Source organism: Homo sapiens, chromosome 4 (genome assembly GCF_000001405.40).
Source record: "Homo sapiens chromosome 4, GRCh38.p14 Primary Assembly".
NCBI classification, from domain to species: Eukaryota; Metazoa; Chordata; class Mammalia; order Primates; family Hominidae; genus Homo; species Homo sapiens.
The window spans coordinates 157,600,471-158,112,963 of record NC_000004.12 but is presented as its reverse complement, the minus strand read 5'-3'; the positions used below and the strand labels follow the sequence as shown (position 1 = coordinate 158,112,963).

The 512,493-nt window shown below is 35.8% G+C and overlaps 2 long non-coding RNA genes and 1 pseudogene across 2 annotated transcripts, besides 8 other annotated features; all 3 read left to right on the top strand.

The window, feature by feature from the left end:
• Nucleotides 17,639-18,838: an enhancer, noted in NCBI's record as "P300/CBP strongly-dependent group 1 enhancer chr4:159015278-159016477 (GRCh37/hg19 assembly coordinates)". NCBI's record gives its function as "activates an origin of replication core promoter dependent on BRD2, BRD4, P300/CBP, MED14 and CDK7 cofactors, with strong dependence on P300/CBP, by STARR-seq in HCT116 cells {active_cell/tissue: HCT116}" and the evidence as "EXISTENCE:reporter gene assay evidence [ECO:0000049][PMID:35650434]".
• Nucleotides 67,232-68,431: an enhancer, noted in NCBI's record as "BRD4-independent group 4 enhancer chr4:158965685-158966884 (GRCh37/hg19 assembly coordinates)". NCBI's record gives its function as "activates an origin of replication core promoter dependent on BRD2, P300/CBP, MED14 and CDK7 cofactors, and independent of BRD4, by STARR-seq in HCT116 cells {active_cell/tissue: HCT116}" and the evidence as "EXISTENCE:reporter gene assay evidence [ECO:0000049][PMID:35650434]".
• LOC105377509 (uncharacterized) lies at nt 82,372-309,534 on the top strand. Its single transcript, XR_007058347.1, has 6 exons — nt 82,372-82,592; nt 125,189-125,258; nt 183,255-183,352; nt 277,599-277,977; nt 307,622-307,713; nt 309,263-309,534. It is a non-coding gene; the product is annotated as an uncharacterized LOC105377509 (long non-coding RNA).
• Nucleotides 97,091-97,247: a silencer, noted in NCBI's record as "fragment chr4:158936869-158937025 (GRCh37/hg19 assembly coordinates)". NCBI's record gives its function as "represses an EF-1alpha promoter that drives an FKBP-Casp9 reporter gene in an ReSE screen in phorbol 12-myristate 13-acetate-treated (for megakaryocytic differentiation) K562 erythroleukemia cells {active_cell/tissue: K562(+PMA)}" and the evidence as "EXISTENCE:reporter gene assay evidence [ECO:0000049][PMID:32094911]".
• LOC124900801 (uncharacterized) lies at nt 103,209-104,066 on the top strand. Its single transcript, XR_007058348.1, has 2 exons — nt 103,209-103,375; nt 103,835-104,066. It is a non-coding gene; the product is annotated as an uncharacterized LOC124900801 (long non-coding RNA).
• Nucleotides 117,891-118,035: an enhancer, noted in NCBI's record as "145 bp enhancer 19 fragment used in the MPRA reporter construct; PK_construct_3208". NCBI's record gives its function as "activates an SV40 promoter by MPRA in HepG2 cells {active_cell/tissue: HepG2}" and the evidence as "EXISTENCE:reporter gene assay evidence [ECO:0000049][PMID:23512712]".
• Nucleotides 117,954-117,971: a transcriptional cis regulatory region, noted in NCBI's record as "GATA motif; enhancer activity is reduced when this motif is scrambled; it is unclear which activator is functional in HepG2 cells". NCBI's record gives its function as "necessary for full MPRA enhancer 19 activity {active_cell/tissue: HepG2}" and the evidence as "EXISTENCE:site-directed mutagenesis evidence [ECO:0005528][PMID:23512712]".
• Nucleotides 143,402-144,572, top strand: RPL6P11 (ribosomal protein L6 pseudogene 11; annotated as a pseudogene).
• Nucleotides 288,158-289,357: an enhancer, noted in NCBI's record as "CDK7 strongly-dependent group 2 enhancer chr4:158744759-158745958 (GRCh37/hg19 assembly coordinates)". NCBI's record gives its function as "activates an origin of replication core promoter dependent on BRD2, BRD4, P300/CBP, MED14 and CDK7 cofactors, with strong dependence on CDK7, by STARR-seq in HCT116 cells {active_cell/tissue: HCT116}" and the evidence as "EXISTENCE:reporter gene assay evidence [ECO:0000049][PMID:35650434]".
• Nucleotides 293,316-294,135: an enhancer, noted in NCBI's record as "H3K4me1 hESC enhancer chr4:158739981-158740800 (GRCh37/hg19 assembly coordinates)". NCBI's record gives its function as "activates a minimal SCP1, AML or CMV promoter by ChIP-STARR-seq in naive H9 embryonic stem cells {active_cell/tissue: H9 hESC(naive)}" and the evidence as "EXISTENCE:reporter gene assay evidence [ECO:0000049][PMID:30033119]".
• Nucleotides 307,573-307,867: a silencer, noted in NCBI's record as "tiled region #11014; HepG2 Repressive DNase matched - State 8:EnhW". NCBI's record gives its function as "represses a minimal TATA promoter and a strong SV40 promoter by Sharpr-MPRA in HepG2 cells {active_cell/tissue: HepG2}" and the evidence as "EXISTENCE:reporter gene assay evidence [ECO:0000049][PMID:27701403]".
• Nucleotides 309,535-512,493: the final 202,959 nt, after the last annotated feature.

The following is a 512,493-nucleotide window of genomic DNA, read 5'->3' as shown; positions in this document are numbered from 1 at the left end:
AGACTACAGAAAGAAATAGCTTGGATTTTTGCCAATCTTGGTAGTGTACTTTTAAATCAAGGAAATGTTCTAAAACCAATATTTAAATAGCACATTGGGCAAATTGTTCTGTCCTGAATAAAATGGATGACATTTTTTGAAGAGGAGGAGAAATGGGAAACAGAGAGGAAGTTCAAGAAGCCATTCTCTGTGAGCTGGCTTTCCTTTGTTGCAAAATAGTCCCCTTCAAGGGCCTTCAACATCCTCAATCTCTTTTTTCCATTACTGGCAATCCTCTTTTCTTCTTTTTGCACTTTGTTTCTGAGTGTATTGCAAAATTGCTACCTCAATTTATTTTTTTCTAGGAGCCTTTTCAAGGCACTTTCTGACTAGTTATTCTGACTAGTAATAACTAGTTTCTGACTGGTTATTCTGACTAGTAATAACTAGTTTCTGACTAGTTATTACTAGTTATTGAGGTAACTTTTCTGCAATGTCCAGCCATATCATTTGCGTAAAGTCTCTGGTGTATCTTTCCCTTTCTCACTGATGCTGACCCTCTCCTGCTCTTGGCTGTAATGCAGAGACGCACCTTTGATATTCTGACCCTTCTCATGTGCCCTTCTCACTCACCTTAGTGCCCTCCCCACTTCCCTCCACTGCATTGTTACTTTCAAAGAGATCCATAGCTTTTTTCCTACTATCTAAGCAAATGATAGCCTCGCCCTTGCTGACTACCTCCACAAACCTCTTGCCTATCTTATCTTTCAACTCTTTAAATGTTTCTTATGTAAGTATTGGATGCCATTGAAATCCATTGAAAGAGCAAGGGGCAAATAATAGAGAAAATGACACAATTGGAAACTTGGTCAGTTTATTTGAACTTATCTGGTATAAATTTTCCATTTACATTGGGAACAAGATTGCATGTGAGGTCTAGAGAGTTGAGGACAGAAAAACTTGTATCAGATGTGCCACCTTAATAACAGCTACTTGTGTCATGTTCTTACTGCTAGAGAGGCATGGCACAATTCACTTCAAAAATAATATCTACTTTATTCTTCACAACAGCTCTATCAGAAAAATGAGAAAATGGAAAGATGAAGAAGCTAATAATTTATTCAAGATCAAACTGCCAAGAAGTGACCAAACTACCTTGGATTCAGATCCAAATCGGCTGGACTTCCCCACTTACGCTTATGACCGCTGAGCCACGCCACCTTCCCAAGTTCATCCAGTGCTCTCTCAACTCTGTCAAACTGGCTTCCCTGAAATAATTTGTATTTCTTATCCACAGTGGGATAAATTAGAGAAACCATAGCCAGGTGTGTAAGTGGAAAGATTGACTAATAGACATCTGATAGAGCAAACAGCCTAAGTCTGCAATATCTCTCTCAGGTCTGTCTTTATTCAAGTGTATGAGATGGTGGTAATCATCAATGTTCCCCAGTATCAGTACCTAATATTTAAAAGGGTTATCACGTTGGGCCATACGTTTGGGCTTGATGATTCACAGGAGGTGAAGAGAACTTCAACTCTCAATTGCAATCCCAATGCATTTGTCATGATGCTGAGTTACACAGAACTAGGGCACATGTAAAATAAATACCTCTTTTTGTTCCAAGCCTTGTGAGCATTTTTCTTGATGCATTTGGATTTCTCCAGTAAGAAAATGACAATGTAAAGCCATTCTTTACATTCAATGTTGTGAGTTTGAACAAAGGGCTGTGAGACTGCTATGATGTGAAAGCTGGCAAAGTTCACAGAACAAAGGAGGGCAAAGCCCCCTTAAAATCACAGCATTCCACTTCATTTTACTTTGTGTTGTTATGTTGAAAACTGAATTTGCTAGTTTGCAAGTAGATATAATGGCCAGTAGAGCTTGGTCAACTCATTAGTTAGTGTGTTTTAAAGCAAGAGATTAGAAAAAACAAAGAACAGATTTAAACTCATATAAAATCAGCTCTGTAGTGAAAAGAATTCTTACTTTCATTCAGAGTCATATAAAAAAGTTTATTTTCATGACCAAAAAGTGATACTTCATAAAATTTGATAGCATTGCTTTGATTGAAATATTATTTTTGCACTCTTGTTACCAGTTGTAGGGATGACAACACCCTTAAAAATAGCAGTAACACTCCAATATATATTCAACAACCCAATATCTATTTGGTTGGCTTATATAAGAGTTGGCTTATATTGAGGATTGGGAAAGATTGAGAGTTAAAAACATAAATGTCTCTCTTTATAGGCAAGCACAGTTTTTTCTAATAATCCTGGGATTCTCTGTGCTGCCATCTCATCAGGAACATCAGGCAGCATTAAAGCCAAGGGGATATCTGAGAATTTGACACACAAAGTAATAGGAAATTCATGACTTCAATCTAGTTTTCTTTGAGGGAATGAGGTGCTTTTGCAGGATGCTGTGTTCTTTCTTATAAAGCCAAGATAATCTATTAAATCTATTCCACTGACATAACATAGAAGTGAGAGGGAGAAGCTGTTCCCAAAGAAGTGGTTAAGACAAAAGCCATTTTACAAGATGTTATTACTGAAAAGCAAACCTCCATAAATTATATTTATCAAGACATGCACTTCCACAGTAGTTGATTTGTTTTTATTAATGTACTTCCCCATCACAATCCAAAAACTTGAAGCACCTAGTTTCCAGTTAAGAGTAGCAAAATATGAAGTTACAAAAATACTGATAATGAGCAAAAAACTTGAATGTTGGACAATAGAAAAGAAAGAGACTAAGACATAAAGTGATTATTCTGAAGAAGTTTGGTATTGGATATAGGACCTTCTGAAACATAGAAAAACCAGCAAATTACTCAGAATGAGGACAATAAATGTGATAAGCACCTGGACGAAAGATGTCTCCAATGTCACAGCTACATAAAAGTTTCACCAATTCCAATATTACTTTTGAATATTAGAACCAAATTATAATGTATATTTATATGATATAATATCTATGGATTTAATGCATTTATAAGATATATTGTTATACATATATGTATATATTCAATATACATAAATTCATCAAATATATATGAGCATATGTATATGCATAAATATGTATATAATTATATATATGCACTTATAACATATGTATGAATATTATAGGCATATTTCTCTATATTATCCAATGTGTTAACTATTTTTTAATTGTATATATAGGTTATTCTTTAGTGTGTGTTCAGTCACATGCATCTAAACTTGAAGTCCTTATGAAATCAAGACTAAGAGAACCTCTTCAGCTGATGTTAGCCTAGTGATCACTCCTGTTAAAATTTCTGGTAGGTGATAACTAATTGCTTTAACAAATGTTGTTTGTTACTGAATGCCTGACATATTCCAGGCCCAATAAGAAGTAGTGAATAAAACAGATATGGTTCTTGACTTTTTGAAGCTTACATTTAGGATAGAAGATGTACAGTCAAATTGAAAATTGCAATAAATATTCTAAAAGGTAACAGAAAGGATGTTGTGTTAGTAGAGACTGGGTAATTTAAAAGCAAAGGAGGTTTAATTGGCTCATAGTTCCACAGGCTGTATGGGAAGCATGGCTGGGGAAGAAGCATCAGGAAACTTGTAATCATGGTGGAAGGTAAAGGGGAAGCAGGCACATCTTACATGGTGGGAGCAGGAGCAAGAGGGGGCAAGGAGATGCCACATACCTTTAAACAGCCAGATCTCATGATAACTCACTCACTATTGCAAGAACAATACTGGGGGGAAATCTGCCCCTATGATCCAATCACCTCCCACCAGGCTGCACTTCCAACATTAAGGATTACAATTTGACATGAGATTTGGGTAGCGACACAGATTCAAACCATATCAGATGTGTTACAGGTTGAGGGGTCAACAAAGCTTCCCAGAGGCAGGCATATTTAAACTGAGATCTAAGCTTGAAGTGGAGGAAGAGCATTACAGGCAGAAGAAATAATATGCAAAAAATTCTGGACCTGGAAGAAGGTTCAGTGTCATCCAGAAAATATGGTTGCTAACTTTTCTAAAGCATAATGAATGACAGCCACAAAATGTGGTTAAAGAGATCAGCAGGGCCCAGATCATGAATGCCTCCCTTGAAGACCCTGCTAAGGAATTTGGATTCTTTTGACGTGCAATGAGAAGATCTCCTTGACGTCTGTGTGGAAAATGAACTGGGGTAAGCAAGACGGAAAAAAGTGGAGACAGACTAGAAACATATCCAGTAGCCCTAGTGAGAGATGGTAGACTATGCTAGAGGTAGTGGAGGTAAAAAATGAGGTATTATTAGGGGGTAAAATCAACTAGAATGGGCTATCAAGGTTTCAAGAAAAACTACCAGGTTTGTGACCTGAGCAATCAGCTTCATCACGGTGCCATTAAGTGTGTTGGGAAAGGTCAGGGGAGAAATAGGTTTGGTGAATAAAAACAAAAACACGACTCTGTTTAACATATGTTAATATGCATTCAAATGGAGATTCAAAAGCAGTCTCTCGGCCGGGCGCGGTGGCTCACGCCTGTAATCCCAGCACTTTGGGAGGCCGAGGCGGGTGGATCATGAGGTCAGGAGATCGAGACCATCCTGGCTAACACAGTGAAACCCCGTCTCTACTAAAAATACAAAAAATTAGCCGGGAGCGGTGGCGGGCTCCTGTAGTCCCAGCTACTCGGGAGGCTGAGGCAGGAGAATGGCGTGAACCCAGGAGGCGGAGCTTGCACTGAGCCGAGATCGCGCCACTGCACTCCAGCTTGGGCGACAGAGCCAGACGCTGTCTCAAAAAAAAAAAAAAAAAAAAAAGCAGTCTCTCAACTTTGGCACTATTGTCATTTTGAGCCAAGATAAGTCTTTGGGTGGGGACTCTCCTGGGCATTTTATGAAGTTTTGCAGTATTCTTGGCCTCTACCCACTAGAAACCAGAGGTAGCCCACTCATGTTATGGCAACCAAAAATATCTTCAGACACTGCCAAATACCCACTGGGATAAACACCACCACCAACTGAGAACCACTGGGTTAGAAATATAATTTGGAAGTTGTTGGAATATAGATGAAATTTAGAATTCATGAAAGTGGAAGAAATCATTTAGGAGGTTTTGGTTACATCAAAATGGTATATCAAATAAACACAGAAAGTCCTGCACTATCTTTGAAATAATTGATAAAATATAACAAGATTATACAGTTAATGCTGAGAGCATAGGAAAGAAAGAAAATCCCCAGGCATTAGGATATATATATATGCCATAGATAGATATCTATTCCACAGATATCTATCTATGGAATAGATATCTATTCCACAGATATCTATCCCACAGATATCTATCTATGGAATAAATATCTATTCCACAGATATCTATCTATGGAATAGATATCTATCCACAGATATCTATCTATGGAATAGATATCTATCCACAGATATCTATCTATGGAATAGATATCTATCCACAGATATCTATCTATGGAATAGATATCTAACCACAGATATCTATCTATGGAATAGATATCTATCCATAGATATCTATCTATTCCACATATATCTATCTATTCCATATATATCTATCTATTCCATTCCATAGATATCTATCTATTCCACATATATCTATTCCATAGGTATCTATCTATTCCACATATATCTATTCCATAGATATCTATCTATTCCACATATATCTATTCCTAGATATCTATCTATTCCATGTATATATCTATAGATATCTATCTATTCCATATATATATCTATAGATATCTATCTATTCCATATATATATCTATAGATATCTATCTATTCCATATATATATCTATAGATATCTATCTATTCCATATATATATCTATAGATATCTATCTATTCCATATATATATCTATAGATATCTATCTATTCCATATATATATCTATAGATATCTATCTATTCCATATATATCTATAGATATCTATCTATTCCATATATATATCTATAGATATCTATCTATTCCATATATATATCTATAGATATCTATCTATTCCATATATATATCTATAGATATCTATCTATTCCATATATATATCTATAGATATCTATCTATTCCATATATATATCTATAGATATCTATCTATTCCATATATATATCTATAGATATCTATCCATAGATATCTATCTATCTATACATATCTATCCATAGATATCTATCTATAGATATATATCTATGGATAGATATCTATAGATATCTATCCATAGATATATATATATCTATACATATCTATCCATAGATATATATCTATACATATCTATCCATAGATATAAATCTATACATATCTATCCATAGATATATATATCTATACATATCTATCCATAGATATATATATCTATACATATCTATCCATAGATATATATATCTATACATATCTATCCATAGATATATATATCTATACATATCTATCCATAGATATATATATCTATACATATCTATCCATAGATATATATATCTATACATATCTATCCATAGATATATATATCTATACATATCTATCCATAGATATATATATCTATACATATCTATCCATAGATATATATATCTATACATATCTATCCATAGATATATATATCTATACATATCTATCCATAGATATATATATCTATACATATCTATCCATAGATATATATATCTATACATATCTATCCATAGATAGATATATATCTATACATATCTATCCATAGATATATATATCTATACTTATCTATCCATAGATATAATCTATAGAAATCTATCCATAGATATATATCTATAGATATCTATTCCATAGATATATCTCATCTATTCCATAGGTATATCTCATCTATTCCATAGATATATCTCATCTATTCCATAGATATATATCTATTCCATAGATATATCTCTATTCCATAGATATATCTCTATTCCATAGAGATATATATATATATTCCATAGAGATATATATATATTCCATATATATTCCATAGAGATATATATATATTCCATATATATATATATTCCATAGAGATATATATATTCCATAGATATATATATATATTCCATAGATATATATATATTCCATATATATACACACGCACACACACACACACTACAATAAGGAGATACATATATATATGTCTGTAATCTTTGGTTCATGGCAAATGAATTGTTTACATGTTAATTTTTAATTATGTACTTCTTTCTGTGGGGCTTGTTTTTTTTTGCTGGTGTTTTCCATATCTAGCTATTAGTGAGAATGACCATCCAGAGAATTTTTGCATTTCTTCCACACTTCCCAAGGGTATCCCAAGGGTCAACTTTTATATTACTCCCTCAGCTAGAGATTTCTGACCTTCTCAGGTACTGCAAATTTGTACTCCAAACCAAAATGACATAGGTTCATTTGACTGCTGAGACACTTTTTCCTAGACACTGGACAAATATGAGCTTCCATGTCAAATACTGGGTCAATGGGTGGATATTTAATGCCCACCTTTCACTGAAGCTTCAAATTACTATGATCCGGACTTTATTGAAGGAGTTTTTCATAAAAAGCTCTGAATATCTGCCTTGGACAGTCCATACATAAGTATTAAAATCCAAGCCCCATGGCTATTTCCAGGTGTAGTAACACTCCATCTCCATTACCAAGACTACCAAAGCATCCACTCCATGCTTATTAAGTTTCATTCCTTAAAAAAAAGTATATATATCTATCTATACACACACACACACACACTCTAGGATATATATATTATATTACATATGTTACATTATATATATTAGATATATATATACACACAGTAGGATATATATATATAAAGAGGATATATTCATAAAAAGATTATCTTTAAGATCTCTTTAATAATAGCCATCCATTTCTCTATAATCTGTGATATTTTCTTGGCTCTGTCTTCCAGTTTCCTAAGTTTCTGCCTAGTAATAACCTACCATTTGAGATATATATATATATCCCTGTGTGTGCGTGTGTGTGTGTGTGTGTGTGTGTATGCATATACATATTTTTTTAAGGAATGAAACTCAGTAAGCATGGAGTGGATGCTTTGGTAGTTTTGGTAACGGAGGTGGAGTGCTACTACACCTGGAAATAGCCATGGGGCTTGCATTTTAATACCTATGTATGGACTTCCCAAGGCAAATATTCAGAGCTCTTTATGAAAAACTCCTTCAGTAAAGTCCGGATCATAGTAAATTGAAGCTTCAGTGAAAGGTGGGCATCAAATATCCACCCATTGACCCAGCATTTGATATGGAAGCTCATATTTGTCTAGTGTCTAGGAAAAAGTCTCTAAGCAATCAAATGAACCTATGTCATTTTGGTTTGGAGTACAAATTTGTAGTACCCGAGAAGGTCAGAACCCTCCAACTGAGAGAGTAATATAAAAGTTGACCCTTGGGATACCCTTGGGAGGCATAGAATTAATGTAAAATTTCTCTGGATGGTCATTCTCACTACAAGCTAAGTATGGAAAACACCAGCAAGAAAAGCAAGCCCCACAGAAAGAAGTACATAATTAAAAATTAACATGTAAACAATTCATTTGCCACGAACCAAAGATTACGGACACAATAAAAAGGAAAATTATCACTGTAATTATTTGAATGAATAAATAATCTGAAGCAGACTATAATGGTAATATGGAAAATGATAAAAATGTTGTAAGAAATTAACATGTAACAGAACAACAGACAGTGAAAAAACAGAATTCTTGAAATAATTATAATAAGTTAAATTACAAAGACAATGGAAATCAATTGGTAGGTTATTACTAGGCAGAAACTTAGGAAATTGGAAGATAGAGCCAAGAAAATATCACAGATTATAGACAAATGGATGGCTATTATTAAAGAGAGATTAAAGTTAATCTCTTTATGAAGAAAGCAGTAGAATTACTAATACACCTCTGTTAGGAATTCCAAAAAGATAGGATAGAATGAAGGGAGAAGTGACAGTAATTGAAGAGAAAATGCCTATGAATTTTCAAAATTGATCAAAGGTGTACATCCTCAAATTGAAGAAAAAACCAAAATCTCAATCAACATAAATAATTCAGTATATGTGCAGTGAAGAAACACTGCAGAACACTAAGAATATCTTTAAAAGAGAAATTTTCTAAGTAAAGAGAATAGTGACAGATGAGAAGTGGGTCTAAAACCAATTCCTTAGGAACTTTAGCAATTACAGAACGCAAATTAAGCATATGAAAATATTTTAGAAATTAATATGTAAATACATTTGTTCCTATGTAGTTTTGCTACTCACTGCAGGCAAGTGGACAAAGAAAAAAACTCAAACTACCTAAAGAAAATTTTTTACCTCTAGGGCACATGCCCAATATATCTAACATGAGGATTACAGCTAATCTGCTTCTTGATATGTTAGTTTGATCTTGGGACCCTTTGTCTCTCCCTATTACAACGCAGATCAAATCAAAGATACTCAACCTTGGCTCCAGAGATTTCACTCAGTGTTAAGAAACATGATTATCTTAATTTTTAAGTTTGCTTTTATTCCATTAAACTGATGAGGTGTTAACTCTGTTAAGTGAAGAAAACAATTTTTTAGATTTATAGAACTGAGGTAGAAGGTGGAATGTGACTCTAGAGGAGGGGCTTGGACACTGGACTAAATTGAGCTAAAACAGGGACAGGATAGAAACACCTTTTCATAAGACACACCTGCTAATGTCATGTCAGTTTACTATTGCCATGGCAACATCCAGGAGTTACTGCCCCTTTCCATGACAACGACCTGACAACCTAGAAGTTACCAGCCCTTTTCTAGAAATTTCTGCATAATCTGCCCCTTAATTTGCACATAATTAAAAGTTGGTATAAATACAACTGCAGAACTGCCTCTGAGTGCTACACTTAGCACACTGCCTGTGGGGTAACCCTGCTCCATAAGGAGCAGGACCTCTGCTGCTGCTGTGCACTGCCCTCTCAATAAAAATTGCTGTCCAACACCACTGGCTCCTCCTTGCATTCTTTTCTGGGCGAAGTCAAGAATCCTCCCAGGCTACGCCCCAATTTTGGGGCTCGCCTGCCCTGCATCAGAACTGAAAAAAAATCAAATGTGGTCTTTATAGTATTTTTTATTTTCTTTGCATGCTATTATATTTGGTAAATATTGCATGAGTAGTTGAAATTGATATATTATCTGAATCTTAGAAAATTTTATATGTAACTGTTAATGTTATCTCTTAAAATCATTTTTAGAATTCCCAATGACTTTTAAAATTTTATTTTGTTTCTGACCATAGACTGATTTATTTTTAATGTTTTTCACTTTAGTAATATTACCACCAATTTAGTTCACATAGACATTATTTTATATTCTTTTTCTATGCTCTCCTACTCATGACACATATATTTTATTGTCAACATTATTATTTTTAATATTTCTGTATCATCTGACTTTAGATATATCTCCATAAGTAGCAAATCTCTAAATTTGCTTTTGCAGTTCAATTTGAGATTCCTTGCTTTTAATTAAATCAATTTTAGTCATCTTATTATAAATATTATTGCCCTTGGTATAATGTTAATTTCATACTGTCATTTTTTTTTTAGGTTGCACATTTCTATTTTATCACCTGCCTAGTAAACCATGTTTTATTTACTCATATTAATAAAAACTAATCTTTGTAGTTGCCAGGTTTATTGAGCACTTTCTGTGTGCCAGATACTTTGCAAAGATTTTCTCTTTTAAGCCTTATATCCACCTGTGAGGAAAGTGCTATTATTGTCTCTGATGCATGGGCAAGGTGACTAAGCCTGAGAAAAATAGGCAGCTCCCCTAAGATCACAACAAATATAGAAAGCAGAGTTGGATTCAAACAAGTGTCAGACTCCAGAGCCAGTGTTCTTAACTGGGAGGCTACGCTCCCCCATATATTAATGCAATTAATTTTTATAATAACTCTGTGAGATGTTATTACGATATTTTACAGATGAAGAAAATGGTGCCCAGAGAGGTTAAGGACATTGCTCAATTTCACAAAGCTAGTGAGCAGTAGGCCTGGGAATCTAGTCCCTGAGGGGTGACTGGGAAACTTGGAGGTTCAGTGTTTCCTTAGGAAATGATTGGGAAGGTGGATGTTTTAATTGTTTAGTAATTTACCAAGAGACAATGAAGCATAGTGGTGAAGAATCCAATACTGAGGCTAGACAAGTTCTGAGTTTGAATCCCAGTTAGGCCACTTCCTTGCCTGGTATCTTTGGACAAGTTGCCAAACTACTGAACCCTAAGTTCTTCATCTGTAAAGTGAGAATAAAAATAGCAATACCTAGCTGACTGGACTGTTGTGAGGATTAAATAGGATAATGTATTTAAATTGCCTAGAACACAGCCACCAGCATAGAGAAAGTGCTATAAATGTTAATTCTGAAAAAGAATAGAAGCGGGATCCTCCCCTCAGGCAGGCATTTTCCGCACTCCTGCATCTTCCACATCACCTATCCTCTATTGATTGCTTCCCTCTGGCGAATCTCTTCTACTCAAGAAAAGCTTTGGTTCTTGCTCAGATTTAAGATCCTGAGAATGCACAGGATATTGGTGAGACTTCATAGGTATTTGATTATAAAGTACTTGGTATTTGATACTAAGTATTGGTATCAAATTCTCTTCATAAGTATTTGATTTAAATGTGTTCTTCGTTTATTTATTATTTCTTTACCTCTAAGCTTTTTGTCCCTGGATTCTGCAGGTTTTTCTTTATGAGTGTTTATTTAGCTTTAGATTTTGTATATTTAAAGACAATATCTCAGTAACTTTTATTTTTCCTGAAAATGTGTGTAGTTTTTAACTGTGCTAATATTAAAACCTGAACCTTAAAAAAATTTATTTAGCTCAGGAGTTTGCTATCTGCCTTCTTCTTTGAATAATACTGCATTTTTATTCATAACTTTAGTTTGGATCTTGAATCTCGGAAGAATTCTAATCAGTTGAGCTTTCTGCTTATGGAAAGAATTTCAGCAATACCTCAGAATAAGGGAGGGGCAATGCTGCGTCCATGGATGGATTACCTTGGCCTTCTCAGAGGATGGTTTAGATATTTCTAGAAAAACAGCAGTCTTTATTATAATCCACTAGCTATACTGACAAAATAGAATAACTTTGGTTAAAGTAATCAAGTGAGAGGAAATACGGTGTAGTGGAGAGAACACTGCTTGGGGTGGGGGTTAGGGAAATTCACTTTACCTGAAACTGATGCCAACATGACCATTTGTGGATGACTTTGGACAAGTCCGCCCAACTTCTGCAGGCTTTATTTTGTTCATGTTGCATGTTAGTACAGCTTCCACCTCTTCTAATTCTATAGTTGTATCTTATTGGGAGATCTAATTACTCTAGATTAAATTTTATGTTCTAAAATTTTAAATCATTCAATTAATATGAGGAATGGATGCTACTTTGAAGACTTTGGAATCAAAAGGAATATATTTTTTCTGTTCTAATACTTGAAGAGATTTCATGTGGAAGAGGGTAAAGAATTATTCAAAGCTTTCCTCAAAAACAAAAACAGAACTGTTGTTTGGAAGTTATAGCAATCCTAATTTCATGTTAATTTTATAAACCCTTTCACAATAGAGCTGTACATAAATTCTCTGCTTCTGAGGACACTTGAGAAGAGACCGAATCTCTTGTGAGATGGGTGAAGTGGATCTGACGCTGGGCTTTAGATCAGCGGTTTCTAAGCCTTGAAGATGCATGTCCTGTCAGACACTCACTGGGAGAGAAAAATTGAGGCAAGGGAAAAATTGGTGACAAGAAAGAAGAACAAATATATAGAGAGATCAGGGACATTTAAGAGTACTCTTTTCAGCCTTTTGTGGAAAAATACTGTGTTCCTGTTGCACATTAATTACTTATTAATTAAATATATTTAATGAGTGCCTAATTTACAAATAACAGCTTATAAATGTGCCTAAAGCTTACACTGTTGTGGGGAAAGGCAGATGATAAACTGAACAAATAGTAACACAGAATGTTAACTGGTCATAAGTGGAATGAGAAAAAAAATAAAACAACGTGAGGAAGTGAAAGATCAGCAGTGCTACAGCCGGGGGATTTAATTGTAAGTTGGGTGATTCTGGAAGACCTCAGTGAGAAGGTGAACATTTAGGAAATGCTGGAAAGCAGTGAGGAAGTGAACTACACATGCATTTGGGGGAAGAGCATTCCAAACGAAGGGAACATCCACTGCAAATGTCCTGAGGGGCACTGCTTTGTTCTGGAAAAAACAAAAGGTCAGCATGGCTGCAGTAAAGGGAGCCACGGTGAGAGTTGCAAAGGATGGTGTCAGAGAAGTGACAAAGGACCGGGCCATGTGGGGACTTATGTGCCCTTGTAAGGATTTGGGCTTTTACTCTGATGGATTTTGAACAAGGAGGTGACTGGACCTAACTTCTTTTTCAATAGGATCACTTTGGTTGATGTCTGTTGAATACACTGTAGGGAACAAGAGCAGAAGCAGGGAGGCCAGGTAGGAAGCGGTTTTGGTGATCCAGGTGAATGATGACGGTGGTTTGGATCACAGTGAGAGCAGTGACAGTAAACATAAGTGGTCAGATGCCTGACACATTTTGAAGATGGAATTAACAGACTGTATGTTGGTCTCAGAGAAACAGAAGCATCAACAACGACCAAGACAGAAAATAGCACAGGTTAGGCAAGTATTGTAGGGGTAGGGGTTGGGGGAGGAAGTTTACTTCCGGGCATTTTAAGTTTGGGGTGTTTATTAGTCATGGAGGAGTCTGAAAAAGAGTAGCTGGCCAGGCATAATGTCTCATGCCTGTAATCTCAGCACTTTGGGAGACTGAGGCAGGAGGATCACTTGAGCTCAGGTGTTTGAGACAAGCCTAGGCAAGACAGTGAGACCCCATCTGTACAAAAAATAGAAAAAAATTAACCTGGCATGGTGATATGCGCTTGTAGTTCCAGCTACTCAGGAGGCTGGAGTGGGAGGGTTGCTTGAGCCTGGGAGGTCAAGAGTGCAGTGAGCTGTCATTGTACCACTGCACTCCAGCCTGGGCAGGACAGTGAGACCCTGTCTGCACAAAAAATAGAAAAAAATTAGCCTGGCATGGTGATATGTGCTTGTAGTTCCAGCTACTCAGGAGGCTGGAGTGGGAGGGTTGCTTGAGCCTGGGAGGTCAAGGATGCAGTAAGCTGTCATTGCACCAGTGAGACCCTGTCTGAAAAAAAAAAAAAGTAGCCAATGAGACAAGTGGAAAAAGTAAAAAAAAGTAGCAGAGGAAGCTGTGTCTGAGGACTGAGAATTGACTATGACTATTCATTAGTGAGCTTAACATAGTAAAAATGTGGTATTTTAATCTTACGGGACCACCATTGTTATATGTGGTCTGGTGTTGGCGAAATGTCCTTATGTGCCACATGACTTTATATACTGAAATGTGGTTTAAGACGATAAGAAATTAACTTTAAAATTCACTTAACTTGAAAAATCTAATATTTTTACAGTAATTTTCTTTTTTTTTCATTATACTTTAAGTTCTAGGGTACATGTATACAACGTGCAGGTTTGTTACATATGTATACATGTGCCATGTTGGTGTGCTGCACCCATTAACTCGTCATTTACATTAGGTATATCTCCTAATGCTATCCCTCTCCACTCCCCCCACCCCACGACAGGCCCCTGTGTGTCATGTTCCCCACCCTGTGTCCAGTTGTTCTCATTGTTCAATTCCCACCTATGAGTGAGAATTATGCGGTGTTTGGTTTTCTGTCCTTGTGATAGTTTGCTCAGAATGATGGTTTTTACAGTAATTTTCAATGCTCCATATCCTTTTCCCTGCATCTTTCCCTATCTCAGCCCTAGAGGAAGATCTATTCATGACAAGGGAGAATAATTAACACTGTAAATACTTGTTTGCATGATGTGTGACCAAACCAATGAGAAAGCCAAGAGTGCCTTGAATTCATCTCCTATTATATTTTACGGAATGATCCATTAGATAAGTTATGCATTTTTATGTGATACCTATCACCATAGTGCAGAATTTTATTATTATAAAGAGCCATATTTAACAATGAAAATATAAACAATATGGATTTATAATTTTCCTAATGAACTTTCTTAACTTGGGGTTAACTTAATTACATTAACCTTCTTAATTCTCAAGGATTCATGAATTTGTCAAAGAGACTAACGTGCCAATATTCCAGTTTATTCTGTGGAAGAATATCCTTATTTGGTCAAGAGAAGAGGTAAATTAAAAAAAAATTCTTTAAAAAAGATTTCTGGCCTTAAAAACAGAAACTCCTGAGACTTTAATGAGAAAGCACCTCGTGTTGGTGGGGATATTTTAGTGAAGCTCCCAACAGAATGCCTGGGGCTTCTTTCTTTTCACTGACAAGAGTCTGTGAATATCACAGATGATGGTAGGCCTCTGACACACAGAACACAAAGACCAAATTGTATGGTAAATTTTAGATTATTGTATTTTATATAGGGAGTTCTTGTTCTGTGTTTAGAGGATGATCAGACATCCCTAAGGTACCACTTTGTCTTATGTTCTATATAGTTTTTTGTTTCTGTCATACCGTCCTTGACTTTTCTTGTTCTGCCTCCTCTGATGACTTTCAGTCAATCAAATGATGCATATTTATTGATGATCTTCCATACTTGCATGTTTTCTGTCACCTGTCTAATCATTAGGCAGTAGGACTGACCAAAGGAAAAAAAAAATAGGACTGGAGAAAATGGATGGAAATGGGGACTGGAAGAAAATAAATAAATCCTGGAATAAACTAATGGAATAAACTAATACACCCGAGGAATATAGGATCTGATTTCTACATCACAAGAGGTGAGGAAATATCAGTGAGATGTGGTGCTGAGACCTGAGAGCAGCAACAAGCATTTGTTTATGGCACGGTGCTAAACAGATGCTGTGGAGGCGACATGGATGAATAAAATAAAATCTGCCCTTAAGAAGTCGAGCATCTTGAACACACTAGGTGGTATGTGAAAAGTAGAATTAAAGTATCAAGTGGCTCCCTAATAAAAGTACAGTAAGGCCGGGCGCGGTGGCTCACGCCTGTAATCCCAGCACTTTGGGAGGCCGAGGAGGGCGGATCACGAGGTCAGGAGATCGAGACCATCCTGGCTAACACGGTGAAACCCCGTTTCTACTGAAAATACAAAAAATTAGCCGGGCGTGGTGGCGGGCGCCAGCTACTCGGGAGGCTGAGGCAGGAGAATGGCGTGAACCCGGGAGGCGGAGCTTGCAGTGAGCCGAGATCGCGCCACTGCACTCCAGCCTGGGCGACAGAGCGAGACTCCGTCTCAAAAAAAAAAAAAAAAAAAAAGTATAGTAATTAGGGAATAGCTATTGCACGAACTGTGTGTAATCTACAGCCAAAATATTAGTAAAATTTGAATCCAAAATTTTACTTTATGAAATGCCCCCTTGTTGAAGATTTTATTGCCATTCATTTTTTTTAAAATATCTCCAATCATCCAAACTGAAGAAAATGAGCTTTCATTTCAGTCTGGGTAAGTGAAGAAGTGAAGCAATAGCCATCTCCCACCTCTGCTCCTGGGCCTGTGTGCTGGTAGCACCCTCCAATCCCATTCTGCTGGAGGAGAGGTTAAGAAACAGCCCAGAACCAACCCAAATGTCCATCAATGATAGACTGGATTAAGAAAATGTGGCACATATACACCATGGAATTCTATGTAGCCATAAAAAAGGATGAGTTCATGTCCTTTGTAGGGACATGGATGAAGCTGGAAACCATCATTATTAGAAAACTATCGCAAGGACAAAAAACCAAACACTGCATGTTCTCACTCATAGGTGGGAATTGAACAATGAGAACACTTGGACACAGGAAGGGGAACATCACACACTGGGGCCTGTCATGGGGTGGGGGAAGTGGGGAGGGATAGCATTAGGAAATATATCTAATGTAAACGACGAGTTAATGGGTGCAGCACACCAACATGGCACATGTATACATATGTAACAAACCTGCATGTTCTGCACATGTACCCTAGAACTCAATGTATAATTAAAAAAAAAAAAAAAGAAAAAGAAACAGCCCAAGGTCAGCTTTCAGAGCATTTTAGTTAGCTGTGAAAACTAGCATCTTTCCTTGCCTGGGAGACCAGTGATAGAAGCGACCTCCTGGAACTCTTAAATCTCTGTCAGGATATTTGCCTGCCTGAACTTGATAGGAGGGAATAAAAATTGTGCTTCCTTTCAGGCTAATTGACATGTTCACTGGGTCCCCATGTATGCTTTTCTGTAATCCACCTCCAAGCACAGAGATTGAATCTGAAACCTGGAAATCAACTTGGATATTCGTAACGAAGTTGACATAAGCAATGTCAGATAGGCAGAAGTAAGCACTACTAAGCACCGAAATCAAATCACTGTTCAATCACCTGCAATAGTTGGTCAGGAAGCATTTATTTACTATTTTTACAGACCATTACATTTCCAAATGCTTCCACAGAATTCATTCCAATTAGAGCAAATTATTCACTTGGTAGATGTTAGCTTTGATCCTGAATAACCTTTACATTATGTTCATTTTTTTCCTTTGCCAACGATTAGCCTACTCTATAAATCTAGGTGTTACTGGAAAGGGGTCCTGATCCAGACCCCAAGAAGAGGGTTCTTGGGTCTTGCACAATAAAGAATTCAGAGTAGGTCCACAGAGTAAGGTGAAAGCAAGTTTATTAAGAAAGTGAAGGAATAAAAGAATGGCTACTCCATAGACAGAACAGCGGCATGGGCTGCTGCTCTGTATACTTGTTGTTATTTCTTGATTATATATTAAACAAGGGGTGGATTATTCATGAGTTTTCTAAGAAAGGGGTGGGGAGCTCCCCCAACTGAGGGTTCCTCCCATGTTTCTAGATCATCTAGGGTAACATCCAGACATTGCCATGGTATTTGTAAACTGTCATGGGCTGGTGGGAGAGTCTTTTAGCCTGTTGATGCATTATAATTAGCATAGAATGAGCAGTGAGGATTACCACAGGTCACTTTCATTGCTCTCTTGGTTTTGGCCAGCTTCTTTGCTGCATTCTCTTTTATCAGTAGGGTCTTTGTGACCTGTATCTTGCTTTCTCATCCTGTGACTAAGAATGCCTCACCCCCTGGGAATGCAGCCCAGCAGGTCTCAGCCTCATTTTATCCAGCCCCTGTTCAACCTTGAGCCAGTCCAGTTCCAATGCCTCTGACACAGGTAGAAAGAAGAAACACCGAAACAAATTTGTACAAGTGCAGCATTTGTGTAGCATTTCTTTTGATGTGTGTTTTGTGCAGATGAAACAAACATTAAAATTTTCAGAGATTTCTTTTATAACAGTAAATGTGTCCTATTTGTTTCCAGCTCTTTGACATTGGACAAATTTTTATTGTTGCTTGATCATCAGGGTGAGTAATCTGCTTTTCTGATTGGAGCTTGGATTTAATCACACTTCAAAAAATTATTTCATCTCAATGAATAATAGGAAGAACTTCTGCAATATTTCATAAAGCTGGCATTAGTGTGATGACTTTAGCCTAATTACAAAGCTGTGTAATAAAATTTTACAATTCAAGGTGAGACTATCATGATAAAGGCTAATCATAATGAATGCTTGTGGGTGCTACTTGCTTTCTTCCTCTAAGTAATACACACCACTAAATTCAATGGAATTCAGGCAGAATCACTGGTTCCCACCCTTCTTGTTCATCATTCATTTTCTGTATTTTTCTTCATCTGTGGTTTGCTGTAGTTTTTTCAGCTAGTTCTGACCTTGGAGTGTTTTTTTTTTCTTTCTGGATAACAGTGTGGACAAGCATCTGCTTCTGCAGTTGCTAATGCCAAGGTTATTTGCCAAGAACAGAACACAGGTTTCTCAACATTTTGCAAGTAAATGACTCTTAAACAAATTCATGAGAATGAGAATATTTTGCAGTTAAAAAATAATAAAAAATATGTTCACCATTTGTGGAGATGAAAGATGTTCATAAATTATACATTTGCTTCTCGAACGGGCACAAAATCTCTACCTGTCTCACATCTCACTTTCCTTAACTCAGGTGTCTGCGTTTGATCTCGTGAAAGTTTCAGAATGGGCCTGGCGCGGTGGCTCATGCCTGCAATCCCAGCACTTTGGGAGGCCAAGGTGGGCGGATCACCTGAGGTCAGGAGTTGGAGACCAGCCTGACCAACATGGAGAAACCCCGTCTCTACTAAAAATACAAAATTAGCCGGGCGTGGTGACGCATGCCTGTAATCCCAGCTACTCGGGAGGCTGAGGCAGGATAATTGCTTGAACCCGGGAGGCGGAGGTTGCGGTGAGCCGAGGTCGTGCCATTGCACTCCAGTCCAGCCTGGACAACAAGAGTGAAACTCCGTCTCAAAAAAAAAAGTTTCAGAATGATGGCCAAAACAACATTTCTCATTTAGCATAGTAACACAGATCTTCGTGGGAGGTAAGCAGCAGCTTATTTTTTCATAGTTCTTAATTTTAATGCATCTTTTAAGTACATCGGCCTTCAGGGTTATCCGTATTTTGTACTGATGTGGGTACTATTGGGTGTGACATGTTTCAGGAAGATAGGTAAGGACTTGGCCCATATTTTCAGAAGAAAAAAAGTCAACATTATGGGCAGCCAATGCTTAAATCTCCACTTCCCATTTTTAAGAAGTGTCTATGGCCACCCCTCTTTCCCATACAGATTCTGAAAGATTGAAGGAGGTTGGCACAGGGGATAAGAAGTCCCAGCAGGCTATTTCTTTCATGATTTATTTTTTTACTTCCTGACATCTCTGATGCTTATTTTGACCTGATATCACCTGTGAAATGTTGTTAGGGGACACAGGTGTGCTCACTATTGTGCTTTGTGTCCTCCCTGCCCACGCATCTCCAGAGAGGGTTATGCAAACCAAATACAGTTATTTTATACTTTTCAATTCCAGTGAAGTCATGAGATGCTTTGTTAGAAATGCTTCTAGGAAAAAAATAAAATTAACCCAGATTAAATTTTAGTTATCATTGCCAACTTCTCATCTTTTGTAACTTCATTAGGAAATTTTATGAAAAGCTTCTTACCGACCTCTTTATAAACATTTTTTGCCTTTTCCACAAAATGTTGTCTTAAAATTTATATAGAATAAAAATCTTAACTGGCTTTAACATGGTGATTATGAATGGATTTTGCATACTCTTAAAATGAGTTCTTCATAAACCAATTAACTAATTGTAGGTTAATTTGATAACCCAACTGGGTTATCAAAGAAGTTTCCCTTATGTGGACATAGTTTTTGTACTGAATGTATCTATATAAGCTACTTTAAATCATTTCTGAATTTCTTATTGTTAAGAAATAAGTGACATTTGGCTGGGTACAGTGGCTCACACTTATAATTCCAGCACTTTGGGAAGCCGATGCAGGCGGATCACTTGAGGTCAGGAGTTTGAGACCAGCCTGGCCAACATGGTGCAACCCTGTCTCTGTTAAAAATACAAAAAAATTAGCCGAGTGTGATGGCAGGCACCTGTAATCCCAGCTACTTGAGAGGCTGAGGCAGAAGAGTCCCTCGAACCCAGGGGGCAGAGCTGAGATCTCGCCACTTCACTTCAGTCTGGATGACAGAGTGAGACTCTGACTCAAACAAACAAACAATCACACAAAAAGAAATAAATAAGTGACATTTCCCCCACCTAAAATCATGGCATCCTTTTTAGTTAGCCATGTGGATTCCATGATACTGAACTTGACATGAAAAATCTTGATAGTCAAAAAAATCATTGCAACTATTAAACAAATATCTATTTTTCCCAATTCCTGAATAAAATATTCAAACTATACCAGTTAATTTTAGTAAACTCACATTAGGACAAAATATCATAAGAAAAATTTTGAAGCATATCCAACATTTTGACAGATTAACACCAAACCATATCTTACACAAATGAATCAATTTTATTTGTTTGAATTCTACAGAACACGAGTTTCTACATTTAGGGATGCTTTGAAACAGAATTCTTTTCATTGAACTGGTTGAATCAATGTCATACAGTGAGTTCTGTGCATGTGCCCTGTGGGACTTAGACTTGGAAAAATCCTAATTTGGGAATAAGAGGTATGTGTGAAGGGGATGAGTGCTAGTTTCTAGCGACTGGAGGTTTCCATACACAGAGAAAATATTAACAGTAACTTAAGTTTTCCATTGTATCCATTTGGTGCAAAAGTAATTGTGGTCTTTGTCATTACTTTCAATGTCAAAGACTACAATGACTTTTGCAAGAACTTAATAATGTATTAGCCCTGAGTTTTCTTTCATAAAGTGTTGTTCTGTGATAAATACAATACAGTTGCATTTAAAAGTTTTTGGAAAGTGAAAAAAAAGGAAAAGAATCACTCATAATTGTACTCCTTTGATGTTAACCACTGTTAACATTTTATTGCATTTCCTTCCATTATTTTTCATTTTCCATTATTTTATGCTCTAAATAACTTCTTCAGCAGAGCTTTTTCAAGCAGGTATTAGCAAAGATCTATGGAGTACTCAATACACCAAATAGTTTACATGCATTACCCCCTTACGTTGGCACAAATGCACCCGTGAGGTGGGTACTATTTATAATTTCTCTTCTATAGACAAGAAAATTAGGAAAGGTTTAGAAAGGTTAATTAATTTGTCCAAAGTCATTCGACTAGTAAATTGCAATGCGTGGCCTTGAATCCAGGACCTAACTTCAGAGCTCTTAATTTGAATGTTATGTTATAATGTATCTCTGGAAAGCTTATATAGAGTGCAAATAAAATTATGTGGCTATTTCCAAGAAAAAAATGTTACCACTATTTTTGGTTAAAGATATGATTTGTGGGCTTCATGCTACTTTATGTAGATTGATTATATTATTCAAATGTATTGATCTAATTCTTATCAGAATTAATGTTTAGCAATATCCTTAAGGAATATTTGGCTTTGTAACTAAGTTAAAAAATGTTTAACTGGATTGCTTTACCTTTAGTTTGACTACATTTTATCTTCCCCTGGATAGTTCCTCAATCCTTCCTTTTCATTGACTGCGGATACCTCGCTTAAACAATGAATGTATTTAATGATGCAAAGATACTTGCATCCTTTGAATGTTTCCTCTTTGATCTTTAAAAAAACAGATTGAGGCAAAATCAGTTATGTTCTTTTTAAAAATTCATTTCTACAAGTATAAAGCTGCAATAGTGCTTAAGATTGATTGTATAGAAAATGGGAATTGGAGAAAGGATGAGTGAATTGCAGTGAAAAAGGTGTAACTTACAAAAAAGTCCATCTGAATTTTTATTGCCCAGTTACAAGGGCATAAATCATTATTTGATTAAGAATATGATTGTTCTATGTGTAGCTATCTTTTTTATATTCAGAGCTAGGCATTGGCAGCTGCCCAAGCAAACCCTTCAGTACTTATTTGCACAAATTGGAATGCTGAAAACTAGGAGAGTTGTCCAAAGAAAGCTAAATTTGAGATGGTTAAGCTGCTGCACACAGCCTAGAGGAGGTTTTTACTTTCACTTATAATTTTATTTATTATGTAGAGTAAAGAGCAATAACTGCAAACATTTGCCAAGTTGACATATTATAATGTACTTCTGGTTCCTCAAAGTGACAAGAACAGGGGAGAATTCCTCACATGGAGAAAAATATTGGAAGCCCTCTCCTTGAAGTTAGCTATAATTAGGGATGGAGAGTTTGAGCCAAGATGGCCGAATAGGAACAGCTCCGGTCTACAGCTCCCAGCGTGAGTGACGCAGAAGACGGGTGATTTCTGCATTTCCATCTGAGGTACCGGGTTCATCTCACTAGGGAGTGCCAGACAGTGGGCGCAGGCCAGTGGGTGCACGCACCGTGCGCGAGCCGAAGCAGGGCTAGGCATTGCCTCACTTGGGAAGCACAAGGGGTCAGGGAGTTCCCTTTCTGAGTCAAAGAAAGGGGTGACGGACGCACCTGGAAAATCGGGTCACTCCCACCCGAATATTGCGCTTTTCAGAACAGCTTAAAAAACGGCGCACCACGAGATTATATCCCACACCTGGCTCAGAGGGTCCTACGCCCACAGAATCTCGCTGATTGCTAGCACAGCAGTCTGAGATCAAACTGCAAGGTGGCAGCGAGGCTGGGGGAGGGGCGCCCGCCATTGCCCAGGCTTGCTTAGGTAAACAAAGCAGCCAGGAAGCTCGAACTGGGTGGAGCCCACCACAGCTCAAGGAGGCCTGCCTGCCTCTGTAGGCTCCACCTCTGGGGGCAGGGCACAGACAAACAAAAAGACAGCAGTAACCTCTGCAGACTTAAATGTCCCTGTCTGACAGCTTTGAAGAGAGCAGTGGTTCTCCCAGCATGCAGCTGGAGATCTGAGAACGGGCAGACTGCCTCCTCAAGTGGGTCCCTGACCCCTGATCCCCGAGCAGTGTAACTGGGAGGCACCCCCCAGCAGGGGCACACTGACACCTCACACGGCAGGTTATTCCAACAGACCTGCAGCTGAGGGTCCTGTCTGTTAGAAGGAAAACTAACAAACAGAAAGGACATCCACACTGAAAACCCATCTGTACATCACCATCATCAAAGACCAAAAGTAGATAAAACCACAAAGATGGGGAAAAAACAGAACAGAAAAACTGGAAACTCTAAAACGCAGAGTGCCTCTCCTCCTCCAAAGGAACGCAGTTCCTCACCAGCAACGGAACAAAGCTGGATGGAGAATGACTTTGATGAGCTGAGAGAAGAAGGCTTCAGATGATCAAATTACTCTGAGCTATGGGAGGACATTCAAACCAAAGGCAAAGAAGTTGAAAACTTTGAAAAAAATTTAGAAGAATGTATAACTAGACTAATCAATACAGAGAAGTGCTTAAAGGAGCTGATGGAGCTGAAAACCAAGGCTCGAGAACTACGTGAAGAATGCAGAAGCCTCAGGAGCCGATGCGATCAACTGGAAGAAAGGGTATCAGCAATGGAAGATGAAATGAATGAAATGAAGCGAGAAGGGAAGTTTAGAGAAAAAAGAATAAAAAGAAATGAGCAAAGCCTCCAAGAAATATGGGACTATGTGAAAAGACCAAATCTACGTCTGATTGGTGTACCTGAAAGTGATGGGGAGAATGGAACCAAGTTGGAAAACACCCTGCAGGATATTATCCAGGAGAACTTCCCCAATCTAGCAAGGCAGGCCAATGTTCAGATTCAGGAAATACAGAGAACGCCACAAAGATACTCCTCGAGAAGAGCAACTCCAAGACACATAATTGTCAGATTCACCAAAGTTGAAATGAAGGAAAAAATGTTAAGGGCAGCCAGAGAGAAAGGTCGGGTTACCCTCAAAGGGAAGCCCATCAGACTAACAGCGGATCTCTCAGCAGAAACCCTACAAGCCAGAAGAGAGTGGGGGCCAATATTCAACATTCTTAAAGAAAAGAATTTTCAACCCAGAACTTCATATCCAGCCAAACTAAGCTTCATAAGTGAAGGAGAAATAAAATACTTTACAGACAAGCAAATGCTGAGAGATTTTGTCACCACCAGGCCTGCCCTAAAAGAGCTCCTGAAGGAAGTGCTAAACATGGAAAGGAACAACCAGTACCAGCCGCTGCAAAATCATGCCAAAATGTAAAGACCATCGACACTAGGAAGAAACTGCATCAACTAACGAGCAAAATCACCAGCTAACATCATAATGACAGGATCAAATTCACATATAACAATATTAACTTTAAATGTAAATGGACTAAATTCTCCAATTAAAAGACACAGACTGGCAAATTGGATAAAGAGTCAAGACCCATCAGTTTGCTGTATTCAGGAAACCCATCTCACATGCAGAGACACACATAGGCTCAAAATAAAAGGATGGAGGAAGATCTACCAAGCAAATGGAAAACAAAAAAAGGCAGGGGTTGCAATCCTAGTCTCTGATAAAACAGACTTTAAACCAACAAAGATCAAAGGAGACAAAGAAGGCCATTACATAATGGTAAAGGGATCAATTCAACAAGAAGAACTAACTATCCTAAATATATATGCACCCAATACAAGAGCACCCAGATTCATAAAGCAAGTCCTGAGTGACCTACAAAGAGACTTAGACTCCCACACATTAATAATGGGAGACTTTAACACCCCACTGTCAACATTAGACAGATCAACGAGACAGAAAGTCAACAAGGATACCCAGGAATTGAACTCAGCTCTGCACCAAGTGGACCTAATAGACATCTACAGAACTTTCCACCCCAAATCAACAGAATATACATTTTTTTCAGCACCACACCACACCTATTCCAAAATTGACCACATACTTGGAAGTAAAGCTCTCCTCAGCAAATGTAAAAGAACAGAAATTATAACAAACTATCTCTCAGAGCACAGTGCAATCAAACTAGAACTCAGGATTAAGAATCTCACTCAAAGCCGCTCAACTACATGGAAACTGAACAACCTGCTCCTGAATGACTACTGGGTACATAACAAAATGAAGGCGGAAATAAAGATGTTCTTTGAAACCAATGAGAACAAAGACACAACATACCAGAATCTCTGGGATGCATTCAAAGCAGTGTGTAGAGGGAAATTTATAGCACTAAATGCCCACAAGAGAAAGCAGGAAAGATCCAAAATTGACACCCTAACATCACAATTAAAAGAACTAGAAAAGCAAGAGCAAACACATTCAAAAGCTAGCAGAAGGCAAGAAATAACTAAAATCAGAGCAGAACTGAAGGAAATAGAGACACAAAAAACCCTTCAAAAAATCAATGAATCCAGGAGCTGGTTTTTTGAAAGGATCAACAAAATTGATACACTGCTAGCAAGACTAATAAAGAAAAAAAGAGAGAAGAATCAAATAGACACAATAAAAAATGATAAAGGGGATATCACCACCGATCCCACAGAAATACAAACTACCATCAGGGAATACTACAAACACCTCTACGCAAATAAACTAGAAAATCTAGAAGAAATGGATGAATTCCTCGACACATACACTCTCCCAAGACTAAACCAGGAAGAAGTTGAATCTCTGAATAGACCAATAACAGGAGCTGAAATTGTGGCAATAATCAATAGTTTACCAACCAAAAAGAGTCCAGGACCAGATGGATTCACAGCCGAATTCTACCAGAGGTATAAGGAGGAACTGGTACCATTCCTTCTGAAACTATTCCAATCAATAGAAAAAGAGGGAATCCTCCCTAACTCATTTTATGAGGCCAGCATCATTCTGATACCAAAGCCGGGCAGAGACACAACAAAAAAAGAGAATTTTAGACCAATATCCTTGATGAACATTGATGCAAAAATCCTCAATAAAATACTGGCAAACCGAATCCAGCAGCACATCAAAAAGCTTATCCACCATGATCAAGTGGGCTTCATCCCTGGGATGCAAGGCTGGTTCAATATACGCAAATCAATAAATGTAATCCAGCATATAAACAGAGCCAAAGACAAAAACCACATGATTATCTCAATAGATGCAGAAAAAGCCTTTGACAACATTCAACAACCCTTCATGCTAAAAACTCTCAATAAATTAGGTAGTGATGGGACGTATCTCAAAATAATAAGAGCTGTCTATGACAAACCCACAGCCAATATCATACTGAATGGGCAAAAACTGGAAGCATTCCCTTTGAAAACTGGCACAAGACAGGGATGCCCTCTCTCACCACTCCTATTCAACATAGTGTTGGAAGTTCTGGCCAGGGCAATTAGGCAGGAGAAGGAAATAAAGGGTATTCAATTAGGAAAAGAGGAAGTCATATTGTCCCTGTTTGCAGATGACATGATTGTATATCTAGAAAACCCCATAGTCTCAGCCCAAAATCTCCTTAAGCTGATAAGCAACTTCAGCAAAGTCTCAGGATACAAAATCAATGTACAAAAATCACAAGCATTCTTATACACCAAAAACAGACAAACAGAGAGCCAAATCATGAGTGAACTCCCATTCACAATTGCTTCAGAGAGAATAAAATACCTAGGAATCCAACTTACAAGGGATGTGAAGGACCTCTTCAAGGAGAACTACAAACCACTGCTCAAGGAAATAAAAGAGGATACAAACAAATGGAAGAACATTCCATGCTCATGGGTAGGAAGAATCAATATCATGAAAATGGCCATACTGCCCAAGGTAATTTACAGATTCAGTGCCATCCCCATCAAGCTACCAATGACTTTCTTCACAGAATTGGAAAAAACTACTTTAAAGTTCATATGGAACCAAAAAAGAGCTCGCATCGCCAAGTCAATCCTAAGCCAAAAGAACAAAGCTGGAGGCATCACACTACCTGATTTCAAACTATACTACAAGGCTACAGTAACCAAAACAGCATGGTACTGCTACCAAAACAGAGATATAGATCAATGGAACAGAACAGAGCCCTCAGAAATAACGCCGCATATCTACAACTATCTGATCTTTGACAAACCTGAGAAAAACAAGCAATGGGGAAAGGATTCCCTATTTAATAAATGGTGCTGGGAAAACTGGCTAGCCATATATAGAAAGCTGAAACTGGATCCCTTCCTTACACCTTATAAAAAAATCAATTCAAGATGGATTAAAGATTTAAACGTTAGACCTAAAACCATAAAAACCCTAGAAGAAAACCTCAGCATTACCATTCAGGACATACGCATGGGCAAGGACTTCATGTCCAAAACACCAAAAGCAATGGCAACAAAAGACAAAATTGACAAATGGGATCTAATTAAACTAAAGAGCTTCTGCACAGCAAAAGAAACTACCATCAGAGTGTACAGGCAACCTACAAAATGGGAGAAAATTTTCGCAACGTACTCATCTGACAAAGGGCTAATATCCAGAATCTACAATGAACTCAAACAAATTTACAAGAAAAAAACAAACAACCCCATGAAAAAGTGGGCAAAGGACATGAACAGACACTTCTCAAAAGAAGACATTTATGCAGCCAAAAAACACAGGAAAAAATGCTCATCATCACTGGCCATCAGAGAAATGCAAATCAAAACCACAATGAGATACCATCTCACACCAGTTAGAATGGCAATCATTAAAAAGTCAGGAAACAACAGGTGCTGGAGAGGATGTGGAGAAATAGGAACACTTTTACACTGTTGGTGGGACTGTAAACTAGTTCAACCATTGTGGAAGTCAGTGTGGCCATTCCTCAGGGATCTAGAACTAGAAATACCATTTGACCCAGCCATCCCATTACTGGGTATATACCCAAAGGACTATAAATCATGCTGCTATAAAGACACATGCACACGTATGTTTATTGCGGCATTATTCACAATAGCAAAGACTTGGAACCAACCCAAATGTCCAACAATGATAGACTGGATTAAGAAAATGTGGCACATATACACCATGGAATACTATGCAGCCATAAAAAATGATGAGTTCATGTCCTTTGTAGGGACATGGATGAAATTGGAAATCATCATTCTCAGTAAACTATCGCAAGAACAAAAAACCAAACACCGCATATTCTCACTCATAGGTGGGAATTGAACAATGAGATCACATGGACACAGGAAGGGGAATATCACACTCTGGGGACTGTGGTGGGGTGGGGGGAGGGGGGAGGGATAGCATTGGGAGATATACCTAATGCTAGATGACGAGTTAGTGGGTGCAGCGCACCAGCATGGCACATGTATACATATGTAACTAACCTGCACAATGTGCACATGTACCCTAAAACTTAAAGTATAATAAAAAAATAAATTAAAAAAAATGGTAATAATTAGGGATGGAGAGCTAAAACTGAGATGATACTATACCATATATATTTTTGTGAGTTATGCAGGCATCACCATGTCATAGTGAATTAAGAAATAAAACTGGGTTAGGTACAATTAATACTTAGGATTATCTGGCTCTGCCACTAAGTAGAGAAAAAACTAACCTCTCTGGGTCTTAGTTTCCTCCTCTGAACATAATGAAAAGATAGAATTTGTTGATTTCTTTTGATATCATATTTATTGCATATTTGGTGGCCTCATAGCTCTTAGTAAGGTGTTGAGCACATAGAAGGCCATAAAATAGCTGCTGATTAAGTGACTGATGAATCAGATGAAGGGGAACATGGATTCAACAAGATAGTATGACAGAAAAAGGAATACTGTATGAGCTTTACATGGTTGGTGAATAAGGTGTAAATGGTATTGAGGAATAAAGGATTCTAAATTTCATATTTTATGGCCAATGCTTGATCTGAACATTTTTCTTGATTTCTGTCAAGACCTTTATGCCTGAAATGATGGTCTTCAGAGGAAAACTGAAACACAGAATTCTATAAAGTATACAGATAATGAGGTCTAAAGAGAATCTTTGCTTCAATGATTCTTAACATAACTAATAAGTTCTTCAACAGGTGCGTGTATGAGGGGAGAGGGTAGTGTCTTGGGATGAATTTCATTCCCTCCAAAAAAGATACACTGAAATTTAACCTCCACCACCTGTGAATATGATCCTATTTAGAAAAGGGATCTGTGTACATTTAGTCAAGTGAAGATGAGTGTGGACATTAATCCAATGTGACTGGCATCCTTATAAAAAGAGGGAAATTTGGACACAGATGCACACACAGAGGAAAACATGGAGAAGATGGAATCAGAGATTAAAATGATGCATCTGCAAGCCAACGAATGCCAAGCATTGGTGGCCATCACCAGAAGCTAGGAGAGAGGAGCAGATATTCCCTCAGAGCTCTCAGAAGAAACCAATCCTGTTGATGCCTTGATTTCAGACTTCAACCCCCAAATGTAAGGGAATACATTTCTGCTGTTTTAAGGCACCCAGTTTGTGGTGATTTGTTATGGCAGCCCTAAGGAACTAATACAAGCAGAAAACTTCTTATAAGTCATTTTGTCTTGGATGATGGACCAAAACCACATTCTGTTAATAGAAATGAGCTCAGGTAATAGAAAAAGAGCTCAGGTACTTTCCTTCCTAAATTGAGGGAGATAGAGTTGTGAGAAATCTCAGCATTGTGGCCTTGAGCTCAGCATTCTCAATGTTAGGAAAAGAGTCTTTATTTTCCCTTCTATATAGAAGATTTTCACAACAGCTCACAATCAACAATTTGTTCAAATGGCAAGATCTTCTGGTTTTTAGTCTTTTGGTGAAAAAAATGTTTAATTATTTGAATGTTAGAAGATATAAATCATGCCTAGTATTCTGAATTTGGGTATATATGTATGTGTGTGTTTATAGGGCAAACAATTACAAACATCAGGGAGCTATAAGGAAGCCTCCCAGGGTGGGTTAATAGCTTTCATACCAACTCTATGACACTACTTCTCCATTTTACCAATATGTAATGGCAGTTATGTGACATGTGCCCACTACCTCTTCCATTTTCACCTCCCCCCAGTCAAATCAGGGGGAGTCTTTGGAGGATGGAGTCTATCTAAATGGGTTAATAAAGATGTGAGAAGAATTAATATTCATTGGTTAACCAGGTGTTACATGCCTATATGCTGGGTCTGTGCCAGATTCTTTGAAGGGTTAAACAATATTGAGGCATAGTCCCTGTCTTTCAGGAGTTTAAAATGCAATATAAAGTAGGGATCAAGGGTGTATACCTGGAGTCAGGCTTTCCTGGCTTCAATCCTACCTTTACTCATATTCTCCCTAAAACACTGGGGAGATTACCTTCTCTCTGCTTTAGTTTTTCATTTGTAAAATAAAGGTAATAGGTACAAAGTTTCAGTTAGACAAGACCAATATGTTTTGAGATACTAGGGTATCTCAGTTAGAGGGTATTCAGTTAGACGGTATTCAGTTAGACAAGGCAAATAAGTTTTGCATACTAGGGTGACTGTACTCGATGATCATGTATTGTATGTTTCAAAATAACTAAGAAAGTAAATTTCAAATGTCTCACCACAAAAACATGATAAATGAGGTAATAGGACACATTAATTAGCTTGATTTAATCCTTCCACATTGTATACACTTATAAAATCATCACATTGCACCCATACATTTATACAATTAAAAATTCTGTTAATAAAAAATGGGGATGATGATAGTAACCATCTCATATCTCAAAGCAGCTGTTCATGTTTATATTAGACAGGACTCTCCAGAGAAATACAACCAATAGGATACATAGATATATCATATGTAATATAACTATATATTAAGAGGAAGAATATATATATAAAAGAGGAAAAATATATATATTTATGAATAGCTTTATAAATAAAGAGGTTATATTTATTATTTATTATGAGGAATCAGGCCACATGATTATGGAGGCTGACAAGCCCATATCTGCAGGAGCAGCTGCAGGCAGGAGACCCAGGGACAGTGATGCTGCAGTTCCAGTCCAGAAGCCACTGTTGTAAATGAAGTCTGTAGACACCTTGTTATAGAACCAGAAGGTGCCAACACTACAGAGGTAGAACTCTCTTTTACCTGGGGAGGCTGTTCTAATTTAGACCTTCAGATGATTGGATGAGGCCCACTGACTTAATGGAGGGCAATCTGATTTACTCAAAAGTCCACCCATTTAAATGTTAATATCATCCAAAGAAAACCTCAAAGAAACACCCAGAATAACGTTTGACCCACTATCTGGACACGCTGTGTCCCACCCAAGTTGACACAAAAAACTAAACATCACAATGTTAAATGTACAGTTTGAATTAATAATGCTTGATAACTATTGGATATTATTATGTTACTGGTATTTTACTTATAAAATTAGTTTGAGAATCATTACTAACCAACATAAAAAACAATTAGAGAAGACCCTTAGGAGCAAATGCTAAAAATCACGTGGTACAACACTGAAACATACAGAACTCATTGCATGCTAGACTTTACTATTTTAGTCTTGATAACTGAGAAATAACTAAGATCCTGAGCTAAGAAGAATGGCTTGCCAGTGAGTTGCATAGAGAAAGCAGTCTCTCCAATTAATTTTTTTCATCAACTGGATGAAAAAACTGGCATACCTCTTTTCTTAAAACTTTATATTTGAATGAATGTTTTTAAAAGGATTTTTGTGAATGTCACTTTCATTGCTTAAAAGTAAACAACAGTAGAATTTAAGCCACTAGATGTCAACTGTGGTGGGCAGAATAATGACCCCTAAAGATATTCACATCTGAATCTCCAGATCCTATGAATATGTTACCTTACCAGGCAATAAAAAACTTTGCAGATGTGATTAAAATCCTGAGATGGGGATCGTATTCTGGATTATCTAAGGGGACACTTAAATAATTGAATCACACAGTTCCTTAAGAGCAGAAAACCTTTCTCTGCTGTGGTCAGAGGGAGATAGGACTACAGAAAAATGGTTAGAGAGATGCAAAGTTGGTGGTTTGGAAGATGGAGCAAGGAGGTCATAAACTGAGAAATGTGGGTGGCCTGTAGATGCTGGAAAAGGCGAGGACGTGGATTGTCTCCTGAAGCCTCAGGGAAGGAATGCATCCCTGCTGTCATCTTGATTATAGCCTCACTGAGACCTGTGTCAGACTTCTGACCTACATAACTATAAATAATCAATGCGTGTTGTTTTAAGCCTCCACATTTGTGGTAATTTGTAACAGCAGCAATGGGAAGCTAATGCATCAGTTATTGAACATCACCAAAGCAAGATAGAAGAAAACATTTTTCAGTTCTTCTCTGTTTTCTTTAACTGTCTGTTTGATTTTTCCTTTGTGCCTTTAGTTTTATAAGAGGTGGGAGAGACCGTCCTCTTTTGCCCAAGATATGGTAACAAGGACTGAAAACACTCCCCTGCCTGATAAAATTTTAAAAGGCAAAACAAAATAAAAAATCAGACAATATATTAAAACTGTTTTCAAAACACTGGGCCTCAGGCATTGAAGAATAATGATCCTTGAAAGAAAAAAGTAAAGATCATCTTATCATTTCCCCAGTTTATGGCCCACTGGTTGCCACACAAGATGGGGGAATCCAAAGGAAGCTCATTAAACTCCCTGAGTTGAAGAGTTGCACCTGAGGGGCTGGGGAGACTGAGGAGGCTAGCGTTCTTAGGACAGAGTACTGGAGACAAGACAGCTGCACAGAGTTAGATCCCTGGAGAGCTGAAGATGACTCCCTTGAGTATTCAGCACATATGTGCGTGATGAAAAAACTATTCAAGGCTGAGAAAGCAACCATCCAAAAGGATTAGAGGGAACAGTACCTGGCACTCACACAGGATTGAGAACAGTTCCATCAGCCAGACTGGAAAAACTCATAATTCAAGGAAGGTCCTGTCTGAGAAGTAGGAAATTATTAGCCCTAGACTGAACAGCTCTCCAAAAAAATCAGAAAGGCAGGAAAGAAAGCTTAAATTATGTCAGTGTAAACTAATTGCATCCCGGAATAAAGCACCAAAGGAGAAAAAATTCACAATGTTTTTCATCAAATTGAAGATTAAAAGGCATGCAAAGAAGTAGGAAGACATGATGCATCAAGAGAATGTGTAGAAAATTGAAACTGACCAAGAACTGCTACAAATGTTATAAATAGCAAAAATGGCATTAAAACAATCATTATAACCATATTCCATATGTTCAATATGTTCAGCAGGGACATAGAAAAAGACCTAATTCAAAGTTTTACAGGTGAAAAATAAATGTCTGATGTGACACATATATTGGATGGAATTAACAGCGGATTACACACTGCAGAAGAAAAAAATTAGTGAAATTGAAGATATAGTCATAAAAATTATCCAACATGAAAAAAAGAAAGAAAAAAATTGAAATAGTGAAAAGCATTAATGAGTTGTGGGGAAACTTCAAGCAATCCCAGGAACATGTAATTCAAATTCCTGAAGGAGAGAAGTGGAGGGGCAGAAAAAATTATTTGAAGAAATAATGGCAAGAAATTCTCCAAACTTGGTGAAAATTTTAATCACAAATATAGAGGTCAGTTCATTAAAAGGATATAAGAATTTTAAACTTTGATATTCCTAATAACAGGGCTTCAAAATACGTGAAGCAAAAACTGATACAATTGCAAGGAGAAATAAAAAAATCCTCAGTAAAAAATTTCAATACTCTTTTCTCAGTAAATTATAGAACAAGTAGAGAGAAAGTTAGCAAGACTATAGTATACTTAACAAAACCATCAACCAACTGGCCAGGCAGGGTGGCTCATGCCTGTAATCCTAGAACTCTGGGAGGTGCCAGTGGGAGGATTGCTTGAGCTCAGGAGTTTGAGACCAGCCTAGGAAATATAGCACAACCACAAAAATAAATAAACAAATAATAAATAAATAAATAAATAAATAATTTGCCAGGCATGGTTGTGTGTACCTGCAGTCTCAGCCACTTGGGAGGCTGAGGCAGGAAGATCCCTTGAGCTCAGGAGTTTGAGGCTACACTGAGCTACGATCACACCATTGCACTTCAGCTTCGGTGACAGAGTAAGACACAATCTCAAAAACAAACAAACAAACAAAAAACCCAAACAAACTGGGTGCAGTGGCTCACGCCTGTAATCCAAGCACTTTGGGAGGCCGAGGTGGGTGGGTCACCTGAGGTCAGGAGTTCGAGAGCAGCCTGGACAACATAGTGAAACTCTGTCTCTACTAAAAATCCAAAAAAATTTGGCCAGGCATGGTGGCAGGCGCCTGTAATCCCAGCTACTTGGGATGCTGAGGCAGGAGAATTGCTTGAACCTGGGAGGTGGAGGTTGCAGTGAGCAGAGATCGCGCCATTGCACTCCAGCCTGGGTGACAAGAGTGAAACTCCGTCTCAAAAACAAAAACAAAAACGAAAACAAAAACACCCCAAACCAAACCAAACAAAAAGAACTATCAACCAACTGATTTGACATATATAGATTACTCTACCCAACAACAGAAAAATATGCATTCTTCTCAACTATACATGAAACATTTACCAAGAAAAATCATATGATCAGCCAAAGCACAAGTTTTAATATATTTAAAATGGCTCATGTCAGCAAAATATTTCTCTGATCACAATGGATTGATATTAGAAATCAAGAGCAAAAGGTATCTGCAAAATCTCCAAATGTTGAATGGGAAACCAAATAACATATTTGTAAATGAGCCATGGGTCAAATAAGAAATCAAAGTGGAAATTAGTAAGTAGCTTGAACCGAATCAAAATGAAAACAAAATATTGAAATTTGTGTAATGCCATGAAAGTAGTATTTATGAGAAATTAATGGCAGTAAACACCTGTAGAAAATAAGAAAGGTCTCAAATTGATGACCTCAGCTTCTATATTAAGATATTAGAGGCTGGGCGTGGTGGCTTACGCCTGTAATCCCAGCACTTTGGGAGGCCGAAACAGGCGGATCACGAGGTCAGGAAATCGAGACCATCCTGGCTAACATGGTGACATCCGTCTCTACTAAAAATACAAAAAATTAACCGGGCGTGGTGGCGGGCGCCTGTAGTCCCAGCTACTCGGGAGGCTGAGGCAGGAGAATGGCGTGAACCCGGGAGGCGGAGCTTGCAGTGAGCCGAGATCGCGCCAGTGCACTCCAGCCCGGGAGACAGAGCCAGACGCCGCCTCACACACAAAAAAAGACATTAGAAAAAGAAGAACAAATTAAGCCCAAAGTAAGAAAAGAAATAATAAAGACCAAAGTGGGTATCAATGAAATAAAGACAATAAAATGGAGAAAATCAATAAAAGTTGGTTTTCTGAGAAGTCTAATAAAATTGATGAAACTTTAGCCATACTAATTAGGCAAAAAACAGAGAAGTCAGAAATCTCAGGAATGAAATGGTTGACTTCACTGAGTATCCAATAGCTATTAAAAGGATAGAAAGGAGATATTATGAAAAACTTTATACGTACAAATTTTAGAACTTTGATGAAATGAATGGATTATTTGACAGACACAAACTACTAACGCTCACTCAAGAAGACAAACTAAATAGCCCTATATCCATCAAAGTATTAGAATTTATAGCAATTTTTTTCCAACAAAGCAAACTGTAGGCCCAAATGGCTTCAATAATAAATTCCATTAATACTTAAGAAAAATATAAACTTACACAAACTCTTCCATGTAATTGAAAAGCAGCGAATATATCCTAACCCTTTCACTGAGGTCATCATTACTCTAATACAAATACAGGAAAGAAAAAAAATACAAGAAAAAGGCATTCCAATGAAAGAAAATTACAGAACATACCCTTTATTAACATAGACACAACATTTCTAAACAAAGTGTTAGCAAATTGAATCTAACAATATATAAAGAGAATAATACAAAATAATGAAGTGGTGTATATTGCAGGAATGCAGGATTTGCTTAATACCTGAAAATCAGTCAATGTAATCACTGTATTAAAAACTAAAAACTACCAAAAAAGCCATATAATCATCTAAATAAATACATGAACTTAACAGTATTCATCATCCATTCCTGGTAAAAACTATCAGTAAACTAGGAATAGAAGAGAACTTCCTACACTGATAAACTATTTTCTCCTAAGATCAAGAATAAAAAAAGAATGTTTGTTCCTACCAATTCTATCCAATACTGTATGGAAAATTGTGGCCAGTGCATTAGCAAGAAAAAAAAAAAGACATTCAAATTGGAAAAGAAATAAAACTGTCTTTATTAGCAGATGCTATTATTATCTGTGTAGGAAGTCCAATGGAATCTACAAAAAAAAAAAAGACTATAACTAATAAATTTAGCAAGGTTGCAGAAAGTAAGGTCAGTAGTCAACAATAATTTATTGTATTTCTATACTAGCAATAAATAATCATAAATTGATAAAAAAGTGCCATTCACAGTAGCCTCAAAAAGTAAAATACAAAGGACATGAAAGATTCATTTACTGAAAACTACAAAGTATTGAGAAAAATTAAAGAAGACCTAAATAAATGGCAGTATATACCCCGCTACCTTATTTATGTGTCAGAACATTCAATATTGGTAAAATGTCAATTCTCCTTAAATTCATAAATAGATTAAATGGAATCCTAATCAAAATTCCAGTAAGATTTTTTTTTTTGTAGAAACTGAGAAGCTGATTCTAAAACTCATATAGGAATACAAAAGACTTAGAATAGCCAAAACAACTGAAAAAAGGGAACAAATTTGGAAGACTAATGCTATAATACCTAGTTTCAAAACCATTTATAAAGCTACAGAAATCAAAGAATTTCACACAGCCATAAAGATAGACAAACAGATCAATGGAAAAGAATAGTGTCCAGAAATAAACCCACACATATGTGGACAATCAATTTTTGAGGAAGGTGAAAAAATGAAAAAATTCCATGGAGAAAAGATAGCCTTTACAACTGATGTTGGCACAAGTGTATATCCATATGCAAAAACAAATACACAAAACCCCATATATTTTGGTTCATACTGTATTCAATTATATAAAGAAGTTAATTCAAAATGAATCACAGACCTAAGTGACAAATCTAACATGATAATAATTCTAGATGTAAATAGAGAGGATAATCTTGTATCTAATGTTAGGCAAAGAAATCCTAGATAGAACATACCAGCAAAAGCACAATCCGTGAAAGAATAATACAAGAAGATACAAGGACATGTATCTGGGATATGTAAAGAACTCTCAAAACTCAATAATAGTAAGAATGATAATAAAGGACCAACCCAATAAAAAGTAGGCAAAAGACTTGAAGATTTACAAATGGCAAAAAATCACCTAAAAAGATGTTCACTTATTAATTATTAAGCAAATGCAAATTAAAACCACAATGAGAAGTCACTACAGACCATGCAAAAATGGCTAAAATTTAAAAACTGACCATACAAAGAGTATGGGCAAGAATGTGGAGGAACTGAATACCGGCATACTGATGGTGGGATTGTGAAATGATACTGCTACTTTGGAAAACAGTTTGACAGCATCTTTGAAAGTGACATGCAACTACCAGATGATCCAGCCGTGTAGTTCCTAGGTTTCTACCCAAGAAAATTACTCAAAGACTTGTACACAAATGTTCATAGCAGCTTGATTTGTAATAACCAGAAACTGGAAACAATCCACATGTCTATCAACATGTGAATGGGTAAACAAGTGGTGGTATATTCTTACAACGTAACACGACTGAGCGACAAAATGTAATGAACTATTAATACAAAGACCAAAATGGATGAATTTTAAGATAATTAGGATTAGGGGAAGAAACCAGACAGAAAATAAATACATACTTTATAATTCCATTTACATATAACTCTAGAGAGTGCATGCTAGTCCATAGTAACATAAAAGAAATTCGTGTTTACCTGAATAGGGGAGTATGAAAGAAATTACACATTTATGAGTGATGGAAACATACAGTATTTTGATGGTGGTGATAAGCTTCATGGGTTTATGCATATGTCACTCTGTATGGGCTGTGAGGATTAAATGCATGTAAGTATGTGCAGGAAAAATCTAAAAAATGTAAAAAAGTTTATACTTATTAAATATTAATAAAATATCTGAATTGAATTATTTCCCATATCAAAGTTTTTATAATTTTTCAACTACTTTTTTACAGATAGAACCTTTCTTCTCATCTTCAGTAGTTTTGTTTTTCATCCTCTGCCTTCCATGAGTTCTTTTGTTGACTTCTCTTTTTATAGTTATTCTAATAATGCGTTCATAATGCCATGGAGATCCACTTCTTTTGCTGCCATTGACTTTCTTTGTCAGTGAGGGCAGTAGGCAGTGTAATGGTTTCTGGATTTAAAAAATCAACCTAGTAAATACCTTTTGGATGAAGAAGTGTATTGCTAAACAGATGATCAGAACGTCTCTGCTTTCAACAAACTCTATTAAAGTGTCACATATGATTGATCAGCTTTTACATTAAGAAACCTAACATTTAGCATGTAATAAGTAACAATAGGATTAAACTCACTGTCCCCTTAATTAATAAAAATAATTCATAATAAGGAGATTCCTGATTACATTGGACGCTTTAGAATAATAACAGGGAAAATGTAGGCTATTTCATAATTCTAACCCTTGGAGTTTTTCATTTTCAGTGGCTAATGAAAGAGTGAAATAATCTACAAAATCCTATCTGCTCATAGATGGTGTAACTGGGACTCCTGTAAGGAAATATCAGAATTGTAGTCTTCTTAACTCACGCAGGGGTGTTAGAGGTGGGATGGAAAGTAGGGAGAACTGTGCAGTGGGTCAACTCAAAGAATCCAATCTTGGAGTTCTGCCTTTGCTTTCCAGTATAGAAAGGAGACACAGGCTGGAGAAATCTAAAGATGAGGCAGCATAATTATAGCAAGTCTCTCAGTTCGGAAGGGCTATGTTGGTGGCACAAAATAGCCCAGCAATTTTCTCTCCGCTAAATGAAAGAGAAGGGAAGTATAAAGAGCAGTAGTGATTATTTAATAAGGGTTAAGAGCAACTAGAGACAAATAGCATTTCATCATTGCCCTGTAATAATACTTTTTATTCCTTGTGTGTATAGACAAACATGTAAATAAAAAAGTTTACATATACATTTATTTTCATAAACTGTTTTTTAGAGATGTGTACATAAATAGCGTAGCAACAGCTTATGTTGATGTTTTTCAACCACAGCGGGTCATATTAAACCTGTTAGGGGAAGAGGGTGGAATCAACAATTTTCCTCAATACAGTCTACACTTTAAGAAATATAGAAGTATTACTTTGTATAGCAATTCATGATTGCTTCAATATGTGACTATGTGTGGTCTACTGCTTTAGAATATTGTGAGCCAGGCTTCCTGCCTTCCTTCTCTTTCTTTCTCTCTTTCTTTCTCTCTTTCTCCCCTTCCTCCCTTCCCTTCCCTTCCCTTCCCTCCCCTCCCCTCCCCTCCCCTCCTCTTTCTTTCTTTTCTTATTTTCTTTCTTTCTTTCTTTCTTTCTTTCTTTCTTTCTTTCTTTCTTTCTTTCTTTCTTTCTTTCTTTCTCTCTCTCTCTCTCTCTCTTTCTTTCTTTCTTTCCTTCTTTCTTTCTTTCTTCGACAGGGTCTCACTTTGTCACCCAGGCTGGAGTGCAGTGGTGCAATCACAGCTCACTGCAGCCTCAACTTCTCAGGCTTAAGTGATCCTTCTGCCTCAGCCTCCTGAGTAGCTGGGAATACAGGCGTGCACCACCACGCCTGGCTGGATTTTGTATTTTTTTTTTTTTTTTTTTGTAAAGACAGGGTTTTGCCATGTTGCCCAGACTGGTCTTGAATCCTGGGCTCAAGCAATCCACCTCCTCAGCCTTCCAAAGTGCTGGGATTACAGGCCTGAGCCACCACACCCTGAGTTATCATTTCCTTATCAATCACTTTTCTTATAGAATTGCTTGTAGTCATCTATAGTCTGAATTGTAACCACTGTTCTAGACAGTTTTGTCTGTTATATGGGTTAAGAACCTATAAAAACTGTTTCCATTTTGGGTTTTCTGTGTCACTATGGAAACTATCCATGAGTTAAGTGTTTGCGAATGATTTGTAGTCTTTGAGGAAGCAAACTTTGAATGAAATAAATCTCTTCATGACCCATTTTTTTTCAAAAGGGTTTTGTTTGTTTATAGTTTTTTACCTTCCTTTTTTTTTTTTTTTTAGAGACAGGGTTTCACTATGTTGCTGGGGCTGGACTCAAGCAATCCTCCTGCCTCAGCCTCCCAAGTAGCTGGGATTACAGACCCACACTACTGCATCTAGCCCCATTTTTTTTTTGTGTGTGTGAAAACTGTATAATTTTTTTCCCCTTAAAATTCAGTGTCCAGTTTTGTTCTTTTAGTTTTTGTTTCTTTCGTTTGGTTACTGATGTGCTTTCAATTTTTGCTTTATCTATCTCACTAACTCTTTGCAAATTCCTCTGCTTCCTCTTATGCAGTTATGTGACAGCATTGAACAGCTGTCACGGCCTGTCTCCGAAGTGACCATTCCTGATCTGACATTTATTCAGTCCAGAATTTCAAATAGACAAAGATCCTTTCAACATCATATGTGGCCAAGATGCTCCTCTTTTTCTAATAATTTCTTGGCATGAAATTAATTTTTCGTTCCTTTTTATAGTAAAATTTAGATGAAGCTAAGTTGGCATAACATTATTATTCATAAAGCATAACCAAAGTATTTAAATCAAGTATTTTAAAATATTAACTTATTTAATTCACACTAGTTATTTATATTTTTTTCTGACTTTTAGGTTCAAGGAGTACATATGCAGGTTTGATACACAGGTCAATTTCATGTCACAGGGATTTAGTGTATAGATAATTTTGTTACCCAGGTAACCAGCATAGTACTAGATAGTTTTTCAATCCTTACTCTCCTCCCCATCTCCACCCTCAATAGTACCAGTATCTATTGTTCCTTTCTTCATGTCCATGTGTACTCCATGTTTAGCTCCCATTTATAAGTGAGAACATGTAGTATTTGTTTTTGTGTTCCTGCACTAATTTGCTTAGAGTAATGCTCTCCAGCTCCATCCATATTACTGCAAAGGACATGACCTTATTATGTGTTTATGGCTGCATCACATTGCTTATTTTTCTTAAAAGGTTTTTAATATCTGTAATGACTAGGATATGTATTTAGAATTTTATCCAAGAATATGGTGGCTTCCTAATGTTTTTGGTAATAGTATTCTAATTGCAATGCTGTAAAATTAACTTTAGAGAATAAGCACATGAATAATTTAATATTTAAATAGGAATTTAGAAATTTTTTTCCCATAGATCTCCAGTAATATAGACTACAAACTCAATGAAATTTTGTGTTAAATATGGCTTCATTAAATTAATAATTATTTAATGATTTTGGGAAAAGAGTGTAGGTAACAAATTAATACTTTGCTGTCTTAGAAAATGCTTAATTTTTTTAAGGATAAAATTACATAATTTTTAGATTTCAATAGAATAATTTTTATTCAATGAGTATATTGATTATAAGTGAATCTTACACATTTAAAGCAACTTCGATGGTTATTATTTAACAGTACTTTTCCAATTTTATCAAGATAATACATGTACTAAAATAACAGAATTGTATTTTCTGAATGTTCTCTAATTTAGATATTTTTTAAGTTGTACTGAGATATAATTTCACACACCATGTAATTCACCCATTTAAAGTGCACAACTCAATAGCTTTTAGTAGAGTCATAGACTTGTGTAACCATCACTGCAATCAACCAATTTTAGAACTTTTTTGTCACCCCCAAATAAAACCATGTGCAGTACCCATTAGTGGTTGCTCACTATCATCCCCTGCTCTCAGCTACAGACCTAGGAAATCTTTAATTTACTTTTTATCTGTACAAATTGCCTGTTTTAGAACTTTTACGTGGCTAGAATCATACACTATATAGTCTTCTGTGGCTGGTGTCTTTCACGCAGCATAGTGTTTTCATGGTTACCCGTATTTTAGCATGGATCAATATTTCTTTTCTTTTTACCGGTGAATAGTGTTCCATTGTGTGTATATACCACATTTTATCTACCCATTCAACAATAGACATTTAAGTTATTACTACTTTTTTGGCTAATGTGAATAATTCTCCTATGAAAATTCCTATACAAGTTTTTGTGTGGATATGTTTTCATTTCTCATGGGTATATACCTAACAGTGTAATTGATGGGTCATATGGTAACTCAGTGTTTAACCTTCTGAGAAGCTTCTAAACTGTTTTCCAAAGTGGCTGCACCATTTGACATTCCTACCAACAATGTATGAGTTTCCCAGTGTCTTCACATCCTTGGAAATCCTTGTCATGGTGTGTCTTTTTGATTATAATCATCCAAATGGGGACAAGTGAGTGGTCTCACTGTGGTTTTGATTTGTATTTCCCGGATAGCGAATTAGGTGAACATCTCCATGTGTTTATTGGCAATTGATGTATCTCCTTTGGAGGAAGATCTACTCAGACTTTTTATCTATTTTTTAAATTGGGTAATTTTTCATTTTATTATTGAGTTATAGACTTTTTTAGATGAATGAGGGTAGTCTCCCTAAAACAATTTTTAAAAATTGATGAGTTTTAACTGACACAAAAAAATGATTTCCACTTTTGATGTAGAGTTTGTTCTAATATATAACACTGGTTTTATGTAATACTATCAATTATAACTTATACTTGAATCCAAAATAAGTTATTATAGCAAAACATGATTTCATTAAGCAATACTTTAAAAATAATGCTATCTTCTCTTTCAAAGACATGTACAGAATATTTTAGAAAGCAAAAACTGCTTAGTGGTTAACAAATTATAGGACTTTTACAAAGAAGACTTTGGCATTTAGACAGTGACAATGTTACTTGAGTAAAAGTAATTTTTTTAAATGATGCTAAATTTTTCATAGTTTACCTTAGTAATTTTCCCTTGAATATTCGTGTAGGAAGATTAACAATGTTGTCAACACCAGCTACAGTTCTGAATCCTAAAAACTTGAAGTTGGCTGGATGTCATTACAGAAAATAAAAATATTTTCTGTGAAAGAACAGTATTCTAAGATACTGATCCCACAGTTCCTTGGAAATACATCTTCAGTTTTTAACATGGAAGCTTTTGTAGATTGACAAGGTAAATTACAATATATGTGAAAATGCTAAGAACATGGTTTAGAAGAAAGCAGGATTGTCAATATATTTTTTGAGACTATTCATCAAAAGTCTCCAAGAACAATACAAATTATTTGTTAAAAAAATTGTGTTCTTCACATGGACACAGAGAGGGGAATATCACACACCGGGGCCTGTCGAGGGGTTGGGGGCTAGGGGAGGGATAGCAATAGGAGAAATACCTAATGTAGATGACAGGTTGATGGGTGCAGCAAACCACCATGGCACGTGTACACCTGTGTAACAAATTGGCACATTCTGCATATGTGTCCCAGAACTTAAAGTATAATAAAAAAATGTTCTTGGCATTTTCTCATTTATACATATCCTTTTCACTCTAAAAATACTATATTTCAAAATTTTAATTACTACAGATTATCTTCTTTTTATTTAAACAAATCATGATTAATGTGTAAAATGTTTCTTATAATCATTAAGTTTCCTGAGAAGATAAATCTGTCTGATGATTCATAGAACCACAAACACTTAAGTATATAGTATTAAGTATAATAAGTACTAATACATGGGTATTGAATAAATGAATTAAATATAAAATGTCTTAATTTTTTTCTGAGGTAACCTCTCTAGATATGGCACAGGATCTCAGGACCTGTAAGAGTAACTGGTGAAAAGGGAAATAAAACGCTGATCTGTTGATTTTCCTGGGAGACCTGCAGTTATTGGGATGTGTTCTGTAAGCTTCTGTCATCTAAACCCTAAGATCCTGTGAATCCCAATAAGACCGAGTGTCCATCACATTCTTGTCCCATGGGCACTTCTCAGCTGCGTTTGTGTTCAGTCCTTTTCAGGTTCTCCCAGGAAAAGAAAAGGACAAGGAAATACAAAGCTCACACTTTGATCTAATCTCCATTTTATTCCTTGTGTATAACTAATTGTATTAGTTTCTGAATTATTCATTCTTTTATATTATTTACTCAACAATTTACAAAACAAATGCTGATTACCATTGGAAAGATTGTATAAATTATCTATTCTGTACATCACTCCTGATACTGAATTCTTTTTTTTTTCTTAGCAAATGCCATATTTTCACTTCAGCAAACCTGTGTAACAATGACCATGCCGGCCAGTGCTGAGAAATTATAAAAAATTAAAAGCATTTGACTGGCAACCAGTCAATTATTTCAACAATTTTCTTTTACTTGTAAGAATGCAAGCAATCTTAGGCATGAGTTACTATTTTTAGAGTCCTAGTTATAATATGCTTCTTTCAATTCTAGGCTCAATTAAGAAATTAAAATTATATAGAAAGGAACAAGTATAACAACAGAGCTTACTTCACCTCAGTCATGAACAAATAACATTTTTCCCCTCATGATATAGATATGCTGTGGATGAGAAAACTAAATTTCCTCTGCATTAAAAAGAAGATTGAGAAAGTAAAATATGGAAGGGATTTTTTTTTGGAAGAAAGGACCTTAGAGATGTAATCTAGTGATTACTCAACTGCTTTTATTCTGCAGATGAGGAAATTTAAACTCAGAAACATTCATTTCATACATGAGAAACCAGACTATAAATCTGAAAACAGCTTACAGTAACAATTAACTATCTGCAACATATCCACCAAAAAGAAAATATGCAAAAAATAACCACTTGCTAGACAAATGCCACAAACCTGTGGTCAAAAGATAAAGAACTTTACTCAAGCACTGCCAATCTTTCTTGTTCCAGAATTACTACCAAACTCACAGGGGTTCAAGTTCATCAGTGATTAGAAATAGAGATTAGAGGCCGGGTACGGTGGCTCACACCTGTAATCCCAGCACTTTGGGAGGCTGAGGCAGGCGGATCACCTGAGGTCAGGAGCTCAAGAACAGCCTGGCCAACATGATGAAACCCTGTCTCTACTAAAGAAAAAAAATACCAAAAATTAGCCGGGCGTAGTGGCGGGCGCCTGTAATCCCAGCTACTCAGGACAATGAGACAGGAGAATCGCTTGAACCCGGAAGGCAGAGGTTGCAGTGAGCTGAGATCGTGCCTTTGCACTCCAGCCTGGGCAACAAGAGTGAAACTCCCTCTCAAAAAACAAAAACAAACAAACAAACAAAAAATAGAAATAGAGATTAGAAATTAGAATTGAGGATAAAGGCTTCTAGTTTGTCCTCAGCAGCAAGTGATAGATGTTCTGCAAAGGAAAATAAAATGGTTTTTTACCCTTGATTGACCAGTTTTTGACGCCATGCCAAATTGGCTTTATTTTATTCTGTCTCAGTCATTCACACATATATATACAGTTATTATTTTCATCGAAACCATTTGAGAGTAGATCACGTATACCATGTTCCTTTACCTATTAATAGTTTAGTATATATTTCCTAAGAACAAGGATATTCTCTTACATAACCACCATACAGTTAGCAAATTAAGGAAAGCTCGCACTTTGATCTCATCTCCATTTTATTCCTTGCACATAACTAATCATATTAGTTTCTGATTTATTCTTTCTTGATTGTTTTTGAAAACATAAGCAGATAGATATATTGTCTTATTTCCCTAAATAGTATTGTTTTGTACAATAAGTCCATTAAAAAACCCTGCAAAGCCAAATGATGTAAAAATATTTTTGTACATTTTGAAATATTTTTGTACTTTCCTATATGTTCTGGCCTTCCTTCTTTCCCAACTGTTTCAAACCTCTTAGCACAAACCAAACCTAACTTTCCAAGGAAATGGTGTTTTAAGCAATAAGGAATCTGTGAGAGCTTCCAAACCAGGAATTAATATGATCAAATCTGAGATTTAGAAAGCAGACTGTGGCAGTGTATGAAAGAGGCAATAAAACAGGAGACAGTTATGAAGTTATGGTAGTTTTTCAGGTAAGAGATGCTGAAAGTCTGAATTAGGGTCATAGTAGGAGGAGTAGAAAGTGGAAAAAGATGACCATCATCTGAATTTGGAGAATGAAGAAGAGGAAGAAAGTGAAGATGCTAGAAAGACATTGCTATCATTATCTGAACTAGGAAACGGAAGGTATATATTAGGGAGAAATATTAATGGTTTGGTTGTAAATCTATTGAGTTTCAGGTATTGGTGTCATATCTATGTAGAAAGGTTTAGGGCACAATGTAATAACATAAAGCAATACAGAGAAAAAACAGGGTGCTGTACAGACTGGATGCTGAGGAAATAGTTTGCTTGATAGTTTCGTTTGCATTATTTTCACGCAGAACCATCTTCTCCTCTTTGGACCTGCACAGCTAAGACTGCAGTGAACAAAGGAAGATGCTCCTTCAGGGTTAAACCAGTAGATGAGGCTGATGCATAGTGGTCTTGGTTATATATTCTACACGGTTGCACAGAACTACTTAAAAATCTAGTCTTTATGAAAGTAACGATATACCAAATGTATTTTGTAATAATGCATGTGGTGTCTGTAAAGAACTCTGAATATTGGGTGTTTTTTTAAAAAAATGTTCTCCCTGTAAGTTCTGAATGACATCTGAGGATATAATATGTGGGTATGAATATAGTTCAATATCCAGTTCCCACCCCTGTTCCTGGAGAAACACACACACACACACACACACACACAAAATGGTTTTCTGGGGAGACGTCAAACCTTTGTTGTTGTTAACATTTTTTCCATGGACAATAGATTTTATTTTTTCCTACATATAGTTTCCTGTTATGCCAGGAGAGAGGAAATGTTTTCTCTTGTTTCTAGCAAACAGACATGCATGGACAATGGGAAACTATGTTCAGAAGAGAGGAGGGAAACTTGCTCCCTGGCAGAGAGGACAGCTTTTATAAGAATCCTCAGTACCCCAATTTTGATACCCCTTTCTTCTCTACAGCCAATTTTTAGTAACATGATTGCAGTGTTCATGTCTGATCAATACCTACAATGGCTGGCCGTGAATACCTAAGAAGAATCACAGCACCGGATGTGGCAGAAGGAAGAAGATATTGAATTAGAAATAGTGATGATAATCTCCCTTTTCAGGCACATTGATGAAGATAAAGCACATTCCTATGAGAGCCCTGGTATCTTCCCTTTGGCCAGTAGGAGGAGTGGAATTGGTAGAACCTGAGACCCAGGAAGGCCTGTGCCCATCTGGCCATCCTGGCACCAGTTCAGATCTCTTGCCTTCAACACCTCTTTGCCATTTTTCTCTCACCTTATAGTCCGATTTAGACTCTGTTGATGACAAGCTGTGATGCACCAGCATAGTTCATTATGATTATAGTATTTATTTTCATTCTTATACTAATGTAACCATTATTTCACCACAATGTCTCTCCATTATCTTTCTGCTCATCTAAGAAGGGTTTATTATTTTCTGGACTCACAGGAGAAACAGAAGCTTTATATGTAGCAAGACAAAACATCTTAACTGTGACATGGGAACCTTGATTATATCCCTTCAGTTATTTTTATCATACATTTACTCTTCATGATATAATATTTTAATAACAGAACTGAAATTCTGTAGAATATTTGCTCTAACCATATGGTGTTCTTTATGAAATCTTCACAATAGATCAGAAAATAAATTGTTAAATGAAAAAATAAATTTATTCACCCACCACTTATAACTGATGTATATCGGAAAGGAGAGGAAGATTAATGCATAAGAATAAAATATAAAACAAACAATGTCAGAATATCAGATGGGTGCTTTTGCTCCCATGAATCAAGGGCATCTCAGTCACAGATGGCACACTGCTGATAAGATTTGGAGTTTTGAAATAATTTTGCTCTTGTAGGGGCCAAGGGAAAAACTTCCCCTTCACCCTCTGAAAGGTGACTGGAAAATATCAACTCAAAAAAGGTAAATTAATAAGAGAAATGGCATACAACTTATTAGCATGCACAAAGGAGGGTCATAGAGTAATTAGCCACCACACAATGGGGGTACAGATGGTTATATACCCTTCTAGTTAAGGGACATGGAGATGCGGATGTATGGATTATTTTAGGGGGTTAGTAAATTATTTTTAGGGGAATTCAATGGACTTGAACAACATACAGTGGCCAAGGATAGTCTGTTGGGCTTTCAGAGCAGACAATGGTTTGTGACAAAAGTCTGTCCAGATTTATTGACAGATTTCCGGTTTTTTTCCTCCAATAAGTTCAGTTAATACAAACTCAGGGAAGGGACCAGAGGTAACTGTTTTCGCCTTTGGTAGGTCCAGACTTTAGGCAGATCACGGAATTTCAGAGAACAACTTCTCCCTGTGCTTTGGGAGAGAGACTGGAGGTGGGGGTCATCAGAGAGACCCTGAAGCTTCTTTAGTTACGATGTCAAAGCACCAGATTTTGGGGTATTGGTGTCTGAGCCTAACACTCCTCACAAGATCTGTCAATAGATTAATCAAGTAGATAAACCTATCAAGTAGATTAGAGTAGGCAAACTACCATATACCAGTAGGCCAATGTAGCCTGCCTCCTGTTTTTCCAAATAAAATTTCACTGGAATCCAACCATGTCTATTCATCTACCGGTTGTCTGTGGCTCCTTCAGCACTGCAGTGGCAGAGTTGAGCGGTCGTGACAAAGACCAAGTGGCCTACAAAACCTGAAATATTTAATATCTGGCCCTTTACAGAGAAAACTTGCTGATATTTGAAATTGATTACACAGGCCAGGTGCAGTGGCTCACGCCTGTAATCCCAACACTTTGGGAGGCCCAGGCGGGCAGATCACCTGAGGTCAGGAGTTCGAGACCAGCCTGGCCAACATGGTGAAACCCCATATCTACTAAAAATAAAAAAATTAGCTGGGTGTGGTGGCATGCACCTGTAGTCCCAGCTACTCAGGAGGCTGAGGCAGGAGAATCGCTTGAACCCAGGAGGTGGAGGTTGCAGTGAGCCGAGATCGCACCACCGCACTCCAGCCTGGATGACAGAGTGAGACTGTCTCAAAAAAAAAGAGAAAAAAAAGAAATTGATTACACAGTTACAAATCAAACAATACAATAGCTCACGTCATTTTCTGTCTATGTGGAAGAAAATGCAATATGATTTATTCCAGGTTGTCTGTTTTGTTTTAATTTTTATTGCTTTTATTATGTGAAAATTAGAAATAACATTGGGTTTCCAACTTATCTTCTTAAACATATTTCCTTTTGAAAATATTACCAAAGTTAATGGTATTGAGCTTCTCTCCAAATTTTGTAAATAGCATAACAATCTCATTATAATCTAGGTATTATCTGTGTTAGCAATTGCCATTTCAATTATTAAGCAAAGAAATATGCTGATATCTTTGTTAACATACTAAGGGTTAAAAAACTTTATTTTTTAAGCTAAATTTTAGTTTATCTTTCTAATCATTTTAATAATCTGATAACCAAATCTAGGAAAGTATAAATCTCCTTTAGGATTGATCTCAATTTTTCTTTTCTTATTCTTGTACACTTCTTTAAGAGTAAAATAGGGTAATCACTTATTTTGATGATGGTATGATCAAAATAAGTCAACGTCCAAATCCTGAGTAAAGGCAATCTTTGATGGCTCCACTAATTATAGATTCTGCTCTAGAAATACTGACTAACATGAAGTTTTTGTAAGCTAGTCCCAAGATAGAAATGGCCCCTACCAGTGAAGTGAGTTGAATAGAGAGACTTAAGAAAGAAATTTTCTCCAATTTAATGACTTGGAGCTTTTTGAGTGCAAGTTGATGGAAATCTGAGAGTGTTACAGAGAGCAATGAGTAATGACATATCAGGGACAATTTAAGTGAATGGCTTTTGAGATTAAAGTGAATATCTGCATGAAAGTACTTCAGGGAGAGACAGTAATTGGAATTGGTTCTCACATTGGTAAGCTTCCCTGCACATCTGCACCTCAATGCATTTGGTATTGACATGGGGAATTGTTTGAGCCCCTTAGCATCTAGAGATCCTTGGCTATTTAAAATTGAAAATGCTGGTGTATATCTTAAAATGAATGATTACTATCCTACTAATTATTTTGAATTCTAAATGAAATTGTGACTCATGATAGGCGAAGTTTTCTTTGAAGAATTGTAATATAGTAAATACTATAAAACGTAGAGTTGCAGGCATAGATAAAGATGGGCTGTATTTGAACACACAATAAATTTGAAATAAAGCATGGGCATTTTCTATACTTTTTAAGTATTTATATTTTTTAGTCCTGCCAGTAACTTAGCCTAGAATAAACTCATTGCTGATTTCAAGTAGACAATTATTTTATTGGTGTAAGTTTTCTTTAACAACACATTTTATTTATGTGTTTGATTGGTTGGGCAAGCAAAGCACAAAATTTAAAAGAAACAATATGCAGTACAATGTTAATCTTGCCTCCCACTGCTGTCTGACAGATATCTAGTTATCTTTCCTGGAAGTAATCACTGTTACCATTTTCTTCTCTGTCCTCTCAGAGTCAGACTGTGCTATGCAAGCATTTTCTCATATGTTCTATTTAATAATGCAAATAGTACCATGTTCTTCACACAGTTCAGGGCTTTGATATTTTACCTTAATAATATACATTTGAGATTCTTATCTATCCAGCACTTCATTATTTTTAATACCTCACAATATTTTATTGTATGAATATACCATAATTGTTTTCAACTTTTTGTGCATCTGTGTGTTTGTGTGAGTGGTGTGTATGAGTGTGTGTTGGGGGGGTCAAATACAGAGGCTGTATTACGCAGGTCATGTCACACTATCCTATTGGGCTGAGTCACCTTTATTGCTGTATTTTATTTGCCTTTTCCTTCATCCTTGATCCCTAAATCCATTTTTTCCTCACTCTTCCTCCACCATAAGTATCACTTTAACATGTGTCATATTTTTTCTGGGATATGTATGTGTTGTTGTAAACTGTAAAATATTGTTTTGTGAGTGTGTCTTTAAAATTATATTAATAGCATTATGTTATTGCTCTAGTCCACACTTCATGGTCCCTGCTTCTGAATTGCTCCATGATACATGTCTATTAGTTTTAAATAATGTGTTTATTTCAGTAGTTTATCTATTAAGTAGTTAAAAAGCATGTCTATTAATTTTTCTAAATTTATTTCCCAGAAATATACACATAGGATGCTTCCAGGTTTCATGATCAAAATAATGCTGTAATGAACATATTAATACATACTCTTCTATGGATCTGTGCATGATGTTTCTATATCCAAGTGTAGCATTGCTGGTCATTCTCATAATTATTATGTATTGCAAATTGTTCCACATATCTGCTATATCAGGCTGTACTTTCACCTGAAACGGTTTCTATTTTTTCCTATCCTTGCCAAAACTTGGCATCATATAGCTTCGTAATTATTTTAATTTGCTAGATATACAATAATAAATAATTCTTTTATATATGACATTTCCCTTCCTATTCACATATTTTGTACATTGTTTTAACTTGAAATACAAATGATTTCCAAATTTGAAAAATATTCATGTCCTAGATAACACTGCCTTGTATTTTTTCTTGCAATATTCTCCCTTAATATTTCTCTCAAATCTTCTTTGTAAAGCAAATATCTTCAATTCTTAGATACTCATATCTATTAATATTTCACTTTATGCTGAATACTTTTGTATGTTTTATATTTTTTATTAACTTTAGTGTATTACATTTCACATTTTTATATGCTTTGCATGCCAAGTTTCATTTGCGCAAAGTGCAAGATGAGAATTTAAATTTATCTTTCTCTATAAATTTGCAGTTTTCTTAACAACATTGTTAAACAATCACTGTTCTGCTCACTGCTCTGTGGCTCCTCTATAACCATACAAGCTATCTGGCTGGGTCAGTTTTTAATATTCTCTTTTTTCCATTTACTAATTTTATTGTTTGTATTTGGAGCACAGTTTTTATTTTATGTCTATGCTGTGTGTCTTACTATTGAGCTACATGATTATATTTTCTCTTTTACTAATATCAGTAGGATGTGGATGTTATTTATACATGTCTTTTTCCTTATTATTTATCAGTCTGTCTAGAGGTTATCAATTGTAAAAAAATAAACCAGCTTTTAGTTTCATCTTTTTTTCTATTTTTTAAACTTTTAATATAATTGATTTATTTTCTACTCTTTATTATTTTCTTCCTTCTATTTGCTTTGGGTTTAATTTGCTTTTCTTTCTCTAGTGTCCTAATGTAAGTATTTAATGTTAGTATCACAATGAAATCTTCAGGCAATATTTTCTCACTGCATTTATTTGTCTGAAAAAGTATTTCACCTTCATTGCTGAAAGATATTTTCTCTAGGTATGGAGATCTGGGTTGACAGGCTTTTTTATTTCTTTCAAAAATTTAAAGCTGTGATTCCAATATCTTCTGACTTGTAGGCTTTCCGACGAGAAGGTGACTGTAATTTTTGTCTTTGTTTCTCTGTAATGTGATGTGTCTTTTCACTGGCTGCCTTCAAAATTGTCTTTTTATGTTTTTCAGCCCTTTGAATAGGATATGTCTAGGCATATGATATTTTTCAGTCTTGCTTTGCAATCGCTTAGCCTCTTGAATCTTTTTTAAATGTCTTTCATTATTTTTGGAAAATTTATCTTTTCAAATATCTCTCTCGTTTTGTGCTCTCTCCTCCTTCTGGGTCTTCAATTACAAGTATTTAGATGATTTGAAATTGTCACACAGCTTTTTGATGCTCCGTTCTGTTTGTATTCATTCTTTTTTTCTCTGTCTTTAAGCTTTGGTGATGCCTGTTGACCCATCTTCAAGTTCATGATTCTTTCCTTAGCCAGGCCAAGTCCATTGTTGAACCTGCTGAAGGAATCCTTCAAAGGATCTTTTATTATGCCCTAGGGCTGACCAGCTTTATTTTTCTGCTTGAAGCATTTGCTTCTCTATGAGACAAGGGATCAGGCAGGGAAGAAGGGTTTTTATTTTTCCTGCAATGGCAGCTACTCCCTCCTCCATGCCTTCATCAGCAGAGGAGGTCCTCCTGTCTCTTATCCTGTTCTCTTGAACAGCCACTGGAGATCTATGGAAAAGAGCTTGTGAGTAAATTTAAATTCCCCTTGTATCTGGAGCTATCAGCTGCTCTATAATGTTGTGCTGGTCCACATTAAGTTTTTAGTTATTTATAAAAATTTTAGGTGATTTCTTCTTACCATCTTTGATGGCTCTGTTTTTCCCCCTGCATTCTACCATAGATGAGACAGTCCATACTTCCCCTCTCTCCTTGTGGAAGCCTTCCCCAAAGTGGATATTCAGGCTGTTTGGTTACTCTGTAGCATCAGCTTTTCGATAAGTTCAAGGAAATTTATGATTTTGTACTTATCTGGCTTTTTCATATTAGAATGAGAGAAGCCCTCTTTGTAGCTCTCTAAATCCTAGGTGTAAGAAAAACTCTCTTAATAATGCTTTTAATGAAACTTAGGGTCAGTGTGTTTTGTTTCAAAAATAAATTATTTTTGTGATTTTTTTGTTGTAATTCTAAACAATTTGTAAGTTGACTAAATAGAATTAACATCCTATGATGTGAAGTCTTCCTATTTACATGTTATGATGTGAAGCTTCAATAACAAGTTGTGCCTTCACAATTTTTCAAATCTCTTTTTGCATCCTTCGGGGGCATTTAAGTATTTCTGTTTGTACATCTAGCTTACTTTCTAAGTTTATTTCTAGGTATTTGATTTCTTTTTGTTTCTGAAATATGGGTTATGTCTTCCAACTGGTAGTTTTTTGGGGATGTGAAGATTATTGATTTCTATACATTCAATTATGTACACAGCTTTATGAAATTCTTACTACTTGTAATTATTTTCCAGATGATTTGTTTATTCTTTTTCCCTGAAAAACAACCATGTAATTTAAATATAATGATAATATTATTTTCCTAATTTCGAATTTTATATATTTTTTCTAATCTAATTATACTGATACATCCAGAATAATGTTAATTATAATAGTAATAAAATATATACTTGTATTATTTTCTATTTCAATTAAAGTGCTGCTAATATTTCTATATTAAGCATGATTTACATAACTGAAATGTCAACTTATTTCCATGTTATTGACAATATTTACAATTATGTTAGCTTTCTGTTAAATGCTCTTTCAGTATCTAAAATATGAAAATTAGTATATGATTTTTCTTCAGTGACTCCTTCATTAATATTTGAAATTAATACATAGATATGCTAACATTTATCCATCCTCTCATTAGACTAAATAACCCTTCTCATGCTGTATTATTATTTTAATGTGCTCTTGGGTTCTGTTTACTATTATTTTCACATTCATAATCATGAAATAAGACTGATTTCTACTTAGCTTTTGTTCCTGCTATTGCTTTTGGGTTCTAGATCCATATTATAATCATTTTCTAAAGAGTGCTTGAGTTCTTTCAGTTTTTTCCCTGTATTTTTAAACTGCATAGATTTCATTGTAGTTATCTTTTCCTTTCAGGTTTGGTAGAAAACCTTGAGAAAGAGTTTGAACCTTGGATTTTCAGGAATAATAATTTTATAGTGACATTTTTTGGATTATCAATGTTAGTAATATTTTTGACTGTTTCTGGAATTAATTTTCATGTTCCCAGAAAATAACCTATTTTATACAAGTTCTCATTGTCATTGAGCAGAGTTGAGCAAAATATCTACTCATAATTCTGGTAATTTCTGATTGTAGTTATTTCCACAGAAACATTTCAATATTTTGTATTTGCACTTCTACTCTTTTTCTTGGTTAACTTTTAATGATTAATCTATTTTGTTATATTTAAAAGCAAAAAATTCTTACATTTAAAAATTCTAATAATTTAATTTTAATCGATAAAAATCTGTTTTTATGTTTATTAACTCAATTTATTTTCTAAAGGATTGTTAATTTTTTAATTAACTCTCAAGTTAAATTCTTTATTTATTACATTTATACATTTTCTGAGCAATGCTTCAGTTTTATTAGATATGTCTGTTTAAAGTTTCTACTCCATCATGAACTTGAATTTCTTTCAGAAATTATTTCCTTATGCCCAATATACTTGCATACTTATTTTTACTTAAACAAATTAGCCTTAAAGTACTTTAGTTACTTTGGAGTGACTCTGTATAATTAGTAAATTAAAATGTGCTTATCTAATGCGGTAGTGTACCACATATATACATGGGAAATATTTTTTTTCCCTATCTGAGAGAAGGAAGCATTTTTATTGCAAGGAACAGTAATAACATAAAAACGAATAAACCAAGGTTCTAAGTTTGATGTACTAGTGTTCTCTTTTGCTTGGCTAACTTGAATATCCATGGACTGAGAATAACAACTTCTAGTCTGACTTCTTAAAAATTGGAAAATGCAAGTGGAAAGCAGGAATCTCTGGCCATCTCTTTGGGACTGTTCACATTCCCAGTTGTCCCTGCTTGGATAACAGGAACCCTAGTCTTACAAGTTGTGGCTGGATGCAAAAACCAGTGGCTCTACTCTTAAAGGGGACAGACTGACTCAATCAGGGTAGGAGACAAAAATTCCAGCTTTGCTAATTGAAAGTAGTGGTGGACTGAATTGTGAATGAGCAGGGAAAACCTTCTAGCCAGACATTTCACAGGCAGAGTCTGGAAACAAGGGAGCCATAGAAGTGCTGAGATAAGCTCTCTACAACTGTTGCTTCACTGGGAAACTTTAAATGTGCAGGACAGATCAAACAGACACAGAAATATAAAAAGGAAAAAAGTCCTATGGAGACTTGAGAACAAGCTGCAACTTTGAATATGTTTTTCAAAGTACTTACAGATGGATTGAGAGGGCTGGAAGCCTAACATGCTCCAGGTGTTTGAACAAAACCTCTGCTCAAATAATTAGCTGACCTCTTAGCTAGGCAGATACGAGATGCAACACCTAGGACACCAGGCTGAAAAATAAGTGTAAGAATAGAAACCCTGAGCAGAGACATCAGCAAACACAGATAGATTCTGTAAATTTAGACCAAAAAAATTAGATTAATAGTCCTCAGAAAAATAAAGGATCTAGAATTGTTATAGCATATAATCTAAAATGTATACGTTTCAAACAAAAATTATAAGACACTCAGTAAAATGTGGCTTATACTTATTTGCAGAAGCAGTCAGTAGAAACTGACTCTGAGTGGGTACAAATATTGGATTTAGCAATGACTTAAGAGTAGCTATTATAAATAGGCTCAAAGGTGTAAAGGAAACGCTGAAGAATTAAGGCAAACTAGGATGATAGTGAGTTACTAAATAAGGAATCTTTGTAGTGAAATGGGAACTATTTGAGAAGAAACAAATAGAAAATCTACAGTTGAAAATTACAGTAACTGGAATACACTGAATACCCTTTAGAATACTCGCAATACTCAGAGCTCTTATCAACAGATTTGTGATTGGCAGAAGAAAGAATCATGTCAACATGGGTTGGGTTCTAGTGAGTCCCTTCTTCTGAGTTGCAGTCTGCCTGTTTTTTTTTTGTTTTTTTGTTTTTTTGTTTTTGTATTTTTGTTTTTTGTGTCCTCACAGAAGGAGAGCTAGAGTGCTCTCTGGGGTCTCTTTTATAAGAGCACTCATACTATTCATGAAGACTCTACTATCATTACCTAATTACTTCCCAAAGGCCCCACCTCCTAACACCATTGCACTAAGGATCAGGATTACAACATATGAATTTGGTAGGAAAACAAACATTCAGTCCAAACCACAGGGAAACAACATAACTAATGACTGATTTTTTATCAGAAAAAAAAGGCCAGAAGACAGTGTGCAATGACGTATTTAAAATGTTGAATGAGAAAAAAGTTAATTAAGAATTATTATACATATAAAATATAAATATTTATATATACCTAAAAGTAACCAAGTAATATGATATAATAAAAGTGTCCATTTATCACAAAGAAAGACAGTAAAAGAGGAATAAGAAATGATAAAGTCATGAGATAAAGAAAAAAATAGCAAAATATAAATCCAACCATAACAGTCATAACTTTAAATAGATTAAGCACTCCAATGGAAAGACAGAGATTGCCAAATTGAATACAAAAAGGAAGATCTAACCCTATGTTTACTATAAGAGAAATACTTTAGATCCAAAGACATGCATAGATTGAAAGCAAAATTATTAAAACAGATATACCATTCAAACATTAGCTATAAGTAAGCTGGAATAGCTACATTAATATTAAAGTAGATTTTAAGAGAAGAAATATTACTAATGACAGAAAGAGATTTTTCTACTTGATAAAGTGCCCGACATATCAGGAAGATTAAGCAATTACCAGTCTACATGTGCCTAAAACAGAATCCCTAAATAAATTAAGCAAAATCTTCCAGAATTGTAAGAAAAACAGACAACTCTCAAACTTGGTTATAGTTGGAGATTTCAATATTCTTTTCTCAGTAATTGACAAGCCAACTAAATAGAAAGGAATAAGGGTGTGGAAGTATTGAAAAGAGCTATCATCCAATTTGACCTGATATATAGAGAACCTTTCACTCAGCAATAGCAGAATCCACAGTTTTTTCCATGCACTTGAATCATTCTCCATGATAGACTTTATGCTAGGACATAAAACAAGTTTCAGTAACTTAAAATAGATTGAAATTTTACTAAGTATATCCCCCAACCACAACACATTAAATTGGAAATAAACAACAGGACAAAGTCTGTGCTTAGAGGTAAATTTATAACTTTAAGCACTTACAGTTGAAAGGAAGAAAGATAAATCAATAGTCTAAGCTTTTACTTTAAGAAGCTGGGAAAATAAGAGCAGCAAATCCAATGCCAAAAAAGAAGACAGAAATAATAAAATCAGGGTGGAAATTAAAAAAAAGAGAAAAAATTAGAGAAAATCAATGAGACCAAAGATAATTATTTGTAAAGACGAGCACAGTTGGTAGATATTTAGGCAGACTCATAGAACAAAAGAGAAATAGAAGCTAAAGCAGAAAAAGAGTCAGCCATTATTGTGTTGACTTTGCTTTCACATCTCCCACCTATAGATTGTAGATAGTGAAATTCCCAAGATAAATTTGGAAATCCAAGATTGGAGGCTACCATTGTCTTTATTTGGAAGACAAGGTGATTATAGTTGAACAGATTTTCCCTATGTCCTAATGACACGGACACAATAGAATAGAGATGACTTGAAGGGGTACTGAAGGAATCTGCAGCCTACTGTAATATCAAAGACTTTTGGTATTAATTCAGATGTTCTTCATGCTACCAACAACAGTTTGGAACTTAGCTAAGAAACAACTAATGAGATGATCCCTTAGGATTTGATGAAGGACCCCAAAAGATTGTTTTTCTGGTGAAAAAGACTGTTTATATATTTTAATTGTTAGAATGCGAAGATGGAAATTATATCTTAAAGGATCAGATTCTGATTATTCTCCAGGGAGCACTGAGATATAGTAAGTGGAATATTTAACATTAGGCAAACAGATTCAATCATAGATTCCTCGGTCCTGTTGATGGGACCTTGGCAAAGCCCTGTGACCTCTTTGAGTTTCTTCATCTGTAAGATAAGGATATCCGCTATCTACTTTTACCTAATTCTACAAAACAATAATGACAGTCTGATGTTTAAATGACATAAAATATGTGAAAGTTGTTTTGTAAGTGCTCATAAGCACTGCAAAATATTATTCATCTCTGTATTGTTGCTATTTATTTGTAGATAAGGGTTTTTTTGTAATTTGTCAACTTAAATTTCATTTTTTCTCCAGTTTGCAAATTTTTGCAAGTCTTTCAAACAATTACAGAAATGTACTATTTTACAGCTTCTTTGTAAAAATAATTGAGCTGGGGGATTGTTCACTCTAAGTCCTGTAAGATTTTATTTTCTTATATATTTCTTCTAGACTTAATATACAAGAATAAGTTCACCATTTTCTGCAATTTGTACCTGAGTCTTTATACTATTATATTGATGGACTCATCTCATTTTCCTTCCCCCCGCCCAAATCTGCTACATAATTCATACTAAAATGCAAATGCTCGAAAATGGCTTTAATGGAGAGCTCTATTAAGAGTGTGAATGGGATGGGGAGTGGGATTGGTATTTCACAGAGATCAAACTTTTCACACATACTTTATCCAACCTGCAAATATACTGATTCAGTTGTTCTGGGGTGAGGCTTGGATAGCTGCCTTTTAAGATACAGTATTTTAAAACACTGAAGGATACCCTGATTAGAACCTCTGATTTGAGGGATTAAGCTTTCTGGAATGTTGGGCATCAATCACACAAGTAAAGAGTTTGGAAAGGCATCCTGGCCTGCTTGCTATGTTTAAATCACATCACAGAAATAATTGCTTACTGTCCTTAAAATCTGTCAGCACATACAGCACTTTGACACCTGATGGGCTCCCAAATAACAATAGTTGGGGGGGTTGTCATCAGTGTTACCTTGAGAAATGGAAACACAGTATATTTATTGTCCGTGTATTGTCCCCCTCCTATATATTTATTTATCTTGGTAAAATTGTTAATGTCGATAGGCAGTCATTTACAAAACATAACTCAAGGTAAGCCATATTTTTGTCACTCATTGAATTATGCTTTAACCTGTTACTTCTTCCTCAGAGATTAGATTTAACAGACATGTAATGAAACTACTCAGGTGTTGATGTTCATAATCATCTTGGGTCCATCTAAGTTTTCACAAACTCACATTTTGTTCTTGAAAAAATTATTGGAAATTATAACACAATTTATAGAAATTATGATGAAAAGTTTATGTACTAGGCAAGAATTTCTTGAAAAGTATGTTAATTCCCATAGGATTTGAAGATAACTCTTAGACAAGGGTTACCATATAAGTTGTATATAATTTTAGCATATAGATTAGCAGCCAAATATGGCATATTTTCACAATTTTTTGGTGATGCAAAATTCGTGTGATATTGAGCAGTCTCAACTCTCAACAGACAGTTTTCCCGGTCATGTGGATAGCAGAGTTGACTGGACTTGCTTTACTGGAAGATGAGCAAAGGTGATTTGCTTTAAACAAAAAACAAAAACAAAAACAAACCCTAAAAACAAACGAACAGACAAAAAATACACATGATACTGTTTACGTCTCTGGAAGATTCTGATTTATGCCCAGGTTCACGAAGCACAATAGCGTAAAGTCTATAAAATCTATTAAATAAGGGTTCTTGTTTTTACAAATAAATTTAATAGTTCTCCATTATAAAATGGGCATTTATTAACTGGCTTCTAAGTGCCAGACACTAATCCAGACATTTTCATATCCATTATTTCAATAAGTTATTTTCAGAAATGCAATTTAGTAGGTTAAAAAACAACAAAACAAAAAAACCCTTAAAAAACAATATTAGCGATCTACTTTGGAAGAAATGCAGCATAATGTCTGATCAGAGTCAAAGGAAATAGCTTCAACAGCTACTGTTTTAAAAATGAAACAGGCCTCATCACATTCCTTTCTTGAAAAACCACCAAAATTGTTTTGTTGTTGATTCGTTTGAGAAGTAGTGAGGAAAGGAGGTGAAGGGAGGACAGAATTATTCTATTTTCTTATTATAGGCCTTCTATTCTGTGCTGTATGATGCCAACAGAAACAACTTAAAATATCCAAAGTCCCTCAGAAGGTTGTGAGATACAGCCTTGGTGGGTTTTGCAGTGCTGTGAGGAAATGGGGTCCCATTCCAGGTCTCAGATGCCTGCAGTGCAAAGGCATTAGGTTACTTTCAAGTTTCCTCCTTCCCATTGCTCTTAAATGCACAAATCATGAGATGAGACTCTCAGGGGTGGGGCCCTGGGTATTCTTTTAAAGTTCCTTAGGAGGTCACCATGCAGTCCTCAGTGCCTGGGTATTTGGGAAACACTTCTTCTAAAAGTTTTATTTTAAACTTATTGAAGCATAGGGATATAATGATACAGAATATGTCGAAACTCTTAAAATTCCGGCATTCCTTCTCAGAGCCAAAACCTCAGAGAGTCATTGCAAAAGCTCTCCTTTAATCCCAGGGCTTGATTCATGGAGCACTTACAGTCAGGGCGGCAGCTCTTTCCCAAGAGACTGTGTGGGAAACAGAGTTGGGGAACGACTCAACTTGATATCTGTTCCTACTCACTTCTCTGATATTTAAAAAATAAAAAAGGATAAAGTTGATATTACAGGGAAAAAAGGACCTCTTTTGCCTCTTCATACATTACAGAATCGAAAGTCTGATATAAAAAAACAAACATAATATATCATCTTGTCCATACCCCTACTTAGAGAAGTAAACTTGTGCTTCTCCTCCCCTTATCTCTGATGAGGTTACAGAGATCCCAAGAGGTTAAATCATTTGCCCAAAATTACATGTTGACTCAGTTGCATTCTAATTATTGAGAATGACTTAGAGTATAAACAGCAATCTTTTTAATATTTCACAATTACATATCAGAGTTTTCCATTTGTCTCTGTCATTATCAGTCTTTTGCTGATGTTGAACAGTGTTGTCTCATTTTCCAAAGCAGCAAAGTCCTGACTTCCTTTAGTCTTCCTTCTGCAGTCATCCCCACAGTTCAAGATCCGTGATTATTAGATGGTAAATTCCAAATTCTTATTCCAGTTTTTTCAGCCTGAGCTAGATTATTTTAAAATTAAAGCCGAGTTTCAGACTGACATGAAAAATGTCTTTGGCGTTTCCAAATTTATATACAAAAGCAGATTTATGTGATTTGATATAACTTTATTTATTATTTTCTTTTGTTTGTTTTTTTTTGAGACTGAGTCTCGCTCTGTCGCCCAGGCTGGAGCATAGTGGCGTGATCTCTGCTCACTGCAAGCTCCGCCTCCCAGGTTCACGCCATTCTCCTGCCTCAGCCTCCGGAGTAGCTGGGACTACAGGCGCCGCCACCATGCCCGGCTAATTTTTTGTATTTTTAGTAGAGACGGGGTCTCACCGTACTAGCCAAGATGGTCTCGATCTCCTGACCTCGTGATCCGCCTGCCTTGGCCTCCCAAAGTGCTGGAATTACAGGTGTGAGCCACCGCGCCAGGCTGATATAACTTTATTTTTAAAATTCTTATTCATAGCATCTTGTTCATCAATAGATTGACTTTATATTTGCCTTACAGTCAGTCAAATTAGATCTGAGTAAAGAAGCTTAAAACACTGAATGAAGGGAAAGAATTTATCTATTTTTTTTTTTTTTTTACTTTTTTTTTCTCTTCTGATATCTTTGGTAGGGTTAGAATTTATCTACTCACAAATGAAAGAATTCAGTAATATCACTCATTTATTCAGTTAATCCAGCCCAGGATTTATTAAGAGATTAAATGAAAGTGACAGTAAACACTGAAAAAGGTTAATATATTAATATTCCTAAATCTTAAGTTACCTCTAAATATATCTGTAAAGATAAGTTGGTCTTGACTTGCATTAAGAAAATATTTTAACAAAAAACTGTAAGAGATACTATATGGAAGTTAAGGTTAAATTTTTTTTCCAAGTTAGAATCTAATAATAGATATATTTGTTTTTGATGAGATCTATCTTTGAAAATAGTTTTCTTTGTTCTTTTCCCTCATTTTTATTGATACATTTTATTGATACAATCAGGGAGTCAGATTTAAGTTTTTTTAAAAAGCCAAGTTAAAATATAAAACAAAACCATTTGTTAGTCTATTAGTATCTTTGCAAAACTTCGAATCTTTACTAAAAGATATTATAGGCAGAAACATTTTCTTCTTTATGCATCTTATTAGTTTTTAATCAAATTATTCTTTTAGGCTCACCAGATATATTTAGAAAAATGAATACTTTTAGAAAAATGATGGTTTTGAAAAATATTAATTTAATCAGGGCTTGAATCAAATAAGATATCAGGAAGGACTTTTATTCATGAATGGAGGTAAAAGTAACAAAACTTACTTTGTTGATGCTATTAGGGAGAAGATCTGGTTTCAGCAAAACAGGGAAAAAACAGTAGATAGCGGTGTCATAAATGGAGACCGTCAGGCTTAGATCTTATCAATCTAACTTTAATGGCCTCTGCATTATTTTTTTCTTTTCTTATTATACTTTAAGTTCTGGAATACATGTGCAGAACGTGCAGGTTTGTTACACAGATATACATGTGCCATGGTGGTTTGCTGCACCCATCAACCCGTCATCTATGTTAGGTATTTCTCTTAATGCTCTCTGTCTCCTAGCCCCCTACCCCTCAACAGGCCCATGTGTGTAATGTTTCCCTCCCTGTGTCCATGTGTTCTCATTGTTCAACTCCCATTTATGAGTGAGAACATGCGGTGTTTCGTTTTCTGTTCCTGTGTTAGTTTACTGAGAATGATGGCTTGCAGCTTCATCTATGTCCCTGCAAAGGACATAAACTCATCCTCTTTTATGGCTGCATAGTATTCCATAGTGTATTTGTGCCACATTTTCTTTATCCAGTCTATCATTGATGGGCATTAGAGTTGGTTTCATGACTTTGCTATTGTAAATAGTGCTGCAATAAGCATACGTGTGCATGTGTCTTTATAGTGGAATGATTTATAATTCTTTGGGTATACACCCAGTAATGGGATTGCTGGGTCAAATGGTATTTCTGGTTCTAGATTCTTGAGGAATCACCACACTGTCTTCCACAATGGTTGAACTAATTTACACTCCCACCAACAGTGTAAAAGCATTCCTATTTCTCCACGTCCTCTCCAGCATCTGTTGTTTTCTGACTTTTTAATCATCACCATTGTAACTTGGCCTCTGCATTTTATGTCATGATTAAAAGGCCTTTCTTCTCCACTCCAACATTATCAAGTAATACATCTATGTTTTCTTTGCTTTCCAGTTTTTTTCCCCACTTAGTTTCCCCAGTTTTATCCCCCAACAGGAATTATGTTGGTTTCCAAGTATCTAATCATATCATTTGCAAAGAGGGTTAATTTTACCTCATCCTTTCATGTTTGTAAACTTCTAATATCTTTTTGTGTCATAATTTCAAAGGCTAATACTTGCAGCTCATTAGTCATGGTAATAGCATTCGTCTTATTCCTCATTTTTTCCCCCCACTTAGCTTGCTGATTTCTGGGCTTGATTGTGTGTGTGTGTGTGTGTGTGCGTGCACATGTGTGTGCATGTGCAGATATGTTTGCATATTTTCCACTAATTTGTACATTTTGAGTTTTTTCCTTGTAAATAAAAAATTGGTACAAATTTTATCAAATGCCATTTCAGCATCCAGGAAAATAATCATGTAATTTTTTGCCATAGATCTACAAAAAGAATGAAATATATGAAACTACTTTATAACGTTGAGCCATCCCTGTATGTTTGGAATAAATATTGCTTGTTCTTGATGTATTGTTATTTCAATGTGCTGCTGCAAAGTCTTCACAATATTCTATTTGAGAGTTTCTTAAATAAGGAAAGTTGGTCAACATTTTGTTTGTCCATTTTCAATCTTTTTTATGTTTTAATATCAATGTAATCCACTTTACTCAAATAATTTGAAACTTTAGGCCAGGCATAGTGGCTCACACCCCAGCACTTTGGGAGGCTGAGGCAGGAGGATCACTTGAACCCAGGAGTTTGAGATCAGCCTGGGCAACATGGCGAAACCTCGTCTCTACAAAAAAAAAAAAAAAAAAGTACCCAGGTGTGGTGGTGCACACCTGTAGTCCTAGCTACCTGGGAGGCTGAGATGGGAGGGTCACTTGAGCCCAGGAGGTCGAAGCTGCAGTGAGCTGTGATTATGCCACTGCACTCCAGCCTTTGTGGTGGAGTGAGACCTTATCTTAATTTTTTAAAACTTAAAAAAATAATAATTTGAAACTTTATTTTTTAATGTGCTGTAGAATAATTTGCATAATAATTATTTGTTCTAGAGTTTGGAAGGATTATCTTTGAGAGTATCAAGCCCTAATTTTTTTTATTTTGGGGATAGATTTTTTATATCTAACTATTTGACTAATTTTTTTTCAGGATTTGTGTATATACTCTTGTCAGCGTTGGAAAATTGTATCTTCTAGAAATGTTCTATCTTATCCAAATTTTAAACTCATGGCTCTGAGTGTTAGGAAAGTAGTCTCTTCAAAAAATTACCCTGCTTCTATGCTTATTATCTCCTTGTCATGTATTTTAACATGCACATAGATTTCTTCCTTCTTTTATTCTTGATTAGGATAGTGAAGGTTTTAATCCATTTTATTGATTTAATAAAAGCTTTTTAAATTACTTTTATTGTTTTATTTTTTAGTTTTAATCTTGTCTGTTCCCTTCTTTATATAATTTCTGCTTTTGTTTCTATATTCATTTTTCTTTTTTATGGTAAAAAGTTTATATACAAAGTCAGTATACGATGTGTTCATTACTTTTCAAATATTTTGAATTTTTGGCTTATAGTTCTTTAAAGTTTTTTATGAAAGAATTTTAATTTTTTAATTTAAAGAATTATGTTCAAGTGGAAGCATTTTTTGTCTCTTATTTTGTATTAATTTCTTGTTTTATTATATTATAATCAGGAATGCTTTCTGTATTTCTAACTTTTTTGAAATTATGAAACCTTTTTTATGATCTAATATATGATTTTTTAAATGACTATGTCATGAGCCCTTGTACCTATAATCAGGGAAAATGTTTGCATATATGCATGAGATCTACTTTTAAAAAATATGTTGTCTTTATTACACTTACTTTATTACTCTTACGAAATCAAAATGATTTGGATAAATAATTTTTACATTTTAGCATGCTTTTTTTCTCATTTTTTGACATGGTTGCAAATAGCATGCAGATATTTACTGTAGGATTTCCAGATAGTGTTTTAACTTAACCACAATTTGTTAAAAGTTGAAGGTCAAACAATTGCCCTGTTGTTAAGAGGGCAGATTCTGGACATGGAATTCCCCAAACAATGTAGCATTTATAATTTCAACACCAATTCTTACTTCATGGACATCTTCCCTCTCTCCAATAAAAGCCTATGAAAAACTTGTCAATTATCTTGTTATTCTTTTAAAATGAACGTCATAGTTCAAGTTGTTGAAAGTTACCACCATAGAGACCTATTTGTTTGGAATATGACTCCTGTCTACTTAGGGTCAAATTCCGTACGTTCAAAACATGTGTGGCACTCTTTTCCCACAAAAAAACGCTTTCCCCTACTTCATCACATCTCATTGTACTTGTGTAAGTGGGCACATCTATTATGCATAGTGAGGGCTCAAAAAGGTGAAGAGGATCTTAGAGGAAAGTGATTACTCTGGATCTCATACAAAATATATGTGTTCTATGCAAGTGAAAGATGCAAATAAAAAAATTATAACTAAAGGTCTTTGTGAAAGAAGAAAGCAAGAGATTTAAAAAGTATTTTCTTTTCTATGCCTAATCTTGTGCTTATTTACAAATATTGGGGTATTACTATTGCTTATTTGAAACAAACTCACTTGATTTAAAAAAAAACACATAGAATTTAAAAATACTTAAGACAGTTTTAAAAACCTTGTGCTAAGAATTGAATGGTATTCACAAATGATTCAGCAAGTCATGATAAAAAAATATGATGAGGACATAGAGATAAAATTTACAAAAGGGAAATACATCTGACCTATAATTATATAGAAAATTGACCATAACTGTGAAATACTATATTATGTCCCTGCATAACACTGCTGAAGTTCTTTTTTAAAAAGGTAATATTTAATGATGGTAAGGATGTGGCACAGAGGACAATATGATAGACTGCTGATGGGATTATAAACTGGTGCAACACATTTGTGAAGAAATTTGGACATGTACATAATGACAAAATAACAATAAACTACTACTTTACGTCCAAAAGAAATACTTGGCGATAAGTATACATCTTTATATACAAGTACGGTCATTGAAACATTATAACAAACAAACTCAACCTTATGCCTTGGCTCAAATTGAATGTCCACTAATGAGAAAGAAAAGTTTAATGAATTGTAGCACACTGACCAAGTGGAGGATTATGTAGTCACATAAAATCAGTGTTCTTGAAGGCAATTTATAAGCATTGAACAATGCACATGGTGTAACATCGCGTCCAGAATTGGTGGGTTCTTGGTCTCGCTGACTTCCAGAATAAAGCCACGGACCCTTGCTGTGACTGTCACAGTTTTTAAAGGTGGCCTGTCTGGAGTTTGTTCCTTCTGATGTTCGGATGTGTTCGGAGTTTCTTCCTTCTGGTGGGTTCGTGATCTCGCTGGCTCAGGAGTGAAGCTGCAGACCTCGCGGTGAGTGTTACAGCTCTTAAGACAGCATGTCTGGAATTGTTGGTTCCTCCTGGTGGGTTCGTGGTCTCACTGGCTTCAGGAGAGAAGCTGCAGACCTTTGCAATGAGTGTTACAGCTCACAAACGCAGAGTGGACCCAAACAGTGAGCAGCAGCAAAATTTACTGCAAAGAGCAAAAGAACAAACCTTCCAAGGTGGGGTAAGGAACCTCAGCAAATTGCTACTGCTAGCTCGGGCAGCTTGCTTTTATTCTCTTATCTGGCCCCACCCACATCCTGCTGATTGCTCCATTTTACAGAGAGCTGATTGGTCTGTTTTACAGAGAGCCGATTGGTCCGTTTTGACAGGGTGCTGATTGGTGCGTTTATAATCCCTGAGCTAAATACAAAAGTTTTCCATGTCCCCACTAGATTAGCTGGATACAGAGTGTCCATTGGTGCATTTACAAACCTTGAGCTAGATACAGAGTGACGATTGGTGCATTCACAATCCCTTAGCTAGACATAAAGATTCTCCAAGTCCCCACCAGACTGACTAGGTACAGAGTGCCCATTGGTGCATTCACAAATCCTGAGCTAGACACAGGGTGCTGACTGGTATGTTTACAAACCTTGAGCTGGATACAGAGTGCTGATTGGTGTATTTACAATACCTTAGCTAGACATAAAGGTTCTCCAAGTCCCCACCAGACGCAGGAGCCCAGCTGGCTTCACCCAGGGGATCCCGCACCCGGGCAGCCGGTGGAACTGCCTGCCAGTCCCCCGCCGTGAGCCCACACTCCTCAGCCGTTGGGCGGTCGATGGGACTAGGCGCCTTGGAGCAGGAAGCGGCGCTCATCAGGGAGGCTCGGGCTGTGCAGGAGCCCAGGGCAGGGCGGGGAGGCTCAGGCATGGCGGGCTGCAGGTCCCGAGCCCTGCCCTGCGGGGAGGCAGCTAAGGCCCGGCGAGAAATCGAGCACAGCAGCTGTTGGCCCAGGTGCTAAGTCCCTCACTGCCTGGGGCTTGCTGGCCTGCCGGCCGCTCGGAGTGCTGGGGCTGCCGAGCCCACGCCCACCCGGAACTCTAGCTGCACCGCAAGCGCCGCGCATAGCCCGGGTTTCTGTCCGTGCATTTCCCTCCACACCTCCCGGCAAGCTGAGGGAGCCGCCTGGGCCTTGGCCAGCCCAGAAAGGGGCTCCCAGAGTGCAGAGGCGGGCTGAAGGGCTCCTCAAGCGCGGCCAGAGTGGGCGCCAAAGCCGAGGAGGCAGCGAGAGTGAGTGAGGGCCGCCAGCATGCTGTCACCTCTCAACATTACATAAAGTAAAATCTAGCTGCATGCTTCTATTTGCATATTATATACAGACAAAGAGCATGCGGTAATATTGCAAGGAACACATTCCCCCCCACTGGTAAATTCTCTCAAACATGTAGCGAAGAAATAACAGATGTGGGAATTGTAAGAAAATTCTTAGAGAATTTTTAGAAAATGAAGGAAACAATTCCCAGATCATTCTATGAGTTCAACATTACACTGATAACCAAAACTGAGGATAGGAGGAGGTGGGAAGGAACTCTTTTCTTTTTTCTTTTGGTTTTTTGTTTTTTTTAGGGTTAAGGATTTAGGATTAAGTTAGACTTTTTTTTTTTTTTTAACATTTTTTGTATAATTTCAACTTTTCTTTTAGATTAAGGGAATACATGTGCAGGTTTGTTACGTGGGCATATCACATGATGATGAGTTTTGGGGTATGAATGATCCTGTCACCTAGGTAGTGAGTATTGAACCTAACAAGTTTTCAATGCTTTCCCCCCTCCTTCCCTTCCTCTCTCCTCTATTAGTTCCCAGTGTATATTGTTGCATGTTTATGCCCATGAGTACCCAAAGTTTAGCTCCCACTTAGAAGTGAGAACATGTGGTATTTGCTTTTCTGTTTCTCCATTAATTTGCTTAGAATAATGGCTTCCAGCTGCATTCATGTTTCATTATTTTTTATTGCATGTAGTATTCCTTGGGGTATGTGTACCACATTTTCTTTATCCAATTCACCACTGATGGCTACCTAGGTTGATTCCATGTCTTCGCTATTGTAAATAGTGCTGCAATGAATATATAAGTGCATATGTCTTTTGGGTAGAACAACTTATGTTATTTTGGGTATACACCTAGTAATGGGGGTCAAATGGTGGTTCTGTTTTAAGTTCTTTAAGTTCCGCAAACTGCTTTCTACAGTGGCTGAATTAATTTACATTCACACCAACAGTGTATAAACATTCCCTTTTCTCTGCAGCCTTGCAAGTATCTGTTGTTTTTGTACTTTTTAGTAATAGCTATTCTGACTGATGTGAGATGGTATCTCATTGTGGTTTTGATTTGCATTCTTCTGGTGATTATTAATGTTGAGCATTTTTTCATGTTTATTGGCCACTTGTATGTTTTCTTTTGAGAAGCATCTGTTCCTATCTTTTGCCCACTTTTTAATGGGGTTGTTTTCTGATGTTGAATTGTTTAAATTCCTTATAGATTCTGGATAATGGAACTTTGTTGAATGCAATGCAGTTTGTGGATATTTTCTCTCAGTCTGGAGGTTGTCTGTTTACTCTGTTGATAGTTTCTTTTTCTGTTCAGAAGTTCTTTAGTTGGTTCTCACTTGCCAATTTTTGTTTTTATGCAATTGCTTTTGAGGACTTAGTCATAAATTCTTTTCAAAGGGTAGTGTCCAGAATGGTATTCCTAAGTTTTCTTCTAGGATTCTTGTAGTTTGCAGTCTTACATTTAAATCTCCAACCCATTTTGAATTGATTTTTGTACATGGGTCTAGCTGCATTCTTCTACATAAAGCTAGCTAGCTATCCTAGCACCATTTATTGCATAGGGAGTCCTTTCCCCATTGCTTGTTTTCGGTGATTTTGTCAAAGATCAGATGGCTATAGGTGTGTGGCTCTATTTCCGGGTTCTCTATTCTTTTTTGTACCAGTACTATGCTGTTTTGGTTACTAGAGTCTTATATAATAGTATAGTTTGAAGTTGGGTAATGAGATGCTTCTGACTTTGTTCTTTTTTGTTTAGAATTGTTTTGACCATTTGGGCTCTTTTTTGGTTTCATATGAATTTTAGAATAGTCTTTTCTAGTTCTGTGAAAAACGACATTGGTAGTTTGATAGGAATAGTGACAAATCTGTAAATTGCTTTAATAATTTGATTCTACTAATCCATGATCATGGAATATTTTTCCATTTATTTGTGTCATCTATGATTTCTTTCAGCAGTGTTTTGTAGTTCTCCGTGTAGAGATCTTTTACCTTCTTGGTTTGATGTATTCCTAGGTAATTTATTTTTGTGTGTGTGTATCTATTGTGAATGGGATGGTATTCTTGATTTGGCTTTCAGCTTGAATGTTACTGGTGTACAGAAATGCTACTGATTTTTGTACATTGGTTTGGTATACTGAAGCTTTAATGAAGTTGTTTATCAGTTCCAGGAGCCTTTTGGTGGAGTCTTTAGAGTTCACAGTTATAGAATCATATCATCCATGAAGAGAGATAGTTTGATTTCTCCGTTTCCTATTTGCATGCATTTTATTCTTTCTCTTGCCTGATTGCTCTGGCTAGGAATTCAGCACTATGTTGAAGATGAGTGGTGAGAGTGGGCATCCTTATTTTGTTCCATTTCTCAGGGAGAATGCTTCTACCTTTTTCCTGTTCAGTATGATGTTGCCTGTGGGTTTGTAATAGATGGCTATTATTATTTTGAGGTATGTTCCTTTAATGCCTAGTTTGTTGAGGGTTTTTTTTTTAATCATGAAGAGATGTTGGATTTTATTGAAGGCTGATTCAACATCTATTAGGATGTCGTACGTTTTTTGTTTTTAATTCAGTTTATGTGGTGAATCCCATTTATTGATTTGCATATTTTGAACCAAACTTGCATCCCAGAAATGAAGCCTATTTGATCATAGTGAATTAGCTTTTTGATGTGCTACTGGATTTGGCTTGCTAGTGTTTTGTTTACCTTTTTTTGCATCTATGTTCATCATGGATATTGGCCTGTGGTTTTCTTTTTTCGTTGTGTCTTTGTCAAGTTTGAGTATCAGGATAATGCTGGCTTTGTAGAAAGAGTTAAGTAGGAAGAAGTCCCTCCTCAATTTTTTTTGTTTTTGGAGTAGTTTCAGTAGAATTGGTGCCAGCTCTTCTTTGTACACCTTATGGAATTTTTCTGTGAATCCATCTGGTCTGGGGCTTTTTTGTTCTGTAGGTTTTTTTATTACTGATTTAATTTTGGAACTCAATATTGATCAAGGTTTCAATTTCTTCCTGATTCAATCTTGATAGGTTGTGTGTTTCCAGAAATTTATACAGTTTCTCTAGATTTTCCAGTTTGTGTGCATGGAGGTGTTCATATAATCTCTGAGGATCTTTGTATTTCTGTGGGATCAGTTGTAATGCCACCTTTGTCTTTCTGATCGTGCTTATTTGGATCTTCTTTCATGTTTTCTTTGTTAATCTAGCTAGTGGTCTACTGATCTTGTTTATCCTTTCATAGAACCAACTTTTGGTTTATTTGACTCTTTGTATGGATTTTTGAGTCTCAGTTTCATTCAGTTCTGCTCTGATTTTGTTATTTATTTTCTTTTGCTAGCTTTGGGATTAGTTTGTTCTTGTTTTTCTATTTCCTTTGGTGTGATGCTAGGTCATTAATTTGACATCTTTCTAACTTCTTGAGGTAGGCATTTAGTGCTATAAGCTTTTCCGTTAACACTGCTTTTGCAGTGTCTCAGAGATTTTGGCATGTCATGTCTCTGTTTTCACTTATTTCAAAGAACTTTTAAGTTTCTGCCTTAATTTCACTGTTTATAAAAAGTCATTCAGAAGCAAATTGTTTAATTTCCATGTAATTTTGCAGTTTTGGGAAAACTTCTTGTTATTGATTTCTCTTTTCATTCCACTGTGGTCTGAGAGTATCATTGGTATGATTTCAATTTTTTTTTAATTTATTGAGACTTGCCTTATGGCTGAGCATGTGGTTGATCTTGGAGTGTGTTCCATGTGCAGATGAGAAGGATATATATTTCAGGGTTGATGGGTGGAGTGTTCTGCAGATGTTTATTAGATCCAATTGATCAAGTGTCAAATCTAAGTCCAGAGTTTCTTTGTTAGTTTTAAGCCCAGAATTTATTTGTTAAATAGATTATCTATCTATCACTGTCCATGAGGTGTTGAAGTCCTCCACTATTATTGTGTGGCTAAGTCTTTCCATAGGTCTAGAAGAAGTTTCATGAATCAGGGTGCTCCAACATTGGGTGCATATGTATTTAGGATATTTAAGGCTTCTTGTTGACTTTAACTCTTTATCATTTGTAATGTCCTTCTTTATTCAAAATTTAACCAGTGTTGGTTTAAAGTCTTTATCTGATATAAGAATAGCAACCTGTGTTCTTTTTTGTTTTCTGTTTACATGCTAGATCTTTCTTCAACACTTGGCTTTGAGCCTATGGGTATTGTTACATGTCAGATGGGTCTCTTGAATACAGCAGAAGGATGGGTCTTGTTTTTTTTATCCAACTTGCAACTCTGTGCCTTTTAAGTGGGATATTGAGACCATTCACATTCAAAGTTAATACTGATATGTGAGGTTTTAATCCTATCATGAAGTTGTTCACTGGTTGCTTTGTAGTTTCTACTGTGTGTGCTTTATAGGGTCTGTGGGCTATGTACTTAAGTATGATTTTGTGGTAGGAGGTATCATTCTTTAGTTTCTATGTTTAGAGATCCCTTAAAGATCTTTTGTAAGGCTGGTCTAGTGGTCTTAGCACTTGCTTGTGTGGAAAATATTTTATGCTCCCTCACTTATGAAGCTTAATTTGGTGGGATATAAAATTCTTTATTGAAATATCTTTTTTAAAGAATGCTGAAAATAGGCCTCCAGTCTCTCCTGGCTTATAAGAATTCTGCTGAGACATCTGCTGTTAGCTAAATGTAGTTCCCTTTGTATGTGATCTGACCTTTTTCTTTAGCTGCCTTTAAGATTCATTTATTTAGTGTTGACTTTGTATAGTCTTGTGACTATATGCCTTGGTAATGTTCATTTTGTATAGTATCTCGCAGGTGTTATCTGGATTTCTTGTATCTGGATATCTACCTCTCTAGCCAGATAGGGAAATTTTCTTAAATTATTCCCTCAAACATGTTTTACAGGTTGTTTGCTTTTTCTTCTTTTTTCTCAGGAATGTTAATAATTCATAGGTTTGGTCACTTTACATAGTCTCCTATTTTTCAAAAACTTCATATTTTAAAATTCTTTTTTTCTGTATTTTTGTCTGATTGGGTTAAAGATTGGTCTTCAAATTCTGAAATTCTTTCTTCTGCTTGGTCAGTTGATAAAACTTTCAATTGCATTTTGAAATTCCTTGAGTGAATTTTTCAATTCCAGAGGCTCTGATTTAATTTTCAAAGATGTTTATCTCTTATTTCTTTTTCTGGATTGATTTATAAATTTCTTTGTGTTGATATTCAATCTTAGGTTGGATCTCATTGAGCTTCCTTGCAATCTATGCTTTGAATTATTTATGGAATTTCTGAGTTTCCATTTTGTCTAGGGCCCATTACTGGAGAACTAGTGTGAACCTTTGGTGATGTCACTACACTCAGATTTTTCATTGTACAAGAATTCTTACACTGATTCCTTCTCATTTGGAAATGCTGGCACTTCTAATTTTTATAGTTATTTTCATGCAAATTGTTTTTCCCTTTTCTTTCTTTATCTAGAATATTATTGAATTTTTGTTTGTTTATTTTCCTTTCCCTTTCTGCTGTGCTCTAGGTAGTGTGACTGTAGAAAATTCTGGGTAGAATACTTTGGCTTTGCTTCTATAGCCCTACGTACTTCTTTTGGCACTTTTTTTTCTTTTTTTTTTTGAGACAGAGTCTCTCTCTGTCACCCAGGCTGGAGTGCAGTTGCATGATATTGGCTCACTGCAGCTTCCACCTCCTGGGTTCAAGCAATTCTTCTGCCTCAGCCTCCTGAGTAGCTGGGACTACAGACATGCACTGCCATGCCCGGCTAATTTTTTGGTATTTTTAGTAGAGAGGGGGTTTCACCATGTTGGCCAGGATGGTCTTGATCTCCTGACCTCGTGATCCACCCACCTCAGCCTCCCAAAGTGCTAGGATTACAGGCGTGAGCCACTGCACCAGCCTTTTGGAGTGTTTTATATTGAGCTGTGTGGTTTGACTTATAAGTCAGTAGATGGTGCTTATGGATGAGAGCCGCTGAGGTGAATGTGGCTGAGTATATACTTGATCCTTGTTTACCAGGGCACGCTCTCAGTTTCATCAGGCAGTGGTCTTGTTGTTGGAGTGCACAGTGGTCTGGGCTCCTTGCTCATCCTGGAAGTGGGCAGGGAGCAAGATGGACAAGGTGGGATTGAGCAGGACCACCTATAGATTCCCCAGTGTAAGGCACAAGCCCTGGTGCTGAGGGAGAATCCAGTGGGCAGCCACCCATCACCAAGAGGTGTGCCTAGGTATGGAGCTAGGACACCTCCTTGGCCTCAAGTTTTCTGCATGGTCAGGGGAGCAGCCTAAACTCCTAACCCAGGAAAGTGGTTGCTCCAAATGCCTGGAGATCTGCCTGAGTGTAGAGTCTAGAGGGACCCACTGCACCTCAATCTGCACAGGAATGGTGTGGCTGTTCAGGTTTATAATCCAGCCTAATATGCGCTCCAACTGCCTGGAGTTATGCCTGGTCATAGGGTAGAGAGGGTCCCGCTTCACTATAGACTCTGCACAGGGAGGGTGGGCCAGCTCAGGCTGCTGATTTGTGTGAGCAAGGCTCTAAGTTCTTGGAGATCTGCCTGGGCAGGAGTAGAGAAGGGTCTGCTTCACCACAATCTCTGCACAGGAAAGATGGAGCAGCACGGTCTGTTGATTGAGATGAGTGGTTGCTCTGAATTCCTGGAGATCTGTCTGGCCATGAGGTGAAGAGGGTCCTCCAGCACCAGGATCTCTGCACAGGAAGGGTGGGGTGCCTCAGGTTGCTAGTCCATGACAGCAAGTGCTCCAAATGCCTGGATATCTGCCTGGAGGTGAAGTAAAGAAGGCTCTGTTGCACCTTGATCTGTGCACAGGAAGGGTGGGGGTGACTCAGGCTGCTGGTGCAGGCAAGTGTGTGCTCTGAATGCCTGGAGTCCTTCCTGGGGGTGGAGTGGAAAGGGCCTTGCTGCACCACTGTCTCAGGAGAGGAGGCTGGGACACCCAGCAATGACACAGGCAGACCAATTCCAGGTTGCCAAGCTGGCCCTGTTTGGAAGTCTTACAGCCTAGGAGAAAGTACAGCAGTAGCAGCTCTTCTTCTGCTTTAGGCTTGCAATGGGGAGGACACAATTCTAGTGCCTACTGCTGAGGCACTAAGAGATACATTCTTACACACATGCATAAAAAGTAACAATGTTATTGGATATAAAATTCCAAAATGTTAATAGTAGATATTTCTAGATGATAGAATTTTATCACCTGGATTTTCTCTTTATATTTTGTGTTTTCCACAATTTCTTTACTAAGTACATGTAAGAAAAAAAATTAAGTGTGGTTTTTATTGAGGGAAGCTGTTACAATCGTTTGCTTCTGATTTTAGTTCATCATTAATCATTGGTGCAAAATTATCAGACAAACCAGTAATTACTTTATTGCATTCAATTTTGTAATACAGTCTCTGTGAACAGTCAGATTCACATATTTAGCATATTATCTCTTCACTTCTTTCCCAGTGATTAGTTTCAATCTGCATTCTAAAACACCTGCACTGTGTGTGAAGTCAGAAAGCAAAAGGGCTCTGTATCCCACTATATTGCTAAAAAATGGAGAATAAAGAAAAAGAAAATTATCCATGGCATCCTTAGTAAGAATTAGTTAAATAAATAGCAATCACAAAAAACAGCACCAAGTACATTAGTTGCAATGAAGCACGTACAGAAAAGAATTTTCTCTTCAATGTACCATTTACTAAGAGTATAATGGAAAATTAATGAGATCTGCATTTTTATAGAATTGTCTAACCAAAGTATTAAAGAGGTGAGAATTTTCTGTTTATTTATTAAAAGCAATACTAATCTGAAGACTTGTTAAGGCTGGCACTTGTGCCATCTTAGTTTGCATTGTCAGTGTATGGGTGTGTTGTTATGCTGCTTTATTAGCCACATGGAACTTGACTAAATGATTATTTCAAGACAGCACAGGAGATCTGGTAACCCCAAGTAGACATCGCCTTAAATTGTTAACTCACCTTAGAACCATCTGTGTAATGACAATGGGAATGATGAATCAGCAGAATCAGATCCATCTGCATAAGTGGTTTTTAACCTAACACACAGATTTTGGGGGTAGGGTATTACCAATCTTCTCCAGATTTTTGCAGATACAGCACACATATGCCTGATCTAATCCTTCTTTAGGAAATATTGCGAAATATAGACCATACCATTAGCTGGATCTAGGTACACTCTTTTGTAGCATTGTCAATTTTCATATCAAAAGTTTCCCTATTGTAGGATTTCAGACAGCTATCAATTGGTATTATAGCCATAATATTTAAATTTAAAACATTTTTTAAAGATAAAAAAAGTCCCTAAAAGGACACTAGTAAAGATGTGTGTTTATTTACTTGACTCTACTTTTAACACTTAGAAGGTGTTATTTTAAGGATATCTGTGTGATTCCTTTTTTTCTCAGAAGGAAGTGTATTGGCCACTGTTTGGTACACTTGAAAACAGAACTTTTAGCTGACCATCTTGTAATTATGAGACAAAGGTATATTTTCAGGCGTAAATAAAATATTATGCAAAAATGAGCAGTAATTCAAAACATTGTCAAATTAATATTGAAAGTACAACATTCTGTTACAACTGATGTCTGAGAACTGTCAAATGTAAAGACATCTTCATAGCAAGCTACAAAGTACATTTCCTGAATTACCCAGATTGGTTTTATACAAATGAAACTCAGTTTACATTTGCTTAATCTCTCAAGTTATTGGGAATTCACTTGATTTGGAACTGAAAAAGTGGTAAAAATGTTCATCTTATTTAGTTATTATTTAACTCTTATAACACTAAGGCAGTATTAGCTGCTGTACAAAGCAAATTATAATAGTCATTCAAGAGTCTGCATTTAAAACCATCTTTGTTTAATGTAGGAATTGAGATAAATGAATGTTTCTAAGTTGCCTCATTTATCATACAAGATTATAGTCATAGAATCTCAAGAAGATAATATCCCCAAATAAATTTTTCATCAACTTAGAATTTACAGTCTCCAAAAATAAGATTTTTCTCTCCTAGGTATAATTCTTGCCATTTCAAAATTCAGTATACTAGATTTTAATAAACAGTCTGATCCTATTATTGATGTTTGAGGGCAGATAGCTTTCAAGTTCCATCCCTGCCCTTCCCCTCTGTCCTACATCTGGATAAGCTGATAAGAAAATCTAGTTTATTCCTCCTTTGGCACCAACTGCCGAAAAATGTTGTTAATTTTTTCTCTTTTCCACATATTTTAGTGTATGTCTTCTAAAAATATTTTTATGTAGTTTTAGGAATGAGAGAAATTAGATATGTGTATGTTCAATCCATTATTTTTATCTGGCCATCTACCTCTTCAGCTGCTATTCTTGCATCAGGTCCTAATCTGAAGTCTACAAGAATACCCACAGCTAACAAAGATTCATCATGACCCAAGACTGTGATGATTTCAGATATGTATTTCTGTATTATCAAGACTGGGAGGGGCTACTATACGCCTAAAATTAAACTGGTAACAAGAAATCTCCACCTATGACTCCTGTCACACTCAGAACACATGAGGAAGCTTATAATTCTGAATTAAAGTAGGATCCCCAAATCAGTTGTTAGTTTTGACAACTTTGGAACCAACCATAGGGTGGCTGATATGGACTGAATGTTTGTGTCCTCCCACCCCCTCAAATTCATACATTGAAACCCTAATTCCAAAAGTGATGGTATTTAGAGATGCGGTCTTTGGGAAGTAGTTAGGGTTAGATTAGGTCCTGATAATAGGGCCTTTGTGACAAGACTAATGACTTTATAAGAAGACTCTAGATCTCTCTCTCTCTCTTCTCTCTTTGCATGTACTAACAGAAGAAAGGCCATGTGAAGACACGGTGAGAAGACGGCCATCTGAAAGTCAGGAGGAGTATCCTCTTGAGAACTGAATCAAGCTAGTACTTTGATCTTGGACTTCCAGCCTCCAGAACTGTAAGAAATAAATTTCTGTTGTTTAAGCCGCTCACTCTATGGTATTTTGTGATGGTAGCCTGAGGAGAGTGGGATAGTTGCCAAAATTGTCTGTGGGACTATTTATGATAAAATAAGCTGTTATAATTTTTTTCTGCTATCTCTAGCTCTTTGGCTGAGCTTGGCATGCTGGACTTTAAGAGATAAACACTTAACCAGGAGAAACAACTGGAGATTAATTATTAGTAGAATGTGTACTCAGAAAGCCATGTAGGCTTGAGAGAGAAGTGAAAACATTTCTGTCCTGAATCTCCCAGCTGGCGGCATTTTACTGCAGCCAGGTGACTGAATATTTTTAAGGAGGAGCTGGAAACACCCATCAAAAAAAAAACTTTTTTCATGACACACACTGACTCTTGAAAGAATGCTATAAGATGGCCATCTCTTACAAAGGGATGGGTATATAACTATCATGCCCCTAGTCAGAGAGTTGTACTAAAGAGCTGGGTTATTTGAAAGAAGAACTTGAAGGAAGTGCGAGGCTGAAACCAGACCAAAATGAGTCATGGAGTGAGTAGGAGAAAATAAAGTGATTGCATCCAGTAAAAACCGTTCTGCTAAGCACTTTAGATTTGGAGGAAACCGGGGAAGGAAGCAGTTTAAATGACGGAAAAGACTAGGGAAGGGTTATATTTTTTCTAAGATAAGGAATTTAAATTTGTTTGTAAAAGGAAAGGAAAGGTCCAGTAGAGAAGGGAGGTATAAGGTAAAAATAAGTGAACATAATTAAGAGAGAAATTTCTCAAAGCAGACAGGAAGGGACGGAACTCAAAGTATAGGTGGAAGAGATTAACTTTGGACACAAGTGGGGACAGAATGAAATGAGATAAGAATGCTTCAAGATAAACTTGACATGGAGGGGAGGGTATTTAAAGGAATCCAAATCTGACGGTATTTTCTTCTTTAAATTGGAGACTTTGTTTTCTGTTGAGTGAGAAAACTGACATTTAGATTAAATACAATAAAAATAACATTGTAACAACTGATAAGGAATGGGATGATATGAGTAAGGTTGAATACTATCTTTGTGCAGCAGTATTGATGAAAAAGCCACAAGTCTTATCGTCTTATCTTTGCAGGCCTAGTAAACCTTGGTGGGACCAGTCTGAACATTTTTTTCACCATTTTCTTTTGTGGGTCTAATGCTGAGCTCTCATTCAAAAGTGCTATTGAGAAACAGACCTTTATAATAAATAAGAACTCAGTGATGCACTGACTTTAATGGAGTGATCACTATAATGGAAGGCAATTAAAATTGGAAATAGATGTTTGTTTGCTGGCTATGGCATTTGCAGCATGATCTTGAGCATGCCAAGTAGACTCTGAAACTCAGTTTGCGTTTCTGTATGTGTGTATACTTGTTAATAGTTATTTATTGTTTTGGCATCAGTTTTTGTTAATAAATTTTTGTCGTGTTTGAATATCAGAACAACAAAGCCTTCATAAAATTGATTTGGCAAATTCCCCTTTTCTCTAATTCCTGAGACAATTTTATTTAACTTTTATTTTAAGTTCAGGGGTACATGTGCAGGTTTGTTGCATAGGTAAACTTGTGTCATGGGGGTTTGCTATATAGATTATTTAATCACGCAGGTATTAAGCTTAGTGCCTATTAGTTGTTTTTCCTGATCCTCTCCCACCTCCCACCCTCCACCCTCCGAAAGGCCCCAGTGTGTATTCCCCTCTATGTGTCCATGTGTTCTCATCATTTAGCTCCCACTTACAAATGAGGACATGTGGCATTTGGTTTTCTGTTCCTGTGTTGGCTTACTAAGGATCATGGCCTCCAGCTTCATCCATGTCCCTGCAAAGAACATGATCTCGTTTTTTGTCATGGTTGCATAGTATTTCATGGTGTATATGTACTACATTTTCTTTATCCAGTGTATTATTGATGGGCATTTAAGTTGATTCCATATCTTTGCTATTGTGAAGAGTGCTGCAGTGAACTTACAGGTTCATGTGTCTATAACAGAATGATTTTTATTCCTTTGGGTGTATACACGGGAATGGAATTTCTTAGTCGAATGATATTTCTGTCTTTAGGTCGTTAAGGAATCACCACACTGTCTTCCACAATGGTTGAAGTAATTTACACTCCCACCAACACTATGTAACTGTTCCTTTTTCTCCACAACCTACCAGCATCTGTTATTTTTTGACATTTTAATAATAGCCATTCTGACTAGTGTGAGATGGTATCTTATTATGGTTCTATTCCCTAATTATCAGTGATATTGAGCTTTTAATTCACGTACTTGTTGGCTGCGTGTATGTCTGTCTTGGAGAAGTGTCTGTTCATGTCCTTTGCCCACATTTTTTATAGGATTATTTTGTTTTTATTTTTGTAAGTGTAAGAAGATACTGAACTTTAAACCTTTGTCAGATGCATAGTTTGCAAAAATTCTCTCCCATTCTGTAGGTTGTCTATTTACTCTGTTCATAGTTTCTTTTGCTGTGCAGAAGCTCTTTGGTTTAATTAGATCCCACTTGTCAATTTTTGCTTTTGTTGACATTGTTTTTTGGTGTCTTTATCATGAAATCTTTGCCTGTGCCTGTGTCCTGATTGGTATTGCCTAGATTGTCTTCCAGGGTTTTTATAGTTTTGGGTTTTACATTTAAGTCTTTAATCCATCTTGAGTTAATTTTGTATATGGTGAAAGGAATGGGTCCAGTTTCAATCTTATGTATATGGCTAGCCAGTTATCCCAGCACCATTTATTAAATAGGGAACCCTCTCCCAATTGCTTGTTTTTGTCAGGTTTGTCAAAGATCAGGTGATAGGGGTGTGGCCTTATTTCTGAGGTCTCTGTTCTGTTCCATTGGACTATATGTCTGTTTTTGTACTAGTACCATGCTGTTTGGTTACTGTATCCCTGTAGTATAGTTTGAAGTTGGGCAGCATGATGCCTCCAGCTTTGTTCTTTTTGCTTAGGATTGCCTTGGCTATTCAGGCTCTTTTTTTGTTTCATATGAATTTTAAAGTAGTTTTCTCTAGTTCTGTGAAGAATGTCAGTGGTAGTTTCATAGGAATAGCATTGAATCTCTAAATTGCTTTGTGCAGTATGGCTATTTTCATGATATTGATTCTTTGTATCCATGAGCATAGAATGTTTTTCCATTGGTTTGTGTCATGTCTAATTACTTTGAGAAATTGTAGTTTTAGTTGTAGAGTTCTTTCATCTCCCTCGTTAGCTGTATTCCTAGGTATTTTATTCTTTTTGTGGCAATTGTTAAGAAGAGTTTGTTCCTGTTTTGCTCTTGGCTTGACTGTTGTTGGTGTATAGGAAATTGTAGTTATTTTTGCACAGTGATTTTGTATCCTGAGATTTTGCTGAAGTTGTTTATCAGCTTAAGAAGCTTTTGGGCTGAGACGATGGGGTTTTCTAGATATTAGATCATGTTGTCTGCAAACAGAGACTGTTTGACTTCCTCGCTTCCTATTTGGATGCCCTTTATTTCTTTCTCTTCTTAATTGCCCTTGCCAGGTCTTCCAGCACTATGATGAATAGGTGTGGTGAGCGGGGGCATCCTTGTCTTGTGCCAGTTTTGAAGGAGAATGCTTCCAGCTTTTGCCCATTCAGTATGATGCCAGTTGTGGATTTGTCTTATACGGTTCTTACTATTTTGAGGTATGTTCCTTCAATACCTAGTTTGTTGAGAGTTTTTTAACATAAATGGATGCTGAATTTTATGGAAAGCCTTTTCTGCATCTATTAGATAATCATATGGTTTTTTTCTTTAGTTCTGTTTATGTGATGATCTCATTTATTGATTTGCATATGTTGAATCAACCTTGCATCCCAGGAATAAAGCCTACTTGATTGTGGTGGATAAGCGTTTTGATGTGCTGCTGGATTTTGTTTGCCAGTATTTTATTGAGGACTTTTGCATCAATATACATGTTCATCAGAGATATTGTTCTGAAGTTTTCTTTTGTGTGTGTTTGTCCCTGCCAGGTTTTGGTATCAGGATGATACTGGCCTCATAGAATGAGTTAGGGAAGAGTCCCTCCTCCACAATCCTCAATTTTTTGGAATAGTTTCAGTAGGTATGGTACCAGCTTTTCTTTGTACATCTGGTAGAACTCAGCTGTGAATCCATCTGGTTCTGGCTTTGTTTTTTTTGTTTGTTTGTTTTTTGGTTTTGGTTGGTAGGCTATTTATTACTGCCTCAATTTCAGAGCTCTTTATTGTTCTGTTCAGGAATTCAATTTCTTCCTGGTTCAGTCTTTGGAGGGTGTATGTGTCCAGGAATTTATTCATTTCTTCTAGATTCTCTAGCTTATGTGCATAGAGGTGGTCATAATATTCTACAATGGTTGTTTGTATTTCTGTGGGGTCAGTGGTAATATGCCCTTTGTCATTTCTGATTGTGTTTATTTGAATATTCTCTCTTTTCTTCTTTATTAGTCTAGCTAATGGTGTATCTATTTTATTAATGTTTTAAAAAAAATCAGGTACTGGATTTGTTAATCTTTTGAATGGTTTTCATGTCTTAGTCTCCATCAATTCCATTCTGATTTTGGTTATTTCTTGTCTTCTGTTAGCTTTGGGATTTGTTTGCTCTTGGTTCTCTAGTTCTTTTAGTTGTATTGTTAGGTTGTTAACTTGAGATCTTTCTGTCTTTCTGATGTGAGCATTTGTGCTACAAATATCCCTCTTAACACTGACTTAGCTGTGTCCCACAGATTCTGGTATGCTGTATCTTTGTTATCATTAGTTTCAGGTAACTTCTTGATTTCTGCCTTAATTTCCTTATTTACCCGAAAGTAATTCAGAAGCAGGTCATTCAATTTCCATGTAACTGTATGGTTTTCAGTGAATTTCTTAGTCTTGATTTCAAATTTGATTGCACTGTGGTCTGAGAGACTGTTTTTATAATTTCAGTTCTTTTGCATTGACTGAGGAGTGTTTTACTTCCAAGTATGTGATTGATTTTAGAGCATAGCCCATGTGGCTGTGCAAATAATATGTGTTCTGTTGTTTTTGGGTGGAAAGTCCTGTAGATGTCTATCAGGTCAATTTGATCCACTGTTGAGTTCAGGTCCTGAATATCTTTGTTAATTTTCTGTTTCAATAATCTGTCTAACATTGTCAGTGGTGTATTAAAATCTACCACTATTATTGTGTGGGAGATTAAGTCTCTTTGAAAGTCTCTAACAACTTCTTTTATAAATCTGGGTGCTCCTGTATTGGGTTCATATGCATTTAGAAGAGTTAGATCTTGTTGAATTGAATGCTTTGCCATTATGTAATGCCCTTCTTTGTCTTTTTTGATCTCTGTTGGTTTAAAGTCTGTTTTGTCAAAAACTAGAATTATAACCCCTGCTTTTTTCTGTTTTGCATTTGTTTGGTAGATTTTCCTCCAAGACTATGTGTGTGATTATATGTGAGATGGGTCTCTTGAAGACAGCAGACCCATGGGTCTTGGTTCTTTATCCAGTTTGCCACTCTGTGCCTTTTAATTAGGACATTTAGCCCATTTACATTCAAGGTTAGTATTGCTATGTGTGGATTTCATCCTGTCATCATGATGTTAGCTGGTTATTTTGCAGACTTGTTTATGTGGTTGCTTTATAGTGTCACTGGTCTGTGTGCTTCAGTGTGTTTTTGTAGTGGCTGGTAACAATTTTTCCTTTCCATATTTAGTGCTTTCTTCTGGAGCTCTTGTAAGGCAGATCTGTGGTAAAAAATCTGTTTCACTTATAAAGCTTAGCTTGGCCAGATATGAAATTCTTGGTTGGAATTTATTTTCTTTAAGAATGTCGCATATTAGCCCCCAATCTCTTCTGGCTTGTAGGGTTTATGCTGAGAGGTCCACGTTAGAATGTTAGGCTTCCTTTTGTAGGTGACCTGACCTTTCTTTCCAACTGCCTTTAAATTTTTTTCTTTCATTTCAGCTCAGGGGAAGTTGCAGTATGGGGAGGGTACATGTGGGCTGGTGCATGGCCAAAGGGACTGCCTTGCTAAGGCTGTCCACCATTTAGGCACTGTCTGCCAGCACAGAAGCTGTGCTGTGGATCCCAAAGGCACCTGAGACTGCTCCGTAAACAGGCATGGCCAGGCTGGGGTTCTGGGAGAGGTCAGCAGACCAAGGGGTGCTTAGGTTGGACCAGCCCTGTTTGACATGCAAGACCACTGGGCAGAGGGCAGGTCTGATGGTTCCCCTAGAGCTAAAGTCTTTTATGGGAGTAAGTTGAGCCTAGAAGAACAGCCGTCTCTGGTAAGGCTCTGCTACACACACTCCTGAACCAAACCCTCTGGGTTCCATATCATCTGGCTTGCTGCTCCACCACTTTGCTTGTCCCCTGGTGGCTCCACCTCAGAGAGATGTGGGTCAGCAATTGCTCAGTGCAGTCAGCCCAGGAAGAAGGGTCTGTGTTGTGGGCCCAAGACTGGGGTTCCCTGTATTGTGATGAGCAGTGGGGGATGTGTGCAACCTGTGGAAGATGGACTGGCCTCCTCTCCTTGGGATGACTACAGCTTGTTGAAGGTGTGGATAAGGCATTTAGAGTCTTCGTTCCTTCATTAGTCTGAGAGTAGCAAGGACAGTTCCACTGCAGAGACAGTGGCAGAGAGGCTTTCAGTTGCCCCTGGAGGCTCTGTCCAGGGAGTTGCTGAGTTGGCTTAATAGACCTGGCAGGGGGTGACTAGAGGCCCAGGCTTGGAGAACCTTCCTGGTGCGGAGATATGTGAATGGGCATCCACTTAACAGTTTGGCCACGTTTTTGTAGGGCTGCTGTGATATGCTGGGGGGGTCTACTCCAGTCTGTATTTGCCTCGAATTTTCCAGTACCTAGAGGTATCACCAGTGAAGGCTGTGACACGGCAAAGATGGCAGCCCACCCCTCCCTCTGTGAGCTCCATCCCAGGGAGATACAGACCTGTTGCTGGCCTGAATGCACCTGTAGGAGGTGGCTGGAGACCATGGTTGGGAGGTCTTACCCAGTGAGGAGAAATAAGGTTGGCGAAACACTTTAAAAAGCAGTCTGGCCATGTTTTTCTAGAGCAGCTTTGCTGTGCTGGGGGTCTGCATCAGCCCTCAGTTGCCTTGGACACTCCAAAGCCTGAAGGCTGGAATGGCTAAGTTGCCCAAACAGCAAAGATATTGGCCCACCCCTCCTGCTGGGAGCTCAGTCCCAGGGAAGTTTGAAACCTCTGTCAGCTGGAGAACACCAGCAAAGGTAGCTGGAGACCCTGGCTGGGAGGCTCCATCTGGTGATCAGGGATAGGTTTGGGGACCTGCTTAAAAAAGTAGTCTGGGTACGTTTTTACAGGGCAGCTGTGCTGTGCTGGGGTACCACTTCCACCACTGGTCAGGGCTCCTCAAAGCCTGAAGGTTGGTACAGCTAAGTGGCCCAAAGAGCAAAAATGCCAGCCTGCCCCTCCCTCTGGGAGCTCCATCCCAGGAAGCTTTCAAAACTCTGTCAGCTGGAGAATTCTGGTGAGGTTGGCTGGAGGGCCTGGTTGGGAGGTCCCACCCAGTGAGGAGGAATGGGATTAGGGATCTTCTTTAAAAAAAGAGTCTGGCCACATTTTTGCAGAGCAGCTGTGTTGGGGGATCCCTTCTGTCCCTGGTTGGCTTGGACTCTTTAAAGCCCAAAGGCTGGAATGACTAAGTGGCCCAAACGCAAAGATGGTGGCCTGCCCTTCCCCTTGGGAGCTGTCTCTGGGAGGTGAAATTTTGCTACTGGCTGCTGACTGGAGTTCCAAGCCAGTAGGCCTTATACTGTGAGGTGCTGTGGAAGTGGGGCCTACAGACTCTTGCTGCTTGGCCCCCTGGATTCAGCCCATTTCCTAGGGGTATGTACAGGGGTCTAACCTCCCACTTTGCCCGAGTTGCAGCTGCTTTTGCTGGGAAGCCTGGAAAGCCCTAGTATCTCAGGCTCCTGGGTCTGTGTGTGTGCCTGAGCAGCTGCTCTGCCGAAACTCCACATAGCTGTGTGTGTCAGACTGAAGGCCCTGGTGAAGTGGGCTCATGAGAGGATCTCCTGATCTGAGAGTTGCAAAGATCTGTAGGAGAAGCATGGATTCCCAGGGTCACACATTCACTCATCACTTCCCTGAGTGGAGGATGGTTTCCCTGGCTTCATGTGGCTCCTGGGCGAACTGTCATCCTGCCTTACTTTTCTCCATTCTCTGTGGGTTGAGTTGTTTCCTTGATTATTACCAATGTGAGTACCTGGATGTTTTGGTGGAAGGTGCTATATTTACTTGCCCCTTCTGTTCCTCTTCATGAGAGCCACACACACTAGCTGCATCTAGTTGGCCATCTTGGCCACTTCCCCAATTTTTGAAACTATAAATTAAAAGGGTAATGAGAAAATTAAATGAGATATTTTCTTATTTTTATTGCCACATTATTGTCTTTTTTTTTGCTACAGTCTAGCAAAAAATATACTTGTAACATATTTGTGTCAGATTACACTTTCCAAAGATAGTCATAGCCGTATCTCCCATCTCACATGATATTTTTACAATACATCTTTTATATTCCAATTGAAAGATAATATTTATATCCCATACTCATGAGACAAAGAAGGTATCTGGGCTGTTGGACTATCAAAGTTTGGCAAAAGTGGTGTTGGATGATTTCCAAGGCTAGGTCATAATAGGAGACTCAGCTTCTACCTTGATCACTGAAACATGCAGTCTGGAGTCCTGAGCTGCAATGTGACTAATACTACTGCCTTGAGGCCATCATGCTGTGAGGAGTGTAAACTGTCCTAATGTGAAGAGGTCACATGGAAAAGCTATGAGACTATATGAAGAGAGGGATGGTTGGTCATCTCTACTCTCCCCCGTCCACATCTTCACCTGCAATCTGTCACTTCATGAGAGACCCTGAGACACATCTGCCTAGCCAAGCTATTTATGCATTCCCAACAGATCAAAATCATGAGAAATAATAACACTATTTAGTTTTATAGTATTAAGTTCTTGGAGATTTGTTTTACAACACTAGTAACTGATAAGATTATTTGTCTAGCCTTTCTCAAGTTTATTTTTTAAAAAGTTTCTTTAATACATGGAAAGATTACTTTTATTGTCCTAAGAATGAGATATATAATTTCAAGAGCTGACATTATTTTCCTACTCATATTTATTGCTTGAAATTGTTTTCTTTGATCTGGGAGGGTTATAATTTTCACTTCTTTTTCTCTTCCTTACTTCTATCTCTTTTGGGAGAAATGAATTTGAATTTCATAAATGAAAGTGACAGCAAGAGGATGATGCATTACTTACTGATTCAGTACAGTTATTAGAATCAACAGCATCTTCCTTCAGCATAAGCTTATTGAAATTACCTTTATATTATGCATAATGTGTATTTAATGTATTTTAGAAATCTATCATTTGGAGATAATCGTGGTTTTCTGTTTATTCTCTACTTCTGTAAATCTCATTATTTTGATCTGCTTTTCATACGCACGCGGTTGATTCTTCACATATTTTGCAGCATAATTCTCTTCTTTAGTGTGTTCAATGGCTTGTATCATTTACACCAATATAGTTCTTCATATAGTTCTTATTTGCAATCTTGTATTTTGTGATAAAATTTCTTGAAACACCTGATTTCAGTGGTTATTGAGCTGAATTGATGATGGTGACAATGGTAATAATAATGTGAGTCTTTCCCTTTCTCATTCTCTTCTTCTTCTCTGATCTTTTTTAAGGATATCCATTTACTTATTTTCAAATTTTGTTCTGTGCTAAAGGGGTTATTTACAGTTAAAATACCTTTATGCTCTTTTGATATTGTGAAATCCAGTCTTTATTGTAAGTTAGCCTTAGGAAATGTGCATCATCAAGGAACAAATGAAAAGCAGTTTTTCTAGTTTCCTTCTCAGATATCCCTTGAGTCCTTATAAAAGTGGTTTCAAGACAGGTTTGTGAAATGGTTGAATTTGCCTTCAGTGTTCCTAGAGTTCATGCACTTTCTCATTGTCCTATTCCAGATATCTGCTCTTCTCTCCAACCTTCCCAGGTCTCAGGAGTCACATGTGCCCTTTCCTAAGACCATAGAAAAGCTTATTCTCAAATTGTTGTTCACACAGAAGTATGAATTACTATTAATGACATACATTTAGCCATTTCAGAAACTCATTCTTTTCTTTTTATTTGTATAAATTTAAGTGGTACACCTGCAATTTTGTTATGTGGATATATTGAGGAGTGGTGAAGTCTTGGCCCTTACTGTATCCATTGCCAGAATAATGTTTTTTGTACCCATTAAGTAATTTCTTGTCAGCACCTTTTCTGAGTCTCCAGTGTTTATTATTCCACACTCTACATCCATGTGTACACATTATTTAGCTTCCAGTTATAGGTGAGAACGTATGGTATTTGATTTTCTGTTTCTGAGTTGTTTCACTTAAGATAATGAATGGCCTTCAGTTCCATTCATGATGCTGCACAAGATATGATTTCATACATTTTTATAGCTAAATAGTATTTCATTGTGTATATATACCACATTTTCTTTAATCCAATCATCTGTTGATGGACACTGAGGTTGGCACTAGATTTGCTATTGTAAATAGTGTCGTGATAAACGTATGAGTACAGGTGTGTTTTTGATGTAATGATTTCCTTTCCTTTGAGTAAGATACCCAGTAGTGGGACTGCTGGATCAAGTGGTAGATCTATTTTTAGCTATTTGAGAAATCCCCCTACTGTTTTCCATAGAGGTTGTACTAATTTATATTCCCATTTACAGTATATAAGTATTCCTTTTTCTCCACATCTTCCTTTTTCTCCACATCTTTGCCAACATCTGTTATTTCTTCACTTTTTAATAATTGCCATTGTGACTGGTGTGACATGATATCTCATTGCAGTTTCAGTTTATATTCCTCTGATGCTTAGTGATGTTGAACATTTTTTATATGTTTGTTAGCCATTAATAATAAATTCTCTTTAATGGTAATAAAGCTAAAGAAATGAATACCCCATTGCATATTTGCCAGTAGCTGAGGAAAGTTTTCGAAAGTGACCTCAGTTTTTTTTAATTGCCCTGAAACAATGCTTATAGGTGATCCCTGGATCAAAGAATTAGTTCATTTCAAACTCATGTTTATTAATTTCCTGACACTTATGTATAAGATCATTTTTGCTCAGATGTGGGTCTAAATCGGTTTGTTCATATCTGGATAAAAGGGAGAAGGTATTTGATATCTTCAAACTGTTGTTTTTCAATCTATGAGATTTTCTTAAATACAGAAAATACTCTTAATGAAAGCCATGGTGTAAAATACAGTTTAAATATTCAGTGGTTTTCTTATGTCTTCTCTATGAAAGCAGGAAATTAGAGTTAGTAAGTAGGATGAAAAGAATGCGTTTCTTACACTGCACATAAATTAGATCATTTTATTTGTAGCCACCTCATCCCTGGGAATCCCATGCAGAAGGCAAGTCTTAAACAATACACCATTTCCAGAGGGTTGGAGAGAATGTAATTTACACCGTGAAATCCATTCTCTCTTCTTAAGAATTTTATTCCTTGAGTATTGTTTCATCTAGGTGCTGAATATATGTGAATTTTAAGATTTATGATCTGGTTCAATGTTGCTGGAATCATAATGGCTGTGATTCTACTTTGCTGACCACTTGAAAGCCAGACATAAGTTGATGGAGATAGAAATTCGGTCATCTTTATACCTATGTTAGAATTATCAATTCTTCCACAATACTACCGAGGTTAACAGTATGTTTTTTACATTTGATTTCAACACACACGTAAAAACAGCAACTGATAATTAGGTGTTTTTGTTGTTGTTGTTTTGTTTTGTTTTTTGATACAAAGTCTCGCTCTGTCAACTAGGCTGGAGGGCAGTGGCACGATCTCGGCTCACTGCAGCCCTGCTTCCTGGGTTCAAGTGATTCTCCTGCCTCAGCCTCCCAGGTGGCTGGGATTACAGGTGTGTGCCATCATGCCTGGCTAATTTTTGTATTTTTTAGTAGAGACGGGGTTTCCCTATGTTGGCCAGGCTGGTCTCAAACTCCTGACCTTGGGTGATCTGCCCGCCTTGGCCTCCCACAGTGCTGGGATTACAGGCATGAGCCAATGCGCCCAACCATACTGATCATTAGGTGTTTATTGGTAGAATACATCTCCTTGTTTATTACATGAAGCATGTGGGCACTCCAACAAGTCGCAGCATTTGGTATAATATATAAACAATAAGTAATTGTTAAATAAATAAATGCCTGGGATTGAATCTTCTTTCTACCATTCTTAGTTGTATGATGTTTCTCTTCGTTTCCTCATCTGTACAAACGGTGCTGATAGTAACAGTTTCTACCCATTAGAATGGATTAAACATGATAATACAGGTAAAGCACTTAAGAAGGTGCCAATGCATGTTAATAGTAAGCCCTGCCTTTAGTCACCCACCTCTCACCAACATGTCCAAAGATAGCTCCTACACTCTTGGCCACACCACCAGACTCTAACTAGAGCCGTGATTGACCTTCTTAACCTTGATTGACTTTGTATAGGAAAACTTAGGGGGCTTTCAAAAAATACTGACATCTAGGTTCCCACTCCTAGTGAGTTTGATTTAATTGGGTTAGGGTTTGACCTGAGCATAGAGATTTATAAAGGCTCCGCAGGTAATCCTAAAGTGCAGCTAAAGCTGAAGAAAAACTGGACTGGATGTGATCAACAGGGCTTGTCTACCTCTAAATCTTATAGCTTTTCCTCAGAGTATCTAGAAATCAGCAATAATATATCAAAATCACTCCTCTTAGATTTACAACTCTTTTTACGCTAGATGAAATCCAGATAGGTTATATCTTTATAATGTTAACATATTTTTAGTTCTGGATTAATGCCTCTTTGGCCCAGGGTGTGTGAGTTGTTAAATTCGTTCCTATCATTTTAGTGTTATCTTTGTGAGGAATGAACATACTGATTAATATTACATTTTACAAAGTGGCATATTTTCAAAGCTTCTTTGTAGAGACTACTGCTTTGACTTAATATCAAGGAATAGAATGGCTAACGTTCTCTGAATAGGCATTTGTTTTGCTGTAAGAATTCCTTAAGCATGATGTCGGCGACTGACAAGATGAAAAATGGTTCTGTGATTCATTTCCAGCCTCAGGCTTATAGAACCACTTAAATATTTTGAGATGTCCTCCTACATCCTGAAATTGTACTAAATCAGAACTGAAAGGATCTCAACAGTCTGAGATTGATCCAAGGGTTAAAATATCATACTCTATTTCTTTTCCATAATACAGTAATGCTATGAAAATAAAGTTTACAAAGAAAGATTAAATATGATTAACAGGCAAATTTGAGCTTGAAACTTACTATCATATTCTGTTATAATTTGTCTGAACAAGTTAAAAAAATGTTACATGCCCCTCACATACTCCTAATCATCAGATGCTCCTAATGAAACAACATATAAATGGATTCTTGAAAGCATTCACAATTCCAGACCATTTTGAGCCAGTCATTAAAATCTTTTGTTCTCTTAATGCCTTGTAAAGTTATTCTCAAGCAATGTTCCAGCTGACTATGACTCATAGTCAGGGGACCAGGCCAATGGAACTTAGCATGAAGTGCTTTATGTGGTATAAAGAGGCTTCTACTGTATTTCAATGTATGGACTTTGAAAGTAACACACAGTAAAGCCAGATGGTAAACACATGTTGACCCCATTCAGAAAACACAGTCCTAAGATTCAACATAAGCTCTGCATCAAGAAAGAATGCAAGGTTGTTAAAGAATAACAGACTCTCACTGAAATAGATAAACAATAGTATAAGGGCCTATAAAAATAATTCAACTGAAATACTTCCTTGTTGGTTTTAGCAAAAAGAGAGTATCCTTGATATTTTCAGATGACTGACTATATTCATGTATCAGATTTCATTTTTAGACACAGCATCTTGACTGTAATAGTTATTATAGATTTATTCATTCCACGTATATATAGAGAGTGTCTACCGTGTGTCAGGTATTGTGATAGGAGTTGAGACTTAGTGAACAAGATTAGCATCAAACTTATTAGGAGCACTGGAGAAGCACCCAGAGGAAATGATTATATAAGATTATTATTTATATAGTTATCATGCTCATATGAAGTCCACCAAAATCTAGAATAATACGACACATATAGAACTTAATATGTGTGAGATTCTGTTCTAAATGTTTACACATAATAACTCATTTAATCTTGCAACAATCTGTGAAGTGGTTTCTACTACTATCCCACTGTAATGTGTAAGGAAAATGAAACAAAGAGGGGTTAAGTAACTTGCCTAGGATGACCCTGCTAGTAATGTCAGAGCTGGAGTTCCCTGCTTTCCAGGTAGCCTGGTGTCTGTTTTACATTTTGAGCTACATCATGAGCTAGTGATACAATTACTTGACACTAATTATACTTTACAATAAAGCATATTAATTCGAGTAATTTTAATACAGTAATCCTTTGATGTTTATTACTTGAAGGAACAGTACAGGTTAAGACAGAATAGCAAGAAAACTTGAATGATAATAAAGAGATACAAGGGAGAAAGTGTTACTTTATGTATTATGCCCTAACATTTAAAATATTTTTAGTAACCTTAATTTCATTTTTTAAATATAAAAATAATTAACACTCATAGTAGGAAATATAGAAAAGTGAAAAACCACCATACACTATCTCATTTTCAAGATGAGAATATTTTATTACTATTCTTTTTCTATATGTAAGATTCATAGAATTATAATATAGTGATTAAAATAAAATTGTATGCTACTTATTGCATACATTAGTATAATATAAACATATCTCACAGTAAAATAGTTATTTCTAAACCTTATTTTCAAAAGTAGCTCCCCATCCCATCTTTTTAGGAAAAGAGGATTATCTTTCACATTATTCCTTGATACCAAAGTTATCCAGAGTCTGATATTTATCTAAGCCAGCCTGGTGGTTTGGGAGTTCTTTAACATGTGCAGAATGATGGTCTGGAAAAACCTAAGTTATTGTTCAACAGCTGAATAAACTATCAATATCAAGAGAGCAGTGCAAATCTCTCTAAATAATTCTTTTAAAGAGGAAGCCATCTCAATGGAAATGGGTGAATATTTGTCCTTTGTAATATTATGATGCGAATTTCCAATTACTGAACCCAATGTCAGCTCCTGAACAAGTGAGATAAATGCCTTAGCTCATAGGTACTTTTGACTCCCAAGACATGTCACTCTAAAACCTCATGTTCATTTATTTCACCAACATTTAATACCACAGCACATGATTTATTTGGTATGATTCCAGTGCATTGGCAGGGAAAATAAATAATAGTTCTCTGCATATAATTATCTAGGAGACTAGGTCTTTGACAGGGGAATTACCCATTTAAAGATGGATGGCAAATGCTGCTAGTCATTGGAGAATGTCTGAAAGCCTTTTCTTGTTCCGAAATGAGTCTTTAAAGAAGGCATCTGTAGAACAAATGATTATAGAGGTCACATAGTTCAAATGACAAATTCTGCTAACAAAGCAAGGCTCCTGTGTATTACTGGGCACTTTTGCTTCTTAGGTCATGGAAAGAGAAAAATAAAGAGATAGCTAGGGAAGGAAAAGCAATTGTTCCAAAAACCACCACTATCACCAGCACCACCACCAATGATAACAATAAAATCACCAAAACAATTGCAACAAAAAGTAGATAAAGTTGAAGAGAGAGAGCAAAAGAGCAAAAAGGGAAGTGAAATGCAGAAAAAAGTACATATGGTAAGAATTATGGAGAAATTCTGCCAGTGGTACTAACTGAATAAACTGTCGAATTGATCTAATATATGGTTCAGAGGGCTGACAGCTGAATTTCAGGTATCTTCATTAGCAACTGTGCACCTTTAAAATGCGGCATATCTTTATTTTCCTGTCTTGAAATAAAACAATAGAATATCAAGAAACTCTATTTACCTATAAGGCCCTAATTAGAATGAAATGATGGGTATTAGATAATGTTCTAGACATGATTTCAAATATAAAGACCCATTATTTTTATTTATTTTATGATGAACATATTTTTGTGATATTCTCTGATCTAATTTCCATCCTTTATATCTCTGTATGATTGGTATATTTATCATAAATTTAAAAAACAGAGCTGTTTACCAATATCAAGTGAAAAGTCTCATAATAGTGAACAATTACTAACTGATTACAATACTAACCCAAGAGGTCAATGTGAACTTTCTCATATAATTCTCATAAATTTATTTGAGTTATGTGGCATTGTTATACTTTTTTTACAGCTGGGGAAACTGAGTAACGAAGCAGTTAAGTAACTTGCTCAATAGAGGAGCCATGACTTATAACCCAGGCAGTCTGATTCTGGAAGCTGTGCTCTTAACCACGACACGAAGTAAAATAAAAGTGAAAGAAAAAAAAAGCCAGGAATAAATGAGGTTTCTTCAGGCATACTTTATGATTTTTACTTAATATTTTCAACATTGATTTAACTAATATTTACCAAGCACCTTTTAGATTCGTCGTACCATGCTGCACTGTATTATTGTGATTGATGAATGATATGTGTGGTGCCTGCCACATGGAATATATAATCGAGAGAGATAATGAAATATAAATAATTTGTCAATTTTTCATTTATTGCAAACACAGATCTGGGTGTTCTGGGGCCATTTTAATTTTTACAATATAATTATTACTAAAGGTTAAATAGCTTAGAATATATATGTATACATATACATATGTTAGTACATATACACAATATATGTACATATACAATATATACATATATTGTGTATATGTTAGTACATATACACAATATATGTACATATACAATATATACATATATTGTGTATATGTTAGTACATATACACAATATATGTACATATACAATATATACATATACGCAATATATGTACATATACAATATATACATATATTGGGTTTGTGAGTCTTCCATTCTAATGTTAACTTTCCTAAAAATGTTGACTGTGTTATTAGGCAAGTTGTAACTACTTTTTACATCAAGCATCCCATTCACCAAATGATGCTAATGCCTACTACAAATGCAGGAAAAAATGATGACATAATTTTTGGGTAGAGTTCTCAGCTCTGTGGTAGGGCAAGAAAAACAAAAACCTTCATTGTCCACCTTGAATAATTACTATACAGTGGAGACTAATCCTTGATCTCAAGTTAATAACGGGAAGCTATCTGAAGGTGCTTGCTTTGAAAGATTACAGGCTTAAGCAGATATAGGGGGATCATAAATAGCAGACATATTGTGAAATAAAATTTTACTCCAGGAGTACTAAGAATGTTTTTATAAGGATGTTGAAATAATGGGTTGAAACCATGGAGACTGAGTTAGGCATTGGATGAGCTGTTTCCACATTGTGCCAGAGGTGAAAAGATGAAGGTGAAGAGGGAAGCTATTGAGCTGTGAGAAGGTTATAAGTAAACTAAAAAGTGGACTGAAGGATAGAGTAACTGTTTCTGGAAGGAGTTGCCTAAGCCAAAAACCTTTTCCTGGCATACCCGTAGAACATCTTGTTTTTATGCTGAAAAGAGAGTCCACATTAATGTAGTTTAGTTGTGTTTGCATCCTTGTGATTTTCTGAAGCTCATAATAAGTGTGCTAGGAATAGCTTAATTGTTGTAGTTTACATCATAAAGTAATTACCACCATCATGGTGGTCAGTAGAGATCTTCTAAGGATAAAATATGTGCTAGTGTTTTTTTCACTTTGCATCATTTTTTCTTTCTTTTGGCTATGATTTCTTGGGAATAATACAGAGACAACAAATGATGTCTTAAATTCATAGTTCTTACTCTTCTGCCAACTTTTTTTTCATATAACTATCCCCTGGTTGGAATAGGATTTTCTACCTTTGCAATATGTGTATTAAAAACCGAATTTGTGGCCGGGTGCAGTGGCTCATGCCTGTAATCCCAGCACTTTGGGAGGCTGAGGCAGGCAGATCACTTGAAGTCAGGAATTCGAGACCAGCCTGGTCAACATGGTGAAACCCCGTCTGTAATAAAAATACAAAAATTGGCCGGGCATGGTGTCATGTGCCTGTAATCCCAACTACTTGGGAAGCTGAGGCAGGAGAATAACTTGTAACTGGGAGGTGGAGGTTGCAGTGAGCTGAGATGGTGCCACTACACTCCAGCCTGGGTGACAAGAGTGAGACTCTGTCTCAAACACAAACAAACAGACAAACAAATAAATGGAATTTGTAATTGTCCAAAACATACAAACAAACAAATAAATGGAATTTGTAATTGTCCACAACAAAAATTGATGGTAGAGAATATAACCAGTTGTTATCTACTTGTAAATAGATGGTTACTTTTTTGTTCGTTCATAACATAGAAATAATGATATTATTAAAAATATCTCTTTTTTTTACTGGATATGGGCAAAGTAGTAGTCATGTATATCAGTGTGTGAGTCATGGGCAGATAGCATCAGCATTACCCACAAACCAGCCTTTTTCCAGCCCTACTGAATTAGAAACTGTTGGTAGAGTTCAGGAATAGATGGTTTAACTAGTTTCTCAGGTGGTCTTTATGAAAACGAAAGTTTGAAAAGTCCTAGTTCATGTCACTTTCATTCACATTCTCTTGGCCAGAACCCAATCATCTGACCCTAATTTCATGCAAGGCTGTGAGAGAAGCCAGTTTCCAGAGCAACTCTACCCTTCGGTACACAGAAATACCCAACTCGACCTAGTGTTTGGCAAACAACTAGCTATCTCTAGCTAGCATTAATCTTTCAGAAGAAAAGTTATGTCACAAGAAAATAAGTTTTAGAAGGTACTGGAAATGTTGTTTAATCAATAGTCAACCCAATTTTATTTATTTGTATTGCTTTATATTTAAAATATAGTGCTAATTCTCTTTTATATTTGTGGCACTTTGAAAAAAATTCAACTAAAAGCCTTGATAGAAAAAAAAGTTTCAATGAAAAGGATGTGTTCTGAGCAGAGCCAAATTTCTATTTATTTCTGCCAATTGCTAACCAAGTGGCATTGGGAAAGTTGAACCTGTTTTAAGAAATTCAAAGTAAAATAAAAGCTTTAACATTGAGGATACTTGAGGTTTGACAGTTTTATGTTTTCTAAGTTAATATTTTGGGATTATAATTAAATCCAATGATTAAATGAATATGTATTTGATTATTTTATGCTTTGCAAAGGTAGTTACTGGGGATTAAAACTTAGTCTAGTGATAGGAGAACTAGATATGTAAATAAATAAAAACAGTACATATGTGATTTTATTGTCTTTTATAAGTTTCATATGTTTCAGCTTTAAAAGCAAATCTATTAAAATAGTTAATTCACAATTTAGGACTATTTCTAGTGGTATTATGAGACAGACCATGCAGAGTTTTATTTTTTTATTTTTTTATTTTTGAGACAGTCTTGCTCTGTCACCCAGGCTGGAGTGCAGTGGCATAATCTTGGCTCACTGCAACCTCCTCATCCTGGGTTCAAGCAATTCTTCTGCCTCAGCCTCCCAAGTAACTTGGGATTACAGGCATATGCCACCACACCTGGCTAATTTTCGTTTTTTTTTTAGTAGTGATGGAGTTTCACCGTGTTGGCCAGGCTCGTCTCGAACTCCTGACCTCGAGTGATGTGCCTGCTTTGGCCTCCCAAAGTGCTGTGATTACAGGCATGAGCCATTGCACCTGGTCCCATATAGCATTTATTAATTATATGTTTTAAGTTTTTCCTCATTACTGTATAAACAATAACTATTACTGTATTCTCAGTTCCTGGAACTGTATATACTTAGTAGAATAGCATGCACTATATATTTGTTAAATTAATGAAACAAAATATTAAACCCCATGGTTTAGTTATGACTCAGAGTATCTTCCTTACCATTCCCTAGTACATTGTGGCCAACAATTTTCATGCCTTATGTATCTATCAAGCAATGTGATCTATGATAATCACCAGTGCAACTAAAGAAAAATAAAAAGAGCTTAGTGTTGTTATCTCTGAAAAATGAGTCAAGTGGTCACTCTGGTCTATGTGGATTTTTAAAGCTTTGTGCTGGTAATAAAGAAGTCCAATTTGTAAAGGAGAAAAAAACACATAGCAAAAGGAGAAGACTTCTGTTTGAGCTTGTGAATAGGCAAGAGAAATAAAATAGATTTAAATAGGAAAATTATATAGCTCTTCAATTAAAACAATAAAAGATGTTAGAGTGTCTTTTAAAAGAAATAAATGCTTAGGATAAATTCAGGTTTTTAATTGTTGTTTTTATTGTCACTTATCATTAACTTCCTTGTCAACCCAACCCCAGTGGCACTTTCTAGAGATCTTTGGTTTATTTCTTAGGAGTGGGCTGTCTTCTTTCTCTGTTTCAAAGCAACTGCTGTCTATTTCCTCTCCTAGGCTCTAAAAATGAATCACAAAATGTGTCATTTGTTCAAAGCAAAGATAGCCTCTTCTATATTCAGCAGGACCAAATCAGGTAATATACATGAACAGGCCTCATATAACTTGTTTTTGCTGTTGTTTTTAGAATCTGGAGAACAACTACCCAACTGCAGAGTAGGGGTGTTGCTCCTGCTCTGTGCGTGTTTGTGTTTTAAGAGACTGAGTGAAATCACCCATTTTAAAGGACAGATCAGAGACATTTAAACAAAATTGAATTTGGAGTTTGGATGAAAAATTTACTCCATTTTCTTACAAAAACCAAACTAAATCAAACCATGTTTTCATTTTGTTCACCATCCATTGAGAACATTATGGATTTTTTCTCTCTGTTTTTTAAATTTTATTATCGTATATTAAAATTTGGTTTTAAAGTTTGTTTGTTTTTTTTTGTTTGTTTGTTTTCAGATGAGTTTGGGCGCATTCAGGGCAGTATGACCATAGCCTGGTTTTTTTATTTTCAGAAACAATGCCTTTAGTCCTTTAATTTCCTCTCTACTTGCTCATCTGACATGTGTTCATTGCTCTCATTCTCCTGCTTCTCTAAATAATATTAAGTAACAGAAAATGTGCTATTTAATAAAATTAAAATGAAGTTTATTAACATATTTTTCAGAATACTATATATATTCTTAATATTTGTTTGTGTCCAGAGAATTTTTACTTTAATGTAATATAAACCTTAGGACTAATTGAATTGGAAGTATATTCTAAAGGCTACTTACTCCACCATTCTATGTTAACTCACAAACTATATAACAGAAAAAAATCATTTTTTTCTTTATGATAAATCTTAGATTAATTTTGACAAGCTCAGCATGACAATCAAACTTGCTGTACAACTTTGATTTATGTGAAAACACACACACACACATACCATCCATCAACTCTTAAAAATTTCTTCTGATTGATTGGCTAGAGAATGAAAGATTTACAGAAATATATTAGACAAAAGAACAAGCTATGAAGCTAAAATACTAATTACTAATGACAGAAGGGCAATAACATTTATTGGGAAAAGTATCTCTTCCCCTGAAGCATCTTAAAGGTTGTCTATTGATGGCTTCAGTGCTTTTCAAGGGTTAAACAAGACAATCAAATTAAATTCATATTTGCATATATGTAAGTATGGTTGAACAGTATAAATAATGCCACCTTTATGTCTAATAAATTATACTACATGAAAAAGATGGACTGCTCATCATCAACATATTCTAATTAAATCTCTTCTGTGAACTGAAGTGTGCAGTTCACAGTATGCATGAAAGCTTTACAGGCTTTCAGTTTCTTAAAGCATTTGAGAAGGATCATAAAACTGTAAACAAACAGAGTCCTCTCTAAATAACCAACTTAAGTCTCCTATCATAATTAAAATAATTTTCTAAAAGCACATGATCCAAATTGAGCCAAGAATTAATTTAAAAAATAAACAGAAAATAAAATAATATTAAATATGAAACTGAAACTATCTACAAAATCACCTAATAAACAGAAATATGTTATATGATGACAGTGAAGTTTACATATTCTTCCCACTTTGCTAGAGATCAGTGCTTGTAGGGGAAGAAAATTTGAGAATTATCAGGATGATATTTCTTCTTATTTCACCAGGTACATGTTAACATCTCAGTTTTCCTAAACTAAATGTATGCATTTTTCATTATAAAGTACCTTTACTCACTTAAAGCTTCCAGTTAGCAGAAAGTTCATTTCTATGTGGCTTTGGGATTTGTACTCTTTATTTGGGCTAAAACCTTGTGAAGCAAAGACAGCTGAGGGGAAAGGACAAGAAGCTACATGGAATTCTTCACCTTAAGGCTGGAGTCAGAGAGGAAGGGAGTGCCAGCGACCCCAGACGTGTGTCAAGGTGTTCCCCTGCCAGAGACTTGGAGCCAACTCCAGCCACTACCTGGTGAGATACTGTACTGCCACTGCAACAGAACCATCTCCAGGATCCACTTCACTTCTTTACAACAGCTTGCTCTGTGACAAACCCAGTGCCTAATCCTACCTCCCTGCACAAAGAAGATGATTCAGGTGCACACTCTTTGCCAAAAACTTTAATATTGACAGTAGTCTTTATGTTGTGTTTCAGTCCCACTGATAAGTGCAGGAGGCAACTTGAGAAGAACTGATTGTGTATAAACTAGAGCCTTGGTAAATATATCAGAATATCAACACTGTTATAGCTGGAAGGCACTGGCTTCCAAAAGTCTTGGCCACATCCCCTAGAGGGGCACAGGAATGATGCAGGGGTGGGGAGGGGGCACTAGGATGGGGACCACAGAGAGTTCTGCTGTCTTTGGGTTCCACATGTCAAACAAGCACCAGCTACAAATGACAGTTCCAAAAGACTCAGCATTGGTACATTGGAAAATACCCAATAAATGTGGTAAACATAAAAAAAGTGAAATTTGACCATTTATCAAAGTTATTTGTGATTATCAAAACAAAACCCCCCAAATTTAAAATGGCCATATTTAAACCATAGACTGTAGTGACTGTACAGGCTGCAATGATAGTGAATGAATATTTTAAATTCAGTTCTGGTGACAACTATGACCAAAGGTGATATTTTCTAAATTTATTCCTTTAGAAAATAAGTGATACAATTTCATTTGTTTAATTTTTTACAAAGGTAGAATTCTTCATAATCGGGAAATGCTATTGCCTTTTATTCTCTAAGAGTTAAGCAATGGCCATAAACTTCAGTTCTATTTGATCATTTGTTCACATCTGCATGTTAACAGGTTGGCTTGTGATGAACCGTATTCAGCTAAAGCCACCGAAGTACTGCAATATAGGGCAAAACAAATCATACAGTGTTTTTAGTGGGCTGTCAAGATACTTCACGTTTTTTTCAAGCATTTTCTACTGCATTATATAATGTTTCCTCTAGATATTTCAAATATTGCACAGTGTAAGATCCCCATATTCACTCTTCTCAAAACAGACCTTGGCAGGCCAGACATGATGGCTCATGACTGTAGTCCCAGCACCGCGGGAGGCTGAGACAGACGGGCGATTGCTTGAGTCAGGGAGGTCAAGGATGCAGTGACCCATGATCACACCATTGCATTCCAGCCTGGGAGACAAAATGAGACCCCATCTCAAAAAAAAAAAAAAGCCCAAAAAACAAAAAAAGTAAACAAAAAGCAGACATTGGCCATCATTTCCCTTTAGAAAACTAAACCTTAACCTCCAAAGAAATGCCATTCCCTCATTTATACTCTCCTTGTGCACTGTAGAGACTTCTCTCAAAGCACTTATAGTGATAGATTCATTAAATCTGTCTATCTCTCTCTCTATCTATTATCTATCTATCTTGCTTGGTTATGAACTTACCCTATTTATTCCCTCACACAGACTTATGTGCCCTATGCTCTGAGGGCTTAGGCTGTATTCATTTTTACATATTCAGCTCTCTGCTCCAAATCTAGCACACCTAGTTATTTAACAACTATGTATTAAGTGCTTACATAGAGTCAGACTGGTGTAGTGGAACAGCGCATTAGCTGTGTGATTGTCAGAAGTGTTTGAACCAGAGCAACTCCATCTTGAATAGGGGCTGGTAAAATAAGGCTGAGACCTACTGGGTTGCATTCCCAGGAGGTTAAGGAATTCTTAGTCACAGGATGAGACAGGAGGTCGGCACAAGATACAGGTCAAAAAGACCTTGCTGATAAAACAGGTTGCAGTAAAGAAGCTGGCTACAACCCATCAAAACCAAGATGACCTCGAAAGAGATCTCTGGTCGTCCTCACTGCTCATTATATGCTAATTATAACACATTAGCATGCTAAAGGACACACCCACCAGCACCATGACAGTTTACTGTTGCCATAGTAACATCAGGTTGTTATCCTCTATGGTCTAAAAAGGGGGGAACCATCAGTTCGGGGAATTGCCCACCCCTGTCCAGGAAAACTCATAAACAGCCCAGCCCTTGTTTGGTATATAATCAAGAAATAACTGTAAGTATCCTTAGTTGAGCAGCCCATGCCGCTGCTCTGCCTATGGAGTAGCCATTCTTTTATTCCTTTACTTTCTTAATAAACTGACTTTCACTTTACTCTGTGGACTCACCCCAAATTCTTTCTTGCGTGATATCCAAGAACCCTCTTTTGGGGCCTGGATCTGGACCCCTTTCCGGTAACATGATCATGGGTAGTTACTTTATCACTCTTTATTTCCTTTTCTTCATTTTTAAAATGTGTGTAATATGTCATTTAGTTTGCAAGGTTGAAGGGATTGGAGCACAAACCTTCTCAACAAGCCTGAGGAACTTGCCCTCAGGTTTGTCAAGGAGCAAGGCTGCAGCCGACAAATGGAGCCACTGTTCTCTGTTTCTCTGCTGTGTCAAGTTCAAAACTGATGACCCAAGAATGGAGCTCATCAATTTCAAAAGGAAATAATTCTATGCTTTTTTTTAGCCTCAGAAGATAAATATTTCTTGTGGTACCTCTGACATGGCAACATGCCCATGCACGTCGGCAGTGAATAGATGGGGTTGGTGGATGGAAATGGCAAACAGACCGGACAGACCTCACCCAAAACTTAACAGCAGCAGGCCCTGAGAGGGCCAGTGAATCTCTCCATGATCCTTGGTTAGTGGTCAATCTGAAGCTTTTCTTACCGAAACAAATAAAGATATGTCTACAACAACTGATATCGACTGAGAGGCATATCAGGCAGGGGTAGCTGCCTGAACTCTGAAAGGGACAGAGAGGAGGCACAGTGAAGACAAAGAAGTAATGTGTAACTTTTGGGGAATGAGGAGGCTACAGAGCCTGATGGTAAAACTATGTCAGCTGCTCAGGAGGGAGAAGCTGGAAGGGAGGTTTGTTGTTCTTGGCAGGCGGATGTGGAGGTTGGAATGAGTGTAGTCCTTTTAAGTTTTGTTTTGTTTTCTTTCCAGAATATCAGTGACCTTTTCTCCCAATCTAAAAATTTAACTTAAGAGAATATATTATGTGTAAACTTGGGGCAATAAGGGCAAAACAAAACAGCAGCAAAAACAAGGCAATAGCATTTGCTAATCTTTACCTGACAGCTGAAATAGATAGCATTTGTAAAGATGCGGCTCAAAGAAAGTACTCACAATTGATAATTACTGTTGTTGTTGATGTTTAGTTGCGGATCTGTTATGAGTGCCATTTATTTGTCACTAGGCTTTTGTTTATGTGCAATTCATTTTCTCTAATATATTCATAACAAATTTATACAAAAAGTATCAATTTCCCATTTTGTATTCAATGGAATTGAAGTTGAGAAAAATTAAATTAACTGAATAAAGTCACATAGACAGGAAGTCAGAAATCAAATGCAGACTAGTATATGTCCAGGTTCTTTCTTTTACATGGCATTGCAAATATTTAACATACAAAGTGTGAGGTTCTAACCTATACAAATATAGAAAATGGAGGAGCAAATGGATGGCAACTAAAGTAGGAATACACTAAAGATCTATTTTCTATTAATCCACACTTTTCCTTATTTTGACATTGTTTCTATCCCAAGCACAAGTAAGTGTTTCCATTTGGATGCTAATAGGTGCAAGCTTCCCAGCTTCACTTTTAAGACTTGTTAAAAGAAAAACTTTAGTTGAATTAAATTTAAGAGAGTTTAATAGAGCAAAGAACTATTCGTGAATCATGAATCAGCAGCCTCCTGAGCCAGAGTAGGCTCCATGACTTCAGCACAGCCACGGATGTAGGGACAGAAAAAGCAAAGTGATGTACAGAAAACATAAGTGAGGTGCAGAAACAGCTAGGTTGGTTACAGCTTGGTGTTTGCCTTATTTGAACAGGGTTTGAACAGTTGGCCACATCTGATTGGCCAAAACTTGGTGATTGGCCTAAGAGTAGGTTACAACTCCATTTAGTTTATAGTTCAGGATGTACAGAGAAACATTTAGGGTGAACTTAAAATATGTAAGGAGATGGCCTTAGGCTAAACATAATTGAACCGACTTAAGAGATTTGAATTGTTCCCATAAATTGTGGGAAACATCAATAATTTAAAGATGATCACTTATATCATCTTTCATCAAACTATAATGCTGTATTCAAAAAGCAAGAAACCACTGAGAAGAGAAAAACAACAGGTTTACAAGTTATTAATAGCCTAAGTCACAGCTTTGGAAGACAATTAACATTTTTAAAGACAATTATAAAACTTATGAACATGGTTTCCATAGTAACCACTGTTTGCTATTTAATTAGGATATTCTTAAAATTCTGTTATAAAATAAAACACTTCCAGCAATTGTCAAGATATAAAAAGGTTCATGCTGTGTTATGCATGGTAAGGGTTTTCCAGAATTAATAAGGAAGTGTGAACTTGTTGGTTTGTTGTTCTGCTACAGCTGAGGGAAAATGCTGTAATACAATGAGTAGGCACTTAGCCAGGAGGCCATTTCCTAATAAAAACAGTTAGCATTGTGCCATAAGCATAAGAAAAACAGCTTATAAAACACCATATGAAACTTGAACTCAAGGAAAAAGAGGATATGATTTTTTGTAACATCCTAACTTAAAAATAAATGTTCTCTCTTTTGGCCACCAGTATAATACTTAAAATAGTTTGATAATTATTTCTACAGTTGTGTCACTTTTTCTTTTGAGCATTAAAGTAGGTGGCACATCATCCAAAGTCAGGCATTTAAAACATGCACCTTAAAAATAGTTTGTTGTCCGCCTTAAAATACTCTTGTTTATGAGCCTTCAGCAAAGTGTTATTTTTAGCCAACTGAAGTACTGATATAGGAGTAAATGAAAAGAAAAAAAGAAATTCTGGTGGAACTCAACAGAGACAAAGCACACAAAATTTGAATATATTTAGGCCGTAACACTCCAGTTTCTACTCTGTGTGAAAATATTACAAATAAGCATAGTTATTCAAGAATTATAACTTTCTTGCTTAGAAAAGAAGTAGTATACTTAAAGATTTTCAAAAGGACCACACATTTTGGAAATAACAGTATAACTGCTATTGCCAATGCCTTGTTACAAATTATTCTAAATCCTGTATAGTAATTTTCTGCTTAAAGCCAAAATAACAAATACAGTGTGAAAAACAAAACCCCATCGCTGATTGACGAAACCTCTGTATCATATGTGAGAGACATACACAGCAGATCACATGTTTTTGTTGTAGTCTTAGAAATGATGATGACTTTGGAAACATATGAATCTGTTTAGAAGTTTGGAGAGGTCTTTACAAAGGAAGAAAACAGATAGCTGAGCTTTAGTGGGTAAATAGAAGTTTTCCAGGGAGGGAAGAGAAATAAACATCCAGTCAGAAGCCTAATAAGAACCAAGTCTCTAAAAGGTGAAAATATTGGTTATGCTTGGTGTGGCTATGGTATAAAATTGTGCAAGGGGGAGGGAGAAATAAATTCAGAAAGTTAGTTGGGATTTTATTTTCCTGTTCAAAGTGAATGCAAATTCAATCTCAAGCGTGTCTAACTAAAAAGATAATTAATTAGCTTATGTTACTGAAAAATCCAGAGTTAGATAAATGTAAGCTTTCAGTCTCTCAATTCAGGGTCTGATGCAATTAGTAAGACTCAGTTTCTTTCTCTTCATCGTTGAGCTCTGCTTCCCCTCTGTTGGGTTCATATTCAGCTACAGACTCTCCTCATCATAAAATGGGCCTTTGCCTTGTATCCTGAACCAGGTCCCTTCCATGTTTGACCTGTAATTTCTTCTCATTGAATCAGTTTGGTCACTTGCCCATTCCTGATCCAATGCTGCTCTGCACCATTTGGCCAGGTGTATGGTGCTACTTTACCATTGAAGTTGAGAATAGAGCTACATTTGAATAATATAGGGGGCATGGGTCCTGGCAAATTAAAAAAAAAAACTATAATCCATCCCTTAGGCTAGCAAAAGTACAAACAGAACCTTATTCTTAAATTCCTTTTTCCCAGTTACTACATTCACTCCAAGTCTATGGCCTCTGGTCAATATTAATTCCTTCTCATCAGGTCTGGGTGTAGTTCCTCATGGTCATCAAGCATCATCAAACAAGTAGAGAGTTTATCTTTGTCATATGCAAAACACATTGATAGAAAATACAAATATGTACCACAAAACTTCCATTGGATGGAAAGAATGGGAAACAAAACACGGTGGCCTATCTGGCTCAAAAAGAATAGCAAGGATTATTTGCTCCATTTTCCCTGACACTGTAAGTTCTTTTGTCAGCAGACCTGAATTAGTCACCCTAGTTGTATTTTACTCTATAGTTTTCCTTATTTTTGTCCTCAGTGGTCATGTGTGAGATGTGTGTGTTGGGTATCCCCCATCTGTTTCCCTTGCTATCCGATTAGGAATTTGGGATATGCTTTAGTGGTTGTACTTGCAGCCTGTTTTATTCCAGTGTTGATAGGACAATTCCATTAAAACTTAAGTGGACTTTCAATCTGTCCTCTAGACAATTCCATGGGCCAGTGCCAAAGGCCAGAAATCTCCTCAAGCTGGTCTTTGTATGAGAACTAGGCCCCATGTTTTTCTTAATTAATACCCGCCTGACACATTGCTCTGCCTATCTTCCTTACCCTGAGAATCTGCATCTTGCCCCTGCCTTGGGCCATTTAACATAAGGACTGGGGCTGATGTGGGATCTTTATACTGAGGTGACCATCCCTCTAAGTGTAGTTTAAAAGAGGAGCTTTTCGAAGAATCCTGAGGAGGATGGCTTCTCTCTGGTTTTAATATTACCTCCTGTGATTGCTCCTACTTCCCTGCTTTTGCTGGCAATAACTTTAGTTTGGAGGAGAGAATCCAGCTGTCTGAACTTTCAAATTTTTCTGTGACCTCGAATGGAAAGTCTCAGGCAAGAAAGGTATTTCTTGGTAAAGCCATATATTTTTTTCTTCCTGTCTTTACTTAGAGGAACAGATTTCAATGTCAGCTTCTTTTTAAAAAGAAGACTTACAGTGAACCATAAGAACTAGCAAGCATATGCCACAATTCTACATTTTTTAAATTCAAGACGATTAGTTCTATTGTCTCAGTAAGGATAGCTTCTGAACACCAAGCTAATACGTGTGTAAATTTACCTATTTGTAACCTCCGTTACCAAATTACAAGTGTTACCCAGCACGAAGTGTTAGAGTCCTCCTCCCTCCTTGATTCTTCCAATTATGAATTTAGTGTTTGTCATTTGCATTGTTCCATTCTTAGTGTTAGCTTTTGTATGTTCTGATGGCACGTGAGAGAAAAGACAATCCAGAGTATGACAAAGGGGGTTTATAGACTAACACAACTGAAAAGGCCAGGGTTTGCTTGAGCCAGGGGGATGTTAACAGGATCAAGTTTTTCTTTGTTCGTGTTTAAGATTCACATCTTCTTTGTTGACTTGTTTTTCAGATAGTGTGCTTGTTTGAGTTGTGTCGATTTTGTGAAAGATGGTCAGATACTGTGTTAGATAGGTGAGAAATAATTGAATCAGAATTATGGATTTGCCTAGACAGGAAAATACAGATGAAAAGAGAAGGATACCAGGCTAGAATTCTGGAATATACCAATGCTTAGTGCAAAGGAAGAAGTGATGATAAAGGAGGGGGAGAAACAGCAGTAAAAATGTAGTTAAAATACTGGGGTAAGTCTTTTTATGACTTCACTAGACTAGTATATAAACTAATACTTTCAAAGAAAAGTTGCATATTTAAAAGCTTTGACAATTTTTAATGCATTTTTGATAGCACATGATTCTGAAAAAATAAATGAGAAGTTGGTTTTTTGAAAAGAAAGAATAAATTGGGAATAATAACCAAACATAACAGTGAGTTATTTTATTTGAGAATAAAACAACTATAAAGACAGAAAGTGAGTAAAAAGTAATCTGTTCTTAGAAAAAAGAGTTTGACAGTTTATCCAAGTTTATCATAGAATACCTGTATAAGTACACTATTTTAGGTGCTTTAACATTTTGGAACATTCCAATTTTGTTATTTATCAATAACACTTTCAAATGTTTCCTAATAAGAAACACATGTATCACATATAAATTTGTTATTCTACCATTACTTCTACTTTTTAGAATTGTTCTTTTCAGATCAATTCTTGAGTGTTCATTTCACCAGAGCCAACACCTAAACAGAGAACCCCAGGGAAATTCAGGTTTTGTGGTTTGTATTGCAGCTTCTCAGGAAGCTAGCATGAAGTTGTGTAATGTCTTTCTATCAGCTATTCCTTGTGGGTATAGTGAGCTATTTTCTCATGATTAGACTCTATAATTACAGACATTTAATAACAAATCATGTCATGATGGGCCTAGGAATTTCAGCCATAAAATTGGCACTTGCCAAATATCAATTATAAAACTCAAAGCATTATATAGATATTGGTAGTATTGTTTTGTTCTCAGACCATCAGCACATATGCATAACAATTATTGTCATTGCCACATAGATTTTAAATCCCTTTGGGAAGATAATGCCTGCCTCAGTGATAATAGTATTTATCGTTTGATCTTTCTGCCTAAGGTATTAGAAGTTACTAACTCCCAGAGTCTTTTGATTTCTTTGAGTAGCTTTTTGTTAAAAAAAAAAAGCCAACAACACACACAAACATCAACCATAGTGAAGCACAATTAGAAGAAAAGGTAAACTGCTAGTTAGAGACTGCCCATGAACTCGGATAGTGAGTGAGATATTTCAGTGTCAAGTATATCAAGGGACTTGAAATCACTCTCAGACTCCTCCCGTAAGACTTTCAGCTCAGTGTTTTTTAATTGACAAAATAAAAATTTATATACTTATGATATACAATATGATGTTTTGAAATATATACACATTGTGAAATGGGTAAATTAAATTAATTAACATATGTATTACCTCAGCTACTTATCATTTTTATGTGGTGAGAAAGAACACTTGAAATATACTCTCTTAGCAATATTCAAGTATACAGTGTATTGCCACTAACTATAGTCACAGTCTCTTGAACTTATTTCTTCTATCTATCTGAAATTTTGTATCCTTTCACCAACATCTCTGCAATCTCAACCCCTACATTGCCCCGACCCTTCACCACCACACAGCCCCTGGTAACCACCATTCTACTTCTGCTTCTAAGAGTTCACCTTATTTAGATTCCACACAAAAGTGAGATAATGCAGTATTTGCCTTTCTGTGCCTGGCTTATTTCAGTTCACATAATGTTCTCTAGGTTCATCTATGTCATTGCAAATGATAGATTGTTTTAACACACACATAAAAATGAAACTCTGCTGTTATGTAAGACAAAATTCAAAGAGGGAACCAAGTTTGTAAAGCAAAAGCAGTAAACAAAAATTCCAAATTGTCATCTAAATGATATGTGAGATAAAAAAGTGATTAAAATTTATAACTGTAGACTATTAGAACAATAAAAATGAGAACCCTATATTAAAACTAATATAAGTGGTTCAAAGCTAAATTCGAATGTGATTACATGGTTAAACAACAACACAAAAAAAGCAAACTAAACCTTCAACTTAGAATGGTCCAGAAAAAATTAAAAGGACACACACACACATACACACACACACACAGAAGAGAGGAATAAAAGAAACAGGAAGGAAGGAATTAAAGTAAGGAAATTAGAGAACAACAAAAAAACAGTTGAACTGCAAGGGAAACCATGAGAGTTGATTCTTTGGGGAAAAATAGTAAAGCTAAACTTGTGGAAACTATAATAACGAGATAAAAATTTTTCAAGAGAGAAAAGGAATGTAACAATGTTTAAGTAGGATATTAAAATTATGAGACTATTGTATACTCAATGCTAATACATTTAAACATTTCTATGAAATAATTGTTTTGTAGAAGATAATAAACTTCTAAAATATATCAAGAATAGAAAGTAAAAAATACATTTTGAAAAATTATTTCCACATAAAACTCTAAACAAAAACAGATGACTTATTACAGATTTACAAGGAATGGATTTAACATTTCCATGCCAAATTGTGTGGCCAAGAGTATCGAAAAGGATGGAAAGTGATCTAATTAGGTTTTTGAAGGCAGTATAGTTTTGAAAGTCTCATCACTTATATAATTGTAAACATAAACATTCAAAATAAAACTGATTATTGAGAAAATAATCACTATTTTCAAGTAGTTTTATTCTGTGAAACAACGGTTAAATATTAGAAAATATATGATGTAACACAAATTATATGTCCAATAATTAAAAAAGCTTATTTTAAAAGAGGCTAAAATATATTTAATAAAATTAATCGTTTGACTATGTGTCACAGCTCTCAGAAAATGAGGATGGAAAAGCTCTTTTTTGATTGCAGTCTTTTCCCCTATTCCACACCATGCACCCACTTTTGTGTTTCTACTTTGTAGTCTTTCACCAAATTTTTTATTTCGCATATTCCTCTTAGCCCTACTTTTTATCCTTTTGGCTCAGTTTCTCTACTAATCCCTAGGATGATCGTGGTTTGAATTAACACAGGTCTTCAATACATTTTTCCTACCACATTACTTTTCACCAACCCCCTCCCACCTCCTATCTTCATTTACCTTTTAGCCTTCTCTAAATTCCAAGATGAACCATCATAATCACTCCCTTGCAAACAGATTCATCTCCTTTGTTATCTGAACCCCTTGTAACAATTGTCAATATCTGAGCCTCAATTAACCCAGCTACCCACCTATACCATGCTTGCAACCCAATAGCTTAACGGGGAAAAGTCCAACTGATTTCACTTTAATTTGTTAACCACAAGCTTCAAAACACCCTCCGCCCTGTCTGACACTCCTACTCATTTTCCGATTGTCTGAGATGACTGTGTTATCCTTCATGTTCTTGTCCCCAAGTTCTTCCGCTATCTTTCGCAAGCCTTGCTCTCAGAAGATTATTTAGTGTTATAATTCATGGGTTAATTAGATGCAGGATATCAGAACATCCTCTACTTACCTAAAATTATAAAAACTTAGCTACGTTTGTATCCATAATGCTGTAGTCTACTTGTTAACATGGAAGACGTGCCTGTTCTCCAACAAGGCCAAGTCCTCCACCGAAGATTGGTCACTTTCACACAAAAGAAATCTAACAACTTTCTTCATTCTGCTTGTTAAAATGGAAGCGCCCCTGCGCTAATCACAGGTGAACCTTTCTGTTCACCTGAATTTTATTCCTTGGGGCTTCTGAAGACTTCTTTACCTGCCTCCATTTGAATCACATCTCTCTCTCTCAGATTGGTTCAATCTGACTGATGCGTAGTCAGACTCTCAGGGTGTCTTCGAACTTTTTCTCTATAAAGAGCAACGGACAGTCCCAACAAAAATAACAAAATTTTGATCACGCATTAATTTCTCTGCATCCTTCTCAGCAACAGGACATATAATTGTCCTCACTCGTCGCCTTCATTTTATTCCTTTGCATTCACTTTTTGTCCTACTTAAATAATTTTAATGTAGTTTTTTGAGAAGGCAATATATGACTGTCTTAAAAAATTTGAGCAGTACAGAATGTTAGCACCCTTCTATCATCAATCCCCAATACTAAGATTTCTCCAAGTTGAAGTGATTTTTTTTTGCATAGATTAAAGTATGCTTTGCTTTTCCACTTATCAAGGAGATCTTTCATGAAGTGTACACAGGTATGTCTCATTCCTTTTAACCACTTCTGGGCTTGCTGTCACATAAATGTATTTACACAGTTCCCTACAATGAAGATTTATAATGCTTGCAATCTCTTGCTAACACAGAAAATACGGCTGGGAAAATCTTTGTAATTATATTTTTATGCCATGTATTTATGGGATACACTCTTAAAAGTGGGATTATTGAATCCAAAGGATATGTTTATTTATAATTTTGGTAAATGTTGGAAAATTGCCTTCCAGATGTTTTACTAACTTAAATTTATACCAGTACTGTATAAGAGTGCTTGATTCTCCACACCTTCACTAATACAGTGTAGTAAGAGAATTTTGCTTTTTGCCAAATGCAGTATTTGAAAACTTGATATCCAAATGCAATTATAATTTACATTCATTTTATTATGACTGAGGCTGATCATATTTTCAAATTTTAAAAGGCTTTGCGTTTCTTTTTATTTCTGAATTCATGTCTTTGCCCATTTTTTTTACATTGGTTTGTTTATAATTTTCTCATTAGTTTGTATGGGCAATGTATATATATATGTTAAGAAAATAAACATTTCAGCAGCTGGATTACTAAAATATTTAAGCTAGTAAGTTTGTAAATTTTTTTCTTTTTCTTAAATTTATTAAGTTTAAAACTTAATTTTGATGGACTCAAATTTATACATTTTTAAATAGTTTTGCACCATGTTTTGAAAGTTTTTACATCATGCTTATAAATACCTTACACTATCAAGTATATGAGAAGGTTTGCCAATGTTTTTCTTTCATTTCCTTTCAATTTTATAGTTCGGTTTTTACACTTTGAAAACATTGGTCCTTCTGAAATGTATTTAAGAAGCAAGAGAGAGAATCTAGCTCATTCGTTTTCCCTAGATGCTACCCAATTATTCCAGAATTATTTGATCCACACACCTCCCCCTGTCTGCCTCTCAATACCCATGGATTTAGAATGCCACTTTCACCAGTAACTAACAACCCATATATATTTAAGACTATATCTGACTTTTTGGTTATATTGACTATTTGTGGCCAGTGCTAGTATTTCCTATTGTTTTAGAACATTTTTTTTTCTTGTATAGCTAGCCTTTGCTTATTATTCTTCTGCTTCATATTTTCTTGGATATTATTACACGTTTATTTTTTCTTTGTAGACTTTAGAATCAATTCATAACATTCCTAATCATGAGAGAAATACAAATCAAAACCACAATGATATACCATCTCACACCAGTCAGAATGGTTATTATTAAAAGTTAAAAATCAACAGATACTGACTAGGATGTGGAGAAAAGTGAATGCTTATTCACTGTTGGTGGAAAGATAAATTAGTTCAGCCCCTTTGGAAAGCAGTTTGGAGATTTATCAAAGAACTAAAAATAAGACCACCATTCAACTCAGCAATTCCCTTACTGGGTATCTACCTGAAGGAAAAGAAATTGTTTTACCAAAAAGACACCAGCGCTCGTATGTTCACCACAGCACTACTCACAATAGCAAAATCATGGAACATCCTAGGTGCCTATCAACAGTGGACTGGATAAAGAAATTGTGGTACACATACATAATAGAATACTATGCAGCCATTAAAAAAATAAAATTATGTCCTTTGCAGCAACATGGCTGCAGCTACAGGCCATTATCCTAAGTGAATTTGAGCAGGAACAGATAATCAAATACCACATGTTTTCACTTATAAGTGGGAGCTAAACACCGGGTACATGCGGACACAAAGATGGAAATAATAGACACTGGGGACTCCAAAAGGAGGGAGGGAGGGAAGGTGGCAAGGATTGAAAATTACCTATTGGGTATTGTGTTCTCTGTTTGGGTAACGGGTTCAGTAGGAGCCCAACCTCCAGTATCATGTAACATATCCATGTAACAAACCCATACGTATATCCCCTGAAATTAAAATAAAAATAACAACAACAACAACAACAACAACAAAGTTTTATGAAAAACTCTGGAATAAATTCATTTGTATTGAGTTAAATGAATAAATTATCTTAGGGTAATAGATATATTTATAATGAGTCATTTCATCAAAGCACAATAAAAAATTTAAACTGTTTACTCTTTTAAAACTTAGGTAGTTTTATTATTATTTTATGAGTCTAGACTTCCTGGAGTTCTTATTAGATTTATTTGTAATTTAATGCTACCCAGAGTTTTAAAAAATTACATTTTTTAGCTGCTTATTGTTGCAGTCACTCAAGAGTAGCTCTTGTCACCCCAAGTCCACTGAAATGTTTGTTGTTAAGGGGACCAGTGATTTTTCTTTTGCAGAACCCAGTGACCTCTTCTGTATTCTTCCTTATTTTGATTTGGAGCAGCATTTGACCCTACACTCAATCTATCTTCCTTGAGAATCTTTCCTCCTGTGGTTTCTTGGGCACTGTATCCTCCTGATTTATTTGTTTTTTTACCTAATTCACCAGGGACTTTTCCTCTACCTACTTTGCTGTCCCTTCCTCCTTATCTAACTTAAATATTGAAATGCCTTTGGGTCCTTTTGTCTTCTCTAGCTACAGTCTCCCTAGGTGATGCCTTTCAGCTTGCTACATATTAACTTACATGTTCTATTTCATGAGATAATCATGAGAGACTTTCAGATATTTAAAACTAACCTCCCACTAGCGGTTCATATAGCCCTGGATGAAAAGTTGTTTATCACCCTTCAAAAGGAGGTACATATATGGTTTTTAAAGAAACTTTTGGAAGGGATAACTGACTCCCTCATTATCTGAGCTATAATTTTCACATTTGGAATAATACAACTGGCAAAATGGTGCAAAGCTTTACTTTGACCCCAGCAAAAGCCATAAATAATATAACTTATACTCTGAATGCCCAACAAACTAGTCTCAATTCATTAGCTAGGGTTAGGAAAAATTTGCAATGCTCCTGCTTTCCTTATAATTAACCAAGAGAAAATTTATATTACAGTAAATACTTCTTGCTGCACTTATGGACTACAAGACAAATACATAAACACATGAAGAAGATAAAATGAAATAGAGACCTGACCTTCTAAAACAAACACAAAAGGATTTATTGCCTAGATTTTATGATCTAGAATCCTCGCTTCAAGACTTGTGTCAAGGACTAATAATCATTTTGCATCTGATAATTGCTTACATTGCATTTGGCAGATGTAGGCCATTCTGAGTTTCTGTTTAGCAATGATCATGCCAGCACATTCAATAATTCATCCTGCAATGAAAGACCATGTGACTAATTTTAATTCAACTACAGACTATGTTCTCTAAAAAAACTCTTCTTAGCAGCAAAATCTTAACTGATGGTAAAAATATAAATATTATGGATTAATGTCTTGTGGCCTTAACTATGTTTGCCCTTGACCCAGAGGGGAAACTGGGTAAGAGAAAAGCAGCCCTTGACATGTGGGACTGGCCTGGTCCTATCAGCTGGACTGGTATGAGGAGCTGGCCTGGTACTTGCAGTTAGGCCTTGTGTATTTCTTTTGATCATAAACAATTTCACAGAACATCAACATCAGACAAGGTCACTCTGTGAACAAGATAAATTAAGACAAAAATAAGACCACTCATAACCAGGTCTGAACACAGACAAAACATAAACACTGCTCCAGCCACAAAATACCAAGCAGCCCCCTAACCTGGCAAACACGAGTGCCTGCCGCTCTTTCCCACTGACAACTCTATTCTGACTCCAGTCTTCCCTCCTTCCAGATGAGATTTATTAAGATAAACAATCATAGACTTGCCCTTGCTTCCTGTCGGCGTCTACTCCAGAGCAAGGCCTGGTTTCCTGAACTCCCCCCCGCCCAAATCATCTCATATGAAGCCAGATTCTTTGATACTGAGATTTAGGGATAAAAATTTTAAAAATAATATACTATGGAAACAGAAAGATTTAAAAATTCTTAATGTGTCTAGTTAGGTAGCACCCACTAAGAAAAGTGAGAGCAGTCATCTCATGTTCAATAGTAGAAAGGCAAAATGATATTATTTTATATGCAAATAAACATGATCAAGTCCTAAAATCATTTACCATTGTATGGAATGAATGAAACACAGGAGAAAGACAAAAGTGATGTATGGTTTGAGTATGAACTCAAGATTTTAATAGTAATTTTCAATATGAACTGACTTTCTATCACCTAATTTGTCTCTGCTTTGTGATAACTATGACATAGGTACCACAAAGGTATAAAACACAAATGTATTTTATAGCATTAGTTAATTTTTCATGTGTTGATTTCCTTTTATTAACTATATGTAACCATGGAAGCCCAGTACCTCATCATAATTTTTTATCCTATTTCTTACCAAGTGTTGAGATTTTCACATTGATGTATTTTAATATTTAAGGATTCATTTTATTATCTTTTAGAATTATTAAAATTTAGCCAAATCAGAAATTTGTTTGATGCATAATAGGTAAATATGGTACCAAATTATCAAATGGAAAGAGAGAACTAAGGTTGTTCTTTCTTGTTTTATGAATCAAATAGCAGAAATGGAAAGTGCTTTATGGTTAGGCCAAAGGAAGGCCACTCTATCATTAAGAATTTACTCATATACAAATTGAAAACCAAGCAAGGTATGTATATATACATATATAAATATAAAATATATATTCAGAATATATATTCAGGATCTACCAAGAGATAAGTAGATGATCTCTTTCCTTCATAATTTTTAAAGATGTAATGAAAGATTCGTTTATTTGGCTTTGCTCTTTCCTGGCTTGCCACGCTCATGCCGTTTTAATTAATCTCCACCAGTTGCAACAGCTTGATTTTTCTGGAATAAGAAATGAGCTGTTTTGCTCTGTAAACATTTTCTATGGGCATTCAGACACATGAGGGAGACGAATGAACAAACGAAAGGTCTTTCGTAAGACTGGTAGTTTACCAAGCACAAACAGAAGATCAAAGTGCCTTTGTTTGGCTTTATCTCTTTTCTTCAGAGGAAATGCCCAGCCATGACTGTTCCTTGTTTACAAAAGTCTCAAGGATTTCAGTTTTTTGAAAGAGAAATGTGAGAAAAAAGGAATGCAATTAAGAAACTGAAATACTGTCTTTGGCCTATACTGTTGGGTTTAAATCTACAAATCTCCAAAACACTTTCATTGTTCTCTACATTGCTTCTGGCAAAAATGTAAACAATATTTGTTTCATCAATCTCTGTCCTAACTACTGCCTACTTTGCTTGTTTTTGCTAGATTTTCCTCTAAAGCTGAAGAATATATTAAACTGACGTGTGTGTATATATATATATAAATATATATACAAATATATATACATATATATACAAATATATATATACAAATATATATATTTATATACGAACACACACAGGACACACATATATACATATATGTATGTGATATATACACAAGACATACACATATATACATATATATGACAAATACATAAAGCCATGATGAAATTAAAAAACAGATTTATATGTCAGTTTAATGTATTTTTATTTACATTTATTTTTTATTTTTTTGAGGTGGAGTCTTCCTCTGTCACCCAGGCTGAAGTGCAGAAGCTAAATCTTGGCTCACTGCAACCTCCACCTCCTGGGTTCAAGCAATCCTCTTGCCTCAGCCTCCCAAGTAGCTGGGACTACAGGTGCAAGCCACCATGCCTGGCTAATTTTTCTATTTTTAGTAGAGACGGGATTTTACCATGTTGGTTAGGCTGGTTTCGAACTCCTGACCTCAAGTGATCCTTGTCTAGGCCTCCCAAAGTTCTGGGACTACAGACGTGGCCACCATGCCTGGCAGTTTAAGGTATTTTTAATATCTATTACATATATACATACACATGTATTTAATTTTCTCACTTTAAATATTTTGATATCACCCCAAAAATATTCTGGTTTTGTGCCAACACCCTGTCTAAATGTAGAAATATTGAATATTGGATTCTTTTGGAGTCAACAAATATTTGTCAAGAATTTGCTTTAAATGCAATAGTAATGGCTATTTTTATGCCATATTAGGACATTTGGACTCTATTGTATAGATGAATGGAGACTTATTGCAGGTATTTGGACAATGGAGTGAGATAATGGCATCTGTGAAAGCGTTCTGATAGTATAGGTAATGCTTTTGAGAGATTCAGGGTAGAGTTCAGTTAAGTTACTATAGGTCTGTAAAGTGACAAAGGATCTGAGAAATATCTATAAAATAAATATAAGGTAAATTAGTTGATTTGAGGACATGCAGGAGAGGATACAGTCAAGGACGCTTTTTGGTTACTTCACTTGGGTGAAGTGATGAGATGTGGAATCCCCACATTTTGCTGAGAAAATAAGAGGATGAGCAGCTTTAGATGAGAAGGCCATGAGTTAGCTTTAAATACATTGACCTTGAGGTACTTCAAAGTATTTGAACACTGGTAGAAACATTCAACTATTTGGTTATAGGTTAAGTCGTTAGCATTTAGGTTAAAATGTAAAGCTTTGTAGTCATAATAAAGAGGGGTTTTCAGGCATTTTACCTTCTTTTTATCTGTTTTATTTTATGTCTTCTTAAAACTTCAAACCAATATCTTTTTCCTTCTACAGATAAATGGGAAACTTGTAATGATATGGAGGGGTCTTTACTTTAACATTTTTATGTTTTTATCAATTCCCAAATGGACCAGCTACTTCTCAGCTTCAAGCACATCTTCTTGTTTAATAAGTACCCTTTGTTTCTCCTTTAATTTCTAAGCTCCAAGGAAACAAACTATAATCTTGCAAGAATGTTCAATAGGCAATAAATAAAGTCAACATCACATGGTCAAGGTCAATATTAGAACAGTGACATGATAAACAAACTCTTTTATTTTGTTAGTTCACAACTCTAGTATTGTGTTGCTCTGTGGGTTTTATTTCCAAATAACCCCTGTAAAATTTGATGTTTCCTTAGATCCGGAAACCCACCAGAACGAATGCTAACAGAATCAGGACTTTCAATGCATTTTATTATGAATTTTAAAAGGCCCAGCAAAAGTAGGATATATTGCTCATAAGTAACTTTTAAAAATAAGTTTAGACTCCCTTCTGATATTAAAATAATGGATGTTCATTTAATAAACTTGTAAACATGTATATATAATAAGTTGAGAATTCAAAAAGGAAAAGGTAGATGATTGAGTTTTCCTATTAACCGGTTTTTAAAATATTTTAAAGTAATTTCTATTAGTAGTAATGGCCATTGAAAGTATAATTGATGCAATATTTTTGCCTTTATAAACACTTGTGTGTTTCCTAAAGACTCAGAAAATAACACTGTATTTAAAAAGTTATAAATCTGTTTCATTTGTACTGCTCAAGATGGGGAAACAAAAATCATGAGGAAACATCTGGTCTTTTTGGAGAAGCAGAAATCCCACAGAAAGTCTAAATGACCTATTTCATAACTTTCTTAAAAAATTGGAACTACCGTAATTGTCAGGAAGTTACGCAGTTTTCATTTTTGAGAAAGCCTTAAAATGTTCATTGTTTGCTGATAAAAATTGAAGTGGCAGTCAATTTTCTAAAAGGTGGCAGAATAGTGCAGGTTTTTGTTCCAAGATGATGTATAGATAAGACTATAAGATTCAGAGAAACATTTAGGGAAAGCGCTGGCCCTTTGGTATCTCTAGAACGCTCAATGTTTTTATTAACTTGGATTAAGAATCAGCATTTGAATTCATGCCTTTTCTCTGATCTTTGCTGCCCCCTAGTGACTCACATTACTACATTTCTCCTGTTGAAATCTACGTAGTCTACGTCTAATTAATATTGTAATTATTGTGCTGAATTAAATATTTATGAGAAACAAATATTTAAAGATTTCTAATGTTTAGGTAAAAATACTAACCTTGCCTCAAGGTTAACCCACTGGTCTCAAGAAATAAGTTGGTTGGATTACTCACCATGATGGATGAAATAGTTGAAGAGAGAAACACTATTCCAAGTTATTAAAATAGTAGTGCTGAAAGTGTGATTTGACAGAATATTTTGGATGGGGAAAACACAATACTTGATGAAATCATGTAAATTTCACATCTTTAAGCCAACTAATGCCATGTTGGGTATAATAACTACCCAAGAAAGTAATGAAAAAATATAAATTAAAATAAATGCAACTATTTTTACTAAGTTGTTAATAAGTTTGATATAAATGATAATACAAAATTAGGAATGCATCATATGGCCTAAAGTTGAGAAATGCTTTAAAAAGTGTGTGCATGTATACATACACTTACAGGTGTTTGTGTAAAATTGTATGTCCTCTTGTTGCCATTAAAAATAGAAAATATACAAGTTATATAATAACCTGTATGTTTTCAACTTTCAACCATATAGAATACAGGATTTATCCTGTAAATTATAATGCTTTTAACCATTTGGAATACAGAATTTATTACTATAAAATAGTGGTTAGTATGCAAAAGCGAAGAACAACAAAATTCAGAAGGGGTTTTACTACTTGTAAATGAAAACTGGATTTGTATTTCGTGTGTTTACTGATTTGTTTTTTCTGTATGGATGAATAATTATGCATGAAAAATAAATTAAAGGATGTGGCATGTGCATGAATGATACGGCTTGGTGAAATATTGTCAAGTATTATTTTCATTTAACCTTGCTTGGATCGCAGCTGGGGCTTATAGAGTTAGAGTGCTTGGCTGAATAGCCACCTGGCTATTATGAAAAATTCATGGTTTCAGGCGAGATTTCAATCACTGCCACTTTTCTAAAGGTGAAAAATAAAAATCCCATCTTTATTCACATAGATGCCCTAAATGGTAACATCTGTAACATGATAACTATAGTTATTTTAGGGAAAGGGGGATAAAAGCTTATCTTTTGTATAACTCCTTAGAATTCCAAATATTTTATTTTAATTTGCTTTACTATCAAAATTTCCTAATTGTTTAAATTCAAAGGTGATTTTTGAATTCATAAGACAATCAAACCCTTCATACTCTTCCAAAGCCAAATGTATGAATAGCTATCTGTCCTGTTATACAGGTATTTTTAAACTCACACATTCACTATTCTAGTTTTCCCCTAAGGTGGGCATTGCCTGAAGTTTAGTCCTAACTTTCCATTTCTGTCTCTATGTGTTGTGCTTTGGAGATCTTACTCTCTCCAGCTGTGTGCATATCTCCTTGTAGATACCTCTACAGTCAGCCTCTCCAGCACTGACTGCTTGTCTCAACTTGGGTTCGACATTTCCAGCAGTCTCCTGCATATAAGTCACTTGGTTGTTCCACGGTTAATACCAACACAAGCGTAAATTTGTCTCAAACAAGATGGAAGAAAGGTAGAGATTACTGAGTTCAAAACCTTTCTTTCTTTTTCTTTCTTTCTTTTTTTCTTTCTTTCTTTTTTTTGAGACAGAGAGTCTCACTCTGTCGCCCAGGCTGGAGTGCAGTGGCACAATCTTGGCTCACAGCAACCTCTGCCTCCTGGGTTCAAGTGATTCTCCTGCCTCAGCCTACTGAGTAGCTGGGATTACAGGCACATGCCACCACGCCTGGGTAATTTTTGTGTTTTTAGTAGAGATGGGGTTTCACCATGTTGGTCAGGCGGGTCACGAACTCCTGACCTCGTGATCCACCCGCCTCGGCCTCCCAAAGTGCTGGGATTACAGGCATGAGCCATCATGCCTGGCCTATTCTTTGATTCTTAATAAGGATTATCTTCTTGTAATTTCTTGAGCAGAAGTATATGAGAGGTAATTTTGTTTAGAACTTGTGTATGTGAAAAATTAAAAATGTTTGTTTCTACCTTCTCATTTGATTGGTAGTTTGTCTGGGTTCAGAATTCTATGTTGAAAATTATTATTCACAAAATGTTGAAGGCATGAAATTCAATTTTCTTTCTGCTTCCAATTGCCTGTTTTTCTCTGTATCTCAATTCCCTGAAATTTTACAGTACTGTGCTTTGCTATGAATTATCTTTTCATTCATTGTGGTAGATACTAATCCGCCCTTTCCATGTGTAAATCCAGACATTTCGATCCTAGATGTTTTTTTGTTTCTTTCTGTATAGTTTATTTCCTTTCATTTTCTTCTTTGTCTTTTTCTGAGGCTCTTATTTGACTGTTTGAACTTTAGTAACAAACCTCTAAAATTTTATCTAGTCTTACCTATTTTTCATTTTGTATTTTTGCTATGCTTTCTGGAAGAGTCTGTCATCTTTATTTTAATCATATTTTATTTTCTAGGAGCTTTTATTGTTTGAATGCTCCTCCGTCATTTTAAAATAATAGTCTAAATATTCTAATTTATGGATATATTATCCGTAAATTTTTATCTCTTTAAGGCGACTTGTATCTCTTTAAGGCGATTGATTATAGAGTTTCTTTGCATTCTTTCTCCTAGTTCCTGCCTTGCCTCAGGTCTTCTGCGTTGCTCGTTCTCTTTGTTGGGCTTCTGTGTTTGAGTTAGTGATATGACTTTCCTCATCCTTGGCTGTTATTTGCCATTTAAGAGTAAAACCCTATAAATATATTAGAAGCTTTGTGTTAATTTCAGGGCTTGTTGAGCAGTGTGCTTTTCTGTAGGATAATTAGATAGAAACACAGTTGTTTTCTCAAGGATACTCTTTCCCCAAATGTCAAGAGTTTTTCCTTAAGCCAGTGGTTCCAAAGAGATGAACCCTCCAGCCTTCTTCCTGTGAGGGAAGCTGGTTGCTTATGTGATGGAAAAGTGGAAGAGTATAATATGGGTCTCACTGTTCAATGTGTAGACCTTCATGCAGAGTCTTGACTGTGTTTGGTGTCTCTGGGTTCAAAGAGTCTCCAGAGAGTAAAACCTGAACCTCGTTCTTCTGTTAAGTGGGGAAAATTTTAGACCTGATCTCTTCTCATAGAGAATTTTAGGATATGCAAAGGTCTAAATGCTTTTGGAGAGTTGCAACCAATCTTCACGTTGTCTGCCTAACTACACCTCAGCCGTCAGAGGAACATGATGCCTCTAACTTGTAGGCCTCCCTGGATTCCAGGGCATGAAGTGACTAGTGTCTTGACTCTCCACTCTTGCACCTTGCAGACACTATCTTTCTTCTTCCTCTGGCCTTAATTTTCTGCTGGATATCTTCCTGTTTTTTTTTGCATCTCAGTTTTTTTTGTTCCCACTTCTTGTTTTTCTTATGTAATTTTATGCATTTTTAAAATTCTTTTACTGAAATTTTATGGTATTGTAAGAAGTGAAAGTTAATCCCACATAATTTGCCAAAATTTAGTTCCTTTTTTTAAATTCTATGGCTATTAACTTATATCATACTTTAATCACTTATTGCTGGGGTAAATAAATTGTTTCCTAACTAATTTCCTCCTTTCAATTTTTTTTCATTGAAAAAATGTCCTGTTAACTGCCACCCTGGGAACAACTCTAAGATAGTACTCTAATTAGATCACTTACCTGCTCAAAACACTCCAGATACTTTTAATGCCTAAAAAAGTAAATTTCTGACCTATTCATGGTCTACTCAGATTTCCAGGCTTATCTTTTACCATGCTTCAATGTGTACATTCTCCTTATACAAATGACTTTACTCACTGTCTTTGGAAAATATCTGCCTGTCTTCCCACTATTCTTGGCAAAACCTATTCTTTTCATTTAATCTTACTCATTCTTCTCAACTCCCCCAAGAAGTCTTTTTGATCCCTCTCATAGAAAAAAATTATTAATGACAGGTTTGCAGTCTATTTCTTTCATTATAGCATCTGTAACACTTAGTATTTATATTTTTATCTTTCTCTTCTAGACTCTAAGTTGCATTGGAGGCCAAGACCTTGTTATATTTTCTTGTTGTATACCAATTTTCAATCAATATTGAATACCTACTATGTGCCAGGATCTGTGCTAAAACTTCTTTAGGCATTCCTCAGGTAAAGAAAAAGGCACATAAGCAGCAGTTTTCAGAAACAGTGAAAGCTGAGAATGGGATCTCAGTGTCTACCTGGAGTTCAGAAAGAGGACTCCAGTTTCTGAAAGGACAGATATAAGCCAGGCTCATCTCAAGCCTTACAGGAAATGAAAGTATAGACTCAATTCTATCATAGGTATCCAAAAAGGATGAAGAATAGGGAAATTGTTTTCTTACTGGCCAATAGACAAGGGACCAGAGCAGGGCTAATAGCAAGGATGAGTTGCTTAATGTTGTCTTCTTCCCACCCCTTTTTCTCAGGCAGTGTTGGTCTGCAAGCTTCAAGAGCCAGTGACCCTGACTGCCAAGTGATTTGCCGAAGGGAATTATGGTAAGTTAATAAGACACCTGGAATTGTGAAACACTAGATTTCTCTAAACTTCCTAGAAGGTTTTTTGACTCCATGAAGTGCATGTCACTCTCATCCCAGGATGAGTTCTAGATTTTTCTCTTTATGGTTTTCAAGGGCAGATTTCATATGCTTAAGAAAGTCACTCTACTAATTTTTGACTTTTAAGTTACATTTACATGGTAAAGTTCTTCCATATGTCTAATCACAATAGTTCGCTTAATTTATGCTAATTATAAAGATCTTTACATTTTTATGTTATTCAACATCATGTTGACTGTAATTCTTAAAAGTTAGGCTCTTTTATGTGTTACAGATTTTCACCCTCCTGTAAGTAGTTGGAGTGTAGGAACCATGGCTACGCATCTTTAAGACTCGATTACATTTAGCATATTAGAAATGCTGAGTTAAAGTATTGTGGGAAACTAATACTTTTAGCATTAGAATATATAGGTTTGGGTATCAATGATTCTGTCAACTAACTGTGTGATTTTGCTCAATCCCTTAAACTTTTAGGAGAGTCTCAGTTTTCCCATTTGTTAATGCAAGATGTTTATCCTTGCAAATTTGAGGGTTGTGAGGGTTAAGTAAGAAGAATATGAAAATACTTTGTGGTCTCTAAAGCACTTTAACCACAGAACTTTTAAGTATTAGTTGAAATGAACAAATGAATGAACACCCTCTGGTGGACTCCTGAAAGTTATTTGTCTCCTGCAGCTAAACATGAAGACACTTTCATGTTTTATTAAAAAGAGTATAATATGGGGTAGTGATTAGAGGAGGGGTGAAAGATTATCTTGCCCACCGAATTTCCAATAATCTCCCTGACAATATGCCTAAAATACTCTTAATTTTCAATCTTGTGTATTAAATCTTTGAGTCCTCAGGAGGCACCTGCTAATATTTTAAAAAGCAACATAGGAAGTAATTTAACGTATCAATGTACATGTTTATACAGACTAATATATCAACAGAGAGCAGAACCTAAAGAAGGAAGTTCTAGGAAAGATAGGCCGTAGAGAGACCTATGCTTCTTCTTTTTTTTTTTTTTGAGACGGAGTCTTGCACTGTTGCCCAGGCTGAAGTGCAGTGGCGCGATCTCGGCTCACTGCAACCTCTGCCTCCTGGGTTCAAGCGATTCTCCTGCCTTAGCTTCCCAAGTAGCTGGAATTACAGGTGCCTGCCACCACGCCCAGCTAATTTTTTGTATTTTTAGTAAAGACAGACTTTCACTATGTGGGCCAGGCTGGTCTCAAACTCCTGACCTCGTGATCCGCCCGTCTCGGCCTCCCAAAGTGCTGGGATTACAGGCATAAACCACCGCACCCGGCCAAACCTATGCTTCTTTAGAGTAAAAGTGCGCAGTGATTCTGGGGAAAAACTAGAAACATTATTTTGAACAGATGTGATGCTTTTATTTACTACTTTATGTAATCTCTTTCCAGACTTCAATTTTAACATGTAATTAGGCATTCAACCCTTCTCCATATTTTAATTTAATTGACTGCTATAGATTTATGCAATAGTAAAAACTCCTTTGAAAATATGGTAAGAAAGAATGGTTACCCACTGCCTGCAAATCCTTGGCAAGCCCTCAGAAAACCCATTTGTAGTAGACGTTTTCCTAATTTTACTCTGAAATGGTGTGCAATGATGATTAAACTATTTCTTAATGAAATTAAACAAAAAGTTTACCAAAATATATGAAATCAAGATAAACACAAGTACATTTCACAGTTTTATGTAATTTATTATTTATGTTACATAACTTATTATTTTTGAAAGATATATACAACCCATGCAATTTTCAGTATTTTTTAATATGTGTAAACCTAAGGAATAAAAACTGTAGCCAGCCTGGTGTGGTGACTCACGCCTGTAATCCCAGCACTTTGGGAGGCCGAGGCAGGCAGATCACTTGAGGTCAGTTCGAGACCAACCTGGCCAACATGGTGAAACCCCATTTCTACTAAAAATACAAAAATTAGCTGGGTGTGGTGGCATGAAACTGCAATCCCAGTTACTCAGGAGGCTTAGGTAGGAGAATAGCTTGAACCCAGGAGGTGGAGGCTGCAGTGAGCTGAGATCGGGCCACTGTACTCCAGCATGGGTGACAAAGCCAAACTCCATCTCAAACAAACAAAAAATTTGTAGCTATTCCTGGATTCTGATCTGCTACATTGTTCATCTCACAGTCAGTTTGCATGCAATGCGGTAAATACACTATGTATAATATAGTCTCTAGATGGAATTATTTACAAGCCAACTACCATTTGTTAAGCATCTATTAAATGTAAAACACTCTGAAATATCTGTTGGTGTAACTGTATGTGTGTGGGGTACGGGAGTGCATAGATTTCCTCTTCGAACATATTTTGAGCACTCACCATGTACTTGACCCTCCACTGGGTACTGAGGTGGTCAGAGCTTACATCATAGTGGAGAGAAAGATAAGCAAGAAAATTACGTACATCATGCTAGATGGAAATGAGTGCTATGGGGAAAAGTAAAGGAGGCAGGTACATATGAGTCCAGAGTGGGAGCTGTAATTCCACCTTACATGGTTAAGGATGAATTCTCTGAGAAGCTGGTGTAGAACCAAAACCAAACAAGGTGAAGGGGCCAGCCATGAGGATATCTGAAGGAAAGCCATTTCAGCCAGAGTAGCCAAGTGCCAAGACCCTGAGGCCAGAGCATGGCCCAGATACATGGAACTGCAACATGGTCTATGTGGCTAGAGCAGAGTTAGAGAGAAGGAAAGTAACAGGAATGATTTTGAGGAGAAAAGGGGAGAGTAGATAATGCAGGTCCTATAGACCATTCTAAAGACCTCGACTGTCATTTTGGATGATAGGAAAAGTCATCAGAGGTTTTAAGCAGTGAAATGACATAATATGACTCATTTTAAACAAGAAAAATAAGACAGGAGTTTCTTCTGGTTTATTTATTTATATTTTAGACATGCCTCACTCTGTCATGCAGCTGGAGTGCAGTTGCATAATCATGGTTCATTGCAGCCTCAAACTCCTGGGCTCAAGCTATCCTCCTGCCTCAGCCTCCTGAGTAGCTGGGACTCCAGGTGTGCACCACAATTCCTGGCTAAGTTTTTTATTTTTTGTAGGGAAGAGGTCCCATTATCTTGCCCAGGCTGGTCTCAAACTGGCTTGGAGCTTGGCTTCCATTTGTTTCACCTCCCAACGTGTTGGGATTAAAAGCGTGAGTCACCACACCCAGCCATGATTCACTTAAAAATTTTAAATAGACCTAGAAGAAGAAAGTGTAAAAGCAGGAGGTGATCCTTTATGCTGTTATTAATAACTCGGTTAAGAGTGGATGTTGGATTGGACCAAGGTGACAGGGGTTAGGTAAGATATGGTTGGGTTTTATAATAGATGAAGGTCTACCTTATAAGATTTGCACATGAAATAGATGTGGGTGTGAAAGAGAGAAATTAAGAACAACTCTAGGCTTTAGGGCCTGATAAACTGGAAATATGGGGTTGCCACTGACAGCAGTGAGGAAGGAAATAAATGCATCAAGGAGAAAAGTTAGGATTTTGGTTTTGAAGAGTTTGTGTTTGTGATTAGACTTCCAAGTGGAATGCAGGGTAAGCAACTGAACATTTGAACCTAGAGTTGAGAAGTCCAGTCTGAGCTAGAGTCAAGTAAAAATATAATACTTGGGAATTGTATATTTATGTAATATTTACTATCAAAGATAGGATGATATCATCAAAGGAAAGAGTAATATTTAGGGCAGAGAAACGGTCTTAGGTTTGAGGCTTTCCAATGTTTAAGAGTTTGGGTAGAAAGAGAAAATAGCAAAGGAGGCTAAGGGGGAGACCAGAATGGGGAAAGGAAAACCAGGAGAGTGTGGCATCCTGGAAGAAGGAGTTTCCAGGCAGTGGATTTGACATCAACTATGTTAAATGCTTTCGATAGATGGTCTAATATGCATATAGAGCCTTGTCCTTTGGATTTAACAATGGAGAGCTCATTGGTAATATTTTCATTAGAAATTTCATGGAGAGGAGTGGGTAAGAGTTTGACTGACGTTGCCTCAAGAGAGGATAAGAAGGGAAGAATTAAGAGGGGAGAAGTAAAAGCATGTATTTTATGTGCATGGAAATGATTCAGCGGAAAGGAAAATGATGCAACAGGATAGAGAATTGCTGAAGTCACAGCTTCGAGCCAGTTAGCAGTGCTGGAATCTCACGCACAAGTGTAGGATTTGGCATTCTTCACTCAAATTAGGAGAGATGGAGGGTTAGATAATAAGCCCAGCTGAAATTAAGTGGAAAACTGCGGAGGTGGGAGCTTTTGGAAGTTCTCTTGCGACTGCTTCTATTTTCTCAGTAAAATAGAAAGCAAGGTGGCTTCATACTCTCAAGGAGTTTAAAATACAGTGGAAGAGACAGAGGAACATACTATATCAAGGCTGAATATTATCAGAGTTAAGGCAGATATATGTGTTGTATTGAACAAACATGACTCATGGGATGTTATTATAAAACAACTTTATTTTTGTCCTCCTTTAAATTATTCTATGCGGCCAGTCTTACTTCCCACCGGATGAAACTTAGGACAAGTCACCACATTTTTTTCCAGTCATGTTCATTAATAAAAATATTGTAAGGAGCAATTAATATGTCCAGTGTAATAATCAAAACTTTATAAATATTATTCAAAGATAAAACAACTCTGCTTTACCAGTGCTGACCATTTACAAGTTGGTTGCCTTAATAAGAAAGAGGCATATTAATTGGGGTATTTTCCTTTTCTATTTTCAATCCCTTCCCTGCAACAGTTGCCATTCTGAACCCCTCTAGTGTTTGACACAGTGTGGGTAGTATAGAAGATTGAGGAAGGAGTAGGACAGTTCTTACTTAGTTAACACCATCATGAGCTGGCATTATATACTGTGGGTCTGCAAGGTTTAAAGCTGACCTTGACTTCTCTTGGGAGACTTGTAGTAGTTATGATGTGTGTGCTGCATCTTGTCCGGCTGGCTTACTGTCATCTCATACAGAAGGAAAGATAATACATGCTGACTATAACCAATCAAACTTACCTTCAAAAAATTAAAATAAGAATATTCAGAGTTGGTCAGCAAACAAGATGTAGAGAAGAAGAAAAATAAATGAGACAGAAAGAAGTGTGGAGTAGAAGCCCTGGGACAAAATAAGCCCTGAGCAACTGGTATCATGAAATGTAAAGTGAGTAAAGGGAGGTGTTGGCAGCTCAATGGAAGGACTGAAACAACAGAAGATTCAGAGTAGCTGAATCATCAAAATGATGATGCACTAGACTCTAGAGCCATATTTGTAAGGTACCATGGGTTTATAGATGTTCAGAGATGTCATTGACATCTAAGAGTAGCTTGAGTTAATCACACAGTGGGTCTAGACAATCACGGGGTTGAAGCTGAGTGCTTGGCCTCTCATTCTCCACCCAGATTGGGCTCCTCCATTATTCTGTCCATCCCTGATAAAGGCATCACCAACCAGCAGCTTCCTAACTCTAAAATCATGGACTTTAGTCTTTGTTCTTCTTTCTTCCCTCCCATGCATGCAATTCGCCAGTTTTAACTCTGCACAAGTCTCAAAGAAATCGCCTTCTTTTCTTCTTCACTACTACACTCTGTTTTAAATCACAATAATTTCCTACCCGTAGAATTATAATGATACTTCTATTTCTACTGTCACCCACTTCCAATTCATTCTCCATTTAGCAAAGTGATTCTCCTAACAGTGTAAGTTAGATGATTTTATTCATCTTTAAAAACCCTCCGAAGGCTTCCTATTGCACTTAGAATAAAATGCAGTTTCCTGGCCCTCACCACAAAGCCTTGGCTCATCTTACTCTATGACCACACTGGCCTACTTTTTCCCACTCGAACTTGCCAGGATTATCTCTGCCACTGAGCCTTTGCACACCCATTCCCATTCCCTTTACCTGGGCTGGTCTTCCTTCTAGCCTTAGCATGGCTGGATCCATCTTGACATTCAGCTGTCAACCTAAATGTCATCTCCTCAGAGATGCCTTCACATTCACCCAACTTCAAGTAACTATCCATTTGTGGTCTAGACCTCACCCATTTTAAATCTCTGGCATAGCACTGGTGATTCTTTCTGGGTGGCTTTTTTGTCAGTGCATTTGATTGTGTGTGTGTATGTGTGTGTGGTTTATTGATCTATTTTTGCTTGATAGGAAAGTCTGTCTCTATTGGAAGGCCAGAGAAGTAGGTTAAGTAAAATGTTCACATTTACAGGTTAGACAGCTGTTATTTTCTTTTTTTTAAAATTATACTTTAAGTTTTAGGGTATATGTGCACAATGTGCAGGTTTGTTACATATGTATACATGTGCCATGTTGGTGTGCTGTACAGCTGTTATTTTCACTTAGTCTCTAAGTTTTGATTTTTTGACCCAGCAGAAAATTTGTTCTCAAAATCCCTTCCTAGGGGTAAGAGTATAATTAGTCTGAAAACTATTTGTCTTAATGACAAACTGACACCAGTTAAGATAAAAAAACTTGAGAGACATTTTCAACAAATTTATGTCTCTTTTGCTTAAAAAAAATCTATCCTGACACATATTCAATATTGGCACAGTCACTATTCCTTGCATTCATTTATTTATTGGATTTATGAAGAGCTTTCTCCTCCACTAACTCAATTTAATTTTATTCAGCTTTGTGGTTGTCATAGTTCATATTTGTCTATGTGAAGGTATCAAATCTGGCCAGGTTTGATTGGGTAAGAACATAATTCTCTGTTTTCCCTACTCATACCAATATTAATAACTGAAAGATAAGAATTAATGTATTTCCAAACAATTCTGAACTCATATTCAAAGACATTTACATTCTAATTGGTTAATGGTTCCAAACAGCAGTGTCCCAAAGTGGGTTTGGATTATAAACTTAAAGTATTTAGGCCCCTGATTTGCATTCTGTTCTTTTTCCTTTCTATTAAATCTGCTTATAATAGCAAATGTCATTGCTACACACACCTGTGAACAAAAATCTGCAAAGCTAAAATGCAAGAGTTGCTATTTGGTAATTTACTTCTTTTCTGTAGTTAAACGTTATATTATATATTCTCTAAAGGGAAGTGATGATATTTGATTTTATGGTCTAAACAGATGAACCAGAGGCAGCCCATTCCCAGCTTTCCATGGTGTAAGTGAGCAGGACTGAAACTCCAAAAGTTCCCATTTACAGGTGGGAGGATGAGAAGTGCTGAGAGAGCCAATGAAAAGGCAGAGGTCTCAGTGAGAATGAGGAGACAGAGTGTGTGGCAACTTCATAATAGCAAGCAAATGGCTGGAGCCATGGGCTCTGACACTAGGGGCCAGCAGATGAGAGGGCCAACCTGCTCAGAAGCCATGGGCTAACATCATGGGGTCACTCTGCAGCAGAGGCCAGAGAGGATAGTGATGATAATCATGGGTTTCTACTTCCCAGGGATGGTGGCTTCTCAGAAAACATGTCAGAATTTATGAAAGTGTGGCTGTATCATTAATGGAGAGATGGTGGTGATGTTTGTGAGCACTCCATTTCTGGGGACAGGTGACATGGTCTTGAATGAGAAATGGTCCCTCCTGTCATGTATATCTCAAGTCAGCTGAACATGGATCAATGCAGTTACAGAAATATGGATAACCTACAAAGCTCACCATACTCTAGCCCTGCCTCCCCCATTTACCCCCATCTTTTCAAGCTCATCTGGTACTTAAAGTGTATAAGATGAAAATTTATATCGCTTACAATAGAGCACTGATTTATATAGATGTAATTCACATTGCTTATAATTGGGTGGTGCTTTATGTTACGTACTGTTAAAGCATCAATTCTAGGGTCTTTTACCCTAGAGTAATGCAATGTTTTCATAAAGAATATTTTAATGTAGAACAGTAAAATGAATTAAATGACCATGGTTGGTGATAGTTTGTAATCGGCTTTTCTCTTTGTCTTAGTATTTTGATACTTTAAAAACGTCCAGAGGAAGAAAGAGAGGAAACTGTTTGCTATTAGAGTATTTAAATAGTAAGATCTGAGAGTTGCTAACCAGGGTGACCATATAATTTATCAAACAAACCAATTTCCTTTGAAAACAAAAAGAGGGTGCTGCTAAAAACCTCACCAAAAGAATTTTAAGCTGGTCTCTCTTTTATAAAGTGGAGTATATTATTCTTATCCTTTGTCTTTTGGTTTTCTGGTTACTTTTACAGAAATAATCAGTACACAAATATGAGGGTTTTTTGTTTTTTTTTTTTTGTAGAGAAGTGACCGATGGTCTTTAAAATTTTACCCAGGGATTGCATTCACAGACTGTCCAACCTAATGCCTAGATTTAATATGTCAGCTGAAATTTTTGTGGGGAGGAATTTGAAATTACTACAAGCAATGCAATTTTGTAATTAATTATGGATTTTAAATACCCACATTCTACAAGTCCTTCTTTTGCTAAATAAAATTAGGTTGTCTGTTGAAAGAAGGAAGAAAGGCAGGGAGGGAATATGGAAAGCAGTAAAAAACAAAGCATACAATAAAATTTTTCAGGTACTTTTAAATGGTTCAGGCAGAAAGCATATAAAATTTGGCTAAATTCAGAGCCTATGTTTTCTCATGGTGAGAGAAAAATCACTGTGTTAGCAGCAGGAATATCCCTAGTCTCTCAGTGAAGCGTAAAATGGTGTCTTGCTTTGCGGATGATGGAAGCTTCCAGATATTTAGCTCTCAGCCACTAGAGGGCAATGGAGTATAGGGAAGAAAACAGTCTTTAACAAAGAACATTCTCTTACCCACGCGCACGCCCCCACCGCCCCCATTAGCCACTCACTGTTAAAAAGAGAAAGATAAAAGCCATAGAGACAATCAGGATAGAAGAAAACACATTATAGTGCGAATACACATTTCATTTCAGTAATAAGGTGAGGGAAAAAAGGAAGGATTGTTTCAACATGCCCCAAAACTGAATTGAAATGGAAATTCTTGCATTTTATAGAGTGACTTATAGGGACAGAAACAAATTATTTAAGTCGGCAATTTTAAGAAGTTTTTTTTTTTCTACTTTTTGGAAATGCTCAACAGTGCAAAATGAATTTCTGAAAATCTACAAAAAATTGAGAAAATATAAATAAATAGTTAAGTGGTTTGCAATCACTGATTTCCAATCACGTAGTTCCAACCTTTTGAATTATTTCCTCTGTTACTTTTTGCTATAATAAGAGTCTAGGTATGGGGTTCAGATAATTGAAGGATTTTTTTTTTTCCTTTTTCCCTGATGAATAGTTCAGAGATCTAATTATTTTCCTTTTGAACAAGTCATTGATAGCAACAGAGTTTCTACTGTTTTAAGTGATTTTGTTTTAATTCACCACATAAAACAAGATGAAGTCATATATCTTAATAAAAATGCTTTATTTCCTTTTCTGTTTTTTCCCAAGGTACAAGTCATTTTTTTTGTAACTGATATGTTATGCTGTATCACCCTTAAAATTCAGAAATTTCCCAGTTTCTAAATGTATATTTAGCATCAAGACTTGCATTTTTTAGTACAGCATATGTCTGAGAAAACTATAAAGATGACTTTTTTTACGGCTTACAAAGGAATCTGGTGAAAAGACTTGTATTGTTAGAAATAAATAGCAGCTCCTATTATTAGTATTTAAACTATTTATATGTTTGCAGTTTTAATTCAGTCATTACTTAAAAATTAAGATACTGCTGGACATTACTGAAAAAATGTATTAGAAAAATTTTCCAGAATGTTTAAAATTTAAGAAGAAGCAAGAATAAAAAGGAATTTGACTCTATGGGCTCCTTGTTTTAAGTCAAGGCTGTATTCTTCAAAAGATGTCTGTCAATTGATTTTTTTGTGAATGAAGTCATATTTTTTACTGACTTTTATGAAAATTTTAGAGATGTTTATCTTTATTGTTTGCCAGTGATTCCTAACATTTAGCTCCAAGGTTTTTCTGCCTGGCAAGTAAACAATCTAAAAACAGTCCCATGAACCAAACAGTTAATTTTTTTTTGTAAAGAATCCTGTGGAAAATTACTTTCAAAGTAAAGAATCATTTGGCAATATATAAAAACAAATCCTAATTTATCTTTCTGTAAAATGTGACTCTCAATCGTAGTTTTCTGGAAATATTTTCTACCTCTCCCGTGTGTTTTTCAATCAAGAATCATGCTGACTGAACAAATCTAAAGCATTACTATATATCAACCAGAATCTTAATTAAAAGAGCATGTACAATATTTTCATTCCCTTTCGAAAGAATACTTAAGAGTTTTATTTTCCAAGAGTTCACTTATAATTTTCTGAACAATTTCATAACTCTTTTCTATTTACGTAGCGGAAATCTCTTAGAAGAAAATATTTCCTAGGCTGCCCATTCAGTGACTGTCAGCTGGATTTGATTATTTTTCCACAGTAAGTAGGAAACATTGTTGAAATAATTTTGCCAGGGAAGCAAAGCCGGTTGTACATTCTACCTTTTCTGGGATCAAGGTGTTAGTGGCTTGGAAAAGTAACTTTCAAAGTTAGTGTGTTTGTTTTAAATTTCTAAAATAACAACCTATTTCCTGAAAAAAAGGAAGGCAGAATTTTAAGGCTATTAGGCAAAACATAAATGTTTGAGGTCTAGTGATTCTAAAAACTTGTGCCCCCACCCCAAACAATTTGGGATATATAAGCACTTAATATGCCAAAGGAATTGAAATACACAAAATAATCCAATAATCAAGTCATGTTTATATTTGGATAAATTGCCTTAAATATACAGCTTCCACAATTTTCAAATGTCAACCTATGTTTTTTTGAAAAATATAACTAAAATATTATGAATTTAAAATTCCAGTGTAGCTCATGTATACTATATTCATATTAAAAGAGTCAGGTATTGAAAAGAGTCATCATAATATTAAAGCTGAACCAATTCTAATCCATAAGTTTTCTTGCTGCTATTACATAAGTGGCTTCAAAGATGATGATGATGATGATGATGATGATGATGTGTGTGTGTGTGTGTGTATGTGTTTATACATGTTGGAGGTGGAGTTCCCTATTAAATTAGTTTGGAGAAAGGTGATTTATTATGTATCATTAGTCAGCTGTCATTTTTACATCGTCGATATTATTTCTTAAGTAAAAAGACATTGACTCATAAGATATAATATTGTATTTATACAATTCAGAGTTTTAATTATGCATCTTCTTTGTGCTGGGGGCTACAGACATTTTAAAATATTTATATTAAACAAGAATTTCAATTCAGGTGAAAGCATACAATACATACAAGCTTAGAGAAAAGGCAAGATGGTAGAAATAATCATTCTATCTCTTGAACTAGGCATTATGCTAAATGCTTATAAGTGATTACTTCCTTAACTACCTCTACCTCTGTGACGTACTGATATCATGCTGATTTTACAAATGAGGGAATGGAGGAACAGAGAGATTCATTAAATTATCCAAGGCAACACAGCCAGTTAGTAAAGTCAGAAGTCAAACCTAGACACTGGCCCCAGAACTTACGCACTTAGCCACAGCACCATGGTGACTGTTCTTGCACGATTAAATGCCAGAAGGGGTAGTACTGACATCAGTAATTCATGTTGCCTTCAATTAATGCCCATCTCTCTGCCCATACTCTAACTGGCATTTTAAGATTGTTTATGTTTCTTTTTCACTGAACCCAATAAAACAATTCTGAGGTTTCTTATGTTTACCCATTTTAAGAAGGACCTTATATTATCTGGCATTTTGACTAGATGGATAGCAAACACAATTTTTTTATAGTTTATGAAAAAGGAGGAAAAACTTTTTAGCATTTACTGACTAAACAATACTGAAGAAAACCATATTATGACCATCTACTCATTTATCAAAAAGAAAGGTAAAGGTAGACTTCTTTTGATTATTAAAGTCACTGACTGTCTTATGATTACATGATACTGGAGTTTTTCATTGCTTAATTGAATTTTGTGGCTATCAAAGGTCAACATGATGAAAATCATTCTTTTGAAAACTTCCATCGACAGTACAAAGCATTATTTGGTATAGTTATATAAAAGAAAATGTTGGCATAGTTATTTGTTAGCATGTATTGATTTTACCTAAGTCAAATTTGGGTAGTAATTGTCAATTTACTTTTGTTTTTAGATGAATAATTCAATGAAAAAATAGGATTAGTATAAACAGTTGAAAGTCAGTAAATAAAGCAAAGGGTAAGATTTTTATTTTATTTTGTTCCATGAATATGTTACATAAAATTAAGTGTTTGGAAGACAGTTTTTTCTTAAGAGTTATTTTTATTTCTCAAAAAGACAGGTTTTTTTTTTTTTTTTTTTTTTTTTTAGCTGTTTGGAAGCTCGGAGACATATTTGTATTGCAGCCGTAAAAACTATATAGGCATTGCAACAATTGCTTTTACCTGTTCTCTATCCTGGCCTTCTGCTATTTTATTTTATGTGTCTCTTGATTTAATTCTTTTTTTTAACAAGTATATTTTCCAAGCTTCATCAGATGGATATACAGTTGGGGTGCAAATGATGAAACAACACACAGCTCCATCCACCAATTTTTAAAACTCTAGCTAGCATTCAAGATCTGATTGAGGGTTAAAGGGTGGGGAGGACACCCTTCAGGTGATGCAAGACATGATTTTTAAATTTTCTTTAGCTCTCGGAGCTCTTGATTTCATAGGTCATCAAGAAGTCTCACAGTCGTGAAATCTTTTACTTCCTAAATATTTTAATCATCAAGGTTTGCAGCAGAGACAGGAAGAGGAAATGGGCCTCAAAGTCTTATTTTTTTTCATGGAGATATATTTGTCTCTTAAGAATATCTCTTCAACCTCAGAACTTCCTTGATGATTTCTGTTAGGAAAATAAAATCTTAACTTCCATGTTATTACTCATCTTCTACTGCTAACCTTGGAGACTCTAGATGTGATTTTATGAAGGTTTTCTATTGTCAGTGAATCTGAGTACCAGGTAACGTGGCATGGATGCCTCAGTGGTGCCATTTGCTGTTTGCAAGCTCTAGAGTGACATCTCCTGCAGCACCCACACCACCACTATATCTTTTCAATTGACTGCTTTTCCAGGTGCTGAGACCAAGCCTTTGCAGAAGCTTGGTTCAATGAAACATGTGCCAGTGAAACAAGCTACCATGGCCCATCATCATGGCACTGATATTTACCTAGGCAATAGCCTTCTCTTTTCCCATTTCCCCATAGTTTAAATATTTAATAACATATTGACTGATCTGCTGTTATTATTACATGCCAGACACTGATATCTTTAGTGACTTATTCTCACTGTTCCATTATAATTGTGAATAGCTCACACATACCTACACACAGAGTCCTTGTACTTATGGCACTTACATTGAAGGGGAGACACAAAATTTGGCAGATAAATAACTGTTGTAATCCTGGGTTTTGAAAAGTTACAGGTGCAGTAATAGAGAATAATTGGAAGGGTAGATAGGTAATCCAGGAAGATTTCTACAAAGATTTAGTGAGCACATTCAATCTCAGAAGCTGCCCAATGCACATATTTCTACTTTATCATTATTTGTTGGTGTAACTGCTCTGAAATCAATCCAAACTTTTATGAAAGTAGCAGGATAGAAATAATGAGTAGCAGAAATTGCTAGCTAGCAAACTAGTAATATAGATATAGATGAGTATGAGGTTTGGGACCATAAAAAGAAACATAATTGGTAAACTAGTTTCTACTTCAGTGTAGATAATTTCAATTATATGACCAGCAGGTGTCTGATATTAAAGTCCTGCAAATCTTATATCTAAAGTTGTTTACTCATAGTAAATCTTCTGGCGCTTCACTGATCTATACAAAGAGAAAGGAATTGAGCTAAGCTATAGAATGTTGCAAGAGGGAATTTGTGCAAGCTTATTCCAAATTCTGATAAATATGCCTTGAACATTGTAAAGATTTCTGATGACGAACATATATTGAATCAGCTTTAGGATCATTAGGCAGAGAAAACACTGGATTGCTGTTGCTACAGTGCAGTGATTTACCAGCTTTCTTCATGCTCAATTAGAAGTTTCTAGAGCACAGAAGTTATCAAGTCTTCCACAGAGGCTGAAAAGGAGAGCAAAGAACACAGAGTCAAACTCCTATCTTGTTTGGCTAAGTAATTAATTTTAACTGCATTGCAATCTGAAGTCTGTTGTAAAAAGACCGAAGAAGTCAGAGAGAAGCAGTAAAATAGTATGAACTAGGTAGAAGGTAGGATTCCAATGACACACTGGAGGCCAGCTGCAAGGAATATAATTTAAGAAGTCTCGGCCAGGCGGGGTGGCTCACGCCCGTAATCCCAGCACTTTGGGAGGCTAAGGTGGGCAGATCACCTGAGGTCAGGAGTTCGAGACCAGCCTGACCAACATGGAGAAATCCCGTCTCTACTAAAAATACAAAATTAGGTGGGCGTGGTGGCACATGCCTGTGATCCCAGCTACTGGGGAGGCTGAGGCAGGAGAATCGCTTAAACCTGGAAGGTGGAGGTCGCAGTGAGCCGAGATTGCGCCATTGCACTCCAGCCTGGGCGACAAGAGTGAAACTCCATCTCAAAAAAAAAAAAAAAACAAAAACAAAAACAAAAGACCAAAACCAAAAACCAAAAACAAAAAACTAACTTTTGGAAAAAGTATTACAGAAGCAGACAACATAACCATTTTTTCAGAAGTATAGTATGTATAATGAACAGTATTAGATAATAAAATAACTAACCTCCTGCAGATTTAACAACATGCATGCTTCAATTATGCTGCATTGCAAAAAAGAGTTTCCAGTGGTAATATTAGGACTCAAAGACTGTATTAATTATCAAAGAAATATAATTATTTTTATAGACCAATATCTTTATTTAAAAGAAGCTGAAAACACTTTCTTATTTACATTAATGAAAGTCTGTGAAAGTAGAGGGAAAAGAAGCATGCCGTTAATTTTAGTTCATGTTCCTTTATATTTTGCTCTTCTGTCCTCTGACTACCAGCCTTTAATCTCCTTTTTACCCAGATATTCAAGGGTCTTATTGGAACATCTGGAAAATAGCTTATTTATAAACATGATTTTAAGAATTATAATCTTCTATAAGATATAGCTTTACAAATGGAATTAAAAAACAGAAAAGGAGTGACATTACTGTGATTTATAAAAATAAATTGATAAAATAATTGATAATACTTTCTGGATTGATAGAAAAAAAAGAGAAGGGTAAATTATTCACTTTTTATTCACCCCAACATATTTCCTAATGCGTTAATATAACCACAAAGCAAGGCTGGTCACGAGTAAAATTATGAAATAAGTAAAATATATGGGCATTTTTCCAATTAGTTTCTTATTGCTGTATAACAAATTACCACTCATTGGCTAAAAGCAACACAAATTCATTCTCATAATTTCTGAGGGTTAGGAATCTGGGAATGGGTTAACCGAACGCTCTGTTCAGGGTCTTTCACAAAGCTGTGATCAAGTGTTGGCCAGTGTTGGAGTCTCATCTGAAGGCTTGACTGGGGACAAATTAATTTTCAAGCTTATTATCATGGTTGTGGTAGGATTTAATTTTCCAAAGACTGTGAGACTGAGGGCCTGAGTTCTTGATGGCTATTGGCTGGAGACCACAACCACCTTTTGTTCATTGCAGTGTGGGAACATGCAACTTACCTCATCAAACTAGTAAGAGAGAAAGAGCCTGTTAGAAAGGCAGAAGTCACTATCTTATGTAACCTAATCACAGAAATGCTATCCCACAATCTTTGCCATATGCTGTTAAAAGCAAGTCACAGGTTCCACCCAGACTCAGGTGGAGGAGATTTTGTAAGGGTATGAATACTAGGAAGTGAAGGGAAGTTTCGGGGGTCATGTTGGAAGCTGCCTGCTGTATTCTCCAAGTTCATTTCTTTCACTTTCCATTTTTCTGTTTCTTAACTTGTTCACATGCAGAATCTTTATTAGGAACAAAACCAAAACAACTGGCTGTATAATTCCCATGAAGAAATAAATAATCCTATTTTGTCTGCTGTTAAAAAATATATAGTTTGCTTTATTCTACAGAGATGGGAAACTGAAAATTAATGCAGTGAAGAAAACCATAGAAAATAGAAAGTAGAATAGATTGTCAACATGGCATGGAAGAAAAATGGAATATATATTATTCAGCACATAAAGTTTCATGCAGGTGTTATTTCTGCCCTGAGATTTTGGCTTTGATTATCTAAGTCTTAAAGCAATAAGAAAAAATGATTGTTTATATAGTTCTCCATGTCTTTGAATAAAATGTATAACATTTCTTAAGGGAAGCAAAATTTTTCCTGGTACTTATTCTAAAATAATGTGTTTTTGTTTTGTTTTGTTTTAATGGGACTTTATATAAAGCAAACATAGAAGAAGTCATCTACATTTTTTTTTTCTTAGGAGACAGGGTCTTACTCTTGTGGCCCAGGCTAGAGTACAGTGGCATGATTATAGCTCACTGCAGCTGAGACTATAGGTGCAACACCTCCATGCCTGGCTGTTTTTTTAAAAAAAGCTTCCTAGAGACAGGGCCCCACTATGTTGCCCAGGCTGGTTTTGAACTCCTGGACTCAAGTGATGCTGCTACCTCAGCCTCCCAAGTAGCTGAGATTATGGGTGTGAGCCACCACTCCTGGCCTAAAATTTCTTAGCAAATACATATATTGGTTCTGATAGGCTATTCTTGGTATTGCTTCCTGATGAAATCCAAAGCCTACATTAACACACAACTTAAGGGGGAGTGATTCTGTAGAGGACAAAATAATAGGGCCCAGTTGAGCAACTTTCTTATGGCTCAGTTTGATCCCTGAAAATAATTGAGTCTATGTAGATTCTAAGTCTTCTAAGAAACCTCAATACATATTACTTTTCTTAATTGGCTTTTCATAACATTTCTAGCAGTGGACAGTTGGATATTTTACCCTCTGGCCTGGGTGTGTTATACAGATCTCCAGTGTGACAGTTAAGAGTGAATTCACTTGCTTTAGGGATCACATGAAGGTGGTAGACTTGGCATTCTTTGAGCAAAGTATGAAGAAATAACGTTATACCTTAGTTTGTTTTCTGTATTAGGGGATGCCTGGAAAGGCAATGGATAAACTAAAGAAATCAACCTGCAACAGTGAAACTTTAAGTATGATAACACATGACTGAGATCTGTTAGTTTATGGCTGTATATGGAAGTAAATGAGGAATCTGATGCCTTCCAGGCCATAAAATCTCTTGCTGAAGGCTTTTCTGCACATAAGGATTCCTTTAACTGAGGATTATTTAACTAAATCAACTACTTTCTAATCTGTTATATTTGTGGCTATGGAGGCAATGGAGGAAACGAAAAGAGAAATAAAGCAAAATTTGCTTCTTAGACACTAAAAATAGTAACAGTAAGAGAATAGGAGAAGAATTATAGCAGCTAATATTTAAGTGTATATTCCATAAGTGAAATAAAGTCAATGTAATCAATAAATATTTTCATCTTCTGTTCTTTTGGTTAACAGATACTCAAGGTAGAAAGGTCAAAATTCTGTAGTCTTCTGAAAGACTTGAAAATAGAATGACTTTATGTGGCTTTAAAATATCAATTAAGGGGAAGGAAAATTAGTGATAAGATTTTCAAGGGGGCTGAATTGTGCACATGCCATTTTTACATTTATTTTTAATTTACATAGAAGTTAAATGGACTAGATTGGATTTATTTTTTCATGTATTTGTTTTTTTTGTTTTGGTTATATTAGTAGCTTTCTTTTTGTTTTTTAAGCATATTATCAGGCCCGTCCCCATCTTGCAAGATGGTTGTGGAAACAACTGAGAAGCTGGATACTAAGGAAAATTATTTTTATAGACCAATATCTTTATTTAAAAGAAGCTAAAAACACTTTCTTATTTACATTAATGAAAGTCTGTGAAAGTAGAGGGAAAAGAAGCATGCCATTAATTTTAGTTCATGTTCCTTTATATTTTGCTCTTCTGTCCTGTGACTACCAGCCTTTAATCTCCTTTTCACCCAGATATTCAAGAGTCTTATTGGAACATCTGGAAAATAGCTTATTTATAAACAAGCCTGAAGCCAAGAAGGCTGATGGCAGTGGGAAGGTTGAAAAAAGTGACCTCAAGGCTAAAATGCCCAAGAAGGCAAAGTCCCACCGCAACTGAGATCTTGCCTTTTTCAGGGGAATTCGCAGGTATTCCTGATCTGCTATGTATTCCAGAAAGGCCATGGGCAAAAGGAAGTACTCAGCCGATAAATCCAGGATTAAAAAGAAAGAGAAGGAGGTCCTTGCTATGGTTACAAAACCAGTTGGTAGTGACCAGAATAGTGGTACCCATGTGGTTAAACTTTGCAAAATGCCTAGGCACATCAGTAGATGATGTGCCTTTAGGGCTATTGAGCCATGGTAAAAAACACTCCAGTCAGCATATGAGAAAACTGTGAGCCATCATCTCTCCTGGGAACATTCTGCTCATCTTCACTGGGTGCCATCGAAGCAAACAGGTGGTTTTCCTGAAGCAGCTGAGCAGTGTTTTGCTGCTTGTTATTGACTGAAACTTGGATCCTCAATCAAGTTCCTCTGTGTAGAGCACTGAAGAAATTGTCATCACCACCACCACAAAAATTGATATCAGCAATGTGGAAATCTCAAAACATCTTACTGAGGCTTACTTCAGGAAGAAACAGCTGTGGAAGCCCAGACAACAGATGGTGACGTCTTTGGCACAAAGAAAGAAATATGAGAAGGCTGGGTGTTGTGGCTCACGACTGTAATCCCAGCACTTTGGGAGGCTGAGGTGGGCAGATCATGAGGTCAGAAGTTCAAGACCAGCCTGGCCAACATAGTGAAACCTGTCTCTACTAAAAATACAAAAATTAGCCAGGCATGGTGGCGCCTCTAATCCCAGCTACTCGGGAGGCTGAGGCACAAGAATTGCTTGAACCCAGGAGGCGAATGTTGTGGTGAGCTGAGATCGCGCCACCGCACTCCAGCCTGGGCAACAGAGCAAGACTACATCTCAAAAAAAAAAAAAAAAAAAAAAAAGAAAGAAATATGAGATGACAGAGCAGGGCAAGGTTGACCAGGCAGCTGTGGACCCGCAAATTTTACCAAAAACCAAAGCTATTCCTCAGCTCCAGGGATACCTGCAACCTGTTTGGCCTGAAAAACGAAGCTTATTCTTAGAAATTGGTATTATAAATTTCTTACCAGTAACATAGTTAAATAACTGATACATGAAAAAATCAACCAAACAAAAAGAAACATATTATCAGCATCATGGATTTTACCAACACACTTTAGCTGAGTATATTTTATGTGTAAAGAACTACTAATAAGCCACGGAACACCTTGTTACTTCATTATACAGAATTCAGTTGGGGAATCCAGCTACTAATAATATATGTTAGACATTTATGACATATTACATTAAATATCTATGCATAGTATATATTAGTCACTAATAAATGTGAAATGACTTATAAGTGCTATTGAATGTGATAATCAGAATTAAATAAAGTAAACATCACCAGGGTCTCATTAGTTCTCTGAAAAGTTCATATTATAAATGGGCCATTAAAGTTACATGGAAAGTAAGAGTAGAGTTTGGAAGAAATAGAATTAATCTGCCTGATTCTCTACAACCTAAAGTTATGGGATATTACTGGAGTGAGAGCTTTAGTTATATGAATGGCACTATAATATCAGGTGGTTTTAAAATCATCCTTCCATTATTAAGATCCACTTGTAATACTAAAAGAGTTTGTCTTTTTGTAAGGGGAAGGACATTACTACCCTAAAAACAACATATATTCTATTGTGCTACGAATCAAGAGTATACAAGTAGAAAGAACATGGCACATCAAGGCTGAAGAAGGGGCTGATCCTTTATAGCTTAGTTATATTTTTGCTACACTGTTTGGATTCTGAAATAAAGATATATGGTTAAAGAAATATGTTGTGTAGCCGCTTTTATTGACAGAATGAGAATTGATTTTGTGCATGCCATGCAGTCCAATGATATACAGTTGTATATACAAATGATATATAATGTTTCTTGATTTTGAGAAGCTTTTACATGGCCTGGGAACCTAAATACAAACAAAAGAAACCATATAAACTATGTGTAATGGGATAGACAAGTGGGATTATTTCTAGCCATTCATGATGAATACTAAAAGGGTGTTGTGCTCCTCCAGAAGCAAGGAAGAGGAAAACTCAGCAAAGCATGGAAATTAGGCCCTTTTGCCACCAAATTATTTAAAAATACATTGACTACTTACTGTGTTCATTGCGTGGGCAAAAAGAAGAAGCTTCTGCTGTCATATTCTTTTTCTTTTTTCTTTTTTGAGATGGAGTCTCGCTCTGTCACCAGGCTGGAGTTCAGTGGCGTGATCTTGGCTCACTGCAGCCTCCACCTCTTAGGTTCAAGCTATTCTCCTGCCTCAGCTTCCCGAGTAGCTGGGATTACAGGCACGCACTACCATGCCCAGCTAATTTTTGTATTTTTAGTAGAGACAGGGTTTCACCATGTTGGCCAGGATGGTCTCCATCTCTTGACCTTGTTATCCGCCCACCTCAGCCTCCTGAAGTGCTGGGATTACAGGCATGAGCCACTGAGCCAGGTCTTGCTATCATATTCTTAATGAAATAATATTAATTTAATGTGTACATAGTACTTTAACTTTCATAAAGAACTTTAATGTATGATCTTACTTGATTCTCACAGCAGTCCTTCAAAGTAGGCATACTTCTTTATCATCATCTATTTAAAAATGAAATAAATAAGTAATGAAAGTAAAAGTTGAATAAGGTATTTGAAATGCCTTTCTTTCTTAGAGAAGTTATATACTTTTTTGCTTCTTTTTTAATTTTGGAAAGAAAATTTGACTACTTTTGTTATTTCAAGGAGGCTGTGTAGATTGGAAATTATATTTTGTTTGGTTGTTCCTCAAGGTGTATTTTTCTCCCCCATCTAACTTTTGCTCATCAGGACACGCCAAGTTGATGCTACGTAACAGAAAGGTGTTGATGAGAAAGCCTTCATCACCTCATTAGTTTATAGTCAAATGTGATTTACTTGGGAGGAAAGTAGCCACTGTCACCCCACCTGTCAGGATAAAAGAGAATAAAAAGTTACAGCTGTATGCCTAATGTAATTCTGGCTCCATTGGGGAGAATAAAAATAAATGTTCTCATTTTAAATTGCCTCAGGAAAAAGCCCTGAACATTATTAACCTGGCGTAATGTTTTCAGGCAGTCACTACTGTAAAACTCAGGTCCCTGAAAAGCATGATGCAGTAGCCCATATTGGCTTCTTATGGAAATAGTGTTAAATTATGCAACTTCAAGTTTGCCTCAATATATTTTAATAATTTAACACTGCTGTTGATTTCATCAACAGGCAAAAAGTATTGATTCATGAGAAAAAGCACATAATTTCATATGTAAAATCTAGTTAAGCAACAATTAAAAGAAATGCAATATTGTAGTCACCATTATATACCTTTTAAGTCTTGTAGGTAAAGGGAGAAATGATATATATTTGGGAATACTGTAAAAAGATACATGATACTACAGTGGGAAGAAGGGGAACAAACAGGAAAGAGTAAGGTATATCAGGGTTTATGCTGGAGTGTATTGAATTATTAATAAATACTTCAATAGCATCCTGAGATTATAGATAGCATACATGACTTTAAAGGAAAATAAATGTTTCATCTGGGACCAAGTAAAATATCAACAAGTAGGAAGTTTTATCATGTTTCTAACAAATCCCACCCTTCTTGATGCGAATTGTTTTGTTAGTGCTGGTGAAACTGTATACTTGATTTCAGTAATGTTGGGTACCATGTCTATGTTATTTTTCCTATTTTATGGATTTTTTTACCTTTTGATTTGTATTTTGCTTTTGAGTAGGTAAAATTCTTTTACTTTGCCAACCAGTCTTGGAGATAAGTCATAGATATGGTTTCCAATCATTCAAGAAAATACTTCATTTGCTTGTTTGTACTTAGAATCCACTCTGTTTTCTGAATATTTGCCCTTTTGAGTTTCATCAGATTGTGTGTTGTTAGACAGTCCTCACCAGATTCGTGGAGCTTTTGGTTTTTATTAGACATTCTTTGGGTATACTTAGGAAGTAGTTTAATGTCTTTGAATTCAAGTTGCAGAGTCTGATACTTTGCTCACAGTCACAGTGGGAAAATAATGAGAAAAATAACCACCCCAGCCTTTGTTACCATAGCGGAAAGTGAAGGCGAGAGGAAAGGTACTATAAATATACAGTTTCTCCCCGTCTCTACCGAGATGTCATCAAGTATTAAAGCTACTTGTTGCTGAATATGAACACCATATAGAAGTCATTGGTGAGCTTTATTGAAATAACACCATAAACTGAATACAGACTTAGGGTTGAATAGTGGGAAATTATATGCTGCATAAAAGGAAGGAAATTTTCCCTGGTGTTTTAAAACTGCATATGACAGTGTAAATCAGCGATAAAGGCCTGGTAGCTATCAGGAAGAAAGAGAAGCTGTTGAATGGGTTTTGATAATTATCCCAAAGCTTAGATAGACTTCAGCCTTTGATATATGTAGCACAATCTAAAAATAGCTGATTTAATTGCTCAACAGTTGTCTGCTCATTAGGCCTTAACCTTAGTAATGCATCAATGAATGACATCCAAGGCTTCAGCCCTCCAAATCTCTGCACTTGAAAATCCTCTTGTCATGCTCACCTTAATGCTGTTCTCTAAGGAAGGTATTTGCCAATGGGGAAGACTCTTGCATATAGAATATTGGAGTGTGGTTTCAAAACTTAGGTTAAAAGCTGTCAAATCTGTGCCTTGAGTGAAGGCCAAGTTTTCCATAGATCAAAGGTAATTCAGTATTGACTGTAGTCCAACTTCCCCTCAGGCAAAAAATGCCAGTTAAGCTGCTTTGGTTTAAAACAGGATGTCAGGCTAATTTTATCTTTTTTTTTTTTATTAAATTTTCTTGTGCAACTTCTTTATCCAGCTCAGCAATCTGATGCTCTCATTTCTGCATGAGACTGCATTTTTAGAGCGAGGAAATCATGGTCTTATCAAACGGGCAAAACCCTTACTTGGAAATATGGGAAAAGTCATTCTAACCTAGTTGTTCTTCAGTATCTCTTGCCTCCTCCTTAGAAATAGAAATTTTATCAAGGGATGCAGCCTTCAAAACAAAAACTGTATTTTCCCTTCTCCCTTACTACTAGGTGAGGGCTGGTGATTGGGTTCTAGCCAATAGGGTATAAATGGAAGTGATCTGTGCAGTTTCTAGAAGTATCCCCTCAGAAACAGCTGGTGCACATATTTGCCCTTTGGTCTTTGTCTTTTCCATCCTGTGGTTTGGAACATAGATGTGATGGCTGGATTATCATCTTGGAGTATGATTGTGAGGGCTGTATCCTAAAATAACAGAAGAGAAAAGTGTAACAAGTCCCAGTGTCTGAAGACTTTTCAGAACTCCTTTGTCAGCTTTGTAGGACTACAAAGGGCATTGCAGGCTGTTTTGCTTGCCCTGAAACTGTGAAAATCCAGAGGGAAACTAAACTTCTAACTTGTTTATTTTTATTTTTTATTTATTCATTTAAAACTTTTATTTTAGGTTTGGGGGTACATCTGAAGCTGTGTTACATAGGTGAACTTGCTTCGCAGGCATTGGTTGTACAGATTATTTTATCACTCCGGTATTAAGCCTGGTACCCAATATTTATCTTTTCTGCTCTTTTTCCCCATCCTACCCTTCACCCTCATGTAGACCCCACTGTCTGTTGTTCTGTTTTTTGTATTAATGAGTTCTGATCATTTAGCTCCCACTCATAACTGAGAACATGCAGTATTTTGATTTCAGTTCCTGTGTTAGTTTGCTAAGGATAATGGCATCCAGCTCCATCCATTTTCCCACAAAAGACATGATCTTGTTCTTTTTTATAGCTGCATAATAATCCATGGTGTATATGTATCACATTTTCTTTACCCAATCTGTCATTGATGGGCATTTAGGTTGACTCCATGTCTTTGCTATCATGAATAGTGCTGCAATGAACATTCGCGTACATGTGTCTTTATGATAGGATGATTTCTGTTACTCTGGGTATATATCCAGTAATGGGATGGCTGGGTCGAATGGTAGCTCTGCTTTTAGTTCTTTGAGGAATTGCCATACTGCTTTCCACATTGGTTGAACTAATTTACACTCCCACCAACAGTGTATAAGCATTCCTTTTTCTCCACAACCTTGCCAGCGTGTGTTATTTTTTGACTTTTTAATAATAGCCATTCTGATTGGTGTGAGGTGATATCTCATTATGGTTTTGATTTGCATTTCTCTAGTGGTCATTGAGGTTGTTTTTATTTGCTTGTTGGCCGCATGTATGTCTTCTTTTGAAAAGTGTCTGTTCATATCCTTTGCCTACTTTTTTAATGGGGCTTAAACTTCTAACTTATCAAAGCTATAGTATCTAAGTTTTCTAGTATTCATAGCTGAAACTAACATTAATCAATACACCTTTAAAACAGTTTTGTTTTTTATTTGCGTGCTGGAGTTGTTCAGGTGTGATTAAATTAAGCACACCAATACATACATATAGACTTTTTAATGTTATAGTTTGAAAAGCCTACCATAAATACGTGGAACTTCAAGGAATGTTCTTGAAATATATGTATTTTCAAAGGCAGACTTGTTTAAATATGACAGAAAACTAACTTTGGTATGGTGATTTAATGCAATTGTACATGCCTGAGAATCATTCCTATAAAATTGCTAGCAATAAATATTTAAATAAAACTAATTCAATTAAACATTTTTACTTAAGGTAGGGATTTTTATTTGTAATTCCAAAATTCTTTGACTTGGATAAGAACATTTATACTAGCTTTGACCAAATAAAAGTTTTATAAAGCTTGCTTGAAACACAAACTAGTATGCTGGCTTACTAATTTAGTTTTTATCAATGAGCATCACTTTCAGTAGAGATAGGTTGTCTGATAATAACACACAGAGCCATTATGTGTTAATGTGAATAATGTCATCATTTTGGTGAGGCTTCTGTCTTTGCTCTGCCAATTCTTCTTGGTAAATTGTAGACTACATTGCTTTCTGAATTATTCTCTTTCTGTAGGCAGGAGCTTTATAGGCAAAAAAAAAAAAAAAAAAAAAAAATGGGATGTATATTAGCACCATTGCTGTCAAGTACCCTTGCTGTAGAGAAACTTCTCAGACATTAACTTTTCTGCTGTATCTGAATTACCATGTGCTGTTATTTACTTCTCTAAAAGTTCTTCTAAGTATTTTTCTCCATAACTTTAGGCATGTCCACCTCAGTCATCCATGATGATTGCAATTCTCTAGCCAGTCCTTTCCAACCTTTCCAGGATGTCTCTGCTGCTGTCTCCTACTCCCCAATTCTTCCATCTTCTCCTAAACTTTGGAGCATTCTCTAGAAATCAAGAAAAAGGAACAACTGTAGCAATGTGTGGAAATACTTTCAGTTTTTAATAAGCTTTTGCTACTGTTATCTGCAAACACCAATTAAATGTCAACCGGGACGGAAACGTGATGATATCATAATGGATCATGTTCCCAATACTATTTAATGATGGTATTTATTTATCAGATAATTTTACCTGGATTATATTTATATATTAACTTCTAGTTGATTTTTAACAATAAGCCCATTATATCAACCTTATTTATCAAAATTATAGATCATTGTTACAATTTGGTGACACTGACATTTTGCAGACTTGTTTTCTGCTGGGTAATAAACCACCAGAGGTTATGTGGGTGGCTGATGACAAAGAAAATTCAGTTGGTATCTCAAGAGAATTCCTACTTTTGGCCACAGTATCGTCTCATCATTAATGAGATGCACTATTCAAACTTGCACATGCTTCACCGACTATATTGCTTTAGGCATGAATTCAATTTTTAACAGATAGCATAATTTATGAGTCATGTTACCCTGCTATGATTTTTGACAACTGTTAAGTCAGCTAAACAAACCTACCAAAAATGATTGTGTTGCATTGTATATGAATTTCAGAGCATATTTAGAGAGAGAAAGTTAAATTGTCAGTTTCCTTGTCTATTTCCCTTTTGATAAAATGTTTTTCTACAAATTATGTATCACATGGTCTCCTAAGCAGGACTTCCACAATTTTCAACAGCTCTTGTATCCTGGATGTCTTAATGTGAGACTGGTCTGATATGAGTGGTCATGAGTCTTGAAAACAAATGGAACTAGGTTAACATTTTCTGAATATCTTACATAAGAAATGTTAAATTCTTTGCATATTCAAGCCAGTCATCTTTTATATTAAAGTACTAAAGTATTAAATTAATTATGTTCTATATCATGCTTTTGAATTTATGACTCTATGAATCAACATGAGACCACTGAACTTGCAATAGAGTGAAACATTTTTCTGAAGCAATTTCCATACCAAATCTGTTCTTATAAAAGCAACCTTATATAGTCAAGATACACTGATATAAAAGATCAAAAAAGGAACATTCAAAAATCTAAACAAAGAAACATTCAATTGAAGGAAAATCGTAGCACATAAATGCAATCCTGCTCTATGCAGAGATTCTCAAGCCCATGCTTATGGAATCAAGCGAGGCTTGACTGCCTTTGACTATGAATTGCCTAATTTAGTAAACTTTATGTTTTTAGTGTAATAAAAAGGAGCTGAAGAAACACATATATTGTAATGATTTGGTCGTTGTTCTTGGTTAGCCCCCGACAACATCCTTTCAATGAATCTAAATCAAGTGAGTAAAGGGAAGTCTGGGTGTCTCTTAATCATAGCTAAAACTCACCATCACTTTATAGACCCTGAATCATTTTATAATTATATTCTTCATGAAATTTCATGATGACTTTTGGTTGCGTATCATTCACAATAAATTTTCATTTAGACTAAGTGTAAGTTATTAGGCTCTGCATATCACTGTCAAGTAGGAAGACATTAGATTTGATATTTAATGGGTTACTGTGTGATTCCAATATTAAACATTAAACATTTTCTTATATGTAGATGTTGTTACTGACTCATAATAGTTTTGATGTTTTTAAACATGCACTTTTGTAATGTTTTACCATACTTAATCCTCACATCAACCTCTGCTCCCAAAACAAAAATAAAACTAAAATAGTGAAACTAAATTATTATAATAGAATTGAGATTTTGTTTAATGAACGTCCATTCAATCACACTGTCATTCATTTAACAGTTATTGAACACCCACAGGCACTACTGATACCATATTTTCCTTAGTAAACTTTTAAACATAGATTTTTAAAATATCTAGTATGATTTCTAACACAGGCACATGATAAATAGGAGGCTAAAATCCCTCCAAAGACCAAATCAAATCCAGTAGTTCAGTCTCCATGCGTGTACTTTATGAACTAAATAACTGAGAAAATAGGTAAAGGAGAGCCCACTGAAGAGCCAGTTGTTTAATGAAATGTTTCTATAAATGTCTGAATTTAGTATTAGTTCTAAAAATTCTGGTTTTTAATTCCACATAGGCATACTTTGTGATAATAATTTAAAAATATATACCTTTGTGGTATTGTAAAAGGTATTGTGAGTGGTTTTGTGATTAGCTAATCTTTACAGTGTGTTATAAAAAATAAATATAAGAAGGAGGAAGATTGGGGATTTTATTTCTGAAGATGTTTCTCTGCCCTTGAAAACAGAACCAACTCCATACTTAGAGTCTAGAAAATTAGTCTGTTTTTACATTTAATCATGAACATATCAAGAGTCAGATTATAACTTTGTACCAGCCAAAATGACAGCATCAGGTCATTATGCTTGTCTTCCTAACTAATAGAAAAGTTGAACCAAAAATAATTAGACATCTCCTTTTCCACACTTGCCACATACATATCCATCCCACATACTTTTTTTCTGCTTGCCTCTTAGGAGGCTACGAGAAAAGGAAAGAGAAGCTTCCAACCTAGGAAATACCTTAGGGGAGGAGGGACCAAGGAGAAGCTATTTTTAGTTTGGACAGGGGCTGTGTGGTATTAATAGATCTGAACCCTAGAGTCGGATTGGGGCTAGTCTTTTGGGAATGTTACACATATTTTGTTAGGATGATACCTGGAGGCCCAACATTGCCCCCTCTCTTCACTTCAGAAAAACACAGATGAGGTCTTCTGTAGGAGTACAGTTGTTCAGGAAGAACCTAAACACTGTCTTATTTAGTGGCATTTATCTCAAGGGGATGGATGCTTAGACATATGGAAATTTTGTACCCTGGCTGACTCAGTGTTTTTTTCATTTTTACTTTTTTCTCTTTGTTCATAGATTTCATTTTAGGGGCCACTTCATTTTGCAGACCTATGTGTTAAATAGTACTTAATTCTAATGTACCATGCAAATGACTAATGTTATAGCAGGACTCAATGTACATCATAAGCCACATAAAAATCTATCCAAGTAATTATATCAAAGCCTTTTCATGGTTATTTTTATATAAGTAAAATAGGGAGCATTTTCATAAAATATTCTAGTTGATCTTTTTTTTTTCAGGTAAAGTGAATTTGAAAAAACAAAAGCAAAAAGAGGAGAGGTTTTGAAACAGCTTAGATTACTTTTTCTATCTCTCCACCATTTTCTTATTAATGGTGGCATCCCCATCCACTTTTAATCTTTGCAAATGTGACCATAGTTTTCACAGCTCATGATATACCTTTATAGTAGTATGCGGTTGAATATACACTTCTAGTCCTTTAGAATGCCACTAACGATCTCTTTTAATAGTCTGAATTTGTTTATTTATGAAATAGAATCCTCTTATTTTCCAAGCATATATTATATATTAAACTTTCCTGATGTCTTAAAATACAATTTACTATAAGAGACAGAGGCTAGAGTCAGAGAAAGGGAAAAGGATGTATCTTCTAGTGATTATTTTTATGCTTTGGAAAAATTAAACAATTGCCTACCCATGTATAAGATTATATTTACAATACTCTCACACAAATCTGTATATAACTAAAGAACTAAAACATATTGGCTTTACAGTAGTTGACTACTGGTTATTTAAGTAGCTAATTTGGAGGTAAATACTCAAGGTTAGCTAGACTAAAAAGAAAACTGTACATGAAATATTATAAAACATTATTATTTTGTTCATATTGACATAAATGTATTTTTCTAAATGTAGGAACAAATATATTTCTAAATGTAGGATCATCAGGAGTCAACAAAGTCTTTTCATTAACCGCTGTATAGTAAATATTTTAGACCTCATGCACTATAAAGTTTTTGCCACAGTGACTCAGCTCTGTCCTTGTAGCTCAAAACTAGCCATAGACATTATGTAAATAAATTAGTGTGGTTGTGTTTCAGTAAGACTTTATTTTTGAACCCTGAAACTTGAATTTTATATAATTTCCACATGCCACAAAATATTATTCATCTGATTTTTGTCCTAACCATTTAAAAATGCAAGATCCATTTTTAGCTCATGAGCCATGCAGAAAGAGAAAGTGGGAGGATTTGGCCCATGTACCCTGTTTGCTGACTCCTAAAGTAATTTATATGCCAACTTTTATCATTTATTCTGACAAGGGTATGCTCTTTAAAATCTGCTGTGATTTTAGTTTTAACATTTTCCGAAGTTACATGATTGATTTCATATCATACTCAAAAGCAGGCCTAAATCATATACTACCAAAACCATATCATGTGAAAGTTTTTAAAAGTATCTCACCAGATTTCTCAATATAAAGGGATTTTTCGTATTACCTTTTTGTCCTTTTCCAAAGCATCATTTTTGGAATTAGGTGGGGCCCTGACTTACTGCTTTCTCTGTAGTGTGTAGAATTTTACTTTTAAAGAGCAGTGATAAGACACACAAGTCAGTGAACTGGACATTAAAAGGTCTGTATCATTCTAAAATTTAAAGAAAAGGAAGTTGGTTTGTCCTGGTATCAAAACTAACATAAATTTCCATAGTGGCTGTACTAGTTTGCATTCCCACCAGCAGTGTAGAAGTGTTGCCTTTCCACTGCTTCCATGACAACATCTATTATTTTTTGATTTTTTGATTATGGCCATTCTTGCAGGAGTAAGGTGGTATTGCATTGTGGTTTTAATTTGCATTTCTCGATCATTAGTGATGTCGAGCATTTTTTTCATATGTTTGTTGGCCATTTGTATATCTTCTTTTGAGAATTGTCTGTTCATGTCTTCTGCCCACTTTTCGATGGAATTATTTGTTTTATTCTTGCTAATTTGTTTGAGTTCATTGTAGATTCTGGATATTAGTCCTTTGTCAGATGTATAGATTTTCTTTGTCCTTTGTCAGATGTATAGAAGATTTTCTCCCAGCTGTGGGTTGTCTGTTGTTGACTGTTCTTTTGCCATGCAAAAGCTCTTTAAGTCCCAGCTATTTATCTTTGTTTTTATTGCATTTGCTTTTGGGTTCTTGGTCATAAAATCCTTGCTGAAGCCAATGTTTAGAAGGGTTTTTCTGATGTTATCTTCTAGAATTTTTAGAGTTTCAGGTCTTAGATTTAAGTCCTGTATCCATCTTGAGTTGATTTTTGCAAGAGGTAAGAGATGAGGATACAGTTTCATTCTTCTACATGTGGCTTGCCAATTATCCCAGCACCATCTGTTGAATAGGGTGTCCTTTCCCCATGTATGTTTTTGTTTTCTATGTTGAAGATCAGTTGGCTGTAAGTATTTAGGGTATTTAGGTTTATTTCTGTGTTCTCTATTGTGTTCCATTGGTCTATGTGCCCATTTTTATACCAGTACCATGCTGTTTTGGTGACTGTGGCCTTATAGTATAGTTTGAAATCAGGTAATGTGATGCCTCCACATTTGTTCTTTTTGCTTAGTCTTGCTTTGGCTACGCAGTCTCTTTTTTGGTTTCATATGAATTTTAGGATTTTTTTTTCTAGTTCTGTGAAGAATGATCATGGTATTTTGATGGGAATTGCATTGAATTTGTAGATTGCTTTTGGCAATATGGTCATTTTCACAATATTGATTCTACCCATCCAGAAGCATGGGATATGTTTCTATTTGTTTGTGTCGTCTATGATTTCTTTCAGCAGTGTTTTGTAGTTTTACTTGTAGAGATCTTTCTCCTCCTTGGTTAGGTATATTCCTAAATATTTTATTTTATTTTATTTGCAGCTATTGTAAAAGGAGTTGAGTTCTTGATTTGATTCTCAGCTTGGTCACTGTTGGTGTATAGGAGAGCTACTGATTTGTGTACATTCATTTTGCATACCGAAACTTTGCTGAAATATTTTATCAGTTCTAGGAGCTTTTTGGAGGAGTCTTTAAGGTTTTCTATGCATGGAATCATATCATCACAACCAAAATGGAAAACAGTGTGGAGATTCCTTAAAGCACTAAAAGTAGGACTACCATTTGATTCAGCAATCCCACTACTGAGTACCTATCCAGAGGAAAAGAAGTCATTACACAAAAAAGAAACACGCTCACGCATGTTTGTAGCAGGTTAATTCGCAATTGCAAAAATATGAAACCAACCAAAATGCCCATTAACCAAAGAGGGGATAAAGAAACTGTGATATATATATACATACATACATACATATATATATATATATATATATATATATATACACATACATATATATATATATATACACATACATATATATATACATACATATATATATACATACACACATATATACATATACATATACATATATATACATACACACATATATATACATATACATATATATACACACACATATATACACACACATATATATATATACATATATATATACACACACACATGTATATAGATGAAATGCTACTCAGCCATAAAACGGAATAAATTAATGGCATTTGCAGCAACCTGGATGGGATTCGAGACTATTATTCTAAGCGAAGTAACTCAGGAATGGAAAACAAAACATCATATGTTCTCACTCATAAGTGAGAGATAAACTACGAGGATGCAAAGGCAGAAGAATGACACAATGGACTTTGGGGACTCATAAGGAAAGGGTGGGAATGGAGTGAGGGATAAAAGACTACAAAATGGGTTCAGTGTATACTGCTCAGGAGATGGGTGCAGCAAATCTCACAAATCACCGCTAAAGAACTTACTTATGTAACCAGATAGCACCTGTTCCCCAAAAGCCTATGGAAATAAAAAAAAATAACCTAACATAAATTATAATAAAAGTATTTGGAAATTATTTTTCTGTATGTTATAACTTTTTCTCATAAGAGATGATCCCAATAATTTCTAGTGATGACAATTATTTCTCAACATGTGGTTAAAAGCAAAGAGAAAATAAATCCATCAAGTAAAAATGAAAATTAAGACTTTCGAGTGTTCACTGCTCAAAATAGTTTACCAGTCATGTTGAGAAATTTAATCTTCCAAGTAGAAGTTTCTGTGGGTAGAATACTAACCTAGCTTTTTTTTTTCTTTTTCCACTCATACTAGTTAGTGTGGAAGGAGAATCCTCCAAGCAAGATGAATATAATTCATATCAAATCTAATCTTGGAAAGTTACAAACATTGGACCTCTAATAGTTTCTACATATTTTTTAGCTGCAGAAAAAAACCTATTTAGGCATTTGTTAATGCACAAGGTCATAAGTTGTAAACAATTTACTCTACACACTACTTTATATATTTTGATATAACTCTAGAAATTAGAATCTAATCATTCTTAGTGCTAAATGACTCAAACAAATAAAATATTTGTATGAATGGCTGGAAGTAGAAAGTAATATTCTTGTTAATTAAGTGAACCAGTCATCGATCCAGGTTATCCCATGTTATTGACTGCTCTTTAGTCACAGACACATGCTTGCAGAGAAGACAGCCCATGTTTATCAAACATGAATAAAACTACATTGGTTCAGCTTGGTTATTTGTTATGGACTAAACTGTGTTGTCCTTCACCCTCAAAATTTACACGTTGAAGCAGAACTCCCTACGTGACAATATTTGGAGATGGGGACTTTAGAAGATAATTAGACTTAGATGAGGTCGTGAGCATGGTACCCTATGACAGGATTACTGCCATCATAAGAAAAAATGCCAGGGCACTTGCTCTCTTTCTCTCTCTGCCACGTGAAGAAACAGTAAGAAGGCAGCTGACTACAAGCCGGGAAGAAAGCCCTCACCAGAACCCAACCATGCTGGCATGCTGATCTTGGACTTTCTAGTCTACAGAATTGTTAGAAATAAATTTCCATTGTTTAAGCCTCCCAGTCTGTAGTATTTTATTATGGAAACCTGAGCAGACTAATACATCACCTCTTTCAAATTTTACAGTGAGAAGCAATTTTAATCATAAATTTCAACACGATTCAAGAAATGAAATTGCAGGACTCTGGGAGTTTTTATTTGCTCACATTTCCATATCTGTCTGTAGGTTGGTCTAACAGGAATGACTCAGTCAAAACAAGTCCTTCTGCCTAGTTCAGTTCATTCATCTGGATACAGGGTATATGTGATGGAACTAAACACTAATATTTCAAAACTTCTTTCACTGCAATTTTATGTACATATAAATAAAATGATTTGTTTTTGTTTTCAAATGATACTGATACCTGCCTTAATTGTCTACTTTACTTTCAATATGATCTACACAGCAAGAAAGTGAAATAAATAATGTTTATATCACTAAAAATGAAATGTATTTCTATACATTATAGGAAATGATTATGCTTTTTGGAGGGAACTTAGATAAAACTTAAAAGTTACCACTTTTGTCCAAAAAATAAGCTGGCAATTTAGCTAAGTACCTAGTTTTACAAAAATATATAGTTTCTGTTCCTATTAAAATGTTATTTTAAATGCAAGAGATCAGTTAGGTTCATCAGAAACTTATTAGGTATCTACTACTTGTAGTACAGTGGATAAATATAATTATTACCTGTTTTATGCTGCTTGAATTCCCTATATGACTGGATCTTTTTTGGAAATATTGATAGGTTATACATAGGGTTTTCATTGGTGTTTTAGTGTAAGTTTGAAAGAAAACAGAAATGATCAAAACTGGTATTGTTTTTCTGAAAGTGAAAATATTGTGAAGTTATTTTTGTGGATTATTTTAGATAATGTAAACAAAGATAATTAATAGGTTGTTTCAAATATTGTTACTAATATTTAATGGTATGAAAAAATGGTCCTATGTTGTTAAATAAAAAATGGTGAAAAAGAACAGGTAGCTCTCAAAAACATTATTTAAGTTTTCTAGGCAAATATATATTACTATTCTATTAAGTAATCACACCAAGAAATGATATTAAAATGGATAATCTAGGAAATCCTCCAGTCTTGGACAAAAGTTGTGTGAGGGTTACATTTTTCCCATGGAAATTATATTATTCATGGTGTTCGGTTTTTGCAACTCCCCCCAAATCCTATATAATTTATCATTTCTATATTTTTTATACTCCAGACCAGTACTATCCAAAATAACTTTCTGTAATGATGGAAAGGTCTTCATATCTACATTGTCCATTGTGGTAATCACTAGACACATGTGGCCACTGAGCACTTAAAATGTGGCTGCTATGATTGAAGAATTGAATATCTGATTTACTTAATTAGCTAAAATTTAAATATAAAAATTGTAGTAGCATGAAATATTTTTCCATTTAACTAATTTTATTGTTTGAGTGGGACTATATTTGACTTTTACCTTTGCATTATTCTCCTGGAGTGTGCGTGCGTTGGATCTACGTGTTGTTCCTATGATTGCAGGCAAACACATCTCCAATCTAGTTATATTCAATGGATTGAATAATCTGAATGATTATTTTCAATGATTGCTGTAACATTGCAACTTTTTTTTGAATATTTTCTGCAGACAGCATGAGTTGTAGTAATATCTGTGTAAGTTAGGATTGGTAATTAAGTTGAAATACATATTATTATTTTAATTATAATATAAAATATCTTGCCAGTTGAAAAGAATAAGTACGGATAAAATTTCAAATTAAAAATGAAGGTATGCTATTGATACAGAATCCAGGAGAGATACTAGTACAACTGCTATGGAACTGTATAGATAAAGAGAAACTGGAAAAAACTATGTTGCAAACTGCAGAGTAAGTAACATTTTCAATTTGTTGTGATGAAGCAAAATTAAAAAGATGTTTGTTGTGCAAGAAATAATTGAACAGAATATAGAGTGATTTTTGTGTATTAGTCCATTCTCACACTGCTATAAAGAATTACCTGGGACTGGGTAATTTATGAAGAAAAGAGGCTTAATTGACTCAGTTTCTCAGGCTGTACAGGAGGCATGGCTAAGGAAGCCTCAGAAAACTTACAATCATGGCAGAAGGCGAAGGGGAAGCAAGCAAAAAATTGAAGATCTTTAGGCCACTGTCTTTAGAATACAAAAATTTCCACCAGTATCAAATATCATTTCTTTCAACATTTAGAAAATTATAAGGTTTTAAAAAAACTTTTAGATGATTTATGTGGTATGAAACAATGCCCAGTTAATACTTTGGATACATTTTGTATCAGAAGATTTTTAAATTGAAAAAGAAATGTTACCAATTTGTGGCCTAAAATATTAAACTTTTGGCATGGATATTCAACATTTTATATATCTATCAAAGAAAAGTTTTCAGCTAACACGAAAAATTAGTTTCAATCATAGCAAGCAATGCTGTAGTTTCGTTTGGTTTAAAAAAATCAAATTTTAAAGTAAAATATTGGTATTTCCCTTATCGCTTTGCTCAGTTGCAAGATACATGTTAAAACTACTTGTAAAAAAAATTGTGCATTGTTTCCTGAAATAGATTGTATAAAATCAATTTCTACCAAAGTATCTAATACAAAATAGATGATCAATACATATTTCAAAGAAATAGATAAATTATTAAATGAATAAGTAAATGTGTGAATGAACAGTCAGACAAAAGCATTAGTTTGTAGTTGCAGGCTAAATAAAGCAATAAATCTTTTCTTTTTGGTGCTTATAGATTAAGAATTTATTCTCCTTCAACTCCTTCCTCTTCTTTCTATTGATTTAAGTTCCCAGGGACAAATGTTCTAACTAGGTTGACCATATGTTCCAGTTTGCTCAGCCATTCTTACTGTGTCCCCCCTCTTTTTTTTTCTGTTGTCACTGTTCACCCTACTGGTGAGAGAAGGTTTCTCCATCCTAGGGTTATGGGGATGTGTATCAAATCCACAGTCTTGACGCTGGATAGATGAGACTGATAGCAATATTTTACTTATATATACTCATAGCTTCGGTGGGGGAGGAGGACATGGCATGCTATGCAGAACTACACGGGCCTGCACTTGGGAACAGAGTGAACAGTCAAGAGATATGGAAGGCAAGCAAGCTTTGTAGTATATAGAGGGTGGTTGCTGTCTGGTTCCCAAGGAAGGATGTGATTGGATTGTTTGAATCAAATTCTGCAAACTGGCAGGGAACCGAAGCCTGACACTCAGGCATAAGCAGAAAGTGCTCCTGTTCCCCCTAATAAAAATTGTTCTGCGAGGGTACTTGATTCAAGAGAGCAAAGTAGTAGGGAAACTTGCGGTTATGCCCCTTGCCCTCCAATTTCACCAGATTTCAAGGTAACATGTAGTATTGAGCCTTGATTTTAGACCTTACAAAACAGCCCCTCTATTAAAAATGTCCCCTTGTGGATTAAAAGCTATACGATTTTCATAGTTATGGATGGATTTCATAAGCTTCATAGGTTCCTTTGGCCCAAGAGACAAAATGAAATCACCACGTTTAACCTTCTCTGATTTCTAAAGCAAGCACATAAGCCATATAGGTTTTGGAATAGTAAATCTTTTACAACTAATAAAAACAGATAAGGGATTATAAGTTTCCACCCCTATTTTTGCCTATTGATATTCATCATTTCCCTTCCTAACACATTCAATTTTCTTTCTTTTTAGACATTAAGCAAAAGGCGCAGATGTACTAAGTTGATAATGATATCCTTCATAGACATAAACACATGTGATAAGACTCATTTATATTTCAAAGCACATTGTGATTTAAAGAATCAGTTGGGCAGTCTGTTCTGAGACTTTAAAATGGGGTCATGGATTATCTTCTTTTATTATTATTCTTTTTTTTCAGACGAGTCTCGCTCTGTCCCCCAGGCTGGAGTGCAATGGCACGATCTCGGCTCACTGCAAGCTCCGCCTCCCGGGTTCAAGCAATTCTGTTTCAGCCTCCCGAGTGGCTAGGATTACAGGCGCCCGCCACCAGGCCCTGCTAATTTTTGTGTATTTTTAGTAGAGACGGGGTTTCAGCATCTTAGCAGGGCTGGTCTGGAACTCCTGTTCTCGTGATCCACCCTCCTCGGCCTCCCAAAGTGTTGGGATTACAGGCGTGAGCCACCGCGCCCGGCCGGATTATCTTCTTAAAAGGTGAGGGATATGGGAAGCATATGTGTTTTTGGAGCAGGGTGTGTATGAGGAAATGCAGACTGATGTTCACCCTTTTCTTCCCTTTGTCAGTAGGGATACACGCCAGACTATCAGTTAGAAAAATATGACAAGTTTAAACCAGTCTGAGGTAAATGTGACAAAAATTGAAAAAAAAAATGACTTCAGGAAGGTCTTAGCAGTAGGTGTCAATAAGTAAAAAGTCACAAGCTATAGTATGTGAAAGAGAATGAGAGTTTCCCTATGGGAGTCACTAAAATATAAAGGACATTTTAAGCTAATTATACATTAATTGGCAACTCATCAGCCTGAAAGGTGGGTTATATTCTGTGACTACCATCATCACAAGGATTCTTCTTTAAGAAACTTAATTGTTTCCACATTAGTAAATAAGTAATAGTATTTGTAGTCTTAGAATATTTGAAGCTGAGGTTACTATACTGAGCTAGAGGTTATAGTATCTTTTTTTTTTTTTTTTTTTTTTGAGACAAAGTTTTGCTCTGTCGCCCAGTCTGGAGTGCAGTGGCACGATCTCTGCTCACTGCAACCTCTGCCTCCAGGGTTCAAGTGTTTCTCCAGCCTCAGCCTCCCTAGTAGCTGGGACTACAGGCATGCACCACCGCGTCTGGGTAATTTTTGTATTTTTAGTAGAAACCGGGTTTCACCATGTTGTGGCCAGGGTGGTCTCGAACTCCTGACCTCAGGTGATCTCCCCGCCTCGGCCTCCCCAAAGTGCTGGGATTACAGGTGTGAGGCATTGCATTTAGGTAGTATCTAATTTCTATAATATATCCAGATTCTAGTATACTGGGAAAAGAAAACAACTAGAAATAGTAGTGTGCTAAGTATTTTTATTAGCATTTTAACCATAGAGAGCAAATCTTGAATCTTGCCAAGAGAATTTCAAAAACATCAGACCAATGTTAATTTAGTACAACAAACTGGAGGGAGAGTCAATAGATAACTTATTTATAAATTGGTGTAATTAGAGGATGCTTTCTAGACTTAAGTGAATACCCATATAATAAAGAGTCTGACTTCAAATATATTTTAATATAGTTATTGATATATTTTGCTTTTAGTCCTCCTCACCTCATAGAATAACTTTTTTCTTATATTTTGAACTCAGCTCATAACTTTCTTTAGAAGGCATATTCCTCAATTAAGAAAGATGTGTCATATGACTGGCTACATAATTTTATTAATGTTGGTGTAACATTAATAAACTATAGAAATATTTGGAACAAAATGTTATATTATGTTGACAATGTACCCTTGTGCCTGTTTGAAGTGCCATTTATATCATTACATTTAGTTGGAAATTAATTAGTTTATTATACAATTTAAAATATCTTAATATTTTTAGGAGACAGTTTTATTAGCATGGTTAAGTATCTATAGCATCCAATGTAACCACATTAGAGAAAGAAAAGGTAACAGATGATGAGCAAACAGCTGGGAAGGAAACAAGAGGGCCCAGACTGCCTTAGTTTTAGTTGAGAAGAAAATATGTTTCAGTAAAATTCAGTGCTAGGGAGGCATTTACAATAATTCATTATGGCCCCAACAGTTTATCTTCAGGAAGAGAGTAGAGGTATGTGAGATGAAGTGATAAGAAAAAAGTTGAGTCAGGATTTTTTTCCCAACATATTTAAAAACTGTGGAAATTCCCTCCACATCCAATTTTGTGTCATCAAGAACAGAAATTAAAGAAGGCTTGATTTATTATCTAGTCTCCGAATACACAGTACCTTCCAGATGACAGAAAAGAACTATTAATCAGGTTCAGAAGATTAAATCAACATTCTTGGTAATAGAACATAGTGTGAAATTTTTGTGTTATCAGATTTGTGCAATCACATTAAGGGCTTTGAGATGCCATATAAAATCGTATTTTTTTCTGAATTGTCAAATATAAACTAACTAAAAAACTCTTAAGATGATTTTCTAAATTGTGTGTACTCTACAAGTGACAATCAACTGGTATTTCTGAGAACAGGAAAATAAATCAAGTTGATCCAGGTAACATGAATGAAATTAAATTCATATGGTATTCTTGGATCATTTAGAAATGACTTTTCTTTTATATTTTTAAAAATATAAAAATTTTTATATTTTTAAATTTTAAAAACAATTTTAAAATTTTAAAAAGAAATGACTGTTATTTTTTTAAAATAGAAATATATATAACATGGAAGAGAAATTAGAATTTAAAAAATCTCATATTAAAGTCTATACATGTTTATAATAATAATATGTAGCATAATACCATTTGCATCATCTAGCAATTTATTATAGATGTGTTTTTTCTTATTGATTGGCTGCTAAGGTATCCCCCAACACACTCTCAGCAAATCTATCAGGGAAAGGAGGCATTTTTAGATATCTCCTTAACCAATTCATTTGTACTTATAAATAACAAAAAACAAACTTGACCACCTTAAATTAGTTCATCATCAAATTGCATTCCCTTTCCTTGAAAAAAAATATGATATATACATTTTTCTTTTTTGGTCTTGGCCAATGCCTGTCTGAATGAGTGCAGGGATTTTCTTATTGGACCCATTACCTCAACCACCACCTCACTAAGGCAAATCCTCATCAACATTAAGATCTTGAGCTGAGTGCCAGAAAAAGTGTCTTATTATCTCACAGACTTTCTTGAAGATTATCATTTTTATTGCCTTCCATCCTTTTTAAAATAATTTTTCTGAGAAGCAGAGTATTTTGTTTTTCAGATATTTAAATAGAAATTTGAAGACCACTTTAAAACTCATAAGAAACGAATAAAATCTATCAACTATTAGTTATTTAGTTTGGATTTATTCCATGCAATAAATAAATCAACTGACTTTAAAAAATACAAGCAAAAACATTACTATGCTTGGTGTTACCCCACCCTAAGTCTGTAGAACTTGGGCTAGTCCCACATAGAGAAACCAGTCACCAACATAATTTTCTTTCCTTTTGAAGGCCTCTTTAAAGAGATGATAATGCTCCTGCTTTCCTGACTAATGCGTAGACCTGAGCTCAGTGCTTGAGGAGAAAATCATCTCTTATATTCTCACTCAGTCACCTCAGGCTGTCTTCTTTTCTATTGTTTGCCTTGATTCATCTTACCCCCATGTATAAACCTGTCTCTTGAATCCACTGCTGTACAGCTGTCCATACTCTTAATTATTCTAACTCTGGGTTTTCTCAACTAGGCCTTCCACATTTGCAGAGCTAAGTAAATTTGTTTTCTAATCATAGGAAATCAAATGATCCTGCTTCATGTAGATATGGCCTATGAATATAAATACCTAAAATTTTACCTCTGACAGACATGTTTTGGATATCCAGGTGTTTATTTAGTTCTCATTTCATATGAGAACCCCGAGTGCCATTACATGAAAGAGCACTTTCAAATTGTAAATTTTAAATGCAGCCACAGGAATGAGAAGAATGAAAATGTCATTACCTTAGAAGTAGTGAGCACAAAGTAACAATAGTCAGGTTAATTAAAACCCAGTCAAAATAAAGGAACACTGGAAGGACACCTCAGAAACTAAGAACAGTGTTTACCTAATGAGGTGTGGGGATGGGAACTCCTCAGAAATGGGAAAGGATGGCGGAAGAAACGTTTTATCATGGAGCTGATTATATCTTCTGGACTTGGATCTATAGGAATGTATTGGCTATTCAAATAATTAAAAATTAGTAAAGCAATACATGGACTGTTTAACAAGACCCGATCTTCTGTTTTCTTACACTGTTCTTTCTATTTGCAATTACAATGTTGTGAAACAATGGCGTGGCAGTTTCTGTGCTGCACCATGGTGGAAATGAGACTACTCTAGGTCACAGCCTTAGCTCTGTTAAAAAGGCGGTGACTTTCCTACAACTGGGAGGAGATGCTGGCTGGTGGGATGTAGCAGCCTTGAGTCAGGGCAGTGACAGTAGAAAGTGAAGAAAATGGGGAAATGTCTCTGTTTAATGGCTGTGAATTCTAGAGAGACATGAGGAAACCAATAAAGTTTTGTCTCATGCTATACACAGAAGATTCTAGGACTTGTATCATAAATGTTGAACCCACTCTCTCAACTGACCTCCACAAGGCACTGTGAACACTCCTACTCTTTCTTGAATGCTTTTAAACAAGTCTGTGTTAATGGGCCAAGTCTGGCCTGCCATCTATTTTTATAAATAAGCTTGTATTGTAACTCAATCAAGTTCATTTGTTTACATGTTGTCTATGACCACTTTTGCACTAAAGTGGAAGAATTGAGTAATTGCAATAGAGACTATATGGCTCACAAAACCTAAAATATTAATATCTGTCTCTTAACAAATAAAAATTTGCCCATCTCTGCTCTGAAAGAATGTAAGTTTTTCTACACAGTGTGACATCACTGGGCAGTTAATGTCATAAACTTACTGGACACAGGCATTTTTCAGTAGGTTTCCACTCCTCATAGTCTGGAGATGGTGTTCCACACACAAGAAGAAAGAAAGAAAGGAAAGAAGAGAGGGAGGGAAAAAGGTAGAGAAGAAGGAAGAGAACAGAAGAGTGATACGTTGATCTAGATTACCATAGAAACAGTCTCTGAGATGGAGATTTGCTTGCAGAAAATGCTTTGAGGAATGCCCTCAACACTACAGAGAGAGAGAGAGGAGTGGGATTAGGGAGAGGCAGAAGTTAAACTGTAATGCATGGCCTGCATTCCTGCCACCATGGCTTCTCCATGGTACTCCCATTGTGCCAGCATTGGAATTTCAATGGCACAGGGAGAGTGATGTGAACTAGCCCTGGTCACTCTGTTTACTGGGTTGTTTAATGCCCCTTCAATGGTAGATGCATTTTGGGGGGATGATATGAGATCTTTATACTTCATGTCCACCTGTTTAAGGCCATCCTCACGCATCATTCATCCTTGCCTTGATATTCTACTCTTTTTCTTTCAGGCACCTATCCAGTAGCCAAGCCATTAAGCACTACCTTTGAGCCATATGTTTATCCTGCAGGCTATTTTTCTTTCTACAAAGTGGATGACTAGGTTACATGATCAAGGCTATGTACATTGGGAAGATTTACTTTTGCTGTTGTCGTTCACCTGGGGAGGGGGCCATAGCATAGTGAAGCCACAGTCCATTTTTGATTGGTACTCCCATGTCAAGCCGTGATGTCATTAATATAGTGGACCAACATAATATTCTGAAGAATGTACAAATATGTTAATGAATGTGTTTCCATATATATATATATTTTACTGATAGAATGTTTTCTGAAATATTTGTAAAATATGTAAGAAATTATAAAAAATGACTTTTGTTCTGTTTGAAAATATTTTTTGTAGTTTAGTTGCAATTCACAAAAATAAAAATAATTGTATAGAGTCTGCTACAGGTTGATTGTTTATTCCATCCAAAACTCATGTTGAAACTTAATCCTCAATGTGACAGTATTGAGAGAGGTGGGGCCTTTAAGAGGTGATTGGGTCATGAGAGCTCTGCCTTCATAAATGAATTAATCTATTCATGGGTTACTAGGTTACTGGATTAATGGGTTAATGAATTAATAAGTTATCATGGGAGTGGGACTGGTGGCTTTATAAGACAAGGAAGAGAAATTTGAGCTAGAACTCTCAGCCCCCACACCATGTGATACCTGTGTTGCCCCTGGACTCTGCAGAGTCACCACCAGTAAAAAGGTCCTCACCAGATGCAGCCCCTCAACCTGGAACTTCTCAGCCTTTAAGCCATAAGAAATTCTTTATTTTCTTTACAAATTACCCAATTTCATGTATTATGTTATAAGCAACAGAAAATGGACTAGGAGGAGTCTACTGACTCCAGTAGGAACTGTAGTTAGCAGTACCATCCTTAGACTCTGCCACAGAGATCCCTTCCATGAACCCCACATTTTAGAGGTTCATTGACCACAGCCTACTTCACTGGGAATCTGTATGTCAAAAGGGATGTGTCTGCACTGTTATTACCATCCCCCATTTCCTCAGATCATGCTCCTGGTTCTGGAATCTTGGAATTTCCTACTCAAAGAGCCTTGAGCACATTTCCTGAGTCTTTGTAGGATCTTCCCCTGGATCTATCTTCCTAGACCTCACTTTCTTTGTCTCTTGAGAGAATTAATGATTAGGTGCTGTCTTTAAAATAAAATTGTTTAAAACCAACAGATTAAAAAACTTAAAGAGGTATTTTATTGGATTTCCAGTTGGAGGGAAAGGAAATTTGTTTATAGAGAACTGTAGAGGAAAATCTTATTCCAGTTTTTCAATTTCAGAAGTTTCCCTTCTCCTTGCTTAGGGGCAGAATAACATTCATGGCTTAATCACACTTTTTGGGTTCCAGATGCCCCCGTACACCCCTCAGTGTTTTCCCAGAGAAAGTGAACATCTATTCTGACCTTGTCCTTATGAACTAATGGTAGAAAAATATTAGAGCTAATGTGTGTTGATTGATACGTATCATTTACATATAATTTATATGTGATATGCATTATATAAAATTTATATATAAATTATTTTCATTCTCATTGCTGAAAATTTTAAATATCAAGTTTTGTAATTATATGGGAAAATTTAAACACTGACAGCCCCAATTTCTGTAGCTCTGAATAGTTCTTCTCACAGAAGCCCACACGAGAGCGTTAATAAATATACTTCAATGTTTATGATGATCATGCCGATTGAGGAAGATGTGCTTCAGTATTTTTTGCAACACTCTCTAGAAGGTGTAATTATAGAAAACAAAAAGCTCTATTTGAAAGAATGTGATGTATTCCTTCTAACTTGCAACAAAACTATGTAATTATTCTCACAGTTATTTAAATTTAAGGATTTGTTCCCTTGAAGCCTGAACACCCATCTGTGCCCGAGTCTCATTTTCCTGATGTTAAATGCCATAGCACTCAATATTGGCATCTTTCAAACTGCAGAAGCTGAACTCAAATTATACAAATTTGCATTAGCTGTAAACCTAAAACCACTATTTATATTTCTTGAGTTCTCCTACACTGTTTCCTCCCAAATCTCACAGGTACCAGCAAATTCCCCTTGTCTATTTTGTGCGACCATCTATACCATAATTAGTCTCACTTTCTAAGGTCTTACACCTCAGATGACCTGGAAGCTAATTGGTGTAAATAGTAAGCAGAAGATAAACAACATCAAGACATACTATGATAGGCATATTTTATTCATTTTCTTCATGTCAGAATATCTTTATCTTTGAGCCAAAGAACCAAACCAAATCAAACAACTGAAAAAAAAAATCCTAGCTTCACTATAAGGCACTTCAGGAGAGATGTTATAAAAAAAAAACCAAGCTCCAAACTCCTCCTTCAGTATATGCTCTGAAGAGAATGTATCAATAACTTAGAGCTAAGCCTATTGGTAACATTACGGCTAAGTGATGGTCTATGTGTGATAATGAGAAAAAATAAGTTGGAATCATCGTCTGTCTTTCCTGCTTTTAGTTTCTTTCCTTCTCTCTATTATCAGTACCCCAAATATAATTTTCTACTGTTATTCGGAAAGAAAATAGCAACCACCCACAAAGATACTTGTGTTTTCTCAAGCAAGATGCTCCGTTTGTGCCCTATATACCCCCAACTCTATATACTGAGATCTTTAAAATACGTTCACTTATGTTTTTTTTTCTTCCTGCCTTTCCTCCTGAGGACAAATTGAGACAGCTTATATATCTACCCCCAAACCTCCAATCCTTTATGTTTTAAATGGTTCTATGCTGTTAGTTCCATGCTATTATTTGAATTTCCACTACACTATATTTCATCTGTTTCAAGGATTTTATTTAAACTTGCGTCACCCATTCCCAGATAGTCCATCTTTTTCCTTTTCAAATTTAATTATTTGTATCTATATACTGTGAGGAAAAATTGTGAAAGACTTTGAAACGTGGTGGGTGTCCTGACAAGCTCTTCCATCTGAGTTATCTCTGCCTTTGTCTTTGACTAGGCTGTTTCATAACTTTATAGAGATAGATGATAATTTGTAGAAAACTGAGAGAAATGCAAATGATTTCTGTCCATAGAAATGCAAATTGTGTCTGATGAAATGCAATTAGTTATTGCTCTGAGAATATTGACTAGTTTTGCCAGTTTTTCATTCCCGTGTAAATAACATTTCAGCATTCCTTATCTGACTATAAATGTTGTATGCGACTCTGAGTTAGCTGTTTAACCCTTGTGGCACTTTTGTCTGTTTTTCTTCATTAATTACTTTAGTAATAGTTATGGCAGGCAGGCCTTGGCCTATGTTCATTTTACATTTATTTGTAAGAGAGTTACGAATTTGCCTTTTTTATTTATATTCCTTTCTCCACACTTCAACCTGTTCTCTAGAAACTTACTCATCCCCTCAGAAAAAAGGTCTACTCCAGTCCTCCATAGAATCCAGGAGAGGCATCCTCTCTCCTGTGCTCCGTCACTCATAGGTCCCAAGCAGCTTTGATCAGCAGTGACAGATGGCTTGGGGTTGGGGGTCAGGAGAGGGGAGCTATCTTCTGGTCACCCCATATCCCAGAATCCTCTCCTCTTTTACTAATTTTAATAAGCACTCCTAGGTCCCTGATTATTTGAGTTTCAAAAGCAGATAATTAATAAACCCAAATGGAGAAAGCCTATCTGATTAATATCTTCAATAATTATTGACCAATGCTTATTTTCAAAGAAAATTGAATCAATTCTGTGACTGAGGAACTCATACATAGAACACAGAGATGAAAGGGCTTGAGATTAAAAAACTTTGAGATTTTAGAGTCAGATTCCATGCACAGATGTATTTACATTTCTTGAGTAAAATTATTATCATTTAAACATTTTGCCTCAATTTTTAACTTTCTTGGATAAATCTCTTTTATTTATATTCTTCGCCACACCTATATTTTCTATATGCATGTTTAATAAACAGGTTTTATTATTCTAAAATACATGCAACATAAAGTTTATTATCCTAACCACTTTTAAGTATACAGCTCAATGGTATTAAGTACACTCGTATTATTGTAGAATCATCACTATGATCCATCTCCAGAACTCTTTTCATCTTGCAAAACAGAAACTGTGCCCATTAAACAGTAATTCCCTTTTCCCTTACCTCATCCCTGGTAACCACCACTGTACTTTCCATCTCTATAAATTTGCCTACTCATAGATGTGGGATCATAATGTATTTGTCTTCTTGTATCTGGCTTATTTCACTTGGTATGGTATCTTCAGGGTTCATCCAGTTGCAGCATGTGTCAGAATTTTAAGGATACATAGTATTCCTATATATATATATATATATATATATATGAGAAATGCGATATATATGTATATATGAAATGCGATATATATATATATGAAATGCGATATATATATAGGAAATGCGATATATATATATATGTTTTTTCCATTCATCCATTGATGGACACTTGGTTGCTTCCACATTTGAGCTGTTGTAAATAATGCTGCTGTGAACATGGGTGTATAAATACCTCTTTGAGACCCTGCTTTCAGTTCTTTTGGGTATATATTCAGAAGAGAAATTGCTGAATCATATGATAATTTCATTTTATTTGTTTTGAGGAATGGCTGTACTGTTTTCCATATCAGCTACGCCATTTTACGTTTCTACCAATGGTGCACACAAGATTCCAATTTCTCCACATTCTTGCCAGCACTTGGTATTTCCTGTTTTTATGTATTTATTTTTTGGATAGCAGTCATCCTAATGGTTGTGTGATGGTATTTCATTGTGATTTTGATTTACATTTCGCTAATGATTAATGATGTTGAGCATATCTTCATGCACTTATTAGTATTTGTATATATTCTTTAGATAATGCCTATCCAAGTCTTTTCCATATTTGAATCAGATTATTTGTTTTTGTTGAGTTTTGAGAGTTTTATATATATACTGGATATCAGTTCCTTACCAGATATATGATTTGAAAATATTTTATCACATTTTGAGTTATCTTTTTACTCTGGTGATTGTGTCTTTCTATATACAACAGATTTTAATTTTCATAAAGTCTAGTTTATTTATTTTTTCTTTTGCTGTCATATACAAGAAGGAAGATCACCCATGAAATTACGTTTCCAGAAACAATATGCCTTCAAAAATATGTTTTCAAAAGGCCTCATATTTTCTAATGCTTATTTAACCATTTTTACTTTGTATTCACCTGTAGTTTTAAAAATTTCTGAAAAGTTATTTAATATTTCTAATAAACACACCCCTGTATCAGTTTCCTTTCATAATTTTGAAGTAAAAACTTTTCAAAGCTAAAATAAGTGATTTTCAAGCAATCTTTTAATAAGATCGGGTTTTCTGTAATATGCTACTTCTTTTTGCCTCATTATGTCTCATCACCTGTCCCAGGCTGCCTTCCCAAGTTTAGGGAAGGCAGATTTAATCGTTTTTATAATTCTTTAGGATCAGAGAAAAGGGCCAGCATTTGATTCCTGTTTTAGGCACATAAAAGCTATGCCCTCTCTCTTGTAATCTGGGGTAAAGCAACTTAACCTTTCTAAATATGTGACATGAATAGGAATTAATAGATTACACAATTGCTGTGATGATAAAAATAATGTAGAATCTTTGGCAACAATATTAGCTACTACTATTACCATATTGACTCACGTAATAGGTGTTAACTAACAGAAGGAACAAATAAATCCTGGACTGGCATTTAAAATGTGGTGAATTAATATTCTTAACTGTATTCTGCCTTGTCTTCAATCCTCATTACTGTGACTAGAATGCGTATCAACTTAAAATCATTTAAAGTACACAGTTCTGATAGTTTGTGTAACTAACAGGCTGAACCAACGTAAATGAAACACACTGCTGCTTATGAGTACTTTAGATTTTTATGTTGATATAGTAATTGGGCTCCACAATTTTAAAACTATATTTGTGGTTGAAGGATTCACAACATCATGTTTAAAAAAATCTATCTTATGTAATTAAAAATGCCCATAGAAAATTTCTTTAAGAACATAAAGATTTTGGTTGGTTTGTATGGCCCACATAATTAGTTACATACTCAATATTCCTTTTCCCTTATTTAGTAACATATACTTGATTTTGCTCAATATAGTAATGTGCAGAATTTTAAAATGTAGTCATTTCCAACTAAATATCAGTAATCTGTTGCTAAATGTTATGTGACAAAAATCTACTAAACAGCATAAAGTTAGATGTATTACATTTTATAATCAGACCAATATCTTAAATGTAATTAAGACACAGTAAAATGCCTACACACACATAAACACACACACACACACACGTATATGAATGTGTGTAACTATCACCCTAGGATCTTAAGAAACAGTTATTTTTAATGCAATAACATGAAACCTTGTAGGGTTAGTAATATATAGGAGGCATCTTTTAGATTCTGGGATCCATTTATTAATTTTCCATGTGCTTATTAAAATGTCATTATATGATTCCTGTAGTTCTTAAATTGTATTTGTATTCTTATTCAAAGTTATTTCCACACATCATATTCTATAAATTTTTACAAATGTATACTTTAGCTAAAAAAGATGTTGACAAATACATACAACAAATGAAACTTGGATCTTAAAACTTTGTTTCTGATAAGCTTTAAATTGGAAGTGATATACACAAAAATGTGAAATTATTATCTGGGCAGACATTCTGGAGAATGTGCCTACCGTCAACTCTTTAGTCTCCCTTGCAGCTAAGAGTAGCTATGCAACCAGTCCTCGCTAACATAATATAAGCAAAGGTCTACCACATACATTTCCAGAAAAGTTATTGCTTTCATCAAAATAAAGGCATACAGTCAGTATGGGCATGTCTTTTGTCATTTACCTTTTTTTCATTCCTTTCTTTGGAATGCCTTGATATCTGTATGTGAAACAATCATATGACAATCACAAACAAAGATGGCAGTGTAGGTGGAAAAAAGGTGCTTTGGCCTTTGATGACTTCCTTGAGCAGCTATGTTGTTTTTGACATCAACCTCTGAGTGTCTTTATACATGATTTAATAATAGCTGTTTTGGCCTATGACACTATATTTTTTAGTAGGATTCTAGTTAGCAAGGATTGCTTTCTCTCACTCTATACTGTTATTTTATGTGCTCTGTATCCTTAAAAGTTCAAACAGGTAGACTTACCTTGCTTATATTCTTCACCAGTGAAATAATTCTATTATTAGGGGATCATCTTCAACAGAAATGGTTTGTGGACGGCATGTTTGGAGTAGTGAGGATGCAGGGAGAGATGTTTAACCAGGTAGACAGAGTAGTCAGATCCACTCTAGCAATTTACTGGTGACAAATGTTAGAGTCAGGTTGATCTCTCATGTCATTTTAGGTCTTCCTTCAGGTGCTTTCTCTTACCAGATAGAAAATTGACATTGGGCTTCAATGTTTTCAATTATTATAGTAAGACTATATTGTTTAGCTTCTATAACAAATACTTTGAGCTGCAAAAAGAATATCCAGTGGTGCTCAATGGCCTGAACAAAAAAGGAATTTATTTATTGCTCACTTAATAGTCCTAAGTAGGTGTTCCTGGTTAGCAGGTGATGCTCTTCCATTTAGTGATTTAGAGAGACAGGCTCTGCTCATCTTACGGATTCACTTTCCCCCACACCTTTGAGGTCATTTGCCTTGAGCAGAAAAAGAGCACAAAGAAAGAATACTTTGGAAAGAAATGCTTTGGAAAGATCACTTTGGAAAGAACTCTTTGGAAAGGAAACAGTACCTCTCACCTTCACTCACATTCTACTGGCAACAGCAAGTCTCATGTGAAAACTCACAGAGGCAAGTGATGTTGGGGAATGTAGTTCCTGGCTTGATAACTAATTTCCAAGTAAAATCTCTATACCATTAAGGGAAAGGATGCACATTGATATGTAGTTAGCTGACTGAAACACAGTCAAAATTAACTGTAGTCAACGAAATTATCTTTTGTAGAGGTCCTTTAAATTATGACTATCCAGTTTGCAGATAAAAACGAAACACCAGCAATAAGAATCAACCCCATCAAAAAGTGGGCAAAGGATATGAACAGACACTTCTCAAAAGAAGACATTTATGCAGCCAACAGACACATGAAAAAATGCTCATCGTCACTGGCCATCAGAGAAATGCAAATCAAAACCACAATGATATACCATCTCACACCAGTTAGAATGGCGATCATTAAAAAGTCAGGAAACAACAGGTGCTGGAGAGGATGTGGAGAAATAGGAACACTTTTACACTGTTGGTGGGACTGTAGACTAGTTCAACCATTGTGGAAGTCAGCTTGGTGATTCCTCAGGGATCTAGAACTAGAAATACCATTTGACCCAGCCATCCCATTACTGGGTATATACCCAAAGGATTATAAATCATGCTGCTATAAAGACACATGCACACGTATGTTTACTGCGGCATTATTCACAATAGCAAAGACTTGAAACCAACCCGAATGTCCAACAATGATAGACTGGATTAAGAAAATGTGGCATATATACACCATGAAATACTATGCAGCCATAAAAAATGATGAGTTCATGTCCTTTGTAGGGTCATGGATGAAACTGGAAACCATCATTCTCAGCAAACTATGGCAGGGACAAAAAACCAAACACCGCATGTTCTCACTTATAGGTGGGAACTGAACAATGAGAACACTTGGACACAGGAAGGGGAACATCACATACCGGGGCCTATTGTGGGGTGGGGGGATGGGGGAGGGACAGCATTAGGAGGATGCCTAATGTAAATGATGAGTTAATGGGTGCAGCACAACAACATGGCACATGTATACATATGTAACAAACCTGCATGTTGTGCACATGTACCCTAGAACTTAAAGTATAATAAAAAAAATTAAACTCATGAACCAATTCTAAAAAAAAATAAAAAAATAAATGCAGGTTTATCTGACTCCAAAAAAAAAAAAAGAAGAATAGCTTCCAGGTAGATGAAATGACTTTCTATAATAACATTAAATTCATAATACATTATTGAAATAATTATGAAATAATTATTTTCATTTGTCAATGTGTGTCTGTTTTCCTCATAGCATTTATGCAGCAGAAGCATTAAGATTCACAGTGAAACTAGCAAATAAATGACAGGAAAACATTGACACATTTCCTAATAGATTTTGTATATAAATAACTTTAATTTTATTTTGAGAGTGGCTGGGTATATGGATTTAAACACAGAATTAAGCTCCAGAGTCATTTTATAAAGAGAAGCTTTTAAAGTAACAGATGTCAAAGAGTCTCTAAAGATGCAAGTTTTCAATATTTGCCAATTTCTATTGTTGTGGGTTTTCACGGGCAAATAATACACCATGGTCCTTAAGATTTTTCCATTTTACATAATATCACATAAGCAACATAATGGGTTAGTTTTTGGCAATTTTTGTATAAATGAGGTTTGGATTTTTTTATTAGCCCACATATTTCTTTTTAAATGAATATCGTCTCCCAGTCTCACAAAGAGTATGCCTCCTTAACATGTTATTTTTCTGGCCTTGATGAAATTTTTTTAAGCTGGCAAAATTGAAAATTATATTTGGAACAAATACGTTCATTCTAAAAGTCTGAAACAAAAATAACACACCACCTCTTTTTTCTCCTTTAATCTCCCCATGATTCTTCTGCCTTAAATGTTTAAATTAATTACTTAATTATATTTTACATGCTTATAAATTTTATAATATTTTGCCTTTAGTTTCTCAATTCCTTATCTTGTTGTTTTTAATCAATTGATTGCATGAAACCAAGAGAGAAATGCACTATTTGCATGTGAGAAATAAGAAGCAATTTTGATTTTAATGGTGTTTTAAATCTCCCTTATTTATATGGTAGTCTCCCCATCCATCTTTAATGGTAGAGAAAATGATTTGGCCATCAGAGATATTTCATTGTTCTAGTAAAAGACATGTTTAGGTTATGATAATTAAACTTGTGTTAAACAATAAAATGAAAAATATATGCAATTGAGATTTGGAAGCAGTTGGCGATTTGTAGCAGGCTATCCTTTGTGAACACTCTGAATTTAAGGAGCTAAGGTTTAAACATAAAGAAAAATGACAAGAGAATAATCCTCAAAATATTTCATTCTCAGTGAAATAGGTATGTGAGGAAATAAAAAAACAACATGAAGGTTATATGTATGCTTCTGATGTCCTTGACATTTTGCCAAATACCAAGAGGATAAATAATATTAGAACAAATGGTGTTCTTGTTTTCAGAGTTTTAGCAATATGATTGAAGCAGTAACGCAACTTGAAAGTTGGGGCTAACGTTTTAAAATACAAATATTTTTTCCAAATGAACTCTCAATTCACAGGATCTATCTAATAGGACTATCACTTTAGGGATAGTTTCCCTCTGATCTTAAGTCACCAAACATTGCCTTAGGTTTCTTTAGCCCTAAAAAAGTATAGTTTCAGAAGTAGAGCATGGAACACTCAGTAAAACTTTGTTGCCTAGATCTTAGTCCTGTGGCTACATCTAATAACAGAAGAGGCTGGGAAATAGAATCTCGATGTGTGAACAGGAAAAAGATAAGAGCCTGGAGTTTGGTAATCACTAGCAGTCTCTAATATGGAAGAAATATTGTTGCTTTTTTCTTCTTTTTAAAAGCATATTTACTTACAAAATTAACAGAAACATATATTCTCTTCAGAAAAAAATTAAAACATTACAAATGAAAGTTAAATTCTCTTTGATCACTACCACATTTTCTTGTAGCCCTCCCCCAGGCATAATTGCAATAAGAAGTTTATTGTCAATTCTTGCAGATTACTTTCTCTTTAATAAGAGAGAAGCAATCATTCTGGGAAACTACGTCAAGGAATGGAGGAAGTAGCCTGTGTAAAAAACAGCAATTACATAGTTCTTACTATGCTACCCACTCTTCTAAGAGCTTGGTGCATAATAAATCCTCTAATCATAACAACAAATCCGTGAAGTAGTTATTGTTATTACCACCTTTACTTTACAGATGAAGAAACTGAGGCACAGGAAGGTTAATATGTTGCTTAAGCTCCCAGAATTAATACTGAAATTGCTTTTGCAAATATTGTGAAAGTGAGAAAAACCTGACATAGGAAAATTGTGACAGTAAAAGAAATGTGACCTAACTGATTCTCTTGCTTCTAACTCTCAAGCTGCCTTTGTTCATTCCTGGGCATAGGCAAAGCTAATTTTGGGAGGAATTTAGTTTATGTTTAACTTTGAAACAAAGATGATAACGGCCTCTTCTCAAAACAAACCTCCTCCTTTTTGGGGGACCAGACCACCTTTGTAAAATGAACAAATTAGTCACAGATTAGAAATTATGGCTCAGGAGCCACGTAGCCAGATGCCACAAGATTCCTCACCTCCCCAGTTGCTCCTATGGATACATCATTATTGTAAATCCTAAGACTGGTGTTCGAGGTATTTTTCAGACCCTGTGTTGTGTTGGATCTGCTGGTGCCACCCAGCCCAGTGAACTGGCTCATTTGGTCTTGTGGTCCCCATCTAGGAGCTGACTCTGAAAGAGGACAGCTTCAACTCCCTATGATTTCACCCCCAACCCAACCAATCAGCACTCCCCATTCTGTAGCCTTCTGCCTGCCAAACTGTCCTCAAAAAATCCCTAGCCTCTGAATTTTCAGAGGGGCTGATTTGAGTGAGTAATAATAAACTCCTGTCCTTCTGCTTAGTTGGCTCTGCATTTATTAAACCCTTTCTCCATTGCAAAAACCTGTTCTCAGTACGGTGGCTTTTCAGGGCAGCAGGCGATATGAACCCTTGGGTGATTACACTGTTCTGTGGATCTGAAATGGTAATGTATGCCATTTCTCTCCAGAGTCTGTGTGCCCTCCACCACCTCTGACAGAAATGATGCAGGATGTGCTTCATTCATGACAAACCTGTGAAGACCAGAATCACCCTCCCATTGTCAAGAAATAGAAAACTCTATGATTTCATATAGAAAACTCATGTGAAACTCTATGATTTCACAAAACTCTATGATTTCACAATAGAAAACTCAATGATTTCACAAAATGTGGAATCATTGTTTTAAGACAAGGAACAACAGGCAGTGCAGGCCTATGATCCCTAAGAGAAGGGCAACAAATGAGTCAGGTGTTGGGGCTGCTCTAGCTACTGGAGGCAATTTTTATACTGTGACACAGAGAAAAAGGACTCAAACAGAGCCTACTGTGATCATGAGTTTTATGAGACACGGATCAGAGTTTAGGGAGGTTGAGACAGGTAGAATTGGTGAGGAAAAGTACCAAGAGGACAAAGCTGCCAACAGAAAAGTTTCCAGAAATCTGCAAATGTGTAGAGTCAAAAAGTAGTTCTAGGAAATGACCAAGTACTATTGACCTCTAAAGAGAAAACTGCCTAGTGCTCTCACAGGAGCAAGAATCATGGCCGTTTCCAGCAGACAGAGTTGACAGACACTTTTGGATACGTGGGGCTTTCCGTGTAGACCTTCTGAATGGCCAGGCTTATTGGGACCAAACAGGCCAAAAAGAACACCAAAGACCTGCCCTTTAAAATATTTTAAAAAAAAAAGATTCTCAGAGAAAATAGATATCAATATGTTATATATAAACCCAATGATAAGAGATCTTACATTAAACATAGATTGAATAAATATTCCCTTTATGAGAGTAAAGAAATAAGCTTCCAAAAGATAAAAAATCTGTAAGCCACTTTACAATCCACCAGTGCAGAGTCCAAAACTCTTTAAAATAATAAATAAAAGCAAGCACTCAGTAGCATAAAGTTTGCAAAGTCGAGCATACAATCCTGAAATTACTAGACTTGCAAAATGGAGGAAAATGTGATCCATAATAACAAGAAAACACTCAATCTCTCTAAAGAAATAGAGAGGCCAGGCACGGTGGCTCATGCCTGTAATCCCAGCACTTTGGGAGGCTGAAGCAGGCAGATCACGAGGTCAGGAGTTCAAGGCCAGCCTGGCCAACATAGTGAAACCCTATCTTTACTAAAAATAAAAATAAAAACAAATTAGTTGGGCGTGGTGGCTGGCACCTGTAGTCCCAGCTACTTGGGAGGCTGAGGCAGGAGAATCGCTTGAACCCGAGAGATAGAGGTTGCAGTGAGCTGAGATCATGCCACTGCACTCCAGCCTGGGCAACACAGGAGACTGCCTCAAAAAAAAAAAAAAAAAGAAATAGAGAAGTGATGTAGATAATGTAATTAGTAAATAAGAACATTAAAACAGATTTTATAAATATACTCAATATGCTTAAAGACTTATAGGAAAAATCAGTGAGAAGAGGAATGAAAAATACAAAAAAGGAACACTGAGTTAAAAATCAGTACATAAAATAAAAATTTCACTGGACAAAATTAACAGCTAATGAAATACTGTAGGAAAGAAAGATTATTCAACTTGAAGACATAGCAATAGAAACTATCCAAAATGAAGAAGATAGGGGAAGATAAAGACTGAAAATAAATTAACAGAGACTCCAACTTTCTGGAAAAATAGTAATCTAATATAAATTTAATTTGAATTCCAGAAAGAAGAGATAGGTAAAATTATTTGAGGAAATAATAATTTCCAAATTTGATGAAAATTGTAAATCAAAGGGATGCAAAAACTCACTAATTTCAAGCACGATAAAGACAAATTAAAAAATACCAAGGTATATCAAAATCAATTTGTTGAATGCAAATAATAAAGAAAAATCTTTAAGGCAGCCAGAATACAGCGACAGATTACTATAGAAGGGTAAATATAAGCATAAGGGTAAATTTCCCATCAGAAACTATGCAAGACAGAAAACAAGGGAGGTGACTTTTAAAAATACTGGGGGAAAAACTCTGTCCATTTAGATATACACAGCTAAAATACCTTACAACAATTAAGGAGAAATGGACTTTTTTTTTCACAGAAATTTTGCAGAAGAATAATAGCAAAGAGAATTTGCATCTTTACTGCAAAAAATGTTAAAGCAAATTTCTGTCTCAGAATGAGAGACCAGATAGAAATTTGGATTTCTAAAAAAGAAATATAGAGCTCCAAAAATAGTTAAAATAAAGTTGGATAGAAAAGGCATTTCTTATTATTGTTATCTGCTCCTACAGATAGATGACTATCAAAAGCAAAAATAGCAGCCATGCATTTTGGGGTTTCAGCCTACATAAAAGTAAAATTTATACCCACCGTAACACAAAATGCAAGTTAAAACCACATGGTGACAATATTTCGCACCCACTTGAATGGCTAAAGTAAAAAATACTAATTTAAGAATCAAGCAAAGATGACAAGATGTACAGGATTACCTGTATAGGATTATGTGGGTATGTTCCATAAGACTTACTTCCAACTCCCAAAGACAGCTGTGGTAGGTTGTGTGTTGCCACTTACTCTTAGAATAACCTGGGGAAATTTTCATACTAAGCCTCCAGTTCCTTGTCAATAGAATGAGGATAACATAAACTTTCGTGCCTAGCACACAATAAGTACTTAATACACTTTATCAACTGAGAAAATTTACATTATAAATTCTTGTGAAAATATATTTATTATTAATTCTTCCCTTATTTTTCTGGCGGCAAAACCAGTCTTACAACCTCTGAACTGAGTCAAGAATGTGTTCTATTAGAGAAGAAGCAAATCTGATTTCTTTCACATACAAACTTGTGAAATTTGAGGTTCATAATAATCAAATGCATGTTTTGAGAATCAGAAACATGACTTCAAGGTCAGTTGATTGATTCAACTTTTGAACTCCAGCATTACATTCTACAAAGATTTACAATGGTTTTAGCATTATATTTTAGTATTTATTTATTTATTAAACAAGTTAAGAATTGATAATTAACCATTCTAAAAAGAAGATATATACATAATATTCAGTGGACAAAATTTAAAGATACCCATGAGGCTCTAGGTGGTAAAATATGAAATGCAAATGTGAGAATATTTTTGTTTTTTAATATTATTGAGGCATAATTGATATAGAAAAATTGCACGTGTTTATGCTTTTTGATGAGCTTGAACATATGCATGTTTGTTTTGTTTTATTTTGTTTTAAATTTGGTCACAAGGTATACAATGGACTCTTTATTATCTGAAGCTTCAGGGAGGAAGCGGCAGTCAGATATTGCGGAGTGAAATGTGCACCTCCACAAAGGAGCAAGGCTCCTTCACAACCAATCCTAACTTTTCACTGCTAAGCGTCAGCCTAATATATCATTTATAAAGGCTCATGATAGACTTTTTGTAGCTACAAAGGGCTACATTTGGTCAAAGCCTTCTGGAACTTCTATTAAGTTTCCAGATGTTTTGGCAATAGCTTTCAAAAAAAGACAGTTTTTGCTAACCATAACTTAATTTTACTAGTCTAGGCATTGGGATGAACTAGTATTCAACTCTTCTAAGCTGTTTCCCCTGTTCTATAAGGTATGAGTGCACTGTCTCTTTCTCTGCCAGGTTTTGCATTTGATGGTTTCCAGGAACTGCTAAGAGTGAGATCATCCCTGAAGCAGTGACTGCCAGAGGAAGGCGAGAGACATATGGTGGCCTTACAGGTATTCTTTCCAAATCTATATTAAGAGATTACACAGAAAATGTCTGCATCTAAATATATGTCTCATGAAATAAAGTTCATGAACCTTTTTTATTTCCTCTTATGACCTATGATTGGGATTTTGTCTGAATATCAATAGTGCCAAAAATAAATATAGAACTGTTAAGATCTCACTGCATTATCCATTATTATAAGGAAATTGTAGTAAAGACATTATGAGTATAGAGACAAAAAAGTAGAACTTATAGGATTAAAAATAATGGATATTTTACAGTATTTCATGAGACCAAGAGACAGAGCGTGAAGAGTTCATGCAGTCTGTGGGGCTGAGTATCTTTCACTTCTGTTCTTCTTGCACTTTACCTATTATTCTCTTAACCCTGCATACACTGCCTTCTTGTTGAAAAAAAGTCATGATAGAGGACAATCAGAAGTTCTATTGTTTAGAAAGTAAATGAGGAAAATGTGAAAGTTAGGTATGTGAGATTAAATGTGGCCAGCATGATATAGTAGAAGCAAAAAAAAAAAAAAAAAAAAAAAAACCTACAGTACAAGGCAAAACTCCTGGTTTCTAACTGTAAGTGTACACTTAAAAATGTTGACATTTAGTTTGCGTTGATTTTCCCCTACAAAGTAGGAATGATATGTAACAGCTTTGAAGCCCACATCATAGGGATTTTGTAAATGACAAATCACATGTTTGTAAATCTATTTTGAAAAGATGAGATATGTATTTCTACAGAGAAATCTTAAGTCTTCTGGAGAGTAAATGTTTAAAAAATCTTCTAAAAATCTGTGCCTTTATTACCTCTTTGTGAATGATTCTACCCTCCATCCAATCACTTAAGCCAAAAATATGGGAATCCAGCACCAACTTTTAAAATCCAGTTTAGTGGTACTTTGACAGCGCCTACACTGAGACTCTGAGAGACCAACATAACGAGTTAGGCAACATTGTCTTCCTTAAAGATTCTCAAGGTATTCTGGACCTACCAGCTTTTTACATTTTGTATCTTATTCATTGACACGAATGGTAAAACACAAGCTGAGCCCATTCCATAACGTGTTTGGGACGAAAAGTCTAATGAAAAATAATTTGAACATGGTCCACTATGAATTTCAGAGTTGTTTGATAGATGATGGGGAGGGGGACAGTGAAAGTTGAATTGAAGAGATAAATAAGAGGATCTGTAAAATAAATCATGATAAATAAGTTAGAATTTGTGCAATGTGTGCTATACTGAGAGGCAAGGCCAGAGGGTGTCAAAGAATCATGGTCACATTTATAATGTGAAATGTGCTCAACATATTCCTTGCTTGATTGACCTTTTCACTTCTTACAGAAGGCAGAGTGTAGACTGAGTAGAACAATAGTGTTCAATGATGCTGATAAAAAATGACAGTAAAAGATAGAAGCTTTGGTTTAATTGATATGCCCTCACCTTTGATTCTTAAAAGGAAAATTACCATGTTGCAGTCAATTTACATGTTTAATTGCCATATGCACTCTTATTGAACCTCTGGGTTTGAGTAAGGTATATTTGGGAATAGTATTTAATGAGTCAGCACAGAGGTTATGAAGCATTCAGATTTGAAATATTATCATAAATGTCACACATTTGTACTTATTGGCAATTGAGGATGAGAATTCAGCAATTACACTTAAGTATCTCTTATACTTGTTCTTGATTTTATCTTTACTACCATTTCTGTAGTTTAGACACTTTTCTCAAATTTTTTTTCAAAAAACTTATAACTGATAAAACATTCTTCAATCTTATCCATTCCAAACCATCCTTAACTCTGCTTCCAGAATTGTCTTTAAAACTTGAAAGTCTGGAGGAAGTTCCAAGATGGCCAAATAGGAACAGCTCCAATCTATAGCTCCTAGCATGAGTGATGCAGAAGACAGATGATTTCTGTATTTCCAACTGAGATACTGGGTTCATCTCACTGGGGCTTGTTGGACAGTGGGTGCAGCCCACAGAGCAGGGCGGGGCATCACCTCACCCAAGAAGTGCAAGTGGTGGGGGAATTCCCTTTCCTAGTCAAGGGAAGCTGTGACAGATGGTACCTGGAAAATTGGTACACTCCCACCCTAATACTGCACTTTTCCAATTGTCTTAGCAAACAGCACACCAGGAAATTATATCCTGCGCATGGCTCGGAGGGTCCCACACCCACAGAGCCTCACTCACTGCTAGCACAGCAGTCTGAGATCGAACTGCAAGGTGGCAGCCAGGCTGGGGGAGGGGCGCCTACCATTGCTGAGGCTTGAGTAGGTAAACAAAGTGGCCAGGAAGCTCGAACTGGGTGGAGCCCACCGCAGCTCAAAGAGCCCTGCCTGCCTCTGTAGACTCCATCTCTGGGGGCAGGGCACACCTGAACAAAAGGCAGCACAAACTTCTGCAGACTTAAACATCCCTGTCTGACAGCTTTGAAGAGAGTAGCGGTTCTCCCAGCACAGAGTTTGAGATCTGAGAACGGACAGACTGCCTCCTTAAGTGGGTCCCTGACCCCTGAGTAGCCTAACTGGGAGAAACCTCCCAGTAGGGGCCTACCGGCACCTCATACAGCCAGATGACCCTCTGAAACGAAGCTTCCAGAGGAAGGATCAGGCAGCAACATTTGCCATTCTGCAATATTTGCTGTTCTGCAGCCTCCCCTGGTGATACCCAGGCAAAACAGGGGATGGAGTGGACCTCCGGCAAACTCCAACAGACCTGCAGCTGAGGGTCCTGACTGTCAGAAGGAAAACTATCAAACAGAAAGGACATCCACACTAAAACCCCATCTGTATGTCTCCATCATCAAAGATCAAAGGTAGATAAAACCACAAAGATGGGGAGAAACCAGAGCAGAAAAGCTGAAAATCCAAAAATCAGAGCGCCTCTTCTCCTCCAGAGGAACACAACTCCTCGCCAGCAATGGAACAAAGCTGGATGGAGAATGACTTTGACAAGTTGAGAGAAGAAGGCTTCAGATGATTGGTAATAACAACCTTCTCCGAGCTAAAGGAGGATGTTTGAACCCATCACAAAGAAGCTAAAAACCTTGAAAAAAGGTTGGACGAATAGCTAACTAGAATAAAAGCATAGAGAAGACCTTAAATGACCTGATGGAGCTGAAAACCATGGCACGAGAACTACGTGACGCATGCACAAGCTTCAGCAACCAATTCGATCAAGTGGAAGAAAGGGTATCAGTGATTGAAGATCAAATGAATGAAATGAAGTGAGAAGAGAAGTTTAGAGAAAAAAGAGTAAAAAGAAACGAGCAAAGCCTCCAAGAAATATGGGACTATGTGAAAAGACCAAATCTATGTCTGATTGGTGTACCTGAAAGTGTTGGGGAGAAAGGAACCAAGCTGGAAAACACTCTTCAGGATATTATCCAGGAGAACTTCCCCAACCTAGCAAGGAAGGCCAACATTCAAATTCAGGAAACACAGAGAACACCACAAAGATACTCCTCGAGAACAGCAACTCCAAGACACATAATTGTCAGATTCACCAAGGTTGAAATGAAGGAAAAAATATTAAGGGCAGCCAGAGAGAAAGTCGGGTTACCCACAAAGGGAAGCCCATCAGATTAACAGCGGATCTCTTGGCAGAAACTCTACAAACCAGGAGAGAGTGGGGGCAAATATTCAATATTCTTAAAGAAACGAATTTTTCAACCCAAAATTTCATATCCAGACAAACTAAGCTTCATAATTGAAGGAGAAATAAAATACTTTACAGACAAGCAAATGCTGAGAGATTTTGTCACCACCAGGCCTGCCTTACAAGAGCTCCTGAAGGAAGCAGTAAACATGGAAAGGAACAACCGGTACCAGCCACTGCAAAAACATGCCAAATTGTAAAGACCATCAATGCTAGGAAGAAACTGCATCAACTAACGAGCAAAATAACCAGCTAACATCATAATGACAGGGTCAAATTCACACATAACAGTATTAACCTTAAATGTAAATGGGCTAAATGCTCCAATTAAAAGACACAGACTGGCAGATTGGATCAAGAGTCAAGACCCATCAGTGTGCTGTATTCAGGAGACCCATCTCATGTGCAGAGACACACATAGGCTCAAAATAAAGGGATGGAGGAAGATCTACCAAGCAAATAGAAAACAACAAAAAAAGCAGAGGTTGCAGTCCTAGTCTCTGATAAAACAGACTTTAAACCAACAAAGATCAAAAGAGACAAAGAAGGCCATTACATAATGGTAAAGGGATCAATTCAACAAGAAGAGCTAACTATCCTAAATATATATGCACCCAATACAGGAGCACCCAGATTCATAAAGCAAGTCCTTAGAGACCTACAGAGACTTAGACTCCCACACAATAATAATGGGAGACTTTAACACCCCACTGTCAACATTAGACAGATCAATGAGACAGAAAGTTAACAAGGATATCCAGGAATTGAACTCAGCTCTGCATCAAGCAGACCTAATAGACATCTACAGAACTCTCCACCCCAAATCAACAGAACATACATTTTTCTCAGCATCACATCACACTTATTCCAAAATTGACCACATAGTTGGAAGTGAAGCATTCTTCAGCAAATGTAAAAGAACAGAAATTATAACAAACTGTCTCTCAGACCACAGTGTAATCAAACTAGAACTCAGGATTAAGAAACTCACTCAAAACTGCTCAAGTACATGGAAACTGAACAACCTCCTCCTGAATGACTACTGGGTACATAACAAAATGAAGGCAGAAATAAAGATGTTCTTTGAAATCAATGAGAAAAAAGACACAACATACCAGAGTCTCTGGGACACATTTAAAGCAGTGTGTAGAGGGAAATTTATAGCACTAAATGCCCACAAGAGAAAGCAGGAAAGATCTAAAATTGACACCCTAACATCACAATTAAAAGAACTAGACAAGCAAGAGCAAACACATTCAAAAGCTAGCAGAAAGCAAGAAATAACTAAGATCAGAGCAGAACTGAAAGAGATATAGACACAAAAAACCCTTCAAAAAATCAATGAATCCAGGAGCTGGTTTTTTGAAAAGATCAACAAAATTGATAGACCGCTACCAAGACTAATAAAGAAGAAAAGAGAGAAGAATCAAATAGATGCATTAAAAAATGATAAAGGGGATATCACCACTGATCCCACAGAAATACAAACTACCATCAGAGAATACTATAAACACCTCTATGCAAATAAACTAGAAAATCTAGAAGAAATGGATAAATTCCTGGACACATACACCCTCCCAAGACTAAACCAGGAAGAAGTTGAATCTCTGAATAGACCAATAACAGGCTCTGAAATTGAGTCAATAATTAATAGCCTACCAACCAAAAAAGTCCAGGACCAGACGCATTCGCAGCCGAATTCTACCAGAGATACAAAGAGGAGCTGGTACCATTCCTTCTGAAACTATTCTGATCAATAGAAAAAGAGGGAATCTTCCCTCACTCATTTTATGAGGCCAGCATCATCCTGATACCAAAGCCTGGCAGAGACACAACCAAAAAAGAGAATTTTAGACCAATATCCCTGATGAACATCGAGGCAAACATCCTCAATAAAATACTGGCAAACAGAATCCAGCAGCACATCAAAAAGCTTATCCACAACGATCAAGTTGACTTCATCCCTGGGATGCAAGGCTGGATCAATATATGCAAATCAATAAACGTAATCCATCATATAAACAGAACCAAAGACAAAACCACATTATTATCTCAATAGATGTAGAAAAGGCCTTTGACAAAATTCAACAGCCCTTTATGCTAAAAACTCTCAATAAACTAGGTATTAATGGGACATATCTCAAAATAATAAGAGCTATTTATGACAAACCCACAGCCAACAATATACTGAATAGGCAAAAACCGGAACCATTCCCTTTGAAAACTTGCACAAGACAGGGATGCTGTCTCTCACCACTTCTATTCAACATAATGTTGGAAGTTCTGGCCAGGGCAATTAAGCAGGAGAAAGAAATAAAGGGTATTCAGTTAGGAAAAGAGGAAGTCGAATTGTCCCTGTTTGCAGATGACATGATTGTATATTTAGAAAACCCCATCATCTCAGCCCAAAATCTCCTTAAGCTGGTCAGCAACTTCAGCAGTCTCAGGATACAAAATCAATGTGCAAAAATCACAAGCATTCCTGTACAGCAATAACAGACAAACAGAGAGCCAAAACATGAGTAAATTCCCCTTCACAATTGCTTTAAAGAGAATAAAATACCTATGAATCCAACTTACAAGGCATGTGAAGGACCTCTTCAAGGAGAACTACCAACCACTGCTCAACGAAATAAAAGAGGACACAAACAAATGGAAGAACATTCCATGCTCAAGGATAGGAAGAATCAATATTGTGAAAATGGCCATACTGCCCAAGGTAATTTACAGATTCAATGCCATCCTCATGAAGCTACCAATGACTTTCTTCACAGAATTGGGAAAAAACTAAAGTTCATATGGAACCAAAAAAGAGCCCGCACAGCCAAGACAATCCTAAGCCAAAAGAACAAAGCTGGAGGCATCATGCTACCTGACTTCAAACTATACTGCAAGGCTACAGTAACCAAAACAGCATGGTACTGGTACCAAAACAGAGATATAGACCAATGGCATAGAACAGAGCCCTCAGAAGTAATACCACACATCTATAACCATCTGATCTTTGACAAACCTGACAAAAACAAGAAGTGGAGAAAGGATTCCCTATTTAATAAATGGTGCTGGGAAAACTGGCTAGCCATATGTAGAAAGCTGAAACTGGATCACTTCCTTACACCTTATACAAAAATTAATTCAAGATGGATTAAAGACTTAAATGTTAGAACTGAAACCATAAAAAAACCCTAGAAGAAAACCTAGGCAATACCATTCAGGCCATAGGCATGGGCAAGGACTTCATGACTAAAACACCAAAAGCAATGGCAACAAAAGTCAAAATAGGCAAATGAGATCTAATTAAACTAAAGAGCTTCTGCACAGCAAAAGAAACTACCATCAGAGTGAACAGGCAACCTACAGAATGGGAGAAAATTTTTACAATCTACCCATCTGACAAAGGGCTAATATCCAGAATCTACAAAGAACTTTAACAAATTTACAAGAAAAAATCAAACAACTCATCAAAAAGTGGGCAAACGATATGAACAGACACTTCTCAAAAGAAGACATTTATGCAGCCAACAGACACATGAAAAAATGCTCATCATCACTGGCCATCAGAGAAATGCAAATCAAAACCACAATGAGATACCATCTCACACCAGTTAGAATGGCAATCATTAAAAAGTCAGGAAACACAGGTGCTGGAGAGGATGTGGAGAAATAGGAACACTTTTACACTGTTGGTGGGACTGTAAACTAGTTCAACCATTGTGGAAGAAGGTGTGGTGATTCCTCAAGGATCTAGACCTACAAATACCATTTGACCCAGCCATCTCATTACTGGGTATATACCCAAAGGATTATAAATCATGCTGCTGTAAAGACACATACACACGTATGTTTATTGTGGCACTATTCACAATAGCAAAGACTTGGAACCAAGCCAAATGTCCATCAATGATAGACTGGATTAAGAAAATGTGGCACATATACACCACGGAATACTATGCAGCCATAAAAAATGATGAGTTCATGTCCTTTGTAGGGACATGGATGAAGCTAGAAACCATCATTCTGAGCAAACTATCGCAAGGACAGAAAACCAAACACGACATGTTCTCACTCATAGGTGAGAATTGAACAATGAGAACGCTTGGACACAGGGTAGGAAACATCACACACCGGGGCCTGTCATGGGGTGAGGGGATGGGGGAGGGATAGCATTAGGAGATATGCCTAATGTACATGATGAGTTAACGGGTACAGCAAACCAACATGACACATGTATACATATGTAACAAACCTGCATGTTGTGCACATGTACCCTAGAACGTAAAGTACAATAATAATAAAAAAAGAAAGATCAAAAATGACACATCTTCTAAGGCCCAGCTTCATGATCTCATGTCTTTGTATTTTTCAAGGAAAGGAGGCTCCCACTTGCTCCTGTCTGCCTCATCACCTCCTTCTATATTTTTCTTAAATAGTGTAATCCAGCCTCTCTTGGTTTATTTAATTCTCCTCTTCACCTCTCTCACCCTGATGAAACCTAGCCAAACTCCAATAAATGAACAAGCAGGAAAAAAGAAACTGGAAAGTCTGATTAGGTTATTAAGGTTCATTAGTACTTTAATTCCTTCAGTGGTATCCCAAGACAAAGAATGCAACAAAATCTATTTTCAAAAGCCATAAACCTGTGTAGCCATGGTTCTTACCACTCTCTCTCATTACTTAAAATGAATGTGGAACATATATATAATATGTATATATGCAAATGTGTATATATACATATATAAGATATAAATTATACATACATATATATACACATAGATAGTCATTTTTCAGATTCTTTCTGAACACCTGTTGCATTTTTTGTTAGAGGAACTTACATTTCCATGGTCAGAGATGAATAATAAACAGCAGCAGCAAAACAAAACACAACAAACACCAATTCAATAAAATAATAAATATGGTAATATGTTCTGAAGAAAATGAAAGATGATACGAAGTACAGTGACTAAAGTGTAGAGATGGAATAAGCCCTATGTTAGGTAGGCTGGATCTTCCAGAGGAAGTGATATCTGAACTCAGACTTGAAGTAATTCATCGATACAAATAGCTGGGATAAGCAAAGTCTAAGAAAAGAGAACAACATGTGGAAAGACCTTCAAAACAATAAAACCTTCAGAGTGGCTGGAACATAGTCAGGGGTGCGTGGAGAGAGTTGGTTTAAGGTAAAATTGAAAAGTCAATAGGGCCAGGTAGTGTATAACAATAACTTTTCTATTAGCAAGAAGAACAATAACAGTAATAATAATAAATATACAATATGCCAAACACTATTTCAAACAAGCATTTACTGGTTTTATCTTAACAATATCTGTGTGTCAAAGGAACTATTATTAACCACTATTTTGCAAGTGAGCACATGGAGCAAAGAGAAAACTAATGGCTTGCCTAAGATCACATAGTAAAACTTACAGCTGGTAAATGATTAAATCTGTCACTACCACGGGCAGTCTGACTTTAGAATCTATGGTTGTAATCATCATTCTACACTATATGTAGGAATTTATCAGACTAAATAAGTATTTTCATTTCTTCTAAATGTAATGGGAAGCTAATGCAAAGTAGCAAGCAAGGAAGATAAGATGTAATTTACCCTTGAAAAAGATCCCTCTCGCCACTATGTAGGAGATAGTTTGTGTGTTTGTTTGAAGGGGGTTTGCTTACAAAAATGAAAACAGAAAGGTCGGTTAAAGCACAAGTGCAGTCATTCAGGCAAAAGATGGTCATGATTTGGACTAAATGGTAATAGGTAAGCTTATGAGAATTTGTTAAATTCATATGTATCTTGAAGGTAAAGATAACAGATTTATTGATCAATGAAAAGAATAGATTATGAAATTAGACTATTAATGAAGACTTAATTTTTGCTCACTGAATGTGTAGATGTCAATTCCATTAACTAAGATGGGAAATATCAGGTGGGAGGGAAATAAGTTGGGAAAAGTAGGAAATAAAGGGTCTTTGCTTGGAAAATGTTAAGTTTGGCATGCCCATTGGATATCCAAGTGGAGAGTTTAAGAAGATAATTAAAAATAAATGTTTGGTGCTCAGGGCGAGGTGAGGACTAAATCAATAAATTTGGCATCATCAGGATATGGATAAAATTTAGGCCCGGCGCGGTGGCTCACGCCTGTAATCCCAGTACTTTTGGAGGCCAAGGCGGGCGGATCATGATTTCAGAAGATTGAGACCATCCTGGCTAGCACGGTGAAACCCTGTCTGTACTAAAAAAATACAAAAAATTAGCCAGGCTTTGGTGACGGGCTGTAGTCCCAGCTGCTCCGGAGGCTGAGGTAGGAGAATGGCGTGAACCTGGGAGGCGGCGCTTGCAGTGAGCCGAGATTGCGCCGCTGCACTCCAGCCTGGGCTACACAGAGAGACTTCGTCTCAAAAAAAAAAAAAAAAAAAAAAAAAAAATTAAAGCTTTTTAAAGCTAAAGGGCTGAATGAGTTCGTCACCTTGGAAAATAGTAGTCATTCTGATTTACTTGTTACATCTCAAACATTCCATGCTTTCTCATACCTCCACCATTATAGGCAGTTAGGTAATAGTTTTCTCTGAAAAATACAGCTAATCTTTCACATCTTACCCAAGTCTTCCCTCTGTAGTAAAACTTTTCCTGATGACCTGTAAAGAGTTTCGGAGTGATTAAAACATTTATTCCAACCATCCATTCATCCATTCATCCATTCAACTAGTGGATGTTGGATAGCTAATCTATGCTACAGAGTTTGCTAAACATTTGGGGTTGCCATGGTAAATACAATATACTGTATCTCTGTCTTTTGGAATTGTTTGTCTTCATACATCTTCTGGAGCCATATTTCTCTAATGTTGAGTTGTAACATTGTGGGCCATTAAAACAATTTCCTAAGTTTTGGTTAGCTTGAAGAAAAGAGATAGAAAAAATAAAATAGAGGATATCATATCATGCATAACAATAGTAAATAATGCTTTATGAATTATTTTTTATCCTGATGCAGGTATCTACAATATTGAAACAATGTTTTATTTTTATTTTTATTTTTTATGGAGAGTGTTCAAAAAAGTTGGAAAGACATTGTAGGAAACCACTTACCACTTTGTAAGTCTCTCTCTCTCCATTTGACTGAACTCTGTGGGGGAAAGAGCCCAGTCTTCTTACAGCCTTATTACATTTGAATCCTCAGCATGTAGCTCCTGATGTGGATCAGGTAAGCAAGAAATGTTTGTGGGAAAAGACGGTGGGAGGGAGAGAAATCACAGAAAGTGGGGCATTACAAGCAAGCAGCACTTAGTACCACTGAAAGTTGGCCTCTGGGGAGTCATGAGTGATTAACCAAGCATTGGGGTTCTCTGCATTGTGATTGGAGGGTAAGTACAGGGCAACTCCAGAAATAAATAGATTTTGCAATTGCTGTACAACAGAATGAAATAATACCTACACATCAAATCAAATGAAAGTCTTCTTAATGTCTGGTACTGTATTGGTTGTTATAAAAAACTGACCTTTTGTTTTATAATACCAATTCTATTTGGTTTGAAAAATAAATAAATATTAAGTCATTGTTACTTGCTTCATATCTAATTTATTGATGTAAAATTTTGTCCTCTGTGCCAATGTGCATCTCTGATTTGTAGATAACTTCTTTATTCTTGGTAATAATTAACAGCCTTAGGAGAAAGAAGTCTGTGCTTAAATGGAATGCTTGATCTCAGAAAATGGAAAGAATTTCAAGACTCTGATTACTTTATGACAAAGACATTTTACTGCCAGGAAAAATGGTAAAAAGCTTTTACTTTGATTTAGTCCTTGTTTTTCAATTCTTCCATTAAATTCAAATTTTATGTAATAGACCGTAAATATCCATTTTTAAAATTTAATATTTTTTACATAAAATATTTATTTCCTATGTCTTTGAACTGGAATAGAATTTGTGCATGCTGTTTTAATTTAAATACCATCATGACCATAATCTGAACATGTAGAAAAATATTTCTAGACCTCTTTGTTTAGTTTACTATTTTATTAAGAACTTTTCTAAACAAAATGTTCTTATTTTTACAAGTTTCTCAAAACAGAAGGGTAGAATTTTAAAAGCTCTGAATATAAGAGGGCTTTGATAATGTTTTGATTAAGGAAGGAAAGAGGGAAGAAATAAAAAAAGGAAAAAAAGAGGGTAAGAAAGGAAACTAAAGAAAGGAGTTAAGGGAAGAATAATGAAAAAAATGTATTTAACATCTACGTCTTGCTATAAGGTTAGATTCCCACTTCTTCCAACTTTTTCTCCCTTTTTTCTTTCAGATTATGGTCATAATGATATTTTAAACCAAACAACATTAATAATAATAATAAAGTTTTACCTGGAAACAGAAATAGAAAACACCATAAAAAAGCATGGTCCTGCAGCCACACAGTTCAATCCTATGAAGGTATTCAAATTAAATTCTAGAGTATGAAAACCTTTTTTAAAATCAAATTATAGAGCAAACTACTCTTTAAAAAACAGATTAGACCAGGTGCGGTGGCTTACGCCTGTAATCCCAGCACTTTGGGAGGCTGAGGCAGGTAGATCACGAGGTCAGGAGATCAAGACCCATCCTGGCCAACATGGTGAAACCTCATCCCTACTAAAATACAAAAAATTAGCAGAGCGTGGTGGCACATGCCTGTAGTCCCAGCTACTCGGGGGGCTGAGGCAGGGGAATTGGCTGAACTTGAGAGGTGGAGGTTGCAGTGAGCCGAGATTGCGCCACTGCGCTCCAACCTGGCGACAGAGCAAGACTCTGTCTCAAAAACAAAAAACAAAACAAAACAAAACAAAACAAAATTAAAAAAAAACAGATTATATGTAGCCACATGCCCAGCAGAGTTGACAATGTGGCGTATACTTGCAGTAAAGTACAAATGTGTTGGGGAAAGAAAATTGTATTTTCATAGATTGTTTCTAAGAAGAACATTATTTTCTTTTGGCCAAAAACCCTGAAGGCAGGAAGGGAAACGGAGTGAACTGCATGCGGAGATGAAATAGGAGTGGGAAGTTTCAGACGAATAAAAATCAAGCTGAAATCCCTTTCCACTCTCCCTCCTCACACACATTTTCTATATGGTTACTAAATTCATAACATGTTTGGCACACTGATTAGCATATGGTAGCACTCAATGAATGTTAGATATTATGTTGAATGGATTGAAACTGATGGAGTTGAGGCAACACTCTTGAAGAGATACATAAATGTGGGAAGCTGACCAACAGTCTCCAAAAGACATCCACATCCTAATCCCTGTTATCTGGCAGAGGGAAATTAGGGTTCTACATGGAATTATAGTTGCTAATCTGCTTTTTTTTTTCAATGAAAAGAATATCTTATATTATCCAGGTAGGCCCAATGTAATCACAAGGGTCTTAAAAGTGAAAGAGGAAAGCTGAAGAGAAGGTCAAGGTGATGTGATGTGAGATAGACTTAATGCACTTTTACTTACTTGGAAGTTGGAGAAAATGGCTAGGAGCTGAAGAATGCGAGCTTGGTCTAGAAGCTGGAAAAGGCCAGTGAATGGATGGATTCTCTTATAGCGACTCCAGAAAGCAACACAAGCCTGCTGAAACCCTGATTTTAGCCCATTAGGACCTGTACCAGACTTTTGACCTGCAGAACTATAAGATAACACACTCCATGTGAATTTAAGCCACTGACTCTGCGTTAAATTTTCACAGCAATAAAAAACTAATATAATGAGTAAGCAAACTTACAGGGATCTGCAGAAATGATTTTGCTAGTGATGTTTAGGAAAAGTGCAAACAGATCTCAGAAGAGATTGTGAAGATCTCATTTAATGGTTTACATTCTTTTTTTTTTTTTTTTGAGATGGTGTTTCACTCTTGTTCCCCAGGCTGGAGTGCAATGGCACAGTCTTGGCTCACTGCAACCTCTGCCTCCCAGGTTCAAGCAATTCTCCTGCCTCAGCCTCCCAAGTAGCTGGGATCACAGACACTGGCCACCACGCCTGACTTATTTTTTGTATTTTTAGTAGAGACGGGGTTTCACTGTGTTAGCCAGGCTGGTCTCGAACACCGGACCTCAGGTTATCTGCCTGCCTTGGCCTTCCAAAATGCTGGAATTACAGACATGAACCACCACGCCTGGCCCTTCCTTGGACTTTTCATCATTGCAAAGAACAAAGACTCACAGAAATTTAAGCACTATGGGCAGGGAATGCTTTAAATATATAGAAAGCAATATGGGAGGCAGAAAATCATGGGAATTCTAGAGCAGCAAATGTGAGCATCTAGGTTCTTCAAACCGAAAGATCTGGACCCTTGGAGGAGGAGTTTATGGACCTTCATTTTAAGGTCCTCTATTTAAAAGGCAGGTGCTCTCAGTCTCTCATTCTATTAGTATGTCTTCTAACTTCTTGCATAACCACTTTTTTGACTCTACTTTTCCATTGCCCAGCTTTTGATTACGTTTAAGTCTGAGATGCTCTGGTCATAATCCCAAATCATAACCTCTTATTAATGTGAGACCTATTTTATTTACCATCTACTTTATGCTAGTCACAAGAAGCTGGGATGAAATGATTAACAATATAAAAACATCTCAAGCCTCTTGAAACTTATTTTTTGAAAGAATGATTCCAAAATAAAAACTAAATACACCTATTTAATGGCGGAGCTTTTTGAGCAGGTGGGTTGATGATAGTGCCATTTACTGAGCTGAGGTGGGAAAGATGATTGGAGCTTAAGGAGATTAAAGATTATTGAGGCTCAGATTAAGGAGATTAAAGATTAAAGAGGTTTGAGGGTAGAAATGAAGAGTCTCATTTTTGGCATATTAACTTGGAAATGCCTATTTGACATGCAAGGGGAAATGTTAAATAGTCAGTTGGCTACATGGATACCAGCTGACTGATGTCTCCATATTTCCCAATTTAAATTTATAAGCAGAAGCTTTTTTCTTTTAAATCTACTGAAAAATCCCCTTATCAGTTTACATCCTAGCTTCCTTTGGGTCAGATCAACAATCATGATTCACATGTTCCCCCATTCTTGATTTCACTCCACAGGAACTAATATTTCCTTTACAGGCAGATACATTTGGGTTCAAATACTCTTGCCTTTAGGAATTTAAATGTATTGTAGGACTCTAAGTTCAGTTTTTCCACCTTTAAAGATGTCTAGTAATACCCACCTGCAGAGATTTTGTGGGAATTAAATGAAGTAGGTATACAGAACTGCCTAACTTGAATAATAGAATTTCATTCATATTAAGTGATTAATTTGATCATACACATTACCATTTTAATCTTTTAATCTTTACCACTACAATGAAAATACCTTGCTCTAGCTGTCAGATATTTGGCCTTGATTAACTAGAATGTGTATGAATTTGGAGAGTTAACAGGGTTTCTGAAATTCTAATTGAACAATATATCAGACACAGAAGAAATAGTTCACAAACATAATTTTAAGGTAATTATAGGTACTAGATACAGTCTCTGGTCAGGCCACCATTCTCTTTAGATGCCTAATGGATGATTATATTATTGCTATTATTATTATTGGCTCATCTGACCTTTTCTCCTTTCTAAGGAGCATCTCAGTTTTATTTTGTGGACTTACATTTTCCCCTTTGAACATATCTTCATGACACTGTAATCCAGTAGTCACATCCCTTAAGCCAGGCAACTTGACTCTCCCTCTATGGAATATCAATTTTAAACAGGGGAATAATACACTAAAAAAGATTGATGTTTATCCGTACCAGAAGTTGCATGCTAACTAGACTCTTCTTGCTAGAAAACCTTGCTTATAGTTTTTACTTTCTAGTCCTGGGGTATAAGTCTTGGTCTCTGTGCACTTCCAAATCTGATGCATTAGTATGCCCTGTTGACCTGTGGGTTCCCAAAATGCTCCCAGTAAGTTTCTTTTCATATAAATTAGTTAGAATGGGATCTCTAGCTTGCAAAGAAAGAGTCTCAACTGATATAAAATGTTACTGTAAACATCATCTTAATTGTGTCAGTCCCTTTGAGACATGAGGCTTGACTGAATGCAGGTAGACTTCCTTGGTGCTGAAAGTTGAGGCAGAAGTTTCTTATCTGAGGGATGCCAGAATTCAAGGGGTTGAGAAAGGAAAATCTATGCAGAAAAGGCAAAGGAATACAGGAAAGAAGTTCAGAGAGTCATCAAATTAAATTTGGCCACAAATGGATGTCAAAGCCAGGATTATGGTGGTGGAAATTTGAGTCCAAGAAGAGCTCAAATCGGTCCGGGACAATGGAGCAAGCATGAAGGGGAAGGAGGGTGGAAATGGGAATCTTGGAATTGAGATTAGAGGTTTTGCTGAGCTTCCCTCCTATGGCCTATGAACTGTGTAGGGAAGAGGGCTAGGATAGCTATGCCTCTCTTAAAGTATTCAGACAAACAGTATCTGCTAAGAGGTGAAAAACTAGAACTTTGTTTCATCCAAGTGTGTCTGTATCGCTCTTTCCCCACACCTTTATTGTCACAGGTTCTTTGCTGGAGGACAGGTTGGGCTTATTTCTCTTTATTATGACGACTTTGTATTTCATCTGCTTCAAGGTATATATTTTGAGTTTTTATGCACATTTGACTTTATTTTAATTGGTGTTACAATGCACTTACCATAACCCCAGTTATCAATGGAACTTTCAGTGTCACTTGTATTACTTCTATCTTTAGCTATAATATTTTGGACCAAAATAATATTTTCCTTTTTAATACTAGAAAATGTCCTTCCCTACTTTTGTAATGTCCATAGACTATAATAAAAGAGTGCTCTAATATACAACATAATTTTTGCTCAGTGTCAAAGATGCTGTCAGTTAAATTTAGAAATTTTTGTTTAGCTTTCCCACAAGGCCCCCCTCCACCCCATGCCCAGTGATGTTTTTTGTTCATTTATAAGTCTGGGCATTGGTAGACCTTCTCTATCATGTAGGCAGTATGAAAATTCCCCCCAAAGTTCAAGTTTTTGTGGGGATGGGGCGGGGGAAATTTCAAAATAAAGATGAGTCTTTCTCAGAATTTCTAGATAGGTCAGTATTAAGAACATACTTTATAATATTTTCTTCTATACAATATAGGACTTTAAAACTTAACAGATGGCACCAGAAACCTTTCCCCTCATACTTAGCAAGGGGATTTTTCCAAGTTCCTCCTTACATTCCGAGGCAGAAAATGAAACAGCAGGTTAGTGACAATAATGCATTTCTAGACACTGTGCATCTACATGTGATTTAACTACAAATATGTATCTTTGGCATGGAATCACTTCCTCTGAATATAATAGAACCCAGCAAAATCCCACCTTTAATGTAATTGTATGCATGAATTTTTGAATGCTATTCTTTCAAATAAGGAGTATGTAAATAAAAACTGATGCGAGAATCTTTAAAAATCCATGTTAGCTTCTGCAATCCACATAGAGCTTTCTACAGGCTGACACAATTTTAGGGTAATACACAAGTAAATTTAAGCTATTTGGAGCCTATAGAGATTATATCAGAGGATATCTGCAGAATGTCAGCGTTTTTGAAAGAGGTAGGATATGAATGGTATTTAGAAAGAAAAGCTTGATAAAGATCTTTTGTACTATTGTATAGAATTGTTTCAGAGAAATATTATCTTTTGTTTGCTATTAAGCTTTGTCAGATGCGAATCCAAAAAGCATATTGATTTGTTGTCAGTAAGTTGCATATGCTGGATGGATCTGTTTATAGAACTATTGTAGGAAGCTGATTTCATTCTGCCTGTGTGGGGCAGATAGCAGTAGAAAAAAAGATCCGATTTACCTCCACGATACCCTTGACAAGTAATTTCTTCATGCATTTTGGATTTGATTCATAAATAAAGTATAGAGGAAGACATCTCATAAATCTAAGGATAGGTTTGAACTATTTTGTTGTGACATACTCTGCAAATTATTTTCTTTCTTCATTTTCACTGCTAATGCTTAATGGATAGGATGTGTTCTTCGGTCTGTCTCAAGATATGAGATACTAGTCATGTTTAATTTATTAGCAGCTAATTTTACTCCCTTTACTCCAAATTTGATTATCTAAAGAATCAGAATGGAAGCTGACATATGGTTTCTCTGCAGTACTGGTTGAACATCTGCAATTTATGCATTATTTTAAATTTATCAAGTAAATTGCTTACATAAGTAAGACAATGTTTTATCTTTATTCAATTAGGTTGACTTGAATCTCTACACTTTTATTCTAAGATGTACAGTGTGCTCTGTTGTACAAAAAACAAGAAGAACCAGTGGGCAAAAAAAAAAGTTTTCTTGAGTTTTGAACTCAGATGCAAATACTTAAAAGGGAAGCTATCATTCTTTGGAAGGGAAGACGTGCTTCAGTGGAGAGAAAAATGAGGAGGAAGAAATTTAGAGCTGTAACTCTGGCTTTATGGAAGTATGTACCTACTAGGAGAGCGGCAAAAATGTTCTCTGTCTCCTTCTTCTCCTCCTCTTCCTCCTTCTCCAGAGAAAAATGAAGGTTTCCTTGAGCATTTTACCAGGTGATCAATCATATGTGCATGTCTATTTAATTCAGGAATTGGATTGGGTATGAATCACAAGAAAAGCTTGCCTGGAATTGTATGACTTCCCTTATTTCATTCATTGTGAGTTTCTCCAGGGATCCTGGGTCTTCATTTAAGACTAAGCGTCTAAAATTCTCCTTTGTAAAGATGCATCCAAACCTGATTGATTGCACTTATTAACAATCTGAAATTCTTTACGTTGTGTGATTTCTGAAAGTCTTTTTCTCATCACATTTTTCCTATGACTTTCTTTTACAGATACCATAAATTCTTATAGGTGATATACTCGAATAAAATTCCAAACTGTGGTGCTCATGTTTCAGAGTCTTTGGGCTTCAAAATATCCATTTAAAAACTGACAGCACCATTATTCCAGTTCTTCTGCGTTATATCCTGTGGAACATCTTTTATTCTATCTACTTGACTACCCCTTGTAGATAATGAGCACTGAAACTTTTTTTTTTTTGGTCAAATAGTATCAAATTTGGTATATTTTCCTTTGGATTTTATAAACTTTCAGATTTACTTCTTAACACAGAGTGCCAACCTATGTACCAGACACTGTTCTAGGCACCAGAAATATAGATGTGAACAAAATATGCACTCTTTAAGCTTATATGTGTGCATCAGGTGGGACAGGGAAGGGCGGACAATACTAAGTCAACAAATAAAAGAACAAAGTGATTTCTAATAGTGATAAGTGCCAAGAAAGAAACCTGGGCAATTTTCAGTGTGATAGGACTGAATAGTTAAGGAAGGCTCCTTGGAGAAGGTGTTATGTGAGCTAAGATATCACTGTTACAAAAAAGCTGAAGACGTAAAAATCTGAGGAAGGACACTCACCCAGAATGAGGGGCAACTGCAAAATCTGTGGAAGAAATAAATTCTTTGTGCCTGAGGAGTGTAAAGAAAGTCAGTATGAATAACGTATAGGAAACAAATGACACAGTGGCAAGAAGAAGGTTGTAGCGCACATTCAGGTCAGATCATATTGGTCTTGTAGGCCCTGCGTGATTTTGTTTAAGGAGCCATCTATGATTCTAGGTGTGCTGGGATTCCATTGGTTGGTGTAAGCCAGGGAGTGACAGGATCAGATCATTCATTCAGGCTTCTCTGTGCAGGATGAATATGAATAAGGGAGCTCGACTCAATGAGTTCCTAAGTGCAAGCAAAGAAACCAGCTTTGGCTGGTTTAAGCAGAAAGTTATATTTTTTGGTCAGCATATTGATTAACCCGGAGAATTGCCAGGAAGGCTGGGGAAACAGACTGAAACACAATGAAAATTACATCACCCAGCTGGTAGACCAGGCTGCAGCTGAGGTCTCACCCAGTTCTGCACACCTAGAGGCCCTGCGGTATTCTGTCTCTGGATATTGACTCCTCCCCAGAGATGTTCTAGTCTCTCTACTTCTGTGGGTCACTAGCTTTGGACTCAAGGTCCTTGGAGTTGTCTTTGGTTTCTGAAGTTCTGCAAGAATAAAAGCTATAGAAATGTGCATCCTGTAATTTCAGCTCCTAGAGCAGGAAGCAAGTTTTCACGGCACATGCTATAAGTGTAAGAAAGGTTTCATAAGCTACACATATAATAAGGTGACATATATTCACTATAGCAGCTTGTGCAGTGGTTTAGTGGAGTAACCATTTGGCTTGGAATAGCCTGGTGGTAGTAGTGAGAGAGATCTTGAGATTCTAAATTATTTGAAGGTAGAGTCAGTCGAGATTTCTTTTGCCTGGATAAGGAGGATGAAAAGAGAAAGGAAGAACTGAGTGAAATTCTTATGTTTGGGAATTGAGAGCCTGGGTGGATGGTGGGAACATTGAGAATGGGGGAGACGAGGTAGAAGGTGGGCATGTGTTTGGCCACATAATCAATGCTCTTTTGGTTATGTTATATTTTATATAGCCATTAGACATTTAAGTGGTGATGCCAAGTTCAATTAATTCTAAAATTTAAGGGCAAAGTCAAGGGTAGAGATATAAATATGGCTTCAGAGGCGTCTTGTCCCTTTTTCCAATAAGACATTATGTTTATTCCTGCCATTTGAGACTCTTAAGAATTTGCTTTAATGGTATCAATTATCTTCATACTTAATAACTTTAAATAGCTATGCTAAATAGTATGTAATATAAAGTAGAAACTCATCTACTGAGCTTTCATGGCACCCTGTAGTATTTTTTCATTTTTTTCAATTGCTTTATTTATTTCAAATGGATTTATTTAATGGATAAAATATATGTATTTATCATGTACAACATCATGTTTTGAAGTTCATATACATTGTGGAATGGTTAAATCATGCTAGTTAACAAATGCATTACCTCACATGGTTGTCATTTTTGTAGTGAGAGCACATATTATCTACTCTCTTAGCATTTTTCAGACATATTCATATTCATATTCATATGTTATTTTCCATTGCTTCCTAGCACACAGATAAGTGCTTCTGTGATTAGGCCAGCTTTGTCACTCGATGTCCCGTAGGCCTGATTCCAATTTTTGTTGTTGTTGTTATTTCCCCAAACTGGAAACATTATAGCAGAATGTTTAAGAGAATTTTGGAGTATGACAGACCAGAGGTGGCTCCTGGACAATACCAGATATTGGCTGTATAATCTAGGGATTCATTACACCTTTCTAGTCCTCATTTGTAAAATGAAGATAATAAGACCTATTCCATGGGGATGTGGTGAGAATTAAATGAGAAAGTGTTCGTAAACACTTGGCACACATTGAGATACTCAGTACATGGTAACTATTTTTGCTAGCCATTCCCTTACCTTTCCAAATACAAAAAACAAATCATCCTTCAAGCAAAAATTTATCCTTCAAGTCCAAACTCATGAAGCTCCTTGAAGTCTTCCTCAGCTGGTCAAGGCTATAATTGAAAGCTGCAGCTGTCCCTCCAAAGGTTTGTTGAAAGAATGACAAAAGTTTGTAAATATCCAAAAACAAAATGCAAGGAACAGTCAGCCCTCTGAGGCTGAGGCTGGAAGTCAAGTCTAAGAGGATCCCCTTGCCTTGCCACAGGACTGTGAAGTCTTAGAGTCTTTTATCCCTGCTTCTATCTGTGCATCTATGCCACCCAACTAGATAGATGCCATCTAATTTCTCTGTGCTCGCCTAGTTTCTCTGCTTACAAAAGACTTCTCTGCTTCCCTTAATTTCCTGTTGCATATGCTTCTGGCTTGTTCTGATTTATTTCCACTATAGCACCATGTGAGTTTACAGGTCACATGAACTGTGACTCTTAATTTACATGTCTGTGACCTTCATTTAAATTTTCCAGAGACAAAACGTTTGGCTTAAAGCGTTTATGATTCCTTTTGGGTCAGATGTCCAGCTGTAACCTGGGTGCAAAATGAGGCTGCGTGTATTAGGCTTACACCATTATAGAAGTTGTAGGCAGAACAGTTTAAGCTAGAGTGGTTTTTGGGTACAGAAGGTAAAATAATTTGTTGTCAGGGGTAATTTGTTTATAAAGAGTAGAAGGCCACTCAAACTAGCTCGGGTAATAAGGGATTTAACTGGAAGTATCCACGGGGAACATAAAAATGTAGGACATAAAATACAGCTGGGTCACATAGGAATTGGAAAATTGTCAGGAAAATTGCCTCTCTCTGTCTTAACCTGACTTTGCAGATCTCTATTTTTCTCTCTGCAGACTGGATGTGTTCACACATTTAGTACTATTAATTGCTTGTTCGACATAGGCAAAGAATTTGTCCAGGCACAGTTCTAGGTTTTCTCTGCTTATTTATGGAAACAAATCTTTATAATTTTGCTTACCTTGATTTTATCTCCGTTGATTTAGTTAATTGTAACATTGCAGTGTCCAGGGCTTAGTCTTTCCATCTGTTTTTTTTTTCTTCCCTTTATACTAATTCCATTAGTGATCTCATCCAGTCTCATGGCTATAAATTCTATGTATATGCTGACAACCGCAAATTTATATCTCTAGCCTGGTCCTCTTCCCTGAACTCCAGACCCATATATCCAGCTACCTGCTTAATATCTCTGCTTGCATTTATAATTGGCAACTCAAACTTAACATGTCCAATATATGACCCCTGATTTCACCTCCCTTTCTAAACTTGTTCTCATCACAGCCTCTCTCCTCTCAGTTGATAGTAACTTTTATTTTTCCAGTGGCTGAGGCCCAAACCCTTGATGTTATCTTTGACTCCTTCCTTTTTCTCATACCTCATCTGAAGTCAGCAATTCCTGTAGGCTCTACCTTTAAAATATATCCACGATCCAACTACTCCTCATTGCCTCCATCACTACCAGGCCACTATCATTTTGACTTGAATAAATGCACTGAATGTCTAGTTTCCCAACAGTCTATTCTCAATAGATTTTTCATAGTGATCCTTGTAACAAATAATTAAGACTGTCGACTCCTCTGCTCAAAACCCAACTTTGGCATCCCTTCTCATGAAGAATAGAAGTCAATGGTCTTATAATCCCCGCTAAAGCCCACAAGCTCTATCCCCTGCCCATTTACTTCCAACTTTATTACTATCACCCTGGTTCATTCTTCTCTTGCTGCACTGACTTCTTTGTTGGTCCTTTAGCCAGCTAGATGAGACCATGCCTCAGGGCATTGTCACTTACTTTTTCTTCTGCCTGAAAATTCCTTTCCTAAGATGTTTATGTGCTTCTCTTCTTCAACTCCTCTAACTTTTACTTAAATATTACCTTTTCTGTGAGGCTTTCCCTTACCGTCTTAGTTAAACGTGTAAGCTCTCCACCTTGCTCTTCCTGTTCTTGCTCTCTGTTTTAATCCATAGCACTTATCTCAGTCTGAAATGATACCTGTCTTATGATTGATTCATTCTCCCCCTCCAGAAGAAAGTAAAGTCCGAGATTTCTGACTGTTCCATTCATTGCTGTGTCCTCAGTATCTAGAAAAGTACCTGGTCATTAGCAGCAGTCAATAATATATACTGAAGTAATGAGAGCATTGATGAATGAGCAAGGAAATAGCAAGTTGTCATGATTTTGTTTGGTTGCTATGTAGAGTATCCATGGAGGAGAGATCATCTTTCTTATATAACTAGAATTTGAAAAGCATTTCACGTTTTCTATTTCATATAACCTATTGTATGTGGTACATGATATTCTCCCCGTTTATCAATGAGGACACAAATGCAGAGAGTGAAAGCAACATGACTGAAATAGAGCTGTCATTTCAACCAAGTTATATCTCTTTTCATCGTCGGTGCTCCTTCTATTAAGACATGCTGCAGAATTATAATTTCTATCCTCCTCCCTACACATAACATTTCTGTTTCTCAAGTGATAGTGAGCACCTTCACTTCTCTTTTCATTGCAGAAACAGCATTGGAAAAAGACATAGAGTTTTGCTTCTTTTTTTTTTTTTTGGTACATAATGTGAAGAAATATATTTTCACAAAAGATAGTGGACTTTGGAGTAAAGTCTTCCATTACTGGAGCTATTGCATTCCACCTCTGACAGTCATTAGTGACCCTTTGCCCTTCTTTCCAGATAGTTATCATCAGGCCCTTCTGACTTCTGTTCTCCACAGCCTTCCTCCCTTCCCAGCTGAGCCATTTCCTGCTTAAAAGCCCAATCCATTCTTAGGTTCTTGCGTCGTGAAGGCAATATTTCCCCCTAATGTTTCCGAGAATGGTAGTTGCAGGTTTTCTGAAAATTTCTTCTGTTCCCCACATTGTCTCTCCTTTCTACAAAATTATTCCTTTTTTTCCCTCTTTGGTTTCTATCTCTAATCTTACAAAGTTTTCTCTGTTCTTGTTTGCTTGTTCATTCATATTACAGAGTAAAAGGAAGCACTGGTTGCCTGGTAGGCCTTAAGCATGAAGGCATATCAATGAGTAAACCCACTTCCAAGTGTGAATATCTGGTTTCCTTCCTCTTGGTCTCTCCATCTAAGTTTCTGGTTTGGTTGTTGCATTTTGCAAGCTGAAAGTGCTGAGGAGGCCAGAGATCTCATTATTCAGTCTGTAGACTTCCCTTAATCCCTAGTTTGTGGTACAGCACATCAGCTCTCCTTGATGTGTGTCTCCAGGTCTGCAGGACTAATTACTTCATGCACAGAGAGGGCAGTGGAGTTAACCAGTCCTCTGCTTTCAGCTTCCCTGCTCTCCCACAGACACCCATTTCACCTGCTTCAAAAGTACATGTCTCCGATTCCTGAGTCCTTCTGAGATTCTGTGGCCCAAACATAATAAATTAACTCTTGCAGTTTTCTCCCCAGACAGGCATGTAGATGAGAACTTTCTGCATTCTTGTGAGTCATTTACCACCCAGAGCAACATGACAAATAGTGTTTAGGTGTCCAGGCTCTGGGGATAAACTGCCTTGGTTCAAATCTTGACTGCCACTTATGAAGTAAATGATCTTGGATAACTTCTTCAGCCTTTCAGTGCCTTCCTTACCTGTCAATTGTAGATAATAATATTGCCTGACTCATAGGGCTAGTACAACAATTAAAGTACTTACAAAAATATCCAGCAGGTAATAGGTGCTAGAAAAATGTTGGATTTATTAGATACTTGTAGGTTTTCCAAAATTTGCTGATATCAATCAGTTACTGTTGTCCTCTCTTCTATCCCCAAATTGATGTACCATAAGTGATACATCTCCTTATGTATCACTATGGTAACTGAATACCCATTTTGGTAATCTGTCTGGTACTTGAGTGCCTCTAGAAGATGGCTTCCCTTCCATTCGCCTTCCTAGGCACCAGGGTCCTACTACTGAACTCCAGCCAGAAATCTGCTTAGATTTCTGTGAATCTCATATGCCTGGAGTAACCTTCACCATGCCCAATTCAAAGATACATTATTACTTTTGTATGTTGGAATTTTCCATGGCTGTGGCTTGGCCTCAGCAATTCTAGTCACAATGTTCTTGTTGACTGGGGCCAAATTTCTTTTCTTTTTTTTTTTTTTTCATCTTTGGATCCTCCCCAGATTTTAACTGGACCATGCACAGGTGGACTCAACTTCCTTTTTGTTTTTTTCTTTCTTTTGATTTCCAAATTCTCCCAGCCATGGATGGTGGCTCACATCTGTAATCCCAGCAAAATTGGGATTGCTCCCCAAAAAATTTGGGAGATTGAGGTGGGAGGATTGCTTGAGCCCAGGAGTTTAAGATCAGCCTGGGCAGCATAGCTAGGCCCCATTTCCACAAAAAAATAAAAAAGAAAGAAAGAAAAAGTTTAAGTCAGATTCTCACTTCTCATTTACACTTTTATCTTTTTTCTCTAATTCCTTTCCTTCTGTGAAAGTTGAAATTGTACTTTTAATAAAAACTTTTAATCCTATGAATTGATAGCAATAAGATGACAGATGTATACTAAATCCACTGGAAATAAGTTTGAGTGGCTATATACATGTGAAATGATAATCAATGCATTATTGTTTGGGGAGATATGATTGTTTTTCCCATTACTAGAATACGAGGCATTTTTAATTTGTTATTGTACATTAACAAAACATTCCAATTTCACCCTAGTTGCACATTAAACTTCCTATTCCAAAAACAGAAACAGTAATATATTTTTATTCATAGTTTACTATAGTGAAAATGTCATTTTCATAACCACTTTCCTATGCCACTATTGTCATTACTATCAAATTAAGAAATATAAATATTTATTTAGAGATTGCTATGAATATGAAGGGTTTAAGATTGTACTATATTTACTCTTTCCTCTCACAAGCTTTTGGGAGAAATAGTCATTTTGAAGTGGATGAAAATGACCTCAAGATTACAGAGCTCATCTAAAATATTTAGTAATGTAAGCTGCTGTGTGCTGGAAAACAGAAATTATCTTTACAGAAGCCAGAAGCACTGTAAACAGTGGAATTGAGACTACTAGGCCTGGAGTGGGAAATGTCCCTTGCTAAATTGTCAACTACTAATTAAAATAAACTGCATTTTTTCCTTTATATGACTTTTTTTTTTTTTTTTTTTGAGATGGAGTCTTGCCCTGTCACCTAGCCTGGAGTGTAGTGACGTGATGTTAGCTCACTGCAACCTGCATTTCCTAGGTCAAGCAATCCTTGTGCCTCAGCCTCCTGAGTAGCTGGGACTATACGTGTGTGCCACCACAACCAGCTAATTTTTGTATGTTTAGTAGAGATGTTTAGTAGAACACATTTCATCATGTTGGCCAGGCTGGTCTCGAACTCCTGACCTCGTGATCCACCTGCCTCAGCCTCTCAAAGTGCTAGGATTACTGCCATGAGCCACCATGCCCGACTTAAACTGCATTTTTATTTGCTTGTTCATTTTTGGTTACAATTGTGTATACTACTGTGCTATGTTTATTCTTTCTGTGAGGGAGCAGGTGTCTTAATCACTGTACAGGGATCAGCAGAATTTCCCTTATAGAGCTCTAATAAAGCAGAAATCAACTTCTAGGAACACATCTCATGGAAGGAAGGAGGGAAGCAGGGAAAGAAGATAGAAAGGAAAGAAAGGAGGGAGGAAGAAAGGAAGGAAGGATGGAAAAATTTGCTTGAACTAGTTCCTATTCCAATATTCCTTGCCTCCAGTACTGATTTACTGTTTGCTAATGTCATGCATACTCATTTAGACTACAGTCTTAAAAAGATTGCCATCTAAATACAGAGAATCATGTAGGAAGTCAAATAGGAGAGTATTGCTTCTAATTTGAGTTTAGGCCCATTATTGGCTTTGTAAATGCTCAGTCAAAATTACTGAGTACAGCTATCTGGAGACTTAAAATTTTGTAACACTTTTAAAGTAAAAATAGATATATTACAATGAAGATAGGAATTCATTGTGTTTTAATTTTATTATCTGACTGATACTGGAGAGGCATGGTTATCTTTGTGAATTCGTATATTATACTCCATTGTACTACAACAACTCAATAACTCCATAATTTTATTGTTATACCATTATTTTCTTGTGGAAATTAAAAGGTCAAAAGTAGATAATTCAGATATTCATATTATTTCCCCTATATATTTTTGTTTGCTTGTTTAGAAACGTGTTTCTTTCAATTCTAGAGAAACAAATGACTTCTTTAAAAAATAATTCTTTGCAAACCATTTGATAGGAAACCATTTTGGCATTTAGTAAGCCTGTAGAATTATGGGCTTAGGATGCTTTATATTTTGTTAATAAACTTGAAAATGTTTTGAAAAATAATACTTTTTAAGACATCATAGATGACACAAACAAATGGAAACACATACCATGCTCATGGATGGGAAGAATCAATAATGTGAAAATGTCCATACTGCCCAAAGCAATCTACAGATTCAAAACAATTTCCATAAAAATACTACCATCATTCTTCATGGAACTAGAAAACACAATTCTAAAATTTATATGGAGCCAAAAAAGAGCCCACATAACCAAAGCAATACTAAGCAAAAAGAACAAATCTGGAGGCATCACATTACTCAACTTCAAATTATACTACAAGGCTATAGTTACCCAAACAGCATGGCACTGCTATAGAAATAGGCATGCAGACCAATGAAACAGGATAGAGAACCCATAAATAAAGCCAAATACTTACAGCCAACTAATCTTCAACAAAGCTTACAAAAGCATAAATTGGGAAAAGGGCACTTTATTCAATAAATGATACTAGGAAACCCGGCAGGGCACATACATGTAGAAGAATGAAACTCGATCCTCATCTCTCACCTTATGAAAAAATCAACTCAAGATGGATCAAAGATGTAAATCTAAAACCTGAAACCATAAAAATTCTAGAAGATAACATAAAAAAACTCTTCTAGACATTGGCTTAGGCAAAGAATTAATGACTAAGACCCCAACAAAACCAAAAATAAGTAAATGGGACGTAATTAAGCTAAAAATCTTCTGCACAGCAAAAGAAATATTCAGCAGAGTAAACAGACAACCCACAGACGGGGAGAAAATATTCACAAACTGTGCATCTGACAAAGGACTGATATCCAGAATCTATAAGGAACTCAAACAAATCAGCAAGTAAAAACCAAATAATTCCATCAAAAAATGAGCAAAGGGGATGAGTAGGCAATTCTCAAAAGAAGATACACAAATGGCCATCAGACATATGAAAAAATGCTCATCATCACTAATTCTCAGGGAAATGCAAATTAAAACCACAATGAGATACCATCTTACTTCTCCAAGAATGGCCACAATTAAAAAATTGAAAAACAGTAGATGTTGGCATAGATGTGGTGAAAAGGGAACACTTTTATACTGCTGGTGGGAATACGAATTAGTGCAACCATTATGAAGAACAACATGGAGATTCCTTAACGGACTCAAAGTAGAACTACCATTTGATCCAGGAATCTCACTACTAGGTATCTACCTAGAGGAAAAGAAGTCATTATATGAAAAAGACACATGCACATGCATGTGTATAGCAACACAATTCACAATTGCAAAGATAGGAAATCAAATTACGTGCCCATCAACTAAGGAGTGGATAAAAAGTAGTGTTATATATATATAAATATACCATGAGATACTACTCAACCATTAAATGGAACAAAATAATATATCTTGCAGCAACTTGGATGGAGCTGGAGGCCATTATTCTAAGTGAAGTAACTCAGGAATGGAAAACCAAATATCATATGTTCTAACTTATTTGGGGGCTAAGCTATGAGGATGCAAAGGTATAAGAGTGATATAATGGACTTTGGAATCTTAAGGGGCAAGGCTGGAAGTGGATGAGGGATACAAGACTACATATTGGACATAGTGTATATGGCTTGGGTGATGGCTGCGCTAAAACCTCAGAAATCGCCACTACAGAAGTTATCCATGTAACCAAAACCCACCAGTACCCAAAACACTATTGAAATATTAAAAAATTTAAAAACAATACTTTTAAAGATTTTTTTCAAAAAAAGTCTCACATCAAAACGTTGTATCAGCCTCTCCCTGTCAAACATGCCAGGCTCATGAGTTCTGCAGGTCCAAGGTATGAACGTCCGCCTCCCTGAGCCTCATTGGTCTACTAAGCCAGTTACAGATGATACCAGAGCAGCTTAGTTCTAGCATGTTGTCAAAATGACTATAGCTTCCCAGTAAATTTGTAAAATGTGGTAGATGGAAGGAGACACCTTCCTGTATATGTATGTATGTGTGTGTGTGTGTGTATATATATATATATATATATATATATATATATATATATATATATATATATATATAAAACACTACTTTTACCTGAGTTTACTAAGACTCAGAAGAGACAAGCCAAAGAGCCCTAAATGTTTTTCCTTTGAAGATTGATTTGAATGCCATAAAATATGCAGAGTTCAGAGTTATTTAGAGCACAGTGACTTTGGAGGCAAGCAATGCTGTGAGTTCCATCCCTCGGTGAGTTTTATAGTTCCACTCTTAGTAACTATGTGCCCAATTTCATCCATAACTCTAGCTCAGAGTTTGCTAATCAGTGGCCCACAGGTCAGATCTAACCCTTAGTGTTTCATTTAGACCACCTTTTTAGGTGTTTATTGTTGCTAACATGCAATGGAAACAATCTCTGTTTCTAATTTTACTTAAGAAATCAGAAGCTCTGTCTGAGTGATATGCACACGCCCCATCTGGGACCAATCGGCTGGAGAAAGTGGCTGCTACTCCCTTCTGATGGCTCTTCGTGACACCACCCTCCTCCCTCAGCCCACACATCTTGAATCTGTGAACCTGCCTGGGACATGTATCATTTGGCAACCTTGCTTTAAGATCTAGGGCAGCTCTTAGCCTACATAGCATCATTTTATTATTTAGGAAAAGTGACCCTGGCTGCCCCATGCAGGACATAAACTGCATTTCAGCCTCTTCTCACTACTTCAGCCAAGTGTCCTTTTTAGCAGACAAACTGCCCAAGTTTATGCAGCATATACAACCAAAGCCAACATATCTAGACAAAATGGAGGTCCTTCTTGAATTCTGAGGTTGAGTGAGCCAGTAGAGATGAATCAGCACAAGTTAATCATTGTGTCTTGGAAGAAAAGACCAAAAAAGAAAAAAAAAAAAACCCACAAAACTGGAAGTCTACTGCTTTGTTTTAAAGGGACGACAACATTACTGGACCACACAGGCACATTTAATTTATGTTGTATCAGTAAAGCTTTTGTAAAGATTTCCCTTAATGTTACCATTTTTCAAAGTTCAAATCCAGTTCTTTTATAAATTTGAGCTTTTTCACAAATAACTAAACCTGAGTATTGTGGAGTGACTCATATGCTGATGGATCGGGCTTCCTTTTTAAAACAAGCACTCTATAGAGACATTTGAAAACCAAATTCATAAAACAAGGCTCATTTTGTCATGTGTGGGCATTCATAAATGTCATAGCTAGGAAAGGAGAGAAGAAGAATTTCCTTTTTCAATTGTTGAGCACTGCCTAGGAGTCTCTCCACATGCAGTGGCATTGTGATGAAGTTGTACAAAACCTTTCTAGCTTTACCCCAATGACTGCTTTAATAAGGACACTTGAGATAGGCTTGAAGGAAACACATCGTGCCTGTGCTTTGCTTACTGATGGTTCTACACAAAAGCCTGATATTGATCTGGCATCAGAGGGGGTTTCTGAAAATGCTGGAGATGACGTTCTGTTAAAGATATATTGGTAGAGTTATTTAGAAAGAAAATAATTAGGTTTAGTTTTCTGTGGTAACTAATCCATAAATACTTTTGGATGGAAAAGCTTAGCATTCTGAAGCACTGGGCAAAGTTCCTTGTGTATTAGAGGCAGGGGATCAAGGGCAGATATTTACAAGATCCTTTAGGTTGTCACATCCTCAAGCTGCACAGCATGAGGACTATTTGTAAGCCAGAGTTATTCTTGCAGCAAACATTCAAGACTGCTAAGAAGGAGCAGTCTGTGGTTTGTCAAGTGTGCATTATTCTAGGTGACCCTGGGTTAGATTTGCCCAGATCATATGCAAGAATATGGGAGAAAGTGTAGGCAGAAAAAAATTCTGTTTGTTCTATGATGGTTCTGTACTAAACTTACAGTCAGACAATTAGACAGTTGAATGTGCTTCAGATTCTTATGATTATTATTATTTTACTAATTTCATTATCTCAATTCTCCTCAGAAGTAAATACAACAGTTAAGCTACCTGGGGACTCAATAACCCACATCATTGACTCTGAGCCTCTAAGACTCAGCAGCAGTGGAGGATGAAGCCCAGTGAAGGTGTACTGAGTAGTTTTCCATTTTAACATGCCTCCCACACTCTCAACTCAATATTTCACAGATTGGGGTTGACAAGCAAAGTAGTCTGAAGAATGCAGCCTGATAGTCACATATTATCTGTCAAGGTAAAAACTCCCTTAGGGTTTTGGGAAAAAGAATCTTTTCAACCTGTCATTTAAAAACACTGCAGGTTTCAGCCTGTCTACTATCCCCCATTGCAGAGACCAGTCTCCAAATGCTGTACCATATGATAGCACCCCACAAATACAAGACAGAACAAAGATGCATCTGACACTGTTTGAGTCCCTCTCCTCAAACAGTCCTGGATATCACAGGCAGAAAGAAAAAGCAACTTAATTTTCTATTAAATCAAGTGCCCTCATTAACACAGCTTGATTCACATTGCATCAAGTCAGTACTGATGGAACTGTCTATGATAGTCAGGAATACTTAATTACTGAGGAACAAATCACTGTTTATTGTTAGTGTACCATTTTAAATATTTCCAGAGCTTGGCCAACTGTGTTTGGATGTTATCTGATAATAGAATATATATTTAAAAAATATACCTCTTCTGCCAGTGAAAATAATGATTATCCCTGGAAGGGTAAATTATTATAAAATTCCTGTGAAGGATGAGGCTATGAATTAAATTTATTTATTTGTTCCCATGCAGCCTTAATGTGTCCCACCTTCAATATGGACCATCACCTTTCTCTGTGTCTGTGTCATCTCAAAAAAAAGCTCTGGAATTCAGCATCATAAAAGTAGATATCTTCAATCTAGGCCCTCTCCCTCAGACCGATTTATGTAGTTATGATATCATCCTTGCTGGGATTTCCCAAATCCATTTTTCCTCCGTATATCAGAGTCTTCATCCTTTAATAATAAGTTCTGTAACTTTTCCTGCCTGCTTTTTTCATACATCTCTTTTTAATGTTAGTCCAGTCTCTTGTTAACTCATGATTGGATTACTGAATTCTTTTAAATGTATTTCTGTTTTCAGGATTTTCTATCTTCGAGATTCTATTTTTACTGTAGCCCAAGGTATATATAGTCACTATGTTGATTCCAGGTATCATAACACTTGACTATTGGACATTTGGCATTGATCAGATCAAATATAATACCTATCTTCAGATTTCCAGTCACTTTAGCTTATTGCTTTCTTTCTTTTCTTACTGCATTTGTTTTCTTCTGTGTTGGTTGTCATGACGTCCCTCCAGGTAAGCTAACACTTCCATTCCTTTCATATGGCACCCCTGCTGAAACTACATCCAGGTTTTCTATGCCTCAGAAAGCCTAGAAACTGATTGTTCTCCCCCTTTTCTATTTCTCATTTCCCTTCTTTATCCGCCTCCCCCCAGCTGTCTCAATGAATATTTAATGGTGGTGCTTTACAAAGACAATATCAAGAACAATCTTGCAATGGATGAATAAAAAACGGATGAATAAAAAATGGCAACAAGGAGCTTATATAACCAAAATACTTGCTGGCTTTCTCTTGCTTACAAATAACATGTGATCCTCCACTTCATTCCCCCAACCATCTGCCAAAGTTATAGTCCCAGGTTTGCTGATTTAAGAGTTCACTCTTTTGTAATTTCCCCTAATAATTCATGGTAAAAACAATGTTCTATATTCAAAATCATGCTTTTACTACAGTGAATGCCATATTATATGGAGTTGGTACCACATCTCTAATAATTAATTGTAGCTTCAAGGTAATTAAAGATGGTTTAAAGTACAAGTTGGAAAATTGATATTTCATATCATTTCCCTGGGTCAGTGAAGAGAAACAGGCCCAGCTGCTGCCTGAATGGGATTACCTTTCAGCCAACACACATGTGCCTATTTGGGGATGAGGTTAGAGTTCAGTTAATATTCAGAGAGGTTATCCCACCACAAATGTAAACTGATGCTATACTGAAGTCATTTACAAGAGAACCATGAACACTCTAGCAGGAACACCCACCTCAAGGGGACGGGGTGGGGAGTTGTATTAAGGTGGAGGTTTGTGCGGGGGCTTGAAGGATGAGAGGAGATTTCCTCAGAGGACGTGGTGGGCATTTCCAAAAAGGGGATGATGTGTACTAAAGCAAAGCGGCTGGAATAAGGTAAGGATATTTAGGGAACTGCAAGTTCAGGGAGGTAGAGACATATGTTTTTAAGGAGGAAAGTCACTTGATCAAGTTAGAAGTTTAGAAAAATCCCTCTGGCAACAAAATAGAGGTTGGATTAGTGAGTCTCAGACGATATGCCCGAAGACTGGTGTATTCAGAGCTACTCAAATCAATTAACAATAGTTTAGCAGGAAAAACTCAAAATTGGTACTTTCTTCAACTATAAGATTTTCTTCCATATTTTCAATTTTTAACATTTCTATTCTTTTTTAATTTTACCACAAATCCCAGCAGGTGATATAAATAAATAACACATGTGGTATCAATTTGACAAAAAAACTGTATTAACTGAACAGTCATTTATGCTTAGTCTGTAAATTTAGTTTTTGCAAATATGTAATGTCTGTGGTTTTGCTTTTATATTTTCTCAGAAAAATATAAAATTTCACATTTTTTCTTATAAAAATTCCCCAGTTTGTATGCTCAAATGCATCTCTAAATGTTTCATGATATCCATAAAATAAAAATGACAGGCAAAGCAGCTCTGCTGCTCTGTCTCGTATCTTCTCCGTTTCCCCTCTGATTCTGGCTCTGCTTGCAGGTTGTTCCAGGGATTTGAGTCACTTCACTCTGACAGTGTCTCAGCTCCAGGCTCCCTCCAGCTGCCAGTTGTCTTTTGTTTTTCATCCTGTGGAGGAGCTAACCTCCCTGTGGACAATTCTCAAAAAGAGGAGCACGTGGTTGACCTGTTTTCCTTGCTGATCTGAGGGGTGGGTTCTGAGAGCATTCTGTAGGCTCTGCAGTGGGTTCCAGGTGGCATCTAGTTGCTATGTCTTCAGTGGGCCGCTGGATGATGCATCTTTGCATTTGTCTTTCCTCCTTTGGCCACTCCTGCTCTCTGGAATTTCTTCCTCAATAAGCTACCTGAACACCCATCTTCTCAGGCTCTACTTTTAAGGATAAACCTGTCTTCTTCAATGATAATCTCTCCTTTTTATTGAGTTTGAGTATCACTGACCAGGGCCACTGACATCACTCTAGAAGGACAAGACCTTTTAGGAAGCTATTGCATGATCAGGGCAAATATGATCAGGGTATTGGTCCTATGTAAGGTAATACCAACTGGGAGAAAGCAAATGCCCTGGTTATTTTTTTTTAAGACTTATATTTGTATAATGCTTTATGAAACTTTTTTTTTTAAGAACATCTCTTTTTTTTTTCCTTTGATTTTATTTACATAAAGTTCTAAAACAGTCCAAACTAAATCCCAGTGTTGATAATCAGGCTAATAGTGACCTTCAGGAAGCAAGGGGCAGTATAGTTATCGAGAGTAGGCACAAGTCAAATCTCCTTGTAATACTTCTATGTTTATGTGAAGTAGGTAAGACAGGGGTTATTTTCATATTATAGATGAGGAAACTGAATTATGCAAAGTGTGAATGATTTTTAAGGTCAGATAGCAAGTAAGGCACAGCTCTGAAAAAGACTTTTCTACAGATCCCTAATAATGAAATATATGTTTTCCTATGAACCCACCAAAGCTAAGCTGCTTTCTGATAGCTTTCCCAAATTATATCTACTGCAGACTTTGAAAGAGGTCAGTAAATAATACCAAGTTTTTCACTCAAATTCTGAATCAAATGAGAAACAGGACAGAGAATTGGCAGATGAAAACCAAAATATCTGTGTTATTTTTCTGATAAACCTGAAATTCACAAGTGGGGGCTTATTAATTTAACTCCAGAACCAGAAAGACTTACTTAGTAGCCCTAAATGTAGTCCCACTGGTCACTATAAGAAAGGAAAAAGGAGCTGGACATCACATGTCAAGTTTTTCCTTAAAAACTCTTTAGGAAGATTAACTCAGTCACTCTGCCTCCATAGAGGGGAGAGTGAAAGAGTGGAGAGGTGCCAGGGATTTTATGTTAAATGGGAGGGAAATGGGAAATGTAGGAAACAGGGAACAAGCTATACCCCTAAACAATGCGATCACTCACTTATTCATTGATTAACAATGTCTACGGAGTAATCATAATGTTTAAGATACATACAGATATAGTAATAAGCAAGGCAGAATGTTCCCTGCCTCCTCCTCCTTGTTAGAATCTGAAATAGTCAAGTATTTCCTGCACAAAATCAAGTATTTACCAGCTTTTTTATAAGTCATAACAGATGATGGTAAAGTGGGCATCATCTAATATGAACGAATTAAACACTTCAGACTATGAGCTGCATGAAGTTGTACAGGTACAAATTTTTCTGTATTTATGATATTGGAAGAGATAATCTAATATCTGACTCTGAGTGACTCTCTCTTTAGCCTACAGAGAAATATTTACCACCCACTTTAATTGTCTGCATCACCATTCTTGCTTCAAAGTGGAATAGATATCTTACTATAACCCAAATCTCATTCCCTCACAGTTATAGAAGCATTGATTATCAATTTCTCTCCCTCTCTCTCATACACACACACACACACACACACACACACACACACACACCACTGATCCAACATGCCTATCTATCTAACCATTTTGTTTTTCATTCCCTTCAAAAGAAGTTTCTAAAAAGAGATGTTGGTCTAAAATCACACATTCCTCCTTCATCAATTTTGCCATTGTTTCATTACTCAACAGGTAAATAATTTGCTTTCTAAACCAGTCCATAAATCTTTTCTTTATTGTCATTTACCACAATCTCACAGCCACTCTGGGTAGTGACTGGTCTTCTGAATGTCCCATGCTGTGTCATGACTTTGTGTCTTTGTGCAAATAGTTCCCTTTCCATGAAAAGTCCCCATCTTCTTCTGTACCTTGTGGAGTCTTTACCTTTTTAAAAAGACTCAGCCTAAGCTTCATCTACAGATTTACTTATTTCTCAACTGAGAAAACTGATTTGTATTTGTGCTCCCTTAGAATTCTCTGAATATCTTTATAATGGCAAGTGATATATACTCCATTATAAGTACTCATTATTTATCTCTTTGCCTCCTTAAGATATGAGCTTCTTAAGAGCATAGACTTGTGTCATTGTCTTCCATACCCAAAGTCCAGCTCAGTGCCTTTCTCATAATAAGCTCAAACAAATGTTTGTAAAATGATCAAAGGAATGATTGCAAAAAATATACTCTGAGATGGTTGCATATAATGTTTTCATCAGATAGAATATACAGAAAGGGTTGTTGTAGGACAAATATGTTTGATTCAAAAATTGATCAATCTCCTTATCTAGTAACAATGGTGATCATACCTTTTAAACGAAGTAAAGAGGAGAGGGAAAATATTATTTATTAGAAGGCAGAGACTACATGTGCCTAATATATAGTATATTTTATCTATTATCATTGCTCACAGTGATGGTGGAGTAAACACACACACACAGTCAGACAGAGAGAGAGAAAGGGAGAGAGAAATATGAGCAAAAAAAGAAAGGACAGAAACAGAGATAAATATATTCAAGATTACAATAAAACCATTGATTCCATCAGAAATAGCCTTGAAAAAAGCATGGGAAGATTTGATGTGCACAAAGGAATGCAATTTAAGAGATAAGATTATGAAGCAAGGAGCAGTAAGTCTTAGGATCTATTGAAAATTATAAAGTTACTATGGAATGTTATGATTGTCTTGTGGGAAAATTTAAAAAACGCATCGTTTCTAAAGTAACAATCAATTTGATTAGGCAAGACAATTTTTCCACAATATAAGAATTCTCCTTTAAAAATGTCTTAAGGCTTTTTTGAGAAGAGTTTTACTGTAGGGTAATTAATAGGGTTTTTTGATGAGACCTATATTCATATCTCAGTTCCATTACTAATTGACAAATTGTGTTGCTTTGGGCAGGTTATCTTTTCTCCCTTGACCTCAGTTATTATTTATTCGATGGGGATAGTCTCTACCTGGAAAACTGGTTTCCAGATGTAGGAATATATGTGCTAATAGATGATCAGTAAATGGCAGTCATCACTAGAGTTACATTAGACATTGCAACCTTATGCATACTCACTATAGTGTTAACACACATGCCCATGTATAAATTTGTGAATAATTCCTATCTATTTATGTCTCCAGTTTTGCCGTGTCCCTGAGGTCCAGGTTCTTGTTACCAACTCCCTAATTATGATAAAGTCTCCATGAACATGAGACATGCTTAGAAGTAAACTCCGGTTTCCCTCTCGTAATTTGAAGCACCCGGGTTAAAGCTGCATATATTGTATCAGTGAATCAGATCTGGTCATATGTGAATGTGAGTCTAAAAAATAGAGTAAAAATAGAGAACAAGAATTGTGTGAACATTCATATTGAGGTGCAAGTTCAGTTGCAGGATGAGGGTGGAAAATTCTGGCCCTGATCGAGGCAGAAGTGTGCACACCTGCTTGTGACATGAGCACTGGTGAGTTAGCCAAGGCACTGGCATGGGAAAAGCTAGGAGGGAAAGCAATGCCTTTTTAGTAAACTACGTGGCTATGTAACCAAATTACTGTTTGCAGTGCTCTTTATTTAAGAACATCTTAATATGAACTATTAAGTGTTTTGAATGTTTATGTAAAAAGAACAATTGCTAACTCTCTGTTAACCACTCTCTTGCTTGTCTTAGCTCACTGCCTAGGGTCTCTAGTGCAATGTTGCAGGAGTGACAGTAGTACCATTCTCGTTCTATTTCTGATTTAAAAGGGAGTATTTTTAATATGACTGCATTTAGACTATTTATTGCAGTTTTCTGTGTATTCATAACCTTTGTCAGGTCAACCACTGTCTTTTTTAGAAACTACTTATTTATCAAAAATTCACCTGCCTACATGGAAACAAAGTAGTAGAAGAAATAATTTCTCTTTCAACAACATAAGTTTTTTCAATAACACAAAATGGAATGAACATTTTGTGTTGTTGAAATACTTATGTAATCAATACCTTGCAGACCAAAATGAGATGAATTCATGATTCATCTGCAACATATAAACAACTAAGACTAATAGTTTGGGTTTAAAAGGCTGAAAATTTCTGATGAGAAAAGGCATAAGCCCCTGAAATAAAATATTTTGCAATTCTAATTAGAGTCCAATTGCAGTAAATCCTTTAGTTGCAATTTTGTACTTGCATATATATTTCAGACTTACAAATATATTCAATTAATCCCTCAAGGAATCTTACTCTCTTCACTCCAAATCCAGCTTTAATATTTACAGAAATGACCCCAAATTATGTAAATATTAATGAACACCAAATTAAATATACTAACATTATAGGGTTATTCTTGAGAAAAGTCACTTTATTTTTATTTGGTTCGGTTAAATTAAGGTGTATGTTGTCAGTTCCTGCATGAAATTTATATTTAGTTTTTGTAAAACTTAGAGACTGAGTATAATTTAGTATTTTAAGTTATGATTGAGGTTCAATATTAATATAAGATAAACCTAAAAATATTAAGCAATTGAAAATGCAGGAATTAGGGAATAGGAGCATAGATTTCTCAGATTTGGTTCCTGGCTCTGGCCCTTCTTTGCTGTGTGGCTTTGGGTGAATAAATTAACCTCTCTGTGCTTCAGTTTTCTTTTCTGTAAAATTAAGATATTAATAATGCCCTCTTCTTAGAAGTAGTATGAGAATCTTAATGTGGTAATATAACAAAATGTCTTAGAACAGTGCTTGACATATATAAGCATTCTGTAAATTTTTACTATGGTCATCATCATCATCATCATCACCATCATCTCATGAAATAAGTGATAAATGATTCTTTGAGTATCTCAAATGTACTTCATGTTAACTTTTAATAAAACATCATATATGGTTGCTATAGGAATAGCATTTTGAATTCATGCCTTCAGTGCGTAAAATTTTAAGCATAAGTCTACATTATTATTATTCATTATCGTTAAAAATAAAACAAGGAAGGGACATAGGGCATGGGCTTTTCCTAACAAGTCTAGAGTGGTACCTATTGTCTTTACCAGCTATGATTTCTCTAAGCTATCAAAGGTGGGCACAATTGTATTTATATATGCTTCATAACTGGCAACACTATTATCTATCCTGCGTTAGTCTTCTTTTCGGAAAAATGCTCAAGTTCCCATTGCCATAACAACAGGCTGCTCTCTTTAAAACAAGATATGCTCTGAGTCAAAGTAAAATTGTTTCCATGGTAACTGCTACATATTTAAGTGCAGCAGCCTGGTTTTTAATCAGTCAAATTGTCCTTTGTCAAAAAGCAACATATATGGTTACTAATATAATTACATATATTTTAGAGTATGATAAATAAAGTAGAATAGATTATCACAAAAACAAAAACAAAATTGATTAATCCCTTTTCATAGTCAGTTTCTTGTTGGTAAAATAAAAACCCCCAATGTACATACATGTGCCAATCCATAGTATATCTCTAAATTGTAAAATGTTTCCATTTTATGTATATTTTACTACATTTAAATACAATCCTTATCACTAAAAATGAAAATATTCATGATCCATATCTGTTTTATTCTTTGTCTTTCATAAAAAATAATGTCCAACTATTTTACATATGTTTTAAGTTTCATAGTAATGCTTTTATCCTTTTGTTTCAGATAATCTTTTAACCAATGAGTTAGATAAATCATTTATTCCCTCATTAACTACAGCAGATTCAGAGTTGACTTGGTTATTCCCTTTATCACTTACCTACTTTCTGATGGTTCTTCTTAAGGTGGGAGTGAAATTGGTCATGACTGCTGTGTTTACATTATCTGTCCAGGAGAGAAAGGCCAACAGTTTCATTTAAGTGATATTCTAGTGAACTTTATTTCTTATTTACCATTGTGTTAAAGGGCACATTCTTTGTATTTAGATAGAACTGGGTTTAAGTCCTGCTCTGCAGTTTTTCTAGCTATGTGACTTTGGGCTTAGATGTTCTCATTTGTAAAGTGGAGTAAAAGCATACATTACGTATTGTTGTGAGAATTAGATGAGACAATGCATGTAGAAGGCTTCATGTGTATATTACCTTGCCTAACAATGCCTGGCACATAGAATGCACTCAATTGTTAATAGCGACCAGCATCATTAGTATTATCACCTTCATGAGTCTGACTTGAATACTAAAAGCATATGAAAAAGTTACTGATATGAGCATATATACAGCTCTTCAACATTGTTTTAACTTTCATTTAAAAAATATTATTTTTATAGTCTAATTAAAGATCTATATAAAATACAATTATAGAATATATATTATATGATAATATCTTATGAAAGTTTTTCAGCATTCTGGGATCAATGTTAAAATAGTTAATGTAAAGTTGTTTTAATCACCAATTGGTTTTTTGGTTCTTAGACTAAAGAACTCCAATTTTATTTTTCCCTCATAATTGTTATGGCAGCCAGCAGATCAGATAACTTTAGGCTGAGGTATATGTCAGATTTTTTAGGACAGTTCTGAATTTAGATGCCCTGTTTCATTGTTCCCATATGTATAGCTGCACCTGTCAGACACTGTGTCCTGATTTTTGTGTAAAAAATATTGTCACTATAACCGTGAGACTTGTACTGTCTCTGACTTTGGCATTGGCAGGTAATTCCAGTCAAGATTCCAGGTCTCAGAGTGCAGACGGCACCTCAGCAGGGTCCTTGTGCTGCTGCAAAACATGCTGGCGAAGTCCCATGATGCCAGCCGACCTGACAAGAAGCTTCAGAAGACAGCAGGTGGCTCTTGTTCATCTTTTCCTTGTTTGTTTTCATGGAAAGGGCAAAAAGGGCAGGGTGTTCAATACCTAAATAATTGACTGCCAACTCTTTGTTTTATTGTCCAGTTTTAACACCTACTATTAGGTCTGGTATTGCAAATTATGAATATTTCAGCCATTGTGGTATAAAATTTCATGAAGGAAGGCCCTCTCTATGCCAAGTGTGGCCTGTCCTGAAAGAAGAATTAAGATCAGAATGATTAGCCCTGAGAGATCATCCAGTTTAAATCCCTCATTTGATGGCTCTTGGTGAGAGATATGCCAGGCAGGGCTGAAGCCACATCCCTCTTTCTACTGGAATAGTGAAAGAGTGAGTTCACACTTTCAAAGGAATCTTTAGCTCATCACCTCTCTTCCAACTCTTCTGACTATGGAAAATTATTTGAAATTTTATTTAAAAAATCTATGGATCAATGTCTTCAAGAGGTTTGAGGGAAAACAAGGCAAACAGCAGACAAGATGAAAGGTGCTTGAAATTCAAGCATCCAGGAGAAAGTATTTGAACTTGGAATAGAACAGAGAAAGACTGTCTTAGTCTGCTTGTGCTACTATAGGAAAATACTCCAGACCCGGTAATTTATAAAGAACAGAAATTTATTTTTCACAGTCTGGAGGCTTGGGAGTTCTAGATGAAGGAAGTGGCAGGAAGTGGGGAAGGCCTGTTCCTCATAGAAGGAACTGTCTCGCCCCTACATTATGGAAGAGGCAGAACGGGTAAAAGGGGATAAATGCTGTGTCATGACATGGTAAAAGAAAGAGCAGAAAGGGCCAAAGGTAGTTTACTCCAGCCCCTTTGTGTGTGCTAATCCATTTATAAGGGTAGAGCCCTCAGGACTTAATCACTCGTCAAAAGGCCCCACCACTTAATACCACCACAATAGAGATTAGGCTCCAATATGAATTTTGGAGGGGGCATATTCAAACCATAGCAAGGACTCCATGAAATAGCAGAAAAATTGTTATTCTTGGATAAGCATAAAGAGAGAACAGGGTAGATTAAACAAAAACATTTGGAGTAAGTATCTGAGTCTGTAAAACCAGTTACCCAGTGTATTAGTTTCCTAGGATTGCCCTAACAAATGACCACAAACAGCAAAAGGCTTAAAACAGTAGAAATGTATTGACTGACAGTTTTGGAGTCTAGAAGTTTGAAAGAAAGGTGCTGGCAGGGACAGGCTCTGGGGGAGAATTTTTCCTTGTCTCTTCCTGGCTTCTGGTGGTTGACAGCAATCCTTGATATTCCTTGGCTTGTAGAGGCATCATTCCAACCTCTACCTCTGTCTTCTTCATAGAGTCAGCTTGACTCTATGCCTCTTCTGCTTTCCTGATTAGGACACGGTTATATTGGATCATGTCACACTCTGAGACTTCTGAGATTTCAGGATGATCATGAATTTTGAAGGGACAGCGTCCAATCTAGTACATCTGTTTTTCTTTTCCATACACCCACACCTTATCTGCAATATGGTAAAATACTGGGAAGAGCTGGCGACATTGCAGAGTACAAGCCAAAGGTTAGGGATTGCATCAGACAGTGATCTGGAGGAAGAAGTATGTCATGAAAATATAGAACCACAATTTGTATAATTGTGGACTGGCTGGTGGACTTGGGATATAAGCAGTAATAAATTAACAGTTTCATTGTACCTTATGGGACACACTATGCATAGAAGCAACACAGGCTTAGAGTAGGGAGGCTTGATTTGGGATTCTGGTTGGCAAGCTGATTCTTTAAACATTTTCATGGACAAATTAGGAATAAAATTTTACCCCATTTAATTACTGTGAGTATCAAATGAGATAACATTTACGTAAGGCATCCAGCCCAGGAATTTCCATGGTAATTCTTTTCTCTTTTTTTTATATGGGCATATTGATGCATTGGTGTGGTTCAATGTTAGGGATCTCTGCCTCCAGTGAGTAGAAGTTTATATTTATTCAATCTGGGTCAGAAACAAGACTTGCCTCTTTCAGCCATGTAGTAAGATTGAAAGAGAAATTACCTGATTTTTCAATTTTTTTTCTAGAAATGTTGTCTCCTTAGAGTAGAAAAATAAATGTATAAACTGTTCCATTAAGATGGATTTGACAAAAAAATTCTGAGAAGGCCTGTATAGGCTATATTATATTAACCAAATGTTCCACTACCTTGCAAGAATATAAATAGTTGATATGGCAATGCAAGCACATGGTATCTTTTACATCTGCTTGTGTATGAGCAGGTGTTCATAACCAAGGGTCTGCCATAAGCCATAGAATTTAGCTGTATTAAGATGCAGCTTCTTCAGATGTCTTTTTTATCCTATTACTCACTCTGAATTCTGGAAGCAAAGGATCTGTTCTGCATGGAACTGCTCCGCTCTCATCAAACTACTGAGTGGGCGGCTAGAGCAGTACATGTAAATAAATCTGGTAAACAGTGGTTAAAATTAGGACGTGACAACTACAATTTTTTTCTTTTTCATAGCTTCCCTTGGGCATTAATTAAATACAGCATTTTCCTTTGCAGAATTATTTTCTCCTTTGTTTTTACATATACAGACTATGAATGCAATAGATGGCAATATTAAATTCTGAGGACTATTTCTGAATAGCAGAATTGGGTCATACCCAGTCTGTGAAAGACACTGGTAAAACTGAAATCTTTTTCCACTAAAATGCAGATAAATCAAGATTGAGAATTACTTTGTTTGTGGGAGAGTTTCTTGTTTTCTAATGGGGAGTCAGAATTAGGGCATGTTGCCACTACTCCTCCTTGATGTATTTTCTTTTTTCTCTTTCTATTTGTCTTCTCTCTCTCAATCTCTCTGTCTCTGTGTCTCTCTCTCTAACTCATCTATCTACCTATCTGGTTAGCTATCTACATTATCTATCTACATCTATCATTTTCCTTTTTCCTTTCCTTTCCTTTCCTTCTTTCCCCCCCTTCTCCCTCCCTCTTTTCCCTCCTTCTTTCCTTCCTTCCTTCAATCTTTCATTCTTTCTTTCTTTTTAAAGTATTTTTCTTCCTTTTATTTCTCTTTTTTGAATGTAGATAGTTGAATTCTTCTATATAGAAGGTTTAAACTTTGTTTTTCTCATATATAAGAAGGACAACAAAAATTAAAAATAATATAAAATAGGTGCATATTAGATCTGGAAAAAACAACTTGTCTAATTTGTATTACCATAAAGGACATTTTCTTTCATAAAAAGGTATCATTGTTAATAGTAACGTTTAACTATTTCTATGAATTGACTTTAAACCTGTCTGTAAACATGTTGTTTAATATTTATTTCACAAATAACATATATTTATGCAAGAAATTCTGTTTTTTTTCAAAACAAGTGTTCGATTTTTTCATGCATAAAAGCATACACACAAACAACGCTCATTTTGATGAGTCCCTAAAATCCTTTTAGAAATGCCCTTACATCTAAAAATAATTATTAAGTGGCTGGTTTTATCCTTCCATCCATTTACTCTTTTAAAAAACATTTATTGACTATCTGCCATGTGCAAAATCTCTGACATGTTGCCTAGTGTTGTAGAAGCTACACAGATACAGTGACTTGTTTTCAAAAACATTAAATCTGCTGGTGGATATATAATGTACTAGCATATATTATCTATAATACAAGTATGAAAGTGTTCATGGTCAAAAAATGTAACACTATAAACAGCTAAAAAAAGTTCAGAGAGGTGTTTAGAATATGGAGATTTGACACAAATATTAGGATATAATTTTGTGGAAAAAAATCCATGAAGTGAATTTTAAATTTGTATCAATAAATAAGACCCATAAATCTGCATTACTTAAATATACAGAAAAAAATCAAAAATTGAATTTCAATTAATGCCTGGCTGAATATGTTGGGGTGAACCCTTGCAACGGTCTCTACATTGTGCTGGGGAATGAAAGCAGGTGCTGGATGACTGAATTACACCCTTTCACTCTAATTAGGAATATTTATTTTGAAATGCAATAGAATTAAGGTGAAACTGTATTAATTTTTGCTTTGCCATAGTAGTTTAGTCTAATTTAGAAAATGTTTATTCACATGTTGGTAAATGTTCTCTTAAGAATCAATTTGACTCAAAAAACCAAATATTCAGAAAACACTTATTTACATGTTGGTAAATTTTCTCTTAAGAATCCATTTGACTAAAAAAATAAACTTTTTTTCTGGTATTATTCCTATGTCTATGGCAAATTTGTTCTGGTAACAAGAGGTGTCTTGTATAGAAACCATTACAAAAACCAAAAGGGTGCTCTGAACACTTTGAGATCCACACTGCACTAATGATTCTAATGTTTCTAAAATGAAATGACATCTTTTCAGAGAGAATCACACACAAACACATGGATGCTTTGAGCCACCAACAGCTAAGGACAGGTCCTTTTTCTATGCTATGTTAATCACAGATTTTAAAATATTAATAACCTTTCTATCTCTGTCCTATTCCCCTCCTTACATACTCACTTCTCAAACTACCTCTGTCCAGCATGGGTGAGACAATCACTTATGCACATTTCATAATTGGCTGTAACAAAAGCAATTTCCAGAGTTAGATTGATCTTTGGTTTAGGCATAACTGGACCCGTGTTTCCTTTAATTATTATTTATAGGTAATGATAGAGGGTGATAATGATGGCAATATAAGTTTCAAACGTGGTTTGCCATTTATGAATATTTTCTCATTGAACTCTTTCAGTCATGAGATGTAAGAGAGTCAGATTATTTTGCAAATCATCCCTGTAAAAACAAAATCAAGATGTTTAATCAGCTGCCCATGTTCAATTATCAAACCAGTAGTAGGGCTGGGTTTGAAGCAAGATCTTACCTCTACAAATACTGTACTTTCCTCATTTCATCATACTGTTTGTATACTTTTCCTCTAATTCATGGCATATTTTAATTATTAGAGATATTATCTGTAACTATTTAAAATGTTTTGAATCAATAAAATTAGGCCAATGTAGATGAGTAAAATAATAATTTGTAGCTAAAATTATTTCAATGAAAAAGGTACTGTTGTTCTTTAAAGACAAAATAGTGATTTTTTTCTAGTACTGATGAAGATAACATGGTTGTTTCATTTTGCATGTAGTCTCAGAATTCATTTTGAATAGTAATGGCTAGATTTAACATCTGATTCTTCTGCACAATCTACAGCTAAACAAGTTTTCCCATTTTCTAATATGTTCCAGTAATAAAACTTGAGGAATTAACTAGTATTAGATGACTTATCTAAGATCATTCTTCAGATAAGATGAGATTTTTTTTTGTTTTTAAAACCTTGGAGCTTCTGCTTCACTGCTTAAGTCCCTGAACCATAAAATTTCCCTGCTGCTTAACTGGGCAAAGAGCTGTGATTTTTAAATGAAAGATCATGCTGTTTTGTGATGCTCAGCATTTGTAATTAATGCACCTACCATTGACAGTATATCTTTGTATAAAGGTTATTTTAATTGGGCAAATGTAAACAATTAAACCTTGATTTTACTAAATATAGTAAGTACATTGGCTACTTGAAAGTTAATGTAAGAAGAATCACCAGTACTTGAGTTTCCAATTTTTCCATTTGCATAGTTAAAACGTTTTGAACTAAGCTATTGGGCAAAATATTACATTGGGAAATTTTTTTCTTCTTAATGAAGATAGGAAGGCAGATTATATTAATAATACAAAACAGGTTGATGTGTTTGGATCGCATTCACTAAACTAGATCATTTGGACAATGTTACCTTATTTGATCTACTTAAACATTAGAAGAAACTTGCAGCTATGTTACAAGATTCAGTACAATAAAAAAGTTTGAGATGCCTGGACCTTGCAACATACTGTGAATGAGTTAGAATAATTAAATATAAATATTTTTGCTTCGGAGCATTTGGATTTATTTAATTTTAATTAAAAAGACATCTTTAATTATTTCTTTGGTACAAGAGAAAATATTCACACAGGGGGTTTCATTTTATACATACAGCTATTGTTTAATATGTTCTGTTTCAAGAGAAAATGAATGTATTTTCTTTTCATCCATCACGTGAAAAATATAATGCTTGATTGACCCATTTTTCCCTAAATATCTGTAAATATTTCTCAGCTGTATCCAGGAGATATTTAATCTGCATGATTTCTGATTTCACTCTTAGTGAATAAGCAATAAGTGAAAATACTTTTTAAATGAAAAGTATTAATTTATTATACTTAAGAAAAAATAAGCATTTGTCTTAGAGCACAGTCTTAGAGAAGGAAATTGAGGGGAAATTCAAGATGTTACAATAGGAACAGACAGCCTTGAGATTCCTGCAGTTCTACTGTGATTAAACCAAGCTCGGAGTATGCTTCTCAGATCTTCATTACCTCAGTGAAAGTAAGACTTAAAGTGCAAATATGGAACAATTAACATTGGTGAAAATAATGGCAAAATCCCCACAAATCTAGTATGATAATCAAAATGTGAATCAAGATCCATTTTAAATGTTATTACTAAGGATTATTTTTAAACATCTGTTAGCTCTTATAACACCCTACATGTGGTAGCATGGAAATGTTGACCAAGGCCTGGTTCCTGAAAAATTCCCAGTGTGATATTTATACTTACTAGGAAACATGTTCCAGGAGTAATGCCTGTAATAATGTCAGAATTTTACTAACATAAATTAAAGATGTAAATTAGTATAAGAATGTTAAAAAGCTCATTACATTACAATGAAAATCTTCTATGACTGTTGAGGTCAGTCTCTTCCATTTAGTTTTAATTAAATATATACTTGCAATGGGTGTAACAACTCTTACTGAATTTTCTGAGTAATCCAATCAATAAATTAAGTAAACGCATGGGCGGTGGGGGAAGAGTTTATTTGTTTCTAGTATTATATGAACCAGGATCCAGGTGATTACATAAATTTATTATATTTTAGTCAGTTACATGGTCTTGTGCCGATGTCTATTTTGTATACTAAATATTACTGTTGGCCAATTACACATAAGCAAGTCAATAACTTCTGGCTCACTACAGTGTATCCTAGAGCTTCCAGCGCTCCACAGTAAAGGACTTTCAGTGCACACGAGTGTGTGTGTGTGTGTGTGTGCACGTGCATAAAGGTTGGAGTCAATATTTTAAAATTATTATTTTAAGGAAATCCTAAAATTCATTTATTTGTTCCCCAGGTATTCTATTTTTATTGAGAGCCTACTACATTTAATGCAATGTGTTGGATACCGGGTACAGGGTAGATGGCAGCAAATAAAATAAATCTAGCTTCTGCCTCAAAGAATTTTCAGTATATATAAAAAGATGAACGTTGCAGAAATATAGGAAACCCAGTATATGATCCTATGTGAGTATATAGCAACTAAAAATAGACCTGTTCTTGGTAGAGATGCCAAGAAAGGATTCTGTGAACAAAATCTGTTTTTTAGACTGATACTTGGCAATGAGTAGGCAATTGCTATGTGAAATATGGGGAAAGATTTCTAAGCAAAGAAAAATTAAAAAAAGAGAGAGATTGTGATTTGTGGCATGTACTCAAGGAATTAAAAAGGTTAGTATGATTGGTTGGCATAAAAAGAACATAGGCTAGAATGAAGTTAAGATGTAATATGTTTACAATATGAAGAAAATGTAGTGAAAAAACTTAATAACTGAGAATGTTTATTTTTTATGCATCATATTATGACTATCTAATAAATATTAAATGTATACATAACTACCTATGATGCTTAAATAAATCTATTATTTATTTAGTTGATATTTTGAAATATGGGACTAATAGTAATTAACCTGTTATCTGTCATGTTCTCATGGTTTAAATTCCTAGTCCCCTACCATGGAGAGCAATCATTTAATTGAAAATATTTCCTTTAAACTGTATTTTCTAATATCTTTCCAGCTGTTTTCTTTCAGTCAGAATTTCTGTTAAAGTTTTTGAAAGTATAACTGAGAACTTTAACAAGTAGTCAAATAAATACTTAGTGATATGGCAAGCAGGGAAGAAATAAATCGAAGCCACTTTCACCCATCCAGTCACCTGCTGAAAGATGAATTATAGGTACAAAAACAAAAGAAATATGTGTTGCACCATTGGGTGATAAAAAAGAAATATGAAGGTAACAGAATAACTGGTCTTAGGACTATTTTATAATGGCTACTTTTTTTCTACCAATTTCCCTCCTCTTTTCTCCTTGTCAATCATGCTGGGTAACTACATTATAACCACAAATAAATATGTAACCAAAGGCAGTCGAACTAGAATTGTAGGTTAAAGTAAGGAGTAATGTATTATATAAGTTCCTGAATGTCATTGTTCTCTCCCATTACCTCAGTGGCAAATGGTATTCTTTTAGAATAATTATAAGTTAGCAGTTCATTGTACTCACTGTTTGCTGTTGAACACCAACTGCAGAGGGCTGAGCTGAACTCTGTCTCTATGGAACAGGAGAGGTTTCAGAATGTGAATGAGGCAAAAGAGGGCACCTTGAGATGTAATGACCATAGGGATTATAGCTGAACAAAATTCACAGCTCCCCAGTAAATAAATGCATTAATTTTAACTTAGTACATTTTTCAGTGGGGAGTCTCAAATCCTGGTGGAGTTACAGTATTTAAAATGATAAAACTAAAGACAATGGCAGGAATCTATGTCTTGCATTTATTTCATGTGGCTTCTTTCTTGGGAAGATAATTCCCCAAAGAAATTTTAAGTGTAGATCCTATAAATCTTTTTGATTTTAAGTTTGTTATTTTAAAATAAAAGTAAGTTAGATATGAATGGCTAGAGTACAATAAAAAGTAGAATTTTCTTGCACTAAATTGGGGTGATAGGTCTGGGACAAACTGCTAAAAGTGAAACAAAGGATTTACATTATTTATGAGAGCCTCAGAAAACTGTAGACTGGCTATTACCAACTAAAGGTATTATATTTACCCTTCTACAGTAAGCAGCTGTAATACTTCATGATATACATGAAGCAATTCATTTTGAGCATGAGTAAACTGACAACACAGGGCCTGGATCCTTGAGAGAGGGAGAATATGAGTTGATCTCCACAGACACCCTAGCTTATTGCCTGGAGCACCTTTCCAACCTTGACGCAGGGAAGTGGAGACCAAACAGAGAGCAGCAGATTTTCTGGGAAGAGGAAGCAAAGATCAGAGGCCGGGGTTGCTGAGGTCCAGGATTTATGGGATTTATGGGGTAGGGTACCAAAGATGAGTTAGCGTTGGAAAAAAAAAAAAGAGGGGGGGCCAGGATCCTGTAAAAAAAAGTTGCCTTAAGTGTCAGCCAAATAATAAGCTGTATGTGCCCATGATGGGATTCCATGAGTACTAGCAGAAGAAAACCCTAACCCTGCAGAAGGCTGTGAGATGAACAGGCATCTCAGAAGTCCAGTAGCACTGGAATATATGGGATTTCTGGCCAGCCAGAATGAAGAGATCATGGCGGAATATTTCATATATTCAAATGAGACCCAGGAAGTATCTTAAGACTAGAGCTACCTTAGTCTCAGGGTAAACGCTATCATAGATTTGACCTACAAAGCTTAAAACCAAGCCTTGTTTTTTTCTTAGTTATATGTTTTAATTTTATAAAAAGATTTGTAGTTTGAGTACATTTCTAACAAGTTAAATCATAATTCGCTTTATAGTTAAATAACTTATGTACAAAGATAATTTTTTCTAGTATAATTTTATTTTTTAAAAGAAGCAAAAATACTTTCTTTTCAGTGGATAAAATCCAATTTACATATAAACAGTAAAGACAATCATTTTAGTATAAATAAAAATCAAATACCATACTTTTTTGGAGCACTTTGACAGAATTATTCCTCAATCTTGATTTGTCTATGTGATTGAATAATATATGTGTGACTTTTTTTGTATTTGAAATAAACATCAGTAAAAGTCATTAGTAAATTCACTCACTGCCAGAACAAATCTCAACACTTTCTAATGGAAAAAAAAATGGATTCTCAGCAGAGTAGTACCCACAACTTCAATTTACCATAAGAAGTTACAAACATATACAAAAACAAGAAAGTAAAATGTATAACATGAAGAAAGATACAGTTGTTAGAAATTAACTCAGAAATGATAAGAATGTGAAAATAACATTATAAATATTGTCATAATTTAATGGGAAAGATGGCTACCATAGGTGAAGAAAAAACTGGGAGATTTCATTTGTGATATAGAACTAATAGAAAAACACCTAAATGGAAATTCTAAAACTACAAAACAACAACATATGATTTTATAAAGTCACTAGATAGGCCTAATATTGCAGAAGAAAAGATCCGGGAACTTAAAGACTGACCAATAGAAACTATCCAACTGAAATGGAGACGTATTTTAAAAAGAAAACTTCAGTACCATGTGGATTAATGTCAAGTGGTCTACCATTATAGTCTTAGAAGGAGAGGAAAAAGAAGTTGAGAAACAAAACTTATGTGAAGCAATGCTAGCCAAAATGTTTCCTAATATGATGGAAAATATGCTGAATATCTGCCCAAGCAGGATTAAAAAAAAAAAAAACCAAACTAAACTACATCAAAGTCAAATTATTGGAAAACAAAAGTAAAGAAAAGCTCTTGAGGCAGCTAGAGGGAAAAAATCATTTCATACAAAGAAACAATGACAAATCAATTGGCTTCTCTTTGAAAACAGTGCATGTCAGAAGACAGTGGTATAATATTTGTTAAGTGCTAAAAGAAAACAATTTTCAATTAGAATTCTATATCTATAAAAATATCTTTCAAAAATAAAGGGAAAATAAAAACATTTTTAGAATTTGTTACCAGCAAATCTGCACTACTGGTAATAAAATGTTAAATGAAGGTCTCTGGACCGAAGAAAAATTATGCTAGGTGAAAACTCATACCTATCAAAAAAAAAATAAAAATAAAAATCACAAAAAAATGGCAAATATGTGGACATATATGAAACCAATTTTCTTTCTTTTATTAATGCCTTCAAAATAATAAACTTTTTCACAAAATGTAGTATTGTAGTATTATAATACATATAGAAAATATGACAATAATAGGAAATGGAAAAAGGAATAAATGGAAGTATAATGTTGTAATGTTCTCATATTATACATGAAGTGGTATGACATCAGTTTAGAGTATTGTGTCACAAGTTAAGCTTGCATATTATTATTCCTAGAGAAACCCTATAACACATTTCCAACAGAAGTGGTCAAATGAAACACCAACACATATTCGACGCACCCAAAAGGAGGCAGAGAAGGAGGAACAAGTAAATAAAAAGATGAGATAAAAAGAGAACAAATAGCAAGATGATAAACTTCAACCCAATCATGTCAACAATTACATACAATATAAATAGGCTACATACTTTAATTAAAAGGCAAAGACTACAGGCTAGATAAAAGAAGTCAATCCTTCCATAAGCTGTTACAAGAGAAGTACTTTAAACACAAAGGCACCCACATATTAAAAGAATGGAAAATATATATATATATCATGGAGCCCAATCTTAAGACACCTGGAGTAGCTATATTGATATCAGATAAAACAGATTTCAAGAGAAAGTGTATTACCAGAGATAATGAGTGACATTTCATAGTGGTAAAATTCATCATGAAGATGTAAGTGCATTGAAGAAAGGTTGAGAAGTGCTGCAATAATACAAGAAGAAAAATAGAGTATTTTGTTTCCTTTTTATTTTAAAACTCAGGAGCATTTCTCACAATACCTACACCTATAACCAATATCAGTTTTAATAATCTCCATGGTTTTGTTTTAAGATGTTTTTGACTATGGAAAACATTTTGGTTGTGGGTACAATAGTTATTTCTCCATTCTTGCTCTCAGAATCCTAATTTTGTTTGGATGGTAATGTGGCCCATCCCAAAGGATAAATCATAATCAGTCTAAGTTAATTGGACTAATTCATTTTCTTTTTTTTAATGATGGAAATACTTATGAGCCTGTAGTTTCTCTTCAGGCAAATAGGATATAAGAAATAATCTGTTTCTGTGAAAATTTGTCTGCTTCAGTGAATATGAGTCACATAGGGAGAACTTTCTCTCATGCCGTTCATTCCCACCTGAAGTACTGCTGTATGAAGACATGATGTCTGAAAATGCAGGCATTTTGAGGTCATGAGTGAAGCCATTGCCAACTTTATCAGTGAAAAAAAAGCTGTAGAGTTTGGAGTGAATTAATTAAACTTGAAATGACCTTCCTCCAGACGTTTTGTGATAGATATTGAATGGCCTCCTTGTTTAAGGAATCCTTGAAAATCCTTGGGAATCCTGTAAAAACTTACAAAAACCTTAGAGATTGATATGACATATTTAAGAATAGCTCCCCAGAACATCTAGTTATATATTGGATTATGTAGTCAAAATGAAGAGCCTATGGAAATAATATATCTAGATGTGATATGTTCCATATATTCAAAGTTCAAAAAATATTAAGTAAAAAAATAAGTATTTTATTTGCACTGTTATAAATGTATAATATTTCAAATTCATTATTCTTATTGCATGTTTTCAAACAATGTCAAGTATTTATTAAAATGGCTACAAAAACTTTATTAATATTTATGCCTTTAAGAGTATACTATTTTCAGAATAATTTTAGCTTTATATTATCTACATTATTATAATTTTATAATGGACTTAATTAAACAGATTATTTAAATTGACTGGACTAAGATGTGACTTGTTAAAGACTGATGGCATGTGTCTAATAAGGCTCTTTTTTTGGCTTCCTTCTAACTGATCCTCAAATGGTGAGTCTGTCACTGTAAGCTCAACTGCCTTTCCCTGGGATCTTTTCTCTGTTATCTTAAATAAGTACTTCAGGCTTCAACTACCATTTGTTTTATTTCATACCATCATAAACTCCATGCTTAGTCATTTTCAATGAATGTGAAACAAACTAAAAATAAAAACTCTATTTTTCATCTTTGGCTTTTTCTTTTAAAATGTCTTTATTGTTTTACATCTTTTTCAACAATCTATTTTATACTGAGAAAAATATATCATAAAGAAGCCTCAAAACATATTAACTTATTTATTCACTCATTTATTAATTTTTATTAATTTATTTGACAAATAAAGAAGAGAGACATTATTCAAATTACATAGGATCATAAAACTATGCAAGAGAGTTTGAAATTTGAAATCTTAAAGGCAATAGGTTCATCAAAGTCTTTTAAGAAGGGAATGATAAAAATAAATTTTACACTTTGAAATACCCTTAAGAACAGAGGAAGGATGGACTGAAACCAGCAGACTGGAGACAATAATCACTTAGAAGATTGATGCATATGATGCATTAAGAGGGTAGACACCAAAACTGAATCATTGAAATGAGACAGAGACAGAGACACTATATTCAATAGATATTCGGGAGGTAGAATTGATTGGACTAGGAAATAGATTGAATGTGAATTGTCAGGGAGAGGACATTATTAAGGATGACTCTCTGGTTTGGTTCAGAGGAACATGTATTTACTTTTAGATAGATTGAGGTCAAAATGGATCTGAACTTCAGAAGAGGCATCTGGACTGAATTGCCTTCTTACAGCATTGTTGTTAAGAGCCCTGTCTTCTTGGCTGGCTCTGATAAATGATGAAGTGCCCTAGGACTCAGTACCATGCTTTTCAATCTTTGATCCTATCTGTCACACAGGTTTTTAAGCTGATGATTCTCAAATGTGTACTTCCATCTTGATAACTCCACTGATTTCCAAATTCACATGCTTGTTGTCTGTGATTTTCCAATTGGGCATCTCATATGCACTGTATATTTAACATGGCCAAAACAAAATTCGTAATGACCACTACTTTAATATATTCCTCCAAGCAATAGCATTTCCCCAGATGCTCAAACTCCAAACCCTAGACTTGTCTTTGATTCCTTCCATTTATTAATCTCCCATATCCAAGCTATTAGCAAAACATTTCATCTCTATTTAAAAAATAGATTGTCTCTTCATTTTTTCGCTATCTTCATTGTTACTTCTCAATTCCAAGTGAACACCTCTTCTTTCCTGAATTATTGTCATATCCTTCTTCCAGAACTTCTAGCTCTTACTCTTGCCCTTATACAGTCTATTCTTCAGTTAGCAGGCAAGTGTAATGTTGTCAAAATATATCTAATCATAAACATTTACATGATCTAAAACTTCCTTCACCTTCTCATTACACACTCAGAATGAATTCAAGTCTGAGTTACATATTTCATCTACCATTCCCCCTACTTCTTTATCTACAAATCCGAACTTCTTCAGCTTTCTGTTTCTCAACATGCCAAGTTCATAGCTCCATTAAGACTTTTGTATTTGGCGATTCCTTTACCTGGAATGCTTTGCCTCCCTTTCTTCTCCTGGTCAACAACTACTTACCATGAAAGTGTCAGCACAGTGCAACCTTTTTTGAGAGAGTGACCAGCCTTCTCTAGTCACTGTGGCATAAGAACGTGTTGGTTTATCTGCTTCATAGCACTTATAATATGATATTATCATTTTCCTTTATTTGTTTGCTTATTTATTTACTCTCTCCTCACACTAGCATGTGATAGCTGTGAGGTAAAGAATCTTGTCTTTCTTTTACCACTATTTCTAGCAGATGGTAAAATTCTTGGTACTCGATGAGCACACAATAGAAAGCTATTGAATGAAATAGCAAACTGCTGTATAAGAAGCAAGAGAAAAAGATGCATGGGCCTATAACACAAGGCATTTCAACATTTAATCGGAAAATAGGTGACAGTAGGCTGACAGTCAGGAGAACGCAGAAGGAACACATTCTTTTTTGCCCATATACATATTTCATCTACCATTCCTCCCACCAGTCACATGTAATACATGCAACAGTTTGACACATGGTACAATACATATTTTAATAAATGTATTAGGAAGAAGGAATTCAATAATAGCATTAGGTGATTATGTGCCACTATTTGAATGTCATAACTCCACAACAACACTATGAGGCACTTTTTTCATGTGCACTTTACTGATGGGAAAAGTAAGCTCAGAAATGTAAGTCACTTGCTCAAGTTGCATCCATATGAGTGGCACAGCCAGGGTTTTGGCCCTGTGGTCTGACTCAAAAGTATTTCATCCTTTTCAGTATTAGCTTTTTCTGACATTTTCCATAATGTTAAGGGCTTAAGAACAGACTTTAAATTTGATGATTGTGAGGTGTAGATATCTTCAGAGAAGGAAAGGTGGCTTTGTTGAAGTCGTGGTAATGCCTTTTTTATTCCAATAGGTAGAGAAGTGAAGAATTATCATCCGGGAAAGGTTGGCTGTCGAGGGATGGGAAACTCAACACAGTATCCAGAGATAAGCAAGCTGTTGCTGATGTGGTTAATTTTATTTGCTTTTTCTTTTAAGGTCAGATGGACTTGAGTACGTTAAATTCTTAGGAAGAAGTCAGAATGAAGGGGAAGAGGGGAAAATTTAAAGTACATAAGAGAGAGGGTAATTGGGAGTCAAAATGGATCTGAACTTCAGAAACCATACTATTAAAGGAGTGACATTAATAGTATGGTTGGGTCTTTGGTAGAAAAAAGAATGCTCCTCTACAGAAATAAGAGAAGGACATAAGAATACTATAGTGCTGTTAACAATTCATGAAAGCTAGGAGATGAGAATGCTAAGGCCATGACAAAAAAGTAGAGGTGATGCTCTGGGGAGATTAGATAGCAGTGGAAAATAAAGAGAGACGAGGAGGTGGATTACAGATTGGAGTAAAAACATTCTTCAGGGACTGGAAGCCACAGGGGCCAGGCACAGTGGGAATATTTTAAGCATAAGGCTAAATGGATGTGTTTGGTCACTTTAGGTTGAAGATCATATGTATCCAGTGAGACTGAGGTTATTTCCAAGAAAACTTCAGTTGGTTTTATAGAGAATTGACTGAACAATGTGATTTTGATGAGTTTATCAAAGTCTAAAATTGTGGTCTTTTATGTCCAGAAACTGGTGTTTATCTCTACAATTAATGATAATGAGCCCGGTATGAAAATAGATAGAGAGAGTTATCCATTTCTGGAACCTGGAATGCTCACATACACCATTGTTATTAGAGCTCAATGTGTAGGTATCAGGTAAAACTAATAAGGAGAAATACATAGGTTGGAAGTGGGGTGCTTAGGGACTTAAAGAAATAGCAGTATTTTAAAATAGCCATTGACAGGAAAAAACAGGAGACTTCACCAAATGTAAGTGAAGCATAGTTTATCAATAGTTTAGCTCAACCACGTTTCCAGAAAAAAAAATCCCAATTTTTGAATGATCTTTAATTGCTTCTGCAGTTAAATATGAATATACATTCTTAAAAATAATCACAAATTTTGCATTATTTTGTTATCTTTGTATTTGGACGGTATGCCCCAAGAGATATATATTACTTAAAAATTAGTGTCTTGCCTTAAAATGGTACAAATTAAATTTAAACCAAATCATACAGTACATTCATTGGAGAAGCTAATTATGTTACAATATTTTCTCAAGATTCACTTTGTGAAGCAAATATATATCTATAATATGTATAATATAATATATTAGATTATATATTATTACCTACAATATGTATATGTATTATATACATATTATAGATATGTAAATAATCACTTAATACATTATTTATAAAAAAACTTTGTATAATAAACATTTATTTTGAGTGGGTCATACATGCTATGGGAAATATTAACTAAAAGAATCTTTTTAACAATAGTTTTTCGTGTTTTCATACTGATTATTCATTTATCATTTATATTTCTAGTATATAGAAGTAAAGAAGGTGATATAAAAGTAATAAAATTATTCGACTTTCTTGAAAATGCAGTGAAAATGGCATTTTTGATATCAGAGTTATAGCACATTATATTTTAAGATATAATTTGCATTCAACCCACACAAAAGCTTTAGAAATCCATTCCATTTGAAAATTAATTATTCCTGTCCTCAATATAGCCTTTGACAAAGTAAGAAACAGTTGGATTCATTCTAATTTGCTTCAAGTAGTGGTAATTAGAGAGAGTGTGAAGAACAGCTCTCTGCTCAATTCTCTCTAATTATTATAAGACACATATTAAACCTCTTAGGAAAGCAAATGCTTTGAGTCCACTACCTCCAACACTCTGGAAATATAAAGTAACATACTCTTTCCCTGTTTCAGTTATTTAAAGAGAAATAGGTTACTGAGGAGCCATTGCAGATTTTCACGAGAACCATTTTAGATAGTCTTTTAAAAGTGAAAACATGGCATAGACTAAAACTCTCTGAAGATTTTCAGAAGTTTTCCTATCAAATCATATCCTATCTTGTTATTAGTGTGGCATTATGTGTGACATAATGTTCATTCCTGATTAATTTGGTGTCCAATCAGTCCAGCCTAGTGAAATAAGCTTGAATCTGGATTGTTCTATCATTTTTGTGCCCAATATTAGATCATGTGCAAATATGAGGACAATGTCTTCACCCTCTTCATGGCACCGGCACAGAAAAAGTCCAAGCCCTGTGACACTTTACTAGAGACTTCCCATCATGCTGACCAGGTGTTAATAGCCAGTTCTTACTGGGGCTTTTTGACAAATGCGTTCCAGGTTTGCCTAACACTGGATTGATTGTTCACCATTTTATCCATACTTACGTCTTAGAAGAGTCACAGCATGCTTCCGTAGTATTTGTGTAAGTGTGTGGACTACCCAATCAGTAATAGTAGTAAAAGATCACAAGTAAGAACTGAAGAGGCAGGAAATAGAGGTGGGATAAGGCGAGACTGGAAACTGGGCTTTAGGCTCCAATTACATAAGATATTACACAACAGTAACATTTTGGTAAGGGCTATTATATTTCCTTCTGGAATCAGGTAATTGTAGTAACAAGAATAATGGCCCTCCAAAGATGTCCTTGTACCAATTCCTAGTATCTGTGAATATGTTACCTTACATAGCAAAAAAGACTTTGCAGATATAATAAAACCATGGAACTTAAAGTAGCAAAATTATCCCAAATTATTTGGGTGGGCTTGATGAAATCCCATGAGCACTTGAAATCAGAGAATAGTCTCCACCTAGAAGAAGAAGACTGAAGAGAAATGCGACAGAAAGAGAATCAGAGCAATTCCAAGAATGAAAATGATTTGACATGCTAGCTCTGAGATGCAGGGCCCACTTGCAAGCATGTTTCCTTTAGGAGATAAGGAAGACCTCTAGCTGCCAGCCAGCAAGAAGATGGGGACCTCTATCCTGCAACCATAAGGAACTAGATTTTTATCAACAAACTGAATGAGCTAGGGAGCAGATTCTTCCCTAGAGCCTTTTGAGGAAAACCCTGCAAAGCAACATCATGACTTCAGCCTTGTGAAATCCAAAATAGAGGAACCAACTGTGTCAACAATAAACTTCAGACCTGCAGAACTGTGAGATCATACATTCATGTTGCTTAAAAGTGCTAAATGTGTGTAGCAACAATAAAAAACGACAAGTAATTAATATCATTGTTAATAATTTTTGTGTAAAGTTTGGTTAATTTTCTAGGTAAGCAAAATGACAATAGTGATTTCTTCAAGTAAATGTTTCACTTAAACTCATCAAATTGATTGGTTGTAATTTTAATGTTACCTGATTGCTAATCTAATCTTAATGTTTACCTGTGAAGAACGTTATATATGGACAATATCTGTCAGGCTTTAGTTCATGAGCAAGTGTTTTCACTTATCTCAAATTGTTATAGAAATAGAGGAATAGAAATTAAATACTTTGGTTTATTATGATCAGTTTTCACAAGTAAACACCAAATTGGAGTTAAAAGTGTTCTTCATTTAATATCAGGACATCTGGGTTCTTCAGTGACTTTGACTTAAATAAAGCAGTGTCCTTGAGCAACCCATTTATTCCCAGGATGAGTTTCATTGTCTGTGAAACAGAAGAATTCATAAAAATGATCTGCAGGACCCTTGCTAGCCCTGAGTCCTGTGGTTCTGGGAGCAGTGCACTGAGGGACAGGTGGAGATTAACTATAGGAGCTGGACATGGGGAGACAGTTCATATTTTATCTTTCTCAGAGAATTGTTATGAGGACAAAAATGATAACAAAAATAATTTTCTCTCTCTACCTGCAAGTGCTTTCCATCTGGGATTAGATCTGAATTCATTTGGGCTAGCCAGGTGCTCACTTACTATCCCATTGTCTTTTCTGGACTACACGTCCCTCCATATGTTGTATATCTTCCTTTAGGTTGGAAAAATGTTTAACTTTTGTTTAAAAATTGCAAAGCAAACACAAGTTTTGATATTATACTTCTGTCAGTCGTTCATTATTTCCAAATTGTCTATCTCTACATTGTTTTAAAAATATTTTAGGACATTTTGTTGCATTTAAAATATTTCTTTGTTTTATTCTGTTAATAACAACTGTGCTGAGCCAGGCATGGTAGTTGATAATATTTTTGGTTAGATAGCCATTTAATGTCTGTTTTAAGCAATTCCATTACTGGGTATATACCCAAGGGAATACAAATCATTCTACCATAAAGATACATGCATGTGTATGTTCTTTGCAGCTCTATTCACAATAGCAAAGACATGGAATCAATCTAAATGCCCATCGATGGTAGATTGGATAAAGAAAATGTGGTACGTATACAGCATGGAATATTATACTCCCACAAAAAAAAGAATGAGATCCATGTCATTTGCATTCGGAACATGGATGGAACTGGAGGCCGTTATTCTTAGCAAACTAATGCAGGAACAGAAAACCAAATACCACATGTTCTCACTTTTAAGTGGGAGATAAATGATAAGAACACATGGACACGAAGAGGGGAACAACACACCCTGGGGCCTACCTGAGGGTGGAGGGTGGGAGGAGAGAGAGGATCAGAAAAAAAACTATTGGTACTAGGCTTAGTACCTGGGTGACAAAATAATCTGTACAACAAAGCCACAAATTTACCCCTTAACCTAAAATAAAAGTATTTTTAAAAAATGCTCAGTTGCATTTCATCATCATATATATATTGCTACAAATGGGATTTGCATAACATTTATGCTATGAAAAAATAATAACTATGTTAAGTTAAACAAATGTAAGTAAAATTAAATGATCTCAAATGCCCGAGTCACTTCAATGTTTGAAAACTAAACAATTATAAAATGTTATTAATTAAATGAATATATTTTGTGTGATATAATAGGTTGCCTAGAGGGAGCAGGAAACTTTGTTGGACTCATTTGATTATGCAGTTGCTTAAGGCTGAGATGTCATGTTGCATAAGTTATATATATTAACATAAATATGAACCTAGAGGGGTGGATTTTTTTCTAAACATGGATTATAGCTGCCATGCCTGTGACTTGTTATTTTTTTTCCTTAGGATTGTGTGTGTGTGTGTGTGTATCTGTGAGAGAGTATGTTAAATTCGTATTATAGCTTTAGAGTATGCCACCTACAGCCTGATCTCTGTTGTGCTGTAGGGTATTAGGAAAGATCTTTTCCATGTTCTGGAAGGAGCAGCTTGGAGGACACCAGGCTACCATGAAATTCCGATGGCTGCACGCATCACCTTCTTAGTGGTTGACCTGGGCTTTCATTTGATATAAACATTCTTTAACTCCCTGCTAGCAAACTTTACATCTCATCTCTGTATGTAAAGGAGCGTCTCTTCTACACATAGCAAGTCCCCCTCCTGGACTTTAAAACCTATCCTTCTCACCTTTCACAATCCTCTCTCTACTTATTATTCATCCTTCCCCCCAGATTTTCATCCACTACCTGTCATCCAGATTTATCTAAAATGTTTACACATGCTCGAGTGTCTCATGTGTTTAAAACAATCATTTCATTCCCACTACTTTCCATGTATCACCTTCTCATAGCAAAATCCTTGAAACTTGTATGTGCAGTTTCTATTTCCCCATTTCCTACTATCTCCTTAATCTACTTCATTATAACTTCTAATAGCACCAGTTGCTTTTAAGAGGCTAAAATGCATGGGAAATTTTCCAGGACTTATTTTAATAGACCTCTCAGTAGTTTGGGACACTGTTGACCATTCATTGCTTATTGATTGCTCAAAGGGTATAATCTTTTAGTTATAAGATGAATACGTTTTGAAATCTAAGGTATAGCATGGTGACTATAGTTAACAATACCTGAAATATGCTAAGAGAATAGATATTATACAGTATAGCATGGTGACTATAGTTAACAATACCTGAAATTTGCTAAGAGAATAGATATTATACAGTATAGCATGGTGACTATAGTTAACAATACCTGAAATTTGCTAAGAGAATAGATATTGCATGTTCTCACTACAAAGCAAACAAAAAAAGGTAATCAGGTGAAATGATAAATGTATTAACTAGCTTGATAGTGGTAATCATTTCACAATATATTTGTGTATGAAATCATCATTGTACACCTTAAACTTATAAATTGTATTTATCAACAATGCCTCAATAAAGCTGATTAAAAAAGGAAAAAGAAATTCTCTTCCCTTGGCTTTAGATATCACACAGTCTAGTTTTTTTCCCGTCTTTCTGGCTGCTTTGTACCTTTCACTGATTAATGCAAATGTTGGAATTTCTCAAAGGTTTATTCTAAGCTCTCTATATTTTCTTCCTCTGTATTCTCCCTACCTAAGACTTCAGTGAAACATGCAGTCTCCCCATGGATGCTTCAAAGGTTTGTCAAACTCAGCAGGTCTGTGACTGAACCCATAATCTTCCTGCCCACACCAGGTCCTTGACTTTCTCCCACCTTCTCACACCTGTCCTGTGACAAATCTGTCACTGAATCCTGTGGATTCTCCCTCCTAAATATCTTTTTGAGTCTGCAAACTTGTATATTTCTATGGAATGCACCCTAGTCCGAGCCAACTCTCTCTCTCTCTATGTTAGCATCCTGACAGGCCTCCCTCATCCATCATGCCCACCTTTCCATTCCTGTATATATCTCAGCCAAGGTGCATTTTCAAAATACACAACTTGGCCCTTTTTATCTGACTCTTTAATCATTCTCATTGCAGAGCAAAAAAGTTAAAAATAAAAACAAGCAAACAAACAAAAACTGAAATCCTCCACAACTTTAAATATAGTTAAAAACAAAACAAAATATCTCTCTATGGCCCGATCCTTGCTTTCTGTCTAGGCTTTTTTCTTCTATGACTCCACCTCCTGGTCTTCTGGCCGCCAGTCGTATTGTCCCTCTGTGAACTTCTGGAATGGGCCATTTTCCCTGCAACACCATGGTGTGCATGTTGTTTTATCTGTTGCCTCCTTTCTCCCTGTAGGTAACTCCTTCTTACTCTGAGGTCTGAGGTCAAAATCTCTTCCTCATTATGCTGTTATAGCATAATTTATTTTGCATTTTTATGTTTTCTTCTCTTCATTTGGTCAGATACTTATCTCAGTTTGTATATATGCATTTGTTAATGTGATGCTTGGAATAATTTCCCACTGCCACTGGCTTGCCAGACCCCTAAAATTTGAAAATATATCACTATTTTGCTTTTAGTTCCTAGGTGACCCGTAAATGTTTCTTTTACATTGAATGAATGATTCTTGTCATCCTTAAGCTATAACCCACATGCAAGTTCCTTCACACCTTTGCAGTACCTTCATTTACGTTTCCAAACCTTCCTACCCGACATCCTCCTAGCACTAACTCCCCACTTACCCTTAACACTTTGTCCTCATTAACTTGTATTTCCAAGAAATATTATCATCCTCTTAACCTCTTCAAAAAATTATTTTACCTATTTGCCTTATCACTAATTCTCATGTACCTTGGGGCTGGAATCAGCAATGAATAGTTTTAGTAAAGTCAAGATAGCCCACTCTAAAATACAGCTTTTCTAGCCCTCTGTAAAATTCTCTACTCCTTTAATGAATGATAACCAGCTAAAACACCTTCTAGCCTTTCCCACTGTTATTATCTATTAACATCCCGGGTCATTCTCCAACATTTTCCAAAGGCTTTGCCTTCTATTAACTTATACATTCATTTAAAATAGTTAAAATGATGCTAGGCATGGTGGCTCGTGCCTACAATCCCAGCACTTTGGGAGGCCATGGTGGGAGTTTTTTTAGAGCCTAGGAGTTTCAGACTAACCTGGGCAACATCGCAAGACCCAGTCTTTTATTTTATTTTTTAAATTTTATTTATATGTTATGTATTTATATTTATTTTTTATTTTTGTAAAGATGTAGTAATTTTCTGATGCTGAAGGGGTTAGGCAGTAAATAATGCAAGGTGGCCAGACAGAGACTGAGGTGAGTATGCAGTTTAGAATGTTTGGATGGTCTAGAAAAGCCTATGAAGAGAGGCTATCAATTTTTATATTCATAATTGTGTAAAGTGGTGAAGTTTAAAAGGCTGAACCCTAGCTTTTGAGTTTCCAGATGACCTTAAGGAGGGACGACAGGGCTCTGATAGATGCACCTCAGGTTAGAGAGCTTCTCTTGTTATAATTTTGCCCTATGCTTCTTTATTGTTTGTCTTCTCCCCAACTCTCCAACTGCCACACACACACAGAGGAACACAGACTGGGTTGACACCCTACCTCACTCACTTATCTTTGTGTCTTTGAAATTATCTAATCTTTGGGGGAATGACAGGGGTGAGAAGGAAAGTTCAGGTACTACTTAGTTCTAAATTCTGTTGGCTCAGAATAGACAATGATCTGTCATGAGCCAAGTGGCTCTCTAGAAACCCTGCCCCATTTACCCGCCTTCCAAAGTGCCTGACCTTCTGCTTCTGTGCCTCCCACCCCATACACAACAGATATACCACCACCTCTGCCTCCCCAACAGTTTGCCACAGTTTAGTGTGTGTGTGTGTGTGTGTGTATGTGTGTCAGAGAGAGACAGAGAGACAGTTCTATGATTAAGTATGCCCACTTTTGTTCCTCTGATATTTCTAGAGTTGAATCAGAGTAGAAGCCGCCAACCTATATCGAGTTCACTTTCTACTTTTGAAAGAAAAACCCACCAGTTACCTAATTGCCAACAACAATTAAAAAACCTTGTTTCAATTTTTACCTGATGCCTTGGTAAGATTTAATTCTGCTGACCACTCTACTACTTGCAACTATCCTTTCTTACAGAGTTTACTGCCTGATTCTCCCCTAAATGGCCTCTGAAAAATGGTCCCTCCTATGTGTTTCAAGATAAACTGTAGTGCCTTAAATGCAGTCTATGAGATTTTATTGTTCTCTCTCTATCAGGGAAGATTCGTCCTTCGCCACTGAGCTGGGACCCCTGGTGCAGCCTATCTGAGTCATTAGTCACCAATATGTGCCCCGTGTCAGTCTCTTTCATGTTTATCATGTTTTTACACATTCTGTTTCCTCTACTGGAAATGTCCTCTGTCCCACCTCCTTTCCTCTTTCCAAGCTTCTCAGTAAACTGCTTTTTCCTCTGGGGAAAAATAAAAGAGAAAACAAAAACAAAAACAAAAACAAAAAATGGAAAAACAAAGAACAACATTACTGGCATTGTCTAGTATGTCAGAATCCTCTCCCTTGTTTCTATATTTTGATTTCATCATTTTTTTGTCGCTCTAATGTTGGATTTACGCCTCTCCTCATGTCCCCTCTGCCTAATCTGTGAGCCGCTGCATGGCATAGACTTTGGTCCTTCAAAAATTTTTGTTATACACTAGTCAGTTAAGAAACCTGTTACATTAGGCCAGGCGCGGTGGCTCACGCCTGTACTCCCAGCACTTTGGGAGGCTGAGGCGGGCGGATCACTTGAGGTCAGGAGTTCAAGGCCAGCCTGGCGAACATGGTGAAGCCCTGTCTCTACTAAAAGTACAAAAATTAGCTGGGCGTGGCAACACATGCCCGTAGTCCCAGCTACTTGGGAGGCTGAGGCAGGAGGATCACTCGAACCCAGGAGGCAAAGGCAAAGGTTGCAGTGAGCCACTACACTCCAGCCTGGGCAACAGAGTGAGACTCTTTCAAAAGAAACAAAGAAAGAAAGAAAGACAGAAAGACGGAAGGAAGGAAGGAAGGAGAAAGAAAGAAAGATGTTACATTAATAAACCTGAAGCACAATAAATATTTGCTGTGAACTAGATCTTCACAGAAATAAACAGTGGGTTTATTGCTAAAAATTTTCAGAGAAAAATTAATATGATTTTTTTCTTTGTTAAATTTTTAGTGAGTAAACAACAATGTTGCCAGCTTTCTACTGGACTAGAGCAATAAATTACTGATTTTCTAGAGGCATAGATATTGATAGACCAAGAAAATTAAGTGTCTTTGTGGAACATTAGTTTATTTTAATGGAAAATATTTGCTAAACTTATGGATTTTATATTATATATTTCGATACCATTTAAACAGTTTAAAATTAAATGAAGTTTGAGCATATTTGTATAATTGCACAAAACAGAAAAATCAACAAAAAATGAACATATCTGACTTTCAGCTATCTCTTTCCTTTTTTGAGATCACAAAAGTAATTTGGAGGATGATAATCAAGATGCTTAAAGCACCACAAAGGAGATAATTCATTTCTACACAATTATACTACTTCCAAAATGCCTTTGGGTTTGAAAATAAGGTTAATAAAAGGAAAGTCTTTCCTGTAAGTCAGCTATAAAACCAGAACATACACTCGTCCTCTACCAAGGTGAAAGAAATACAACTGCTCTAGGGAACTGTAAAAGAGCCTTAAAGTAAAAACAAACAAACAAAAGTCACTTCATGTCCTTTGCAGGGACATGGATGGAATTGGAAATCATCATTCTCAGTAAACTATCGCAAGAACAAAAAACCAAACACCGCATATTCTCACTCATAGGTGGGAATTGAACAATGAGATCACATGGACACATGAAGGGGAATATCACACTCTGGGGACTGTGGTGGGGTCGGGGGAGCGGGGAGGGATAGCATTGGGAGATATACCTAATGCTAGATGACGAGTTAGTGGGTGCAGTGCACCAGCATGGCACATGTATACATATGTAACTAACCTGCACAATGTGCACATGTACCCTAAAACTTAAAGTATAATAAAAAAAAAGAAAGAAAAAAACAAAACAAAACAAACAAACAAAAAAAACAAGTGTGAAAGTTGATAAAAAAAGACTAGTTTAAATCCTTTCCCTCTATCTACATAAAAACATTTCTTATTATTTTTCTTACAATTTATGACATATTAGTGCCTGCTAGTTCCATTCTGACATTCTGCACATTTTTTTTTAAGTAAAGGGCAATTTCTCTTTAATTAATGCCAAGAAGAATTACTTGCACATTAGAATTGATTCATGATTCATCAGTCATATTTTCTGAAAGACACTTATTTGATTAGAAGGTAAAAAAAAAATCAACCTTGTATAATTCCCGTTTCATTTGATATGTACTCTCTTCATGTTAGTGAGCCCAGCTATTTTTCCATAAAACTGCTCCCTCTTCAGTTCCTATTACTTTTCTGCATATTTGACAATTAATACTTTTTTTTTCTGCTACCTGCTGCTGAACTAATTTTCTTGCAGATTATGTTTGTTAGTCTCCTTCTATTTTTATCCCCCTGGAGAGTGGCTCATTGGTCTTTTATTTTTAACAAGCTTCACGTTCCTCTGTACAGTTCCAGTGTGGCATGTGAAGATGGGTACAAAAGCGAACTCGTTTAAAAATCTGGGTCCTGTTGCAAAACAACGATTATTTCCAAAATTTTGCAGGTTTTCATTTTCAAATTCTTGTCCCAGTTAGATAACAGGTCTATTCTGGTTATTCTGACTCTGAAAACTCAAGCATATTACTAAATAATGTTGTAGCTTTTATATTATAAGTGAAATATTATAAATCCTATTTGTCTAATTTATCTGTGGTGTTTTTCTACTCAACTTTATTTAATATTATTAAATTCTTATCTAATTATAGTGCAAGCAATCTGATTGCCAGAACTAAGACTGTGTGGGCATGTTTTTGGTAAACCTCTAAGCTCAAGGCCTTCTTATAAATCAACCAAAACATGATATATGGTAATATATCTTAGAATACCAATTCTCAGACCAAAAGTGAGCTATTTGGTTATTCTTATATAGAAATATAAACATGCCTTTCCTGTGCTTGTTTTAAATATCTCAAGATAAGCTAATGCTTGAGAGATAAGATTATTTTTATAAAAATATCTTTTTTCATGAAAGGCTGTTTTCTTTTTATTTCTGAAAGGCATGATCAGTTCTTTCCATTATTGTGATATACTGCTTCTTTTTCAAGATGCTCTCTAAGTCTCCTTCATATCTGTCATGCCTTTTTATCGAAAAGCTTCTGTAGCTATTTGGGGGCATATCTAAAGGTAATGTATGATAAAATTATAATGAAAAAGCCAAGTAATAAAAACGTGCAAGTTTATTTTGTTTAGCTGGTCTAATGCCACCCAGGCTAAGTTGCTGTATTTAAACTTCACACAAAATATTTAAAATTCTCTTGTTATTTTCATTGAGATATATTTAACATAAATAATGCGCAGATCTAACTGGTCAGAACAAAGAGCTTTGACAATGACATATGACCTGTAAACGCAACTTACAACAAGATTAACTTTCCATCTCCTGGGAAAGTCCCCTATGTTCCCTTCCAGTCAGTTCTGTTCTCCAGTGCTCCATCAACTATTATCAAATTGCCATCAGTTTAGAATAATTTTGTCTGTTTTTATATTTTGCAGAAACGAATCATTTAGTATGCACTCTTTTGTGTCTTGCTTTTTCTTTTTTTTCATGTAGAAATGTTTTATTTACACTGTATTACAAAATATCACATAAAGTCTTGTTGGTATTTGGATGGTTATACTGAATTTTAGATTTACTTAGAGACATTTGACTTTTTTTTATACATGTATTTTTTTATTATACTTTAAGTTCTAGGGTACCTGTGCACAATGTGCAGGTTTGTTACATATGTATACATGTGCCATATTGGTGTGCTGCACCCATTAACTCGTCATTTACATTAGGTATATCTCCTAATGCTATCCCTCCCCACTCCCCGCACCCCACAACAGGCCCAGAAAATCATTGTGCCTATCAGTAGTTCATTTTTTAAATTATTGAATAAAATTCCAATTTCTGTGTGTATTTGTGTATTTTTTCCTTTTGGATGCCTGGGTCATGGCATAGATGTATGGTGAATATCATAAATAAATAACAAACATTTCTCCAAAAATGTTGAATCATTTTATACTCCCATTATTTCAATAATGTATGAAATAACTGCTTGCTGCAAATCCTAACCAGTAGTTGCTTTTGTTAGTCATTTTGATTTAGTCATTCTAGTTGATGTGAAACTGTATGTCATTGTAGTTATAATTTGCATTTCTCTAACAAATGACATTAAACATATTTTTATGTGTTTATTGTCCATTCATAGATCTTCCTTTGTAAAGTATCTGTTCAAATCTTGTGCTCATTTTTTGCCACATTGTTCATTTGTAAATTTATTGATTTATAAACATTTTTCTATATTCTGGAAGCAAATGCTTTTGTCAGACATGTGTGCTGCAAATATTTTTCACAGTCTGTGTCTTTCATATAATTTTCTTATTGGCATTTTGATGAACAGGACAGAAATTTTAAATTTTAAAGACTTCTAATTTACCATTTTTTTTCCTTCAGAACTTATGTTTTGTTGTTGTTCTGTCCTAGAAATCTTTGTTCATAACAACAAAACATAAGTTCTGAAGGAAAAAAAAGGTAAATTAGAAGTCTTTAAAATTTAAAATTTCTGTCCTGTTGTTCTAAGAACATATTAAAAAGATTCCTTTACCTAATAAATTAACTTAGATCAGTTGTCCAGAGTCTATTTCTGGACTCCCTATTCCTTTTTATTATCTATTTGTCCATGTTTATACCAATAAAATACTATCTTTATTACCTAATTTGGTAGTAAGTCTTGAAATTAGGTATTATGAGTCCTTTAAATTTGATCTCCCTTTTTGTTTTCAAGGTTGTTTTGGCCATTCAAGCTGTTCAATATCCTTTTGCTTTCCCCCCAAAAAATTTTACAATAGGCTTGTTAGTTTACAAAATTTGCAAGAATCATTTTTTTAAGTCACAGACGTGATTCTTGCAAATACCATATATCTGAATCTTACCTTTTTTTCATTTCATGAAGTTTGACAATCTTCTGCTTGAAAATGAAGTGTTTAGTCTATTTCTCTTTAACGTAATTTGTAATATGATTGAGATTCAGTCCCCCATGAAGGTATTTTTTTTTTATAATTGGACCTTTTTTTTTATCTGTTATTCAATTTCTGCCTTATTCTGGTAAAATTTAAAATATTAATAATATTCAATTTTATCTTCTGCATTGGTGTTTGTGACTATGGCTCTTTGTATTAATTTGTAATGACTGCTCTACAGTACAGTGTAAAAACCTTATACAATTCCATTTACCACTCAACCCACAACTCTTGTGTTATTGTTGGCATGTATTTTACTGAAATATATGCTATAATGCTATAATACATTGTGGGTTTTTTGCTAGAATATTCAATAATCACCACAGTTTTTAAAGATATCTAATAAAGTATAAATATATGGTATATGTCAATATAATTTGTTATAAATATATTACATATACTTATATGTAAATGTAAACTTTTTACATTTATCCTATTTAGTTATTGGCAATAATTTGGTTATACTTTTAGACAACATTCATAAACTTTAATACTTCATTAAAATAGTAAATAATTGGAGGGTTTTTATTGTAGCTTGTACTGCTATTTCTATTTTACAAAGGCAGAAACTTGCCAAGATAATTGTTAGAGGGAAAACTTTTTTAAGAACCTATGTTTTTCTGACTCCTGGGACAATATGCATTTTATTCTACCATTGTGAAAGTGGCAAGAAAACTGATGGATAGAATAAGGTTTCCTCTTCATTGGCCATATAATCCATATTAAAGGCAGGCCTAACTTTGAATAGTTTGGAATGATTCTCCAACATACTAGTCAGCAAAAGCCCAGACTATGTTCCTGTCTCTGAGATCCACTCATCATCTACAACCTCATACATACTGTTTTATGCAAAAGCTTTTAAGTTAGAATGTTTAACACTAAACTACTTTTAAAGGATTAAAAATGATATCTTTATTTATAAGTAATATATGTCAGTAGTCTCACCTTCATTTTTATTTTGTAATCTGAGGTTCTGTCTGTCATTTGCATGTGAGGCCATTGCTGTTGGTTGGGTTTTTCAATAGGCATTGCAAACTCCTTCAACCCATGTTCCAAAATACCTTTCCTGCAGAGACTGGAAAAGCTTAAAGTTGCATTTTGTAAACCCACTTAGAGCTAGGAGTCTAGCTATGACTTAGATTCTACTACTCTGATATGGACTTGGATTTGGAACTGAGTCATGCCAGAGACGCTCAAAAATGGGGATCTATTTTGCTGCTGTGAAGCATAGTGTCATTGTCCTGGAGGAGACAAGTGTAGAGCCACTTCCAAATTTAACAGGCAGCTATCTGATCAAGTGGCCTGTGGGTCAGGGCAGAAAAAGTGTGGTTCTGAAGCCAGCAGTTTCTTAATTCTGTAGCCATCACAGGTGGTTGTTTTCTTGGCTGCAAAGTTTGACTTTATGAGTTATGCGTGATAACTCATTTTAGATTTTAAGAGCTCTTCTAAAGACTCGATAACCATTTCTTACTTCCTTAAACGACCTAAACTAACTATTTTACTTAGCAAAATCCGGAGCTCTGCAGGAAGTCTGGGATCACATTTATATGCAACCTGTTAGTAACTAAATGATACTAACAAAATTATACTGAGCCTGAAAACTTTGGAGACATTTCTAAAATGGTAACCATGAGAGGAATAAAAGTGAAAAGGAAAATGAGGAACTTTAAACTTGATGGAAATGGCATGAATAAACATATTGTTTTATATGTCAATAGATTTATATGACATTCTAAATCAAAGGTAGTGAAAACAAGAAAACTTTAAAAAAGTGAAATTCTTTCATTTGTTTTAATCAATAAAACATCTTCCTTTCATTGAGTGTATCAAATAGCTATTTTGTTCCTGGAAGACAGGACAAAATATTTTACCTGTTAAGTTGTTATGGGGAAAAAAAGTGGGAGGGAGGTGTTAAAACTAAAAACATTCAAATACAGATGTAGACTAGACTAACCTGACTCCTGGACTTGCTGAGTAATTTACCCGGAAAACTGACATTCTCTTTACACAACATCACTGTAAATGCCAGAAATGTGCAATGGCTATTTTCCTTTGGTTATTTGCTCAGTAGGCCCCAGATCACTAAGGGATATGTAGGCTCGTAGAAATGTGTAGGGACACAACAGGTGCTGGAGAGGATGTGGAGAAATAGGAACACTTTTACACTGTTGGTGGGACTGTAAACTAGTTCAACCATTGTGGAAGTCAGTGTGGCCATTCCTCAGGGATCTAGAACTAGAAATACCATTTGACCCAGCCATCCCATTACTGGGTATATACCCAAAAGACTATAAATCATGCTGCTATAAAGACACATGCACACGTATGTTTATTGCGGCATTATTCACAATAGCAAAGACTTGGAACCAACCCAAATGTCCAACAATGATAGACTGGATTAAGAAAATGTGGCACATATACACCATAGAATACTATGCAGCCATAAAAAAATGATGTGTTCATGTCCTTTGTAGGGACATGGATGAAATTGGAAATCATCATTCTCAGCAAACTATCGCAAGAACAAAAAACCAAACACCGCATATTCTCACTCATAGGTGGGAATTGAACAATGAGAACACATGGACACAGGAAGGGGAACATCACACTCTGGGGACTGTTGTGGGGTCGGGGGAGGCGGGAGGGATGGCATTGGGAGATATACCTAATGCTAGATGACGAGTTAGTGGGTGCAGCGCACCAGCATGGCACATGTATACATATGTAACTAACCTGCACATTGTGCACATGTACCCTAAAACTTAAAGTATAATAAAAAAAATATATAAATGTGTAGGGACTTGGGAAGTCATTCTTCTCTCATGTTTTCTCTTGTAATTTGTAAAACTCTGTAAATTGTGATATCATTTGCCATGAACTGTACATGTTGGTCTCTTTCTGCCATTTATAATACCACCCCATTGTGGCAACTAGCAGATGGACATATTTTAAATGGGCAAACACATTCTTTTCCAATTAAACTTCTTGTTTCTAAAAATTTATCAATTGTGTATATCTGCTATATTTTTATATTACTAACTTCAATTAAATATTAGCCAGCATTCTCTTCATATTTTCTGCTTCCTTCTTTGAATGAATTTCTACTCAACCTAAGTTGTGTTTCCTTAGAGTTATAAACATTTATGATTATCTTCATTGTTCCATAGTTCCTCAGCTATAATTGAACACTGAATTATGCATTAGAGACTGTTTTCCTTTTATAATGTAGATTTTCATTATTCAGTAATGTATTTTATTTTAGTTTTATGTATCTATAGATATAAAACTTTTAGAGTTGCATACCTGTATTTATATTGATTTTTATTATGCATACCTATTTAAAATTATCTGAAGTTTTCTCTTTTAGTCGTGGCTCTGCCAAATTTTGGTATCAGGATGAGTTTGGCTTCATAGAATGAGTTACGGAGGAGTCTCTCCTCAATTTTTTGGAATTGTTTCAGCAGGAATGTTACCAGCTCTTCTTCGTACATTCATCCGTATGAATGTGGCTGTGAATCTGTCTGATCCTGGGCAGCTCTTGGTTGGTAGGCTATTTATTACTGACTCAATTTCAGAGTTCATTATTGCTGTGTTCAGGGATTCAGTTTCTTCCTGGTTCAGTCTTGAGAGGGTGTTTGTGTCCAGGAATTTATTCATTTTTTTCTAGATTTTTTTCTAGATTAGTCGATGTGCATAGAGGTGTTCATAATATTATCTGATGGTTGTTTGTATTTTTGTGGGGTCAGCGATAATATCTCCTTGTCATTTCTGATTCTGTTTATTTGAATCTTCTCTCTTTTCTTTATTAGTCTAGCTAGGGGTCTATCTATTTTATTAATGTTTTCAAAAAAACAGCTCCTGGATTAGTTGATCTTTTGAATGGTTTTTGGTGTCTCAATCTCCTTCAGTTCAGGTTTGATTTTGGTTATTTCTTATCTTCTGCTAGTTTTGGGATTTTTTTGCTCTTCTTTCTCTAGTTCTTTTAGTTGTGATGCAAAAGTCCTCAGCAGAGTACTGGGAAACTGAATCTGGTAGCATATCGAAAAGGTTACCCACCACAACTAAGTAGGCTTTATCCCTGGGATGCAAGGTTGGTTCAGTTTATGCAAATCAATACATGTGATTCATCGCATAAATAGAACTAAAGACAAAGATCACGTGATTATCTCAATAGATGCAGAAAAGTCTTTTGATAAAATTCAACAGCCCTTCATGTTAAAAACTCTCAGTAAACTCAGTATTGAAGAAACATACCTCACAATAATAAGAACTGTTAATGACAAACCCAGAGCAAACATCATAGTGAATGGGCAAAAGTTGGAAGCGTTCCTCTTGAAAACCGGCACAAGACAAGGATGCCCTTTTTCTCTGCTCTTCTTCAACATAGTATTGGATGTCCTGGCCAGGGCAATCAGGCAAGGGAAGGAAATAAAGGGCATTCAGATAGGAAGAGAGGAAGTCAAACTTTCTCTGTTTGCAAACAACATAGTCCGTGTCTAGAAAAACCCATTTCTCAGCACAAAAGCTTCTTAAGCTGATAAACAACTTCAGCAAAATCTCAGGATACAAAATCAATGTGCAAAAATGACTAGCATTCTTCTACAACAATAGGCAAGCCAAGAACCAAATCAGGAATGCAATCCCATTCACAACTGCAACACACACACACACACACACACACACACACACACACACACACATACACACATGCAAAATACCTATGAATACAGCTAACTGGGAAGGTGAAAAATCTCTACAAGGAGAACTACAAAACACTGCTCAAAGAAATCAGAGATGACAAATGGAAAAACATTTCATGCTCATGGATAGGAAGGAAAAATATCGTTAAAATGGCTGTACTGCCCAAAGTATTTTACAGATTCAGTGGTATTCCTATTAAACTACCATTGACATTTGTCACAGAACTAGAAAAAACTATTTTAAAATTCATATGGAACCAAAACAAGAGCGTGAATAGCGAAGGCAATCCTAAGCAAAAACAGCAAAGCTGGAGGCATCACGCTGCTTGACTTCAGTAACCGAAACAGCATAGTGTTGGTACAAAAACAGACACATAGACCAATGGAACAGAATAGAGAACCTAGAAACAAGGCTGCATACCTACAACTATCTATCTTTGACAAACCTGTCAAAAACAAGCAATGGGGAAAGGATTCCCTATACAATAAATGGTGCTGGGATAACTGCTAGCCATATGCCAGACTAAAACTGGACCCCTTGCTTATACCATATACAAAAATTAACTGAAGATGGATTAAAGACTTAAATGTAAAACCCAAAACTATAAAAACCTTGGAAGACAACCTAGGCGATACCATTCTAGACATAAAAAGAGGCAAAAATTTCATGAGGAAGACATGAAAAGCAGTTGCAACAAATGCAAACATTGACAAAAGGGGTCTAATTACACTAAAAAGCTTCTTCACAGCAAAGAAAACTATCCATGGACTGTAAAGACAGCCTACAGAATGGGAGAAAATTTTTGTAAACTGTGCATCCGGCAAGGGTCCAATATCCAGTATTTATAAGCAACTTAAATGAATTACAAGAAAACAAACAAACAACCCTAATGAAAATTAGGCAAAAGGCATGAACTACTTTACTTTCGTGTTTTTTTTTTTTTTTTTTTTTTTTTTTTGAAACAGTCTCACTCTGTCACACAGGCTGGAGTGAGTGGTGTGATCTCGGCTCACTGCAACCTCCGTCTCCCAGGTTCAAGCAATTCTCATGCCTCAGCCACCTGACTAGCTAGGATTACAGGAATGTGCCATCACGCCTGAATAAAATTTTTGTATTTTTAGTAGAGAAAGGGTTTTGCCATGTTGGCCAAGTTGGTCTCAAACTCCTGGCCTCAAGTGATCTGCCCGCCTCGGCCTCCCAAAGTTCTGGGATTACAGGCATAAGCCACTGCACCCAATGACACTTTTCAAAAGAAGACATGCATGCAACCAACAGTCTTATGAAAAAAAAAAAAAGCTCAACATTACTAACCATTAGAGAAATGCAAACCAAAACCACAATGAGACACCATCTCACACCAGTTAGAATGACTATTATTAAAAAGGCAAAAAATAATAGACGCTGGTTTGGTTGTAAAGAAAAAGGGACATTTATCCATTGTTGTTGGGAGTGTAAACTGCTTAAAGCACTGTGGAAGACAGTGTTGTGATTCCTCAAGGACCTAAAAACGGAAATACCATTTGACCCAGCAATCTCATTACTGGGTATATATCCAAAGGAATATAAATTGTTCTGTTTTAAAGACAGATGAACACATATATTCTTTGCACTACTATTCAAAATAGGAAAGACATGGAATCAACCTAAATGCCCATCAATGATACACGGAAAGAAAATGTACATATACACCATGGAATACTATGCAGTCATAAAAAGTAATAAGATCATGTCCTTTGCAGGAACATGGATGGAGTTGGAGCCCATTATCCTTAGCAAACTAATGAAGGAACAGCAAAACAAATACCACATGTTCTCACTTATAAGTGGGAGCTGAATTATGAGAACACATGGACACAAAGAGTGGAACAACACAAACTGGAGCCTATCAGAGGAGGGAGGGTGGGAGGAGGGAGAAGATCAGGAGAAATAACTAATAGGTAGTAGGCCAAATACCTGAGTGAAGAAATAATCTGTAAAACAAACCCCATGACACAAGTTTACCTATGTAACAAACCTGCACTTGTACCCTGAACTTAAAATAAAAATAAAAAATATAATAAAATCATCTGCAGACTTTTTCTCATCTCATGTTCTTTCAGGTTTGGGGTGGCATTGAAAAATGAAACGATCTCTTGACTTTGCCTAGAGAATTTCACCAACTAAGCCTGGACCTTAGATTCTCCATGGGTCTTGCAGACAATGTAGAGTCTGTAAGGTGAACAGTGGGGATTGGGTCAGACTCATTCCCCAGGTGCACACCTCTTCATGTGCTCTACAGTTTATACAATCTCTTGTGCTGATACATGCTGATTACAATGGCTATGTGTTGTACAATTTAATGAATATTTAGTAATATATTTTTATTCAATATTTGTGTTTCTATTTCTTATTTCTACAAACAAAGCTTCGGTAAACTTTCTCATGCACCTCTTGTAAAGAACATGAGCAAGATTTTTCTTTATAGTGTAGGTATTGAGGCAGAAATACTAGGTTGTAGGATATGTGCTTCTTCATCTTTCCTAGGTTGTGGCAATTTCTCTTTAAAGTGCTTATACCATTTTGTATTCACATCAGCAACATATGTGTTTCTCTTTTCCTCTTGTTTTCAGTACTACTCGGTACCAGATTTTACAATCAAAGCTACAATAGAAAGGGTTTTTTTCAATCTCACTTTCGTTTTCTTTTGTGTTTCCATGATGCAAAACTGATAATTTTTTCATGTATGTTGAAAATTTAAGCTTATCTCTAGGAAGTGTCTACCCAAGTCTTTTGCCCTTTTTTCCTATTTTTTGTTATTAATTTGAAGAAATTATTGACATGTTCTGGGTATTATTTTTACTGTTGGTGTTTTGTTTTTTCATTGCGAATATCTTCTCCAAGTCGGTGGCTTAATATTCTACTTTATGATATCTTCTGTAATGCAGAAATTTTTGTTTCAAAATAAAGTGGCATATAATTTGTAGATTATGTGTCAATAAGCAAATTGTTTTCTGTTTCAATTTCATAAAGATAGGTTTTTTTTCTTCTAAGCATTTTCAAGTTTAGCTTTTCAAACTTTAATACACATGGGAATTACTGTTTGTTTATATGATATGAAAAAATGACCTAGTATTAATTTTTTATATGGATAACCACTTGTCTATGACCATCTATCACATAATCCCTCTTTTCTCACTGTTATATTCTAAGTGTGGATATTCTCTATCTAGATAGTATATCCCCCCTCAATTTGACAATATTTAATCCAAGGAATTTGCACATAAATTCTTAAGTGAGATTGTCATGTAATTTTCTTTGCTCAAATTGTTTGTCTGTTTTTGTTGTTGTTTTCTTCCTGTGCTGGATGCAGATCCAGACATCATCTTAGACCATGGAGAAAAGAAACAGAATTCTACAGTAAGCTGAAGCAGAGCCGCCCATAGCCTTAACCTGCTTGAACTTCCACCAGAGAAAGCACTATAGTTCTGCTTTGTTTGATCCCTATGTGGGGAGATCTTTTCTAATAACAGCTACAAAGCTAATCCTAAATAATACTTAGCTATATTCCATATTTTCTTGAGCTAGACTTGGTATTTTACATTTTTCTGGAAATTTTATATACATTTAAAAATTTTCAATTCATTGCAATAAGATTGTTCATAATAAACTCTTATGCTTTTTTAAAATCTTTACCCTAAAGCTGCATGCCATTTTGCAGACTTGATTTTATTCGTGACTTTGTCTCTTTTCCTTAATTAATTTTTGTTTTGAATTTGTCTTTTTAATAAACTAAATTTCATTTTATTAATCACTTCGATCAATTCTTTAATTTTGGTTACATTACTTTTTACTCTGACTTAAGAATTCCATTCATCTAATACTCTTTTAATCTAGTTTTATTTTATACTTTAATACTTTGATTATTTAACTAATTAGTTGTAAATCTTTTTAAAGATCTACATAACTTTATACATTTCTCTATAAACACCAATTTAGCTGCATTCCACACATTTAATCTCTAGTCTTTTATTTTATCGCAGAATAGTGCTTTCCCACATGTAAAACTTCCTTGTCATTTCTTGTAATGATGTACTCCAAGTACACTGCCCTATTTTCCACTCTAAGATCCTAACTTACTGCAGGTGGACCATCTTCAGCTCACTGCTTCTCACATGCCTAACATAAATGTTCCGATTTCATGTAAATATTAATACTTTCTCTAGCACCTAGAAGCTTATATAATGTCAAGATATGTACCTTGATATAGACACTCTAGCCCTGGAGAGGCCTCTCCTCTCCAACACATCCCCACTATGACAGTTCTTGAAATTATTGTCTCATTTTTTAGTTACTTCTTTTTGTCTTTTCTTAAACTATTTCCATTTCTTTTAAAGTCAGATATTGATTTTTTCCTAATATTTCTATTAAAGAGGGTACACATTATTGAAACTTATTGCTGTAAATGTAAGCATTAGATGTTTACTATAAGTATATATGGTACATTAAATTATTATTTTATGAGGTTGTTCTATGTAAAAACATTTCTTTTAAATTAGCAATCAACACATTTTTGGCAATACTTTTTGACATCGTCTATGATATCCATGTTTTTCTTCTACTTATTGATATGTGCACTATATAAATAGACATCCTAATATTAAACACATCTTTTATTCCTGGGATAAACGCTAGGTAGTCAACATGATGGTCGGACTGGATTTTCTTTAGGGTTGCCATAGTGGCATTTAACAGGTGTCATTGATGCATAGCTTTTATTTAAGGAATCATTCCTAATTTCTAGTTTCAGGACTAGATTCTGTAGCATAGAAAACTATAATGATATGTGTAAAACAATATAATCCAAAATTCTTTTAAGAAGGCAAATTATTGATAACTTACTCTATATCTTATGTAGTTATTAGACTTTAGTTTTCAAAGCTTTGGTTTGGGTAATTGATTTATCACAAAAATATAGAATTTTATATGTATTAACTATAATTATAAACGTGATTTTCTTATAAAAATCTCTGTATTGTTATAGTTCTTTTCTCATTTCCAATTTTTTTCATCTTGTTTACATTTTTACTATGTGTCCTAGAGATTGGTCTACTTTTATAATTTTCAAAAATTAATTGTAGCTTTTTTTAAACATATCCTATTATTTTTTGAATATCATCTCATTAGTTTTTGAAATCAGTCCTTAATGTTTTATCTCTTGTCGTACATTTTTTTCTTTATTGTTAATCTACCTAAAGAAAATTTAAACATGGAATACGCACCCCTACTTCCTCATCAATTTATGGTGGTATTATCTTAAACATGGGGTTTGGTTTTTTGTGGTAGGTTAATTCATATTTTAAGAATGAATGATTATATAGAAAAACACTTGAGTGACTAAGGTAGCTAACATTGGGAGTAAACCTATTAAACTTTAACAATATTTTTTAATACTCTAAAAGAAAGCAAGGACAACATCGTGCTAAATAAAGACAATGTCAGTGATGTTACACAATTTAAGTAAGGAACGTATCCTTCACTTGAGTAGGGTTTTCAAGTAGAAATTTCACTGTTTCTCTCTCTATTGTTTGTGGCACTCAGAATGAAGGTAAGGCAGAGAAGAGCAGAAATATTTTTGCATATTTGTCTTTGACCTTCAGTACAATGCCGATCTCCAATTTACCCTTTCCCTTTTCTTTTTTAATTTAGATAAAATATGAAGACAAAGTGAATTAGTAGTAAATTTGTCTTTGACCATGGCATCTATTCTCTTTGTTGCAATTAGTGTTTTAAATCTTTAGATGCAATTCCTTAGGAACAATCTGGAGTCATATCTCTTCCGGAAAAATCTGAAACTACTTGTGGAAAACTAGTAAATGTAGACTAATATTTCACGCCTTTATTACTATTATAGAGCTTTGCCAAAGATTACTTTAAACGAGTGTTCAATGATTAGAGGTGTGTAGACTTTAGCAGAGAAAAGGGAGGACTTTTCTGTGTAATGTCTCAGGAAGATCAATTTTCATCATGCCCTTTGTGTAGTCACCATTGAAATGGCTTCTGCAGAACATTTGAGGCCTATTTTTGTAGTAACTCTTACTTTTTACATCTCTGATGAGATGAAAATCATGTGATTTCAGTAAGAAATTTGCTTGGGGACATATTATAATAATATCCAATTATTGATGAATGCATTATATGTATTGGATCTCTGGGCCCCTGAGAGATGACAATGAATCAGATTCTTGCAGTGAAACCCTGAGTCCTTATTTTAGCACATTTCCCCCAGGTTATTCTGATACATAATCTTATTTCCTTTCCACTGCCTTAAAATAGCAAGTGTTTTACTCGTAATAGACATTTCTGTGGGATGAATAGAATGTAACTGTTTCTTAACTGTATGCAAAATGGAGTTTTGGAAAAAGTTTCATTCTCTAAGGCATTCGATGAAGTCCTAAAAGATTCACATCTTTGCTTCATTACATCATCTGGTAATAAGTATCTGGTAGGCACTTTTCTGGTCACATAAATATAGGCTCTGAAGATGTTCAGCTGATTTGCAAATATAATACATTTTAAATTCATGAAAAGAAAACTGTTTTGGTATATTGATGAATTTTAAAATGTCTTCAATCCCTCTTTAAAAATGATCTTCGTGATGTTAGCAACATGGTAGTTATAACTATAGAAGTGTAGTATTTCAATGATACTTTTGAGAACGACTCATTTTCTGCAAGTCTTTTAATAATCCACACTTACTTACAATGGTCAATGATCTCCACCTCAATGTCCCACGGAAGTGATATGCCAATTCTCAAGAGATAGGCCTCACTTCCAGTTGATGATGCCAACGAGATTTGACATAGTGGGGAGCAGCCCTTGCTCGTGTTGACAGAGATAGCCCTGCTGATTAAATAGCCTTCCAAGGCACTCCATAAATTCAGCCACACATCGTTGATACTGACACTCTCATTCTCTCACTAATTCTGTGATGCTGGGGAAGTCATGTATGTTTTGTATTTTTCAATTACTTATTTCTATGATGCAAAATTTGGGGAAGAATATGAAAATCATAATACACTTGACATTATATTAACATTTTACAAATCCTATTTTTTTTGTGATCTAGTGGCTATTTGTCACATGTTCAATGATCTGGTATCTTTTGAACATCCTTCCTATGGTTCCTAATCAGCGCCTTGTTCTCAAGTTAGAAGTGAGAACGCCATCTCTCAGGCTTCGTATTGGCTGGCTAGATTACCTTGGCTCTGCCAATCAGAAAAGTTTGGGAGACTTTGGATTTGGAAGTAAGCAATAGGGGGAAGTGCATACAGTGCAGAATGCATTCTTCCGTGGGGATGGAGGCAGAGTCCTGGGAACCTTGTATCCAGCCTTAAAGGTGTGAGCTGCCATGTTTGTGCTGAGCAGCAGAGGCAGTGATCATCTCACTGGAGCAATGCCCACATTGTGGCATGTATGCAGCTCCAACCTGCTGAGACTGACTCTACAGCTTTCTTAGAGATGAGCTTCCTAATATTTCTTAATTCATTTCCTAACGTAATTTAGAGTAGATTCTCATCTCCGTAACAAAGAACTCTGAACTCACGCATCCTCTCACACTTGTTAACTACTTTTTAGGCATTTTGTTTTCTTCCTGTTTTTTCAAAAACATCATTTTGTTCCCATTTCAGCACTCTTCATGGGATGTTCCATCTGCCTCAAATACAAATATTTTCAAGCTTGACTCTTCTCATCCTTTACACCTCTGCTCAAACACCACTCTCTCAAAGAAGCCATTCTCCTTATTCCTCTCCTTTCCAATCCAGTAATCTCTATCTCCATCTCTTGTTTCATTCATTTGTTTGTGTAGTTTCTTTTTTATTTTTTCATTTCAATAGGTTTTGGGGGAACAGGTGGTGTTTGGTTACATGAATAAATTCTTTAGTGGTGACTTCTGAGATTTTGGTGCACCCGTCACCTGAAAAGTGTATCCTGTACCCAATATGTAGTCTTTTATCCATTGCCACCCCTCACACGTTCCCCGAGACCCCAAAGTCCAATGTATCATTCTTATATGTTTGCATCCACATAGCTTAGCTCCCACATATGAGTGAGAACATATGATGTTTGTTTTTTCACTCCTGAGTTACTTCACTTAGAATAATAGTCTCAGTCTCCATTTCCATCCAGGTTGCTGCAAATGCCATTATTTTGTTCCATTTTATGGCTGAGTGTAGTCCATGTTATGTTTATCATGTTTTCTTTATCCACTCATTAGCTGATGGGCATTTGAGCTGGTTCCATATTTTTCCAATTGCAAACTGTGTTGCTATAAACATGTGTGTCCAAGTATCATTTTCATATAATGACTTATTTTCCTCTGGTAGATACCCAGGAGTGGGATTGCTGGATCAAACAGTAGAGCCACTTTTAGTTCTTTAAGGAGTCTCCACACTGTTTTCCATTGTGGTCGTACTAGTTTCCATTCCCACCAGCAGTGTAGAAGTATTCCCTTTTCACTGCATCCACGCCAACATCTATCATTTTTTGATTTTTTTATTATGGCCATTCTTATAGGAGTGAGGTGGTATCGCATTGTGGTTTTGATTTGTCCATGATGTTGAGCATTTTTACATATGCTTGTTGGCCATTTGTATATCTTCTTTTGAGAATTCTTTCATGTTTTCCTCACAGAATGAGGGCAGAATTTGTTTTTGTTTTCTTTACATAAACACTCTTAGAATCTGGAATAGAGAGCCAAACAAATAGTAAGCATTTGCTATTTGGGAACAAGTGAATAAAATGCTTAATATATTGCTTCTCTTTGAAAGCATCATGAAGATAGTATTAAGAACCACAGATGTGTATTTTGGCCTAATGGAGAAGAATGGACAAACTCAATGGAGAATTGAGCTAAAGGTAGAAAGAAAGGATATGGGAAAAAAATGAAGATTTCTCAAAGGGAAAAAAGGTGAAGCAAAGGGATGAAAGCAAATCATACTAATTTGAAGATCATCAAATATGCATTACTAACAACTCCATGCCTAGCACCTCATGAGAAACTGCAGAGGATACTTGGAAAATCTAAGAAGTCTACAATATTGTTCCTGCAATTTAATATTCTGGATTAGAGAAGAAGGAACATTTATGTAAAGGGAGAAATGGAAAACATAGAAAAGCATGAGTTACCTGCCAGACAAGGTGGCTAATGCTAGTTATCCCAGCACTTTGGGAGGCTGAGGCTGGCGGATTGCCTGAGCTCAGGAGTTCAAGACCAGCCTGGGCAATATGGCGAAACCCAATCTCAACAAAATATAAAAAATAAAAAAATTAGCCAGGCATGGTGGCGAATGCTTGTAGTCCCAGCTACTTGGGAGGCTGAGATGGGAGGGTCCCCTGAGCCTGGAAGGTGGAGGTTGCAGTAAGCTGAGATTGCACCACTGCACTCCAGCCTGAGTGACAGAGTGAGACCCTGTCTCAAAACAAACAAAACAAAACAAACAAAACAAAAAACCCCAAACAAATATGAGTTATGCAGTTCTAACATTTCTGGAAATGTTCCCCTAAGAGCTTACATTGCTCTGAGTGAAAAATCTGAAGCCATGCTTTGGAGATAAGTTCTTCATAAGCAGAAATAATTGTTTAGGATTTGTTTCCTCAAGTTCATTCCTATAAACGTGATGAAACACTAATAATTTTTTAGATAAAAGTAGTCTAAGTTTCAATATCTAATAGCAGAATACCAGTTAATCCCTAATACTGACAAACTTTCAAATTATGCCTCTTCAATCACTTTTCTAATTAGTCGGAGGACATCTTGAAGCACTATGATCATTTAGATTTTAATTGTCAGACAGTGCTGTGTACAGTTACTCCATATGTTTCTACCAAAAAAATATGAACAATTATGCCAAGATAGCAACTATAGTTTTGATGATGGTGGCTAATTGGGTAACTGGGCATGATTCAGTCTACTGCTTATCCAGTCAGAAGATAATTATCACATTTGCCACTATCTCATATGCATATTTATTTTTCTTCTTTCCAAAAAATTTTAGTGTGTAATAAGCAAATAAGTAAATAAGGTTTCTGTCTCAAGGAGAAATACACATTACCATTCAACTCACTTAAAATATATTCAGACATTGTAACAACATGCTAAGTGGATACATACACACACACACACACACACACATACATACTAGAAGTTATACAGTGTCACAATAACAAGAGCAGGCATTTATTGAGCTCATAATGTGTTGGGAACTCTTATCAGGGCTTTACCTATAGTAACACTTTTAATCCTCACAACTACTTTATGAGATAGGTGTTCTGTTACTCCCATGTTGCATATAAGAGCAAATGACTTGTTCAAGTTTAAACGATGAATGAGAAACAAAGCCAGGATTTTCACCCAAGAATCTTGCCACCGAAGCTGTGTTTTTAACCATCAGACAATACTGCCTTGCTAGTGGGAACAATATGGGGCTTTGAGTCAGATCAGTTCAAATTTAGGATAAAATTTTAGTGCTGATTGGGACTTTGAGAATATTCCTCAATGTCTCTCAAACTTAGGATCTTCATCAGTAATAAATAAGTAAATCAATGGAAATCATTAAACCAATCTACAATAATAGCTATTGTAAAGGGTTGCCACATTGCTTAAAAATGATGTAACATATATAAAAGTATTTGGTAAACTTGTCAGAAATAATTTCCTCTTCCTGATATACCTGTTCTTAGTGTGCTTGCATATTGGTTATAATCATCTTTCTCCAAAAGGCCCAGTTGGGACCTGTCTTCCTGCCTTTCTGCCTGAACACCCACCCCATCCACCCATCCACCCCTCAACCCAGCAATGTTTTTCCCTTTGATTTATATTATTGGAAGTAATCTGTGGAACTGAAAATAATTCCCAAAGTCAAGATTTATAACACTGCTGCAAAATGACTAAGAAGCATTAGATTTGATAACCCTATAGTCAGATTACCATTTTTCCCAGTTACTACTGATTACTGTGGCTTACTACTCTCATTTTTAATCCTTAAATAGACATCATGCGATTAAAAATAGTACTAACAACTGTACATATTCTATAACATGTTCTGATTTGTTTCAATTAATGTTATATGTATTTCTCCTTATCATTAAATATTGTCCTCACTACCTACCAACCAACCAACCAACACAAACAAATAAATAAGCAAAAGCAAATCTGAAAAAAAAGTAGTAACAGCTCATCACACCACATTACTCAGGAGACCAGAAACTGAGGCTATTTCAGTAAGTCTAATATGAATAAAGACTGGCCTCTACAGGTTCCAGTTTAGTAGAAAGTAGCGTATCTCATATTTCCTATCATTTCCAGTCACATGTCTGAGGTTTGGATTATGTTTTTCCACACAGGTGGAGTCAGGGCTCCTATGTGGTGTGACTTAAGTTGTGACCAAGACATAGTTCTTGCCTTTTTATTGTTTTACTTACATTCTCACAGTGCTTATTTCCCTTTATCTCCTTAATAAATACTCAGGTATAGTTGTATTAACAGATAAGTTTCAACCTACAAATAGAATTAAATAAACTACCAGACAACTATGCCATGTTATGAGTTATTTTGGTGAGAAAACATGATTTCTTAATAGGTGGCTGATAACATGTACTCTAGTGAAAACCAGGAGATAGAATAAAGTGGATACTTTGGAGCCCAAGTTACTGTATGGTGAGAGGAGATCATTGACATAGGACAGTGAGAATAATGGGTTACTGAGGGCAATGGAATAACGGGTTAAAAAGGGAAGTTGTTAAATATATGTCTGAGTTTGCTCCTGGACTTACTATTTTGTTACAATTTATTTTTGTATTTTTTTTCCCCAATATCACATGGTCAGAATACCATAGGGTAAAATAAGCCCTGAACTTAGGTAATTCGAGTCCTCTAACAGATAACTTATTTTGTCAATTATATGTTCAGGTGTTTTGCCTGCTTTTTACTCTGCCTTTGTCTTTTTATTGTTGATTTGTGTTAGTTATATATATTCTGGACAAAAATCTTTTGTTGGATGCTCCAATTGCAAACTTTTTTTCCCACTCCTTGGATTGCTTATTCATTTGTAAATGACGTCTTCAGATAAGGAGACTATTTTTTTCTGATCAAGTCAATGTATCAATTTTGTTATTTTCTACTGAGTACTGTTGTGTCTATTGAGAAATCTTTGCCTTTCTTAATGGCTTGAAGATATTCTCCTGTTATTCTTTTAGAAGCCTTATAGTTTTAGCTTCTGCATTTGGACCTATGACCTATCTTGAATCAGGCATTTACTGAAGAGAAGTGAAAATCCATATCAACATAGAATATTTAACAAGAAATTTCGTAGCAACCTTATTCATTATGGTCCCACAATGGAAGCAAATCAAATTACTGTTAGGTTGGTGCAAAAGTAATTGTGGTTTTTGCCATTACTTTCAAGAAGCAACCGAAAAACAAATTTTATTACTATATTCATAGAACGGAATATTGCTCCACCAATAAAAAAGTGAGTCATTGATACACTCAACAACTAGATGACTCTCATAAACATTAATTTGCACAAAATAAGCCAAACACAAAAGAATACATTTACATGATTCTATTTATTTGAAGTCTAAGAACAAAGAATTATTTGAGGGCAATAGAAATCAGCAAGTGGTTAACTCTGGGGCAGGTTCTTGTTTACCTGTAATGAGAAAGAGGGAAATTTCTGGGATGATAAAAATGTTCCATATTTTGTTTTGGATGGTGGTTACATGGTGCATACAATTGTCAATATCTGTCAAAATGAAAACTTCAAATCTGTACATTTTATTTTGTATTCCTTGTAAATAAATAATTTTAAAATACAGTAGTAGATGGACATTACAAGGAATAACAGCATTTTATCAACAGCAAACCAAAAGTCAGTAGTCATTTCCTAAATAATATCAATAGTGCCCCCTTGGAGTTGTACTGTCCACAAACTCTGTCTGTGCTCCGCAGCCATGGTAGCATACAAGTACGTAATTAGAGCAACATTACTGTGACTTGGTGTAATATACAAGTAGCCATTTAACAACAGCCAATATTTTTGATGTTTACTTTGTTTTAAATGCTTTGCAGATATTATTTCAATTAATTGATCATTAGACGCCAGCAGTGAATGTCATACTAACTGAGCACGTTGCTTTCTTTTTCCCCTGTTAAAGAGGTTAGTAATGTTAGCCCATGACTTTAAAAAGGGTAAAAGTCATCAAAAGCCAACACATATATGGGAAGATGGTAAAGAAGAAAGCGTAGGGGAGCAGAGATCACCAGAGATCATCCCCGTTTAAGCTCTCATGTGGGCTCTTTGGCTGTATCTAGAAACTAAATTGTCACCAGGCAGATTAACAAGAGGAAAGTATAGTTTTACATGTACGTGGAGTGAAGTCCAAAGAAGTGGCCAAAGCAAGATGCTTTTATAAGTTTTAGACAAAGAATGACAAATTTGAGAAGAAATGGCCCTAGGGGGAGCAAATTTTCTAGGGGAGTCAGGAAACATATGTGGGATATAAAGCTAGCAGAAAATAAGGGCCACTTGGTTAAGTATATTTATTCAGAGATATTGCAGCCCTCAATTCCCAGTCTCTGGTGATAAGGGCTATTTTCTCTTCCTGGTACTGTGAGTGTACTCCTTCCAGAGGAATCTTTAGGCTTGCTACATGTTGGAAGAGAGAGGTCAGCTAACCCTTTCTGAAACTACAATTTCTTCAATGTTTCAACTTGAAATAATCAATATAACAATCTGGCAAATTTTGAGATGTACATTCTTCACTCTTTCAAAAAGTATCCCTAGGAGATTAAAATACTACTGTTAGATTGTTTTAATACCCAGAACTCACTCTAGGCCAAAGTCTCCATAAAGAAGTGTATTTTCAGCATCCCATGAACAACTTCTATTATTTTCTGTAAAAATAAAATCACTTGCACAACTATCTGAAATACTACACTTCACTTTACCTGGGGACTTACCTTTTCCTAAGTGTCTGAGCTTTTTTGTGTGTTCAGTGCATGCTTGCTATGTTTCTGTGCAGATTGCTTGTGGTAAATCACTTATGTTTCACCATAAGCTTCTGTGTTAAGTACACTTATTTCTTCATTTAATGTAAGATGGAAATGAGACACAAATGGTAAGTAACTTCCTGAAGCCACACAGCTTATAAATAAAAGATCTGGCCTTAGAATCAATGTGGTTTGATGTCAGAGCCTGCACTTTGATCACTATACACTGTGACTTTATGCCCCTTCATTATTATGCTATTTGCCTCTAAAACATATGGACTTAATATGCGAATCACTCCTTATTACACTTTCATTTCTTTAAAAATGCACTCTGTCTTAATCCACAGGAATAAAAGTGCCACTCAGACAAGAATCTGCTAGTGGAGGAGGTGTTTTTATTCATTATCTAATCCCTTTCCTACAAATTATTCGTAGGCAGCCATTTTCTCCAACCATTAATTTAACAAGTATAGACTAAGCACTTACTCTGTGCTAGAAACCTAAATGGACTCTGAGAGCTCAAATGCTACCTAAGTACACTCCTAGAAAATAGTATCAAATTTCAGAAGGGTGATAAATATTTCCTAATACTCCTTTGATAGTGAAGATGGTGATTTCCTGGAAACAATTCAATTTTGCCTTAAAAATTGATGCAGCCAGTTCCACATTCCCCCAGTTAAAATTCCAAGCCATGAAGACTGCAAAACAGTCATCTACTTAGAATGAAAGTGAAATAAAAAGATCCAAGTACTTTCTGCATCTATTCTTGTGTCAGTTTCCTATTGCTGCTCTAGTAAATTACCACAAATTTACTGGCTTAAAACAACTCAGATTTTACAATTTGAAATGCAAACATCTGAAATGGCTCTCACAGAGCTAAAATGAAGGCACTGGCAGAGCTGTATTTCTTTTCTTCTGGAGACTACCAGGGAGAACCTCTTCCCTTGCTTTTTCCAGCTTCTAGAGGCTGCCTGGACCCTTGGCTCATGACCTCTTCCCCATTTAAAAGCCAACAGCAACATATTCAAATCTCCTTCGGACTCTGACCATCTTGTTTCCTTTTTATTTGTAAGGACTCCTGTGAATACAATGGAGTCACTGGGATAATTCCAGATAATCGTCCCATCTCAAAACACTTAATTTTATCAGTTCTGCAAAGTCTCTTTTTTATTTTTTCCATGTACAGGAACATAGTCATAGATTCTGGATGTTAGGACAAGGGTATCTTGGGGAGGGAGACATTTTCTGCTTACCACATTTGTGAAAATTGTCTTACGGTTATGTATTCCATAAAAAATTCTCTCTTTTGAGAATGTAATTTTCCATAAAATTATATATTTAATAGACAGGATATGTATTATTTTTTAAAGTAAATTACTTTTTAAATTTTCCCAATATCGTGTCATAAAGAACACCCTGAAAGCATTCTTAATTGGTACAGAAATTACTTCCAGAATGTATAAATAATAGACATGTATTTTTAATACCCTCTCTTCTTTCTCTTCCTCTCCCTCTCCACCTCCCCCGTCTCCCTCTTTGTTTCTCTCTCTTTTCCTCCCATCCCATCTCTCTTACACACACACGTATACCCACACAACTAAATTTCCTCTGCTTCTTACTAACAGCAAATGCACAACTATAAGGAAAATATCTGGTTCAGAAAATATATTTTTTTGCTTGGTATTAAATAGAAAGTGCTCATACAAGGAGAAACATATTTAACATGTCCGAGGGATTGCTTGAAGGGTGTGAAACATCCTTCCCAGGAGAAATAATCTCCTGGCTTAAACCAAATTGATGGCAGGAATTTGATGGGTTGGCTTACTCCTCTATTGCCTTTAGGACATAATGCAATGTGCTGGACTTGGCAGATGAGTCAGAAAGCAGTAGTTCACATAGAACTTGCTTCTGAGAGGCAGGAAAAAAATCCCTCTCTAACGGGTGCTTTGAAAGAGTTCCCTGAGCTATAACCTTGGTGGATGTTGGATTCAGGATCATTAACCACCCAAGATAAAAACAGTACATGGGAGGCAGTGTTCTCTGCATGTGTGGGTTGCAAATGGAACTAGTTGTTTACAATAGCTGCGGTTAAATGAGAACAAAGTTAAGTAGTGATTAGTCAACTATGCAACGCTCTGTCTTGCAAAGTACAACAAAGAAAATAACATCAATTTTCAAATTGGAAAATTATTCAAATTACACATATATACAATTCTCACGCCTGTAATCCCAGCACTTTGGGAGGCCGAGGCGGTAGGATCAGGAGGTCAGGAGTTCGAGACCAGCCTGGCCAACATGGTGAAACCCCATCTCTACTAAAAATACAAAAATTAGCCAGGCATGGTGGCGGGCACCTGTGATCCTAGCTACTCAGGAGGCTGAGGCAGGAGAATCGCTTGAACCTGGGAGGCAGAGGTTGCAGGGAGCCGAGATCATGCCATTGCACTCCAGCCTGGGCGATAAGAGCAAAACTCTGTCACACACACACACACACACACAAAAAAATTGCAGGTGAATTACTTAGAGTGATGAACAGAGAAAAGGAGAGGATTAGATTTCTGAATCTACTACTTAGTAGCTGGGTGACCTTGCACAAATAACTTAACCTCAGAGTGTTTCAGAGTGTCTACTTTTAAAGTGGGAATAAAATAATTTGCCTAGCCTACAATTCAATGTTATGAAGATTACTGTATACCTGAAAGAATACAAGAGAAATCACTTGATATGCTCTCAAGTAAAACAATTCAATACCAGCTTTGAAAACACACCAGTTTATTAGTTATTGCCAAGTAACAATTCGAGGTATGAACTAAGTAGTAACAAATGAAGGTGCATACTTTTAATCTTTTTCGTGTTGTTCAGCTTTACTATAGTCAGTATCCATTTACAGATGCAATCCAATGAGTTATGGCAGATGTATACACTTGTAAATCTACCGTTTCAGTCAACACAAAGAACATTTCCATTGCCACTGCTTAACAGCATCACAATAGATTAGTTTGAAATGTTTAGAATTGTATATCAATGGAATCATAAATTATATACTCATTGTGTCTATCTCCTTTTACTCTGTATAAAGTTTCTGAATTGTTTCATATGACAAAATGAATGTATCAGTGGTTTGTTTCTTTTAGTAGCTGAGCAGTATTTCATGGCATTGCATATTGTATTATGCTTGCTCATTACCTTTTGATCAACATTTGAATTGCTTTCAGTTTGGGACTATTACAAATAAAATTGCTAAAGACATTTTCATGAAAGTCTTTGTGTGGACAGAAGGTTTTTATTTCTTATGTAAATAGGAATGAAATTATTGGGTCATATGTAAATACATGTTTCCCTTTATGAGGAATTGCCAAAATATTTTGCAAAGTGATTTTACAATTTCACTTCCCGATCTGCAATGTAGTTGTTCCATATAATTGGCAACATTCATGCTTATGATTTTAAATTGTAACCATTTGAATATGTATGCAGTTGCATGTCATTAAGGTTTTACTTTACCTTGACGCTTTTGTCAACATCCAATTGACCATATGTGTGTGTGTTTATTTCTGAACTTTCAGTTTTGTTCTATTAATCTGTGTCTATCCCTTTGCTAAGTTTATCCTACTATGATTGCTTTAGCTTTATACTCAGTTTTAAAATAAGGTAAGGTGATTTTTTCCCCCATTGTTTTTCCTTCTAAAGATTGCTTTGGCTATTTTAGGTCATTTGCATTTCTGTAACTTTTATAATCAGATTGCCAAATTTTACAAAAACACTTGCTGGAATATTCATTAGATTTGTGTTACATCTACAGATTAATTTGGGGGTAAATTGACAACTTAACTATACTGAGTTTTTTGAATCATGATCATGCTTTACCTCTCCACTTACTTACATGCTTTTTTACTTCTTTTAGCAAAATTGTTTCGTTTGGCAAGTATTTTGTTAAAATACCTCTAATGTTTTTGAATGCTATTTTAAGCTGAAATGAGTTTTTTACTACATTTACAATTTTATTTTGCTATCATATAAAAATTTTTGTATCTTGTACTCTACGGCCTTGCTATATTCATTTATTATTTCTATTACCTCTTTCATAGGTTTCAGGGGGTGTTCTAGAAAAAAAAAATCATGCCATTTTTGAATAAAAGACTATTTTACCTCTTCCTTCCAATTTTAAGTTTTTTTTCTTTTAATTAAGGCTTTTTGCTTGTCTAATTGCATTGACTGAGATTTCCAGTGCAATGCTGAACATTGGGGGAAAGTGCAGACACAGTAGCCTTGTTTCCAATTCTAAGTAGAAAGCATTAACTTTTCCATTATTAAGTATGATGTTAGCTGTAATGTTTCTGTTTCCTTAATGATGTTGAGGAAAATTATTCTCTGTATAATTTATTCTGATATTTTATTGTGAATAATGACTTTTGTCATTCTTTTAATATTTATTTAGATTACTATATGCTTTTACTCCTGCTTTATTTGGTAATCTGAGTGAATTACATTGCTTGATTTTTATAAATGTGTTAAACCAACGTGGCATACCTGAGATAAACCTGGCATCATCATTGTATCTTATGCCTTTTATATACAACTAAATTCTATTTGCTAATTAACTTAAAAAAATCTTTGTATGTGTACTCCAGCAGGATATTGGCCCATAGTTTTCCTGCTTATAATATCATTTCTTTTCTATCAGACATAAATAGAGAGATAAATATTTATAGAAATAGAAATAAGCCAGGATTGGTATTTTATCATAAAATTACCACATTACAAAAAAATTTCTATGCCTTTCTCACTAGATTTTTATGGATCTCAAGAGTAGGATTCTTTTATCCCATAACTTAGTCGAATGACTTAAATTTGGCAGATTAAATTATTTCTTGGTAAATATAAAATTTTACCTCTCCCATGGAAAGAGTGTACCTCTTGCTCATTGATGTTGGGTTTGGTCATGTAATTTGCTTTGACCGATGGAATGTGGGAGGAAATGATAGGGCTGTGTGCCAGATTTAAGACTAAGCCTAAAAGAAATCATTTTTTGTTTCTGCTTGTTCCTTGAATGTTTCCAATCTTTGCGTTAGGAGAAGAACATGTCTCAGAGAGCTCCTACTCCTCCAGTTTTGGCCCCAGAATGAAACACAGGAAGAAGACCTGAATTTGATTTGCATTTCAAAGTAGAACTGTCCCAGCTGACATGAAGACTGATGAATAAGGAATAAGTATTTATTGTTGTATGTCACTGATATTTCTGTGGTCGATTATGTGTAGAAGAGCTGACTTGTACACTTACATAAACTTGAAGAAGACTGAATTTAGAAATGGAGTTTCTGCATATGGTTATGTCTGAGTAGCTCCAAGTGGATCATCCCTCCCACAGATAACAACTCTAAACTCTGGACAAAATATAAAAATAACAATTTCCTGAATATCAAAGAGCAACCCAAATCATGCAGATACTGGGTAAGTTTTATAGGAAATTTTTTATAGCTTAAGACTATGCAGCAGTCAGTATCATATGGCATGACTAAAACCTACATAGGGAGAAATGGTGTAGAGTATGAAAAGCAACTACCACAGCTAAAAGGTGAGGAGGAATATCCAAGAAGGAGAGAGCTAAAGAGAGGCTCCTGGTTTTTGTGGATACATGCCACCCAAATCTATGGTTCATCCCTGAACCAGAGTATGCACAGTAAATTTTATTACAATTTCACCTAGGAATAAAATAATTGAACTGAAATTTCATAGTTGAGGGTTTGAGAATGGCTAAGTTAACTACTTGCTATTATCAAAAATCAATACTCTTCAAAGAACATAAAGGAATCCAGAGTCTCTAAAACATATAATTCATAAAGTCCTAGATAGAACACATGAAAAAAATCACAATCTCACATGGAAACTGGAAAATATGATCCAATATCAAGAGAAAATGTAATCATTGGAGACTGACCCAGATATTGGAATAAGCAGATAAGAATATTAAAGCAGCCATATAACTAATGATTCCCAGGTACATGAAGTAAAATATGCTAATAATACATTAAAAATAGGAAACCTCAGTAAAGAAATAAAATCTTTTTAAAAGAACCAATGAAGGCCGGGCGCGGTGGCTCACGCCTGTAATCCCAGCACTTTGGGAGGCCGAGGCGGGTGGATCATGAGGTCAGGAGATCGAGACCATCCTGGCTAACAAGGTGAAACCCCGTCTCTACTAAAAATACAAAAAATTAGCCGGGCGCGGTGGCGGGTGCCTGTAGTCCCAGCTACTCGGGAGGCTGAGGCAGGAGAATGGCGTGAACCCGGGAAGCGGAGCTTGCAGTGAGCCGAGATTGCGCCACTGCAGTCCGCAGTCCGGCCTGGGCGACAGAGCGAGACTCCGTCTCAAAAAAAAAAAAAAAAAAAAAAAAGAACCAGTGAAAATTCTACAGCGAAAAGTATGATATCTGAATACATGCAAACACACACAGAGACTAGATTTATCAGCAAATGGGAAAGGAGAAAAAGTGACAGTGAAATTGAGTTGACGATAGGTGAAACTTCAATTTACTATTGAAGTGAAATTTAACAAGAGGCAAAATATTCAAGAAGTATGACAAGAACTTAAGAGACTGGTAGGACAGTATCATGAGCCTTATTACCATTGTGTAATTAGAATTCCAGAAAAAGAAAACAGAGTGAGCAGAAAAAAAATTAAGAAATAATAGTTGAAAAATTCTGTTATTGGTGAAAGACATAAACATTTGTATTTAAAAAGTTCAGAAAACTTCAAGTAGGGTAATAGTAGAAAAAACCCACATCATATTTAACTGACTGAAAACCAAATATAAGGATAAAATTGTGGAAACAACCATAGAAATGATTTATTACACTCACAGGAACAATAATTTGAAATTTCATTGACTTTGCATAAGAAACATTAGAGACCAGAAGGTAGTAGAAAATAACTTTAAAATGCTGAAACTAAAGAACGATTATCCTGGAATACTGTATCTAGCAAAAATATATTTCAAGAATGAAGACACAATGTCAGCACTTTCTGGCCAAAAAAAAAAAAAAAAAAAAACTAAGAAATTTATCACTAGCAGACCTACACTAAAGAAATAGAAAAGGAAATAATTTAGACTAAAGGAGGGTTATAAGAGATGGAAACCTGGAATTTAGGGAAAGAATAAAGAACATTCAAAATAATTATTTGAGAGGCTTATGCAAAAACAACAATAAAAGCAATGAATAACTGAGATAAAGAGTCTAGTAAAGGGTTCAATCTTGAATGTAATGATGAATGATATTTCCTTAAATGAGAAAATAAGATATGTAAAAATAAAAACAAACACAGATTCTAATTTAAAGTAAAAATAGAGCTTTCAAAACAGATACAGCTGATGATTCTCATTATTCATGGTTGTCATGTTTTCTAAGGTCACTGCAAACACTGAATTAGTAATTAGGGAACAACTGCTCCTAAGGGAAACACAGGTTTAGGTTCCTGCAAGTGTCTGGTCGAAACATTTCATCAAACAATCAATATTTAACCTTGTTTTATGTTTATTTCTGTTTAAAGACACATTATTTAAGATATATTTCATGTGAATAATTGTATGGTTTTGAATGAGTTAACTGTCAGGGACTTTGAGACCATTTGCCAAAGGTTCATTTGCCAAAGACCTTGTAAAACAAACCAGTCTTATCAGTGTTGACAGGCTCCTATTCCACATAACTCCTTTACAGGTAGCAGGGAATTAAAAAGAAAAAAAATTCTGCAGCCTCCTGATCTGCAAAATTACCTCACCTGCAAGTTCAACATATTTTATGCCTAGCCCAAAAGAGTTTAATATTTTCCAGGCCCTAGATAACGTAAGTTTTTTTGCACTTCCTCCCCACAACAATGCTTTTCACCATGCTTTCTAAAAAAATCTATTTTCGGCCAGGCATGGTGGCTCATGCCTGTAATCCCAGCATTTTGGGAGGCTGAGGCGAGTGGATCACTTGAGGTTGGGAGTTTGAGACAAGCCTGACCAACATGGAGAAACTCTGTCTCTACTAAAAATACAAAATTAGCTGGACGTGGTGGCACATGCCTGTAATCCCAGCTACTCGAGAGGCTGAGGCAGAAGAATTGCTTGAACCTGGGAAGCGGGGGGTGTGGCCATTGCACTCCAGCCTGGGCAACAAGAGCAAAACTCCATCTCAAAATAATAATAATAATAAAATAAAAAAATATATTTTTATCTCACGAATCCAGAAATTTATTTTCTTTTTCATCTTTCTCATAGCATTATCAGACACCAGTTCTATTGGATCAGGGTTCCACCCTTATGTTCTCATTTTACCTTAATAACCTCCATAAAGGTCCTGTCTCTAACACAGTCACATGGTGGAGAGTAGGGGTGGTTAGGCCTTCAACATATGAATTTTGGAGTAGTACAATTCAGGCCGTAGCACGGTGCTTTGGCGCTATGTTTGAGAACCATTTTAAATAGCAAAATTACCAACATATAAAAAGGACAGTAGATTACAATATGAGAGCTGAAATAAGAAGACAGCACATCACTTTGTTAGACTGCAGTTGAGAACGTCAGAATGTGTGTGACTCAAAAATGTGCTGCTCTCCACACCTACAGAAAAAACTGTGAAAGCACCATGTATATTGATTTGGTGCTAAAATTACAAATACATTTTAGCAAGTAGGCAAATTTTCCATTGTAGAATCCACACATAATGAGGAGGGTCAACTGTATGTGTATTTGCTTCTTAGAAACCTCTCTCCTTTTTGACAAATCTAGGTGGTAGAACATTTTATAATCTGAATCAGTGAGGAAAAACAAGGTGGATTATTTAGATAAATTCATGGTTAATGGCATAGGTATAATATTCTGGTTCATTCTTTACTTTCATTATAAAAGGAGGAATGAAAATAGTAATAATTACAGCTAATACTTGTTGAGTTTGTGTTTGGCATAAACCACTCCTCTAAGTGCTTGACCCTCAATCAGCACAAAAACTCCATAAGGTGGGTACTGTCATGTTTATTTTACACATCAGGAAACTGTGGTGCAGAAAGTTTTGGTAACATTACATTAAAAAAATTATGTCAGAATATTTTTCTCTGTCAGCCATGACAGAGATAGTCCCTAGTATGTGCTGTTCTACTTCTTCATCATTTTAAAATTAAATGTAACTATCCCCTTTTTGAATATATGGTTAGCATCCCAAAATAAGAAAGAAGGGGAAAAAGCACATGTTATACAAACACATGTGTAATATTCACTTATGCATATGAACCAGCATATTAAGATCCATGTTTAATTGCTTATTTTATGATACAGTTTGGTAAGCCCCTCTCTGTTTTCCAGAAATTTTAACCAAATATGTTTGTATGAAGAATATCAGGGGGAAATTAGAAAAGGAAGAATGTGCTGCAACTCCAATTTAGCATAGATACAGAACATACATGGATGGGCTTAAGGATTCAATGAGAATAGAAAATTTAAGCTAGGGAAAATCCTGAAAAGTCCAGAAAATCTTGTGATGAAATGGGTTTCTGGTCAATGCCTAGACTGGTTATTATTAATAAATATCACATCATACTGGGCATATCACTATTTTTATTTTTTTTCTTTTTCCATAGGTTATTGGGGGTACTGGTTGTGTTTGGTTACATGAGGAAGTTCTTTAGTGCTTATTTGTGAGATTTTGGTGCACCTATCACCTGAGCAGTATACACTGCACCTTATTTGTAGTCTTTTATTCCTCACCCCCTTTCATTCCTCCCACGAAGTCCCCAAAGTTCATTGTATCATTCTTGTGCCTTTTTGTCCTCATAGCTTAGCTCCCACATATCAGTGAGAACATACAATGTTTGGTTTTTCATTCCTGAGTTACTTCACTTAAAGTAATAGTCTCCAGTCTCATTTAGGTCACTGCCTAATGACCTAAATTAATTCATTAATTCATTCCTTTTTATGGCTGAGTAATATTCCACTATATATATATACACATATATATATATGTATATATATGTGTATATATATGTGTATATATGTATACATATATATATGTGTATATATACATATATATATGTATACATATATATATACATATATATATATATGTATACATATATATATACACCAGTTTCTTTATCCACTCATTGATTGATGGGCATTTGGGTTGGTTCCATGATTTTGCATTTGCGAATTGTGCTGCTATAAACGTGTGTGCAAGTGTCATTTTCATATAATGACTTCTTTTCCTCTGGGTAGATACCCAGTAGTGGGATTGCTGGATCAAATGGTATTTCTACTTTTAGTTCTTTAAGGAATCTGCCACTGTTTTCCATAGTGGTTGTGCTAGTTGACATTCCTACCAGCAGTATAGAAGTGTTCCCTTTTCACCGCATCCATGCGAACATCTACTGTTTTTTAATTTTTTGGATTATGGCTATTCTTGCAGGAGTAAAGTGGTATTGCATTGTGGTTTTGATTTGTGTTTCCCTGATCATTAGTGATGTTGAGCATTTTTTCATGTGTTTGTTGGTCATTTGTATATCTTCTTTTGAGAATTGTCTATTCACGTCCTAGTCCACTTTTTGATGGGATTGTTTCTTTTTTTCTTGCTGATTTGTTTGAGTTCATTGTAGATTCTGGATATTAGTCCTTTTTCAGGTGTATAGATTGTGAAGATTTTCTCCCACTCTGTGGGTTTCTGTTTTCTCTGCTGACTGTTCTTTTTGCCGTCTCTTTTTACTTTAAGTCCCAGCTATTTATCTTTGTTTCTATTGCATTTACTTTTGGGTTCTTGGTCATGAAATACTTGTCTAAGCCAGTGTCTGGAAGGGTTTTTCCAATGTTATCTTCAGATTTTTTTTTTTCTGTTTCAGGTCTTAGATTTAAGTCCTTAATCTATCCTGAGTTGATTTTTGTATCAAGTGATGATCCGGTTTCATTCTCCTACATGTAGCTAACCAGTTATCCCAGCACCATTTGTTGAAAAGGGTGTTTTATCCCCACTTTATGCTTTTGTTTGCTTTGTGAAAGATCAGTTGGCTATATTTGGGTTTATTTCTGGGTTCTCTGTTCTGTTCCATTGGTCTGTGCGCCTGTTTTTATACCAGTACCATGCTGTTTTGGTGACTATGGCCTTATATTATAGGTTGAAATCAGGTAACATGATGCTTCCACAATTGTTCTTTTTTGCTTAGTCTTGCTTTTGCTATGTGGGCTCTTTTTTGGTTCCATATGAATTTTAGGATTGTTTTTTTCTAATTCTGTGAAGGATGATGGTGGTATTTTGATGGGAATTGCATTGAACAATATGGTCATTTTCACAATATTGATTCTACCCATCCATGAGCATGGGATGTTTCCATTTGTTCGTGCCATCTATGATTTCTTTCAGCAGTGTTTTGTAGTTTTCCTTGTAGAGATCTTTCACCTCCTTGGTTAGGTATATTCATAAGTATTTATTTTTTTGCAGCTATTTTAAAAGAGGTTGAGTTCTTGATTTGATTCTCTTCATAGTCATTGTTGGTGTATAGAAGAGCTACTGATTTGCGTACATTAATATTGTATCTGGAAACTTTGCTGAATTCTTTTATCAGTTCTAGGAGCTTTCCAGAGGAGTCTTTAGGGTTTTCAAGGTAAACGATTATTGTCAGCAAACAGTGACAGTTTGAATTCCTCTTTACCAGTTTGGATACCCTTTATTTCTTTCTCTTGTCTGATTGCTCTGTCTAGGACATCCAGTACTATGCTGAAGAGGAGTGGTGCGAGTGGGCGTCCTTGTCTTGTTCCAGTTCTAAGAGGGAATGCTTTCAACTTTTCCCCATTCAGTATTATGTTGGCTGTGGGTTCGTCATAGATGGCTTTTATTGCATTAAGGTATGTCCCTTGTATGCCAATTTTGCTGAGAGTTTTAATCATAAAGCCATGCTGGATTTTGTCAAATGCTTTTTCTGCATCTATTGAGATGATCATGTGATTTTTGTTTTTAATTGTTTATGTGGTATATCACATTTATTCACTTGTGTATGTTAAACCATCTCTGGATTCCTGGTATGAAACCGACTTGATCATGGTGGATTATCTTTTTGATTTGTTGTTGGATTTGGTTAGCTAGTGTTTTGTTAAGGATTTTAGCATCCATGTTCATCAGGACTATTGATCTGTAGTTTTCTTTTTTGGTTATGTCCTTTCCTGGTTTTGGTATTAGGGTGATGCTGGCTTCACAGAATGAATTAGGGAGGGTTCCCTCTCTATCTTATGGAATAGTGTCAATAGCATTGGTACCAATTCTTCTTTGAATGTCTGGTAGAATTCTGTGAATCCGTCTGGTCTTGGACTTTTTTTCATTGGTAATTTTTTAACTACCATTTCAATCTTGCTGCTTGTTATTGGTCACTGAGGGTATCTAATTCTTCCTGATTTAAACTAGAAGGGTAGTATTTTTCCAGGAATTTATCCATTTCTTCTAGGTTTTCTAGTTTATGCACATAAAGGTGTTCATAGTCACCTTGAATGATCTTTTGTATTTCTGTGGTGTTGGTTGTAATATTTCCCATTTTGTTTCTAATTGAGCTTATTTGGATTTTCTCTCTTCTTTTCTTGGTTAATCTGGCCAATGGTCTATCAGTTTTATTTACCTTTTCAAAGAACCAGCTTTTTGTTTCATTTATCTTTTGTATTTTTTTGTTTGTTTCAATTTCATTTAGTTCTGCTCTGGTCTTGGTTATTTCCTTTCTTCTGCTGGGTTTGTGTTTGGTTTGTTCTTGCTTCTCTAGTTCCATGAGGTGTGACCTTAAAGTGTCAGTTTCTGCTCTTTCAATCTTTTTGATGTAGGTGTTTAGGGCTATGAACTTTCCTGTTAGCACCACCTTTGCTGTATCCAAGAGGTTTTGATAGGTTGTGTCACTGTTGTTGTTCAATTCAAAGAATTTTTTAAATTTCCATCTTGATTTTGTTTTTTACCCAATGATCATTCAGGAGCAGGTTGTTTAATTTCCATGTATTTGCATGGTATTGAAGGTTCCTTTTAGAGTTGATTTCCAGTTTTATTCCACTGTGGTCTGAGAGAGTGCTTGATATAATTTCAATTTTCTTAAATTTATTCAGGCTCATTTTGTGGCCTATCATATCATCTATCTTGGAGGAAGTTCCATGCACTGTTGAATAGAAGTGTATTCTGTGGTTGTTGAATGAAATGTTCTGTATATATCTAAGTTCATTTGTTCCGAGGTATAATTTAAATCCACTGTTTCTTTGTTGACTTTCTGTCTTGATGACCTGTCTAGTGCTGTCAGTGTAGTATTGAAGTCCTCCACTATTATTATATTGCTGTCTATCTCATTTTTTAAAATTTGTTAAGATTTGTTAGGTCTGTTAGTACTTGTTTTATAAATTTGGGAGCTCCAGTGTTAGGTGCATATATGTTTAGGATTCTGATATTTTCCTGTTGGACAAGGCCTTTTACCATTATATAATGTCCCTCTTTGTCTTTTTTCACTGCTGTTGCTTGAAAGTTTGTTTTGTCTGATGTAAGAATAGCTACTCCTGCTCACTTTTGGTGTACATTTGCATGAAATGCCTTTTACACTCTTTTACTTTAAGTTTATGTGAGTCCGTATGTGTTAGATGAGTCTCTTGAAGGCAGCAGATAGTTAGTTTGTGAATTCTCATCCATTCTGAAGTTCTGTATCTTTTAAGTGGAGCATTTAAGCCATTTACAGTCAATGTTAGTTTTGAGATGGGAGGTACCATTCCATTCATCATGCTATTTGTTGCCTGTGTACCTTGGTTTTTGTTTTTTCTTGTTTTTTAAATTGTGTTTTTGTTTTATTGGTCCTGTGGGATTCATGCTTTAAAGAGGTTCTGTTTTGATGTGTTTCCAGGATTTCTTTCAACATTCAGAGCTTTTTTTTTTTTTTGATGGAGTCTTTCACTGTTGCCCAGGCTGGAGTGCAGTGGCACGATCTTGGCTCACTGCAAGCTCCGCCTCCCGGGTTCATGCCATTCTCCTGCCTCAGCCTCCCAAGTAGCTGGGACTACAGGCGCCCACCACCACACCCGGCTAATTTTTTTTGTATTTTTAGTAGAGACAGGGTTTCATCATGTTAGCCAGGATGGTCTTGATCTCCTGACCTTGTGATCCGCCCGCCTTGGCCTCCCAAAGTGCTGGGATTACAGGCATGAGCTACTGCGCCTGGCTGGTTTAGATCTTTTTTAAGAAGTTCTTGTAGTGGAGGCTTGGTAATGGTGAATGTCTTAGTTTTTGTTTATCTGAAAAACACTGTATCTTTTCTTTATATATGATGCTTAGTTTCACTAAATACAAAATTCTTGGCTGGTAATTGTTTTGTTTTAGGAGGCTGAAGATAGGGCCTCAATCTCTTCTAGCTTGTAGGGTTTCTGCTGAGAAAACTGATGTTATACTGATAGGTTTTCCTTTATAGGTTACCTTGCGTTTTTGTCTCACAGCTCTTAGGATTCTTTCCTTCATCTTAATTTTAGATAACCTGATGACAATGTGCCTAGGTGATGATCTTTTTTGTGATGAATTTCCCAGGTGTTTTTTGTGCTTCTTGTATTTTGATGTCTAGGTCTCTAGCAAGGCCAGGGAAGTTTTCCTCGATTATTCCCCCTAATATGTTTTCCAAACTTTTAGATTCTCTACTTCCTCAGGAACACTGATTATTCTTAAGCTTGGTCATTTAACAAAATCCCAGACTTCTTGGAGGCTTTGTTCATATTTTCTTATTCTTTTTTCTTTGTCTTTGTTGGATTGGGTTAACTCAAAGAGCTTGTCTTCATGCTCTGAATTTCTTTCTTCTACTTGTTCAATTCTATTGCTGAGACTTTCCAGAGCATTTTGCATTTTGATAAGTGTGTTCATTATTTCCTGAAGTTATGATATTTTTTATTTATGCTATCTATTTCCTTGAATATTTCTCCCTTTGATTCTTGTATCTTTTTTGGATTTCTTTGCATTGAGCTTCACCTTTCTCTGGTACCTCCCTGATTAGCTTAATAACTAACCTGCTGAACCTGTGTGTGCCTTGGGCTACTTGCCTCCCAGGTGGAGGTGGTGAGCAGAGATTGCGCCATTGTACTCCAGCCTGGGCAGCAAGAGCAAAACTCCATCTCAATAATTTAAAAAAAAGATAATAAGGCTTTAGTTCTTCCCTGGCCTGTGAAGTCTGCTTGCTGGATTCATGCCCTTCCCCTCGAGCGGAGTTCTGGCCAGGAGGCTTCTCAACAGGTTCAAATTGTTACAAAGTTCAGCTGGAGAGTTCCTTCTCCCTATGGTGTTTTCCCTGCACCTGCTGAATTGTTTTTCAGTTAAATTAGGGATTTCTTCTTGGTTTGAATCCATTGCTGGTGAGCTAGTGTGATTTTTTTGGGGGGTGTTAAAGAGCCTTGTTTTTTCATATTACCAGAGTTGGTTTACTGGTTCCTTCTCATTAAGGTAGGCTCTGTCAGAGGGAAGGTCTAGGGCCGAAGGCTGTTGTTCAGATTCTTTTGTCCTGCAGGGTGTTCCCTTGATGTAGTACTCTCCCCTTTTTCCTATGGATGTGGCTTCCTGAGAGCCAAGCTGTAGTGATTGTTATCTCTCTTCTGGGTCCAGCCACCCAGCAAGTCTACCAGGCTCCAGGCTGGTACTGAGGGTTGTCTGCACAGAGTCCTATGATGTGAACTGTCTGTGGGTCTCTCAGCAGCAGATACCAGCACCTGTTCTGGTGGAGGTAGCAGGGGGGTGAAATGGACTCTGTGAGGGTTCTTAGCTTTATGGTTTAATGCTCCATTTTTATGCTGGTTGGCTTCCTGCCAGGAGGTGATGCTTTCCAGAGAGCATCAGTTGTGGAAATATGGAGAGGAACGGTGGTGGGTGGAGCCCTAGAACTCCAAAGAGTATATGCTCTTTTTGTTTAGATACCAGGGTGGGTAGGGAAGGACCATCAGGTGGGGGCAGGGCTAGGTATGTCTGAGCTCAGACTCTCCTGGGGCAAGTCTTGCTGTGGCTGATGTGGGGGTTAGGGGTGAGGTTCCCAGGTCAATGGAGTTATGCACCTAGGAGGACTATGGCTGCCTCTGCTGAGTCACTCAGGTTGTCAGGAAGTGGGGGAAAGCTGGCAATCACAGGCCTCACCCAGCTCCCACGCAATCCGAAGGGCAGGTCTCACTCCCACCATGCCCCGCCTCACAGCACTGAGTCTGTTTCCAGAAAGTGGGCAAGCAGGGCTGAGAATTTGCCTTGGGCTACTTGCCTCCCAGGCGGAGGTGGTGAGCGGAGATTGCGCCATCGCACTCCAGCCTGGGCAACAAGAGCAAAACTCCATCTCAATAATAAAAAAAAAGATACTAAGGCTTTAGTTCTTCCCCGGCCTGTGGAGTCTGCTTGCTGGATTCATGCCCTTCCCCCCAAGCAGAGTTCTGGCCAGGAGGCTTCTGAACAGGTTCAAATTGTTACAAAGATCAGCTGGAGAGTTCCTTCTCCCTGTGGCGTTTTCCCTGCACCTCTGGCCACCCTCCGGAAGGATCCCTATGGTGCCAGGCAGGAATGACCTGCTTGGGGACCCAGTGAGCTCACAGGGCCTTTCCCACTTCTTCCTCTACCTGTGTATTTCACTTGGCTCTCTACATCGACTCAGCTCCAGGTAAGTTCAGAATCTTCTCCTGTAAACTAGACCTTCGATTTCCCCTGTAAGGGTGTGTGTTCCGGGGCAGAGGATCTCCCTTTTCCACTTCTGCAGTTTGGGCACTCACTGTATTTGGGGTGTCTCCAGGGTCCTGCAGGCGCAGTTGGCTTCCTTCAGGGGGGTCTGTGGGTCCTCTCAGGTTTCCTGATTTATTCCTGCAGTCGTTCTGGAGCTAAAAATCCATGATGTGAGCCTCTGCACGCTGCTCTGTCCGTCCAAGTCGGAGCTGCAATCTAGTCCTGCCCCTTGTCTGCCATAATGCCTCCACTATTTTTTAAATTTAATTTTTATTTTAAGTTCAGGGGAACATGTGCAGATGTGTTCTATAGGTAAATGTGTCATGGGGGTTTGTTGTACAGATTATTTTGTCATCCAGGTATTAAGCCTAGTACCCAATAGTTATTGTTCCTGAGCCTCTTCTTCCTCCCACACTCTATCCTCCAATAGGCCTCAGTGTGTGTTGTTCCCTTCTTTGTGTCCATGTGTTATTATTTAGCTCTAACTTAAAAGTGAGAATATACGGTATTTGTTTTTCTGTTCCTGTGTTAGTTTGCTAAGGATAACTTCCTCCAGTTCTATCCATGCCCCTGCAAAGGACATGTTTTTTATGGCTGAATAGTATTCCATGATGTATATGTACCACATTTTCTTTCTGTGTATCACTGATGGGCATTTAGGTTGATTCCATGTCTTTGCTATTGTGAGTAGTGCTGCAAAGAACATACACTTGCATCTGTCTTTATAATAGAACAATTTATATTCCTTTGGGTATCTACCCAGTAATGGTGTGTCTGGAATTGGTGGGTTCTTGGTCTTGCTGACTTCAAGAATGAAGCCGCGGACCCTTGCTGTGAGTGTTACAGTTCTTAAAGATGGTGTGTCCGGAGTTTGTTCCTTCAAATGTTCAGATGTGTCCAGAGTTTCTTCCGTCTGGTAAGTTCATGGTCTCACTGGCTTCAAGAGTGAAGTTGCAGACCCTCACAGTGAGTGTTACAGCTCATAAAGGTGGCACATCTGGAGTTGTTCATTCCTCGTGGTGGGCTCGTGGTCTCACTGGCCTCAGGAGTGAAGCTGCAGACCTTCGCTGTGAGTGTTACAGCTCATAAAGGTAATGCAGACCCATGAGTGAGCAGCAGCAAGATTTGTTGCAAAGAGCGAAAGAACAAAGCTTCCACAGCGTGGAAGGGGACCCCAGTGGGTTGCCGCTGCTGGCTCAGGCAGCCTGCTTTTATTCCCTTATCTGGCCCCACCCACATCCTGCTGATTGGTCCATTTTACAGAGAGCTGATTGGTCCGTTTTACAGACAGCTGATTGGTCCGTTTTGACAGAGTGCTGATTGGTGTGTTTACAATCCTTTAGCTAGACACAAATGTTCTCCAAGTCCCCACCAGACTAGCTAGACAAAGAGCACTGATTGGTGCATTTACAAACCTTTAGCTAGACACAGAGTGCTGATTGGTGCCTTTACAATCCTTTAGCTAGACACAGTGTGCTGATTGGTGCATTTACAATCCTTTAGCTAGACACAAAAGTTCTCCAAGTCCCCACCCAACCCAGAAGCCCAGCTGGCTTCACCTCTCAATGGCACTCTGAGTGGGACTCCGACAGCCCAGAGGGAGCTCTTCCCCTGATCAAGCCCAGCAGGCACCTGCCGGCCATGTGGAGTGTGGGGCCGCAGAGCCTGCACCCACCCAGAATCTGCGCCAGCACCACTAGCACCCAGCGCAGCCCAGCTCCCGCGCGCACCTCTCCCTCCACACCTCCCCGTGAGCAGAGGGAGCCTGCTTCAGCCTCGGCCAGCCCCAGAAAGGGGCCCCCACAGTGTAGTGGCGGCCTGAAGGGCTCCTCTAGTGTGGCCAGAGCAGGCGCTGAGGCCCAGGAGGCGCGGAGAGTGAGCGAGGGCTGCTAGCACCTTGTCACCTCTCAAAGGCATTGCTGATTGAATGGTATTTCTATTTTTAGGTCCTTGAGGAATCGTAACATTGTCTTCCAACAATGAATTAAGCAATTTACGCTCCCACCAACAGTGTATAAGTGTTCCCTATTCTTCACAATCTCACCAGCATCTGTTATTTTTTGCCTTTTTAATAATAGTCATTCTGACTGGAGTGAGATGGTATCTCATTGTGGTTTTAGTTTGTGTTTCTCTGATGATCAGTGATGTTCAGCTTTTTCTCATATGATTGTTGGTCACATGTATGTCTTCCTTTGAAAGTGTCTGTTCATGTCCTTTAGGTACTTTTTCATGGTGTTTTTCTTTTTTGTAAATTTGTTTAAGTTCCTTATAGATGCTGGATATTAGAACTTTTCAGCTGCATAGTTTGGAAAAATTCTTTCCCAGTCTGTAAGTTGTCTGTCTATTCTCTGGATAGTTTCTTTTCCTGTGCAGAAGCCCTTCAGTTTAATTAGATCTCATTTGTCAACTTTTACTTTTGTTGCAATGGCTTTTGGCATCTTCACCATGAAATCTTTGTCCACGCCTATGTCCAGAATGATATTGCCTAGGTTATCAACAAGAATTTTTATAGTTTTAGGTTTTAAATGTAAGTCTTTAACCCATCTTGAGTTAATTTTTGTATATGGTGTAAGGAAGGGGTCTAGTTTCAGTCTCCTGCATATGGCTAGCCAGTTAGCCCAGCACCATTTATTGAATAGGGAATACATTCCCCATTTCTTGTTTTTGTCAGGTTTGTCAAAGATCAGATAGTTGTAGGAATGCAGACTTATTTCTGGGTTCTCTATTCTGTTCCATTGGTATATGTGTCTGTTTCTGTACCAGTACTATGCTGTTTTGGTTACTATAACCCTATAGTATAGTTTGAAGTCAGGTAGTGTGATGCCTCTAGTTTTGTTCATTTTGCTTAGAATTACCTTGGATATTCATGCTTTTTTTTTTGGTTCCGTATGAATTTTAAAATAGATTTTTCTAGTTTTGTGAAAAAAAAGTCAATGGTTGTTTAATAGGAGTGGCACTGAGTCTGTAAATTGCTTTGGGCAGTATGGCCATTTTAATGATAATGATTCTTTCTATCCATGAGCATGGAATGTTTTTCCGTTTGTTTGTGTCATCTCTGATTTCTTTGGGCAGTGTTTTCTAGTTCTTGTAGAGAGTTTTCTCCTCCTTTGTTAGCTGTATTCCTAGGTATATTTGTTTTATTTTTGTGTGTGGACATTTTGAATGGGATTATATACTTGATCTGGGTCTCGGCTTGACTGTTAGTATATAGCAATGCTAGTGATTTTTTCACATTAATTTTGTAACATGAGACTTTGCTTAAATTGTTGTGCCTCATTTGGAGGAAAGAAGGCACTCTGGCTTGTCAGTGTTATTGTGTTGATTTTTTTCTTTGTGAGCTTATCGACCTTCAGTCTTTCAAGTTTCTGATCTTTGGTTTTTTTTTTTTTTTTTTTTTTTAATCCTGCTTGATGACCTTGAGGGCTTGATTGTGGTATTAGATGAATTCAGCCAACTGGCTTCATTTCTGGAAGATTGTAGAGAGCCAGCCTCAGCTCCAAACTCCTGGACTGCGTGCTCTAATTCTGGAGGACCCATATTGGATGCCGACTTTTTTCTCTGGCTGCTCGAGGTTAGGAATCCACGGTGCTGCGGGGAACAGTGCTGCAGGGGGCCCAGGTGCCCCTGGACCACTCTGATGCATGGTGTCAGCCGAAGCATTTAATAAAGCAGTGACAGCAGGATCTGTCCTCATTCACACGTGCCAGCAGCAGCAGTTGCAGCAGCACAACAGAATGCTAGCCTGCCAGGATGCCTGCCTCCCTGTGGGCATTCACCTCAGTGGTGGAGGCAACTCAGTTGTGGGTGCCGCGAGGTGCGGGAGGGAGCATGCCTGCGGCTATGTGCAATGTCGCACTTGAGGTGGTGTTGGCTCCAAGGCGGGGCGCTGGCGAGTCCAGATCTGGGTGCTTTCTCTGTGCCCTGTAAGCAGGAGTAGTCACTTAGGGTGGAGGCTGATCTGCTGCTGTTCTCTGTACAGTGTTAGTGCAAGAGCGGGTTGCGGGCAGGAATGGGGCTGGCTGGCTTTGTACCCGACAAGGCTCGGTCTGTAATGGCAGTCAGTGGGGCTATCGGAGGTGGATTGAACTCCTGTGTGCTGGCAGGGCAACAGAAGCAGAACTCACCTGGCAGACACCTGGCAGACACGTACTAGCAGTGTGAAGTGGGGAGTTGCCGTGAGGCAGAAGGAAGCTGCAGTGTGGAGAGGGAGCGTGACGGCTGGTGCGTGGCCACAGGGGACACCCTGCTGGAGCTCTCCGCCAGTCAGGCACGGTCCACCAGTGCAGAAGCTATGGTGAGGACCCCCAGGGCACCTGCGGCTGCCCTGCAAGCAGGCGTGGCCAGGCTGGAGCACCAGGAGAGGCCAGCAGACCAAAGTGTTCTCAGGTTGGACCATCCCTGCCCGATGGGCAAGACTGCCCGGCAGAAATCAGGTCTGACAGGTCCCTTAGGGCTAAAGTCTCCTATGAGAGCAAGTGGAGCCTAGGGGGACGACCAACCCCAGCTTTGCTCTGCTACCAACGCTCCCGCATCAAACCCTCTGGGCTCGACATCTGTTGGCTTGCTGCACCCACCACTTCTCTAAGCAGGTCTCCCGGCCAACTCCAGTGTCCCTGGTGAGCAAGGAGTTTCCACCTGCTGAGCTTCCAGAGGCTGGGGACGACAGCGAGCTGCTCCTTAACTACTCAACTCCACTCCTTCTCCTGGAGCTGTTGGGGGTCAGGAATGAGTCCCAGTGTGCTGCAGCCCCGTGTAGGGTTCCAAGCTTTCTCCTTCTTCAGCCCAGCTTCTGTGTCTTCCCTCCATCCACTCTCAGTGCCTTCCCTCTGAAGATCTGTTAGGAGCACAGCAGTCCTCTTGGTCCCTGGGACGGAGCGGTTCCACCTGGCTTTATCTAATCAGCCATCTTGCCCCCCTCCCCCATGTTATTTTTTTAAACTGCTCTTTGAATTCAGTGATATTTTCTGAAGGCTGCAAACTACTACATATAACCATTTCGGTAATAATGTTGGAAGTTTTATAGGTAGAAAAACAACTTGTTTCAATTTACAAGTAATTGATTACCCGTGAGGTGGAGGTTTTTTAAACGCTTTATATGCTTGTTACCCATTTGTGCAAAGAATTCTAAATGTGTCAGGCTTATTAATCACATAAAGACGATAAAACGGTTAGGATTGGAAGAAATGTTATGTAATTTCTTCCTCAAATGTAAGACTAATCATATAAACTATAGCTTTTACACTGTTGGTTCAGTTAGAAACAATGATACATCTCTAGAATTCAGTTAAAGAGGGATTCTTGGTCTAGCCCAGTAGTTCTCAAATCAAGATGCATATTACCACTGCCTGGAGGCTTTTTAATAAATACTAACAGCAGGTTTCCATCTTCAGATACCCTAATGTGTGACCTAGTCATCAATATTAAAGCTTCTCAGGTACTTTTAATGTGCAGCAAAGGTTGAGAACTTTTAGTCTAGACTATATCTGAAGTCTGTAGCCATCTAACACAGATTTTAATTCTCATTTATCAGCATCATCTAGAACAATCTTCTTAATCTTTATTCCATATTTTTCTTTCATGTAGTCACAAGTCTATGACTTTTGTTATAGTTAATTACTACATTAAATTATATCTTTGGTTAACATCTCAGACTGTATTTCTACTTTTTGGATGGGGGATATATCCTCAGAAATGTAAGCATTTGACTGTTTCATACTTGGATTTGTTTAAGGAGTGAAGCTCTTTTAAACTATGCTGGAGTAATAGCATCATAAACTCAGTTGACCATTTTCTAATAGTATTTAATTTTAAGAACCTAGAGAAAGGAGTTAGAGCGAACTTCCAAGATCACTTTTAATCTGTGCTTAGCACTTACCTTTTTCATTTTATTTGTAGTGAGCGCATAAAAAGTCATTTTTATCTTTTTAAGTCTAGTGCATTAACACATTTTATATTCAAGTACAAATTATGTTTTTTTAACAATTTCCAGACTTTAGGTTACACCTATCTTTCCAGTGATAAGAATAATTTGCAAGTGACTGCCTGAAATAACTTCATAACTTCCAGACCAGACTATTAGACTATATTAAAAGTGGAGCCATGTCCTTTCTAATCCATCGGTGTAAGCTCTCAAGGGAAAATAAAATACCGCAGTAAAAATGACTGTTACATTTCTGTTCTTTAATCCATTATTCACCTTCAGTGCTGTCACCTGGATTCTAATTAGGTCTTCATGCAGGGTTCTGATCCTTGGAGACAGATTGGTTTATTTTTCCTCTGGCCTGTAAGTATCACCGAGCAGGCATGAAAGATGATTCTTTCCTTCTCTCAGCCCTACTTTCCTTTCAAATCTTTAGAAAATAATATTTTGCTTCTGTCATTTATAATCTGGTGCTGCTGATAGTTATGCATCTCAAGATGTTTGTATATTAATGAGTGTGGTTCACTCTTATTTCCTACTGTATCCTGTTAATGTTACAAATTATTTCTTCTTAAGGAGTAAACAATTTCTCCTGTGTTGTGGTTTTCTGAGTGTGGCTGGTCTGAGATTGCAGTATGTATTGAAAAAGAAAAATTAGAGGTACATTTACATCATAGTTTGTGGATATCTTCGACAAGATGACATTGTACATTGAGGCAAAATGTCATAAAATCTTAAATTGTATTCTTTGAGGCTGCAGAATATGAATGTATTATAAGAATGTTGACTCTATTCCTAGTTCAAACCATTTGATTTTCAAGAGTAACTGAAGAGCTATTTATATAGCTTTACGCAACTCTATTAAGTATAACAAATATGTAAGGCAGAGAGTAATACTGACAGTTCAATTTTCACACTCAAAGTACTCTATGTCATCAAAAAGAAAACCCCTAATTTGTAATAAATATTTAAAAGTTCATTTGGGGAAGTTTATCTAAACCAGTAAAGAACATCATTTAGTATAAAAACTCTAGGTTTCTTCATCCATCTACCTTCTCTCACCACTACCACCACTACCATTAGCAAAGTGGAAACAAAAGGAAGTTATTATTCTCAAACTATTTTATGACATTTTTACATCATAAAAAGTAGCACACATATTCAAATTGGGAAATCACAATAAAAGAGACTTGCAGACTTTCCTTAATATTAATCAACACTTATTTTTAGAAATTTTATATAGTCCTTGATAAATAACCATCTGTTTGGGTTTCTGAGGTCATCACTTACTGCATTTGATTTAGATTACACCTCCTTGTATAGACTCACATTAGGTAAAGCAACATGGAATTAGTAGTTGTAATTAAAATCTACTCTGGATGCAGCCTCATGTAGCAGGCCAGAGGAGTGGGTATTGCAGTAGTTTGCTACTGTTTCTCGTGGATATAGAAATTTCTAGTCCTAATGCTTTGTCACAGACAATACAGAATGCTGTGTGTCAAAGACAAGACCAAGGGAAAACATTTTCACTTATACTTTCTTTTTTTCCTGCTGAGCACTCCTTGTTACTTGAGAATCCCTTTGCAAACTAATTTTATAACTTTTCATCTTTGAAAACCTGTGGTCTATGTGCTGTCAAAATTTCTAAATCCTGGGGTGATAATTTCTGCCATTTTTGAAAACTTTGGCAAAATTTTCTGAAGAAACATGTCATTTGCTCAATCCTGAAACAAGAATAAACTCAGAACAGGTACTTTATTAGAGGATTTTGAAAATAAAGGTGGTTTACTTCCCTTCTGTCAAATACCTGTGCCTCAAAAGCATTATCTTAAAAATATATAAAGACTGAAGCTTCTTTAAAATAAGGTCTAAAAATGGATTAGTGATTATATATCAGTCATATAATAATGTATTTTCTCAGTAGGAATTTGAATAATTTATTTAACATTAATTGACTAGTTTATGTCATTTTCCCCAAAAATTGTTAAAATAATTGATTGGATGCTATTTTACTTTAAGAAGCCATAATCCTACTACTTAGATATTTCATTCTCTCTACTCAGAATGTTAAACGTATTATTATTTTTTCCTTTGTCACCTTATCTTATTTTATCTTATTTTTTATTTTTAATTTTTATGGATACATAATAGCTGTACATATTTATGGGGTACATGTGAAATTTTGAAACAAGCCTATGATGTGTAATAATCAAATCAAGGTAATTAATTGGAATATCTATATTCCAATATATGAGATATATGATATATCACATACATCATACATATCACACATATATATGTGATATATCACATATACCGTGTATCACATATATATGTTCTGTTCATAAGTTCTGTGTCCCAGTCTGGACACTGACCATTGAAAAGCAGATGCTTTTCTGTACCAGGAGCTGTTGATGCATGCCGTGCTCCTTGACTTTTCCATCCTAAAATACCACTATTAAGTCTGTGCTCTGAATGGTGGACAGGTGGTGAGGTGATGAGTGATCACGCTGCAGGCGCGACGTTCTCTAGCTTTAACCAGGACTTCTTGTACGACTTTTCCGCTTTCAGTATCCAGAGCTGATATGTAGCTTTATCCAACTGTAGGATTTGAGGTTATCTGATGAGGGATCAGGCAATAGCAATCCTCTGTTTTTTGACCTCCTGAGAGCTGAGTCCCCTTATCTTCCAGTCTTGTTTCATATTTGTAGGGTAATGTCTCTAAGAAAAAATGTGTCTTGGCAGCTTTGTCTGCACTCACAATTTCATCCTGTGATAAAACCTGGCTGTTGTCTCCGTAGGCAATATTCTCAGTAATATTTTATATATATAGATAATATCAATTATATATCACGTATTATATATCATATATATTATATATCAAATATATCATATCAAACACACACATATATACATATATGAAGAAATATGTTATATATATAATGGTTTCTTTATTCATTCATCCATTGATAGATTCTTAGGTGCATTCCATATCTTGACTATTATAAATATTGCTGTAATAAACAGGAGAGTGAGGACAGATACCTATTTGATATACTAGTTTCCACTCTTTTAGATATACACCCAATAGTGGAATTGCTGGATCATATGGTAGTTCAATTTTGAGTTTTTTGAGATCTTCCATACTGTTTTTTTGTAGTGGCTGTACTAATTTACAATCCCCCTCCAATAGTGTAGGAGGATTTGCCTTTTCCCACATCTTCCCCATAATCTATTATTGTCTGTTTTTTAAAAAATAATTTTAACTTTTATTTTAGATTCGGGAGGTACATGTGCAAGTTTGTTACATGGATATACTGTGTGATGCTGAGGTTTGGGGTATGATTGATCCTGTCACCCAGGTACTGAGCATAGTACCCAATAGTGAGTTTTTCAACTCTTGTCCCCCTCCCTCCCTCCCCTCTCTAGTATTCCCCATTGTCTATTGTTGCCATCTTTATGTCCATGTGTATCCAATATTTAGCTCCCACTAATAAGTGAGAATATGCAGTATTTGTTTTTTTGTTCATTCATTTACTGAATTGCTTATCTTTTTGATGAAAGCCGTTTTAACTGGAATGGGATAATATCTCATTGTGGTTTGATTTATATTTCTCTGATAATTTGTGATGTTGAGGATATTTTCATAAACATGTTAGTCATTTGTATATCTTTTGAAAAATGTCTATTCATATTTTTTGTTGATTCAAAAAATTGGATAATTTGCATTTTTTCCTATTAAGTTATTTGATCTCCTTCTATATTTTGGTTATTAATCCCTTGTGAGGGGGGTATTTTGCAATATTTTTCCCATTTGGTGGGTTGTCTCTTCATTGTTTATTGTTTGTTTGTTTTTGATGTGCAAAAGTTCTTTTGTTTAATATAATTTCATTGTTCACTTTTGCTTTGGTTGTCTGCTTTGAGGTCTTACTCAAGTCTTTTCCCAGACCAATATTCTGGAGCATTTCCTCAATGTTATCTTCAAGTGGTTTCATAGTTCAGGACTTACATTTAAATCTTTATTCAATTTTGACTGGGGTTTTGTATATGGTGAGAGATAAGAGTTTAATTTCATTCTTTTGCATATGAATATCCAGTTTTTCTAGCACCATTTATTGAAGAGACTGTTCTTTCATCAATGTATGTCCTTGGCACCTTTTTCAAAAGTGAGTTGACTGTAAATACATGAGTTTATTTCTGGATTCTGTATTCGGTTTCATTGGTCTATGTCTGTTTTTATGCCAGTACCATGCTGTTTTGGTTACTTTAGCTTTGTAGTATAATTTGAAGTCAGGTAATATGATGTCATCAGCTTTCTTCTTGCTCAGAAATGGTTTCACCAGTCAAGGTCTTTTGTGTTTTCATATAAATGTTAGGATTTATATGAAATCCTATTTTTCTATTTCTGTGAAGAAAGTCATTGTTATTTTGATAAGGATTACATTGAATCTGTAGATTGCTTTGGGTAGTATAGACATTTTAACCATATTGATTTTCTAATTCATGAACGTGTGATATCTTTCCAATTTTTTGTGTCCTTTTCAATTTCTTTCATCAATGTTTTATAGTTTTCATTGTAGAAATCTTTCACTTCTTTGGTTAAGTTTATTTCTAGGCATTTTGTTTTATTCGTAGCTATTAAATGGAGTTACATTTTGGCTTTATTTTTCAGATTGTTTATTCTTGGCAGATTAAAATATTCTTAATTTTTGGTATGTTGGTGCTTTATTTTAGTGTGGCTGAGCTGGTACCCAAGTTGCAAGACAAATTCATCTGTACTCTTCTCTCTCCTTTCCCTAGGCAGAAGGAGTCTCCTCCATGCTGTACTGCCTGAAGTTTGGGAAGGGGTGACACAGGCATCCTTATGGTTGCTGCAGCTGTTGTCACCCTGGGTCACACCCTTAGCCCATTGTCTCTGACAGCAGAGTAGCTCCAGGGCCTGCCCAAGGACTGCAGTCAACTGTGGCTTGACTGCCATTCAAATGTATTCCACTTCAGTCAGCCAGTAGTGAAGCAGGCCAGGACTTGGGTTCCTCCTACTGGAGTGGAGGACTCCCCTCTGGCCTAGGACTGGTCCAAATGCTCCCTTGGATGATATTGGCAATATTCTGCCTTGTGTTGTGTCCCCCTGTGACAAGATGGGACTGAGTTCCAATGCAAAGGAACACACTCACTCCACTCTCTCTCTTGCAAATACAGGGATTCTCTCTTTTCACTGCACTTCCTGGAATTGGGGGAGACATGATGTAGGCAATGCAAGGGGTATAGTTTGGATATTTGTCTCTGCCCAAATCTCATGTTGAATTGTAATACCCAATGCTGGAGGTGGGTTCTGGTGGGAGGTGTTTGGATCATGGAGGCAGATCTCTCATAGCTTGGTGCTGTCTTTGTGATAGTGAGTTCTCATGAGATCTGATTATTTAAAGGTATGTGGCACCTCCCCCCGACTCTCTCTCACTTGTGCCTGCTTTTGCCTTGTAATGTGCCTGCTCCCCTTTTGACTTCTGCCATGATTGAAAGCTTCCTGAGGCCTCCCTAAAAGCCAAGCAGATGCCATCACCATGCTTTCTGTAAAGCCTGCAGAACCATGAGCTAATTAAACCTCTTGTTATAAATTACCCAGTCTCAGGTATTTTTCATAACAATGCAAGAATGGCCTAATACAGCAAGACCGCCCTTTCTACCCTCTTCAATGCTTCTGTCTTTGCTATGTTAAAACCAGGTACTGTGATTGCTCACCTGATTTTTATTTTTTTATTCTTATGAAAGTGCTTTCTCGAATTGATAGTTGTTCAATTTGGTGTTCCTGTGGTAGGGACAATAGCTGGAGGGTTCTATTTGACCATCTTGTTCCTACTCCTCTTACCGATATATCATTATTTTATATTACAAAAAAATGCTTTCATTTTTATCCATTTATTTTTATAATTTGAGTCAAAGCAGGGAACATTTCTACTATGATGACTGTCAGTTTTCTCCTACATGCTTTAAAATTTCACAATCAGCATTCAATTACAGAAAAGGTCCAGTGGGGAAAAAAACATGTATTCACTATGCTTTCTGGAGAAAGAAATACTTTTGGTTTATCATACCTGTTTTTCATAAACTTAAAACTAAAATAGCACTGTTCTATATAATAAAGCATTAAGATATTTAAAAATCCAGTAAAGGCAAAAAATGTAATGAAGAGACATTTAATTTCAAATACAGCAGTAATATTATCTTGCTGATTCAATCAATATAACACTGAAACTGAAAAAATATGTAAGTTGCTGACAATTTATTGATGCTGGAAATGCTATTCTGACAAGTAAACTTGTATTTCATTAGCTACAAATATTTGCGTTATGTTTCTCTACCAAGAAAATGTAATTACATCTTTGCAGTTTTGAAAGTAGTGGAATACTGGTCATTACTAGAAATAGCTATGTTCCCATTTGGCTAATAACATTTTAGTTCATGTAACTGTGAGATAAAAGACTAAGGATTATTTATGTGTCTAAAGGATGATCCTAACTAACAACGCAAAGAACATGGGTAGCCTGTAACTTATTCTGTGAGATTCCAACCCTTTAGCTGGGACATTTTTCAAGACTGGGATATTTTATGTCAATATAAATCTAGACAACTCCCGAACACGAACCAGAGGATCACTAGAAGCTTTGCAAATCCAACATTATTTCTGGGGCATATTGGCTTGGACAAAATAGACTGTGTTCTTTTATGTCCACTTCTCCTCATTTTTTCTTAAAGAATACATAGGTTGTTGTCCCATAGAGCTAATAATTTTCTCATAACTCTTCCACTAGATAATAATAATAGCAATTACTGAAATTTAAGGTGCCAGCCATGTTACTAAGTTCTTCAAATACACTATGACACTTAAACCTCAAAACAATCCTGATGTATCCCCAGTGCTTAGAATAGTGCCTGTCACTACAGAGGTACTCAGTAAGCATTTAGTAGTGAATGGGCAAGCCTGTGAACAAGGTATTATAACTCTGTGTTACAGATGAGGACATTAAGGATAAGAAAATGAAATAACTTGCTCAGGTTTATATTACCAGCAAGAAGGAGAGGCAGAATTTGAAGACAGGTCTAGCTGATTGACTCAAAAGTTTATGCTTTGACTCTTTGTACACACAGCCTCACCTAAATTCTCAGAGCCTCAGTTTATTATTAGGAAAATAAAGATATTTCCACAAGTGATCTCTAAGGGCCTTTCTAAATTAAATAAATTAATGACCAATCTGTGAAAAATTAACATCAAGCACAGACTTGAGAAGTGGGTATGAAACCCCAGTGGTGATATGTTTTTTCCACCTTGGAAAAGTTGGCAAGATTTCTGGATTTGTTGCTGAGTGTAAAAAGTGAGCCTGAGTCTTCTACAGATCTATATAATCTCTCACCAGCAGTTCTAAAGTCCAAACAGCTAAACACTAAAACCTTTTAAATACTTTTGTCTGCAAAACCTGTCCTGACTTGAACTTATCTGAGTGCAAACACTAACCTGAACTGATGTGAGGCTATTTCTAGTGTTTATTCATCACACATGTGGGCATTTGTTTGATTTGCTGCCAAAATATTAATATATTAGGCCATGAGATGCTACATCCACTCCTTGAGAGAAGAGGGCTAGAATGTGCATGCATTAGACAATTTATGCAATATATACCTTTTTATAAGCCTAAACAATTCTAAATCATAAACTCTATTTGGTCAGTGGCTTTGGGATAAGAAGTAGTGGACGTGCTCATGCTCTGATGGCTACAACTATAGTCATTGGAGGAAGAGAGAGCCAGAGACAGGCAAACTTTTAGTTTTAAGGGTGCTGATTTCAAGATATCAGGGCATCTGCTATAGATGTGTTTTCTTATTTGTAAAAAGGAAGAACACCGGAAATCATCATGGTGTGTCCCCTTCTGAAAGAGCTAGAATCCCTAGGAGTGAAAGTACGTTCTAGTGACCCCTAAAACAGAAAGAAACTAAAGTCATCCAAAACCATTTAAATCACACTCAGCTTGTCTTTGATATATCTACATTCTGTTTCTGACTTGTACCTATATTTTCCCCAAATCTCTCCTGGTTTTAGAGTCATCAGGGCATTTCAAGGTAGCGTAATAATAAAAAGGAAGAAAGAAACCCACACCTTGCACCTATTTACAACCTCCTGGTTTTATTAGATTTTTACTCACATTTTCCTATTGAGTATTCATATAAAAAGGTAGAGAAGAAAAAAGAAGAGTTATTATAGCTCCATTGAAAAGATGGAGAAATGTACGCTTTTCAGGTTAAGTGACTGGCCATTGTCACACAACTATTTAGTGGCAAAAGAGGGACTGGAATTTGGAATCTAGATTCCTAACTAAGTGAATTTCCCACTTTATGAAATGACTCTTGAACTTAACTTCCATTATCTGAATGTGGTATACCTAGGATATTTCTCTTTTCAAATAGGTGTTATATAAAAAGCATACTCGATATTCCACAATATCATGGAAAAAATAATAGAAAATTTATATGAGATGATAGTGCAGTGTGACTCACAAGATTTCCTGACTGCTTCCCAAAAAGATTTTCCTAGTTTATTCAAGACACAGAACAGACTTCCTAAAATGGCAGTGTTAAAATTCCTGTATGTCTTCTTTGAGAATCTGGAGACTAGCCAAACATTCATTTTGATACTGCTGGAACTAATGCTGTACTTTATAAAATGGGTCACAGCGTGCTCCTGAGATGTCTTAAAGGCACGATGGGCTTTGACTAGTGTGCTTGGAGCTGCCTTTTTTGCACACGGACTGACTTGAGTAGTCCCTTGGCAGCCTTCACCTGGGCATACACACAGCAGTCAGGCTCCCAGGTGATTATGTGTGTGTGCTGCAGCGTCCCAATATTGAACTTCCTTTCATCTTTCTTGTCAACTTTTAGTCTCCTTCCTTCTTTTCATTAACAATAAATAAATGCATCGATTTCTGTATCTTTTTGCTAAGGATATGAGGGTATGCCATGGACAGAATTATTCCCCTCAACACTTCACAAAATTTCATGAGAAGCCCTAAGCCCCAATGTCTTGACATCTGGAGATGAGGTCTTGGGAAGAAAATTAGACTTAATCAGGTCACAAGAGTGAGGCCATTATAATGAGAATTAGTGCCCTTATGAGAAGAGACGCAAGACAGCTTGCATGCTCATGCTCCACCTCCACCCTCCTCTGTCTTTCTCCCCAATGTGAAGATACAGTGAGAAGGAAGCCATCTGCCAGCCAGGAAGTGAGCCCTCTTTACCAAAACCTGACCATACTAGCACCCTAAATCAGACTTTCAGCCTGCATAGTATTTTATTACAGAAGCCTGAGATGACTAAGACACAGTACCTATATAGCATTGTAAATGATACCTCACTGGAGACACTGACAGTAATTGATGCCTTTATACTCTTAGAAACTTCAAATATGTTACAATAAGTTATTTGTTAAGTACTTAACTCTGGTTTAATAGTATGCATTTTCTAGATTTATTAAGAAAATAACGTGACAGGGTTGAAAATGAACATATTACTAACCTAGAAATGCAAGAAACTTAACTGAGAGAGCATAATCTAGTTTGTGTTAAGTTGTAGAAGAATGACTTAAACTTTTCTATAAAACATGTTTCTCAGTAAACTATCGCAAGAATAAAAAACCGAACACCGCATATTCTCACTCATAGGTGGGAATTGAACAATGAGATCACATGGTCACAGGAAGGGGAATATCACACTCTGGGGACTGTGGTGGGGTGGGGGGAGGGGGGAGGGGAAGCATTGGGAGATATACCTAATGCTAGATGACGAGTTAGTGGGTGCAGCACACCAGCATGGCACATGTATACATATGTAACTAACCTGCGCAATGTGCACATGTACCCTAAAACTTAAAGTATAATAAAAAAAATAAATAAAAAAAAAACATGTTTCAAATTCTCCCAAATTACATGGTCTCTTTTGGGATAAATACTCAGTCAATTAACAGCCCAACTCCCTCTCTAGTTGTTTTCCTACCTTTGTAGGTATTTAACAAACTTAGAACCATATTTGGGAGTCACTTTCACCAAGTTAAACTGTTTTGAGAAATTATTTTTTCAAGCTAAACTCCTGGCTTCATATCGCTTTCTTTTACTTCTCACTGCCTCCTTTTCCCAACATTCTCTTTCAAAAATCTAGTTTATCTTGCTGTATCATATGCATCTTTACAAACCAGTTTATTTCCTTTTAGGAACAAGGCAGGACACAAATAAAAATAATGATAATTAAATAAACTAATTAGCCAGCCTCAAGGTACTCTGCTAGAAAGAAATAATAATGCAGATTAATTATTCATGAATGTGGGAAATAGCTGAGAAAGCCTAGATTCATATATTGAAAAAGCCCAAGTATATCGAATCACGAAGTTCTGCAACATGGAAACTATAAATAGGGGGTGATAGGAACAAGGCAGTCCAGGATCATTTGTAGATGTTTATTCTAGAATGTATGAGCTAGAATAATCACTGCCTCACAATAGCATAAATTAGTTAGGCATTACTTTTTGATGGCTTCTTCATATTTTGAACACAAGGATTCTTATAGTAGAGCCCCAAACAAAAACACTGGTTAACTCAGGTTAAAACAAATCATTAAAATTGCCCATTATGTTGCATAGAGAACTACCAGCAAATATCTGAATACATTTGGAAGCAGATTAAATTATTATATGAGTGTCACTATACCAGCACAATATAGAGATCTCCTATTCTATTAAAAAGAAACAGTTTATAATATATTTTAATGCCACCTACTAATACTTACTTTGAGAAAAATAAATATTATTTTTTCATTATTTACCAAACTGATGCAAAAATGAATTTTTATAAACTTTTATTCTATCTTTTTCTTGCTAACATTCTGACTGAAATAACAAGATGAGTAAGAAATTCTTCATGGGGAAATTAGCCTCTTTAGATTTCCATTATGATATTTCCAAAGGTAATTTTATTTTTCATTTGGGCTATTGATATATTCTTAAAACTTCCAGATAAATTTGGAAATTTAGCAGTATTCATTGGGCAACAATATTTTGTTGATGTTTGTTTTTCAAATTATCTAAACCAAAAAGCTTATTTAAGTTCTACTATCCCAGGTTTCTATGTAGAACTAGAAATTGTTAGTCCAAATTTTATTTAAAAATGATTTATAAAGGATGATTCGACTCTATCTTTGAAAACAAATAATTTCCAGTTTGAATAATGATATGTTAATTAAATTAAAATTGATTAAGTCAGGCGGCATTACATATTTGCTAGTGCTTCAATTTTAGTCAGGAGAGGAATGGATATGCTTTAATATTCAAATGCCACTGTCATGTTTAAATTCATTGCTGTGCTGTGGAAAGAGAAACAACAGAAGCAGCTGTGTGCTCCCACCGCATTGAGCAGAGAATTCAATAACTCTCAGAGTAGGCAGGATTAGCTACTCACTGTCAAACACAGTTGCCCAATTCTGTGCAGCAGATTTTTTTAATATTCCATTTTGGAATACTAAAAGGTTGAAATATGTAAAATATGCAAACATTTCCATTTGCAAGTCACAATGAGAACACAGATGCACAGGTTCTATTTAGCATTATAGCTTTACTGGTTGAACTCAACTAATTTACTAGAGGTATTATCTTTATTAATAACTGAATAATAATTTATTAACAAAAACAAGTTTCCGAACATAGTACTTATTTTTAATCAGTGAGAAAACTTTGCTAAGCTTTTCACCTTTACTAATTGGATACTCTGACTTTTCTTGAAGATTATACCAACAGACTCCATTAGCCTTCTAGACAATGAGTAAAAACAGACTATGCAGTTAAGCCTTCAGGAGTGCTAGCCCAGGAGCATGCTGAAAAATACTACATTAGAAATAACCTGACAGTGATAACTTCAGGGCAATTGGGGAACTATTTTCAGCTTAGATCCAAACTGAAAATTAGCTTTCTCGCCAAAAAGCTACATTTTAGAAAACTCCCACCTGCATATAATATGGGTGAGAAAACACAGAGGCAGCAGAGAGAAGGAGCCATGTGAACAACAACAAAAAAGGTGGTTATATTGGGCTACTGACAATGTCCAGCACAGATACCATTTGTCCGATACAAATATCATTTGAGAAGCACGTACAGTATAATTTTATTCCTAGTACTTATCTTCCTTTCCTTTACCCATTATTTAAAAGGAACACAAAACAATGTTAAAATTACTATAAGTACCTAATATCAGATCTTTCCAGTAAAACTATGTGAAATATATATTGTGAGGCCTTCATGAGTACAGCTTGGTGGGTCCGATTACCTTTGTACTTTTTAGAACTTTTTGCCTAGGCTTAGCCTGAGTGAGGGTAAGGGGATGAAAGAGTGAATGTGCAATTTTCATTCTTCTGTCAGGGTTTCTCTGTAGTCACTATCCTCTTCCTGCATAGGTATTAAGGCTGAATTTGTCTACACATCAAACATGTACCTAGGAGGAATATTTGCTCTGTGCCATCAGCAGTGTAGAAACTAGAATAACCAGGTGAGTGTCTGCAATGTCTGTTCACTTCACAGAAACTCAGAACAAGCAGGCCTGTGTTCTTCTTGCAGCCTCAAGAGGGAGCAGAGGAAAGAGGGCTATGAGTGTTCTCTTAGACACAACAGCAAGTAACAAATAAATGCAAAGGGAAATTTTGCTTAATTAGCTTCAAATGTCTCAAACATTATAGATAACCATGTGATAAATGTATAACAGTAAAAAGATAATATTGGGAAGTTTAGCAGAGTACAGCATCAGCTATTATTAATCTGATGAACTTTTCATTTGTAACCTTTGAAAATACTACTACCATAAAGTGACACATGGGGACAAACCCCTGCAGAAGACATCGTTAGGATTTTAAAGTGTACAAAGATAGACAACAGTAATAATTTGGAGCCCTAAACTTTTTTGTTAATAAGAATTTTAAATAAATTATAGTGGGATGGACACATATTCTGTTTTAAAATAGAATGCATACTCCTAAAAGTTTTTTTGTAAATAAAAAGTATATTTTAACACTACCTAGTTATATTAAGAAATGCTATAAAAATCACTTTGGGAGGGTAATTATACTTCATTAATTTAGTTTCATTTCCACTTCTAAGCCTTATTTTATTACTTGTTTAAGCCTTATTTTATTATTTGTTTATATAGGGCTATCATTTGTATTTAAGAAAAGGTATTCCAATATACTATATAGAGCAGCTGAAGAAGAATAAAGCTGGCTCAGAATCCCTGGATGAGTTTCTGCTGTGGTCGTGTTTCAGTAATTGGGACTAGACTTGCCATCTGCCCATAAATATCTAGAAAACTAAGCATAATAGATAACACATCTGTGTCCAAAAGTGGGACAACAGTCAGTGTGAACTATGACCTGTGAGATAAGGGAAACAAATGAGGAGAGGCCTACAATTGCCCTTGCTCTCTGCCTGGAGGCACTCTCTAGAACACAGTGTGGGATGGGAATACAAAACAGAACATAAGGGTCTCACTAATGAAAAACAGAGCAGAGCAGGGGGAGGCAGATCTGGCTACAGTTTAGAGGATTTAATGTCAGAGAGAAGGGAGCTCTGCAGAGCTCCAGAAATCCATATAAGGATCTCCTTGAGGCTGTTGCTAAATATTAAGCAAAATTTATGTGGGGATTAACTCCATGAGGTCAGGCAAAAAAATAATGTAGGAGTTGTGTACCAAACAATTCCCAGAGCTCACTGGGTAATGTTGAAGTCTGACCACTCAGACTGCCAAGTCTTCATCTGAACATCAAGGGTATCCTGTAGATACCTAATGACAGTTACTCCTTAGTAACTGTTGTTAAGTGTTGTAAGCAGTTTCTGAGATGCTTCCAATGATTCAGACCTCTTAATATTCATGAACTTTTGTAATATTTTCCCATCAAGTGCTAGTGGGACATAGAACTTGTTTGTAGAGAATAGAATACAGCAAATGTGATGAGATGTTACTTTTGAGATTATATTAGAAAACAAAACAATGCTGGTTTACATTTTACTTGCCTTCTCTCTTGCTGACTTGTTCTGATGGAATCTAGCTGCCGTATTGTGAGCTGCATTATGAAGAGAACCATGTGGCAAGACACTGAGGGAGATCTCCAGCCAACAACAACTCATAAGCAACTAAATCTTGTGATGAACCACTGGAGTCATCTGGAAAGAGGATCCTCTCACCTTCAATCTTTGAAATGGCTAGAGCTCTGATGACAGTTGGATTACAGCCTTAGGAGAAACAGAGAGCCGGGGAAATTTGTGCCCAGGTTCCTTTCCCACAGACATTGTCAGATAATAAATATCTCTGCGTTTTTAAGCTTCTATGTTCTGGGATAATTTGTTATGCTGCAATAAATAACAACCTGGAAGTGAGGTGCTGCCATAGTAAATATCTAAATATGGATCATTAACTCATGTCTAAACTAGCCTTAGAATAATAGCTACTCTAGACTTGTTAGCAGAACTTAAAACAAGCCTTAAGAGAACCAAGCTGATCCAGAAATAACATACATTAGCGGATTAAAATCCAACTTTCCTTAAAGAGTGATAGAAAAAGTAAAATACACAATATCTAACATTCAATCAAGAATTACTATTGAGAACATGGAAAAACATGACCCATAAACGGGAGAAAATTTAGTGAATAGAAACAGATCCCAAGATGATAACAATAATAGAATTAATAAACAGGACTTTGTAAACAACTATGATAAATATGCTTGACTGTTTAAAGAAAAACATGAAAATAATAATGATGAGAGGAATTAAAGATATATAAAAGGACCAAATAGAACATCTAGATTTTTATTTAACTTAGGCACTATATGAAGTTAAAGATACACTAGGCAAGACACTGTAGAAGATAAGATAGATAAACTTGAAGACATGGATCTCAAATTTTTCTAAACTGACTTTCTTATGGGGACAGAAAAGACCAAGAAAATATGAACAGTGTCTCCTTAACTTTTTATACTGCCTCAGTGTCTCAATTACTTGTAATGATATGAAACAGTCCAATGTATGTATCACTGGAGTCCTGGAAAGAAAATGAGGGACCAGAAAAAGGTTAAAGAAATTCTAGCCTAAATTATTCCAAAATTGGTAAATACAACATATACTCACTTTGTAGAAGCTCAATGAATTTCAGTTGAGCTAAACAGCAAACAGACAAAAAAACAACCCCACCAATTCTCAAAAGCAAAAACAGAAAAAGCTATAAGCACATCATAATCAAATTATTAAATACTAGCAATGAATGAAAATCTCTTACACAAGTCAGAATATAAAATGCAAATTATTTAGAGAAGGAAAAAGATAACCTATGACAGAAAATAATTAAATAACATCTTCAGAAAACCATGGAACACTGCTAAGAGAAATCACACATGACACAAAAGAAAACACATACCATGCTTATGGATGGGAAGAATCAATATTGTGAAAATAACCATACTGGCCAAAGCAATCTGCAGATTCAATGCAATTCCCATCAAAATACTACCATCATTCTTCACAAAACTAGAAAAAACAATCTTAAAATTCATATGGGACCAGAAAAAGAGTACATATAGCCAAAGAAATACTAACCAAAAAGAACAAACCTTGAAGCATCACATTACTGAACTTTAAATTATATTACCAGGCTATAGGTACCCAAACAGCATGGTACTAGTATAAAAGTAGGCACATAGACCAATGGAACAGAGTAGAGAACCCAGAAATAAAGCCAAATACTTACAGCCAACTGATCTTCAACAAAGCATACAAAAATATAAGTGGGAAAGGACACACTATTCAACAAATGGTGCAGGGATAGTTGGCAAGCCACATGTGGGAGAATGAAACTCTATCCTCATCTCTCATCTTATGAAAAAATAAACTCAAGATGCATCAAAGACTTAAATCTGAGACCTGAAACCATAAACATCCTAGAAGATAACATTGGAAAAACTCTTCTGGACATTGGCTTAGGGAAAGACTTCATGACTAAGACCCCAAAAGCAAATGCAAGAAAAACAAAAATAAGTAGTATCTAATTAAACTAAAAAGCTTCTGCACAGCAGATAGTCAGCAGAGTAAACAGACAACCACAGAGTGGGAGAAAATATTCACAAGCTGTGCATCTGACATCTGACAAAGGACTAGTATCTAGCATCTACAAGGGACTCAAACAAATCAGCAAGAAAAAACAAAAACAATCCTATCAAAAAGTGGGCAAAGGGCACGAATAGACGTTTCTCAAAAGAAAATATACAAACAGCCAACAAACATATGAAAAAATGCTCAACCTCACTAATTATCAGGGAAATGCAAATTAAACCATAATGAGATACCACCTTACTCCTGCAAGAATGGCCATAACTAAAGAGTCAATAAACAATAGATATTGGTATGGATGTGGTAAATAGGGAACATTTTCACACTGCTGGTAGGAATGTAAATTAGTACAATCACTATGGAAAGCAGTATGGAGATTCCTCAAGGGACTAAAAGTAAATCTACCATTTCATCCAGCAATTCCATTACTGGGTATCAACACAAAGGAAAAGAAGTCATTATATGTAAAAGACACATGCACATGCATGTTTATAGCAACACAATTTGCAATTGCAAAGGTACGGAACTAACCTAAGTGCCCATTGACCAATGGGTGGATAAAAAAATGTGGTATATTTATACCATAGAATACTATTCGGCCATAAAAAGGAACAAAATAATGTATTTGGCAGAAACTTGGATGGAACTGGAAGCCATTATTCTAAGTGAAGTAACTCAGGAATGGAAATCCAAATACTGTATGTTCTCCTTACAATCGGTAGCTACCTTATGAGGATGCAAAAACATACAGAGCAATATAATGGACGTTGGGGACTCAGTGGGAGAATTGGGGAGAGTGAGGGATAAAAGACGACATATTGGATACAGCATACACTGCGTGTTTGATGGGTGCACTAAAATCACAGAATTTACCCTAAAGAACTCATCCATGTAACCAAAAACTACCTGTAGCCCTAAAACTAAAGAATTTTTTTAAAAAATAACATCTTCAAACTGTTAAAAGAAAAAAAATATCGATCTAGAGTTCCATACTCTGCAAAAATGTACTTCAAAAATAAAGACCAAAAGAAGATTTTTAAAACAAACAAATGCAGAAGTTGTCACTAGCAGACTTTTACTTCAGACAACAATAAATAGAACTCTTCAGGTGTAAGGACAATGATTCCAGATGGAAACTTGGATTTACTGAAAGTAATAGTGTTGTGATTGGTGAATATGTTACTAAAAATAACATTGAGTCATTTTTTTATTTTTAATCTTTATAAAAAATGACTCTTTAAAACAAAAATAATAGAGTGTATTGTGAAGTTTGTAACATGTATAACATGTATAAAAACAAAAGCACAAATAGGAGATGTAATTATATGTAACTTTTAATATATTACATGTGAAGTTGTATAACATTATTTGAAGTCAATGTGACAAGTTAAAGATGGACAAATCCTAAAACCCTAGAACAACAGCTAAAAATGAAACAAAGTGATTGTTATAGTGAATCAGAGAAAATAAAATGGAATATAAAAAGCTATCAAGATGTCAAAAAGAGAGGGAAAGAGGAAAAATAGCAGAGGTATAAATACACAACAAATAACAAAGTAATAGCTTTAATCTCAATGATATCTGTAAATTAGATGAAGGAAAATGGAATAAAGGCTGCAATTAAAAGGAAGAGATTTCCATGCTGGATAAAATTGCAAGACCCAATTATATGCTGGCCACAAGATACATGTTTCAAATATCAAGGCACATATAGGTTAGTTAAAAAATATAAAATTCATATATATTTTCAGCATGTATCTATGTATCCCTAATTGTGTATGCCCCTAATAATAGAACTTCAAAATGCATGAAGCAAAAGGTGACTGTACTGAAAACACCATTAAAAATACACAGTTATTTGTGGAGATTCAACAATTCTCTCTCAGTAATTGGCAGAACAAGTCAATGTTAAAAATCAATAAAAGTAAAGAAGGTTTGATCGATGTAAGTTAATTGATATTTGTGGAATTTTCTATTCAGCAACAGAAGAATATACATTCTTCTCAATTGCAGACGGTCCACCCACCAAGATGGACCCTGTACTGTTCTGTAAAACATGTTTTAAGAAAGTTAAAAGACTGAAACTGTACAAATTATGTTCTGCACATAATAGAAATTATATTCTATATGTGATAAAATTTAATTTTAAATTAACAGCAGAAAGGTATCTAGAAAATTCCCAAATACTCTAACATTAATCAGTATACTTCTAAATAATCACAAGTCAAGGGAGATTCACAAAGATAGTATGAAGTATTTTGAATTGAATAAAAGAAAAACATACAATGTCAAATTTGTAAGATATAGCTAAAACAATGCTTAGAGGGACATTTAAGGCTTTAAATGATTATATTAGAGAAAAAGAAAGGTCTACAATATTCTATATTGACATCTAAAGAAATGAGACAAAGAAAAGAAAAATCAAATTCGAAGTTACTGGAATAAAGAAATAAGATAAAAAGAAACAGACAAAACAACAAAAAAGAAATGAAAAGGTGAGTGTAGAAATTAATGAAATAGAAAACAAGTAAATAATGAAGTCAGTTATGCCAAATAATTTTTTAAAAGCTTAAAATAAATTTCTGGTTAGACTGGTAAAAACAAAAGAGTGAAAATACAAATTATTAGTATCAAAAAGACAAGAAAGAGCATTACTTCAGATCTTGCAGCTATTAACAAGACTCTAAGAAAATATTATGAGTAACTATGTCAATAGTTTTGACAAATTAGAGAAAATTTTAAAATTATTGGAAAGACAAATTATCAAAATGGATAAATCTCTAAATAATTTATACAAAAGGATTAATATATTCTGTATTAAATTTTGTCATGAAAAAATGGTAAAAAGTTGAAGCCTTTTTGGCACTGATATCTGTAAGTTACTAGTTTAAGATTACACTTTCTAACTGTGTTAGTCCACTCTCACACTGCTCACACTTTTATTAAGAACTATCTGAGACTGGGTAATTTATAAAGAAAAGAGATTTAATTGACTCGTAGTTCTGCATGACTGGAGAGCCTCAGGAAACTTACAATCAAGGCAGAAGAAGGAGAAGCAAGCATGTCTTTACCATGGCAGATCAGGAAAGAGAGAGAGTAGAGGGAGAAGTGCCAGACACTTTCAAACAACCAGATCTTGTGCTAACTCACTCACTATCACGAGCACAGCAAGGGGATAGTCCACCCCCATGATTCAGTTACCTCCCACCAAGCCCCTCTCCTGACATGTTGGGATTACAATTCGAGATGAGATTTGGGTGGGGACACAGAGCCAAACCATATCACTAACTTTGTAGGTGAAATAATGCATATGTTGTTATATACATAATTGATACTCAATATCATTGTTTACTAGGGACTATAAAGTATAGCTATTATAGGATACCAGTACACAGCTAATAGAATAGTTGCAATTAAAAAGACTGACAATAGCAAGTATTGGAGAGTATATGGCACAACTGTGACTCTCATACGTTCCTGGTGGATGGTAACGTGGTACAGCCAGGATGGAAAACAATCGGTGATCTATGCTTGCCATGTGATCCATCCATTCCACTCCTAAGTATTTATCCAATAGAGATGACAATATGTGTTTGCACAAGTGTTTCAGCCCAGAACTGGAAACCAACAGGTGGATGGATTAAGTGCTTTATTCATATTAGTTCCAAAATGGAAACAGGGCAAATATCTATCAAGTGAATATATAAACAAACTGTTGTACATGCAATGGATAAATATATTGTGGTGCATATAATGGAATATTATTTATAAATAAAAAGAGAATAAACTTCTGATACATGCAACATGCATATATCTCAACACGCATAAAAATGTTTTGCTGAGAGAAAGAAGCCTGATGCAAATGAGTATACAGTATTGAAATTCAATTGTATGAAATTCTATAACATGTAAGTCTAATCTTTAGTGACAGAAAGAAGATCATTGTTTACTGGAGCCAGGGTTGCAACATAGGGATACTTACTGCAAAAGGGCTCAAGGGACATGTTCTGTTTCTTGATTGTGTTGTATCCAGTGTCAAAAGCAATCAATATGTATGCTTAAAATGCATGCACTTTATTGTGTATAAAATATGGCTTAATAGAGTTGACAGAAAACTTTTTTTAAAATAGAAAAAGAACAAGTTCCTGGAATATTTTCTTAGTATTCAAATGTTTTAATACATTGGAAAATAAGACAAAAACTTTAAGAAATTAAAGAATACAAAATCTATATTCTATAAACAAGACATAAAAACCCTAAATATATTTGTGTTTATGTTATATTAAACATAAGGATCAGTATGTGTTTACTTTTCCATAATCAAATACCATATAGAAAAATGAAAATTTAGTAAATATGACTTTCTCTTCTTAGTAAAAAAGATGCAAGGAATAAAGGAAATAAAGAGAAGGAAGTGAGAGAAAATGAGTGGAAAAAAACGAGGTGGTTTTGGGTTATATGGTCACAGTGTCTAACATAGATGCTATAGTGCTCAAAAATCCTTGAATTTGCGGGCAATAAAAAGAAAAATCATTGCTTGGGTCAGTGGCCTAAAGTAAAACATTGATTTTCAAATTTTGTTATGTTGTCTGGGGACTATACCTAAAATTGCTTGTATAAGTCTCATGTATCCCTTTGCTGTAGAGAGTCCAAAGACAGAATGTCTTACTCAGAGGAAGAAGAAGTCATAAGAAACGTATTTAGCCTACGGAGGAAGTCTGGAGCAGAGTTTTGCCAAAGTGGGGTCCTCACATGGTGGGGAGATGGAGATGATACACTGGGATTTGAAAAAAAAATTGGAAGTTTATTTGTATCTATTTTATCTACAATTTTAAATTAAGCTTTTTAGTAGATCACATACTGGTTGACCATTATTATTTTATTTTCCAAATGTGAATGGTTTTGGGCAGATTACCACAGTAACCACCACCTCTGAAGGATTATACCTTTCTGCTTCTCTTATCTTCTTTACCTGTCTGGGCCCCAAAGGAACCTGACTTCCACTGTGGGGACATAGTCAATGAATGAATCATTGCATTTTGTGGGGGTGGGGGGCAGTGAGGTTTTTCTAGCCTAGAAAAGAAGAAATGGAATGTATTTTTCAGATGCAGATTTTTCTTACTAGAATGATTACTCAAAAGCCAAACATAGCTCTTTGAACCGAGATTGCAAAACTGGGGAGCACATACACATCATAATTTCTTCGGTGGAGGCAACTCAATTTTTTTAAGGTTCATATAGGAAATTCTTCCCATGGGGCTTCAATTTTCAAAGCAGCTTCCCCGTTGGGGAGTCCATCTGTTTATCTTTGATGAATAAAGAGAAGCCTGAATAGCGATTTAGTACACAAGGAAACAGGAAGAAGGAGCTCATTCTCTAGAATTAGGAACTTTTAGAAAAAGTGAGGCAAGTCCAAAAATATGTTTTAAAGTGTCTGTGAATCATTAAATTATGATCTGTAAAATCTGTATAAAATTTCACTTGCTATCTCAGTTTGCTTTGAATTGTAATCAATGTTCTTAAGTGTATCAGCATCCTGACTTTGTAGTTTCTAGAAAGAAATCATTTAGTAGAATCAGGAAAGCACATTTCTGCATTCAATAGCTCTTTACTTAAATGCACACAGCAGTTTTCAGAAGTGACTTTTCCTCATTGCCTATATTTGCATAACGTTTATTGCCAGAAAGATTATTTAAAAGCAATGAAAGTTTGAATTTCGGGGTGTGCTCTTTAATCAAGGCTGTGTTTATACATCTGGAATCGTTTGGTTATTCAGAAAAGTCTAATATGTTGCATTATTTTCTGTGAATTTTTACCAATAAGTTATTTCCAAAAAATGAAAAATACAAGTTTTGGAATAATGCATTTTAAATTTGTAGTGTATATGCATTCTTAGACTATTGCTTATTTGAATTGATGAGAGTTACATAATTGGTCTAGAAGGAGGCTTGTCATCTTGTCAAGCAGAGGAAGAAAGAGATTTGGAATCATGAATAAAAGACATTTTATTCTTGGCTCTTCATTTACTCTTTGGAAAGTCTTAGGCAAATACATAGTTTTCTTTTCCATCTATAATCCAAAATGCAAATAGAGCAATAATATTGTTCATCAGACATAAAAGAGATTTATCTTGCATTATTTTAATTCTCCAAAAATGGAAACATCATGCAAGGCTTTAAATAAATCCCTGCAATTTCTAATCTATTTTTGCATATATAGAGAATTCAACTGTTGTTCCCATTTACTTTTTTTTGTTTTTATCTGAAAATACACGAAATCAGAATCTTACATTATAGAGCATTAATAATGAAGCTCCAAAATTAAAGTTATATATATTTACTTAAATATGTGCCATCAAATTTGTTTTCTAAATCTGGGGAATGGAGTAATTCACTCCACAATTCTCAAAATTGTTCCCCAAATTTCCTTCTCTCCATAAACGAATGAAACTACTATTTGTTATGCAGCATTAGAACTGGTGCACGGTCCAACAGAAAGGCAGCTGATTGACTGACTATATTTATCAAGGAATGTTTTATTTTATACATAAGGAAAAGAGTAATGATTGTAAATAATAAGCACTAATCTTTTAACCTTTGTTTTTACTTTCAGAATTCTCACATCTATATCTAATAAATTTCCTTCAATGTTACTACTGACTGTAGTCTTCATGAAATATATCAGTAGAGAGTGTAGTTATTCTGTAAGATTTTGTCCTGGGTTTACTTTGTTCAAAATAGATCTGGAGAAATGATACTATCTCATCTGTGTGATTTCTCACTAACAAAGCTAAAAACTCGTTTTTCAAACTCACAAAAACATGTATACATACAGTTCCCCATATTTGTCTCATACATTCCTGCACTACTAAGCCACCCCAAATTTCAACTTCTGTAGAATGTCTTCCTTATTTGTTATATAAATCAGCAAACATTTATTTGATGCATATATATGTGTATGTATTCAAGACATTAGGTTTTGAAAATATATCTATTTTCTTTGACTTTAAATGAAGAAATATAATTATCTGCCAAAAATATTTTCTATAACAAATATAATCTCAAAGCAGTAAGTACCCAGTTTAGGGTAGGAGGCTTTTAAACACATCTCTCTAATTTATTGGAAATTTCTTTCTTTTTGGAAAAGAAATCAAGTGAGAAACTCAACTATGTAACTAATAGATACAGCATATAGTTCTTACTTAAATTGTATAAGTGGTAAGTAGATATTTTCTAAACTGTCTTTGTTTTACAAATAAAGGATCATGGCTACATTAGTGTGTTGCACTCATTATCAACCGCTTTTTTTACTCAGATATTCATTCTTATATTTGGAAAGTGTGGCCTCTGTTTTCAAATTAATTTTTAACTAAATTTTTATTAATATATTTAAGAATTATTTTTTGATTTCCAAAATTTGCCTCCATGGATAAAAAGGATTTTGATAAGCAGGTAATGGGGGAAGAAATCTCAGTGAGACAAAGGACTCGAAACTCTATTACCGTCTCCAGAGTGGCCTCTTCATGGTACAGATTCCTGCTGATTCTCACGCCTGTCTAGATCAATCTTTTTCTATCCTGACACTAAAACAACTCAGAAGTTCTCTATGGAATGAGAATGAAAATAGCTTCACAGAACTTGGAATAGTGCGTGCCTCGTTGTAGACATTATAGAAATGGCAACAATTATTGATAAGTTTCATTATTATTCAAATATCAACTACATATATGTACACACCTTTCCTTCCCTTCTGCCAAAGTTCCATTGTGAAATCCAGTTCTTTGGACTAAACTCCTTGTTTCGTTCAGAAAAGTGATTTCTCTCTCAGGATTTATTATAATCCATGTCATTAAAACTGGATTCTGTCACATGGGGTTTCTCAGTCTCTCATGCATGTCTATAGACACGTGAAGACCCGTGGAGAATAGAATTGACTAATTTTATCTTTGCCTTTTGCTTGACTGTTTTATCTTTCTGTTTTTAGTAATGTGTTTTCATTAGTTCAGCTACTCTTGTTTGATATATTCTAAGGTTTTAAATTGATTAGAGTCAAGCCTAATCTTGACTCTGAATTACATCTGAACTTTACCATAATTTACTAAATAAATCAGTGTTTCTCAACTCTACTGCTTGTTAGGATCACCTGGGAAGCTTTTAAAAGCTACGTGTGACTTGGCCCCCACTCCTCCTATAGTTGGACCTGGATATTTTTAAGTTAGCCAGGTGATCCCACCTAAAAATCAGAGACAAAAACCAGTGAAATAATAAGCTCACTGACCAATCTCTTGTGGGCAAGATGCCAGTCATTAAGATACCATTCAGCTTTCTTAATGCAATCACTTAAGTTCTGTAAGTTCGTATCACATTTATCGATCATCTACCAATGAGAATTCGCTGTGCTCAGGACTGAAGGGACAAAAATAAGTCATGGGTTCAAGTGCCAAAGAAAGCATTTCTAATGTTTCTGTGGAAGTAATGTTTTCTGCTTTCATTTTTCCCTATCATACATACTCATACCCAACTTAGTTTTTGTATTGATGCCTGTGTGAATTCTAAGGCCAATCAACATTATGTCAAATGATTTGTAGCATTCTGACAGATGTTTATTATTCACTATTAAATGGTACCATTTGCCTACAAAAGGTTTTAAACAGGATAATGACAAAAACTTGAGCTGTTTTGTGGTTCACAAATGCAGTTTTGTGGTTAGCAAGAATGAAACCCAGAAGGTATTGGATTCTGGCCTTGCCTGCAGTGATTAGGTAGAGAAAGCAACTATAGTTGTCAGCAGACCCTTTCCAAACATAACATCAAATACCTCTCCAATGGTTGAGTAACAGAAGAGAGAGCTTAGATTGGAAACTCTGCAAAATGCTTTCAACAGTAAAGTTCTGTGATTCTAAGAATTTAGGTAATGTGTGGTCTAGACCTGATGGTCCAATGTGGTACCCAGTAGCTGCATATAGATGTGTCTACATATAATCTACACATCTACATCTACACAGGATCTATAAAAAATTTAAAAATCATTTTCACATTTGCACTAGCCAGATTTCAAGCATTTGTTAGGCACATGTGGCTAGTGGCTATATATTGGACTGCCCAGAACTGGAGCATTTCCATCATTACAGAAAGTTCTATTGAAAAGTACTGGTCAAGATAGATATTTTAAAACTCCAAGTAAAATAAATAGCACAATAAAGGGAAAATTCACATGTAGGTCTCTATAAGCTACTTTGCATTACTCCGTTTAAAATAAGAGGCATGTGATCAGTAGTAAGTCTTGACCTACTTTTCAATAACTGTAATTAATTTTCCTTCAACTGAAATTCCCTAGAATTACATTTACTATCCTTAACCATGAAATAACCATTGAAAAATGCCCAAATCTGCTTATATAAAAAAGGTACATACTTTCTAAATTTATCTGTATTATCAAGGCCATACTATTGTTTGTCTCAATTTTATTAAAACATCCCCCAAAAAAGTCAATTTTGGGGCCCTACGCCATAGCACAGGAGGTGATAAACTGCTTTTGCTAGGTCTGGCCCAAAAGAAGAGGCTGCGGTGATCATTTAAGGTCTATTTACATTGTGCCTGAACTTTCCATTTAGTCTGTATACAGGCATTTTATATATGACTTCTGTAACCACAGAAACAGTGCCCTTGTCTGCAAAGTTTCTCAAGTCTGACATGGGGTCAGATCCTGGACAGTGGTAAATAGCAGGACATGTCTGATAGAGAGTGAGCAATGACTGTTCAATTAGGAGATCAATAAGTTACTTCTTATACACATAAATGGTTGCAAATGAAAAATTCATGGATGTTTATCTTGTTTTTCAACACATTTAACCAAAATAAAGTCAATGGATACATGCTGAGCCAAAAGAGAGTAAATTTAAAATATAAAAGATATAGTGATATTTACCAGGTAATTCTTCTAAAGAAAACACACCCCCACCCTCAGGTCTGTAGGTAGTTCATTATCCGTGGCAGAGGATTTTGGTCTATCCTTTCTTATTCAACTATGTTGTTGGGAAGTTGCTGACTTTTAAGTATAACAATGTAAATGAAAAAAGCAATTGATAATTTTCATCTCTAATTCCTGTGATTCTACCATCCTACTGAAAAGGCCAAGAGATTAAAAACTAGCTGAATCACTGCATAATAAAAGCATCCGGCAACAGTGGGTGTAAGTACCATTTTAAAAGAAGGAATGTGAGTGGGAGAGCAGTGTAATTTCACTGAAGATGAAGTAGTCTTCAGAGCTGCACCTGTCAACAGAATCTGTTTTAAAATGTGCTTGCAGACAGAGTTTATATGGTTTAGCCAGTACCAAGAGAGGTGTTATTAACAGTGGATAATGGAAAATAATCTCTGAAAAGTATTTGCTCTTCTACTTGATATGCATTTTGTGCAGGATCCAACCAGAGTGGCATTTTATAATTCTCATGCTTTCATAATTTAATTATGTTGTATATTTACAGAGCTTACCAAGGATTTTATGATGTATTCAAAATGTTTTGCAGTGAAGAAAATTTTGATTTGTTCTAGTTTATTGACAATAAAGAAAAAATTTACATTTCAAATAAATTTATCTACATAGAGGGAGGAATAAGCAAATAGAGGCACAAGAGAATAGTGTAGGTGTCAGTCAGGGTAGACTCATTTGTGCTGTAACCAAAAATGACCCCAGATCTCATTGGCATATAACGAGGAACCATGAGTTCTCACTTACGTTACATGTTCATACTCTCAGGAGCCTGGCTCAGTGTCACCATCACCTGAGACCTAGGTCGCAGGAACAGCCCCATTGGAGACACTGCTAGGCTCAAGGGAAAGGAGAAATAAGAAGGTGGAGAACCATGTGATGGCTTGAAATACTGTTTGGAAATGATGCATGTCAATTCTCATAGTCCATTTGCCAAAGCCAGTCTCATGACAAACTGAAGTCAATGAGGTGGGAAGGTATAGTTCTCTATAGCAAGGGGCCCTGTAGGTGGAGCAGGAAACATTTTGAACAAATACTACTATGTACTATTGTTTTCAACTACAGTGTAGTTGAAAGCTTAGCTTTTGGAATCAGACAACCTTGAATTCAAATCCTGAAACAGCATGATTTTTTAAAAAGATAGTACATGCAAAATATGTAGGCTATTGTCTGCTACTTACAAACACTTAGTGTTAGCTCTTATTATAATCAAGCCCTGTTTAAAGGTTTTTTGATGCTTTTAGCTTCTTCATCACTATAATAAAAATCTTCAACATATTTGAAAAATAATTGTAGTTCTAAATATTTCCAGATGCCTAATGGAAACTAATGGAGCTATTAATTTCAAATACTCAATCACAATTCACATAACACTTTTTGCTCTTCATATTTTAGCAGGGATAGAGGAAGGGATTAGGAAAGAAATAGTATACATTGTCTTTTTTTTATAAGAAAAATGAAAAAATTTGAATTAATTGTAATACATTCTAATTCAAAAGTAGCTTATAGTCACATAAGAAAAGCTAGTTTTTTCACACCTCTATTAGAGTTTTATGATTAAGATTGTTTTTTAAAAATTTTTCAATTCCTACTAATTTAAGAGACTTAAAAATCTGGTTTTCTGCTACCATTCCAAATTCATTTCTTGTAGTACAAAATTAACAATCCTGAGAGTTATTAAACCAATATTAAAAAATTAATAATTCTAAAAGAGAACACATGATAAAGAACCCAGAGGTTACACCTGGATGTTTTGTTAAATGTCATAATATTAGTTCTAAAATTACTTTAGTATTGGTAAAATGGTGAAATTTTAATGACCAATATTCATAAGATTTCTTTGTCTGAATTTGACTAATTCAAATGACTGAAAAGTCTTTGAACTGTTATAGATTATAGTAATAATAAAGGTGAAAGAGGATGAGATACTTTTAAAAACCAAAGCATATCATTCTCACATTTAACATTTATAAGCAAAATTTTCACCGAAAAACTGCCATTTCTTTTTACTGACATTTAGGTTGATGTTTTCCTTTATTTTAGGGTCACTGATTAAATGTTTAATGTGAAAATGTTTCATACATTAAAATAAGGCAAAAATAACACTAGTGAATAAAATAATCTTACTTAAAACAAGCTTTGGTATCCCTTGGACTCCTTTCCAAACAAAGCAACAATGAAACAAACAACATTAAACTTTAGCTTACCTTTTAGAAAAACAGAAATTTAAAAGCGTATTTCAAAACACAGATAATTTACATTCCAAAAAGAGAAAAAAAAAACACCAAAGTGACCATCTTATTCAAACCATTTCCATTCAGTCACTTAAGCTTCAAGAAACATATGCCAAAATTTAGGCCTCTCAGTATTTAAGGTGTTGTGAAATGTAGAAGGTGTTATTTAATCTCTCTTGACCTCTTCCCTATGGCATTCCTCCCTCTGATGGTTTCTTGGCACCTCAGTTTAAATGTGACCACTGCTATAGTTTGAATGTGTCCCCTAAAAAGCATGTGTTGGAAACTGAATTCCCAATGCAACAATGTTGAGAGGTGGGCCCTAATGGGAAGTGTTAGATCATGAGGACTCCACCCTCATGAATGGGTTAATACCAATTACAAAAGGGTGGGCTTGAGGCTCTGAGCTTGACCTCTTGCTCTCTCTTGCTCTCTTGCCCTTCCACCTTCTGCCGTGGGATAATGTGACATAAAGCTCCAGATGCCAGCACCTTGATAATAGACTTCCCAGCCTCCAAAACTGTGAGAAATAATTTAATTTTCTTTATAAGTTAGTCTATGATATTGTGTTATAGCAATACAAAAATGGGCTAAGACAATCACCTTCTAGACCTTATTTCTGACCCTGGATTCCTTGCGGCATCATGGCTGTACCATGTAGATGTAGATGTCTATGCAAATGTCCCCAGACCCACACTATCCTTCTCCCTGCTCTACCCTGGACTCCCCTCCCTTTCTCTCTCTTTCTTTACTTCATTGCTGTTCTACTTTTCTCTCTTGTTCCTATCTGTGTGTCTGTCATTTTCTTTATCTTTTAAATTTATCTTTTGATATGAGAAATAAAGTCAAGTCAGAAAGGCCCAACCACAGAGAAGTAGTGAGATGGGGGAGTTGTCAATAACAGCCATAGGGACACATGGCGAGAAAGAACAGAAACAATTTCTTCACTCAGTGGAGTGTGTAATCAGCATAGCAATATAAGCTTGACTTCATTTGGCTTTCCTATATTGCAGAGTGGTGGGGAGATTTTAACATTTACTTTTTAATGCCTATTTTCTCCCTCAAATGTAGAAATAAACAAATCATGAAAGAGGGGTCCAATTCCAATACATCTTACTTATTAAATATCAAGTTCGATGATAGGATCTGACTATAAAAATGTGAATAAAGTATGTCCTTATCATCAGAGATATCTTATTATAACAAAAAGATAAATATGAATACAACTACTTTAATGAATGCACTGAGCATTACAAGAGAGGCATGAATAAGACCATAAAAACATACAAAAGGAATGATTCATTCATTTTTTATAATATTTATGTAGCATTTTGTGACTATATAAGGCTTAAAGTATCATTTGTTGAATGGTCTGATTTTATAAGCCATTAATTATATGTAAAATAATTTTCAATTCAGAAATAAAATGATTTCTGTCTTCATAGATCCTATATTTTAGTGGTGGAGGAGGACAGACAGCCAGATAAATACCTAGGTACATATTGTATTAAATGGTGCTAAATGCTCTGGGAAAAAATACAATCGAGAAAGAGGTTAAGGAATGTGTATGTATGGGTGCATAGGGTATTGCATTCCAGGAAGAGGACACAGCCCATGGGAAGGCTCTGAGGTTGGAGCAAGCAGGACTGACAGGGACCAGAAACAGCAAGGAGACCAGTATGCCTGGAGCAGAAGAAGGCATGAGAGCAATAGGAGATGAAATCAGAGAGCTAATGAGTAGTCAGATTGAAGAGGGCTTTGTAGGCCGTGGTGGAGAACTTGACTTTTACTTTGAGAAATGAGGAAAACCAGGCAGAGATTTTGGTCATGGTGTAACATAAGCTGACAGTTTTCAAAAGGATTACTTTAGCTGCTCTGTGGAGGATAGACAGAAGAGTGGGCAAGGGTGTAAGCAAGTAGACAATGAGAGGCCATTGCGATAAGCGTTAAAAGATATCACGGTGGCTTGGGCCAGGGTAGTGACAATGCAAGTCATAAGCAGATGTTGCATTCTTGATATTAAAGCTATTGATGCTCAGTTAAATTACTATTTTGATTATATATTTCTCTGACACAAATATAGTGATAGTTGACTTAATTTAGTCAATAAACAGTGTTAATCATTAGCATTTAGATATTTTAATATTTTTAATGACCAAACAGGGCTGATAATATGTGAATCAACCCAGTTCTCCATATTTGATCTGTTCTATGCATTCATAGGAAGAGTCTCTAATTTTCTGACTTCAGATGGTGGGCATGGATAGCTGCTGGGAGGGAAAGGTATCTACTGAGAACTGAAAAGATCTATACTCACATAGACTGTTGTCATCATTTGCATGACTTTGCAATTGGCTATCTTAATATGGCATCTCTTCACTTGTTACTATTTTCATTTTCATGACTAATTTCCAGAAACAATTGCCCCGCAAAATAAATGTTGCATATACAGAAAACATTAAACAATTATTTATGTGCTAAGACTCTCCCTGACACCCTCTTCTCAAAATCTGAGTCTGGCTCTATCACCAATCCTACACTGTTGCCTCATGATTCTTCCATTATAAGTAAACCCGTACATTGAAAGATACCTTAAACTATAAACCCAAAAGCCTCATAAAGTTCTCAGTGTTGCCTTGTCCTTCTGAGATTCCACTAATTCTCTCAAGACAATGTTCTTCATTACTGCAGCAAGTAATGATCTCAGCCTTGCCATATCAACAGTTATTAGTGGTGCTTTCAGGGAACCAGCATAGAATGTTTTGTCTAGTAATAGTGGAAATGGTAGAAAGAAAACCCTTTAAATTATTTGGTTTTCTGACAGACATTTACAATTAAAATCCATTGTATAATTACAAAAGTTGGAGTACCACAGAAGGATTTTGGTCATGTGTGTAACATAATCTGACAGTTTTTAGCAGAATGACTTTAGTTGCTGTGTGGAAAGTAAACTTAAAAATGCAGTGTGAAAGGAAGATGAATATTAAGATTTTTGGTCTTATCAAGTAGAATAATGGAGTTGCCATATACTGGGTGGGGAAGGCTGTAAAAGAAGCAGGTTTGGACTGGCGCAGTGGCTCATGCCAGTGATCCCAGCACTTTGGGAGGCTGAGCCTCGTGGATCACATGAGGTCAGGAACCTCTGCCTAGATTTCAGAGGATGTATGGAAACACCTGAATGTCCAGGTAGAAGTCTGCTGCAAGGGTGGCGCTCTCATGGAAAAATTCTACTCGGGCAAAGCAGAGGGGGAATGTGGGGTTGGAGCCTCAACATAGAGTACCCACTGGGGCACTGCCTAGTGGAGCTGTGAGAAGACAGCCACCATCCTCCAGACCCCAGAATGGTAGATCCACCAACAGCTTGAACTTTGTGCTTGGAAAAGCGGCAGGCACTCAATACCAACCTGTGAAAGCAGCTGCAGGGGCTGTACCCTGCAGAGCCTCAGAGGCAGAGCTACCCAAGGACTTGGGAGCCTACCCCTTGCATCAGCATGGCCTGGATGTAAGACATGGAGTCAAAGGAGATTATTTTGGAGCTTTAAGATTTAATGAGTGCCCTGCCAGGTTTTGGACTTTCATGGGGCTTATGGCCCCTTTATTTTGGCTGATTTCTCTTATTTGGAAAGGGAACATTTATCCAATACTTGTACCCCTGTTGTATTTTGGAAGTAATTAAGTGGTTTTTTTAATTTTTTTTTTTATTTTGGAGGCTCATAGGCAGAAGGAACTTGCCTTGTCTAAGATAAAACTTTGGACTTGCACTTTTGAGATAATGCTGGAATGAGTTAAGCATTTGGGGAAATGATATAGTTTGGCTCTGTGTCCACACCCAAATCTCATCTCAAATGTTAATCCCATGTGTTGAGGGAGCAACCTGGTGGGAGGTGATTGGGTCATGGGGGAGATTTACCCATGCTGTTCTCATGATAGTTCTGTATCTCATGACAGAGGGAGTTCTCATGAAATCTGATGGTTTAAAAGTGGCAGTTTCCCCTGCACTATCTCTCTCTCTCTCTCCTGTCACCATGTAAGACTTGCCTTGCTTCCCCTTCACCTCCTGCCATGATTTTAAGTTTCCTGAAGCCTCCCCAGCCATGTGGAACTGTGACTCAATTAAACCTCTTTTCTTTATAAATCACCCAGTCTCAGGTAGTTCTTTATAGCAGTGTGAAAATGGACTGATACACAAGATCTTCCCTCAGAGAAAGTATTTGATAGTTAATTATTTGAAAAAACCTGCTGGGGTTTTATCAAAGCCTAACGGACCTGGAAGAAGGGAAATACCCAACTTCAGCCCACTCCAGTTCTCCTGTCCCACCTAAGGGGAGAAAACACTGAGAAGCACTTGTGAAGTTCATAATCCAGAGGCAGAGGCTCACTGAAAGACTGAGACTTACTCACAAGACTATAGATAAAACATTTCCCCACCTCCCTCACCTTACCACCATGTTACTAAAGGACAATGAATGTCAGTTACTTTTAACCAATACATCATGTCCAGCTACCAAGAAAAAATTGTCATCAGGGAAAGTAGAATTAAGGGATCAGGATAATACACTGTAGTTTATTTGAGATAAGTGACCTTGAATTCAAAGTGAGATCAGCCAGTTGAGTAAGCCTTTCTTTCCAACCATGCTCCCCTATATGGGTGGGTAGTTGGATTTAAGCAGGATATGTGTAGGCCAAGTGAGAATGAAGAAAGAACAGAAGGTCTAAGGTATATTACATAACCATGAAACACAATGGTTGTCTCCAGGAACTGGCAAAATAGTTGAAGTGATAACATAAATGCTTATGAAAAACAAGGAAATATGAAAATACATAACTGTAGAATTACTCTTAAAAGTAATTATACAAAGAGCTTTAAGAGGAATTCAGTGAAAGAAAAAACCGAGAGGTTTGGGTTCGGAAGAAGCCTTCATGGGGGAAGACAGACTTGACTTGGATCATCATGTTAATGATCCCTCAAATGTTTTATTCCCTTAATGAAAAATCTTTAATTATCCTCCATTTACAAGTTTGACTTATTATGGCTTTGATTACAAAAATGTCCTTCTTTAAGGAGTTTTCTTTGGAAATTTAAAATGTGTATAAGAGTAGAGAAAATAAATTCCCAAGTGCATATAAACTGATTTGTCAACTCAGAGCCACTCTTGTTTATCTCTAACTGTGCATCACTAATGCTGACATTTCTGAAATATTCTGTTCCAATTTTCCTAATAGTTAAAAAAAGTGAACACCTGCAATTATAAATAAGTATTTATATAATTCCTTTATATAATAAGTAACGTGTCTATTTATACACTATGATTATATGTCATGAACACATTATTATCAAACATACATTATTAATATATGACTTTTTAAGATATAATTTTTTTAAATTATATGAAATGATATATAAATTGACACTATAAAGTAATATAAAATATTAATGTAATGAATAATATAAAATAATGTATAATATGAATAATATAAAATAATGTATAAATGTATAAATTAAGATATACAGTTATTTAATTCATTTATATATCAGATACATGAACCACAGAAATAATATATTTCTATATAATAAAACATATAAGTAAGAATAAAGTATATGATGAAAATAAATAAATACCACATTAAATTATTTTATTTAATTTTATTAGTTATACCTCAAAACTCTTTGTTCCTACTAAATATTATTGGAAATGCTTCATTGTACTGAAAAATGAATTTTAATTATTTGTTTTTGAATAACATTCTAAAGTTCTGGTTCCAAGTTCAGTGTATTTTAACATTTTATTTTAAAGGGATGGCTGTCATAGCTCAGAAAGGTATATTGACCCAACTGGAGAAGTTCACAACTGGCCATATTTGATCATTTTGATGCATATTTTTCTGTTCCTATTATGAAAAGTGTTTAATTGAAATTAGCTATTAATTTTCTAACCTAACTGATGTTGATAGATTGTTCTTGAATCGTTTGTAAGGTGTTGCATTTTTATATTTTAAGCAAACAGCTCGACACCTAATAATACTATTATTTGGATAATTTAAAACTGATTACAAATTTCTATTTTTATATTTAAGATTCGTGTAAATAACTTATCTTGGCAATACAATCTCATACTGACAGAAACTTTAACAAATACACAATTTCAAAGGAGTTTCTTTCAAAATAAAGGTACTTTGAATTTTTAAAAATATCATATTTTATCTTGAAAAAACAGTAGAAGTTGAATTTTTTACAAAATATCTGCTAGATAGTATACTACTAACAGCAACTTTTTATCACCAAACATTGAGTATATTTGGAACACTTATCTTTTTAAAATAAAAATGCTTACCTTATCTTTTATCTTGACAACTCTTTTAAGTACTTTGCAATGAGATAAAAAGTGAACCTCTTGGATGTTACAAAATAAGGCATGGTCAAGTCCCTTCTCATGTCATGTTCTGTAAAAACTCTAGCCTTTAGCTTAGCATTTAAACCAATCTAACAAGGCACACATAGACTATTATATTTTAACTTTTTCTAAAAGCAAATAAAGAAGGGGGAATACCACTGTCAACCTCTTCATCTTATAAAGCTCCCACTCTGCTCCTAGAGTCCCATGTAAATAGAGGATACTTCGCCTGCTGACCTGCCAACTGAGTGAGGGCACCAATGTTAATCTGAATATTAAATATGAATGTAGCTTGATTTTTAAATCATTTTGATACGAAATAAATATTTCATTTTTTTTTTTCACACACGTCTTGTGCATCCTCTGTGGCTTACAACCTACTTTGCGGACCATTGCTTTAAATATGTGGATTGAGGCATGGTGTTTTTCCAAGGCAAAGAGATGTTGACTGCCTCATATGTTAGGGGCGGTTCTTTTGCTTTCTGGTTAAATAAATAAAACTTGATTAGCATAATCAAACTTATTAAAGAAGCTATTCTAGCGTCTCTAAAAAAATCTAGGAAGTGTTTTTAAATCAAACCTAAAAAAGGGTGGGGCACAGGATGGATGATTTGATTGTGGATCTTCTTTCATCCCAATGCTATTCATGTTTTCCCACTACCAACAGAATCTAGTCCTAACAACTCTATTAAAATTCCAAGTCTGTGAGAACAAGAAGTGATTGGCCCAATTTGGATCTTGTAGGCATTCCTGGTCTAATATTTTATGGATCGAGAGGAGGGTCATATGGCAGAAACATAACTGCTGATAGTTTAATGAGGAACACAGAGTGCAGATCTCAGAGAAAAGGGGCTGGTCAATCCAGCCAAATTGAGTCCCCCATGTCAAGTCTGGTTATGGGAATACAGGGGATATGTGGCAGACAGAGTGAGTTATGTAGTCTGGCTAGAGAAAAGGGTTCATGTAACTGAGCAATAGAAATTAATCAAGACAGATAGATTAGGACTATATTTAATGGGGACCAGGCATGGGAAAATGGAACTCATAAGAAGACACTTCAAAGTACCTAGTTGGGAAGTAAGATTATTGTATCAGTCAGAATTTTATTAGGAACCAATTGAAAGCACACATAATTGAAAAGAATTGAAAGAAGAGATTATTTACAAAAATGTGGACAAGATTAAGGGAAAAACACACAGATGCCAGCAACATTAGACCTGGAGAAGAAAGAGGGAAAATAATTGCCAGCACTTGAAGAGAGCTGAAGATATCAGAGATCCCCATCCTTCCTGTCCTTTGAGAAATACAACTACCAAACCACAGCCAGCCCTTGTTGGTGGCCAGGATAAAAGATATGGTCACCTCTCTGTCCTATTGATTCCTGATCTCCTGTTGGTGACTCTCACTGCAAACTGAAAGAAGCTAAAGAACATCATAACTAGTGGATGGTATCTGCAGAAGTTAACTTTGCAGGGCACAGGGAAGTGTGCAGAAAAGGTAAACACGATTGCAAAGGAGCAAACAGAGATTTTCCATCCAGCTCAAGGATCAAAGTACTATTTTAAGAAGACTTAGCGTTTTAACACTGACTAAAAAGTATTGCAGAGGAGAGATCACAGTTAGAAAGAAATAAGAATTTAAAAAGAGATTGGATTAGTAGCTGATTGGATATGGTAAGATTCAGAAAGAGAGAAATGTCCAGAAATCTCTTTAAAGTAAATTATTTCCTTCAAAGTACCCGTGATGGTTAATACTGCTTGTCAACATGATTGGATTGAAGGATGCAAAGTATTGATCCTGGGTGTGTCCCTGAGGGTGTTGCCAAAGGACTTAACATTTGAGTCAGTGGGCTGGGAAAGACAGACCCACCCTTAACCTGGGTGGGCACCATCTAATCAGCTGCCAGCTCAACTAGAAATATAAAGCAGGCAGAAAAACATGAAAAGACTAGACTCACTTCCTTCTTCCTTCCCTCGAACATCAGACTCCAAGTTCTTCAGTTTTGGGACTCCAACTGGCTCTTCTTGCTCCTCAGCTTGCAGATGGCCTATTGTGGGACCTTGCGATGGTGTGAGTTAATACTTAATAAATTCCCCTTTCTATCTATCTATCTATCTATCTATCTATCTATCTATCTATCTATCTATCTATCTATGTATCTATCTATCTATCTATCTATCTATCTATCTATCTATCTATCCATCCATCCATCTATCCATCCATCCTATTAGCTCTGTCCCTCTAGAGAACCCTGACTAATACACCCACAGACAGAAACAAAGTAGAAAGATATAAAAGTCAGTATGTGTTTGTGGGGGGTGGTGACAAGATCCCAGTTAGATGACCACTGAAATCATTTCCAATTTTATAATTTGGTAAATAAAGAAAATCCTTTTTGATGCTGTGTAGGCTTTTAAATTTCTGCACTAACATGTCAATAATAGAATATGCAATAGTGATTATCAGCCTAGAACTGACCCTGGCTTTGATCTTCCCTGGACCAGCTCTTTGAGCTTACATCCAGTCTGATTCCATGTAGCAAAATGTGTTACGGTATTTTCCACAATTGAGCTCTCTTTTTTTGAAGGATAGTGGTAGTATTAGGAGAACAAATAACATAAAATAGACACCTTTTCTCATACTGTAGATTTAGCCTACTTTTCTTATCTTTCTTTTATGAAAATTATTTTAACTACAAGACTAATACGATTTAATTGCATTGTTTTTGCAAGGCTGTTCTTGCTCTTCTACCAATCGTCTGTTAAGTGCCACCTACTCTATCAATGAGATTTATATTTGTGGGGTGAGATGGGGACAGTGGTAGTGGTTGTATTAGTCCATTCTCACTCAGCTATAAAAAATGTGCCTAAGCCTGGGTAATTTATAAAGAAAAGAGGTTTAATTGGCTTACGGTTGCACAGGCTGTACAGGAAGCAGGCTTCTAGGGAGGCCTCAGGAAACTTTCATGGTGGAAGGCAAAGAGGAAGCAGGCATATCTTAATGGCCAGAGCAGGAGGAAGAAAGAGAGTGGGGAGGTGCTACACACTTTTAAACAATCAGATCACGTGAGAATTCACTCATTATTACGAGAATAGTAAGGGGGAAATCCACCCCTATGATCCAATCACCTCCCACCAGGCCCCTCCTCCAACACAGGTGGTTACAATTTGACATAAGAGTTTGGCAAACACAGATCCAAACCAAACCAGTGATTATATAGCTCTTAGATATAAGGCTACTTTGTCCAGTATCCTAGTTTATTTCTTCTATTGTTAGGAGAAACTTTTAGACATCTCTACCAATTAAGTCTAGTTACACATGTTTTCTTTTTCTTACAATAATTTTAAGAGAATTAAGTTCCTTTTGGAACCTCTCCTTAGACTCTGCACAATTGAATCCACAAGGTGAAGCTATCTTTCAAAACCATTTAGGTAGCACCTGGGAAGAAGGTGAGGAAACCAACATATGACATTATTTAATGTCACTAGGACCATGTGGGAAGGAGAAACCTTTTAATTTTTCTTGGACTTTTGAAATGAGGTCTGAGTTTTATTGAAATCTCCATAAAAACATCATTAAACCAAAATTAAGGGCTCTATACTTTCCAATAATAGCTGGATGGTTCAGAATAACATATTTGCTAGCTGAAAAGTACCTCTGAATAGCTCGTGGCACTGCTGGAAGTCTTGTTCTCCAAGCCCATTAAGTTTATGCATTAGAGCACACAGACAGTGGCAGCTGCCTGACATATCCCATTGTGCTCAAGGACTAGAAAGTGATAAGGTTAATGAGACTTTGTACTGATGATGAACCATAGAGAGTAGAGCTGGCTATATGTAACCACTGCCTTACAGATGCTCTACTGATTTTAAGTGTTAATCTTGCAAGAGTGCAAGGGGAAAAGGTCTATTTTTGATAGAAATATGACCTTTAAAGAAAAATATGCTTTAAATATTTGAACTTTTAATTCTATCAGTTAATAGCATTATTTGGTAAGATTCTAAGAGCAGTCTTGTTCTTCAATTTTGGGTGTTCAAAAAAATTCTGACTGTTGGATAGAGGCATTTCTTTTTCCCCCAGAGGTTGAGGGGCACAAGGTCTGTTTGCTACCTATTGTTAGGGCAGAGAAATGATCCTTCCTCTGTTCTGGAGTCCTAGAATAAAGATAAGCAGTCTAGGTTCAAATTTTCTATTATCTCTAATTTCCTAAATGAGTGATGTTTGAGATATTAGAAAGTATTGGATAGGGGCAGGTTGGTTGATGCAGGTCCCCTTCTGGGAGTTTGACACTCATTTCATTTAGATCTCACATAAGCATTTTAATTTTGTGATTTTCATCCCAGCCTGCATGTACATCAGTGTTACCTGTTTAGCTTTCTTTAAAATTACAAATATCTGAGTCTCATCATTTGAGATTCAGTAGGTCCAAGCATCTGTATTTGCATCAGCCCAAAAATCTCCTTAAGCTGATAAGCAACTTCAGCAAAGTCTCAGGATACGAAATCAATGTGCAAAAATCACAGGCATTCCTATACACCAATAATAGACAAACGGAGAGTGAAATCATGAGTAAGCTTCCATTCACAATTGCTACAAAGAGAATAAAATACCTAGGAATCCAACTTACAAGGGATGTGAATGACCTCTTCAAGGAGAACTACAAACCACTGCTCAAGGAAATAACAGAGGACACAAACAAATGGAAAAACATTCCATGCTCGTGGATATGAAGAATCAATATCGTGAAAATGGCTATACTGTTCAAAGTAATTTATAGATTCATTGCTATCCCCATCAAGTCACCATTGACTTTCTTCACAAAATTAGGAAAAACTACTTTAAATTTCATATGGAATCAAAAAAGAACCCATATAGCCAAGACAACCCTAAGCAAAAGAACAAACAAAAAGAGGCATCATGCTACCTGACTTCAAACTACATTACAAGGCTACAGTAACCAAAACAGTATGGTACTGGTACCAAAACAGATATATAGACCAATGGTATATATTTATTAATTATGTAGATGACAAAAATGATATCCATAAAGGCACATTGATTATTTTTAAAGGCACACTGCTAGGGGAAGAGCTATAATTCAGCTGAAGCCTGCATAATTTCAAAGTCCACGTGATTCCAGTATTCACTGATTCTTTCTTCTGCTACCAACCTTTTGAACCAGGGCAAGTTCAAGGGAAATCCAACTGGCTTTGTGTCAGGGCTCTGACATTTAGAAGGTATACAAATTTTAATTTATAACTTGAAATAACTGTGCAACTTTAAAAATTACACATTTCCAAGTTGATAGCGTATGCACTTCTTCCAGAAACACTCTAGAAATATCAGTAAGTGAGCCTCATACTAGCTAGTGCTAGTAAGAACCTACATTAAGTGCTTCCTACTTCTAGCCACCCTTTTAGATGCTCTGCACATATTAACAAACTTGCTCTTTGTAGCCAGACTATAAGGTGGTCACTAAAATTGTCTCGTTTTACAAATGGAAACACTGGAATCCTCAGAGTTTAACAAATGTGCCCATCTCATGGCTACTAGCAGCAAACCTGGCATTGAAACAATCTGTCTTGTTCAGAGCCCAAGCTTGTAACTGCTACCCCAGGGACTAGTAAACTTTCTGTAAAGGGCCAGATAGTAAATATTGTAGACTTTGTCAACACATGGTCTCTGCCATTATAGCATGAAAACAGCCAGAGATAATACACAAATGAATGAGGCTGGCTATATTCCAACAGCATACTGAATAGAGTGCTATGGACACTGAGATTTGATTGTCATAATTTTCATGTCACAAAATTCTATTTTTAGTTGTTTTTTTTTCAACCATTTAAAAATGTGATAATTATTCTTAGCTTGCGGGCTGTGAAAATACAGGCAGCAGACAGAATTTGACCTATGGGCCATGTGGGCCATGGTTTACCAACACCTGGACTATGCTCTGTTGCCACTTCTTGTTGATAAAGTTCCAGGGGTTATTGTGTTTGGAGAGAAACACTGATTACTTTTGCTTTAACATTCAACTTATTAAACTTACAAATCATTAGGAAATTTTCCCATATCTCTAGGTACAACTTACATATTTAATGAATAAAAATAAACATTTAGAAATCCAATTCACTAACCATCCAAAAGTTAATTAGAATATAGGCAAGTTTTGAATTTTAATAAAAATAGGAATCTGATATAAAAGATCTTTTAAATGCTTACACTCCTTAAAATAGATCAAATATACACAGAATAAATGACCACAAATCTTACTATTACACCAACACTTAAGCCATTACAAAGATATTGACACCCTGGATTTGTGGGTTTACACAATTAGCATTTATATTCATTCCCTTGCATAAAATAACCTGAACAGACCCCCAAATAATAATATTCTCTCAAGCCATGATTGTATGTTCCTATTTAACTAATTAATTATTGATCTGAAAACAAGACATGGTTCCATCCTATGGGGATTCAATACCAGGTCTGCACTGATTGGTCTGGCTTTCTCCTCTCAGTAAAAGATCATAAGCTATTTCATGAGACTTTTGGATGTCATTTTTTTTTTCTTGTGCCTTCCCTATTTTATTCTCTTATCCATCAAGTCATGGCTACAGACATCTCAGATAGTTTTTTATTTCATCATAAATTAGTAGAGTCATGCAAAGATTTCCCTTCAAAAATAGACAAGTCTGTACAGTTAACTCTCTTTTGTGGAAATTTGGTTAAACTACTATCTTAGAATCCACCACTAAACACTGTTTCTACCTGGTAGTTTTTGTGATTATCTCTGCTGACCACTCTCCAGTGTGTAATAGAGTTCTTGGTTTTGTGGTTCAGGTTGGCTTACTAATGACTTTTCCTCTCTATCACACAGTTAACAAACACTAAATATTGATTGTCATGCATATTATTAACAAAAATCAACAAAACCCTGAAAACAGCACACTCAGATATGCCAGTCCACTCACATATGAAAACCAGTTTAAAAAATATATTAAACTTACTCTTCTTTTGCATGCAACCTTCTGCTCTTTGCATTTATATAGTTTTCATCCTTATGGAGTATCTTTATAGTCTGAATTTGTTTCAATTCATTGGGTCTCCCAACCTTGGCACTGTTGTCATTTTAGATGGTAAATTCTTTTTTTTGATGAGGGCTGTACTGTGCATTGTTGGATGTTTAACAGTGTCCCTGGCCTCTACTCATTAGGTACTCTACTCAGTAGCATTCCCCCTCATTGTGACAATTAAAAATGTCCTCAGACATTGCCAATGTCTCCTGGGTGCCAAAATTGTCCCTGCTTAACAACCATTGCAACTGAATACCAATATTTTTCTTATTTTGATCCTTAATAGATCACGAGATGGCCAATAGTAGTTTTTGTATTTGGCCCTATTGTTATTTCAGCATGATCATGTCATGTTTTGAAATTACACTTGCTTTCTGGGAACAAGGAGCTATTCCTCCTTCGTATTTCCCTGCCCTTCTCTCTTAATGAGTTCCAAATCTGGGGGCTTAAAGTACACATCAGAGTGAGTAGGTTGAACCTGGTGACAGCAAAGCCACTGGAATAATCAAGCAGGAAAATATATTTAAAGTCATAATTCCGTAGTGATGTTTACAAAATAAAAGTTAAAAATTGATAAATATTTAATATTTTATTATTTTTTTAATTTACTTTTTTCTATGTGCCTAGTTATATTTTAACCCTTTCCAAATCATATTTGTGCCACCCTTTCTCATATGGCCCTATTTTCCAGTCAATTGGCAGATAACAAGAATAATTGGTTATCTACCATCTAACTGTGAAGCATATCATGAATAGAGCAAGGGTTCTCAACCACGGCTCCTTAGTTTGGGAGGTAAGGTAGCTGAAGCACAGGTATCTGTATTTTGAATATTGAATTGCAAATAATTTCCAGGCAAACTGTTTAGCATTGCTTCCCAGTGGAACCAAACTTGCTGATTAATGTTCTGTATAACTTTGTTGCCTTTGGCTTTATTGTAAATAAAATATAGACACAAGTAACTGTCTGCATATCAGGGTCTTCAACATGGCTTATAACTACAATCATGTCACTCCTTAATTTAAAAAAAACTTCCATGTTACCACATTACTAACTGTAGTTGAGCCAAAATCTTGTGTAGATAAGAATTAGATACGATGATTTAAAAAATATATATTTGTGTTGGTCCTTATCTTCACGAATTCTAATTAAGTTGATTAAGAGCTTAGATTTCTGTGAACATCCCAGACATATTTAATGCAGGGGATCTGGGATCTGAGAAACACAGAAAAATTGAAAACTGTCTTGTAGAATAATGCATAAATAACTTAATCTGGCATTTAAGCAGTTCCATTGATCTGTCTCCAGCCTATCAATCTAATTCCATCAGAGACAAATGACAAGTTGTCTGAATTCTCACTGGATCAGTAAGATCTAAGTCATGCTAAGTATTCTTTGTTCAATGATGGCAGTGAAGTTTGGCTAAACCTGAGCGGACCTATATGACAGATTTTCCTTAAAAATGTGAATATTAAAGGATAAAAGATGAAACCACATTTAGCAGATCATAACCTGGTCTCTGTTATCATCCAGGAATAATTGACATCACTATTTTCTTCCTTTTGTTAGCATTTAAAAATATAGCATGCAAAAAGAAAAGTGCAATGAATTATCATCACAAAAAATCAAGGTAATTTCTGCCTAGTTCAAGATGTGAACTCTGAAATAATCTCAAAAGCCTTCTTCACAGCTTTCTCAGTTACTACTGCCTCTCTCCCTCTCAAATCTAATCACTACCCTGACTTTTATGATATTTGCTTCCTTGTTATGCTTTACCACAAATTCATGCATCCTTGAATACTCAGGCTGCCGTAACAATTTACCATAGACTGGGTGGCTGAAACACCTGGCATTTATTTGCTCACAACCCTGGAGATCTGAAGTCCAAGATCAAGGTGCTAACAAGGTCAGTATCTGGAGAGGGCCCCGTCCTTGGGGTGCGCGATGTCCAACTTGTTTTTATGTTCTCACATGGTCTTTCCTGGGTCTGTGCTCACAGAGAGCACTCTGGTAACTCTTCTTATAAGAGCCTCAATCCCATAATGAGGGCCCCAATCCCATGATCTCATTTAAACCCAATTATCTCCAAATGCCTCATCTTTAAGTACCATCACATTGAGGGTTAGGGCTTTAACAAATGAGTTTTGGAGTAACACAATTTAGTCCATAACAATAAGTTTATTTTCACTTGTCTTGAAATTCATATAAACCAATTTATATAATATACATGTGTCCAGTTTTTACTCAGTATTATGTTTGTAAGATTCATTATATTCTTGCTATAATTCATTTATTCTCAGTGCTGTATAGTGTTTCAATGGTGTATGGTATTTGAATGCTTTTAGGAGACGAAACAAAAATAATGGGAATTCTGAGGTTAAACTCCCGAGGTAGTTGTAGAAGGTCTTCCTATTAACTGAATATCAACCATTTATGAGTTATATATTATAAGTATCTTTGTATTCCATACAGCATTGTATAAAATATAAATATTCCACAATTTACTTATTCCTTTTACTACTAAGAGATGATAGGCTTTTTTGCATGTGTGTGGTTTCTCCCCAGTTTCTGGTTATTACCAGTAATAGTGCTGTGAACATTCTTATACATGTATCTTGCTGTAAAACTACATGTTTTCCTTTATTGTATATATCTCTAGGTGGAAATACTAAATTATATGGTAGCTTTATTTCCAACTTCAGTAGATAATTTCAAACTATTTTCTCAAATGGTTTTATAGGCTAATTTAAATTACTTCTAGCAGCTTATGAGATTTTCCATTGCTCCACATTCTCATTACACTTGATATTGACAGTCATATTTTATTTTAACTACCCCAGGCTTTAATTTTCCTTTCCCCAATGACTAATGCACTTGAGAATCTTTCATAAGTTTTGTGGCTATTTGAATATGGCTTATATCCAGGGATATAGTAATAAGACAAATATTACCTGTTTAAGGCTTTTGCTTATTTTTCTTCGGTTTTGTTTCTTTTTATTTATTGATGTGTAGGAGATCTTCACATTTTCTAAATATCAGCCACTTGTGCATTATAAATATATTTGTCCAGCCTTTGGCTTGCCTTTTCACTCTCTTAGTAATGTCTTTTGAGAAATAGAATTGATCAATTTTAGTATTGTCTGATTTATCATTATTTCCTCTATGGTTAATATTTTTTGTGTCTTTTTTTTAACACACCTTTCTCTACATAAAATCATGAAGATATTCTATAAATAATATCTTCCAGTTTATGGTTTATGTCAAGCTTCAGTGTTTATCCTTATGGATTTTTCACTTGGTCCAGCACCATTCTACACACTTCAGTCTTATTTTTGTTCTTAAATTAGGTATCCCTAAATATGTGTTTCTTTTTCTGGACTAATTTCTATTCCATTGTTCTATTTGTTCTTCCTTGTACCAACACTATCCTTTATTTATTATAGTAGTTTTATGATAAGACTTGATTTCTAATAGAGCAAGTAAATTCATATTTTCTTCATTAAAAGAATCTTGACTTTTAATAATTTTATGTGAATATTATACTCTACTTATTAATTTATATCCAAAATAAATCTTCTAAGATTTTGATTGGTGTTGCATTGAACCGTAGATAAGTTAAGGAAAAGTTGAAATCTATAATTTATCTTTCAAGTCATGAACATAGAATACTTATCCACTTACTTTGTTCTTCCTAATTTCTCTCAATAGTGCCTATTGCTTTCTTTGTAAAGATCTTGCATATTATCCATGAGATTTGTTTTCAGCATTTAATATTTTTGAAGTCACTGCCAAATTTTTTGAAATTACATTTAATTTGCAAAGTTCTGTTTAAAATTCTCATATATAAAAGCATATATATGCTCATATATAAAATCACAATGAATTTTTGTATTATAAGATGATAACCAGCAAATTTGCTGAAATCACTAATTAATTGTAGTCATTTTAGATATTTATTTATGTATTTATTTATTTTTACTTTAAGTTCCGGGATACATGTGCAGAATGTGCAGGTTTGTTACATAGGTATAAATGTGCCATGGTGGTTTGCTGTACCTGTCAACCCGTCATCTAGGTTTTAAGCCCCGCATGCATTAGATATTTGTCCTAATGCTCTCCCTCCCCTTGGTCCCCACCCCCTGACAGGCCCCAGTGTGTTGTTACCCTCCCTGTGTCCATGTGTTCTCATTGTTTAACTCCCACTAATGAGTAAGAATATGTGGTGTTTGGTTTTCTGTTCCTGTGTTAGGTTACTGAGAATGATGGCTTCCAGCTTCATCCCTGTCCCTGCAAAGGACATGATCTCATTCTTTTCTATGTCTGCATAGTATTCCATGGTGTATATGTGCCACGTTTTCTTCACCCAGTCTATCATTGATGGGCATTTAGGTTGGTTCCAAGTCTTTGCTATTGTAAATAGTGCTGCAAGAAACATATGTGTGCATGTGTCTTTATAGTAGAATGATTTATAATCCTTTGGGCATATACCCAGTAATGGGATTACTGGGTCAAAAGATATTTCTGGTTCTAGACCCTTGAGGAATTGCCACACTGATTTTCACAATGGTTGAACTAATTTATACTCCCACCATACCATAGTCATATTAGTGAATCGTGAGAGTACTATTTTTTTGTTTCTAATTCTTACAAACACACACACACACACACATATATAATACCCATACTATTAAATATCAAACAGGAAACTGAGGCTCAGAGCTGAAAAGTAACTTCTCTGAGATTACTGACCTTTTAAATAATGGAAATAGAAAACCCAGATTATTTTTCTTGACCTCATTAGATATGGTTACACATTTGTCAATATTTGCTCTTATTCTCATGTTTAAAGTGTGAGCAAGTCATCCTTCACAATTAAACATTCAAGTGCTTTACATTAGAAACCATGTTTCATTTTTTTAAAAATACACTGACTCTTTTAGCAGAGTATTAAATGCATTTAAGGTACCTATTAAATAATTACTGATATATTCCTAAAAGATAGCTTTTAATATTTTCTTGGATAATGACTGAAATTTATTTTAGAGATTTCTCTTTTAAAGCTATAACATAAGCAATCTAATTCCATAGTTGTGGTTTTATATTATTTCCCATATTAATATGCATATTTTTTCTTTAACGTTGTTATCAGGGCAGCAATGACTATTTTATAGAACACTTTTCTCCAAATTTAAAGGTATATTGTTGTCATAATAAAAGCTTTCGGATGGGTTCAGACTTGTTTGATAAACTGTGGATCTTTTAAGGAGACCAAAGAAAAACAATGGGAAACCTGATGTTAAAAACACTCGGAGGAAAGCAGAATTCTAGGTAGATGGGGCAAAGATGAGTAACAGGGCCTACGTTTGGGAGTTCTCTATGACTTCTCATGTAATAACATGATATTTTATTTAGCCCTAGTCCCTGAAACTGTTTCTCAAACCTCCAATTCCCAAAATGCTCCTAAGAATCTCTACTTTGAGAAGATGATTGTATTATATAAGATTAATTGGGTTATTAGAGTCTCAGCAGCTCCATTTTGGAATGCCAGAATAGTTTTGAGAAGCAGGACAAATTTATCTTCAGGATAGAGAAAGAGAAATGTATTGGAGTTGAATATTTCAAACCAGATTTATACACGCGCATGTAGCAACCTATAGGCAGCTGCATCCCCAGGCAACCTAGTGACCACGGGCAGACCCTACACATTCAAACATAATTACAGATAAAATCTCCTTTTCCTTCAGGTACTCCCTGAGGAAAAAATAGGTGTTTCCATCAAAAGAAAACCTGGCTCCATGCTAATTAAGCAAATGTCGTAAGATAACTGGAATCTGAAACACTCTGCAAAAGTAATATATATATATATATACTATATATAAACATAGTATATATAGGGTTTGTCAGGCATCCACTGGAATTCTTGGGACATATTCCCCTTTGATTATGGGGGTCTATAGTATACCACTTGTGGAGGAATCCTCAAATATTCCTATTCCAATCTGGGTTTTTTTCCCCATTATTTAAAAGGTCTATAATCTTAGAGAATTTACTTTGCAGATCTGAGCTTCAGTTTCCTGTTTGATTTTTAATAGTATGTGTATTATAATAGTACATATAAAGCCTTAGAAAGGGTGAGATTTTATGTATAGATATTTATATGTTTGTGTGTGATCCTTAGCAGAGTGCCTGTATTGCAGTAAGTTAGCACTCATCTTTACAAATAAGACTATGTAATAATGAAATTGATTGATTTAGAGCACATAGAAAAGTGAGTGTCTATTAAAGTCATGTTCCCTAATAATAGCTAACATATTTAAAATGTCAGGGATTTTTCTAAGAGCTTTATGACCCTTAATTAGCTCATTTTATTGTTAGAACAAACAATAAAAGGTTAGTACTATCTTAATATCCACAGTACAACTGACAAAATGAGGTAGTAGCTCACCCAAGGTAGCTTGCCCAAGGTTAATGGTAAATTTGGAAGCAAACTTACACAGGCTGTTGCCAAAGCCTGTGTGTTTGACCTGCTCTGTCTTCTTGTTTGAGATGAATGTGTGTATATGATTGTCCACTAATGTATTCTTCTTAGGATGATATGATTAATAATTTTTTTAATTTTGACATTTGGGATATAGTTCAGACTATGTTTTATGTATATTGTAGAGATAAAATACTTCAAAAGTCCATGGACCATTATTAATAAGCATTAACTTCAAGGCTTCCTTAGCTGGAACAATCAGATATTAAGATCTACCTATAACGTCTCATCGCCCCAGCTGAAGATACCTCTAACATTTTGTGATACAGGTAAAATTATAATACCCTCTTATTACAGCGTGATGCTTTGTTGAACTCTAGGGTTGCGTGCCCTGGGTAGATTACATTATAATCTGGGTATTTCTCCCCTTTCATCAATATTTTTATAAAGTACAATTAGGTTTACATGGGCAGCAGAAGCACTTTGAATTAAAAAACATCATGAAACTGCAGCTTAAATGTAAGGACTAAGTAGAGGGCATACTTTCAAAAATATGTGTCTATATAAATAGAAAGTGATGATTAAAATTTTATCAGTCCCATATGGCACCTATGTAAATAAATACTATTGTTTATGTATCATACCTTTTAGCATCAACTGTTGGAACTACCATCCGTTTTTCTTCAATCCTAAGAATCACAGAACACTCTTAAGTGTACTGAGCCTGAGGCAAAGGTCCACTTATTCTTGGTATAGAAATAGCTGTGTTCTATCTGTTCTGATCTTGCCAAAGCTTGCTCAAATCCTTCTTTCCTATGCTTATCCCATAATGTAGTCTAATAGAAACTCCATTTTCACCAGTGGACAAATGTAGATCTCTAGTTTTCAGCTTATCAGATTTCCCTTGGAGAAATGAAGAGAAACAGCCAGATGAGTACATAGGCATATTGTTTATATCTTGTGAAAATGGTCCAATTACTCCAAGCTTCTGTAATTTATGTTTTGAATGATGATGAAATGAGCAAAAAGAGTAAGGGAAGGTATAGAGACATATTTAAGATGGTTATTTAATTTAGATGGTTTATTAAATGGAAATATTTAAAAATCTGTTTTCCAAGAATGCTAAATTTAGTTTAGAAGCATTAGGTCATTTATAAACTTTGATCATATCAAAAGAGTTATTACTTCTGAAGATTTGAAATTAGATATGAATAATGCTTTTATGCCTGGCAACTCAGCAAACAGTATAGTGATTAGAACACAATCAGCAATATACATTTATTTTACAAAGAAAAAAAAATCCTTTAATTGAATTCAACTAATAGTGCATATGTAAGAGTCTATAATTCTAAAATTGGCTGCCAGGCTGGTCTGAGGCAGTGATGTTTACAACTAATTGATCACAACCAGTTACAGATTCCTTTGTTCCTTCTCCACTCCCACTGCTTCACTTGACTAGCCTTTAAAAAAAATAATACCAATAAATATATTTGGCTGCCAGAATTTCTACCATGTCTTCTGGCTGAAGCCTTCTCAATATTAAGTAGCTATGGCCAAACAGCATTTCATCATTGAGTGATGAGGCAATGTACCTCTCATGTGAGGTAAGCTGTCTTTCTGCTGGGCACTTATCTCTCATATCTGGGCCCCACTTCAAACCCACCCCCAAGAGAATGGGGTGTCTAGATCAAGGAGAAATTAGTTTCTATCTATGGACATACAATGAGGTAGAGATACAAGATGCATATGATATTTTACAGTGACATTGGAAAATGTGACAGTGTTTTTTTTTTTTTTTTTTTTTTTTTGAGGCAGGCCTTATGTTGCCCAGGCTGGACTGCAGTTGTGCTAGCTTGACTCACTGCAACCTCTACCTTCCAGGCTCAAGCAATCCTCCCGCCTCAAGCAATCCTCCCGCCTCAGTCTTTTGAGTAGTTGGGACTACAGGCACATATCACCACACTTGGCTAATTTTTGTTATGTTTTGTAGAGGTGTGGTTTTTCACCATGTTGCCCATGGTGAGCCACTGCACCCAGCTGACAATGTTAAATTTTATCAGAGCCCTGTGAGCATGGAAAATGGTGAGGGTTAGGAATCCCCCCTGCCCTTTTTTCCTTCCAGGAAATTATCTTGCTAAGGATCATTCTGCCCCATATAACTTAGGTACTACTCATTGATGACCCTTGTTTGCCTATGACAAGGAGAACCACAGACCCTCCAAATTCCCATAATTTGCTCATAATTAGATGAAATGCTTTACCCAATTGATCAATTGCAACAAAATGTTTGTTAAGTCAACTTTGGTTAAGTTTTTCTTCTTCCCTCAATTCCTTGAACTTGGGCTCCCGGTCTACCTGTGCCGGCATATAGCCTTTTCATAAGAATCCCACCCGAAAACAGTGAACATCTTACCTCAAGGTGAACATCTTGTAATCTGCTATCCTATCATACTAGCATTTTTCCACAGCCCGTTCTTTCCAGCCTTATTTACTCCTTCCTACACAAGCATATCTCTTTTTGACTAACCCCTGAGACGCTGATCTTATGGTTAACTTTCTTTCTATCGCAATACTCCCTTTCAGCTTTGCAATAATCCTTTTGGATAATGTCTCCCCTTACTAAGTCTGGATTTGTTTTTATTTGATACAGCATTAGTTTCTAGGCTCATGGTTAGAGGGCCAGCATTTCACTTATTTATTTTTTAAGAAAATGTCTTAATTCGCTGTAATTTAACATAAAAGACTTTATGAGGACCTTTATAGTTTGTGAAATTCCTCATTTTCAGCCTGGCAGTGGTTTCAAAGTAAACTAGATGAATTTTCTATTGTGTTTGCAGTCATTTTTTTTAAAAAAGCTTTTCGCAAATGGCCTCAACAGTACAGTAGATACTTCTATTTCTTATCAGTAATCATTAGAAATATAACCAGTGTTGTCTCATGGCCCTCTGAAAACTCTCCATGACCCATCACTGAGGAGATGAGTTTGTACAAGTGATAAGCAATGAAATAAAGAAATTTAAAAGTGGCCGGGCGCGGCGGTTCACGCCTGTAATCCCAGCACTTTGGGAGGACAAGGTGGGCGGATTATCTGAGGTCAGGAAGTCGAGACCAGCCTGATCAACATGGAGAAACCCCATCTCGACTAAAAATACAAAATTAGCTAGGCGCAGTGGCGGGTGCCTGTAATCCCAGCTACTCGGGAGGCTGAGGCAGGAGAATCACTTGAACCCGGGAGGCGGAGGTTGCTGTGAGCCGAGATCGCACCATTGCACTCCAGCCTGGACAACAAGAGAGAAACCCCGTCACACACAAAAAAAAGAAATTTAAAAGTAATGGCTTTGATTCCATAGTGACAGCATTGTTTTTGGAGTTTCTCTAATATATAAACTTCTGTAGAAGTCAAAGCAATGCAGAAAAATGTTCCTCTTCTAAGAAGAAACTGATTATGCTAATCACAGGCTATAATAGAATAGCCTATCTTATTTTCAAAAGCTATTGACAGCTGAAATCTACAATTATGATGGGTCCTGTAGCATACAGCAGTGCTTCTCACATAGGCTCTGTCCCAGATTTCCTGAATCAGAAACCTTTTCGATGTGTTCTAATTATCCATATTTTCAACAACCCGCTTAGGTAATTCTTACCATGGTAACATTTGTACACCATTAACAGACGATCATGGCGTTAGTAGAATATTAGAGGGGAAAATAAGCATATAGTTTGCTTTGCATAGAATCTGATGACATTTATTATTTCCCCAGAAAAATGCACCCCAAAACCTACACATAATTTTACATAAAATTCTGTGGCATTCAAAGATCTTTTGAGGCTGAAGCCTAGATTTGCTGTTCCCAAGTTAAGAGCACCTGTTTGATCTATTCTGTATGTACAGTAAAGATGAAGAAACTGTAGCCTGGTGTGTTAATATTCTGACCAAGATCACACATACAGACTACATACATTCTCAGTTTTCAACAATTTAAAAGCTAAATTTACCTAGGTTTTGGGCAAGCAAAAGAAATTATTTTCAAATAATTTATTCTAAGATAACTTTTTTCCTCTAATGCAAACTTAAAATCACAATCAGTAAATGCAGTTTGTGAATCCAATTTGAGAATAAATTAGTTTTTCTTCCTAAAAATCATTCTTATTTATGGAGCTACTTACTACTGACTTTGAAGCCACTAGAATTAATTCTGCTTGTTACATTGCATTTTAGTCCCAATATAAAATGCATTGATGTGTATTGAAAGTTTTATTTTGTATTCTGGGTGTTGTAGGAATTAAAATATCATACTAAATTCAGTTTTCTGGAATTAGAATGCAAAAATAGAAATTATAATTCCAGGCAGTTCTTTATAACCATAACTTTTTTTTTGCCCTACGGCTCTAAAAAACGATTCCTCTTACTTTCCTCCCTTTACAGAATTCATTTCTTTAAAAGCATTCGCCCTTTAAAAAATGTGTTGGGACCATCCTGGCTAACACGGTGAAACCCCCTCTCTACTAAAAAACACAAAAAATTAGCTGGGCGCAGTGGCGGGTGGGGTGCCTGTAGTCCCAGCTACTGGGGAGGCTGAGGCAGGAGAATGGCGTGAATCCGGGAGGCGGAGCTTGCAGTGAGCCAAGATCACACTACTACACTCCAGCCTGGGCGACAGAGCGAGACTCTGTCTCAAAAACAAACAAACAAGCAAACAAACAAACAAAAAAGTTGGTAAATATCTTTAGTCATGTTAAGGAAACATACTCCTAAAAATCCAGAAGCAAGGAAAAAATGTAATTACATGTAAATGAGGAAAATGTATGAACAGATATGGAGTAAATTTCAAAAGAGGAAAGCCAGTGTAGAGCACATCAACGAATCAGATAAATCACTAGATAGATTTTCTAATGGGAAGAGAGAAACAAGGAGAGAGAGAAAAACAAACAGGCAAATTGGAGAAACAGTGCATACAAAGTAGACATTTCCACCGTGCGCTGCAGTTTTTTCCATCATTATTTGTTTGGGAGATCCCTATATGCCTGCATTTTCCCACAAATTACTTTAAATTATGTTCCAAATTTAAATTGTGCTAAATATTGGTAATAACTGTGTACACCTGTGCTTCACTGTTGGATGTTCCTGCTCTGATGTGCTTTATAAGCATTTACAGCTTTAATGAGCCTGTTTATTTGTAATTGGTCCCTATAGGAACCTGCTGCTGCTTTTCATCCAATTTGAGTTATTTTCTGTTATTCTCTGGAGATGTCATTTGAAATAAAATATATGAAGTTGCTTGTGATCTTGGAGAAAGATGTTTCATATCAGTCATTTTGAAAATGATAGATAAATAACCATATCCTAATCTTGCCTTCAAGGTTTCGCAATTGCTATTTCCCACACTGCTGATCTCATACTTAACTGGCCACCTTCAGTCTATTTCCCAAAACAAAAGAGGCAGTGTGAGGATCCAAGTCAAGAACATCTCTTATTATCTTTCACCTCAACTTCCTCAACACTGGATCTTGGGAAGGTCAGTCTTGCTGCACCTCAGTTCAGTTATCTGTTAAACGGGAAAAAAAAATAGACCTTCCAACCTCATGTGATGATTGTGAGGGTGCAATGAGATAAGTAAAAAGGGGTAACAGAGCTTTTTATTTTAGAAATTGACATACAAGCATCTTTTGAAACCCAAGCATATTTTAGGTTTTTAAAGGTGCTCAGGATTCCTCACCTTATTTAGTGCAGAGAACCACTTGCTCAATCAGATAAAAGCTATAAATTCTTATTGCTTTGGACTTTGTCTTTCTCTCTCATATTTACTTTGATTAGCACAGTCCTTCTTTTGGGCCAGTGATAAGATTTTCATCTGTGTTTTTCTGTTATGAGACTTTAATGTGGTTTTCTCTTGGGGCTTTTTTGATTCTTTATTTCCATGGCTGTCCCTTTTTAGGCAATACTGCTTAATCTCGTTCTAGTCAAACATTTTTGAATTTGTGATCTAGTTTTCCTGTATTTCTGTTTTCTTCTGACCATTCTGTTATGTTTTTTTCCAAAATGAGATCTTTTTATTTGTTTTTGTTTACTGTATTTCTTTCTTTTTTCCTTTATTTCTCATTCCTTTTTTCCTTTTAAGGAGCTATAATCTTTATTACAGATAGCATATTGCTGGGCTGTGTTTTTCTTTTGTTCATATTAAAGGTGGCCAGCCTTTCACTTAGTCTATCTTGTAAGTAAAGTTCTCTTTACAACAAGTAATTTCCAACTTCTCTGGGTTGTTTTTCTTCCCTCTAAGCTACAGTTAAAGGGGTATTTTACCCTATCTTTGTAGTGTGAGAGTGTGGAAGAATCTCAATTGAGTCTTCTGTTGTTTCCTTTAAGATTCTGGTGAATGTCCTATACCAAGATTTAAGATACCTATTTCTATGAGGTGAAGAACATTGGGCTTTTAATCCTTACCACATTTCTGTAAAAAACACTGGAAAATGTCAGAATTTGACACTTTTCTTGCTTCGGATGAAATCCTATGTGATATGTAAAAGCTTCTGTTTTCAATAAATGATGTTTTACTTTTGTCCAGAGTACCTACTCATTACCTTCGTATACTCTCTTCATATTCAAATGTAATCATGATAATTTTCATGATTGTGCCATTCAGTCATGTATCTTTCATTCCTATTACAAATTCTAGAGGTGGTGGTGGTGTGTGTGTGTATGTGTGTGTGCTGGGCATTGTGTGAAGACTAAGCTAATGTACCAGAACCTTTATTTGCCTTTTTGAAGTGAAGTTGTATCCTTTCATTTACAGTTACCACGAGGAATTTCTCCTTTTTATGATTTGTTGCTTTATACTCATTTTGTTAGGCATTGGTGGAAAAATTCTATGATTTGAGTTTCCTCCACCATCCTTTTTACTCACCAGTGTATTTCTTAGTCTTTTTTGAATGAATTCACTGATGACAGGAATGAAATTTGATACTCCCTTAATAACTTCTCTAGTGGAATTCTGTTGCTTCCCTCTGACCCCACAAAGAGTTTCCAAGCTATAGAAACAGAGAAAGGTAACACTGTGCCTGCATGTTCTTTTGTTGATGTGTTTAATCATGTCATACTCTCCTTTTAAGCATATGCTCATGTAGCGCACAAAGGTAGAAGCTCTGATATTGGTGGAGGTTTAGTAAGGAATGTCTTTTGGCACCCTTAGATCTAAACTGAATGGAAAGCTGAATGCAAATTTGGGGAAATGAAAGAGAAGACTCTCTTCTCCTTTCCATCTGGGGAAGATGAATTATTACAACCTCATCTGAGACAGCAGAAGGAACTAAGCATGTTAGTAAATCAACCATTTTCTCTCATTTTTTTCTCACTAATATGAAAATAAAATCTTTTAGATAAGTTGTATAAGCAATGCAGGAGGTTTAAGAGAAAGATCTTTTGGCATCTGGAATTTTTTTCATTCTACATTTGATTTGCAATATCACCTAATGTCACATGAGTCATGTTCTCTAATATTTAAAGCAAATGGTAGAATAAAATCATCAGTATCCCAGCATGAAAAGGTGTCTAGGCATGGTGCTTCTGTTTTCCTTTAGACATGATTAGATGCCTTTATTGTGTTCTTTGCAATCTGCATCTTCTCTCAATTTGCTAAGAAGTGTTAATTCTCTAAGAGGAAAATGTCATTTCTCCAAAACAAAACTTTACGCAGGTGATTTTTTTTAAAAGCCCTGTCAGGTTGACAAGTGCTATAAGATAATAAACCTTGTCTATTATCCATTCTTTCTCCTTCTCTACATAATAACAGATTGATGTGATGGAAGGATATAGAGAAAGAAGATGCACTTAGCATTGTTAACATTGTTTTCTGAAGAATGACTACGCATGTAGTTTAGAACAGCATTTTACTCTCCAAAATTATGATTGGCAAAGAGGTTGTATTTTACCCAAAGGTCAACTAAGCATCAAGACTGATTCTCAAGCAAACTTTTTGTACTTGAGTGAATATTTTAATACTCTTTACCAAATGCATTTACTGACAAAATCTCATTAACTTAACTTTATTGTGTGAAATATTTCAACTTTAATTTTTTAACATATTGTAATGCATATGTAGAGTCTCTGCTCCTGTCTGGGAAACAACTGAACATGAAGCTGCCTCCATGGTAGAAAATAACATTTATACCAGCAAGAAGGTTGAAAATGGAAGGCATATATTCCAACAGCACTTAAAAACAATTTTTTTTTTGAGGCGGAATTTTGCTCTTGTCACCCAAGCTGGAGTGCAATGGCGTGATCTTGGCTCACTGCAACCTCCACCTCCTGGACTCAAGTGATTCTCCTGCCTCAGCCTCCCAAGTAGCTGAGATCACAGGCATGTGCCACCACACCTGGTTAATTTTTTTTTGTATTTTTAGTAGAGACAGGGTTTCACCATGTTGGCCAGGCTGGTCTCGAACTCCTGACTTCACGTAATCCACCTGCAGTAAAAGTCTCAAACATACTGAGAAAAATGCTCTATAAGGATGCTTCCAAGATGGCCGAATAGGAACAGCTCCTGTCTACAGCTCCCAGCGAGATCAATGCAGAAGATGGGTGATTTCTGCATTTCCAACTGAGGTACCTGGTTCATCTCATTGGGACTGGTTGGACAGTGGGTGCAGCCCATGCAGGGCAAGCCAAAGCAGGGTGGGGAGTCACCTCACCCTCACAAGGGGTCAGGGGATTTCCCTTTCCTAGCCAAGAGAAGCTGTGAGTGACTGTGGAGGAGTGGTACACTCCTGCCCAAATCCTGTGCTTTTCCCACGGTCTTCACAACCAGCAGACCAGGAGGTCCTCTCCCATGCATGGCTCAGTGCTCAGTGGGTCCCACACCCATGGAGACATGCTTGCTGCTAGTGCAGCAGTCTGAGATTGACCTGGGACATGGGAGCTTGGCTGGGGGAGGGCTGTCTGCCATTGCTGAGGTTTGAGTAGGTGGTTCTATGCTCACAGTTTGAACAAAGCAGCAGGTAGCTCGAACTTGGCGGAGCCCACCACAGCTCAGCAAGGCCTATTGCCTCTGTAGATTCCACCTCTGGGGGCAGGGCATATCTGAACAAAAGGCAGCAGACAGCTTCCCCAGACTTAAACATCCCTGCCTGACAGCTCTGAAGAGAGCAGTGGTTCTCCCAGGATGGGATTCGAGCTCCAATAACAGACAGACTGCCTCCTCAAGTGGGTCCCTGACTCCCATGTAGCCTGACTGGGAGACATCTCCCAGTAAGGGCTGACAGACACCTCATACAGGTGGGTGCTCCCCTGGGACGAAGCTTCCAGAGGAAGGATCAGGCAGCAATATGTGCTGTTCTGCAGCCTCTGCTGGTGATACCCAGGTAAGCAGGGTCTGGAGTGGACCTCCAGCAAACTCCAACAGACCTGCAGCTGAGGGGCCTGTTTGTTAGAAGGAAAACTAATAAACAGAGAGGAATAGCATCAACATCAACAAAAAAGACATCCATACCAAAATTCCATCTGTAGGTCACCAACATCAAAGACCAAAGGTAGATAAAACCACAAAGATAGGGAGAAACCAGAGTAAAAAGGCTGAAAATTCCAAAAACTAGAATGCCTCTTCTCCTCCAAAGGAATACAACTCCTCGCCAGCAAGGGAACAAAACTGGACAGAGAATGAGTTTGACAAGTTGACAGAAGTAGGCTTCAGAAAGTCAGTAATAACAAACTTCTCTGAGCCAAAGGAGCATGTTCTAACCCATTGCAAGGAAGCTAAAAACCTTGAAAAAAAGGTTAGATGAATGGCTAACTAGAATAACCATTGTAGAGAAAAGCTTAAATGACCTGATGGAGCTGAAAACCACAATACGAGAACTTCGTGAAGCATAGACAAGCTTCAATAGCCAATTCAATCAAGCAGAAGAAAGGATATCAGTGATTGAAGATCAAATCAATGAAATAAAGCAAGAAGACAATATTAGAGAAGAAAGAGTGAAAAGAACAAAGCCTCCAAGAAATATGAGACTATGTGAAAAGACCAAATCTATGTTTGATTGATATACCTGAAAGTGACAGGGAGAATGGAACCAAGTTAGAAAACACTCTTTAGGGTGTTATCCAGGAGAACTTCCCAAACCTAGCAAAGCAAGCCAACATTCAAATTCAGGAAATACAGAGAACACCACAAAGATACTCCTCGAGAAGAGCAAACTCAAGACACATAATTGTCAGATTCACCAAGGATGAAATGAAGGAAAAAATGTTAAGGGCAGCCAGAGAGAAAGATTGAGTTACGCACAAAGGGAAGCCCATCAGACTAACAGCGGATCTCTCGGCAGAAATCCTACAAGCCAGAAGAGAGTGGGGGCCAATATTCAACATTCTTAAAGAAAAGAATTTTCAACCCAGAATTTCATATCCAGCCAAACAAAGCTTCATAAGTGAAGGAGAAATAAAATCCTTTACAGACAAGCAACTGCTGAGAGATTTTGTCACCACCAGGCCTGCCTTACAAGAGCTCCAGAAGGAAGCGCTAAACATGGAAAGGAACAACCGGTACCAGCTACTGCAAAAACATGCCAAATTGGAAAGACCATTGATGCTATGAAGAAACTGCAACAATTAACAGGCAAAATAACCAGCTAGCATCATAATGACAGGATCAAATTCACACATAACACTATTAACCTTAAATGTAAATGGGCTAAATGCTCAAAGTAAAAGACACAGACTGGCAAGTTGGATCGAGTCAAGACCCATTGGTGTGCTGTATTCAGGAGACCCATCTCATGTGCAGAGACACACATAGGCTCAAAATAAAGGGATGGAGGAAGATATACCAAGAAAATGGAAAGCAAAAAAAAGCAGGGGTTGCAATCCTGTTCTCTGATAAAACAGACTTTAAGCCAACAGAAATCAAAAGAGACACAGAAGGCCATTACATAATGGTAAAGGGATCAATTCAACAAGAAGAGCTAACTATCCTAAATATATATGCACCCAATACAGGAGCACCGAGATTCATAAAGCAAGTTCTTAGAGACCTACAAAGAGACTTAGACTCTCACACAATAATAATGGGAGACTTTGATGCACCACTGTCAATATTAGACAGATCAACGAGACAGAAAATTAACAAGGATATCCAGGACTTGAACTCAGCTCTGGACTAAGTGGACCTAATAGACATCTACAGAACTCTCCACCCCAAATCAACAGAATATACATTCTTCTATCACCAGATTGCACTTATTCTAAAATTGACCACATAATTGGAAGTAAAACACTCCTCAGCAAATGTAAAAGAACAGAAATCACAACAAACTGTCCCTCAGACCACAGTGCAATCAATTTAGAATTCAGGATTGAGAATCTCACTCAAAACTGCACAACTACGTGGAAACTGAACAACCTGCTTTTGAATGACTACTGAGTAAATAATTTAATGAAGGCAGAAATAAAGATGTTCTTTGAAACCAATGGGAACAAAGACACAATGTACCAGAATCTCTGGGACACATTTAAAACAGTGTGTAGAGGGAAATTTATAGCACTAAATGCCCACAAGAGAAAGCAGGAGAGATCTAAAATTGACACCCTAACATCATAATTAAAAGAACTAGAGAAGCAAGAGCAAACAAATTCAAAAGATACCTGAAGACTAGAAATAAATAAGATCAGAGCAGAACTGAAGGAGATAGAGACACAAAAAAAAAATTTCAAAAAAATCAATGAATCCAGGAGCTGGTTTTTTGAAAAGATCAACAAAATAGACCACTAGCATGGCTAATAATGAAGAAAAGAGAGAAGAATCAAAGAGACACAATAAAAAATGATAAAGAGGATATCACCACTGATCCCACAGAATTACAAACTACCATCAGAGAATACTATAAACACCTCTAGGCAAATAAACTAGAAAATCTAGAGGAAATGGATAAATTCCTGGATACATACACCCTCCCAAGACTAAACCAGGAAGAAGTTGAATCTCTGAATAGACCAATAACAGGTTCTGAAATTGAGGCAATAATTAATAGCCTACCAACCAAAAAAAGTCCAGGACCAGATGGATTCACAGCTGAATTCTACCAGAGGTACAAAGAGGAGCTGGTATCATTTCTTCTGAAACTTTTCTGATCAATAGAAAAAGAGGGAATCCTCCCTAACTCATTTTATGAGGCCAGCATCATCTTGATACTAAAGCCTGGCAGAGACACAACAAAAAAAGAGAGAATTTTAGGCCAATATCCCTGATGAACATTGATGTGAACGTCCTCAATAAAATACTGGCAAACTGAATCCAGCAGCACATCAAAACATTTATCCACCCCGATCAAGTCAGCTTCATCCCTGGGATGCAAGGCTGCTTTAACATACACAAATAATAAATGTAATCTATCACATAAACAGAAACGACAAAAACCACATGATTATCTCAACGGATGCAGAAAAGGCCTTTGACAAAATTCAACAGCCTTTCATGCTAAAAACTCTCAATAAACTAGGTATCGATGGAACGCATCTTAACATTATGAGAACTATTTATGAAAAATCCCAGCCAACGTCATACTGAATGGGCAAAAACAGGCAGCATTCCCTTTGAAAACCAGCACAAGACAAGGATGCCCTCTCTCACCACTCCTATTTAACATAGTATTGGAACTTCTGGCAAGGGCAATCAGGCAAGAGAATGCAATAAATGGTATTCAAGTAGGAAGAGAGAAAGTAAAATTGCCTCTGTTTGTAGATGACATGATTTTATATTTAGAAAACCCCACCATCTCAGCCCAAAATCTCCTTAAGCTGATAAGCAACCTCAGCAAAGTCTCAGGATACAAAATCAATGTGCAAAAATCACAAACATTCCTGTACACCAATAACAGACAAACAGAGAGCCAAATCATGAGTGAGCTCCCATTCATAATTGCTACAAAGAGAATAAAGTACCTAGGAATCCAACTTACAAGGGATGTGAAGGACCTCTTCAAGGAGAACTACAAATCACTGCTCAAGGAAATAAGCGAAGACACAAACAAATGGGAAAACATTCCATGCTCATGGATAGGAAGAATCAATATCGTGAAAATAGCCTTACTGCCCATAGTAATTTATAGATTCAATGCTATCCCCATCAAGCTACCATTGACTTTCTTCACAGAATTAGGAAAAACTACTTTAAACTTCATGTGGAACCAAAAAAGAACCCACATAGCCAAGACAATCCTGGGCAAGAGCAAAGCTGGAGGCATCACACTATCTGACTTCAAACTTTACTACAAAGCTACAGTAACCAAAACTGCAAGGTACTGGGAAAAAAACAGATATATATACCAATGGAACAGAATGGAAGCCTCATAAATAACACCACAAATCTACCCCCATCTGATCTTTGACAAACCTGACACACACAAGCAATGGGGAAAGATTCCCTATTTAATAAATGGTGTTGGGAAAACTGGCTAGCCGTATGCAGAAAACTGAAACTCTTCCCCTTCCTTACACCTTATACAGAAATCAACTCAAGATGGATCAAAGACGTAAATGTAACCCCTAGGACCATAAAAATCCTGGAAGAAAACCTGGGCAATACCATTCAGGACATAAGCATGGGCAAAGACTTCATGTCTAAAACATCAAAAGCAATGGCAACAAAAGCCAAAATTGACAAATGGGATCTAATTAAACTGAAGAGCTTCTGCACAGCAAAATAAACTATCATCAGAGTGAATAATACCTACAGAATGGGAGAAAATTTTTGCAATCTATCCATCTGATAAAGGGCTAATATCAAGAATCTACAAAGAACTTAAATTTACAAGATAAAAGCTAACAACTCCATCAAAAATGGGCAAACGATATGAACGGACACTTCTCAAAAGAAGACATTTATGCAGCCAACAACCATATTAAAAAAAGCTCATCATCACTGGTCATTAGAGAAATGCAAATCAAAACCACAATGAGATACCATCTCACGCCAGTTAGAAGGGTGATCATGAAAAAGTCAGGAAACGACAGATGCTGGAGAGGTTGTGGAAAAATAGGAATGCTTTTACACTGTTGGTGGGAGTATAAATTAGTTCAACCATTGTGGAAGACAGTACGGTGATTCCTCAAGGATCTAGAACTGGAAATACCATTTGACCCAGCAATCCCATTACTAGGCATATAGCCAAAGGATTATAAATTATTCTACGATAAAGACACATGCACACATATGTTTACTGCAGCACTATTCACAATAGCAAAGACTTGGAACCAACCCAAATATCCATCAATGATAGACTGGCTAAAGAAAATGTGGCACATATACACCATGGAATACTATGCAGCCATAAAACGGGATGAGTTCATGTCCTTTGCAGGGACATGGATGAAGCTGGAAACCATCATTTTCAGCAAACTATCACAAGGACAGAAAACCAAACACCACATGTTCTCAGTCATAAGTGGGAGCTGAACAATGAGAACACATGGACACAGGGAGGGGAACATCACACACTGGAGGGCCTGTGGGAGGTGGAGAGCTAGGGGAGGGATAACATTAGGAGAAATACCTAATGTAGGTGACAGCTAGATGGGTGCAGCAAACCACCATGGCACGTGTATACCTATGTAACAAAACTGTACATTCTGCACATGTAACCCAGAAATTAAAGTAAAAAAAAAAAAAAGAAAAAAAAAGAAAAATGCTAAGATTTTCGTTTTTAGTTATCCAGATTTCACCCTCGTTATTAACCAATGTCTTAGATGCAGAGATATCTACTTTGACTATATATGTATATGTTTGGCATAAAAGATATACATATACTGAATATTATATTTTTATTAATATGTATTTTAATAATTATTTAAATTATGAAGTATATTTTATTTAATATTAAATTATTAAATATATTTTAATAATTATTTAATAATAAATATATATTTGTGAATAATATATATTTTATGCTGAATATATATTCAGCATAAAATATTTTTTACAATAAAATAATACATTGCCTTAGACTTCTGAGAAAAGAGGGGGGTCTTTGGAGAGAAATTTAATGGAATATTTGAAGTAATGGTACATAAGAAAAGAGTAAGTCAATAGTTCTTGAGAATATTGTTGCTCAAAGCTAGAGGCTCGTTAGGAGATATTCAGGTGAATCAACTGCTCTTGCACAGGAGGAAGATGGATGCAGGATACTCATCAGTAGCTTAAGGAAAATGTCAGAAGTGTGTTCCTCCCTTTCTACTGACTTAAGGGAATGGGCCATTAGAACTGGGATTCATAAGATTCTGTATTTATTGTTTCTTTCCTTTCTCCATTTTATACACAGCTTGAGAAGAGAGAAATGTAGCTACCTGTCTTTATGTATCTACCTATCTATCTATCTATCCATCTTTCTACATCTGTCTCTTTAATATCTATCATCTATTTACTTATAATGGTAATAAAAACTGTTTTTCAAGTCCTTGCTTTGATTGTGATTACTAAATACTGCTCAGATTTTGTTTTCATGACCATCTTCATTTTTTTCACTTAAGGTATTCTATTATTATTCTTAGTGGACAGTTGTTCATCACATTGGGTGATCTGCGGTCTCATATGTAAGATTATTATCTGAAATTCATTATGTAAGCAGAGGCAAAATAAAATTAGTTCTGATGGCATGCAGATGGTAAAAGTTTGGGAGTTGAAGCTGGTATAAATAAGAAATTACATATGGCTATGAAAAATTTTATTTCTTATTCATATTATGTAATGTGTCACATATTACCTAGTTCTCCTGATATTTCAAGTATGCATGTCCTGTTTCAAACAATTGAAATAATACTGATAATTACCATTTATGAAATGCTTAATAGTTGGGTTTATAGTAGGTGACTATATAAATAATCTCTAAATCTTTTTTTTTTTTTAAGATGGAGTCTTGCTTTGTCACCAGGCTGGTGTTGCCAGGCTGGAGTGCAGTGGCATGATCTCGGCTCATTGCAACCTCTGACTCCTGGGTTCAAGCAATTCTCCTGCCTCAGCCTCCCAAGTAGCTGGGATTACATGCATGTGCCACCACACCCAGCTAATTTTTGTATTTTTAGTAGAGACGGGGTTTCACCGTGTTGGCCAGGATTGTCTCGATCTCCTGACCTTGTGATCCATCTGCCTTGGCCTCCCAAAGTGCTGGGATTACAGGTGTGAGCCACCACACTCGACCAATAATCTCTAATTCTTATAACAAAAAAAGCAAGGGAGCCATTGCCACATTTACAGAGAGGAAGATGATATTTAGAGAAGTGTCTAGGCAAAGGCCAAACAGTAAGTGGTAGACCTAGAATTTGAACCTACACAAAACAGTCACTAATCAACTTTTTCTGTGCCCTTTGTGTTATCTCAAATAGATTGTAAATTTGGGGGTGGGGCGGTAGCAATTTTGCCTCATATCTGAGGCCATCCTTGCCTAATCTTTGAAAATTTTATCTCCATCCCCTCTTTAATTGTTAATAACTTACAAAGTGCTTATTATGTGCCAGGCACTGTTCTAAGTATTTCTTCAATTGTTAATTCATTTAATTCTTACGACAACTACACGAGATAGATATTATTACCATCCAAATCTGATAAAAGCAACAATGCACAGAAATAGAAGAGTCTCAGTATAATCGACTTGCAACTAAATGACTGGCCTGAGAGATTTCTGCCATCTAAGGGCTAAGTGTAAGTCTCTGCTATTAGCATGTGTGGCATTCAGCAGTATCTATACTGAATCCACTGTGTTGTTTACCCCACGTGGGACCTCCATCTCTGCCACCATGGTCGTTCCATTTATGAATCTTTCTCTTGTGTATGTAATAAGATTGTTGAGGGGAGAGACTCACTGATAACCAGAGGATGTCATCCCATCTACCTGGTTGTTGAGCCTGTCCTGTTTGGATGCTCTTTGGTGGGATTAATTTCAGACACATAAATTTTTACACTTAATTCTACTTCCATAGGTTCATTCAAATGCTTCTCTCCCAGACTTTGATCTTTTTATTACACTCTTTTTCAACCTCGGATTAACCAGCCAAGCCATTCATTACCTGAAATTGACAACCTTTCAAATCCCCTGATAATGGATTGGAGAAGTTTTCCCTAGCCTGGTATATATTCTCTCTAAAATACAAAGAGGCGTACCAAATGCTATTCCACTTAGTGAATTAGTGGTAGAGCAAGCAAGGTGCAATAACTTGTCCTTTAGCTAACATAGGATGTCCTGGTTTGCCATGGACTAATAACTTTACTGGATCTTCATATTTTCCAGCCTATCTTCAGCACGAATGTATTTGAAAAATGTACTTGCCATTTCCTGTCCATCTGGTCGATTTCTCATTGTTGTCATATGGTGGAAAAATGTGGTCCTCAGAAGAATGTTAAGATTATAAAAGATCATAAAATTTCTGGGAAGTGTAAATGATTGGATATTTATTTTCTATACTCTTAACAAAATGTTATTTGATTAAAAATAGTTTTACAGTTATATTATTCTCCCCAATGAGTCATAAATTTCTTGAGCACAAAAATACGTTTTATTTTTTATAACCACAGCTATTATTAAAATGTCTTCTTATTGTTACTATAAATGGTGAATTGAATTGAATAAAACTAGTTTAGTAATTTTGAAGACATGATTGAAATATATGACCTGGGTAACCTGGGGAAATGCTATGAAATTGAATTAATTAAAGAAAATATTTGATAATATCGCTGGCAGAAAAAGAAAAAAATGCATCAAGAGTGAGAAAGAAAAGGAAACTAAGAAATCAAATATTTTTTAGTGTGCCTGTTTTGCACTGACCATCTGTGCTTTGTGCAAGAGTCAGCAATGTAGTATGCTTACTTAAGGAGCAAACACCATTACTGAGATTCAGAAATAAGCCCAGGGCATTTAGGCCTGGCTAAGTCTTCAACCCTTGATAATTTTCTGTTGGTGCCAGAAAACACAGGGCATCATTTTCAAGTATATGTATAGTCAATTACATGGAATTACCATGAAGAAAGCATAGTTTAATTAAATTTAAAAAGAAATAAACAGAGTATTTCCACATATAATAATCAGTATCAGTATCATCCCTCTATATCATATCTGCTGCAGTTCTTAAAGAACAACCTCATTCCCATTATCATGAGTTCAAGAAAGCCTTTCCCATATTTTTAGTTCACTTTCTGGAATTTCATATATATATATATATATATATATATATAATTAGTTACATATATAATTAGTTACATATATAATTAGTTATATATAGTTATATATGTATATATATAAGTTATATATATATACGCACACACACACAGACGACAGAGCTCACCATGTTGCCCAGGCTGGTCTCAAACTCTTGGGGTCAAGCCATTTGCCCGCCTCTGCCTCTCAGAGTGCTGGGATTACAGACATGAGCCACCATGCCAGGCTTAGCTTATGTTTGAGCTAAACAGAGCATCACAGCATCTATTTAAAATGAGCCATTGCACTGTATCCCATAAATATTTACAATTATTGTGTGTCAAAAACAAAATAAAACTTAAAAAAATAAGAAACCAATCATGTCCTTGGATCAGAATGATACCAGTTTTTCATCTATAGGAGAATGGCTAGAATCAAGATAAAACCCAAATTTAGATAGGTCTTCAATGAAAAATATTTTGCTTCTTAGCCAAAATAATCTTAATTCTCTTCTAAATATCAAGTTCAGTATGTAAGTTTAAATAATACTAAAATCAAGCAAAGTTACTAAATATTCTTCTTCTTTTTTTTTTTGCTAAAGGTCAAGCTAGTGTTCTTTTTTTTAAATTATACTTTAAGTTTTAGGGTACATGTGCACAACGTGCAGGTTAGTTACATATGTATACATGTGCCATGTTGGTGTGCTGCACCCATTAATTCGTCATTTAACATTAGGTATATCTCCTAATGCTATCCCTCCCCCCTACCCCCACACCACAACAGGCCCCGGTGTGTGATGTTCCCCTTCCTGTGTCCATGTGTTCCCATTTTTCAATTCCCACCTATGAGTGAGAACATGCAGCGTTTGGTTTTTTGTCCTTGCGATAGTTTGCTGAGAATGATGGTTTCCAGCTTCATCCAGGTCTCTACAAAGGACAAGAACTCATCATTTTTTATGGCTGCATAGTATTCCATGGTGTATATGTGCCACATTTTCTTAATCCAGTCTATCATTGTTGGACATTTGGCTTGGTTCCAAGTCTTTGCTATTGTGAATAGTGCTGCAATAAACATACGTGTGCATGTGTCTTTATAGCAGCATGATTTATAATCCTTTGGGTATATACCCAGTAATGGGATGGCTGGGTCAAATTGTATTTCTAGTTCTAGATCCCTGAGGAATTGCCACACTGACTTCCACAATGATTGAACTAGTTTACAGTCCCACCAACAGTGTAAAAGTGTTCCTATTTCTCCACATCCTCTCCAGCACCTGTTGTTTCCTGACTTTTTAATGATTGCCATTCTAACTGGTGTGAGATGGTATCTCATTGTGGTTTTGATTTGCATTTCTCTGATGGCCAGTGATGATAAGCATTTTTTCATGTGTCTGTTGGCTGCATAAATGTCTTCTTTTGAGAAGAGTCTGTTCATATCCTTCGCCCACTTGTTGATGGGGTTGTTTCTGGATCCCTTCCTTACACCTTATACAAAAATTAATTCAAGATGAATTAAAGGCTTAAATGTTAGACCTAAAACCATAAAAACCCTAGAAGAAAACCTAGGCAATACCATTCAGGACATAGGCATGGGCAAGGACTTCATGTCTAAACACCAAAAGCAATGGCAACAAAAGCCAAAATTGACAAATGGGACCTAATTAAACTAAAGAGCTTCTGCATGGCAAAAGAAACTACCATCAGAGTGAACAGGCAACCTACAAAATGGGAGAAAATTTTTGCAATCTACTCATCTAACAAAGGGCTAATATCCGGAATCTACAATGAACTCAAACAAATTTACAAGAAAAAACTAAGTATTCTTCTATGAGTGGCAAAACTGGTTCAGATTTCTTCTTGGATTTGTCCTTTTATATTTTATTGAAATTTTACTGAAAATTTATTGAAAATTTCTATTTTATGACAACTCCAAGTAGTTAAAGTAAAACAAAGTACTTTAAAAATCTTAATGTATTATTAGTTTCTTCGTATTCCACTACATTCAACAGACAGCATCAGTATTCTCTGTTCCCATTTCACTTTCATTCTCCCCATAGGTAAAATGTATCCTAAATTTTGTTATTTGTATGCATATTTTATACATATCAAAAGTATATAAGCGTATATTTGTAAATGTTTTCATGCTCTATGAATTACAATGTTGATGTTTTCTCATTATAATACTGGCATTATGGATTCAGGGACAAAATATCATTGAGATGAGATGCTCTCTTTACCTCCTCATATCAGAATAGTCTCCATCACTGTAATCCATTGCCACTTTGTTTATGAGCCCATTGGTTAGGACATGGGTGACTGGGAAAGGGACTGTTTGATATTCCAGAATGATCATCTTATCCACATGATTATTAAGATTCTCCTTCTGTGGTTGCTCCTTGGTGAGCATATTCACATGGGAAACATATATCCTTATACTCTCTGACTTTGGTGTGAGTTCTCGTAATCTAGTGAATTTACACCCACCAAGGCAAATTTGACTATAAAAACTGCTGATTGACACATATATCAACAAATATATCAATAGCAGAGATCATCACTGGCCCTCATGACACCATTCTCTAGAATAACCATCAGATCACTTTGTGGCAGACTGGTTGCCCTGCACCACATTCATCGTGGAAGGAGCATCCTTGTATTATCAGTTGTTTTGTACATAAATTTGTCTTTTCTGCTCTCAATGTTTCTACTGAAATTGACGAGCTTGTCATTCTGTAAATGACATATTCATATTCTTGGTATTGTACATAGCGTTGCTTCTGACCAATGAACTCATTTTATAAGCAAAGGAATTAAGGTAATGAGATCATGATCATGAATTCAATGGTTTTACCATGTTCTCCATCAGTCTGAAGTACCTGAACAATTAGAACTGTGGAATGGCCTTTGGAATATTCACTTTGAAGATGCGCCAAGTTATTGACAACACTTTGCAGGGTCAGGGTTATATCTCTCTGGATGTGTTTTATAATTTAAATCAGTGATGAATAAAAGTGCTGTTTCTCCTATAGCCAGCATAAATGTGTCTCAGAATCAAGTGGTAGAAATGCTATTGATTCTTCTTATGTGTTTGCCTCCCATTTTTTTGTGCATTTGTGCTTTGCTGAGTTTGAAGTCTTAGTTTCCAAAAGAGAAATATTTTTCACCAGAAGACACAGCAAGATAATGAATCTGCAATCTGACCAATGGACATCAGGACAAAAAGAGGCTTAATATACTGGCTGGGGTGATTGACCCTCACTATCAAGAAAAATTATGTTGCTAGCATACCTGAATATGGAAATGGGTTTGGAAGTCAGAAAATGTCCTGGACACCTTTAATACCTTCATATTTCTCTGATAGAAATTGATAACAAACAACAGCAGCCCCATACAACCAAGCTGGTTAATGACCTTGACATTTCATGAATGAAGTTTTGGGTCACTGGGTCACCCCACCAGGGAAGGAACCATAACCAGCTTCAGATACTTGCTAAGGGCAAAAGGAATAAGGAATCATTAAGAAAGTGAACATTTCTAAATATCTGCTACTATCATGTATTTAGTTGCAAAAATAAGAACTGCATTTGTTATGAGGTCTTTGTTTTCGAAAATAATATATTTTAATATATATGTATATATGTAAAATATAAAATACATATTTGTATATATGTGATATTATGTGTATGTTATATATGTAAAATATAAAATAACATATTTGTGTATGTGCTAATTGTATTTATATGCATTATTAACACATGCACACATAATTTAATTAGGGTTACCTTAAAAGATATCAAAGAAAGATTGAGTCTCAGCTAGGAGAGGAATGAACATCATTCAAAGATAGATAAAGTGACATATGAGACTTTGTACTATATTAGGGTAAGAGTTAGCTGTTTTCAATTATAAGAGGAATTATTACACAGATGGAGGCATAATTATGTATTTGCAAATGTGTTCTAAAGAGTAATGTATGAGTGTCAATTTGTAAAGTAGAGAGCTGCAGTGGGTTTGTACTTTGTCAAAGTAGCTAAGCTAGAACTACCTTTCCCAGAATTCACTTTTCTCTATGGTTTCATATTAGCATTGGCTGCAAGAAAGAAATTTATGAGATTTAGAAGGCAGAAGTAAAGCAGCAGGTTAGTGTCTAGTCTTAGGCACTACTGAAGCATCTCCATGTTGGTGATACTTTGGTTGCTTCACCTTGATGTGATACAGTACTCATGCTCTGTTTTTGTAGCTTTTCCCAGATCTCCTCTGTTAATGGGGCTAAGCGCATTGTGAAAGGCACTGATTTCTTATTCATGTTACCTGTATCATCAAGATCAAATGCAGTCAGAGAAAAATGTGAGTTTGAGTTTGCCTTCATGGGTTCTAGCTTTTCATCTTGAATTCCAGTTTTTTCTTCTGGGTTCCAGGTTATCCTTGTGAGTACCATTTGTCATTGCTTTCTCCTGGTTTGTGTTCAGCTGTTCTTATCAACTACATAATCTATTGACAAATGGCAATATCAGGCTACTACCAGACTCAAAGGCAACAGCCTTTCATACACTTCTTCACCAGCTCCCCTTTGTTCTTCCTTCTTAATGACTATCCTTTGGTCATCTGACTCTACGTATCTAACTTACCCCACAGTTGTATAAGGTCAAATCATTATAAATTTCTTATTCCATAGCACTCATATTGGTTCTGCTTCCAAATTTCACTTTCATATATCTACCTGTTTATCTCACGTACTACCTGCTGCGTAATTTACTCAATTCTGCCTTGAAATTCACTAATTCTATATTTTCTGGCAATGTGCTATGAGACCATATGCTATTTTATATTTATCCATTTTAAATACTATATTGTTTTATTTCATTTTTATTATATATATCTATGTATGGTATATAACATGTTTATATATATAATATATATATAATTAAAAATATATATTTTAATATATATATTTAATTTTATTTATATATAAAATTTATATAATATATAAATTTTAATATATATATTATATATATATTAAAAGAGTTACTGTGGCCAAGCAAATTAACATATCCTTCACCTCACAATTACCTTTGTGTATGTGTATGTGTGTGTATGTGTGTGTGTGGTAAGGGCACCAAAAATCTAATCTCAGCAAATTTCGAGTATGCAAAATAACATTATTAACAATAGTACTCATGCTATACATTAGATTTTTAGATTTATCCATCCTACATAACTACAACTTTGTATTCTTTGGACATCTCATTACCACCCTCCCCACTCCTGGTAACCACCATTCTATTCTATGTTTCTATATGTTCATTTTTTTTTTTTAAGATTCCACATGTAAGTGAGAATATGCAGCATTTTTCTTTATGTATCTGGCTTATATCAATTCGGATAATGTCTTGCAGGTTTGCCTTAGTCTGTTTTCTGCTGCTATAACAGAATACTACAGACTGAGTAATTTATAAAGAATAGACATTTATTTAGCTCATTGTTCTGGAGGCTGGGAATTCCAAGAACATGGTGCCAGCTTCTGGTGGGGACCTCTATGCTGTGTTATCCTATGGCAGAAGAACAAGTGAGTGCACAAGACAGAGAGAGAAAATTGGGCCAAACTCGTTCTTTTTGTGAGGAATCACATTTGTGATAACTAAACCAGTTATCATAACAGCATTAATTCATTCATGGGAGTGGAATCCTCATGACCTAATCAATTAATAAAGGCTATATGTGCCAATACCATTATAACAACAATTACATATCAACATGAGTTTTGGAGGGGGGCATTCAAACCATAGTATGGTATATCCTTGTTTTCACAAAAAGAAGGATCTCCATTTTTTAAGGCAAAATTTTATCTATAGCCATTCATCCCTTGACAGACATTTAGATTGTTTCCACATCTTGGTTATTGAGAATAATGCTGCAATGAACGTCAAAGTGCTGATATCTTTACTCTGGTGCTAACTTTATTTTAGGGGGGTATATACCCAAGAAAGAGATTGCTGGGTCATATGGAAGTTCCATGTTTTATTTTTTTGATAAACATTTATCCTGTTTTTCCTAATGGCTGTACTAATTTACATTCCCACTAATGGTGTATAAGTTGCCTTTTCCTTCACACCCTCGCCAACATTTGTTATCTCTTGGCTTTTTGATGATGGCTGCCCTAACAGATTTGAGGTTATATCTCACTGTAGCTTTGACTTATATTTTCCTGATGATTAGTGATATTGAGCACATTTTTATCTGTTAGCCAGTTTTATGTCTTCTTTGAAGAGGTGCCTATTCAAGTCATTTGCTCATTTTTTTTAGGTGATATTTTTCGTTTTCTATTTTTTTCCCTTTGGCTATTGAATAGTGTGACTTCCTTACATGTTTTGGATATTAAACCATGGTATTTTTTCACAGAACAGGAAAAACAATTCTAGAACTCACATAGAACCACAAGTGACTCTGTATAGCCAAAGAAATCTTGAAAAAGAAAAGCGCAGTGGGAGGCATTAGGCTTCCTGATCTCAAATTTTATTACAAAACTTAGTAATCAAAATGACATAATGTTGGCATAAAAACAGTTACATAGAGCAATGGGACAGAATAGATAAACCAGAAATAAACCTAAGCATATATGATCAGCTAGTTTTCAACAAGGACACAAAGAAGACACAATGGAGAAAGAATAATATCTTCAATAAATGATACTGAGAAAACTGGATCTCCACAGACAAAAGAATGAAATTGGACTTTTACCCTACATCACAAACTCAACTCAAAATGGATTAAAGACCTGGATGTAAGTCCTGAAATTATAAAGCTGGAAGGAAACATAGGGGAAAATCTCCTTAACACTGGCCATGGCAATGATATTTTTGTATATTTTAGTAAAAAATTAGGCGACGAAAGCAAAATAAACAAGTGGAACTGCATCAAATTAACAGCAAAGTAAATACAGTGAAACAACAACAACAAAATGAAAAGGCAGCTTACATATTGGGAGAAAATATTTTTTAGTTTAAGAAATTTTATTATTCTAAGTTGTATTTTCTTACATTTTATTTTATTGTTTCTTCTGTAAATCTTTCCTTTTTTAACTTTGAATAATTTTAGATGTACCATTATATAAATTTCTTTTCTTTCTTTCTTTCTTTTTTTTTTTTTTTTTTTTTTTTTTTTTTTTTGGAGAGAAGGTCTAACTCTGTAACTCTGTCACATAGCCTGGAGTGCAATGGTGCAATCATAGCTCACCACAAATTTGAACTCCTAGGTTCAAGGAATTCTCCTGCCTCAGCTTCCCAAGTAGGTATGTGTCACAGTGGCTTGCTAATTTTTTGTTTTTTAAATTTTTTTTGGAGAAAGGATTTCCCTATGTTGCTGAGGCTGATCTTGAACTCCTGACTTCAAGCCATCCTTCTGCTTCAGCCTCCCAAAGTGCCAGGATTACAGGTGTGAGCCACTGTACCCGGCCTGTATAATATATTTCTGATTGTTAATCAGGTTGTTAATCTGGCTTTTGTTGTGTCTACTGACACTCCTTTGTTAGAAATTCTTGTGACATTTTAAGTTTTGAAATGTGAAGTCTTCTTAGATCTTTTCCAGTGGAAGTTGTTTGATGAGGTTCAGGATATGCTACTCCAAAATGTGGCACATTGGCATATTGAAGATTTTAAGCTGAAGGAATTTGAGAAACAAAAGGCAGATGCAGAAAGGAGTCTCTGACTTTCCTTCTTTCTCCCTTCTCCCCTTAAGTGGGTCATAGGACCCTCATGTAAGAGATTCCCTCCCAATACCTGGAGGAAAGGAGCATCCTGTCTCTAAAGATGGAAGGATGTCAAGAGAGATCCAAATCCAAAAGAGCAAGGATTGCTAAATTTTCCCCAGTTTTTTACTCTTAGCTCATGCCCTGTTTGTCCTACCATATTTTTCCAGGACTTTCCACTCTTCATCAAACCTAGTATAAAAACACTCAGGTTTAACAATTTCTTTGGGTCTTCGTTGTTTTATGAAGGCCCTTGTGTTATGTAAAACTTTTAAATTTTTATGCTTTTCTCTTGTTAACCTTTTGTAACAGAGACCTTCCTGATAATCAAAAAGAGTAGAAGAAGAATACATATTTTAGTACGTAGTATATATTGTCTAGCATCCTCACTAAATTTTACTCTTAAGTCTGAAATTATTTACATGTGTAGGAATTTGAATGCATAATTACTTTTTCAAGCATGGACTGTATAATTCAATAAGGAGAAGCAAGTTACTTTTAGATCTAGATATTATTAGCTAATTTTATGAGATTTAACTATTACACCATATTAAATTAAGCTCTGACCATAAACAAAATTTTATAAAATGTAAGACTTTTAGCATTTTGGATATCTATACTTTTATATTCCAATGTATTTCATTTATTATGCTTTAATAAGATTTTAAGTAGAATGTGAGTCTCTTTTAACTTGAGCTTACTGTGTGTGTCTTGGTAAGTGATTTAATATTTCTGAGACATTACCTCATAGGAATAACAAATTCAAATACAGAAAATGAATCGAGTTGGGGCCTAAATCCTAATGAAGAAGTATGTACCTGCATAATCACATTGAATGCAGAAGAGATTTCATTCACATTTTAACTGAACAAAAAAATCATTACTTAAAATCATATATTGTTTTTTAAAAAATTATTGACTACAGTAGTTGCCATTTTCATTTTTCATTTTCAGTAGTTGCAGTTTCATTTTCCATGGTTTTTAGACTACCCTGGTAGTCTGAAAAAATTACATAGAAAATTCAAGAAATAAACACTTTACAAATTTTAAACTGTATGCTGTTCTGAGTGTCATGGTGAATTTACATCATGCAGCTCCATCCCACCACCAACGTGCATCATGCCTTTGTCCAATGTATCCATGCTGCATATGTTAGTCATTCAGTAGTTATGGGTTATCAGATTAGCCTTCAAGATATCACAGTGCTTGTGTTCCAGTAACCGTTATTTTACTTAACGATCTTAAAATACAAGACTAGTGCTGCTGGCAATTTGGATATGTCAAAGAAAAGCCACGAAATACTTTTTTAAATGAAAATGTCAAGGTTCTTGACTTCATAAGGAAAGAAAAAAATTGTATGCTGAGGCTTCTAAGATTTATGGTAAGGAAGAAAATCTATCCATGAAATTGTGAAGAAAAAGAAAGAAATTTGTACTAATTTTGTTGTCACACCTCAAACTGCAAAAGTTACAACCGCAATGTGTAATCAGTGCTTAGTCAAGATGGAAAGGACTATTAAATTTGTGGGTGGAAAAGATGAACAGAATGGTGTTTTAATTGCTGGCAATTGTATTGTTAGTTCTATCTGTGGTTTCAAAACTCCACTGGGGTCTTGGAATGTTTCCCCCAAAGATAAAGGGGGACTACTGTACTTAGTATGTGTCAAGAAGTGTGCTAGATACTGGGAATTCACTGGCAAAGAAAATATGACGTATTTTCTACCCTTATGACTCACACAATAGTGGAAAATATGAGCACCTAATGATACAATAACAGAAAAAAATATGAAATTACAACTGAGTCATAAATTCAAAAATGGAATAAACACAGGAGCTCTAAGAGTAGATGGTAGAGAGATATAGCCTAATCTGTAGAGTCAAGAAGTGCTTCCCTGAGGAAATGCTGCTGGAGGAAATATTTTTTAAAATTAGCTAGAAGAAAATGAGAGGCAATTGGGAGTGGTGGTGAATGTTTGGAAGATGGAACAATAGCAATTGATACATCTTTAACTTCAGGGAGTTGAGAAAAGGGCAACACACTTAAAGCTTGCTGAGTATAAGGGGACCATGATGCATGATGGGGTTTGGAAATAGGTGGGACATGTATCATGCAGGATTTTGAGGCCATAATGAGAGTTTTGGCTTTTCATGTAGGAATCATTGAAAATTTCACAGGTGCACATAGGCAAGGGAGTTTTCAAGAAAGGCTTCTATTTGAAAATGACTATTCTTTTCATCTTTGGTGTCTAATTTATTGTTAATCTCATCTTAAATATTTTTATCTCAGGTACTGCATTTTTCATCTCTAGGTGTTCAATTGCATCTTTAAAAATATCTTTCATGTTTTTCTATAAAATGCATATTTTTCCTTTTCCTCCTTGATTATATGTAATATATTGGTGATAGTTTTTTTTTAGCATCATTGTCTTCTAAACCTACATGTGTCTAAATCTATATGTGTCATTCTTGAGACTGTTTTTAATGACTGCTTTTTTATCTCATTAGAGAACTTATTTTTTTTCTATTTTGTACCTTCCCTGCAATTTTTAATTGAATGCTATATACATTGACGATTTTGCTTTGTTGAGTGCTAGAATTTTTGTATTTCTTTATACGTTTGAATTCTTTTCTGGAACACAGTTAAGTTACTTAGAAACAACTTGATGATCTTTTTAAGGCTGAGTTTAAGCTTTGTTAAGCAAAATTCAGAGTAACATCTTAGTCTAAGGTTAATTTGGCCCCACTACTGAGGTAATACTTTTCTGAGGACTCTATTTGATGCCCCATGTGTTAGGAGGCTTTTCCACTCTGGCTCATGTGAACAGGAACCAATCCCAGTCCTTTATGAATTCTGGAGCTTATTACTCTTGTATCATTTCTGGTGGTCTTTGCCTGGCCTTGTATAGTTTCCTCACTGGAAGCTCTGTCCAGATAGTAAGCATGGGCAATTATAAGGCTCATCACTGCCCTGGTCTGCCTGTAATCCTATATTTAAAAATAATGTTTCATATATTTACTTCCCTCAGTTGTTTAGAGTGGGCTAAATTTTGGGTAGGAAGGTGAATTAAATGCCTGTTAATGCATTAATACCTGAAAAGAAATGGGAAGCAGATTTCAGATATTAAATCTCGCTATTGTGTGTGCGTAGGATATTTCAAAATGTTTGATTTCCACCTCTTCTAAAAGAATGTAATCTCTATGAGGGTAGAGACTTTGTATAGTTTTCTTATTGCCATGTACACAGACACTGTAATAGAGTCTAGCGTATAGTAGGGGCTCAGTGAGTAAAACTGAATCTATTTTGCATGTGGGCCTCAATTTGATGGGATTAACAATAAAGTAGATACCATAGATGAAAATAATATATATATATATACACATACACACACACACACTTATTTTTGTTTTATACTAAAAATTTTTAACTTTCTGCTAAATAACATATCAACTGATTTTATCTTCTCAAATTTATTCTTCACCAAAACCACAGCTATCAAAATATACAAATTATCAGAAATTGTGAGATTATTAATTTCTAAGTATTATCTTCAAACTTTCACTTAAATGTTTTTATTCTTTTTCAGTATTTCTCAAAAATTCAACAAAATTTAGCCTATTAAGTCACTAAGTCACAGGTGTATCGAATTAGCTTTGCTCAAGAACTGGTAATAATTTTTCCTACCAATTGAGAAGCGGGAATTGCTATTGTCGTTCATTTTCTGTTCCTAGTTTCATCTCAGTGGCTAAAATTGCCTGGTCTAAATATGTCTCAATTTGATGTTATTGCTATACTTCAGTGAAAAATAAGCAAACAAAGAAACAAGCTAAATAAATACAATTAAGATAGAAATTTCTTTAATATTATTCTAGAAAATTGTCAAATGAGAAAAGCTACTTTTACTGCTGATCAGAATATTGCTGTGAACTGGAAGATTAAAAAATTATAGGAACTCCTATTACATGAGTTGTGGAGAGGAAAATAAATACAACCAAACCAAGTCTCTTTGGGAAGTAATTGTGTCATTTACTAGGGAAACTAGCCTGGTAAACAATTTCTGATGAGTAACGTATTTTTAAATATATCTTTCTTTGAGACAGGATCTCTTTGCTCTGTTGCCCAGGCTGGAGAGCAGTGGCAAGATCATGACTCACCACAGCTTCAGCCTCCTGGGCTTTAAGCGATCCTCCCACCTCAGCTTCCCAAGTAGCTTAAATGAATATATGTTTATAATATTTTTGGTAATTGAATTACTTTCTCTGGTATTGCATTGAGTATATTCTTATTAATATAGTGTTTGACTATAAGTAAAATATGAACAAATTTGATACCAGACAATGAAAACTGTGACATGATTTTCACATGCATCATTTCTGATATAGGTGAAATAAAATTCCTATTATTATTTCTGAAATTTTTGAAAAATTATTATTTTTAAAACTTTGAAAGAGCATTATTGGTCCTACTGAGAATAGTACAAAAACTTCCTTTCCTATTTCATGGTTATTCTTTTCCAGACTTACTGTGCTTACAGAGCCTAACTCCAAGTCAAGAAATAAAATGAATAATTCTTTATTATCATAGATAAATCCAAGTTTCAGGAAAGTCACATAAAAGGCATATTCATAGCAAAGATATACAATTTATTCATGGTCACCAAGTTAAGGGCAGTATAAAATATTTATTAAGTATTGTAAGTTTTTGTTTGTTTAAAAAATGTACATGTTCTCTTGAATTGAGAAATGTTCTCCATTGGGCTTAAATACATATAAAATGGAAAACATAGAACATACAAACATTGACATATACTGGACCTAAAGGCATCCTGTCATTGGGTTTGGGCTCAATATCGATTGATTTAGATACTTTCTAAGTGCTCATATATTTTCCTATGGTTAAAGCTTGATCCTGTTCTTTGGTCAATTAGGAATTTTTTTTGGAAGTACAGGTAACTATGGTGTCAGAATTAGTTGATGTCTTTTTAAAATTAAACTATACTTCTCCAGTAAGAAATTATGTTATATAGATACTACTGTGTTATATCATAAGAATATTATATACATTCTTAAAATCATAAATATTTAAGAGTTTTCATTAAATATTCCTAGTATGAAATAAAATGTAAATGATGTCTTAACTTATATGACAAGCTCTTGGATGATGATATGGTTTGGATCTGTGTCTCCACTCAAATCTCATGCTGAACTGTAATCCCTAATGTTGGAGGTGGGGGTGGTGAAAGGTGATTGGATCATGGGGGCAGATTTCCTGCTAGGTGCAGCTCTAGTGATAGTGAGTGAGTGCTCAAGAAATCTAGTTGTTGAAAAGTGTGTGGCACCTCTCCATTCTCTCTCTTCCTCCTACACCAGCCATGTAAGATGTGCCTGTTTCCCCTCACCTTCCACCATGCTTTTGTTTCCCGAGGCCTCGCCTGAAGCCGAGCTGATGCCAGCATCATGTTTCCAGTACAGCTTGCGGAACTGTGAACCAATCAAACTGCTTTTATTTACAAATTACCCTGTCTCAGCTATTTCTTTGTAACAGTGTGAGAACCAACTAATACAGATAATATATTTTTTGTAGTAATTTTAAACCACTCATAACAAATTAAGGCATTCTTCTAAGAAACATATGTTTAAATTAGTAAACCCATCCGAAACACACAGTTCTTTTGACCTCAGATTATGCATTAATCAAGCTTCAATTCTTGCAACTTTTCAACTTACGACATGATTTCCTGGCTAAAAATGTTTTTTAAAAATACCTTTTTCTTAGACCTTTTTCTTAAAAATATAAGCAATTTCAACATACAGAATAACATATAAATTAATGTATTCTACATCATATTTTATTAAATCTTAATTTCAGATTTCATGTGTATATATTCATAAGCCCTACCTAGAATTGTTTTGAGATTTTTAGGTTTTATTTTTTATTTTATTTATTTTATTATTTTATTTATTTATTTATTTATTTTTGAGACAGGGTCTCGCTCTGTCACCAGGCACCCAGGCTGGAGCACAGTGGCATGATCTTGGTTCACTGCAACCTACATCTCCTGAGTTGAAGTGATTCTCCTACCTCAGCCTACTGAGTAGCTGGTATTACAGGCAATCGCCACCACACCCAGCTAATTTTTGTATTTTTAGTAGAGATGGGGTTTCACCATGTTGGCCAGGCTGGTCTTGAACTTGTGATCTCAACTGATCCACCTACCTCAGCCTCCCAAAGTGCTGGGATTACAGGGAGAAGCCACTGCACCCACCTGAGATTTTTAGGCTTTAAATGACTGCTGTTATACTACCTATCTTTTTGGCAACTTACTTTGATCTATGTGTGTTCTTTGACTAGGTAATGTTGATATATGCCATTCCATTTCATTCATTTAAATTGTAGCATAGTATTTGATTAGAGGATTTAAAGAAATAAAAGATCTATCCATTTTTAACTTGATGAGCATGTAGTCCTTTTTCTGTTTTTCAATTAAAATGTCACAGTTAACATTGAATACTAGTATAAATATGTGTGAGACTTTCTCTTGGTTGTGGATGTACAAGTAGAGTTTTTGGTTGGTAGAATATTTTTCATCTACAATATTATTAGATGTTGTCAAGATGCTTTCCAGAATAGTCTACCATTTACACTTCCATCAAGAGTGTATGAGAATCCCCATCACTGCGTTATCATTAATATTTGTTAATATAAAACATTGATATTTTGCCAATGTTCATGCTCTAATAATAGCTCATTGATATTTTAATTTTCATTTCCTTAATTACTACTGGAAATGAGAATCATATCATGTCCATTAGACATTTTGACAAGATTTTCAATAAATTTCCTATTGTAGTACTTATCGTCACTGAATTAATTTATAAGTTTTTAAAAATATATTCTGGATAACCATCCTTTATCTTAGCTCAAATGCAAAGTAAATAGCTTCTTCAAGCATATCCACTATTTTTGCTACAGGTATTTTTTTTGTTGTGCAGATTTTCTTTTTACTTTTTGTTTTGTTATTCTTATCATTTTTAAGAAATTGGTTAGTTTTAAGTGTTCAATATGATATTCTTTTATATAGATACGTAGCTATGTGATCATCTACTTGACCAAGGTATAGAAAATTTCCAGTACCTTACAAAGTTGACTTGTGCCTATTTTCCATCAGTACTTCCATCAACCTCTAGAAGTAACCAATATATTGATTACCACCATATATTATATTCCTCTGTTCTTGAATTTCACATAGCTGAAATCATGCAATATATACTAGTCTACATCTAGCTTCTTCCACTTAACATTCGGTCTGTGAGAGGTTCATCCACATCATTGCATGTAACTGTCATCTTTTTCTTTTTCATTGATGTGGTAGCTTAGGAACCAGGCAATAACTTATGTTGTATTTGTAAGCAGATTTTTGTGCTTCTTTCTGTATTGTCCTCTTACATTCAGGACTTTGCCCCTTATTTTCAGCTACTTTTGTCTTCCCAGGTCTCTGACCTTGGTTTTTCCTGACAATACGACCACAGCCTTCTTCTTGGGTTCTCAACTCCTGCAGGAAAAACTTGGAAATGGCCTCACGAAAATGACAGGGCTTATGTGAATTTCACTTCCTGTGCTTCTCTTCTTTCAAGAATAGTAACCCCTTAGTTACTTCCTACATTTTCCACTTCCTTCAGACTATTTTCTTCTATTTTGTACCATTTGAATAATTGTTTTTGACAAGAAAGTTATTTTGATACCAGCCATTCTATTATCTCTGAATTATGGAAGACCCTGTCTGTGTAAATGTTTTAAATTGCAGTGTGGTTAATTTTTCTTATCTTTTCCTTTCAGATGATTTGTGTCTTCTTAAAAATGCAGTCTAACTGTGGACTCGTAAACACATTTAAACATTTTTTATATAATTTTTTTAAGATTGTGCTTTTTTGTTTTAAACTGTGACTGAGCTGGATCCAATTCTTGTATATATGTTTTATTTGGATGTAATTTTTTTCTCATATAAACAGTTGCTTGAGCAAATGATTTATTAAATAGTGGATAGGCTATATAATTCTGCTTAAATATGCATAGAAAGTATTATGTATTAATAGAGTAAATTTTTTAAATATGCATTTCAATTACATTTATTGTGATGTTTATTATGCAAGGCACTGTGATGAGTACAGCAGAGCCTGTAACTGCATTTTTGGGGCTGGATTGTGTTAAATCAGAATATTCAAATTCTAAAGTAATGCCCTATCACTGAGGAATCACTTTGGCTCTATTTGAATGATGCAACCTCTTTATGGGTCAGGGTTCTTCAGAGAAACAGAACCAATAGGATAATAGATATGTTTGCAGGTACATATATATGTATGTGTGTACATACAGGTTTAGTTAGTATCCCTTATTTAAATTTAGGACTAGAAGTGTTTTGAATTTTAGATTCAATTTTTAAATTTAGAAATATTTGCATATGCATGAGATATCATATGTATATGCAAATATCTTAGAATGAGACCCAAGTCTAAACAGAAAACTTATTTTATGCATTATATATATATACATATATACTGAAGGTAATTTTATATGAATATATATGCATTACTGAAGGTAATTCGTATGTATATATACATATGTACTGAAGGTAATTTTACACAGTATTTTAAATAATTTTGTGTAAGAAACAATGTTTATGTACATTGAACTAACAGAAAGCAAAGGTGCCACTATCTCAGCCACCCATGTGGATAATCTGTGATTGTCTGGCATCACTGTTATTCCTGACTCTGAGTTTATAAGTTACCAATAACTATTTTGTTACACTTAAGTACTTAACAGTAAAAAATATATACCTCTAATAAAGTTAAAAACAATGTGTTCAGCGTAACTAAGCAGTGCAGTAGCATCACCAGATACTTGTATCAGCTGTTAAACAACAGAACAACAAACATGGCCAGCTTTTAGTCTTCATCCACTATGGTGTGTTTTGATGAAAAGGTTACTCTAAACTGTATTTTACTTTTTAGGTGAGAAGAAACATGAGAAGCAGCTGAGAGACTAGGAAGTGAATCCTCTAGGGATGACTAGGCATTCTGCTAGGTGGCTTTTTAAAATGTTTCCTCCAGAGTCATCTGCCTAACTAATAGCAGTTTTCTGGTCTCAAAAGTCTCTCTTTGATTTTATAAACTGCAGTCATTTCTTATTATGTTATGAATGAACACAGCTTTAGTACTTCAACAAGCCCATCACATATTTTCAATATGTTGGAGTGGAAATGGAAGTGGCGGTGAGTGGTGCCATTTCAACTTCTACCCCTTGACTCATGGACCCGTGAATCCTACCTACGGGAGAAACAACACCATGTATTGGACGATGATTTAAAGCATACGTGGCTTTCTAGAGAACTTTGCCCCAACCATGCAAAGTATTTATCACCTTGGACTCATCTGTGGTAATTTCCCCGGTGCCAGAATGCATAATTGGCTGAGACATACTTAGTAGCTGGCAGAACCCCCACATTGGCTCCCTGACTGGTAGGGTGAGGGCTATTATGGCAGGAAAGGACAAATGGAAGCCATTAGAGCTGCCTCTACCTAGAAGAATAATAAATCAAAAACAATACTGTATCCCTGGAGGGATTGTGGAGATTACTGCCTGCCACCATGAAGGACTTGAAAAACGCGGGGTGGTGATTCCCACCACATCCCTGTTCAACTCTCCCATTTGGCCTGTGCAGAAGACAGATGGATCCTGGAGAATGACAGTGGATTATCATAAACTTAACCAAATGGTGACTCCAGTTGCATCTGCTGTAGATGTGGTTTCATTGCTTTAGCAAATTAACACATCTCCTGGTACCTCGTATGCAGCCATTGACTTGTCAAATGCCTTTTTCTCGTTTCCCATACATAAGGCCCACCAGAAGCAATTTGCCCTCAGCTGAAAAGGCCAGAAATATACCATTACTCTCCTACCTCAGAGGTATATCAACTCTCTGGCTTTGTGTCATAATCTTATTTGGAGAGAGCTTGATCACTTTTTGGTTCCACAAGATATCACACTGGTCCATTACACTGATGAAATTACATTGATTGGATGCAGTGAGCAAGAAGTAGCAAACATACTGGACTTATTGGTGAGACATCTGTGAGCCAGAGGATGGGAAATAAATCTGACTAAAGTTCAGGGACTTTCTACCTCAGTAAAATTTCTAGGGGTCCAGTGGTATGGGGACTGTCGAGATAGTCCTTCTATCTTGACAGGCTCCACACCAAGGATAAGTGATAAAGTAAAGCACAGGTTGCTGCATTTGGCCCCTTCTAAAACCAAGAAAGAGGCATAACACCTAGTGGATCTATTTGGATTTTGGAGGCAACACATTCCTCATTTGGGTATGTTACTCTGGCTCATTTATTGAGTGACCTGAAAGGCTGCCAGTTTTGAGTACAGTCCAGAACAGGAGAAGGCTCTGCAATGGGTCCAGGCTCCTGTGCAAGCTGCTCTGCCTCTTTGGCCATATGACCCGGAAGATCAAATGGTGCTTGAGGTGTCAGTGGCAGACAGGGATGCTGTCTGGAGCCTTTGGCAGGTCCCCATAGGTGAATCACAGTGGAGGCCTTTAGGATTTGGAGCAAGGTCCTGCCATCTTCTGCAGATAACCACTCTCCTTTTGAGAGACAGCTCTTGGCCTGTTACTGGGCTTTGGTGGAAACTGAATGTTTGACTATGGGTCATCAAGTCACCATGAGACCTGATCTGCCTATCATGAACTGGGTGCTTTCTGACCCATCTAGCCATAAAGTGGATTTTGGACAGCAGCATTCCAACATCAAATGGAAGTGGTATATATGTGATCAGGGTCGAGCAGGTCCTGAAGTACGTAAGGCACAGGTAAATTACTTGAGGAAGTGGCTCAAATGACCACGGTCTCCACTCCTGCCACTCCTGCCACCCTGCCTTCTCTCCTTCAGCCCACACCAATGGCCTCATGAAGAATCCCCTATGATCAGTTGACAAAGGAAGAGAAGACTAGAGCCTGGTTCACAGATGATTCTGCAAAATATGCAGGCACCACCCAAAAGTGGACAGCTGTAGCACTACAGCCCCTTTCTAGAACATCCCTGGAGGACAGTGGTGAAGAGAAATCTTCCCAGTGGGCAGAACTTCCAGTAATGCACCTGGTTGTGCACTTTGCGTGGAAGGAGAAATGGCCAGACGTGCTATTATATACTTATTCATGGGCCATAGTGAATGGTTTGGCTAGATGGTCATGGACATGGAAGAAGCATGATTGGAAAATTGGTGACAAAGAAATGTGGGGAAGAGGTGTGTGGATGGACTTTTCTGAGTGGTCAAAAACTGTGAAGATGTTTGTATCCCATGTGAGTGCTCACCCATGGGTGACCTCAGCAGAGGATTTTAATAATCAAGTGGATAGGATGACCCATTCTGTGGACACCACTCAGCCTCTTTCTCTAGCCACCCTGTCATCACCCAATGGGCCCGTAAACAAGTGGCCATGGTGGCAGGGATGGAGGTTATGCACGGGCTCAGCAACATGGACTTCCACTCACCAAGGCTGACCTGGCTATGGCCACTGCTGAGTACCCAGTTTGCCAACAGCAGAGACCAACATTGAGCCCTTGATACGGCAGTATTCCTCAGGGTGTTGAGCCAGCTACCTGGTGGCAGGTTGATTATATGGGACCTATTTTATCATGGAAAGGGCAGAGGTTTATCCTCACTGGAATAAACACTTACTCTGGATATGCATTTTCCTCTCCTGCACACAATGCTTCTGCCAAGACTACCATCATGGACTCACGAAATGACTTATCCACCATCATGTTATTCCACACAGCATTGGATCTGACCAAGGCACTCACTTTATGGATAAAGAAGTATGGCGTGGACTCATGCTCGTGGAATTCACTGGTCTTACTATGTTTCCCATCATCCTGAAGCAGCTGTATTGATAGAACGGTGGAATGGCCCTTTGAAGTCACAATTACAATGCCAACCAGGTGACAATACCTTGCAGGGCTGAGGCAGAGTTCTCCAGAAGGCTGTGTATGCTCTGAATCAGCGTCCACCATGTGGTACTGTTTTTCCCATACCCAGGATTCATGGGTCCAGGAATCAAGGGGTGGAAGTGGAAGTGGCACCACTCACCATCACCCCTAGTGATCCACTAGCAAAATTTTTGCTTCCTGTTTCCGTGACATTATGTTCTCCTGGCCTAGAGGTCTTAGTTCCAGAGGGAGGAACGCTGCTGCCAGGAGACACAACAATTGCATTAAACTGCAAGTTAAGATTGCCACCTGGACACTTTGGGCTACTCCTACTTTTAAGTCAACATGCTAAGAGGGGAGTTACAGTGTTGACTGGGGTGATTGACCCAGACTATCAGGACGAAATCAGTTTACTACTCCACCACAGAGGTAAGGAATAGTATGCATTGAATACAGGAGATCCATTAGGGCATCTCTTAGTATTAACATGCCCAGTGATTAAGGTCAATGGGACGCTAAAACAGCCCAACCCAGGCAGAACTACAAATGACCCAGACCCTTCAGGAATAAAGGTTTGGGTCATTCCACCAGGAAAAAAAAAAATGACCTGCTGAGGTGCTTGCTGAAGTCAAAGGGAATACAGAATGGGTAGTGGAAGAAGGTAGTCATTAATACCAGCTACTACCACATGACCAGTTGCAGAAACAAGGACTGTAATTGTCATGAGTATTTCCTTCTGTTGTTAAAAACACATTTGTCCATGTGTACACTTGTGCTAAGGAAAATCTTCATTTTATTTCCCTTTTCCTTTATCATGTGACATAAGATTTATTGACTTCATATCAGCATTTAAGTATTGTTAACTTTATATACTAGCAATTTGATTGGGGATTGGTGCATTCCAGTTGTGTGAATGATAGTTGTATTATGTTAGGCATAATTATGACCATATTATTGTCTTTATTTGAAGATTATGTATGATCTCAGGAGATGTGTATGGGTTCAAATTGATAAGGGGTGGATTTGTGATAGTTAATACTGAGTGACAACTTGATTGGATTGAAGGATGCAAAGTATTGATCCTGGGTGTGTCTGTGAGTGTGTTGCCAAAGGAGATTAACATTTGAGTCAGGGGGCTTGGAAAGCCAGACTCAACCTTAATCTGGGTGGGCACCATCCGAGGAGCTTTTTGGCTCCTCAGCTTGCAGATGGCCTATTGTGGGACCTTGTGATCGTGTAAGTTAATACTACTTAATAAACTCCCATATATATAGAACTATATATCTATATTATATAAAGATATATCTATATATAATGTACTTTCCTCAGTTTTATTCTTTTTTCTCAGAATGGATTTGGCTATTGTATTAGTCTGTTTTTGCATTGCTATAAAGAACTATCTGAAACTGGATAATTTATAAAGACTAGATAATTTATTGAGAAAATTGACTCACAGTTCCATAGGCTGTACAAAAAGTGTGGCTGGAAAAGCCTCAGGAAACATATAATCATAGTAGAAGGCAAAGGGGAAGCAGGCACATCTCACATACTGGATCAGAATGCAGAGAGCACGAAGGGTGAGGTGCTACACACTTTTAAACAACCAGATTTGTGGTTACCACGAGGCTTGCAATTAACATCTTATAACCCATTATTTTGAACTGATGACCACTTAACATTGATTACAAAAACAAACAAAAAACTAACAAAAAAGCAAAGAGAGCAGTAATAAAAACTATACACTTATGTCATCCTCCATATGACCACCACCTGTTTATTGCCAATGTTCACTCAATGCCCAGGGGTTCTTTAATCAGCAGGTTGATAATTCAGCCAGGCTTGTGTCCTATCTTTTTAAATTCGGTTGTATCTATTTATATCTTATTATATAGTCTGTGTCTTGAAAAGTTGCTGTAGTTATTATTTTTGGTAGACTCATGTTTTAGTCTTTCTACTCAAGATATGATTAGTTTATCCACCACAAATGCAGCGTTATAATATTCTGTGTTTGTGTACTTACTATTGCCAGTGAGTTTTGTACCTTCAGATGATTTCTTATTGCTTGCTAACATCCTTTTTTTTCAGATTGAAGAATTCCCTTTAGCATTTTTTATAGAAAAGGTCTGGTTTTTATAAAACCTCTCAATTTTTTGTTTGTCTGGGAAATATTTAATTTTCTTTCACATTTAAAGAATGTTCTCACTGAATAAACTATTCTAGAATGAAAATATTTTTCCTTCAGCACTTTAAATATGTCACGCCACTCTCTCCTGGCTTGTCAGTTTCCCACTGAGAAGTCTGCTGCCAGAAATATTGGAGCTCCTTTCTATGTTATTTGCTATTTGTTTCCTTGTTGTTTGTTTTAGGAGCTTTTCTTTATCCATGAACTTTGGGAGTTGGATTGCTAAATGCCTTCAGGTAGTCTTTGGGTTAAATCTAATTGTAGTTACATTTGACTCCTATGCTTAAATATTGACACCTTTCTTTAGGTTTGGAAAGTTCCCTTTGAATAAACTTTCCACCCTGATCTCTCTTCCTACTTCCTTTAAGGCAAATAACTCTTAAATTTGACCTTTTGAGGCTATTTTATTCCTCTTGTAGGTGTGCTTCATTTTTTTAAATATTCTTTTTACTTTTGTCTCCTCTGTGTATTTTTAAATAGCCAGAGTTCAAGCTCACTCACTCTTTCTTCCGCTTGATCAATTCTGCTGTTGAGAGAATCTAATGCATTTTTAGTATGCCAATTGAATTTTTAGCCTCAGAATTTCTGCTTGGTTTTTAAACATTATTTCAATCTCTTTGTTAAATTTAACTGATAGGATTCTGGACTCCTTTTCTGGGTTACATTGAATTTCCTTGAGCTTCCTCAAAACACCTATTTCAGATTTTCTGTCTGAAAGATCACATATCTCTGTCATGCTTGGATTGGTCACTGTTTTATTTCGTTCATTTAGTGAGATCATATTTTTCTCCATGGTGCTGATACTTGTGGATGTACATCAGTGTCTGGCCATTGAAGAATTAAGTGTTTGTTGTAGTCTTCACAGTTTGTGCTTGTTTGTACCCATCTGGGGAGGGGGGGGCCAAGCACCCCTGTGGCCACCACCACTGGAACTGTGCTGCATCAGACCCGAAGCCATCACAGCTCTGGGTCTCACCCAAGGCCCGTGGTGACCACCACCTGTTTATTGCCAATGTTCACTCAATGCTCAGGGGCTCTTTAATCAGCAGGTGGAGAATTCAGCCAGCCTTGTGTCCTATCTTTCAGGGTGGTAAGCTCCCCTCTGGCCCACGGCAGGTCCCAGAATGCTGTCTGGGAGTAGGGCCTGGAGTCAGGAACCTTAGGAATCTACTTGTTGCTCTATTCTACCACAGCTGAGCTGGCACTCATGCTACAAGATAAAGTTATTCCCATTCTTCTCTCTATTTTCCTTATACAGAATGAGTCTCTTCCCATGGCCTGTAGTAATTACTGCATAGCTGCCACCAATGTTCACTCAAGGCCCAAAGGCTCTTCAGTCAGTCAACTTCTGGTGAATACTATCAGGCCTGGGTCTCTCTCTTCAAGGCAATGGGCTCCATTTTGGCCAAGAATGGGTCTAGAAGGGCCATTCAGGGTATAAGCCCTGAAATCAGGGATCCCAGGAGCCCACTTGGTGCTCTATACCACTGTGGTTGAGCTCGTACCCAAGATGCAAGACAAAGCCCTCTTTACTCTTCCCTCTCTTTTCCTCAAGCAGGAGTCTCTTCCCATGGCCACCACACCTGGGAATGTGCTGGGTCATAACTGAAGCTAGCACAGCTCTAGATCTCACCCAAGGCTCATGGTGAGAAGTGTCTGGGTGCCAATGATGTTTATTCAAGTCCCCAGGGCTCTTTAGACAGCAGGTGATAAATCGTTCCAGGACTGGATCCTTACCTTCAAGGAAGCAGGTTCCCTCTGGCCAAGAGTATGTCTTGAAGTGTTGCTGGGGGATAGGGCCTGGAATAGGGGCCTCAGGATTCTGCCTGGTGCCTTATTCTACTGTGGCTGAACTGATATCCAGTTTGTAAGAAAAAGGTCTCTTTTCTCTTCCCTCTCCTTGCTTCAAGGGGAAGGAAAGGGTCTCTCCTGGAGATGTGAGCTGCATTGTAGGGGGTTTAGGAAAGGGGTGGTGCAAGCGCTCCCTTGGCCACGCTGGCTGGTAACTCATTAGGTCATGTGCATTCCAAATCCACTGGCTGTGAGCCCAGCACAGCACCAAGACTTGCCCAGGATTGCAGGCCTTGTGGAGTAGACTGCCTTTCAAGTTTACTTAGAACTCTAGAGCACTTTAGCCTCTGGTGGTAGGGCTTGCTGGAGCTTAGGTTTCAACTGCTATGATGGGCAATTCCTCTTTGACTGGGTGAGTGATTCCTCTCTGGCCTAAATGCTTCCTCTGTGGGCACCAGCTGAATTCTTTCCTTTGTTGCTTTCTGCTCTGACAGGACAGCACTGAGTTCCAATGTGAAGTTCCACAATCACTGTGATCTCTCTCTCCTAAGCATACAGATTCTCTCTGCATGCAACATGACCTCTTCCAGAAATGGGAGAAGGGTGGTGTTGGCAATTCAAAACTGTCTTTACTACCATTTTCAGTGTTTCTTTCTTTAATATGATGTTAAAAGCAGGTGCCGTGGTTATTCACTTTATTTTTGATTCTTGTGAAGTTGCTTCCTTGTATGGATAGTTGTTCAATTTGGTGTTACTGCCAGGAAGATGATCGCTGGAGGCTTCCATTTAGCCATCTTGGTACACCACCTCCCATAGACACTTTTTGTTACGAGAATTTTAGCTGTGGATGAGCAGAGCAGTTGTCAAGGAATAAAAATTTTGTAGTCATCGTCCGGTCCAGCTTCCCTGAAGTGAACATAAACTGCTTGCACAAAATGTTTATTAAACCAATCAGAAAAGATGTCCCTGGTGATCCATGCCTATTTGTTAGCATATGAACACATTGGTTAGAAATTTGATTTTTAAAAACAAAATACCCAAGCTTTTGCCTATCACAACAAGTTTGCACTTACGCATGCCTGCCATATTGGTACATCCCAGTACAGGTATTCTGTCCTTGTCATCTTTAATTCCTGTAGGGGCTTTCTCATCAGCTGTAGTCAGTGTCTTTCTGGGCAATAATGATTTTTAATTAGCCAAAAAATGATGTTTAATTAGCATCATGGACTTGTCCTGATATCAGATTTTTTTTATCAGCAATAACCTTGGCAAAGTCATCAATGAATTTCTCTGCAGCTTTATGATCAGCAGATGGTTTATCACCACAAATCTTTAAAAATTTAGAGCTGGTCCTTTCCTTAAATCTCTGCAACCAGCCTATTGAATATACATGATTGCCTTCAATTTTCAGTTCATTGTCATAAATATTTGCTTATTTCATGATTATCCTACCATTAAGTGGCATGCCTTTTCTGTTATGCTGACAGATTCACACCTTCGATACAGGATTTATATCTTTATCTTTAGTTTTATGCAGTGTTTTTCTATTTTTTATTAACTTCCATTAATCACTTTCAGTATAGAACTTCAACAGTGCATCTTTCTGTTTCTTCAGGTCATATGTGATGGTCATTCCAACACCTTACTCTTCTGTAAGACATTTCACATTTACACTACTGTCCAGTTTCTCCAGTAGTTTGACTTTCTGTGATATAGATAAACATAAATGCGTCCTCTTTTCCTTATCATGGTTACCCATAGGTGTATATGCAGGCTTTTTTTTTGACATTTTCAACAATATCTTAATGCTACAGAGCAGAAAATAATAAGAATGCAGTGAGTAATGCATATATGTCTTGGCCCTATGTGAAGTATTTTGGGGAATCTGCTGTTGGTGTGCCCAGCCTGTGCATACTACTTTATTACCCTTTGTGGGGAAGTCTGAGCTATGTAGAAAAGATACATGGAAGCTGAAGGGGATAGTGGAAGGGTATTTTTCCCTTAGGGATGTTGGATAAATTGTGTGTTGTTCACCTGTGTTTTGACTGCAATATGTCATATGAGGTCAAGTGTGGAGTTTTCCACTTATGGCACTCAAGCACTCAAAAAGTTTTGGATTTTTAAGCATTTCAAATTTTTGGACTTGGAATGCTTAAACTATGTGTGTATGTATATCTCTGTGTGTGTGTGTGTGTGTGTCTGTGTCTGAGAGAGAGAGAGAGAGAGAGGAGATTACAAGGAATTTGCTCATGTGACTATGAAGATGGACAAGTCCCAAGATCTACAGAGTGAGCCAGCAAGCTGGAGACCAAGGAGAGTGAATGGCTTAATTTCTCTGAGTCTTAAGGTCCCTACAAATCAGGAGAGTAGATGGTGTAGTTCCTATTTGGAGGCTGGTAGGCTCAGGGCCCAGGAAGAGCTTGTATTAGTCCATTCTCACGTTGCTGCAAAGATACTACCCAAGACAGGATAATTTATAAAGGAAAGAGGTTTAATTGACTCATAGTTCTACATGGCTCAGGAGGCCTCACAATCATGGTGGAAGGTGAAGGAGGAGCATGCCTTACATGGTGGCAGGCAAGAGAACATGTTCAGGATACCTCCCTTTCATAAAACCATCGGATGTCATGAGACTTATTCACTATCATGAGAACAGCATGAGAAAGACTTGCCCCAATGATTCTATTACCTCCCACCAATTCTTCACCATGACATGTGGGACTTATGGGTGCTACAAATCAAGATGAGATTTGGGCGAGGACACAGCCAAACCATATAATTTCACCCTGGATCCCTCCCAAATCTCATGTCCTCACAATTCAAAACACAATCTTGCCCATCCAACTGTCCCCCAGAGCCTTAACTCATTCCAGCATTAACTCAAAGGTCTAAATCCAAAGTCTCATTTGAGGCAAGGCAAGTCCCTTCTGCCTATGAGCCTGTAAAATCAAAATCATGTTAGTTACTTCCTAGATACAATGGGAGTACAGGCATTGGGTAAATATAGCAATTCCAAATGGGAGAAATTGTCCAAAACAAAAGGACTACAGGCCCTATGCAAGTCTGAAATCCAATAGGGCAGTCATTAGGCCTTAAAGTTCCAAAATCATTTCCTTTGACTCCATGTCTCACATCTAAGTCATGCTGATGCAAGAGGTAGGTTCCCATAGTCTTGGGCACTCTGCCGCTGTGGCTTTGCAGAGTAGAGCCCACCTCCTGGCTGGGCTTTCATGAGCTGGCATTGTATGTCTGTGGCTTTTCCAGGTGCACAGTGGAAACTATCGGTGGATCAATCATTGTGGGGTCTGGAGGACAATGGCCCTCTTCTCACAGCTCCACTACGCAGTGCCCCAGTGGGGACTCTGTGTGGGGGCTCTGCACCCACGTTTCCCTTCTGCACTGCCCTATCAGAGGTTCTCCATGAGGGCTCCACCCTTTCAGCACACTGCTGCCTTGACATCCAGGCATTTCCATACATCCTCTGAAATCTAGGTGGAAATTTCCATGCCTCAATTCTTGACTTTTGTGCACCCACAGGCCCAGCACCACATGTAAGCTGCCAAGCCTTGGAGCTTGCATCCTCTGAAGCAATGGCCTGAGCTATATGTTGGCCCCTTTTAGCCATGGCTGGGACACAGGGCACCAAGTCCTGAGACTGCACAAAGAAGCAAGGCCCTGGGCCCAGCCCACAAAACCATTTTTTTCTTCTATGCCTCTGGGTTTGTGATGGAGGGGGCTGTCATGAAGACCTCTTGCATGCCCTGGAGACATTTTCCCCATTGGCTTGGTGATTAACATTTGGGTCCTCATTACTTATGCAAATATCTGCAGCTGGCTTGAATTTCTCCTTGGAAAGTTGGTTTTTTATTTTCTATCACATTATCAGCCTGCAAATTTTTCAAACTTTTATGCTCTGCTTCTCTTTTAAACATAAGTTCCAATTCCAAACCATATCTTTGTGAATACATAAAATGGAATGCTTTTAACAACACCCAAATCACCTCTTGAATGCTTTGCTGCTTATAAATTTCTTCCACCAGATACCCTAAAGTATCTCTCTCAAGTTCAAAGTTCCACAGATCTGTAGGGCAGGGGCAAAATGCTGCCAGTCTCTTTGCTGAAACATAACAAGAGTCACCTTTATTCCAGTTCCCAACAAGTTCCTTATCTCCATTTGAGATGAGTAGCATTTGGTCAAAGCCATTCAACAAGTCTCTAGGAAGTTCCAGACTTCCCCACATCTTCCTGTCTTCTGAGCCCTCCAAACTATTTCAACCACTGCCTGTTAGCCAGTTACAAAATCATTTCCACGTTTTTGGGTATCTTTACAACAACACCCCACTACTCAGTACCAATTTACTGTATTAGTTCATACTCACATTGCTGCAAAGATACTACCAGAGACTAGGTAATTTACAAAGGAAACAGGTTTAATTGACTGACAGTTTGGCATGGCTGGGGAGGCCTCACAATCATGGTGTAAGGCAAAGGAGGAGCAAAGTCACATCTTACATGATGGCAGGCAAGAGAACGTGTACAGGGGAGCTCCCCTTTATAAAACCCTCAGATTTCTTGAGACTTATTCACTAACACGAGAACAGCACAGGAAAGACCTGCCCCCATGATTTAATTACCTCCCACCAGGTCACTCCCATGAAAGTAGAAATTATGAGAGCTCCAATTCAAGAGGAGATTTGGGTGGAAGCACAGCCAAACCATATCGGAGCTGATATTTCAGTTTGAGTCCAAAGGCAGGCAAGAAGTCCATGTTCCAGTCTGAAGGCACTCAGGCAGGAAAGAATTCTCTCTTACTTAAGGAAGGCTCACCTTTTGGTTCTATTCAGGCCTTCTACTAATTTTATGGCCCCACCCACATTATCTGCTTTCTTGAGTCTACCAATTTAAACGTTAATTTTATCTAAAAACATTCTCACAGAAATACTCAGAAGATTGTTTGACCAAATATCTAGACACCTACTGTCTTGGTAAAAATGACACATTAAATTAACCATCACAGACTCTAAGTAGAAGTGGGTGGTAGTCATCAGTCACAGTAGTGTTTTCTGCCAATTTATATTTGCCATAATAAGCAACAAAGTATCATTACATAAGTGCTATTCATCTATTTGAAAACATTTATTGGGCCCCAATAAATATCATAGATATGGAAAGTTACAGAATACTTTGTAACAATAGAGTCAGTCTTGGGATATGACTGGATGGATATATGGCTAGGACAGGAATAGACATGCAGGCATAGGGAATAAGTGTCCTGCCAAAGTCTCTGAGACAGGAAAAGAACTTGGTCAATAAAAATGTGGAAAACTGCCAATCTGGTGAAGCACAGTATAAATCACATTAAAGATATGGATCTATATTCTAAGGAAAATGAGAAGAAATTGACAGCTTGAAGCATAAGAGTAACATACCTAATTTTTATTTTTGAAAGGCCATTCTAGTGTCTATATGGAAAATAGACGATATAGGATCAAAATTGGAGGAATTAAGTACAGTTATAAAAAGACAGTGGAGATATGGACAATAGCAGAGATACAGAGAACTGAATACATGTACAAATAAAAGAAGAATTGATAGCACTCAGCAATTAATTGGATTTAGGGTAAAAAAAAAGGAAAGTGTCAATAGTGATTCTTGCGTTTTTTGGTCTAAGGAGCTGTGTAGATGGTATTACCACTTGCTGAGATGTAGACCCTTACAAGAGAAGCAGATAAGAATGAGGGAGATCACAAATGTGCTGTATGAAGAAGTTCCTGTTCACTGTGAGATATGGAAGTGTAAATTCCTTATGGTAGAGATAAATACATGAATCCAGCAGTCAGCAGAATGGTTTGGCTTTGTACACATATATCTGGATGGGCGGTATTAAATATCATGAGGATAAACGAGGTAACCTAGGAAGAGTACAGAGTTAGATAAAATGGGAAGATAGACTGAGCCCCGAGAAATATCAATATACATTTTTAAATAAGTTAGAATAAACTCTATAAGAGCTGAGAAGAAGCCATCAAAGGAAAACCACGTGAATGTGGAGCAACAAAGGGAAAATGAAGAGAATGTCTTAAGCAGGATGGAAAATAATAATAATGATAATGGCTGCAATAACATCAACAATATAAACTAAACTGCACTATTTACCAAGTTTCAGGCCCTTTACTAATCACTTTATAGGCTTCATCTTGCTCAGTCCTTACAAAACTATGTGAGGTCGGTTTCATTATTATCACCATTTTACATGTGGTATAATTGAAATTTCAAGAAGCTAGTCCTTTTACCAAAGACACTGGAAGTCTGACTTTACAACTCTCATCCTTAACTACTTAGTTATGTTAACTCTCCAATGTGGTGAGTGATTATATTTAGGAAAATTTTTATTTGTAACAGACAAAACACAACTTCAAGAAAATAGGGGATTTATTTGGAAATGTTTGTATTATAGCTTCAAGTGTGGTGATATCTAGGGACAGAAAAACACACACACATACACACACACACACACACACATATCAGTTGGTCCTTTTCTGACTTTCAGTTCTACCCTCCATTGTAACAGTGCACAGAGAAATAAATAGGTGTGCAGAAGGATACAGAAGCCAGAAACCAAGTTAATGAAGATCTTACTGAAGCATTTGTCCTTTATATTTTGATCCATTCTCTAGGTTGACAAATTCTTTTCAGAAGTCCGTAGAAAAGGAACTTCTTGCTTCATGGTCACTAAGTCAAAATCAGTAGCATTAATGCTAATGGAATTCAGTTAGTTCATGTGACCTCCTACAAATTAACTACAGATGCTAAGGATATTGTTATATATGCTTCAATTAATCAGGCTTGGGCTACCTGTTGCCCCCTAGACCTGGGGTGACCCTCAATTTAACTCCACATAGACTAAAAATGACTGAAGATGTTCTCACTAAGATAATACATTGTAAACTGTCAACCACTCTGTTTCTCAGGCATCAAGTCAGATGGGGATTTAAAAGTGTCTATTAAAAATAGCACCAGTGAGTTTACTTTCTTAGCCAAAGCAATTTTATTAAAGCAATAGATTTAGAAGACTAATTGGAGTAGGATGAAGGGTTGATGGGAGGTAAAGAAGATGCACGTATACATGAAGGAAAATGCATGTTTGACTGAAGCAGAGCAGATAAATCAAACTTCTGTTTGTATTTATTGATTAGCTTTGTATGAGGATCATCGGCCAATAATAAAGATGCAAAAATTTGATATCTTGCTTAACATCTCAAAACTCTAAATAAAATACCCGGAAAGTCTAATTTGAACAACGAACATACTCTTTTTAAACTCCTCACCCCATACACATTCATACATACGATTTTATTGTAAATCATTTTAGTGGTTTTAACTAAAATATGGGCTTGGATGGCTCTTATCATTGTTATTTTTTGTTTGTTTTATATACTTACATATTTAGATCATTCCATAGCTTAGCTTATCACACGTGCCCAATCTTTTCATATTTTCATTCATTCTTCCACTTCCTAATTTGCTTTTGTTGTACTAGACTCTCTCTTTAATGCCATGCTGACGTTCTCAGCACAGCTCTCACATGCTGGAGGGTCTGCTTAGTCGGCTTCCATGTCCTCTTGATTTCGGCTATTGAATCTCATTAACATCAAATCCTTTGTTACCCCTTTTTTCAGGTGGGAGCATGAGAAAGTTAATCTTATGAGACTTTGCTTGTCTAAAAATATCTTTATTTTACTCTTACATTTTATTGGTAGCTTTGCTGACAAAGAAATTCAAGACTGAAATTATTTTTCTTCTGAATTTTAGTATCATTATTGTTATTATTATTATTTTTAGAAACAGAGTCTCTGGAGTGCAGTGGTGCAATCATAGCAGCAGGCTGGGGTGCAGTGGTGCAATCATAGCTCACTGTAGCCCTGAACTCCTAAGCTCATGTGGTACCCCTGCCTCAGCCTCCAAAGTATTTTCTTCAGTCTTTTGAAGGCTTTATTCTGCTGTCTTTTAGCTTTGTGGAAGCCTGAACCCTGAAGCCATTTTTCCATTTTGAGAGTTGATCCTTTTGATAAGAGTGTGAGCTTTTTCCCAATAATTTATGAAACTTAGTAAAGCTTCTTCTAACCTTCCATGTTCTAAAATTTAACATGATTTCCCTCAGCCTGGGATCATTTTTATTCACTATGCTGGACACTTTGATGGTCAGTTCAACCTAGAGTTGACCTTTCAGTTAATTAAATTTTCCTGAATAATTTTTTGATGATATTATTTTCCTCCAATTATTTTTGCTATTTACCCTTAATACTTAGTCAAAATGCAAACTTTATCAAAATATTTTGCCAAGCTAGTAATAGAAAATAGGTCAAATTGTTTCTTTTTCATATAGCTTCGAGATTCTTAGTGCAGTGAAAGAGATGGATAATGTTTTTTCTTATTATAAAATAAGCAGACATTACTACTTTTTGCCCTTGCTTGCCCTACAAAGGTAGGAAGAAAATAAGATGTCAGTCAGACAATCTGCAGAATATTTTACAAATGACACTAAAAAGATACTGGAACAAGTGGTAAGACAGGACAGTAAGATATATCTTTTATTGTGAATTTGTTGTCAGTTGTCAAAATCTGTGAGTCAATCAAAAAGAACATAAACTCTCAGCAAATATCAAAGAAAACCCATCAGTTTGAATCAATTTTCTTCACTGGTTAGAATTACTAGGGTTAGGTGTGAATCTACTCATTCACTCTGTTGCTATTGGTTAAATAAGACAGCTCACCTGGTATAGTGAATGAAAGAATATATAACATAAATAATTAAGCCAGATTTCCCCTTTAGAATCATTTGTGTGCCTTTCAAGGTCTTCCCCATAAGTACAATCAATGAATGATGAATTAAATGCCTATTTTATTTAATTAGTTAAATGAAATTCCCACACATGTTTTTAAATCACTAAACCAAAGCACATAAATGAGAGAATGTGAGATCAGTGAGTGGTCATCACCCAAGCAAGCTCAAAGTGACATACTCAAATAAGAAAGAACAGAAGAATTCTAGAACAGCATCTGGAAGTCTTACACCAGAGCATGGAGTCCAATTTTCTTGCACATTCCCAGAGACTCAGTTTGAAGCCACACTTCTAGCTTCCAGTCAGGGGGATAACTGACAGCCTGTAAAACAACATATCCACAAGCAAATCTCAAACAGAAAATTATGTTGTGTATTCGTGGGCAGAAGAAGATGATCAAAGCATCTGAATATTCACTAGGGCTCCCTCGGAAATAGAATGTTAAATATTAACAAAGGATTTAGTCCAATTTAAGTGATTTTCCTCTTGCTTTGGAAATGACAGTTTTCTCAATAGCACCGAGAGGTATATTTTATACATATCCCACATGTCAGTTCAAATATGTTGTTAATTAAACAAGTTGCAATAATTGCATAATAATTGAAAGGCTAACATTGTATTTGAGGGATTCCCAGCAGCTAGTGTCTATGTCTCTCGTTTTAGGTTTTTGTACAGCTTTATTCATTTCCCTTTAGCTTATCACTAGAAATATTATAAATTTGTGCAAGAATTTCAAGTGTTTTCTGTTTAGTTTTTATTGCTGAGTGATATGGTTTGGCATCCCCAACCAAATCTCCTTTCAAGTTGTAACCCCAGTAATCCTCACATGTTGAGGGAGAGACCTCGTGGGAGGTGATTGGATCATGGGGGCATTTTCCCCCATGCTAAAGAAGTTCTCACGAGATCTGATGGTTTTATAAATGGCAGTTTCCCCTGGTCTTTTCTCTCTGTCCTACCATCATGTGAAGAAGGTGCCTGCTTCCCCTTCACTTTCCCCCATGATTGTAAGTTCCTGAGGCCTCCTCAGCCCTGCAGAACTGTGAGTCAATTAACTTCTTTCCTTTATAAATTACCTAGTCTCAGGGAAGTTCTTTATAGCAGTGTGAAAATTTACTAATACACTGAGGTCATATGGTATTACTAATAATATATTTGTGTCTTTTTAAAATAGATTATTTTAGTAGTTGTCTTTTTAAACTTTTAAATTTTTACTTTTATCAAATTGGCATTCTCATACCCTCATTTTAATTTATTATATTAAGTACAATAATCTTAGAACTGCCAAGAAAATATGCTTAAAGGTAGAAATTGTTCATAATAAATTTTATTTCTGACTGTATTTTTTGATACTGTCTTCTAGTGTAGCATTATTGTAATCTTGGAATGTGTGTCTATGGTTCTGGCTATCATTATAGTTGAAAATATCTGGTGTCTCAAGCAAAGACTGAGGATTTGATTTCACCAGATTCTGTACTAATAACACAGAAATGGTACATATCTGAAACATTTAGCACCGGTAAACGTGGTTAAGGGAAAACTCATTCCCATTGGCCAAATTATAGTTGGAAATCAGAATAAATTTGGTACATGAGGTTGAGAAATAATAAATAAGTGACTTGGTTGTCCATGGCCCCACTGAGTATTTATAGAAGAGTAGGAACTAAGACACCCATTTATTGTATCTAATTTATACTCATCTATGTCATTATTGTGATGTAGCTCTGATCAAAGTCAGATTTTTTATCAGAACTGTTTGACAAGTTTTCCATGACCCATGTGATCAATTACTACTTTCCAACTTCTAAAACTTACAGCCATGCTTTATGGCAGTGTCCTTAGTCCTAGATGCACACTAAATTCACCTTGGAAGCACTTAAAATAATATGATCATCCAGATCCTGTCCTTAGGTTCTGATTTAATCAGTCTATAGTTGTTACTTTAACACTAATATTTTCCAAAAAACTTTCTGAGAGAATCTAATGTGCAGCCAGGGTTTAAAATATCTACTCTGGTTTCAACTGAATATTTTCAGGCACTAAAGAACTTATCAATCTAGATTCAAGAATTAAAAGTGTACAAATAAGGTTAGAATTTATTAATTTATCCTCTCTCTCAAATAGGAATGTACCTCATTACATTGCTGATGGGTGATTCTCCAGTGTTGGTAAAGTTTCATTCCATTGCATTTCTGACAACTGCAAAGGTCTTTTTTAGCCTAAACTAAAATATCTTTCCTTCTCACTAAGAATTACCTTTGTACTTTGTATTTTTGTTTTCTGGTGAAGCTTGGGATAATTTATTGTTTTTTTCTCACATCTTCACATTTTCTCTGAGAATACTAGTGGCTTTATCTACTGAATATCAATATTAAATATTTTTTCACTGGATATGCATTTTGAATCGTTTTATTGTTACTTATAAGAAATCTTTTTGTCTTTTTTTTCTTTGCTTTCAAACAGGTTTGAGTATTCTGACCTTCAAATTGTAGAGGACAAAAAGCTTTCCTAACAGTAAACCACTTTTCTAGCTCTAAAGACTTAGAGTTGGTTATGAGTTGCAGTTTTATTCAACTGAATTAGAAAACCAAAGCTCTATATTTTAGTTTCCACCTTGGAATTAATATATGAACGTAGATCTATAGAGTACCCATTACATGCTGAGTATACTGGTGGAGATCAGAATATACAGAAGTATAATAATAGAAATAATGACAATGTACATTTATGAAATATATTACAGAGAAATACAAATTCCTTGCATTAAGGAGCCCTGAATGAGTTTTGGAGATAAGAATATGAGAAAATACAGTGAACAATGCAAGGCAAACTGTTAACAATTTATATGATAAACTGTAGGTACTGTAAGATTTGAAAGTATAGGAAAATATGCAATGATAAGTATTGATGGAAGCCCTTATGAAAGAGGAGAACCTGAAGATAAAAAAAAGTGTTCTATGTAAAGAAGATGGCATAAGGAGACCTTTTGTGTGTGTGTGTGTGTGTGTGTGTGTGTAGAAATAGAGGGCAGAGAAAAGAGGTGAGATGGTGAAGGAGAAGCAAGGGAGAGAAAGAGACATAAATTGATTCTAAATGAAAGGAAAAATGTTGACATTAGGAGGAAGTGAAGGTAAGTGGTGTGCAAGGAATATAGCAGAGTCATTCAGAGCACCAGCTTTGAAGCTTGGTTGATATGAGTTATATTCCTACTCTACTCTCACTAGCTATGTCTGACAAGTGGCAAGTTAGTTAATCTCTGTAAACTTCAATTTTCTTCTTATTAAAATAAGAACAATACTATATCTACCCTATTCTGCATAGCAAATGAGACAATCCCCGTTGAGTACTTGGCTCAGTGTCTGTGCTTAATAAGTATTAGCTAAAACTTAAATGAAGCCAAGCAAAGAAATAATGCATTGAATATGGTTGGAAATTAGTTCTCTGTAAGGCTGCAAAGGAGGGAGCCATATTTAAATTCATTGAGTCTGGCAATAGGAAGCAGAATAAAGGTAGAGAAAATTTAGAGTTTGGGAGACCATCAAATTGAATATTTCAGGAATTCATGCTTGAAAAAAGTAGAGTACAGCACTCATGGCAGTAGAAATAAAAATGATAGAGCAGATGAAAGAGATTTCAAAGAAAATATGCAATATGAATCACCGAGGCTGCCTTCATTCTTTGGAGAAGAAAAGATGCTGTGGTTAATGTTGAGTTTCAAATGGCAGGAAGATATCTGAATACAAGAGTCTGAAAGATAATTGGAAATAATGGCTAGAGTTTGAATGGAATAACAGAAATGCACTTATAGATATGAAAACTGTCAGTACAGAAATAAGAATTGAAGTCATATAATAGGATGAGGTCTGGGTAAGAAAGTGTAGTTGTTCCGCCTTTAGGAAAGAGCTTGTGAGTGGCCAATCTATCTAATGGTTTCTCCTTATTGCAGGCCCTCAAAAGTTATGTACCAGAGCTTATTGACTACTGTTATTCCCATGCACTCCTTGCTTCATTTTTTTTTCTCTTCTGCGTATTCTTCCCCCTCATGTCATTACTTTCACACTTGCTGAGTTGACATCAGTTTCTCTTAAGCAGAGATGAAAGCTATTTTTTTTCATTTTCTTCATTTTACCAATTATCAAATAGTCTTTAGGAATAAAAATTAGAGTAGGTCCAGCCAAAGACAAAATTGCACATTGTGTTTGTTTAGCATTTGATTCTAAAAGTATTTTATATTATTAGGCAGATATTGAAATGCTATGGCTTAGTCCTTACACGAATACATGAATGCATATCATATGTTTATTTATTGTCATTAACTTAAATTTTCTTCTTTTGTTAAATACAATCACACTAGTTTCTCCTATACTGGGAAACATAAAGGAAAGAAAGTTACATGCATACCTTCCCCGCCCACGTCCCCAGTATGAAATGAGATAATTTGGGCTTTGATGATGTTTAAAGAGATAGTTATTATTGTTTGGTATACCATTATCTAATAGATGGAGCTTTGCTCTTCATTGTCATGCTTTGAGTCTGCTGTTATGTTTAAAGAATATGACTGGCCGGGCACGGTGGCTCATGCCTGTAATCCCAGCACTTTGGGAGGCCGAGGCGGGCGGATCACGAGGTCAGGAGATCAAGACCATCCTGGCTAACACGGTGAAACTCTGTCTCTACTAAAAATACAAAAAATTAGCCAGGCGTGATGGCAGGTGCCTGTAGTCCCAGCTACTCGGGAGGCTGAGGCAGGAGAATGGCATGAATCCGCGAGGCGGTGCTTGCAGTGAGCCGAGATCGCGCCACTACACTCCAGCCTGAGCGACAAAGCGAGACTCCGTCTCAAAAAAAAAAAAAAAAAAAAAAAACCATTGGATTTCGCAGGCTGCAATCTATACTCCCTGGGTGAGCAGAGCCTCCAAAGATACACTATTTCTCTTCATAGTTTTATTGTTTGCCTTTTCTGTACTACATAGTAACACTCATTCCATGCTATCTCATTTCTTTTGCAGAGAGGGTCTTGGTGACAGAAGAAAAAAAGAGTGGGGGAAGCTACTTTTTCACCTTGTCCTGGGTGGGCCTTCTGGGAGCGTATATTCGCTGGTAAATGAATGTTTACATAGTTACAAAGAGGAAGAAGTAGCAACAAAGACGACTGGCAGATGGTGTGCTTCAGAGGCCATGTGGTTGTAAGCCAATTTGATGATTTCTACTTAGGCTCTGGGCCAGACAGAATGTCGACATGGTCATTTTTATTACTGGAGTGCTGAGAATCACAACCTGTCTGAGTCACAGTTGGCTTTTGCCAACCTGTACCATGCACAGCCTACATTATGGTGTGCCCTGGGTGGTATGCAACAGATGCAAATATGAAGTCATTATGAAAATGAACCTTCACTCTCATTAACTCATACAAGGTGTTTATGAGGGTCATCACACCTTTCATTTGGCACCTATGTGAAATCTGACTCTTTTAGAGATGGTGCTAATTCATTTTGAGCAGTGATTTTTACTTTATTCACAGACTAGTCTTCTGAAAATCTTGCAAATGAATGTGAGAAAAACAGACAGTTTCTTAATGAGTACGTAAATGACAGAACAGGATAATTCCTCATATGGATAAAAAAAAGGATGTTCATTTTATATATATATATATATACATTGCCCTTATTTTTCGGGACAACTATTTTGGCATTATTTGCACAGTTTAGTAGTCAATACATGTGTGTAGTACAAACCCATTAACTTTACAATAATCAATAACATGTAAAACTAATTTTTATCTTGAAGGAAAATACAGTTTGGATTAATCCATATCTTTAGATAGGGATTAACTAACCAACCCTGTGTCAAGTGAAAATATATATGTCCAGAGGCTTATAAAATAAATCATAATTAAAGTAAATTCGTTAATTAGAATAAACAATTAGTATTTGACTGTCTGCTAATAACTGGTAGATACTAATCTTCTAAACTTCAAGAGTTATGAAAGCAAGGCATTTTCAAAAATCAAAAGAAAATGAGGCTATTTCATAGATTTTAAGTGTTCTTACCACAAAAAATGTGTATGTGAGATAACACGTGTTAATTGCTCAGTTGATTTATCCCACAATGTATAGATATAGCAAAATATCATGTTGTATACCATAAATATATACAATTTTATTTGTCAATCAAAAAAATAAATAATAGGAAAAGAAAAGCTAGGCTACTCTATTTTGAGCAGGTAGATTTTAAAGAGATTTCTTTTTGACAGATATTCTTCTGAAATGTAAGACTTTTAAAATGCATGAAAAATGAGAAGTTGTAAGCACAGGAATAAGTAATTTTACATATCAATCTAAATTTTTCTATCAAATGTTGAGGAGAATTTTGAATTGCAAATAATAATTTAAAATGCAGCTTTTACAAATTTTATTTTCAAGTATTCATGTTGATATTTATGCATGAAAAAGTGATAAACAACTTTCTTTAGTTTTACAATTCTACCAGGAAAAAAGGAACGTCTTTGTTACAATGTTCTTTCCTGTAAATAATATAATCTTACCACTTTCAAGATGAAGTGCCCTAGTTTTTAGCACCGAGAAATGCTGTTTCTAATCCCAAAGATTATGTTCTAACAATCTTTTAATTAACCACATATATTTATTTATTAACACTTATTTCTAGCTTTTTATAGTATACATTGTCAATAATATTTACTCATGATATTGATCTGTGATGAAAAAAGATGAAGTAATACAGTCACAAAGATAGAATGTATCAGTTCCATGGAACAGAGCTTAGTTGATTCAAGTAGCTCAAATAGTTGAGACAGTAGTTTGAGATGAAGGTAGATTAATAAAACCATAAAATTAATCACCTAGATTTAAAAGCTTCAATATTGAATATTTCAAAGAGTTTAAACATTTTGTATAGATTTTATCTACTGTTGTTAATATTTCATTAGGTTAAAAATATGTTTGCCAATTTCAACATCTACCATAATTATGAATTTTTGAATACTAAAAAGGTATAGATATAGCCTTATTTTCCTATTAGAGACAGAAATTAAGGCAGATATACTTGTTTTTATACTTCTAGATATAGAAATTGGCTTTATAACATCTTCACAGAAGATTTTGTAAGTGTCCTCTCTTTGGTCCGTGAAATGCCAAAGTTCATCTTCTTAATGAAATTGGCTTTTTCTGTCTGTCTATTAATTTATTTACTTATTAATTCACTTGTTTATTTTAGAAGCTTTTGTTTTGTTGTCTCCTTATCATGTACCAACTCTAAAAAGTACTTCAAGGTTAGTCAGCACACCATAAGCCAATCTCTTTGAGATGGATCCCATTGTAAAATGCAATACATAATTTTGTCTGCACTACTCTGAATGATCTATTTCCAAACCCAAGCATATGGCATATTTTGCAACTCAGCTTATTTTTTAGAATTTACAAATAAACCGCACTGCTTAAAGTTAGTCGTTATTAGGGTTCTTTTGGAAATTTAAAATTTTCAGGATAAAATATTTGAGGCTATATTCAATGACCTAAAGCTGTGGGGTTTCATTGTCCATTTCTGAGTTAGACTGATGTCAGACTCATGTTTGTTCCCTTGGCCCGTTTGAAACATGTATCATGTCAGCGATTTTTTTCTCAGCTTTCTGCACCTATATAAGGTAAGAACTTTTTCCAAGAATTTCTACTTTTTCTAAACTGTGAAAGACTATTTCATTAAAATGTAACATGTATGCCCAAGCTACCATTTTGGGAATAAAAAACTAATATCTATCAAGTTTTATTATAAGAAATGCAATAGGCAATGTGAGATTCCAATTTACTCAAATCCATATTATGCAATCCATAGGTCGAAGCCATTTGTGGGTCAGGAAATTAATTTAGTAACTCCTGACCAACTTTTTAATATTAAACTATATTAGAAGAAAATAGAAAATGTCTGAGTACCTCTCACACAGAAAGGGTATAGGTTATTTCATTATGTGTATATGTGTGTATGTGTGTGTGTGTGTATTTATATGTACTATTATATATTTTACTGTGTTTCATATAGCACTTTATATTTCATCTTTATGTTAATCTGGACCATCATGGAATGGTGTGCCTGGACTATATAGAAATTATTCTTATCTAATACTGCTTTGGAATACAGTTGTCAGTTTACAACAAAAGACATTATAAAACAACAACAGTCCTATCAATTCTATTGTTTATTTAATAAAAAAGTGGTGATGCTTTTATTGCCTGAGTAGTTGGACTATAGTTACTACTTTACAAGAATACATATAAAAATTTTATTTATTTTCTCTATAATAGAAATGGTTGAGATTCTTCTGACAAGTTTACTAATTGTCTTTTCTTTGTATAGGCAGTCATGCATATTAAAACATGATATAATTTGGACATTAGTTCCTACCCAAATCTCATGCTGAAAAGTAATCCTCAATGCTGGAGGTGGGGCTGGTAGAATGTGTTTGTGTCACGGGGGGAAATCCCTCATTGGTTGGTGCTATCCTTGCAATAGTGAGTGAGTTCTCATGAGATCTTGTCCTTTAAAAGTGTGTGGCACCCCATCCCCCCACCAATTCCCCATACTTCTGCTTTTGCATGTAAAGTGCCTGTTCCAGCTTTGCCTCCTGTCTGCCATGAGTAAAAGCTTCCTGTGACCCTCCCAGAAGTCAAATGATGTCGGAGCCATGCTTGGACAGCCTGCAGAATCATGAGCCAATTAAACCTTTTTTCTGTATCAATTACTCAGTCTCAGGTATTTCTTTATAGCAATACAAGAATGGCCTGATACAGAACGTAATTTATAGACCCTTTTCTGACAAGTAGATAGGATATTATGGCATATATATTAACTATTAACATAAAAATATTTTATAATTAAATATTTTAATTTTTCTCTGCTGTATTAATTTATTTAGTTAAATCTTGGCTATAGTTAGACTTTTAAGAATCAGGCATGTGATAAGTATATCCATACATAGATACAATGACAAATCAACCGTATGGAATAAAAATGATCTTTAAAATCGTGGAGTCATTATGAAAATGACCTATTGGTGGGACTGATACCTCCAGGCCTGGCCTTAAATATAAGTAACAACACATTATATAACCTAAATGTTTTGGCCTGAAAATATTTTTATACACCTAGATACAATCTTTAAAGAAATAATAAATACTTAGGGCATCCAACATACAAAAGTCTTGTCATTTAGAGTTTACAATATGCTTAGTGTAAATCTTAAGGTCACAAATTCTGCAGCCTGAATTTATGGATTTGAATTGTTCTCTGTCCCTTACCATCTATGTTACCTGGAGCAGAGCACTTAGCCCCACTGTGACTGAATACCTTATTCTTAATGTGTGGATGATGATAGAAACTACCTCTTGTAATATTGAAGTATTGAACATCTGCAGTGCTGAAAATACTATTTTGCTTATAGAAACAGTATTCTAAATGTTAGTAATTATTTCCACCATATCCCTCCCTGTTCATGACCATAGTGTCTTTCTTAAAAACAATTCCTGTAATGTTGTTTATTTTCTTTTTTCCTTTACAAGTCTCAGATCCTTCTCCTACAGTTCAGTGATAGGGCTTTAAATAAATTCAGAAGACTTTGCCATTTGGTTCAGTAAATCAGTTTCCCTAGTCTTTTTTCTAGTTTGGGGAAACTTCAATGAAGCATTGGTTGCTTTACAGAAAAGATAATCTTCGGAAAGTGAGAAAAAGAAGTGACAAGAAAGATTTCCAGATGGAAAGAAATACGCTCTGCAAGTTTTGGCATCACCTTGACTTCAGTACTTCTCTCTTTTGCTTTTAAACCAAAGAAATGTTTATACTTAATAATTTTATTGATGTATCTTTCTTTTTTGCCCAAGATAGTATTCAAAGCAAAGATGTGTGTGTATGTGTGTGTGTCTGTGTGTGTGTTTTATGAGTTTTTTTAAAAAATTTTTTTATTATTATTATACTTTAAGTTTTAGGGTACATGTGCACATTGTGCAGGTTAGTTACATACGTATACATGTGCCATGCTGGTGTGCTGCACCCACTAACTCATCATCTAGCATTAGGTATATCTCCCAATGCTATCCCTCCCCCCTCCCCACACCCCACAACAGTCCCCAGAGTGTGATGTTCCCCTTCCTGTGTCCACGTGATCTCATTGTTCAATTCCCACCTATGAGTGAGAATATGCGGAGTTTGGTTTTTTGTTCTTGCAATAGTTTACTGAGAATGATGATTTCCAATTTCATCCACGTCCCTACAAAGGACATGAACTCATCATTTTTTTATGGCTGCATAGTATTCCATGGTGTATATGTGCCACATTTTCTTAATCCAGTCTATCATTGTTGGACATTTGGGTTGGTTCCAAGTCTTTGCTATTGTGAATAATGCCGCAATAAACATACGTGTGCATGTGTCTTTATAGCAGCATGATTTATAGTCCTTTGGGTATATACCCAGTAATGGGATGGCTGGGCCAAATGGTATTTCTAGTTCTAGATCCCTGAGGAATGGCCACACTGACTTCCACAATGGTTGAACTAGTTTACAGTCCCACCAACAGTGTAAAAGTGTTCCTATTTCTCCACATCCTCTCCAGCACCTGTTGTTTCCTGACTTTTTAATGATTGCCATTCTAACTGGTGTGAGATGGTATCTCATTGTGGTTTTGATTTGCATTTCTCTGATGGCCAGTGATGATGAGCATTTTTTCATGTGTTTTTTTGCTGCATAAATGTCTTCTCTTGAGAAGTGTCTGTTCATGTCCTTCGCCCACTTTTTGATGGGGTGGTTTGTTTTTTTTCTTCTAAATTTGTTTGGGTTCATTGTAGATTCTGAATATTAGCCCTTTGTCAGATGAGTAGGTTGCAAAAATTTTCTCCCATTTTGTAGGTTGCCTGTTCATTGTGATGGTAGTTTCTTTTGCTGTGCAGAAGCTCTTTAGTTTAATTAGATCCCATTTGTCAATTTTGTCTTTTGTTGCCATTGCTTTTGGTGTTTTAGACATGAAGTTCTTGCCCATGCCTATGTCCTGAATGGTAATGCCTAGAAGTCAAATTGTCCCTGTTTGCAGATGACATGATTGTATATCTAGAAAACCCCATTGTCTCAGCCCAAAATCTCCTTAAGCTGATAAGCAACTTCAGCAAAGTCTCAGGATACAAAATCAATGTGCAAAAATCACAAGCATTCCTATACACCAACAACAGACAAACAGAAAGCCAAATCGTGAGTGAACTCCCATTCACAGTTGCTTCAAAGAGAATAAAATACCTAGGAATCCAACTTACAAAGGATGTGAAGGACCTCTTCAAGGAGAACTACAAACCACTGCTCAAGGAAATAAAAGAGGATACAAACAAATGGAAGAACATTCCATGCTCATGGGTAGGAAGAATCAATATCGTGAAAATGGCCATACTGCCCAAGGTAATTTACAGATTCAATGCCATCCCCATCAAGCTACCAATGCCTTTCTTCACACAATTGGAAAAAACTAAAGTTCATATGGAACCAAAAAAGAGCCCGCATTGCCAAGTCAATCCTAAGCCAAAAGAACAAAGCTGGAGGCATCACACTACCTGACTTCAAACTATACTACAAGGCTACAGTAACCAAAACAGCATGGTACTGGTACCAAAACAGAGATATAGATCAATGGAACAGAACAGAGCCCTCAGAAATAACATCGTCGAAGATGTTTGCCATAAAAGAGAGCTATGTTTATCAGGAACATAAAGTAAAAACACTGTCTCTCTATCTATAGTGTATTAAATATATATAATTTGTAATCCCTTATTTGTTGTGATTTGATACACTGCTATATGATTCATCATGCTTCTGCATTTTTTAGTGGCATTTTTACTGTGCATAGTCTGACGGTCAATATTCTCTCCTCACAAAACTTTTCAAAAACACATTTACCTAGTGCTTTTTTCTGAAATCAGTGTGGGTTGAAATCCTAACATGAAAGAGGACAAGGTATCAAAGAGTTTGATTAAGGTGATTAAGTCTATCAATAGACTTAATTATATGAATTTCCCCATAATGGGGGTATATGATAGCATTGAGTATATGATAGCATTCTCAAAGGGAACGCTTTGAGATTATGGTCTGTTGTGTTCAAACTGGAACAAATTCATTCTAACTTGTACACCTTATTGTTTGTTGCACTGAATTGCCTCACTGGTCTTGCACTAAGCGACAACACTTTTATTGAAATAAATTTTAATTTTGATAACTCCAGGCAAGAGCCACGTGTATGATGAAGTGTTATCACAGATGACAAGATGGTGATAAATATGAAATTAAAATAGCCTTCAAATTTTGTAGACAGTTTTCTATTGTGCTTACTTGGCTCATGATACTGTAAGCTTATAGAACAAGTGGCAGCCTAGTTAATCATTAGCATCATGGGATAATTTGTTATGACAGAACACCATGTGTGCTCATTAAACACAGTGACTTTTTCATCCCTTTAATCTTGCTTACTTCCTTTTGTAATTCTTGTCTACCAAATCTGAAGACTATACAACAATAGAAAGCAAGAATTAATAGCCATGCCTATCATTATATAAAGGCATCATAGAGATTTTTACTCACTTAAAATTTGGGCAATAATTTCACTAAATGACAGTGAAATTATCTACATTTATAAATCCTGAATTGACACACTTTATATTTACCCACAAACAGTATGATATGATGAAGCTACTGGATTATGTATTACTATATGTTTTATAAAACTAGATATTATTACGTTAATATTGAGGGTTCACTTAATTGTACAAGGCCATATTCACAATATTTAGATAAAAACTTCAGTTCATACTACAAAATATAAAAATATGAACTTTTACATTTTGTATCTACTTTGTCAAAATTCATAATTTACTTTTGAATTTGGTTTTGCCAAATTAACCCTTTTATCGACAAATGTAATGGTTCTACTTCGACCTTTAGGCATTGCAATTACTGTGTGCATTTTTCAAATTACTTCAAAGTAGCTGTGAACATGAACATTCTTAGTTTTAGGCAAACCCAGTTTTGAATCATGACTTTGTTACTTATGTATTTAACCAGAGGCAAGTCACTTAATTTCTGTGAAGGCATGATAGTCCTCAAAATGAATATTAAAAGAAGCAATTCACACAAAACCCTGGCACCTAGTGGGTCCATACTAAAATATAACCACTTGTTCAAATACTTTGTATTTGTGAATACTTATGAGTAAATAACATTTGTGTAGCTGAATTATAGAAAAACATTTAAAAAGTGTTTTTTGCTTGTTGGAAAAAGAAAACCAGAAAAGTAGCGGGTTAAACAATTATCAAAATTTATTTTTGTCTCAAATGAAAGTAGTTGAGAAATCAGTTTCCCATTATATAGTGAAGACGTGTATGCTCATATTTTAAAACTCAGGAATTTACTCCTAGGCATTAAACCTATAGGAATTCTTGCAAACAACACTCGTAGTGGCATTGTGTATTAAAGCCCCCAACTGAAACAGCCCAGATGTTTGTTAATATTAGAGCAAATAAAATTTTCATATCGGTAATAAATAGAATTCCATAATTCAGTGACTCTGAATGAACAACAGCAATATGCAACCACTTTAATTTCACAAAGAATATTGATTTTAAAAAAGGAAATCGTAAGAGAATAAGTATAATATTATTTCATTTATATATGACCTAAAAACAGGCAAAACTACACACGTTTGTGTGTGTGTGTGTGTGCGTGTATATATACACACACTCATAGTTTTACTGCCATATAGTTTACGTTATTTACATATTACATTTGTGTTTTATATATATACGTATATACACAAAGTGACTGCAGGCAGGAAAACTATATGGGTGCCTAAGTGATGCTTTTAACCTGCTAGGAAGGTTATATTTCTAAAAATGGGATCAAAATACATAAGCATTAATATTGTTATTGTTTGTGAAAATGATTATATTATTTTTGTTTATATAAATTGCATGTATTTATTTGTATGTATATTTCACTGAGTTTCCTTGTTTGCTTTTATGGAAGAAATCTCCAGGTTTTAGATGGATGCCTACTTTCTGTTTCTAGCATGGTTTTAAAGTTATCTTTTTATTGTATCTCAGCCTGCAAAGAGAAACACATTTTAAAATATTTAGAATAAGGGCCAGACATTACAGTTGTGAAAATATAGTTAAAAATATAGCATTACAAATATCAAGCAAATATAAAAATTAATATAGTAGTCAGAGAGATTTTTATATGAGTATAAACAGCCTTATAACATTCAACATTTCCTTCTGCAAAATATATCAATCTTTATATTTGAAAAAAATTCAACAATGATTAGGACTCATTTAGTAATGGTGCCATGACCTGGATTCAGACTTCATTTAAGAAGAGGAAGAAAGATAATGTATTTTAATAAATTTTCTGCAAAATTTTTAAGATAAAAATAAAACATCGTAGGTTATCTGAAAATTGTGGATTCATGAATATACAAATGGGAAGAAACTTAGACACCTAAATCTTTTCTGTTCTACAGAACAGGAAATTGAGAACCAGAGATAAGTACTGATTTCCCCCAAGGTCATTATGAAAATTAATGTCAAAGCTAGTTTTAGATATTAAATCTTAATTCCCTGTGTTTGCACCACCCCATCCCTTTATTCTCCCAAATTCTGTATAAAAGATGTATTACAGTCATATTTACTATTCTTTTTAAAATTTTTTTTATTATACTTTAAGTTTCAGGGTACATGTGCACAGCGTGCAGGTTTGTTACATATGTATACATGTGCCATGTTGGTGTGCTGCACCCGTTAACTTGTCATTTACATTAGGTATATCTCCTAATGCTATCCCTACCCCCTACCCCCACCCCACGACAGGCCCCAGTGTGTGATGTTCCCCTTCCTGAGTCCAAGTGTTCTCATTGTTCAATTCCCACCTATGAGTTAGAACATGTGGTGTTTGGTTTTTTGTCCTTGCGATAGTTTGCTGAGAATGATGGTTTCCAGCTTCATCCATGTCCCTACAAAGGACATGAACTCAAATGCAGAAGTAAAAAATTATGATTATATTGAGCAAATACATTAATAAGTGTTTGCAATGTTCTAGACGGTTATAAGCATTATAGGGGTATCCACTCATTTTTTAATTTGTTTAATTAATAATTTTTTTGAGACAGAGTCTCACTCTGTCGCCCTGGCTGGAGTGCAGCGGCGCCATCTCAGCTCATTGCAACCTCCGCCTCCTAGGTTCAAGCGATTCTAATGCCTCAGCCACCTGAGTAGCTGCAATTACAGGCATATGTCACCGCGCCTGGCATTTTTTTTTTTTTAATTTTTAGTAGAGATGGGGTTTCGCCATCTTGTCCAAATTGTTCTCAAACTCCTGGCCTCAAGTGATCCACCTGCCTCGGCCTCCCAAAGTACTGGGATTACATGTTTGAACCACTGTGCCTAGCCGACTCATTTTATATATATATATGTATATACATATTATAAATTAAGCATCCGTTATCTATTGCTGCCAACCAAACTAGCCCAAAACACTGTAACTGAAAACTGCAACCATTTTTTTTGATAATTTTGTAATTTAGCAACTTGAGCTGATCTCACTTGGTGCACTGAGGTGACTGTAGCGATTTCATGGTTGATGGAGTCTGTGTGGTTGACAACGGCTTCCCTCACACACTGGGTGACTAGTGCTGGTTGTCAGCTGGGCCATGTGACTCCAACTGACTAGATGGCAACTCTTCACATGACAAGAGTGTGCTGAGAGTCCAAGCCCTAAGGCAGAAGCTCTTTTTATTTATTTTCAGTTTTGGTGTATAATGAAGGCTAATGGGTTCCTATAAATTATTTGGTTAGACTAGAAATCTGTTATCTAGAAAATCCGCTTTATTTAATTTTTTGTTTATATTTTCATATATTCCTTTAATCTCTGAGTTTTATAAGAATAGCTTTGAATGTCACACTGTCTTAATTTCGTTGAAAGCCAATTTAAAGAAATGTTTATGTTCTTTCAGAGGAAGGAGAGAGCGTATTTCTGTGGTCAGTGTGCTTGTGTTACAATAAGAAGCAAATGAAATCTGAGAGAGAGAGAAAAGCCCAGGGGAAGATGCTTCACTTTTAGAATCTCCTTTCTCCCAAAATTAGTGTCCAACTCATGGAAGCTTTCTTCTCTATTTCAGTGAAGACAATCATTCTTATTTAGTAGAAAAACCATTTTTTTCTTTTGTAAAAATTTTTAGCACAAATTATATAATCCAATCTACAAGTACCTCATAATTCTCAGCAGAGCTTTTATCTGTTAGACTGAATGAACAATATGTCAGCTTAGTAGATTGATTCTAATTGATCAAGCCACTTTGTTTAGGTAATTTTTAAACCAATTGTCTTTTCAGTCTTAATTAACATGGACAGAGCTATAGGAAGACAGAAATTGTTTCTGAATGTTGCCTTTATTACAAATGATCACATAAAATTGTTTAATAGTTATATCAGAATGATGTAAAAATTAATTAGTTTTAGATAAAAATAAAAGTGGAGCAGAACTTGTAACTGCTATTGAAATGAAGAAGGGTATGTAATACTTTATACAGCAATCTTAATCCACATGAGCTAGAATAAGGGAAACATTTTAATACATATTCTAAAATAGTAAATGATGACATAAAATGTTTTACTTGAGTCAAAAATAGTCCTCAGCCTTTCTCATTTTATTGTTTGCTTTTGTGCTTTTGTAGTTTTATTCACATCTTACTATCTCGATATGATTTTTTCTCTTCACTATCCTTCTGACTTTTTTTTCACATTCACAAAATCTCCTAGAATCACTAAACTCTGTAGTGGAGTTTCCTCTTCCTGAATGTATCGTGTTCAGGAAATTCCTTTCCTATTTCTAATTATATTATATAACTCACCCCACTGGGCCACATGGGGATCAGAATATCAGCTCTATGAATGAGACAGATGGATTTGTGAATGCAGGTGGAACCTAGTGAGGGTTTCCTACTCATTGTTCCGTGAATTGAGCTTGCCCATTCAGTCATGGGTGCACAAATGGAGACCGTGGGATGAGCTTTAGTAGGAAACTGCCTTTGTTGCTTATCACATTGGAGCCAGAAGCAGAGAAAAGCTATGGTCCTTATCAATGTACAACAAGCAGCAACATAGAAAGCAAGCCAAGAAACCAGGCCTGAACCGTGAACACATGTGCTTTTCTCTCAATTTTGTTATTCATCCGGTCATACATTTTGGCAACAAGTATGTATTGAGTACCTTCTGTGTCCCTGGCATTGTTTTAAGTACAAGAGCTGCAGAAGTGAGTTAGATTGGCAAGGTTCCAGTTCTCAGAAAATTTACACTAAGGTGGGGTTCATAAACAATAAAGAAACAAATGTAGTAGTACTAAAAAAGACTGTCAGAACAGAGCCATCAGAAAATAAAAATAGAGTGATGAGCTAAGCAGGGACATTGTCAGTCTCCAGAGCAGTACTATAAATGAACAAGATAATGTTCAACCACTGCATGAGAAATTTTGAGACATTTCTGAAAAATGGGAAAATTGAATAAGATTGAAGAAGAAACCAGAGCAGAGCAAACTGAAGTCAAGAATACTTGAAATATAAATCCACTACTCAAGTGAGAACTTTTTCCATTACAGAATCTCAGAGGAATGTCAAGCACAAAGAGAATTTCAGAAAAGAAGGAAGCCAATGGGACAATCATCAAAGTAATTAATTAAGACTATATTCTGAGATATCTGAATCCATTGGGACATTCCCTTGTAAATAGTCTGAGAGGTGGAGCAGAGGCACATTCCCCAAAGGTATATCCCTAAGAATACCTTTCTCCTTTTTTTTTCTTTTCAACTTTTATTTTAGGTTCAAGGGGCACTTGTACAAGTTTGCTACATGGGTAAATTAAATATCCAGGGTGGTGGGGGGTAAGAATAACTTTCTAAATAAAACAACCTGCTTAGGTAGAACTGCTGGCCACATAGTTACTACTTGCAAAAGATGTCAGAAGAACCTGAGATGATAAATAATATTCATAGAAGAAACAGCCAGGAAAAGTAGATTCTCACATTTGGCCTTAGAACAAACATTCTGTAAGTCTAGCTTCTGAAGGAGGACTTCCAAACCAAGAGACATCCAGAGTAGAGGCTGCCATTTGGGAAGCAGAGGTGGATGTAAGATGCGATCATACATTTGCCAGCTGGGTTGTGCCTAAACACCCTGACAACACAGCATCTGCACAACCTACCCATTCACATGTCTATCTATAACATTATCCCCATGCAAACACTCATACACTCATACACACGGGGTAGAATTTAAAAGACAGAGCCTGCTTTTATGATCAAGAGAACAAGGATTCTCATTTGAGTGGAGGAAATAATCTTTTCTCAATTTTTGGCAAGCCAAGAATTAATGAAGATTTTAGAAAAATCATATGAGGAATAAGATACACTCATTATAAAATTATGTTGCTCATCTTTTTGTTGTATCTTCATAAAAAATTTTATTGTAAAAATAAATTTAGGTATTTATTGGTCTTATAAATGGTAAATATTTTCTTGCGTAATTTATATTTTTCTTCATTTATGGCATGTAACAAGTTTTATATTTTTACGTGCACAAGCATTTCTTTTTTCATTTATGGCTTATGAATTTAGCATCATGCTAAGAAAAATCTTTGTTCATCTAATCATGTAAAAATATTAATATTTCTGTGTTGTGTGTTATCTCTTTCATGTAAATCTACAGGAAGTTAATTCATAGGGAGTTACGTTTTGTTTTTGTATTTTGTGGAAGAAGATTCGAGCATTTTCAAAAGATTATCATAGCACACTGAAATTTGTTATAATAATTAATTACTTTCTTGGTCACCAATTTTAATGTCTCATTTAACATACATTAAATTCTTCTTCTTGAATCTACACTTTGTTCTATTCATCTTTCAACTTCCTTTTAAGAAACATTTTGATATTTAAATAATTTTAGTAGGCACTTCAAATGATATATAGTATTTGTTTTTAGATTTTTTAACATATTTTGCAGTAAATTTATATAACATACATTGTATTTTATTTATGTATATTAATCTTAAATGTCTATTTTACTGAACTCTGTCATTTGTTATTTTTTCCGGGTTTTTTTTGTTTGATTTCCTGTGTAGAGAAGCACATTATTTGTAAATAATAATACATTATCTAACTCCATCTCTTATTTCATTGTATCAATTAGATCCTTCACACGGTGTTTTATAATATATACCTTTAAGATGTACTTTTTCCCTTGGGTATTCATGTGACTTCTTCTAGTATTTTAATAGCAGATACTTATGTTCTTTATTTTATACCAAAAATGTTTTTCAATGTAATATAGTAAGAGACTTGTGGGGTTTTTTGATAATTAAATTTTATCCTCAACAGTAGTGAATATTGAATTTTATCAAAATACATTTGGGATTCTATTGAGGTAATCATATATTTTTCTCTTTAATTATATAATAAATTACATAAATTGATTTTCTAATATGAAATCACTCTTGGATGCTAAAGTAACCCCAGTTTGGTCATGGAATATTAGCCTTTAATAACACTCATGGATTTCATTTACTAATATTTAAGGCTTAAGCACCTATAAATGATGTTGCTCTACACTGCTGTTTTGAAAGATACTTGGGTGAAGAGGGAAATGCCAGTTGACGTTACATAATCTCTAAAAAATAATGAGTGAAAAACTACATATCCGAAATTCTACACTATATTAAATCAGTTAAGAGATGAACAAATCATAGCCATAAACATTTGTATCAATAAAAATGAAAGAATGAAAATACATGAATTAATTTCCTAATTCAAAATGCTGGGGGGCGGGGGCAGGAAATTCAAATTAATACAATAGGAAGGTGAATAAAAGAAAGTTTAAATAAAAAATCCACGAAATATATCTTAAAGAATATATTTACTTATTAAATCCAGTCCTTTGAAAAATTAACAATATATATGTATTAGAGCTTTCCAAAGAAACAGAACCAGTAAGATGCATATTTACAACTCATAAATTTAGGTTTTAAAAACTTTATGAACTCAGAATTCTTTTAAGGAATTGGCTCATGAAAATGTAGGGGCTGGCAAGACTGAAATCTATTGAGTCCAGACTGATGTTGCAGTCTTGTATACAAAGGCTGGAAACTAAGATAAGTTTCCTATTTGCAGGTTGGAGGCAGAAATTGTTCTTCTTTGGGGTACTTCAGTCTTTGCTGTTAAGGCCTTTAGATAATTAATGAGGTGCATTCGCAATATAGAGGGTAATCTCCTTTACTCAGTCTACTGATTTAAATATTAATCACCTTGAAAAAATACTTCCACAACAATGTTTATTAGTGGGTGACCAAACAACTGGAGATCATAGCCTAGCATATTATTGGAACAATAATACCAGCCTAGCATGGTATTGGCATAATTATTGGGACATATGATGACAATATGCTATAAAATATATTTTGGGATGCATTATTGGTATATAGAATAAGAACTGTAGCAAGACGATAATACTGTATCATGCTAATTTCCAGATTTCAATCATTTTATTGTGGTTAAGTAATAGAAAATACACACTGAAATATTAAGGAGGAAAGGACAATTTACTCTCCAATGGACAGATAAAGAAAATGATACCACTAGTTCCCAAAATATTAACAGTTGGGGAATTTGAGTGACATATATACTTTCCCTTCAACTCATCTATAAGTTTGAATATATATATATATATATATAATTTTTCTTTTTTTTGAGACTGAGTCTAGCTCTATCACCCAGGCTGGAGTGCAGTGCCGCGATCTCGGCTCACTGCAACCTCAGCCCGCCAGGGTTCAAGCGATTGTCCTGCCTCCCGAGTAACTGGAACTATAGGCATGTGCCACCACACCCAGCTAATTTTTTGTATTTTTAGTAGAGGCGGAGTTTCACCATGTTGGTCAGGATGGTCTTGATCTCCTGAGGTAGTGATCTGCCCGCCTGAAGTTTTTTTAAAATTACAAATTTTTGAAATTTATGCAGATTAAATCTAAAAGTATGAAAAGCATTGCTATAAACCTTTTAGAAAAAAATAGTTAAAATATCAGAATAGGATAAGATTTCTTAAATAAGTCAAAAAATACAAAATAAAATAAAAATATTGATAAATGTATTTATAATAAAATATGTTTGAAAAGGTATAGCAAAGAAAATGACAAACCACACAGATTTAAGTATATTAATATTTATGATGTTTGCTTTATACCTCTCTTTTTTATTTACTTATTTATTTTTTTTAATTATACTTTAAGTTTTAGGGTACATATGCACAACGTGCAGGATTGTTACATATATATAAATGTGCCGTGTTGGTGTGCTGCACCCATTAACTCGTCATTTAACATTAGGTATATCTCCTAATGCTATCCCTTCCCCCTACCCCCACCTCACAACAGGCCCTGGTGTGTGATGTTCCCCTTCCTGTGTCCATGTGTTCTCATTGTTCAATTCCCACCTATGAGTGAGAACACGCAGCGTTTGGTTTTTTGTCCTTGCGATAGTTTGCTGAGAATGATGGTTTCCAGCTTCATCCATGTCCCTACGAAGGACATGAACTCATCATTTTTTATGGCTGCATAGTATTCCATGGTGTATATGTGCCACATTTTCTTAATCCAGTCTATCATTGATGGACATTTGGGTTGGTTCCAAGTCTTTGCTATTGTGAATAGTGCTGCAATAAACATACGTGTGCATGTGTCTTTATAGCAGCATGATTTATAATCCTCTGGGATGGCTGGGTCAAACGGTTTTTCTAGTTCCAGATCCCTGAGGAATTGCCACACTGACTTCCACAATGGTTGAACTAGTTTACAGTCCCACCCACAGTGTAAAAGTGTTCCTATTTCTCCACATCCTCTCCAGCACCTGCTGTTTCCTGACTTTTTAATGATTGCCATTCCTAACTGGTGTGAGATGGTATCTCATTGTGGTTTTGATTTGCATTTCTCTGATGGCCAGTGATGATGAGCATTTTTTCATGTGTCTTTTGACTGCATAAATGTCTTCTTTTGAGAAGTGTCTGTTCATATCCTTTGCCCACTTGTTGATGGGGTTGTTTGTTTTTTTCTTGTAAATTTGTTTGAGTTCATTGTAGATTCTGGATATTAGCCCTTTGTTAGATGAGTAGATTGCAAAAATTTTCTCCCATTCTCTAGGTTGCCTGTTCACACTGATGGTAGTTTCTTTTGCTGTGCAGAAGCTCTTTAGTTTAATTAGATCCCATTTGTCAATTTTGTCTTTTGTTGCCATTGCTTTTGGTGTTTTAGACATGAAGTCCTTACCCATGCCTATGTCCTGAATGGTATTGCCTAGGTTTTCTCCTAGGGTTTTTATGGTTTTAGGTCTAATATTTAAGTCTTTAATCCATCTTGAATTAATTTTTGTATAAGGTGTAAGGAAGGGATCCAGTTTCAGCTTTCTACATATGGCTAGCCAGTTTTCCCAGAACCATTTATTAAATAGGGAATCCTTTCCCCATTGCTTATTTTTCTCAGTTTTGTCAAAGATCAGATAGTTGCAGATATGTGGCATTATTTCTGAGGGCTCTGTTCTGTTCCATTGGTCTATATCTCTGTTTTGGTATCAGTACCATGCTGTTTTGGTTACTGTAGCCTTGTAGTATAGTTTGAAGTCAGGTAGTGTGATGCCTCCAGCTTTGTTCTTTTGTCTTAGGATTGACTTGGTGATGCAGGCTCTTTTTGGTTCCATATGAACTTTAAGGTAGTTTTTTTCTAATTCTGTGAAGAAAGTCATTAAGTCATTGGTAGCTTGATGGGGATGGCATTGAATCTATAAATTACCTTGGGCAGTATGGCCGTTTTCACGATATTGATTCTTCCTACCCATGAGCGTGGAATGTTCTTCCATTTGTTTGTATCCTCTTTTATTTCATTGAGCAGTGGTTTGTAGTTCTCCTTGAAGAGGTCCTTCACATCCCTTGTAAGTTGGATTCCTAGGTATTTTATTCTCTTTGAATAAAATATTCAAAGGTAAAATATTCTCTAGGTATTTATTCAACACTATGTTGAATAGGAGTGGTGAGAGAGAATATCAACAGAATATACAACAGAATATCCCTGTCTTGTGCAAGTTTTCAAAGGGAATGCTTCGAGTTTTTGCCCATTCAGTATGATATTGGTTGTGGGTTTGTCATAAATAGCTCTTATTATTTTGAGATACGTCCCATCAATACCTAATTTATTGAGAGTTTTAGCATGAAGGGCTGTTGAATTTTGTCAAAGGCCTTTTCTGCCTCTATTGAAATAATCCTGTGGTTTTTATTATTGGTTCTGTTTACATGCTGGACTATGTTTATTGATTTGCGTATGTTGAACCAGCCTTGCATCCCAGGGATGAAGCCCACTTGATCATGGTGGATAAGCTTTTTGATGTGCTGCTGGATTTGGTTTGCCAGTATTTTAGTGAGGATTTTTGCATCAGTGTTCATCAGGGATATTGGTCTAAAATTCTCTTTCTTTGTTGTGTCTCTGCCAGGCTTTGGTATCAGGATGATGCTGGCCTCATAAAATGAGTGAGGGAGGATTCCCTCTTTTTCTATTGATTGAAATAGTTTCAGAAGGAATGGTACCAGCTGCTCCTTGTACCTCTGGTAGAAACTGGCTGTGAATCCGTCTGATCCTGTACTTTTTTTGGTTCGTAAGCTATTAACTATTGCCTCAATTTCGGAGCCTGTTATTGCTCTATTCAGGGATTCAACTTCTTCCTGGTTTAGTCTTGGGAGGGTGTATGTGTCCAGGAATTTATCCATTTCTTCTAGATTTTCTAGCTTAATTGCACAGAGGTGTTTATAGTATTCTCTGATGGTAGTTTGTATTTCTGTGGGATCAGTGGTGATATCCCCTTTATCATTTTTTATTGCATCTATTTGATTGTTCTCTCTTTTCTTCTTTATTAGTCTTGCTAGTGGTCTATCAATTTTGTTGATCTTTTCAAAAAACCAGCTCCTGGATTCATTGATTTTTTGAAGGGTTTTTTGTGTCACTATCTCCTTCAGTTCTGCTCTGATCTTAGTTATTTCTTGCCTTCTGCTAGCTTTTGAATGTGTTTGCTCTTGCTTGTCTAGTTCTTTTAATTGTGATGTTAGGGTGTCAATTTTAGATCTCTCCTGCTTTCTCTTGTGGGCATTTAGTGCTATAAATTTCCCTCTACACACTGCTTTAAATGTGTTCCAGAGATTCTGGTATGTGGTGTCTTTGTTCTTGTTGGTTTCAAAGAACATCTTTATTTCTGCCTTCATTTCATTATGTACCCAGTAGTCATTCAGGAGCAGGTTATTCAGTTTCCATGTAGTTGAGTGGTTTTGAGTGAGTTTCTTATTCCTGAGTTCTAGTTTGATTGCACTGTGGTCTGAGAGACAGTTTGTTATAATTTCTGTTCTTTTACATTTGCTGAGGAGTGCTTTACTTCCAACTATGTGGTCAATTTTGGAGTAAGTGTGATGTGGTGCTGAGAAGAATGTATATTCTGTTGATTTGGGGTGGAGAGTTCTGTAGCTGTCGATTAGGCCTGCTTGGTGCAGAGCTGAGTTCAATTCCTGGATATCCTTGTTAACTTTCTGTCTCGTTGATCTGTCTAATGTTGACCGTGGGGTGTTAAAGTCTCCCATTATTATTGTGTGGGAGTCTAAGTCTCTTTGTAGGTCTCTAAGGACTTGCTTTATGAATCTGGGTGCTCCTGTATTGGGTGCATATATATTTAGGATAGTTAGCTCTTCTTGTTGAATTGATCCCTTTACCATTATGTAATGGCCTTCTTTGTCTCTTTTGATCTTTGTTGGTTTAAAGTCTGTTTTATCAGGGACTAGGATTGCAACCCCTGCCTTTTTTTGTTTTCCATTTGCTTGGTAGATCTTCCTCCATCCCTTTATTTTGAGCTTATGTATGTCTCTGCACATGAGTTGGGTTTCCTGAATACAGCACGCTGAAGGGTCTTGACTCTTTACCCAATTTGCCAGTCTGTGTCTTTCAATTGGAACATTTAGCCCATTTACACTTAAGGTTAATATTGTTATGTGTGAATTTGATCCTGTCATTATGATGCTTGCTGGTTATTTTGCTCCTTAGTTGATGCAGTTTCTTCCTAGCATCAATGGTCTTTACAATTTGGCATGTTTTTGCAGTGGCTGGTACCGGTTGTTCCTTTCCATGTTTAGTGCTTCCTTCTGGAGCTCTTTTAGGACAGGCCTGGGGGTGACAAAATCTCTCTGCATTTGCTTGTCTGTAAATTATTTTATTTCTCCTTCACTTATGAAGCTTTGTTTGGCTGGATATGAAATTCTGGGTTGAAAATTCTTTTCTTTAAGAATGTTGAAGATTGGCCCCCACTCTCTTCTGGCTTGTAGAGTTTCTGCCAAGAGATCAGCTGTCAGTCTGATGGGCTTCCCTTTGTGGGTAACCTGACCATTCTCTCTAGCTGCCCTTAACATTTTTTCCTTCATTTCAACTTTGGTGAATCTGACAATTATGTGTCTTGGAGTTGCTCTTCTTGAGGAGTATCTTTGTGGCGTTCTCTGTATTTCCTGAATTTGAATGTTGGCCTGACTTGCTAGATTGGGGAAGTTCTCCTGGATAATATCCTGCAGAGTGTTTTCCAACTTGGTTCCATTCTTCCCATCACTTTCAGGTACACCAATCAGACGTAGATTTGGTCTTTTCACATAGTCCCATATTTCTCGGGGGCTTTGTTCGTTTCCTTTTATTCTTTTTTCTCTAAACTTCTCTTCTTGCTTCATTTTATTCATTTGATCTTCTATCACTGATACCCTTTCTTCCAGTTGATCGAATCAGCTACTGAGGCTTGTGCATTTGTCACGTAGTTCTCGTGCCATGGTTTTCATCTCCATCAGGTCCTTTAAGGACTTCTCTACATTGGTTATTCCAGTTAGCCATTTGTCTAATCTTTTTTCAAGGTTTTTAACTTCTTTGCCATGGGTTCGAACTTCCTCCTTTAGCTTGGAGTAGTTTGATCTTCTGAAGCCTTCTTCTCTCAACTCGTCAAAGTCATTCTCCGTCCAGCTTTGTTCCGTTGCTGGTGAGGAGCTGGGTTCCTTTGGAGGAAGAGAAGCGCTCTGATTTTTAGATTTTTCAGTTTTTCTGCTCTGTTTTTTCCCCATCTTTGTGGTTTTATCTATCTTTGGTCTTGGTGATGGTGACGTACAGATGGGGTTTTGGTGTGGATGTCCTTTCTGTTTGTTAGTTTTCCTTCTAACAGTCAGGACCCTCAGCGACAGGTCTGTTGGAGTTTGCTGGAGGTCCACTCCAGACCCTGTTTGCCTGGGTATCAGCAGTGGAGGCTGCAGAACAATGGATATTGGTGAACAGCAAATGTCGCTGCCTGATCGTTCCTCTGGAAGTTTTGCCTCAGAGGAGTACCTGGTCGTGTGATGTGTCAGTCTGCCCCTACTGGGGGGGTGCCTCCCAGTTAGGCTACTCGAGGGTCAGGGACCCACTTGAGGAGGCAGTCTGTCTGTTCTCACATCTCAAGCTGCGTGCTGGGAGAACCACTACACTCTTCAAAGCTGTCTGACAGGGACATTTAAGTCTACAGAGGTTTCTGCTGCCTTTTGTTTGGCTATGCCCTGCCCCCAGAGGTGGAGTCTACAGAGGCAGGCAGGCCTCCTTGAGCTGCAGTGGGCTCCACCCAGTTTGAGCTTCCTGGCTGCTTTGTTTACCTACTCAAGCCTCAGCAATGGCGGGTGCCCCTCCCCCAGCCTCACTGCCACCTGGCAGTTAGACCTCAGACTGCTGTGCTAGCAATGAGTGAGGCTTCGTGGGCATAGGACCCTCTGAGTCATGCACGGGATATAATCTCCTGGTGTGCCGTTTGCTAAGACCATCGGAAAAGCACAGTATTAGGGTGGGAGTGACCCAATTTTCCAGGTGCCATCCGTCACCCCTTTCCTTGGCTAGGAAAAGGAATTCCCCACTGCTTGCACTTCCTGGTGAGGCGATGCCTTGCCCTGCTTCGGCTCAGACTCGGTGCACTGCACCCACTGTCCTGCACCCACTTTCCGACAATTCCCAGTGAGATGCACCCGGTACCTCATTTGGAAATGCAGAAATCATTTGTCTTCTGCGTCATTCACACTGGGTGCAGTAGACTGGAGCTGCTCCTATTTGGCCATCTTGGCTCCATCTCTTTCTTTCTTTTTTTTTTTTTTTTTTTTGAGAGGGAGTTTCACTCTTGTTGCCCAGGTTGGAGTGCAATGGTGCGATCTCAGCTCATCGCAACCTCCGCCTCCCATGTTCAAGCGATTCTCCTACCTCAGCCTCCCAAGTAGCTGAGATTACAGGCATGCACCACCACACCTGGCTTGTTTTGTTTTGTTTTGTTTTGTTTTTGTATTTTTAGTAGAGACGGGGTTTCACCATGTTGGTCAGGCTGGTCTCGAACTCCAGACCTCAGGCGATCAGCCCACCTTGGCCTCCCAAAGTGCTGGAGTTACAGGTATGAGCCACTGCACCCGGCTTACCTCTCTTTCATTTTTAAGAAAGTAAATTATAACAATATAGTAGTCAGCACAACTTTCTTCCCAACCACTAGATAATCTCTGAAGTTAGCATCTAAATAAATTTCATATAACTGTACGATTACCACATACATACATGTGTATATGTGTGTGTGCTATTGTTTTGCATTATTAGATTTCATATTAATGGCAGCATACCAGTCATATCATTTTGCAACAATATAACCAACTAAAGATTAGTATCCAGAATATAAAAGTATCTTTAAATGAATAATAAATAGATAAGCATACCAACTTTTAAAAAGGACAAAGATTACAGGCAGGCAATTCACCAAATGAACAACAGATATATGAAAACATGCTCATTCTCACTAGTAATTAAATTAATTAAAACAGCAATAAGGCACCATTTTTCAGTCCTCAGACTGGAAAAATTAATGTCTGGATTCACCAAACACTGACATAAGTGTGAAGAAGTAAAAACCCTTGGACATAGCTGGTTAGAATGTAAATTGGTACACATATTTTGGATAAAAATATATTTTAATACATTTAATAACATTTTAATAATGTTTAATACACTTGTGCATATCCTAGCAATTTTACTTCAAAATATTTACCTTTGAGACACCCTTCTATGCTTGAGACACTTAAGAAAACCATTTTTCTTAGCAGAGATTGTAACAATAAAAAAGAATAAATATAAATTTCCCTTAGTAGACAAATGAGTAAACTATTTTGTTCATATTTGCAATATTTTGCTGCAGTTAACTTTAAAAAACCCACTTTACCGTATCAACATGTATGTAACTTAAAAATATTATGTTCAATCTAAAAAAATTACAATGTGATAGAAACTGTATGTTGCCATTAACATAAAATTTAAACCTGAAGACTAATAGTATGTACATTTTTGTTCATATCTACATACATAGTAAAGATACCAAAACATATAGGATTCCTACACATCAACTTTAGGATGGTATTTACCTAGAGGTTAGGAGAAAGGTTATCCTGGCACTATACTATTGTAATTTTTTTTAATAAGAAGAAAATGGTGTGAAGCAAACACTGAAAAATATTAATACATTTAAAATCTCCATGCAAGTACAAAGGATCTGATATACTATTTTCTGTATTTTTGAAAGATTGAAATTTGCCATAAATATACAAATTATGTGTGACAGCATTTTCCCATAACCTCATGTTTACAGATATATCATTATTTTATGAAAGTCATTTAAAAATTAGTTCATAACTGATTTCTAAAGTAAACATATATGTATAATGCTAGAATCCAAATTTTCCTGCTTTTCTGCTTCCAAAGAAATATATTTTATAACATCTTCACACAAGATTTTGAAAGTGTCCTCTCTTCAGTCTGTGAAATGCCAAAGTTCATCTTGTTATGGGAATTCCCACTATGACAGAATGTCTTAGCTCTAATTTGTGATGAAGGTGTGAGAACAGAGTTATGGCTTGATTTTTAGATGTGTCAATGTGAGAAAATGGAAAAAGGTGGTTACACAAAGAGATTGCAAATCAGACGTGCCAAACAAAATGTAATTTTGGAGAGAAATAGTCTCCATAGAACTCTTTTTTTTTTCACTGTAGTCTAAAAACTTTCCAAATACTGTTTCCTCATATAAATAGAAGATCAAAATAAATGATTTGAATTTTAATGTTGCCAGAAATGCAATGCAGTTCCCTTTGAAGGAAGGATTTAAAGATTTTTTTTTTAAACTGTAATTTCCCCTTTAATTTGGAAACTCAGATTTACCTTTGAGGCAGAGGACTATTTTTACCAGGGGATGAGAAGGAGGAATGGTAAAGCTGCTTTAGTGAGCTCCTTAAATTATATAACTGTAAGCCAGGAAAGTTAAGTTGACAGAATGCAGCCAAGAAAGTTCTCACCAAGATTCTTTCTTACAAAAATAAAATATATAAATATTTAATCAAAACTGTGTCCCTAGAAGTTAGTTTTTTGTCTAATTTTAATGTTCACTTGTGTATCTGTAACCTAAAACTTGTTAAATTTTTGACTTGAGTGGGTGTCATGTAGATCTGTGAGTGTTTGCTTGTGGTAGCATAGGGGTGTGTGTGTGTGTGTGTGTGTGAGTGTGTGTGTCGTGTTCAGCTATTGTCTCAGCTCTAGTTCGTAAGAGAATAATGGTTTATACTGGACTACAGTCAGATGCACATGCAGGCTCTGACTTCTCTTTACCTCAACATGGAAAAAAGTTTGTAAAAAGAACCAGATCCTTGGGCATTAAACAAGAAAACATAGTTTAGGTTTACACAATGGTTCCTGAGTTAAAAATAAATCAACAGGATGTTGGGAAATGTCTTTTAGTAGTAGTATTACAATTTTCCTCACTGGAGCAGATGACATCCTTGTGGATAAAATAGGACACTTCTTCAGATGTTGATGGTCCTACTGTCAGTGATACTATGAAGAAAGAGGTTTCCCCTTAAAGGGAAAATGGTTTCTTCTTTCTACAGGGTCTAGGGTCACTGGGCCACATATTAGGAGTATTACTATAAGCTGCTAATTTTCCTTTGTTCCAGCCCTCTCCCGCAGCTCACAAGACATCCCCACCATTACTACTTACGGCAACTCACAGCTTTCCAAAATCTCAACATATTCCTAAATACTTCTGCAGGCATAAAGCCCTGCCCCTGCCTAAAGCCTCAAGTCACTTGATGTGGGATATCCAGCGCTCCAGGTAAAGGTGAAGAGCTATTTTGCGGGGAAAAGCAGAAGCAGCCAAACCCAATACCCTTCAGAGAGGGAGAGTCCTGAGACCATATGCCTACACCATTAACATTGTAGGGCTCTTACTATTGGAAATGAAGCAGGAATCTCTCGCCCACATAAGACACACCACAGATACAACACAATTTGTTGGCCATGAGGAAGAGAGGCAGGCACCTTGAGAAATTCTCACATACAAAGCCCAGGCACACAGGGCTTGCCTAAGACTGGCACAAGACCAAGATAACAGAAAGCCCTCCACCACAAGCCTAGTGAGATTGAAGCAACAAGTAATAGCAGTCTACAACTGGGGACAGTGCAATTGTGGGATGAGCAACTTCCTTTGTAGCACAGGTGTGCAGAGATGGCTGAGAAATGCAAGGAAACTGTCAGTGCAGGGAAACTGACAGTGAATCAGGGCTATTGAAATACACACATGCACACACACACAAACACACACACACACAAACACACACACACAAACCAGCACACCAGGCCCATCCTTAAGGGCAAGGCAATTATAGAAGGATTTGAAGCATTTGTGCACTACTGGCGACCATAGCAACAACAAAACTTAAATACAGTTTCATCTCTGACAACACTGACTTCTTCACTCATAGCCTGACAGAATAAAATCGTGCCCATTTTTCAGCATGCATATTATTTGTATCAGTCTTTACTGTTATATACATGATATTTAGTATTCAATCAAAATTTATGAGGAAAAATGGAAAGGAAAGAAAATTCTATTATTAGGAATAAAAACAGTCAAGAGAACCAACTCAGATGACCCATATGTTGCAATTATCAGTAAAACAGTTTTTAAAACCATAATTAATATGTTAAAGAGTCTAGTGGAAAACAGATAACATGCATGCACAGATGGGGGATTGAAATAGAGATAGGAACCACAAGAAAATGTCAAATAGAAATTCAATAAGTAAAAAACCGAGTATTAGAGATGAATAGTTCCGTTTTGGGGGCTCAACAATAGAGCAGACACAACAAAAGAAAAATTACTTCTGTTTAATTTAGGCAAATTGAAATACAAAAGGAATACAGAACAAGAACTGAGCATTCCTGATATGGAGGAAAATATCAAACTGTCTGGCATTTGAGTAGTTATTATCCCAAAAGAAGAAGTGAGGAAGAATCCAGTGAAGAAGTATTTAAAGAGATAACAACTGAACATTTTCCAAAACTAATAAAAGCCGTCAAACTACATATCCAAAAAGCCAGAGGACACCCTAGAAAGATAGGCACAAATGAAAACAAATAAAAATACATATACACATTATAGTCAAAATAGTGATTACTAAGGATAAAAAAAATCTTGAAAGCAGATAGAGATAAAAGATAAATAACATGCGGAGGAGTAAAAACAAGAGTTGTAAGACAAATGTCAATATACAACAATCAATTATGCAACGCAATTCCTATCAAAATCCCAACAGAATTTTCTGAGGATATATAAAAGCCTGTATTAAAATGTGTATAAGGAAGTACATAGAATAGCTAGAAAAGTATTTTAAAGGAAGAATAAATTTGGAGTACTTACACTACATAATTTTAAGATATTATCATTACCATAATTAAGTCAGTGGAAGGCTAGAAATGGGGTACACATATAAATCAATGAAAAAGAATAGAGAACCAAGGAATAGAGCTAAACAAATATATTCAACTGATTTTTGATAGAAATGCAAATACAATTCAGTAAAGAAAAAATGTCTCTTCAACAAATGGTCTGGAGCAACTGGACATCAATAATCAAAGAGAAATCTTGACACATACCTTATACCTTATACCAATAGTGACTCAATGTAGATCATAGATCTAAATGTAAAACTATAAAACGTATAAAAGAGAACATAAGAGAAAATCTTCTCGATGCATGGTTAGTTAATGAGTTATTAGACATGACACCAAATTCATGATCCATGAAAGAAAAATAAATTGATAAAACAATTTTGACTTCATTATAATTAAAAACTAGTTTTGCAAGTTCCTGTGGGTCTATAGTTATTTCAAATAAGAAGGTAAAATAAATAACTGTATTTCTATAGTCTAGCAATGGAAAAGCCATTTATGATTTGTATTTTATATACTGATTAGCTTTATATACTGATGAATACAAAATACTGATGAGAGTAATCAAAAAAGACCTAAACAAATGAAAATCCATCAGTTTTTGACAAGATTAATTATAAATTTATATGGAATAGCACAAATATTAGAATAGCCAAAACAAGTTGGAAAAGAAGAACAAATCTGGAGACTGCACGCTACCTGATTTCAAGATTTACAGCTGCAGTAAATTAGGGGATATCTTATTTGTGGATGATAAATAAGTAAATGAAAGCTGCTCAAAATAATTAGTCATTAGAGAAATGCAAACTAAACTACACACGCACAACCCGTCCCCCACCCCAGCCCCAAAACAATAGATAACACCATGTACTGATGAGGATGCGAAGCAAGTCGAATTCTTAGTCACTGTTTGTGAGAATGCAAAATGGCACAGCCACTTTGGAAACCGTTGAGCAGTTTCTTGTACAGTTAAACATACTCTCACCTTTTGATTCAGCAATCCTACTTGGAGGGTTTACTCAAGATAAATGAAAATGTACATCCACAAAATAACCTTTACGAGGATGTTTATAGCAGTTTTATTAATAACTATCTCAAACTATAAACAACTCAAATGTTCATCAACTAGTAAATAGATAAACCAGTTGTGGAATAGCCATTAAATGGAATATGAGTGAGCAATAAAACACAATGAAAAAATTATTCAATTTTTAAATGAATTATATTAAGTGAACTATCCCAAATTCAAAGCCTATAAACTGTATAACTTCATTTATGTGACATTTTGGAAAGGCAAACTGTTAGGGCAGAAAACAATATCAATTGTAACCTGAGCCAGGATGTTGGATAATTGAGCTGATCGTAAAGGAACACTAGAGAATTTCGGGGAGAGTGAGTGAATTTCTCTGTATCTTGTTGTTGTGGTGGTTACATAACTGTATGAGTTTGTAAAAATTCACAGAACTGTATATTCAAAAAGGGTGAAAGCCTCAATAAGTCTGGCCTCAATTGAACCCTGAGAAACTAAGATAGTCTGAACCATTCTTCACACAAATCCACAAAGAGGAAAGAAGTTTCTTTGTGCAGAGGTCAGTTAGTGGAATGGGGGCCAGCCATACATAGAGGACTGCTGAGACCTGTGTAGTGAGTGATCCCCAAAAAGCCCTTGGCAGAGAAAAGCAGCAAAGTGGAAAGACAAGAATGGCAAAGTAGAGATGCTTGAGGACATATTTAGAATATATGTGTGGAAGTATTCTGAGGCTCTTCCCCAAATTACTGGAGGGTTTTTTGAGTTAAGATATTTGCTGACACATGGGTGAAGGCATATGCTCTAATAGTGTTAAAATCATAATTTTTATTCATGGTTTGGTGATGCCTGGAGCATATAGATTTCATAAATCACACACACACACTCTCACACACAAACACTTATATCATCTTTATATTTACCTATGTTATTTTCAAATCTATGTGATTTTATTTTTTTTTATTCTGAGTGGTAGAGCCAAGAAAATGAACTATGCCAGAGTGCAGACTTCAGAACAACTGTTTCTATATGAAGGCAAGAGTAGCTTGCAGAATTGTTTCCACAAATGTGAGCATGGTAATTGTGATCATTTTGTTCTATCTTTTGTAAGTGTTCTAAAATGAACAAAATATCATCTGTTCTCACACTAAGCGAAGCTGAAGTCTCTTTGGGATTTTGAACGCTGAATAGAAAGAAAAAGAGTTGAAAGAGCAATACAATGTAGCTGAGTTATAGTGTTGAATGTTGAAACATTAAAATATGCAAAAGTGGTCACAGGTAGCGGAGGTGTTGGGGGATCACAATGGTAAACTGGGGCCTAAAATTGTTTCATGTTCTAGACATCCTTACAGTTGCTGTGTTACAGTCCAGTCATGATGAGTCCTGGCTATGCTGTAGTCACATTTAAAAATTTTGTTTTTGCATTGCCATGAGATCTTGTCATGGGAATTTTTTTTTTAATTAAGGTGCCCTCAGTGTGCTTCTGTCTGACATGTTTTAAAACAAACTGATCAATGGTTGAGTCAAGCTTTCTGTGTCTTGTTTTAAATTCCAATAACTAGGTTTAATCCTTGATCCAGATACCAAGTGTCAAATATATATTCCAGACCAAATTCAGGAATACATATTTTATTCTTGCCCCACAGAGACTGGGGAGTGCCTCTTTCATTTCAGTTCTCCACAGTGATTTAAGTCCTGCCTGGTAATTTAACTTCCATCGTTAGAGATGTAGCACCTGCTGCTGGGTCAGCCTGCATCCTTTTATACAGAGTACCTTCAGCCTACCTATAACTATTCTTCAATTATCTTCCAAGACAGACTCTATCACTGATGGGTGAAATTGCTTATTACCTATTTTCTGACATCATACATTCTGCATATCATGCTCCTTCTGTACAGTCAGGTTTCCTCCTATCACATGTAACTGGCTCCTGTTTTGCTTTAAACAAATCATTTTTTATTTTCTTCTTCCTGGGAACACAGAAATACTGCATTTTCTAGCCTATCATGAGGTTATCTGGTATTGATATGAGTAGTTCCGGTCAATGAACTGTGAAGGGAGGTCCGATGTATCCTTTAGGGGTTATCATAGAGCAGCTGAGTGTTCTCCACATTCTCTCTTCCTTTGAAGCAGTGATTGCGCAGTCAAATGATGAGATGGTTAAGCCATGGGATGGAAAAAAGCAAAACAAAACTGGATTGATGGTACACTTGGAGAAGGAGCCTGGGGAGTAGCTTGACCTGAATTGTAAGTGTAGCACGAATGAGAAAAAAGCCTGTCAAGTGTTAAACCACTGATGTTTTGGAGTTTGTTACTTATGTCACTCATTGTTTGTGTTTAGTTCATAAATCTAGTCTGTTAAGGCCTGCCTGTCACATAGTCACAAAAAACTACCAACTACTGTTAATTCTGTACACTGATTCAAACTTTTTTCAGCTAAAAATACCCTTGAAGAGTCATGGCATGCCACTATACCTTGTGATGTCCCCATGGCACTAAAAAAATTGTGAAGTAGATTATATTTGTTTTTGCTTATTAAGTTGCCCCATCAATTCCACCATGTCCCCTTTTCAAACCTTACTAAAGATCTTTCTACTCTTAAGAGCCTTTATGTTTAATGAAATGAGTTGAGTTCTATTTTTACTATCATATCTAAGAGTATTTTAATAAAGAAATAAGATTTGGTTTATTGGAATTTTGATAGTAATGCATAAGGAATTCATTTGGAGGTTACACATTTCATCTTGTCTTAGACCTTATCACAATGAATATTTTTCATCACGAGATCTCTCTGGTATTGAACTATAAGAAAAAAAGTGAAATGTAAGTGAAGAAAAAGTACCAGCCTGGGACTTCAAAAGGCTGTAGAATGAAATTTCAGTCCTCTAAAATTAGAAGGATGTTTCAGTTTTCAATCTTTTATTTTAAATTTTGTTGTATATAATCATATATATAATTATTATTGATTCTGTATATATCAATATGCATATAGAATAAATTAATATTATATTAATTATATATAATATAGTCTAGATTTAATTATGTATAATTAAAATGGTGAGTAGAAGGTGACTAGATACATTTTCACATATAGTCACGTATTGTAAGCCATTTACAGAGGCTTCAAATTCCAATGCACATGTAACTTTTCAAAGGTCAATGCATGTTGAAAGGTACATTGAATGTTTTAATAATAAAATTCCCATACGACAATACTCTTTTGTCATTACTTCACAAAGATGAACTTCTAGGAGCTAGTATATAGATTATTTGCAAAATTAAAATATAAACAGATAATTCTCTATTTTTATTTGGTGGCAGTCAGATAATCTAAGCCTAAAGTGCTAAATAGAATTCTGCAACTCTGGCATTAGTTGCAAGTATTTATGCTCTATAAAGCTAATAAGATTTTTAATCATATGGCATTTCTGTGTGACTTGGGTTTTAATTAGACTGCAATATTAAAATATCACTGAGTAATAAAACTGCAAAAGAAATTATTTGCCTTCTTTGATAATTTACAGAATATTTATTATTGCAAAATATTCCCTTTTAGTCAAGCTTAATTGAGAAATAAAGTAGGATAATGGAGAATCCACAGAAACCTGTAGAGTTCTACAGTTCATAAAATTATAGCATGAAAAACAATCCGATTTAAAATCTGCTTATTATATGTTTTAAATATCCGCTGACCTTCAAGTTTTTTCCATCTCCAACACTAACATTATAGTTCAATTATCTTATTCATCTTACTTTACTTATCATCCAGACTGATATTTATTTTTTTATTGTCTTTTTCTTTTTCACAAGTCAACCGGAGTGAACATTTTAAAACATAAATATTATCATGACAATCCTTCTTCAGTTCTATTGGCTGTTGCCCATTTTCACACCTATCCAGGGCATGAAAAATGGAGACTGCATTTCCTAGATGACTTTGCCAAAACGGTTCAGAAATTACTTAGATTCTACCCATATGATACAGTCTTACAGGACAAGAGAAGCAGAGCAGTAGAATATATTCTTTAATAGCAGAGGCAATGGACAAATGGACTTGAGCATGCATGAAATTTTACAGTGATTAACCTGACTTTATTTCCCTCTTCGAGGGCCATAGAGTAGAGATGACAATTGTGGTGGCTTTCTCAACTTTACCAACCTTTATGTTTTATAGCAGCTTTTTTTTAAAACCTCTGTAGCACAGACTGAGAAGGGCACCTGAAAGATAATGATGGCCCTTTCTGGAGTTTGCTCTTTTAGTTCTTCCAAACAGATTTGTTAGTGATTACTTCCCTGTATAAAATAGTTTTTGTTTGACATAGACTGTTTTCTAGTTTCCTGACTTAATGCTGCCTCATACTCACGCCTTAAAATTGTCAGTGGCTTTCTTTTTTTTTCTTTTTTTTTTTTTTTGAGATGGAGTCTCGCTCTATCACCAGGCTGGAGTGTAGTGGCGTGATCTCAGCTCACTGCAACCTCCACCTCCTGGGTTCAAGCTATTCTCCTGCCTCAGCCTCCTGAGTAGCTGGGGTTACAGGTGCCCACTACTACGCCCAGCTAATTTTTGGTATTTTTGGTAGAGACAGGGGTTTCACCATGTTGCTCAGGCTGGTCTCGAACTCCTGACCTCAGGTGACCCACCTGCCTCAGCCTCCCAAAGTGCTGGGATTACAGGCATGAGCCACCGTGCCCGGCCCCTTCAGTGGCTTTCTATTGCTTTATGGATGAAGCACAAAATACTCTACAAGGTTCTGGTCCAGCCTTTTCTAGAACCAGTCATCTGGAATTCTACAACTTCTGAAGTCTTCAAAAAGGCTCTGAACTCATTTGCAGTTTTCTGACATCAGGTATTGATCAGCATCCCTAACCCTGCCAGCACAGAAATAAATCACTACTTTCTAAAGTCTTCACTTCTAGCTCACACTTTAAAAACACTTCTAATAATGTTGCCAGAATTTTCTTCTTAATATTTCCCTGCTGAGAACATGTGATTATTCCCTAATGTCTACTAAAGAAGGTACAAAGTTGATCTTTGAAGTCAAATCACTGCTCTACATTATCCATATATGTATATATGAACAAAATCAGGATGCTGGTTGCTTTCACCTAACAGTACTCTTACAAACTGTTTTCTCTCTGAGACACATCTTCTGCTCCAAGCCTACTCCAATTTCCATCTGTCAAAATCTTATCCCTGGCTCAAGAGGCTTATCAAAAGTGATTTAAACATTTCTAATGCTCCCAACAAGATGTATGTTACCATTGATATAGTTACACAGACAATTTGGCTTATCAGTATTGTGATCTTTGTATTGATGTTCCTGACTTTACTATTTTTATCAAAAAACCAGTACAAGGGAGGCTATTATCAGTTATCCTGAAAAAATACTCAGATGCTATGACTAGGGCAATAAATCAACAATCTAATGTTTTTAATTAAGATGTAAAATAACTTAGGTAATCAAATATTTTCAAGACTGTAAGATATAAAAGATTGGTGGACAGAAGGCATGCCAGTCTTGCAAGCATATCAGGATATTCTTTATGATATATTAGGATTCAATATTTTCATTTATAAGTATCTTAATTCTCACCAAGAAAAAGTATATGAAATGTGATAAGTTGAGGGAGCTGCAGAGTACCAGTCTTAAGTAAAACCCATTGTTATATCAATGAACTGCCTAGCATAATGTTTTGCATAAAATACTAATATCTGTATATTGAATTATAAAAGTTTTCAAATTATATGACATTGTTTTATTCTGAAAACAGCTGTATAAGCTATACATTATTATACACTTATATTTCAGAAAAAAAACACCTAATCTCCGAAGTGTCTAAATGACTCATCCAAGGCCAGGCATCATTGGAGATTCTTCTCATTTATATTTGGTCTACAATATAGTATTATAAATTGGTTGACTAATTGAATTTAATCATAATTAAATAAAGAATTATAAAATGGAAAAATTTTCTTTATTTCCTTTATACTTGTTTTTTCGTTGGTGGTATGGTTTGGATCTGTGTTCCCAGCCAAATCTCATGATCAATTGCAATCCCCAGTGTTGGATGTGGGGCATTGATATGGTTTGGCTGTGTCCCCACCCAAGTCTCATCTTGAATTCCCATGTGTTGTGGGAGGGACCTGGTGGGAGGTAATTGAATCATGGGGCAAGTCTTTCCTGTGCTGATATCATGACAGTGAATAAGTCTCACAAGGTCTGATGGTTTTAAAAGGAGGAATTCCCCTGCACAAGCTCCTCTCTGCCTACTGTCATTCATGTAATATGTGGCTTGCTCCTCCTGGCCTTCTGCCATGCTCATGAGGCTTCCCAGCCATGTGGAACTGTAAGTCCAATTAAACCTCTTTCTTTGTAAATTACCCAGTCTTGGGTATGTCTTTATCAACAGTGTGAAAATGAACTGATACAGTCAATTGGTACCAGTAGAGTCAGGTGCTGCTGAAAAGATACCCAAAAATGTGGAAGTGACTTTGGAACTGGGTAATAGGCAGAAGTTGGAACAGTTTGGAGGCCTAGAAGAGGGCAGGAAAATGTGGGAAAGTTTGGAACTTCCTAGAGACTTGTTGAATGACTTTGACCAAAAGCCTGATACTGATATAAATAATAAGGTCCAGGCCAGGTGGTCTCAGAAGTTGATGAGGAACTTGTTGGGAACTGGAGCAAAGGTGACTCTTGTTATGTTTAGCAAAGAGACTGGTGACATTTTACCCTTGCCCTAGAGATTTGTGGAACTTTGAACTAGAGAGAGATGATTTAGCGTATTTGGTGGAAGAAATTTCTAAGCAGCAAAGCATTCAAAATGTAACTTGGGTGCTGTTAAAGGCATTCAGTTTTATTAGGAAAGCAGAGTATAAAAGTTCAGAAAATTTGCAGCCTGACAATGCGATAGAAAAGAAAAATCAATTTTCTGAGGAGAAATGCAAGCCTGCAGAAATCTGCATAATTAATAAGGAGTCAAATATTAATCCCCAAGACAATGGGGAAAATGGCTCCAGGGCATGTCAGAGGTCTTCACAGCAGCCCCTCTGATCACAGGCCCAGAGGCCTAGGAGGAAAAAGTGGTTTCCTGGGCCAAGCCCAGGGTGCCCATGCTGTCTGCAGCTTAGGGGCTTGGTGCCGTAGGTTGCAGCCACTCCAGCCATGGATGAAAGGGGCCAATGTAGAGCTTGGGCCGTGGCTTCAGATGCTGCAAGTCTCAAGCCTTGGCAGTTTCCATGTGGTGTTGAGCCTGCGGGTACACAGAAGTCAAGAATTAAGATTTGTGAATCTCTGCCTAGATTTCAGAGGATGTATGGAAATGCCTGAATGTCCAGGCAGAAGTCTTTGGCAGGGTTGGGGCTCTCATGGAGAAACTCTGCTAGGGCAGACCAGAAGGGAAATGTGGGAAGGAGCCCCTACACACAGTCTCTAATGGGGCACTGCCTGGTGGAGCTGTGAGAAGAAGGCCACCATCCTCCAGACCCCAGCATGGTAGATCCACTGACAGTTTGCACTGTGCACCTGAAAAAGCCGTAGACATTCAACGCCAGCCTGTGAAAGCAGCCAAGTGAGAGGCTGTACCCTGAAAAGCCACAGGGGTGATACCCACTTCTTTCATCAGAGTGACCTGGATGTGAGACATGGAGTCAAAGGAGATCATTTTGGAGCTTTAAGATTTAACTGGCCCACTGGATTTTGGACTTCCATGGTGCCTGTAACCCTTTTGTTTTGGCAAGATCCTCCCACTTGAAATAGCTGTTTTTACCCAATGCCTGTACCTCCATTGTATCTAGGAAGTAAATGGTTTTGATTTTACAGGCTCATAGGAGGAAGGGACTTGCCTTGTCTTGAATGAGACTTTGGACTGTGGACTTTTGAGTTAATGCTGAAATGAGTTAAGATTTTGGGCGACTGTTGGAAAGGCATGATTAGTTTTGAAATGTGAGGACATGACATTTGGGAGGTTTCAGGGGCAGAATGATGTGGTTTAGCTGTGCCCCTACCCAAATCTCATTGGAATTCCCATGTGTTGTGGGAGGGATCTGGTGGGAGGTAATTGAATCATAAGGCAAGTCTTTTCTGTGCTGTTACTCTGACAGCAAATAAGTGTCATGAAATCTGATGGTTTTAAAAAGAAGAATTCCCTTTTGCCTGCTGCCATCCATGTAAGATGTGACTTGCTCCTCCTTGCATTTGGCCATGACTGTGAGGCTTCCCCAGCCATGTGGAACTGTAAGTCCAATTAAACCTCCTTCTCTTGTAAATTGCCCAGTCTTGGGTATGTCTTTATTAGCAGCATGAAAACGACTGATACAGGCCTGATGGGAGGTGAATGGATCATAGAGTTCTCATGAATGGTTTAGCACCATCCCCCTTAGTACCGTATACTGAGTTCTCATGATATCCTGTTGTTTAAAACTTTGTAACATCTCCCTCATCTCTCTCTTCCTCCTGTTACAGCCATGTGAAGTGCCTCACTCCCTGTTCACCTTCCACCATGATTTTAAGTTCTGTGAGGCCTCCCTAGAAGCTGATGCCACCATGTTTCCTGTACAACCTGCAGAATGGTGAGTAAATTAAACCTCTTTCCTTATAAATTAGCCAGTCTCATGTATTTCTTTATAGCAAACAGAGAATGGACTAATAATACTAATATAATGGTAATAGAGTAATTCAGGTGGTCCAATTCCTATGAAGATGTACCATAGGGGAGTGTCGGATTGTGATCCAAATACATGAAGTTCTATCAGCAATAACCCTCTGTTCCTCATTTTTAAAGGGAAATAGTTGATATTCAAACAGATTCAGCCACAAAGCCTTTTAAGGGTGAAAAAAAATCTATTTTTATTTTGACTACTAAGAAAATAATGAGGCTAAGCTCATTAAAATCTCAGTAATGGAATCAAACCCTAGTTGTTCTATATAATCAAACTACATAAACCAAATGAAGTAATTTTATATAAATAATAAGTAAATAAACCACGTACTAAATAAGCTCCATATTCTTGAAATTTTCCTACAGTTTTAAAATGACACTTTAATTGAATATTTTTGGTTTTGTAGTTGACCACAGTCAACCAGTGAGGTGGCTGTTTTATTATGCTTTGCTTCTGGCTGAGTGTGAAAGGAAAGGGAGGTTTGTAGGGAAGGTGGCTTTTATTTCTATATAGATGTTGGCAAAAATAGAAAGCAGAGGACTGAAAATTACTAGTTAGGTACTGTACATCCTGTTTGTGAAAAAGGTCCCTTTTTCACATGAATGCCAATGAGAATTCTCTTTATCCTTAAATTTTCTAACACATAGTCTCAGTATATTTTGACATTCATTCTAACAAAAGAAATGTTAAAATTATGAGTTTTTATATAAAATCCTTCTGTGTACTGACTGGTCCCTCTAAATGTGTTTTGTTTTGCTGATATTATAGTTATTCATATTGAGCACCCAGTCCTGCTTCAGTTTATATTACTTCTTTATTTGGGGCTGCAAGAGTCATTTAAAAGAAATAGTGATTTGTTTCTTTTGCCTGACAGTCATCAATATTTTAGGTGACTATAACTCCATTTTTGCCACATAAATTTCTTCATAAAATGTTCTTTGTTTTGCTGTGATATCTCATTGTTCTATGATAAAAGTAGGCTTTTATGCTATACAGTTGTATAATATGGCAAATTCTCCACAATAGTAAAAGGTATTTAGAATATGACTTATGGAATAGCCTTATCTTAAAGAACTAGCCTTGTTAAGCTTTGCAGGGTATATAGAGTGATGTCTGTATTCTCAGTTATTTAAGAGTAGTTGGTCAAAAAGTGACTGTATAGTGATGCAAAATGATGATAGAGCATCCATAGCTGTTTCATGCATTGCATAGGAGGGTACGTAAATTTATTTGAAAAGTAAAATGTACCTTAATACCTATGTAGGTAGCAGAACAGCCATAACATTTTGTAAAATGTACATAAAACTTGAAGCATTATTTTTAAAAAGCCATCAGTGATTATGTTTTACTATGTTTTATTTCTCTACAGACATGGAAATTAGTGCTTGCTTCCCAGAGTAATCTTCAAATTAAATATAGTCTTAAACTAAACAGACACCCAATTCTTGAAATACACACACACACACACACACACACACACACACACACACACACACACGAGGCATGCACCCCACACTATACAACAAATACTGGGCTCATTCCTAGGAAAAAAAGCCACCTTCTTTCTGAAAGTCCTCATTTGGTTCAATCAAAAATGAAGTAAGCATATGCATTTCTATGAGTATTGTCTATTAGGAAAAAAAATTGTCTTCAAAAACGTAAAAATATAGTTTTCTCAAAAGTATTTTCTGAATATATTGAATTATAAAGTGTCAAATACTGAAACAAGGGGAATAAATGGTATCAAGTGCCCAAATTTAGGGAGAAGACATTCCTTAAAAACTTAACAACAGAATCATTTTTACAAAACCCAGTCAATGCCCCAGACTCCCTCTCCCTAGTGAACACAACTAGAAAAACAGGAAGGATGATCACTGGATTCATGAGGGGAAAACCACAACTTTTTCCTCCTACATTAAAAGAGGAGGACTTATTCTTCCCTAAAAATACAACTCAGTATGTCTCAAAAATATTCAATGAAATGGAGATGTCTAAAACTAAGAGGGATAAATACTTCACTTCCCTTTGGCTATGTGCTTGTTCCATAATCTGTGACCTATTTATTTTGTCTCCGTGACTAAAGGTTAAAGAGGGTGGGAGAGAGCCAGCAGGGCAGAGAGAAGTGGCAGCATGAAGCCGTCTGCATGCCCATGATTTGGCACGGGAAGGATTGTTAGTCCCCCACGGGTTAAGTGGCAATGAAAACTAGCTGGGCATGAGATGTCTTGCTGGTAGGCTGCCCAAGAGCACCAAACAACAATAGATTGTGTGTTGGGCTGCCAAACGCAGGATCTGGGAAAGGGAAAAGAATTTGAGCTAGAATGAATTTCCACATTAAGTGGTAGTGCTGTGAGGAAGCTATTTACAGTTTGCCCTGAAATAACTCATACCTGGCCCTACAAGGGAGCTGGCATTTGGGCACTTGCCACGCACAAGGCATTGAGGGGCAGCCAGACTGGATGTGAATACACTAAATCTACACCACCTACATGATATTCACATGTCCTTTGTATATCTCCTATCCCTCCTACTCTCTCTGAACCCTGGCACTACAAATTTATTTCTTTTACGTACTGAATTTCAATGTAAGCTTTCATTTAGAGAAAGGGTGCCACATATAAGTATTTTTTCAAATATAATAAAAATTGTAGAATTAATTTTCTATAAGCAACCAGGTTCAAAATTCTACAACTTCATGCAGTTAGACATCACACAGAGCAGGGGGAGATGCGTCAGTATTCAACAAGTTATACAGGAGGTTTACTTGTTAAAAGGGGAGACTCACCTCTAATTTTCTCACTGGAAGTCACCTTAACATTTGGGCTTACTGCCTTGTACTATCATACACTATGAAGGTTTTTGTATGTGTATGTATACATACATAGACACAAATATGTATATGTGCCATATATACACAATATTATACAAATGTGTAATTATGTTGAATTATTTTTCAGAGAAGAGATAAAATAGCGAAAATACTAGTTTTACTTTTTCTTTACAAAACTTATTTTTTAAACTTTCGGTTAACGTTTTAATTGATGATGTCAGCTACAAAAAGTAACTGGCTCTATTGTAAGATATGCAAGCCTTATAGACATTATAGAGACTTCTGAAATAAAAGCTTTTTTAAGTTAATAAATATTCATTGGCCATGTCTTAGCCATGTCATAACCCTTTACATTTCAGTTACAACACTAACTAGATAAAATCTGATAAATATAACTATGATTAATTATCCAGATATTTTAATATAAAGCTTTATCTTATACAAAGGAAACAATACATTTTGAGAAATGTATACAAAGGGACATACTTCTGTGTAGATATATTTTTATTCTTCTAAGCATATGTGTAGTATTTGGAAAATGTAAAACCTTGTATCTTCTGTGTCTTCAATATGGATGTAGAAGAAAGAAAAATTTACCTTTACTCTACACTATCTATTGTCCTAAATGATCTTGAATAATTAAGTTCAGTTTTGAGGTTTTATTACTATACTGTTATTTATTTACTGATTTTCTGATATTTTTAACACTGTTTTGATATTTAAGATATTTTACATCTTTATTTTGTCTGAAAGTATAACATGTCTGGGATATAATATATAATAGAATATTAGTAACTTTAATAAAATGACCACAAATTTGAGAAAATCATATCATAATTCCTTGGTATTAGAACACATTGCTTATTGTTGAAGCTTCATGAATCTCAAATACCTATCTCAATAGTTCATATTTATAATTTTCAAGATAATTTGATACTTTTTAAGGTATACTAATGGGATTGCAAATTTTCATGATTAAAGATAAAAGTAAAAAAGCCTCATCTTTCTAAACCCATTTTTATAGGTCCTAAGGATACATACACACACATATATATAAATATATATAGTATATACCATATATTAAATAGATAAGTATATATGTGGTATATAAATATATTTGCTGTGTGTGTATACTATATATAGTAGTCAGTCTTGGATTAAGATCACTCAATTTCTACATAAATATTACAATTGTATTATGTGGAATATGCTGCCAAATTAGATTCTAGTGAAATGTAAAATAAGTTGACACTAGAGGAAATGTGCAAAAAATAGCGAAAATATATGCATTGTTTTCCTATAAAATTTATGGATTTCCATTGCAAATTATTATCTCACAAATGCATTATAATTACATGTATCCATAAGTAGACTTGCAATTGACATAGAAAAATTCCATATATGGAGTGGTATTTACTGAAGCAAATGGTATGATATCAGGAATTAATTGGTAAAAATCAAACAGCAAGAAGGAGAGGCTGAGTGCAGAGTGAAGTTTATTAACAAGCTTAATTAAGATGTCAAGCATGAAATTAGTGGAATAGAGGGTGTGTTTGGGGAACCAACAGAGGTTAGACTTGGTGAGTAGAATGGGAAAGTGAGCACATAAGTAGGGACAGATATTCATCCTAAACTTACACAAAGGTGTCTATATTCATAGAGATAAAGAATATGAAAATTCACAGTTTGAGTAGTGACATAACACATGCCATTTAAAATTAATTGTTTGGCTTTTAAAGAACATGTCACAAACATATTGTTGTCATATTCGTGCATCTTATTTGAGTTCTTTTTACTTTCATATGGTATTATAGGAAGATGCCAAACATTTGTTGATACAGTTACTTTAAAAGTGCCCAGAAATACACAGGGATGCTTTGAGAGAGAAAATGTTCCAACTACATAGAGATATAAATTCCATCTTCAAAATAGCAATAAAAATATCTGATTTTTTACAGTAAAGAAATACTTTATAAATGAATGTGTGTATTATCCAAAGAGCTTCTAACTTTTTGGTGCACAAATTACTGTAGCTAACTTTATTATTGGCTATATGTAAACTATTTTTAAATTAAAATCTGAGGTTTCAGTGGTCATATGAATTTGAATTTTTTCAAATATCTTTCTCAAAATTTGTAAAATCAAGAAGGAACGTAAATGAAATCATACATGTTTCACATTTTCAGCGTTAATAAAAAAGAAAAAAACTCATAAACTTTAAATTACATGTAAATAGAGTAATGCTTCAATTCTGAAAATGCTAGGGCTAGGACTAGGTAGAAGTGAATGAGACACTACTCTTGAGGTGAAATTTAGGTATGCCCCAGAACCTTAGTAATCAAGATAAATAGGCTGGGCATGGTGGCTCATGCCTGTAATCCCAGCACTTTGGGAGGCCGAGGCGGGGGGATCACCTGAGATCGGGAGTTTGAGACCAGCCTAGCTAACATGGTGGAACCCCGTCTCTACTAAAAACACAAAAATTAGTGGGACGTGGTGGCGTAAGCCTGTAATTCCAGCTACTTAGGAGGCTGAGGCAGGAGAATTGTTTGAACCCCCCAAAAAAAAGAAAAAAAAAGATAAATAATAACAATGCAATGATTTAAAATCAAAATTAATGCAAAGAATTCATGATTAACAGAATATTGAATTTTAAATAAAGACAGGCTCCCTTAGTTCTCACAGTGCCAGGATGAAGGTGAGGTGGCTGAGGTGAGTTGTACCAGTGCAGGATTAGATCCTGTCTTTATTTAATTATAAAAGCTTGGAGCCCCTTGGTGATGTGTAGTGAAGGGAAAGAAGGGAAGAACAGAATAAAAGTAAACGTCCTGCAAAATAAAAAATACACTAAAATCTTTCCTTATCCCAGACCACTGTCACGAAACATCATCCATTAAATAGCTTCATGTTATTATACTGACAAAAGACAATCTTGAACCAATAAACTTTTCAACAAAATGCACCAATACCACAGAAAGCTACCGTATGAAGAAAAAAGAAAATATAAATCATAGCAGTTTGGCAAACAAAATTTCTCCCAAAGGAACCTAACATGAAGCATACTGAAACAGAACATGCTAATCTGAACTAAATATATTCTAATGAGGATTTAGATATTTTAAATAGACACCTAAAACCAGAAATGCAAATAAAAAGAGAAATGAATTAAGAAATTAAATTCAACAAGAGTTGATAGAATTTAGGGAAAAAAATGCAGAAAAAGACTAAATCATCTGAGAAATGTAGAATAAATTACAAGATTTCAATGATAATGTAAAAAAGGGGAACAGAAAAAATAAGCATTAAAAAAGACAAAAAATGAGGAAAAAAGTAAAAAGAGTCTGAAAGAAAGTAATTAAAATGAAGACAGACACAGAAGGTCTAACATTCATATAATGGAAGTAAAAATAAAACAGAATTAATGTTTAACAGTAGAATCCAAGAAAATTTTCTATAAAGAAGAAATAAATCTACATATTAGCAAAGTTCACTGTTAATCTGGGTGCACTGAACTGGAATGATCAACTTGAAACATATTCGAAGAACAAGAATTGGTGTACAGATATACAATAAAATCCTTGGTGACTCCAAGCAAAACAACTTATTTATTCATTTATAAGGTAAAAGAACACTTGAACACAGAGGAGAACAACACATATGGGGGCTATTGGAGGGAGGAGGGTGAGAGGAGAAGGAGGATGAGAAAAAATAACTAATTGATACTAGGCTTAATACTTGGGTGATGAAGTAATTGATACAACAAACCCCCATGATACATGTTTAACTATGTAATACATCTGCACATCCTGCATATGTACCCCTGAACTTAAAAGAAAAGTTAAAACACCCCAAAACACCCACTGTAATTCTAATCCAAGTAGCCACTATAGTAACTACCATTGTCTAAGAATTTCAAAGGCTTTTGTTGATTAATTAATGAGTATACCCTATTCTCAATGAATATGAGATGACAATTTGGTAACATAACTAACTGCACACACATACACAGACCTACACGTATATTATACATACGAATGTATCTGAGGTGATTGCATTTACTAGAGTGGCTACCTGGATTAGGATTACTTTCAGCTTTGCTGATGAAAGAATTCAAGAGTATTGTTTGGTTACCCTGTAACTGTAATATCATTACTGCAGAAACTCCCTGAGATATACTCAAGGATTTACACACAGGGATGTATACTGCTGCACCATTCCCAATCAGAAAAGAGAGAAAAATTAATATTTTGGAATGCTGAAATAGTTTAGAAAACTAGAATTTATTAAACCATGAAAACAAACTACATCTGTATATATTGATATGACTAGATTTGCTTTATATCTTATGTAGTAAGATAATTCCTAATTTTTCCTGGTATTTTTATTATGGGCAGGCATAGAAACAAAAATAATTATCTCTACAGAAAGTATAAAATTAAACTTAAAAATGCATTGATCAGGTGAGTAATCTGTGTGGCTTTACTACTAAATTATTAATTTACAATGATGGGTATTATTAAATTGAGCAATATATGAAGCCCTGAATTAAATAGCATATATATTCTCACTCTATGCAGAACTACCTAATAAATCACTTTAGAATGAATCAAATTGACTTATTTTATACTTATAAATTTTAATGGCATGTAGTCTAACCCATTCATTTTCATTGGAAGAAAATAGTAAATTTAAAGTTTCATTAAACAAGACCTGATGTTTTTCCAGATAATAGTTGAGTATGCATTCCCAAAATGTCACAAAGATTTTATTTAATAACCCTTCAACTCAATAAGAAAAATATAAAGTGTCTAATTAAAATGGTTCAAGAAAAAATAAAGCTGGTTTTGCATCATATTTCTCACGATCAACATGCTAAGAAGTTGAAAGCTGAATAGTATTTACAAAAAACTTAATGAAAGGAACTGTAAGTTAAATATTTGATTTGCAATCCAGGTATTGTTCAAATACAATGCTATTAAAAAACCTTTTTAGAAACAACTAAGGAGCTATGGTATACATGTATTATTTCTGAGGAATGTACAAAACAATGAGCTACACCCTTCCAAGAAATGACTGGGGTGAATGATAAACTTTTGATATTTATCGAAGTGTAGAACTAAGACTAAAATAAAGTTGAAGATTTACATGAAAGGATGCTCTCTAAGTGTTATGTATTCTCAGAAGGAATAATGTAACAAACAGCAAAATTTTTTAAAGCATAAGTACAAAGATAACTTCTAGGAAAAAATGCAAAGAAGATATACCCAATAGTAAAGGAAAAACAATAAACAGAATATAACCCACATACTATTGGAAACATGAGAATTTGAAGATTAAAAAGAAAAACTATATGAATATTTTCAGATAACATGATATTCATGATATCACTAGGAAAACCCCTAAACAATAATTATGTTTTAGAAAATCAAATGAAATAATAAAGCAACAAAATATAAAATTGACATGCAAAAAAATCACTAGCCTTCATAAACAGTCAGAAACTATAATAGAAAAACATTATTTAAAAAATCAACAGAAATATAAAATGATTAGTAATAATCTTAACAAGAACTGGTCAAAACCAATATAAAGACTATGAAACATTTCTTGAAAGCACAAAAGTAGACTGAATGTATCGACAGACATCTTTTATTTTTGGATATGGCATATTAACATTATTAACATTTCAAATCTCTCCAAATTAATTTATGAATTAATACAATCTAACTAATAAAACCAAAAAGCTTCCTTATGAAATTAGAAAGGTGGATAGTACCAGTTATATGGAAAAAAAAACATAAAAATCCTAAGGAAATAGAAAAAGAAAAGTTACATGGTGGCATAATATTAATATAGATATTTAAACATACTACAAATTATTTGTAACTCATGATTTCTAATATCATATATATATACACATAATTCTAATTTCTCCTGTGTACAGAGAAAAGCAAAATGTTAAAGTAAAATGAAGGAAAACAAGACTCTAAATATGTATTGTCTCATTTCTGACATTAACTAGTTCTTTAAGTAGGAGTAAGTCACTGATTTCTCAGAGCCTTACTTAGTTATCTGTAAGATTATGTCACAAATCTTCCAAGAATACATGGGAATTCCAATGCAATAAAATGTAAAGGTGACCTTTTTGTAGTGACATAACACCATACTGACATAAAATAAAGAGATTAAATCAAATGGAGAATGTAGTCTTTTAGAACTTTCTCCACAGCTTGTCAGCTCTGGCCACACTCCCCTCTTTCTAAGAACCTGAGATGTGGGCAATCATAAATCAGAGACAATGCAAGATAATGTTGCACCAGTGAAGCCTACCATGACTATGATACCAGAACAGTTTAGTGTGCAAAACCCTACCATTCTCAAAAGGGTACAGAATGGTGAATAAAACAACCCTGGGAAAAGTTATTTCCAGTTTCAAAATTACATTGTTAAATTCCTTGCCTGTTGTCCTACTGTTATGGGCTGAATATTTGTGTTCCCTTTCCTGCTACCTTAAAATGTTGAAGCCCTAACCCCCAATGTGATGATATTTGGAGGTGGGGCCTTTGGGAGGTGATTAGATTTAGAAGGGAACACGAGAGTGGGGTCCTCATGATAGAATTAGTGCCCTTATAAGAAAAGACCAGAAACCTTGTCTTTTCTTATAAGGGCACTTATAAGATGCCCTTATAAGAAAAGGCATTGGATAACTTGTTTCAAAAGGCAAATCACATAAATAAAAATATAATTCTATCTCTATTACTAATTTTTAACCAATAGCTTTTTTTTAAAAAAAATCCTTTTTTTATATTCCAGAAGATACAACTGAAAATATATCTTTCATTATGTAAGTCAAAAATAATGATATATCTTGGCCAACTAATGGCACTTAGAAAATTTCAGCATTTATTAAGTCAAAAGTTTTTTGTGGATAAGTTAAATTGATTCTTTTTGAAGTGTTAATATTTAGCTGAGCCGAAAATTATAACATACTGATATATTTCTTCCTTGACAAAATAAATTGTGCTAATGTTCCAGAAATCATCCATATGCTATTGCTCTGGCTCTCCTGTGGCTTTGAGATGAATTCTCACCCAGTATTTTAGCAAACTGTCTTTTCAGTACTGCATTAAATTAATCACATGAGAAATCTTGTAATAACTATGGTAGTCATATCCCCTTCATGTGTAGGAAGTGTGATTCCACTTTATTATCACAATTCGTCTAACCCTGAGGTGTAGTTTTCTTTATTTTTTAAAATAACTTCTTTCTACTGGAGATACCAACTACAGTTAAAATTGAGACAGGAGTGTGTTTTAGTGGAAGTAAAGATAAGAGTGAGTGTGAGTGTGTGTGTGTCTGTGGGGGAGGGCATCTCTTTTGTAGAGTCGATACATTGCATGAGAATACATAATATTTTTATATATTTAGAATGATAAATCATTCTAAATTTTCTTGGTCATAACCTCTTGACAAATTTAAAAGTGGATCCAGGCCAGGTGCAGTGACCATTGCCTGTAATTCTTGTACTTTGGGAGGCCAAGGCTAGAGGATTATTTGAGACCAGGATTTCAAGGCTGCAGTGAGCTGTGATCACACCACTGCACTCCAGGCTGGGCAACACAGTGAGATCTTGTCTCTATAAAAGAAAAAAAAAATGGGGGAAATAAACATTTATTTCATGATATCCAATTTCAATAAGCTAAAAATATTTGATTACATAATGATGGTTATTATATTGTAATGGAAATTCATTTTCATAACTTGAAATGTCTTTTAAAATATTTGCATTTGACTATGGAGTGATTTAGAGAATTTCCCTGACATTTAGTATTCTATTTCTTTTTTATTCTCAAGTTCAGAAATAAGTTTCTTATTATACCAAATGCATAGCCATGCAGGAGAGGAGAGGCTTGTTTCCTAGTGATAGTACACCACTGAATCTTTGGGACAAGAATCCTCATAAGAATAGGACCAATTAATGGCACTGGCATGGGGCTGAAAGAGGGTATTAAGAGAAAATCTTCATACTATAATATAGGGCCACAAGAGCTCTTCCCCACCTTGATCTCTGAAAATTAGGTAAAATCAGCCTTTTCCCAGGGAGTGGACTGTATCCAATAACTGATTTAGAGATCAAAGCGTCTAGTTTACTTACCCCCAAATCAACATGAATCTGAAGGCAATCTCAGTCTCCAGGTTTAGACTACTAGCAGCCAACCCAAGGACTATCAGAAAGACAGAGGGACTGTCTGGACGGTTTCAAAGGTATTCTGCTGCACTGCAGTCACAGCACAGTTTGAGCTGAAAATTAGTCCAGATTTTTTTTGTTTTATGATCTCCTTAACAAGGTATTCTGAATCCAATAGCATAAAAGTATTTTTCTACATTTTAATTTTTTTCTAGAAGGCTTATTGGTTTACCTATTACATTTAGGTCTATGGTCCATTTAAAATTAAGGTGGTAAGAGATAAGAATCCTGGTTCAATTTTGCCCGTATGGATGTAGGATTTGACGAGTACCATTTATAGAAGACATCGTTGGATTTCTACCGCATTACACAATGTTTTATTTGCGTTGTGTTACAAAATGGTAATCACATCTATAAGCCAGATATTATAGGGTTTTTTTTAATTCAAATAAGCAAGCTGTGGCTCATGGCAGTGAAAAAGGCATGTTAACAGCAAGTAGATAAGAAATCACTCAAACTTATTTTGGGTGCCAAATCCACACTCTTCCTACCTTGATTGATTTCTGTGATACTTCTTGAGTCACCTCAAAAATATAAATATATTGTTAAGTAACTAAATTACTGAACATGGCGTAGATAAAAGGGAATTTTTTAGATTATACAAAAATAAAAAGATAATGTCTTTAGCTAGCCTGTTTCTGCTGCAGAATGGGAGGATGTGACAGAATGGTGCCTGTCAGGTGTGTGTGTGTGTGTGTGTGTGTGTGTGTGTGTGTGAATGTGTCTTAGAGGATAATGGGAATAAGCATTCAAGACACAGTGGGAAAGTTCTCTTGAGATTAAGATACATCTTGTGATGAATTGTCAATAAGGATAGGAATTTGCAACACAATTTTCACTGCAGCATACTCAGAAAAGTAAAGTCTAGTTAATTCATCATTCCATAATCTAGCCATGGTGTAGTAAAAACTAGAACAGTTTTTTTAATGTGGCGTTTAATGGAAATTACAGAAATACTGGTTAAAAATACTTGAACACATTGATAATCAACATTCACTGTACATATTTTACTAACCAATACAATGTTAATAATAACAATTATTTTTTAGAATAGGCCTATCACTTCAATTCATGTTGTTCTCATGCCACTTTCAGATCCTCCTCTACCCAGAGTGAGTCAGGAATCATCTACTCAGATTCCTCAGGCATTGCTCATCCTCATCCTTGGCCCACTTTTTTCTTATTTTTAGAAACCAACGTTTTCTCTGACCTCCTTAGTGCGTGAAGACTTCATATTTTTAATTGAACTTAATCTTTTCACAATTCAATTGAAGAATCAGTTTTTAATTTACTGATTTTTATATTTTTTATTTCCTACATTCTTCGTAACTTGTAGGGCTCCTGTTTGATGTATTAATCCCAAGAACCACGTTATCAGTTTGTGTGGCACAGTAGCCATCTTTCTAATTGAGAATCTGATTCTGTATCTAGCGCCTTTGGCAATATCAGCGTTTTTCTCTGCTGTAATAATCAGAGGTAATATTCCACTCCCTCCCAGAAAGAACCCCTTTTGACTAGACTCTAAGCTGTAAATGTGTTCCCTGTTGTACAACTCATCAGCACTTTCTGTGTAACACTTTATTTGTTATGAGACTCAGGTATATATTTGACTTTAATTAATGTTTATTGGCCAGTAGATCGGTTTTAAAATTTATAAGATGCACGCATTATTTTAACTTCTTCTTATGTTATCAAATTTCCCATCTCAATAGTAGTAATAACAGCAACAACAATAAAAAAGTGTTCTTTGTAATGTCTCTGAGTGCAATGGGATAACATATTTCCAAAGCTTTATAATATTAAACCAATGCTCAGGGACAGTTATGATTACATAGTAAGCTCATTTCAATGCTCCAGTTTTTATTGTCACCTTCTCTTATGAACTCTAGGCACTAAAGTAGAGATGATCAGATCGCTAACGGTGTTTTGAAGAAACGGAGCGCAGGCTAGCAGTACTGTGCCTGCCCCATGGGTCTGTACATCCCACACTGAGGTAATAATGGTAACGTTAAGAATAGGAAGCCAAACCGACATTAGTCAGTGAGTAATACCAATGGGAAAAATTAAAGAGAAAAGATCAATCCAAAAGAGACTAAACCTACGCATTCCAAACAAAAGTCCAATTAATGAAGCGCTCACTAGAGATAAAACATGTTCAATAAAAGATAACTACACTTCCTCCTGGTTCTGAAGGAAAGTGCTAATTGCTAATGCAACAACTTGGGGCCAGTGGCTAGATGGAAGTTCCTGAGTAAATGTGCACATGAAGGACACTAAATTACCGCGTTACATTCAGAAAATCATCCAGAGCATATGTTTTGATTTCAAAGTGCTTAGAATGAGGGTTTGGTCTCCTATAAACTCCAGGCAATAGTTAAGATTAACAGAGACAAAGAAAGTATTTAAAGTCATGCTCTTTTGCAGGCCAGGTCACTCGAAATTAGGACCAAAATCTTTGAGGTCAGGTCACTTTCTTCAGTGGGTTAAATTATATTTGGTCTTGATGTGTCACTACAAGCTGAAATTTTAGGTTTGATTTTAGTTCACATTGTCAAAAATGTATCTAGATCCTTCTATACTTAAACATTTTAGCCCAAAATTAAAGACAATTGAAGGAAAATTAAGGAGAAGTAGGATAAAGGAAAGTTGTTTAGCCTGAGATAATCTGAATAAAGTTTGATGCAGATCTACGCATACCTACCGATGTGTAGCAATTTCTCCTTCTAAGAAGCACAAAAGAAAAAGGCATTTTCTGGGAAATAAACTGGTTCAAAAATAACAAGTTACCAAGAAGAATATTTTTTACCAAAAAAAAAAAAAAAAAAAAAAAGACACCTCTATGGAGGAGCATCTGTTGTTCCGTGAGCCGGAACTCTTAACAATGTTCTGGAAGCAGTCACATTTTCAGAATTCATCCAGAAGACATTTTCTTCTTGTGTAACTAGGTATTTAGAAATGTTAGGTGACTTGCTATGAGGGATTATGGCTAATTAGAATGTGGGGGAGGGCAGGGAGAAATCCTACAATTCTCTTTTATTGTGCAACCTCACTTCCAGCTCCATGAAGTCTGAATAATAATACTTATAATGGACCAACTCTGGGGTTCATATAGCTCTGTACCTAGAAGGTATTCTAAAATCCTGAGAAAGAAAATAACAAATAAAGAGAAAAGCAGTAGAACAAATGGCTAGTATCTTACTGTTCACCTTCCTAATTACTTTGATTTGAAGATGGTCCACTAAAGTATTAAGGTGCATGTGGAAATGTGGCTTTGTCTACCTCCAAACTCCCACCAAGTCCTCAGTATAACTGGCAGGCTTTTAGAAATGCAAGTTAACCTTTTCTCCAGAATTTTGGACCAGGAAGTCATTGAGGAGACAAGAGAAATCTAGAAAGGATGATTTAATCTTGTCCTCTTGTGTTACAAATAAGGAAATTTGAGTTCCTTGTAGCATATGTAACCAGGGAAAAGTTATTCACCTAGTTGATGGCCAGACCTACACTAGCATACTGAATTTTTGTGAACATTTTTTTAACTGTGAATCAATAACTCTCAGCTTCTTGTTATTATCAGCTTGTTTATTCTGTCTCTCAATTGTAGCTATCCTCATATATTTTATTCATGACAAACACTTGTTTGGGGCTTTCTACATAGTTGAAAATAATGAAAAATTAGTTCTATCATTAATCAAATTTTATCTTTATCGAAAAGTATAAATGTCAATTTTACCTGGTTGTCCTATTAGTGAAGTGCTCAGGTTTTAGTTTGCTTAAGATTTGGTGCATATATGTACAACATTTGAAATTTAGAACAGTAAGGTTTATAAAGGTCACATGTAGTTTATAAAACCATGTGGAATTTCCTTATGGATATTTTCATATGTCTTGTGTATTTATGCTAATTGGCTCTGGGTAATTTTTATTTATGTGTAGAAATCATGACCTGAATATATGAAATAGCACAATACCTAAAATTCATTGTTTAAACGTGGTTAAGAATATAGATTCTGGAGACTCTTACTTAATAGCTCTTAATGGCTTTGAGATCTTGAATCGGTTCTCTTTATTTCTCAGTTTTCTCATTTGAAAAATGGAAAAAAGTACCTCCTTTATCAGGTTAGTGTAAGTGTTAAAACACTTTATATATGTACTAAACCCTTAAAATTGTGGCAGGCATAATAAACTGCAAAGTTATTCGCTATTGATGTTATTCTTACCATTAATAAGTTTTTAGGGTTTAAGACCAGTATTTCAGACAGGCTATATGTTATATCCTTATATTTCTTTTCTATTTCTCTCCCACTATTAACATATTATTTTGCTATTTTATATTCATATATTTTAAGTAATTTAATGCCCCTTTGGAACACATCAGATTATACCTACAAAAGGAAGTAAGTTAACAAAATACAAAAATAGTAGTCCAGTGCTTAGCATGGTGCCTGGCACATACAAAAGTGACCATGCTCAACTGGCAAGATAAAGATTAAAATATATGGGTGAAAAATAATTTTCTCAACTTCTATGCATCCTAAAAATACATTTAACTATATGAATCCATAAGATGTATAACTACAAGGATAAATTGGCACATTTTTCATTATATTGAAAAATTCTAACACAACTGTCATAGTTAAAAAGTCAAAAGACCAACAAAGGACTAAAACATCATACACAAATTATAAGTATAATTGATAAGCTTGATTTACTAGACATAGGTATAAACACATATACCAATTAAATAACACACTTTTCTTCAGCGTATACAAAACTTTTTCCAAAGTTACATGAACTAAAGTATAGGAGAATTTGTATTATAGAAATGATTGATTATGATCACAATATAATTACATTTTGTATCAATAACAACAACAAAACTGAAGTTTCAATATATTCAGAACTATAAAAATACAATAATATATAGGTCAAATAAGAAGTCATATGACTTCTTTATCATTTTTAATTGAAATATTTTAATTAAAATGTTTTAGCAATACCACAAATGATGACTACCAGCATATTACACTTTGTAATGCAGGTAAATTAGAAATTGAAAAAATATATAGATGTAAATGGCAGAAAAGGATAAAGGGTAAAATTACATTGAGCTAATGAACTGAAGATACATCCAAAAATGTAAAATAATTGAAATGGTTATTATAAAAGCAGAATTTAATGACAGAGAAAGCAAAGAATAAGAAGAAATTATTAATCAGGGCAAAAATAAGGTGATGTGTAAAAGTATAGTACATTTTTTAAACTTCTAATGATAATAATTAAGCAAAAACAGAATACACCAATAAACAAGAGAATGAATTAAATGTGGCATAATATTAAAGAATGAAAAATCCAAAATGTAAGGAAATGCAATAAAATACCTTGTGACAATAACATTTAAAATGTAAACGAATAACTAGACAAATATGATTTTAAGATGAATCTAGAAAAAAACTAGAAAACAAATATTTCATAATCATGAAAGGAATGAACAATAATTTAAAATCTTTTTTTTAACTTTTATTTTAGATTTGGGGGTACATGTGAAGCTGTGTTATATAGGTAAATTCATGTCATGGGGATTTGTTGTACTAGGCTTAATACCTAGGTAATGAAATTCAAATTCTTTACAAAAGAAAACGTTAGCCCCCATTACTTTTCTTCAAAGAAGCAATCATTCAAATTTTATAGAAACCTTCCTAGAAACCAGAAAATTTCAGTGAATTTTAGTAGGCTAGTTTGATCCTGATCTTCAAAACAGAAAACAGAACTTCTCCAAAATTAAAAATACAGGGCAGTTTCACTTAGGGACATAGATAAAAAATCATCCAGAAAATAATAGCACATTGTCCAGTAATGTATTAATATTAACATGAGTGAAATGAATATTAGAAGACTGTAAGACTTGTTCAGCAATATAAAATGTCTTAATATATTGTGATAGAAGGTATTATTTTTTCTACAGATTAATTGTCCCAAGTTGGAATAGAGTTATACTTCCCCATCACATTTATGTTAGCCTTAGGCATGTAACTTGCTTTAGTTGATGAAATACCAGTACAAGTAACAGGTAGAAACTTCAAAAGTCATCATGACTTCTCCATGATTATTATTTTTTCTTTCATAAAACCAATAACGTTCAAGAGAAGCTTTTCTTTACTTTGCCATTTGTAAACAAAGAAAAATATTTTTTTCTTTCTTTTTGTTTTTCTTCAACTTTTATTTAAGTTCGGGGTACACATGCAGGATGTGCATGTTTGTTACATAGGTAAATGTGTGCCATAGTGGTTTGCTGCACAGATTATCCCATCACCTGGGTATTAAGCCCCGTGTCCATTAGCTATTTTTCCTGATGATTTCCCTTCCCCCACACCCCCAGACAGGCCCCAGGGTGTGTTGTTTCCTGCCATGTGTCCATGTGTTCTCATCATTCAGCTCCCACTTATAAGTGAGAATATGTGGTATCTGGTTTTCTGTTTCTGCATTAGTTTGCTGAGGATAATGGCTTCCAACTCCATCCATGTCCCTGCAAAGGACATGTTCTTATTCGTTTTCATGGCTGCATAGTATTCCATGGTGTATCGGTACCACATTTTTTTTTTAATCCAGTCTATCATTGGTGGGCATTTAGGTTGACTCCAAATACTTGCTATTGTGAATAGTGCTGCAGTGAACATACATGTGTGTGTATCTTTATAACAGAATGATTTATATTCCTCTGGGTATATAACCAGTAATGGGATTGCTGGGTCAAATGGTATTTCTGCCTTTAGGTCTTTGAGGAATCACCACACTGTCTTTCACAATGTTTGAACTAATTTATACTCTCACCAACAGTGTAAAATCATTCCCTTTTTCTCCACAGCCTTGCCAGTATCTGTTGTTTTCTGACTTTTTAATAATAGCTATTTTGACTGGTGTGAGATGGTATCTCATTGTGATTTTGATTTGCACTGAGAGAAGCTTTTCTGTTAGCATAGATTCTGGATTGCAGACAGCATGGAGTAGGGCTGCAGCCAACCTGTGATGGACACATAGCATGAACAAGAAATAAGCCTTTATTGTTTTAAGCTACTGAGTTTTGAGAGTGCTTTGGTCTGAATGTTTGTGACATGAGGCAAAGCCCTCATGAATGAGATTAGTGTTCCTACAAAGGAGGCCTTAGAGAGCTGCCTGGCCTCTTCTACCATGTGAGGACAAGGTGTTCTATGAACCAGAAAATGGGCCCTCATCAGATACTGAAGCTGCCTTGATTTTGGACTTCTCAGCCTCCAGAACTATGAGAAATACATTTCTGTTGTTTATAAGGTACCCTGTTTATGGTATTTATTTTTTTAAAGCAGACCAAAAGGACTAAGACAGGGGGTTGTTATTATAGTGAAATTTAATCTATTCTGACTGATTTAGAAACATTTTTGTTTAACATGAGGGACAAGGCAAGGATACATAATTGTACCTAAATATACAACTTATAGTATTGGAGTTCCTAGCCATCTCAAAAGGTCAAAGAAACAAAAGCAAGATAAGTATGCATTGTAAATAAAAAAGTAATATAACTCTCATTATTTGTAGTGATATGGATGCTTACATTACCAATTCCACTTTACAAAGTATTAGAATTAATATGAGTTTAAAATGTGACAAGGCATATAAAAGTGGACTGCATTTCTAGATACGAGCAAAATGATAAAAGATTTAAATAAAATATGCAATGTAAATAGCATAACATAGTGAAAATATCTAGAAATAATGCATAAGAAATGGCATAAGATATTTTTAAAGCTAGCTGTACAACGATACTCACAATCATTATAAAAGACCAAAAATAAATAGATAGAAACAAATCATGTTCATGGCTATCATAAATATGACAATTCATCTCAAACTGATTTATGGCTAAAATGCAATTTGCATTAAAATTCTAACATTGTTTGTGTGGAACTTGATAACCTTGCCTAAAATTTATATGACAAAGCAAAGGGCTCCAAATATACAAAATATTTATGAAGAATGACATATTAGAAATACTTTTATACCAAATATGATGGTTTATTTTAATGCTATAGTAATTAAGAATGTGTGATATTGAAATAAGGATCAAAAAAGAACATACTGGACAAAGTAATGAGCATACAAATATTTCTGCACATCTATGAATACTTTATTTGTTACAGAGATGGCACTGCAATTAACTGAAAAAAAGGGATATACTTTTTAAAAAGAGCTCTGATAACTGATTATATCTATCAAAGATAAATAAAATAGAATCAAACTTCACACCACAAAAATATTCAATTGCAGGTAAATCAAACATTTAAGTGTTAAAAAAGGCTCAGGAATTTAATTTAGTGATGTGCCTAAAGTACTAGAAGAATGCCTCACAGATGGTTATGGCTCAATAAATTATTTGAACAAATATGGGCCTATAAGAAATCAGGGTAAGAAATGGTTTATTTGAAAAATGGTGTCTAGAATAAACAATTAAAAATTGATAAATGCTGATAATTAAAAGTAAGCATTTCTGTTCATCAAAATATATCATTAAAAAGTATACAAGCAGGCCAGTTGCAGTGGCCCACACTTGTAATCCCAACATTTTGGAAGGCTGAATTGAGAGAATCACTTTAGGCCAGGAGTTTGTGACAGCCTTGGCGACACAGTGAGACCCCAAATCTACAAAAATTTTAAAATTACACTGGGATGGTGGTGTACGCCTATAGTTCTAGCTACCCTGGACACTGAGGCAGGAGGATAGCTTAAGCCTAGGAGTTTGAGGCTGCAGTGAGCTATGATCACACCACGTCACTCTAGTCTGGGCAACAGAGCTAGATCCTGTGTCTTAAAAAATAAAGTTTAAAAACATAAGCTAAAAACTGGCAAAAGATATTTGCTTCAAATTTACATTACAATTTTAGTATTTAGACTATATGAAGAACATCTGCAAATCAATAAGAGAATGAAAACAACTGTTGAAAAAAGATTGGCAGAAGACAGGAAATGCCATGCTGGTGAGCAGCCATAGACATCATCAGTGAACATGAACAGGAGGGAAGACAGCTCTATTGGATATATATATATATATATATATATATATATATATATATCCATATCCATATCTATCTATATATATCTATGTATCATCTCGCTCTCTCTCTCTCTCTCTCTCTCTATATATATATATATATATATGTATGTATGTATGTATCACTGGCCTTAGATCAGTGTCTAAACTTTGCAGAATTTCCCATGAAATGTTGTCATGGCAGGGAGCACAAAAGATCAGAAATGCAGACAGTAAATTATAACCATAAATGCTTCCTTGAAATTTTTCTGTGTATCTTGAGTACAACAGAAGGTGAAATAATTCATATATATATATTTTTTAAATCAAAGGTGGAAATATTGATGTTTAACTGGTTAGTTAAATTTCATTTATCTACTTATAAACATATGTGTGTGTGTATATATATATATATAATCTTTTGTGTGTCTGAAATATCATAATGAAAAATGATAATGAAATAAAAAAGAGCCATGTCTGTTTAGGGACTCTTAAAAAGATACCACTGTAATTGTGGATTGACAATAACCACAATAAAAAGAGATAGCTATGATTGATTGGGTGCTTTTTATAGTGTCAGGTGCTGATAATTTTACATATAGTTTACATAAATTTTACATACACAGTCAAATACATGTTGGGTAGCTCATCTCTCTTGTCTAAGAAGTAGAGCTTTGACTAGCTAGATTCCATCAAACCACAAACAAAATTTAAGGATTAAGAAATACTTCTTATTCCAACTTTTTGGAATCAATGTAGAGAAACACAAAATGTTAGGCAATTGTAGTGGACTTTACAATAGTGAATTTCAGAGACGTTGTCTCCACCCATGCTGTTCAGGATGCATTAAATATACATCCGTGGTGCATACTGAAGACAAGAGTAAATCATTAGACTAACTCTTCCTCCAACTGACCTTCATCTCTTTCCTCTTACTGATTCCTTTATGGTTTGGTATTGATTCATTAACAATTGCAAGAATTATCTTAATTCTTCCTAAGCATGTAAAATAACTACCCACAATCATTCATTCGTCTGTTCAATATTGAATACTAAGGATAAGAATATTGAATATTGTTCAATATTGAACTACTAAGGATAAGAATCTATTCAAAAACAAGTTCTCCAGGAGCTTGCATATAACTAAGCCAAGCAATTATTTCTTTTTCTTTTTCAATACTAGTCAGAAGACATTTTTCTCCAGCCAATATTTTTTGCTATAAAAATTTTGTTGGGAACAATTTTAGACATTGTACAAACATTCCGAGAAGCAAAGCTGTGAGGACAAAATAATTAGGTCAAAAGGTCTGCTTTACTACAGAGCATTTGTTTAGCCAGAGCTTGTGATACCACAGAACTTTTTCATTTCCAAGGCGGTATAAGTTCACTCAGGGTTCCCTCCCCAGCCATCTCACAATGAGCAGTTGTTCACAGTCAATTCCTGCCCAGTTCCACTTGTAGAGGCTTCTGCCTCTATCACACAGTCATGTTTTCTGTCTAAATCACATCTCAGTTTAGACTTTAGGCCATTTTTTTCTCAGTTAACTTTTACACTGCTGAATATTTTAAGTGTATTATATTGACAATTAAATGCTTCTCCGTAGGAAGCCTGTCAGCCAGCAGCATGAATTCGAGCCACATGTGCATACAATATGGTGAATGCCGCAGTCTGTTGCTAGGTAGGTTGAATTCAAGCTTTCTGCCTACACACACCACTTGCAGTTGGTCCAAGCCTGTAGCACCATTTCTGGAACCCTGGAAACTAGATATGGTGAACAGTTTACCTGCAATGTCTGTGTTTTGCACACCAGATGGCTGGCTTATTGTTTTCACATGTAAGAAATAAGTGGAAGTAGCACATTGAATGGTCTATAAATAAATAGTACGTTAAGCACCATTTTGCCAAGTACTTTACAGACTTTTTAGTCTGATGTGGAAATAGATCCTGTCACAGGTTTTCTGTTATGAATGCAAATTTAAGGCATAGTTATATTCATGGTAAAAACAAGATGATTAGGACAAGAATTCTTGCCTGCTATTTCATTTTTGCCACTAAGCTGCCTCTGTTGCCTTTGTTAGATGAATGAGTTTTGCTTGGTGAAAAGGAATAAAATCCACAAGGTCTTTGGTCAATTTCCCTGAGAAAAATGATCAGATCTATAGGAATACATAACAGGTCTTGTTCTCACAGGTTGGCAACCTCCATGATAATCTTCAGTAGTGACTCAGTGGCCTCAGATCAGTGTCTAAACTTTGCAGAATATTAAAAACTTTCCCATGAAATGCTGCGATGGAAAGGAGCACAAAAGATCAGAAATGCAGACAGTAAATTATAACCATAAATGCTCCCTTGAAATTTTTCTTTGTATCTTGAGGAATTACAACAGAGGCTGAAATAATCTATTAAAGTGATTTAAGACCTGAGACAAATTTTTTTTGCCAATAATTATTTAAGGAGCTTATGTTATTAATCCTGAGAATGCTGATAAGCATTGAGATCTCTCATAAGCATGTGAAAAATGTGGGTTCTGTCACTATTTAAAAGATAGAATTTATATTTAGAACCGTTTCCTTAGCAGAATTTAATGCTCCAGCTATAGGCAATATTCATATATACAGAAAGATAGTAGCATCAATGTATGTGTGTGTTCGTATGCTTTCTCAATGGTTTGCTTAGAAAAGTTCCAAAATGTATAATTACAAGCTACTGAAAAAAACTCATAATAATTTTAACTAAGAAAAATAGCAGTAAAATGTTTGAGAACAATAATGATTTGTACATAAAGCAAACGCTTTTGAAATAATGTGAAGAGACTTTTGAAGTAATGTGAAGTCGCACAGTTTTATTTGAAGGATCATGAACAGTGTCATTGTTGATTGTATCAGTCTGTGATTTGGCTGATCTGGAAATCTGCCACTAGTTATTCTCTTAAAAGCAGAAGTAGTAAATTAATATTTTCGGAGAAAAACAGAAAAGGAAACATAAAGCAGACAGAAGAAATAGTATAATTACTCCATTAGTGATTTTTTTCTTTCATCCACAAAGCTCTTCTTCATTTTATGTTTTTCTTGCCGGTATGAATTACGGTAGATAGGGGAAAATTTATAAGTGAAAAATGACTCTGATAAATAGTGAGAGTCCAAGGAAATCAAGCTGAGTCCCCGTTAGTCATGTGCCAGTGTAAGTAGCAATTGTCAAGAGCCCTCATAGACCAAGGCAACCATTCAAACCTGCTGAAAACTGGGGACACTACATAATGAAACTTTCTATAATACAAAGTTTTTTTTTTAAACAAGTTGAATTGGAGCTTCCAATATCAAAGAAAAAAAAAAAAAAACATGTGGAGGTAGGAGAGCTGTACCCAACAGTGTTTCTCTGTAATTGACACACATATTCATACCTAATTTCTTCCATGCATTTTTCCATGTTTCCTACCCCCAAGACATTTGCATATCCTATTCTTTCTCCCCCAAATACTCTTCTCCAAGTGCACCAATTTCTTGACTTCTCATAAACTTCACCAGGAACTGGTGTGGCATGCCATTGAACTCTCACTACCATCACGTATTGAGGCTTTTCTCCAGTTGTTTTTGAAGTAATAATTGCACTTTAATAACTGGGGACCAACAACAACCAAGATAAGACCTCTGCCTTGAGAACCTTAGAGAATGAGACACTTGAGGTGAACTTCCAGCAAAGGGAAGTTTAAACAATCTTACCACTTGCATAGATTTTGGTCAGTCTGGAATGATTGAAAAGGGTTCTTCATGTGAAGGGCACCCTCCTGGGCATAGAGGAGAAAGCAGCTAGTCTATCTTCTCAGTCCATGTCATGACATCATTTCCAATGAAACCTCTTTTGAAGGGGAGAAATACAGTCAGAGCAGCCACAATTCCTGTGCTATCTTCCTGTGAGTGAGAAGGGTAGCTTCACAAGGATATGGTGCCTCTTCCTGCCTTCCAGCAAAGCTCAGCTGCTGGGATAGGGCACCCTTCTAGTAGCAACTCATATCCAACCTCTTAACTCCCCATGTTTGATAAAATAAATCCTCATGTTTTATAAAAATCTTCATGTTTTATAAAATGAAAATTAAATAAAATTAATTCATGAAAAATGAGAGGGGATCTTAACAATTTTACAATGAAAGGGTACTACCAATTTTTCTAAAAAATGCAATATTAAGATGATTCTGGATGATAAAAATCCTATTTCTGTTCACTTTGAAGAAAATAATTACATAATGATAAAAAATAAATTTGAAATAAATATTTCAAGGAATTGAGAATATGAAAACTAAATATTTTAAATCGTTTCCTAGCATGTTAATTGCAAATAACAGTTAATACAGGAATATTACTATATACTTAATAGTACATGAAATTATAATAAAAGTGTTTTGGAAAAAAATCACAAAATAAAATTTTAAAAATACGAGTCATTATTAGCATGGCAATGCTGGCTCTGGAGTCAAATTCCGTGGTTTTAATCCTGGCTCTGCCACTTGTTTACTATGTGATATGGTTTGGACGTTTGTCCCCGCCAAAACTCATGCTGAAATTTGATTCCCAGTGTTGGAGGTGGAGCCTGATGGAAGGTTGGATCGGGGGGCAGATCCCCCCATGAATGGTTAACACCATGCCCTTTGTGATAAGTGAGTTCTTGCTCAGTTAGTTCACTAGAGATCTGGTTGTTAAAAAGAGTCTGGAACCTCCTCCTTCCCTCTCTCTTGCTCCCTCTCTTGCCATATAACATATTGGCTCCCCTTCTCCTTCCAACATGATGGTAAGCTTCCTGAATCCCTCGCCAGAAGCAGATGCTCTGATACCATGCTTCATGTACAGCCTACAGAACCGTGAGCCAACTAAACTACTTTTCTTTGTAAATTACTCAGTCCCAGGAATTCCTTTATAGCAATGCAAGAGCAAACCAACACACTATGTGACCTTCAGGGGTCACTTAACTTCTCTATGACTGTTTCTTCATCTGTAAAAATAGGGAAAATATTAAATAAATTAATTCATTTAAAGTATTTAAGTAATATTTGCCTTCATTAAGGAGAATAATCTATATATTTGATAATAGATGATTATTTTAAAAATAATCCATATATTATTAAAATTGTGCAAGTGATTACTATTATTATTAACTATGGAATAGTAAAACAATACTGTCTGCTTTTTCATTGTTTTTCATTTTCTTACTATTCTTATAATCATTTAATGATACTCTACTGCTTCCAATAAAAAGTTATGCTCCTGAGCTTACCTTGCAAAGCCTCTCATAATCCCAGGACAATGTTCAGTTCTCAATGATCTAGCTATGATCTTTCTTGCTATAGGTCTTTGCTCATCTTTTCTTGCTTTGATGTCCTTTCCCCACCAGTGTTACCTATCTTTGCCTGTCTTCTTCTGGTGAATCTCTGTAACACATTCTTAACCCTTTCCTACCACTATATTGCAATCATTTCTTTGTTAAATGGCTCTTCCACTAGACTGTCAATAGATTAAGGGCAGGGGTTATTTCCTTATATTTTACACTCTTGTACCCTCTGAACCTAGCCCAATAACTTCCCACTGTAAGTGTTCAATAAATGTTTGATAAACAAATGATGAGGATTATAATTGACAAGACTGCTCTGGAAATAAACCTTGTCTTTTTTGAGAGAGACAGTTAAAACTCTAGACTAGAGTGGTTCTAGACCACTCTAGACCAGTGGTTTTCAAGATTGGCTGCACATTAGAAACTATCCGAATAGCTTTTTAAAAAATACCAATGCTCAGAACCTGCCATTTTTAATCATTGGAATCCCTAAGCAGTGCTACCCAGCCATAAATATTTTTAAAAGTTCCCAAGTGATTCTATTGAAACATTATAATTGAGAACTCTGGTCTAGGATAATATTTTTTCAGTATCCAGTTCATGACAATAGTTATAAACAAAACCTGAAATCTTTTAAATCTAAAATCCTACTTCTACGGGTGCCTTTAAGATATTGTAACTCATAGCAGTTATTTAAGACTGTGGAGTTTTTGATGTTATTAATGAATTTTCCAACAATTAGATGTGGCTTTATTACCCTGTAATTATTGAAAGTTACTTTTTGTTTCTGCCAGGTAACCTAGATGAGGTAAGTACAACTGGGCCTGCAGAGTTTTATTTAGCTGCAGAATTAGGTTGTTAAGTCAGTCCTTAAATGTCCTAACTTTCATTTGGGTCATGTTAAAAAGTCTTGGCTGAATAATAAATTTGAAAATATAAAAATTTTTCTCTCTTGAATGTTCTATATGTATCTAAAATGCCCAGTTAAGTCTTAGTCACTGAAACTTCTTACTAGTGTTTTCCAAGTTCAAATATAATCATCCCTCTCTATCCACAGGGGATTGCTTCCAGTACCCTCACAGATACCAAAATCTACAGATGCTCAAGTCCCCTATGTAAAATGGTGTGGTATTTGCATAAATCTATGCATATCCAACCATATCCTTCAAATAATCTCTGGATTACCTAGAATACCTAATGCAATATAAATGGTATGCAAATGGTTGTTATGCTGTATTATTTAGGGACTAATGACAAGAAAGAAAGATCTGTACATGTTCTGTACAGATGCAATTTAAAACATATTTTTGAATTTACAGAAGCAGAACTCATGGATACAAAAGGCCGACTGTATATGCTTTTAGCAAAATTACTCTTTGTTATTTGAATTTTAATCTACATTTAAATGGTCACCAAAAATATTACAGTTGGTTCTTTTCTCTCTAGACTAGAATAGAATGAGAACAGTAGATTTAAAAGTAGCTTTTCTTATCAACAGTTTCATGGTCAATAATGGTCAGTCAGAAAGGTCAGCCAGACCATTAATTATCTTTAAGTTATAATAATATTTTATGTTATACAAATATCAACATAGCAGAGTTTTCAATCCCTGATATTTTAAAGCTCTCAGAGCCATAGACCTTATTTTCAGTATTTTAAGATACTTTACCTATTTTTAATAGAAATAATTCTCCATGTCAATATTTTGATAGGAATATATTGCTAGTGTTGTAAATTCTTATATCATGGAATTTTTATCCTCATGACATTGCTATTTATAAAAGCTTAAATGTCCTAGAAAATGAAACCAATGAAGCTATTTTAGTAGCTTAAATCTTCTTTGTATTTAGAATCTGCATATCTATTGATCAGTAACAAATATTTGTTTTACATTCTCAGCTTCAAAGTTGAAACTAAACTTATTTTTTAACATGTGACCTAACTTAGGTAGACAATGTAAATATTAGAAGATGAATTGTGATTATCTAGTTTATAGTGTAAAAATGAAATTTTCTGAAGGTAACCAGAAAAACTTCTAAAATTGAAAAACAAAAATGAAGCTTTGGCAGCAAATGTTTTGAGAAACCTGGAACACTAAAAGAAATGTGAAATGTTTCCCCATAGCTCCAGAGCTAAAACTTAATTCTTGCACCCAACTTATATGCCACTAATTTTTATATATGTTTGAAACATTTTTTTAAAAAGGAATCAAAAAGAAGAGTAGAGATTTCAACCAGTCAATATGTCAGCTGTGTAATAAGTTACTTTTGTTTTTTGATGCTGTCTCCTAGATTTGAGAGCTATTGCTATTTTGGGATGTTAATACCCAGGTTATGAATTGTACTTTGGCTTGGAGGACATGAACCCTAACAATTTTCTTCAGGTTTATATGGAATCCATACTACATGTCTCAATGAAGAGTGCTGGTGAAAGGTGATTGAAAAAGTGTCAGTTTGAATATAATACTTGACATTTTGCAAAAACTTATTTTAATTAAATTTTCTTCACCTACTAAAACATTAGAAAACTATTTTTGGTGTAATTTTAATATCTAACACTTGGTACAGTCCAACCTACCCACACTTTGCTCAGAAGCTCTATAATCTTTGCTTGGTACAACTTGTATTTCAGGACTGCCCGTCTGAGCTCAGGAAACGTTGAGTTTCACTAAAGGTATGACTTTGCAGTGTTCTCAAAATGTAATATGCATTCAAACCACCTGGGCACATTGTTAAAATGCAGATTCAGATTCAGTAAGTTCAGGATGTGGATGAGTTTCTGCAAACGGAACAAGCTCAAATGATGTTACTATGGCAGGTTCATGAACCACCCTTTGAGTAGCAAGAGGCAGCTATTACCAGTTGTGTAACTGCCTGGATTTTTCAGTCCCAATGCTATATTACAGAGGTAAGCAAGTCTTTTTTAAGATGGTAAATGTTTTGATAAGCACACAACATTACAACTTTGTACACAACCTTTTATGGCATTCCTTTCAAACCTGAGTTCTCAAAATATCTAGGATCAACCACTTGAGAGGGCATCTTTAGAAAATTTTTGAAGTAGTAGAAAAAGACAGAGACCATTACTATACATATATAACTCACTATTGGGTGACAAATATAGCTTCCCAGTTAATTCCAAGCATATTATAATAACATTCCTTTTAACAAAGGTTGTGGCCATGGCTCTACCACCAAACCTTCAGAACATTTAGCAATTAACAGTGAAATTCAGTTCGTAGTTAGGCAACATGAGTGTTAAAATTGGGGCTTTGGAATAGATGTGCTGTCAGAAAATATAACAAAGCCACATGAACTAGGATGAGTGGATTCCAATCAGATTAAACTTTTATATAAATTATAATCATGTAAAACATATATCCTGGAAAGTTTTGGTATTTTAACTGTAACCAAAAGGCATTATATAAGATGACATTTTTATTCTATTTTTTCACTAAATATTATCAGAAGGCTATGTGTAGAATTTTCTTCTAATTGTAAAACTGTTTTGATTCATACAGTGGGTGAATACTTTCAGTAGATGGATGCTAAATAACACGCTGCTTTAAACATTTGCATTTGGCTTTCTTCATTATTCTTTTAAATAAATAAAATGTCTTGGAGTTGACTTTAACAATCATTTACATAATAAAAACTTATTACTTCATATACATTACTAGATGTTTTCCAAAATCAGATGTATTGGTGAGTGTGAAATTTCCTTTTTGCCTTAACTTTTTTTTCAAGTGAGCTGAGTATTTCTATCCCCTTCCTTTCACTGTAATGTTTTCTTCATACTAGTTCTGCTTAGAAAAGATTTACCAAATACTTTTGTAAACTTGAATTGATAGAGAAACAAACAGTAAAATTACTCATATATGTGATGAAAAATTAGTCCTATTTACCTTGGTTTAAAGCAGAAATTGAAATCAACAACCAATTTTTATGTCATTATAAAAATAATGACATGAAATAGTGACATAATAGTCATTATTATGACTATTTTTCAAAATATTAAAATTCAGAAAGATTTAAATGATTTGATTAGTGACTATGGGAAAATTTTTTTAAAACAATTTGGTCCTAACGTGAGATATAAGCAAGGAAATAATATTTATGAAACCAAATCTATAAATCTGAAATATTTAGTGTAGAAATGTAAATATAATATGAACAAACGCTGGAGTAACTGATTAGAATATTTAGATTTGGGGCAAATTCAGAAATAGAACTATTTCCAAATGATAAGATGAACAAATGTAGTTGGCCCATAGGCCCTTTTGTGGGAGAAAAGAAAAATCTATTTTTGTAGCAATTGTTATTGTTTTTCTAGCTTTTAAAATATGCATAATGTGCTGATTATTCCAAAATCTCCTGGGAAACAGGCACATATTTCCCTGGCTTTAGCTGTTAGAAATAGCACTCACTATGAGATCTCAAGACTATTATACTCTAAAGAACCAAATTATTTTTATTTATCTTTTGAGAAAGGGTCAAAACCCTAATAGTATGAAGGTAAACATGTCTCTCCATAGTAAGAACTATCATTCAATAATCTCTTTTTTGTTATTTTACAATATGTGTTTTCCCCAGTCTTCACAGATTTGGAAACTGAAGATTAGATGACTTCCCTGAGGTGTCACACTTGAGTGTCAAAATAGGGACTGAACCTTGGTATGTCTTCAGTTTCCGCTGTAATAACCCTTCCCCTTAATAAAAAAGTTATTAATTTTAAAATTAGGACAATACAACTCATTGAATACCAATCATGTCCTAGCCCCTTTGAGAGCAGAATTTTTTCACTGAATGTCAGCTTCACTGTTGAGATAATTATTATCCGATGCAAAATTACTTAACATTTTCAACTTTCCTTACCTCTATATTTCTTATCCCATAAAATACAGTGAATATGATATCTCTATATAGAGTTCTCTAAGGATTAAATAAGGCAATATATTTAAAATATTTATCAAACAATCTAGCACATCATATGCCTCCATTAAATGCTGGCTATAAAATTAAAATTCTAATGTCATGATATTTATTTAATTCTCACAACAGTAAATATGGGTAGATTTAATGCCTATTTTTATTAATAAGGAGCTATAGTTTGAATTGTAAGCAGTTTTTCCAGGATTTCCTGAGCATAATGTAGAGGCCAGGATCCAAACTGACAACCACATGGTTCCAGTCCCTATCATGTGCCTTGGATAAATAAAGCTTAAAAATCAAAACTTCAAATTCTACAAATTATTTCCTTGACTTAAAGTTTGTTCTTGTTTTTTTAAGACTTTACATAAAATACAGTGTTTACTCTTTTTTTTTTTTGCTCCTAAGTATTTACAAAGTTGTATGTAAATCTATGTATTTGATCAGAAAAGCAAATTATATTCAGAGATACATTTTAAGTGGGTGTCATCTTAACCTTCTGTAAGGCAGAAAAAGATGAATCATAGTTTTGAGGGATGATTTTAATAATGTATTGAGAATAAATCTCAAATTTTTAGGAATGAATATTATTGAAGGTGTTGTTTTAACCTAACAGTTGGTAAATCATGTGTGTTTTACAGATTTATTGTTGAAAAGTTAATAATTTTTGAGAAGTACTTGCAGCCTCCTTGAAAAAGAATAATTTCAGAAAGCACTGGAAACTATATGATAATAAAAAGTGTCATGTTTTCCATGTTTATTTTCTATATCAAAAATATTAAAAATAATGAAAATATTTTCATTTGCTGTATTCATTCATCTTTTCACTGACATTTTTATAGTTTATAAGTCGTACCAAATAAATAGGTGAATTACTAACAGTATAATTTAATTCATTGCAATTTTTCCAGTGATTATTCAGACTTAAAGTAATACTTACATAGAGAGAAGGCGATGTGTGATAAGATAAATATGTGCTAATTTTGTATTTTTAAGCCATGCTTACATAACTGATTTGATTAGCTGGAGCATTTGAGAAATGTATGGATCAATCTAGATCATCCAAAGCCAAAGAAATTTTACAAATTATTAAGTTCTGCTTCCCTTTTTTAGTGACCACTTGGCCAGTAAATACTGAAAATATATTCACTGTGCACTATTCCCCAGAAAATATAAGAATTGTCTGTGGCAGGGCTGAATGTACATTTTGTGATTTTCCCATATATTTTACCTTTTATGCTTAAATTTCATTCTTCGTTTCGTTTTATAGATTTTTTTAAATTTACCTTTGTTTAACAAGATAAATCATGTATTAGACTGTTCTTGCATTGCTATAAATACATACCTGAAACTATGCAATGTATAAAGGAAAGAGATTTAATTGGCTCATGGTATTGCAGGCTTTACAGGAAGCATTGTACAGGTGTCTGCTCAGCTTCTAGGGATGCCTCAGGGAGCTTTTACTCATGGTGGAGAGTGAAGCAGGAGCTTGGATATCACTTGGGTAAAGTAGGAGCGAGAGAGAGTGGGAGTGGGGCAGGTGCCACATACTTAACCAGATCTCAGGAGAACTCGGTCACTATGAAAAAGACAGCACCAAGCTGTGAAGGTTCTGCCTCCTGACCGAACATCTCCCACCAGGCCCCACATTGAACACTGGGGGCAGGTATGTATATTCACTCTATATCAAACCTTTTAAACTGAAATGTGGCAGGGATGGTCTGGGATTGATATTTGGAGTATATTTACAATTGTTTTTAAGTCCCAAGGATGGAAACATAAAATTCATCAACGCTCCTCTATTGCACAGTATTTCCATTATTTGAGTGAAATATAACTCCGAACAATTGTGATAAATCTTTGTTTGAAATTTAATCAGCTCAAACCTCATTGGCTCTGTTCCTGGCAACTGAGCCTCTGCCATAGATGTCCTGACAGCAGAAGCCAGCTAAGAGCACACTGTGTTTGTGCTTTTTATATTGAACATATTTTTCATGATGAGTGGAAACTGTGGGGCCAGGTCGGGGGATCTTTAATGTGATAAATGCTTCCGAAATTATTGTTCTGTTAAGATGACCCTCCCTTTTAGCACTCATCCAGGGAAAATCTGGATGGACTATTTTATGAGGATACTAACATTGGACTTCACACAAACAATCTACTTAATCTGATCTATTTTTAGCATTACTGTTTCCCAGAGTGGGGAAAAAGAAGGACTGAGTTAGATCTGAATATCTGGGGGAAATGGCACAAGTAGGCAGAAGATGAGGCTTTTAAAAACCTGTTTCTAGGTAGTCAACAGGAGATGAAGGAAGCGGCTGGAATGAGTTACTGCCATCTTCCCAGTTTGCCCACCACTCCCACCACCACAAATGAGTATGGTAAAGAACTAATAAAATAAGTTTAAAAAAAAAACAAAAGTCAAAGCAACAATGTTCTAATTATCAACTATCAACCAAAATTTTTGCAAAATTATTTACCTTTATTATTTGTTATTTTTTAAAATACAATTTGTTTTGAGAGAGAAAGAGAGAGGCAGGCTTTTCCCAAGTGGATCAAGGTAGGATAATTAATTTGGGGAAAGGAAACTAGAGGACAGGTATTTAATACCTTGAAGTGGGGCAACGTTTGTGGTTCCACCCAAGTGGAGTTCACCGCTTTGGCTTACCTGTTCAGCCAGATGTGCTTCAAGATGGTAGTTCAAAGCTTCAGGAACTATCCCCGAGAAAGAACAGAGGTTTCAAAATAACTTTATTCTCTTCTTTGTTCCATCGTACATCGCTCATTCTGTCTGTATCATCTGCCTCACATTTCTTCTGCTCTGAACTGCTGCTGTCCTAGATACTGACAGCTAGTTTGGGTAGTTTATTTCCACCCTAAGAATTGTCTCCAGGCATAAGCACTGGTTATTATTTACCAAAGTATTAACTAAAAACTCTCAGAATTTTTTTCAGCTAATTCTTATAAAATATTCATGCAGATATTTGGCCCTCTCAGAGATAAGAAGCCAAACCAAAACACTTAGTTCCAAAATCCTAATAAAACATTAGCTACAATCTTCAAGGAGGTTAAATTAACAGTTCACAAATGTAAAACTTGGTATAACATTATAGAAAAAAAGCTTAATGTCAGTTACTTGTCTGGCTTGTTAAAAGTTTTTAGATAAGGAAAAGTAAATTGAATACTTTTAAAAGGCTCAACTATTAAAAGAAGTAAATTTGGAAAAGATTTGATTTGCTGGAAAATCCTGACAGTGTTTATATATGTCACAGAATCTCAGTCATTAAAATTATGAAAGTGACACCATGACAGTAATGGATTTTGACATCTGGTACATTGCAGTGAGAAAATGCTACTAAGCAGAATGTCTGAGCAATTACTCTTAACTATGACTTTTGTATTGCAAAAATGTCATGTAAAATATTAGAAAAGAAAATAATTATTTTTTTTTCCTCTGGAAATACAAAAATTTAAATTCTAAAGACTTTTTTTGAGTTCATTTCTTATGTATTTCAAACATTTATTGAATGGCAGCTGTTTAGTATTCACAATAAAACAAAGACTCTGGCTTCTAGAAATTATACTCCTAGCATTTTATTTCTCTCATTGGCAAAATATATGGTTTTGAGATGAGTTATAAAGTTGCTTTTTTGATTTGATAGCATTTCCTAAATTGATACCCTGAATGTACCCAAAGTTCTAAGAATGTCTACTCTGGATACGTAAGATTCCATTGACAGCAATGGAAGTGAATACAATAGCATAGCAAAATTGTTTCCCAGGAGAAATAATTAAACCTAATTATGATTGCAGTTATCCATTTATCACTTTGTGGATCCAAAATTCAGTTATTTTAAGTCAAGTATACAATGTCATTGAGAAACAAGAGTTTCTTATATTTGGGAAGACATTTAATGTTCTAGAAATTTTACTTGACCACTATAGATTACCAGCAGAAGATGTTTCTTAAAAATGATTTCATGAAATAAGTATCTGTATAAAGGTGACCCAAATCTGATATATTTTCACAAGACCTTTAAAAGCTTTCTGCTAATATTTAATTCTTGAAATCATTTTGCTTGAGTAGAAAAAACATATAATTTTTATGCACACATTTATATACCTATCCACTTTCTCACTTTCTCTCCTTCCTTCTCATTCTCTACACACACACACACACACACACACGCACACACACACACACACAGAGTCAAATGTATAAGTACTATATAAGCTAATAAGCTATAAGCTAAAGGGGAACATAAAAATGTATACACAATATCTGTATTGTTTTGTCATAGAACTTCAGAAATTAAAAAAAAAAAAGCTAGATTTATTGAAATTCATGGCAAAGATCTTTTGGCTTGACCATAATGGAGTAGCTGGTGTAGCTTTTACTTTCTCACTATAAGGTATATACCCAAAGGACTATAAATCATGCTGCTATAAAGACACATGCACATGTATGTTTATTGCAGCATTATTCACAATAGCAAAGACTTGGAACCAACCCAAATGTCCAACAATGATAGACTGGATTAAGAAAATGTGGCACATATACACCTTGGAATACTATGCAGCCATAAAAAATGATGAGTTCATGTCCTTTGTAGGGACATGGATGAAATTGGAAATCATCATTCTCAGTAAACTATCGCAAGAACAAAAAACCAAACACCGCATATTCTCACTCATAGGTGGGAAATGAACAATGAGATCACATGGACACAGGAAGGGGAACATCACACTCTGGGGACTGTTGTGGGGTGGGGGGAGGGGGGAGGGATAGCAGTGGGAGATATACCTAATGCTAGATGACGAGTTAGTGGGTGCAGCACACCAGCATGGCACATGTATACGTATGTAACTAACCTGCACAATGTGCACATGTACCCTAAAACTTAAAGTATAATAATAAAAAAATAAATAAATTAAAAAAAAAAAGAAAGTCTATTGGAATGGAAAAAAAGAGGATTTAACTGTGTTTATAGTGTTTTACATCCCTAACAGAAAAATGATGATCTGTAGAAAATATGGCAAAGTGTTAATAATAGTTAAGTCTAGTGGCTGGTATGTGGGTGGCTCATTCTTTTATGTATATTTGAATTATTTCATAATAAAAAATAAAAACATTAAGATAAAAAAAAAACTATTTAAGCTGGAGAAAGTTTAAAAAATGATGTCAGCATTCTTAGACAGCAACCAACATGGCCTTAACACTTGAGAGAGGAATATGTGAGATGAGCTTCATATTTACATATATTTTCTCCCTTACAGTATTTTCCAAATCATAGTAGAAATAATGAGATGAACAGTCCTCAGTAGTAGAAAGAGTAATCAGTATTAAGCCCTCCATGGCAACTTGAATTTGGGAGTACAATGCCCATGAAATAGGAGCTGTAAAGGAGCACCAAAAATCTTTGCAAAAATTAGAGTCTTTAGCCAGCTTCTACATTGTACTTATACTGAGATTCTAAGGTATCTGGGAAAAAAAAACCTACAAGCAGAGATTTTAAGAAAATTTTGGATTTTAGCATAAAGTGCACACACCCTTCAAGTAAGACCCTTGAAAGCCTAGTACCTATAAATTATAGCTGTGCTCTAGGAGAGAATAAACTGTAGAAATAATGGAGAAGCTAAAAGAGATGTGGTTTAATGAGGACTAAAATCAAGACTTAAGAGAATTTACACATTTTAATTGGCATTTCTCTATAGAAGACATCTTAACGCAATGTCTCTACAGTATGTTATCTACAATATTAGCATAACAGAAAAAAATTATTAAATATGCTAGGAAGTGAAAAAAGTGACAGATAATTAAGAGATACATTAATCAATAGAAGTAGACTCTAGAATGATCCAGATGTCACAGCTGGCAATAAAGGACTTCAAAATAGCTGAAGAAATAGATAATTAAGAATGGATTAAAACCTAAAGCATTTCAAAGGAGAAGTTGATTCTATAAAAATAATCCAGTCAATATTTTGGAACTGCATTATATGATATTTGAAAATCAGAACTAATTTAATATGTTTCATAGCATACCGGACACAGCAAAAAATAGTGAACTCAAAGAGAGGTTAATAGAAAAATACTGAAACTAAAACAAAGAGAAAAATATAGATATATACAGCACAATTCAGATGTTATACATGTGGACCTGCTTTAAAAAAAGCTGTAGTCGTGTAGTTGCAATATAAGGAAAAGAAGAGAGAGAGTAAATGGCAGAGAAAATATAAGTCTACAGAAATACTAAACAGGATTATTCCAAATTTGATAAAAGACATCAAGCCACAGATTGAAGAATCTCTGTAAAGCCCAAGCTAGTCCACTGAAACATTTTTCTCTATACATAGTGCCTCTCCAAATGAAAATGATATAGTCGGCTTGAAATTATTGCAGTTCTGCTGTAAAATGCCTAGCAAGTCCTAGTCTTGACTTTATCACTAAAAGTAGAGTTGTAAAACAATCCCTCAAATGATAATAGAAGCCATAGCATTTATGTAGACCACAAACTATTCAGACCCCAAAGATGTCAAATAATAGACTCACGGTATATTTGCCTTTGGAAAAAAAAAAAGATGATGACACTTTCTCAATTAAACTCTAATCAATTTAAGTGACTACTTTTCTCCCGGTTTCCAAGTATTTGGATGGGTATTTAGTAAATAGTTTTCTATTGTGTCTTTCGTATAAAATGTATAAAAATTTTTACATATTTAAAATGCTTTATTAAATATAAAAGTAATGCCTCTGGGTTAAAAGCACTGGAGCCTGGACAGCCTTTGAAAAAGTACTTCACATATAATTATCATCTTTATCATCTTTAGTTAATAAGGATATATATTCCCCAATATTCTTCAATAAATTACAGTAAAGTAAGAGTTAAGATAACATCACACACACAAAAAAATGATTTTTAAATACGGAGAAAGACATGTGAATTGTTAGAACTGCACTGTCTTGTATAGTGGCCACTAGCCATAGAGGTTATTGAACACTGGAAATCTGAAAACAAATTGAACACCGAAAAATGGTTTTGTCTGCCTGAAACAGAGTGTATCATCTACAGTTATTGCCTTCAGTGGTCAATATATAATCATCTGGTCAAAATTTTTTCTTGTGTTGTTTATTATATTGTTACTGATTTTTATCTGTTTGTTCCATCAAATACCCCTCAATGTTGTGGATTTGTGTTTTTTTTTCTTGAAATTTTGGCAATTTTTGTTTTATATATTTTGATGCCCCCATATTAATTGTAGATAAGCTTAGAATTTGTACATCTTCCTAATAGATATAAAACTTTCCATTCATATGAAATAACCATTTATAGCCATTAATGTATTGTTTTTGTCTTGCAGTTTATTTTGTCTGATATGAATATAACAATATTACCTTCTTTTTGGTTCAGGTTAAGTAATACATTTTCTCTATCCTTTTACTATATGCCTTTGGTAAATTCATGTTTTGATGTGTCTCTTGTAAATAGTCAATATTAACTAATTTTTATGCATCCTAACAAATCTTTGAGTAGATAATTATGTTCATGAATATTTAGTATAAGCACTTTTTTAAAGATACACATCTACTATCTCACTATGTGCTTTCTCTTTGACTACATATTCTATGTAGGTTAGTTCATTTGTTTAGTTTTTTCATTGTCTTCTTTGGGTTTTCAATCTTTTATGAATGTTTTAAAATTTGTTTTGTGACCTAACATATGGTCTATCCTTGAAAATGATCTATGTGCTGAGGACAAAAATGTGTATTTTGCAGCTCTTGGATGAAATGTTTTATAAATATATATATTAGATCTATTTTCTCTCTAGTGTATATTAAGTCTTATGTTTCTTATTGATTTTCTATCTGGAAGAGCTGTCCAATGCTGAAAGTGAAGTGTTGAAGTCTCCAACTATTATTATGTTGGGGCCTATCTCTCTCTTTAGCTCTGATATTTCCTTTGTATATCTGGGTGTCCCAGTGTTGGGTGTATATATGTTTATATTTAAAATTGCTATATCCCCTTTTTGAATTAACCCATTTTTCCTTATATAGTGTCCCTTCTTATAGTTTCTTATAGTTTCCTATAGTTATTGTCTCTTCTTATAGTTTTGGTCTTAAAATCTACTTTGTCTGATGTAAGTATAGTAACTCCTGCTTTTTGCTGGTTTCCATTGGCATGAAATACCTTTTTTCATCTTTTACTTTCAGTCTATGTGTGCCTTTATAGTGAAGTATGCTTCTTGAAGGCAACAAATCAATGGGACTTGTCTTTTTGTCCACTCAACCAGTCTATGTCTTTTGATTGGAAAGTTTAGTCCATTTACATTCAATGTTATTATTGACAAATAAGGACTTACTCCTGCCATTTTGTTATTTGTTTTCTTGTTGTTCTGTGGTCTTTTCTTCCTTCCTTTTTGTCATTCCTTTGTTCCTCTAGTGAAGATGATTTTCTCTGGTGATATGATTTAATTACGTGCTTTTTATTTATTGTGTGTTCATTGTATGTTTTTTGGTGTGAGGTTACCACGAGGGTGGTAAATACACATAACCCATTATTTTAACCTGATAATAACACTATTTGCATAAACAAGCAAACAAGTATAAAGAAAACTAAGAAAAACTCACCTTAATTTCGTTCTCCTGCTTTTTAACTTTTTGTTGTTTCTATTTATATCTTATTGTACTGACTATTCTTGAAAAGTTGGGCTTAGGGAGCCCGTCCGGCCATGGTGGCCGCGGGTGGTGGTTGGCGCGGCTGCGCTGCGGCGCGGGGCAGTGCGGAGCCGGGACAGTCGCGGCGCTGACGCCCGCGAGCCCCAGCTGCAGATATGAAGCGGAGCCGCTGCCGCGACCGACCGCAGCCGCCGCCGCCCGACCGCCGGGAGGATGGAGTTCAGCGGGCAGCGGAGCTGTCTCAGTCTTTGCCGCCGCGCCGGCGAGCGCCGCCCGGGAGGCAGCGGCTGGAGGAGCGGACGGCCCCGCGGGGCCCGAGGGCAAGGAGCAGCCGCCTGCCTTGGCCTCCCAAAGTGCCGAGATTGCAGCCTCTGCCCGGCCGCCACCCCGTCTGGGAAGTGAGGAGCGTCTCTGCCTGGCCGCCCATCGTCTGGGATGTGAGGAGCCCCTCTGCCTGGCTGCCCAGTCTGGAAAGTGAGGAGTGTCTCCGCCCGGCCGCCATCCCATCTAGGAAGTGAGGAGCACCTCTTCCCAGCCGCCATCACATCTAGGAAGTGAGGAGCGTCTCTGCCCGGCCGCCCATCGTCTGAGATGTGGGGAGCGCCTCTGCCCCGCCGCCCCATCTGGGATGTGAGGAGCGCCTCTGCCCGGCCGAGACCCCGTCTGGGAGGTGAGGAGCGTCTCTGCCCGGCCGCCCCGTCTGAGAAGTGAGGAGACCCTCTGCCTGGCAACCACCCCGTCTGAGAAGTGAGGAGCCCCTCCGCCCGGCAGCCACTCCATCTGGGAAGTGAGGAGCGTCTCCGCCCGGCAGCCACCCCGTCCGGGAGGGAGGTGGGGGGGGGGTCAGCCCCCCGCCCGGCCAGCCGCCCCATCCGGGAGGGAGGTGGGGGGGTCAGCCCCCCGCCCGGCCAGCCGCGCCGTCCGGGAGGGAGGTGGGGGGGTCAGCCCCCCGCCTGGCCAGCCGTGCCGTCCGGGAGGAAGTGGGGGGGTCAGCCCTCCGCCCGGCCAGTCGCCCCGTCTGGGAGGTGAGGGGCGCCTTTGCCCAGCCGCCCCTACTGGGTAAGTGAGGAGCCCCTCTGTCCCGGCCAGCCGCCCCGTCTGGGAGGGAGGTTGGGGGGTCATCCCCCCGCCCGGCCAGCCGCCCTGTTCCGGGAGGGAGGTGGGGGGGTCATCCCTCCGCCCGGCCAGCCGCCCCGTCCGGGAGGGAGGTGGGGGTGTCAGCCCCCCGCCCGGCCAGCCGCCCCGTCCGGGAGGGAGGTGGGGGTGTCAGCCCCCCGCCCGGCCAGCCGCCCCGTCTGGGAGGTGAGGGGCGCCTCTGCCCGGCCGCCCATACTGGGAAGTGAGGAGCCCCTGTGCCCGGCCAGCCGCCCCGTCCGGGAGGGAGGTGGGGTCAGCCCCCCACCCGGCCAGCCGCCCCGTCCGGGAGGGAGGTGGGGGGGTCATCCCCCCGCCCGGCCAGCAGCCCCGTCCGGGAAGGAAGGTGGGGGGGGGTCAGCCCCCCCACCCGGCCAGCCGCCCCGTCCGGGAGGTGAGGGGCGCCTCTGCCCGGCCGCCCCTACTGGGAAGTGAGGAGCCCCTCTGCCCGGCCAGCCGCCCCGTCCGGGAGGGAGGTTGGGGGGTCAGCCCCCCGCCCGGCCAGCCGCCCCGTCCGGGAGGTGAGGGGCGCCTCTGCCCCGCCGCCCCTCCTGGGAAGTGAGGAACCCCTCTGCCGGGCCACCACCCCGTCTGGGAGGTGTGCCCAACAGCTCATTGAGAACGGGCCAGGATGACAATGGTGGCTTTGTGGAATAGAAAGGCGGGAAAGGTGGGGAAAAGATTGAGAAATCGGATGGTTGCCGTGTCTGTGTAGAAAGAAGTAGACATGGGAGACTTTTCATTTTGTTCTGCACTAAGAAAAATTCCTCTGCCTTGGGATCCTGTTGATCTGTGACCTTACCCCCAACCCTGTGCTCTCTGAAACATGTGCTGTGTCCACTCAGGGTTAAATGGATTAAGGGCGGTGCAAGATGTGCTTTGTTAAACACATGCTTGAAGGCAGCATGCTCGTTAAGAGTCATCACCAATCCCTAATCTCAAGTAATCAGGGACACAAACACTGCGGAAGGCCGCAGGGTCCTCTGCCTAGGAAAACCAGAGACCTTTGTTCACTTGTTTATCTGCTGACCTTCCCTCCACTATTGTCCCATGACCCTGCCAAATCCCCCTCTGTGAGAAACACCCAAGAATTATCAATAAAAAAATAAATTAAAAAAAAAAAAAAGAAAAGTTATTGTAGTTATTATTTTTGATTGATTCATCATTTAGTACTTCTACCTAGCATAAGAGTAGTTTACACATGAGAGTTACAGTGTTATAATATTCTGTTTTTCTGTGTACTTACTATTAGTAAGTTTTGTATCTTCATGTGATTATTTCTTGCTCATTAATGTTCTTTTCTCTCATTGAAGTACTCCTTCTAGCATTTCTTATAGGATAGGTCTGGTATTGATGAAATCCCTCAGCTTTTGTTTGTCTGGGAAAGTCTTTATTTCCCCTTCATGTTTGAAGGATATTTTCACCAGCTATACTATTCTAGAATAAATGTGTGTGTGTGTGTGTGTGTGTGTGTGTGCGCGTTTTCCTTCAGCACTTTAAATATGTCATGCTACTTTCTTCTGGTCTGTAAGGTTTTTCACTGAAAAGTCTGCTGCCAGATGTATTGGAGCTCCATTGTATGTTGTTTGTGTCTTTTCTCTTGCTTTTAGGATCCTGACTTTATCCTTAACCTTTGGGAGTTTGGTTATTAAATACCTTGAGATAGTCTTCTTTGGATTAAATCTGCTTTGTGTTCTATAATCTTCATGTACTTAAATATTGATATCTTTCTCTAGGTTTGAGAAGTTCTCTGTTATTATCCCTTTGAATAAACTCCTATTCCTGTTTCTTTCTCTATCCCCTCTTTGCCCTTTTGAGGCTGTTTGCTAGATCTTATAGGCATGCTTCATTGCTGTTCATTCTTCTTTCTTTTGTCTCCTCTAATTGTATATGTTCAAATAACCCATCTTCAAGCTCACTAATTCTTTCTTATGCTTAATCAGTTCTGCTATTAAAGGACTCTGCTGCATTCTTCAGTATGTCAATTGCATATTTCAGCTCCAGAATTTCTGCTTGATTATTTTTAATTATTTCAATCTCTTTGTTAAATTTATCTGATAGAATTCTGAATTCTAACTCCGTGTTATTTTGAATTTCTTTGCATATCCTCAACACAGCTATTTTGAATTCTCTGAAAAAATCACAGATCTCTGTTTCTCCAGGATTGGTCCCTGGTGCCTTATTTAGTTCACTTGGTGAGGTCATGTTTTCCTGGATGGTGTTGATGGTAGTAGATGTTCTTCAGTGTCTGTTGAGTTGAAGAGTTAGGTATTTATTGTAGTCTTCACTGTCTGGACTTATTTGTAGCCATCCTTCTTGGGAAGGGTTTCAGATATTTGAAAAGACTTTGGTGTTGTGATCTTCTTTAGGTGGCACTCCAAGCCCAGTAACACTGTGGTTCTTACAGACTTGTAGAGGTACACCTTGATCATCTTTGACAAAAACCAGGAGAATTCTCTGGATTACCAGGCAGAGACTCTTGTTCTCTTCCCTTACTTTCTCCCAAATACATAGAGTCTCTCTCTCTCTGTTCTGAGCCACCTAAAGCTGGGGGTGGAGTGACACAAGCACCCCTGTGCCCAACACCGCTATGACTGTGCTGGTTCACACCTGAAGCCAGGCCAATGCTGGGTCTCACCTAAGGCCTGTGTAACCACTCCCTGGCTACTTCCTATGTTCACCCAAGGCCTTAGGGCTCTACAATCAGCAGGTGGCAAAGCCAGCTGGGCCTGCATCCTTTCCTTCAGGGAAGCAAGCTCCGTAGGCGGGTCCAGAAGTGCTGTCCAGGATTCAAGGGACTAGAGTTAAAACCCTTAAAAATCTACCTGTTATTCTATTGTACAGTAGCTAAGTTGTCACTCAAACCACAGGACACAGTCCTTCCTACTCTTCCCTCCTGTTTCCATTGGCAGAGGAGCCTAACCTCATAGCCACTGCTGCTCCAGTCCATAAGGGGTACTGCCAGTCTACTGATGATATTCTCTTAAGGCTCAAGGATCCTTAAGTCAGCTTGTGTGTATGCTGCCTGGCCTGGGACTCATTCTTCAGGGCAGTGGGCTCCCCTCTGCACCAGGGTAGGTCCAGAAATGTCATCCAAGAACCGAGTCCTGGAATCAGGGACCCCAAGAGCCCCCTTGGTGGTTTACTCCACTGTGGCAGTGTTGCTACATAAGGTACAAGACAAAGTCCCCTTTTCTTTTCCCTCTGCTTTTCTCAAGCAAGAGGAGTTTTGCTCAATAGTCACCACAGCTGGTAATGTGCTGAGCTCACTTGAAGCCACCAAGTCTCAGAGACTCACCAAGGTTCTCAACGTAGTACTTGGATATCACTGCTGGTTATTCAGGTCCCAAAGACACTTCAATTAGCATGTAATGAAGGCCTTCAAGGCAGGGGGTTACCTTCTGGCCTAGAATGTGTCTAGAAATGTTGTCTAAGAGCTAGATCCTGGAATGGGGACCTCGTGACTATGACTGGTGCCCTATTCTACTGTGGCTGATCTGGTATCTAGGAAGCAAGACAAAGCCTTCCCCTCTCTTCCTTCTCCTCTTCTCAAGTAAAAGGAAAGGGTGTCTTTTGGAGTCATGAGCTGTGAAGCCTGTAGTTAAGGGAGGGGTGACACTAGCACTCCCTTGGCTGTCCCAGCTGGTGTCTCAATATGTCGTCTGCTCCCCCTAGTTCACTGTCTCTGGGCCTAGTTCAGCTCTAGGATTCACCTAAGAGTTACAGTCCTTATGGCCTAGACTGCCTTTCAAGTTTACTTAGAGACCAAGAGCACTTTGACTCTCAGTGGCAAGGTCTGCAGGCACTCAGTCTTGGACCACTAAGATCTACGGTTCCCCCTCTGACTAGGGTTGGTTTAAGTGCTCCCTAAGTGTGAAGGCATCAGCTGAATTTGGTCTGGTTCTTCTTCCTGCTCTAACAGAATAGCACTGAGTTCAGTGCCTCGAAATTGCTGTGTTCTCCCTCTTCTAGTGCCCAGAGAAGCTCTCTGCACCACACCGCTGCTGCCAGGTGTCAGGGAGGCATGGCATTGGCAATTCAGGACAATTTGTTTTGCATCTCTTCAGTTTCTCTTTCAGTGATATGAAGTTAAAACTAGGTACTATGAATGCTCACCTGAGTTTCTGGTTCTTAGGAAGGTGTTTTTGTTTTGTTTTTTCTTTTTCTGTGTAGATAGCTGTTACCTGGGTGTCTTTGCAGGGGCTGTACGGGGAACTGTCATTGGAGCTTTCTATTCTGCCATCTTGCTCTGCCTCTAAAATTTATTTATTTATTTATTTATTTATGTATTTTTAGATGGAGTTTCGCTCTGTCACCCAAGCTGGAGTGCAATGGTGCAATCTCAGCTCACTGCAACCTCCGACTCCCGGGTTCAAGCGATTCTCCTGTCTCAGCTTCCTGAGTAGCTGGGATTACAGGCGAGCACCACAACGCCCAGCTAATTTTTGGTATTTTTAGTAGAGACGGGGTTTCACCATGTTGGCCAGGCTGGTCTCAAACTCCTGGCCTCAGGTGATCCACCTGCCTCGGCCTCTCTAAGTGCTGGAATTACAGGCGTGAGCCACCGTGCCCGGCCTAAATTTCCTTTTTCTAAATCCTCTTAGGATGTGTTAGCTTGTTAATTCCATGGCTTGATACATTTCATTAGCTTTGGGTAATTATCTTATTATCTCTGTACATTTTGTTCTGCCATAATTTCTTTCTCTTCTCCTCTGGGATACAAATAACACATATTAGAAATTATTGTTGTGTTCTCTGTAAATCTTTCTTATCTTCTGTGTTTTACTCATTTCATTTTCCTTTGTTAATTTGGATGTTTTTCCTGATCTATATTCCAGTTCATTCTTCTTCTTAGTTGTCTCTAATATGTTCTCAAACCATCAGTAAAATAAATAATATTTCTTTTTGTATTTTTTAAGTTCTACTTCTATCCAATTCTCTTTGACTTCAATGTACTTTCTATTTTCTTGCTAAAATAGAAAGTTTATAATTTTATATCCATTAGTTTTTTTGGCCTGTATATAATGATTCCATTATCTGGAGAGAATATAATCTTTCTGCTGTTATTTACTCTGATTCTCATTTATGTCATTATATATCATCATATGTCTAGATTATTGCTGATTATGTTCTAGACTTTGAATCAAAAAGTCATTATTTTACAAAACTATTGAGTCCCCGAATGATGGATGTCATCTTCTTTCTGAGAGAATTTATATTTGTTTCTGCCAATGCCTAAAAAGACTATAAATCTGGCATCATCTTCATTCAAAATTAGACTTGAGATATACAAGGCCACTCAGATGATTCAAATGTGGGCTGTGATCTGGTAAGGGAAGGTTTTCTTATAGTTTACCTTTTTTCCTAGAGTGAAGTTCTGTAAGTTTCCAGTCTTTACACTGGGAGATTTACCAAGGCTTCACTTTGAGTATAATCTGGACTTTAATTTGTATTTCTTCTAGGCAAGTGAGGCCATGAAAAGTGTTGTTTAGCCTCTCAACTCTCTCATCTAAATCAGTAAAAGATAAATAGCAAAAACTACTTATAGCCAATTTACTTGACCTGACCTCTGTTTGTCTCAATTTTCTTTACTATAAAATGAGATACATATTAGAACAAATCTCCTAAGATTGTGGTGAAGATTAAATGAATCAACAATGTAAAACATGTAGTGTCTAGCCCATATCAAGTGCATAAATTATTTTCTACCAATATAATTTATAATGTTAGCTCCTCTGAAGTAATTTTGTTAGTAGAAGTTTACTACTCTTGCCTGGACAGCTGCCTCTGTAAATCAGACTGGTTTATCAATTTTATTTCACAAATATTTACTGAATAATTTTATGAATTAAAGCGCTTGTTAAGATAGAAAGAAGCAGCACCTGTCGCTATGGGTTTTTTACAATATCAGGAAAAATTAATATACAGAGTAATGAGGACCACATGGGTAAATCAGCAAAGGCATTAAAACATTTATTAAGAAACTTCTGAGAGGCTTGGTTTCTTGATGATGCCGTCCAAATAAAAGTAAACTTGATATTTAAAATACTCAGTCTTATTTGAGGAAATAATTTATTACAGTGAAATAAAATTTTGGTGGTAAGACCTAAATCAATTGCAATTAGGTAACATATACAAACTAAAATATATTTTGTTTAAAATGTATAAATACATTTGAGTAATGGAGTTTTGTTTTGTTTGGTTGGTTTTGGTTTTGCATTTCCTTTGACTCTACTTTACTAAGCATTAAAGATTCTTTAGTAAATACAAAAAGTTAAGTTAGGTAAGAAAGTAAATACCAATTATGATTAGTTCAAACAGCTAGAGATACATTAAAGCCATATATTAATAAAACATCACATTAGAATAAAGAGTAGTCCTGAAGGAACAAAATCATCATGATTAAGGGGGATTTCATTGAAATGTTAACTTATTAGAATCAGATTCTGATATTTCCTGGTATTAGGCATGGTATAATTTTTAATGCTGTGATGTCTTATTCTTTAGAATGATTATCCACTGAATATTTTGATCCTACTCTACATGCTATATTTCCAACACAATGAATATTCCAATTGTCTCTATGCAAATTGCCTCGTCAATATCCATAGTGAGGAAATCAGCATTCTTTGTTAGCAGAGCTCTAAGCATCCACTTCAATTTTACAGTTAAATGAACTAACATAAATGTTTATGTCACCTGTATGACAAAAAATAAAAATGTATTCATGTATTCTCTTACACTGTATTTTTAGTAAGTTTCCTGAAATTGTTTGTGATTTTAAAGTAGTTAATTGTGAGAGGTAGGACACTCAAGGTCCTCTACACTTCAGTACCTCCCTAACTTGGAAACCAATATAATTTATAATGTTAGCTCCTCCTCTGCATTACAAGGAACCTCTATCCCTAGTATACAAGATCTAACATGTTTTGAATAACACTAGGAAGGACATAACAATGATGACTGGAGCTGGCCCACCCAGAGTGTGAGCAATTAGAAGGAAAATTATCTGAACAAATGTAAAAACATAATAAAAGCAATCAAATTGTATTGGCAATTCTAAATAATATCAGTAATAGTATTCTCTAGCCCCAAATTCTTTTGTTAGGATAAACTCTAAATAATTACTGTGTTTATTGCTGTGACTTAATATGCATGTAAGCTTTAAAATAGCAGAGTTGCATTTATTATCCTTCAATAAAAATTAAATATATATTATATATAAATTTGCAGAACTGCCATTTACATAGTCTTCCTCTGATATACAAAGATATTGCTACATAAGATGACTTTGAGCACATTTGGCTTTGAACCATTTCTTAACTGAATAGTTTTGAAATCATAAAGGTTTCAAATTGTTCAGGCTTATTCAAGCTCACTTCAGGTACTTCTGCACTCCTTTAGTCTTTTGCTCATTAGCCTATAGAACTCCTGTTTTTACTGTGCATTGAATCACATTATTAATTGTTTATAAGTATATTTTTCGTATTTCTTCTGGTGGATGCTAGTTGCTTCCTTCTCTGTATTGTCCTATCACACTTGATAGCATTCTTTGCATATTATTTATGACTAATAAATATTTATTAAATCAATATATATAAGTTCAAGTGAATGGAATAATTTCCTTCATGTATCAACCATGTGTTCTTTATACTCTAAAACACACAACATAAAGGTAATCCTGTTGAAAGGAGACACAAATTCTACAGGCACAAAATACTATTGGCATAATTCAAATTATTATTTTGAAAATTTTATCATATGAAAGAACTATTTGTTGGCAAATATTGTCTGTATTTTCTCTGCAAATGCACAATACGATTAAAATGTCCATTCCTCAAAATAACATTAGAAACCACACTCAGGATGACAATAACCAGTTGGGGAAACTTCTCTGGAAATTCTTATGAATGCTTCCTACTGTCCCATCTTCCAGCTTAGATTTTTATTAAAAAAAAATTTTGAATGCATTTTGTTATTCGATCCACCTTTTTTTTTTTTTTTTTTTTTTGAGATGGAATCTCACTCTGTCACCCAGGCTGGAGTGCAGTGGCCTGATCTTGGCTCACTGCAACCTTTGCCTCCCGGGTTCAAGCGATTCTCCTGCCTCAGCCTCCCGAGTAGCTGGCACTACAGGCACGCACCACTACTCCCTGCTAATTTTTTTTAATTTTTTATTTTTAGAAGAGACAGGGTTTCACCATGTTGGCCAAGCTGGACTTGATCTCCTGACCTCGTGATCCGCCCGCCTCACCCTCCCAAACTGCTGGAATTACAGGTGTGAGCCACCACGCCTGGCCCGAATCCATCCATTTCTTAGCGGGATGTTCTAAAGGTGCTTGCTTTACTGAAAGAACAGAGAATAGTTTAACATAACCACAATTAACTCTGCATGCTTCTGTTTTTAATTAATGCTAAACACAACCCCCTAAAAATACTAATTATTTTTAAGTTTATGAGCTGTGAATTAATTACAATATTTAAGAGTACTGACTAATCAGAATAACTAGAGGAATAACGGGGAACTTCTAAGACTGAAAGGAATAAAATAATAAGCACCAGTATTTTTAAATTTTGAAATATTTGGCTCTGAATAAGAAAAATTACATTGATGTAGTCAAGAAGATATTTTCCAATATGCTTCACACATTAGTAAGAAGGGTTAACTTTTGTTGGCAATAGTTTTATGTCAGAGACTGTTTTAATTGCTTTATTTGCATATCTTATTTAATCCTTATTAACAATTCTATGAAATGGGAAGGTTACTATTCTCATTTCATGGAGCAAATGCAGATGAGAGAAAGTGAAGAACTTGCCCATAGCAACACAGTTCTAAGTAGCCGGTATGAATTCAGTCAGTCAGACTCTAAAGCTAAACATGTTCTATAATCATTTTGCAATAAATATGATGCCAGAATTAACTGCTAAGATTTCCCAGGGTCACACATCAGCGATAGGAATTTAGTTTGTAGGCTGGGTGTGGTGGCTCACACATGTAATCCCAGCACTTTGGGAGGCAGAGGTGGGTGGATCATGAGGTCAGGCATTCGAGACCAGCCTAGCCAAATGGTGAAAACCCATCTCTACTAAAAATACAAAAAGTAGCCAGGCGTGGCAAGTGCCTGTAGTCCCAATTACTCAGGAGGCTGAGGCTGGAGGATCACTTGAACCTGGGAGGTGGAGGTTGCAGTGAGCCGAGATATCGCCAAAGCACTCCACTTCCGAAAAAAAAAAAAGTTAGTATTTGTATTATATTTATTTATCATGGGAAAAATAGTAATCAGTCATTGCAAATACTGAGTAGAAATCATTAATTAGATTCCAATACTTCTGTGACACATTAAAATTGGAAGTCAAGATATAGTGGATGTCTGGGTAGCTGTAGGCAATGGCAGCTCTCAGGTTCACCTCTGCAAATATTTTGTCCAAAATAAAACAGAACAGAAAGAAGAACAAGTAAAACATACACACACATATACAAATATGCCATCCACGTAATGTAAGGACAAAGAATGCATAAACTTCAAAATAATGATGATTAAAAAGTAGAAAAAATAATCACACTAAATTTCATGTAGCAACCACTCAGACACTATCTTATCACATATCTTTATATAGAACAAATATAGGCCAAGAAAAATTAAGAGAAGATGAAGCTAACAATAGGTCTATGGTTAACATAACACCACAGGTAGAAAACATGTCTACTGTAAGTGGGAAAACACAGAAGGAAGTCCCAAGAGAGCAGGGCACAGATGGTGAAGAAACTGAAAAGTGCAGGTAATTTGAAATATCATTCTTTGAAAACCATAGCTTCTCAGGGTCAGGTATGTGGGGTGAACAAAAACGATGAGAGGCACTCCACTCATTGACAATTGGGTGGAGAAGAAGTAATGAAGCAAAAAAAGAAAATTTATGGTTCTACAAGACAAAAGAGAATAAAAATAAGAGGACCTAAGGAGTTCTCTTTGCCATACTTCCAAGTTAATGATGATGAAGCAGGAAAAAAAAAAAAACAAATCAACAACAACAAAAAAACCCAGGACAATACTCCAAACTAAATTAAATGCTATCAAGCAAACATTTACGGATTTAAGAAATACTTGGGCTGAAATGCAAATTAAAAAAAATGGGTAAAAACCAAGATGAAAAAAAGAACTTAAGAAAGAAATGGAATAAAGGACAAAATTATCTCAAATATAATTACTAAAGTACATTGTGACCAAGGGATAATAGGCTCAAATGAAAATTTAATAAGATCATTGAAGGAAGGCAAGCAAATGCCCAGGAGAATAAAATGGAGCTAAGAGAAGGACTTAAATGAGCCAGAAAAAAAGTGGTGGGCATATAAGACAAGCAAAGAATAAATAATATTTGTATAACTGTAGTCTGTGAAAAATAAACAAAATAGTTGGGCAGCATGAAGATTCAAAACTAGTCAAAGAAAACTGCAGTAATCAACTATCTGAACATAACCATTGAAGGGAATGTGTATTTTAGTAAATTAACTCAAAACTATCAATTCTGAAAAATATCCTAGAAAAACTATTTGGCTGCAACAATGCAGAATAAGTTTTTACAGCCTCCAAGCAAAAAGGATCAGATAATTTACAAGGGCAAAATAATTAGAATGACATCAAGTTTTTCAAATCAGCATACAAAACAAGACAATGATAGGATTTTTTTTTTTTTTTAATATAGAGCATCACTCTTCTTGCCCAGGCTGGAGTGCAATGGTGTGATCTCAGCTTACTGCAACCTCCATATCCTGGGTTCAAGCAATTCTCCTGCCTCAGCCTCCTAAGTAGCTAGGATTACAGGGATGAAGAATATATTTTATTTATTTGTTTATTTTTATTTTTTGAGATGAAGTCTCACTCTATTGCCCAGGCTGTAGTGCAATGGCATGATCTTGGCTCACTGCAACCTCCGCCTCACAGGTTCAAGCAATTCTCCTGCCTCAGCCTCCTGAGTAGCTGGGATTACAGGCACTCATCACCACGCTTGGCTAATTTTTGTATTTTAGTAGAGACAGGGTTTCACCATGTTAGCCAGGCTGGTCTTGAACTCCTGACCTTGTGATCTGCTCGCCTTGGCCTCTCAAAGTGCTAGGATTACAGGCATGAGCCACCGCACCTGGCTGAAGCAGAGATTTTATATTGAGCTAAATTTCTTCAATTATCAATGCTATAGAATAACAGTTTTTAAATCTGCAAGAACTTAGGAAATACTGTATGTATGAACTCTTCTTGGGAATCTACTAGAGGATGTTTGTATTAGCCAAGAGTTGATCATGAGAACTTCAACAACAGGGTTGCTGCTGAGCATTATATATATGCATATGTGTACATGCATACATATATACACATAGATATGTGTGTGCCTGCACACAAGAGTAAAAAAGATAAGGGTTGAATACTAATGTAAAAAAAAATTATATGTGATGATGATAGAAACATTGCAACTAAAAATGGAAAAGAGGAGGACCAAAAAAAGGAGAAAGTAGAAGAATTTCATTGATTATTGTGTAAACCCAAAATATTCTAAGCCTCCCAACCAAATGAGGGACCATACCCTCAGCCAAGGGCATTCCAAAGATAACCTGATACACTAGTTGACAACATGATGGGAAGTGGGCATGTGATATGCCTCATTATACCCTCCTCTCTTTGGAATTCAGACACACCTGACCAGCACTAACATGAAAACAGAGATCTTTTTTTCATGTGTCTTTTGGCTACATAAATGTCTTCTTTTGAGAAGTGTCTGTTCATATCCTTCACCCACTTTTTGATGGGGGTTATTTGTTTTTTTCTTGTAAATTTGTTTGAGTTCATTGTAGATTCTGATATTAGCCCTTTGTCAGATGAGTAGATTGCAAAAATTTTCTCCCATTCTCTAGGTTGCCTGTTCACTCTGATGGTAGTTTCTTTTGCTGTGCAGAAACTCTTTAGTTTAATTAGATCCCATTTGTCAATTTTGGCTTTCATTGCCATTGCTTTTGGTGTTTTAGCCATGAAGTCCTTGCCCACGCCTATGTCCTGAATGGTATTGCCTAGGTTTTCTTCTAGGGTTTTTATGGTTTTAGGTCTAACATTTAAGTCTTTAATCCATCATGAATTAATTTTTGTATAACCTGTAAGGAAGGGATCCAGTTTCAGCTTTCTACATATGGCTAGCCAGTTTTCCCAGCACCATTTATTAAATAGGGAATCGTTTCCCCATTTCTTGTTTTTGTCAGGTGTGTCAAAGATCAGATAGTTGTAGATATGTGGCATTATTTCTGAGAGCTCTGTTCTGTTCCATTGTTCTATATCTCTGTTTTGGTACCAGTACCATGCTGTTTTGGTTACTGTAGCCTTGTAGTATAGTTTGAAGTCAGGTAGCATGATGCCTCCAGCTTTGTTCTTTTGGCTTAGGATTGACTTGGTGATGCGGGCTCTTTTTTGGTTCCATATGAACTTTAAAGTAGTTTTTTCCAATTCTGTGAAGAAAGTCATTGTCAGCTTGATGGGGATGGCATTGAATCTATAAATTACCTTGGGCAGTATGGTCATTTTCATGATATTGACTCTTCCTGCCCATGAGCATAGAATGTTCTTCCATTTGTTTGTATCCTCTTTTATTTCATTGAGCAGTGGTTTGTAGTTCTCCTTGAAGAGGTCCTTCACATCCCTTGTAAGTTGGATTCCTAGGTATTTCATTCTCTTTGAAGCAATTGTGAATGGGAGTTCACTCATGATATGGCTCTCTGTTTGTCTGTTATTGGTGTATAAGAATGCTTGTGATTTTTGCACATTGATTTTGTGTCCTGAGACTTTGCTGAAGTTGCCTATCAGCTTAAGGAGATTTTGGGCTGAGACAATGGGGTTTTCTAGATATACAATCATGTCATCTGCAAACAGGGACAATTTGACTTCCTCTTTTCCTAATTGAATACCCTTTATTTCCTTCTCCTGCCTAATTGCCCTGGCCAGAACTTCCAACACTATGTTGAATAGGAGTGGTTAGAGAGGGCATCCCTGTCTTGTGCAAGTTTTTAAAGGGAATGCTTCCAGTTTTTGCCCATTCAGTATGATATTGGATGTGGGTTTTTCATAGATAGCTCTTATGATTTTGAGTTATGTCCCATCAATACCTAATTTATTGAGAGGTTTTAGCATGAAGGGCTGTTGAATTTTGTCAAAGGCGTTTTCTACATCTATTGAGATAATCATGTGGTTTTTGTCTTTGGTTCTGTTTATATGCTGGATTACGTTTATTGCTTTGTGTATGTTGAACCAGCCTTGCATCCCAGGGATGAAGCCCACTTGATCATGGTAGATAAGCTTTTAGATGTGCCGTTGGATTCAGTTTGCCAGTATTTTATTGAGGTTTTTTGCATTGATGTTCATCAGGGATATTGGTCTAAAATTCTCTTTTTTTGTTGTGTCTCTGCCAGGCTTTGGTATCAGGATGATGCTGGCCTCATAAAATGAGTGAGGGAGGATTCCCTCTTTTTCTATTGATCAGAATAGTTTCAGAAGGAATGGTACCAGCTCCTCCTTGTACCTCTGGTAGAGTTCGGCTGTGAATCCATCTGGTCCTGGACTTTTTTTGGTTGGTAAGCTATTAATTATTGCCTCAATTTCAGAGCCTGTTATTGGTCTATTCAGAGATTCAACTTCTTCCCGGTTTAGTCTTGGGAGGGTGTATGTGTTGAGGAATTTATCCATTTCTTCTAGACTTTCTAGTTTATTTGCATAGAGGTGTTTATAGTATTCTCTGATGGTAGTTTGTATTTCTGTGGGATCGGTGGTGATATCCCCTTTATCATTTTTTATTGCATCTATTTGATTCTTCTCTCTTTTCTTCTTTATTAGTCTTGCTAGCGGTCTATCAATTTTGTTGATCTTTTCAAAAAACCAGCTTCTGGATTCATTGATTTTTTAAATGGTTTTTTGTGTCTCTGTCTCCTTCAGTTCTGCTCTGATCTTCACTGGCCATCAAAGAAGTGCAAATCAAAACCACACTGAGATACCATCTCACACCAGTTAGAATGGCAGTCATTAAAAAGTCAGGAAACAACAGGTGCTGGAGAGGATGTGGAGAAATAGGAACACTTCTACACCGTTGGTGGGACTGTAAACTAGTTCAACCATTGTGGAAGTCAGTGTGGTGATTCCTCAGGGATCTAGAAGTAGAAATACCATTTGACCCAGCCATCCCATTACTGGGTATATACCCAAAGGATTATAAAACATGCTGCTATAAAGACACATGCACATGTATGTTTATTGCAGCACTATTCACAATAGCAAAGACTTGGAACCAAGCCAAATGTCCAACAATGATAAACTGGATTAAGAAAATGTGGCACATATACACCATGGAATACTATGCAGCCATAAAAAATGGTGAGTTCATGTCCTTTGTAGGGACATGGATGAAGCTGGAAACCATCATTCTCAGCAAACTATAGCAAGGACAAAAAAACCAAACGCTGCATGTTCTCACTCATAGGTGGGAATTGAACAATGAGAACACTTGGACACAGGAAGGGGAACATCACACACCGGGGGCTGTTGTGTTGTGGGCGGAGGGGAGAGGGATAGCATTAGGAGATATACTTAATGTTAAATGACGAGTTAATGGGTGCAGCACACCAACATGGCACATGTATACATATGTAACAAACCTGGACGTTGTGCACATGTACCCTAAATCTTAAAGTATAATAAAAAAAGGTTTAAATTCTAACAAGAAAATATCAATGTTTTGAAGTATCCAGCTCCCCCCCGCAAAAAAAAAGTCAGACTAATAGTTATTTTTGGTGTGAGGGAGGGTGTTGTGCTCCAGATGGGGCACGAGAAAGAGTCCTCAGGGGTGTAGGCAAAGTTCTATTTCCAGACCTGGGTGGTGGTTACAAAGGTGTTCAACTCAATAAATCTTTAAGCCAAAAAAAAAAAAAAAAAACAGAGATCTTAAGACTGATAGAGCAGACTCTTTAAGTCTGATAAGAAACATTTTCTTCTATTGATTCTGTCTGCATAATGGGAGACTTGGTCTCCACAGCTCCTTATCTTAACCCAGACATTCCCTTCTACTGATTCCAGGTCTTGAGACAATAACTTAACTCTTTAAACCAATTGCCAAATAGAAAATTGTTGAATTCATGTATGACCTGGACCCCCCTGCTTAGAGTTGTCCTGCCTTTTGGGACTCAACCAATGTATAGCTTAGATATATTAATTGATGTCATATGTCCTCCTAAAATGTTTAAAATTAAGCTGCAGCCAAACCACCTTGGGCACCTGTTCTTGGGATGTCCTGGGGCTATATCATGGGCCATTGTTCACTCACATTTGGCTCAGAATAAATATCTTCAAATATTTTACAGAGTGAATCTTTTTGTCAACATTGTATGAGCAATAAGTTAAAGAAGAATATTTAAAACTGAAAAACTAAATTGTAAAATGTTAAGTAGTAAAGTGGGACTAAGAGCATTAAAAATCATGTAAATACTAGAGTAAAAAATAGAGTATAAAAATACTAACCATTAAAATTATGTAAATAAAAAGGGAATTATTAGAACCAAATATAAACCTTTTTAAATATCAAAACTTAGCTAAGTCAAAAATAATAAATACACATCTTACAAAGAAACATAGCAAATATGTCATAATACACATAACTCAATGAAAAGTTTTAAAATTTAACTCACAATGAAACAACTAAATTTTGTATCTTGTACTAAATACATTTAAAACAAATGAATTGTGAAAGGCTAAAAATAAAGACAAAGTTATACAGGTAAATGGAGACAATAAAAAAGCATGTATCATTATTTTGAATAGGCATCAGGCAAAAAAGATATGTTAAACATGACAAAGAAAAGCACATTTTAATCTAAAAGCCACAATTCATAAGGAAGATTAAGCATAAACCTATAAGAGATGCTAGATGATGATTAAAGATACATTAGTAATGGGAGATTTTTATATAACACTCACAACACAAGATAAATCAAGTAGGTGAAAAATAAAAAGTAGATAGAAGACCTAATCATTATAGTCAACACAGTAGATTTTGTGGATATATATCAAACTTTTATCCCCTGGTAATTGAAAATATACCTCCTCCCTAATTTCTCAAGTGTCAGTTACAAATTTTATCATATATTAAGTCACAAAAAATCATTAAATTCCACAAATTTGGTTATTAAAATAAGCTCTAATCATAATATAACAGAACAAGAAATTACTAATATAAGTGTGAGTTATTGACTAAACCAAAACAAAAAGGAAATTAAGAGCCTTCTAATAAAAAGCTCCACAACATTAAAAGCTCCACAATAAAACACCACAGTAGGAATTGTTTTTTGGCCACAGTCATCAACGGACACAACTGTGTGTGTTAAGCAGAATATTGTGAAATTAAATAATTCAAATTTAAAATAATTCAACTTAAAGCTGTTAGAACTTTAAATTATTCTGTACCTTGAGACAAATGTGGCTATGCAGCTTGAGTCACATGGCATGCAGATGCAACTTCTGCATTTATTTTCCTGTAAATAGTTAAGAACAAACAGAGCCAGAGGGAAGACCCCCTCAGATCACCACTCCTCTTCATGAAGTAATCAAGTAGTCTTCCAGGGAATTAGCTATCTATAACCAATCAAATCACTGTGGTGTTTGCACTGGTCTTGGATGGAAAATGTTGTAATCTTGCTAAAACTTTTATGTAAGAGAAGCTTTAAGTTCTCCACTTTTGAAAGCTTACTCCCAAATTGTACTCAAATAAACTCGGTACTAAATCATAAGTTCTGAATCTCATGATATAAGGTTGACAGTATTTACGTAGTCTCAAATATTTCCCCAGAACATCCTTAATAATTGCAAAGGGGATAATGTAACTTTTTAGTGGAGAAACCTGTATGACACCACTTTTACAAAGTGATGAAAATTAATACCAAGAATGAAGGAAGTCAATATCATGTTGACATGATGGCCTGAGAAAGGTGACACATTACTTTAGTTGGATTCTTTTCAAAAGTGCATAAGCTAAATTTGGTCATGAGACTAGATGAGAAAAGATCAAATGATGGGCTTTTAGAAAAATAACTGCTCAGAACTCTTAAAAATAGGAGAGTCATGGAAGACAAAGACTGATAAATTATCCTAGATAAAAGGAGACACAACTATATGCAATGTGTGTCCTAGATTCAATTCTGATGTACAAAAATAATTTTAGAAGGACAGTTGATAAAATTCCAGTAAGGCATGTAGACTAGTTGGTAGAATTATGTCACTGTTAATTTCCTGGTTTTGTTAACTGTGATTATGGAAAATGTTAGCATTCGAAGTAGCTGGGCGTTAGGCATGTGGACATTCTTTCTAACACATTTTGCAAATTTATTGTAGGTCGGATTTTATTTCAAAACAAAGAATGAACTGAAAACATAATGAAGAATATAAACTTAAGCCAAAAAAATTGTCAGATTTTAAAATTATTTTACACTGTGAAAAAACACATTTGGGTATGATTTAATATATCCATACATACAGAAGTTTTGCTTTGTAAAGGACAAAAATTTAAATTTTTACCAAAATATCACTTCAGGTTTTTTGTTTGTTCTTTGCCAGTTTTTTCTGGTGTGTGTGTGTGTGTGTGTGTGTGTGTGTGTGTGTGTAATTTATAAGGAACAATGGAAAATTTGAAAGCATAATAAAAAGTGTTACTTACTCACTTGCCTATAAAAGAAACCCCTTAAAGGTGAGAAGAAATATTTTATTTGGGGTAGTTGTATCTTATGAATCTTTATTTAAATCAGTCATTGTGAATTAAAAAAAAACTATACAGTTCTGAAAACAAATTGAACTACCAACTTAAGAAGCAACAGTATCTTAAATCTATATTTTAAAAGGTGTTAATAAAGGGTTATCTCTAGCTGACAAATTACTGTATGCCATCTTTAAGCCAGTTAATTATGCTGGAAAACAGCCTTTGTCTCATTTATACTGACAACCCACCAGCAGGTAATTGAGTTTGGCTTCCATTGTTTCTCTTAAGATTTAGAGGATATTTTAAACTGTGCATTATACTGTGATATTAAAGTTGATGCAATGCAATTCCATACACGTAAAATTCAGCCAGAGGATTTAAAAGTAAATCACTGGAAATAAAATGAAGATGATTTTAAACAAAGCTTTTTATTGGCTTTTTAAGAACCGTGAACTTACAGTAAAATCTAAGGTGCACAAGGCAAACTATGAGCATGTAAAGCTTGTCTACATGGCCAGGCTTTTAAAATTAGAAGAATGTAAATCAATATTTACCGTGAAGTTAAGAGATATTCCCAAGGTGAAACCATTCTGGGTAAAACAACACAATGACAGTCTATAAAATATATTAAATGTGTCAGTAATGCTAACCATATAACCAGAACACCATCTACCTGCACGTGTAAAAGACAACAGCAATTCATTATCATCCTGACATAATTATTACCAGGACTGAGGGTGAACAACACCTGCCAAGCATATATCAAAACACATCATATTTTAACTTGAACATAAAGATAATATGCACATTTGAACAGTTTTTCTTTTTCTTTTTTTTTTTTTTTTAAGACAATCTTGCTCTGTGGCCCAGGCTGGAGTGCAATGGCACAATCTCGGCTCACTGCAGCTTCCACCTCCAGGGTTCAAGTAATTCTCAATGCCTCAGCCTCCTGAGTAGCTGAAATTACAGGTGTGCAACACCATGCCTGGCTATTTTTGTTTTTTTTCCTGTGTTTTTAGTTGAGACAAGGTTTTGCCATATTGGCCGGGCTGGTCTTGTACTCATGACCTCAATTGATCTGCCTGCCTCGGCCTCCCAAAGGTCTCGGATTACAGACATGAACCAATGTGGTCAGCCACATTTTTTCTTAATGTAGAAAAATTTCAACCTAAAACTTAAGGAAAATTACCATTTCAATTAATTATCAATTAGAAATATTGAATACTCTCATGCCAATAATTCCATGAAAGCTTGGACCAAATTATATTATATATATGTTTTAGAAAAATGGGATCATAGGAGGAATGTATTTTTAAAAATTTCTTTTTGAGGATCAATTTTTTAAAATATATGGAGAAAAAAGCAGCAACGTTTATAAGGATATAAAATTGTGAAAGACAAGCAGTTAGGTCATTTAAAAAAATAAATTTCTATATGGTAAAGCTGAATTAAATTGCTCAGAGTTCTTTAGCATGGTGTCACTCTTGGTAGGGTGAACATGTCTCTCAATTGCTTGTTGTGTTGTGCCAGCGTAATTATTAAAAGTGCCCTCTTTTGTTCTCAGAATGTCCCAGTTTAGAAAATAAGTTAGTTATAAATCTTGATGTTATAACCCCTGAATAAGACAGACAGTAACTCATCGGACTTGAAGAGTTGCCAACTAATTTGTAGAGACACCCTATTACCATTCTCATTAGCCCACCTGTATAAGGCAGATGCCTACATTTTATCTTATGTCACATAAGAATTTTTAAAAGCCCATTTATGTGAAAAATAAACAAAAAGAAGATAACTTTTTAACTCCATTGAGAAGCTTGCTACTTTTTTTGTGGTGAGCCAACTGGCAGTATTAGAATCACTTGGAAGCTTGTTAGAAATGCAGCTCAGGCCACCCTAAATTTGCTGATTCTGCATTTTAATAAGATTCCAAATGATCCATATGTGCATTATAGTTTGGGAGGCACTGGTTTACAGGCCTCCGAGAGAAAGATGACTGAATCCAAGCTTGCTTCCAGATGCACCTGAGCTACGGACATCAAGTTAATGACTCCTTCTCGACTGTGGCTGAACAGCGATGGTCCTATCATTTCCACCGCAAAGATAACTGATGAAGAAGGATTTCAAGTAGAAATTATAATAAGCTAAACATAGAACATAGTACTGTCTGCAAAAGTGACAGTGCCTCTTCCAGCTCCTGTGGTGGGTACAGACATCACTCTCAAAGCAATTACATAAGAAACAAGGCAGGGAGGAGTACTGGGGTAATGTCTCCTTGGCTTGGAATACCCACTCGTGAGTGGGAGTGTTCTAGCTTATACCGGATCAGAGACTTTCTTATATAAAAAACATATTTAATAAAGCAGATTGTCATTTTTGAATTTATACAAAACATTTCATTTTTGTTCATGATGCATTTTTAGTGAAAGCCAGTAGTGAAGTGTGCCAGTGGAATCCATTTCCATCTCCTTCTCTGAGGATGGGTCAGTGATAGGGTTGCAAGAATCAAGTTCAGTAAATGGGTGGTGAAAAATATGATTTTAAAGAAAGATTTGCATCAAAAGTCTTAAACTGTATTCACTTTTTTCTTTCCAGTCTTCAAAAATAGATAATCATAAGATTTTTAAGAAAATGCTCTTAATAACAGTAAATTTGCAAACTGCTGTTATCGCAAGCTACTTTTCAGACCATGTTGTTTTTTTCAAGCTTAAAATATGGAGAAGCTATCCAGAGCAAAGGCTTTTCAATGCCTCCCATGATCACTATGTGCAGAAAAATCATTCCAAAAGGTGATAACTCTAAATATTGATAAATCAATTAGGCCAGGCGTGGTGACTCACGCCTGTAATCCCAGAACTTTGGGAGGCCTGGGCGGGTGGATCACGAGGTCAGGAGATCGAGACCATCCTGGCTAACACGGTGAAACCCCGTCTCTACTAAAAATACAAAAAAATTAGCCGGGCGTGGTGGCGGGCACCTGTAGTCCCAGTTACTCGGCAGGCTGAGGAAGGAGAATGGTGTGAACCCGGGAGGTGGAGCTTGCATTGAGCCGAGATCACGCCACTGCACTCCAGCCTGGGCGACAGAGGGAGACTCCATCGCAAAAAAAAAAAAAAAAAAAAAAAAAAAAAAAAAAATCAATAGCCAGAGAGAACAACAACAAAAACCTCTCTGATCAAACAGACAAGGAAAAACAGTTATTAGAGAACGTAGATCTAGCAGTTGTAGGATCATTAGAAAGAAGCTATACTTTCTTTTTTTTTTTTTTTTTGCTAAACACTCATTATAATACTATAGGAAAGGTTATAAGCAACGAGCTAATATAAGGTAAAGACTTCTGCAAAAATGATATTTTTTCAGTGGATAAGAGTTATTACTAGTTCCCTAATAAAGAGTACCTGAACATTATTATCTAAGTTGTACATATGTGAAAAATTATATAGTTCTGGTAATCTTTTGGAGTCTACCTGTGATAGTTATCAAGTCCTGGGTTAGAATCTGTAAGCGTTGCTGTATTTAAATGTTTGATTATCTTTATCTGATTACAATCACATGTGAGGTATCCAGAAGGAAAAAAGAACCAAGCAGTAGGGTGCCTGAAAGAATTTGGACTGAAGGAAGCTTATTTCTTGCTGAAGGCTCTACATACATATTAAATTATTGAAAATGTTTTATTATGCAGCTTAGTAAATACTGCCAATGTCAGAATATCATTATTACAGTGCATTATTTTCCAATTAAAACACTAATATTCAGGCTTTTTTTCTCTTTTTTTGTCAGTTTTTCAATAGGATGATGATGGTAAAATCTCTGTAAGAAAATGAAGAGGACAGTATGAATGATGTGAGGATATTGAGAATGAGAAAAGAGATATTTATTTAAAATAATATAAATGCCAAAAGAACAATACATCTAAATAGTATGCTAAGAGACTGATTTGTTTTCAAGCTACAGATATCATCTTAAAATCCAGACATGAATAAGTTTCCCATCCTGTCTCCTTTGATTCTCTTAAAGAAACTAGCAAAATTCTGTGCTTAAAGAACCATCCATGGGTGAAGTAGTGTAGGGTCCCTCTGGGAGAAAAGGAGGGATTATGTTTCTATCCCCGTGACCTCCCCCATCCCAAAGAGACAAGACAACCGCAATTCTAGATCAATTTGTACTCTAATGTAGGTTACTAAAAATTTTGCTAGCAGTGTGAGACATAAATACCAAGCCTGTAGTGAGAGTCCGGGCCTTAGAATTAAGGAGAATTCCCCTTCTTTTGTTGTATTTCCTGTGTCTTTCTACTTTCCCTTGCAGTGTCAGTCACCCCTGTTCCATTTCTATTCCTTTTCTTTGACAGTCAATCATTTCTGTCCTATATATCTCTCACGGTCATTTCCCCTCTCTTACATTTAGGGCTAGTCTCACGCTGGCATCTGTCCTCCAGTCCCATCTTGTCCTCCACTTTTAGTCAAAAACACATTTTCACAACTCCAGTGGGGAGATATATATATATACATGACAAATATGGGGATATATATATGAGACATATATGTGTATGTATACACACACACACACACACACACAAATACAAAGAATAAAACAGTTCTGCTTTACTCAATGTCTAATCCATGTCGGTTTCTAAAATGTGAACTGAATTCTATGGAGAGCTAACTAAAAACACAGCATAATAAGAGAATATCATAGCTAACACAGATAAAGATTTCAATACCAACTGATACAAGTGAATTAAACTTCTCATTTTAAGCAGATGTAATGATTTTATGATGTTATCAAGTAGTATTTAATAATTAGATTTTTCTAGACATTATATTTCTTCATAGTTATAATGCTAATTCACTTTTTAAGAAATTAAATGCTATTTTGACTCTATCATAAAATATTTTTTAAAAGTTTTAAAAATTATTTGTCACATTCCAATGCCCATTATTGTACAGCAAGCTTGCTACTGAATGATGCAAAGAATCTTTCCACTTTTAAAATCATTTATTCCAACAGTATAACTAAGTATGTCAATATATTGGCATATTCTCTTTAAAATGGTAATATCTTTGGGAATTTGATATGATAAAATAATATGCCAGTTTGGTACTTGTAAATATTAAAATATATAAGCTCTTATTAATTTTGTTACTTAATTTCTTTGTAATGTAATATTAGACTACAGATAATATTTATGAATATTAAATATATCCTTTTCACATTCTTATTTTATTTTTCAAGCATATTTTGAATTAGGAAGATATAATATGTACCTGATTATTTGTCATTGAGAAAACAAACTTCAATAAATAATTTCCCTATTGTTAAGGAGTTAATTGTTCAGGGGACAAATGACATAATTTAATATAGCATAAATACTGTGCAGATACAAATAATGTTGCATCTCATCACAGAGGAACACACAGGCAGGAGTCAACTAAGAATAATGTTATGGAAGATCATGGAGGAGGTGGTGTTTTTCCTGTCTTGATAAATGAATACAAATATCGAGGGTGTTGAGGACTAGAGGACATTCTAGGAAGAAGAAATAGCATTGCCAAACGTATAGAAGTGTGAAATGGTATTATGCTTTGAAGATAAAAGTGAAATTTTTTTGTAAGTAGACTGCAAGATATGTTTGGATTTTGGTTGAGGGTGTTAAAGAGAAGGGATGGACTTTGTGAAACTTATTAGAATTTTTCATCATAGAAAACGGGGAACCAGTAAAAATATTTGAGTAGAAGAGACATATAATGGTGGTTCTGTTTTGTTTTGTTTTAAGTTTTCCCAGGGAGCATTTTTAAGAACTGATCAGACTGAGGGCAGAAACTGCAATGATGAGATGGCTGCCAAATTCCACTGAAGGGTGAGGGCCTAGACTTAAGACACGGAAGGAAAGATTTGTTTTGTAGTTAAGCCTATCTATCTAAATATGATAAAGCAGATGATCATATTTGGATAGATAGGCTTACCTGCAAAATATTTTATTTTTGTTCATGATGCATTTTTAGTGAAAGCCACTAGTGAAGTGTGCCAGTGGAATCTATTTCCATCCCCTTCTCTGAGGATGAGTCAGTGATACGGTTGCCAGGGTTAAGTTCAGTAAATGGGTGGTGGAAAATATTATTTTAAAGGAAAATTTCCATCAAAAGTCTTAAACTATATTCACTTTTTTTCTTTCCAGCCTTCAAAAATAGTTAATCAATAAGACCTTTGAAGCGTTGCACCAGGTCAAGAATTAGTGAGGATATCGATCTGAACACTGACACATTACACTTGTGTGAGTGAGAGAGGAAGGCGAACCTGAGTTCGAAGTCAAACTGTGTCTTTTCTATTCAAATACGAACCCTCAACTATTTTCATATATTTTAGATTAATTTTTAGCAGTGTTCTAATGAAAACATAAATGGTTTCTAACACCTTATTTTTAAAGCAAAATGAAGGAATGTAAATAAATATTTGGCTGAAGTATTGAGAACTAAATAAATAGAAACGTCCTGAAGCTAAGTGAACATATTTTGCACAGCTGTAGTCCTTAAATGGCGTACATGCCATTCAGAAATGTGATCATAGGGGAGAAATTGAACAAAAGCCCCCAAGAATGTCTCAGTTTCAAAGATAGTCAATTCTTGATTTAACTGTGGATCTATAGAAGTGACCAAATTTAAAGTTAATCCTAACTGAAATTATATTAATAGACTTGAATATTTCTAAAAATACCATTGCCAGTCAGAAATATTGCAAGTCCGGCCCGGTGTGGTGGCTCATGCCTGTAATCCCAGCACTTTGGGAGGCTGAGGCAGGCAGATCAATTGAGGTCAGGAGTTCGAGATCAGCCTGGCCAACATGAGGAAACCCCATCTCTACTAAAAATACAAAAATTAGCTGGGCGTGGTGTCACAGGCCTATAATCCCAGCTACCTGGGAGGCTGAGGCAGGATAATCACTTGAACCTGGGAGGCAGAGCTTGCGCGGTGGGCTGAGATCATGCCACTTCACTCCAGCCTGGGCTACAGAGCAAGACTCTGTGTTAAAAAAAAAAAAAAAAAGAAAGAAAGAAAAGAAAAGAAAGAAGGAAAGAAAGAAAGAAAGAAAGAAAGAAAGAAAGAAAGAAAGAAAGAAAGAAAGAAAGAAAGAAAGAAGGAAAGAAAGAAAGAAAAAGAAATATTGCAGGTCAAAGAAAGCCCCGTCCTTCTATTACTGCTTCTGGAGGAGTGAGACTACTGTCAGGAGTCTAAGGAAGACAAGAGGGAATGAGCGTGCCTAACACCTCCAGAGCTGTGAAAATAGAGAGAATAGTAGGAAAAGGACGAGGATAAGAAATTCCAGCTCAGAATGCATCCTTTTCCAATTCAATTCAAGTATAGTATTAAAAAAGAATCAGAGCTGGTTGAGGGAGCATAATATAAATTACAACAGATAGCTTTGACCTTTCCTCATCAATAAGTTTATGTAACGTTATTGTTCTTAAATTATTGTGTATATATATTATTTTTATATGTTTAGATGACCTTTATAGAACAGTAAACTTGTTTGTAACTACTGGATATAATTCTAGCTAAGTTTTTATTAAAATTATTTTCAGACATATAGGCTAGTGTTGTTTTAATTGCTTTTTGGTATGTGTAACCTATATTCTGCTGTTATTCTGGCTAACTTAAATTTTACTCTATAGCAATTACTTCTTAACATAATATTATTTTTATATCACATGTTAAATATAAATGTATTCAAACGACATAAAAGCTGACTAAATTATTAATTTACATTTTGCTCAAAATTATTTTTTAATAACTGTAGTAAAGATACATGTACTTCCAATTAGTACATTAATTAAGCAGCTACTATGTGCATGGCACTATTTTGGACACTGGATTATGAAAGCCAGATAGTATACTGCATTGGATTCATTTATATAAAAAATAAATAAATTTATTCATTAAAATAAAAGGCTATCTGTGGTATAAGCTAGACAGGTGGTATTAGTTATCTCCTACCTTTTCTTCAGGAAAAATGTAATTCTGCCAGCTAAAAAAGCCCGACGAGGGGACTCGTATACATCAAATGCCAATGATAGTCCAGATATGTGCATTTTCTTATTTAACATAAAAACATTTTGAAAGAAATGATAGATGTTAGACCTATTTTATTAATAGGAATTTTTCAAGTCAATTTATCAGTCAAATCTACATCACTAATAATAGGATATACGGCACTACACAACACTTTTGTCTCACTTCATAGGTCAGCTTCTATCACCTATTACAGGTTATAACAGTTATTATTTTAACTGAGTTTGAAACAAAGGTGAAAACTGAAGGAGGAGAGTGGTAGAGAATTTTATGTTCAGGAAAGGCATGAGCAAATCTGAAGGCAGGAATTTTAGGGATGATGTGGATAATAATAGATGTTTTCCTCTGCTTAGATACAAAATGTATTAAGAAAAGTGGGATGAAATATCTTTGAAAAAGGAATTTGTCCCTAAATAATAAATATCCTTGGATATTGGGATAAATGTTGAACTTTATTCTAGATGTAATTGGAATGTCTTGAAGTTTTCTGAATAGATAAAAGGAAATATGTGAATTGCACTCAGAGAGTACAGGGGAAGAAATGGAGATAGGTAAGTTCTGAAAGAGATAATTAGGACATGAACAAGAGTAATAGGAATAGAGTACCAACAAGGAACAAATGAAAAATGAATTTCAAATTAGAAAGGTTCTCAAATAGAGAAAAACACATATTATTTAACCTTTGTCAGATATTGTGGAAAATTAAAATTAAAAATTAATAGGCAAATTGTTGGAAACATTGTTTAACTCTAAATTACTAGGAATAAAAGACAAGAAAATGTCTTTTAAAGATGCAAAACATTTAATAAAACTATAAATAAAAAATATTGAAAACTTGTTGATTACTGTCAGGAACAAAAGCAAATATAAGGAAGTATCAAAAATATTAGTCGCCGAACTTCTTAATAGAAAAAGACTGAATACATTTAAAAATGATGTTCTGTTTATAGAGGAGATATATATACATACATACATAAGTTTTGAGAATTTCAAATAAAAATTTCCAAAGATGCATTTTAATAAGTAGTGGCCATCTATATTTCCACTTTTGAATATCATGTTAACTACCAACATAAGACAATGACAAATATTTCCTCAAAAAATTGATTTTCAACCATAGTCAACTATTGATTAAGAACAAATGAAACAGCTGGAAAATGAAGCCTAATTAAAATCAAATAATATATTTGAACAGTGAAAAGAGATCAAGATAGCTACAAGTCAATTTAATTACTATTTTTTTCCCAATCAAGTCATTTATATCAGCATAATGTTGTAAATGAAGTACTGAACGTGGGATCGGGAAACTTCACTCTAATCTTAGTTTTGGCTTTAATTAGCAGGTTATAATGATCATGCCAATTTCTCCACGATTTTCTATCTCTGTAAAACTTGCAGGAGTTGAAGTAAGAGAGCTAAATATCAATATACACTCAGTAAAAGAAAATTAAATTATCTTTTAAAATTTCCAACTAATTTTTAAGGCGAAAGAGAATACGTACATATGTAAAATTTAGAAAGCATTAATTTTCTTTCCCATGATATCCCAATTTGGTTGTCAAAAGAACATTTTTCCTATAATAATCTATTCATTCATATTGATGCATGTAACTAGCTTTGGGTTTATTTTCCTGCCTGTTACATCCCTACAGTTTAACCATGATGATAGATTTGACAACAGATAATTTACATTCTCTGCTGTATGATATTCAATTAATAAACACATCATAGTTTATCCATTAGTAAAGTGAAATCCTGCATAGATAAGTGAATTGCTTCCCGTTTTGACATTATACAGGGTGCTGCATTGATAATGAATGTCTGTATCTTCTGACAACTTGCAATAATTCCTTTGGGTATATAGCTACCTATTGGGTTGTAAAGTATGAAACTTTTTCGGCTTTACTAGGGAATGCCAACCAATTTTCCACAATATTTCTGCCAATTTACAATACTACAAAGAAAGAATGATCATTTCTTTGTGCTACATCCTTGTGAGACTTCGTGCCCAGTAGAGTGAATAAATGGTATATCATTACCGTGCTATTAATTTACAGTTTCTTAACTTGTAATAAAATTGAAAACTTTTCTTGACAAACTACTTGAGCAAGCAAGTAGTTTGAACTACGAGCTATTAGTTTGCCCACGTTTTAATGCTATCTTTCTTTGTTATTTATAAGATAAACACACAGACACACACACACACACACACACAATCTAGGGCTTCTTTAATGCTTTCCTGTAATATTATTTTTATCCAGAAAGATATTGTATATATTTTGTTAGATTAAATCCTCAATACTGAGGAAAAAAAGGTTGCTAGCATACTGCATTTTAAAAAATTATTTTCTCTGTTTTTTTGGTTGATAGAAATGTAACTAAACTTATATGCTAAATTTGTGTCCAAACCTTTGCTAAACTCTCTAATACTAATTACTTATCTATATATTCATGTAGATTTATAGCTACATGATTATACCATGTGAAAACAATGACAGTTTGATTTTTACTAATATTCTAATACTTAATAAGTGCATTCCAGCAATTAAACCTAACTTGACTACGATGTATTATTATTTTTTAGTAAGTTGCTGTTGGGTAGATAATATTTTGCTTGAGATGTTTGCATTTCTGTTTATGATTGAGCTTTATAGTGCTTTTATCTTAATGTTTTTGACAGATATTGATATCAATGTTATGCTAGTCTCATAAAATAAGCTGGTAATTGTGCACTTTTTAGTCTTGACAATTTGTATGATATCATTATTTATTTTTACAGTGTTTTTGGAACACACTGGTAAAATTATTTGTGGGTGATTTTTTATTTGTGGAAAGATTTCTAAACTACTGATTCAATTACTCTAATTGTTATCTCCTTCAGGTTTCATATTTCTTCCTCAGTTAATTTTGTTAATGGAATTGTCTATTTCCTCTAAGTTTCAAAGTGCACTGACATCAGGTTAGTAAAATTTCCTTATGTTTATCTCTGCAGCATCTGGCATTACGCACTTTTTTCATTCCATATGGAGCTTATTTGAACCATTACATATTTTCCTTTAATGAACCCTGCCAGAGGATCATTCAGATTATTTAATTTTACATTCAGGAATAACTTTGGCTAATATGATTCTAATTATAAATGTTTATAATTTATTAATTTCTACACTTTTTTCTTTTGTTTTCCCAGGGTTTATTCATTACTTTTCAGCTTTTTTAAAATAGTAATCCCATGTAATTCCTTTTAACATTACCTTACCTGCATCTGACAAGTATTGATGTAGGGTGCTTTTTCTATTGACAGCTCTAAATATGTTCTAATTTTCATTATGATTTTAATAATGATTAATTGGTTTAAGTTCAATAACTTATTTCCTATTTTATTTTGTATAATAGTCAAAATATGTTTTACTGTCTTTTATTATTAAATCAGCCTAATTATGCTGTTGTCATTTAACATTGTCTGACAGTCATGAAATTTAGTTTTATTTCATTTACTTTTTAATACAAATAATATTTTTATATTTTATATGTACAGATAAAATTATTTGTTTACCCTGCACAAAATGATATTTTGAAATATACGTACATTGTGGAATAACTAAATCTACCTAATTAACATCTGCATTATATCACATAGTTTTTTTTTAGTGAGAACACTTCATATCCACTATCAGCATATTTCAAGAATACAATATATTATTAATTGTAGTCACCATGCTGTATAGCTGATCTCTTGAATTTATTTTTCCTATCTAAATGAAAATTTTTATTGTTTAACCAACATCTCCCCAATCCCCCTCTCCAACTACCCGGCCCCTGATTACCATCATTCCACTCTCTACTTGTATGTTATGACAATTTCAGCTTCCACATATGAGTGAGATTACGTGGTATTTGTCCTTCTGTGCCTGACTTCTTTCATTTAACAGAATGTCTTCTAGGTTCTTCCATGTTGTTGCATGTGATGGAATTTCCCTCTTTTTTGTGGCTGAACCGTATTCCATTGTGTATATATACCGCATTTTCTTTAACTATTCATCTTTGAGGAATGCTTAGGTTGATTCTGTATCTTGGCCAATGTGAAAAATGATACGATGAACTTTTGAGTGCAGATATGTCTTCAACATACTTATTTTATTTCCTTTGTATATACACCCTGCAGAGGGATTGCTGGATCACATGGTAGTTCTATTCTTAAGTTTTTGAGAAACTTGCATACCGTTTTCCATAATGGCTGTACTAATTTACATCCCCAACAGTGCACAAGAGTTCTCTTTTGTCCACATCCCCACCGACACTTGTTATCTTTTGTGTTTTTCATAACGACCATTCTAGTAGGTATGAGATGATGTTTCATTGTGGTTTTAATTGAATTTTCCCTGATAATTAGTGATGTCGAACACTTTTTAGTATACCTGTTGCTCATTTGTATGTCTTCTTTTGAGAAATGTCTATTAAGGCCCTTTGCTTATTTGTAATCAGATTTTATTTGTGTGGTTTTTTTTTCTATTTGGGTTATTTGAGTTTCTTATCTATTTTAAATATTAGCTCCTTATTGTGTGTATTGTTTGCAAATATTTTCTCCCATTCTGTAGGTTGGCTCTTCACTCTGTCAATCGTTTACTTTGCTATGCAGAAGATTTTTCAGTTTGATGTAATCCCAGATATCTAGTTTTCCTTTCGTTGCCTGTGATTTTGGAGTCATATCAAAAAAACCCATTGGCCAGGCTAATGTCATGGGGCTTTTCCCCTATGTTTTCTTCTAGGAGTTTCATAGTTTTATGTCTTATATTTAAGCCCTTAATCCATTTTGAGCTGATTCTTTTATAGGGTGTGAGATAACGGTCTAATTTCACTCTTATATGTGGATATTCAGTTTTCTCAACACGGTTTATTGAAAAGACTGTAGTTTCTCCCATCATATGTTCCTGTTGCCTTTGTCGAAAATCAGTTGGCTTGTAAATGCATGCTTTATTTCTGGGCTCTGTGTTCTGTTCCATTGGTCTATGTATCTGGTTTTTGCCAGTACCATGCTGTTAGATTACTCTAGCTTTATAGTATATTTTGAAGTCAGGTAGTGTGATGTTTCCAGGTTTCTTTGTTTTTGCCAAAGATTGCTTTGGCTTTCTGATATTTGTGTAGTTCTATATGAATTTATGATCGCTCTTTCTCTATTTGTGTGAATAATGTCACTGGTATTTTGAAAGAGATTGCATTGACTCTTTAGATTGCTTTGAGTAGTGTGGACATTATAATAATACTCATTTTTCCAATTGACAAACACAAGATATCTTTCCATTCGCTTGTGTTTTGTTCAGTTTCTTTCATCACTTAACTTTGATTGCAAAAATAAAAATTCTCTATATTTTTTACTCAATTTTACCTTCATATTTTGAATTTTTGATGTCACAATTTACATCTTTGGATCATTGCACATGTCTTAATAAATTACTGTAACTATCATTATTGTCTTAAATATGCCAAGAGATTTTTTCTTTGTTTTTTTTTTAATCAACTGTCATTTTAGATTCAGGGGGTACATGTGCAGGTTTGTTACCTGGGTATTGTGGGATGCTGAGGTTAGAGGTATGAACAATCCCATCACCAAAGTAGGTTAATTTTTCATCCCTTACATGCCTCCCTCCCTCCCCCATCAATTAGTTCCCAGTGTCTATTTTTGTCATCTTTATGTCCATGACTACCCAGTGTTTGGCTCACACTTGTAAGTGAGAACACATGATAATTGTCTTTCTGTTTCTGCATTAATTCACTTAGGATAATGACCTCCAGCTGCATTCATGTTGCTATAAAGAAATGAATTTCCCTAATTTATGGCTTTATAGTATTCCATTATATATATGTATATATATATATATGCACTATATATATATATGCACTATATATATATGTATATAATTTTCTTTATCCAGTCCACTCTTGATGGGCATCTAGTTGATTCCACGTCTTTGCTATTATGAATAGCGCTGTGATGAGCATTCAAGTGCATGTGTCTTTTTGCTAGAATAATTTGTTTTCTTTCTGATATATACCCAGTAATGGGATTACTGGGTCAAATGGTAGTTCTGTTTTAAGTTCTTTGAGAAATCTCCAAACTGCTTCCCACAGTGGCTGAACTAATTTACATTCCCACCAACAATGTATAAGTGTTTCATTTTCTCTACAGTCTCACCAAGATCGGTTGTTTTTTGACATTTTAATAATAGCCATTTCATCTAGTGTGAGATGGTATCTTACTGTGGTTTTGATTTGCGTTTTTCTGATGACTAGTGATGTTAAGAAGTTTTCCATAAGTTTGTTGGCTGCTTGTATGTCTTCTTTTGACAAGTGTCTGTACATGTCTTTTGCCCATTTATTAATGTGGTAGTTTATTTTTTGCTTGTTGAATTGTTTAGATTTCTTATAGATTCTCAATATTAGGCCTATATTGGATGCATATTTGTGAGTATTTTTTCCCATTCAGTATATTGCTTAATTCCCATGACTCAAATATTTGCTTTTCTGATGTTATCACATGCATCCAGCAAGCTTTCTTCATTCATTTTCTCCTTTTTTCCCTGAATGTACATTTTTAAATAATCTGTCTTCAAATTTAGATTCTTCTGCTTAATCAGTTCTGCTATTCATGATCTCTATTGAATTTTTTAAAATTTTGTTTGTGTATTTTTTCATTATTTCTCCTTAATTTTTAAATATATTTTAATCCCTATATTAAATATTTTTGTTCTGCTCACTTATTGGTTCATTTATTTGAATCGCTTATCTGTATTTCTTTAAAATTCCCTGAGCTTCCTTAAAACAGTTATTTTGAATTCTTTGTCTGGCACTTTTTACGTCTCAATTTATTTAGGATTAGAGTCTCTGACACCTTATTTTGTTCATTTGGTTATGTCATGTTTTCCTAATTGTTCTTGACCACGTGGTTGTGCATTGATGACTGCTTATTTGAAGCAGCAGGCACTTATTTCAATATTTCCAGACTGGCTTTATCTGGAAAATTCTTGTGATAGGTGTAGCAAAAGGCAGGCAGAAGTCCAGAGCAGATGTGACTGACGTGGTACTGCCAGAAGTCTGGGACCTGCTACAGCACACATGATGCTGGAGCAGACCATAAGCTGGGGGATATTACAGCTGGCATGGTACTGGAGCTCACCTGAATTCAAGGTCTGCTAAGGCTTATCTAGTCTTGAGAGCTATCCAGAGCTCAGATTCTGATGTTAGCTTGAAGGCATTATATGCCAGAAATTGATTTTGCCATGCAAGTCTGAAGCCTGGGTCTGTGTGGTTCTGCCTTGTGTTGGGGAATATCTAGTGATTCAGGTCATGGGTAACAACCTGGAATATGGGGTTATGGGGTTCTTCTCAGTGGTGAGTTTTATTGTGGTGGGCCCAATGTTGAGGTCCAAGGCAAAGTCCTATGCTTACTTCACTCTGTTTCCCCAAGTGCATGGCGTATCTCTCTAGACTGTGCTGCCTGGGGTTTGGGGAAGTGTGGTGTGGGTAATGTAAAACTGTCCTTTAAAACATATTTTCTTATAACTGTATTATAACCAAGTACTGTGGCGTTTCACCTGATTTTCTTTGTGAAGGTGTTTTCATGCATAAAGAGTTGTTCACATTGATATTTCTGTGTGGAGACCTTTGCTGGATTCTGCCATCTTGCTGTGCTCCTTGCAGTCTTGAAATTTGGTAAGACATGCTAGATGTTACAAATCCCATCTTCAGGAAGCTCTCAGAGAGCTGGAAAAGAATGGATATTCTCAAATAGTTGCATAATGCAATAATATTTTATGTATGTTCTATCAATACATTTTGCTTATATTTCTTGAGTTTTGTTTTAATGTTTATTATGACTTTTCCTCTGCTTACATATGTATAATTTGTTCTTTGTTTTCTAAATTTCTAATAGGTAAATTCAGATAATTATTTCTGACGTTTTTCTTCTATTTGCATTTAATGCTTAAATTTCCCTCTATGAAATGTTCTAGATAGATTGCACAAATTTTCATTTGTGTTTTCATTTTCACTTACTTCCAAATACTTGTTAATTTTCCTCTTAATGTTTTCTTTAAACTATCAGTTACTTAAAAGTGTATTTTCTAGCTTCTAAATATTGAGACTTTTTAAACTAAAAGCTTTAAAAAGTCTCAATATTTAGAACTCCATGGAGCAAAACACTTTGATTTTGTTAATTTAATTATATTTGGGGCATAAAATATTTTTGTATGTTTTGAATTATTAAGAATTATTTTATGACAAAGGATATGATATATCTTATTAAATATTCTATTTTCACTTTATACAAATGCGCATTCTGCTATTTTGGAGTGGATTGCTCTATAAATGTCAATTAGGTCACGTAGGTCAAATCTTATGTATTATTACTAATTTTCTAAATAGTTATTCTGTCTACTATTGAGAGAGAGCTATTGAAATCTTATATAATAATTGTCACTTTGTCTATTTTTCTTTTAGTTCCATAACATTTACTTCATTTATTTTGAGACGCTCTTATAAGTTGTATACACCTTCAGGGCTGTTGTTCTTTTAATGAATTGAGCCTTGGGGTAGTTATCTATTGCTATGTAACAAATTACTTTAGAATTTAGCAGCTTAATATATTAAGATATATTATCTCATAATTGTGTGAGTCAGATATCTAGCGTCACTTAGTTGGATGACTCTGTCTCAAGGTCTTTCATAATTTTTTAGTGAAACATTAATACAACTGTGGCAGTAGTCTCATCTGAAGAGTTGACTGTGGCAGGGAATCCACTCCCAAGCTTATTACATGGTTGTTAACAAGTCTTGGCCTCTCACTATATAAACCTTTCCGCAAGAGTACCTCATAACATAGCAACTTATTTTCTGAATGATGAGTAATCAAGGACCTGAACCAGAAACAACTCTTTAAATCCTAATCACAAAAACAAAATCATATCTCTGTCATGTTCTATTTTATAGAAGTAAGTCAGTAAATCCAGCCTACTCTCAGGGTAGGTAATTACAAAAAGGCATACATACAGGTGGTAGGGATGGTTGGAAGTCATCTCAGTGGCTGTCAACCTCAATCTTTAATTTGAACCCAACATCAAAAAATGTCTCAGGGAAGAAAATAGCTAGGAATCATTGGCTAATCTCAGAAGATCTCTTTCTTCTCCAAAATTTGAATTCATCTCGTCTTTGTGGCTTCTCCAAATTTATGATGTCTTCAAAATATTATTTTGTAATATGTCTATGTTTTCTAATTTGCACTGAGAGCAATAGTCTACCATTGCTTGCTACCTGGAAGTAAAATGTTTTATTTTAATTAATATGTTCTTTCTTTATAAAAGTTTGATTCATCTCCTTTTCACAACTCTTTGTTCATTTTTATAGTCTTTTTTATTCAATTGTATTTTCATTTTCCTATAAATATGTTCTGAAAACTCTACTGATGATATTTTCTAAACTCTACCCATGATATTTTCTAAAAGTGTTTCGGTAAATAGCACTTCGCCCTATCTGCAAAAAAAGCTTAAAATCCTCAGAGATTAAATATAAAATGAAAGCAGGAATCCATAAAGGTGTGTAAACTCTAAAGTTGACTTTTTCTTAAAAACCGAATCCCATTTTATATTTTAATAACTTACACTCAGCTGTATCAATTATAAGTAGAAAATATCATTAAGAAAATAGTATGTGAAAGTGAATTGGATGAAAGGGGAAATAATGTTTTTCCAATTACAGGCCATGTATGCAGGACACAGGACACATAGTATCTTTTGTATGCCATATATTCTTAATGAGAATATTCTCATTCTTCATGGAGAAAAACACTTTGATTTTGTAATACAGACCCTTTAATGTAGCCTCTACCTACCTATTCCATTTTTCTAGTTTTCAGTTCCTCTATTGAACTTAATGTCATAATATTAATACTTATATTTTCTACATGCTAGTTCATATCCTAATACCTTTGGTATTCCTTCACCCTGTTACTTCCCCCTTCCTATTTCTCATGGGTAATTCATACTGTGTATGTATTTTCTTAACATATATTGCAACTTCCCTCTAATATGCCTTCTTGAGTTACAGAAGCTAGAAAGTTAAAATGATGTTTTCCTACTTCCTTTGACTTTCATATATCTAGTAGTCATGTAAATCTTGAGTTTAGAACAGAATCAACCAGAGAGAACAAGAGCAGCAAATTATGAAACGTGAATTTTTTAATATAATATAAAGGCATTATCAGCTTCCTAATTCAGGCAGCTTACAGATTAGAGCAGAAAAAAAAATGGCTCTAGGGTAAATATCTGTAGTGATAATTACTCAGATCCACAGGTGGCTTCCTGATAATGTCAGTGTAGCAACTTCATTGGCAACCCAGTTCTGTAATGTTTTAGAAAATTTTTCTGGAAGCACAGATTAGAGTCCATTTCATCAGCTGTGTTTATGATTAAATTTCATTTAATGGTTCATTATGAATCTCTTTCTTTTTGAACAATCTAGAGAGGATTACATTCTTTGCATAAGAACCCTGATTGACATACTCAATCTTTAGAATTTGACTCTAGTGATATCTCATTCAGTATTTTAACAAATTATTTGATTACCTTTTATAAAATTCCTCCACGGAAGTACTTACGAAA